We start from the raw sequence: 576716 nt of genomic DNA on the forward strand, positions 1-576716 counted from the left end.
CCTGGCTTTAACCAACCGGTGTAGGGAGGACAATTATATCCACTGTGCTACTCGCGAGGGTCCATTTTAGGTTTATCTACAACCTGACGAATTATCAGGACTCAAACAGCGTATAATGACAGCAGCAGGTTATTAAAATCCATTCATTCTGTGACGCTCTAGGGCTAAATCCTGCCATTCATTTACCTAATAATGGTTACATTGTCATTCTGGAAGATGTCATCCTCTTTTGGAAGTTGTTTTATACCGGACCATCAATGGTATACACCTTATAATAGGAAAACTCTGCACCAAAATAAAATGTTCCAGACCTGTGTCTCTTTAAACAATGTACTCTCTCTCTCTCTGTTCTTCTTCTTCAGGAAAAGGGGGACCCATTGCAACCGGTAGCATGTGACCAGCTTCCTTAAGACTGTATCAAATGTCATAACCAATTGTGATGAAGCGAAAGACAAATCTAAAACAGTGTTTTTCGAAGTTTTGCATCCGACAGCTCCCTTAAAGAGATCTCATTCCTTTTGCTCAAGAAACACAACTTCTGGTATAATTTCATTTTTTGAGATTCATCGAAATTGGATTATTAAACTGTTAACACTATTTATTAATGAGAATTCTAAACAGTTGATCCATAGAAAAAAAAATGCAATTTCTGGAAAATTACATCCAACGCGACCCCTGGTGATGGAATGAATCAGTATTTCGCGACTGACACACTTCTGTCACATAAACTATAAAAACCTGTCTGCAGCACCTTGTCTGAATTTAAGTTTTCGTGACGGTGTGCCGGATGGTGGCGCCCCCTATAAGTATATAATAAGTAGGACAAAGCTTAGTGCTCCTAGACATAAAGCCAGTTATTAATTTTCCTTTTTTTTTCTCTCTCATTTCCGGCGCGTTAGTTGCTGCCCTAAGGTAGAGTTGAGCCACGCGCTTTTACATAGTCGTATGTATGTAAATCTGTGTTATACACACCGTCGAATTCAGTGAGTGTTTTTAATCGTCATTGAAGCGTTCAGGTGACGGACTTCGTGTGCGATCGAAAATGTGTGGAGCAAGGGACCGGTTTATCCAAGTGAGTAGTTGAAATCATGTGTTTCAGGTGAAGGCAGGCGAATTCTGTCATCCTATTTTTTTGCTTAAAATAACCTTGCCAGAGTAATCTCTAAGTACCATCGACGTAACAACTTTGAACCAGTCCCTTCACGGAATTATTTTTTAAATCTAAATCTTTCAAGGTAAATGATACACAGGATTTCCGTATAGGGACGAATATGTAACATTTTTTTGCCTTAATTCTGTTCTAAACTCAGATGTAAAATTCTCCATAGTTTTAGCAGTTTAAATAGGAGCAATAGAGGGCATTAACAGACAAACGGATTTATTATCAGTATTTTAATTTGGTTTCTTTCCGTGTTTATTAATAATTCACTATACAAATACCATTGAAATCCGATTTATCGAATAAATAAGCATTTTTAGCATTTTTATTAAGAATACTTATAACATTTCAATATTTATATAATATCATATTAAAGCGTATATTATTAACTAATATAAATAAGTCTATTTATGTTATTAATTAATTAATTAACTACAATTCACCTGTTGTTGAATTTAACAAAAAAAGCAGTTTTTTTAGCAATATTTATTGCAATGTAGAATCACATAATTTTAATTATTTATTTGTGTGTAGATTTTCGTGAATTTCTAGCACTGAGGCGACACCTAGTGAGTTTATATATTTCTCCACCTTTGTTTTTTTATATTGTAATTTCTCTGAAGAAATGTTTTCCAAATATGCGATAAAAATTAATAAATTAAATAACGCACAAATAAACCTTACTACTCAACAAAATAATTCAAAATACAATAGACGAATTAATAAATTTAATTTAGATTTGAATATTAAATTTAAATTATTAATTATATTTATATATAAAATAAAATAAATTTTCTGTGAAAATTCTTCATTTAAAGAAAATTCTTTTACTCATAAGAGAGAGAGAGAGAGAGAGAGAGAGAGAGAGAGAGAGAGAGACAGACAGAGAGAATACAAGAAAATCACTCACGCGGGCTTAATTAAATTAACAATTCATTTATTTAATTAATAACATTCTTTTTAATTAAAAAAATGGCTAATCTTAGTATTAATTTACATAAAATATAAACTAATATATATTGTTAAAAGCTATTATATTCAAATAAAACAAAAAAAAAAAAAAAACAGACAGGGGGATAACTGGTTTGGTTCAAACAGGATTCCTTGCAGTGGTTTTATTTCATGTTTCCAATTGTAAAGACAGAAAAAAAAAAATGCAAATTTGCTGTTTCGTTTGAATGTTATAAACTTATGTTCAGATCGCAATAACAGTTTCAGGAAAATCTTCATGGCAGCAAACCTGCACTTACACTGAGCAGCGACTTTGTTAGGTGCGTCTGCCTAATAGCGAATAATGTTTGTTTAGGTCTCAGAACAGCCTGGATTCGTCTTGATATGGGCTCGATGAGGTGTTGAAAATGTGCAACAGGAATTCTGGTCCATATTGACTGAACTGCATCCCACAAGTGTTGGAAATCTATTCGTTGCGGATCTTTATTCCGAAGAGGTCGTTCCACCTTATCCTAATTATACTGAGAACTAGTAACTGGGGAAGTCACTGCAATGAATTCACTCGCATGTTCTTGGCACCACTTCTGTATAATTCTGGTCTCGTGACTAACAACATTGTCCTTTTGGAAGTGCCCATTCGCAGAGATGGATACACTGCAACCATGAAGGGATGAGCCTGGTCAGAAATAAATTCCAGATAACCTGTGGCATCCAAATGTTGCTCAATGCTATCAAGGGACTCAATGTGTTCCACGAAAACACGAACCACACCATTACACGGGCACCGCTAGCCTGCATTATCAAGGCAAAAACAGCATGAATCCATAGACCTATCCTAACAGGATAGATCTATGGCTTCATGCTGTTTTTGCCATATTCTGGTCCTCAATCAGCGCGAAACAATAGCACTTGTGACGAGTTCTGCGTTCTGAAACGCCTATTTGGTTGCCAATGTTGTACTGGGTTGTTATTTAATTGACTGTAGCCTTTCTGTTTCCCTGTGCAAGTGTTGTGCCCTCGTTGGCCTCTAGCATCAGCGAGCTGCTTCGCACAGGATTGCCGTTGACTGGTTTTATTTGCTGATTGGGCCAATTTCGATATATCCAAAAGACAGTCTTACGTGATTATCCCAGCGTCTGCCCGTGTAGCACAGTGGTATCGTCACCGTCCTCCGCACACAGGGTGGAAAAGGCCCGGGTTCGAATCCCGTCGATGACGCGAGAAACTTTAATGGGCTTCTTTCACTCCGTGGCTCAGTTAATCCGTCTCAGGCGTAGATAGCCAAGTTTTTTCCCCGGCAACTCGAGTTTTTCGTCCAGCAAAACAGATAAATCGACCATAGAACACACGCAATTTACAGACATAATGCACATGAATTTAATTATTCGGATGGCCCGAAAATAATAGTTTGGTTTTTTGGTGATTGTCCTAGCAGCGTTGAAATGTTCGCGATTCATACTCATACTGGCGCCGCTATCATGTCACTTTGAAAGTCTCTGTTTGCCCATTTTCGAGATGAATTGTACATATATATAATTTCTACGCATCTGCCCACCTGCTTTATACTGCACAATATGAACATATGATGAATTACTGAAGGAACACTCATTTCATGAAAAAGGGTAGGTGTACCTAATAAAGTGCCTGGGCCTCTACGCCTCAACTGGGCAAAGAATATTGGCACTGGACCTTGGATGATTGGAGACTAGTCTCCTGGTCCAATGAGTCCCGTTTCCAGTTATGTTATTTCGAGCGGACTGGAGGGTGCGTATCTGGCGGAAACCGCACGAAGCTATGCATTCGTCATATCAACAAGGAATTGTTCAGGCAAGTGGATGGTCATTAATAGTCTGGGGGCGTGTTCAACTCACACAAGTTGGGACTTCTGGTACGTCTAGACGCATCTCTGAACTGTCCAGGTTACGTGTCCATCCTTGCAGACTATCTGCATCCCTTCATGGTCATCGTACACCTACAGGCCAATGGACTCTTACAGCAAGACAATGCGCTTCTCCACAGTGTAGTGTTAACTATAACATGGTTCGAAGAGCATTCCGCAGATTTTACCAGCATGGAATGGCCTCCCCGTTCACCGCACATGAACCCTGTGGAGCATCTTTGGGATGCTGTGGAAAGGTCCGTTCGAGCTTTGGATCCTCCACCCAGGAATGCGACGGAATTATGGACAGCGGTGCAGCAAGCTTGGATAGAAATACTTGTGGAACGGTTTCGTGAACTAGTGGACTCAATGCCTCGCCGTGTGACTGCCCTTATGCGGGCGAAAGGTGGGCCTACCCGTTACTAGGTAGGTATCCCATGATTTCTGTCCACTCAGTGTATTTTATATAATGTAAATGATATATAAAGTAATATATATATATATATATATAAAGATACATACATAAAGTAAATGATATGCTGTATATGTCGCTATGCTATAGAATTCAGATTTTCAATTTATAGCCGCAAAGGTTCCCAGACTGAAAGCAGAAGCAACTCATGGAACTACAACAAAGAAAACACTTGTAAATTACAGCTTGATATTACAGCTACAGAATCAATTTATAACAAGACCATCTAGATCCCTCCATCAGCAGGCTTCAACAGCCTATCAGGACCAATATTTGGCATTATATACAACACATGATAACACCTGAAGGTTGAGTACAATGACTTTGCAGCTCACTAGAGCTCCAGGAAGGATTGTTTCTCCAATTACCGTGCCCTAACGGCTATATTAGAATAGCCTGTGCTCAAGGAGTCTGTGACTCACTTAATACTATCCATAGATCAGAACTGCTACCATGGGTTCATACGCGAATTCTCTGTTCCGTTTTATTGGAGCATCAGCCCTGCTTAGATTGGTATGCCGTTTTGAAGTTCGTTCGCAAGTAAACCGGTGATAGATGATTAGCTTTCTGTAGGTTCTGTTGTCAATAAATTTTCATCAATCTCCATTGATATGGGCCCTTGCTGGTAGCACAGTTGATATACTCATCATCCTCCCCGCACACCGAGTGGAAAGAGTTGAGTTCGAGTCCAATCAAAGATGGACGGAATTTTTTATGAGCTGCTTTCCACAACGTGGCTTGTTATTCGGTTTCAGGTGATTGGTGCATGGTTTTTCTTTCCAGGAGCCCTGTTTTTTTGTCCATCAAATAGGCAAATCGACCACAGAACACTCGCAATTTAGAGATATGATACATACGGTGCAAATATGTTCTAAGCCACTGATGTGCTTAAAACCTTACAAGAACAACGTGGTGAGTACAAGCAAAGTGGGAAAGTATTCATTTTTTAATGATGAAAAAGTTTTGCTGTAACACTAATTACAACTTACATAATTGGTAATTTGAACTCGTTTTTGGAGCATTTCCTGGTAGATGCCTTCATCATTAAGAAAAACAATAAAAGTTTCTTCACCTTTACTAAAAGTACTTGTATTTAACACCTGCAAGTCCTACATAGCAAAGAAATCCATTAACACAATTCCAGTTTTTCTCACCATATACATTTCTCTTGGTGAATTGATGCAATTTTGTCGTTTCTGTTACATGAAAATACAAAAAGAAAAAAAAAAACAAGAACTTTTAAACGCTTTGTCAGCGTTAGTAAGGAAATATTGAAAAGTTAAATTTAATTAGAAAAAAACTGCATGTGTGTGACACAGATAATTCTTTATCAGACCAACGCCACCCATACATTTAGAACATGCTTTTCCATATTTGCCAAGTGAAAACAAGATTGGAACATATTTTTTTATATTCCCTTTTACCGGCTTGCACGATTTCGTAGCTGACCCCTGGCGTAACGTTAATGGAGTCTTGCACGCGATGATTGATAGTTTCTATAGAAAGGAAAATAGAAGACATTGCTGGCTTCCGTTGTTGCTATTGGTTACAAATAACTGCGAATTTAAGAGAAAATGAAAGATTATAACTCGCATGCTCTGAATCATCCTAATTAGGAACTGGACATGATAAAAATAAGAATTTTAGTTATTCTATAGGTGTACGGTTGATTATAGTTTGGACGAATTCCGAGTTTGTTTGGTCATAAGTGTGAAGTGTGCTCTTAGAGGGGGGTTTCAAAATGTAGGTCAAGACACGTAAGTGTTTACGGTGGACTATTTTTTCGACGATATAATGGTCTTCTCAGTAAACTTTGACAAGTGACCTTCCAAACGTCCTTGGTACAGGGCAGTGACGAAGTTCGGTCGGATACCTTTAAGGATGGCTTGCCAAACATCCTTGCGGGTCAGAATTGCATCACGGAAGCACGTGGAAGAAGAGAACGTGTGTGAATTTTTAAGTGACCAGGTAGGAAGAGGCTGCGGCTTTCATTGGATGGTTCTGACAGGCAGGAAAATCCAGAGACTCAGTAGGTGTGTTCAGGGGCTTTCTAAAGTGACCAGAGAGTACTCTAGAATGTGATCGCAACACTACAACAGAAGGACGTGACCAAGTTTAAGAAGAGTTACATGTTATCTTTTCAGTCTAAGTGGCCGCCTTACATACAAATCACAGGGCCGTAGAATAGCTGAAAAAGAGGCGCCAATGACAGCTGCAAAACCGGATCAGTTCATAATCAAAGTATTATGAACTGAATGTTAGCCTCTCGAGATTAACTATACTGCGATAAAAAAAAATCAATACAGCTCAACATTTGGGACTTCATTTCATTCCCACGTGGCAATTGGGTTAAATGTTAATCTGCTGGTGGCTTTCCATTGAAGGGAAAGAACTTAGCCAATTTTTAAAACCTTATTCAGTCCGATTCCGTGGAAAACAGAATCTGCGATACATATACTACTCTTCAAGAGTAGCAGATTTATAAACCAATTCTTGCTTGGAATAAACTTTATTGACATAAGTACAAGTGCATAAAAAGCATTGCAATGTCTTTATCGAAGAAACTGAAAATTTTAGTTCCTTAATCCTGTGGATTTTATATGGGCTAAGTGAGGTGGTTTACCCATTCCCTATTTGCAAGAAGGGAAAAAAAATCTGTAATATTACATTGGGAAAAACCTCACATCTCCGCTTGAGACCGACTAACTCATATCCAAGTAAAATGTACGTCCAAAATCTCTTCAGTCTAAGACTCAGACTCAAATTTCTCCAAACGAGTATCAAATGAATTTGAATTAAGCAAATATTTCAGAAGATATACTTGTTTGAATTGACAGCTGTTGCTAGCAGTAAAGAAATGTTTATCTATGAAGTCATACGTAAACAAAGAAATGCTTACTCATGACGCTGGATCTAAAACTCAGCGTCATCATGGGTAAGCATTTCTTTGTGTAATTATAAATAGTATATTTAACTGAATATAAGTAGTACTGTACATAATATTATATTTTTATGTAGATTAGCTAAATTTTGTTTTTAGCTAAGTATTTAAAAAGTTACAGTTTAATATTCATAGAGCGTTTGTAACTGGTAATTTGTGTAGGAAATGCGTAAATCGCAATACGAACTTTGATGTTCTTCTGAATTTATGTGAATACTGAGTGCTCTGGAGGGAAAGAAAGAGACGGAAGGGTGGAGGAGCGATGCTTCTATCAGCAAATGCCTGAAGGAGGCAAGAATATTCCCTGAGACAGATCGAATTAACGCAGACGTTGTGTCCTGAGTTACCCCATCTATGATCTTCCTGCTGTAAAGGGAAGTGATAGTAGCGGTATCTTCAAGGTCAAATGATTCTGAGGATTACTGTGTGATTGTCTCGTTATGGGCCTCTTACAGACTGGAAAACGTAGACCATAAACAGGCTGTATGGCAACAGGATTTTTCTTCCAGAAAGTAGGGAGAAAAATTCATGCAACCCTCACCTGGCAGTCGTATACAGCAAACAAACAAAGAAACTGAAAAATGAACACAGACCACCTTGTATCTGACAATTTCTTTAATGTATAAGAACCTTTATCCAATTTATTGCATAACATGTTCCATCGAAACAACAAACAAATTTTGCACGAATAAAAAATATCTGGAAGCATTACTACAACTCTCTGCAGCAACCTAACCAACTAAATTAAGTGAATGACTGGAGCACGGAATAAACGTTGCTGATGGAGCATGTTGTCTTATTCTTGTTTGCAGACCATTGTACTTGCCCGACATATTTGCTGCATTGTGGTACAACTGTCCATGCCAATATTTTATATCTACTGGCAAATTTTGCAAGGTAGATAAAACTGTTTCTTCTAGATACTCCGCATCTTGTCTTTCTATAGGGAAGAACTTTAAAAATCTTTCTTTAACATCCCCATTTGCTGATAAATAGCGCACTACAAAAGTAACATCGGGTGTAGAATCTACAATAATACTATACTATTTTGCGCATTTTATTTCCTTCACAATGTGTGCCATAAGATAATCGGCAATTATCTTATGGCACACCATACTTTTGTAAGTGCAACTTAAAAAAATCGTCATATTCGCTCAAATACTCTAAACTAGTCAAATAATTGCCTTTTCTCGAAGACGTTGCTTTCTCATTATGGCCTCTAAAAGCAATGCCCAAACTTGCGAGGAATTTTATTGTGGATACAATTCTTCGCAGAATCTCTCTCCAATAATTTTCTTTTTGCAATGTAATTTGTAGATTTTGAACATCAATGCGATTTAACGTAGAGGAGCGCTTGTACAATGTACACATTGAAGCGACGTGCTCTTTTGACATTTCATGCTCGGACAAAGTTATTCCAATATTTTTCCAATTTTGGAACCCTGTAGTCAACTTAGACTTTGAGCCCAAAAACATTTTGCATGGGTAACAATAAATTGATTTGGATGTTTCGGAAAAAATTAGCCACGTCCTTTCTTATCTTTCACCATTCGAAATTTTTCTGTAAAAATGGTTTTTATACAAGCCTCTGTAGTAAATGTGATCACCGTGCTTATAGACCGATTTAAGTGTAGTTATATCGCCTATATTTTTTGGTTTATTTTAAATTAGAAATTCAACCATTTCATTAGATAAAACCTTAAGCCAGAGAGCAATATCTTTTAGTGTAACTTCGAATGGAATATTTTCCGTTTGCGTTTCAATATTTTCTAATGGACTTTCTTCTGTATTTTTTTCTACTGGTTTTCACCTGGTTGACTGTTGACCGGTTCTTCATAATTGTTGCTTTCTTCTATACCTTGGTTTTCAACTTCAACTAACTCTTTTTTTGACTGATGGAAGCTCCTTGTTCTTCATCTTCATTGTTGCTCGAATTATGACGGCCTGAATGGCCATCATAATGGCCTGAACGCCCGCCGTTAAATCCGCCTCTGGATGTCTCATAGTGTTAGTTGCTTTGGTGCTTAACACCAACCAACTAACCTCATTGAAATGACAATGAATTGTGCAAATAATTAATGTGGTAAACAGGGAATTTGATGTTTACTGACTAGAGCCTGGAGTAATCAGAGTTTGTATAACTTGAGAGTCAAAAGGCGAAATTAATTTGAAAGACTATTAGTTGGAAACTAATTCAACTGAATCAACAGAAAAAGTCTGTTCGAAGTCGAGATGGCTTTCAATTCCGTCGTGGAACACCACGATGACTCCACCTGCCCTGAACAACTTGGCCACAGTGTGAAATATAAGTACTTTTCTCGTACGGCCAAAAAGAAATTCTTAAGTTGAGCAATATTTCTCATCAGTAAAGGAGGAAATTTTGTGGACTTTTTCTTCGCATGGCCGAGTTAGTCGGCCTTGTGCAAAGAATGCGGTTTTTTTGTTTTTTTTTTAACTTCCGAGAAACTGTGATTTTTCATCCCCAAACGTGTCAATTCGACCTTCTCGAATACATAGTTTACCTACATGACGTAATAATGGCTTTAGTTTCTTCGGAATAAATTCTAAACAACCCAATCCATATTTAAAGAATGCAAAAGGTTCAAATAGATCAACTATACAAGTATTTCAGCAAAGTGTTAGCTTTTAAGGCGAAGCAGACATACATAGAGTAGGGATGAATCGTTTCTCTGTCTTTTTAATGATGTACTTGTTGTTGAGAGAGATAAATAGATAGATAGTTACTTAATTGTCAGTGAGATCCATTACTCTTTGTTATGTTGCTATTGTAACTGCTTACATGCAGTTTGCTTAAAGTAATCTTCAGAACTTGTTATTAGCGCCTGTCCCTTGGCCTAAATCCTAGCTAGAAGGCAAAAATCATTAGCCCCTCTGTAAGAAAAGATAATGCAAGTTCGCCCTCTATGTCAGGGCTATATTTTATTTTAAAAATTGCAAGAACGTCTGTTTCGTTCAAGACACCACCTGTTAATAATACTTTACAAAAGGCAGCATTGTTTAGCATACATAAATAATAATTATTATTTAACCTATCGCAATTGTGTGTAACAGGACAATCCAGTTTGACTTTGTAAAGTTAGTTACACAAGGAAGACTAAGTTTGAGAATTTTACATTTCACAACTTTTAGAAATAAAACAGATGGATGCCATGTCTTGGGAAGAGGTTTATCAAGTCATAACTAACAGCAATTACCACTTGACAAATTATTGTGAAGTACGATATTAATTTTTCAAAGATGAAACCGGTTGCAGTTTTAAAAGCGATAAATAAATGTCGTCTAATAAATCTCGCTAACTCAAATCATGTCTGTTTCAAAATGGAAGATAGAAAAGATTTAAAGTTCGTTTGGCACTTTGTTTTATAGCACCAAACGAACTTTAAATGAACGAGCAAACAAACATTTGCAAATATTCAGTGTTTTACGTGCAGTTTTAAAAAATTTATGTCTTAAAAACAATGTCTTAAAGGGTTTCAGTTTTCTGAAACCCTTTAAGGCATTATCAGATTTAAGTGTGAGACTTATGAGATTTAAAAAAAAAATAATTTAAACCCTATATAAAATTTTAGAACGATTTTATATATAAGTTTTAGGTCTGAAGTAAGATATTCATATGGAACCCAGATTTGCTCATATGCACTATAGATGTAGACTACAGTGCATAAAAACATGAATTACGAGAACTGAAACTGTGGCCAGTTCTAAGTTTCTAAATTGAAATGGGTTGGTTATTTATTACAAGTATCACTTCTTTTTCTGCTACTTATTATTATTATTTTATTTATTTATTTATAATTTTTTTTTTTTTTTTTTGGGGGGGGAATATCTTGAGCAAACAATAACATCCAGCACAAAACAAAAACAAACAAGTTAAGGCAGAAATCAAAATTAGGTCGGCCAAAACGTGGCTCGGTTATCTGGAGATAAATGAACAAATAAACAGACCGATCACGCTTGTTTCTCTTAAGAAATCATGCGTGCTATTAAAGCGTACCTGCACAGATGTGTACTTCATGTACATTTGGTTCGACAATTTCCTCCCACCTTCGTTCATCTTCTTCTAGAATAGTTTTTTCCCTTCCTTTCTGGATCCCACAAATGGATCGAAACTCGTAAAGCAATCGCCACAATCAAGCAACTGAACTGTAACGCCTTCCTCCCCCCCCCCCCACCCAAACACACAGATGACCGAAATTTTAAGCAGAGACTTCCTTTTATCTCACTCTTTCCTGGAATGAACGCCAAAAGAATACACAAATACATCCGTGAAGGTATTGATCGGGAGGCAGCATTTAAGTAAACTCATATTTCTTAATCTAAATATAATTAATTTAAATATATAAATTTATTAATATAATTTTAATAATCTAAAACTTAATTTAAATATAAAATAAAATAAAACTTATAACAAAAAACATTGGCTGTCTTCTGCGAAAATGGACAAATCAGAGTTAAAAGTGGCGACTCATGCTGCAGAGGCTGTTCAGATATTTGTAACCACCCCCATTTATTTTAAAGCTATTCTTGTAGTCTGTGTCACTCCCCGTGATTTAATTGTGATCGGATTGCAAATATCAGTGGTAAGTGATCACGTGACGCTTCCAGCAATTCGTTCTGAAATCCAAAATTAATGACGTAAAACAAATCTTATCGCAAATTCTTTAAAAGCAGTTTCTAATCGCATATTTATCTAATAATAATAATAATAATAATATAAATATAGTTTTACATTTGTGTCATAACAAAATTCCCAACTATGTAATAAAACATGCATTTAAATTCGAAAGTACAGACTATAATAGATAAATGTTGGCAGCTAGCCAATTTACAACTAATTTAGCATAGTTGGCTCGCTGCCAATATATAATGTATTTATTCTAAAAATATTTTCGTAAATTTAATAAAAATTTAAGTTTCAATAAATTAAATAAAATTAATCTGTTTTGATTTTTTGCCATTTATTTAAGTGTGACCGAATGAAAATTGGAGTAAACAGTGATTTAACTATAGTCAAATGCAATATCCCTCCCCCTAGCGTACAACCTAAAAATGTAGATAAATGAGATAGATATATAACACTTTCGATATTTACGTGTTTATCTCGCTCTGCCATCTTTTTTTTAAATAGATAATATGTTTGCAAGCAGGTGAACAAATTGAGGGCGCATTTATGTTATCGTAAAATTTATGATATTTGAAAATGTAGTAACACCACTTTTTATGGTTGTTAAATGACGTAGAGGGGAGAGCCGGTGTCTCTAGGCAATTTATTTGCTTATTATAGGAGTATGAAAAATAGGACCACTCAGTCTACTCGAAGTGGGCAATCTGACACAAAAATAAGATGGAAATTAATTTAGAAATGATTGATTCTCCTTAGGCTTGTAGTCCCAGAGAGACATTCAAAGTATGAAAATTCGATGTGAATATTTATGTTGTTTGTTGTAGTTTTAGGCGCATCAGCAATTTAGGTCATAATGCGCGATATTCGATTAGCCAGATGGAAAACCTATGCCAACTGAGTCCAACTAACAGACAAACATTGTGAAAAAGCCTCATAAAATTCCTCATGTCATTCATAGGATTCGAACTCAGTTCTTTTCCACCCGGTGGAGAAGACAGCAATTCTACCAACTGTGCTACACGCGAGGGCATATAGTACGCCTAATATACTGATATCTAAATAAAAATTTTGTTGTTCCAATTTTTCCGTTAAAAAATCAGTCAACCCTAATCCTAGTGAATAAAATATAATTGGATAAATTTCCTAAAGTGCCATCTGTTGGCCCTATTCAGCCTAGATAAATGGACACTCGTCTAAGCTAAACATGGTCAGAAGGCGAAGTTTGTAAATCCAGATCCCATTATGGTGTGCTTGATGCAAAACATTATGTAAAGCACGTACATGTTCTGGGATTCCCGCATTGTGATTCCATACTATAGTTTTTAGTGTAAATTCCATATATAATACTTATGGAAGACTTTTCCTTGAATGTAGAACACAATAGTCATATTAATTTCCTTAAAAAGCATGATTAACTCTGCCTCTCAAGCACATGATTGTGGCTATATAGATCAGTATGTTACTAGTCCAGAATTTACAGTAACAGCTTTAAAGTAAGCGAAAACAGAAATCCGGGAATGAAATGAATGTATGTCCTTGCAAGATAGATCAATATGCATTATTGGGCTATAATGGACCGTGTTAGATTCTACTCCAATTTCTCTCCCCGCTGCTGCGACTAGGACAGGATATGACCTGAGGAGATTTCTTTTAGTGTCTTTATTTCTCCGGGCTTTCATATGCCCCAATTTCATCCAACTGAGCAGGAAGAGAAATCATTCGAAACAAAAACAAATATACCGTTTCCCGTGTATGTCCCACACAATACCCTCTCTCCTTCCAAACCGATACGGTAACAGAAAACTTGCCAATACTTCCTGGGTCTTTTCAGAGTCCGAGAAGCAATCTCGTAGTATGAATATAAACTACCAGTTGATTAGCCCCAATTTAAGACCGGTATTAAGCAAGATGTTGTTAAGGAAAGATGCTTGTTTCTGCTCTTCTTGTTCTCAAAGTAACTGTTTGATAGGTACCTTATCTAGGAAATGACTTGAACAAATAGTTGATAGCAATTTGAAGGTGGTGAGGTGTATTACAATTCGTTTCATCCTGCAGAGATATTAGTGATAGTCTTCAATACTATGTCGAATCTTCTTACAAATGAATGACTTAGTGACATCAGGGATAACGTAAGTTGTTCAGCACATCACGCTTTTATTTCCTCATTATATAGATCGGTGTTTTTTAACCTATTTCATCTGATTTTACATCTAGCCAATATCTCAGTAGTTCCCGCGATACGCTCAATTATAGTAATGGGCATACTTTTCTTAATGGTTTCAATTAATTCTTAAAAAATTGAGAAGCTTTGACCCAAAGTCGGTTGAGAGCTAATCTAGAATGGTAGTTCTCAAACTGCGGGTGATATTATCACAAGATAAGAATTATGCTATAAATCAAATCTCTTCACCTTGATAATAAGAGCAAAAAGGTTTCTTGGGAGCACTGTAGGATGAAAATGTCGCTGTGTGAGTTGGTTTCACTAGTAGCATGCTAATAGGTCCATTCTTTTTGTCACCCACCGTGACAGTCGTTTGCTAGGCATGGTGGTATTGGTAATATTCATATTAGAGGAATTGGTGTATTTAATCGATTGTGGGGAGAGGAGGGATTTTTTTCGTTTAAATGTTCGGAGACTGAAATATCAACAGCTCCTCTCCAGTGACATGCCTAGTACGATCCATAGTTCTTGAACTAGCCGTTATTGTGTTACTTGAAGTTGTAATTTTATCGATACCTAACGTGAAATCAAATCCCATTTAGGGAGGCCAGACTTGACCTGAAAACCTGGACATCAGACATCCTATTAGCACCTAAGGTGATGGTTAGCAATTAGCCAAAGTGTAAAACTCTTATTAAGTCAGTGACATTAGGGCAGGATTACTGTATTACTTCGGAAACTCAAAATGTGATTCCATATTCATTAAGCGTAAAAAGTAGAAATTTACTGTATTGCTAGTTTGAGGTGTCAGTCTTTCCCTTATGGTGGCATGGTCGTTTAAAAGCGTCAAATTAATATTTATGGGTCTTTTTCACAATGTGGCTGAGTTAGTCAGTCTCAGGCGAGGGTAACATAGTTTTTTCTCCTGGAATCTCGGGCTTTTTCTCCATAAAAACAGCAAATCGACCATATAACACACACATATTCGTAATAACTGCACAATCATACACCAACAGTTGTATGATTGTGCAGTTATTATGAATATGAATATTCCCAACCCCAGAGGCCTATTTGAAGAACACACACAGTTTACAGCCATATTACATAGGGGCGCAATATGACCTAAAGTTGCTGACGTGCATAAAATCCTACAACAACAACAACAGTACTTTCCGGGAGCCATGCACAAAAATAAAATCTCTTTGTATGGCAGAAAAATTATATAAATGCTATAAACCATAATAGTTATTTCCCACTTATGAATTGTATCCATTCAAGCGCTATTTCCATCTGGTTTTTTTTTTTTTTTTTTTTGTTGTTTATTTCCCTTCTGTTAGGTGATTAGTGTAACTCCCCTTCCAGTATACATTTTAAAGGGCGTAGCTACGATAAACCTCTGGAGGATTAGCAGTTAGTAGTAATTAACAGCTGCCGATTAAAACTAATCAGAGTTTTTGAAGTTTACTTTTCCATTATGTTTGGAAAAGTAAAAACTCTGAAACTCTACTTTGAAGTGCTTGCATGGAAGTGCCCTCAAAAACTCCAGCTCTGGGGATGGGAACGATCGCCCCATACTGAATCAGCCACTGATTCTTGCAAACATTCACCAATTTGTAAATCTAAAGTAATTATATATTCCAAGAGCTGATATTTCCTTACACCCTTCCGTCTGCCAAACTTGACCTTCCAAGGTTATCTTCTAAATTCGCGTTCATATTTCAACGGCACGATACGAGATGCCCATTAAGCACACTCTTTGCTGTTCTTTTATCTGAGAACCCAAACAAGTGGAACAAAGAAAAACGGGGGTCATCACTTGATATCTTGTTTGCGATTGTCAAAGTCTGTTATCGGCATCGTATTCTTCCGCAATCGTAGGCGATTAACCCCTGAGAGTGGTGTAAGTGGAGCAGAACGTTGAAGTCTGGTAGAGAAGAAAAAAAAATTGTGGGAAAAAGAGATAATAGCTAGTGAACACGAGCTGGAATAGCTTTTTTATTTGTTTATATTTTTGGAAATTCGTTGACTTTGAGACCGATCAAGTTCAGAAAGCACCTGAAGTGACTACATGAATATCATTGGGAACGCTTTAAAATGTCTCTAAACGTTGGATTCGTTTTAACCATGAAGCATTTTGTAACATGTTTGGGAGCATTTTATATTTACACAAAAAGAAGCAACAGTTTCAAATGGGCTTATGTTACTAAGTAAACCTGTTATAACGGTAGATATGACAACTTCGCGTGCAGATATAAGGTAATCGTGACCATGCTGGGCAATAATAAACAAAATGTTAGTGAAAAATGTCGTGCAGTCTACAGGAATATCTGGTTTTGTTAAAACGTTCTATAAAACGCATAACTTTGGGCAAGTGTAAGGCGTTTTTTTTTTTTAAATGAAAAGCGACAATAGAAAAACAGAGAGATTAGCGAAAAGCAGGTTAGTAAAGAAATTTGATTAGCAGATGACGTAAAAAACGAAAGGAGGTGAAGTAAAAGGTATATAGTCTGGATAAAGTTTAATGTACGCAACAACGCCTCCTGTGAAGTTCGTAAAAATCTGTTTACACTCCCCTCATACGGAGCAAAAGTGGAATGGCTATCCACTTCTGTAATCTATATAATGTTTATTCGCTTTCAGAAAAAGTTGGAGTACGGTTGATCGTAGCAGTTGTATTTGTTTGATCTTAATATTTAGGGTTTTCGCAGTTTGTGGGATGAAATGTCCAAGTTTAATCCAAGACCGACTAATTCGGCCACTTTACGAAAAAGCAATAAAAATTTCTCCTCTATTCAGGGATTCGAACCCATATCTTTTTTAACACGATGTGAAATTATAGCGATCATAACATGCTATCGGCAAAGGTAACCCACCCACCGATCTTCCTCTGGATAAAAGTGGAAGGCATGAAAAATTTTTTGCTCTGACTTCAATGAGAAACTAGGAGATTGCGGAAATGATTGAAAACCGGAACTTTCGGGAGAAAAGACATGTTACCCTCGCCTGACACCGACTAAGCCAGCCACGTCATGAAAAAGATCCATAAAATTTCTTCGCGTCATTTACGCAATTCGAACTCAGGTCTTTTCTACCTGGTGTGGGAAGGACAGTGAGTATACCAACTATATATATCCACGAGGGCCAAAAGAGGGTATGATTGCAGTAGGTTCCAACATTGGCAATCGAAGAGTGGACAAATGCTGTCTGGTCTGATGAATTCCGTTTTGTTTTGTTTTTATTATTATTGTTATATATATGTTTTTTCGCATTTGTTGCGTATTCTGCTTCTGATGTCAGGAGCAGAATAAGGCAAAAATGGCCGAAGTGGTAACGGTGTAATAGTGAGAGAGTGTTTTCTTTGTATGAATTGGGTCTCTTGTTACCTGTCTTCAACATTCGACTGCTGACTTCAGTCGAATGTTGAACCTATGAATTCTACCTATGAATTATGTCGGTAAATTACGTGTGTGTTCTCTGGCCTGTTTGTCTATTTTTCTCTACAAAAAACTTTGCAATCTTCGCCTCAGGCCGACTAAATCACCCACAGAGCGAAAAAAAAAGCCCATAAAAGTTCCTCGCGTCATTGACGAGATTCGAACCCGGGCCTTTTCCAACAAATGATTATAACCACTCTACTACCAGCGAAGATGGATGTTGCAGATTAACAACGTCATCAACATTGGAAATGAATTCCAGCTGGAAATTGTTTGCGATCAGGCGCATTTCTTCTTGGTTGCAGTTTGTCCATCTGTGAATGGGTTCTTCCAACAGGGTAATGCGCCAATCACAAATCCAGAATTATGCAGAACTAGTTCCAGGAACATGTGAGTGAATTTAGCATACTGCAGTGGCCTTTTCGGTCACCAACTCTCAGTCCAATTGAGCACCTGTAGGACGAGGTGGAAGGAGCTCTTCGGATTCGCAATCATCCAATTTGCAACAACTATGGATAAGGAACTGAGTCAATATAGACTAGTGTCCTTGAAACACGCTTTCGGCAACTCGTTCAATCTGTGCTACCGGGAATTCTGGCTGTTTTGAGGGCTAAAATGGGATCTACGATCCATTAGTTAGGCATGCCTAATAAAGTGATCACTCAGTGTAAATCCCTTTGAAGAAGAGATTTACACTGAATGTTTTTAATAAGTTCTAAATTATTTTATAGTTTTTTTGAAAGATGCTTCGATAGCTCCAAAGCATATTTCTGAAAAAAAAAAAAAAAAAAAATGGTCAAAAGAATTACTTAGCACTACATAATCGTCGGAAGTCTACAGGGCTGTTAGCATGGAAGCCTGGAAGACCGTATCCAGGCGCCAACTCCAGGGGATATAAAATAAACACAGACCTTTTCATGTTCTGCAGAGGGGCAATTTTTTTTTTATTTACATCCAGGCGCTTAAAAGTCTTGAAAATACCACTTGGATTATTGACCCTGTGGGTCAATCAAATCTTGAAGAAAAGACTGTTAGATCAAAAGTTGGGCATTAAAATCGGGAATGATCTTGAGTCCAAATTTGTTTCCAAGAATAACCCCTTAGTCTTCTAGTTGAAATTGAAATAGGACGTCATGTGATGAAAATAATTGCCCAATAAAGTTATTACTACGGGACAGTTAAAGTATCCCACGGTTAAAAGTTTGGATCTAAATGACTTGACTTTTCCCTGGATGAAAGAGAAAACTTTTCATTATACGAGCTCCATCGAGATGGAAGAATATCTCAAACCAAAAAGAAAAAGTTTCCAGCTAAGTACCAAGCGGTACGAAAGTGAGATGATGTTTGTAAGATAAGCAAAAAAAAAAAAATTAAATTCCTCTGATCCTTATATAACTTGCTTTCTCCCTTATAAAGATTTCCTGGAAGTCGTTCAATATGATACTTATTTCGAACCAAAAGAATTATTTCATTTAATTTATTTCTTTTGAATGTTTCAAATATCAGTATTGAAAAGAGAATACCGTGGACGCTCCCTAATTATGTTTTTGAGGAAATGAGACTGCTGTTAACTAAGTTCTAATAGGTTTGGTGAATAAAAGAAATAATAATCGTCTAAGAAATTTTCCTTATTGCTACAAAACACTCTGAAAGCGTGAACTACAACAAATTACGTGGAGTACTCTTAGCGCATACACTAAAGGAAAATTAAGATAATTAAACTCCAGTTTTCCTCTTTAAGCTGGTTGACGGAACTTAGTAATAGGTAGGGTAAGAGGAACAACCGAATTATAACACTTTGAAGTGCCATCGTAATCTCACCGTGATACCCAACCAATCAGCCGTAATGTAATAAACCTACAATGGAGGGCACCAAAGAAAGACGCCATCTAGCGAAAAAACAAAAAATTTAGAACTCTGAAGATCTCACGTAATACTGGAATTCCAGAAAACCTGCTTTAAGTTTTGTAATTTTTCTGCCCGAAACGGGAAGATAAATCGCTTGAGCGGTCATTGGTACAAACCATTAACGGTCATTCCAATCTGTCACATATAATGGAGTTTGCATTCTCAGTAAGAGCTGCGCTGGATCGAGTATAATCTAGGATATGATGAATGGATGAATGTATAATGAGCTTAGCAGCCTTTTTTATTGTCCATTACTTCTTTAACAGCAGTTATTTTCGTCCAAATTATATATTCATTCCCCTAGTTGGACAGTCTCGTATCTGTCCTAGTCAGAAGTTTGCGTGAATTTGTTATATCTGTTCGAGTTTTTATTGAGAAATCAAATGAACTGTGAAGATTGTCCTGGCGCCTTACTAAGAGTGAGGATAATTATATCGACTATCTAGATTCTTGACCTGAGTGTTCCGGCATTTAGACTTCAAATGGGAAGGGGGGGAAGAAAAAATGAGAAAAAATACATTTGGTGATGTGGGTATACTCCTTTAAAATATGAAACGAAAGAAATGCTGTAGGAAACATAAAGCAATATGAAGTTCAAAGCGATAAGACCGTGAATATGTCTCTAAGGTTGGTTGGTTGGTTGGTCTTTTTCGCCAAGGCCACTAAGGCCGCCTGGTGTCTGAAATTTTCATGTATTCCATGGGCGGCTTGCGTTTTTTGTGGATGAAAAATCCGATTTCAAAGAGAAAACATCGTGCAATCCTCTCTGGAGACAGACTAACTGTCCGAAATGCGAAAAATGCCTATAAAGCTCCTTCTCCTGGGTTCGAGTCCATCTCCAGATGGAACTCAAACCCAGAAGAAGACGTCTGGAGACGGGATTCGAATCCAGGCTTTGCCAAATTTTCGAAAAACAAATAAAATTTGCAAAGAACGTTTTTAAGTCGTAATAAAACCAATTATATTAATTCCGTTCATTTTTTCTTTTGCGGTGAAGTTTTCAACTTAATACTCTATCATTAAATACTGAACTGAATAAAATTAAAATATGGAAAGACAGGGAAGGAGAAGTATTAACACAAGTTCACATAAATGGTACGATTCACGAACAGACTGGCGACTTGGCAAGTTTTCATTAAACTGGAAAGGTAGTTAGTTGAACGGAAAATACGCCATGGCTCGTTGGTTTTTCTCTGAATTTTGGACGTGAGTTGTAGTTTGAAGATAATAGTGTACTTACTGTTGCGATGCAAACAGATGGGAATGTGCTATTTAAATAGGGAAAAAATCGTCTCCTTTTTAAATTATAACGGGCAAAGAAGTCTGGAGGTATTCAAAAGATTGCAATCGCATCTTTCCCAAGCATGACTTTTTCACCATCGGGTCGTTTCGATGCTAAAAAAAAAAAAGAGCTTCAGGTGTGAAATTGTAGATATTCGACTTACTGCTGGTTATTTTTAATATCTAATTTAAAACAACACATACTTTCTTAGGATTAAAATTGAACATCAGCATTGGGAGCTGTATTCAGGTACAAACGAACCAAGCGACCACCCATGATCCAAATAGCGAAGGGATCAGAAAATGAAAATTAAAAAAAAAAAAAAAAAATCATTATGATACTTGCAAGGTAAACTGATTCTTTTCCATGACCTTTGGATTTAAATATTTAAAGAATGATAATTATTTATCTCATTAATGAGATACACTGTAAATAATTATCAGATGAATAAATTGGATAAATAAATATAGAGGCATGTATAAGGATTTAATGACTGTTTCAGTAATCAAACACTAAATCATTCTCATGGACTCTGCTAGCGATGAGCTTATAGTCCGTACAGAAGAGTCCCAGGGCGAAACTTGTCTTTCGTAAGTTAGCAGAAATGGTGTGACTTCTGTTAAAGACATCTAGTAATGCCTTTCTGTCTAAACTGCTTATCATTAAAAATTTAGATATTTACGAGGACAGACAGCAGTCAAATTAGAGCCGATTTCATCTAGGGGTTCGTCCATTCCTTTCCTCGGCAATAATCGCTATTACAGGAAACACAAAATTTTGAATTTCGAGGAGATTTTGAAGATAATGTCAATTTTCTTATTAAGTACCTGTAATTATGTTTTCTCCCATTTCTACTTGATTGGCGGTTTGTTTATCAATTCCTGTTCTAATGCCATCTCATTAGAACAGTAATTGATAAACAAACAATAAACTTGCTGGTGTTTAATACACCAGCAAGTTTACAGTTAATAATATTTGACTAAATCCAGAGGAGTAAAGGGGATGGAAATCTTTCTCTACCTTAAGAAAGTTGAAAAATTCTTAACATAACAGGATTAACATATGTTAATCTTAACATAACATAAAAGTTAAGAAAATCTTAACATAACATAACCGGAGTTTGTTGCTCATATCCGTATGGTGTACTTTCTGTAAGTGCGTGTTCACGAGCCGATTTGCACTTTGTTCGGGATGAAAATCCCAGAATAGCCAAGCAGAAAGAAATCCTACTTTTTGAGATCGGCGAACTACAGCGTCGATTGAAAGGATTTTAAAATTTCCCCACTAATCGACGAGAATCGAATGCAGACCTCTCCGAAGGAGACTGCAAAAGTCAACAGAGAACTTTTGTCCCACTGACAGAACATTCTTGAATATTCAAAGAAATGTGGATTAATCCACGTGAAATCACATCGCAGCCTTTCAGGGTAGTGGATAACATAGATGCCTTTCCACACACTAGTAGTATCAGCCAGAAAGTGAAAAAGAAAAAAAAAGCCCGCGTGTGTACCCTGTACTCACGAAAGATGTTTTATTTTACCTGAAAATGTCTTTGACGAAAATCAAAACCTTTTAAATTTTTAAAATCGAACAGCTATAACCGAAGTTATGAACGATGTAACGTTTTATTAAAACGCCCGCTTCTTACTCTACTGAATCAACGTTAGTGACTGAGTTAGCGTCATTTAAGAAGTGACGTCATCTGCGTCATTTCTGTCTAGCATTTTCGTTACCAATCGCTTTTACTTCAGTCCGAAAAGTTTAGTAGGTGCCGCCAAAGATTTCGTGGGCAGCCCATAAAAGTTCCACTATTAGGATTAACCGGGGCCTTTTCCACCCAGTTTGTGGAGGATTATAATCACTAAGTGCTGCCATGCGAAAACTAGCATATGAATAGTAGTAATAGTAGTAATAGAGGGATGAGCAAGGTTATGTAGCATCAGCCAAAAAAAAAAAAAAAACTTCCCGTTTCACTCATCCATTCACTCCAAAAGATTGTCCAGTTCCCCCTTCAATTTATTTAAACTATCCACTTCCTCAACGACAGATGGAAGTTTGTTCCAGCTATCAACTACCCGCTGGGTAAAGGCAAATTTCCGCACCTCTATTCTACAACTGTCTTTCCTCAATTTGAATTTATGCCTCCTCAGGTTCGTAATCTGAGCAAGAGGAAGAATCCCATCGAAATTGAGGCTGCTCAACCCATTCAAGGCCTTACCCACCTCAATCAGTTCACCTCGCAGGTGCCTAGACACCAGATGCTGCAATTTGCAAAACTAAAACCTTTCTTCGTAAGAGAACCCCTTCGATCCCCTGATCAATCTTGTAGCCCTTTTCTGTACTCGCTCAAGCAACTCTACATCCTTCCTGAAATGAGGCCTCCAGACCTGTACACAGTACTCAAGGCGTGGTCTCACCATTGCCTTATACAAAGGGATAACCACCTCCTTGTCTTTGCTAGCAAAATTCCTGTATATCATTGACAATACCCCATGACCTGCTCTGGCAGCCTGTCTGCACTCCTCAGAAAATTTCATCTCTGACTGCACAATTATCCCAAGTCTTTTTCACTTTCTACTACTCTAAGTGTAGTACCACACAGTTCGTACGTTCCTCTGGGGTTACTTGTACCCATATGTAGTACTTTGTATTTGTCAATGTTAAATTTCAGTTGCCATTTCTCAGCCCATCTGCCCAAAATTTCTAGATCCTGTTGCAGTAGCACACTGCCATTACTGTCATTAACAATCCTGCCAACCTTTGTATCATCAGCATACTTGGACATTAAGCCCGACATCATCATCATCATCATCATCATCAGCCATTTTCAATCCACTGCAGGATGAAGGCCTCTCCAGCAACTTTCCAGTTCCTTCTGTTTTGAGCACTGGCCATCCATTTACTACTCAAAAACTCATGAATTTCATCTATCCATCTCCGCCTTTGTCTTCCAGGTTTTCTTCTAGCTCCTCTTGGGTACCATTCTGTTATTTTCTTAGTCCATCTGTCATCATGTCTTCGAGCTATGTGTCCTGCCCAAGACCATTTTAGTTCTTTAGTTTTGATAAGAATGTCCTTTACTTGAGTTTGCTGCCTAATCCATGTGTTTCTCTTCTTATCTAACAGTCTGATTCCCAATATAATTCGTTCCATTCTTCGCTGTGTAGTTCTTAGCTTCTCTTCCATTCTTTTGGTGTGTGCCCAAGTTTCACTTCCATAAGTCATGGTGGGGAGTATACATTGGTTCATTATTTTACGTTTCAGACAAACTGGGATATTGCTCTTCAGTATGTGACTATATTTCCTGAATGCTATCCATCCAAAATTTATTCTTCTCTTGACTTCCAGCCATTTATCATTATTACAGCTAATAACTTGTCCCAGATAAGTATATGACATACCTTCATCAATATTATTGAAAAATATAGAAAACAATAGTGGGCCCAACACCGAATCCCGGGGCCTCCACGAACAACATTAGTCCACGAAGAGCAGCATCCATTGATTACCACTCTCTCTCTTCTCCCACTCAACCACCCTTTTATCCATTGTAGCAACTTACCCTTAATACCATACTGCTCCAATTTGTGCAGCAGTCTTCCATGCGCAACAGTATAAAAGCTTTTCTCAAATCCAAATATAAAACATCAAAATTATTTTTTGCATCCAATTCCTTTCTAACCACATCATAGTATCCAATCTTGTCTGACAACCAAATTTGTCAGACAAGACTTTCCCTTAACAAACCCATGCTGTGTCTTAACTATTACTGCATTCTTGTCTAGATGATCCTGCAATGCTTCTTTAACCAGCGACTCCATTATTTTCCCCGGAACAGAAATTAAACTAACATTACCAGGGTAACCCTATTCAGATGCTAGACCTAAACCTGTTTATGTGATGCAGTCGGTGTTTGTTATGGTAGAGGGACGAGGTAGCCCTTAGTCCATAGACGTGGCATAGAACGAGGGAGCCCTTAGTCCGTAGAACGCATCTGAGGAGGAGATACTGTACCTGTCTGTAAGATGTAGTTGGTATTTACTGTAGTAGAGGGATGAGGTAGCCCTTAGTCCATAGACGTAGCAGATGTTGTTACGAAGGTGCAAACCTTTGAACATCAGTAGTGGCAGCACTGCAAGAAGTTTCACAGTAGCTTTTACACTTATCAATCTAAGGGTGTTTATATATCTTAATAATCTTCGAAATATTTGTATTTACTATTTTTGTTTATTTAAAATATATTTAAAACATCTGCTAAAAAGAAATATCATTTATTTTACAATTTTTTTATCATGTGCATTTTGTGACGAAAATTTCTTTTATAAAAGAGTTTTTTGCACATTTCTTTGATTCCCGAAGTTTGGCAATAACTTCGCTATCACATAAAAAAAAAAAATTATATCGAATATGGGCCACTTCCATGCACGATAACCTGTTGGCAGTAACAAATAAGATGCGAGAACATCCCGGATGTACTGCTTGGCAATTGTCATATTTTCTTGGATTCATCCGGGTATTCACTGGAAGTCGGTTAAAACTATAGTCAGAAACAAATAAAAATAAATCTACAGATAGCATTGATAGCAAGGGCACTTGCTACCAAAAGTAAATTTGAACTAGTAGTGATAATTATTAGTGACAAATGATGCAAGAAAGCAAGCTTACACAGAATCAGCCAAAAAAAAAAAAAAAAAAAAACCTCCTCCATCACCAGTCTGTTCCCTCCAATAGTTTGTCTAGTTCTTTCTTGAATTTATTCAAACTACCCACTTCCACAACAACAACAGATAAGTTTGTACCAACAATCAGCCACCTGCTGGCTGAGGGAAAAATTCCGTACATCTACCTTGCACCTATCCTTCCTCAATTTGAATTTATGACCCCCGATTTATATAAATGATTACTTATGAACTTGCCATCGCATTTGTTTTAATGGCAGGCAAAGTTAGCTTACTTGTCCATCTTAATCTTAAATTCTAAAAAAAAAGAAAGTTAGCTTAGTTGTCCAGCATCATGCTTAAAACACTCGGTACGTTAAACCTTGTTAACCAGTTCTCACCCTGATACACACTAGATCTATTTTTACATCCAATGTCACTTCGAAGGTACATTAAAACACGATAAAATAGACTATCCTTTCACCGTAGACTGGAAACGTGAAGGAAAGACACCACTCTCCTCCAGGACTGCAGGAGGTGTGGATCTGGGTTAAAAAACAGTCTCCCATCGAATTTGGGTTACAGGAACATCGGTAGAAAATCCAAATATCTGTTGGAGTGAAGCCACCTCAGAATAGCAGAAGCTACTCGTATAATTTACTGTTTCCCCGTAGTGTGAAATAATTCCAATTACCGCAGAGGGCATCAGAGAATGGCTTCTCTAATACAACATGAAGACAGCCATAACACATGGTATTAGTCAGATGGATTTCTGTATTAGGGTCTTCATGCAGTCTGCTGGAAAAGTAGAAAGACCACTTTCCAGCGTGCGAATATTTATTTCCGTAGTGCCTTCTGCATTCTTCTGCTCAAACAGGACTTTCAAGGTTGTTAAGGGAGATATTAGTTCGCCATGGCAGGAAATAAGCGATTCATAGTATAGGCATTCCACGCACAAACATTAGTACAATAGTTGCTATGCAAGTCAGCCAAGATCTGAACTAAAATTAATCTCTTTATATCCCCAACTCCCACTTTCCTCCTTCTCTTTTGCTCGTTTATGCTTTCCCTCTCGGTCTTACTGCATCTCTCGTTCTCCCTTCTCTTTAATGCTCTTTATTAATGCTATTTCGACAATGAAGATTAAGTATTATAATTGCTCTTTATGATTCTTAATAATGCCACATAAAAGTTGTGATTTTATTATAAACGCACGCAGTCAGTAGTAACTGTCCTGTTTTTTTTTTTTTTTTTTTTTTCATAAATTCATCTATTAAAAGCATCTAAGACGAATTATCTTTCTGTGAATCTTATACAACTAGTTTGACAAGTAATTATAGGAACCATTAATTTTTTTAGGCGAACTACTAAAATGATTTTAAGCTTTAAACCGAACGAAATATATAAATGTACACGTAATGTGAATAATTACAATGTTTAGTTGCGTAAAGAACAATATGAAAATAAAAGAACCTGAAGTATTGAGCAATTACCATAAATAAGGCGAAATTTATTGATGTAGCTATGAAGCGTATAAAAAGAATATAAAACTAAGAAATTGTTTCCATAATCCATATTTAGAAATGTACGATAATGATATTTTATCACCGCCCTCTAGCGGTAATACATCACGGGTTTCCGGTTTCTAAGTTAAATTATTTTTAATCAGCAAATAAATTATCCATACGTAATAACAAAATAAATAATTTAAAAAATTGCTAAAAACGTGAAATGTAAAATATTTTCTCTCCCTACAAACAGCAAAAAATTCCAGGATTCTATAAAATGTAAATTAAAATGTAATTATGGTAAAAAAATAACTGATGTAGATATATATTTTAAATAAATTATAAATTCACTTATTTTGAGTATTTTCTCTAATTCTATTTGACGTTTATAATTAATTAGCACCTATACAGTTGCCGATACTGTGCAAATTACATATGATGGAATTCTAAGAAAAAAGAACGAGGAAAAATTCTGAAACCCTTAAATGTAAAAACCAGAATGAAAGTGGGCAATAAGATATAGTATATTAGTATTACTTTTGGTCGATTTGCCCTCTAGCGGTAATACTGTAAAAAATACGTAAAAAATATACTGTATATTGCGAGCAGGATATTACACAGGATATTTATAGTTTCCTGTATTAAGAGCAGGATATTTACAGCTTCCTGTAGTACGAGCAGGATATTACACAGGATATTTAAAGAGTTTACTGTATATTACAAGCAGAATATTTAAAGAGTGTACTGTATATTACAAGCAGGATCTACTCGTGAAGAATTTATAGGTTTGACTAAAAACCGTATGTCAAAATGCCACTGACACGTCAATCGAAAAGAAGTCATTAAAATTTCTCGAAAGCAATTAAAATATCATCAAAAATTACATCTTATGACCTGTAGCCTCCTTTACCTAACGTGCTTTTTAAAAGAAAAAGGTTCACTTTTATATCAGTAATAAGAAAAATCACTGATCCATACAGTACGCAACACGCAATACCCAACCACCATATAACAGCATTACTGAATATGAAGTAATCAGTGTAACTGCTTTAAACATGGAAAAAGGTATAACGCCACATCCTTTCTCCAAAATTCGTCCACGAAACCAAACGCATAGCAGAATCTTTCTTGTGTTTCTTCAGTTCTGTTTATACTTTCATATTATAAATATCGGCATTTTTTCTTGGTATGCAAGAAAACACAAAGGTACAGCAATAAATGTTTGATTCAAAGGAAATTCAAATGCCCTATTTCAATTTACATAGAATTTCAAAGACTTCAAACCCATTTCAAGTTTTCTTGAAATTGTCTTGAAGTTTGAACTCCTAATGCACATTGGCGGTAAGTGTGCGATCCCACACTGCTCCTGTGCTTCTAATATTATTATTATTATTGCTCTTATATTATTTCTCCCTGATTGGGGATTCCACCTCGAAAACGCCAATCACGGAGAAAAAATATATTGTTGTTATGTCTGGTGTTACTGTTGTTGGAGGAACTCTCTGACTATCCTACAGGTGTTCAGGATTGTGACTTTCTGGAGTTCCTTGTAAGTGTTCGATGGGAGACCTATTGCTGCTAGGCTGTTATGTAGGGTCTTTGGCACCATACCTGTGGTTGACAAGATGATCGGGATGGTCGTAACTTGTTGCATATGCCACATCTCTTTGATCTCCTGTCTTAGATTCGTGTACTTCCTGATTTTTTCCCCATGGGTTTTCTGCAGGTTGCCAGTATTGGGTAACGCTATGTCAATCAGACAGGTAGCCTTTTACTTCTTGTCTGCAAGGGTTATGTCCGGTGTGTTGTGCCCAATTGTCCTATCCGTTATTATGGCGCGGTCCCAGTACAGCTTGTGGGTTACACTGAGAGAGAGAGAGAGAGAGAGAGAGAGAGAGAGAGAGAGAGAGAGAGAGAGAGAGAGAGAGAGAGAGAGAGAGAGAGAGAGAAGGGAATCACCAAGAAAGCAAGAAAGAGAGAATGATGATATCCAGCTAAGGACCCTGGGTTTGCCAAGACCATACTCACCAGATGTGAACCCCTAAACCTTTATGGGCTTTATAATTTAGTTTTGCATATTTATATTTGCAAAAATTGATGTCTGAAGGTAACTTTTATTTTTTTTTCCAATAACGAGATTATTGTGGACATAAGAAAGAAAATAAATTCACACTGGGATTAACCATTTAACACACATACAGCGCTATTGACGCTGATATCATCAGAAGTAGAAATGTTCATGTGCATTATTTCAAAAATCCTTGAGGTGACCTGCATATTGAGAAGTGTGGAGTATTATTTATAGGTTTTAATTCGTTTATCTGTCAGATTATAAACTGCTTGGAGAGAGAACTCTCTTAACCTCTATTGAGACCTGCTGGAAAATAGGACACTTGTCCAGATAAGCCATAACTTTCATTGGATATATTGTAGAACTCACAACTATCTAAGACTCAAACAAACACAGCTGGGCTCGCATTAATCTGCTGTTTCACTTAATTCGAAGTGTAAATCCTGACCTAAATATTAAGAAATGAATAAAAGGAAGAACACAAATAAATTTGCTATTTGATACACATGTCAACTTCGTTATGAAATGGTTCTGCTTTTGGTGATAATTAGTAACAAAGAATTCCTTTTAACTTCCTTAGTAGCCCTCGTGGGGATCACAGTTAGTAGAATCTCCGTCCTCTTCGCACCGGGTGGGAAAGACTTGAGTTTGAGTCCGTCGATGAAGTGAAGAATTTTTATGGGTCTTTTTCACAACGTGGCTGAATTAGTTGGTCTCAGCTGAGGGTAGCATGGTTTTTTCCCACTGATACATGTGTTACAGAAAACTGACCACAGAACACAGGCAATTTGCAGGCAGTATATACGGAGCAATATGGCCATAGTCGCTAACGCTGCGAAAACGCTACAAAAACAACATTTAACTTCCTTTTGTTTAATTAGGACACGGGAATGTGCAGTTATAGCCATTCTCTTTAACCGAAATATACTTCCGTACCAAAATATTACAGAATTCATTGACAATGAATTGGTCTACCTTTAGTAGCTATTACGACCACAGTTCTCCTTGGCATTGATAATGCAAGGTATTCCTGGTGGTGCTGATAATAATCCATTCCTATAAGAGCATGCTCTGTAGGTTTTCCATATATTTATTGAGAGCTGTTGTCGCGCCCTGATATATCTTTCTAAATGATCCCATAGCTTCATCATTGCTTTCAAATCGAGGGACCGTGGATGTCAATGATTATTGCGTGCACCAGAATGCTTCCACCACAGATCTGAACAGAAGACATGATGCACTCTATTCCATGACTGAATCCCTGACGTCCTTTGTCTTCATCGATAACGGTAAGTGTTTATCAGTAGTCAAGGGTGATCTTGAAAATTTGGGCAGATGAGCTGAGAAGTGGCAACTGAAGTTTAACATTGACAAATGCGAAGTTCCGCATATTGGTACAAGTAACCCCAGAGAAACATACCAACTGTGTGGTACTACAATTCGGGTGATAGAAAATGAAAAACATCTGGGAGTAATTGTACAGTCAGATATGAAGTTTTCTGAGCAATGCAGACAGGCTGCCAGAGCAGGTCATGGGGTATTGTCAATGAAATACAGAAATTTTGGTAGTAGGGAAAAGGAGGTGTTATCCCTTTGTATAAGGCAATTGTTAAACTACACCTTGAGTACTGCGTACAGGTCTGCAGGCCTCATTTTAAGAAGGATGTAGAGTTGCTTGAGCGTGTACAGAGAAGGGCAACACGACTGGTGAGGGGAACGAAGGGGTTCTCTTACCAAGAAAGGCTTAAGTTTTGCAAATTGCAGCGGCTGAGAGACTAGGCACCTGCAAGGTGATCTGACTGAGGCGTATAAGGCCTTGAATGGGTTGAGCACGCTGAATTCTGATGGGATTATTCCGCTTGCTCAGATTAGCATTAGTAGAGGCATTTGATGCAAGAAAGCAAGCTTATGCAGCATCAGCCAAAAAAAAAAAAAATAAATAAATAAAAAATATCCACTTCCACTTCACCCCTCTGTTCGTTCGAGATACCTGTCCAGCTGAGCCTTAAACGTATTTAGGCTATCAACTTCCACGACAAGGGATGGAAGTCTGTTCCACCAACCAACCACCTGCTGGCAAAAGGCAAATTTCTTCACGTCTATCCTACATCTGTCTTTCCTCAATTTGAATTTATGCCCTCTCAGGTGATTTTTCTGAGCAAGAGGAAGAATCCCATCAGCATTGAGCATGCTCAAACCATTCAAGGCTTTATACACCTCAATCAGATCACCTCGCTGGTGCCTAGTTTCCAGACACTGTAATTTTCAAAACTTAAGCCTTTCTTCGTAAGAGCACCCCTTTATTCCATTCACCAATCTTGTTGCCTTTCTCTGTACTCGTTCCAGCATCCCTACATCCTTCTTGAAATGAGGCCTCCAGACCTGTATACAGTACTCTAGGTGTGGCCTGACCATTGCCTTATACAAGGGAATAATCACTTCCTTATCCCTGCTAGAAAAATTCCTATATATCATCGACAATACACCATGAGCTACTCTTCCAGCCCGTCTGCACTGCTCAGAAAACTTCATATCTGCCTGCACAACCACCCCCAGATCCCTTTCATTCTCTACCACTGTCAGTGTAGTACCACAGAGTTGATACGTTGCTCTGGGGTTGCTGTTTTCCATATGTAGTACTTTACATTTGTCAATGTTAAACTTCATTTGCCACCTCTCAGCCCATCTGCTCAACCTTTCCAGATCCTGTTACAGCAGCATAGTGTCAGTAGTGTCCTTGACAACCCTGCCAACCTTCGTATCGTCTGCAAACTTGGACATTAAGCTTGATATACCATCATCAATATCATTTATAAATACAGAAAACAATAATGGACCCAATACTGAACCCTGAGGGACTCCACTAATAACATTAGTCCACGATGAGCAGTGTCCATTGATTACCACTCTCTGTCTTCTCCCCCCTCAACCACCCCTTTATCCATAGCAGCAATTTGCCTCCAATGCCACACTGCTCCAATTTGTGCAGCAGTCTTCCATGTGCAACAGTATCAAAAGCCTTTCTAAGATCCAAGTATATAATATCAAAGTTATTCCCTGCATCCAGTTCTTTTGTGACTGCATCATAGTATCCAATCAAATTGGTCAAGCAAGACTTCCCTGTGTCTGAGCTATAACTGAAGTCTTGCCTAGATGATCCTGCAGTGCTTCTTTAACCAGTGTCTCCATTAATTTTCCGGGAACAGAAGTTAAACTAACAGGTCTATAATTACTTGTGTCGCCTTTTGATCCTCCTTTGTGAATTGGGGTCACATTTGCACATCTCCAGTCCATGGGTACTTCCCCTGAGTCCAAGGAAGCTCTCATAATTATGGCTAAGGGTTTGCTTACTTCCTTTGCTGCCTCCTTTAATATAACTGGATAGATCCCATCCACCCCAAGTGCCTTTCTTGTATTTATCTTCAACAATTTATCCTCCACTTTGCTCTCAGTTATTACAAGATTCTCTAGCTTACTGCCAGAGTTGAATACACCTCTGGCATTCCCCTCGCTGAATAACTCCTCATGTGTGAATGTTGATGCAAAATATTCATTTAGTTTGTTAGCTACCTGAGCAGGATCATCAACAGTTGAACCATCGATATCAAGTGGACCAATTTGATTCATCCCCTTCCTTCTAGAGTAAAGAACTCTTTACTCTAGAAGGAAGTAAAGGAACTACTTCATAAGTAAAGAACTCTTTGCTGTTTTTCTTTGCATTCCTTGCCAAAGATTTCTCGTAATCTGCCTTCGCCTGCCTAACCTCCTTTGTAACTTGGTTACAGATCAACTTGTATCTATCATAGGCTTCTGTGCCACGTTTTAATTTGTATGTATCCCATGCATTTTTCTTCTCTGCCATATGTCTCATTAGTTCATCTGACATCCACTTAGGCCTAAACCTTGAACAATATTTCTTAGTTGGTATGTAAAGCCTAGTAGCTTCCAAGATAAGTTCTTTGAATGCTTCCCATTTTGAATTTGCTGTTGGTAACATCATCAGTTGGTCCCACTGTATAGAATTTAAATACTGTCTCAGTCCATCGTAGTCGCCTTTACGAAAGCAATAACCCTTCCCTTTACCCCTAATGGTAGTTACCTCTTTGAGTAAATCCCACTGTGATCACTGCCACCTAGTGGTTCATTTACCTGCAGATTCTTAATGCATGAAGAATCACTACTGATAATCAAATCAAGAGTATTACTCCCTCTAGTTGCCTCCTGAACATGCTGATGTAGAAAACAATCATCCAATAAATCCACAAAAACCTTACTAGTGTGTGAGTGACCAGCCCCCAAATTCCATTCAATATCTGGGAAATTAAAATCCCCCATTATAAGACTCTCTGATTTACTGGCCCACTCTATTTCCCTGTACAATTTCTTATTATACTCATCAGAGTCATTAGGCCTATAGCACACTCCTACTCTCAATTTTGATCTCCCAATGCTTATGTCACACCAAACTGACTCGACACTGCACTGTCCAGCAATGTCGACTGGCTTCACTTCCTTGGATTTTATGTATTTCTTAACTAATAGCATAACCCCTCCTCCCTTCCTATCCTGTCTATCCCTTCTGTAGACATTGTACTCCCCAAATTCCAGTTCTGCATTCCTTATATCTGTGTGACACCACATCTCTGATATCCCAACAATATCTGCCTTTGATGTTTTGAGCAATACCTCAAATTCATCAATTACGAACCTGAGGGGGCATAAATTCAAATTGAGGAAAGAGAGTTGTAGGATAGATGTACGGAAATTTTCCTTTAGCCAGCGGGTCGTTAATTGCTGGAACAAACTTCCATCTGTTGTTGTGGAAGTTGATAGTTTAAATAAATTCAAGGAGGAACTGGACAAACGTTTAGAGGGAAATGGAAGTGTGAAATTTATTTTTTTTTTTCCCGGCTGATGCTACATAAGCTCATATGCTTGCTTTCTTGCATCACATTCCTCCATTACTACTACTACTACTACCACATTATGTATTTTCGCTGCTGCACTAATAATCACTGTTGCTGTTCATGACACCACTGCGCTTGGAGCTCTCTGCTTCCGCTCAGACTCAAATGACTCTGGAGTACATCTACGAAGATCCATTGCCCTCTAGTTCATATCAGGCGGTGCTACTACAGGAGTCTGCGCGGATAGCACAGTAGAATTGTCATCGTCTGGAAAAGGTCCAGGTTCGAATCCCGTCGATGACGCGAGAAACTTTAATGAGCTTTTTTCACTCCTTGGCTGAGTTTGTCGGTCTCAGGCGTAGATAGCAAGGTTCCCCCCCCCCTCCAGAAACTGGGATTTTTCTTCCAGCAAAACAGACAAATCGACCGTAGAACACACGCAATTAACAGACATATAACACACAGCACGGCAGATGAATTTAAATATTCGGGTGGCCTAATATAATAGTTTGGTACTACTACCGGATAACTCCAAGTCAATTTAGAGTTGTAATTGAATGTATGTTGGCTTTCTATTTTACTTAAACAGCTACAAAGTAGTCGTTTTCCGCCCATAGAATACCTTTTTAATCTTTTAGTTTGACTTCAGGCTGCCGAAGTGGGTTTTTCAAAGTTGATAGCTACTGATTATAAATTTAAACGGTTGAATTGATACATGTGTTACCTCTATCATTGCTTTTAAGTACGTTACACTATACGGATAGTGATAATCATGCTTTTCATGAGCTCATAACTTTGCATGGTAGCACAGTGGTTATAGTCACTGTCCTCCCACACTAGTGGGAAAGGTCTGGATTCAAATCCCGTCACGATGGAAGGAGTTTTTAATGGGGGGTTCACACCTAAGCCGAGTTAGTCAGTTTCAAACAAGAGTTGCACGACTCTCTGCAACTTCCTCTTGAGAAAAACAAACACCGACTGCAGAATAACCTAAATTTACAAACACAATACACTGACACGTCTCATACTATTAGTTTCATTGATGCAAAAACCCTTATAACAACTTGAAGTGAGCGCCTCCTATCAATTCTACAGAATATCTGATTCTCAAATATCTTTGTAGTGCGATGTCCTATTCTACGGTTCTGTTTGTATAAAGAACCAAACCGTTCTTTTTATCAACTTTAAATAGGAAAGACTCTCATCAAACAAAAGGAATAAACCCTGACTTTCTTTAAGGGCACTTAAAAACTTATGCCCGTTATAAAGAATTTTCCTTCAAACTGCCTGGGTCGTGGTATGAGTTTGGTTGTCTGCTTTCCCCAGGCTTTACAAAATTTAATGGTAACTCGTTCCTGGAACTTCAAATCCTTGTTGGATACTGTAAACCAGTATGTATTGAGCGACAGCTTTCTCAGAACTGAGCTGAGTCCGGTACTCGAAAACATGCTCGTATCACTTAAATACGTCACGTGACTTGAACGCAAGCTTCTCCAGGCAGTCGGGAGAATCAGTCAGTACCGAAAGCTTTCTTCATACAGAAGGTTAATTAATTTGTGCTTAAGATGTACACATGATTTCCCTGTGAAAAGGTTTAGGTAAATTAGAGATTTAGTTGTTTTATTGTGGAATAGGTTCTCTTTTTCTCTTATAAATGATATTATCAGTCTTATTAGAGAATCTAGTGTATTTTAATGACATGTATCAATTATTCGATTGCTGCACAATATTGCGTTGTCAGGGACCTTGAATTCATTTAGAAGAATATGTTCTAACCGACTTGTACTAGTGTTAGTATTTCAACTACCTTATATTGCTCTAAGGGTTTCAGATAATCTTAATTTAATAAATAAATTAATAAAGGAGAAGATCCTCTAGATCTAGAGGATCTTCTCCTTTCTTCTCCAAGATCTAGAGGATCTTCTCCAAGATCTAGAGGTAATATTTTTTGTCTAATATGTATTGCTAAATTATATTTGAAGGGATAATTAAAACTGCCACGCTCTATAAATTGATAAAAATGTTTATATTCAAAGAAATACTTATTTCGGTAGGAGGGAGATATTAAATATTGAGACATTTATGTTTAAAATTTTGCAATACACCTTGCACTGGTGTATCTGTTGAAAATTTAAATTGCAAAATCATATATATTTTTTGAAAATATAGTGATTTTGTTTATCTGTTGCGTGGTTTCTTCAGAGCGAGACTATGCAGTAAGGTTAGAGTCCGTAATGATTGATTTTGGTACAACTTTCTGTGTCACGCTATCCTTAATCAAAAGACAGCGAACAGGCCTAACTTGATTAAAACAGCCACGCTCTATAAATTATGCATTTAAATATCTTTGTTTGGAAACTAATTGGAAAATGCAAAGTTGTGTTCTTATTCGCTTGTGAATTCAACCGGCAATAGTGAAATTTGTATCTTATACAAAGAAAATTCGTTTTTAATCTCCACTAGCATGCACATGCGTGCGTGTGACTTCGACTTGATCAGAAAGATGGAAGATGAAATCTTTAACTATATACGATACTAACAAAAGTCATGGCTCGCTTGTTCCATGACTTTGGTAGGATACTTCCATCTTATATACGTATGGTAAACCAAGTTAAGTTTTAATTTTAACACAGTTAGAAAGGTTTTGCCATTACCATAACTGAAATTACATTGAAAGTGTAAAGGATATTTAGTAAAAAACGACTTTCTCTAATGGGCTCAACTCGTGCATCCTGTTTGTTTGTACCTCGTGATAAAAGGAAATAGGCCTCATCAGAAATACCATTTAAGCTCTCTTGGGTCTGCTCAAAAAGCCTTAAATGTTCTAGAGCAAATACCAGGATCGCTATACAAGTCACAGTAAATGATTGACGAAGCTAGATTTTGTACGGATGCCTAGATAAATCAGTGGCGTAAACTTTCCTTGCAATGATTAGGAGTTCTTATAAGCACTTTTGTGCATGGATTCTTGCTACAGTATATTTTATTTAAGAAATATTGCCATACTTGTAGTTTAAAAGCAGTGTTACTGTTTACTCTAGTTTTAGGTCAGTAAGAAATATGTTTTAAGTTTGTTTGGGGAAGGGGATGGCCCATATTGTTTTCCCCCTGCATCATTTTTGATCATAGACGTTTCACTTTTCTATTTCTTATTCAACTCGGAGTTGAATAAGAACTTTTTGAAGAGTACTTGTTGGGGATCACCTTCACTTTAGTAATACATGCAATGATCATAGCTGTATTTTTTAAATTAGAGCTGCTTCACGCAAAATTATGTTAAACTTACCTTCTTTTGTTCTGAGAATATTTCTTCTAATAATAGAGTAGTATTAATTATTCAGTACTCTGAACTTGATAATACTAGGAGCTTAAAGGTCACATGTAAATAATAGCATTTTGTTAATTTTTAAAAGAATTAAATGAAACAAAAGAAAAGTCATTGTGTGCTAGTCCTAGATTCATCCATGGTTAATTTAGCTGTTAGTAGTACCAGTTTTAACTAAAAATAGGCATATATGAATCATATTTTGTGTATATGCTATTTTTCTGGCTTCATTTGGCTAGAAGGGCGTGTGGTCCTCGTTGTTAGCACAGTTGGTATAACTACCGTCCTCTCCTTTCCGGGTGGAAAAACCTCAGTTTGAATTCCGTCAATGAAGATAGGAATTTTTATGGGTCTTTTCATAAGGTGGCTGAATTAGTCGGTCTCAAGAGAGGGTCCATGGTTTTTCTTCCGGGAAACTGGTTTTTCGTCCACCAAACAGCAAATCGACCACAGAACCAACGCACTTTACAGACAGATTATATAGGCGCCATATGGAAACTGAAGAATAGCGATGGTGTACTTATAAATAGCAGAGAAGACATAATTCAAATAGCAGAAGACTACTATAGAGAATTATACAAGGAGCGAGGGAATGATGCCAGCAGTGGGGAAGATGGATCGCAAATTAGCAACACATACGACATACCCGATATTCTTCCTGATGAGGCAGAACATGCAGTGAAGAAAATGAAGAATCAGAAAGCCCCGGGGGAAGATGAAGTTACTTTAGAGTTGTTAAAATTGGGCGGAAGAGACATAACACAAAAACTGGCAAGGCTCTTCACAAAGTGCATTAGAAAAGGTGTGACGCCTAAGCAGTGGAATAATGCAATCATAGTTTTGCTGCATAAGAAAGGAGATAAATCAGAAATTGGAAATTATAGACCAATTAGCTTGTTATCCCACATCTACAAGTTGTTCACAAGGGTCATTACTAACAGATTAGAAAGAATACTTGATGAGAATCAACCGAAAGAGCAAGCTGGCTTTAGGACAGGATTCTCAACTATGGATCACCTTCACGTAATATCACAGCTAATGGAGAAAGAAAATGAATATAAAACACCATTATGCCTGGCATTTGTGGATTATGAAAAGGCATTTGACTCCATACAGCATAAGGCAATGTTTTGGGCACTGGAAAGACAAGGCAAAGATATCCCATATATTATGATTTTGAAGAAAATATATGAGAACGCTACCTCCTTTATTAGATTAGACAAAGACAGTAGGAAATTTAAAATCAAGAAAGGAGTTCGACAAGGAGACACAATATCTCCGAAGCTGTTTACTGCTGCCCTTGAGGAAGCTTTCAGAAGATTAGACTGGTCGCAGAAAGGAGTCAATGTGAATGGAGAGTACCTAAACCATTTACGATTTGCAGATGACATTGTGGTCATAAGCCACGATTCCAAAGAATTAGAGGAAAATCTTAATCAGTTATGCACAGCCATATTAGCCATATTCATCTTTTGGACTAAAGATGAATATGGCTAAAACAAAAGTAATGATGAACAAGTATGCCACAGAAAGGGAAATAATGATTGAAGGAGCAGTAATTGAAAAGGTGGAGTCATATACTTATCTGGGACAAGTTATTAGCTGTAATAATGATAAATGGCTGGAAGTCAAGAGAAGAATAAATTTTGGATGGATAGCATTCAGGAAATATAGTCACATACTGAAGAGCAATATCCCAGTTTGTCTGAAACGTAAATAATGAACCAATGTATACTCCCCACCATGACTTATGGAAGTGAAACTTGGGCACTCACCAAAAGAATGGAAGAGAAGCTGTGAACTACACAGCGAAGAATGGAACGAATTATACTGGGAATCAGACTGTTAGATAAGAAGAGAAACACATGGATTAGGCAACAAACTCAAGTAAAGGACATTCTTATGAAAACTAAAGAATTAAAATGATCTTGGGCAGGACACATAGCTCGAAGACATGATGACAGATGGACTAAGAAAATAACAGAATGGTACCCAAGAGGAGCTAGAAGAAAACCTGGAAGACAACGGCGGAGATGGATAGATGAAATTCATCAGTTTGTGGGTAGTAAATGGATGGCCATTGCACAGAACAGAAGGAACTGGAAAGTTGTTGGAGAGGCCTTCATCCTGCAGTGGATTGAAAATGGCTGATGATGATGATGATGGTCTAAGTCGTTGATGCGACTCACACCCTACAACAACCAAGAGTTTATCATCATTACTTTTCTATAGAGTGAAAAAGTATCGTTGGAAATGTCTCGGGAGATGGATGAATGTCTTTTTTTTTTTTTTTTTTTTATTTCTGGAAAGTTTTTCATTCCTCAAAACATAAAAAAACCGACCATAGAATACATATAATTTAAAAACATTGTATGCTTCATTGCCTTAACTGCCTTAGTACTGATTCTAAACAACCACAACCATTTCCTCAAGAGCAGGCAGAATAGTGAAGGTTCGTTCTGTGAGCTGTCAATGAAGAGAACTTATGCCAAGATCAAAATTCAGATCGAAGCCTGATTTTCTATTTTATACCTGTAATGCCTTCATAATAAATTAATAACGTGAGCAGACGAAGTTTTTGACTCAACCTAAGGTTAAAAAAAAAATAATAATAACGCCCTCTATGAGGTGATATTATTTATTATATTTTATTATATATTATTTTACTCACGTGAAATTTCCAACTCGATCTAAAAATGACGCCCTCTATGAGTAGATTTTATTTAATGTGATTTCTGAGATTTTATTATTATTTGAGTCATTTTCATGATCAAAAACGACTAAAATCTGTCTTTAAATAAAAAAATACTAAGTTTAATATATTTAACGGAATTGTTATGATCGTTTTGATCGCATTACTTGTTTAAAGACTGTTTTTATAGAGTGAAATGAGGTTTATAATTTCAATTTATCAGTATTAAATGCGTGGGTTGAACTTCACTGAACCATAAAGAAATAGCAGAACGGCTATAACTTCCACCTTGATATTTCTAGGAATAGAGCATTTTATAAAAAAAATGATTGGAATGATAAACATGGCTAAATTTATTGACTGACTAAAGAGTAGTAGTTTTTTTAAATTCTATTCGAGTAGTTTCTAATTCGAGTAGTTTTTTTAAATTCTATTATATTATAAAGTATATTTTATTTTGCAGATTTTAAATATATAAAAATTGAAATTTATTTTTCTTTAAAGAAATTAAATAAATTTAAATGTTTATGCCAAAATTTAAAAACATGTAAAAATGCAAATCAAATCGAAAACATTACCTAATAATTATTCTTTTAGATTTCAAAGTACATTGCTCGACAAAATTAACATGACACGTAGAAAATGTAGTTTAACTCGTGCAGCTTGCCATGAAGCAGGACAAAAGTTGGTATGGTGGTGTAGTAAGTTTAGTGATCGTTCCATATGATGAAACGAAGAGACAGCGAAAAACTTCGAACAGGAATAAAGGACAGTTATAGGGGTTGCATAAGAATTATCAAAAAAGGTCATATTGCAGAGGTCGACATAAGATGCTCGAAAATATGGTCACATGACATCAGTACTGGGTATGATCCCTTCCAACGGCTAAACAGGCCTGACAGCCGTGACCCATGCTCGATATAAGGGTGTCTATAAGATTCTGTGGCAACAAATTCCATTCTTCTACCAGCTCAGGCGCACCAAGTGACCGAGGAGTTGGCTGTCGATGTGCTATGCGATGCCTAACACATGGTTGATCGGATTTAAGTCTGGTGATCGTACTGGCCACGCCAGTCGTTGGATACCTTCAGTTTCAAGATATTCCTCCACCACTTGAGCTCTATGTGCAGTGGCGTTGTCGTGCATGAAAAGAAAATGTGGGCTAAACATACTTCTAAAAAAGTCACACATAGAGTTCGAGGATCTGTTCTCGGTACCTCTGTGCAGTTACGGTAGATACCCCTATCAAAAACATAAAGAAGGATGCGGGTGGCGATCATTATTCCGTTCCACACACGAGAACACTGCCACCGTGTGGGTAGCACAGTTGGTAGGATCGCCGTCCTCCTCCCCACACCGGGTGGAAAAGACCAGCGTTCGAGACCTGTCGATGACGAGAGGAATTTTATGGGTCTTTTTCACAACGTGGCTGAGTTAGTTGGTCTTAGGCGAGAGTAGCATGGTTTTTTTTTCTCTCCCGGAAACTCGGGTTTTTCGTTTAACAAACAGGAAATCGACCTCAGAACAAAAGCAATTTACAGACAGACAATATACAAGGAGCAACATGGCCTTAATCGCCGATGCACCTAAAACCTGATAACAAGAACAAGCCTCCACCGTAAGTGACCTTTTCTCTGATGTTGGAGGGATCGTACTGCATTCCTCGTTGACGCCAGATGACATAACGTCTACAATTCGTTTGTAGGCTAAAAAGAGACTCATCAGAGAACAGATTTGTACCCCATTTGTCAGGGTTCCAAGTCACATGTTCATGGCACCAGTTTCGACGAGCTTTGCGATGGCTTGAGGTTAATGGGATACAAACCACTGGCTTTCTTGCGTACAGCCGATTTGAATTGAGCCTTTTCACAACAGTCCGGTTGGAAATATGCCAGGATTCCTATTATATCAGACATTCCTATTCCTATTATATGTGAATGATGAAATATTCATGAAAAACATTTTGTTCTGTTAATTTTGTTGGAGCAGTGTATAAATAATAATGTCAAAGCTTTATAAACTGCGAAAGAGGTATACGGTTGAAAGAGTTTACAAGTAAATTGTTTTCACGGCATCCACACAACAGCGCTCAGTGGCAGCATGTAGATTTTCACGTGCGTTTGCCCCTGTTAATGCAAGCACCCAAATTTAGATGGTTCAGAGACGGGAGAAACTTTTGTATAACAGATATACTTCAACTTTTAATTTTACTTCAAAATGATAATTTTTTCCATAACTTTGTCATCTCTAGTTGCTGCTTTGTTCACCGGGATTTCAGGCTGTCTCTCAGAGCGGAAAGTTCGGTTTCCATCGAGTTAGGAGGAACTGCCATTTCTTTCCTTATAGACTTTCTTTCCAAAGTGTGGCTTAGTTAGCTGGTTTTGAACGAGAATTTCATGAGGTTTCTTCTGTAAAATGGCAGGTTTTTCTTCCCAGAAAAGCAGTTATGATATTGTGATGTCTTGTAACCTTACTGTTTCAGTGTTCATTCTAAAAATACTGCTAAAACCCGAAGAAAGAGTTGAAGATTCATTCAAGTTGCTGGCCATTGATTCAAATTAGTTCTAAAACGACTGGATAATTAATTTTGTAATTGAGCAGTTACCAAACTGATTTATAAACGTACATGTGTGGCGTAATCTTCCATTGAAACAGATGTTTATTAAAAATCGAAATAGTACAATATGTTCGAAGTGATGATAGATATCCCATTCCAGGTACAGATGAACTTCATCAAGTGTTTTTGAGATTTTTCGTAGATGAAATAAGGATTCCAGAGTGCTGATAAGACAGAGAAACTTAATCCAACATAAAACCATTGTGTGTTTCTTAATGAAGTCCCTAGACAGTATGTTGCAGAAGTTGTGGGATCCTTACATTGGAGTATCCAGGTATCATCGTAAAGGGGAGGGGGGGCATGGCGACCAGGATTTTGAGAATGTCGCCTGCGTTCTGTTTCTTTAATTTCAAATTTTTGGTTAAGGGGGCATATGCCCTCTCTGCTCACCCCTGAATACGTCCCTGGATCCTTAGACGACCAGTCGCCTCAAAGTGGATTTAAGATCTTTTTATAGTTTCAGTTTCTATCAATAGTTTACTAGGTTTTTTAAGAGCTGTAATAGAAGAGAACACCTTGTTCACTTCTGTATAGCTACTTCTTTAACATTCAGTGACTTTACAAAAATGGAGGTGGTATCCTTCAACAGTCTTGTGCAAGAGATTAAATAGTGTTCGGAGAGTAACATAAAATTTATAAAGTGTTCCTGAATTTCATATAGAAACATTACTATCAACAATGTTTAATAGGATAGAATAACTGGGTAACTTTAATACCCAAAAGTCGAATATCTCGCGTCGCTGATACAGAAAGGGAGGCATTCGAATCATTGATGTAGTCCTATTGAAGACGAGGCAGTTGACCTAATTATTTGAAGGCAGGATTTTGATAAAGCGACGCTTCATAGCAAAGAGAACAGTTGCAAGCATCCTGAAAATGGAAGTCTCGACACCTACACTCACTTCAAACACACGTCTTGAAATCGCAAGGAGTATCATGGTGTTTCAAAAAGCTACAAACCCCGCCTTTGCTTGGGCAATGGTGCGCACCATTGACCAGAAGCAGTCTCTCTATTCGCTTCTATTAAATCCCTGAAGCTACATAGTTTTCGGAAAATGCCCACGAGAAATACTTTGGCGCAGAGTTTGATGACATCTTCATGACTTTGGAGTGTTACTTAATACAAACATCTTAAAATTCCTTGGCAGACACAAGTGGATAAAAACCTGATGACATTCCTCTTTACCCCCTGTCACTCAACTGTCTTTTAACACATTGGGTAAACGGATTTAGTTGCTTCAGTTGTTTCGAGTAGTTGATAACCGTTGTATTTGTATTGTCCTACCCTAATATTAAATTGGACTTAACTCGCACCTGTCTGTATATGGACCACTGGCAGACGACATACGGCTGACCACTTGTCCATTACTCGTCTGCGAAAACTGGTGGCCATTTTAACGGACAAGGATGGCATACATAATCTATAGTGCGAATCTGCAAATGAACCGTGCAGTTTAGGCCTGCTTGTATCCATGGGTCGCCACCAACACCTTTCGTTCCATTGGCGACAACAGGACAGTTGTAAGCATTGCAGCTTAACCTACGATTCCGTGACTGACACCAATGCGCCGCCGACCTATTAGGCTTAGACTCTCGGCAGGTACAATAAAAGGCGATTAAAAAAGAAAAATAAATAAATAAAAAAAAAAAGAAGCCAACAAGAAGAAGAAAAAAAAAGACCATCGCATAAGAACCGTAACAGCGACCCGATGCGCATGACTGGTTGTTATGGTAACGGAACAAATAGCATCAAGGTTAAGACAGTCGATAGGCAAAGCCGGTCATGGTCTCCCTGGTGGTGATTAGAGGGAGCGTTGGCCTGCACGTGACAATGACGTATACTGAGATGATTTCGTCCGTTCCTATCACACATAACTGAAACATGTGTTACCATGGTGGCTTATCGGTAAGGTTGTGGTGAAGGCTACCTGTGCGAGCTACGGAGAGGGTGAAGGCAGTGTGGGTGGAAAGGAAAACACGTGGTACATAACGGCGTCTCATCGGATAGACGGGTGTTCTCCAAAACAGGCCACAGACAACGTGAAGGAGGTAAGTTCATTTCTTATCTTGATTTAAAGTTATCTTGGTGATTATCAAAGAGGTAGCGATGTTCTAGTGTAAACTGGTGTGTGACTCATGTAATGGCAAGCTCAAGCATTAAGATTTCTTCTTTTTTTACTTAAGGTGCATCTCCGAACGATATTTCCAGTGTCTGCCTTCTTTAGACTTGGATGCGAATATATTGTTAGAATAATTATTCACTCGTTTACCTTTTTTATTTATTTATTTATTTTTTGTCCAATATGAGTTTTATTCTTTCCTCGTAACCTCAACTCATCTAAATTGGAGAGTATTAAATATCATAATAAATAAGCTTTTAAGTGAATAAAATTGCGCAGTTACATTGTTGGCCGATAGTTGTATTCTAAAGGTTGGTTTGTCTGCTTCCAGGTCGAGAATTTAAATCTTCAAATCCTAAGCGTAGTTCGATTCCAGAATCTTCCAAACTAACTGTTCAAAATTATCCACGTTCGTGTATAAAGATGCTTCCTCTTCGCTCTCGATGCGAATATCTGGTCACAATCCGCATGGTGGGGAGCTCGTATCTACAGGGGACTACTCTTCTACTCTTAAGAAGGAACTTGAGGTATTCCAAATGCGATGCCTGCGGCAGATCTTGGGCATCTCTCTTCGCGACCGCATCACTAATGATACCATCCGCGCCAGATGCCAACAGCAACCAACCATTGCCGACCAAATCCAGAAGCGAAGGCTAAGATGGTTTGGCCACGTATGCAGAATGGGCACGAACAGAATACCATCCACCCTCCTTTGGAGACAACGACCCACCCAATGGAGCATCCAACGGACCGCGCCTAGGAAAACGTGAGCCAAGCAAGTGGAAAATGACTTGAAGAGCCGACGTCTCGACCTTAACCAGGCCAGGACTGACGCCATGGATCGTAAGGTATGGAAGAACATCACAGAGCAAGTCCGAAACCCTGCGGCACCTACAGCAGCATACTGGTTGCGTGGCCAACCGCCTCCCCCAGCTGCCAGCTAAGGACCAAAGAAGAAGAAGAAGAAGAAGAAGAAGAAGAAGAAGAAGAAGGTCCACCAACTAGTTCTGGAGGAGTCCTACGATTTCACGCTTTCCCCATAAGAGCTTTCTTTCATATGTACAGTATGTACCAGAATAAAATTTCCTGAAAGGTGATAGCAGGTATCTAGTGCGCCTTATTGGGAACTAGGAGAAAGTGTGTTTTCTTATTCCCCCACCAAGAACTCTACAAGATCTATGGAAAAAATCTTGAACCCGGAGGCTCTCACCTTTCACAAATCCTGCGATAAAACGCAAAGATGTTGTAATCAATTATGATTAATAAAAAGTTATATTTACTTCGGGCAACTTTATTTTGGACCACACTGTATTTTGCAAAAAATAATACAACTTACAGATGTCCAACAGCGTTATGCATTTGGGATTGCCATAAAAAATAACCACAACATTTAGCTAAATAAATATTACACAATTTTAGGTTTACCTATAATTGTATTGTAAAGGTCGGTTCGTCTGCTTGCAGTAGCCCTCGAGGCTAGTGTAGTGGGTATGACAGTTTTCAACACCCCATGTTAAAGGTTCAACTCTCGTGAGGGCGGAATGATAAAGTGTGTGAGGGTTCCATGGTCCCCACCACAAGAAAGAGTACACAATATCTCGATGCCTCATGGCTTCAACTGTCTTTACATCCTCTAAACAGGGGATGAAAAGCTGAAGGCTCTCAGCAGAAAAGTCCTACAGCTCTCACAAGACCGACTAACTCAGCACGGGGCGAAAAATCCAGAAATAACTCGGTTCAGTTCCTAGATCCTTTCCTTCCCTTCAGTAATACAGCAAGTAAGCCCTTTACTCTCTTCAAATCAACTCGTGTATATAAATCTCCTTTTCCCCCCTCCCCCTCAAATAGCATAATCTCATTTATTCTGTACGTGTACGGATGTATCACCTACCTGCTCACATTTTTCTGTACTGTGTATAGTATCCATTTGACATTATCATAATTGATTCTGTGAAGGTTTTATATAATGGTTAATTAATTCGTACTAAGGTAAATCACGTGTTTTCTGGAGAACTTCTACACAGAACTAGGGCTGTGTTCCTAATAATTTGTCCACCGAGCGTATAAAATTTTATTATACTGTATATGAAACCGTTGATGATGAATGGTGGAAGCTGCTAACAAAAATTAAATAAAATATATCTGAGAATAAAAAAAGGCTATAAATATACGCTGATTGTCCTCCATTTTATTAGGTACTCATACCTTATATATTTTATTTTATTAGATTTTCAACTTTGAATGTATATATATACGTTGGCCAAAATATTAGGAACATTTGTCAGAGGATGCATGCGTCATTGTAGAACAAAACAGGACTAACAGGTGATGTCACATGGAATACTTCAGGCATTGATTAATGAAAGGAAGTTCGTGGACTGCAGGTACATGCCATTTCAAGATAGGAAAGAACTAAAAGAGAGAAAGAAATTACCTAGTTGCAGAGGTCGGATGAACTGTTGTTGTATGGCTGTTTGTTTCAGGGATTTTGCAACCAAGGCAATTAACAGAATATCAAAGGCAGCCATCTTGAAGGCATATTACGTCTAGATTCATAAATATGTGCAGAAATAGGCATACCAGGAGCTATATGAGTTTCCAGCCCACAAAACAATAGATTCGTATACTGTTGGTTATTTAGATGGCGCAAGACTTTTAGATGGAATTATATGGTAGAATTGTATGGCAAAAGCTCATGACAGGAGCTGGAACTGCTGTTCATTCCTGCATGGCGAACAAATTCTTAGAACAATGATACAATGGTTTCGCCTTCCAACTCACTGGATCGCAATCCCAAAGAGAAATTATGAGATGCCCTTGAACATATTTAAAAATTTTTACGCATTTAAAAATTTACTTTGACTCCACTTAAAATCAAGTTTATTCCTTGCCATGGCAACCTAATATAAGTAATATAAAGACTGACAAAATACTCTTACAGAGTACTATTTTCTATATTATCCTCCAACAATTATTGCGACACCTCTTTTTGAGAGTAAGGTGAATTCCTGTGGCCACATGACAAATTGACGCACCGGTTAAAAAGTAGGATTTAAAGGAATTGAGATAAGTGGAGGACCAACAATAATCAGAAAAACACTTCGTGGAACAGATCACCATGATCACTCAGCTTCTCGTTAGTGGAAGCTCTCTTCCAACAATGCACATCACATTCTGGTTATTTGATGACCAGACTGTGATCTGCATTGCTGGGAGATATCTATGACATGTACCGAAAGAGCGGTTTCAATAAGACTGTACTGTAACAACAATGAAGTTGGGGCAGTTTTATGTGGTTTGGAGTTGGCTCACTGGTTGTCAATGAAACGTCAAATTCGTCTGTTCCTCAAGACATTCTTAATAGTTGAGTCTTCCAAGGAACTACCACTTAAAAGAAGTTCTTTGGAAGGATCGTATGAGTAAATACGATTGGAAATACGAGCTGGAAATGACAAGTTCGCCACTAAATGTGGCTAACTTGTCATTTCCAGCCCAGATTTGAATCCAAGTGAACACCTTTGAGATGCTCCGGAACACGTGATGTGTTAAGCGCCAAAACATCTAAGGTCATGAGGCATATGCATATTAAGTCTGTAAACGCGTGTATTATTCGGTCGGTTTGCTGCTTTTCGGATCAAAAACCAACTTCCCTCTCGCGAGACAGACTAAATTTACATGTTGTGGAAAAACCACACAAATTTCCTCGCATTAATGACGCCACTGGAGTAACCTTTGGGAGTAAACAGAACAAGGTCCAGTCTCAACAACCCTCGTGGATAGCACAGTTGGTATAATCACGTCCTCTGCACACTGGTTGGAAAAGACCTGAGTTATAATCCCGTCAATGACGCGAGGAATTTTTATGGGCCTTTTCACAACATGGCTGAGTTAGATGATCTCAGGCGAAGTTATCATGGTTTTTACTCCTGGAAACTCTGGTTCTTCGTTCAGCAAACAACGAATCGACCACAGAACACAAGCAATTTAAAGCTATATTATAAGCTGAAATATGGCCTAAGTTGCTGACGCGCATAAAATCTTACAACAACCAACTAAACTAGTCTTCAACCTACCAAAAACTTGTAGAAAGTGTCCCCGAGAACATTAAGGTTATTGCAGTCCATAGGGACCACAATCGATATTAAAAATATATCTTTTTTCAAATAAGTTGCTAACGTTCCCCCCCACCAACCCCATAAACATTTCATGTAAGTGACAATTAAATGGATCCTTCTTTTCCCCGAACTAACAGTTACTGTCACGGAGCGCCATTTATTTGAAATAATACAAAGAATTTTATTTCTTATTCTCTTTTATTATTTTGGTCAGACTTCCTTTTGTTCCAGTTTCAATAGTCGAGAGTTTGTTTCAGATAATAGCAGTCTTTTTCAGAATAAACTTAAGGAAAATATACTTTGCTCTGTAATTTTCCTCACAAAATACTTTCGCTATCACATATTTGAACTTGCTCACGCTGTTTCACGTATCTTAATGGCAATGACGTAAATGCTGACCAATAAACGCACTTCGGGTATTTACCACCCTGATTGTTCCCCATCTGGATTAGCGTACGTCAGGTATTCCATATAAAAGTAATCCACGCAAGTGGAAAACTGTCATTTACTAGTGTCCGAATTTTGTAGTCACCCTGCAACAAGAGATAAAGATGTTATCTGCATATTTTTCTACTCAATACTATGGATTCTGAAAGTGACAAAATCAGGGAGTCAAATATGCGAGTAAATACGGTAAGCGAAATTAACCATAGATGATATATATATATATATATATCTATTTTAATTAAATAAAATACTATAGTTGTAAAATTATTATATTTTTATTATACTACATAATAAAATAATATGAATTAATATTGTATTAATTCTGTGCACAGTTTAAATCATATTTAAGCGAGAATCAAATGTTTATCGAGAAATAAAAACATGAATTTGTAGGAATTGTGTATAAGAAAGTCTCTTGACAATATCCAATGTGGTCATAAATATTTTCATCTTCCAAGAGAATTTATGTTTTGTATGGAGTTATTTTAAATTCAAATTTAACGATGTCCCCATGACTTAGCTATACTAATTATTTTAAGGTATAATTACGTTCTTATTAGAGTAATATAAAGTTTCTTTCGGTAGCGTAGAAACGATTTTTTCTTCTCGAAAAATATTAAGGTGACTTAGGCTGTAGTTTTGAAACTATATATAAGAAAAAACTGAAGTTTACGAGGGTGTGGTCAAAAAGTTCGGGGACTGAACTAATATTTGGGAAATTGTTTTTTTTTTTTTGTGATCTCAATAACTTCCTTTCTAGTCAAATTCATAATAAACAGTGCCCTGTTAGTAAAAAATACGATAAGCATGGTCTTCACGTATGATCGAGATTGCCTTGCTTTTTTGCCGTTTGAGAAGACCTGGCTGTTGTTTTCTTATAGCCATACACCCATGATTCATGTCTAGTAATCATGAAAGAAACAAAGTGCATTAAGCAGGAGCACATTGTCAAACATCCTGGCATGAAAGAACTTGTTGATCTCTGATCATTAGTGTGGATGTGAAGCACAAACTTGGCTGGAACCTGTGGAATTCCCAAATCTTATGTTAAAATTGACTGACATGTCGTTAAGAAATATTACTTTCACTAGAAACTTACAGAATCGTAGTTAAATATATAGATCATTCCTGATCATATCACGAACACGAGCGATCGAATCATTGGTTTTTGAAGTTGATGGACAGCCACAGCGAGGATCATCTTCGACTGACCAGGAGCCCTCTTTGAACGTTGAGGATCACTGAAAAGTCTTCGAAAAATACATATCATTTACTCCGAAAGATGTTTTACCATTAAGTTGGTTTCTTTTGCAATTTTCCCTAAATTAAAATAAAATTTGATGCAAATTCACTGCTCAGTGAATTTGCGTCAAGTTCAAAGTCAGTCCCGAACTTATTGATCCCGCCTCAGATTAACTCATTATTCTTCTGGGAGATGATCTCGGACGACAAATCTGGGGCAGAAATAATGTTTAATCTGTGTGGGTCATCACACATTTCAAAGCATATTCAGTTTAAATCTCAGTTTTTATGCTTAAACATAAAACACTATCGAGCGTTATCCATTAAGCATTTCGCGTTGATTATAATGTCTAATTTTTTTTTCATGATGAAAACATGACTATATACGAAAGGAATTGCATTTTATTTTACGTTTTCAAACTTTGATATCTAAGGTGATAATTATTGTGTTAAAATCGAAAAATATTATCAACTGGTTTGCTGATATTTGATAACAAAAACGACATTTTGTTATCGACAGTTTATGCAACAAATGCAATCATTATACACCTGCCTCATTGCTGTTGACATCCGGATGTCATGATTAATAATCGATGTGTTTAAACTTGTATTAGGCAATGACCACCTTAACATTTTCTTGTAATGATAACAAAATATCTTATTTTTTATTGTTTTTAATAAAATAAAATCCTTTGACTATCAATCGCCATCTCCTAGTTATTTTGCACCCGGTCGCACAAATCCAAGAACTAGCCTGACACAAGTATGCTCCCTAACTGAGAAAATCTTTAGAGAAGTCTACTAAACGTTGACCAACAAACCCAGATGTGTTTGTTGACCTGACTTCACAGATAACCCAGATTCAAACGGGCTCAAGTTCCTGTATTTTCCAGGCTGATTTGAATGTAGTTTCCCATTGAACTAAGGGAAAGTAACTTGAGCTGTTTGGTAAGGTGTCGGAAATATGTACCATAAATCCAGCACCGTCCTTGAAACCATTGATCTTACAATTTCTGTCTGATCACGGAAGCGCTGGTGTCATTTGGTAAGCACTTTTACTCTTCGGGGATGGTAATTTTTTGTCCCATTTTATGGTTCTTCTAAGCTAAGGAGCAAATAGTGGGCTAATAAGTACTCCTAAATGCTCAGAAAAGTGACATCATGTCTTCAATGTAATACGTCACACTTGTCAGGAGATTCGAGTTTGGTTTAGAGGCTTAGACAGCTTAGAACATGCGTTTCACTCTGTTGTCTGAAATGCAGGAGGTCTAATTGTGGCGCAGTATAACCACAGTCGTTTTTGCGCTAGTAAAATCAAAACCAAACCAAAGCCTAATGTTTATTACATTAGGAGGCCCTGAAAGCACGCATCATTAATAACGTTATATCAGACATGACACACTCCAAAAAATAGTTGAACTTGCAAAGCACACCACCTGATGGAGTTTTATAATTAATTTTCTTAGTTCTGTAAAAAACGTTCAAGATGCAAACTCTCATATATATATATATATATATATATATATATATATATGTGTGTGTGTGTGTGTGTGTGTGTGTACTGTACTTTGTTTCCAAAAACGAAACCAAAAAAAAAAATCGAAATAAAAAAAAGTATCTGTTTAATGTATGAGCATTCAATTCATACATGTTAATCATGAAACCTAAAACTCCACCTTCAATCATTTAACAGCAGACGCGAATTTACCAGAGCATGACAAGGAAATACAGGGACATACAGAAGCTTCATTATTTTTGGGTCATCCTTTTTATTGAATGCCAGGAAAAAAAAAAAAAAAAACCAAAGAAAATAATTGTATACAGATAACTGCTTGTTACGGTAATTCTGTAAGCATGGCGTGTTGGGCGTATCTCGTTTTCACGGGCGTATTTCCCTTTACTGTTTTATTTTGCCCACTCTAGTATTCATGTCTTTTGTGGTACGTAGTAAGGTAGGGAGAAATTGGGCTAATACTTTGATTTATGAGAATTTTAGAAAAGAGAAGAGGTCACTTGAAAATGTATTCGACTGCATAATTTAAACTAAATAGGTTCTTGAATTTTTAAAGTTCTAAAAAATTGAATTGTTAAACGAAACTTATTTTAAAAGTGTTAATTAATGAAAATTATTCTTTAAAAATGAGTTCAAACGTTACTTTTAAAACAATTTTTTAAAGAAAATTGACAATTTAAGACAATTTTTTAAAGCAATTAAAATTAAAATTTAAATTGGTTTCAAATTTGAAAAAATATATTTTAATTTTAAATTTAAATTGTTTGAATTGTTTAAATTTAAATTTCTTGAATTGTTTTAAATTTAAATTGTTTTTAAAATTTGATTTTTTTTAAACTTAAAGTTTATACTTTAAATATTAAATTTTCTTTAAAGTTATATTCAAACAAACTTGAAATTCGTTAAAATAATTTGAATTAATGTTTAAAAATCCGAGTTCATTTTTAATTAATAATCCATGGTTTCATGAATACTGGTTTTATTTATTTTTTTGTTTGTGCTATAAGTTATATTAATTTCCTGTTAGATAGTTCATTTTTTAAATGATTCGAAACAGAATCTAAAATTTTCAGGAAAAGTTGAAAGCAGAGGAATAATGGCTACTGTATTCAATCAATTATTGTGTGGCCTAGAATTAATGGCAGGTATCCTGGTTCCATTCTACCAACTAAGTTCCGATATGTAATCCATTAGAATCAAAATGACAGTTGTTTTAACTGACTTAGTTGTGCCAGCTTTATTTTGAGGTTCGACAAAAGGGGTTTATCGGCTGTTTCCTTAAGGTTATTGACCCAAGGTGAGAGAGAGAGAGAGAGAAAACAGGATAACAATAGACACAATTGTGTCTTTGTAACTGGCTGCTGGTTGTAGCTGTTTCGTCATGAGTGAAAACAGATGATACTGAACTTCATTATCTAGCTTGTCACTTTTCTTTTTGCCTTCAGAGGCAATCATTATCGGAATTATTCGGCACTTTTCCTTAATGGTGTAACTCAAAAGTGCCAATATACATTGGTATAAAATAAGAAATTATCAAATTTCTGTTTCCATAGTGACACTTCTTATCACCAATATTCTATGGACCGTAGAAAAATGCGACAAATTTGGCCCTAATTTCTAATTTCCCGGAGTCATCCTCCGATTGAAGGAGGTTTTATGTACAGCTGATATAAAATTGGCTTCCACATTTCGATGCCATAACATTTCCCTTTTAAGGAATAGTCATGGACTAAATTAAGAATGTTATTTCAAGATTTACGTAATTAATTTTAATTTCAAAATTTTAATTAAATTACCTGATATTTATAAAATTAGGATAGTCGTTAGTTTAAATGCGCATAAAGCGCCAAAGCAAAGCAACCAAAGCTGTGAGGCGCCAGTATATTATGTCTATAACTGTATGTGTTCTTCGGCCGGTCTGGATATGTAACCATGTAAAACATATTATAATTAACAAAAACTACGTACAGAAAATTCGAAGTGCAAAAGGTATAGCAGCAAAATTATAAACAACTAGCATTCAGTTCTCTTTGGTCAACCAGAATGACCAAATCACAATGTGGCAGGTGCCACCAAGTGGAAAGTAATTATTTTAGGTTCCCTTAATTTGATGTTTGATATATTAAAAAAAAAATTGAAGAAAATATTACAGTGAATGCATCTTTCTTCACATTCAGTAATACGTAATAAGTGCACTGAATGACTATTGAATACCTGTACCCAATAGCGAGGGGCCTTCCATTTAGCCTACAGAATTAACCCTGGATTCGCCGTGGCATGGACACAACAAGGTGACGAAAGCGTGCTACAAAGATGCTGGTCCATTTTGGCTCAGTTGCTTCCCACGTTGTTGCAACTCATACCACTGGTGCTCAATTGGACTGAGATCTGTGGCTGGAGAGATCACCACAATAGGCTGAATTCACGCTCGCGTTCCTGGAACCAATTCTGTACAATTCTTGCCTTGTGACATGGCCTATCCCGTTGAAAAAAATTTCATTCGCAGATGTATAAACTGAAGCCATGCAAGAAAGCACCTGGCCGGAAAGAATTTCTAGATGATCTGTGGCATCCAAATGGTATCAAGGGGAATTGTTGAAATTTTGCATGTATGCTGTCGTAATCTAAATACATTAAAGATGAGCTTTCAAAACAGTTGGCTTAGTAACGCTGAAACCGAAAGAACTGCTTATTTTGATTTTGTCATAGTGTTTGTTACAGCTGTTTTAAGTGTAAATAAGGATATCTTGTTAAGAGACGACAATGCTTTTGCTATATTTTGGAGACTTTATATACATATGAGTGAAGGTGAACGAGGACGGGTTTTGTGAAAATCGCTACTCATGTGAGCAATGTTGCTGTTGCAAGAACTATAGGACAACGATGGCAAGAGTGGTTGCCCATTGGTCGCCCACATGTGGAGCTATCAAACAAATCTCAGTACGGGATGACCCACAGATCAGTTAGTCAGCATAACGGTTACTATCGCTGTCCTTCCATATCGTGTGCAACAGGTCTCTGTTCGATCATCGTCGAGCGATAATTACACCTTGATCGAATTAATGTTTTTCTAGCTAAGACTACATGGTCTTTTCTTTCCAGGAACTCGGAATTTTCAATAAACCGACTATAGAATGCACTCAATTTATGGACACGATATATGTACCATTCTATCACTGCTCATTGACGACCAACCCTTAGTTGTTTACTTTGGTGATTGTTATAACCATCCCTCCCCGTCAGATTTTAAACATCCGATACGAGACCATGACAGAGAGACCAAGGTGGTTTCTCTGTCAAGGACAGTATTGAACGGTCTGAGTGCATGATTAGTTTTGGGAATTCCTGTCTTTTTTCATAATTATGTTATAGCAATTTGATAAACGTTTTGAAACTCTCTTCTTTCTTAGGTTCCTGATGCTTCACCTTTATCAATGAATATTATTAACAGTTGATAATGAAATTTTTGGTGGCATTCTGCCTCCATTAACGCGATGAATGGTGTTATAGTCTTCAGTGATAAGTTTCGGTGCTGTGGAGTCCAGCAACTCGGGTATTCGGATCTGATGGGAATCTAATTGGGGAAGAATCTGTTCACCCTGAATTTGGCTGCATTATACCATGACAAAAGTGGGATTCATAGTGTGGAGGTGCCATCACTTGTAAGAGCCGTACTCCTCTGTCAAGAACTTTTGATTTTTAGTGGGGCGAATACGCTGAGGGCAACTTCACTCCTTTCCTTCCAAATCAAAACTCATGCCTTTGATTATTATTAGGTAATTCGACAACCCAGTGTTCATACCATTGCAGGCACTATTTTCCACCAAAATGTCTATCCACAAGTTTCCGATAGTATTGATATTATCTATTTCCAAGACTGCCATTTCATGCGTAGTTAAATCCTGGAAATTTTTCTGGATCAAAACAAGAAACTTAAGCTAAAAATGAAATTTGTTTAATTTATTAGCTAGAAAATATATAAATAATATTTAATCTTAATTTTATTGTATCAATATTGTAAAAAATAACAATGATCCCTCATGAACGAGGGATATTTACAGTGTAATAATTCCAGATTTAGGAGAGATGGAAACCTTATATATTTCTCTGGCCTGTAAAGTTAAGTTACCAGACGTCGCGGTTTTCGAGGACTGTTCCCAGCATTAACTATCTGTCCCGGATTTTATCTGTCCTCAGAATGTCCCAAATTTTTGTAATTTATTTCCAGAAACGTGACTGGCATCTGAAAATCACATACTTGAGACTACTCTTTTTCCAGATCAATATTCTGAACATTGATCACCACACATTCAATGGTCACCACAGAACAATCTGCCATTTATCCATTGCTTCCTTTTTTATTTATTTTTTGTAATTTATAATTTTATAATTTCTTGCTCTTTTTACATATTTATAATTCGTTTAATTTTTATTGAATTATTGTATTTTCCGAATTACAAATTGCATATCTTTATATTCCATTTATTTATGATGAGTTAAAATCGAAGGAGCATCTTGTCCCCCCATTTGAACAGGATCAAATGGTAAATCTATTGTAAAGTCGTGTAATCTGTTTCTAATAGAGTGTGTCTGAGAAATGTACGTGCTTTGGCTAGCATAGACCGGTTCAGAACTTCGAGTACAATAATAGAATGTATGAAAAACATCCCTGGATATAACATACGATGTATGTTAGGTTTGAATCATTGCCTATGGAAAAGTCATACAATGTTGGTATTCTTATTCTAAGACTAAAAGAATTTAGTTTGTGAATGTAGTTATTTCTTCCTCTGTGGATATACATTCTTATGTTACATTAAGCTAAATACAGAACCTCCTGAATGGTTAAATTTTAATAAAGATTGGTGTATAGTAACCGAACATGACAGCGATTCGAAGAATATCGCGTGATTGTATCACTAATTCTCTCGCTAGTTACTGATTCGTAATGAACGGGCAGAGGGTGAACACATTGAGCACATTTTTCATATTTAGTATATATGAAGATGTCAAAAAATATATGTAGAAAGTTTTAGTTGGTTCACCATTATTATAATATTATTTGTACAACACTTAGACTTATTTATGTAATCCTCAGGGTCTCGCGGAACACAGTTTAGAACTGCACTAGTTGTTCTCTGCGATCACCTTGGAGCTGTGATACAACCAAGTAGTGTAACTACAAACTGACCTCACTTCAGCATCTCTGCTGGAGTGGACGCGAATGGCCTTTTTTTCGGTTGCGAAAGAGAGGTTATACGGGTTCGATGCACCACCTCTTTGAAGTAGCCGTACTACTAAATGTTGACAGGTGCGAGTTAAGGAACCTTTTGGCGATTACTTATTTTGGGAAGTTTTCGCTAATTGCACGGTTTTCGAATACTGTGTGTGTGTGTGTGTATATATATATATATACAAAAACTGTCCAAACACTTCTGGTTTCTTCATATTTGTGATCGAAGACGCGTAATGTTTAACATGTCATTGGGCCTGGATTTCTTTTTTCCTTGGCATTTTTTTTTTTTTTAATGCTTCAGTGCAACTATTCTATAATTGATATCAGAGCCCACAAGGTGCACTTTTTCTTGTGGGAAAATTCTTATGGAAATGCTGTTAAAAGACCATTACAGTATTTCCATTAACAGCATGTATCATTGTCGTTTGTGCCACGATGGAGATTTTGTTCAAATACAACAGGGTCTCGATAATTTTCCTGCATATATTTCATTGGAAAGTAACTTTGAAGATCTGACTGTTCAATTACCTGTCTACGGTTATTTTGCAATCATTTTTAAAAAATTTTTTGCACGTCATAACGAGCGATCCAGTTTATCCGATATTAAATATCTCTTAAACATTAGTGTGCTAAATTAACTTCTTAGTACGCTATCATCTGTTTTATTCGTATATCTCACTTTCCAGTACGACAGTATTAAAACAATTCTAATTACGATTTTATGATTTTGATGGCGGCAGAGGTAATCATACCTCCTTGCTCTCCCTTCATATCCCCGTCATTAAGCCATTATTCTGGAACTTTAAGTCACGTTTAACGACATCAGACTTCTATATGAAAGTCCCTCCAATCATGTCTCCTATTCTGGAGTCGAAATGTTACTCTAAGTGGCTCTTTTTAATGGTCTTATTCAGGACATCAATGTAGCTATTAGTCACCCATCTTTGGTAACCACATTACTACTATTGGTCCTTCCAGAATTATTTTTGGTTAACTGCTTGTTAAGGTCACCTTGCTAAAAGCACCTGTAATGTACCGGTACATTAAGCTAGGTGCATGTAATAGCATTTAAGGCGTGGGGAAGATATAGAGGAGAATTTTGGACATTACTTTCCATCGTAGTTCATCCATTTTATCAGACTTTAGATTGACAGTACTAGTAGTAGGGTTTTAGAAGCAACAGCGACTAAGGCCATATTGCTCCCCTGTATACTCTTTGTAAATTACGGTGTTCTGTGGCCGATTTTTCATTTCCGGGATGAAAAACCACGATATCCACACCTGAGACCGACTAACTAAGCTACATTGTGAAAAAGGCTCATAAAATTTTTTCACGTTATCTACTGCACTCGAACACAGGTCCTTTCTACTCAGTGTGGTGTGGGGAAGACGGCGATCCTACCAACTGTGCTAACCACGAGGGCTATATGGACGGACAGATATCGGCTTTCATAAAATAGTTGTCCCTACGAACGTTGGCATTTTAAATTTTGTAAACTTTCTTTCCACTTTCTCTCCCAACAAAATTTATAAACTCATTAATGATCTTAAGAGTTGGGTTATAGGATCGAAACGATTTAATCATTCATTGTTTTACCAAAAAAACCGCTAAGTTCTCATATGGATAATACAGTACAGTACTTCAAGCATACCCTCATTTAATTAATAAAAATTTAGCAATGCTTAGTGAACTTTTATTATATTTTAATGTTTTTATTGGCTGTCTTAAGGAGACGTGTTGTAATTGCTTCTAATTATATATATATATTTTTTTTTTTTGACATTTTTAATTTTCATAACAATTTATTTTCCTTTTTTGTGTTTTAAATATTTATTTTCTTATTAAATAAATTATTATTTACTTAATACACTATTCATAATAAATAAATTATTATTTTCTTCGCAAAGTTTAGCAATATAATTATAATTAGCAAAAGAATTAAGTGATTATTGTAATGCAAAATAATCCGCTAGGTGATATCGTACACTATAGTGAATTATAGTTATGGCGTTTTAAATTCGTTTGGTGCATCGGGTGACCTTCATTGCTCTATTCTTTAACTAAGGTAAGGATTTAATATTTTAAATTATGAACACATAATTCGAAAACGATTTTAACTAATTACAGATAGTCTGGATTGAAATTTCATTAATATATGTATATATTCTGTTATTGGCTTATTGTAGTTATACATTATTATCCATATTTTGTTAAATTTTGTTCAAAACAAATCAATATTATTGATTATTGTATATTCACGTTAAATTCTTAATTTGTGTTGCATTTTTGCATATAGGTGTATATCACTGTAATTCTAAAGAAATAACCAAATTATTGCATTACGTGTATTAATTCGCATTATTATTATGATGATGATGAAATGGGATAGAATTTTTTTTGTCGTCTCAGCTTTCTATCACTAGAGGGCACAACATGTATTTATTTTCTATTTACTGTATTTGCTAGATTGCATTCGTCTGCTATGCTTCAGAGCTTTAATACGGAATTTTCTTGACTTTGAGCATGCGCAGTTTTGTGTATCAGGGAAATTGTAAGAAAACGTACAGAAATCAAATTAGTAATATGACATGTTTCCGTGCTTCACTAGCCCAGTGCAACGAAGTGACAAGTATGATTCAAATTTCCCATAAATCCTTTTCTAACTTGTAGTTACTAGCATGTGTCATAGATAATTGAAGAATTATCAGGCAAAATAACCGATAGTGTGATTTTACAACATTAAGGAACTCCACTTCGTGACATTACCTCTACTGAGAATGATATTTCTGTGAATACAATTACTGTCCACAGCTCCATTAAATTCGTTAAGTACAAAGCCATTTAAAGATTTGATCTGTTTATGGGAGTGTCAACAACGCATTTCTTGGACGTTACTGTTCCTTGTTTAGAAAGGGCGGACGTCGACCTGCTTTGTAGGCTACCTGACGATTATTTCTCTCTGTAATGGCAATACGTGTAATTTATTAAGTGACAGGTGAAATTGAGAACAGCTCCTAACAGTGCGATATTACAAGACAAAATTTTAGCTAAACCACATATAATTGCGTTGGGCTAGATCAGGGCTCCAAACAGAAAATATTTTCGAAACAGATTTCAGTTCTGTTTTATGTTCTAGAATATTTCCGAAGACAGCTAATGATATGAGATGACAATTTGCGTATTTTGATGAAAATCTGCCTGTTTTTTCGGGATGAAAATCCGAGTTTCCGTAAGGAACGGAGTGGAAACTGTGTGGAAAAAGACCATAAAGCTTTTTCACGCGAATTTCTCTTCTTCGACATTGGACGGGAATTGAACAAACTTTTCATAGACGATGCCAGACGGAAAAAAACAGTGAACTAGACTACATCAGGGAAATTTTACAGAGTTGATTTCAATTGAGGCCATGGCAGCTCAGGCAGTGAGGCTCCAAGTTCTGTCTGTTCATTGTGTTTGTGGTATAAGGTTGATGATCTTGATTTCGGGATGAAGAAAACCGGATACACTATGCATCCCCTTGAGCTGATCTAACTCAGTCCCACTTGAAAAGCTCCAAGTAAGTTTCTCGTGGCTTCTAAGGGATTCGAACTCGAATTTTTCAAAAGAATAATTGGTGACAGCTACTATAGCCGAGTGGTCAGATGGGTGTGCAGTGCGTGGCAGATTATGGTCCATTTCTCTCAACATGAATTGTTGAGGAGGCTTCCATCCTGCAGTGGATTGATAATGGCTGCAGTTTGGTGATTCCTCTCTCTCTCTCTCTCTCTCTCTCTCTCTCTCTCTCTCTCTCTCTCTCTCTCTCTCTCTCTCTCTCTCTCTCTCTCCATATGGCTAATAATAATAACGACCATCCCGTGTCAACCACAGGTATGGTGTGCCAAAGACCCACCCTACATAACAGCTTAGCAGCAATAGGTCTCCCAGCGAACACCTACAAGGAACTCCAGAAAGCTGCAATCCTGAACACCTGTAGGATAGTCAGAGAGTTCCTCGACCAACAGTAACAACAACAACCCTGTGTACTTGGTAGCAATACCCGTCACGAGGTGGAACCTCCAATCGGGGAGAAATAATATAAGAGCAATAATAATAATATCCTACGACAGCCAAACAATCTCAGAACACAATTTATAAACACGATACATACAGTTAAAACCACGATCTGAGGGCTAATTCTTAAATTCTACTTCGGCGCAAATTCTTAAAACCTAACTCAAATCTAATACTTGTATTTTATTTTAAAAAAATTGTTATTCTCAGCATACGTCACATCCTGGTCACCAGAAAATTTTATTTTTATCCTCACTGCAGACTTATGGGTAGGCGTGTTGTCACGGTGAGAGAGCACACTACATCACAGCATTTTTCATCTTTTTTTCCTTATTAGCCTGATGCAATTTTCAATTTTCAATTTACTGCAAGTAATAGCTGCTTGTGATAGTAAACCCTCTCTCGGCAAAATCAAAAATGACGACTCCATTAATAACGTCGAAGCATGTCATCATTTTGTCTATAGTCAGTGACACGAAGTTTCTTTGGACGCAAAAGTGATTTTTATTGCTTACCATGATTTTCGTTTAGTCTTTGATCAAACTAAGGAACCAATGTTTCACCAATAGTAATAAACCTTTTCTAACACTCTTTACACAAATTCTCATATAAAAGAAAGGCACATTTGGAGCCGTCTTCCGTGTCTGGGTAGGACAGTTGGTAGAATCGCCGTCCTCCCCCACACCAGGTGGAAAAAGCAGCTCAGGCGAGGGTAGCATGTTTTTTTCTCCCGGAAACTCGGGTTTTTCGTCCAGCAAACAGAAAAACGACCTCAGAACACACGCAATTTACAGACAACATACACGGAGCAATATGGCCTTAGTCGCTGATGCTCCTAAAACCCTATTAGAACAACAACCACACATATGGATTAAACTGATACAGTCCTAAAAAAAAAAGACAACCCTTTGTGCAGTGAAAATTCGAGCTTTTTGAACAACCTTGGGCTACCTTTAATGTTCTATTTAAAATTACTTCAGGTTAACAATTACGTCAGTACACGGCACTCCAACCCAGGAGGGTCATACTCGAGAACTGGTTAAGTTTTGGTGGGCGGTAACCAACTCTAAGACAGTTAAAATATTAATGGAAGTACTGAACGAATTGGGATGAACATTGTAAACAAGTCTTCGGTGAACTTCTCTTTACTAACCAAAGGATATCTATTTTCACGTTTTCAAATGTTAAGTTTCCGTCTATGCTGGCTGTTCTAATTGCTAGATACTCTGGGGCTTTCTTATAATGTTATCGATCAGCATAGCCATTGAGTCACTGTCTCTTGCGAGTTATTGTGTAACCCTCGGCAAAACGATATCGAAAAGATTACAAACGGGGTGGGGTGCGAATTAACGTATGTACGGTGCGTGAGGTGTGGACAGAGTTTGCTTTTTCTTGTTACTAATTTTATTGTTCGTGTGATCTAGTTTTCTTCTCTCTCTCTCTCTCTCGACGCAACTGTTTCCCGTGTTCAAGGTGATTGGTCACAGATCACTAGAGATAACAAACGTCGACTAGTCTCTCCTGGTACTAGGTGTGTATTACAAGATAACGCAATTTTCTTGCTCTACAAACATCTTGTAAAATGAGAGTCATGCTTTTCCAAGGGACAGTGAGGAGAATTAACAGCACAGTCACATTCTGTTAGTCTCACCCGTACATTCAGATGATGGAGCACTTATGTTATCTCTCTCATAAGGAAGAGTCCAACAGTTATTCCATTTACAGGTGAATGAGTACATGAGTCAGGACATTGGCAAACTCTGTCACTGTCCCATTTGATAACACTTGACAGAAATGTTTTATGATGCCTTTCAGAAATAGCTTCAAAATCATTAAGTTGCGAAGCTACAAGACACTATATAGCTTTTGGAGTCTTGAGGTCCTTTCTTACAAAAGTACCCATCATTCCTTGGACGTAGTGGTAGTAAATCGTTCTAATCCTGGTATGTAAAATCACCAGGGAATGGAAATAACTTGCCTGGTGCATAGGTTACCAGTGAGCTGCAATCTATATAAAATTATGAAATTCCAGTTTAGAACAGTTTTAATTTCTCAGGTCAGTCTATAAAAAAGAACGTACCACACACAGAAATGAACTCCAAAAGTAAACAATTTCAAGTTCCACCCCATGATTAAAATATTTCTTTAACAACATATACAGAACCGTATATAAGGCAACAGTGAACACACCCAAGTTTTTAACGAAAGAAAATGGCCAGTATGGTCAAGTAATAAGGTGCCTTCATCTCTCACATTATCACATGACCTACTTTATGATTATTAGGAAAATATTAGTGTTAAACATCAATAATGCTTTGGTTCATTATTGTATTAATACACCAAAGGCCTTTAAAGTTCCACTTTATTCATAGGCATTAGCATCTCTAAAATTTTTAAGCTGTTGGCGTCAACGATATATGAAGGGAGCTGTATCTTTCACGGATGTTTTCTTCTGGGTGTTTCTCCATTCCTTAAAGACTCGAATGACACTGGTCATTGACCACTGGACAAGTGTACCGGCAAGCATACCACTTTGAAAGTCCGTCAGATTCTGTCCGTTTTTCATTGCCGGTGAGATAGTTTGGACGCTAGTCGGGTTACACGGCTTTACAGCGCTTCTCTGCACTCGTCACAGTGTCCTTTTCGATTTACATATTTTTGCATAGCTTGTACAAGCCCAAATCTCCGTGGTCATTTCCAGTGACGATAGCTCAAACTGCCATTTAGAAGTCTAAAACGTCAGTGGATCTGATATTCAGGTCACACGTGTCGAGTGTGACGAGTTCGAAAAAGCCCGATTGTTCTGAAGAAGCCAGATATTTGGCAGTCTATGGAGAAATCCATCAGTTGTCTTGGCTTATTTTATTCATTCAGTGAACAAATTCCATGAAAAAGTTGAAGAAATTCAAGCAGTTGCCCTTGACATTTCTAGGACTTTCGATCACGTTTGGCACAAGGGTCTTCTAAGCAAGCTTTCATTTATGGTCTGCCTTCCGATTTTTGCAATTGGGTAGTCAGTTTGTTCCCTGTTCACTGCATGTGACAGTTGACATGTCTTCATTTTGTAATTTCTCAACTAATTCTCGAGTTTTCCAAGGTTCTGTTCTTTCATCATTCTTTTCTTTTCTTTTTACAAGTCAATGGCCTTTTTTCCAATGACTTTAAAACCTGCCGTGATTTCGCTAATGATAGAAACACACACACACACATCGACCAATTATCTCTCAGGAAATAGCTCCAACTCCTCGAAAATTCACCAACTCTTCCTTAACTGCTGATCCCCAGATAATTACACAGAAAATTTAATTAAATTGAATCCACATATAATTTTAGTCATGTATTATTTATAGCAAAAAAAAAAAACGATAACTTCCACTTCCAAGTTTTGATGCTTGTGTATTAAAAAAAAAAAAAAAAAAACTTTGTCTTTCGCTCCTGGCGTTACTTTTCTTTTATGTGGCTAGTAATTCTTTACACAATTCACAAATCTCCCTTGGAACAGTATTCCTATATTTGGAGTGGTATCGCCGTAAATTTCTAAAAACTATCCAAAAGAGAGCATTCTGATTAATTAATGGTCTCTCCTTTCACAAATACATCTATTCTATTTTGCTACGCGCCATTTCTGCAGATATTTCCAGTGGCAAGGTTTCATTGTCCGAATTAAAATTTGTAATTCCGCATTAGCTTGTCAACACCGTTCACAATTCTACTCCAAACTCACAATCCCAACTTTCTAACTTTTTCTCCTCTTCGGTTAATCCTGCATCCGTTCTTTGGAATAACTTTCCATCTTATATATTTCCAAAAAATTACAGTCTACATCAGTTGAAGTTCAACATCGACAAGTCCGTTTTCTCAACTTTAAGTACATATGGGGTTCTAGAGTACTATAGGTTATGGTGTGAAGAGTGCGCTAATGCCAAAGAAACTAAGGGAATGAGGTATCTGTATATTGTGTCTGTAATTGCGTATATTATTCGGTCAGTTTGTTTATTCGTCCAACAAACAAACAGATAAATCCGAACTTCTGAGAGATGAAACCATACAATCCTCGCTCGAGACCGCCGAATTCGAGCATAGTGAAAAAAAAAAGCTCATAAAATTTTTTTGCGTCATTGAGAGGTCTCGAGCCCAAGCCTTTCCCATTCGGTGTGGAAGAACAGCAATTTAACACTATACGCCTGCCAGGGTGTTTTACAGGTTCCGTTGTATTGAATACGGGATAAAATTTCTCGCTTTTTTTTTATATTACTGTTCGTGAAAGGTACCCCTAAACTATTTTAAAAATCACGACTCTGTTTAAAAGTGGAAAAATAGGCTAATCAACGGTTTCCACATCACATATCACCCACTTCCTGTGACACTGACATTTAGTTTTTGATGCATACCTTTTCTATAGATATTTCTTATTGCCCGTGTGTGTTATGTGCCAAAGAAACTAAAGCTGTATGCGCCAATATATTGTCTATAAATTGCATGTATTCCCTGATCGGTTTTGTCTGTTTGCTAGACGATAAACCCGAGGCTTCCGGGCGAAAAAACCATGGAACGCTTGCCTGAGACTAACAAACTCAGCCACGTTGTGAAAAAAAAAAAAAAAAATGGCCCATTAAAATTCCTGGAGTCATTGGCAGGAATCAAGCCCAGGTCTTTTCCATGTGGAATTTCCTAGTAGTAACTAACATTGCTGTTTGCGTTAGAAAAACCAATGCCATGAGGGGTTCAGTGTACTGAATCTATGAGTTAAATATTATATGATGGGCATGTTTCTTGTGAGGAATGAAAATCTTAAATAGGAGGGACAACCTGTCACTTCTCAATCTATACCGGATAACTTGGCCACAGTTTCAAAGCTCATAAATTTAGTACATAAGCGCTTATGAGAGCATTCATGCTCTCCACTGTACTACCGCGAGGGTGGCAGGTATTCTTTTAGAATTGGTATCTGTTTTCTCTAAATGAAGTACAATAGATTTCCCATTGGTAAGCATTTATGGCTGCAGTTTTGTCTTGAAAATTACAGACTCTAGAAATTCATTTCTAGAGTCTAATTTTCCTCCTCCCTTCTATCTCCATTCACGGTACATGAGTATTATTGGGTTCAGTAACCTTACCTGTTTCATTTTACATAAAAAAGCGTTAGATATTTGTAGAATATAATGCTCGATATTGTAGATTAGCAAATAAAATAATTGAACCCCAGAATTCTGTTGCTGTCTTTATTTTTCTTTACAAACAATATGTTTCTGAAAATTAGTTCGTAACCTAAGACTTCAATGAACTGTTTTAAAAATCAAACACTAGGCCTCTATGGAAGACAAATTTCTTTAATACCATGCCTTGTATTAACCCATATTTTAAATGAATACTCGTGAGATCACACACCTAAAATAAGCAACGTACTGATTACGGCAAAGTTCAAAAAAGTTCAAGATCAGTCACTTCCGCGTGAATTAATAAAGCTGCTCTGCTTCACCAGGTTTTCGCTTGATTTTTTTTTTTTTTTTTTTTTACGAGAAAAGCAGCCATTTGAAATTCAAAAAAAAAAAAAAAAGTTATAGGACAAAAATTTCAAAAGGTTACAGCTGAAATTATTTCTAAAATTAATTTTCGTGTCTAATTTAGTGACTGGCTCTAAGAAATTGAAATTTTATAAACAAAAGTCGTTTCCGAACACAATCCTGTAATTATCTGGTAGAATTACTCATCTTTTTTTATTGTTACCATTTTTTCTGTCTCAATTATATAATGTTCCAAATGCTGCATATTTATTTCCATGTAAATTGAGTTATTCTCGACCTGCTGTGACGAATTATTCTTTAACCTGCTCGACATGGTATAGCGGTCAAAGTAATCAGCATTTTACTGAGATATTCACCTAATAGGGGCAATTACCAAGTTCCTTGTTTATACCACCATCAACAACTCCGTTTGTTGTCGAAAATATGTACAATGATACGCTTTTTAATTAAAGAAACTGGTTATTCGGTGAGTTGCATTTGAATCTTTCGCATGATGTGTTTTGCCTGTTGAGGCATCAAATTTAAATTGTACTGCAGAAACTAAAGCCCGCTCTATAGTTAGCGATGATAAAATTATACCAGACAAGCATATGATGTAACTTGAAGTCAAATTAGAGAAATATGCTTATTTAGATGGGTAACTGAGAAATATTTAATATTAAATGTATTCAGCTGATTGATTTGTGTCATTTCAAAATCCCCAATTTTCATTGGGAATTTTGAAATGACGCAAATTTCGAAATGGATTCAGAAATGAGAATCCCCAATCCTCATTTCTAACTTAAGATTGTCGTTATATTAAGAAAATAATTTCATTAAAGTCTATTAGACTGCTTAGGCTAATGCCAAGGCAACTCAGACCATGAGACACTGATGTAGTTCGTCAATAAATTGTGCATTTTAAGACCGGTTTGTCTGTTTCCAAACCTCACCTTTCTTACCGCAGTTAAAAAAGCGAACCCGGATCTTTACAAAAAGATGGACGCAGCGTAACCACTATACCATTGTGGGGACTTCCCTCATAACTTACGAAATGTGTGTTATTGCAGTCGTGTGCAGTAATCTGCTGTCATTGCATCTACCTGGCTTCCCTATAGAAGTTGATGGCCCCAGCCCACCCAATTTAGTAGCTTTAACTAATGTAATGTCAACAACTGGCTCTTATTCTTTGTTTATCCTTGGGAGTTTGCAGAAGTCCTTGGCTTCGGTAGACAACGGTTCATGCTAATGAAAGGTTCCACTAATCACATTTGTTCTGAACACTCCAGTTTGATTTTTGTTTGAGGTAAAGCGGGAAATTGCTAGGTAGTCCAAACATAATATGATTCAAGGTTGAATTCACACGACTTCCTCATTGTTATTAGCGTACATCAGTGTATTGGTGAATATTATCAGAATAAACAAAAATAAACCTGCTTTCGAATATTTAATAATAGCCCAATAAGTAATGTTATGTGTAATGCATTGGACTTATAAAACCTATCGACAAACTTGTGCAACAGTTGACCAGTTTTATAAACTACAAAGCCAGTGATTACTCAACCTTAATGACTTATTTCAAATGAAGAAACGCCTATGACAGGTGTAGGGAAGAAGCTATTTTATGCTAATCAGTTCACGTCATGTCCAACTTTTTCTTATGTTATTCGATAAGAGAGAAGGAAACAAGGACATTGTGTGTTTATAATCTTTCCTTTAACCACTTATCGCCCGACTTCTAGCGATGCATATTCATTGGTGGATTAGGAAATAAAGCAAAAGTCAGCTAAGTAATCATTGACCTAGAAAAAGTTGATACGTGTTTGAGAGTTACGATTAAGAAATAAACTTTAATGACCGATTGGATTAAAGCTTGTTTTAATGCCCTTATTTCAGTGATAAACATTTTATGACGTTACAAGTTGATCTGTGATACATTGAGCATAGAATAATCGAATAATAATTGAGCATCAGTAGAATAGTAGGCAACCCCTAGTTTTGGTTATCAGAAATATCCAGAAATAGAATATTTGCTTTGAAATATCGTATTTAGAAAAAAAAAAAAAAAAAATGGGACATGTAGTAGTAGTAGTGGCGGCATGTGATGCAAGAAAGCAAGTGTATGAGCTTATGCAGCATCAGCCAAAAAAAAAAAAAAAAAAAAAATCACACCATTCCCTCCAAATGCCTGTCCAGTTCCTCCTTAAATTTATTCAACCTATCAACTTCCACAACGACAGATGGAAGTTTGTTCCAGCAATTAACCACCCTCTGGCTAAAGGCAAATTTCCGCACATCTATTCTACATCTGTCCTTTCTTAATTTGAATTTATGCCCCCTTAGGTTCGTAATCTGAACAAGTGGAAGGATCCCATCAGAATTCAGCGTGCTCAACCCGGCCTTATACACCTCAATCAGATCACCGCGCAGGTGCCTAGTCTCCAGCCACTGCAATTTGCAGAAATTAAGCCTCTCTTGGCTTAAATATTTGCGAAACATATGTATATTTCGCAAATATTTACCCATAGATTTCTTAATCCTAAAATTTTAGGTTATTTTAATAGCGTAAATTTAAAGTGAGCGTTAGTTTAATCATAAAATAATCAACTTCATTTACCTTCGGATTATATTTTAAAATTTTATGAATTATGTTTGTAAAATAAACATACGCCCTCTATTGTTGGCTATGAATATTATTCTGAATGCTGCAAATAATTACTCATAGATTTGTTTTAAAATTGCTGCTTATTATATTTTAATAGCGTAAATTTAAGTGAGTAATAGTAAATAATAGTAAAATAAGTAACCATTTTAAATAATAGTAAAATAAGTAACCATTTTAAATAATCTTGAGATTATGTATTTTAAATTTTATTGTATTATTTTACAATTATATAATTTTATTGTATTTTAATTGTATTTGTTTTGTAAAGCGAATATTTATTACTGTTTACATGTGAAGGCACCCTCTAGTGTTGGTTATTAGAAAGATCTAAAACTGGAAATTTTGCTTTGACCAGTACTACCTAGACCAGTGGTTTTCAATCTTTTTTTAATAACGGCACCACTAAGTAATTTATTTTATTTTGCGACATCCCTACTCACTTTTCTGCCTGTTAGATCCGATTATCTCTCTCTCTCTCTCTATATATATATATATATATATATATGTAAAATATTAAAAAATATATATGTTATATGATCTTTATTACAATAATATAATTATAAAAATTACATTTCGTAGTACAAATTATATATATACAGTACAGTATATAATTTTATTCTTTATATAGAGGTACTAAGTAAACATCAATTATAGATCACCACAAAATTAAAAAGATACTGTACACCTTTTTATAATGAAATAAACATATAAATTAAAAAATAATAATAAGTTTATAAATTAAAAAATAATAATAAGTAGAAGGGAATCACAAAGAAAGAGAAGAATGATGATGATATCTAGTTCAGGACCCTGGGTGTGCCAAGCCCATACTCACATGTGAGCCCCCTGGGGTGATTTATAGATTTCTAAGTCCTTATAATTTCTTCTTATTATTGTTTAGCATAAATTTAAGTGAGTATTAGTAAATAATCGTAAGATAGGAAGCAGTTTTAAATTATGTATTTTTAAATTTTATGAATTGCTTTCTAAATGAACAGTGAATATTGAATGCTTGTTACTGTTGGTTATTAGAGATGTCCAAGAATAGAAACTTGGCGTTGTACTACTCGTATTTATAGATTTGTTTAGCAAATTATTACATAAAGATTTCGAAGTCTTTATAACTTCTCTTATTATATTTTCACGTAAATTTAAATGATTGTAAGTTAAGCTGACTATTTTTTAACCCGAGGGCTACGTATTTTTGGATTTTATGAATTAGGTTTTTAACGTAAGGGCGCAATGCTTTGGCAAATGAAAATATTCTTCTTCTAAAAAAGTAAGTTATTTATACTTTATGTCTCTACATTATGTTGTATTATTTTAATCAGTATTTGTAATACAACTGAACCTGGTTAACCTAAAATCAAAAATTTCATGAAATAAAATCTGAATCGTAAAATGTGAACAGTTCAGATAGCCTTTAATCTATTAATTAAATGTATTAAAATGTGAAATAATGAATATATATCTTGTTAAGGTACAAATATATATCTTGTTAAGGTACAAATATTAAGTCAACCTGTCATTCATCTGCTTCTGGAAAGTGGGATTAAACAAGTTGAAGGACATTAAGGCGAGTTAAGCATACAAGAAATATTTTAGATAGTCTTCAGCTGTTATTGCACATGCGCCTCAAGTGTGTGTGTGTGTGTACGTGACACCAACTCACACAAGACGCATAATTAAGTAGTTAGATCGTACGGTGTAGATAATCTTAGAAAGAAAACAAAATTTTAAAAAAGCGCGAAGGGCACCAAGAACTAGCAGCACTCAGCGCTCGTATCTGATCCCCCCCTTCTACCTTGCCGTTCCCGCACTGGTGACCTGACCTAGCTACTTCGTGACACTGGCGAAAGTAGTTTAACTCCGTACTCAGACAGTGGCACTAAGAGCGCGTTAGCTACCGCGACATTTTCCGTGTGCTCCACATTGGAAAGTTTCGTAGCTCAACATTAGCAGATGGTAAACAAGTTTCGAGGATAATTCGACCTTTTGTCTCTTGCAGACCGAAGCGGACATGTGACCAGAGTCTTCAGGTCAGCTCATACGAGTGTGACGTTAACCCTAGTGGAAAGTGACCCGTAAAAAGGCAAAGATTTTGTGCCACCAGGTGAGTAGTGTGATTGTCTGCAATTTAATGATGAAGGTTAGAATATGCGCATGGTTAGGACAAAATGATTTAGAATCATTTAGGTAACAGATTTAGAATCGGCTATAATAATACCTACTTAATGTGGATAATCTGTTAGACTGTTCTCTTATTGGAGTGAAACTCAGTCTAATGGGGCAATGTATTGTATTGGCAGAAATATTTTAATATAAATTTTACTATTTTAAGGTAGCGTGGAATTATTTATGTAATTTCTTTGTGTGTTCCTTTCCTTCTATTGTGTCTTAAGAATGACAATCGAGGGAAAAGAGGGAAAATATTCGAAACAGGACTAATTGCATAGTGCATTCTCTATACAAAAAAAGAAAAAAAAGAGCATAACGTCTTTGATGTTTCCCAGCAAAGTAAGTAAGTAGCAAAAATTCTTCTAATTCAGTTCAGCTAAGAGCAATCATGTTGTCTCTCGCATCACAACACGCTGCTTTTACGCACATCACACGGATATGAGTTTTGATGCTACAGTCAGTAGGTCATCAACTGCCTGGGGGCTGCCGAAAATCGTTCCGCCAAATGTAGACGACCAGGAGTTGTAGTAAGCAGCTCAAAGAATAAGCAACTCGCAATTTCCTCTATCCATTCCTACTCGGGTATCTTTTTATTCACACTATTTGTTGACGATGTTCTCTTTTTTAACTTTACTACCCACTGCACAAAGAATAATAATAATAAAACGGAAGTGACGTAATTTTCCCCTTTCTGATATTTCCGTTCAATAATCGTGGACTGAAATGGGCTATATGTTTGCGTTCCATTCTTTCTAGGTTTCTGCGCTTCCGCTAGCCGCTCGTTATATGTGAACAGATGTCTACCTCCCACTCTATTCCAGGCACACACACACTCACACATAAGCTGTCCCCCTAGGGGCGCAAGCCTGTTTGGCTGCGTGTCCCCAACTGTAGTAGTAGTAGACAAGGATGGCAAGGCAAATCTCTGAAAAATTTATAACGAAGAGGTAGACTACTAACCGTATTCTGTGCATGTGTAGCACAGATTACCTGTAAATTGGGACAAAGATCGTAACTGATATGAAAATGTCAGATTTAAAAAAAATATGTAATCTTATTTTCTTCGTACGCAGTCTAAATAGATAAACGAGCGACTTCACTTCCCAGCTAATTAAGATCATTCATTTCTAGGGCAGTCAGTATGTCTTCGTAGTATAGTATTGATTTGATGCTGATACTGTGCTAATTAAAACAAATTGACATCGTAATTCGGCTATTTCCAAACAGAAAACGTTGTCTGTTGAAACTAACAGTAATGTAGCTTAGATGGGTTGAGGGTTTGAGGTTTGAAACGTGTTCATACTAGACTTGAATTTTTGTGGGCTGTAAGTTTTAGAAACTAAATATGATTAGGGTTTTTCTAAAGAATGCATTTAGTTGGGATAAATGAATAAAAGGTAAATGTAGTCTGGTGAATCTGCATTTGAATCGCCAGTAGAAGTGTCCTCACTGGTTTAGAAGATAAATATGGAATTACAGATGCTAATTCAAATATGGTGCCAATGGAAATATCTGCAGGAAAGGCATGCAATGGATATGACAGTCGTATGATCTAGAATGGAGTAAATCTGCGAGAGAGGGATTGTTAATATCTGTCTATCTTTGCTTTGTTTTTTAGATAGTTTTAAGGTGCCTTTCATAAGGAAACTTTTCGAAATTTTTTAAAACAGATTTAAAAATTTCGTAATTAATAATTAAAATGACATTTTCACAGTTCAAAACATAATTGCGTACTAAAGTGAGCTAATGTTTCAGTTTTAACCGTAAGTAAAACGTGCTATTAAAAATAAACGAAATAAAATTGTGAAAAAAAGAAAAAGAAAAAAAAAAGCCCATTGCTGTTGTAGAAACCAAACTTAAATATAATGGAACCCTAAAATTCGTAAGCAAACTCCTAGGAATATAAATTGTTAAAAATAAGTATTAATGAAAATTATTAATTAATTAATAGAAAAGTTAAAAATCAGGTATTCCTTTCCCGAAGATAAAACAAATTTTAGAAGAGACGCTCTTTAAAATAGTTTTTGTTATAAATAAAATATATAAATTTAGCACGGGTCTTTGAACAAATTTGGAGATATGTACAGAGTTAACAATTTTTCCGTAGAATATAATACCCGAAGCGAAGTCTTTTTTAATGATAGTCTTTTATTTTATTTTATTATTATTTTTTTTTTTTTTTTGCCAAGAATAAAAGTTCCAGTTAATCGAATTTGTAAAGAGGAGTTCTTTTCTAGCGATAAAGAGATTGAAGATAAGAATTATTAAAGCTAATGGAATCTATATTTCTATAATGACCACTCTTATACCACGTGAATATTAAGATAGTTTATTTAGCTATTAACTAAATCACTATATATTAAGGTAACGTTTCGAGAACCTTGCCGGATCCAATTCTCAGACCATACATAGGCTGTTGCCAGCCTCCTGCTTACCGAATATCTCAATTCCGACTACACGTCTCCAGACGACATTCGGCAAGCAGAACACTGGCAACAGCCTGTGTATGGTCTGAGGATTGGTTCCGGCAAGGTTCCCGAAACGTTACCTTAATGTATAGTGATTTAGTTAATAGCTAAATACTCAGCTAGTGGTCATTAGCTAAGTTAATAGCTAAATACGTAACTATTAACTATCTTAATATTCACGTGGTATAAGAGTGGTCATTATAGAAATCTAGATTCCATGAATAACCATCACGTAACATCCTTCTCCAACTATATTAAAGTTAAATTTTTGAAGAATAAATTTAACAAGAAACAATTTATAAAAAGTTGAAAAAATTCAAAATTATTTTCCGTAATTACAGAAAAAGTTCAGTAATGACCGAAAGTGATTAGTAAATTTTTGATTTTAATTTTTTTACTCTAATTATTTTTTCAAACGTTTCAGTTTTCCCAATTTTTTTCCTTTCTTTCTTTCCCGCATATTGATTTCTCTCTCTTTTTTTTCCACAAGGGAATAAGTAATTTAAGTGCTTTACCAGCTTTATTTTATAAAAACCGCTGAATTGTCTTTATTTTACAAATGTCTACAAGACGGTCCCAGGTAGGTGAAGGGGCTATAGTCCCCCCCTACCTTATGAACAAAATAATATGGATTTTTTACTGCTACATGACAATTAAAGCTTAACGATTTCCCAGAACATTGCTTTAACCCCTCTCCATTTAGAAAATCCCAATCTCCGTGCAATTTCAATTAATAAACATTAATGTAACTTCCCTATGTATGTAGTGATACGCATTTGTTCAAAGTAGCTTTCCATAGTTTTTATTTATCATCTTCCTATGTCAATGTCAAATTCTGTACATATAATATTTCTTGTAATCATTGTATGTGACATCTACAATGTGATACTTCAGTTCCTGTTCCAATAGTCAACTGCTATCTCTTTTACGCTGGTTGGAAGAGCTTCAACGTAATATTTGGGAAAGTTTATCAGATTATATTCTTTATCTCCTGTGAAGGCTAAACGAAGCGATGCATGCGCACAGTTGTTGTATTCCGGACGCATTTCAATAGAATTCACCCCGAACAGCCTTCACTGCATAATTGGACCGAGACGAAACAGGACTGGGTGAAAGATAGACGAATGTACGAGAATCGGGGAACATACAAAGGTCCTGTGACCACTTGTGATGCCGTCTGTGGGCAATTCAGACAGTTTCTCAGCGTTTATATATGATTATTTTCGCGAGAAACCATTTCTTGAAATATTCGCTAGTTTTTCAAGGTACTCAAGAAACCATTTCTAGAAATATTTACGAGTTTTCAAGGTTCTTGAGAAATAAAGACAACGGAAACATTGATTACTATTCTTGCAGACACTTTCAGCATAGAAATCCTTCACTATCCAATTCTTGCTCTTGAAAAATTCTTCATCATCAAGTTTGTAAATTGTTGGCAAGTAGAAGCCCTTCCGAACTACTATTTTTTTTTTTTTTCATATTAGTATTATTATTATTTTATTTATTATTATTTAAGAGATGCATGCACCTGATTGGAAACGATTTCCAGATAACTTCTGGCATCCAAATGTTGCTTTAGTGATTTTAAGGGGGCATGTACACCAAAAAAAAATTAAAAAAAAAAACACACCATTACACTGCCTCTACCAACCTGCATTATTGACACCTAGCAAAAAGGATCCGTGAATTCACGCTTTTTTCGCCATATTGTGATCATCCCATCAGCGTGACACAGCAAAAACCAGGATTCCTCAGACGAGGCAACGTTTTATTGTGATAGCCACGAGGAAACACTTGTCTGATTCTGTACTTTATCTGAAGAGGTGGCTAGGTTTAGCGATCGCATCAGTAATGTCCAGCTATGTTAAAATATATTTTAAGTGCATGTGTGTGTGTGTGTGTGTGTGCAGAAGGTTGGCGGTCTTGTATTGGCTTTTGACCACTTGAACGCTGTAATTATGAGACGGGCTATTAAAGAATGACAGAAAAGCAATGTTTTGCAGATATTCTTGGGAGAATGCCACGTGTGGCCGGAGGCCTTTTGGCATAGACCTCACATAGCTGTTCCCAACGTTCAGTATGGTTTTCTTGTCCAGGATTTGATTAAACAGACGTAGAAATAGTCCTACCAGTTTAAAGTTTTATGTGTTCTTTTTAATGAGAAAGTCTATCAGCCTTTGTTTCTTCGCTGTGAAGACAATGCTTTAATTGCCTTGATACGTTACAGTTATGGTTAATGAGACCCTCCCTGAATTGCTGGTTGGGCGTGGAGTTCCCATTGATGGCCTAGATATCCCCAATCTAATTTTCCTTTTCTCTATTTCTCCATTTAGGATATGAGAGAGATTAAGTTTACATTTTGAAACTGATATTTGCATTTTTAAGAAAGTATTGGTGCACATGCTCATTTCAGTCTGCGTGAATGCCTTTTTAAATACAGTGTGTCACAAAAGTCAGTTGACAAATGATAAAAAAAAAAAAAAATAGGTTGCCTAAAATTTTAATTGTCCCTGGCAAGATTTAATTTTAGTGAAAGGCGTTTCGGCCATACTGGAACCAAAAAAAAAAAAAAAAAAACGAGTCCAACTCATATTGCTTCGTAATGACAACCATGTTTACCGGATTCCAATCATGCACCTAGTTGGGTCCATGACTGGTTGGGCACATGATTGATAAAATATGAACGAATATTCAGACGACAGTTTCAAACTGATTTCAGTAATCGCATATAGGAATTTCTAGCAGACAAGGCAAATTTTAGAGCAACATTTCTTGCAAGCACATGGCAGACGACAACATGGGCGCTTGCAGAAAATTCTTGAAGGTGGGGGAATATAAAACGAAATAAGGATTTATAAAAATGAATCAGAGAAATATTTACAACGTAGTTCATCAATTTGACAATTTTGAAATTATTAATATATAGTGGAATTGATTTTTTGATAGAAAAATATTAACAAAACAATGACAATTTCAACCTCCCCCCTCACTCTTCTGCACTTCTATAAAAGACAGTAATGTTAGGAACCTCATTGCAATAGTTCTTAAAACAACTCTGATATGATCAGACACTTCATATAACACAATCATAAATGTAAGAAAATCGAATACTTTATGAGATACGTCATAAATAATTAGCAGAAGAGAGTTACCAGTCATATGCAACTCATTAATTACTTGACAGACGATAGACAAAATTATAATGACAACCTTACGAACGACTAGCAGACGACAGTCACAATCATAATGACAACCTCATGAACAACTAGCAGACGATACATTTCATGCAAACGACTAACAGGCGACATTTCGCAGTTTCATAGCGACAGTCCCACAGCTGGCAGACAATATAATTTGAGACGTTTCATAGTAACAATCCTACACGCGAACGAAGATTCTTCGAAGACAACTGTAATCCCACGCGGTGTTGTTGACATTGTCAAGGTCCGCTTGGTCCTTTGTTGATGTCTCCCACGCCCATCCTCTTGCAGTCTTTTACAAAAAGATAGCGGAGAAATTAAGACCCCCTTAAAAGGCGAAAGGGATGTTGGAAGAAAGGCTGCAATAGATGGCTTCTTTATGCGATTTTAAGACCATGCACCTCGGGAGCTGTCGAAGGGTCATGACATCATCCGCCACGGTTCAAGAGACACAACCACTCATGCATGCTTCCCGTTTGACTGACCGCGCGCAGAGAATGCAGCGTTGTAGTGTGTCTATCTACCTGCCCGCGAGGAGAGAACATTAGTCGGTTAGGGAGGGAAGACCTCTCTGTGATATGTTGTAGTTTCTTTGCTAGAAATCACCTTTGTTGATGTTTTATGTGTTTTTGTATGCTGAAGATGTAGTGACGATTTTGTGGTGTGTTAGTGTATTTATCGAGGTTTTTTTCGGACCGGGATTTTTCACTGTATTCAGACCCACGTTCGGTGGCATTTAAAATGGATGACTGATTTCGACTACAGATGGATATGAAAGCTCAGAGTAGGTGTACCTCTTTGTTCATCGTTTATATATGTGTGGGTTCCTTGTGTCTTGTGAAATTAGAATTACATAATTTAAAATTTGATTGCAAATGTTTATGTTGTACTATGTAAAGTTGTTTAAAGGAAACCGCTTTAAAAATTCGCTTTTACTTTCTAAACTTCCGTTTGAAGTTTATTTTAGGAATAATAATCATAGTAGTTAACTCTAAACGTTGATGTTTTTCGAAGCTATGAATAGATGACCGCCATTAAGGGAACCATATGTGACCTATAATCCCTGAGTTTAGATAAACTTTTAAAGGTTAGTGTTACTTCTTTTATATAATATTAAATCATATATTTATATATAAAAGTGGCAATTTAGAGGAATAATATGAATATATAAATAATATAATTTATTTTCTTGAAATTTCAACGAGTTCTACTTCCATATTGCTAAAGCCAAACGAACTCTCAAGTAACAAATGTATCCATGGCAACAGCAAAGTTCCTGGTAGTTTGAGCTGTTCAACTGTCGTCTGCACAGTCTGTCGTTTCTACAGCTACAAGGAATTTAGTTTCATAATGCGGATTTATTTCTTTATTAGAAATTAGAAAAAAAAAAAATCTAAATTTCTCTTTCGTTAAGCGTTAAATTATCCAGATTATTTGTCAATGATTTATGTTTTCCACTTATTTTTCATGCATAATTAAGTCAGTAAACACTAAAATCTATAAAAATCTAATCGAATTTGCGAGCTTGATTTATTAATTAAAAATTGAAAAAAGAACTCTCAAAGTACTCCCCCCCAAAGCACTTTCAAAATAACAAATTCATAATCACTGTTTTAAGTAAGGGACGCAATTAGTCTACAGTTTCTTAACGCAATGAAATAAATTTCTTGGAAAACAAAACAAAGCAGGAATAAACATTACGTGTACCATTAGTTGCCCAATGTAGTGACATGGCGATTACTACCGTTGACAGCCAAAAGAAGTGCTTTACAAAACACCAAGAGTTGGATAGGAAATAAATCATGCAACATCAGCACGCTCATTAAGTTCATGAAAAAGTACCAATAAAGTGGAAATTTTAATACTTAAGCTATCCACCAGATGGTACCGTACTTGAATCCTTTCTGTGGGAATAAAGGATAATTTCACTTTTGTTTAGAAGACTACAATAAGAGCCATTAACCAGAGAATATTAATTAGTGATGATGTCTTCAACTCCAACACGTAATGCAGTCAATAACTAATGAACTCAGCAAAGTTTCGCTTCCAAGACACAATAGGTTTGTCTTAATGTCCATAGGAGAACACTTGGATTATGGCATCCCTAAAAATACGGAAAAAATTATCCCTTCTCTCTTTCTTCAATCTTTGCAGGCATAATAAACAGTCGTATTATTTTGGGAAGCAAAGTTGTAAATACATGACGAAGTAACTCATATTTATTCCTAGAGTTGGGAATTAATGTAGCAAAATGCACGATTTCACCAGTAATTTGAATAATTTACTGTTTTTTATTTTTTCTTTTAAGGTAATAGAATCGTACCAGATCGTTTTCCTATGAAGCTTTTTGTTTTTTGGAAAAAATTTTTTTGCATATTTATTAATTATTTTTATTATGTTTATTGCAACTCCGAAGTAAATTTTTATGAGACTGATATAGCATTTTAAAGTAGCCTTGAAACCAAGGACAGCCATCCCTTAAAGCAAATTATTCCACGATTTCCTTAAAAGGGTTGAGGAGAAGCGAAATATTTTCTCTGTGTGAATTATTAATGGGGAAGTAAAGTACTCGAAAATAGGAAACTGAACGTGTATAAAGCACATAAGAGTGACTCTCCTTTTTTGTGGGTACGCAAACACATTCCTGACAGGTGGTGTCTGGCCCATGTAACGCCATGTGCTAACAACCACTCTAGTGCTTATTAAACTTGATAGGGATTTATGGTTTGTCGCTTCTAGGAATCTACCATAATACGAGGCTGATGACATAAAGTTACCACCCACTTGATATGTACACCAAATGTTGGTAAATAAAGATTTTCCGATCTGTTGGAAAATGTTTAACGTGTGATTGGCGAAAATATGTTTGAAATATCTTTCAGAGAGTACACAGATCTACACCCAGAGGGCGTTGTTGATGTTTGCTTTACAGCTGTATCGCGAATTATCATCATGCATGTACAGGGCAGAAAAGACAAGACAGACAGATAAGAAAAAACCAACAGAGCGAATAAGAGATAGAGAGAGAGAAAAAAAAAAACGAAAAAGAGAAAGAAATGAGAGAGAGAGAGAGAGAGAGAGAGAGAGAGAGAGAGAGAGAACCAAAGTGAAAACACACAAAGAGAGAGACATTAAGAAAATACGGACAAATACGAAAAAGAGAAAGCAAGAGAAGAAAGATGGAGGGGGAGGAAACCGAAACAGAGGCAAAATAGAGAGACAGCTTGAGAGAAAGTAAACCCGGAACAGAATGAAAAAAGAAAGAAAAGGGGAAAAGAGAAATCTTGGCAAAACGAAAAAGAAAGAGCGAGAGAGAACCAGAGAAAGACAGGGGGGGGGGAAGAAAACCAAAGAGAGAGAGAGAGAGAGAGGAAAACCAGAGAAAGATAGAGGAGAGAGAAACAGAAGAAAGACCAGAGAGAAAGCTTGACAGAAAGTAAAAACGGAGGGAACGAAGAAGAGATAAAAAATGAAAGAAAGAAAGCTGAAAAGACAGAGAGAGAGAGAGAGAGATTGACAAAACGAGAGTGAGACAGACAGAGAGAGAAAGAGGAGAGAGATACAGAGGAAAATCAGAGAAAAAAGACAGAAAGAGATTGACAAAGAGAAAGAGAAGAAAGAAAGAGTTGAGCAAACTTAATATAAAAGAAAAAGGTGATATAGAGTGAAAGAAAGGAAGAAAAAGAGAGAGGGAGAACCAAAGAGAGAGCGAGAGATTAATACTAAAAAATGGAAAAAACAAAGAAGAGAGGGGGAACCAAATACAGAAAGAGAGAAACAGACGGAAAGACAAGGTAAAGAGAGCGAGCTTGATAGTAAATAAAAACGAACAGAACGGAGAAAAGATAGAGCGAAAGAAAAAAAGGGAGAGAGATTGTCAAAGCGAAAAAGACAGAGAGAAGGGAGGGAGGAAGAAGACCAAAGAGAGAAAAACGGAGAGAGAAACAGACGGAAAGCAAGATGAGAGAGAGAGAGAGAGAGAGAGAAAGAAAGAAAAAACAGAAAGGAGAGGGAGAAAGAAAGAAATAGAAAGAGAGGAAATTAGGGAGGAGAGTGAGATAGATCGGAAGAATAGGATAGATACATATAATGAGAATTTGGAGGATTTGGAAATTTTATTTATTGATTTAATTAGTTGTCAGGTTTATGTGTAAAATATGCAGGAGTTCCGTGTGCAGAGAGAAACTAGTGAAAACTACTCCGAGAACTACCCCTCCTTCCCGAAGAAAAAGAACAATTATTTGAATGATTTCCCTTCTAACCTCCCAGTTGTCAATTAGAAATGACCAGAGAGCTGATATGTTACGATCAAAGGTGACTGAACGTCATGTTCGTTAATTACCGTAATAACGTGTGAAACAACTTCGATGTACACAATCATTCACTCGGTGAAAGAAAATTAAAAAAATAATAATAATAATAATAATAACCATGCCTTGTGATTGCTCGACATTGTTTGTCTATAACGACTATTCACATCATCACTTCCTCATCTTTAAGTAGCTGTTGACGCTTCCCAGTCCTCTTCAATAATCACCTAACAGTTAGTTGTGGGTCAAAGGATTAACCTCCTCACTAAAACCATCACTAACCCTCGGGCATAAATTTTAATATACGAGTCCCTTAGTTACTGTGAAATCAGCAATAGCAATGAAACTCACTTCAGGGGCGTGTCTGTTTTTTCTGAAACTGTCATCAGTTAATGATAATCTGCTAGCTATTTTTAATTATTTCTTAAAGATGAATTTTTTACATAATATTGTACGCAGAGGGCGCTCACATCACTTTGCCTCTGACATGAGGTAGATCACGAAACTCTTTTACAGCATGGTGTTCTTCACAGAGTATGTATGTAATCCTTCAATTATATAAATTGCTAGATGGCGCTGTCAATATTATTTCCATGTACCATTACTGGGTCTTGTTATGGGCGAATTACCTGCGGTTATTGACAAGAAAACTGTTTACAACAGATTCTATTGTCCTTTTAAGACTTTAATTGTAGAGTATGTGGCTAAAAGTCAGGTCGCCATGTTGTATAACCAAAGGTCATGTACTCTGATAGGCTTGATTATAGTTTACTAATAACCTGCTTGCATTCTATTGAATCTTTACTACCAACTGTGGGATGAATTAATGCTTGTGTGACAACCGTTCTTTAAAGTAGGGATGCTTTGAAATGAAATTGCAGTGGATCGAATTGTAATTATGTTGTTTAAAGGCTAAAAAAAGGGGCGGTAGGTTGAGTGAACCCGCTGTGACCAGCCATTTACCGTGAGAAAAACACGGTTGTTTTAACAGGACGCTTGTTTCGCCTTGGTTGATTCTGCAAGAACACATTCTAGTGGACTTAGAAAGTGTGAGAATATTCTCAATCCCAAAAGAAGCTTTTAAGAGAATATATCCCTGTGCCAAGGCAGCTTAGGCCATGAAGAATATTTAGTCTACAAATAATATTTCAGGTCGGTTTGCTGTTTTGGGATGAAAAACCCCGAATCCTCCATTTTATTGAGTCTTTTCAAGCAAGGATTGAAAATTCGAAACTATTTTATATAGATACTAATGCACTGCTGAAGCCTCCACAGAGTCTTCTGCAGTGACATTAATTAGATCCAAAAAATGTGGTTAGTTCGGTGGCATTTTTTATAGTAAGCCCTTACGTTCATTTTCAGATGGATTATAATAAAGAAATATGTCTGCTCTACATTATTTTGGCAGAAAGCCAGTTTACAACTATTACTCATACTTCCTGTTTCTAAGAGCTTAACTCCAACAATTGATGACTTATAAATTCAAATTTAAATTATTATTTTTAATGGTACCGGAGCTTGTCGTTGATATCCGCAGTGTGTGTGTGTGTGTGTGTGTGTGTGTGTGTGTGTGTGTGTGTGTGTGTGTTCACGGGGAATAACTGGGGAAAACCCCTATTCCCTCCGTCTGAGATCCGTTATCTGCAGCCTTAATTGAAGAGGACTTCAGAAAAAATTGAAGCAGTATACAGTAGTAAAGAGAAAGAAGATTGCTTACTTTATAATTATCACTAGATTTTGTACTTTTTCTTTTTTAATAAGAGGTATTTTGCTGCCTTGGTGATCTTTTTTATAAAAGGGATTACCATTAGTTTCTTAAATCATAATAAATCGCATCGTAATTAATCGAGATCAATAAGGGAATTGTTTTTACATTGTAGGAGTAAATTTGATTTCTAAATTTCTAATTCAAAAAAGAAAAAAAAAAAATCTTTGGCTTTGTGTTGATTTAAAAAAAAATTACATGTACATGTATTTTATATCAATCATGATAGTGATTTCAAAAATAACGTACATTTTGTTCCAATCAAGCATGATGTTAATTTCGAAATTAACATTTTTGTGCCAAACATGATTTTAATTTGAAAAATCACATTTTGGCTCTAATTGTGATGTTGATTTCAAAATTAACATTTTTGTGCCAAGCATGATGTTGATTTGAAAAATCATATTTTTTCTAATTATCTAATCCTAATTATGATGGTGATTTCATTTTTAAAGTAACATTTTTGCAGGTAATCCTTGCTTCTGTTTAAACTTGGTTTTGTTGTCGTTTCAAGCTACTTAACAGATGTTAACTTCCTGATTTTAGGTCGCACAAAGACTTTTAACTCTCTCCTAAGTGAGATCTGGGAATTTGTACAAATGTACTTGAAGCATTCGCTATTCGTACCCAATACCTTCACAAAATGCTTCAAGCCTAGTTTGATGTGGAATGGAAGTACAATCTTTTTGGTTGGCTCAACCAACCTTTCACTTTTGTGTGGCCACAGCTTCTTCCAAATAAATACTTATCCAGTTATTCATTGTCATTATTTCATGAAGTTCATTTCTCATAACTTTAGACTCATATAACTGCTCGAATTTAAAACAATAAATAAATAATAATTTGGGCATCCATCGACCTAATCAAACTGATTATATCGAAATTATTCTTGTGATTTGACTTTTTATAATATCCACAGTCCTTGACATCTTTGCCAAACAGCTGTCTGACAATAACAAAATAGGCAATATCCAAATACCAACCTCATCCCGTGAAATTGCTTCGATTAGCCTAAATTATATTTTAATTACCCCAATAAAACTAGCATTCGACCTTCATGAAGTTGTGTTTGGAGAAATAGTCCAAAAGCCACTCCTTCCTACCTGCCCGGTACTATTCATTTATCATTTGACAAAAGGGACAGTGCAAAGACTCGATGTCACACTTAATTATAGGGCTACAATTAATATGATACTTTTGTATAATATTAATTATGACCAACCATTCTTAGTTTCCAGCCACGTCAGTAAACCTGAAAGGTGGCGCCATCTGCAAGAAAATCTGCTGCAAATATTATCTTTTCTCCCTAGATCAAACGCATATTTGTGGATAGTGTAGTGTATCTACAGGGTAAATATCCACAATATGCAACCTGCCAAGCATTGGAAACGGGATTTATCAGACCAGGCGACAGATTTCCATATGTCGATGGTGCTGACAATATTGGTGATGACGAGCCCATGCGAGGCGCAGTTTCTTGTGTATCGCAATGAGCATGAATACCTGACAGCCGTCGACTGCCATAGCGTATACGAGATAATGTCCAGTGCATAGTCCATGTGGATTATGCGCTGGACATAGTCTGGATATGGTCTTGCTGTTCTTGCGTTGTACTGGGTTGTTAGCTGGTCCACTGCATTGCGTTGCTGCACACAGCAGCAACGCAATGCAGTGGACATACGACGCTCACCACGGCCGACCATATGTGACCTTTGTCTGGTTGTTCAACCGCTTTCCACAGTATTTAATCATACTGGCAACTGTACGAATTTCCGACACACTCATTCCCCGTTCGAAGTGGGAAAGATCTCGACGGCGAACCATTCTTCCTCGCAGACACTCAAAAACTGATCGCCACGTGTGCGAACTACAATCTTTATCTACCGTTCTCGACTTTGAGCCTTCACCAGCATCACACAATGCATTCCTACAGAAGGAGGTGTAGCTACTGCAAAGCCAGCCCAATGTATACTTGTATTTGTTGTTTTTTCGTAAACAACACCACTTCCAATATGGAGTTTCTAAATTATGACTTTTTATAGTCGGTATTGCCTATTGGGGGATGAAATACCATCGTTTTCGAGAGTAAACATAATGAAACTCTTTATCATTTGGTTAAATCCTTCGTTGGATAACTACAGCCACGCTTGTCGTCTACCCTTTGCGTCACCGCTTGCATAGCTTTGGTTACCACAGACTTCTGTAGAATTGCCCAGACACATTAGCAAATTAGACTGATTCAAACCTTGATTAAAAAGGCACAATATGATAAGTACCTTCAGTTCCTTGAATTCATTCTTTAGTCAAGGCTTTGTACATCACTGGTGCAGCCTTGAAGAAAGCAAGAGGTCACAACTAAATTACCTTATTATGTATTCCATAGAACCTGAACAGGATGCCTCATTAACATGCGTAGGCGTTTGTCACGTAAAACAACAGAGAGAATGCAAAGTCACCTAATGGGAAACACCTCTTTCTGTTTCGAAGGAAAATTTTTTTTCTGTTCCGTATTTTTGAAAAGTGGTACACATATTTAGATGAGTCATCGTAACCCGACTGTTCATTTGATTTTTCGTCTAAAAAGCTGAAGATGTTTCGCAATTGGCTGTAAAACGGCGGAACTAGACTATGTTGTTTCTTTGTTTTTCCGCCAAAACAAAAACAAACAACTATGGGGCATCTTTGTATTGCTGTAAATTGCATTTATTCTATGGATGGTTTGTGTGTTTGGCTGGTTAAGAAACTAGCAGTTTTAATGGAGAAAATCTGCGCAACTCTTGCCCGATCCTGTATGAAAAAAAAAAAAAAAAAAAAAACTCATAAGAACAGAGCAGAATAAAGTTTCCTTTGTAACTGTTTGCCCTGGTATTGCACCACTTTAACAGCTAGCTTTAGCTATATTACAGCTTTGAAAACTGATTTCGTATGCAGCATGGCAGCTCACATAGAAACCACATACTATCTAATGAGGGACCAGTTAGTCTTGAAACTAGCTCTTATAGCAGACTGTCTTTCAAGGAAATGAACAGTTAACATTTTGGAGAGGCCATCTATTTGAAAGTAGTGCTTAATTCTGTGACAATTAAGATCGCTGCATTACCTATTCAGTTTAAATCCGCTGGAAGCAAAAAACAGTTGAATGAACAAAATGGTCCAGCGAGCATCTTATAAAGAAAAAAATATCACTTTTTTTTTTTGCATGGATTCTTTAAAGAGAAATGTGATCATTCATATGAGTGCCGGATTGTCTTCTTAATATTTCCTGGCTGTAAAATGTTCCGGGCTTTTAAAAAAGTTCCGGATTCTACAGATTTACTGTACTATTGGTTGTGCAACTGTGGTAAAATCCGAAAGTAGGGCTGACTTGCTAAAGCCGAGCAACACAAGACACAATAAACATATTGCAACTCGATATCGTGTTTAAATTTGTCAATAGACGATGTCCACAAGAGCACGTTTTGATATGATTTCAGAAGCAAGTTGTCTTTACCTTTTGATATGCATTCGTAAAAACGAAATCAGTCATGTATGACAGGAAACATAAACGTTTCGAACATTTTAATTCTACACAGGTGTCCAAAAGTTAAAGCTACAACCATAAAATGTAAGTAAAATGTGTATTTTATAAGATTCGTGTCTCTATTTTTAGGAATTATGATCTGATGACTACCTAAAACTTGAGGGTTAATCCCGCATATTTTAGGTATTTGGCAAGACGTGTGATCACCTCTCACAACCAGGTAACTCTCTAAACAGCTCCGCTCTCATGTCGTTTATAAGGCTTATTATAAGGTATTGTAATAAATCGCGCTTCTCTAAAAGAGATGACCTTAGCTCTTAGAGGGTTTCTCCGTGGGGATCCGACTCGGTTCCCCAATGAGAGATTATTGTCACTTTGAAGGAATTTGTCAAGTTCTCTCTATTTCGAAGAGCATTACTGTCCATTAAATTGAATTCAAGACCGCAGAAGAAGGATATTATTGAATGAAACCTCTAAAGAGAACTCATATAGAGCTGAAGGGTCTGAACCCTGTACTTTGAGTAGTTGAAGTCTGGAGATCACTTTGGGAGCATGTATATTGGTATTAACACCCCCAAGCCTGCACTCATAACTGTAAGTGTATTATGTCTGTATAAGTGTGTGTTCCGAGTCGATATGCACGTTAGGCGGGCACAAAAACCCGGAATAATTCACAGGGAGAACCCTACATTCCACCTGATATCGGCTGACTGCATCCTCGAATGAAGAGGACTTAAGCTATAAATAAGTAATAAATTAGATTGTAAATATCATGCTCTTGTAATGCACACTTTTAAAACAGCATGACGTATTTATAACTTAAGTTGTCTTATTTCTAAACATCTAAATTAAAACTAATACTATATTGTACTCGAGATAATAAATGCATATGACTATAAATCAAAATCACTAAAATTATGCAACATAAACCGTAGCTATTCAAACCTTTTGAGCATTATATTCATTGGTGGAACCAAACCAGCCCATATCTTACATATTGAACAATGCTGGTAGCAGCCATGTTCGACTACAAAAATACCTTACTGATAATGTAGTCTGAGCAGATCGCAGCAGAACAAGGAAAAAGATAAAATTGGTATTATGCCAAGTGTTCATATAATATTATTGCAGCTTACATAAATAAACGAAAACTGGTACCAGCCTGTTTAATGTGGGCTTTTCCCTTTCTCCTTTTGATAGCCCTCGCGAGTAGCACAATTGGTATAATCGCCGTCCTCATAACACCGGGTGGAAATACTTGGGCTCGAATCCTGTCCATGACGTGAGGAAGTTTTGAGCCTTTTTCACAACATGGTTGATTTAGTCGGTCTCAGGAGACGATATAATGGTTTTTACCCCAGAAACTCAGGATTTTCATCCTGCAAGCAGGCAGGCAAATCGATCGCAGAACTTATGCAATTTACAGACATAATATATATACGGCGCAATATGGTCTAAGATATCCCAAACTGTTGAACATTCCATTTTCATTAAGATTGCAGTGCCACGGATGTCACTTGATGCTTGGACGTTCCTCAGAGGGCGGTTTAAATGTCATGAGGCAAACTTTAAGGCCACATCCTAGAAAGACAACTCTGTTCAATAACTTCGAATAATCAATTGAGTAGGACTGGCTTTCTTAACATTTGTTCGTCAAGATTAGATAAAACCCTGAATAGTCAGCTAATATTTTATGGACAGACAAGACTTATTTCTGTCTTTATGGAACTGTGAACGTTCACATTTGTGTCATCAGAGAAATCCTTCCATGCTTACGTTGAAACTCCTCTCCATTATCAAAAAGTTACTATATATATGTGGCTTACTTCGTGATTTTTGAATAGTCCATATTTCTTTCAGAAAGAAGTTAACAGCATACGGTAAACTAGTGCGGTAACCAGGGGAAAAACAACCAGATGTTGAGAGACATCATTATTTATGAATTAGGTGAAGATATCCTTTACGAAAGCATATTTCAGCAAGATAGAGAGCATCACCTCATGTCTATCGAAGTATAACTAGTCTTCTCAAGAACGTATTTAGCAAAAACTTCATTGCTGAAGTTGTGTTCATATTAAATGGCCGGCACAAAGAGCCGATTTAAAGCCCATGCTTACAAAATTCAGCATTCGAAATTATTAGAACTTAAATATGCCTTTCACACACACACACACACACACACACACACACACACACACACACACACACACACACACACACACACACACACACACACACATATTTTCGATGTCCTACATGAAATAGCTTGCTCATAGCCCCTGACTGGGGTTACGAGCGAACTAGTTTCTCAGTATCACATTATTCGACCCAAACGAAGCCGTAGACATCGAGTATCTGATAGGAGAATTTCCTTACATTGAAAGAAGTACCACCGGTCCTCATGACATGCGGGCCCAAACTGTCGTTCTTTCATCATTTTGGTTCACAGTTAGAACGGGGCAGTCCTTTTAAAGACATTCTCAGAATTGGCGGAACTCGTATTCTTACTTCTGATAAAAAGAGCATTAAGATTTATTGGTCTAAAGCAGCGGTTCCCAACCAGTAGTTCACGAACCCCTGGGGATTCGCACTAAAAATTCTGTAATGGTGTCTACTTAGATTTACATAGGTATATTGTTGTAAACTGCAAAATATAACTAATAATAAACAATAAAGTAAAATAAAATTAAATAAAAATTAAACAATTGGCAAGGAAAGAAACCACATCTCCCAGAATTTCTTATTGTAAGATAGTAAAGTAAAGATTATTTTACTATCTTACAGTATATCATGTTAAATAAATATCTAAAATTATTTCTTGACTAAATGTCTAAGAACATGAAAAAGGTTATTTATGCATGGGTACTGTACTTACATCTTTTCTACTATCCAGGTAGAATGCATGCATCGTTTGATTACATCTCATGTTGTGAATACCTTCGCAACGATTTACCGAGGTATTGTATTGCTTTGAAAAAGTAACGCTTCACCAGTGCAGAAGACTAATGTTACTTATTCTCGGCGGATACCACCACCCAGACGGCACCGTTTCGAAACTTGTTGGCATACTTATCGGTGGGTGGGCAGGTACCCTGTTGCAATAGTGACAACCCAATTATGAATTATAACTCCACAATACAAGAGATGCTTGATGGTGTGCATGGTTTAATCTAAATATATTTCTTGACTAAATGTCTAAAAGTATGAAAAAAGGTTGTTCATGCATGGGTAATGCGAGATATAATCAAACGATGCATGCATAATACCTAGGTAGTAGAAATGCACTTCCCATTCATAAACAACATTTTTCATACTCTTACACATTTAGTCAAGAAATAGTTTTAGATTAAACCATGCACACCAAGCATCTCTCATGTTATGGAATTATACTTCATAACTGGGTTGTCACTATTGCAACACCAGGATGCCTGCCTACCCACCGAAGAGGAGCCAATCAGCTCCAAAACGGTGCCGTATGGGGAGTATTGGTGAGGGCCTCATCAATACTCCCCAGACAAGACAAGTCCATGGTCATGTATGTATGTATATAGGCAAAGGCGACACCCAGAACATTAGTTAAAATCTGCCACGTGTCATTATGATGACACGTGGCATTGTGGTGAAACTACTTAAAAAAAAGGCTATATATGCGAATTACGTTATGTTTGTAAAGTAATGTCATGTTGTGTGCCTCTTGGCTAAACAGAGGCACCTGGACGACTGCCTCTGTGTAATCGCCTACCACCACTGGAAGGTGGGCCGGATCCAATAGTAGGAACTCGTCCTACTAGTGGATCCAGACAATTCTTTATTGCAATCAGTGAAAATTTTACGTCCATGCCGGATGCAATATCCGGCATGCACGTAAAATTTTCACTGCACGTAAAAAAAAATTCACTTAAAAAAATTTAATTATAATATTAGGCTACCCGAATATTTTTATTCATCTCCCGTGAATTGGGTATTATGCCCGTAAATTACGAGTGTTCTATGGTCGATTTGCCTGTTTTGCTGGACGAAAAACTCGAGTTGCCTGGGGGTAAAAACTTTGCTATCTACGCCTGAGACCGACTAACTCAGTCACAGAGTGAAAAAGCCCATAAACGTTCCTCGCGTCAGTGACGGAATTTGAACAGGGGCCTTTTCCACTCGGTGTAGGAAGGACGGTGACGATACCACTGGGCTATCGCCCAGACCATGTTTATGGTCAAATAAAAAAAAAAAAAAACCCAAACTATTATTTTTAGGACATCCGAATAATTAAATTCATCTGCCGTGATGTGTGTCTTATGTCTGTTAATTGCGTGTGTTCTATGGTCGAAGTGTCTATTTGCTGGACGAAAAATCCCAGTTTCTGGGGGGGAAACCTTGCTATCTACGCCTAAGACCGACTAACTCAGACAGATTAAAAGACGGAGTGAAAAAAACCCATTAAAGTTCCTCGCGGCATCGACAGGATTCGAACCTGGGCATTTTCCACCCGGTGTGGGGAGGACGGTGACGATACCACTGTGCTACACGCGCAGCAAGGCCATGGTCATTCATTCATTCATTTATTAATTACACACAATATACAGTCTCAAGATTATGTACATAAAAGTATATACATATTGATATATAAGAAAGATACACCAATGAGCCAAAACATTATGACCAGCGAGTCGTTATGGAGGTGGCGTCTCCATCATTTACAAAGACATCCATCACCTTGTGTGTGCACAACTCAGCGACTCCCCTGCATTTGAAGCCATTTCTGCAATTTTTACAGTTAAAGAAGTGAGAACTCAAGTTGTAGCGGTATATTTACCTCCTGACCATAATCCCGACACAAGGGATGAGCTAACTACCTGGATTATAACCCACCTCAAGCCTCACATGCTCACCTTTGTTTTAGGAGATTTCAATATGCCCTCCCCAAGACACGAAGCTGCTTTGAAGGACGTCGTACGCTCCTTCTCATCTCTAGGCCTTAGACTAACCCATACGCAACCTACAAGACGACATCAAAACCTAGACCTCTTCTTTCATAACCTTGACCATCTTACTCTCACAACGCCGATTTTTAAGTTTGCATCAGATCACCTCCCAATTTCCTTTGATAGTGAATGTCTATGTTCTCCCCGACAACTTGAACAACATAACCATAAAGAATCCCAACTCAAGATCTTCTCATTAAAATATGTGCAACCTCAAATCATCCTACAAAGACTAAAAGCTACAGACTGGAAAAAAATTGCTGCTAGCCATCCTGATCAAACGCTTACCAATTTAGCAAACTTGTTAAAAGACATCGCCTGTGAAGGGGCCTCCAAATCTGTACGCCTGTCTCCCAGGACCAAGAACTGGTTTACCTGCGACGCAAAACTCGCCTTCATCATGAAACAGAAACTATACAGGAAATGGCAAAAAACACGGGATCTAGCCGACTACCAACTCTATAAAAAACATCGGGCACGCTTCCTACGCATTCGGAGGAAGGCGCAGAACGACTGGATTGCACACAGAATGAAACTTGGGAAAAGAATCTCCACCAACAAGAACCAACAGTCCCCCATGTCCACTGACACCTTCCTTGCATGGGCTAACTCGCTCGCAACTAAGCCCCTATCTGCCCCAAACCCCTTTATTCGGGTTAATCCACCAGCTAACCAGACATCACTGGATAAAATAGCCATCACAAAGGAACGCCTTACTGAGGTCATCAACAGTCTTCCCAACAAGTCTACCACTGGCCCGGATGGATTCCCTATTTTCATGGTTAAACTGTGCAGTGTATATATCATTGATCTCTTGCTTGATGCATTCAATTCCGTCCTCGTAACAGGAGTTTACCCTGCTATCTGGAACACATATTATGTTTCCCCAGTTCCAAAAAAAGTCTAACCCAAAATTGCCTAATGACTACAGACCAATTTCTGTAGGATGCACTTTTCTCAAAATCTTGGAAAAAGCCATACTTCCTGCTCTCATCCATCACATGTTCGGCCACAAACCTCCATACCTCCATAGTGTACTATCTGGACGTTCCACGATCACCAACCTCTTGGACACACTGTTCAGAATTGAAAGTACCTTAAGCAACAAAGAGCAACTGGATATTGTGTTTCTCGACATTAAGGCGGCCTTTGACAATCTGTCCACCCATGCATTATGTACCATACTGTGCAACTATTTCAAAATCTCTGGCAACATCTTAGTTCTCCTTAGGAAACTCCTTCAGTCCAGGATCCTATGGATCAGAAATCAAAACCATAATCACCACATTCTCTGCTCCAGAGGGCTTCCCCAAGGGGGCGTTCTCTCTGCCGCCCTCTTCGCGGCATCTTTAGAACCCTTCCTATCAAACCGTACTAATTTTACCACCTACGCAGATGATATTAAGTTTTTCGTCATCACAAAATGCCCCCAGACTCTCCAGTCTATCACTGTGAGCTCCAACCGACAGCTACATGAACTGGAAAACTACCTTCATGCGATTGGGCTCTCCATTAATAAAGAGAAAACTGCACAACTCTCTATCACCAAGAAGAAAAATACCAACGATGTGGACATCATTATTGCGAATTCTCCAGTTAAAAAAGTCACCCAACATAAAGATTTGGGTATCATCTGGGACAAAGACCTCACCTTCTTGCCTCACTTTAATGCCACTCGAACGAAAACATATTCGGCTTTATGGGCAGTAAAACAAGAGATCTCCAACTTCCATAACCCGGACCTTATCATCAAATACATTCTTCGTTGTATTTTCCCAATTCCATTATATGCCTCGACTATATGGTCCTCAGCACCCTCATCATACCAAGCCAGGTTCCTCTCCCTGGAATTCTGGATCTTGAAATGGCTAAATAGGGTTGCCGGGCTAACACCTACAATATCAAAATCTGTTCTGGTCACCAATCTTAATACGCTTCCTTGGAGGTATCACATCATCTCTAGGAACCTTCTTACCCTCTCTCAGCTTCTATCCGGAAAACTGAGGTCACCCGATATTTGGGATATCATCGCCAGACCGTCCGACAGGAGAAGATGCCAGTCCAACACCTCCCCATACAGATCGAAGCTGCGTAGCATGTCCTCCTTGGACAACATGTTTCCACACAACTCCTTCCAAATATTTAACAGATTAGCCATAGACGCTGAGAAACTTTGCAAGGACAGAACCTACAGATCTTCCATTCTTGCAGACATGTATGCCTTAGTCATGCTCTAGGTGGACTCTCTGTGATACCGCAATATCCACGCTTCGATGTATCCGGATGCACTTTTATTTGTTGTAACTTTATGTTTTTGTACTTGTTGTAACTTTATGTTTTTGTACTTGTTGTAACTTTATGTTTTTGTACTTGTTGTAACTTTATGTTTTTTACTTGTTGTAACTTTATGTTTTTGTATTTGTTGTAACTTTATGTTTTTGTATCTACACCAGTGGCTGTTTAAAGCCGTATATTGTATCTGGCTCTGTATGCAATGCAATGCATATGTCTGTATTTTATGTTTTTTCTCTGTATATAATTCATGTCCTCTAGCTGCATAGCTGTAAAAGGACATTTCTTCGGAAATAAATTGATATTAATAATAATAATAATAATAAAATCGAAGCAACTGCAGGTGAACTACGGCGCGTGCGCGGGTCGGGACACGGTATAAAAAACACCTGATACTGAGCTCCGTTAATCACAGTTACTCTTGTTCTTCAGATGGGAAAGGCAGCAGACTGAAGCGAGTTTGACAAAGGCCAAATTGTAATGCCCAGTCGACTGGGTCAGAGCATATCCGAAACGGCACGGCTGGTGAGATGCTCAAGGTCAGCCGTGGTTAGTACCTACCGAAAGTGGTCCGAGGAGGGGAAATCCACGAACCGCCGGCGAGGTGTTGATCAACCACGGCTCATCGTTGCTCGAGGTGAGCGAAGGCTCTCCCGGATGATACGTGGCAACAAAAGGGCGACTGTTGCGCAACTCGCCGTTAATTGGAATGCTGGTAACGGAAGTATTGTGTCACAACACACAGTACATCGAACACTGCTGAAAATAGGGCTGTGTAGCCGCAGGCCGCTCCGAGTGCCCAAGCTAACCACGGTTCACCGGCGACAACGCCTACAATGGGCACCTGAGCACCGAAACTGGACCTTGAGTGATTGGAAGAAGGTCATCTGGTCCGATGAATCACGTTTCCTGTTGCACCATGTGGACGGCCGGGTACATGTGCGTCGTTTACCTGGGGAAGTGATTGGGACTGGTTGCACCGTGAGACGAAAACAACTTCCCCTCTGGTGGTGCCGTCTTTCAGCAGGATAATGCGCCATGCCACAACGCCCGGATTATTCGAGACTGGTTCGCGAGACATGAGGAAGACTTCCAGGTATTGCCCTGGCCTCTAAATTCCCAGACATCAATCCTATCGAGCATTTGTGGTTTGTGTTGGAACAGCAACTCCGATCTGCGGCGTCTCAACCACGGACCTTACAGGAGTTAAAGGATCTGCTGGTTACGTGTTGGTACCAGATACCACAAGACACATTCAGAAATCATGTAGCGTCCATGCCTCGCCGGGTACCAGCTGTTTTATCAATAAACACGTGTGTGTGTGTGTGTGTGTGTGTGTGTGTGTGTGTGTGTGTGTGTGTGTGTGTGTGTGTGTGTGTGTGTGTGTGTGTGTGTGTGTGTGTGTGTGTGTGCTGTACAATGCGGGCCTGGGAGAGTATGTTGAATCACCTGGGTTTGGTTTTACTGTAGCGGAATTCGCGCATGAAATCCCGCACCCACGGAGGTAGTGCAATACTAGTGGTGCCAGCAATCCCGCTCCCTGGTTGTCCATACCAGGGAACCAGCAAAAAAAAAAAAACCACCAATAATCGATACTGAGGATGGCACAACTACAAACTACAAAAAATCACAGTTCAACTGAATATCTCTTCATTTGCTGTTCCACAAGCACTATAACCTCAAAATCCAATAACGATACTGTCCAGCAATTGTCTAACAGTCCGCCATGGAAAATAGAACCATTAGAGCACCCCAGAATCCAGAAATATTCCTGATCGTAGCAAAAAAGACAACTAACCAGAGCACCAGATCCAACACCATGAATCAGGTCCAGCACTCCAGCCGACAGCCAGAGTTAGAATCCAATAGTTACAGGCAGTGATATCCAAAAACGTTAACGACATACCCTTTTTAATTTGTACAAAAAACCTCTGTAGACAATAAATGAATCCAATGGCATGGTACCAGCAATTACCTGTACTGCGTTTGTAGACGCTGTTCTAGGTACTGATAGTAAAGTTATCATAGTGCGCTGAACTGATAAAAGTTTCGATCGAATCCTAGTTTTAGTTACCATAGGAAACAAAGCAACAGCCGCATATGCCACTATCTGGAGAAAAATAGTCTTATAATACAATGACAACACCCTCTTATTCAATCCCCACTCCTTACGAGAAATCCTAACAATGGAGGCAGTAATGTATCTTACTTTAATATTCAGGTATGAAACATGTGGCAAAAATGAAAGTTTGTCATCTATGATTAATCCCAAATACTTAGTTCTAGGCACATAAGGAATCTGAACTCCACCTAAAAGAACTCTTGGAGGTCTTCCATAATTGTTTCTTGAAAACCATAATACAGGTCTTACTTGCAGAGATCTTCAATTTGTTCAGTTCTGCCCACAGCATTAAATCATCTAAAACTGATTGTATTTTTTTTTCCAATATAAGTCTGGAGGGCCAGAAACTCCAATCACAAGGTCATCAGTATTGGTTCTCTTAACAAACTCTGTTTCCTCCTTAACAAGCCACCGATCCAAGATTGCAATCCAAAAGAGAGGTCCCAAAACCGAACCTTGAGGATAGCCTCTCGAGACACCGGAGTTATACTGTGTGACAGATGATGTGCACGCACCATAATAAATCTGTCCTGAAAATAAGACCTCATAGTATTAAATATATAACTGTAGTCCCATCAGGGGCCCTGAGGCCAAATGCCAGGACACACAACAGAGCCCAACATAATACTACGCATTCAACACACAACACTTTTTTGGAATTTACAGTGTTCTGTATTTCTTCACAGCGTACATATGGTGCAGATGTGGGAAACAACAGGTGGCGCCCAACCCTAACATTATGCACACTATGTGCAAGCACAAGAGTCTGCGCGGTAGCACAGTGGTATCGTCACCGTCCTCCCCACACTGAGTGGAAAACGCCCGGGTTCGAATCCCGTCGACGACGCGAGGAACTTTAGTGGGATTTTTTCATTCCATGGCTGAGTTAGTCGGTCTCAGGCGTAGATAGCAAAATTTCCCCCCCCACACACTCCATAAACTGGGGTTTTTTCGACAGCAAACTCAAATCGACCAGAGAACATCACGCAATTTACAGACAAAATAAATATATGGGTAGATGTAATCATTTACAAGGGACCCTAATATCATAAGAGGTCTAAGAGCACTTTCCCACCATACCAAATCAAATGCTCCTTCAAAGTCTATAAAGACCATAAGAACATATTTTTCAGAAGAATCCTTGATGTAGTTTAAAAGAGATGTTATGGCGTCCTCTATAGAGTGTCCCTTCTTAAATATATGCTGATCAGCAGAACACAGATGCTTATCCTCTAACACCAACCGGGCTAGCCGGGTGGGTAAAGTGCCTGCCTGGCAACCCAAAGGTCGCGGGTTCGAATCCCGCCTCGGGCTTGGATATCAGGATGGTTCCGCACTATCCGGTTGGATCTCACGGCCACGATACACGAAGGAAGCATGAAAAAACTGGTTCCTTCTTGTATTGCTCACATCATACGATAAAAAAAAAAAAAAATCTCTAACATCCCTAAAATTCTGGGAGCAAGTAACCGTTCATAAACCTTACCCATGTTCGCCAAGAGAGAAACTGGTCTGTATGCTCTCGGATCAGTCTTAGGCTTACCAAGCTTATGCAATACCTTTAGTAGTGCCAGCTTCCACGGTCTTGGAAAAGTACCCTCAACGAAAAATTTATTAAATAAATTTAACATAATTTGAGGAAAATAATCATAAAAATGAATGATTACTTGAATTTCAATTAAGTGCACACCCGGACATTTTTTAACGCTCAATATAGCTACAGCTGCACCCAACTGTACCAAACTGAACAGTTCAACACCTGAGTCACTTGCTCCTGTAAACTCAGGGTTAATCCGACGTATCTCCGCTTGTTCAGGTGAATCATCTTGAGGAAGATCCTGAGGAAATAGCCTTTTAACAATCGTTTCCATAGTAGAAAATCAACCCGATGTCTCTTCATTATCGTTCAATACAGTGTTGTATATATCGCCACAAAGCAATTTATTACGAGAAATTTTATACACGTAACCCCAGGGATCTGTGTTACCAACTCATTAATCAAATTTTGCCAACAAGTTCTCTTTCTCTCAGCAATAGCCTTATGAAAAAGCGTTTCTTCTCTCTTTATAAGCATTTTTAAATGATTCCACATCAACACTAGAGTCCATAGTCAAATTTTTCAAATTCAAATTATTATATTAGGGCAACCCATAATTTCTTATATATACCCGTATATGTGTTGTCTGTAAATTGCGCGTGTTCTCTGGTCGATTTGCCTGTTTTGCTGGACGAAAAAATCCCAATTTCTTGTGGGGAAACCTTGCTATCTACGCCTGAGACCGACTAACTCAGCCACGGAGTGAAAAACGCCCATTAAAGTTCCTCTCGTCATCGACATGATTCGAACCCGGGCCTTTTCCACCCGGGGTAGGGCGGACGGTGACGATACCAATGTGCAACTGCGCAGACAATCAATAGTCAGTCGTTCCACCGTCTTTCGTCTGTCGGCTCGCACAAGTCAGGACAGTCTATGTTCACCACGACCATGAATGAGGCATAGACGCCCACAGTTGGCCCGGCGATTGCTGCTCTATAGTGGATACTATCCGTTCACTCTTGGAACACCTGAACTACAGCACTCCCCGAACAACAGCCCAAAAGATTTGCAGTTTCTTTAATGTTTCCACTCTTCAACTGGTACCCGACAATCAACCCCATTTCGAAGTCCTTAGATGACGCCCCTTGTCCATGTCGATCGACAAGGTGAAGATATATTAAAAGAGGCATGAGTAATATGCACTATTAATTATGAATCGGTTGGTAGGGCACATCATTTGGACTTAAGAGTCATTGGATTTACTTAGTGCAAGTTAGATAATTGATGATATTATCAGTGGCAAAAGGAAGTGTGTGAAAATGGAAGTTTTATGTATTAAATTGGCTAATACTAATACGATGAATAGAGACAAAGGGCATTCGGTTGCTAATGACCACTATAATATTATTATGTACTATAATAACACTGTTTTGTGTCTACATTTCTTTCCTGTCCCACTGTGTTGTTTGGGAGTGCGGCACTGTAATAACTCTTATGTACTCAACATATGGCTGCCTGTCATTTACTTTTTTCTGATCACATGGTTTCCTGAAAGGGAAAACTATGTGATTTCTGTCTTTAGCTATGGTGTAATGCTGACGGATTCTCAACCTCCCAGTCCTGACTCATAGAAATTCTTAATTATGCTCTAATTTAATTCGTAGCCAAAGATTAATAAAAAGTAGCTTTTTATATATTTTATGTCCCTGTTATCTAACAAGTCTTTAACCCCCTTTCCACCATTAGACTGCTTTATGTATTGCCTTTCGAAAACGCTGACTTTTACTAGGGAAAGTTCACTTTTATAGCAAAGAAGTTAAGAACGGTACTAGCAAAAATCAGCTGAAAGGGGTAATTAAAATCCATTGCAAATCCTTGCGGGTTAGATTTTATCGATATTTCATTTACCTCTCAGTGCAGTAGTCAGAACCATGGCACCCTTTGACACGCGCTCGGTGCTTGCACATTAAGTGCTGAAGGACAGCTCACTCCCACGGAGCCCCTTGTCACACAAGGTTCCAACTACATTGGCTTTTTTTTTTTTTTTTTTTTTAACCATTTCCACGTCTCCTATATTTTAGGAATGCGGAGAGGTCACCAGAAGGCTTTTCAAATCAGACATCTTGTTACCTAAGGAGTATTAGAATGACACTCAGTAGAGACATTTCCTGTGACCCCTTTACAGTCAACACCCTTCCCCGAAGAAAGGTCGCACGAGGAAGTTTAGCCTTGGTAACTGGGGCAAACTTGGAACGCTGACAGGAGTGAAGTCCTCCGTGCTAATGAGAGAGTGTAATTCCTTATCTCTCAGGGACACTGCCGCTCTACCTGGCATCTAATGACACATTGTGCAGGTAGCAACACAAGCCTACACTTTTATTCGGTGTTCAATGCACATTAATGAATTAGGAATTGTACTCGTGTGTTCCGTAGACAAGAACGAAAGCATATGCATTCAAAGCATGCTAAAATCTTCAAGAAAGCTATGAAAAATCCAGGACACGTTTCTTTGAATACACTGTATTCAAAGAAATGCTGACCACGAAAGAGAAAATATTTTAATAAATGATTCTTAGAGCAATTAATATAAGTACGAGACTAGAGTACTACATCTATCACTTTGAAGAAGAAACTCTCTGGAACGTCAGTATAATTAAAATATTTTTTCTTATTTACTGTTATTGTCATTTTAAGTAGTTTTAAATATATTTTGAATGGCATTCGGTATAAGAAGTGAGATAGCAGATGAAGTTGACACATTGGGGTAAAGGATCTTTAGTCAAAGTACCATTCCGAAAAGAAGAGATTCTAAATAAGGAAGACTCTGACAAGGTTGATTTAGATGATTTAAAGGAAACGCGTATGCAGCTAAGGAGGTGTTGTAATTCAGTTTCCCTTAATTTTTTGATATGTTTTATGATAGATGTCCTCTTTAACGTCTAGAAGGCTTTTCCTTAAATACCCCAATAGAGTGTTTACCGTATCACACCAATTCCGAATTCTTGAATGCCAAGTGTAAAAAACTATCGTAGAACAAATGCTAAGTCGTGAACACTACTCGTACTCATGTAGAAAGTTTTTCTTCCAGTCCTAACCATCTAATTTTTGACAGTCCTACCCGTTTTTTTAAGTGCTAAAGCAGAAAGCAACCTTAGGAAGGCTTCTCTCTTTAACCAACTTCCATCCTGTTATCTACTCTTTATATTACCCCAGGACAATAGCAACAGTCACCAGAAACTTGTATATACAGTACTTGTTCACCTACTCTCAAGAAGAGTTGATGAACTAAATGTTGACAAGTGGCTTAAGACAAAGACTTCCACCAAACTTTTCGCAGGCAGTATGCTGCCCACTCCTCAGCGACCTGTAAAGTTCCCCGACGGAACACAGAAAACAAATCTACAGTGACCCGATTCTCTTTAGGAGAATGTAAAAACAAACTTAGACCAAATGTGACACTCACCGAAGAATATGGATTGGATTGTAACTTGATTAGCCAGCAGCAATAAAGTCTTTCTCCTTAGCACAGTATAGAAGACAGTTTCGAAATTTGTCTGAATCACTCGAATATCGCAATAGGTAGTGAGAAAAGGTAGTACCGTAAAACAAGTACCGTAAAAGTTTCGCATTTAAGTGCAAACATATAGTAAGTGGCTCCTTTATTAGATACATCTAGCTAATAGCGAATTGAGCCCCATTTACCTCTCAAAACAGTCGAAATTCATCGTAGCATGAACTCAGCAAGGTGTCGAAAGCGTACCACAGGAATACTGGTCCATGTTGATTCAGTTTCTTCCTACACTTATTGCAAATTGGATGCTTGCAAGAATTCGTTCCACATCATACCGCAAGTGAACTACTCGATTGAGATCTAGTGATAACGTATATAATCTAAATGTTGATATCAAGAGGTCCAGTGTGCACCACGAAAACACTCCCTGCAGCATTCTACCGCCCATCAGCCTACATTTTTGACACCTGGAAGGATCGGTTCATGGACTAGTGCTGTTTTCGCCATTGTGGAACTCCCAACAGCTTGGAACAGCAAGAAATGGGATTTGTCACGCAAGCAACGATTTTCCAGTCTACATTTTTCCTGATGTATAAAATTTTCCAGTCTACATTTTTCCTGATGTATAAAATTATTACAAGGTAATTTATCATGTTAATGAACAAATTCTGTTTTACTATATCGTGTTTAGTGTTGCCTCCCGCTTTTTAGAATTTTCATTATTTTACATAAATAGTTAATGGGGTTGAGTTAATGTGTCATATAACCAAGAAACCCCTATTGTTACCTCATCCCTTAGTATGTAGACCCTTAGGGCTGCCACAGGGTGTCTCATTTTGACAACGGTAAACAGACTTCGAATCTTTCACATCATTTAATGTGCCGGTAAAATGCATCCATTAAAAACTCAATCCTAAATGAGATGTACAATTAATTTTTGAGACAGTTACCGTCTCCATTATACCTCTGTGGGATGGTCCCTCGTAGGTAACACAGTTGGTAGGATCAACGTCCTCCCTACACCGGGTGGAAAAGATCTGAGTTCAAGTCCCGTCGCTGACATGAGGACTTTTTATGGGCCTTTTTTGCAACATGACTGAGTTAGTTGTCCTTAAGCGAGGGTAACGTTGTTTTTCTCCAGAAAACTCGGGATTTTCGTCCAGCAAACAGAAAATCAACCTCAGAACACACGCATTTTACAGACAATAAACACGGAGCAATATGGCTTTAGTGGCCGAATCTCCTAAAATCCTAGAACAACAACTGTGAGATGTAAACTCAAGCAAAAGCAACTCCTTCATTTCATAAGAACTTTTCTGTCTAATAGAATCCTTTTCCGTACAGATGGTATGCCAAATTGCGAAGTTACCTCTGAGTTCTCATAAAATAGCATACGCTATCTTATGAGATACTTTACTCTTCACTGTCTTCCTCTTCCTCCTCCTCCTCCCGGCTGTTGCCAATAGATCTAAAATACTCTGAAGATAATTTGAAATTTTAACAAAAGTCCATTCAATAGATACACAACAACAAATCACTAAACCACTGATTTTCGATCTTTTTTTAATAACGGTACCCTTAAGTAATTTATTTCATTTTGTGACACCCCTACTCAATTCTCTGCCTGTTAAATCTGATTCTCTCTCTGTATGCTGATACATATTAGCACCAGAATAGGCACATGATGCAAGAAAGCAAGCTTATACAGCATCAGGCAAACACCCCCTTCCCATTTCACTAATCCATTCATTCCAAATGTTTGTCTAGTTCTAACTTAAGCCTTTCTTCATAAGAGCACCCCTTTGTTCCCTTCACCAGTCTTGTTGCTCTTCTCTGTACTCGTTCTAGCAACTCTACATCCTTCCTAAAATGAGGCTTACAGACCTATACGCAGTACTCAAGGTGTGGCCTGACCATTGCCTTATACAAGAGGATAAACATCTCCTTTTCCCTGCTCGCAAAATTCCTGTATATCATTGACAAGACCCCATGACCTACTCTGGCAGCCTGTCTGAATTGCTCAGAAAACTTCATATCTGACTGCACAATTACCCGAAGTTCTCTTTCATTCTCCACCACCCTGAGTGTAACACCACATAGTTGGTACATTTCTCTGGGGTTACTGCTACCCATATGCAGTACTTTGCATTTGTCAATGTTAAACTTCAGTTGCCACTTCTCAGCCCATCTACCTATTTTTTCCAGATCCTGTTGCAGCAGCATACTGTCATTACTGTTATTAACAACCCTACCAACCTTTGTATCATCCGCAAACTTTGACAAGCTTGCAAGCTTGATATACCTTCATCAATATCTTTAATAAATATACAAAACAACAATGGGCCCAACACCGAACCCTGAGGGACACCACTAATAACATTAGTCCACGTAGAGCAGTACCCACTGAGCACAACTCTGTCTTCTCCCACTCGACCATCCTTTTATCCATTGTAGCAACTTGTCCTTAATGCCATACTGCTCCAATTTGTACAGTAGTCTTCCATGTGCAACAGTATCAAAAGCTTTCCTGAAATCCAAGTATATGATATCAAAATTATTTTTTGCATCCAGTTCCTTTGTGACCACATCATAGTATGCAATCAAATTGGTCAGACAACACTCCCCTTGACAAACCCATGCTGTATCTGAATTATTGCTGCAGTATTGTCTAAATGATCCTGCAATGCTTCTTTAACCAGTGACTCCGTGGAACAGAAGTCAAACTATCAAGTCTAATTTCTTGTGTCACTCTTTGATCCCCCTTTGTGAATTGGAGATACATTTGCATATTTCTAGTCAGTGGAGCTTCCTCCGAGTCCAAAGATATTCTCATAATTATGGCTAACGGTTTTCTTATTTCCTTTGCTGCCTCCTTTAATATAACTGGATGGATTCCACCAACCCAGGTGCCTTTCTTATGTTTAACTTCAACAATTTCTCCTCCACTTTGCTCTCAGTTATTACAAAGTCATTTAACTCACTGTTAGAGTTTGATTAACATCTGACCCTCTCCTCCTTGAAAAACTTCTCATGTGTGAATGTAGATGCAAAATACTCATTTAATTCGGCAGCTATCTGAGAATGATCATCTACAGTCAAACCATCGATATTAAGTGGACCAATCTGATTCATCCTCTTCCTTTTAGAGTTTATATAAGTAAATGTCTTTGCTATTTTTCGTTGAATCCTTTGCTAAAGATTTTTCATAATCTGCCTTCGCTTGCCTAACCTCTTTTCATAATGTACATTCATAATACAAATTAATACGTTCATACATACATTCATACAAATTATATATATATAATTTTATCCTTTATATAGAGGTACTAAATAAACATCAATTATAGATCAACACAAAATTAATAAGATACCGTACACCATTTAATAGTGAAATAAATATATAAATTTAAAAAAAAAATAAGTTTAAGTAATTGCTCAATTACAGTACCAGTTTTCTTTCCTATTTCTGTTTAAAATTATGATACTGTTTTGTGTAGTCTTGCTTAACCACGTGAAAAGCAATTTATACTGGTAGACGAAATTAAGGCAGCAAACCCAAAATCAGAGTTACTCTTGTATTCTGTAAAATATAGACCTATAAATGTAGTAGATAATAATAATAGAGTTATGTTACTTACACAGCAAATAAAAAAAAAAAAAAAATACGCGTTCTAACAGATATGATTACAAAAAAGAAAGTCATTATAGAGAATTTCTTTTTTATACATCTGGGAGATTAGAGAGCGTCCATTACTTTCTTAACCTTGGTTGTTGTTGTAGTACTGTAGTAGAGTTTTAGGAGCAACAACGACTAAGGCCATATTACTCCGTGTATATGGTCTGTAAATTGCGGGTGTTCCGAGGTCGATTTTCTGTTTGCTGGACGAAAAATCTGAGTTTCCGGGAGAAAAAACCATGCTACTCCCGCCTGAAACCGACTAACTCAGCCAGCAACGTTATGAAAAAAACCCATAAAAATTCCTCACGTCATCGACAGGCCTCGAACTCGGGTACTTTCCAATCGGTGTGGGGAGAACGGCGATCCTACCAACTGTGCTACCCGCGAGGGCCCTGATTTTGGTTGTCACTAAGATATGCACTAGTGTTCAAAAGTTGAAGAAGCACAACGACGCTAAAATATTTTATAAAATTAAAAATATAACTAAATATGAGTTACTTGTGCACCGAAACAAACTGTCGTCTCATAAGCAGAACCTTTTAGAACATGCAAATTGAGTAACTAGATAAAAACAGTTTGTTCTCAAAATCTCTATAATGCACGTTTATCACTTGGACTCCTGATTTCAAGATGGCCATCACTTTGTAAATGTCTCCAAAGACACTGGACGATTTTTTGTTCAGTAGACGCTATTATCCTGCCCTCGAGGGTAGCACAATGGATATAATCACCTTGCATCCACGGTGATTATATCCATTGTATAATGTATATGCATTATGTTATCCAAAGTATTGGAATGAGATATCCATATAAGTGACTAATAGTCACAATTGTAATGTCGTGTAGGTCTACTTTCAGCAGACAGGACCTACAGTAAATATCCTACTCGGCAAGCTTGTCACCAGTTTTTGACAAGTTTCAATGGAAATATTTTGTGTAGCTCATCGGCCATTTCTCAGGCACTAAATCTTTTGATGCAGCTTATGAAGTCGGCCTTCATGATCGATTTCGCGCACTCCTCCTCCTCCTCTACAGTTTATACAAAATGTGCTCTATTATTATTATTATTATTATTATTATTATTATTATTATTATTATTATTATTATTGTATTGTATTGATACAAATAAAATTGTATTATTATTATTATTATTATTATTATTATTATTATTATTATTATTATTATTATTATTATTATTTATTTTTAACCCTGTACAGTGACTCTTGCTAGCAGAAATGTTTTTAAATATGAAGGGAAAATTATTCAATCGTGTTCCAATAATTTAGATAACACAACATACGTTGCAATACACGGAAATGAAATTTGGATATTCGGAATTTGGATGCAGAATTAAGAACACCAAAATTTATCCTATTTACGATTATAATAAAAATATTGAGGAAAGGTATGGCATCTCTTTTTTACTCCAGTGCATTTTGTTAGGCTATGCCACAAAATCGTGGTAAAGCTATAATGAATTAGGTAGAGTCTTAATGACCACTTTTGTTGAGTTTTACTAGTTCAAAAGCGTTATTCAACTTTACGTTGTAATGTAGGTTACCACTAGATGTCTCTCTTGTAGATTGTTTTACTTATCTATGAAATATGCACTCTGAAAACATCAAATATATTTGAATTTAATGTTTTTTTAATGTGAAATTATAAAAAATATGAAGAATTATAATTTAAAATTGGAATTTTTTTTATCTTGCTTTTAAAGTCTATTGGAAACAGCAAGATTCTCAAAAACAAAAATTGCTTTTCGATCAACTTATTTTCTACACTCTGAACACTACTGACATCTAGTGGACATTTTAAGATATAGACGAAGAAGAAATAGAATTTTCACAATTATAAGTTTAATGGATTGTGTTCACTGCAGGGAAATTAACTTTGATTTTGCTGGATGCATAAAAGAAAAATCTAGACTTAAGAGGAATTAAAGAGTATATTACTAAATATGATTTCCACTGTTTACTTAGTTTTGTCATCAGTATAATGAAAACTATGTACGATTACATACCGTTTATAATCTGATACAATGACACATATTATAATTAAAAAAAAAAAGAAATTATTCATTTAAAAAAAAAATTAGAATTAATTTTTTTGTCACAAACCATTTTGAAATTGATATATTTTTAGGAATATTTTAATATATATATATGTATATTTATTTTATTTTATTATTATTTTTTTTTTCAAAAAATGATTTGAATTAGATTAATATTGGAATTAAACTTTTAATCGGCCGATAAAGACATAAAAAAGAATAAGCTCGCAATTGCCACTCCCAAGTTTTAATTTATGAATATTGTATTTTTATTATTGATTTATTTTATGAAACCCCAAAATACGAAAGGTATTAGAGCTTATAGCACTTCAACACGTGCATGGGTTGAAGGTTGAGAATGTAAAAGTAGCTACTTGTTCACATTAGACTTAAATTTCTGTAGATTATAATTTTTCACAAAATGCGTGCGAAGGGAGGTTGTTCCAGAAAACATAAGTTGAAGGGAAAATGAGAAAGAAGAAAAGGAAAAGTTGTTTCTGTGAGTTCGAAGTTGGACGGTATTTGGATGTTGTCTGGTTAAGGCACGTGTCCGTACTGGTGTGGAAGAGAAAGACAGTGGGGGGGGGGGAGATCAGAGGAGCTAATTCAGAAAAACAGTGCCGATGGAAGTATCTATAGAAAAGGCATCCAGCAGAAACATGATGTCTACGAGACAGAAAGTGGAGAGGCTTTGTAAGAGAGTCATCATCAATTAACTTAACTGCCGTTTTTTTTTTTGAGTGGCGTCTAGAAGCCTGAGAGGGGCTATGGTGACATTGCACCAGATATGGGGAACAATATTTATTGGTAGGGCGGATTTGAGATTTTACAGAGTGAGTAGCTGTTTAGAAGCAAAACAACGCCGAGAGCGAAAGAAAAAAACCTAGTTTTTCAGATGCAGAGGAAATAGAATTTATGATGTGCTTACGCGAAGAGAGATTAGAAGTCACGGTAATCCCTAATAGAGATATGTGATCTTGCCTAGAAATCTGAGTGTAATCGAAGATAAGCATAGGAACAGAAGAATCCTTTTTGAGAGAAATAAGCAGGACTGAGTTTTAGAAAGATTGAAATTAACTAAGTTATGTTTGCCCCACTGGAGAACAGCATTTAATGAATTGGTAGTGGATATTCGAGAATTTGAAGCTGTTTGTGCAAGGCAAGGTTTCTCAAACTGGAATGCAATGTGCAATCATCATCATCAAAATTATGGATAGAATTTCTAGTCAATGGATGTCATTAATATACAAGAGGAAAAGAACATGAGAAACAACATCACCAAGTTGTGAATTAAGGTGCCTAGAGGACCATATACTTCTACTGCATACTTGGAAGGGTTGTTAGTGAGAATAAGAGAAAGCGTGTTGGTTGTATGGTTAGGATTGTCTGGTATTCTGGTAGGTAACTGAACAATCTGTGCGAGGTCATTAGTAATCGCAAAAGCTTCAGTATCTCGACCAGCTGACTCCCTGTGACTAGAAAAGTGAATCCAGCTAGAGTTGTGAATATTAAAATCGTGAAGGAAAATTACCTTACCGTTAGGAAAGTTGCACTTGAGAAGGTACTTGAGAAAAAATCACTAATTTTTTGGCTTCCTTTCTTTAATAAGTGATTAGTGAAATCGGTAGACTGACAGATGCAACAGATGAGTTTGACAGAGTGGAGTGAGGAGATTTTAAGTCAGAGAAGATCGACAAGAGGAGATTCCAAATCACTGAGGGAATATTAGAAAAGACATACACACAAATACCATATGTGAGACGAAAGGAATTGTGCAGCGGATAATTTGGACAACTGAAATGAGCAGGGTTGAATCAACCGATATTTGGGACTCTGTCAGTAAAAGTTAAGTGCGGCTTGGCAGACTGAAAGTGGAATAGGACATTACTGATATTGGAACTGAGGTCACATATATTTGTGAAATGAATGAAGAAATGATTGGGAGGTTTAGGCCTTTTTGCAGATAAGTTTATTCTATGAGTTTGACTACTCATGATGACTGCATTGAAGAAGAGTGCATTGATTTTTCTTCTTGATCAACATAAATAGATTATAATTTCTCAAACTGATACAACTTGCTGTTAAAATCGCCTTCTTAGGATTAATCAATAAGTAAATTAATTAAGTAATCTGTTTTAAAAATCTAAAAATCTGTTTCAACAAAGTCATTATAAAAAGTTGACATAGTAAAAATATGTAAAAAAAAGATCTAAATCATCCCATAACAAGAGTGAAATCTAAGTTACGATACGTATAGGGGACGTATATGTCTCATCACTTACAATTATGAGGAAAACCGTGCATTTTGGGAACGCCTTCGACTGAAGAAATGTATCCCGCCAATCTGGATACATTGTTCCAATAACATTTATTCATATATACGGAACTTCTTCATGTATTTACAGTATTGCTTCCCATGAGTTTGGTGGTTGTCCATCCAAAAATAAAATTATAAAATATTTACTATTTGAAAAAATATTTATTTTAAAAAATTATATTAAATTTTAAAAATATTGATAAAATTAACATTTTTTTATAAAAAATTAAATCTTGAATCTTTTATAAAAATTAAATAAATACAAAGTTTTTATTTTATCTTTAAAAACTTTGTTCAACGAATTCTAGAGTATATCCAAACTGTTTTAGAAAGGGGAAATTAATATTCGAGCGGATAAAAGGTTAAGCAACTCGTGTAGACTAAACATATCACCAAAACTGAATAATTTTTAAAGTTCCAAACATTAACCCCGTCTCTTTTTCCCAGTATAAAACATCAGATAATACGCCAGGGGGAAAAAAAAAAAACATGTCCACACTGAAGTTATCTTCATGTTAAGGAAAGCTTCTTATTTGTAAAGACAATAGAATATTTTCGTGACAAATGGCATCCGGTGTCTGACAAAATATTGCGTGACTTCACGAGGTTATTTTCTTGATACCTGTCGCGTAGTGTCAATTGTAGTGTCGCCCCACTTTATATCCTTGCTCTATATCTGATATGTCAACCTTAATCCTACCGACAAGCGAAAAAAGCTGCCAGTACATATCTGGATCACTTTGCTAACCGAGGAAAAACCTGCTCTGACAAAGCCACAATTCATTAGGATAATTATGCGTGCGACGTCACGATTGTTATGTTAAAGTTCAACTTTGGCAGTTAGTAATTCTTATTATTCAAGTACCATTAGGTGCATCAATACTAACTTTAATTCCATCTGATGGCAATACAATTCTCTTTGCGATCAGAATCAGATCTCATCGAGGGATTTTTAGAATCACTAACGAACGAGAGAGAAATCTATAGAATATTAAATTTCATATATGGGCTTGGCACATCCAGGGTCCTGAGCTGGATGTCATCATTCTTCTATTGCTTGGTGATTTCCTTCTATTTCTGACTCTCTCTTTCTATCTCTGAGGGGTAACTCAGGAATTTTTTTTTTTTTTTTTGGTCGGTGCAACAAAAGCCTCAGATTTCCTTGCACCATATGACTAATAATAATAATAATAATAATAATAATAATAATAATAATATATAAAAATATATAATTCTACTCGTAAAGCTTTTTATTTGCTTTACGTATACACCGTATATTGGAGTTATAATTCATATTGAGCTAACTTTTCTATCATTCATTCTTTTATTATTTATAATTATTTATCTGTAATTAATATTTTTAGCTTTTTTTTTTTTTTTATTAATAGGCATTTATTTTTAATTTAGCATTTTTTTCATTTAGTATATAATACTTCTTAATCGTTCTTTTCACGCTAGATGGCAGCACGGGTAAGGTAGTTTGGTATTGCTACAGTTTGTCTGTCACAAATTTACGTAACCATGTCTGTTAAATTATGGATTGAATATTTGGTTTGGATTCTTTGGAATTTGACTTTTAATAGAAGATATTTCTAGTTGTGCCCAACTATGTTTAGAAACTGGTACGGTAATGTTCATTATTTTCGGATTAAATTATTTTGTATTTTCAGTAATTTTCCACTTCGTAGTTTTGCAACATTTTCCATTGAACACTTTTATTTTCGTATTAGCCAAGCGATTGACATAAGCAGAACGCGCAAACCATTTCCATTTTCGTCGTTAGTTATGATTGATATGTTTATAATTTTAATAGAAAATTAGTACCAGAACTATTGAAATATTTATAAATTGGATCAATATTTCAATATTAATATTTCTACATAGAAGCATTTCTATATTAATAATTTCATAAATAAAATATTAAAATTAAATTAAAGGAGATAATTCCACATTTAATTATGAAAATTAATTTTTTTTTTCTTAGAATTTATCACTCTACTCTCTTTATAAGCTGGTTTGAGTGAATTTTTATACTACCAGGTGTAGGGTCTTCGTTACTTCACAGAATATAGCAAATAAACGTAGTATCAAGTATCTTCTTTAATTTAATATAATTTTAGTAATGTCTTTACAACTACGGATGCCCTTCTCATAATTTGCGATTTAATAAAAAAAAAAAACAAAAAAAAGCATGTATCTCGGTAAGGTTCATGCCCTTTTATAACAATTTAAATTAAATATATTAATTTTTAAAATTTTAAATATTTAAATTAAATATATATGTCTCATGTTATGAATATTGTATTCATGAATATTTTATATTATTACTATTAATAGTAAGAATAATATAAAACTATTATTATTATTATTATTTTATATTCTTAAGTTTATGAATGGTCTTGAGACTGAATGGTCGCTTCGTTGTGTAGCGAAACGTGAGAGTACAACTGTGCATAGATATTGGCAATAGTGGCTGCGACAATGTACGACTGCTGGTCAAATGGGTAATGGAGCACAACGGGAGGACCATCTTATCGGTCAAGAGATTTACCGGCACCTACAACTACGCTAGCTACCATCCAACGAGCTGTGACATCAATGGGCTGTCAACCCCATCATCCGTCGAACCGTTGCATGCGACTGGCAGAAGAGACCGCTGTGCATACCGGCCCTTACACCCACCGGTATTGCACTACCTCCGGTGGGTGTGGGATTTGTGCTTCTTGCACGACAGTTTTAATAGCAGACCCAGGCCCGACTCCTCATGCCAGGGAGGAGCACCAGGTAGCACCTGCCCAGGTGTTGTCTGCTCCCTGGTGGCTAAGTGGCATGACACACACAACACACGTAAACAATACTTGAAATACTGACTTTTATTTACTGTCCTGTTCTAAATTGAACAAAATTATTAAATTAAGCTCAATTAAATTAAATACATTTAACTAGTTTAAAAAAATGTATATACAATAGAACCCGGATAAGAGTTTCCAAGAGGTTTAGAACTTCTTACGCGGGAAAACTGCTTAGAAGGGAAAATGACCTAAGAGTATGAAATATTAACTAAACAAATAAAAATGAAAAGATACACATATATAAGTTAAAGATGACTGTTAAATACTATTTCAGAATTTATAAATATTTTATTCTGCCTCTGGGAAACATTTTTAAACTAAGGATTTCTAATTGCTTAACATTCTGTTCATTAAATTCATTACCAAGTTAGAAGAATGAGCTTTTTTGGAGTTTCAACATACCTTAAAAGATCACAATTATAATAAGATAGAGCAACAATCCACTAAGTAATTCAGAACTGTTCACAACCATCAGAACATAACGTGGTCGAAGCTATCCAATTATCAGGTCCTTGAGGTTGTCACAGATTTCTCTCAGATATGCCAGACAAGCTGTACTTGCTACATGGGAGTCTAAAACGTTGATGGAACTTATACTCGGATGACATTCAAGTCAAGTGGACCCAATTTCGGCGAAGTCCGGACGGTCTGTGACAGCCAAATCCTCTGCTTGCACCTTCACGATGGTGGGACTGTTAGTAATCCTGGGCATAACCTATATGCACAAGCACACGGTGGGTGACCACCCAGGTGTAAACCAACGTAAGCAGGGGTCGAGGTGTGGCGCCCACACAACATGGAGGAATGCCGCCCCTCTGCGTTACCAGGCAGTAATAGGTGGTAGATGACTCTCCACAACCGGTGCAATAGCACCACTTTGCTTATTGGAGGCTTGAAGTGGTGGAACCCATGTTTAGTCTCCAGAGCTAAGTTCCGGTCAACCCTTCACATCTCTTCCATCATGCAGTATGATTGATGACTTTTGAGGTTATGATGAACATCGTGGTGAGATCCAATCTTCCTTACATTTCGAGGGTACAGTTCTAAAACGGTGTTCGCAGGCCGGCCGCTAGTTAGTACACCGGACCGAACCTATTGGCAACTCTTTAGGAGGCTTCCGGATCAGCTAGTGTATAATCTTGCAACCTCTACTCTGCCAGATAGTGACTGGAGGGAGTCAGAGTAGTGTGTATGTGGGGGGGGGGCATTTTCGAGGCCGCAATCATCAATCATCAATCACAATCATCAACCACAATCGTCAAGGATCTGAGTATATTCTTACCACGCCATATCCAAAAATTTCATTACTTCATACAGCATGTCCCTTCCATTTTTTTTTACTATTGAATACACTATGAATTGTCAAACTAATAGAGCAAGCTTATCTGCGAAAAGATCTAAACCTCTCAAACGCTACCTAGTTCATTTCACAAATATACATGGTCTCAATTCTAATCTCAACGATGTCCATTTCCACTTGCAGTCTGCCAAACCTCATGTACTTTTTCTGACAGAATCTCAGTTATTGGTAGATCTACTCTCATCTCAATTGCCCAAATTATTCGCTGTATGATTCCTTTCGCCTCAAAGGTGGTACTTGTGCATATGTCCGTTCCGATATTCCCTGTCAGAGAATATCGGAACTGGTAATTTGGAATCTCCTCTTTTCGATATTCTCTGTCTTAAAATCTCTCTATCTCATTGTGTCAAATTCATCTGTTGTCCCTACTGTTCTCCTAATTTCGCTAATCACTTGGAGCTCTTTGACTTTCTCTCTTTGCAGCTTGACTTTCTCCAGTCCAACTTTCCTAACAGAGGTAATTTTCCTTGGTGATTTTAATGTTTATAACTCCAGCTGGCTTCCATTTTATAGTCACACCGAACTAGCTGGTCGAGATGCTGAGGCTTTTGCAATTACTAATGACCTTGCACAGATTGTTCATTTACCTAGAAGAATACCGGACAATCCTAACATTACAGCCAACGCGCTTGATCTTTTTCTCACAAACAACCCTTCTAAGTTCACAGTCGAAATACGTGGTCCATTACGCACCTCAGACCACAATTTGGTGATTGTGTCTTCTCCAATGGAGACTTTATCTCATGGCTATTCCCAACCTCGTGTTGTTTGGTATTGCAAGAATGCAAATTGGGATGACCTACGAGATTTCTTTTCTTCTTTTCCTTGGCCGGATTACTGTTTCAAAACATCTGATGTCAACGTTTGCTCAGATCGTGTCAGTGTAATTATTCTTGTAGGAATGGAATCATTTATTCCACGCCCCACTTTAAAATCTCGTCCTTCATCTTAACCTTGGTTTATCAATAAATGTGCTAAGGTTGTTCAAGAGAAGAACATTGCATATCGTAACTGGCTTGTTTCCAATTCTTCAGTTTCATTTTCTGCCTACACCAAAGCTCGCAACTATTGTAAAGCACTTATTAATAAGTCCAAACTAGATTTTGAACAGGCTAAGAGTAGAAAACTTCCTTCTTGCCCTAATGGTAGCCGAGTATTCTGGTCTCTTGCCAAAGCTATTGGCCGCAACTTTTTCCCATCTCTGTTCCCACCTCTGTCAAAACCGGATGGTTCTGTTGTCACTTCAGCCACGAAGAAAGCTGACCTGCTAGCATCCCATTTTTTTCCAACTCATGTATTAATGACCTTGGTAAAGCACTTCCCACCATTCCCAACACGCTGCATTCAATGCCTCCTGTGGTCTTCCATCAAAAGGATGTCAGAAGGACTTTGAAGAATCTTGATGCTAAGAAAGCTCCAGGTTCCTGGTGGTATTTCTCCACTTGTTCTCAAAACCTGTGCTCCTGAACTTACTCCTGTTCTTTGTCGCCTTTTTTCAGTTTCTTATTCCAAATGTATTTTTCCTTCTGTTGGAAATTTGCTCATATTTAGCCAGTTCCTAAAAAGGGTGACAAATCCCTCCTATACAATTATCGTCCCATTGCAATTACTTCTACTCTTTCTAAAGTAATGGAGAAATCAATTAACCGCCAACTATTAAGCTACCTAGAAATCTTCCGTCTGATCAACGATCGCCAGTATGGGTTCCGTCAGTGTTTATCCACTGGTGATATTCTGGCTTATGTTACCCGTTTATGGACAAATTCAATGGAAAAGCTCAGTGAAACACAAGCTGTTGCTCTTGACATCTCGAAGGCTTTCGATCCTGTTTGGCATAAAGGTCTTCTAAACAAGCTTCCATCTTATGGTTTGCCAACTGTTTTTTGAATTGGTTATCCAGTTTTCTCTCTGACCGCTCACTGAGGGTGGTGGTAGATGGCTCTCTGTCTTCTAATTTCTCCACTAATGCCTCCAAGGTTCGGTTCTTTCCCCCACTCTTTTCCTCTTGTATTATATTAATGACATTCTTCCATTGACTGGAAATCCTATCCATAGTTTTGCCGATGATAGCACATTGCATTCCACTTTCCATTTTGAGAAACCTTGCCCTGCTCAATCAGCTTCAACTTCTCGAATATCCGCTGCCAATTCCTTAAATGCCGATCTCCAGGTAATTCTCCAGTGGGGCAAAGACAACTTAGTTGATTTCAATCCTACTAAAACACAGTCTTGTCTTATATCTCGCAAAACGGATTTTCCTGCTCCTATGCTTATCTTTAGTGACACTCCGATTTCTAGGCAAAATGATATATTTCTTTTGGGGATTACCCTGACTTCTTGGCACAAGCACATTACAAATATTGCTTCCTTTGCATCTAAAAAACTTGGTTTGCTCTTCCGCTCTCGGCGTTACTTTTCTTCCAAACAGCTGTTCCCTCTGTACAAATCGCAAATCCGCCCTACCATGGAATATTGTTCCACATCTGGGGCGGTGCCCCCCAAACCTCTCTCAGGCTTCTTGATTCCATTCAGAAGAGGGCAGTTAGGTTAATTAATGATTCATCTCTAACAAAGTCTCTCCACTCGCTGTCTCATAGACGTACTGTTTCTGCTGCATGCCTCTTCTACAGATACTTCCATGGGCACTGTTCTTCTGAATTGGCTTCTATAATTCCCGTTCTCTCTTTCAAAACAGTCCGAACACGTGCCGCCACCAACCAACATCCATTTACTGTCCAACTTCAAACTCACAGAACCAACTTTAAATCTTAATTGGTTATCGTTTATTGATTATTGTAATAGTTTATTCATATCATTTATTTGTTATTGTAATAGTTTATTCATTCAACTGCCGTTTTCTGGAACAACCTTCCTTCTTACGTATTTCCTGAAAATTGCAGTCTACAGAAATTCAAGTCTAATGTCAACAAATATCTTATTTCGTCTTCTCAACCTCCAACCCAAGCACGGTACTAAGTACTACAGGTTCTAATACCTCTCGTGTTTGGGGTTTTCATAAAAAAAAAATATATTATGGATATCGATGAAAACAATTGCAATATGTCACTTCTATTATATCAAAATGTTTATACTAAAAAGGTTTTAGCGCTGAAAGCCTGATACTATGGAAAATTCGCTAATCGAACAAGTTAGTGCCAAGCATCATTTTAGTTTGTAGTAAACCACCGAAGTAGGTGAATTGGTATCGTTTCTGTTATATCTCATATGGTGAATACCTTCATAATGAGTTTCCCTTATATAGGACTAGCTCAAATAAGAGAAAAGCTTCGACAATGGATTCATTAGCATTAGCATTAGCATTAGTAGAGGCATATGATGCAAGAAAGCAAGCTTATTCAGCATCAGCCAAAAAAAAAAAAAAAAAAACCTCTCCCATTTCACCCCTCCGTTCGTTCGAAATACCTGTCCAGTTGAGCTTTAAATTTGTTTAGGCTATCAACTTCAACAACAAGTGATGGAAGTCGGTTCCACCAACCAACCACCCGCTGGCCAAAGGCAAATTTCCGCACATCTATCCGACATCCGTCCTTCCTCAATTTGAATTTATGCCCTCTGAGGTGATTATTCTGAGAAAGATGAAGAATCCCATTGGCATTGAGCATGCTCAAACCATTCAAAGCCTTATACACCTCTATCAGATCACCTCGCCGGTGCCTAGTCTCCAGACTCTGTAATTTGCAAAACTTAAGCCTTTCTTCGTAAGAGCAACCCTTTGTTCCATTTACTAATCTTGTTGCCCTTCTCTGTACCCGTTCCAGCAGCTCTACATCCTTCTTGAAATGAGGCCTCCAGACCTGTATACAGTACTCAAGATGTGGCCTAACCATTGCCTTATACAAGGGAATAATCACCTCCTTATCCCTGCTAGAAAAATTCCTGTATATCATTGACAAGACACTATGAGCTACTCTTGCAGCTCGTCTGCACTGCTCAGAGAACTTCATATCTGCCTGCACAATTACCCCCAGGTCCTTTTCATTCTCCACCACTGTCAGTGTAGTACCGCAGAGTTGACACATTGCTCTGGGGTTACTGTTACCCATATGTAGTACTTTACATTTGTCAATGTTAAACTTCATTTGCCACCTCTCAGCCCATCTGTTCAACCTTTCCAGATCCTGTTGCAGCAGCATAGCGTCAGTAGTGTCCTTAACGACCCTGCCAACCTTTGTATCATCTGCAAACTTAGACATTAAACTTGATATCCCATCATCAATATCATTCATAAACACCGAAAACAACAATGGACCCAACACTGAACCTTGAGGAACTCCACTAATAACATTAGTCCACGTTGAGCAGTGTCCATTGATTACCACTCTCTGTCTTCTGCCACTCAACCATCCCTTTATCCATAGCAGCAATTTGCCTCCAATGCCACACTGCTCCAATTTGTGCAGCAGTCTTCCATGTGCAACAGTATCAAAAGCCTTTCTAAGATCCAAATATATAATATCAAAGTTATTCCCTGCATCCAGTTCTTTTGTGACTACATCATAGTATCCAATCAAATTGGTCAGGCAAGACCTGCCCTTAACAAAACCATGCTGCGTCTGAGCTATAACTGAATTCTTGTCTAGATGATCCTGCAGTGCTTCTTTAACCAGTGCCTCCATTAATTTACCTGGAACAGAAGTTAAACTAACAGGTCTATAATTACTTGTGTCAGCCTTTGATCCTCCTTTGTGAATTGGGGTTACATTTGCACATCTCCAGTCTATGGGTACCTCCCCTGAGTCCAAAGAAGCTCTCATAATTATGGCTAGGGGTTTGCATACTTCCTTTGCTGCCTCCTTTAATATAACTGGATAGATCCCATCCACCCCAGGTGCCTTTTTTATGTTTATCCTCAACAATCTCTCCTCCACTTTCCTCTCAGTTATTACAAAATCATCCAGCTCACTGCCAATGTTTACTTTACCTACATCATTCTCCTTCCTGAATAACTCCTCATGCGTGAATGTAGATGCAAAATGCTCGTTTAGATTGTTAGCCACCTGAGCAGGATCCTCAACTGTTGAACCATCAATATCCAGTGGACCAATCTGATTCATCCCTTTCCTTCTCGAGTTCAAGTATGTAAAGAACTCCTTTCTGTTTTTCTTTGCATCCTTTGCCAAGGATTTTTCGTAGTCTGCCTTTGCCTGCCTAATCTCCTTTGTGACTTGGCGGATACCCAGGGTATCCGCCGAGAATAAGTAACATTAGTGAATAAGTAACTATTGGCGAAGCTTTGCTTATTGGAGGTACTGCAATATCAGGGCAACTCGTTGTGAAGGTATTTTCAATATGAGATACATGTATATCAAAAACGATGCCATCTCATCTACTTTGGTGGTTTACTACGAACTAAAATGATTGCTTGGCACTAACTCGTTCGATTACCAAATGTTTATATTGTTTAATATTTTTAATATTAAAAATAAATAATTTCTATATTTAAAAAAAAAAAACGCATTTAGTGGGAAATGTCATTATAATAATACACTGTGTATTCTTTATCACGAACTTTTTATGCGGGAAAAATTTTACCCGGGAAAATAATACATTACAACATATAGAGTTGAAATTGGGACTTAAGAAACCAAACCTAGTACAGGGGAAAACTTCTTATGCGGGAAATTTCTTATATATATATATATATATATAGTAGATCGAAAAAAAAAAATAAAAAAAAATATATATATATATTTTTTTTTTTCAATCTTCATTCTTCACCTCTTTCACGTCACACCCATTTAATAGTATTACTGTTAAAAACAGGAGTTCTAGGTGGAAATGAGCGTACGCTAAGGGGCTACTCCGACACACACACAGTGCATACCGACCATTGTGTCGATTACTCCTGACCATTGCCGATCGTCAACAGCGTTTGGAATGGTGCCGCGCACTGGGCACTTGAAATACACAATGGCGTGAAGTGGTCTTTAGCGATGTATCCCTCTTCTGCATTCCTGATGATCGCTGCATACACTTGTGGTGACTATATGGTGAACACAATGATCCTAGAGCCATTGTTGGACGCCATATTGCACACCCCGCTAGTGTTATGGTGTGGAGGTGCGATCAGTTTTGATAGTTGGTCGTGGTTCGTGTTTTCAACGACAATCTGACTGCTCGCCTCTATGTCGCCAAGTTTCTTGAACCATCGGTCTCCCCTTTCTTAGTGGGGTATGACGCCATTTTTCAGCAGGACAACGCTCAAACACATACCGCAAGGGTTTCCTCTGGGTGTCTTCGTGCCAATAGTCTTGGCCAGTCAGTTCTTTGATTCCTCCTCCATCAAGTACGTGTGGGCTACGATTGGACGCCATCTACAGAGCCACTCACGGCCAGCAAAGACCACGATGTTCTGTGGCACCAGGTGTAAGAGGCTTGGTGGGAAATACTGCAGAGGGTTATTCGAAACCTGTACGACTCAATGCCAAGACGCTTCGTTCAATGTATTCGCAACCGTGGTTAATTTACATCATATTGATCTGTGCATTTTAAGCACCGTTTTGTGTCATTAAATGCGTTCACACATTATCGTCTGCAACTTTTATCATGATACTCGTCTGCAACTTTTATCTAAATACTCGGCTGTCATTACTCTGAGTATCCTCTCTGTATTCCGATTCCTTAAGGATGCTGCAATTTCGATATCAGAGATTGTATTTTTTATTTTTGAAATTAAAAATGACATTTGAGTTTAATTTTAAAAAAGTAATTTCGCATTTCATGTTCCAAGTAGATATACTGCTTTTGGACAGAATAATAACTTGCTGAAAATTAATCAGTGTCGTGTTTATTTATAGTGTATGGCCGAGACGGCAATGATATGGCGTAGCAGTTAACCACAAGATTTTGAAATTATCCCATAGGGATCAGGCAAATTCGCCCACAAGGAGCGTCTAATTCATGCAGGAAGGACAGTGGCGAAAACCTTTGCCACAGATGGATGGCAGATGGCTAACTTCGTCCTCATAACCTTCGAATCGTCCTGCAAGTGGTAGATATAAACGAGTCGTAATCAAGTCGCAAAGGAGTTTAGGAAAGCCAAGGCAGATTACGAGAAGTTTCTAGCAAAGAAAATCAGCAAAGACTTCCTTACTTATATTAACGTAGAAGGAATGGGTTGAATCAAGTTGGTCCACTTGATGTCGATGGTTTAACTGTTGACGATCCTGCCCGTACTGCTGACAAACTGCGTAGGTATTTTGCATCTACATTCACACATGAGGAATTCTTTAGGGAGGGGATGCCAGAAGTTTATAAAACCCTAACAGGGAGCTACACGATTTTTTTTTATAACTGAGAGGAAAGTGAAAGAGAAATTGTTGAAGTTAAACAGAAAAAAACGTCCCCGGGATGGATGGAATCTATTCAATTATATTGAAGAAGGCAGCAAAGGAGGTAAGCAAACTCTTAGTCATAATTATGAGAACATCTTTGGAGTCAGGGGAAATCCCTGTGGGCTAGAGATGTCCAAATGTATCCCCATTTCCCAAAGGGTGACATGAGTAATTACATACCTATTACCTCAACTTCTGTTCCAGGGAAATTAATGTAGTCACTGGTTAAAGAAGTAATGCAAGTTAAATGAAATAATGCTTGACTGGATACTGCAATGGAGTGGCAAAAGAACTGGATGCAAAAAATAATTTTGATATCATGTACTTGGATTTTAGTAAAGCTTTTAATATTGTTGCACATAAAAAACTGCTGTACAAATTGTAACTCTGTGGCTTTAAGGGAAGGTTACTGCTATGGATAAAGGGATGGTTGAGTGGGAGAAGACAGAGGGGGATATAAATGGACACGTCTTTTCTTTCACTAATATTGGTGGAGTCCCTCAGGGTTTACTTCTGGACCCACTGTTATTTTTAATATTTATTAATAATATTGATGAAGGCATATCAGGCTTAATGTTTAAATTTGCAAATGATACGAAGGTTGGCAGGATGGTTAGTGATGTGAATTAACCAAGTGGCGCACCACTTGAACAAGACCTAGAAAAATTAAACAAATGGGTTGAGAGATGACAGTTGAGGTTTAACTTTGTTAAATACACGAACTGCTTATGGGTAATAGTAATTCCAGAATCGCACATCAGCTGGTTGGTACCAAACTCAAGGGTAGTGGAAAATACCTAGGAAGTAATTGTACACAGTACAACGAAAAGTTCTCTGAGGAGAGCAGACAGACTACTAGAACAACTCATGGGATTCCGTCGATGATGTACAGGAATTTTGCCAGCAGGGATAAGGAGGTAATTATCCCATTATATAAGGTGTTATTAGGCAGCATTTTGATTACTGCATATAGATCTGGAAGTCTCATTTTAGAAAGGATGTGAATCTGTTAGAATGGGTTTAGAGAAAATCACAAAGATTTGTCGGGAATATAAGGATTCTCTTACCAAGAAAGACTTCAGTTCAGTAAATTGAAGCATCTGGAAAATGGAGACCTTCTAGAACACAGGTTCTCAACCTGTGGTACATACGTACTACTGGTGGTACATCTAATTGTGCTAGATGGTACACTGACCAATAAAAAAATTAAATTAATTATAAATACACAAAAACGTTGACAAATTTTATGATTTATTACTGTACAAGTACAATAACATTACAGTTTTTAAACTGGTACGTTGATAAATAAGGTTGAGAACGTCTGTGCTAGGAGACCTGAGTGAAGTATTTAAGGCTTTAAAGGAGTTGAGCAAATCAAATGCCGATGCCATCCTTACACATTTTCCAACGATAGACTCATGGGAATATAAAATTAAATTGGAAAAGTACGATTGCAGAATAGATGTGCGAAAGTTTGCTTTCAGCCGAAGGGCAGTTGATTGTTGGTACAAACTTCCATTTGGCGTTGTGGGCGTGGGGTGATTCCAATATATTTAAAGAAGGATTGGACAAAGTAGGAAGGGGAAAATGAAGTTGGTAGTATTTTGTTTTATTTATTGATTTATTTTTGTTTTTTGGTTGACGCTCTATAAGCATGCTTCATTGTATAATTTTTCCATTACTAATACTAATAACCTGCTGTATTAGGGCCCAGTTGTGGCTTTTGAAAAATATTGTATTTAAATAAATACATAGAAACTTTTACTACTGCTCACTTTTAAATAATGTATCAATTAGACCATAGAAACTTTGTGAACTCAGTGTTGTTCGCATAATCGATAATATTTGTCATTCTTTGGAGGAGAGAGGGTCACAATATCGTTTTCGATTTTTGTAATTGTTTTCCTCAAAGCTTTTTGCAAGGCGTTCAGTACACCATGTCTGACCAGCCCGGTATTAAATATTGTCGAGACACACGCAATGAAGTTGGCCTTGCTAGGACATTGCTAAAAACTACGACGTTATTATGACATCGCAGATTCGCCTAGAGACAAGTGATCATTCTTGGACTCAATTAGATCTCTGCCTTCGGGGTTGTCTGCACTATCTTTCGAAATCCCCAGAATGGCAGTGATTTACGACTAACGCGTCCAGGGCTAAAATTATATATCAAACCTCGATGTTTCTCTTTTGACAACCGAGACAGATTTCCTCAATGGACTTATCAAACAGTAACAAACAGGGTCACACACTTCGAATCCACGATAAAGCAGACATTATTAGAAACATGAACTACAAAATAGATATTATATGACATTTAAAATATTCATTACTGATCATTAAAAACAAGCATAATCCCTGCCTTTGTCACTATCTACTAATAAAGGCGTGGTCAACCAGCTGGTTATGACAATAAAATTTAATTAATTAGGCTAATTAATTAAAATTTATTGTGTTTGAATAACAATTTGAAGAAGCCCATATGAAGAACCCAAGGCTAAAATATTAGTTTAGTATTTATTGCTTAGCTTCGAAACCCACCTCGACGGAAGCAACTTTTATGGGATTTCCCCCCCCCCCCAGCTAGTCGGACGAAGGTTACATAATTTTTGCTCTGGAATTAGTTTTTAATCCGCAAATCATTAAAACCTACTTAAAATTCGCGCAGCCTTCAGGCGCGACTTACTGGCGCCTCATATTTTTAGCTGGTCATAAGAACCGGGAAACAGGTGAACTCTGGATTGTGAAGCTACTTCATTATTGGCTCATTTATAGATTTCCTAGCGCCTCTGGGTTTCTTGGTATCATCATACATTATACATACCTGACGTACGTATGACTCCACTGTTAATAAGCCATGTTGAAATCTTTTCCACCTTGAAATATCTTATCCATTGCCTTTTTATCTTGGTGAATATTTCTTCCTGTTGCTCGCTAACACTGCTAAGATTTTCAGGAAAGTTTTCAATAGTCATTTTGAAATTCGGACACCTCTTTTTCTTTAAAGAATCTCTGAATAACATTTTTAAACCCAACCCGTATTTTTATTTAACTCAATTGATTGTCCTTTCAAACTGGCCATCCATTATTAACTTTCTGATTTGAGGTTCTATGAAGACCCCTTTAACTTTCGTGTAAGGGAGTTAGAAGTTTGCTACAGATATATAAGCAGGCCATCCTTATCCAGTATCTTCACCGAACTGTTTTATAGAGTGGAAGAGAGAGAGAGAATTTTCAAAAGTTCGTAGCTTCAGTATGAATGGGTAGTGGTACAGTGTTAAAAATTACTGTATTTTCTGTTTATGTACCACCTGTAGGCATCGGACCATACATGTACTCAATGTTTAATACTTCAAACAGTAAGGCACCAAGTTTCATGCAGTTTCAATAACGTTTTTTTTTTTTTTTTTTTTTTTGAAGTATACTTCCTGACTTCAACAAAGTTGTGTAAATGAGGAAAGATGAACAAAATCAGTCACCGTGCGGTCATCAAGTATTTGGGAAAAAAGGGACTAATGCCAAAGACACTTCGTGAGGATATGGTTATTACAACGTGTGGGGAGCATGTTCTTCCTATTTCATGGTTAAGAAATGGGCAGCAGATTAAACAAAGGAGAGAGTGCCTGGAAGCCCCACGCTGTGGAAGATCTGCAACGTCCATCGCTCGAGAAGTTGTTGACGGTGTGCATGATCTGGTGATGAGTGATCGACGATTGACAGTCCACTCATTGCCAAGCAGACTCAGCATATTTCTTTGCACGGTTAGTGACCATAGATGAGACGTATGTCCATCACTTTCAGCCAGAGACAAAGGAGCTCTTATCTTCCTCCAAAGTCAAGTCGATTTCTTCTGCTGGCAAGGTGATGACATCGGTTTTGAGATGCTGATGGAGTTTTGATAGTGGATTACTTTCAGAAAAGCTAGACAATCAAAGAGGCATATTACGTAGACCTTGTGAGGCGACTGCGCGAAAACATCAAAGACAAACGCCGAGGAACACTCAGAAAATAAGTCTTGTTCCACCAGGACAACACACCTGCTCAAAGTCTGACAATGCCATGAGTGCGGCTTTGAAATCTGCGACCATTCCCCCTTATGCACCAAATTTAGCACCATCGAACTTTCACATATTTCGTAGTTCGAAAAAATACCTGGCTGGCATCCATTTTCCCACCGACAGTGGCGTCATTACAGAAGTGGATGCAGTCCTGTATAAAACAGAAAACTTCCTTCCAGCTGGAATCAACGCATTGTAGCATCGTTGGCAAAAGTGTATTGGCTTCAAAGGGGACTATGTTGAAAAGTAACATGTTAGCAGACTCCTCAAAATACTCTCTTCATACTTAAGCCACAAACTTTTCAAACGCTCCTCGTATATATACATGATCAAGTAGCATGCACAGAATATTCATATCTTCACATACAATCCATTAATATGATGAAGTGTTTTAGTCATTTAAATAAATAATAAAAAATTTGTTTCACTCGATGGGCTTCGTACATACGAACTGACTACCCGTGCCGTCACTATATATTCTGCACCCGTCGGTGACGTCACTTTTAGATGCTGTGCAATGTGTTCACTTGTGGAGACAGGGACATTGAAATTGCGATGGACTTTAAACATCAGAGTTGCTGTATACACTCATGAGCCAAAACATTTTGATCACCCCTGTCTCCACGGTGAACACATCACACAGCACCTAGAAGTGATGTCATCGACCGGCGCAGAATATATAGTGATGGAACGGATAGTGCTTGTCAGTACAAAGCCAATGCAGTGAAAAGACAAGGATGGTTATAATGTTTTGGCTCGTGAGTCTATATAACAACTCTTTGGTGATTATACTCCATCAGTTTCAATATCTTATACCCTCAGCCCCCGAGTTCGAACCCCCATTATCATATTTCCATTACCGGACAAAATACGTTCCCAGATAGGCAAAACTGCATACTGCAATGAGTGGTTGCAGTGGAATCGAGTTTTTTATAGACTTTAATAATGTGCATTGTATATCAGTTGCAGCGTAAGTACTTTTTTTTTTTATTTATTCATTTATTTTTTGTTTTACAGGCAGATCCCACGGCTTTGCCTACCGTTGGAGCTACTGTCAAACGGTAAGAGTGATGCCGGAGGTTCCCTTAATACACCGCGCCTTGGTGGCGGCTAGAGAAGGCGATCTTCAGGGTCTTCAACTCTTGAAGAAAAAGCACGAACTGCTGCACACTATCCATGACGATTTCGGAGCTACATGTGTCCACTATGCAGCCAGGGGAGGAAGTGTGAAGGTGCTCGAGTTCCTAACCACGAAATGTGGCATGAAAGCCAACGTTCGTTCATTTGTTGGGGCAACACCAGCTCACGACGCTTCAGCTATGGGGAAACTGCCAGCTCTGGTTTGGCTTCTTAAAAACACGGACTGTACTCTGTGGGACAGAGATAAAGATGGCGCTACTGTGCTTCACGTCGCTGCAAGGTAAGACGTGTTTTTAAGATGGATCTTTAGGTTGTAAGGGTTTAAAATAACGTTTCAGATTATTTTACAGTAAAATAATCCCTCTTTATTTTGTCACCTCGTCTTCCTCTTTATTTCTCTCTCTCTCTCTCTCTGTTTTGTTTTTGCCTGTTTTTTTTTTTTTTTTTTTTTTTATTCCTGTTTTACAGCTATCAAGTTCGGTGTATGAAGTCCTGCATTAAAACTGACCGGAGGCAATTCATGCAAGACCCGACTCCCACGGCTTTTCGACACCGATGACAGATTTCATTTATTCACGCCTGCCAACTCATGTAACAGCGCAGGTGATTCGAAACTTTCGCATTTAATGCAGAGAAGACTCAGTAGGTGGTAATGGGCAAAGAATTCTTATGTCTGAGTCCCTGTCGATCTTATCAATTTACTCAGGTTGGGCAACTCAGTTCTTCCTGATCACGCTTTTGACAGAATGATCAGTTATAATTGCAAAAGAAAAAAAAAATCCGATATAAAAAGCGAATAAATATGGTCACAATTTATTCTTTACTGTCTAAATTCGATGCTGACTACTCCAGTAGAGGGCGCTTACGCGAACGGTGCTACGGTTTCTAATGCATCAAACGCTTTTTTTAGCTGCTTGAAAGTAATAGGACCACCGCACCTTCAGAAGCGACATCTATCGGCACAGAACGCATCATTTTTTTCATCGTGTTTCTTGTAGCTAATGGTAAAATCTATCCCTCAGTACACCGCCATCAGTGTCACTTTAAAGTTCATTATGGTCCTTTGCTGTTTCGTTTTATTCCGTTAGCTTTCCACCTTTTATGGACAGCAATGCAATTAAATGTATAATCCTTATTTTTATTTTCCTCGAAGTTCCACTTTGCTCGTCGCGAACAAGGTCGATGTAGAAGTTAGTGTCTCGTTTGGCTGTCGGATGTTCTTTGAATGTAGTTCATCCGGATCGCCAGCTGTTGACCTAATGTGTCATCCCTCTGAGTGTGTGTGCGAGTTTGATATTCGTTGTGCAACCTGTATTTTGGATGAAAGGAACCGAAAGCGGTTGGGGAACAGCATTTGTCAAGGGCAAACTCACAGTGCGTGTACTACGCGTTACACTAATCCAGAACCATCTATCTGCTGTATTTTATAACAATCCTGTCTTTTCCTAACAACTTGCAATACGTGTTTTTAAAATGTATGCGTTACAATATAAAATTTCTAAAAACAGTATAATCACTGCCTGTGTTATTTCGTAATAAATTATAAAATGGTTAATATTGTATCCCAAGCTCGGTTTACAGCGTTAGACCAATTCTGATGTATTCCACTCGGTAACTAGGACTGCTAGATTTTTAATCGATAACGAGTTTTGATGTACACTGAAAGAACAGAATTCATGGGATGCCTGGTTTCTGGGCAACGCGACGCTGTCAACCCTCTCACTAGTGGACAAATCCACCGCTTAGCAGGTATATAGGTACACCGATTCACGAAGACGGTAATTCGATGTCAGTATGGACAAACGTCGTGAGTGAGTTAACCGACTTTGAAAGAGGGGTGATAGGGAGCCCGACGCATGGGTCACTCTGTCGCGGAGATGGTACAGAAATTGCACTACCCCCGTTCGACAGTATTAAGAGTGTATTGGGAATACACCATTTCCCGAATAACATCCCATCTTGGACAACGCTGTGGGCGGAAAAAGGTGGTGGATGAACGTGGCCGTCGACATATGTCTCGCATTGTTTCAGCCAACCGGAGAGCGACAGTGGCACAAATCACCACCGACTTCAACGAGGGAGGTGCCAGAAACGTCTCCACCAAGCCCATCAAACGATCATTAGCCGCAACAGGTTATGGGACCCACCAGAGTCCTATTGCTAACAGTACGCCACAAGACTCTATGCGTCAGCTGGGCGAAAGAACATCGGCACTGGACCTTGGATGATTGGAGACAGGTCTCCTGGTCCGAAGAGTCCCATTTCCAGTTATTTTGAGCGAACGGGAGGGTGCGTATCTGGTGGAAACCGCACAAAGCTATCCACCCATCATGTGAACAAGGAACTGTTCAGGCAGGTGGACGGTCGGTAATGGTCTGGGGCGTGTTCAACTAGCACACATTAGGACCTCTGGTACGTCTAGACGCATCTCTGAACTCCTGGACTCCACCTGGACTCTGAACGGTCTAGATTACGTGTCCATCCTTGCAGACCATCTGCATCCCTTCATTGTCATCGTGCACCCACAGGGCAATGGACTATTCCATCAGAACAATGCGCATCCCCACAGAGCCGTGGTGACTAGAACATGGTTCGAAGAGCATCCCGCAGATTTTAGCCCCATAGAGTTTTCTTCCCGTTCACCGGACATGAATCCTGTGGAGCGTCTTGGGCATGATGTGGAAAAGTCCGTTCGAGCTTTGGACCCTTCACTCAGGAATGCGACTGAATTATGGACAGCGGTACAGCAAGCATGGATGGAAATACCTGTGGAACGCTTTCGTGAACTAGTGGACTCAATGCCTCGCCGTTTGACTGCCCTTAACCGGGCGAAAAGTGGGCCTACCCGTCACTAGATAGGTATCCCACGATTTCTGTCCACTCAGTGCACTGGTAACTCTTTATTCTCTGCATTGTGTCGCCATCTGTCGACAACCTGTAAAGCTAAATGCGCATGCTCAATACAAGCAGTAAAAAACATGGCTGTCAGCATAGTTGAACTTTACTTCAAAACAGAGGTGTTTAAAACTACTCAACGTGATTTTGTGAAAAGGTTCAATTCATAAAAAAAGTATTTTTATATATTTTTTAAAATTTTGATTAGCACTTATTAAATAAAATAAATATATAAAGACTGATTCTTATTCCTTAATAAACGACAACATGTTGTATGTTGTCATACTTATATATTTTTTTCTTATAATCAGATAAAAGAAGCCATTTAGTATATCGAGCCTTGAGTTCCTCCAGACGTTTTAGGGGTTGGTCGAAATTGAAAGCCAAGCATAACGAATTGTAGTTGGCTGCTATCTGTAGTTGTCTTGTAACGAGAAACATCTTGAGAAAAGCAATGCATTTTGGATCAAAAGAAAAGTTTATTACAAATGGTGTGGCGGCCGGACAAACAAACAGGCACATATGGAGGGATTATCTTATCATGATTAAACTCTAATGAATGGGGAAGACAGGTCTGTCTGCGTATAAATCTAATCCACATCACGACCAACTCCGTGTAGTCACAAGAACCCCCCCCCCCCTAATAATAAGTTTAATGACCGCGCTCTTTAACAATGCTATCGAAGGTGACCCCTCTGTATTCTACTTGCCCACATTTCCGTTTGATAGTCACGGTTTTGGGCGGGGCCAGGCGTTTCGGCTGGTGGAGTATAAATAGAAAGTCAGAAACAGTGGCTGTAGGCAACTCTGTTACATAGTTTTTACCTTTTTTTTCCTTTTTTTTTTTCACTTATTCACTACAGTGACTGGTAGATAGAAAGATAAACAGAGACAGAGGGAGGGGACCATTTTTTTATCATGTGATCAGTGATTGCTTTTCCAAGATATACTCCCGCCTAAAAGTTTGGAATCACGTTTCATTCTTCTTAATTTTGAAAGTTTTTATTAAAATAGGACCCCTTGTTTATCAATTTTTATTAAAATATTTTCTATTATGTACAAAATCAAAAAACTTAAATAATAGTTAATAAATTTCTAGAATCTTCGAGATATTTCAGAAAGGTGTAAAAGACTTCTATATGTGGTAGTTATTTGTTATATGGTTTTTTTAGGAGCATTAGCAACTAAGGCCATATTGCTCCGGGAATATGCGTTGGTTATTTCCCTGACCTTTCCGCATCCTCTGTATTTGGTGGTGACGGGCTTGAACCCCGGTCTAATCAAGAAGCATGTGCTATGCACTGCTTCTCCTTCCCACCTGGCTACGGAGGCGCTGATATGTGACAGAACATTATAGAAGATTGCTGAACGTTCTGGATGATTCTAGAAAGTAGGAGTACACCTCAAACAGATATCCCCTGCAATCTGCGGGCAGATCTGATTGAGGTGTTTAAAGCCTTGAATGGATTGAGTAGGCTAAATTTGATGGCATTCTTTTTCTTGCTGGACCACATGGGGGGGGACATAAATTCAAATTGAGGAAGGATGGTTGCAGGATAGATGTACGGAAGTTTGCCTTCAGCTGGCGGGTGGTTGATTGGAACAGGCTTCCGTCTGTTCTTGTGGAAGTGGGTGGTTTGAATAAATTCAAGGCTAGACAAATTCGTGGATGGTATGGATGGCTGAAGTGTGTAGTTTCTTCTTTTTTTTTGGATGATATATAATCTTGCTTTCTTGCATCATTTGCCACTACTACTACTACTCTTAAAGTAGGCTGCTACTTGAAGCCTTCTGAAAATGAGGTAAAACTTCATCTTTTTATTTACTTAGAAATTTAAGTTTTCTATGGGTGTTTGAGGCTGACATCGTGGAGAAATTGAAAGGGCAGCTGTATGTGAGGTCAGGACACAAATATGTCCTTAAAGGACACCTTTGTAAGAGGGAGTCAACTACCAATTTTATTTTATTATTTGTATTTATTATTATAGTTGTTTACTTAATTATTATTGTTATTTATTTTGACTGGTGCAGCAAAGCCTCGGACTTCCTGCACCATATGGCGAATAGTCATACTATTTTCTGCTTGAATTGGCAAAAGATTTCCTCTGAAATCGTGGCAGTGAAAAGCGGAGGTTAGCTGTTGGGCGTAGCTGAGTGAGTAGTCAATGTAATAGTGCGGTTGTACATGCGTTTGAGTTGTTACATGGATTACTTGTAAATCTCTCTTACCTATTGTAGTCGCGCCGAAGTATAAACTTTTTTTTTTAATTTGTTGCATAAACTCCGTATGAGGCAATATACGAATTTGTGATTATCAGAAAGAGTACATTTTCGTTGTTTCGTTTGTGTGTGCGTCTCTGTCATATATGATGGAGTTTGCACGTCTTGTCTTCTCTGGAGATGATGTAAGTTGCATTTGATCCAATCTATTGACGTCGTACAGGGTACTGTTCTAGAAGAGTATATCATTTCGAGCTTAAGTCCCTGTGCAACATTTCTTATTTTTTTTTTTGGCTTATCTGTTTTCCTTTAGGATCCATATGGGTTCATGGCCCTGGTACTGATGCGTCACCCGCAACATAGGATGATACGCTACTGGGCTGTTGCAGTGAAAGTTGGATAGCGTCTGCCTATATGTACTGAGAAGGATACGAGATACGAATATGGCTTTTATGACTTGGAACATTTTTCAGATGAGTTGGAATGTCCAATTAGGGCGCAACCAATACGTCTGTCTCCGGCTATAGTTGACAACTATTTTGAAGGAGGAGAGCAACCATCCATTTTTGCGAAAATAGCTGGTATCCAAATGCTTTTGATAGATAGACAGCTAAACAGCTAGTGAGGGACAGGCAATGAGGATATCTCAAAAATAGGATCGCAATAAAATAACTAGTTTTAAATTGGCGGGAGAAAGCAAAAGTTGTTGAAGATCCACTATTTATTCTAGGGACACCAGAAAGAATAAATACTAAGAAGGAAGAACTGAAAATAGCAAGCCATGCATGTACGAGGTCAGAGATAGTAATCCAAATCATGAACATGATTGAGAATAACTATTAAAGTAATATTCGATGTTTCTGAAGCAAAAGTCTGGACAAAACAAACCTGGATAATCTCAAAGGGCCAACAAATGTATCTCCTCTTGATTAGGGGAAATTCTGTTTCTATTACGGACAGTTAAATCCAACACCTTTGCGTCTGGCATTGAAAAAAGTTTTTTTTTTTTTTTTTAAAATACGTATAAGTATAGAAATGTAAAACGAACATTTTTTGACAGCTATCAGTAATGAGGAAGCACTCTCACGCGATCCTAGCGTCTCCAATATCTTCGACCAGAGCAATTACACCCAGTGGAACAGTCCTGTTCAAACTTTCTCCGCTACGGCCAACTGGTGACGATTTTAGTAACTTCTACAGGGGATATTAGCGACGGATTTGGGTCACCTTCCTGATGTCCAAAAACAGTATTCGCGCAATGAAGGTTCAGACGATAGCCCGATCCAGTTATTAGATGCCTAAATTACCAAGTGGCGAGAGAATCTTACCTCTGCAATGTGTTATCCGCACTGTTCCGCGTTGTAAACGTGTTCCTCATACATCACCTGTCTGTTTCATAAAATAAAAATCTTAAAATGTTCCAACCCTACAAAAGGTAGCGCTCCTTATTAGACGCATATTTGCATCGCATTAAAAATAGCAAGTGGATTATACCCGATTAATTATTCCATGGGATCTTCTCCTCAATCTCCAGCTTCACTGAATACGTGACAGTTGATTTACAGGTGTCACTGGTATCACTCTCTTATGGCTTTGTTGGGTACCTTCTACTCATTGCCATAGACACTGTCACTTTCATAACTTTAGAACCTACCCAGAACCCCATCAGCGTGATAATTACAGTACTCACCGACCACGGAGTTTTATGACAGTTTCTGTTCCCATTCTTGTTGGGGTCTAATGTTTTTATCAACTTAATTTGTAAGATCTATTTTTTTCCCTGTCTGTCAGAAGCTCAGTGTTAAGATCCTTTTGGCCTACCAAGAAACAAGTTAAACAGGCTCTGCCCACATCCTATGTTTTTTACGCGTCTGCAAACTTCTATTTATCGTCTAACCCCTTTTGGAATAGTCTATCTTACTGAAGGATTTTTTCCTTGTTGGTACTTTAGTTTGTTTACTTCAAATTCTCTTTTAATTTTTTTAAAACCAATATAAGGCTTTCAGTGATGGGTGAATTCTTCCAGTTGTTTTCTTTCAATATTTGCACGTCTGGCCCGGTGACATCGATCATTATCATGTTGGATGATGCTTATGTCTATAATATGAGTTTGTTCTGTGATCGATGTGCCTGTATGCTGGACGTAAAACCCAGCTTTCAGGGAGGAAAACCCATGCTACCCTCGCCTGAAACCGATGAACTCAGCCATGTTATGAAAAAGGTCCATAAAAGCTCCTGGCATCACTGACTAGATCGAACTCTGGTCTTTTCCAACCAATGTGGAGAGGACGTTGATTGTATCAACTGTACTACCGCGAGGGTATAAATATTGTAATCATAAAATTCATGAGACCATAACCCATATTCTACGGCACTTTATCTGAGAGATCAGTGAGGACCAACACATGGGATATGGAATCTTCTGCGGTGGGAGATGCCTATATTTTTATTTACTGCGAAATTATAAATGCTGCCGTCCAGCAGGTGTATGTATTGCATCATTTTATATAGAATCTAATCGGGTAATTTTAGCCAGTTTTGGTTAGCCTGAAGAACCGGATTAGACTTAAGGCTTGTAATCCGGATCCTCCAGCTGTGGTGAGCTCAGAAGTCATTGCATTGTGATGATCGGGTTGACAGCGGAACTCTACAATTATCTTAACAACAAAGAGAGCCATTCTCTCGTGAATGATGGCCGGCCAATTTCATATTAGGGGCCATTGCCATCTGCATAGTCCTTAGCTGAACCCTAACTGTCAAATGACCTACTTTAACAACCAAAAAAATCTGTTAGAGATGCATCGCTGCCAATAACGTCCAAATTTCGACAGCATACTGTATGACGGGGTAAATCCAGGTCTTAATGTATTTGCACCCAACAACAGTTGGTTTTTTATGTGTGAAAATTGATTGAGTATTCACATAACCAACAAAATTTGATCTGCAGGTAAACTTTGTGCGGAAGGAAGGAAAGCTTTTAGTCGAAAACAATACCCAGATCGGTATGTCGTTGGATAGCAGCAATAGTGAATCCTCTTCATATAGGTTGCACCGTGGGACTGTGTTTAAGTGAAAGTGTCACCTTCTTCGACTTCACCGGATCAATGTCCTTGATGTTTTCGGCAGTGTTACTAGAGTTGATAGTAGTTATCAATTTTTATACCATCAGCATTCATGATGATATCACTTCGACCCACCAGGAAGTCCCAAAATTTTCAACGAAACACTCCGCATAGTCAGCATGGTGCTAAAGAAAATCTGAGTCATCAGACCAAAATACTTTTATCTAGCCATCAACTCTCCAATCAAGATGATCTTGGTATCATGCACGTTACGGCTTTTGATAATGTGGGGTTAGTCGGTATGTTTGGCTTAAACGTCTTCTGAATTATGGAATTTAAAGTATTCATATATCTGTATTCACTTGACGTATGGCATCTGATTATTGAGGATGATTTGATATAGTCGTTTTAAACATTTAGTAATAGTACAGTTGCCTTATATGGGTCAGACAGAAAGGGCCTAAGTGGGCTGAACTCTGTTTTTTTATTATTATTATTATTATCATTTCAGTTTTAATTACGTAGGCAATTACAGGGAAGTAGGTCGAAAAAAGGAACCGGTCTGCAGTGCTCGCATTCGCTAGTTTACGAAGAAAATCGAGTTACTGAAAAAAAAAAACAAAAAAAAAAAAAAAAAAAGCGGCAGTTGTACTGTTAGAATTAACTGATTTTATTCATATGATTATTCCTATATACTTAGTTGATATTATTTTAGTACACTTCTCTTTCAAGGAATGAATAGATCTTTCGTATCAATGCCACATATCTAAAGCTGTGTATTTCAGATCCGGTAAAGGCCACACGACATAGTGACCCTCGAAGAAAGCAAAGAGGTTTCCATGATAGCCAAAGAACTTTTAGAAGCCCGAACTCGACATTGTGTTCACGTTCCTATCTAGGTTAAATTGAGGCTTATTCGTTAGCAAAATGTTCCACAGGAATTTGGGAATCTAACTGCGCATGAGCAAGAAATTGCAAAGCAGTGATCACTTAGAGAATGTGGTGGCAACAGTTGACACATGCGGATGATTTCATAGTACGGAAGGACATTTCGCGACACACGGCGAACTGCCAAAGAACCTCTGAATGGCATAGCATTTTTGGACTGCGCCATCTTGTAGCAGATAATGAACATACATATGACGTTCCAGTTGTTGTTGTAAAGTTTTACAGGCATCAGCAGCTTAGACCATATTGCGCCGTATATCATATGTATATAAATTGCTTGTGTTCTGTGGTCGATTTGTCGTTTTTAATGGACGAAAAACCCGAGTTTCCGGTAGAAAAAGCCATGCTACTCTGCTCCCTAAGAGGGCAAGGAAATGGTGCATGCCTTCAGTAACGACCTCACGTAATCGCAGCATGCAATATAAAGAGGCCGGCAGATGCGTAGGAATGCTGTATATGTGCAATTCGATGCGAGAATTGGCAAGACCAAAGATTTAATGACTTTGAACGGGCATTTTAGTCGACGTCACACACATAGGTATTAGTATTTAGGAAGCTGCTGGACTCTTCATGTACGACTTTGTCCGGGGTATCGAGATTGGTCCAATAACCAAATAAAAGCAAGCCAACGGCTATCCTGAGATCGGAAACAAATTATTGATGTAAGCGGCCAACAAGACTTGTGCAGTGTAACAGAAAGACTACAGTCAGTCATCAACCATCTAGTACAGCAGTGATTGGGTTTGTTATTTGACCAAAGTGGTAATCAATGAGGCATTTCACAACGCAAAACTTGTTGCTAGTCACAGGTGAGTGGAAGCTAGTTGCATAGCCTTTACAGGCTATGCAACTAGCTTCTACTCCTGTCACCAACAAAAAAAAAAAAAAAAAAAAAGCAAGAAGAGATACGGTTACAGTGGACATAGGAGCACCAACAGTGCACAGTGGAGAATAGGACAAAGTTGCCTGTTTCATGCTGATGGGAGCACCAGAATATGTATGACGAAAACAGCAAGGACTCATGGACAAATCCTGCCAAGTGTCAACAGTGCAAGCTAGTGGTAACGATGTAACAGGGTAGTGTGTTTTCATGCTGCAAATTTGGACCCTTGGTACCAGTAGAAGAACATTTGGATGCCACTGATTATTTGGAAATTATTTCCGACGAGGATCATCCGTCATGGCTTCAGTGCACCTCTCCGTGAATAGATTCGTCCAACAACAAGATAATTCGCGATGTCGCAAAGACAGAAATCTCTTTGCGATAGGGCTGGTCGCAGGAGCATGAGGATGAATTCAGTATGGTGAGGTGCCCTCCCAGTGACCAATTCTCAGTTCATTTAACCACACATGTTGGATGATGTGGAATGAGCCCTTTGGAGATCCGCCATCCTATTTGAAAGAAATGTTTCTTGTATTCTGTCTATCTTGTGAACTCCTCTGATCATTTGGTCGTCCCGGAGTATAAACAGAAAATTTATTTTATTTTATTTTTTAAATGTGGGAAACAGTTTAGTCAACATGGACCATGTGGCAAGCTGTCGACATCTAACTGAGTCCATGCGACGAAAAACACGGGTTTTTCTGATGTTTGAAGTAGCATCTACTCGCTATTAGGCAGGTGTGCCTAATAAAGTGGCCACTTAATATATACGAGAGCGGATCAAAAAGCATCGCAAAACTGAATCCGCGAAAACTCAGATATTATATTTACAGGACGGGAGGTTCAACCGCCTTCAAGGTAAGCTTCTTCAGCTTACTTTGAGATAGGAATCAGCTTATACCACTGTGTTTGAGGGTATTTCCTCTAACTGTTGAAAGCATTTTTCAAATTAAAACTCAATTTTTGTCAAAAATTGCTCCTTCATATATTTGTTTAATTGTTTTCACATCTATATACCGTAAACTTAAAAAAATAAAAAATAAATAAAAATAAATAAAAACTTCAAATATTTCTCAAGTTTAAGAAGCAGAAAAGGAGCCCAAGAAGCTGTAAGCTGTGAAATGGAGTCTAACTTGTGTGGCTTTTTTTTTTTTTTTTTTAAGAGTCAAAAACTGTTTTGTTTTTATACCCCTTTCGGAAATCATAAAACGCACCTGGTTCTGAGGCATCTCGTTCGCAAATCACCAATTAATATAGGCCTTAGCACAGTTGATAGAATCGCTGTGCTCCCCACACCAGGTGGACGGCGACTTGGAAATTATTGGAAAAATGGAAAAGACCTGAGTTCGAGTCTCGTCGACGACATGAGAAATTTTTATGGGCCCTTTTCACAACGTGGCTGAGTTAGTCGGTCTCATGCGATGGTAGCATTGTTTTTCTTCCAGGAAACAGAAATTCGACCACAGACCACAAGCAATTTACAGATAATATACATGGAACAATATGTCCGTAGTCGCTGATGCTCCTAAAACTCTACTACAACAATAACAACACCAACAGCTATAAGGAATGCGTACCTCTTCAGCCATTTCACGAATAGTCCATCTTCCGTCATTTCGCACTAAGTTACTTTTCTGCTTGAAGGGGATCAAGAACGTTCGTTTCTATCGATAGACATTCGCCCTAATTAAAATCAGGTTTCCTGGTTTAAATTAGGATGAATTTAAGGCCATATTGCGTCTATATGATATGTCTTTAAGAAAACTGCTTATGTTCTCTGGTAAATTTGCTGTTTGCTCGACGAAAAACCCGAGTTTCCGAGAGAAAAACCATGCTGCCATTGCCTGAGACCGACTAACTCAGCCACGTTCTGAAAAAGGCCCATATAAAGTCCTCGTGCCATTGACGGGATTCGAATCAAGTCTCCTTCACCCGGTGTGGGTAGGAAGGTGATTATACCAACTATGCTACGCACAAGGGCTTCAGCTGTAAGCATGTCGGGATATGCAATAACATACCTTATAAAAACGGGCTCCACAAACAAGGTCACCATGGTCTTATGGCGACTGCACATTTTGTAGTTAGTTTCTTATTCAACATCGATACATTAACCTTTATCCTTTTTTAATTGATCGGGAAAAAGTATAAATAAATATTTCGAAATGGTCATTTGGTGTAAACATTGTTTATCGTATGGAGTTTTGTTCGTATGTTGAATGGGCGTAATTCGGAGAGCGATTCGATAAGTTATGATCTCTTGTGCTTTTTCTATTTGTGCTGCTTTAGTATACTAGTAATAATTATGATATAATTTATAATTAAATATATAGATTTTATATGTATATGTCGAATTAATTATAATCGATATACTGTATTAACTACTGCGAGCATAATAATGTAAAGAAATTTAAAAAAGCTTTTACTGTAATAAGAATTGGCGACACTTATACGTAGTTTAAGGTATTCAATGTCAAAAAAATAAGGTAAGATATGCAATGTCAAAAAGTGTTAGCGATCCTTAAAAACGAAACCTAAAATGCTTGTCGTTTTCCTTAATTAATGTTCATAAGAGGAGATAGCCACACCTGAAGTACTTAACTGTGGGTGTTTCACTAGTTAACGCCACTTCACCAATTACAAGGTCACGTGTTCCGAAGGTGGCATCTACCGAAGCGTTCGAGAATCGCACTTGACGGGGAAGTCCTTCGAATTAATGTTGTAATTAGAAACTAGACGCGCAATGGCCTGGATCCTCCCTCCCCCCCGTCGATGTGATGGTGTTTTTTGGGATCGGCATTAATCGCCTTCTTTTAGAGGTTTACCTGATCGTTGAGTTTGCCGCATGTTCGTGCTTGGCGTGTAGGCTCACCCCCACTAGTATAAGCACCGTCTGGTCCAAAATAGTCAACAGAAGGAAGGAAACTCCCACTGTACAAGTTCACGGTTCTTTTCTAGTCTATTAACGCGACCTGCAGATATCGCAGTGTCTCCTTTTAATGCTTCCTTTATGTAGGCGCAGACAGCAAACTTAAAGGAAAAGTAAACGTTATTAGACTATGCAATGACCGAAGCTGCACGCCAGCTTAATGCCTATCACAGAGGGCAATGATATACAGATTTGTAGACGACAGCAACAGGATAATTTGCATAATATATTCAGATCATTTTCTGAAAGTTTCAAGTATCATAGTTACCTTTTCATCATATACCCAAACCGTAAACTCCAAGAGATGTGCTTCAAGATTCATTTGCTACGGGGGCATAAAAACAAAACTCAAAATTCGGATATCAGACATTATATTCACATAAGTGACTGCGGACTTGCAAAATCTTGGAGAATTATTGTGATGATATTTATCTCGTGGCTTCCCCACATCGGTGGAAAAGGCCTGAATTCGAATCCCGTAAATGATGCGACGAATTTTTGATTTTTTTTTTTTTTTCACAACGTGGCTGAATTAGTCGGTCTCAGGCGAGGATTGCATATCCCACGCCGAAACCCGGTTTTTCGTTTGGCAAACAATATGCTGTGTCCTCATAGCCTTAGTTGTTTTGAAATTTAACGCATCTCGTAGGTAGTCATGGTCTGGCACTCTCTTTAACTAATCCAATGTCCACTGACTGAATTTCACTTGTTGGTAAAGGCGAGATTGTTATCATGCTTCTTATCATAGAATAAACTCATCGTAAAATCAATTATTTCAGGGCTCGAGAGAATGAGTATCGTCTGGCGACTATATTGGTATTAAACAAAGTCAAAAGCACTTGGTCAGAGTCACTTAAATATTATACTCCAATGTTATGTCCTTTAGTATTATAATGAGCGATATAACTTAAATTAGCTGGACTGGGATGTTTGCAATGTCCCAGGCTCGTAAAGCCATCAGGGTTTCACCTATCGTGTCCGTACATTGCGTGTATTCTGTGGATATTTCATCTGGTTTGTGAGTTTAAAACCTATTACATCAGTTACTTCTGTAGAAGCCGACCGGGCTAGCCTGCCTGGCAACCCAAAGGTCGCGGGTTCGATTCCCGCCTCGGGCTTGGATCAAAGTACTGCAAAAACCTTGGGAGGTGCATTATGGCCACAGAAGCCTATGCGCCAACAACTACTAAAAAAAAAAAAAAAACTTCTGTAGAAGACCGTGGCATCGTTATTAACAACGGACGTAATTTCTCTAACCATCATGGAACTAATGTCAAAAGCAAAACCACATGAGTTGATAAGATACTTTAAATGCATCCAGAGCTTAAAAAAAAAAAAAAAAAAAAAAGACTTGCAGTGATAAAATTATAATGGAATAGTCTTAACCCGAATGCTGCAATCATATTTTATTGCCCTCACTTTCAGAATGACTCTTATCTTCTTGAGTCATTTCTGAGACTTGTATCTTAATCCACCCGTATGCTGATGACTACCAACAATTAACCTCTCATCACTTGAAGATTGATGTCTCAGAGGAAACGTGACCTTAATTGTTGAGTTGGCTTTCATGACCTAAAATCTCGTGTCACAATCTGAGCGGTTTAGACAAAATTAACTAACAGATGATACTCCGCACATCTGAACCTCTCCAGGTGCTTTTCGCCCTCTGAGCCATTATTTAAATAGTTATTTTACTAAATTCGGGACAGGAAAATACTGGTATACAATCTCATCCGTTATGATAAATCTTATAACACTGCCGAGTTCAAACAAAATTGGTAAAAACTGTATTTTTACAAATTGTATAAATTAATGTTATTTTTTTTAGTGATTTTGAATTGGTTGGTTGATCTTTTTTTTAACAACACATTTATTGCTAAAACACTGGTAACAGTACGTTACTGGTATTTTAGCAATATTTCTCGTTGTGTTATCAACTGCTCGTAGCTGCGGTTTTCTCTAAAGATGAAAGTTTTCCATTTTTGTGGAGAGAAGCCTCAGGTGAGAACTGATTTCTTATCGCAGAAAATGCCACCACACCCCGTCAATGAGTGTGTCGACCTTAAATCTATGTCAAGGGTAGTAGCAGTGGGATGGGAGCGAGTCAGTGGCCCCAGATTATACCCGTGCGCATATGGAATCATTAGACCGCAGAATTTTGGCTTCTGGTCCTACGGTTGAGTTCGTATCTCTCGCTTTAGGCGACACCCTGAGGTACATACCTGCTCCGCATAATCTGTAAGTACATTGCGCACAATAGACGCAGTAGGTAGCAGATGGTAAACACCCTAGTTTATCTGGACAAGGGAGGAGATTCACACCGAAGCGGAACATCCTCCCCCAACCGAACTACTGGGTTCAGGAAAAGTTTCCCCGAAACACGTCACACACGGCCGATAGGGGGTGTCCGTGCAGCTTACCTGCTAAACAAGATATGTATCGCCTATCAGTTGGTCCGTAGCGTCGTGTGTGCAGCGTGCTCGCACGTGCACTGCTGTGTGCCCTTCGACGCAAGAAGGGCTGTAGAAATGTAGCGTGAAGTGTGATCTTCAAGATCGGCAGTGCTTGGAAATAGAGAAAGTTGTGAAACATTGATGAGAAAACAGAGTACACCCCCGACTTTTACTAAGAGGACAGTGTCGGGGAAGAAGGTCTCGACGTTGGACCGTTTTGGACTTCTAGGTTCCCACCATAGCAAAAGGTATCACATTCGATCTTATTTATTTATAATCATATAAACTTAAAGATGTTATTTACCATACTGTATTGTGATAAAAATTAATTCTTTGTAGGGGTTTAATTATAATTTGGAATTTTTCTGTGGATGATGATTTAACTGTTGTTTTCAAAAAAAATTATCCTGTTTCTTAAAAGTTTCAAAGAATATTATTGCAAGTACTGTAGTTGGCATATTGTGTGCTTACAGTGAATCACAAGATAGCTAAAACATGCGGGACATTCACACACCCATACACACTGAAAAAAAAACTGTCCCCAAGAGAAAGCCATATGTAAGAATGTATATAATTTTTATATGAGAACTTTGAATCGCAGCAACAGAGTCAAAAACTCTTGGGAGGAGATTCACTTTGTTGTGGAATAAGCTCCGATCTAGCAAAGGCTATTCTCTGCAGCTCAAATAGTTCCATGTGGTATCTTTCGAACTGGGAATCAACATCCACTTCACAGGATGATGCGAATATTCGCATAGCTCTTTCTGAAAACTGTATTGTAGGTCGGTTTGCATGTTTTGAGAGATAAAACAAAAAAAAAGAAAAGAAAAACCATGCAACTCTCTCGCTAGACTGATTAACTTGGCCATTCTATGAAATAAACAAATAAATAAATAAAAATAAAAGTTCTTGTCTTGACGGGAAGTACTTTTAGCATCATTGGCAAGGCAATTGAATCCAAGATTTTTCTACATTTCCGAAAACATAGACACAATACACCGAGCCGCTTGGCCTTAGTTGCCTTAGTTCAAAATAAATAACAAGTGTTAGAGATCTGAAACTCTCAGCTGAAGCTTGGTCATTCTTTTTATGAGTATGCGGTGTGTGTAACTACGCTTAAAAAAGGTCAGTAGAATACAGTCGTGCTCCTAATGTTCTTTCACATGCTGAACTGCATCGGTTAATCTGTTAACGTTACAAATTAAAGTAGACGGAGCATTGGTGGCAACTTTTCCACATCGGGCTGTCTATTTATGGTGGCATTCATTGGCCAGCAGTATGTACTGAGAGAGATATTTTTGCACAGCAGAAGGCTGCATTTCATTATGACATTATTTATTAGTACGGTGCGGAAAATGTTTTTTTTTCCCCCTTCACGAGCATTCACTCTTTTCAAACACTTCCTGCATAATTAGTAATTGTTTTAATTAATTTCTGTATTCGCTTTTATTAATTTTTGTTGCTTTGCAAGCTGAGTTGCATTTTAATTGAATTACTAAAAACTAGGATTACCATTATCCAGGGTTTTGTATAATGGTAATCCTTCTATTCTCCAAATCTAGGAGGGTAGAAGTACCCTCCAAATCTAGAGAAATGCTTTAGATAACAAATGTAAATTACAAAGTATAGGCTTATGTCTCTTCACAGGTACAAACTGCACTGCTTCGAATTGCTTCTCTTGTAATGTATTACGAACGTCCAGCTTGACGTTAGAAATTGATAACTCTTTCTACCACTGCTCGCCATTAAGTCATCTCCTGAATTCTGATTTTCAATGCTTCTTTTTCGATACGAGTTGCTTTCAGACTGAACAGCTTCCAAATAAAGACGTAAATGCAATTTAGTAACTCATCTTAAGAGTTCAGGGAAACAGTTGCGAGGTACACTAAATTTGAAAAATGCTACTTGCTCAACTTTAAGCGATTTTGATTTCGTTTCTCTGCAGCTCAAATAGTTCCATGTGGTATCTTTCGAACTGGGAATCAACATCTACTTCACAGGACGATGCGAATATGCGAAGTTGTTGTCCGCGTCTTCAATTTCATGTTGAAGACGCAGAACCAAGATATGAACTGAATTTTCTGGATTCAAGTATAAGAATTTTTATGTTTCATTCAGAATAGAAGGACATCACCACGTTAGCCATTTCTAACACAAACGTAGTTTCAGTTTAGGAGACTTAATATGGGAATATATTTTATTTACAAATTGTTCTTTACCCTTCAGTTGAACTAAGTTAGACTGAGACACTAGAGAATATTGTTTCCATGTAGGATTAGTTAATAGCACGATGCACCGACTTGTACATTAGCATGTATTCTTTAATAGTACGATAGAGTAAAAATAATTTGATCCGGATTGATTCCTCTTGCACACCTAATATCAATTCAGACGTGCCCTTGCAGTTTTCGGGGCCAAATGCACCACGTTCGCAGCAAAACCCCCACCTCTGGTGGGTACTACAGTTTGTCACTCTCAGTTAACTCTATTCCCCACATTTGTTACTTGCAGGGGAGGAGTTCACATCTTTCTACCGAAAATTTGGTTTAAAATGAGGGAAAACAGTGCATTTTTAGGAGTAGCCAAAGGCCATGGCAGAATAATAAATGACTACCTCAAAAACATTATTTTAGCAAGTCATTACTTAAAACTGGAAAGTATAAAAATCTGCACAGTTGACATTTAACTTATAAACAAATCTTGCGAGCATAATGCAATATCCGCTATAATTTCACTATAGTCTAGTTGGCTAGCAACGTCATTTTCAATCCACAGCCTGTCATATTACTGACACCCAAGAACTAACTTATATGCCCATGTGTAATATGTCCATAAATTGCGTGTGTGTTCTGTGGTTGGTTTGCCTGTTTTTCTGGACGAAAAACCCGAGTTTCCAGGAGGGGGGAGAATCTTGCTGTCTCCTCGCCTGAGACCACATAAAAGTTCCTGGTGTCATTGACAGATTCGAACCCGGACCTTATTCACCAGGTTGAAAAGACCCAAGTTCGAATTTTTATGGGCTGTTTTTTATAACTTGGCTGAGGCTGAGTTAGTCGGGCAAAGATGATTTGTCCTCCTGGGAAGTCATTTTTGTTTTGTTGTTTTCAGGCAAACAAGCAAATTAACCACAGAACACGCAATTCACAGACATATATATGTGCGCCTAAAATTCCACAACAACAAGAAAAAGTTCTATATCTTTGATTAGATGTGGCTTCCAAACCTGGATACAACTTCCAAGTGTGGTCTCGCTATCGCCTTATAAAAAAAGTATAATAACCTCCTTTCTACTTGCAAAATTCCAATAAATCATATTAACATACTCATTATTAACTCTTAATAACAATGGGTCCTTTCAGCACGTCACTCAATTAATTAATTAAATTATCTTAAGTAATTACCTGTGAATTATGTATTTATGAAAGTCTCTAAGATGCGTGAAAACGTAATAATCAACATTGACAACAGGTAAGCAGGCAGCCTTGAATTAACCCATTATTTCCAATGAACCAACATGGTGGAACATCCACTAGCTGATTGCTGTAATAATACGTCATCTGTATGCAAATGATGCAAGCGCACTCTGTAATTTCCCACAAACCCTTCCGTGATTTCTAATAAATTAATCTTTGTTGATTAATGTTTGAGTTGCAAATCCACTGGCTGCTCAGTTACCTAACGCTACTCAGTCATTTTTAATAGTAACACGTTTGGCTGTATCGTGTTATTGAAGTTTGATATAATTTTCCACTCTGATTTTCATTTTCCTGTTATTATAAATTCGCATTCCAATTATCCTGTCATGTAACATAAATTAACCCGTTCCCCAGATTAATATTTGTATTCAAGGTTGGATCAATTAGAAGCAGTCGGGTGAAATTTTCGACAATTTCACCCGTATAACCTTGATATAATAGCAGACCTAAAATGAAAATGTAATTTAAGTTTCTTTTATAACGCACTCGGAGTATTTTTTTTTACTGTTTGTGTTCATTAAGACTTTTTTTTTAAATTACCATTGAACCCTTGTGGCAAAGTTCTTTGTCGTCCTGGTGGTTAAAGTCCTTTCGTGAAATTTATCCTTCACATAAAGAAGAAAATCGAGTCTCTAGCACGTGATTATACTGCTCCACATCCGCAGTTCCGTGGACTTTATACAGATTTCGATATCTTTGGGGTAAAAAGTGCTAATTATAACGTTACACTAGTTGGAAATTTAACACTGAGTAAGGTTTCGTTTCCTCTGATTTGCACATAGAGCTTCCATCATCGCCGCCAAAGTTCACGTTGAATTTACAGTCATCAGTGTTGATTACAAATTTATTTTGTTGCTCTATCCAACATTAAATCAAACTCGAATTCCGAGATAGTCATGATTTTAAATATAAATTTTTATCCTATTATTATTATTATTATTATTTGCTTTTTTTACTGATTGTTGAAGCTTATAATTTGTATATAGTGCTCAATAGAGGTACATCATCCTTTCATATAGTAATATTAAATAAAATGGATATTTATTATTAGAGAATAGCAGCCGACTCGAATTTGGTACCATTTCCTCCTTCAAAGCAGCAGTCAAAGTTGACCGCACTGGCTTAGTCCCGATTTGGCTTACGAGCTCGTCCCAGAGATGTTTTATAGGCATTAGATTAGGACCATAGCATGGCCAATCCAATTAATGGAAACTTGCTTTTCCTTTAAACCTGGTATATACAAGTCTTTGAGAGATGGGGTATTGTTGTGCTGTAACATGAAATGCCCACTTTCATAAAGGGAAGAGTGAGTTTCGGCATTACAACCAATAGTCCCAGTCCAAATCACGAGAGGCAGCTTGGGCCGATGCAGTAAGGCAAGTAGCTTTCTGCGGGCATTTTCTTAGCTGAAACTGGAACTCTCAAACTCGAACGGTGTATATAGACACATCTGTTGATATATGGTCCTCTGTGTAAGATTTTATGGGAATATAAGGATGATGTAACTATCCTTTGCAGGGTTCACAATTTTCTTAACCTACTGGATCGTGGTATAACTGTTGTATCACCCTCGGTCTTTAATGTTTCACTACTTCGATTGTTGTTGAATTTGGAAGGCTCTAGCAAGCACTGCAAATTACTGATAATCATACTTTGGAACACCGAAAGCCAGGGTTTCTCAAACTTCGTGATACTATTATCTCCTAAAATAATAAATGAATTTGTGCTAATCGCCTCATAATAAAACTCATGATTTCCTTCTAACTATCAGTTTCTGGGCAAGTGCTAAATATACCTCTTACTTTTAATAGTTAAATTTTAATCTTTAAATCAATTAAAACAATAGGATAAGTTTACAGCTTTATAATATAAAACTATTTCTTAGAAATAAACAAAAAAAAATTTAAAACGTGCGAAAAAATATTGTGACTCCTAAGTAGCTCTTCCCCGGGGTTTTGCAACCCATGGCGAGAGAGAAAGAGTTAATAACCTTATATTCAACCGCTTGTTTTGCTGTTCATGGGTCATCATGGTCGGTCACCGAAGATAACCCGAGAAGTTTTCAATAAAAAAGAAAACTCCTGCGCAATCTGTTATACCACCTGAACAATTAATCCCATTGTAGCTTAATAAATGGAAACTGGGAGGAAATCAGTTAAGGGTTTAGTAGATAATGTTTATTCTTAAACAATACGTCAAGCTATTCTCTTTCTCTTGAAGCTGTAATGGGAACTCTCAGGCATCTTTCAAAATTAATTGATGTAACAGTCTACACACCACCTAACCTAGAAATACTAAATGACGCCTAGGAACCAAGGAACCAGCTTCATCCCTCACCATCTCATCTCATCTGTCGGATCTTTAACACCTCTCCTCTACCCTTACGATCTGGAACGCACTTTTTTCCTACAGTCGGTTTGCATTAAGTGTATCCATGATAAATAGCTTACCTACAAGAGACCTCCATCGCCTTGACATCATGCTTTTCTGCATGTCTTGTAAGCGAAACTCCCCACCCCCTTCAGAAATTGTTTTTGACTCCGAACACGATCCTATCACTTCTATCTTCAAATATCGATAATTGCAACGTGTCGTTGGATCCAAAGCCTAAAGTTACAATTGCACCGAATATCTTAAACAATGATAAATGCCTGTTAGCTGTCCAGAATATAAATTATCACGTCCTTGAACATAACAATCGTATTGTTTACGCTCGTTTAACCCCAAATTTTTGCTGCTGTACCTGAAAATGTCACGTCATTAGTTGATCTCGGGCAGGGTGTTTCCAGCCTCACCCTTGCCGGTAATGACCGCTTCGACACGCCGTTGAAGACATTCTGCTAATTAATGGTAAAACGTAATGATAGGCATAATCAAATGATTTTCAAAATCTAATAATTTCCATAGTCGAATGACTTTCCATAGTCGAATTTCCATAGTCGAATCAAAAATGATTATACCAATCACTAAATAGAAAGCCGATGATTACGCTTCACTACTTTAAAAACGTTTCTGACTTCCATTAGCAAAGAGAATTGTCTTTCCCTTGCCTTAATTTTACGTTCCAGTTCATCCCAAAGATTTTCAGCTGGGTTAAGTTAGGGTGAGGATCTCTACTGGAAAACTGCAATATTCTGATGCTGCTCTCTTCAAACCTGCAGAAGATAGGCTTCATGGTCGTAGGAGTAGTGGAAGCTGAAATTTTCGTGCATGCACCACAGGAGAGCAAGCTCAAATTGGCTGAAGTAATTTGCAAGATACTGAACTTGGTATTGGGGATTTAAGTGGATCTGTGCCAACTGCTATAACTCAATAGATAATAGCTTATCCAGCCACTATAATATGGGGCTTAGATCGTGCTGTTGCCATGGCCACTTTGAAGCTCCTTTGTACTGATGAGTTGTGGTGCTTGGATAGTTGGCCTTCTGGTATGACCCTTCCTCCACAAAATAGCGCCTCTACTCTCTACTTGTAAATGTAATGCATTTACCCGCCTTTAATTTTTCATTGCTGACCAAAGATAATTACTGCACAGTGTCTTGTAAATAGCACTAAATCAAAATTCTAGAACATGTGTAATTGGATAACCAGCTCCCCTAAACGCTGAGGTCTAGCCTTCCCCCCACTAACCGTCTTCATCTTATTGATCCCTGGTTATGATGAGTTATTTCAACCATGTGTGATTCATCTAATAGGATACAGTATAAAGATTTCTTACTTCTCTAGGCAATGAAACGAAACAGAATCTATATCCTAACAAATGTTTCTTGTTTATTACATTCATGTATTGCTAATATTACTAATAAGCCCATTGGCCCATCCATCTTCTTCTGTCCGCTTGTTTATCGATTGCATTGAAGGGATCGCCATTAAACATAAAGGAAGCAATGGAGCATATTTCCTGATATTTCTAAAATTTTGAATAGTCGACGACAATAAGTTTAGAAATGACAACTGCAGCATCCGTCTGTAGTAGTTTGACCTTCAGTGACTAAATAGGACACAAACAGCGTACAAATCTGTGGTCGAGCAGGATGCTAACATAATAGAAAGGTAGCTTTAATGGTAGCGCAATGTCACAGCGAACACAAAGCTTTGGGAAATCATTAAAAACAGCAAATTACTGTAGTGCAGTTGACAACGAAGTGTTTGAATGTTTCGTGGACAAATACCAAGAAAAACTGTCAGCTAGTCACGCAAGGATTCTAAGAAAAATATGCAAAAGAATTCACACACTTTGACGTATTTTTTATATTTTAGAAAATAGATGTTATTAAGAATTTTAATGTTTTATTTATTTATGTACAGTATTCATTTTTATTTTCAAATTAATCTTAAGTAAGCAGTCCGCCATTTCTGCGTCTAGCTTGATTTACGCTTATTTTCTACTAACGAATAGAGATTTAAAACAGGTATAGCTGGGAAGTTGTACAGTTTTGCGGAAGAGAGCTATGCCTCGAACTTCCCACAGGGTACAGAACGATACCCATAAAGTTAATGGGAGGAGATCATCAGCAGGAACTCTTTAAATAAGCATAACATTCGTTTCATTAATGCATTAAAAAAAACTGTTTCTTTATAAACGTCTTTCCCTTATGCAATAGGAAATGTGACCTATCGTGTACCATATTTCAGGAGTTAGTGAGCACAAGGAAATACAGCAGGTTTATCGTTGGAATTCCACCTAGTTGTCTAGGATTGGTGTTTGTTATCAAGGTTGAAGAATACTCTTCTCTTTGCTGTTAGACTGCTCCATATGAAAAGGTTAGCGTTACCGTTCCCTGACCTTGATCATTAGCCACAACAGTATGTTAACAATGGTAAATTGTCATGGCGGCATTCAGTAAAACATTTCATATTTGGGTTTTGAAATATTATTTCTAAAGAAAAGCAAGTCCATTCTTCTCAATAACTGTAAATTAAATTTTATTTATTGCTAATATATTTTTAATTGGTGCAAAGTATATGGACAGTGCACATGTGGATGGTACAATCTTCCAGTTCGAATAACCGACATTTCGGAGAATCGAAGTTCCACCGTATAAGTAAATTTAAATGACTGATTTGTAGAGAAATGCTTCATAAAATTTCTAGAAATAACCGCAAACTTTTTTTATGAGGGCTGTTTAAAAAGTAAGGTAGCAGGACTTTTGGGAAGGACATCTAATCAAAAAAGAGTGAAACAATACATAAATGAAGGAACATCAGAGGGTACGATACAAAAAATTAGTTACATAATCCCGTATTTTGTTTTTTGCTGTTATTCTCACTATACTGAATATCATATCTGGCTGAACTGGTGTCCGTCTCAATTTTGTTGAATATCGAATAAATAAAAGTAAATGAATTTCTACTTTTTAATTACACTGTGTAAAAAAATTACACCATACAAGAGAGAGAGAATCAAGAAAATATTATGAATTCACCTTCCGGAAATTTCCTAAAAATGAAAGCATTTCAATACGTGAAGTCAGTTAATACATTTGAACTTAGAGATTGATATAATGATAATGAGATGTCAGTCTAGAGATGCGAGTTGCTCATTTTAGTGAAACAAACTCCGAGGGGTCAACAGTCGTTTGCATTAAAACATTGCTGTAGTTTGTCACGGTGCAGTGGGTTGCAGTCATCTGTTGTGCGTAATTAATTCCGGAACCTTTTTTCCTTAGTATTTTCTAGCTTTTTATCATCTAGTACCTCGCAGAAGTGATAAATGAAATTGGTTTACTTATTAGATATGCTTTTAGCACACAAAACAGGAAGAACTTACCTTCTGAGACACACTGAAGACGCTTTTTTAATTCTTTACATGCAGTGGTAAGATAAGACTGACACTGATCACTTTATACGTGTTGTTAACCTCTTGGAATCCTCAGAAGAAAAGCCATCCGCACCAGAGAAAACTGAAAACTTTTTCACTATTACTTTTTATTTTAAAAAAATTAGAAAAAAAGGAAAAATAATGAAGAAATGGCACATTTAAAAACAATTGCACATTTATTTAAAAATTAATAACTCGAAAACTATAGATTGTATCAAAACGCGTTTTTTTTTTTTTTTTTTGTATTGTAATCAGTATATGCCGGAGCTTTTTAAACAATAAAAAGGTTTTGACATTTTGATCACTCACTAGTGATGCAAAGTAATTAAGTAAGAAAAAGAACACAAATGTAAATTTTTTCTCAATCTTTATATACGATAAAATCAACACTTGTCCACTTTTACTTCCTAATAACCAATCAAGACGGGGGCATGTGTTCTCTACAGCTGCCTTCAAAATTTCCGATGGTTCATTAACTCCTAATGGATTAGGTCTTTAAAAACTGAAATAGTTGCTGTTACACTTCATCAGTTCTTTGAATCATTAATCCAAGCTTTACACGGACGGAGGAACCTTTTTTTTGGTACAGCCAGTGGAATATATTTTGAATTATTTTTGATCGATTAAAATTTCTCCCCTTTTCTCACTACCACGCAATATAATGTTTTTCCGTTGCACGACTGTTTCACAAACGTAGAAAACAACAGCATTTTATGAAACCTTCTTGAAGGCCAGTGAGCAATTCAGTTACTTTAGTCATGTTACTTTATTGAACTCGGGTACTTCGACATATTTTCATGTTTCTTTCAGGCCAACAGCATGAAGTAGCAGAACTGATGGGAATGCGTTTCCACTATGCAGACAAAACTGCTTTTAAACTTAATTTTGAGACAACATCAATAAATGTATGCCATTCAAATACAATTGTATTTAATGCCAAGTTCGTTCAGAAGACCATTAATATCTTTACAGGAACACATGCCGTCTTCCATAAAGAAATATTCTAAAAACACACTGTAAGGGTTTCGATATACTATAATTGTAGTTCCTGCTTCAAGTAATTCTACTATTGTAACCTGGAACCAAGAAAATTTTTTCGCTCTTTAGATAAGTTTAAATCACGAACTAATCATTCAGCTCTTCTTATTAAATTAAATATGGCGCATTATAATTTTCTAGTTGGTAGTCCAAATTGAAGTGGATGTTCAGCAAGTCTGAAAGACAAGAATTCTCACTATATTCACCATTTTTCCCTTTATCCCTTGATTTTTGGGATCTAGTTTTGGCAGGTTTATACGGGTATTATGTGGAACAAGCCTTATTGCAGATGCTAAGCAACAAGCCTTATTGCAGATGCTAAGCTAGAATATTTGATGCCGTGATTGCTTTTCTGGACATCCCTGATATTTTACCACGCAGAAATAGCAATCGTCAATGTGGCTGCGAGGTTCTCGCCACACTGTAGGAACAACAAAAGGCAATATTCCCAGTTAGTCACATCCTCAGGTTTGTGGTTTAAGTAATACAGCAGATGTATGAAGCCTACGTTTTGTCCTGATCATCAATCATGCAATCACATTACAAAAAATATGCATGTTTAGTAATGTTGTTGTTGTGTTTTTTTTTTCTTTTTTTGTACCATCGGCAACTAAGGCCATGTTGCTCCTGTACATTGTCTGTAAATTGCGTGTGTTCTGAGGTCGACTTTCTGCTTGCTGGACGAAAAACCCGAGTTTCCTGGAGAATAAACCATGTTACCCTTGCCTGAGACCGACTAACTCTGCCACGTTGTGAAAAAAGCCCATAAAAATTCCTCCCGTCATCGACAGGACTCGAACTCAGGTCTTTTCCACCCGCTGTGGGGAGGACGGCAATCCTACCAACTGAGGGCGCAAAGCACAGAAAAAACAAGCAACAGATATGCAGATAAACTCTACACTTACACTACAACTGTCTTTCTATTACTGAAAGAAAGGTGGAAGGCAAACAGACAGTCAATGTTGAACATAACCCTTCCCAAGATAACTGCCATCTATTGACACATGCAAAAATTATCACTGCAGGTAATACAACAGATAAAAAAAGTGCCATATCTACTTCTGTAACTTGTAATAAGATATATATATAATGGGTAAACACAAAAACAACCTGTATACGTAGTAATTGTGACGTAATGTGAAATTTTAAGAATCATTTTTGAAATCTACCCGTAAAAATTGACTTGAAACATTTGATATACAGGGTGTCTCAAAAATACACGACATAACTTCAGGAATGAGTTCCTCATATGTAGACAATAAAAACATTTTATATCAACATAGTTTCGGAAATGCTTGGTTTCCGAGTTATTAACCGGAATGTCTTATCTCCCGCAGGTGATTTCCTTCATCACAAGGTACTGACAGAATCTGGTGGTTTTCCATTCCGACCATGTACTCAAATCAGGAGCAAGCGAATATGCACTTTATGTACAGTTTGGCGGACGGCAATGCTCTGGAGGCTCGTCGTTTGTACCATGGAAGGTTCCCAGAACGAAGATGTCCAGACAGGACAACACCAAATACTGCAAAGAAAAGTGTGGAACTGCTGTTTTACAGAGATGCCGATTGCTATTTTATGAAGCTACGGAAAGTAGAGATGTTATAATTATTGTTGATACGCCACTCGTAACTGAAGAGTAATTTGGACGTTGTTTGTTAGACTATGCCAGGACTTAGGGTATGACCAATTTTGGAGCTTCTCAACGTAGGCAATTGGCCATGCCAAAGTTGAACATCGCTTAAAGAGAAGCATATTTGACAAGAGATCTCTCTGAACAAGTATTCGTATCAAAAAATCATAACCAAAGTTTCCAGAGAATTGGCTAAAAGAACCAAGAACCTACATCAGCAGTTGTTAGTGCGTATACCGTTGTGAACTGTCCCAAATTTAAAACACAGTGATAGTTTGATAATTTGGGCCTTCGTTTTGTGGGATCATATTGGAACTGATGGCTTTTTTTGTGGCATAGTATTGGATCAGTTGCTCTTTTGTGGATGCTGCCTTTCAGAAAGAGCAATAATGATGACATCATCGATAACCCAGTTCTTCCGACACTGATTCAGTTTTATGGCTCAAGGTCTAACACTTTCATTAGGACACTTCTCCCTGTTAAATCTCGGTATATGACGATTTCGTTTTGGGAAAATAATGCAAAACCGTATTACATATCAAAGAAGATCATAAACCTATTAAATTCTCTTCTATAAACTCTTGTCCGTTCTCTTAGTATCCTCGTACTTTTGGTAATATAGTATATAATACCAAATTTTAACGCTGTTGCTAATTGGGGTATTTAATACTTGATGGTTTATTAATGGATTGTATTTTGACAATCTATTCAGTGAACTGCTTGGAGAACAGTTTACTGAAGGTGTTAACATCTCTCTATGAATAGAGAGATGTTAACACCATTGCTTCTATATGTATGTATGTGAAGCACCAAAGCAGTTAAGAATATGAGGCGTCAGTATACTGTGTCTGTAATTGCGTGTAAGAGTACTTACTGTATTCTTTGGTCGGTGTGCTGTTTGCTGGATGAAAAAACTACAGTTCCTGGGAGAGAAAAACCAAACCATGCAACCCTCGGCTGAGACCGATTAACTCAGACACGTGAAAAAAGGTCCATAAAATTTCCTCGCTTCATGGACTGGATTCGAACCCAGGCCATTTCAACCTGGTGTGAGGAAGACGGTGATTATAATCCTTGTATCGCAAGGACGCCACACTACTGACTTGTTTTTAACTATACTATTTTATTACTTTGAATTGTCGAGAGTGCACAAAATGGTATGTTATTGGTATTTTTAGGGAAAAGTATCCTAAATATTAATCCGCGAGATAAGCACTTTACTGATTAGGTTTCTTTCCTTTGGATTAGACTTATTTGTTTCTCTTTAGACTGATTAGGTTTGTTTTCTTTTGGACTGATTACTTTTGTTTTCTTTGGACTGATTAGGTTTGCTTTCTTTTGCAGGTACGGCCGCCGTGGAGTTCTAAAGTGGCTACTTCGAGAGGCTAAGATGCCAGCTTTGGAGACAACTGGCACTGGTGCTCTAGCATTGCACTACGCTGCTGCTAAAGGATGTCTGGACTGTGTGAAACTGTTGGTGGAGTCATGTCCGGATCTAAGGTAGGATTTCTAACAAAGCTTTTATTCACACTATTGGAGGTCGGAAGTTCGGTTAACCAAATGAACAAAGGCATTTGCTTAACTCTGTCCTATTAGGAAATCCTCAATTGTTCATTTAAAGCGAGAGAAGAGTGCATAGTGTGCAAACAAATTTTTCAACGGAGTCTTATTCTCCGGACGGAGTGGTTCAATTAATCATGATTAATGATAGGGAGTTCTTGACCTACACGTGACGGTGACAGGAAAAACAAAGCAGAAAAATAAATGGAAGCAAAAAAGTGGAACAGATGATTAAGAAGAGTTCCCAGGCCTCGTTTCTAGTGGAGGTGGTCATAGTTTGGGTAAAGTAGCAATTAAGGCTAAAATTTCCCATGTGTGACGAGGTCAGTGCCACACCCCGCTCCCGATGTTTGTTGGTAGAAATGGAGCAACTAGAAACGAAACAAGGTTGTGCTCTATTGTCGGGGAGAGAGAGAGAGAGAGAGAGAGAGAGAGAGAGAGAGAGAGAGAGAGAGAGAGAGAGAGAGAGAGAGAGAGAGAGAGAGATGAATGTTCAGAGAGTAGATGGGTATCCAAGATTACAGAATAACCGTTTGTAATCATGAAGTACAAGAACAATAAGAGTGATATTTTCATAGCTGTCTGTTGTCAAAGAAAAAATTTATCCAGTATGAAATGAAATCAAATTAGAACTAAAGCAAACAAGGTAAAAAAAAGCTTCAACTTTTCTGTCTATTAACGCCCTTTCCGGATGAAAGTATGGCTTAATATTTGTGTTTTTCATTTGCATCAAGGAAATTCACGCAATATGACGCCAGCGTGAAATATCTGTTAACCAAGTGTGCTCTAAGGTCGGTTTGTCTGTTTGAGCGACAGACAATAATATTACTATTCAATTTTTATAAGTGTGATTATCAGAAATTTTAGAGGGCTATAACTCTCACCTCCCACAACTACGACGTGGACTCCTAAAGTGGTCTATATGTATGAAAAGTGTATAGTTTGAAAAAACTATATGTATAGTTTTTCAAACTATATGTATAGTTTGAAAAAATGGATTACTTTAGCGGAAAAGGGCTTTTCAGAGAAATTCGTCTATCCATCGATAGGATCTAAAACCCCTAGATCTTTCCAATCGAGTGAAAAATGGTTTAGCCACTGTAATTTCACGGAGAACTTTAAAAACATAGTAAAACCCACACCTCCAGCTAACACAAGTTAATTTGGTCCCAGAACAGCGTAAAAAAGACCTCAGCAAGTTTCTCGCTTCATCAGCGGAATTCAACCCTGAAAATTTCCGAAGTGTAAGGAGTGCCCGAAACGAGACGGAGGAGACAGAAAAAAGAATGAAGTGAGAGAGAAACAAAGAAAGAGAGAACTGTAGGTTGTTAGATTATTAAAAAGGGGCCAAGACTGTTTAACTACAAGTTTTTTTTGCGTTTCGAGTTTCAGCGCCAAAGCAACTAAGGCTGTGAGGTGTAAGATTATTGTGTCTGTAAAGTTCGTGTATTCTGCAGACAGCTTTTCGATTTGTTGGGTGAAAACCGCTAATTTTTGGGAGATAAAACCATGCAATTCTTACCCGAGACTCGGCCAAGTTAAAAAAAAAAAAAAAACTGCCAATAAAAATTTTATCGCGTCATTGACGGGATTCAAACCCAGATATCTTTTCTACATTCAGTCTTGGTTAGCAAGGCAATACTACGATTCATGAATAACATGCCCCCTTCTACATTTGCTCTCCGATGAGTGCAATCGGATAATTGCAAAGTAATCGTCTGTTTTTTGTACTCAGAGAACGCAGACGATTACAATTATCTTTTGCAATCAATTGTAAAGACGATTGCAGTTATCTTTGCTATTAGTGTCGTTCGAAAAATATATAAAAGGAGTGGCAGCTTCTCGACAAATCTCATCTAACAGCAATACGGCGCAATGACCTCGTCAAGGCTGCCGTTTGGTGGCAGCTACCCGCCACTCTGTAAGGAGATAACAGTCATCATTAGGTCTCTATATTCCATACACGAACATTCTGCAACGTCAGCATTTGGTTCCCCGGCACGAATGTACTTCGGGGTAAAAAACGAGTTGGCCACGAAAGACATCTTTTGTCGCCCTCTTTGCTAATGTGTCACCAGATAATCTTGTTACTGCTGTACACGCGTGTGACAACCTACAAACACGAAGTTTCTCTTGAACGAAGAGAAAATGCAAAAATCGTATTTACTGCGGTATTTCCTCAGTCTGCTGCGTGCCCTGTGAACCCGGAATACAAGTTTTCATACCGCTTACTGCACATCGTCATTTCGTATGCACAATATTACTGTGCTGTCACCTAGCGGATGCGTTTCATGTTTCGAGTTTAAGCAGGAATTGATTATAAACACGCAGTGTTGACAATACAGTACAAATGTGTGTTCAGAGTTGTGTAAACATGCAGACGCACCTCAGTAGAGATATTTGAAACAGTGGAACAGTCAGTAAGCAAAACGACCCCAATATCCTTTTTGCTTTGACCACTTCTGTCAGTTTTCGGCGTTGACAGACACTGCAATTAATTCTTCACTTGTCTACGAGTAGATCTAAAACACTCAGGAAACCGACAGACGGTCGCTTGTTCCACTTGAGAGATTCGTCGCCCGCCTCTAAAACAGCATAAAATTCTCGGAGTGCAACACCGTGACCAACAGGACAGGCAGATGCATTCTTTTGCAGAGATATCGGATAACTAAACGGCACTCTTAGCGACGTTCCCTCCCCATTCCATCCTCAGTCAGCTTTAACAGCACCCGATTCAACCTCGTATCCGATCCGGAAATCCTCCTCTAATCTATATCTCGATACTGAAGTGACGTTTTCCACGTTACAGTCACGGTTAAATGGCACTGCTGTGAGTTTTTCACTTCTCTTTTTTCTGATGATGATTGTTCTGTAGACTTTCTGCTAGAAAACTTAATTTTCTAGATTTAAGAGAGTTGTTCAGAAACGCATTTTAAAATAAATATTTTCTACAAAATGTGCCTATATCCTTCTTTAAAAACATTCTTTTGAATTTTGATGGAAGCAGTTTTCGACGGCTGATGCAACTTCAGCGTCCAAATTAAAAAAAAAAAAAAAAAAAACGCCCATTTAAAATTAAAAAAAAAAAAAAAAAAGAAAAGCATAAAAATTTCATAGTTGCGAATCCGGACTGTAAGCAGAGTGTTTGAGTTCCTCCCTGCGTGTCTGTTCATTTAAGGCCTGAATCACGTTGGCAAGGTGTAGGCACGTATTATCATGAAGCAGGATCATTATACTTTTTGGGGGATAAAATCCTTTATTCCACATTCAACCTTAAAATATCGTTCTTTATCTAAACCTTGGTTTCTCAATAAATGTGCTGAAGCTGTTCAAATTAAGAATGTTGTTTATGGCAGTTGGCTTACATACAAATCTTCAGGTTCATTTTCTACCTACATTAAAGCTCACAACAACTGTAAGGAAGTCATTAATTAATCCAAACTTGATTTTTGAACGGACTTACAGAGTAGAAAACTTGCTTCTTGTTCATATAGTCGAGGATTCTTGTCCTCGCCAAAGCTATTAACCACAAATTTTGCCCATCTGTACTCCCACCTCTATTAAAACCTGATGGTTCTATTGCCTCCTTAACTAAAGATAAAGATGACTTACCGATGTCTTATTTTTCTTAACTCTTGTATTGACGATCTTCGTAAATCACCTCCTACTATAGTACACTGCATTCAATGTTTCCTATGGTCTACCGATAACAGGATGTTAGAATTCTGGATAAACTTGATGTTAAGAAAGTTTCAGGTTCTGATGGCATACTTGTTCCTAAAATCTCTGTTCCTGAGCTCGCTCCTCTTTTTATGTCGCTTTTCATACTGTCTTATTCCACTGGTGGTTTTCCTTCTGCTTGGAAATTGCTCATATCCAGCCAGTTCTTAAAAAGAGTGACAAATTCCTCTCATTCAGTTATCGTCCCATTGCACTTTCCTCTACCCTTTTCGCAGTAATGGAGAATTCCATCAACGGCCAACTGTTAAACTATCTCGAAACGTTCCATCTGAGTAAAGGCTTATGTCACCCATCTATGGACAAATGCAACGGAAAAGTCTGGTGAAACTCAAGTAGTTACCCTTGGTATTTCTAACGCTTTGGATCGTGATTGGCATAAAAGTATTCTTAACAAACTCTCATCTTATGGATTTTCAATTGTTTTTTACAACTCGGTATCCAATTTTCTCTCTCTGAACGATCACTGCAGGTACATGGATTTCCTTTTTCTAACTTTTTCACTAATATTGGTGTTCCCCAAGGTTCAGTTCTTTCTCTTACTTTTTCCCCCTGTATATTAATGACATCCTTTCACTGATTGGAAATCATGTCCATAATTTTGCTGATGATAGTACGCCATTTTCTACCTTCCAGTTTAAGAAACCTTGCCCTGCAAAAACTCGAAATGGACCACCAATTCCTTAAATGCAGTTCCTCAATGGGCAAAGATAACTTAATTAATTTCAATCCTTCTAGAACTCTGTCTTCTCTTAATTTTTGTAAAAAAATAGTCTACTACGCCTATGATCATCATCAATGACACTTAGATTTCTAGACAAAGTTCATATATCTTTAATAGCGATTAGCCTAATTTCTAATGTCCTTCTAGCTTCTCTATTCAAAAGTGGGTAGTCAAGTTTCTCTCTCTGAACGATCACTGCAGGTACATGGTAAATGTAAATGTACTGCAGGTAAATGTCTCTTAAAAAAGTCTATCCATTCTGTTCTCTCATAGACGTTCTCCTTCTGCTAAATGCCTTTTCTGTAAATACTTCCATCGACATTGTTCTTCTGAATTGGCATCTATAATTTCCCCACTCTTTTCCAGACCAGTCGGAACAGATGCCACAACCAGCCAACTCGTGCAAAAATTGCACCTAAATGGTTCGAAAAACATACCCAAGATTTCCCACATCTGCGCTGGCCACATAATTCTTCATAACTGAATGTAATTGCGAATGTCTAGGATATCTTGGAGAAGGCAGTTTAACTTCGAAGTTCACTACGGTCCAGAATACAGCAACTAAAAAATATATACTGATGGAAGAAGTTACACCTACTGGAATCCATGCCACGATGTATACGGGCTATAATTCAAGCATAAGGTGGTGCTACTTACTGAATAAAGGTTTCTGATTTTTTGGCCAGTGAGTGTATGAAGACTTACGACTTATCTTTATTATAAATATTCATTATATATAAATCTGAGTTTTCAGTGGATAAAACCATGAGATCGACTAACTCTATTGGCTGTAAATTCCAAATGTTGTCATGACTCATTTGAAATTTTACAGGCACGTTTTATCAAAAGCTCATAAAAATTCTTCTCGTTTTGAGGATGCGAACGCAGGTCTTTTTCACACGTTGTGAGAAGGATTTCTAATTAAAGTCTTTGAATAATCAATTACTTTGAAAGTTTGGGTTCATTGAGATCAAAGTTTCGAATTCAGAGTCCACAACCTGAATCCAGTGAAGGCCATTGGCAAAGTATTACTGAAACGTGATGAAATGCAGCTAATAAAAATATTGGAAAAAAGATTATTAGTTAATTGCTACCTTGAATAATGGGCGTGAACCATTGTCGTGCATCATCTGGAGGATGTCGAAATTGGATGAATTTGTTTATAATATACATAATGGATTTTTCAGTGTTTTTATGAAGTCTAAAAAGAAAAGGTAGCCAATTTTGCAAATTTGGGAAGAGAGAAAGAGAAATAAGCTGGCCGCTTTCCAGAGAGAAGGAACAGGTAAATAGTGTCAAGTGACGTCTGAAGGTCAGAGCAACAGTGTGATGGATTGATTTCGCAATGTGTTGCATAATAGGAGAGGAAGCATTTATAATAACATATCAACGTTCGATTAAGGCGTCGATTAAGGTTTAAAAGGATGGACACGACGTCTCTTGCAAATTGATCCTAACGTTTGCGGCAACCCAAAACGCAAATAGGTAGTGTTTAAAATATTATCCCCAGAATACTAAAATTAAGAAAGGAAATAGCTATTACACTCCATCATGTGTCACTTTTGAAATTTAATTATAGTGGACCACCTGGACCCGGTATAATATAACACTGATAATATTAAGCCAACCAACTGGCACAGAAAAAATTCGTCAAAACAGGTTAATTATAAATTATAAAATTTAGTTTATAATGACTGACCTTTAAAAGATTACGGATTTCTTGTCCTTGACGTAGAAAAGGAATAATGAAAAGAAATTAAACCACTTTTAGTGACATCCTATTTCCCAAGAGATTGCGGGTGATTGTGGTCCGTTTACTGAAGTAGAGGTTGGTCCAAATAAATCATGTAAATCATGTTTATGATTTTGATGTTCTGGCTTTGGTTTTCGGGATGTCGCAGGTTATTTCATCGTATAAGTAGTTAGCACCGCGTGGTTCTTGGAATTTACTCAACAAAACAAGAAACCAGTTAGGTGTGGCTGTTTTTTTCTTCTAGAACATTTTCTGTTTACGATTGTTAATCTTTACAGATCTTTGCGCAACTTCGTAGTCTTCCTGCGTACTAAATAATCAACTGACATGTTCGATAAACAGGTATTGACGTCATTAGCTGACAGTGACCTTTGTTGACTCTTTAGTTTGAATAAAAGTACAGGAATCCATAATTTTCTCTTTTACATCTAAAAGCAAATACGTAGCAATGGACTGTGGACAATTATATGTTAGTGGGTGTTAATGATCAACCAATAACATCCACCAATGAGAAAATCTGCCAGATTAAAGTCAGTGTTCCGAGGCATTTAAAACTAAATCAAGTTCAACTGTCAGAGGAGAACCATTATGAGAAACCCGTAATAACTGCTTATACGTAAGAATCAATAACGCTGTCAAAGGTAGTTAGGTACACTGAGAATTGTTTTTTATCTTACTGGCAGCCTCTTCTAAGTGGATTAAGGTCAGCCAAGGTTCTCTTTCCCTTCTCGGTACCCCGCTAATTGCTCCAGGATCATTTGTATTTCTGATACTGGCAGAATTAGATATTTGACTGCCTCCTTAGGGCACGTCTGGCATTCTGATAGGAGGTCTGCACCGCATTTGATCCAGCCATCATTAATCATTTGACATTTACGTGTGTGAAGCAGCTCAAAAAATGTTCAAAAACGTAGGGTTTTCCAAATATCGACCGTGTTTTGCAGGCCAAGAACATACCAGTTACTTGCCTTGAATTCTAAATGAAATATTTTTAAATAAATAAACAACACTTTTTGATTAGTGTTTTTTTTTTTTTTTTTAACTGTACGAACGTGCAGTCTTAAGTGATGTAAAGATGTTCCAAATTTAAGATTTCTTGAAATTCATTGCGAAGAGAGTTTTGCAAGTGATTGTCAGCTGATATACCTGATAGTCAACTGCATAAATCTGCCAACTGCAATTGATTTGTGTTTATCTTACCTGTGTCCGTCCGTAAACACATAAATGTGTTTACGGACGGACACAGGCAAGACAACTCGGCTCTCGTTGGCATAGCGTTGTTTATGCGTCTTACAATCATTAAACCTTAAATGGGTCACAAATAACCCATGTAATCAAATGACTGGTTTAAAATCGATGATGGATCGCATTTTCTTTGTTTGGTTCAAACGTTTCCAGTTCACTAATTTAACCTTATTTGTGAATAGACTTATTTCTGCCAAAACGCAGAAAACCTGTTTATTTTCCAGTAATTTGGAATAAAACGACATGGGTCACTAAAGACATTTTATGCACATAATAAGACTTTTATCTGAATTGTATTACTACATCGAAATGTTTTGCTCATAACATGTTTGTTATTAGTAGTAAAGTCACCATTGCTGGATTTATCCCAAAAGTGTCATATGATGTATGGAATTCGAATTTCGACATTTACATGTCGAGGAAACTGCATGGTGCTTTCCATCCGAAACTCTGGTTTTTCATCCCACAGTAAAGACAAATCGACCCTAGAACACGCAGTTTACAGACATATTACTAAACCCTCGTGACTTTAGTTGCCTGTGCTTATTATAAAGCAGTCAGTTTTGGTCTCAGTTAATCTATACACCAATCAAATCCCTGTTATCATTTTCCGCATGTTTAAAATATATTATATCGTATTGTCAAACTATATCATACTGTCATTGCCATCTAGGACGCTGATAAACAACTTTGCATAACAAATTGTATAAATTCAGTACTCAGACTTCGGCGAGCAGTCTATTCAGACTTGCTGATAATTATGAACATTGTAAGGTAACCGCTACCCCGGAGACGAATAAGTCAGCTACTAAACTTGAAATACAATTGAAACAAAATTATTCATCAGTGGTAACTAACCATTATAAATCACCTATTCGGACGTTCCTGTTTCCTGTTCACATCCAAACACCATTGAATAATATCTCAATTAAAATGAAAATCCATCAAAGCCTTGGCGTGGTTCTATTAACAGATGTACAGACAGTACCGGAATCTGTTTCAAGAAGTTATCGCAGAGGTGGATGTAGTCACCTCCTGAAGAAACGAGTTGTCTCCTGTTAATTTTAACAGGAGACAACTTTTAAAGGAAGTATGCTTGTCATATAGGACATTGATAAATATTTTCTGCTCATAAATTCATGGAAATCGAGTATTCCGCCTGTAGATAAGGCTATGATTAATATTTTATCCTAACCTTTGCGTCATGATAATTAATGGTTTATTATTATTATTTTTTATTTTTTTTATGTAAACCCCAAACACGAGAGGTATTAGAACCTATAGTACTTAGTACGGTGCTTGGGTTGGAGATTGAGAAGACGAAAGAAGATATTTGTTCACACTAGACTTGAACTTCTGTAGACTGTAATTTTCAGGAAATACGTATGAAGGAAGGTTGTTCCAGAAAACGGCAGTTGAATGAATAAACGAGGAAGATGAAAAGTTGGTTCTGTGGGTTTGAAGTTGGACAGTAAATGGATGTTGGCTGGTGGCGGCACGTGTTCGGACTGTTTTGAAAGAGAGAGCGGGAATTATAGAAGCCAATTCAGAAGAACAGTGCCCATGGAAGTATCTGTAGAAGAGGCATGCAGCAGAAACAGTACGTCTATGAGACAGCGAGTGGAGAGACTCTGTTAGAGATGAATCATTAATTAACCTAACTGCCCTCTTCTGAATGGAATCAAGAAGCCTGAGAGAGGTTTTGGGGGCACCACCCCAGATGTGGGAACAATATTCCATGACAGGGCAGATTTGCGATTTATACAGAGTGAGCAGCTGTTTGGAAGAAAAGTAACGCCGAGAGCGAAAGAGAAAACCAAGTTTTATTGTATTCCTATGTATTTACAGAGAAAACTAGCAATGATACTTGGTGGGTACAATGCATACAACAGTAACGGCCAGACAAGTCTGCGGCACTGTTGGGGTTAGATTAATTACAGACGCGAGTAAATGGACCGGGATTGAAGAAATTACGTAATGGGTTTGTTCTTCGCGGTTACTCACGAATGAGTTGTCTTTGAATAGCATAATCGCTCTTATAGCATTACCACTCTTCTGGTGTCACTGCTTCTTATTATGTACAGTCACTGGCCAAAAAAAAAAAAAAAAATCAGACACTTTCATTTAGTATCTAGCAGGGCTACCTTTTACCTAAATTACAGCCCATGCACCTTATGGCATGGCTTCCACTATGTGTCTGAGGGAGGACAGCTCCAGATTTGAGCGTCCTTCGATCAGGTTGTTTATCAGCTACTGTATTGTGGCCCGTAGAGAACTGCAAAGCCAGACTGTCCTTTCTGACATATCACAGACATTCTAAATTAGATTCAGATCTGGAGAATTAGGCGGCCAGGGTGTTGGAAATTGTGGAAATTTTCCTCAAACTATTCACATACAATTTTTGCACAATGGATAGTTGCGTTTTCGTCTTGAAAGAATCCATCCCAATCCGGTAAAAATGAAGCATTGCAGAGTGAAGTGGTTCGATATGACAGAGAGATATTGCCACACTTTCACCCTACCATTGGTGCAAAAAAGTGCAAGTCGAGAATCGTCAGGCCACACGATCTTTTTCGACCGTTCCAGTCCAGTCCTGGCGTTGGCGAAACTACTCCAGTCGAACAATTCGAGTTTTTACGGAAAGAAGTGGCTTTTGTATAGGTAGACAACTACCAAAATCTAGGTTCTTCAACTCCCACCGTAGAATTCGTTAGGAAATGGGCCTGTCTTTGCACTGAAATATTTAAATAACTTAATTTTTTTTTTCAGTCATTTCCTACACACTAGACCTATTCTGACGCACAATTCACTTTAAATTCCTGAGGTCTCATTCGTGGAATATCGACTTTCTGCCGCATTTCTTTCTTTTAGATCTGCATTCTTCTTTCGTCTTCCCCTCATTGTATACTTCTTAGGTGGTTGCTTTCAACACACCAGTGAGTTTCTATGTTTCTCAATTATAGCTCTGCTGAAAGTGCTCCAACAATAACACCTCTCTGAAACTCGGAAAGATTTCCCCAAGACCAGATCGACTAAGAATCCCCAGGAAAGCGTACAGTATTTGTCTGATACCAAGGAACTTGTATTCATATCATGTGACAAATAAAATTTCCATACCGTACGTTTAATTATCTGTTGAGTCAGCTACAAAAGATTTCTAATTTTTTTTGGCCAGTAAGTGTATAAGAGCATTCTGAGATACTCCAATGATTATATAATCATCAAATATTAAAGGTCTGGCAAGGTTCTTTTAACAGTTATACGACATCTGGTCTTCCTCACCATGTTGTTATCAGAATAATTTTCTTTTTCTTTCTTTCTTTGGAATACTGGATTATGAGATAATTAAATCGGATGGTCGGACACCCATTTACCATCTTCAGGTCAGTATTACAGGCTAACTTTGAAAAAGTCACCCTGGAGACATCATTACGAAACCGATGGAAAGATGCAGAAATCAAATTAATTACCGCTGTTTTAGGATGCCTCTTAAATTTTGCCGTTTCAATGACATGTTTCTGGAGAATATGTTATTTCAGTGACTTGGATTTAAATCCAGAACACTATACTGAAAACATTCTCAGGCTAATAAACATAGGATAATAGCGATTCGAGTTCTTGTTGAACTCAACTGCTTTATTGTATAGCTTGCCTGCCACTATATTGCCCTGTGAATTTACGTAGGCTGAACTCTCGACTGTGAAACGTAAAATCCACCTGAATATAACTGAACTGAGACAAAACAGACTATTTCTGGACAATGTTTATGTTATATTTATTGTAATAAATATACAGTATTTTAATTGTATAAATTACGACAACTATGGTCTTTCCTGTAATTTCTTAGGTACATTATATAACCAAGTTTTATATACTATATACAGGGTGTCTCAAAAGTATTGGTACAAACGTTTAGGGGAGGTAGGTAACATTTAAAGGAATGAGAATCGCATAGGAACCCATAACCGGAAACGTCACGGGAAAGTAGTAACAGAGGCACAAGAAGCATAAATGACACAAGACAGTAATTAGTGGCAAATATTTATTTGACATAATATAACAATGGAGTACGAGATGGATGCATTTCATGATGTTACAACAGATGCTCGAAGGTTCCACCATGAGACAGACGCGATGCATGCGTGACACCGATGCAGCATAGATTGGCGGACACGGTCGAACACACCTGGAGTTTCTTTGCAATAGCAGCAGCGCAGACGAGTCTCGCCACGGGCGAGATCCATTTCCGTCTCCACAGGCGATTCATACACGATAGATTTGAGGGCCCCCCCCCCACAGAAAGAAATCAAGGCTCGATAAATCAGGTGAGCGTGGGGGCCAGGTAACGGGTCCACCACGGCCAATCCATCGACGCCCAAAATGCCTGTTCAAATGGTCACGAACACACCTTCCATAATGGGCAGGCGCCCCGTCATGTTGAAACCAAATGTTGCGTCTCACATTTGCTGGAACATCGTCAAGTAACCCTGGTAGAACTTGTTCAAGAAAGATCCGATATTTAGCGGAGTTCATGCGGGATGGTAACAGGTATGGGCCGACTAAGCAGTCACCGACCATACCTGCCCACACATTTATTGCGAAGCGATGTTGTGCCGCATGGGGGCGCACACCGTGTGGGCCCTCTGCTAATCCATACACTAGGTGCATGTCTGCCAGCTCACAGTTCGTATATCGATGCATGCTGTTCGTGCGGCGACTACTGCTTGAATGAGTAAACCAGAAATTTTGCCTCTCGCGAACTGATGAATAGCGCCATGTACCGACTTACGGTGACGTTTCTGGTTATGGGTTCCTATGCGATTCACATTCCTTTAGATGTTACTTACCTCCCCTAAACGTTTGTACCAATATATTTGAGACACCCTGTATTGCTAACTGTTATATTGTGCACCCTCTAGCGAAGTGGCTATACAGGAGTGGAACCATATTTGGTTCAATTTTGATTAAATAAACAAGGACACCTAAAGATGACTGTTTAAAAATAAAAAGGCTTGAAGATATTAATAAATTGTTATAGGACTAAGCATATTTTCATTATTTATATGGTTCATATTAAAGGTACTGTTATATATTTAAGGTTAAATAATATCTAATTCGAAAATGTGTTATTGTTATAGGATTTTAGGCGCATCAGCAACTTAGACCATATTAGTATTAGTAGTGGGAAATGATGCAAGAAATAAAGCTTATAGACCATCAGCCAGAAAAATAAATAAAAGCAAACAAACAAAAAATCAACAGATGGACGTATGTTTCAAAGATCACCCACCTGCTTGCTGAAGGCAAACTGTGGCACATTTATTCTGCGGTCATTCTTCCTCAGTTTGAATTTATGCCTCCTCGTGTGTAATCTGATGAAGAGTAAGAATGCCATCAGCATTGAGCTTGCTCAACCCATTCAAAGCTTCAATCAGACCATCTCGCAGATGCCTAGTCACCAGACGCTGCAATTTGCAGAACCGAAGTCTCTCCTGGTAAGAGAACTTTTTGTTACCCCTCACCAAATCGTTGCCCTTCTCTGACCCCTTCCAGCAACTCTACATCCTTTCTCAAATGAAGCCTTCAGACCTGTATGCAGTACTCAGGATATGGCCTGACTATTGCCTCATACAATGGGATAATCATCTCCTTATCCCTGCTAGCAAAATTCCTGTATATCATTGAAAAAACCCTATGAGCTTTCCTGGTTGTCACCACTGCTCAGAGAAATTCACATCTAACTGCGTAATTACCCCTAGGTCTTTTTCATTTTTCACTACCCTGAATTGTAGTACCACCCGGTGGGTGTTATGTTATTATTTTATTTTGTAACTGGTCAAACCATGATTAACATCATCGTCATATTGAGCATGCAAACTTCAACGTGCCACCAGGGCAACAAGCCCATATGCACTAAAAGTATCTCTAACAATTAAATTGGAATTTTGCATTGATTTATATATATTCAACAATATAAATATATAGACCTCATTTAAAAAAATCTAAAACTTTGTCATCTTATCTTGAACATAACTTCATAAAACCTTATAAAATTAATAACCATAAAATATAAAATTTTAAAAATTTTGACACGCATTTAGCCCTTCAACACAGGAAACAAGTTTCCTGTGCCTCCGGTTGACAGCTCTACCAGCTAGGAGGCATGCCTTCCACCGCTAGCCTTTCACGAATTATATTTCTCCTACGTTTAAAAACTTTATATCTACATATTTACAAAATAAAGTAAAATTTTCTCTTGAATAAAACAAGAAAGGCAAATTATCTTCATTAAGTAAAAGCGTCCCCCTCTCCAGATCAGCTCTAAAATCAATGTAGTTGATACAGTTAAGCATGACACGGGTACTCGTTTCCATTTCCCCGCAAGAGCAAAGATGGAACCAAGCCAAACTGACTGAGCCTGGACATTAAGTCCAGGCTCAGTCAGTTTGGCTTGGTTCCAAAAACCCAGTGAGCAAGAAACAGGCATTAAGGAGTAAACTGCAGCCACAACTTCGCCTTAAAATTTACGGCAGAGACGGAGGGCAGGAATCTATACGCCTCTCTGCCTTTCTCAGAGCTATGCCATCTCGTTTGCCATATATTTATCAGCTCATCATTGATTCTTCTCCTCTCCACTGCTAACTGCTGCCTCGAAACACCCGCCCGCCCACTGGGCACGACTGAATGCCCAAAATACCACCCGGTGGGTACATTACTCGGGGGCTTATTGCTACCCATATGCAGTACCTTGCATTTGTAAATTTTAAATTTCAATTGCAATTTCGCAGCCCATCTGCCTAATTGTTTATAGATCTTGTTGCAGTAGCACACCTTAATTACTATCACTAACAAACCTACCACCATTGTATCATCTGCAAAGTTCGACATTAAGCCGATATACCTACGTCAATATCATTAATACAAAAAAACCCTGGAGGAACTCTGCTAATAACATTACTCCCCGAAGAGCAGTCCATTAATAACAATTCTTTGTCTTTTTCTACTCAACTGCCCCTTTATCGATACCAGTAACTTTCCCTTAATGCCACACTGCTCCAATTTGTTCAGCAGGCTTTTATTTGCAAAAAAGTAGCTAAAGCATTTCTGAATCCAAGTACATGATATCAAAATTATTTTTTTGCATCCTTTGTTACTGAATCATAGTATCCAGTCAGAGTGGTCAGAGAATATTACCCCTTAACAAATCCGTGGTGAAACTGCAAAATAATTGCATTCCTGTGTAGATGGATATGCATTACTTTTTTTAGGCCTGACGTAGCCCAGTGGTCAGGAGCGAGAGTGCATAGCACGCGTTCCTTGAGTTGGACCGGGGCTCAAGCCCGTGACTACTAAGTACGATAAATATTTGTATTGACGATTTATCGTAAACTCCACCGACTTGGTTGGCGTGCCGGAGTATAAACAGAATTTTTTTTCTTTAACCAGGGACTACATTATTTTCTGTGTAGCAGAAGTTAGGCTAACAGGTCTGTAATTACTCATGTCACCAAAATTTTGAGCTCCCTTTACGAATCGGAAATTCATTAGCACAAAGTCCGCAGGGACCTCCCCTGAATCCAAAGATGCTCTCATAATATATTATGAGAGCTTCTTTGGATAATAATTTATGGCTAAGGGTTTGCTTACCTCCTCTGCTGCTTCGATTAATATAATTGGATAGATCCAATTACGCCAAGCACATTTTTTATGGCTCACTGTTAAGAGTTTGGTACACTTCTGGAATCCTCTTCCCTAAAGAATTCTTCATGTGCGAATGTAGATGCAAAATACCTATTTAATTTGTCAGCAACCTGACTAGTATCATCAACAGTCGAACCATCAATATCAAGTGGATCAATGTGATTCGACCCTTTTCTTCTACAGTTCACATAAGCAAAGAAGTCTTCGCTGCTTTTCTTTGCATTCTTTCCGGAGACTTCTCATAATTTGCCTTAGCTTGCTTAATCTCCTTTGTCACTTGATAGCAGACTAGTTTATATCTACCATAGGATTCTTGCATTACCCAATTCTTTATATGCATCCCATGCATTTTTCTTCTTGTTTGCCACAACTCATCAGTCCATCTGATGCCCATTTAGGTCTAAGCTTTGAACAGTATTTCTTAATTGCCTAGTAGCTTCTACGATTATATCCCTGAAAGCTTCCCATTCAGAATTTGTTGTTGGTAACATCATTATTTGATTCCACTGCATATAATTTACAAACTGTCTGAGACCACTGTAGTTACTCTTACGAAAGCAAAAGTCCTTCCCTTTACCCTTGACAATAGTTATGTCATTTTAAGTAAATCCTACATCAATACACTGTGACCACTGCCACCCACTGGGTCTTTTACCTGCAGAATCTTAATGCATGCAGATTCGCTGTTGATAACCAGATTGAGAGTAATACATCCTCTTGTTGCCTCTCTAACATGTTGCTGTAGAAAACAGTTATTCAGCAAATCCACAAAAGACTTGCTAGTGTGAGTGACCAACCCACAAGCTCCAGTCAATATTTGGAAAGTTAGTCCTCCATTATAAGACATTCTGATTTATTGGTCCACTCTGTTTCTCTGTATAGTAATTCGTTATACTCATCACAGTCATTAGTCTTATAACACATACTCGCATTTTTGTTTTTCCTTTGCTTATGTCACACTAAACTGACTCACTGGCCACCCATGTCCAATGGATGCACTACCTTAGAATTAACGTGCTTCTTAACTAAGAAATTTATTTATTGTGCTTCTAGCTTTAGTATACATGCAGTTGTCTTTACTCTTAGTAACCCCATATATTTTCTTGTTCCATGAGGAACTCAGCAAGCCTTAAAAACTCTGACGCCTTGCGTTCTAGGCTGCTGCATGTTCCAGTAGAAGCAATCCCAGAATCACTTTCTCCTCTGCTTAGGACTGTTGTCAATCTTTTAATCTGTATATTACCCCCGTCTAACAGCTTTCAGACCTACCTAATACAGCTTCGATAGTATCAAAAAATATTTTTCTTTTTCTTCTATTTAAGTGTATCCCATTCCTGCAGAAGCAGTCCCTTCCGTTAACAAGCACAGACCACTCTGAGAAAAATTCTACCCGATGAGATTTGCACAATCTCTCCAGAGCCAAATTCATTGACAGTCCTCTCATTATGTACTCCCTCCTATCGTGTCTGGACAGAATTGCGGGCCCCTTCAAATTTAATATTAACTCACGACTTTTTCACAACAATTCCCTGTACTTGTTAACAAGGCGCCTCCATAGTCAGGTGGGAAGGAGCAACAGTGCGTAGCCCACGCTTCTTGATTAGACCGGGGTTCGAGCCCGTGCCCACCAAATACAGAGGATGCGGAAAGGTCAAGGGAATGACCACCGCATATTCCCAGAGCAATATGGCCTTAGTTGCTAATGCTCCTAAAAACCAAACAAGAAAGAAAGAAACAAACAAACTTGTTAACAAAATCCTCAGATCTCCTCCGTATATCTCTCATATATATTATGTCTGTAATTTACATGTGTTATATGGTTGCTTTGTCTTTGAGCTGGACGAAAGCGCAATTTACAAACATACGATATGGCGCAGTATGAACTGAGCTGCTAATGCGCCTAAAACCCTAAAACAACAACTGGACGAAAAACCCGACTTTCCCGGAGAAATAACCATGCAATCCTCGAATAAAACCGACTAACTCTGCCACGTTATGAAAAAATCCCATAAAAATTGCTCGCGCCATTGATGGAATTCGAACCGGAGCCTTTTCCACTCCGTGTCCCCTGATGGGTAGCACAGTTGTTATTATCACCATTCTCCCCACATTGGGCTCAAGAGACCTGAGTTCATATTCCGTCAATGAAGTGAGGTATTTTGATGGACCTTTTTCACAATGTGGCTGAGTTAGTCGATCTCAGGGAAAGGCACCATAGTTTTCCCTCCCGGAAACTCGGATTTTTCATCCAGCAAACAGCAAATCGACCACAGAATTCATGCAATTTACAGACATACTATATACGGTCTAAGTTGTGTCTAAAACCTTACAACTACAACGACTTGGGACTTATTGCTCCGTATAAATTGCGTGTGTTCTGCAGTCGATTTCCCCTACTTGCAGGACGAAAAACCAGTTTCCGAGAGAAAAACCGTGACACCCTCACCTGAGACGTACTAACCCAGCCACGTTGAGTGAAAGACCCATAAAAATTCCTTGTGTCATTTACGAGATTCGAATTCAGGTGTCCTTTCGATTTTCGAACTGAGGTCTTACGATTCAGTCGGACATGACATTTTCCATTCAATGGATTCGAAAATCGAAACACCACGCAGTGGCAAATTCCATTCGGACACGAAATCCTGAAAATTTCAGGTCCAAAAAAGTCGGACGTGAAATTTTGCACCACGTGGTCTTTCGATTTTCGAAATTCACTGCGTGGAACATTTCATGTACGACTGAATCGTAAAACTTCAGTTCGAAAATCTAAAGACCTGGATTTGAATTTCAAGGAAATTTTACGTGCGAGCGAATCGTATCCTGTCTTTCTCGCTCAGGACCCTTTAACTGCACTCCTCCTAGCTTGTAAGTAACCCCTTGATTTCTATTCCCCAAGTACAAAAACCTAATTTTAGAATCATTAAATTTCAGTTACCATTTTTCGGACCATTTGCACACCCGATCGAAGTCATTACGAAGCAGAATGGCCTGAGTCTGTGCATTAACCACCCTCCCTACTTTTAAATCATCAGTAAACGTTAACAACTTCTCTTGCACACCCTCATCAGTGTCATTAGTAATTATTAGTAATAAAATTGATTTAAAAAAGATATTTTTTTTAATATGGAAAAGGTCAAGGGAGCTGGATATAGATTTATCATAATAAAAAATAAATAAATAAACGAGTGCCCTATGGAACCGCCTCTTGCCGCAAGTCTATTGGTGTACGCCTTAATCGTGTTTAGAGACATTAACCCACATCTCCAGAGTAGACACTATTCTTCCACTTCTGTCTCAGCGAAATTGGGTCCACGGTGTGCTGTTTTATAAACAAATGCAATCAAACCCGGTAAACCGTCTTTTTTTTTTTTTTCCTGAGTGAATGAACGGCATATCCGAACCTAACGAACTCTTGAAATTGCCCACAGCAACCCTTGGAAACGCAATACGATGATTAATGTGATAATGTCTACAAAAGCAGGGAATGAAAAGGTAATATACGTCGGAGAGGATTGGTAAGCGACAAAAGTGTAATTTATCATTAAATAGTGTTGAAAGAGTCGTCAGCAATCCGGTGGCAAGTAAAGACAGAATTCTCATTTTAATTACCAGCTCAGAGACAAGAAAATGAAAACGCCTCAATTTCCCTTCAGAAACATATCGTCCTGAATGGACAAAAATTCACCAGTGGCTTTGCTCTAAATAAGAAAATCAGCCAAACAGTTTCTCCATTGACGCAAGTGTGCTTAAGAAATAAAACAAAAGCTTTGAAAGGAAAAATTTATGGTCCTCCTCCATTTCGGTGGTTATTGTTTTTGTTGTTATTTCGGTTTTAGGAGCATCAGCAACTAAGGCCATATTGCTCAGTGTATACTGTCTGTAAATTGCGTGTGTTCTGAAGTCGACTTTCTGTTTGCTGGACGAAAAATACGAGTTTCCGGGAGAAAAATCATGCTACCCTCTCCTGAGGTCAACTAATTGAGCCAAGTTGTGAAAAAGACCCATAAAAATCTCTCTCGTCATCGAAGCTTTTTCTCTCCACTGATAAATAGTTTCTTGTTTAATTTGTCCAAACGTGGGTCAGACGTCACTGAAACCAACGTATTTCGCTTTCTGCCCCCGTATCTCTTACTTTATTACCCCCTTTACAAACTCGATGCTGTTTACATTCACAGTATCTCCGTCCGTTGGTTTTTGACGTCAGCTGATGCGACAGAAAAAAAAGCAATTTAACATCCACGGACCACCACAACGTGCATCACTTAAAAGTGACAGTTGGCAATGTGACCGAAGGGTACGGTGTTGCCTAACCTTTTCAAAACGAAAAGGTTATCTCTCCATGTGTGATCGCTAAGTGGAAAAGGAAGCGGAAGATATTTTTGGGAAGTTTAGATCGCTGCGTAGATCATTTTGAAGCAAACTACGCCACCTGCTGTGAATTTATCGCGTTATCACGAAGCAGCTGGTGGGGTGTGCTTGATAATAGATGTCGCTGTAGGTCTAGTGCATGGTTGATGAACTTTTTTATATTCCTAACGACTTTTTTCAAAGAAATAAAGGCAACGTGTCGCAAGTACACGTCTGTCGACTCATTCGTCATTCTAGTAAAAAGATCGTTAGCACACATTCTATTAAGATCAGACACCCTTGAACTTTACATCAATCATCCTCATAACATGACTAGTGACCCCCATTACATGGACCTTCAACGAGCGATAAATTGTACCTTACAACATGTGGTTTATAATATCTGTAAACTAGGTATGCTCTGTGGTCAGTTTGACTGTTTCTCTGAATTAAACCCTCGTGGGTAGCACAGTTATCACCGTACTTCCAACATCGATTGGAAAAGACGCCTATGTTCAAACACCTTCAATGGCATGGGGAATTTTTAGGGGTCTTTATCACAGCGCGGCTGAATTAGTTGGTCTCAGACGAGGATAGCATGGTTTTTACTCCCGGAAACTCGGGTTTTTCGTCCAGCAAACAGCATTTCGACCCCAGAATATTCACAATTTACAGACATATTACATAAGGTGCAATATGGCCTAAGTTACAGATGCGCCTAAAACGCTGCAACAACAACGATGACAACAGCCATGCTACGTTCAAAGACACTTAAATCTATCGTCTAGTCCAGGGGTCGGCAACATGCGGCTCTTTGAGCATGTAACTGCGGCTCTTTAACTTTTAGCCCACATGAAGCAAAGTTTGAAATGGAGTTAGAGGACTTAAAAATCAAGGACACATGGAGTGCAAGACTAAAATGCCCTAAAACTGAAAGTGAGGATTTGAAGAGGCAAAAGGCTTCCCTTGCAATTCTACATAAATGGATGCCGATAGATGAGTTGAGAAAACAAGACCAAATTGTGTTCGATGCGTGGTGTATATATAAATTTGAAAATAGTTTCGTTTGGACTTCTGTTAGTTTTTGGTTCGACGAATTTCTGCGGCAAATATTTTCGAACATGAATATATTAAAAATAAATCAAGAAACCGTCTGAACAATGCGGGTCTCTCAGTATGCTTAAAGATGAAAATTACGGCATGCTTCCCTGATGTTGAGAGACTCGCTCAAGGAGTTCAGCAGCAAAAGTCACATTAATTAGAAATACTATTAATAAATAATATTTCAAAAAATATATTTTTTTTAGTAAAACACCTTCGCACTCTATTCCATTTCTTAAAAAAATCCCCCACCCCTCCTTCCAGCTTGAGCTGAAGTGCGGCTCTTCGAATTCTCTCTTTTTTTAATTAGATCAAAAATGGCTCTTCACTCAAAAAGGTTGCCGACCCTTGGGACTCTAGTCCATTCAGTAAACTGCACACCTACCGCATCCCTACATTGCTGCTGCTGCTGTTGTTGTTGTTGTTGTTGCGTTTTAGGAACACCGGCAACTAAGGGCATGTTACTCCGTGTATATTGTCTGTAAATTACTTGTGTTCTGAGGTCTGTTTGCTGGACGAAAAACTGGAGTTTCCGGGAGAAAAAAACATACTGTCCTCGCCTGAGACCGACTAACTCAACCACGTTACGAAAAATACCCACAAAAATTCCTCCCGTCATCGACGGGATCCGACTCAAGTCATTTCCAGCCGGGATGGGGGACCACGTATCTGCTCACCTGATTTATATCCCATGCCCACGTTATGCTGTCACTGAAGAACTGTTCCATTTTATGAAGACGGTAGGTGTATCTGATAAAGTGGCTATTCAGTGCATGTACTGAAGTAATACACTGTCACCAAAAGGGTCCTAATGTTTTTATGACAGTGTAATACTGTTAATATTATTAAATTTTCTTAAGATACCTATTCAAAACAACTGAAACGTAAATGATCCCAAATTGCAGATAAAATGACGTTGAGATCACCGTCCGTCCCTACATAAATTGTCACCACTAGTGAAATGAAAGAAAAAAAGAACGGTCATATTAGGGTCACCCGAGAATTATTTCATCTACTCGTGTGTTTTATGCCTGTAAATTTTGTGCTTTCTAGTCGTTTCGCCTGTTTTACTAGACGAAAAATCTGAGTTTCCGGGACAAAAACCTTTCTATCCTTGCGTGAGACCGACTACCACAGCCACGGAGTGAAAAACTCACAAAGGTTTCTCGCACCTTTGACAGAACTCCAACCCGAGCTTTTCCGGCCCGATTTGGAGAGGACGGTGATTATGGACATTGTTCTACCGCGAAGATCACTAGGGAAATGAGAAATTAAAGACTTCAGCCACTTACCCAACATATACTTTATGGAAAATATATTGAAGACAACATATTATTGAGATGACAAAGTTAATTCGCTAACGTATCCTCCCAACTATCTGACAACCAAACGATCTTTTGCTTTTCTGTGGCGATGCAATGTTACGGTATTTGTGTAAAGCGAACTTTCATGTGCAATAGTTCATGAATTATTCATTTTGTATTGGCACCGTGCAGCTCACGTACGTCTATCCCACAACCACATCACACACTCGCATCCTGAGATATTCTCAACGATTATATAAGAGGATAGCTAGCTGCTGATGATTTATGCTTATGAAAGAGAAGTGTAACCTTCCCACTTAAAGCCGGAAGTTTCATTTTTATTACTGCCTCCTTTGACACTGCGATCGATGTGCATATACAAGTCAACTCTTTTACGTTCCTTCCTTCAGTGGAAAATGGATTTAATGTAGTTGGACTGAGCCAAAATTCTGAAATTGATCTTTCGGATTTCATTCCGAGATTCCAGTATGTTAGCCATCGAAATTTTTTTCCTTAACCAAGCCAGCCCTATTTTAATTACATCTAGCTGAACAAATGGGCTCTCTGTTATCACACACTGTTTTTTTTTTTTTTTTTTTTTACTTCTTTCAATTAAAGATTCGATCTTGCAAGTACAATGAACAGTCAGTGAAGCGTGAATTTTGAAACTTTTTCTGGTGACACTGACTTGAAAAGTTACTGCCTTCATCGATGAGGCGTTGGTACCTCTTAAAAACGTAGTTGATAATTCAACTTCGCTTTTACGATGTGTAGTTTTTCAACAGCTTTTAAATATAATATCAAATCAAATTCCATGATGTACTTCTGAATCTAAATCGGCATGCTGATTTTCTTCAAAACATCTTGTAAGTTTTCAACGAAAAATTACTCCAAGTTCATTAAGTATTACCACAGTGTCGTGATATCTGTATTAGACAGAGTTGCCTATAGCAGGTAATTACGAATACGCTGTTAAAATTGTTTTGCATCTGACAGCCGCAAGGTACTGCCAACTGGTGATGGACGCCAATCAAATTACAAGAAACGACTTGGTCTCTCTAAATCTGGACAACTTACTAAATCGGGACAAAAGCGGATCATATATGTACGCCAAGAGATAGAGGTATCTGTGATCGTTTTAATATTCCAGTCATATCATGGCCGAATCAAGAACGTTTGTCCTGAACTCTGTTCTGCCTGGTTATACCTTTAATGACAGGTTTGTGATTGCAGAGACCACGCGTGTAGTTTGTTAAACAGTTTACGAAATACGAACCGAGCACCTACCTCGAATTAAAATAAACTGTTTCAATGCTCCCATGGCGGAAGTTCTAAGAAATTCTTAGATTTTGGGACAATGTTAAGCCAGTTTTCATACTCCTAACTGACTATCACGACCCTAAAACTAACTGCTACATTCTTGGCTTCAGGGCTGCTCCGCTCCGTACTTTCAATGCCTAACTTTTTTTATAATAAAAGCCATGATTGAACAGCATTCTGTTGCCTCCCATTGTGGAATGCAGATAGCTTTACTTCACTTTGACAGACAACTTACTCATTTAATTACAGAGACGCAACTAAGCGAGCATAATTAGAGTAATCAGTAGGGTGTTTTTACACGTTAAATTCCTGTTGGTACCTTTTCTTTCGAGACGAGGTGTTGACTCACTAGACAATGTTAATGAATGTTGCAAGTCGGCAGTAGCGATCATGAAATATTTGTTGATAATTTACTATGAAGGCGACGAATACGTCATAGAACGCACAGAACTTCATGAAACTTGCCTAATAAGACACACAATACACAGACATGTCACAGTTAAGAGTTTTTTTTTTTTTTTTTGATGCCAACCCAAATAATTCAACTTACTCCCAGCCTGATGATAGCTGAACTCATAATCAGCTATCAATTTACCATACTGAATGTCTCAACAGTCTACCACGACTGTTTTTCCATCATGTGTGGAAGAGGCCTTGTTTCGATTTCTGTCGGGATAGAAGGAACCTTTATGGGCTTTTTTCAAATCATGGCCAGTTTGGGTTTTTCATCCGATAAACAAGAAGCCGGCCAAAAAACAAGCAGAATTTACGCACAACTTAACCCATTAACATTCGATAAACACAATCAATTAACTTCTTCTGGTGCATTGTCCCTGATATTCACTGTCATCAATCACATGAGGCAGAAAAATGGTTGGTTCTTCTGAATTATAAATGATTCGTACTTGCTCATACCAGGGAAGCGAAACATCATTTGTTATATCACATCCTATAGTGTCATATAAACGAAATCTTGCTCTCTCATTGTACCTATGCTGAAGGTCAGGTAACGCTTCTTAAACTAGAATAGAAGCAGATTTCTTAAATAGTAGATGGTTTGAATGAAAGTGTACTATTAAATTGCTCACAAGACAGATTCATTTTTCTTAAAGATAAATGGTTATTTTACACTGTTCACGTTAGGTGGTGTACACAGATGAGGTGAGCATTGAGATAGATGGTTGTACACAATAAGGATATTAATAAGGGTGTGTTTAGTAACAACTTTTGTTAAAGTGTGATAAATTAACAACAGCACCTTTGATTAAGAATTCATTATCTCATGTTGGATAAGTTCATGTAACAACTTCCTTGAGTCCTTTTCCCAATCTTAATGCCAATTTCACTGAAGTTTTATTTTTATTTTGCAGTGCCAATACACAAATGGAAAATAATGTCACTCCAGTTTATTTGGCTGCTCAGGAAGGACATTTGGATGTTCTAAAATATCTCGTACTGGTGGCTGGTGGCTCCCTCTATTTAAGAGCTAAAGATGGAATGGCAGCAATTCACGCAGCAGCCCAAATGGGGGCCATCAAATGCGTAAAATGGATGGTAAGTTTAAAATTTTATTTTGAAATCTCGTTGTTGGTGTTTAGTGCCAAAGTCATTAAGGCTAAGAGGCGTCAGTGTATTGTGTCTGTAAAACTGCGTGTATTCTGGCCATTATTCAACGCTGCTGTCCATCCTCTGGCATCTCAATCAACGTCAGAAGTACTCTTGTATGCGACACGTGTGCTCTGAATAGTTACCGTTGGGGAGGGGGGGGGGGTAATTGTTCCAAACACGCTGTATCACAAAGGAAAGTTTCTACCGGTATTTTTTGCCGCTTAGAAAGTCGGTATTCTGAGTGCGCCTTCCACCAAAACCTGTTTCAGCGTCCTACGAATACAAATATTAACCGCTACTCACTGTAAATATGACAAAATGAGGTAAAGTGGAGCAGGTTGACGGCCTTGGTTGTCATATTAAAAACACATCAGTGTACATTTAACTGTATCGCAGCGTGGTACTAGAGATGTCCTCGCAGCGATAAGGCAGATGAATGTTCATTAAGCGACTCTCCACTGGAACGGAAGAAGGTTAAAGAAACGGGGAAATTAGTGCGCTGCTCAAATGACAATTGAGTGTCGGTGCGTAGTTCGTTTACGCAGTTAAGGAGGCGTTCTTTTGACCGTAAGTTCACCGCAAGTTCGATGGGGTCACATTCACTTGTACTTATTCTCCAGGATAATTCCTTTTAACCACATTCACCAAACACAAGGTGAGTGAGAGATTTTTGTTTTTACCACACTTGCTTCCGTTTCTGATCAGCGTATTTATTTAACAGCAATCTACAGTATTTATTTTTATTTATCACTGTTACTTGTGGACAGCACAGAGATTGCGATAGGCCACAAAAGTTACTCCCATCAACAGCATTAACTTTTATTAGCCTTTTTCACTGGTTTCCAGCATAGTTTTGTTTAATAATAATATTTGATTGGCAGGCCTGTACATTTAATATGATAATACAAATGACTTAGACCCGCAGTAATCCGGAGGCAGATTAACCGGGATTTCTACAGCCGACGGAAATCAAAGTCGAATAACAAAAAGAAATACGTGGAATCCGTTAGAGGTGTTTGTTTACATTCTCTGTTTCTGTAGACAAGTGTAAGGTGTAAAGTGGATTCGTGTCAAACGGCACCAGGGGTTCCCCCATCTCCGCGTAGTATACATTGTCATGTGAAACAGAACACTGTTGAGGCCAGAGATTTAAAAGTGTATGGATATTGTACATGTATACTGTCGTGTACCGGTGTTCATCTGGTCATTTAGCCGCTGGACCCCTACTGAGGCCCAACGTTGGCCACACTCGGGCCCGTGGAGGCAGACCAGGTACACCAGTATTACAATTATTTACTCTGGCAGGCCCTGCCACCTAATTTCCTGAGATTTCAGTGGCTAGGGCCTAAGTTAAAAAAAAAAAGGGGGGGGGGGTAGACGCTAGACGTTTAGATAAGGCCCAGATAGGTTTTAAATGAACGTTAGGTTAATTTTTCACATTGAAGTTTAGCAGCTTGCAGTTGGGACATTCACGGTCGGTCGGTAAAGGCAGAGTGGGGGAAGACTGAAGATTGGAGGGAACAGGTAGAAGTATGGGAACAAAAGAGAAGGCAATCCCAGGGGTGTCAGTGGAGCAAGCCCCACCAGAGAAAGAAGGGGGAAGCAGGGGAGGGAATGAGACAGAGGGCCATCTCTTCCCCCTCCCTGCCTAGGGATGGGGTTTTAAAAGTGAACTGGGCATCCTTACCCAGTTCAGAACGCCAGGCGGCGTGCTGCAGCAGAGCTGCTGTGGTTATGTCCAGTCGTTGCTTCGCACATGAGAGAAAGAGTCCCATCCAGAGAGATCATTGTCTAGTAGGGGTCTGCATAGATGATGACGGTTCGTCTATCATTTGCGATGGATGTTCAATCCTGGGGGAGAGAGTGAGGTCCCACCATAACGGTCATAGTCTGGTTCAATTTGTGTTCTCCTTCTTGAAAATAAGTCTTGTTCAAATTTGGCGGGCGCACTATACTCATCGAAGCTGTCCAGGAGATGGCGTCACCGTCCTCCCCACAACGGGTGGAAAAGGCCTGGGTTCGAATCCAGTCGATGACGCGAGGAACTTTAATGGGCTTTTTTCACTCCGTGGCTGAGTTAGTCGGTCTCAGGCGTAGATAGCAAGGTTTTTCTCCCCAGTAACTGGAGTTTTTTCGTCCAGCAAAACGGGCAAATCGATCATAGAACATACGCAATTTACAGACACAAATACGGGTTAATGTATTTAATTACGGGCAACCCTAAAATAATAATTTGATTTTTTTTGTCCAGGAGATGGTGCTCCCGGTCCTGAGGTAAGTAAGTTAGTCTGGTGATTAGGATTCCACGTAGGTCGTCGTACAGTGGGCATTGGTTTTTGTAGACAAGGCCATTAGATATCTCAAAAGCCGCATCTCTGCTTTGTTGTTGTTGTTGTATGATTTTGGCGCATCAGCAACATTAGCCATATTGCGCCGCACGTAATGTCTGTAACTTGCGTGTGTTTTGTGGTCGGTTTGCTGTTTGATGGTCGAAAAAACCGAGTTTCTAGGGAGTAAAACCATGCTACCTTCGCCTGGAACTGACTAACTCAGCCACGTTGTGAAAAGGGGCCATAAATATTCTTTGCGCCATTGACGGAATTCAAACTCAGGTCTCTTCCACCGGGTTTGGAGAGGACGGTGATAATACCAACTGTGTTACTCACAAGAGCATCTTTGCCTTCTGTCTACTAGCTCATTCTGGTGATATTTCAGTACTGCTTTTATAGTTGTACGGTTAATTTTGGCATTTTTCTTGCACTATTTTTTTTTTAATTTGCCTCCCTCGTGTTAAAACGAAAAGAACTGTTTTTATTGAACAAAAACTTCAGCTCATCGAAAAAACATTTAAAAGATGCTGGAGTGTCAGCTTTAAGGAGTCTCTACTGGACTACAGGGAAACATAAAGGAGACCTCACTAACAGGATGATGTGCCAAACTTTACGTAGTACCAATCGCAGGAAGGCAAACCACGAGAAAAAAGCAAACTTCATTGTTTTTCTTTTTCAAAAAATTATGTTTTCGTATTAAATTTTATGTAAATCAGTTTAGGATTTTATCACATTTACGACTTTATCTTTAATTCTGCAGATTATCCGGGTTTCGAGTATCCGAGCAATTTATTTTCCAGCCACTTCGGATAATCAGGACTCCGCGTTTGTGAGGCATATTTACTATTAATTTGTTTGAAAGTATATTTAATGGCATGTTTCCAAACGTTTGCTTCGATTTTCTTCCCAAAGATAGCAGTGCTATCAGTTAATTATGCTACCATATTTATATGCTTACAAACCAATCTTACTTTTGAAATTTGAAATGTTCCATGAGTATAATTTTTAAAATTAATATTCTCTCGTGTCTGGAAATTTTCGCTCATTACAACTTTTCCCCCGTGACCTGAGTTTCCTAGACCCTCACCATACCGACTGGACTCTTGCTGGCGCTTGCGTGTAGGTGAAATTATCTTGGATGAACCCTAGAAAACTAAGCGAGAATACCCAGCTGTATGCCCACGTGACCTGGTTCCAAGTGGTCTTCATTAGGACCACAGCGTTTTTATATCGCTGCCATAATAATACTGGAAACACCTTATCAACGGGTCAGAGTGCCAGGCGTGTAGCTGCAAACGATTGTTTTACTAGCAGCAGGCGTTCTCCACACAGAAACATGAGGTGGATGTCGTTTCTGTAATCAGATAAAAACACCACGCGCCCTTGTGTCTTGCGTGCCGCTGAGCACACAGGCCGTTGCAGATAAAGGTCGTATTGAGTTGAAACCTTGGCAGACACGACAGGTAACTTAGAAACGGTTGTTCGGCTTGCGCGCGTGCGTGTGTGTGTGCGCGCGCGCGCGTGCGTACCATGATTGGTAGCCCCGCTTAAAGAAGTGATTACCTCGAAGAAAGAACAAGTGTTGAAATCGAAGGACAAGTGTAACTGATAGAAAAGATCGAGCGGGAAAGGTCATCGGGAGGTTAATACATTCTCTTTCGTCGTAAATTGAACCGTGTGGAAAGGAACACAGGGAAGTAGTACTTCCGACATTTTATAAAAGAAGTTCTGTATTACCACAGTATAGGTTCTTTCATTACTACTTCGCATTTATTTTCTGTGAAAAAGACATTTAAAGAGAATTTATTTTTTAATCAGAATTAATTGAAATGGTTGTTAGAACCGAGATCAGGGGCGGACTGGCTGTGGTTGGCCTTGTCGACTCCAACAATTTTGGTCCTTTCTCCTCAAAAAGCTACCGAAACACTACAGTAATAATTATGTTTATATGATGTATGGAACAAAAACCCAAACGGTTGCCATGGTTTCATGTGCATCGTTGAAATTATTCAACATAACCAACATTGGTTTATGAAAGCGAACATCAATGCCCAAGTCAACCTGAACCAGAATAAACTGAAATGAATCAATTCCTATATCTGGAGAATTGTCCAGTACTCTTCAGCTGAAGCTGGACTAGGATTTTTTCCCATCTGATTTTTCAGTCTACAACACATCAATCAAATCGGCCTCAGTAACAATTACCAGAACCCATGCTTATCACTGATAAGCTTGGGTACTGTTGAGTTATTAATGACTGTAGGTGGCACTATTACTGTGTGACAGGTTACGATAAGCTGTAACATGTTCTGACCAGGGGAAATGGCACAGCACGTTAGTGTGCTAATAATAACCCGACAATTTCTGTTTGTGATGAGCACTGAAGAGCACAAAAGAACAATTTCTTCTCTGAACAAGAGAGCTTACGATTTGTGTTTTGATTTCAGAATAGAACTAACAATAACTGCGTTGTCCTGTGTCATCTGCAATATTGCGGCCCCATGGAGTAACTGCACCACTGCACCTTAGCTATACCTGTCATGCAGTGAAACTTGGGGGACAGTTGAAACCATGCATGTATGCAATTTGCAATATCTGTAATATGGCAGTAACAAGATATGTCATCTATCATCTAGTGAAGAAAACGAACAGATAGAAGTGTCCGAAAAAGACAAAAAGAATGAACTTCATTTTACTTCTCAAGTGGAACCAAATAACCTGAATCGAGACTGAAATCTTTCTAAAAGTAAACCTGAACTCTTGGGTACCATATCACAAGGATGGAACTTGTTCGTACAGTTCAGTGAACCCTCGTGGGTAGCACAGTTGGTATAATCGCCGTCCTCCGCACACCGGGTGGAAAAGACCTGAGTTAGAATCCTGTCAATGACGGGAGGAATTTTTACGGGCCTTTTTCACATCGATGTGCTAATTGGTCTCAGACGAGGGGAGCATAGTTTTTTCTCCAGGAAACTCGGATTTTTGTCCAGCAAATAAGAAATCGACCACAGAACACACGTAATTTACAAACACGTCATGTACGGGGCAATATGGCCCAAGGTACTGATGCACCTAAAACCTTAAAATAACTAACAGTTCGTGAGGTTTTCAATGCCAGGGAGATGATATTTGCGATGTATTGGTAATAGTTTAATATGAATTGAGGAAAATCCAAAATTGAGAACTGTCTACGCCAACTGTTCTTAAGAGTGTTCAGTGGAACCTGGGGATTCTCATTAAAATTAACCGAACGTTGGCAGAGGTTCTGCCAACGTTCGGTTAATTTTTTATTCAATTTTTAAACTTTGTATTGCTGTTTTTAATTTAATGTTAATTATTACTGTTTTTAAATATTCTGCGGAAGATTTATATTTGTAAAAGGTTTCCGCTGAAGACTTAGATCTGCAAAAGGGTTCTATGGCCAAAAAAAAAGTTTGGAATGTTCTAGGTCACAAGGATAACCTTAAAAACGCTGGTTTTTACAGACTCGTTGAAAGGTAGCTTATTAAAACTTTTCGAATGATTTTTTAATAAACCGGTAAAACAAAAATGCTAATTTTCATGAAAAAAAAACATACGATGGACAAAATTTTGAGACAGACATATTCGTGTTTTTTACTACAAAATACACAGGGGTAATATAAGAAAAAAACGAAAGTTTGATTTTTTTGGCCAATTTAAAATTACTGTTATCATTTTTATATTTTCGTTTAATGCAATGGCATCATTCTGGAAATTGAAACAGCAAACTAGCTTCAAGTGCATCGAACATTCCATACCGTAAAGGAAGTAATTACCTTAGTGTTAACATGTCATTTGTGCTTGTGATAGTTTTGTATTAGGAACCCTGCCTAGACCTGGTTCTACCACCTTTAGTGCGCACGGCCTGGATACATCACGGCATAGACTCCAGGATGTGCTCCTGGAGTCTATGCCATGATGTTCCAAATAAACTCAAATGGGCTGAGAGCTGGCGAGTTTTGTGTCCATAGAAGAACAGAGAATTTGATGGAATGTCTGTGGAACCAGTCAAGGAGACGCGGGCAAAGAACAGGAATGCATTGTCTTTTGGCAAGATGCCGTAGTGGTCCGGGAAGACGGTCATCATAAACTGGTACACAAATATCAGCGATGATGAACCTGTATGAGTCTCCAGTGATTGTTATGTTGTTATCGAATTTTCGGAACATTAGCAACTAAGACCATATTGCTCTGCGTATACTATCTGTAAATTGCGTGTGTTCTGTGGCCGATTTTCTGTTTGCTGAACGAAAAACCCGTGTTTCCGGGAGAAAAATCCACGCTACCCTCCTCTGAGACCGACTAACTCAGCCACATTGCGAAAAAGGGCCATAAAAATCCTCACGTCATCAATGAGACTCGAATCCAGGTCTTTTCCCCCTGATGTGGGGAGGACGACGATTCTACCAACTTTGCTACTCACGAGGTCAGTCTCTAGTGAGGCGCTGATCGATAGGTACTTGAACTCAGGGTCTCCTACATAAACATCCTCAGCCCATTACACTATGCCTGCCAGCCTGGAAAACCCTACTTCGTGCATCGGGGTTCGATAGCCTCATGTTGCTACGCCGCACCTATCCGTCAGCATGGTGCAGTTGGAATTGAATTCGTCAAATCAAGCATGCTATTTCCAGTCATCCACTGTTAATGACTCCACTCTACTGCTCCACCAGAGGTACATTTTCCTGAGACGTGGAACAATGCAAAGCATGATCCACAATGCACGGTGCATGGATGAAAATTGATTGTGTCACTCCATTTTGTGTTGCGTCGTTAGTTGCTCCACTGTAGCATTTCTGTTCACTGGACAGGGCGTTGGGTCCTTTCTCACTCCTTTGGATAAGTCGTGGCTGGTATCCATTGGACTTCTGTCTGGTGGTTCTTCCACGTTTGGTGCACTCTTCACACGTGAGACATGGCTGTAAGTGAACACTAGACGAAGGTGGTCGTGTCTGAGATGCTCACTCCACTAATCTGACTTCAAATGATCATTCCCTGGGAACTCGGTTAGATCATTCTTCGAGTGGAATACTGAATGCTGTAGTGCCAGGCTCTGTCCTTATATAAAGACGTGAGTTTCATGGCGGCAACGGCAGACGACCCGCCTAAATTCACGGTTGGAAGCGTTCCTAATGCAAAGTTATCTTAGCGTATAAGTCGCGGAAATTGTAGTTTTTTAGTTCTATCAATGATAAAATTTTAACGAATTTTTTTTTTTTTATTTTAAAAAGCACTGCTTAGCAACTTATCTATTAGATTTATGGAAGTTATTGTATCGTTAGTTTATGCAGAGCGATTCAAAAAGAAATAAACACTAAGAATTTACATGTTCACGAAACATGTAAATTCTCAAATGCTAATGATAGGTAAGCTCTGAATTTTGTTTTTAATCACCCTAGGAAATATAATTTTCACCAAGCCTGTCATAGAAACATGTTAAAATGCTTTCTGAACGGGAAAAATCATTTTGTGACATCCGGTTTGCAAAGACAAATTCAGTGACTAGTAAGTCAATTTACAATGGATGTACGCAGTTTGAAAGTAAAGGCTATATTTGTCAGTGTTATAGCCCTGTTGTCTCTTCGCCACTTATGAAACAGTGCAGTCGCGTGCATATGTACACTGGTGTTCAAAGAAAGTGCATCACCTAGGAATTTCACATTTCTAATCCTTTTTAACGATGGCATGTTACATTAATGACTAGCATCACAAATAGAAATATAAACAAAAGATATTTATTAACAGTTAAGGCAAAGCTAAGTAATATTTGACAGGCGTTCTCTAAATATTCAAAATGAGCATTTGTAACCTTTATACAACAGTTTTGGTAAACAAGACAATTATGGCTGAAATGTTATCAGAAGCCCTATCAGAAGTTGCAGTCAAGGAATGACTGCAACTCTTGCAGAGCGTGCTTATATAGCTGAAAGTAACAGCTGATGCAATATTACGTCATCACCTACGCGTGTCAATCTTATCTGATGCAATCTGTAAGAAATAATACCATATACTTACGTTATTCGGACGGCAATTACAATTTTAAGGGGTGATGCACTTTCTTTGAACACCAGTGTATCAAACCGGGGTAAAGCACTGGGGGGTCTGAGCCGCAGGGAGACCCTAAACTCCCCTGATATTCTTATATTAAACCGAAAATTAACGATAAGGGCCCCAAAATTAAATTTTTCATTTGAGCTTCACAAGGGTTTGGTAAGCAGTGACTACAACGTATAAGAGAAGTATTTCAACAAAGCCTAAGCCAAATCCACTTAAACATGAATCGAATAGGCCACAATCAGCAATCTGGTTTATTCTCCCAAGGTTTACTTTTGAAAGTAAACACTTTCATTGAAGTTAGTGCAGCCATTAAAATCAAACAACAAACTCAATTGATGCGAGTTTTTCTATGGCTTTCAACAGAAGTGGAAGAAGATGCTTTCAGTGATGAAGTCATTTTTCACTTGACCGGGAAATTCAATTTCCACGGCATTCGGCGGTGGGCGATGAAAATCCCTTAAGTCATCGAGCATGAATGAGATTCCTCGAAATAAACGTTTTTTTGTGCCTTTTCCGAAATCATCAAAGAATTTCAGCCCCTTTCTTCTTTACAGAAAAGGCGATCCCCGGAAAAATTTATTTGGACGTGTTGAATAATTCGCTTATTCAACGTGTCTCATGGTGTTAGATCTCCTAATCTAACACCATGTAACTTCTTTTTGTGGGAATACATAAAGGATGCACGTTTGTGCCACCATTGCCAACAGACATTCCTGAACCCAATCATAAGACCACTGAGACAGTGGCGTCAGCTACCACAGACATACTGGCAAATGTATGGGAAGAAATGGACTTTTCAATCGACGTCTGCCGTATGACTCATAGAGCTAATATCGAGAGCTTTTAGAATAGGGTGATGAAACTTTCAGAAATTCTTTGCCCATCTGTATATGTCCCAACGATACTAAATACCAGTTTTCATTTTAATGATATTTTTGAAATTTACTTGCATTCAATCGAGCTGTATATCACTGTACTTTCTCGGCATGCTTGTGAGTTGAACTTGGGCAATCTTATTTTTTAAATTACAGTAACTTTATACTGTAATATATAGCCAATACTACGGTTAAATTGATATCCTCTCTGTTAGCAAAATTATAATCACTACTTGATCACACTATAACTGTGGTCAGCTTGTCTCTGATTATTCACGAGACGTTGCAGGATCTAATCATTCAAAACTGTACATGTTACTTAACTGTCGGCTTTCTAGACCTGTCAGAGCTTCCCGAGAGCCCTATTAACCAACTACTTACAGGTAATTACAAGAGCACTCTCGCAACTTCCTCTACACATAGTTATTATCGTCCCTCCACGACGCGGACGTTGGGGTGGACTTTAGGGGACTACTGTGAGACAAATGATGGAAAAACACTACCAGTATGGAAGGGAGATGTGCATGGCGTTTTTGGATATTCAAAAAGTGTATGATAACGTACAGAGAGAAGAGAGGTATGGGAAGTGTTCGGAAACAGTGAGTAGAAAGTCGTTGTGAGAGTTTTAAAAGTGTACAGAGAGACTGAAAGCAGTGTAAAAACTGGTTGGAAATACGAGCTGGTTTGATATTAATAACGGACTGAGACAGTTATGTTAGTTTGTTATTTGGTTTTTAAGAACATTAGCAACTAAGGCCATACTGCTCCGGGATATGCGGTGGTCATTCTCTGACCTTTCCGCATCCTCCGTATTTGGTGGTGACGGGCTCGAACCCCGGTCTAATCAAGGAGCATGTGCTACGCACTGGTGCTCCTTCCCACCTGGCTACGGAGGCGCCTACTGAGACAGTGTAGTGCATTCTCACCGCTACAGTTCCTACTGGTAATGGACGATATAGTCCATTAATATCAATTTATTTCCGGAGAAATGTCCCTTTACAGCTATGCAGCTGGAGTGGAGGCAAGGATTGGGACAGAAAAAATGTACGTGATTATGTTTGCTGATGAATTGTTGATTTATGGGATTGGGAAGGAGGAGGTACCGGAGCAGGAGGAAAGCTGGGTGGAGAAGGGAAAGAAATACAATTTAAAGTTTAGTGATGCTAAGAGTAACGCAATGAGAATGAGAGAGAGAGAGAGAGAGAGAGAGAGAGAGAGAGAGAGAGAGAGAGAGAGAGGTTAACAGCTTTATTGAAGGAAAGACGATTAAAGAAGTGGATAGTTTCAGATATTTAGTGCGTACAGTAGCTAGAGAAGGGGAAAATCGATACGGAGAGTAGGGGAGAATCGATACGGTTTTAGGAGCATTAGCGACTAAGCCCATATTTCTTTGTATATACTATCTGTAAATTGCGTATGTTCTCTGGTCGATTTTCTGTTTACGGAACGAAAATTACGAGTTTCCGGGAGAGAAAAAACCATGCTACCCTCGCATGATATCGACAAACTCAGCCACGTTAGTCGATATCAAGTTTCTGCAGGGAGTTGACCCCAACTATCACCAGTCTGATGGACGTTCATGAAACAGGCCCATAAAAATTCCTCCCATCAATTCCTGAGTTCCGAGTCCTGTCATCGACGGGGCTCGAACTCAGGTCTTTTTCACTCGGTGGAGGGAAGACGGCGATCCTGCCATCTGTGTTACCCACGAGAGCAGGAGATATGGAGAAGAGAAGAGCAGATCAGGGAAGCATGTTTTATAACTGTCTAAAAGATCTAGTTTGGAGAAAGGAGGTAGCTGAGAAGTGCAATATGATACTTTATACAGCTTATGTGCTAGTAATAAACTATGGATAATACCGGAGAAGGATATTGGCAGAATGCAAGCGATAGAAATGAAATTTCTGAGATGTGTATGTGGAAAGACCAGGAGAGATAGAATAAGAAACGTGGCCATTGAGAGAAAGTGGGAGAAAAACGGTTACAAGAAGTGATTGCGAAGAAAAGACTGAGATGGTTTTGGGGACATGTAAAGAGAATGGAGGATAAAAGACCAAGGAGATGGCAAGAAGAGATGCAGAGGGATGTGGAGAGAAGATGCGTTTGCTAGGTGGAACTAGTGGGAAGATAGATTGAAATGGAGAGGACTGGTTTCTTTATCGACCCGGCAAGAAGCTGTAACGACAACATATAAGTGTTGTTTTGTGTTTTTTTTTTTTTTTTTTTTGATATCGCGATTATGGTTTAAATCTATTGTTCTTGTTATTAACAATGAAAATAATGGTCTTGACCCTGATCTTTAGTTATAAATATACACACTGCCCTACCATTAATATCCGGACACCCCTCCATGGTTGGATAAATAGGTCCTATTATGCATGCAACACGTCACAGACCCTGCTATAAATATGCACACTGGGAATCGAACAGACAATTGCAAAAGTGGGCATGCAAGATGACACAATCAACAGAATTACCTCAACTGTTCAACAGAATTGATCACCTCAACAAACGTTAGACTCCAATTACCATGGTGTAAGGAGCGCGAACCTTGGACTGTAGAGCAGTGGAAAACAGTCCTATGGACAGACGAGTCGAGGTTCGCACTCTACCAGTCTGATGGACGTTCCTGGGTGTGGCGAATGCCAGGGGAACAGTTCCTTTCTGATTGTATCCTCCCAACAATGAAGTTTGGTGGAGGCAGTGTCATGGTATGGGGCTCCTTTCATGGTTTGGCTTCCGCCCATTAGTCGTTATCGACAAACCCAAGAATGCTGTGCAATACCAGGACAACCTGGATAATTATGCACTTCCAACGTTATGGCAATACGTCGGGGAAGGCCCATACCTGTATCAGCAAGACAACGTGCCATGCCATACTACTCGAGTCGTAACAGAGTGATTTGAGGACATGAGTGTGGAAAAGTTGGATTGGCGAGCCCAGAGCGCTGATCTGGACCCTATCGAGCACCTTTGGGATGTATTGGATCGTCGGGTACGTGCGTGTCGAGATCGCTCAAAGAATTAAAGCGTTAAAGAATAAAGCGTTAAAGGCCGAGTGGAAGAACATATCACCTGACATTTATAAAAAGCTGATTGAAAGTATGCTGCGAAGATTGAAGGCCGTCTTAAAGCAAAAGGTTTCGGCACAAAATATTAAATGACACGATAAAAGCTCTTTTTTGCCTAAAGGCAGGTGTCCAGATATTAATGGTAGGGCAGTGTATATAAGCTTAAATGATTAATAATATGGAATATGTATTTGCTTGATACATCAGAAATAATTCAAAGAAAATATTTATCGTCAGGAAAATAGATCAATTTTAAATCCTTAGCAGAGGGACCACAAAGCTCTCTAGTCGGCCTATCTTCGAAGTAATGCTAATTTAGGGTGCGTCTCACTAAAATATGGTCCAACTATAGATGGAGCGAAAGTATACACCTCGTATGTTTAGAGGAAGGGCGTGTCTTTGTTATTAAATCTGTGGTAAGCACTTTAAGAATAATTACACTTCCAGGCAAGTTGTCTTGTCCATTCTCTCTTTTGTGTACATCCATAACCATACCCTTAAAAGGCGGGACTGCATGTTTAATCCATAGCTCTTCATGCATAGCCTGGTAAATTCTAATTGGCAGGAGATGCAATGCTGAAAGAAAAAGAAAAATAAGCTTTGTGAAAAGAGCCGGTTTCTTGGGAAGTGCCATACTTGTGCCCGTCTGCTTTACTTTGTCGTCTGCTGTTCAACAGACAGCGAATACGAAGCATTGGGTTGTATCAGACCATTGTGTCATCCAAAGCAGTACGTCAGCAAATCACGGTCAAACATAAAGTTTTAAAACTGGTCTTGATGTTACTTAACAGTAAGTAATCTTCCAGCATTGTTCGAAGGTACATATCTCGCGACCAGACATTAGTATGCAGTGATATTCAAAGTTATGTCTTACGCTTAACGTTAAGCCTAATTTATAACAGTTTGAACAGTGCTTTCTTAACCGAAGTGTTTTTGCTAAAGAATTTTATAAAAAGAGAACTTCGTTTATGATTTGTTATACAGGTTGAAGAGCAGGGAGTTGACCCCAACCTTCGGGACAACGACGGTGCCACATCGGTACATTTCGCAGCGAGCAGAGGACACTTGGAAACACTTCGATGGCTTTTAAAACACGGTGGTCGTATTTTACTGGACAAACACGGCAAAAGTCCTCTGAATGATGCGGCTGAGAACGAACACATGCAGGTAAGATTTTCATCCCCAAAGTCACATTCCTTTTTTTTACCTCGCCCGTTTTGTTTCATTTGCATTCACCTGACCGAAAGATTAATAACCGGGATGTGGGCTGAATAAGTGGTGAATGAAATATTCGGATTGATACAACGTGGCTATTATTTATTTTCCGAACATGTTTGATCTCATTATTACGATCGTAACTTAAGTGACTGTAGGCAGGCATTATGAAAACAGTTCAACCTATTGCGTAACGGGAAACCGGTTCTGTGATAATGCCAGAGACATCATTACTTTTCGGTGCCGGTGAACAGCTTAAAGTTGCGAGCCTGTTTCGCTCGAAATTTTGGATAATTGCAGATTTAGTAGCGATGCTCATGACGGCGTGTCGATTGGCGAACGGTATTTTTAGAATCCAGAGATGAATAAAAATCGGGTCGTGATAAAGAAATCACCCTTTGTCCTATATCGACGCCTCGACTCGAGAAGTTCAACAGTTTCGGGGTCGAATTTCATTCTAGAAAGATTTAAATTTAAAAAGAATAAAATCTACAGCTAAGTATACTGCGATTTAACGTTTTATTAATGAAACTAGGCCATGCGCAATGGAACCGTCTATAATTTGCATTCAGTAGTTTTTTCTGAAATTTTACATTAAACTCTCTTTTATTATTATTTTTTTTTCATTAATTATTTTGTAGGGTTCCAGTGGAAAGTTCCTTCACTGCTTACCAGGTGGCAGAAGTTATCGCTTGGCTAATTTAATCTGATATGTCACGAAGAAAAAAAAATCCAATGGATTTTTCTTCAGAATGAAATGCTAATTTCTGCCACCTAACGGCAGAAGTTATTATTTGTCTGGTTCGATATCTATGGGATTATTGCAGTCTAATATATTTTTTTTTCATTTTTGATCCTTTGAAACAGTAGGCTTTGCTGACTTTGCTTTTATTTATTATTATTATTTTATTTTACTTTTTTTTTTAGTGTTTAGCACTGCTAATTGCCCATGCTTCAGATCCTCGACACCAGAGTGAACCAGGAGTATCGCCAGTGCTGCCTCCGGCCGGCGAGAACGGGGTTCGCACACCCCGTAGATGTACTTGCAGATTAGTAACCTCAGTACGACCTTCGCATTCACACAGAAGAACGGTAAGTACGGGATATTGATTTAGTTATTTTCATTCGGTGCGGTTATGACTTCACTCAAACCAAGTTATTATTCTTTGATATCAATAAATCAAGGCGCTACTCAACTGTTACAGTTAAGTCGACCCAGTATAATATTTATCCCATTTCGCTTTTTCATGACGTAATCTGCCAAGGCTGTCGTTTATTACTCCCGCCAACGAGGACATTATGTAAGTGACCTAACGCGGGTTAAGCGATTTGAATACAAATAGCATTTATTTAAATAAACCTATATCGACCTTAAACAGTATTAACCAATTTTAAATGTGTCAGAAGATCGCCGTTGGTGTTTAAGGCCTTTTCTCGCTTATAACTGAGGGTAGAACTACAGAAGTGTTTCGCATTATCATAAGCACTAAATAATATCCGAACTACTAGTGGCGTGGGGGGGGGGGAGAGGATGGAATCCAAGTTCATTTCTGCTTAGTGCTGTGCAAATTACAGAACTGTCTGTACGTAGATAAAACAAGACTTCAAAGGCGATGAAGCCTTTCTTCACTAAGGGATATTCAGTTTTTATTCATTCAGGAAAATTTCTAAAGATGTGGAGGGGAAGTTTGGGTTGGAATACCTCATTTTCAAATTGCGAAATTCCTTCGAATCGCTGTTGCAACTTCAAACGAAATCACATTTCGGATATTTTCAAGGAGTTTGATTTGAGTGGCAGTATAGTGACTCGCGTTTCCACCCATTTGGAGCGTTTTTCTTTTCTTACCTCTCCTCCATCTAGCTGATAAACAAACCTGTCAAGAACACAATCTACGGATCTGACGGATCCGTAAATTGTGCAATGCAAGCAATGACGCCTCATTGTTGAATTGCCTTCGTGCTAATTTAAAGGGGGGGGGGGGGTTACTTAGCCTTTCAGCAACGTGAACTACCACTTTTGCGAACGATCCACTTCTGACGATCTATCAAAACCAGAAATCATAATTAGCAATCACAGAAGCACCTCCCCCGCCAATCCGACAGTTTTGTGTATGCGTATACTTTGAAGTGTGTATCTATGGCAGTATACATTTTAAATGTTTCGGTGACCTTGAAATCATCAGAGAAAAGATTTCAGAAGCCTTTCGGCGTTCTATATTATATTACGATTACATAAAACTACTTATTAAAAATTCCCAGTTTGTTCAATTTTCGATACAGTAATGTTTAGATTGGAAAAAATAAATTTCAAATATTGTTTTCTAATTTATTAATTAGACTAAAAACCAATTAATTAATAGTTCAACGGATTTCGGGGGTGAGGAGGTTTGAAAGCCCACCAGGCCTTATATATACAGTAGTTATATTTTGATTTATGCAATAATGAGTTGTACATATTTACATTGTTGTTAAAATTGTGTTGGATTTTAAACCGGTCTCACCTTCTGAATGGGAAGTATATTTTAATATAAACGGTTACCGAAATTTGAACTTCATATCTTCTAAACCTTCATATCTTCTAAACCAGCAGTGGTCTTATTCCCTCGTAGCCTTCTAAGACCCGATTCGATCACAGTTGGCAAAATCGCCATCCTCCCCACACCCGGTTGGAAAAGACCCGAGTTCGAATCCCGTCAATGAACAAACAGAATTTACCAGAGAACACGTAGACATAATATATATGGCGCAATGTGGCCTAAGCTGCTGGTGCACCTAAAAGCCTATTCAAATTTAAAGGTAGCTGATCAGACTCTACCAAATAGACAAAATCAAAATAATTAAGTGGTCCCGATGTAATGTCTAATTGCTATTGGCGAAGGGAACTTCACTATTATTACAAAAGTCTACATTAAACGTGTCACTAAACTGAAGTTAGTTAAAAGTTGGAGTTGCCTATTATATCCAATTAATGTATCTTATTTTTACAGGATTCTGACGGTTGTTCCTGCCAGTCAACAGGATCTGAAGAAAGCTGCAGTTTCACTGACGATTACCCTTCCGACACAACAAGTAGCGCTCGATCCTCTCTACGAGGTGGACCAGGGCGAGGTGCTCATCACGCCGTCCTTTCCGGTTGGAATTTTTACAGTTCCCATCATCCTGTGCGAAGAGAACGCCACGTGTCTTCTCCTTCTCGACATCCTCACCATCACAACACAGAACGACAACCAAAAGCAAATTCGCAGCATCGACGAAGCAGCAGCAGTGGAAGTAGTTCGAACGGCAGCCGCAAGGCAGAGTCTTTAAAGAAACAAGTGCCTCCTGTAGAAGGAGAAAAGACCCTCTTGGAAACGGCGAATCCAAAAGAACCCTTCTTTCTACACGAACCCAACATGACATCCGATGATCGGGTCAAGAAACTCTTCAATCAAAATAAGGAGAAAGGAAGCTATCCGGACAGCGATTCCAGCGAGAAATCCAACACTCATATAGGTAACTTTGAACGGGCTAAAGAAGCCCAACTTCAAGTAATTTAAGTGCTGCTTTGCTTCACAGCAAGGTTATTCGTGATTTGAAGATGACTTACTTTTTTTAATTATTAAACTGTACTTAAGACTAAATGTACAAGTCAAAAGTAAATTCCAACGAAATGGGCAGCATGCAGGGAACAGCAAAAAACAATGATTTTCGAAAAAATTTCCAGACCTTTACAAGCAACGAATGATAAAATTTGTATAACTGAAATGGAAAGTTGTAGTATGTAATCATTTGATACTTGTAGTGCTAAGATCATTGGTTTCGATTTCAGCAACGTAATCTCGTCCATTATTCGTGCATGGATTTGCATGAAATTTTATATTTAGGTCTTTCAAAAAGATTTATCGTGGCTTCCTAAATTTCATCAAAATCGAACCAAGAGAAATCTGGCAATTATTTTTTTCATGCATATCACATAGCTATCCAACCGTATATTGTTTGTTTTGGATACGTTAGTTGCCATGCGCTGGTTCGAGGAAGTTCCAGTGGGCAATGTGGCGGAGAACAAACAATGTTTCTCGGTTCGGGCATAAAATTGTTGCTTTTATGCTCTTTATTTTTGTTATGAATCACGAATTATTACTATTTGCCAACGCGCCTGAAATGTAACTCACTGCTTACATCAACTTGTTTATAATATTCTCCATGCACTACATTTGCTGTTCTATGCATATCCTGCACTTGCGCGTTTATCATCTCCAATGGCGGAATACCTAATGTTGAATGTATTTAAGATTTTTTGAGCATATCCATTTGGATGCTTTTATTGTATATAGGGGCGCTCTTAATATACGACTAATATAAAATGAGCTGTTGCTAAAGTATTTTCAAATACTTAGCAATGGTTATCATTTGAAAATTGTCAACGATATGTCTCCAAGTTTTTTGTTTTCCTTTCCTGTGTTTTAGTGACTGTTGAGGTTCACCAGAATTCTGACGACTGTAGGAGCGACATCAGCGATCCCACTCCAGATTACGACGAGAGTTCTCCAAGTCGCGAATTAGCTCGCGATTGCATCGACAACCAAACCCTCCTCGAGTCGCAGCCGTCTTCCGAAGCATGCAGTCTAAGTACAGATGAGGGCATTTACCACGAACCTGAGGACGAGGTCCCGGATGAAGATGATGACGATGACTCTGTGGATAATTTAAGTTCAGGTGATCTGTACGCGAGGATTAAACCAATCGAAGATAGACCAGTAGAAAGGTCATCACCATCGTCTCACAGGACATCGGTTAGTGATACCTCATCGGAAGACAAACCACCAAAGACTGAAAGTGAGAATCATGTAAATGGTCATCAAACGAAAGCAGTACAAAAACCAAGCGTGGAGCCTGACGTAAAGAAAAGCACAGAAGAAAAACCAGACATTCTTCCGCCTGTTCAAAGGGAAAAAAATATACCCCAGCCTACGCAGACAGATCCGCCTAATAACGTACGAAAGGCCAAAGAATCCCAAAAGGCACCTGCTCCTCCTCCGCCTATTCAGGCAGTTGTACCTCCACCACCTCCGCCGCCACCTCAGCCCACCCCTCCTCTTACTTTAGAGAAACCAGACAAAAGAGAAGATCAAAAGAACAAAAATTCTCTCGAGAAACCAAAAGAAGGTCAAAAACTCCCCCTCAACAGAACTACAGACAGCTCCACGTCAGACGCTCAAACTAACCAAGGAACTGACATTACCAAACGGGCGGAAAATCCTGAACGCGAGACCTCCGACAGTCCAGACGACTCCAGGCCAAGTGACGATCAAGAAAAGCGATTGTCCAAGTCCCGAACTCAACACATGACGCTACCCTTCATTCCCCCTCAGTTCCAGTCTCCTCCAGACTCTGACAACATCAGACCCTCGGAATACCTGAAGAAAGTGGCATCAACCAGTCCTTCCAGTCTTGCGCCGCCGAAGTCAATATTTGTTCCGAGAGTGGTGGAGGTCGCCAAGAGCTTGCCAGCCGATACGAAGACCTTCAGCACGGATGACAGCAGCAAAGAGTTGCAGATCCTTATCGATAATAAAGAACCAATGAGCAACGGCACGAGGAAGAGCGATCAGGCGGGAACAGATAGTGAAAATGACTCTAAAGCTACTTCGCCGTCGCCAACTTCCAATCATCCTGTTTTTAATATTACAGTGGAGCAGTTGCAGACAGTGCATCTCAAGAAGACAGAGAAACAGTCTGCAGGTAATGTATTTATGATATTTAAGTAGTTGTTTGAATCTAGACATTTGCAAATGTTTTTAAGTCTTACCAAGTTAAGATCAATATTTAAAAATCAATACCGCATACGTTTCGAAAACATTTTTCAACTTGTTTCCATCATCGTCTTTTCAGTCGCTTTGAGATGTCACATCGTTTTAACGTAGTGCAATTGTTACTTGTAACCATTAATCACTATCGTGTCTTGTAGTAGCTGTATTAATTTCTATATAATATACAATTGTCTGCATTTAATAATAATAAAAAAAGTTATCTTTGGAATATGATACGCTATCCCATGGATCATTGTGATGAGCAGTGACTAACAGGCCCTTAGCCCATCCTACAAGTTTAACCAAAAAATCAGTTTCTGAAAAAAAGGATTTTTTTTTTTATAATTCTACGTTATAAGGACTGTTTGTTTTGGTTTTTTTTTTTTTTGGTTTTTTTTTTGAGGTTAATAATAACATTTTGCCCTCACTCTTAAAATTTGGTCCTCACTTAAAATGTCTGTAATCATGCCTTCTCAAAACGGAAGCATGAAATTGCAATGGAATGAGTACATTATCAATAAAACGTGGTCATACTTTCTCTTAACAAGATACCTCCCTTCCCCTTCTGCATACAAGTATTCAGATCTTAATTTATAAAATAAACTTAAAATATATTACAATCTGCTAAAATAACTTATGTACACTGATAGGGCAAAAGATAAAAGTATACTGTAATTGATTTCGCACATTTGTAGATCGCTCGAAGTGAAATTTGACTTCTAGATCAAAGTAACGCCAGCGCCATCTAGATTTCCAACGATGACACATTGGAGTGAATGCCACCAGAAACGAGTTTCTCACTGGATTTCCAAGTGAGAGATTATGAATGCTGCCCATGTTTTTTTTTATTTTTGAGCTAGGATGGTGCTTAAATATTGACAACGAATACCGTTTATCAATAATTTGATCATATTTTCTTTTGCTTTTTTTTTTTATTAGAGCACTTACGAGGTTAATTTCGAGGTCATTCACCACTAATAATGTTTTCAGAGAAAACGATATCAATTTTATTCATATTTAGTTCTGTCAGCGTACCAAGAAGCTACACGTCCGGCGCCTTTCTTTGTTTCTAATACTGCCAAAGATTGGATAAAATCGACCTTTGCTGATTTAAGTTGTTTATCTTGTTGGAATAAGTGTTTCAGAGAGAGAGAGTTATGTTCTGTATTTTTTAAAAACGATCATATATATAATGACACTATATAAATTATGTAGAATGTCCGTCAGCTCGCCATCATAATCTTAACCCTTTTTGTATTGTAGGTTCACATCCAAAATAAGGAACGAAAAAAGTTGCTTTTTCTTTCACGCTATTCGCTGATTCGTCATTTTGTGTCAAACTGCTGGAGGGATACGTGTGTGGGCTTCGGGTATTTAATGCGATGACAAATTGATAGGAGGCGCTCTAGTGTTTTTATTATTATTATTATTTTAAATGAAATGTTACGTCTGTAGTGTAAATAATGTATAATGATAGGATTATATCGAGATGCTCAGAAACGAAATGACATAGGAGCGAGAGTTGAGTAGCACACGCTCTTTTAATGTACGTCAGGGGGTTCAAATCCATGACTACTGAATGTGCGATGCATTCATGATTAATCGTGAACTCCTCTGAGCTGGTGGTCGTGCCGGAACAGTTTTAAATATAGAAGAATAAAGAACAATTTTAAACAAGAAATGTTTTCGGTTCGCGCATTATTTTGTTATCAGTTTACTAATATACTTATTTAATATAAATTACTAAATTAACTATAAAAAAGTTATATATATATATATATATATATATAATAACTAAACTAAAAATATAACTATAAAAAATAATATAAATTACTAAATATACATGTGTATTATATTAATTACAGCAGAAACGTCAAATACGCGATATTTCGATTGTTATTAAAATCCAGAAAGAAATAAAGCGCATTACGAAATCGTATGGGCATACTACGTCTGAGATACAGTTGCCATTTGTTTAATATACTGCATCAGTGTGAAATACGTGTTGAATTTCACGCTTTGTGATTATCAAGTTTACACAATATTGAGTGAAAATTACATTGGGAAGTATGTACACAGTGAAGTAAAAATAAATAATTTATATTATTAGTTAAGTAATTGATAACGAGAACTAGTTATTTAGTTTTCACATTTATTAACGCAAAAAATAATTTAAAAAATCGAACGCACCTGAAATGTAAGGAACTTGCTTACATTGTCTATACTTGCTTAAATTTGATTTCAATAAAAAAATATTAAATAAACGTTATACTTATTTTTAAATATATATACTTTTTAATGAATTGTTAATTATGGTAAAAATTTAATTATATACTGTATTAAAATGCTTCGATCAGAAAAGTGTTCAAAATTGAATAGTGGAACCAGAAGCACTGAGCATGGAAAAGTAGAGGACAAAAGTCTCGTTTTTCAATAACTGCAGCTATTACAGCTTCCCGATGGTAAATGCATCAGGGAACTGTAAAACAAGAATATGATTAATAAGGTTGTATGCGCGCGTGAATATTTTAACCCTATTTTGAAACGGGCAAGCGCCATTTTGTCAAAGAATAAAGATGAGCGGTAAATTCAACGATTTCTACATTACTTTTGTCAAAGGGGAGGGGATAAATGTGTAATGAAATTAAAATTGATCATCTATTAAAATACAAGTATAATAAATCTTGTCTTGTATTTCTGGCAGAGCGGAATGTCTTGCTGCAGAAGAATGACTTGATTGCAGAGCTGAAACAAACCAAGGATATCCAAGGCGTGAAGAAGATGAAAGAAGAAAGAAGCAAAATTGAGGAGGAAATAGTAAGTGATGGTATTTCTGCAATTCGAACTACTTTTCAGTTATTTTTGGAGCGTCAATGTCTTTTTTTTTTTTTTTTCCAAATCTCCTGTGTATCATGGTCGTTTGCTGCTCACCTGATAAGGAACAATTAGCAAATTTCTCCAAAGTGTCTTGGAAGAAAAGATTCTGAAAGTTTCAGTTGCATCTCGGGAAGCGGCTTAAAGCAAATTAACAGAATTCTTTGAAGTAAAACTTAGCTATCAAATTTTGTAAAGACTTATCTTAGTCTTCGAATTTCGTTGTTGATGAAATGCTTGACAATACATTGCGCATTCCATGGTTATTTTGACTAACTAGTGTATTTATTGTGGTTTCAATTTAAAGTTTTCTGTGGTGGAAGGCACTGTGGGAAATTTCAAATACTCCTCTCGCAATATAGTGGTATTGCTTAGTTTGTCAAAAAATATTGTGATGTTGCTTCTTGTCTTTCTTTTTTTGCCGATCACGCTCATTGGACTCAAATATTTTGCATAACTGATACACCGATGAGCCAAAACATCTGACCACCTATCTAATATGATGTTGGTCCTCCACGTACAGCCAAAACAGCTCGTACCCGGCGAGGCATGGACGCTACAAGATTTCTAAATGTCTTGTGGTATCTGGTACCAACACGTAACCAGCAGATCCTTTAACTCCTGTAAGGTTCGTGGTTGAGACGCCGCAGGATTGGAGTTGCTGTTCCAACACAAACCACAGATGCTCGATTGGATTGATGTCTGGGTGATTTGGAGGGCAGGGTAATACCTGGAAGTCTTCATGTTCCGCGAACCAGTCTCGAACAATCCGGGCAGTGCCAAGAGGGGAAGACCGTTGCCATGAAAGGGTGTACCTGGTCAGCAATGATGTTTAGGTAGTAGTATTTTGTTTTATTTATTAACAAAACAACAAGCGGCCCCTAGCCAGAAACTGGCAAATCCGCTATGTACATACATACATATTATATACAATGATATACATAGAATCATGTTAATTATAATGTCATAAGTGAAATGAACGTGTAACATGTCCACACAGCAAATCACATCACGCAACTAATCAGAAGTATAAATTGTGGCACAGGAATCACAAGACAGCAGTCCTTTTTCTGTCCTAGGAAGAACGAAAGCCGCACCCACTGGAGGTAGTGCTATATCAGTGGGGTGCTAGCTAATCCTGTATCCACAGCTGTCCAAACTGGGGTACCAGTTTAAAAAAAAAATAATGGCAGGTGATATCAGTTTTAAGAGATATCGATAGACATTGCACGTGCTGGGTTGGTTCCTTGTTGTTGATATGTTGATAGACTTGAGAAGAGTTACTTTCTTTTGGTGAAAACAGCAGAGGAGAATTGTTGTAGAGCTGAGAACGATTAAGAATTTTCAGTCAGTGCCACTTCGTTTCCTTCAGAAAAGTTTGCTCACAGCAGCTTGGAATGTAGATCTGTCGTCGTGGTACAGGCTGCAGCGATACAGAATGTGCGTCCAGGTTTCCTCAGTACCACACAAGCAGAGATTGGTGTCAGACAAGCCAAACTGAAATAGTTTGGAGTTGATGGAGCCGTGCGCAGTAAGTATATACGATGTTGTTAAGCTGGGAGAAAACCATTGGAGGAAGTTCTTGTTGAGAGGGAAGGTAACTGCAGGAACAAAAGATCGGGTGACTTGACCAGTAGTACTGGAATCCCATCGTGATTGCCACAATGATAAGTTCATTCCGGATTCTCCTTATCTCGTCTTTGATGTTAGCAGTTAGACTGCACGAGATGCCGAGAATCTCGCCAGGGACTCTGTGCTTTAGACGATAGCATAGTTCTTTGAAAATGACATGCAGATCTAGTGGTAAGACTCCAGCAAGGACCTGCAGAGCAGCTTATTCAAAAATATCCAAATGATCCGCGCAGCTACTGGAGCTTTCAGAACATCTCCTGTCCAGAGTTTATATGTCGAAGCAGGTGAACCGCCTCTGTCCCTGCGACGAAAGCAATTGTCTCTAAAATATACTTTTAAACTGAAATCCCTGCCAGACAACCCTACGTGGACATGAGTTTTTGAGCCATTATGAGAAACTCTCTACAACACCCGTCACACTGCCAACCGTCACTTTGGTATCTGGGTCCAAGAGCTGCTCAGAGAGCTGAACATCACGGTAAACAATGTTGCTGAATCACCAAAGCAACATCTTCCACCCTGGCATGCTCGCCTTCCATCATGCGATTTCTCCATCAGAAATTGGAGTAAGGCCACCACTCAATCTTCTGTTTACCAACAACTCTATACTGCTCACCGAGTCGAATACTCTGATTTCTTGCCTGTCTTCACTGATGGCTCAAAGTCAGAGTATGCTGAATACGGTGCTGTTTCTTGTATTCTGTGTATCTTGTAAACTCCTCTGACCGTTTGGTCGCCCCGGAGTGTAAACAGAAAATTTATAAAGGCCGCCGTAGCCTAGTGATCAGGCGCGCGGGTGCATAAGTACACGTGCCTTGAGTGACCGGGGTTCAAACCCGTGACTGCTGAATACGGTGCTGTTTCTTGTATTCTTGTAAACTCCTCTGACCGTTTGGTCGTTCCGGAGTATAAACAGAAAATTTATTTATTTATTTTTTTATCTGTCGGATCTGCAGCCGTCTTTCCAGATAGTACTATATCTGGAAATATTCCCCAAGAATGCAGCATATATACCGCTGAGTTGTATGCTATAAAGTTAGCCTTGGGCCATATTGAAACTCATAATTACCAAAGGTGCATGGTGTATACTGACTCATTAAGTATACTACAGGCTTTATCAGGGATTGGGTACAATTCTCACCCATTGCTGACCCGTATCCAACAGAGGTTACATGCTCTTTTTGAGCATTCCTTTGACATCCATTTCTGCTGTATCCTAAGCCACATTGGGATCAAGGGTAATGAATTGGCTGACACCGCTGGCAGATCACCGCAACCCCACAACAACGGCAGTCTGTTAGTTCCTTATACAGACAACAGGCAGCTAATACACTTTGCATTACTCTTCCAATGGCAACAATCTTGGCATGAGCAGGTCACTAACAAGTTATATCAGATAAAGCCTGTTATTCAACATTGGCAATCGAGTCTGCGCAGGAACCGTAGAGAGGAAGTTATTCTAGCTTGCCTCCGCATAGGATATAGTCATCTTACGCATGCATTCTTGCTGGGGGCAGATGACTCTCCTATGCGTGAGGATTGTGACACCTTTTTAACCATTCGTCATATTTTAACCGAATGTCCACGATATAGACAGCAACGTTTTACGTATTTTAACGTTTTTAGCCATCTGACTGAGCCTTAATACTCAGTCAGATCTTATCTTATAACGACAATGTGTTAGCTGTTTTTAGTTTTTTTAAAATCAATAAACCTATTTACTTGTATGTAAATATATCTTTATATTAGTTTACATCGTACATATTTATATTTTTATATATATTGACATAGTGACCTAACAACTACGTCACTACAATTTTTATTGTTATCTAGTATGGGACGTGGTTTTGGCGCATTATAGCCCTAGTTGCTGATGCGCCATTAAAACCCAAACAAACAAACCTGAAAAGCAGCAGAGGACACGGTCCTGCAGGCCCGGAGCGTGGCAAGCAGCATAATCCGTTGAATGGAGATGAGCTTGGAACGGAGTTTAACGTTAACGGCTCTATCAAACCAGACTCCCTATGCATAAGTTGCTATCGGTACGAATACTGCTGTATAATATAGTAAGAGAGTCTTCTTATTTAGTCCCTAGTCCGATTTGGAAATGCGGATAATTGCTGCAGTGAACTTCTTAATCTTCGAGGCGAGGTGATTAAATGAGAGAAGGTTAACCTGTCATCTAAAATTACGCCAAGATGTTTTAATTCAGGTACAAAAGGGATTTTCATTCCGTCTATCTTTATATTAGGAGGTCTTCTGTAATCTAACTTGCCCTTAAAAACCATCAGTTTGGTTTTTGTGGCAGATATTCGCAGTTTATTTATACTGACCACTTGATTAGCTCAGAAAGATTGTTCTAGTTGAAGACGCGACCGACCTGGAATTAGGAGAACCAAATCATCGGCGTAGGCAGAGATATTGTCAGGTTTTTGCATGAGCCAGCTGTCCAAAACTATGTTTCAGAAGAGGAGTCCCAGAACTGATCCCTGGGGGCATCCTCTTGAGATGGTCCTTGAGACAGACTGCTGTTTCGAGATTACTTGGATGAGTCTGTTTTGGAAGTAGCTTCTAATAACTTGGAATAGTTGCTGGGAGCACTTGGTTTTGGTAAGACAATTGAGAGCGCTCTCCCACCAGAGGGAATCGAAAGCTCCCTCGAAGTCAACGAATATGGCCAATTCATATTTAGCCCTCGAAGCTGATATGTGGTTAACTAAAGAGACCAAGGCATCTTCACGGGATTTTCCTTTCTTGAAGCCAAATTGGAATGCAGACGTTAAGTTTTGACCTTCAATTAAATCTGCTACTCAGGGTGTTAACAATCTTTCAAATAGTTTGCCAAAAGAGAGATGGGTCTGTATGCTTTGGGATCAGATTTATTTTTGTCAGGCTTGTGAATAATTTTGATCAAAGCTACCTTCCAGAGATTAGGAAAAATCCCCTCAGTAAGACATTTGTTGTACATAGAAGTATTTCTGGAAAGATTTCGGAAAATTTGATAATTATAGCATTTTCCACAAGATCTAAACCTGGACATTTATGGATATTTATTTTGCTTAGGGCCAGCTTTAGCTCGGGAAGAGTGAAGAGATCCGTTTCATATGAGGAGTGGTAGGTTGAGTTGCTATTCCTGATAGATATTTTTTCTGGAGTTTCTGTTGTGAGATCGTCTAAGGGGAAGCAAGCGATCCAGGATGGCTTTAACCGAGTCATTCCAGTTTGTTGTTTCTGTATAGTTGTTCACTAGCGTTGCACACTTCATGAGAGTGAAACTTGTTTTTGCGGATTTTATATAATAGACCCCAGGGATCAGAATTTCCTGTGGAGTGAACTAAGTGTTGCCAGGAGGCAAGTTTTTGTTTTGCAATTGTATTTACGTATTCTTTCCGCTGGCCTTTATAGATATTTTTTAGTCTGATGACTTCTGGTTCAGGCCAGGACCTTCTCCGTTGAAAGTCTGCGTGCTTTGTGTACTTTTTTGCGCAGAGTGGAGAGTTCAGTTGTCTACCATGGAACTGAAGTATGCTTACTAATTTTCTTCTTAGCGGAGCGTTCTGTAGCACGAATACAAGGCAGCCTGTGCCGACCGGGTGGGTCAAGTGCCTGCCTGGCAACCCAAAGATCGCGGGTTCGAATCCCACCTCGGGCTTGGATCAAAGTACTGCAAAAACCTTGGGAGGTGCATTATGGCCACAGAAGCCGATGCGCCAACAACTACCAAAAAAAAAAAAAAAAGGCAGCCTGTACATAGAATACATATTCTGAGGCATTGAACTGGTTCAAAAGATCGGCGAGTGTCAACGTTAAAATCCTGATGAATTGAAGACATAAATAAAGGCCATTTGATGGTTTTGATAATCTTCTAAGATCTTTTGGGGGAGGAGAAGGAGGGGGGACCTGTAGTATTTGGAAAGAGAGATACCTTAAAAGTGATTGCTCGGTGGTCACTGTTTGTGTAGTCAGTATGTATGGTCCAATCGGAGATCTTCGAGGAAATGGCGGACGTTGAAATGGTTAGATCAATGTTTGATTCTCCGTGGACATTTGAGAAGGTTGGTTGGGTAAGTTGTGCAGATTTAAATTGTAGGTGAATAAAATTTCGTCGAAAATCCTACCTCTGTTGTCCAAGACACTGTTGAATCATAAGAAAGATTTTGAGATTGGGATTTAAAGTAGCAAACACCTGTTCTTAGATATCTCTGTGATAAATTAATATCTGCTGATGGTGGACAATATAATGACAGTAAGTAGAATGAGAAAGTTGGTGTAGAGAATAAAATACAGGTGGAATTTTGATTACACAAGCCAGAGATAACAGTGATATCCAGCTTGTTGTTGAATATGATGATGGCAGATTTAGGATCTGTTTCGGAGGGCAATGATTCTTGAAGTCATGGGATATCCCATAACTTTGGAAGATTGCCCATAAAAGTGCTTACAGATATAAGGTTCCTGAATGCATATAATATCAAATAAATTTTCCGTTGCAATGAACCTGATCTCATCAGCAACGTATCTAGTGTTGTGTATTGATCTGCATGATTGTAAGTTGGAAGGGACAATCTGCTTCGCTGCCTAGCTACGCGGAGAGAGGCACACTGCTCATCTCTGTTCTCGAGATCGCTTGTACGGCTGGTTGTTCGTTATGATTACCAAGAGACCTGCGGGCCAGATAGCTGAGTTTAGATATCATTCTATATTGAGACCTTTGATCTTAATCCGGAAAGAGGAGTGGATGGATGTCTGGTGTGGACCTTGATGGGGTTACCGGGTATGTCGAGCTGCTTCAGAAAGGTTTCAATTTGTTCCACTGTTGTTTCCGTTCATACTCGACTTATAAAAATGCGAGGGCCTTGACCTCCTTTCTCTACGCTGCACCGTTTTAATACCCAGTGTGTGTTAGTTTGAGCCAATAACTGCATCACGATTCTGAGCTGCTTGGGTGAAGGTTTCCTTGCCTTGCTTGGGAGTAACTTTACTACTGATAGGTGCTGATTTCATCCTACATGCTCTTGGTTCAACTGTCTTCTTGGAACTACTTTCAAACTGTATGTGGTGACCATAAGATGTATTTGTTGCATTACTGTTCGTCGTTGGTTGGAAGTAATGTTGTTTGTACGTTCACTGCAGCTGTGTTTTGCTACAGATAGCTTGATTTGGGTTGTGTGGATTTTTTATAGTTCAGTTCTGAACCTCTGACCGCCGCTTTAATTGGTCTTCTGGTGTTCACCAGAAGACAAATTCAAGGAGAAATGATGCATTATTTCTCCTTGTGGAGCTGATATCTGGTGTGCAGTCTACTTCGGTCGATTTACCTGAAAAGGTCTGTCACCACTTAATAAGGAATCTGGAGTTTTTCTTTGCGCGTTTTTTTTTTTTTTTTTTTTTTTGATAAATTCTAAGTAGTCAGAATTCCTTAGCATTTCTTCTAGAAGACTAGAGACCTCAAGAGCAAGTTTATTATTAATCGGCACCTTAGATTGCTGTGGTACAGTCTCACTAGGTGTGGAAGAGACAGGATCTGACTTTTGAGTAGGGCTTCCTTTTCTTTAGTTGAGCTATTCCGGGTATAACACGCGCACCCGGCCGTCCACATGGTGCAACATGAAACGTGATTCATCGGACCAGACGACCTTCTTCCAATCACTCAAGGTACAGTTTCGATGCTCGCGTGCCCATTGTAGGCGCTGCTAACCGCGTGCCCATGCTAACCGCGGTTCACCGGCGAACCGCGGTTAGCATGGGTACTCGGGAGCAGCCTGCGTCTACGCAGCCCCATTTTCATCAGTGTTCGATGTACTGTGTGTTGTGACACATTACTCCCGTTACCAGCAGTCCAACTACCGGCGAGTTGCGCCACAGTCGCCCTTCTGTTGCCACGTATCATCCGGGAGAGCCTTCGCTCACCTCGAGCAACGATGAGCCGTGGTTGATCAACACCTCGCCGGCGGTTCGTGGGTTCCCCCTCCTCGGACCACTTTCGGTAGGTACTAACCACGGCTGACCTTGAGCATCTCACCAGCCGTGCCGTTTCGGATATGCTCTGACCCAGTCGACTGTGCATTACAATTTGGCCTTTGTCAAACTCGCTTCAGTCTGCTGCCTTTCCCATATGAGAACAAGAGTAACACTGATTAACGGAGCTCAATATCAGGTGTTTTTCATACCGTGTCCCGACTCGTGCACGCGCCGTGGTTCACCTGCAGTTGCTTCGATTTGCATAACGACTCGCTGGTTATAATGTTTTGGCTCATCGGTGTATATTCGAGCAGCATACCAATTCATGACTGGCCATATTATTGTATTCTGCTATTACAAGGGTTAGAGATCTGGTTACAGTGTAAAAAAAAATACTTATCCTTTTGGGCAGTTCATCCCGTCTGCTAAGAACTACTGTCTGCGTAATAAAATAATCACAAGGGATCATCCATATATTATGCACATTAATTCTAGTAATGTAATACGAAATTTAGCATGATCTGCTTCTCTGTCATACATCGCGTATTAAACTCTCCCTCTTTTAAAACGATGGAATATCGAAAGGAATATGGAATAAAAGGAATATCGAAACTATTACGCCTGTTATTAATCTAAGAAGTTTTTTATAACAGTATGCAAGAAAAACAGAGCTTTTTAAAAGAAAATCTTAAGAAGAAAATACTATCTGTCATGCTGGATTTGGAAAAATAATGAATGCAAAATTTAATTGAGATTCGAATTTCTATAAATTTTTAAAGAAAAAGTTTGGAACTTATGGTGAAATTAGGTAGTCAGGTAGATTGTATCTTATACACTGACCCATTACCAATGAAAAACTCTTAGACATATGTGGACGGTCCCTAGTCAACTTATAATAAAAAATGAAATTATCTTTGTTTCGTTTTTAGCTTCCTTCTCGAAAGGAAGGGGGCGTGTGAAATCACCCTATGTTTGTGTGTGTATCCCCACCCCTCAATAACTTTACAGTACATTACACATTTCGAGTACTAAATGCTCGAGGAATAATACGTTATGGGTTGAAATGAACTATATAATATCGGTGTAAACACACCATAGTTTACCCATAAATAAACAGCCACAATATGAGATAAAATCAAACGATGCCGTTACACTAATGTAGTTAAATTTATGGGTAAACTATGGTGTATTTACACCGATATTATATAATTACGGATTTAGTAACCTAGAAGGAAATGGTTTTACTTGGTTCTCTCTCTTTTCAAGACTTCAAGTACACTCCATTTTAAAAGCATTGGAAAGTAGATTTCGTAATTCTACTTAGACTTTGTTTATTCTTTTAAGGTTCAGTTTATTTCCGACATTAACAATGTTTAGGAATGCGAATGAACGAAACGAACGCCAGCTACCGCAAAATGAATCCAGAACTGCTTCCAGTGGGACATTCGCCAAACCATAAATGGAGAAAGTGGAAGAGCCAGATTTTCGCACGAAATAATCTTCGTAGTGTTTGTAAGCCATTTAGTCCCTATGTGTTACTTTAACTATCGATAAGTTGTGCCGTCATCCACCCTAACTCCCCTGTGTACGACTAACCAGCTAACCTAAGTGTTTTGTATCGTATTAAATATACTTTCTGCGGGCCAAGATGTTACAGATGTGAATCTGCTTTCTATAGGATAAAAAGAAGACTGCCGATCTGGCACAGCAGTTCCGTCCCGAGAACTTTGTTGATCAGATTCCTGAAACGGACAGCAATGGTTGCTTAATACCCCCCTGGAAAAGGCAGATGCTAGCTAAAAAAGCTGCAGAGAGGTCACGAAAGGAAGCAGAAGAACAAAGGCAGGTGAGTACGCCCAAGAGGTAATCCTGTCCTTTATAAAAGCATTTTGAAACTAACAATATGGAAGTTGCATTCAAATTCATCGATCTTCTAACCACACAGCACATTAGCTATCGCCCAATGAACTCTGCACCCAATCTAAGCACATTAGCCCAACGACAATTCCTCGCACCACACGCCACAATGGCTTAAGGTATGTGAATTTTTCACTTTGATTAGTCTGCTGAAATTGTCTTTAGCTGCACGTAGTTGATAAGCATTTTTTGTTCTCCTTTAGATTTATTTTTCTTATTTCAAAAAATTTTACTACCATTTGTCGATAGTGCGGGATGAAAACTAAAGTCCAAATCCATTATCTACATTTTGTAGATTGGTGAAGCGAAATCAGGATAATCGTAGCCTTTCACAGCCATTAACTCCCTTTTGAAATAATTTGGATGTGGACTTGAGTTCTTTCCCACTTTATACAAAAACCATTTGGACAAGTTTTTAATGACTTCAGTCGTGCATAAAATTGCAGGTTGGACAAAAAAATGGACACCATTCGATGAGACCGATGCACGGCGCAACTTCACAGCTGTTTTTATTGCTAAAATGCGACTTTGCATGATTAGTCCATACTCGCTTTCTGTCGAAAGCAAAATTCAGCCTTTGTACAATTGCTGTGGTGTGTCCAAAATTTGTTCAAGACCTGAAAAAATATATTTTAAAATACTCAATTTGATGCAACCCAAGAAATATTAAAAGTTGTTTCCTTTCCAGAGAGAAGCGGAAGAAAAGAGGCAGAATGCCATTCCTGCGTGGAAGAGACAGCTAATTCAAAGAAAGGAAGGTGTGAAGACTACAAACTTCAGGTAATTTTGGGATTTTAAATTGCGTGGGGCCTCATCTGACTTCTAATGTATTCGCAAATGCATTTTAGGTTTGCCATTTTCTGAAATGAAAAGTTAACGTTAATGTTTTTTTACCAGTTAAGTCCGATTCGTAATTAATAAACACGAATCTATTCGAAAAACGCTTTGCATCCTTTTGCAAACAGAATGATTCTTTGACTGAAAACTCCTTATCCATTTTTCTGTGAGCCCTGACAGGACCTGCGTTTCTTCCAACAAAAAATCTTATTTTGGAAATCTCTTCCTACTCTTGCTCGCATCATTCTCATGCTTGTCAACCTAAGTTGGCATATATCCTGTACATCTGAAATTGATTAGCATCGTTCCTTTGCATAAGATCTATGAAAAAGGTGTCTTAAACTAGAGGCCACTCTGCATTGGAAATTATTAAAGTACTCTTACTTCTCCAGAACCAGCATGGTTTTTAAAAAGGTAAATCTCCTCTCACTCTTGTGAGAATCTCTCTCTCAGAGGAGAACAAGTCGATGTTATTACACTAACCAAGAGAGGGATTTCGACACTTCCCAAAACGTAACAGCTGAACGTTTATGGATGAATGTCTTTCAGAACATGGCCGTTCTGGAGATTGCCAGCCCTTTGAAATTTAGCCCACTTCAAGGTATCCTGTGGAGCCTCTGTTAACGATCGTGATTACTTCCAGAAAATGTTAAGTTTTTATCTATGAAGAGATGTGAAACTATCCTTCAGTACTACTGTCGCCTTTTTGGTCTTGGTCGAACTGCAAAGGTCAAAAAATTTCATGAAATGGATGAACTGTTCTGATCCCAGAAAGAGGAGGAAAAAGGTGATCTCCTTATCTAATCAAAAACCAATTAGTTACAAAAAATCCTAGCGTAATTTTTATTACCTTCTCTGAATTGGGTAATTCTCGTAACGATATTTAAAATATGGTTAAATCCACTCCCTTAATTAAAACGGATTACAGTTTCCGTGCCCCAAAATTACAGTTCGGCCACTTGCTGTTTGGATTCTTACCTTTAATAGAATATTCCTCTCTCTTAATTTGGCCTCATTACGGAAAACAGTCCAATATGCGTGCATCCGTTAAGAGGAGATAGTGAGAGAAGAAAAATTAATAAAAAAAAATAAATAATTTTATTTTCATTTGTTCGTCATTCTATTTTTACACTTTCACTTTGTTGTTTTTGTTTTTCCACGCTGATGAAGAAATGGACATCTGCAGACTACACGTACCTCGATTAAAATAAAATAAAAGTTGCTCTCAACCTAATAAAACTCCAGGTTTGAATTGTTAAAGCTGCTTCCAGTCGTGAGCATGCATATTCCACCAGACATGTGGTCTACAGAAAGACTATCATTAATATTGTGTGCTACAAATAACGGTGGTCTGGATAGGAGGAGGTGGATGAATGCCATGACTAAGTGATTTATTGCGTAAGATGTTAGGGTGCTCACTGTCGAAGGTGTGTGAAATGTCAAGGTGCAAAATCTATTTCATGCCCTTTATTTAAATTGTAGCGAATAAAATGCGCGAAATAAACTGGATTCGACACGGTTATCTCCTAGCAAAAAGCTCATTTTGCCTCGAGTTCATTGCCTTCTTACTGGATAAAATTAATTTCGTTAAATTACTTTACCACTGAGACGAAGGAGACAGAGTGATAGCAATCAGCTTTACTTTATCCGTTTAAATTTATCACAGACAATTGGTGCCAAGTTTGGAACTGTTGCACACTCTCGAAACTGACGATATTACAAACAATGAAAAATGAACTTGTGGTTTATTGCAACATAGAATGCTTTCCATTTGTTGGCATTGATCTAATTATTACTAACCTGAATGGTGTATTACAGGGTTCTTTCTTGGGTTCCCCTTTTCTACATTCAGGTTACACTGACTGGTACAACGTGAGTTGGAAATGCGAGTGGATGCCGACCCTAAAAAGTCGGTTTCAAGGCATTGAAACAACTTTCATCAGACCCTGAACAAATGAAAGATATGCCTATAGCTGTTTCTGCTAAAACTGCCATTGTTGTCTGTAGTAGCTGGATCGGCTACTACAGACACTACTTCCCCAACCACCTGCCCTCTTTCAAGGTTGAAATTGCGCTGGACGTATTAAGTAGCCTCTTTCGGCTGCATTTGTATGCATTTCGTCTCTGCTAACGTGTTTACATTCGTTAAATTTGCAGTTTTGTTGATAGTTGCTGTCATCTTGCGTTATCATTCCCGTTCGCAGAAGTGGATCAACCGCTCAAAAGTGGTTTACTGAAGCGTAAAATGTTGATATAAATAGTAATGTAAGTACCGAAATTTATAATACCAGTGGAAACATGCAGTGACAATGAATATCTGAAAATGGGATTTATTTGACCCGTGATCCTTTCCCCCCCCCCCATGTGTCGTCTGCTATGAAACTTTATTAAATGATACCAGGAAGACTTCAAAGCTTTCGCGAAATTTTCAAACAAAGCATATGAAGTGTCGTGTAAATCAATCGAGTTTGCTTTCTGTCCAGAAATCAATGATTTCTGTTAAGAGCGGAGAAGACACCAAAACTACAGGCGCATTGTTTGAAAGTCGTGCTCCTCATAGCAAAATCAGGTAAATGTCACAATATGGCTGAAGAGTTTTTGTAAAGTCAGGCGCAAAATTAATGACAATTTTGCTCGGAGAGAAGGCAGAACGAGCTATTAAGAAAATTCCTTTGTCAGATGACAACTGTTGAACGTCGCATGGAATCAGTGTGGAGGAGCAATTATCGCGTGAGGTGCTAACAAAACCACTGATGCCCAGAGTATGAACCAACTCTTGGCCCATGTGGGGATGTATATGCGATTGAGAAGGGCTCGACGACTTTAGTTCAGTTCATTTCCGTTAAGTTAACGATTATTTTATGAGCAATGATGTGGACTAGAAAGGGTGCGTTGGGATCAAGCAGTGATGGAGCACCAGGGGAAAAGTGCTCGCAAGAGTTTTTGAATTGAGGGATGAGATAAAACCACCCAGCAAAACTGATGCTAATAAAGACTTTTCTATGATTTCAAGTGGCCTGCCTCAGCGATATCTTGAATAGCCCAAACTTCAGAGCCGAAATATCATGATTTCCACTGTGCAGGATAAGATATCAGGATTTCTTCAGAAGACCGAACTGTGGTGCTAATGGTTCCATTGCCACAACTCTGTAAAGTGTTCCTTTGGTACGTTGAAACCAAAAAGTAGATTAAAGATGAAACCAAAAAGTAGATTAAGAATCTATTAGCGGCCACCTTCCAGTTAGTGAAGCTTGATATGCTCGTCAACTTAGCGTATGACGGAATGCTAAAGGTAATCTTCAGCGAAAAATCTCTCCAGAATTTCTGTGTCCATATTCGGTCCAATATCCAAAAATATTTGGATATTGGACCGACTTGCAATTGGGAGTTTTGATTTTTAAATTTAATAGAAATCAATACTAAAGAAGTTAGTTAATGTACGTAAGCAGTTCGTTACATTTCGAGCGCGTTTCGATTTTTATCTTAAATAAAATTTTTCTTTTTCTGAGTTTAATAGAAGCGAAAAGTAAATATCTCCTTTTCAATTAATTACTAAGATTACAACTTTATATAACACTAAACTTAGCCATTCAATTTATGCGCACTTGGCTTCGAAATGACGATTACAAAAGTGGGCATGCAAGACGACACGTTCAACGGAATTGATCACCTCAACAAATGCGAGACGCCGATTAACATGGTGTAAGGAGCGGGCGCGAATCCTTGTAGAGCAGTGGAAAACAGTCCTATGGACAGACGAGTCGAGGTTCACTCTACCAGTCTGATAGCCGTTCCTGGGTGTGGCGAATGCCAGGGGAACAGTTCCTTCCTGATTGTATCCTCCCAACAATGAAATTTGGTGGGGGCAGTGTCATGGTATGGAGCTCCTTTCATGGCTTGACCCATTAGTCGTTATCGACAAAACCATGAATGCTGTGCAATACCAGGACAGCCTGGAGAATTATGCACTTCTAACATTATGGCAATACTTCGGGGAAGGCCCATTCCTGTATCAGAAAGACAACACGCCATGCCATATTGCTCGGGTCGTAACAGAGTGGTTTGAGGACATGGGTGTGGAAAAGTTGGATTGGCCAGCTCAGAGTGCTGATCTGAACGGATGTATTAGATTGTACAGTACGTACACGTCGGGATCGTCCAAAGAACAAGGCCGAACTGGTGGCTGCGTTAAAGGCCGAGTGGAGGAACATATCACATGGCATTTATAAAAAGCCGGTTGAGAGTATGCCGCGAAGATTTGAAGGCTGTCATAAAAGAAAAAGGTTTCAGCACAAATATTATATGACAAAATAAAAGCTCTTTTTGTCTAAAGGCAGGTGTCCGGATATTAATGGTAGGGCAGTGTATATCTATCTCTTCACAAGCAACAGCACGTTCACGAGTCTTATACAAAAATATAACCTATGAATTTTTAATAAAATTTTTATTAAAAATCTCTCGCATATAATAAATAAAATTTATTTATTAAAATAAATAAATATTATAAGATTTTTTCTATCAAAAATAAAAATCCAACCTTTATAAATCAAATGATAAATAATATAAACAATTCATACAAAAATATAGATAACTTTTTTTTTGGAAATATTGTTTGCAGTCTGAAAACTGAAGAGAATAAAATTAGAAACTCTGCAATAAATGCAGTATTAACTTTTATGTTTTATGGGGGGCGTTTAATGGCGCATAAGCTACTATGGCTATAATGCAATGTTTTATTTATTTATTTTTTCAGCGTGACGTAATTTTTGAACAACGCCTAAAGCTAGTACTGCATAGTTTAAAGCGAAATGTCAGTTTTCTCATAACACAGCATTTTATAGTTTTTCTCATAATAGATTTTTTCTCATAACACCAAATTTGTCTTCTCCTTGAGAATATAATTCTTTCTCCAGGTGTCGCTCGTTTGGGGAGGTCACATTGGGGCGTATTCAGGGGTGGACAGAAGGGGCATATGCCCCCCTCCAAACCAAAATTTTGAAATTAAAGAGAAAACGCAGGAGGCGTTTAAAAAAAAAGAACCTCAAAAGCATGGTGGCCATGTTTCCCCCCCCCTACGATGATACCTGGATACGCCACTGGGTCACTTCGAATCCGTCATTGACTGAAAGAATTTCTAACTGAAATTCCTTCAGTATTTGCATATTCACTATAGAGTGCAAATACAAGTAGCCCTCGTTTTGCGCAGATTCGCAATAGCGCCGATCACTAACCACAACGCCATTTTTATTTATTTTTGTAATTTTTTTATAAATTGAAAGTTTTAAGTCGTCAGACAATTTATTGGCATCATACTGTGCTATGTATCGTGCACTGTTCACGTGATTTAGGATAATCTGAGGCGATCAGCAATTAGAACATCCGTATCATAGATGAGAAAGATTCCCGCCCGCAAAGTAACCACTCGTGGATGCGGTAGTAAAGGTCCATGCAGTGAACCATTCGTTGGTGGTTGTTTACTCTATTTACGCGTGTTGGAAATTTATTACGCTAGCATTTTTTATTCATTGTGCTATTAATAAATTAAATAAAAATAGTGATATCCGTGTGCAGTTTTTGCCAATCTTGTTATAAAGTATTTAATTTAATAGAATAAAGAAACGTCGTGTCTGGTAAAAGAAGTTCATTGAATCCTAGTGCAATATTCGGAGGATGGAATTTGGTGAAAGCTGCCCTAATGTGTGTAGGGCTATGAATATGCCTCCATCGATTATTACTACAATTATGAAGAATGCTAATAAAATAAAACAATCGATGCAAAGTGGTGGGTAAAATTTTTTTGTGCCCGGAACCTAACCCTGTGATTTCCGATTGACTCCGTTATATAAAGGGTTCCATTTGCGTCTGTCCCCCAGGAACCTAACCCCGACGTAAATCGAGGGCTACCTGTACTGAACATTACAGGCAAAATAAAATTTGCATACAATTTGTCAGTCTGACTGTACTGTTGATTCAGTTCCGCTCCCGGTTCTACATATAGACAAACATCACGTAGTCAGTATGATTTCTTAACTGCTTCAGTATACAGTATTTTTGATGCCTTTTAAGAATTTTTATTTTTTTTTAATGAAAGCCCAAAACACAAGAGGGACTAGAACCTATAGCACCGTGCATGGAGCCGACCGGGTTAGCCGGGTGGGTAAAGTGCCTGCCTAGCAACCCAAATGTCGCAGGTTCGAATCCCGCCTCGGGCTTGGATCAAAGTACTGCAAAAAACAAAAAAAAAAAAAACCTTGGGAGGTGCATTATGGCCACAGAAGCCGATGCGCCAACAACTACAAAAAAAAAAAAAAAAAAACCGTGCATGCGTGAGAAGATGAAATAAGATATTTGTTGGCATTAAATGAAGTTGGAGATTTGGATACAAGCCAATTGCGATATGCAACATTCTTATCTTGAATAGCCTTAGCACATTTATTGGAAAACGAAGGTTTAGATAAAGGACGAAATCTACCGGTTACTTGTAAGGGTTGTTGTTTGTAAGAAAAAGATCAAGCATGTTGGTTGTGTGGTTAGGATTGTCTGGTTTTCTGGTAAGTAAATGAATAATCCGTAAGATGATTTCAGTAGTAATTTCAAAATGCCTCAGCATCTCTCCCAGCTGGGTCGGTGTGACTAGAAAACGGAAGCCAGCTGGAGTTGTGAACATTAAAATCACCAAGGAAAATTACCTCACTGTTAGGGAAGATGGACTGGAGAAAGTCAAGTTTCAAGTGATTAGTGGAGTGGAGAGAACGATCAAGGCAACAGATGAATTTGACAGAGTGTAGTAGAAATATTCCAAAAGAGGAATTCCAAATTACTGTCTCAGAACGGACATATGCACAAGTAGCACTTTTGAAGCGAATAACTCGGACAACTGAGATGAGCAGTGGTTGAATCAACCGATAACTGAGATTCTGTCAGAAAAAGTACATGGGGTTTGGCAGACTGTGTGGAAATGGGCACATCATTGAGATTGGAACTGAGACAACGTCTATTTATGAAATGAATGAGGAAGTGTTTAAGAATTTATTTCATCCTTCAATTATTGCTTATAAATTTAGTATTCTTTTAATGCAAGGCAGTCATTTTAATATATTCGATGATACGCCAGGTCTTGTGATCATCTTGTAATATAAGAAAGTCGCAGGCATGATGGTGCCTGTATTTTTGCAGTAGCGTTTATAATTTTCTTGTAGTAGTAGCGAACCTACTGGAATGAGACAAAAAAAAAAAAAAAAAAAAAAAAAAACACCCTTATGTTAGAACTAATTACACCCACCCCATTCAATGGGGTTGGCCGAGTAAACTGAATTTGATGGGGAATAATTGCGAAATAGATGTACGATTAATTAACTGTCAAAACACAATTAAATACAAAACTCAATACTGTAATTAATTGTCAAAACACAATACAGTTCTACATTTTACGGTATTATACTGAGAGCTTAGGACTAATAGAACCCTTTATTTTTCCAGTAACCTCAACGGCACGTCCCCGGCTGTGAAGCCAGCGCAGACTGTTGCCATAGTCAAGGAAACGACCCACAGTGAACCGAAGAGCACCCAAGAAGAGCCCCCAATAAGGAACGAAGTTTGCGATGACGAAGTCCGACCACCCAATCCGTGGTTCCAGCAGCTGCGCAAGACCAACAGTGTTTACTGGTGACACGCGGTGTCCGTCCTAACCTCAAAAGAAACAAACTGTGGGCACTTTAGTGTCAGCCATACTTGTGAATAGACGTACTCACCCCTCCCCTTGCACTGTACAGCACCACAATGAAGGTGGGGCGTTGGTGATTGGAGGAGTATTACCTAAGAGTAACTCGGAGCCACGGAATTCCATTGCATGGTACTAAAAGACATTCCGTCCGTTTAACATTGCTATACGAGACGATTGAGAGGATAAACTACCCGGTGTTTATTTTTTTCTACCATCCCTCTGCCTATATGTATAGTATTTCCACTACCATTGAGTTCCCCTTTGCAACCATCCGTGGTCCAAAGCTAAGTCAGCTGTATATTTCCTGTGTGTGCTGTCCAGTAGTTAGATAGCTAAAACTATACTGGTACGAGGCTATGTATACTGAGCTACGCTTTACCTCATTGTTAACTTTTAATCTGTCCAGAACACGGGATCGAATCGGGTTTGATCCTAAAAGAATGAACAAACCACTAATGGTGTACTTGGAAATTTGTTTATAATTTCATTTTTGTATGGTGGCGGTGCTAAAGCATCAATAAAGTTTCTGACATGTTCGTTTGTGCTATTTTTTTTTTTTTTTACTTATTATCATTTTCTTTTTTACATGCTACTGCTTCAATGAAAGATTTTATAGCAGCACAAAGTACGTGTGTCATAATGCTGCCTTACCCCGGTGGTCAACTAAAAGGATGCACAAGTACACATGCCTGAACGACCATGGTTCAAGCTCGCGTGATTGCTAAATATGGTGTTGTCTTATATTGTCTATCTTCTGAACTCTTGATCGTGTGGTTGTCCCGGAGTATAAAGACTTTTTTAAAATTTAAATTAATTTTATTTAAATTTTTTTATTTTATTATTATTTTTTTACATGGTATGAGCAGACTGGCAAATTGGGGCATCTTATTAAGCTCGTCACTGCCTCATTTGTCCGGAATCAGATTAATTAGGAAAAGATCAAACTCGTTTCACTTGCCAAAACAATAAGAAAGCTGCGTGTAACTAACCTTCATTCACTCTCAACTGTAACAAGGACACTCGCATGGCGTCTATTTAACTATTTTAATTATAAAAAAATCAATTTTTAGTTGTGCTAAAGCCAATTAAAAAATATCCAACGAAAATAAATGAAACTAAAAGTTTTTATCGTACTGTTAGAATTTAAGATTACTGACCCCCCCCACCCCTCCTCTCAATTCAGCTCAGATGCTGGCGTAGCGTCTAGGGGATGCAACGTAAACGTCTATTTTCGCCATCTGTTTACGGCAAGTTAGACATCTGTCGCTGGGGTCTAACTGACTCCACGCGAGATTGGGAATTTCTAGAAAGTAGATGCTTTTGCTCACCTGGCGTCTGGTAAACGCCAAACAAATTTCATGTCACGTAATTAATAGTGTATCGAAATGAAAACTGAAAATAGAATATAACCAATTAGAGAACATCAGTTGGGATGGACGCAGTTTTATTTCCAGATTTAAACAAATAACAAAAAAATTAAGTGACGTTTGTCAGACGCCATGTAGCAGATGAAAGTTAAACAAATTTATGACTTTAAAACACTCACATAGTAACCGACTAAAAAAAATAAAAACTTGACTCCGTTAACTCCCTCTTGAGCTTTTTTTTCTAAAAAAAAAAAAAAACATGCAGCTAAATTACATTTATTGTGGGTGATGTCTTTACCAAGTCATTGTTATTTTTAGATGGAGATTTAAAACATGTCCTTAGTAGAAGCAGTAGATTTTCCGGTTTGCCATGAACTATATTCGACAAAAGCCCAGAACCAGGAATCGAAATTGATTTTAATTCTGAAAAGCGTGAGTTTCAGCTCTTAAAAAGTCACGAATACCTATAATTCGTTTTCTCAACATCTGTTTAAAAAAAAAAACAAATCGATCTTCCAAATCACCATAATTATTTATCAAGGTTAAACCTTCTGACATTCTTATTTTCTTCAAAACAAGTCGTATTAGAGCTACTCTTAACAGTTAAAGTAAACTTAGCGAGATGCGTAAATAACCATTGTACACACAACTGGTGTAACTAATACTGCATCATTACGCCTTGCTTCCTCTAGTACGTATCTTTCATACCTCTTCTGCTTGAATTGTAGTTACATGAAGCGTCTTGAATTATAGCACTTCTCGCTTTCCGAGAAGTGCAGTACCAAGGCAGCTTATGGTGAGGTACCTTCACATATGAGCATTTCTATTCCTCTGAAACATTCTTCAGACCAGAACACCCTTCTTCCAGTCATCCGCTGTCCCAACGGTAGTGTTCGCAGCACGGGGATGAAGTGCAGACGTCTGTGATATGCAGTCAGGAGTTGGACGCTTGATCAGCCATCTACTTTCGATGATTGATCATGCATCTACCTTTGATGGCTGATTAAAATAAGTTCGCTGTATCGTGACCGCTTATTAAACTCGTCAATGCCTATCAGCTGTTGACATAGCCACTCGTGGACTTGACTGGATTCACCTAGCCGCGCTTTTGTTTTTCGTGGTGCAGCCCACTTGCTCCTGCAAAGTTAGGAACTTAGTGTCCTTTCAGGCTTGGAAACACATTTTCAGAAAGATGTGGCTCTCTTGGAGGTGGTTACACAAAAGGACGATGAGATTGGTTAAGGGCACAAAGGAACCATTCTTATCAAAAACTTGAGTCTTGTAAGTCAGCGTTTGGAAACCCGGCGTCTGAAGAATTTTTTTTTTTTTTTTTATCAAGGTGTTTTAGAGGTGTTAAGCCAAACGCCAATGACATTTTTACATTATTCGCGTGACCCGCAAGGGAGCAAACATTTAAACCGAGAGGGAATAATTGTAGAATGTTTAAGTTTTCTTTCAAAAGAGTGATTGGCTATTGAAATAAATCTACATCTGCCCTTCTGGAAGTTGCAAGTTTATCTAAATTTTGGAGTTGAGCAAATATGTGAAAAAAATAAGCCAATTAAGAAAGGTAAAATTAGTCACGTTCATTTTTGTTTTTGTCGGTTTTTAGGACGGTTCTCCATAAGCTTGCTTCCTTCCTTCTTTTTGCTAGTACTAATACTAAATTATGGCATCAGACCAAATATGACGTTTGTAGCTGCTAAGAGGTAGTCAAATGACATATGAAGGATAATCGGAGCATTTTAAATCTTCGAATTTCTGTCCTTAATTACTTTCAAAATTTCATCTTTATACTAAATTTAATAGATACAAACTGAATGCAAGTTTCACCTTTATAATAAAGTTCTGCTAGGAGAGTATTCTCTAGTTTGATGAAACATTAACCGCTCAAACTCCTACACTACGTGAAGTCTGCCATTAACATTTCTAAATTCAGATTTCCACATCATTTATATTAGAATAATGTTAATTTCGATCCCTAAACTGAATCCTGCCTTATTTCCAGCAACAAACTGTTTCACCTACCTCCAGCTAGATATTACGCAATCTTAAGTATTGCGCCCATAAAACTAGGATTATTCTTTTATTCTAGACGATAATTTTATTTGTAGTGGCTGTTAAATCTGAGTAAATCTAAAATCGGCCCTATCATACAATACTGTCCTACGTCTCAGAACGATTTCCCTCCGATCAAAAAAAAAAAAAAAACACTTCCATGCTAATCAAAAGACACGATTAGTCAATGATCTACTTTTCACAAATCTGTCGCCTCCTAGCACACAGCAGTTTAGTTCTATTGCTCAATAACAATTATGCACAGTTAAGGAAAGGACTGGTTAATATAATATGAAAAATATCCTTGGATTACCTAATGCAGAGCTGTCTTGGTAGGCACGGTGGTTACGATCGCCGTTCTTGAACACTATGTTGAAAAGGGTTGAATTCGAAATCCATGGAAAACTTATCAGTTTTTTTTTTTTTTGTTGTTTTTTTTTCCCAGAGGGTGGGAGGATTTAGTTGGGTGAGGGTTGCATGGTTTTTTCTGGTTTTCGCCCGTATCTATGGTTACCTCGTTCTTTCTCATATTTACAGAATGGAAAAATGGGCTAGCTACATTAAAACAAAGAATCTTCGATATCAAATGAAAACGAGGAATTAAAATGATATTTTCAAGAAATTATTGTAAAACAAAGCAGTTTTATGCTCTGATACACTTTTTTAATACTCGCTCTTATTTTAAAGTGGAGTGTATACAAAGATACTTTAAGAGTTCCAGGGACGTTGAGAGAAGGTTAAAAAAAAAAAAAAAAAAAAATCTCAAACAACCACTGCCCTAGAAGAAACGGCGATTGACCCTCTTCCTGGATTCAAATTCTAGGCGGTAACTTTTATAGAGGGGTTTTTTTTTTTTTTTTTTTTTAATTATCAAATCGTGGCTGCGTTTCTTGGTCGGCCATTTCAATGCTACAAATCAATTCTTAACCGGCCTTAAGCTTATTCAAGGTAATCTCTGCAGTGTTTCTTAGATGGGGGTTATCCATTAATGAGTATTATGAAATGCCAAATCAAAAAATACTTGGCCGAACCAGAACTTAGCTCGTTAAATATTGGTTTCAGCGCAAATGTGAAAACGAACATTATGATTGTTCGAAACTAACATCACAGGCTTTTAAGCTTTGTATAGTAATGGAACACTCTCAAAGTGATCAAATCTGCAGGTAAGTTTGGTAAAACACATTTAAAATTAATAGCTGGCTGTAACTTTTGACTCAAAAGTCAAGTCGGCACCAGATCCCTGAAAAGGTTCGGCAACCTTTCACGGATCTGGTGCTGAATTGTGTTGGAGTTTAGATGCTAGTGGTAAACTGAGGGAGGTGTATATTTATGAAGAAACTACTTGCTGTTAATTTTCAGAAATGGGTTTACACAGAGTGAGTGCCGTAGGTTGTCTACCTGTGGTCTAAAATATCAGGGGCGTAACAATCACTCCCGCGATGATTCTCCACAGGAGACCATGATATACTTCTGTCAGTTGCCATCCGATTTTCCGTTACGCCCCCGTGATGAAGATGCAGTGAACCCTCCTCTCCCTGACTTCCGACATAAACAGGCTTAGAAATTTTCAAATTAATTTCATTAAAGATCTACAAAGTGGTGGTAAGAATAGTGAGTGAACCATTACACTAGGAAATGCTTTAATCATCTCAACCGTTTTTGTAAATCACTCGAAGAAAGAGGTTAGGGCAAGAGCTATCCTGTATGTCATGTGTCCAGCATACTCAAGTATTCGAAAACATTATTCAAAAGGCTCTATTTGACAGGAAGGCTGGCTTAATCTTATGTCAGCAATTTTTCTCCACTGTTTGGAGTGATTAAGGAAAGAAAATTATAAGGGCTAATAAAGGATGATTATCCGTGAGTTCTATTGTAAAAATCAAAGTCGCTGAATTAAAGACTAATATTGCGGAAACACCAAAAGAACGGTATAAGGTCTGTTGGCAGCAAACTGACCAATGTATCATCATGAGCTCTAAATACATTGCGAAGTGTCGTAACGTTCGGGCTCTTTAAGAGACATGCTGAACGTCTGCATTCCTTAGTAGGATGAAGGAGGAACAGATGGCTAAAATTAGCATCCTCAACAGCCAACACGTGACACAGCTTGAACCAAATGCGCTTCTCTTCTCGCCCCGCTATTTTTACCCAGTGCAGGGAAAGAAATTCAGAAGTAACACTCCGCGCCTGAAGTGCAGTGCTCTCATCTCCACCTGCTTGTGCGGAATAAATATTTGCTATCTGACGATATGCAGACAGAAGCCACAAATTAGTGGGCCGTCTCAAGTTATAGAAAGTGTGGAAACTTTAACTGTCGCCCTTTCTGCTTTCTCCCGTAATGAGAAATGGGTTCTGTAGCAGAGGTCATCCTATTTGTGAAGGCCGGGGCTGATGGCAAGCGGTACGGGGCGTGCCCTTTTTGCCAGCGCATATTCATGATTTTGATGGCGAAGGCTAGAGAACACAGATTGCATTTTAAAGTTGCCTCGGTGAATTTGGCTAAACCACCTGATGAATTTAAAAAATTATCTCTACGCCGTGTGCCGGCCGTTAGCCACGACGAAGCGGCCATTGACAATGTTGACGACATTGTGCAATACTTGGATGAAACGTTTCCCACCGACAGCTTATCTTATGAAAATATCGATGCTGAACGAGCATGCAAAGATGTGTTTCAAAAGTTTTGTTTCTTTGTGAAAGAGGTGTCCAAAGACAGCAACCAATTACTTGCAGAGCTTACTCGCCTTAATGACTACTTACTAACTATTCGTGTGCGTTTCCTGTGTGCCGACCACTTGACCCACTTGGACCTCGAAGTGCTCCCAAAACTCCACCATATTCGTATAGCATCGAGACATCTTAAGGGATTCAACATACCAGTCCACCTTACAGCTTTCTGGAACTACTTCAGAAATGCGTACAGCCAGGAGATCTTTGTCAAAACGTGTCCTTCCGACCAAGAAGTGATCCTTCACTGGGCAGAAAAACCGGAGACCCCTAATTTGACAATGGAGCAACACTCCCGATTAGTGAAGGATACACAAACATATACTCTCAGTGTGCCATAGAATGACGTAAGTCAAATTGTAAAAAGTACTAATTCTATAGCACTGTATCCTGAATCCCTTTAATTGAAAATATAAAACTAACTGAACCATCTGCTTGTAGTTTGTTGTGGTGTTTGCTTCAGTCAACATTCTTTTTCTCAATCATATGGCAGCTTGACCTAACTTTTGAAAACAAACTTGAAACGTTTCTAATTAAACATGTATTCTTAATCTATGGTACACTAAACAAACTACATGCATGGCATCTAGCTTAACAATATAAACTATTTTAAACCAAACTTAAAATGTTTAGAACAAAGGGCGATATTTAATTATGTAGAGCTATTTTGTTACCACAAACGAATAAAATCAATTCGAAAATTCAGATTTCTAAAATCTTAACTTTAATTATATGGTTTACTTTCCTAAATTCTAAAACATATTACATTAAATACGGTGATTCTTTTGGATAACTATTTCATATAATCCACTTCTGAATCCGATCCTTAGTTATAACTTTAAAAAATACAAACATAAGATGCAGGATTTTAGGCACATCACCAAATATTGAGTGTATATATGTCGTTTGCTGGACGAAAAACCCGAGTTTCCAGGAAGAAAAAACCATGCTACCTTCGCCTGAGACCGACTAACTTTCGCCATGCTGTAAAAAAAGGCCCATAAAAATTCCAAAATTCCTTGCGTCATTGATGGGATTCGAACCCAGGTCTTTTCCACCAGGTGGTGGGAAGAACAGGGTTATACCAACTGTGGTGCCCACAAGGGCAATAAACAAGAAATGTACCGGGAGGGCGTCATACATTTCATTCAAGAAGTAGGCTAAAACTGAAAAAAAGTACAAAAACCTCGACCAGTGACAAATATAATAATGCTTTTAATTGTACCTCTTAAAGAGAACACAAAATGTCATCCACGCGCACATTCGTGGACAGCGAACGTTATTTAAAAGTGGGAAGCAGGGGAGACTGGGTCAAGTAAAGTAACAACTTCCTGAAATACGTCCAGATACGAAATTCTCCCTAACGAACCTTGCGTGTCTCCTAACAACCAATGGGGATATGTACTACATTTAGATTTATAATCGGCATTTTATAGCCTTTAGGATAACGTAAGTCAGCATTAAGATTGTGTCAAGTCAATTAAGTAGCGCAGCATCCAGGATAATGTTACCAGATTCACGACTTCACCGAGGAAAATGAAATTATTGTAAAAGATGGCGTGAACAATCTACAGTTAATAAATGTGCATCCATTAAACAAGTTGAACTGAAAATATCCCACTAATTCTTGATTTATTAAGAAAAGCGTTAGAAAAACTTCACTAATTAGTAGTTTCAGAGAAAGTGAAACAAGCAGCATTATCAATATAACAAATGGAAGTTTCTTAGCGCGGTTTTCATTAGTTATTTGCATGCCAAATATGTAATTCTAATTACTCAGTCACGATATAAACAATGACCTTAAAAATAATTTTTTAGATTAATGATTTGTTTCAACAGAACATGGTCTGTCTCGTGCGCCATCTATCGGCAGCGAATCGTACCATTATATCATAATTGAGATAAAAAAGTAATAAATAACTGAAGTATTATAAACACTTTTAATTAATAAATAATCTTGTCACCATCTGATGAGTAGCAAGTGATTATCGGAAAGTTGTAACGCTAACGAAATTATCTAACGAAGGTAAGAAAAATTTCTCGTTTGAGAAATCAATAGCTGACTTATTGCATAAGATAAAAAAAAAATAAAAAGTCTCCTACTGATTGCACACTTTCAGTTTGCCCCTGACTTGGAAATAAACAAAGGAATTAATAACTAAAAAAAATCAAATAAACTCTACTAGCCGATATAAAGAAACAAGCCATTTTAATATGAAGACAAAAACTCAGGAAGTTCATTTGGGCTACTTGAGACATGACTGATACGAGCTACTTCCGACTTGGATTCCGGCAGGTCCAAAATCACTAGCGTAACAACACTCTTTTCTGCCCCAAGCTGATTTGTGGTTGGATTCCTCCCAGTAAATACCCATAACTGTATTCAGAACTTAAGCGATCTGATCTTAAAAGAACATATTTTAGCATCCCTCTATGGCAAATTTCAGATGCCTGAACACGATAATCGTGGCCCGAACAGCTTAGTGATGCTCCCGTCAAACTAATTGCATGCCCTGACCTGGAGGGAAGTTTACAGTAACAAATGACTGCGTGCTTTGCCGTCTTACGAGGTATTAAGCAAGAAGGTCGCATTTTTTAAAGAATTTATTTTGGAAAAAATGCGAAAACACAATGTGTCAAAACAAATCTTGACTTTTTATACAGAATTCGCTAAGCTGGTGCTGATGCTACCTAGCTTAGTTTATTAAGCCTTACAAGTTTAACTTTATGTCCAACAGTAAATATGATGAAAAAAAACCCAGAGATTCAGAACATCATACATCATCAAATTAATGGTCTTTTCCTAGATATTTGGGGTCAGCCCGTGTTTATATCCCATGTGAAATTTAGGAGGATAATAAAATACACTAACCTAAAAAAAAATAAGGATTAAAAATATTACGAAGGCAGTGAGTGGTATAAAAAAAAAACTGTCATATTAAGGTCAGCTCATATTATAGATATAATACAACCTTGTGTATTATATCTGTAAATTGCGTGTTGTCTGGCCAGTTTACATATTTTGTTGGATGAAAAACCCCAGTTTCCGGGAGTAAGAAAAAGACCATAAAAGTTCCTTGTGACATTAACGGGATTCGAACCCGGGCTTTTTCCACCCGGTGTGGGGAGGATAGTAATTTTAACCACTCTGCTACTCACAGTGAGTGAATGATATATAACACGGCCTATCCAGAGGCTGTGTTATATATCATTCCAAACGCATTACATTCCGCATGCCAAAAGTATGCGGAGCCCCTCTCCCCCCGGATTTGGGAAAAAAATTACCTGATCCCCATCCAGTTGTTTTTATAGACATAAGTAGATCAACGAAATGTTGTTAGATAGGTTGGCGAAATCATCACAGGATGCCATATTAGCAGTCTCTTAGTGCCATTTTCCTTCGCGGATAATATAGTTGATATAATCACGCTCTTTTTCACATCGGGTGAAAAAGGCCTAGGTTTGTCAATGACGCAGGCAATTTTTCTGTTTTTTTTTTTTTTTTTTCTCTCCATAACGAGGCTGAGTTAGTTGATGTCAGACGACAGATAGCAATTTTTTTTTTCTCTCGAAGACTCGAGTGTTTCGCCCAGCAGAACAGACAAACAGACCACAGAACACGCGCAATTTACAGACACAATATAATGACGCCTCACAGGCTTTGAAACATGCAGGTCTATACAGGAGCCACCAGAAACATCAGTAACGGCCAGTAAGAGGTGTGGCAAAAAGCGACACCAACTGGCTGCTACCACTACTTCTGGCGGTTTCTGTATAGGCTTTTCACTATAACTATTAGCAGTTGCACAATTAATATAAAAAGATTAAACAGTATTATTATTATTATTAATATTAGCCATATGGTACAAGGAAGCCTGAGGCTTATGCTGCACCAGCCAAAAAAAAAATAATAAAATTCCCGAGTTACCCCCTGTGTGTGTGTGTGTGTGTGTGTGTGTGTGTGTGTGTGTGTGAGAGAGAGAGAGAGAGAGAGAGAGAGAGAGAAGTAGAAGGCATCACCAAGAAAGAGAAGAATGATGATATCCAGCTCAGGACCCTGGGTTTGCCAAGCCCATACTCACCAGATGTGAGCCCCCGGGGTGATATAAAATAATAAATATGAGCAACCGTCTCTGATCAAAATGCATATCGTAATAATAATATAAAAGGTAATATCAGTTAAAAACTGTTCATTAAAAGGGCATCAAAATAATAATTAAAAATAAAAAGTACTTTTATGAATGTTCAGACAAAATCTACAATCAGATGATCGTTATATTTCGACTCAGAATACACCTTTAAAATTTAATGGCCAATCGATATGTATAAAACAGATTGATACTAAAATATATTTATACAAAAATATCTTTTCGATCTGGAACCCAACTGTACTTTTCCCATTAACTCTTACATTGGTCAATGGCGGATATCATTTGGAACTTAACCACAGATGCTAGAGCTCTGTCTGCATTTTATACACGCCTATATAAAAGAACTTATTTCGAATATTTTCATGATCTTATTAACGATTTTTATTTGATCGATCAGCAGTTTCATATTCGACACAAATAACTTCATGACGCAAGCATTTTAATTACAATAAGGATAAATATTGTTATCATGCATTAGCAAAATATTCTTATCCAAGGTAATAGTACTTCTTTGATTACAATCAGAAAACCTGTTTGCTACGTTTCGCGGACTGAGGAGAGGAAGAAAAATATTGTATTCACACTTTGTGAGTACCCCAACAAATCAACACGATCATTTTGTTCTTTAATCCGAATATGTATCATTAAATACGGATTTCTTTTAGGATCACCAGAAACAAGTCATTTCCGGGAAACCAGTGACAACGGCTGGGTCACTTCCTGTTGAAGGTCACCTTCGTCATCCACTGCTGTGTATTCACTTGGGAAAGACAAAATACAATAAAAATGTATCTACCTCAGAGTGGGCAGACATTTTTTTGTCCTGTCATACATCAGCGATCTCGGAAGTCCATTTGCTTCAACTGGTTTCTTTTTGAGCAACCATACAACCGGATCTCTCTTTCAAAATAATCTTAACTCTGATATTTTCTCTTTCTGTTTTTCTACCTCCCCCCCCCTCTTTCTGTTACTTGGGAAGTACGTAAGAAGTTCGTACGGAGTGCACATACGCACTAGTAGTTCACTTCTTTAGGAAAGTAAAACTGAAGTCTGAAGTCGACAATCTCAGTAATTAAAGAAAATTTAACAAATAAAATATTAAAACCTTATTTATATGTATTTCAGGGTTGCATAATAATCCAGTTTTCTGTGTAAAATTCTATTCCTTCATATCTATGGTTACTTTACGCCATCAGTGTAAGTCAAAATATTTGCAGCTTTCAGTGAAGCTAGCTGATTGGCTGGTAGTCATGTTCCCTGACTAGATGTTTCCCCTAACAACCTTCCTAGATTCTTTAGAAAACTAAAAAGTCCTCTGTTTCAATAGGCTGTTATTACATACGCTGAGTGGGCATATCAGAAGAACTACATAAAATAACATTTTTTTATTCGTGAGGAAAAATTCTGTCTACTTTCATATTCAAAAGATTGAATTTTTCATAATTATTCTAACAATCGCCACTTTTATGTTAAAATATTTAAAGTTTTAATAACAAATCAGTATTTTGAAATACAGAAATACAGAGGATGGAAAATTATCAAGTAATTCTAATAATTTGGCTACCCTATATATAATCTTTCTTCAAATATGAAAATATGTTTCGTGCTTAATAGCCACTGAAAAAAAAATCTATCACTTATGCAAAAAGTATACTACCCTACCAATTTATTAGAGGGTCCACTGTGCCGATATCTATATGCCTCCCGTCTTAAGCAATGAAATGGCTCTTGACATGTCGAGTCATGTGGCATAATAGATCTATAAAAAGCTGGTGTCTCGGTGGAGTCATTAAAGGTGTACCATGGGAAAGGCAGCCGATCAGCAACCTAACGAGAAGCATGATTATTGGAGATCATCAAGCAGGAAAAGCGTTACGGGCCAGTAGAGAAATTTTCACTCATGTGATCAAGACACCAACTGGATCGATAAGCTATCTGAAACGATACATCTAGGATAGGCTTCAGCAACCAACGAATCTGATGCATCTAAAGGTCACCTCGAACAGAAACTGAATAACGTCACTAGGGACACACATGCGCTCCTATTTGAATAAACGCTACGCAGGATTTATTCTAGAGATGGACCTATACTATTCGAAACGTTCTGTTATTTTTTGGAATGGTCATGTATATACTCCACATTATCAAAAATATTAGAATAAAAAAATAAGTACGACTTTAAAAAGCGGTTCCCATAGTTTACATGACCAGTCATTTCATGTCTCATGTGAAAAATCGCAGACCTCCACTCATTAGACAATCGTAGAACTAGTGGCGTAACTAGGATTGATGGTGCCCAGGGCAAATAAAAAAAATGGCGCCCCTTGAAAACTGTTCTTTTGAAATTTTTGCATTTTTTAACCATAAAAAGGCGTCCCCCAAATTTGGCGTCAAAGGCACCTGCCTCACCCGTTACGCCACTACTTAGAACATCTGGAAAATTTTAGGAAGCTAAAGTACACTAAAATTTTCCTTGCTTTATTCAAATTTGATGCCACATAGGAAGAACAAAAAGACATTATTATAGATACTTCAATTTAATTGCGAAAAAATAATGTAAGAGTCAATAACAATTGTGAAACTGCTTCTTACGAATTATAACTTACTCAGAAAACGGTGCTGTCTTTACTAGAGCGTAGAGGAAATCATCTTGCATCGTAAACTTGCTACGACTTCATCAATATGGAGTCGCAGCAAGTTTGCTAAAGAGGAAAATTTTTCTAAATCTCTATGTTAATTTTTATAGGAAATTTGCTACTAATAAGTAGCAAATTTCCTATAAAAATAAAACATTACATGATATTTCTGAATACAATATCAGAATGCGACATTCAGCTCAAGAACATGCAAATCGGGCTGCTATAAAAGTGCGCACTACAACAGTAACACTCAATTTCTAATCTAAAGTGGTAAACAGCGCATTTGATTATATTTTCTTTTTCTGTAAAATGCAACATAGGAAAATTCAAATCATTGGAGGGCTGGTGGGAACACAAATGCTTGCAGATATGACTAAGAACGAGAATCGTATCAAGAATCGTAATTTCAAAGTTACGGCAATAACACCAAGAGACAAGAGAGATATTTCGAAGACAAGCTCGTTAGCCAAAAGTTTTAAAATCCATCTCTGACCTGGTGCAGACTACACAGTTTCTAGAGACAAGATCAATGTTCTCTTTACAAATGTGGAGAGATTCAATGCAGAAACTGATTCTCTCCCTGTTCTCATCGGGAAGAAACGTGGAAAATGCTCATATCCCACTAACATTAAAAAAACAAAACTATCAAGTTGGTGGTCTGGGGACGCATTGAACGGCCATACCGATCTCCGTATCTTTGTGGGGGGACACAACTGCTCAAAGCAGCAGTCTAGGAAACAGAGAAGTGTCACAGACCACAAATTCATTGCCCTCGATGACAATGCTCTTTTACATAGGGCTCAGCTAGTAGACGAATTTCTTCAAAGTGAGGATAATTTCGGATGGAGTCACCCACCTCTGCATCTGAATCAGACTGCGTTTGTTTGAGGTGCTTTAAGGAAAAGAAATTAGTCACGCCGATCTTCTAGAATCATCCATGCGCAAAGATCTGGTGTTACAGAATAGTAGGATCTATTACTATGAGTTCTTATCATCGGAGGTGGTCATATTCCGTAATAAAAGCTTAAAACTGCCCGTCTTCAACTCTTGATTCATGAAAATGGAATAAATACGTTTAAATTCAATATAATTGAGTCTTGAAATTATGCTGGAATTCTATCACGTCACTCTTTCTTGATATTTCATATTTTGCAGTTGTGACCTAACTTTTGGACTATGCATTTGTGATTTCACAATTATTTGTGCATCCTTGACTATAAAGAATGTCAAAATTAATTAATACTTTATTTATATAACATTAATAAAGGACTTTTCTACTTAAAGATTATTTGCTTTAATAAGTTAATCTCAAACTCTTGAATAGTCCAAGTTTTAACAAAGGCAGGAGAAAAGAATCTGCACATGTGTATTTAAAGCAGTTCAGGTTTAACCTTGACATAATTCCAGAATGAAATCTATATCATACATTTTCCACCAACTTGCGACAAGTTTCTTTGGAAATATCTCTCCATTTCACCAGTAAAACTGAACGACTCTTCTATATATATAAATATATACTTCCTGTTCAGCCTCTGCTGCTCACTGGGGATAGCTCTGAGAGGGAAGTGTTTAAAAGCAATATTGAGTAAAATTCAGAATAACCTTTTTACTGACTCTTCTACAGTTGAAGGATAATAAAAAGCCGTTACTGCAACCATCATACCCATGAAACTACGTACACAAGAAATTCTGAAAAAGAAAATACCACCTTGATGCACAAGGTGGTGTTTTTTACTGATTCGCTTCACTTAATAATCTTTAATCCTCAGGCATCTATGCCCACCTGGTCACATGCCATCTTATCATCGCTACAACAATTGAGGTCATATCTACTTTTTTCCCCTTTTTGTAGCAGTCATTTATCACTAATGTGTCCAGCAGACAGCCTTACGCTTTTACCGCCATCTTGAATTAACTGAGGTACCGCCATCCCATCCTACGAAAGATTTTCCACGGTGTGACCTTACCGTTTGTAAAGAAGGGCAACATCTTTGCTGTCTGTTTAACATCCAGTTTCACACTAGAAACTTTTATGCAACTAGAAGTGCGTTAATGTTGCATGAAAGGTAAAAACCTCCTGGTATATCAAGGAAATCAATAAACGAAAACAGTGTCCATCCATGCATACAGTACAGTATAATTAGTCAAGTCCAGTTTGAGATCATGTTTTTGCATTTTGGAGCTCTCTGCTCGACTGCCTACGATCGACAGAAGGAACTCATTAACTAACATTCGTATCTTGATAAGCATTTGAAAGAACTGTTTTGAAATGAAGTAGGAATAAGCAAAAAGGTTTGTGAAAAATACTTTTCCAAACGTACACAAAAATTTAATGCTCGGTTTTTGTTTTTTTCGAAATGCAACAACCTGGCAGGCGGAGCAAGAAACAAATTTACTTCGACGTACAACCATCTAGTTTTCCCTGGCCTCTACCAATTGATTGAGCATAAGTATTCCGAAATAAACCACCGATTGTGTATATCCGTATAGGAATAATATTACTTTTTGAAACCATCAAAATGAGACAACTTGGAAAAATTCAAAATATTCCTTATTATAGCAAATTCAATAATCACGAAATAACACCTATTTATTCATAAAATTTTAAGGGGAAAAGGCCTCAACCACGAGAAGTATTCAACGGGCATTGTAAAACAGATATTGTGCCCTTTGTGTAAACCAAGGAAACTGTATGAAAAACATTATTACGAAGCATCTCATATTGTGAAAATCCTTCACAACCAGTTGCCTGATTCTTATACTTCGAATAAGTAACACCTTCTCAATAGAGAAATCTACTGTTACTTTTTATCGGTGGGTACTACTAAGGCCATTTTAGGGCAATACGACCCGTCATCGGTGGACGGGTAGGTAACCGATGGTGTAAGAGCTGACACCCCCAGTTATGACTTAATTGTGACGTCGTCCAGCACGAGAGGTATTAGAAACTATAGTAATTAGTACCATGCAAGGGCTGAAGGTTGAGAAGATATAAGTTCACATTAGATTTGAATTTTTGTAGACTAATTTTCAAGAAATATGTATGAAGGTTGTTCCAGAAAATGGAAGTTGAAGGAATATATGAGGAAAAAGAAAAGTTGGTTTGAAATTGGACAGTAAATGAATAATGACTTGTGTAAAAGAATTTAAAAAAAAAACAATAAAAAATAAGGGTTCAAATAAATCAAGAACTGAAGGGAACTGGAACGTACAAGCCTGAAGCTTGTAAAAAACTAATCCATTTAAGAAAGAACAGCAGTATATCAGGTTCCTCATTCTTATACAACAGCCCACTGACAACCACTAGGCAGTTCCACAAAATACCAAAACATCAGTCATTCTCCTGTTATCATATCCTCCCCCATTAAGAGCTTCTTCCAGAGAGGCAACCTCTTTGAACCACACACCAAGTAGAATGCCTATCACCCGGGCAATTTCACAGTCACTCAAGACACCTTCAGTTACCTCACTCTCTCCAGTAATGACGAGCAGTCCATCTGTGCCCGTGAGAAGCAGGCCGGGAAGATGGACCAGCAAAGGATAAAAGTCCCGATTAAGGTTTTCTGAATTTTGTAAGCAACAAAATGCCTGGAAAAGCAATCCTAAACGAACGGCCATTGTACTGTTCTTCAAAATTTAAATTATCTTTTCTTTTTATTTTAATGGTGACTCCAAACACGAAAGGTACCGGAACTTAGACACACACTGGCCAAAAAAACACGAACCTTTATTCAGTATCGAATCGGGCCGCCTCTGTATCGAATAACAGCAAGTATGCGGCGCAGCATGGATTCTGAAAGTTTTAGTGCATGCTGGTCTAATTGTAACTATTCTTCCAGGAAAATATCGAGCGGCTGCGACAAAGTTGAAGGATGAGGACTTCGTTGCCGAATATCCTCTCCACCATATCCTACCCATTCTCAATAGGACTGATATCAAGTGCATGTCGAGGCGGGGGAAGATGGTGAAAAGCTGTGTCATGTTCTCCAAACCATCCTTGCACGATGCGCTGTTGCATTGTCATCCATAAAGTGGCCATCAACTTCGGGATAACAGCGTAACATTGCAAGGTGCAGTAGGTCTGATACAAAATTCGGGTACTCCGATTACATTCGACCTTCCACCGGTATCAGTGACAACAAAATATTCCCCATACTATGATAGCACCTCTACTTGCCTGGGTTGTCATAACATGGCAAGCAGGATCCGTCGCTTCGTGAAGTTCTCGCCACACTTTCTACCTACCATCAGTGCGAAACAAAGAGTATCGTGATTCGTCTAACCACATGACTTCCTTCCATTGTTCCACTGTCCAACCACGACGTTCTCGGCACCACTGCAAGCGGATTTTTCCGTTTTTCTCTGAAATACATGGCTTCCGAATAGGCATGCGACTGCCAGTATCCAATTTCTTCAATTCCTTGTGCATGGCACGGGTTTAAATAGGGCAGTTCCGGGCTTGGTTAAATTCAGATGTTATTTGGTGCACACTGAATGTTCTATTTTTCAGCACGGTCCTTAGATTACGACAGCTTCGCTCTTAAAGTATTGTTTTTCTACCAGCCTTGGAGATGTGGAAGAACCGTTTGCTTTCCAGTCAGTAAAAACTATTGAGATGGATGCTTTTGAGAAACCAGTTCGTTTCTTGAATCGTGGCTCCTGCAAAAGGTGCACTCATGATAAGACTTTTTTCAAAGTCTGATAGCATTAGCATTAGCATTAGTAGAGGCATTTGATGCAAGAAAGCAAGCTTATGCAGCATCAGCCAAAAAAAAAAAAAAAAAACCCACTTCCACTTCACCCCTCTGTTCACGCCTTTATCCCATTTTGCCTTCAGATTACTGCAGGCGAACAGCCTGTGCAGTTTTTAAACTCAAGGAGGCAACACGTCATCACCCAACGTCTCAAGTTTTCTTTGCATCTATTTTCATTTATTCGCATTTCTTCTGTCTGTGATTGTTGTAATGCAAAAGTTCATACCTTTTGGCCTGTACTCTAGCACTACGCAAGATTAAATTTGAGGATACAGAAGATACACTGCCCTATCAATAATATACGGACACCCCTCCGCCGATAGTCGGTCACGTCCTACACAATGTGTTAGACAACTATAAATATGCTTGTAGGCCTACGAGTACTACACTGGTGCGCAAAACTTAAGGACCAACACTATTTCTAAAGGTTACAACCACAAAATCAAACGAAACAGCCTGTGGCGATTTGCATGACTGTGGCCGTTCAATAGAAAGCTGGTGCACATGCAAATATTTGAATCGTGATGAGAGGGCTCACATAAACAGATAAAAGCAGCAGTTCAGCAGTTATGTGCAAATTACCGAATGGTGAGCACTATTGTTACGATCCTTCACTTGTTCCATTGGTTCATACAGTTCTACAGACAACGAAATGGCCAGTAGACAACATCTGGATGACTTTACCGGGGGTCGAATAATTGGGAAGCTCGAGGAAGGTCAAAGTGCGAGCTAAGTCAATAAGCTGTCATTATACTGTCTGTAACTGGCATGGATTCCATGCTCGGTTTTTATTTTTTGTGGGATGAAAATCCAGATTTCTGGGAGAAAACCATTCAACCCTCACCCAAGATCGATGAAATCTACCACGAAATACGATAAATAAATAAAATTAAAAAAAAAAAAACATAAACATTCCCACCACAGTGACAGCAATCGAATTCTGCGCTGTTCCACACAGTGCCAAAGGGCTGGTCGTAGCCACGGCTTAAACCGCGAGGGCTCAGAATTAGGGCATAGCATACTGCATTTTACAACACCATACCGTGTTGTAAATTAATAAATCTTTATTGTCAAATGAATGAATCTTCATACGCAATAAAATGATACAGATATATAAAATAAATAAATTTTCTGTTTATACTCCGGGACGACCAAATGGTCAGAGGAGTTCATAAGAGAGACAGAATATTTCGCATCTCACGCTAACCCCTTCTCATATGGGTCAGTTGGCAGTGAAATGAAAGTCTGGTGAGTACAATGATTATTCTGTTACAATGCAAGAGAATTCCGGATTCTAGCTGTTTACAGAACCCGGCGTACTTTTGACAATCTGCTTATAACAGATTTCATAACAGAATAATGATACACTGAGCGATAGTTAAAAGAATACAATGGGATTGAGAATTAATATTAAAATATAAACAATGCCAGTTAATACAGCAAACTAAAAATTAAAATAATACTGAAGAGAATTAATCTGTAATTGAAAAACCATTCAAAAATCTAAAATTCGCGCCTTTTATTTGATAAAATGTTAAATGGACTTAAACGTTGAAATTCCAAACTGAATTTTGCCATACAGAATCATTATATCTTATATAGTTCTGGGATTTGTCGATAGATGGAGACACCTTAAAAGACAGTTAAAGTCTATATCGCAGATTGCCACTTTTAGATTTGCATTTTCGCAATGGAAACAGCACTTTCAAAATCTTAATTTAAACGTATTCACTTTTTAAAAAACATTAAACTAAATTTTTTGTAAATTCTATGGAATCACATATTGGTATGAATCTGGTTATAATGATTTATTTGAAGCCAGAATCGTAACTAGGGTGTGGCAAATGTGGCCTTAGCCCTAGGCGTCCGATTCAATGTTGATGCCGAAGGAGTTTAAAAACTTTAAAATAACTGAATTTATGATTTATTTAAAAAACTGAGAAATTTATCTAAATCAATTATAAAAGCTTTTATCATTTATATAAAATTCTCTTTTATGTATAATGATTAGCATTAATCATTTTTATTATTTAATTATAATTTAATATTATAAATAATTCAAAAACATTACTTAATAGTATAATTTATGAAAACAAACGCACATATCTGATATTTCATAATTTCAAAGGAACCGAACTACAAATTTAACTCAGAACTGCTGATTACACTTCTGTTGAAAGAATTTCCAGTAAAAAGATCTAAAAATCTAAAAAGTGGATGATCTAAAAATTACAAACATTGATTACTAACAACATACATAGAGACAAACAAACATTGAATAATTAACCATATTTTTACATTTTTTCTAATAAAATTCCTCCCATGAAATTTTTACTTTATTCATTTTGAGTAAGCCTCATTAGAGGACTGTCCAAAATGAATAAATCCCAGCACCAATATACAGGGATGGGGGGTCCAAGAAGCTGTGTATTAAAATATATTAAAAATTAATTAAACAAGCTAATTAATAAATCTATAATAGCCAGTTATAAAAGAAGCACGAATAATTTAGGAATTATACACCAGCAACAAATTAATATCTTAATTTTTAAGTTTCCCGGTGTGGAAACTTTAAAAATAAAACTGTTATATTGGGATTTATACGAAGTGTGGCAATAAAATTCCTTGACTGGTGCCATAAAAAGAACAGAGTCTAGGAGCTCAAAAATTGTTTTATTTTTATTCAAAGTAATCAGCCCCTGGTTGAATGTTCTCATTACACCGTTCTAAAAGTTTCTCAAAACAGTCAGTCAGCGAAGGAATCCAAAGAGATGATGCTCAGTTGGGCGGTTGCATTTTTCTTTTATGTCCTCAACATCATCAAATCTCATTCCTTTGAAAGCAGTTTTCATCTTGAGGAAGAGGAAGGCGTTCTGTGGTGCTAAGTCAGAGAGTAGGGTGAGTAGTTGATCTGTATAGCATGTTTCGTCAGAAACGTCTTCACAATTACAGAATGGGCGGGGGCATTGTCGTGCAACAAGAACTAGATACCGTTATCCCAAAAATGCGGCCTCAACAGGAAAATCCGCTTCAATAGTCTTTGAAGCACCTGTACGTAGAACGCAGTATTGATTTTCTCCCATTCAGGTACAAATTCCTTGTGAATGACACCCTGTTTGTCGAAAACATGACCAGCATCGTCTTGATCCTGAACTTATTTAAACGAAATATTTTTGGCCACTGTGATGATTTTGAAGTCCACCGGATGCTTTGCCGCTTCGTCTTGGGTCGTACTGAAACACCCAACATTCATCTACAGTGACAATACAGTCGAGGAGATTAAGATTGTCTTGACAAGTCTGGATGAAGTCTTCGCACGATGACACTCTTCGTTGTTGCTCACACGTGAGGCTATGCAGCACAAATTTTGCACAGGCTTTCCTTTTTCTTAAATCTTCATGAAGAATTTGACGAATCGTCTCCGTATCCAGCTGATATCCAGCTCATCCGCCATCACCTTGAAAGTCAAACGACGATCTCTTGCCACAATTTCCCAAACTTTTGCAACTCTATCCTCGTTTCGAGAGGTTGACGGACGTCCACTTCTTGGGCCTTCGCGAACATCCTCACGTCCGTATTTGACCCGCTTATGCCATTCAAACACTCCAGTACGACTTAACGTTTTCACCATAAATAGTTTTTATCATTTCATACGTTTACGTTGTACATTTTTCCATTGTAAAGCAAAATTTGATATTCGTTTTATTTTCAACCTCATCCAACATGACCGCAACAACGCCAGTAGGAACTTTAGTGGCACACCTCGAATTTATTTTCTACTCATATTTATATTTTTATATTAAAGAGCATTAACGATGTAAAATATGCACTTACCGTTTTGCAGTTCAATTCGAAGAAATTACAGATCCGGCAAGCGATACTATTCTGAATATGTACGTATGGATTTACAAGTATGCTACAGCCGAGAGGTCATGCACAAGAGTACCCTCAGTACACGCGTTTTGAGTGACCGTGGTTCAAGCTCGCGTGGCTGCTTAATACGGTGGCGTTTCTTCTAGCTTGTTAACTCCTCCGACAGTGTGGTCGTCTCATAGTATAAACAGAAATAAACTGTAATTGAGTAAAGAAATGCTGGAAAAAACTCTGGCATTTATTTTTTCAAATTACACTTCTGCAAGTCGTACGTATTCAAGTGGCATCTTATGGCACTACTCCCAGAAATGTTGTCCATCACGAAAACACTTCATTTTTTGATAAATTTTTCACATAACTTTCTTTAGTTTTATTATTTTCTTCCTCATTACACTGTCTCCTTCCTTGTGTTTCGACATTCAAAACGTCATTGATTGGAGAGGAAAACTAATATTTATTAATTACAGACCAATGAATATCAAATATTCTAATTAAAACTCTAATAGGAATAGTTATTTAGGGGGAGAAAAAGTTATGATGTGCAAGTACCGTTACAGCCAAATAATATTTAAGAAAAATCTAAAAAAAAATTCTGCCATCAAAGCGATATTCTATTATATAAAGTTGTTGGCATTAGAGGAACAAAATCTTAATTTTTGAAAACATAGAGGTAGGGGGAGATCATATTGGGCGAACGAGTCGAACCTAAAAGCTCTAGCCAATAATCAGGAATTACTTATTCAGGAATACTGTAACTTCGTTCTAAAAATGTGGTGGCGGCGTATCATCGTGCTGAAACAAAGCATTTCGTTATACGTCTAGCGACTTGGGTTTTCTGTCAATATACTGTCCGCTCAACCAGCAACAGAGTCATATACTGCCGATTGCTGGTTCGGAAAAGAATAACGGGTTGTACACTTTCACAACAGTAAAAGGACAAAACATATTAACTTCAGGATTACAGAAAGCTAGGTCATTAGTTGCCCTCAGAATTTATGTTTTGTGTCCTGGTTGTGTGTTGCAATAACGTGCTTATGTAAGAAGTTTTCTTAGAATTTTTCACGCTGTTGGCTGAGGTGAATTAAGTTCATGGACTGACACTACCGTGGATTTTACTGGACTACGAAGAAAAGAATTCGAAAAGGCCAACACTTGTTGCACTAGAGTCCTCGCGGGTTATAATCACCGCACTTCCTCCAAACACCTGGTGTTAAGGCCCCAGTTCGAATTCCAACTTTCGTGGGCTTTTCTCACTCCGTGGCTGAGTGACTCGGCCTTCAGGCGAGGACAGCAAGTTTTTTTTCTACCGGAAACGCAGGTTTCTCGTCCAGCAAGACAGACAGACACATCAGAGAACACACGCAATTTATGGATATAATACACATGAATGGATGAGGCTTCTCTCGGGTAACCTTTATCCTAATATAATATGCACTAAGTGGACAGAAATCATGGGATACCCACCTAGTAACGGGTAGGTCCACTACCGCCCGGATAAGGGCAGTCACACGACGAGGCATTGAGTCCACTAGTTCACGAAAGCGTTCCACAGGTATTTCCATCCATGGAAATGGATGGAAATACCTTGCTACACCGCTGTCCATAATTCCGTCGCATTCCTGGTTGGAGGATCCAAAGCCCGAACGGACCTTTCCACAGCATTCTACAGATGCTCCACAGGGTTCATGTCCGGTGAACTGGGAATCCATTCAATTCTGGTAAAATCTGCGGAATGCTCTTCGAACTTCTTCGGATAGTGTTGACACTACGGCTCTGTGGGGAGGAGCATTGTCCTGCTGGAAGAGTCCATTGCCCTGCCTGTGGGTGCACGATGACCACGAAGCGATGCAGATGGTCTGAAAAGATGGCCACGTAACCTGGACCATTCAGAGATGCGTCTAGACGTAACAGAGTTCCCAACGTGTACTAGCTGAATACCCCCCCCCCCAGACCATTACCGAATGTCCACCTGACTAAACAGTTCGTTCTTGTTGACATGACGGGTGCATAGCTTCGTGCGGTTTCCGCCAGATACGCACCCTCCCGTCCGCTCAAAATAACTAGAAACCGGACTTATCCGACCAGGAGACGGGTCTCCTGGTCCACTAGAGAGAGAGAGGGGTGCCGATGTTCTTTCGCCCAGTTGAGGCGTAGAGTCCTGTGTCGTGGTGTTAGCAATGGGACTCTCGTCGCCGGCTCCCATAACCTATTGCGGCTAATGATCGCCTGGTGGTCTTTGTGGAGACGTTTCTGACACTTCCCTCGTTGAAGTGGGCGGTGATTTGTGCCACTATTATTCTCCGGTTGGCTGAAACAATGCCGACAGACGTCGACGGCCACGTTCGTCCACCACCTTTCTCCGCCCACAGCGATCTCCACAATGAGATGTTATTCCCGATACACCCTTGATACTGTCAAACAGAGATACTGCAATTTCTGTACAACCTCCGCGATAGAGTGACCCGTGCGTCGGGCTCCCACTATCATTCCTCTTTCAAAGTCGGTTAACTCACGACTTTTATCCAAATTGACATCGAATTACCGTGTTACGTGAATGCAGTGATGCAGTGTACCTATATACCTGCCAAACGGTGGGTTCGTCCACTAGAAAGAGGGGTGACAGCGTGTCGTTGCCCAGGCACCAGGTATCCCATAAATTCTGTCCTTTCCGTGTATGTATTTATTATTATTATTATTTTATTTAAAATAAAATAATAATTATAATTATAATAAAAATAATTTTTTCTACCAGTTAGGAATGAGATACCCACCTGGAGAAATGCAAAAAAGATTCTGGGGGATATTTTTCGTATATCTCGTTGAACAGTAATCACAGATTTTGTGTAGTAAGGTCCCCAAAAGGAAGAAAGCTGTCATTATTAACTACTGATTCAACTTTTTGCAGTTTTTACTTTTTTTTTAAATGCGGTTTGCTGTTCGCCGTAATAAAATATTCTGAAGATCGTTTGTAATCACCGCGCATACAGTACATTATTGATAATGTACACTGCTATCCAAAAGTTAAGATACAATGATAAAATCTGTGATATCAAAAAATAAAGAAATTGAAGGAATTTTACTAAGTGTTTTGTGGAAGAGTATTATTATAAGTCCCCTAACATGCCGTTATTTTCATGAATCATAATCATATATGCCCAAAACTGAGGTTCCAGTCCTGCATAAGTCATGCATTAAATAGGAAGTGTAACTCCTGCAAACGAAAAAACTTTCACGAGTTCTAATACTGTTTTTTAAAAATGCTGATAACTGGGTTTTGTGATAAGAAATCCTACCCTTCTGAAATAGCAGATCTTAGCAAATGGAGAGTTCTGAGAAGAGGAGGTTGACTCAATCCGTCTCCTTAATGCATCCTAGACATGATCAATTGTCTGGCCACCCCCATCCATAGAAAGTCTTAATTTTGAATGAATTTTTTGACCAAATGAACTGTATATAAAAGAGCATTATCGTATTAAAATAAATTCAGGAACTATAGCCTCCGAAATGCCTTACATAGGCCCTCGTGGGTATCACAGTTAGTATAATCACCGTCCTCCCCACATTAAAGGCCTAAGTTCGAATCCCGTCAAGTAAGCAATGAATTCTTATGGGTCTTTTACATGATGTGACTCAGTTAGTCGGTTTCAGACGAGGGTAGTGTGGTCTTTTCTCCCGGAAACGCGGATTTTTCCTCGAGGCAAACCGACCACAGAACACATGAAATTTACAGGCATATGGCGCAATATGGCCTAAGCTACTGATGCGCTTAAAACCCAACCAACCACCCTAACAGTGTTCATGAATCGTTTATGGCCTATACAGTACTTTTGAACAGTCAAGATGCTTCTGGCCCACACAGGTAGCAAAGTGGACATAATCACCGTCCACCCACACCTAGTGTAAAACATGAATTCGAATCCTGGTAATGAGGCCTGTAATTTTTTCCCAACGTGACAGTTTGTCGGTCTCAGGCGAGCACTGCAAGGTTTTTTTTTTTTTTTCCCCTCCCTGAAACAAGGGGTTTTCGTCCATCAAACCAACCGAAGAATACACGCAACTACAAACACAATATACTAATGCTTGATAGTCTTAGTAACTGGTGCTGTGCTTGGCATAACCTAAGGTACTTGGTAAACTTGGTACTTGGAGCACCTAAGGTACTTGGTACTTGGAGAGGCATCTTGGTAAACAGCCTCGCCGATCTCCACGTCTTTGATGGAAGTATTAGTATTAGCAATTGCACCTTGTGGCCATTGCTAATACTAATGCTAATACTTCCATCAAAGACGTGGAAATCGGTGAGGCTGTTTACCAAGATGCCTCTCCATAATGTTAGCGTGTTAACATTAGTTATTAGAGATTGAGCGTGTTCCGCGTTCTCTACAGATGAGAATACGAAAATTAGTTCCAAGACTGCATCTGAACTAATCTGTAAAGAGAATTTTGATCCATTAGTCATGGCCACAGAAACAGAGTTTTCTGCACCAAGTCAGTCAGTAGGCTCTTCTATGGCAGGATGTTAGTGTGTGACGTATATTACCTCTTTCCTGAAGTCTTCTGAATGTAAATTTGCCTTGGAACTCTTCTTGGTGTAACCGATGAGAGCTGTACAGATAGTGCTACTTGTTGAAATACTTGTCTTTTCTCATGACGTTGATGATGCAACTTGAAAATTACTACTCTTTTGACGATTTAATGAAGAAACACACTACACTGCGTTGTAAAAGCATAATTGAAATATTTATTCAAATCAAAACTTTTAATTATATACGTTTCAAACTATAGTAAACGCTTTTAACAACAAACGTTTGGACCGCTATGGTTCCTTCTGCGGTTGCTTCTCGCGTGCTACTCTTGACATGTTTAAGGTTCTGGCAACCTCAGCTTGCGACTCTCCTATCGTCATCATGCCAATTTCCATCCACTGCTCCAAATCTTAAGTAGTTATGGCGCACTCAGGCGAATTTCCGAGATGCAGTAGCATACGTATTCCAGAAACCCAAAGAGAAAGAACTCAATTACTGTTGGTCCAGGGCTCACTGTGACTTTGTTTTAGGAGATCTAAAAACATGCATGCCATTACGCCAGATTACCTATATGTAGAATAGCATGACTTCCAGAATTGTCCTCGTGGGTAGCACAGTTGGTAGGATTTCCGTCCTCTCCACACGGGGTAGAAAAGATCCCGTCGATGACCACGAGAAGTTTTATGGGCCTTTTTCACAACGTGGCTGAGTTAGTCGGTCTCAGGCGAGGGTGGCATGGTTTTTACTTCTGGAAACTCGGGTTTTTCGTCCAGCAAACAGAAAATCGACCTCACAAGACACGAAATTTACAAACAATATACACGGAGCAATTTGGCCTTAGTCACTGATGCTCCTAAAAAACCCAATAAAAACTGCATTCCAGAAAGATAAAAATCTAATCCGATGTGTTCTTTACGACATTAGATTAGAAATAATTGGTACTAGAGTACCAATTATTTCTAATCACTTTTACAGACGAGTGAGTTGCATATTCTGGAAAGAGAAGTCCTACCTGATGTCGTATTTACATTTATCACGTTCAATTACATCAGGATGTTAAATATCATTAAAAGAATGAAAGTATTTACGTTAAAAAAATAACAATAAACGTAATCAGCTTAACTTTAGGCAAGCTTTAAAACGATAATAAAATGAATAATATAACATTGAAATTTATTATATTAAATACCATTCTTAAGTATATATAGTATTGGATATTACATTTTCAGGGCCGACTGACTGATGATGTCCAATCGTGACTGAGATCTCCAGCGATCTGGTTTGGAAACATCGAACGTTTGATCCAGCAGAACAATCCTCCATGCCATCATTCAGACTTGAACAAATAGCCTTAGCAGAAGCCTCCACTTCAATCTACTTGAAGATAACGAAATGGAATATTCAGTGCCTTGTTTCAAACATTTTTTAATGGTTATGAATTATTAAAACAATTGAAATAGCTTTTAGTCACTTGTTCAAACATATAATCTTTTGGATCTAATATTTAAATCCAATTTTTCGCAACTTTCATATAATGTACAAGAATTTTGGGTTTTCGTTGTCTAAGCTGGCGGCTCTTTTGTCTATTTTCTCATCTTAAGGATGCTTGGCGCGAAATAAGGCTTTGTGATATTGTTTTAGTGTGAGAGTGTTAGTTATTACCCATTAAAGGAGTATTTCTTGTCTTTCCATCAAGGTCTTTCCTGAATGGTTCCAAGAAGGTAAAATTGAGGAAATCATGAAATTAAACCTTTACGGTGGGTGGCTAATTTGGTCATGAACGTTGTGTACCGCAATAGACAGGCGCAATAGCCCATCAAAATTATATAATATGAAGGTTTCCTAGAATTGAAAAATCTCTTAAGTGGTTTTATTTCTAAGAGTACTTGACTGCAACTATTGCCACACAACTTTCGTATCGTAAAGTGAAATATATTTTTATGGTAGTGTAAATTAATTTAAAAAAAAAATAGCAATTAAAACGCCATACAATTTGGTAGCCTCTAACAACCGTTTTTTTTTATTCATTTTTGAATTTTTTCTTTTTTGATTATTGGCATTTTGATGTACAAAAGGAAACGAAATAAGAAAGAACAATAGATAAATGAAGTAACGTACTATCTAATCGAAAATAGAGAATGGGAATGTGGGAACTAGAATAAGAGCCAATTCTTCTGTAATTTGAAACTTTTTTCAGAGCATCTTAATATTTTGTTTTTGTTAGCGTTATAGTTGTTATTGTTCCAATCATGTAGGCGTGTGCATATGCCTTTAATTCGACCAGTAGTGCAAAAATTAGGTTAAATCATTTGGCTGTTGTGTAATATATTTCCAGCCATCACTAGCAGAGGTCTCTCTCTCTTCCACCAAGTGGTATTTGCAGGTGAAATCGAAAATAGCGGATACCCTCGTGAGTAGTTGGCATAAGCACCGTCCTCCCCAACACCAGGTGGAAAAGACCTGAGTACGAATCCCGTCAATGACGTGAGGAATCCTTATACTTTTTTCACAACGTGGCTGAGTTAGTTGGTCTCAGGCGAGAGTAACATGGTTTTTTCTCCCGTAAACTAGGGTTTTTCGTCCAGGAAACAGCAAATCGACTACAGAATCCGCGCAATTTACAGACATAATATATATGGCGCAATATGGCCTAAGTTGGTGATACGCCTAAAACTCTAAAACAATGATGGATATATCGGATTCGAAATATAAAGAAAGAATTTTGATATAATTTTTGACTGCAGAAGAAGAACCACTAGAAATCCACAGACGTCACGTGAACAAAGAAGACTGTGAGAAGGTGGATAAAAAGGATTCAAAATTGGTGACATCTCTTGATGACAAACTGCAAAGTGAAAGACCAGCAGCTACAGTCAGATTGCAACAATCCCGGAGCTGATTAAATGAATTGGGAAAATCGGGAAACTCAGGCCGAATTGGGCGTCATTGGACATCATGCTGTGGGGATGATCATCAACGAATTTTATCACAACCGATCTCACGATCAGTTGTGGGAAAACTTCCTTTCGCGAATAATAACTGATATTTTGAAATCATCTAGGTGGAAACATGCCCGTTTCCTACACTTCAGGAAATTAGGAAAATGTAGACTTGGACTGAATTTCGTGAGTTATCCTTTTGGTGAAGATCTATTACAGATCGCGACGATGTAATAGACCTGCATTACGATGAATATTAAAACAGAATCTAAAGAAACGCTGTAAATATCGAGAACGACCTATGAGCATGTAAAATATGTTATATAAGACAACAACACAAAGCTACACAAAAACGTCAAGAATCGAAAACTATTGCAAAGATGGACAGGACTTCCTCATCCGCCATATACCTCAAACCTTGCTCCCAGCGATGTTTTGAATTTTATGATGATGAACGGACAACAGTTCGTCGTTGGATGCACGTAGAGATTAATCTTTTTTTTCTTTTTTTTTTTCTTCACGACAATACGGCTTTCAATCACAAAAAAAATCGCTTCCCTCACTTCATGATGCTTCTTTTGCATCTTGCTCAAAATACTACTTAATATTGATATGTAGGAGTATGTACACAGTATATACGGTTAATATAAATATATTTTTATATCAAACTAACAAAAAACTGTAATATCAAACTAGCAAAATCAGTAATTGAAATTCTAAGAACTTACAGATTTCCTAAAATACACATTTCTTCTTGCTTATAAAAAATATAGACCAACCGGTCTTTGCTTGTGATAACAAGAAAGGGAGTAAAGGATCGTAACTGAAACCTGTTTGGTAATAAAAAGACCTTTTATGGCGAAACAAAACGGGGTGACGTGTGTTATGGGGAGAAGAGATGCAGAAGTACTTTAATTACTACTTCTTGGATTTTCGTTTATCAACTCATGCATGAAGGACTGGTGACGCTGAATTATTTATTTTTCGGAGTTTCTTATTCAGTTTCCTGCTATAGAAAGCAGTTTCAAATTCTAAATGATATTTGTTACAAAATTTTGAATTTTCTTCGTCTACTGTCGATCTTTGTATACAGTTTCAAAAGAGACTCTGACCCACCTGGTGTTGCCAGAAGGTGGGACAGGACCTTCTGGGGCCCATTCCAAAGGGGACAAAAAAGTACTTATGAAAAAAAATAAAAAGAAAAGAGGAAAAAAGGGGAAAAAAACAGTGATGCTGGTTAAGAAAAAAAAATGCCAGTGGTGCTGGTAAAAAAAAAAAAAAAAAAAGGAAAGCGAGAGGAATAGAAGATATGGATATATCTACCATAGGATCAGTGTATAGTTAAATTCTTAAAATCACGAACCATCGAAGTAGTAAAGTTAGTCTTAATACAGTTATGCTTTAACAAATATCAATTTATCCAAAACTCCAAAGATGTCCTTGGGAGTCTTCAGTAATTATTTTTTTTTGCAATCCAGGATATTTAAGAGGTCATACTGATGCCCTTTAAGATCAGTCCAATGAGAATTTTTTGTGTATACGAACCAGAGAAGTAAATATAGCTAATTTTGATACTATTATGCTTAAACAAATTCAAGACCAACCTAACACTACATAGAAATCCCTGAGTGCCCTCTGAAAAAAACCAAACTACAGTATTATTTTTAGGCCACCCGAATAATTAAATTCATCTGCCGTGCACTGTGTATTATGTCCGTAAATTGCGTGTGTTTATGGTCGATTTGCCTGTTTTGCTGGACGAAAAACCCTAGTTTCTGGGGGGAAAACCTTGCTATCTACGCCTGAGACCGACTAACTCAGCCATGGAGTGAAAAAAGTCCATTAAAGTTCCTCACGTCATCGACGGGATTCCAACCCGGGACTTTTCCACCCGGTATGGGGGGAACGGTAACGATACCACTGTGCTACACGCGCAGACAGTGTCCTCTGAAAGAACATGTTTTTTCCATCTGAGAGACAAACTGATATCCACTCAAACAGCTATGTACGGTGGACTTTTTTGGTTTGCCACTTCGGTATTGATTCTCTTTCTGCAAGCAAAGACGGAGGCAAAGTTCTGCTGAGCTGAAAGAAGGTTTTTATTCTAGGAGCAACTCCTTGCGCCCAGGAGAGAAAGAGAGAGATCTGGAACGTCAGTTCGGAGCTTTACCCTAAGATCTTCCAGATTGCACAGTTAAACAGCAGGTGACTCCAATCTTCTGTATTCCCGCAGCAGCAGAGATCTGTGTGATGTTACCCAAAGTAATGAAGTTTTTCATAGAAGGAGCGATGTTCAGTTACCAGAAAGGAAGTTTCCGTAGTTAATGAGCACCGTATGCGCGAATAGTACAGTGGTATTATCACCGCACATCAGGTGGAAAAGGTTCGAATCAGGTTCGAATCCTGCCGATGACGCCAGGAACTTTTAGGGACTTTTTTCGCTCAGTGGCTGAGTTAGTCGGTCTCAGGTTAGATAGCATGGTATTTTCCACGGAACCCGGAGTTTTTCATCGAGCAAAACAGGCAAACAGACCAGAGAACACACGCAATTTACAGACACAATACACATGGGTATATGAATTAACTTTCCGGGTGAGCCTAATATAATAGTTACATGTAGCAGTTCATAAGCAACAGGTTTTAACTGATTTAGAAAGCCACATCAGACAGGAAATTTCTTTTGGAAGATCCAAGTGGGATGGTGTCCCATGCGGTCTGCCAGATACTAATTAGCTCGTTAAAGCATTTGGATTTCTCTTTTTTTAGGATCCTCATTTACATTTAGCTGGATACCAAGTAACACTACAGTTACTACGGTGGGCTGAGACAGTATTTAAATTCTATACGGTGGGACCAACTGATGATGTTACCAACAGCAAATTCAAAATGGGAAGCATTCAAAGAATTTATCTTGGAAGCTACTAGGCTTCACATACCAACTAAGAAATATTGTTCAAGGTTTAGGACTAAATGGATGTCAGATGAACTAATGAGACATGTGGCAGAGGAAAAAAATGCATGGGATACATATAAATTAATGGGTGACATGGAAGCCTATGATAGATATAAGCTGGTCTGTAACCAAGTCACAAAAGAGATTAGGCAGGCAAAGGCAGATTATGAGAAATCTTTGGCAAAGGCAGATTATGAGAAATCTTTGGCAAAGGCAGATTATGAGAAATCTTTGGCAAAGGATGCAAAGAAAAACAGCAAAGAGTTCTTTACCTATGTAAACTCTAGAAGGAAAGAGATGAATCAGATTGGTCCGCTAGATATTGATGGTTCAACTGTTGATGATCCTGCTCAGGTGGCTAACAAACTAAATGAGTATTTTGCATCTACATTCACCCATGAGGAGTTATTCAGGGAGGGGAATGCCAGAGGTGAATTAAACTCTGGCAGTGAGCTAGTGATTTTGTAATAACTAAGAGGAAAGTGCAGGAGAAATTGTTGAAGATAAACATAAAAAAGGCAGTCGGGGTGGATGGGATCTATCCGGTTATATTAAAGGAGGCAGCAAAGGAAGTAAACAAACCCTTAGCCATAATTATGAGAGCTTCCTTGGACTCAGGGGAGGTACCCATGGACTGGAGATGTGCAAATGTGACACCAATTCACAAAGGAGGATCAAAGGGCGACACAAGTAATTATAGACCTGTGAGTTTAACTTCTGTTCCAGGAAAATTAATGGAGGCACTGGTTAAAGAAACACTGCAGGATCATCTAGACAAGACTTCAGTTATAGTTCGGACACAGCATGGTTTTGTTAAGGGGAAGTCTTGCCTGACCAATTTGATTGGATACTATGATGCAGTCACAAAAGAACTGGATGCAGGGAATAACTTCGATTCATAAATTTCGATCTTAGAAAGGCTTTTGATACTGTTGCACATGGAAGACTGCTGAACAAATTTGAGCAGTGTGGCACTGGAGGCAAATTGCTGCTATGGATAAAGGGATGGCTGAGTAGGAGAAGACAGAGAATGGTAATCAATGGACACTGCTCATCGTGGACTAATGTTATTAGTGGAGTCCCTCAGGGTTCAGTGTTGGGTCCATTGTTGTTTTCAGTATTTATAAATAATACTGATGATGGTACATCAAGCTTAATGTCCATGTTTGCAGACGATACGAAGGTTGGCAGGGTTGTTAAGGACACCAATGACAGTAGGCTGCTGCAACAGGAGCTAGAAAAGTTGAGCAGATGGGCTGAGAGTGGAAAATGAGGTTTAACAGTGACAAATGTAAAGTACATTTGTCACTGTTAAACATATGGGAAGCAGTAACCCCAGAGTAACGTATCAACTCTGTGGTACAACACTGACAGTGGTAGAGAACGAAAAGAACCTGGGAGTAATTGTGCAGACAGATATGAAGTTTTCTGAACAGTGCAGACGGTTTGCAAGAGTAGCTCATGGTGTCTTGTCAGTGATATACAGGAATTTTTCTAGCAGGTATAAGGAGGTGATTATCGCCTTGTGTAAGGCAATGGTCAGGCCACACCTTGGGTACTGTATACAGGTCTGGGGGCCTCATTATTCTATTGCTCAGAATAATCACCTGAGAGGGCATAAATTCAAATTGAGGAAAGACAAATGTAGGAAGGATAGACGTGCGGAAGTTTTCTTTTAGACAGTTTCAACCAATGCTATCCAGGTGCTTTCTGGCTCTTTACCATTATATTTGTATATAGTTTATCGAGGTTATTGTCATTTTATTAAGAAAGGTGTGACTGTCTCGTTCATGAACATTACTTGTGATCTAACTAGTTATTTGGCCACGGCCAGGAAGGATATATTACAGCAGTTAATACGTATAGGGCAAGAAAGGTGGGATTTTAGTGACACTGGGGCGGTAACTAGGTTATTTGTCTACAGTGTCACTTTTACTTTTTCTAATAAAATTAATAAATGTTTTTTTTTCTGGCAATGGAAACATCATATGTCTTTACTGATCATAGGTCATTAAACTTGAAGTTGTATTATTTTAATTTGGTAAGTTCCCCATTGTGTATTTGTGGACTGCATAAAAAATTGGAGCCATGTTCTTTTTGACTAATTTATACACTGTGCAAAGAGAAAGTTTGATGTCTCAAATTGAGGATTTTAACCATGGTAATGAAAGTACTTACTTGGCTGGTAAATTCAGATTCGAAGCAGTGCAACAATATTGTGTTGTCGTGTTCAAGAGGAGAAGACACTTGATTAACCTTGCAATTACGTATTAAGGGTTAATACTTAAGGTCACTGTTTCTTACTGTAGTTATGTTGATGGGGGTAAAGTGTTTTTTTTTTTTTTTGTTGCATTGTTTTGGTTCATTATTATTTATATATTTCTTTTTTTATGTTATATTGTAAGTGTATGTCTATCGTGTTGTTTTTTTTTTGTTTGTTTGTTTTTTTTTTATCATTTTATTTTAAGTTTGTATGTGTATGTCTCCTTGTGTGTGTGGTTTTTTTTACCTTTTTTGGTTATGTTTGTTTTTTTCTTTTTTCCTATTATGTTTCTATGTGTATGTTTTTATATATTTATTTATTTATTATTTTATATATATATATATATATATTTTTAAGGGCTCTCGGGTTTGGGCAGCCCGGAAGCGAGAGTGCTAGCACCCACTAGTCTTGCATTTCGTTGGTGGGTGCAGGATTATTGTGTTTAACTACGCAAAATGAGATTGTGAACCCAGGCCTGGCTCCTTGTGCCAGGGACGGGAGCCGGGTTGCATTTGTGTATTTGATGGCTGTTCCCTGGTGGTAGACAAGCCTAATACCACCCTTACAGGCCAGGCCAGTAGGGTTGAGAATATTCTTTTGTTTTTGCATATAGTGAACACAGGTGGAGATAGGCGTAAGCCTGAGTGCCACCGACGACAATATTATACATATACATATACACTGAGTGATCACTGAATTATGGCCACCTATCTGATACTTCGTAGGTCCTCCTTTTGCCCTCAGTACAGCAGCTATCCGACGTGGCATTGATTCAACAAGATGTCGGAAGCATTCGGGAGGTAGGTATGGCCAACCAAGCTCTGTGTAATGAGGTCAACAATGCAGGTATGGAGATGATTGGTGTATGTAATTTGACCATTTTGATGCCAGTCCTGGTACACTTTAACTACGGCGGCTCTCGAACACCCCACCAGTTCAGCCGTTTGGGAAATCGAGGCACCAGCTCGTCGAGCACCCACAATCTGTCCTTTATCAAAGTCCGATAAATCCTTCCTTTTACCCATCACGCTCGGAATTTTACTACCTACTGAACCACTGACACCTTATCTATGCTACGCAGGTCGACTGACTCCGAACTCTCGTACCTCACGTGGTCAAAGGGCCGCATTCGGTTTTCATAAGGGTGGTCATAGTTCAGTGATCACTCAGTGTATACCTGTACTGTCAACTGTCTCCAAAGTATCATGTTTGGTATAGTCGTATAACCAGCCCTAAAATTAGCAACTACTGAAACTGAACATATATACGTACAGGATTTCTGTGTCTATTTTTTAATGTCGAAAACCGCCCATACGTCAAGTCGGGGGAGAGCTCGTGCTAATGTCTCCTAACAAAACCGACAACACCTCATAGGGGGGGGTTATACAGTAAGAAATGGCAAAAGAATGTGGGTTCCTTATTGCAGTCTTCCTCCTGGTAGACAAAAAATCCATTAAGGTCCGGATGTGTCGCAAAGTTCTTTTGGGTGTGTCGCTTCATGGTTCATTTCACGGTGAATGTTATTTCCGTTTACAGAGAAATATATAAAAGACAGTATTTCTTGTAAGTGCGTTACGCATGTCACGAAGGGGTGTGAGAACCAGAAAGTTCTGGTTGCTACTTATGGCTATAATGCTAAAAAATATACAGTACTTTTAAAAGCCAAATGATGGATTCTCTTTTCAGTCTGAATGTTATTTTTTTATTATTAACTTTATGGGTTAAAAATAAAACGAACTCATCAAATGACACAAAATACTCAATGGTATTTTGTGTCATTTGATGCGTTCGATGCAAGAACCTCACAACCCGTCACGAATGGCATAAATTGAGATTCATTAAACCACATAACCCATTTCTACAGACAAACTCACATTGGGCTTGCCCTTCGGAAACTCTTAATTAAGAAACTGAATAAGGTAAGGTAAACCCAGTCGATTAGCGTGGGCAATATTTAGTCCAGGGGTTCCCAACCTTTTTTCCCATTGAGATCCAGTCTTTATGTGGTACAATTCTTCCTCCTGATACGTATTCAATGCTGATTGTAATCCTCATGTTTGTTGAGCTTTTTTTTTTTTATATACAACTCTGGATGAATAAATTAAATGGCATTTCTGTAAACACAAAAACTTTTATTTGATAGTTTTTATTTCATTTATTTTTATTCATTTTCTATATTTTTATTTTAAGCAATGATTACTAAAAATTTCAATTTTTAATACTACAAGAATATGATACGAATATTACACAATGTTAATGGCAGACTTATGATTAATCGGCACGATACAGTTGTTCAATTGTGGGCCTGGTAGTAGGTGGGCAGTCACGAAGATTTCTGTCTTGCAAAACCTTTTGGTTTAAGTATTTCCAGACATTAAGCAACCACAAAAAAAAACAACTTTTAAAAATACAGTTTTAAACTTTTAAACCTTTGAAAAAAAAAACGCGCAACAGCGAGCCTCGCAGGATTTATAGCCTGCTCTGTCCAGTTAACTGCAATACAGTACTTTAAATTATATTATATTCAACGGTGCATTTTCTTTGAGTTATACCGATCGTGGGATTAGAGGGTGGAAGAATACATCACCAAAACTCGGTGCGGGGAACAATGTGTAAAATTTTCGCATTTTGTGCGGCACATCAGTATACCGCGTCACACCGGTTCTAAAAGTCGATTTATTCTACATTAAGCTATATCTAATATTATTAATTCTTTAATTTTTATTATTGACTATTGAAATATATATACTGTATATCTTTTGCCATTGGCCCAGAATCTATTGTCACAATTGTACACTCTTGACACAACTGTACCTAAAGCCTTTTTTTTTGTCCAGTTCGCTTTCAAGATCAACGACATGATGAAAAAATTCATGTACGGACAAAACCACATTAATCCCGGAAAAGGTAGTCCAACACGCTGTTAAGAGATGGTCCTAATAAGGTGGTCAGGTAATGTAGTAGAGGTAAAAAAAGTAAAAACTCCAAAAAGATAGCTTTAATGCTACAGGGGGCTATTTTATTTTTTTCTCCCATTGGCATCTTTTTAAGCAACAAAAGACTTGAAATTGTGGATATAGATATATAGAGAGTGATGGAAGCGACCTCTGCCGACAGTATCACTTCGATCCTTTTGTTTATAACCCAAATAGGAGAAATGCCAAAGAAATATCTTGAACTGATAGCGGCGAGATCATATCTGATGTTCCAAAGAGAAAAGAGGGGTTTCGGATTTCTTCTTATCAATTATTTTCCAGACTGAGGTCACATGATTGATAGATAATATTTCAGTTTATACTGTAGGAGGACCGTATAAAGAAGAGCCTACTCTTACAGTGATTTACAACTGCTAAATATTGTTTCGGCACAGCCACAAAAATTTCATTTTTTATGAAAGCAAGCTTTAAACAAAGTAGCCAGATAGACTACAGAACGTACTTAACTTCCGGCGCCACCTATCGGAAAAGAAGAAACCACATCAGTTAAGCGAAGACAAAATCGACTCTTTCAGTCAAAATACTATCCTACAGTTCCCTCTAAATAAAAATCTTTCCAGTAAATTGCTTTAAACCATTACTGATTCATCACTAAATTTATTATTTAGTGTTTAAGAATAGCTAATTTTAGGGTACTTGACTTCCAAATGCAAGTGAAAAAGTTCACTTATCTCTCAGAAAGTTAGAAAGAGTTTATGAAATTAAAATAAATTTATCCTGAAACTTCAAGTCTTCGGAACATATCCTTTTCCATCAGTTCACTTATAATTCATAACTTCAATTTGCTGTACTTTTAATAATTGTTTTAATTGAAGTTATAAATAGTGTACACGACTGACAAGCAAAATCTTTTAAACATTCGGCGACATCTGCCAGACCAAACTACACCATTATGGGATCACATGACAGCTGATATTATTTCGACCCGGCCATAAAAAATGCAATTCTCCATCAGCAACTCATTTAGAATGTGTCAAAAAAGTTTAGCGAAAGTAATTTGGTGGAACTGATTTTTTTTCTTTTTTGTACTTCAAAAAGTGGCGATAGGGCGGATTGCACATCCATTAGGTACAAGGGGGAAGAAAAAAGAAAAAAAAAAAAACAGCTTCAGATTACTGCGTTCTACAGGGGCGAGGGAGTTTTATCTTCTTCTGTCTTCTCCGATGTTGAGTACTTGGAAATCTAAAGGTGGTTGGTTTTTTTTTTTTCGCGGTTTTTTTTTTTTCTTTTTTTGGTTTTTTTTAATACGTAATGGACAAATAAGATATGGCAGAATATAACTTAAATCCATCTTAGTTATAAATAAAATACTATTAAATTACTATTTAATATACTATTAAATTACAATGGTTGTTTGTTTGTTTGTTATTTGGTTTTTAGGAGCATTAGCACCTAAGGCCATATTGCTCCGGGATATGCGGTGGTCATTCCCTGACCTTTCCGCATCCTCCATATTTGGTGGTGACGGGCTCGAACCCCGGTCTAATCAAGAAGCGTGTGCTACGTACTGCTGCTCCTTCCCACCTGGCTACTGAGGCGCCAAATTACAAGGGTCTGTTGTATCCGATATAAACAGATGGGAAAATTTATATACTACAGAGATTTTGCTAGTTAAACCATTTTATTCTTCAGAAGGTTCATCGATAGTTACCAATATAGTTTTCTTCCTAAAAATTCACTCTCTCTCTCCATATTTATCTACTTTATGAGCTAAATATTGATAAAAGTAGATAACGGATAAATGACAGGAGTCTGTCACTTATCTGTTGTCGTTGATGGAAATTCACCTGAAGGACCTTGTGGCAGCTCAGCTAAGTTTTAATGCGGCAAAATGTAAGGTCTTGCACTTGGGGAACAGCAATCCCGAAATAACTTGGTGGTGTTGAATAAAAAATAGTAGAGAAGAAAGGGATTTGGGACTTGCAAATCCCTTTCGGTCGAACATGCAATTCGGTCGAACATGAAGTTATTCAAGCAGCGTAGACAGGCGGCAAGAAAGGCTGATAGTGCCCTGTCGATGATTTATCACACAAATGCTTGTAAAGATAGGGGTCATAATACCACTGTATAAGGCAATTCCCCAGAGGAGAAGTCATTAACTCTACCATAACCCCACAAGGAACTATGGCAACCACCTGGAACCAATCTATAACCAATACATTGGACGCTCTTTTTCCTGAAGTGAACCAACCACTGACCTCATCCCAAAATTGCAGTAATCCAACAGAACAAGGAATATAGTCCTGAACAAGTAGAGCAATCGTTTACCGCTGACAAACTGCAGCAGGCCCTTGCCAGAATGAAGGAGAGAAAATGTCCTGGTTGGTCCGGACCTCCTAGAAACTGAAACTGTCAAAAAAGCTCTACAAACAAATTCGCCCATTTTCCTGGAATTCTTTAATAAATGCCTTAGCACAGGATCCTCTCCCACAGATTGGAAACTGGCAAATGTGAAACTAATTATCAAGAATTCTACAAACCGAAAAAACCCAGCTCATATCGCCCCATCACATTACTTACAACCTTAAGTAAGCTCTTGGAGCAACTCCTGTTAGTGCCGAATCAAACAACACTGAAAATGCCAACCTTCACTCTGAAAACCAATTTGAATTCCGCCCTGGACTTACACCGAAGACGTCCTACACAGAATGACCACAGCAGCCACAATTACTAATGACAAATACTAACTGGCAATCTCTGTCGACTTTGCTGGTGCCTTTTATATGCCCTGGTGGCCGAGTATCTTACCAACAGGGAAATCTGCATAACCACTACCTTCAGTAGCATCAGTTCCTGTTTACAGAGAATGTCCACAGGGCTCTGTCTTGGACCACTTCCTGTGAAACGTCGTCCTGGATGAACTCACGATGAAAATAGGCGACTTCACCGCTTATGTTTTCACGGACGATCTTATCCTCACGCTAACTGCAAACTCCACAGCATCCCTCGAGGACAAGAAAAACCATGCCCTAAGGATACTCCAGGATTGAGCCACTCTCCACAAGTTGCAGCCCTCCCCTGCAAAAACTAAATCGGTTCTATTCAAGGGATCACTCGACCTCCACAGATCAAACTAGCAGGACGAACAATAGCTCTAGTCACGAAATTCAAATACTTAGGAATAATGTTAGATAGTAAACTGTCTTTTTACCCACACCTAGCATATCTACATACAAAAATCCGCAACTACACAGCCATGATCGCAAGTGTCAGTAGAAGCGACTTGGTGCTAAAGAGGTGCATCCTCTCGCCTCTCTATAAATCTGTGTTCCTGTCCATAATAACTCACAGTGCCGGAGCATGGTTTACCAGAGTCACCACTGTTAGAAATATACGAAAACTTGAAACCATCCAGCGCTGCATGTTTTTTTTTTTTTTTATTATTATGTAAACGCCAAACACGAGAGGTATTAGAACTTATAGTACTTAGTACCGTGCTTGGGTTGGAGATTGAGAAGACGAAAGAAGATATTTGTTGACATTAGACTTGAACTTCTGTAGACTGTAATTTTCAGGAAATACGTACGAAGGAAGGTTGTTACAGAAAACGGCAGTTGAATGAATAAACGAGGAAGATGAAAAGTTGGTTCTGTGGGTTTGAAGTTGGACAGTAAATGGATGTTGGCTGGTGGGAGCACGTGTTTGGACTGTGTTGAGACAGAGAGCGGGAATAATAGAAGCCAATTCAGAAGAACAGTGCCTATGGAAGTATCTGTAGAAGAGGCATGCAGCAGAAACAGTACGTCAATGAGACAGAGAGGGGAGAGACTCTGTTAGAGAGGAGTCATTAATTAACCTAACTGCCCTCTTCTGAATGGAATCTAGAAGCCTGAGAGAGGTTTTGGGGGCACCACCCCAGATGTGGGAACAATATTCCATGCCAGGGCCAATTCGCGATTTATACAGAGTGAGCAGCTGTTTGGAAGAAAAGTAACGCCTAGAGCGAAAGAGAAAACCGAGATTTTTAGGTGCAGAGGAAGCAATATTTGTAATGTGCTTGTGCCAAGAGAGATTAGAAGCCAGGGTAATCCCCGAAAGAGATATATCATTTTGCTTAGAAATCGGAGTGTCACTAAAGATAAGCATAGGAGCAGAAGACTTGAGTTTTTAGAAGGTTTGAAATCAACTAAGTTGTCTTTGCCCCACTGGAGAATTACCTGGAGATCGGCATTTAAGGAATTGGTAGCAGATTTTAGAGAAGTTGAAGCTGATTGAGCAGGGCAAGGTTTCTCAAAATGGAAAGTGGAATGCAATGTGCTATCATTGGCAAAACTGTGGATAGGATTTCCAGTCAATGGAAGAAGGTCATTAATATACAAGAGGAAAAGAGTGGGGGAAAGAAATCAACCTTGGGGACACCGGCATTAGTGGAGAAGTTATAAGACAGAGAGCCATCTACCATCACCCACAGCGAGCGATCAGAGAGAAAACTAGATATCCAATTACTAAAAACAGTTGGCAAACCATAAGATGGAAGCTTGTTTAGAAGACATTTATGCCAAACACGATCGAAAGCCTTTCAGATGTCAAGAGCAACTACTTGTGTTTCACCGAACCAATTGAATTAGTCCATAAACTGGTAACATAAGTCAGAATATCACCAGTGGATCGACACTGACTGAATCCATACTGGCGATCGTTCATCAGACGGAAGGTTTCTAGGTAGTTTAATAGTTGCCGGTTAATTGATTTCTCCATTACTTTAGAAAGAGTAGAAGTAATTGCAATGGGATGATAATTGGATGGGAGGGACTTTTCACCCTTTTTAGGAACTGGCTGGATATGAGCAAATTTCCAAGCAGAAGGAAAAACACATTTGGAATAAGAAAGTGAAAAAAGGCGGCAAAGAATAGGAGTAAGTTCAGGAGCACAGATTTTGAGAACAAGTGGAGAAATACCATCAGGACCTGGAGCTTTCTTAGCATCAAGATTCGTCAAAATCTTTCTAACGGAAGATCACAGGAAGCACTGAAGGGAGCTTGTTGGGAATGGTGGGAGGTGTTTTTACCAAGATTATTAATACATGAGTTGGAAGAAAAATGGGATGCTAGCAGGTCAGCTTTATCCTTGGCTGAAGTGACAACAGAACCATTTGGTTTTGACAGAGGTGGGAGCAGAAATGGGCAAAAGTTGAGGCCAATAGCTTTGCCAAGAGACCAGAATGCTCGGCTACCATTAGGGGGGGCAAGAAGCAAGTTTTCTACTCTTAGCCTGTTCAAACTCTAGTTTGGACTGATTAATAACTGCCTTACAATTGTTGCGAGCTTTGGTGTAGGCAGAAAATGAAACTGAAGAATTAGAAACAAGCTAATTACGATATCCAACATTCTTCTCTTGAACAGCCTCAGCACATTTATTGGAAAACTAAGGTTTAGATAGAGACGAGATTTTAAAGTGGAGTGTGGGATAAAGGATTCCATTCCTGCAAGAATAATTTCACTGACACGATCTGAGCAAACGTTGACATCAGAAGTTTTGAAACAGTAATCGGACCAAAGAAAAGAAGAAAAGAAATCTCGCAGGTCATCCCATTTTGCATTCTTGTAATGCCAAACAACACGAGGTTGGGAATAGCCATGAGATAAAGGCTCCATTGGAGAAGAGACAATCACCAACTTGTGATCTGAAGTGCCTAAAGGACCTCTCACTTCGACCGTGCACTTAGAAGGCTCTTTGCGAGAAAAAGATCAAGCGTATTGGCTGTATGATTTGGATTGTCCGGTATTCTTGTAGGTAAATGAACAATCTGTGCAAGGTGATTTGTAATTGCAAAAGCCTCAGCATCTCGACCAGCTGGGTCGGTGTGACTAGAAGGAAGCCAGCTGGTGTTGTGAACATTAAAATCACCAAGGAAAGTGACCTCACTGTTAGGAAAGTTTGACTGGAGAAAGTCAAGCTGCAAAGAGCGGTAGCCAAAGAACTCCAAGTGATTAGTGGAGTTGGGAGAACGGTAGAGACAACAGATGAATTTTACACAATGAGGTAGAGAGATTTTAAGCCAGAGAAGGTCAAAGGGAGGAGATTCCAAATTGCCAAGTCTCTCACAGGGAATATCAGAACGGACATATGTACAAGTACCACCTTTGAGGCGAAAAGAATCATACAGCGAATAATTTGGGCATCTGAGATGAGCAGTAGTTGAATCAACCGATAACGGATAATCTGTCAGAAAACGTACAAGGGGTTTGGCAGACTGCAAGTGGAAATGGATATCGTTGAAATTAGAATTGAAACCACGTATATTTGTGAAATGAATTAGGAAGTGCTTGGGAGGTTTAGATCTTTTCGCAGATAAGCTTGCTCTATTAGTTTGACAAGTCATGGTGTATTCAATAGTAAGAAAAAGTGAGTGGGACATGCTGTATGAAGTAATGAAATTTTTGGATATGGCGTACACATGGTAAGAATATACCCAGATCCTTGACATAACGTGGCTTCGACAATGCTCCCCCCATACACACTACTCGGACTCCTTCCAGTCACTATCTGGCAGAGTAGAGGTAGCAAGATTATACACTAGCTGATCCGGAAGCCTCCTAGAGAGTTACCAATCGGTTCGGTCCAGTATACTAACTAGTGGCCGGCGTGCGAACACCATTTTAGAGCTGTACCCTCGAAATGTAAGGAATATTGGATCTCACCACGATCTTCATCATAACCTCAAAAGGCATCAATCATACTGCATGATGGAAGAGATGGGGAAGGGTTGACTGGAACTTAGCTCTCGAGACTAAGCATGGGCTCCACTACTTCAAGCCTCCAATAAGCAAAGTGGTAGTGTTGCACCGGTTGATTTGAGTCCTCTACCACCTATTACTGCCTGGTAACACAGAGGGGGAGGCATTCCTCCATGTGGTGTGGGCACCACACCTCGACCCCTGCTTGCGTTGGTGACCACCTGGGTGGTCACCCACCATGTGCTTGTGCATGGAGGTTATACCCAGGATTACTAAAAGTCCCACCATCGTGAAGGTGCAAGCAGAGGATTTGGCTGTCAGAGACACTCCCGACTTCGCCGAAATTGGGTCCACTTGACTTGATTGCACCCGAATATCAGTTTCATCAGCGTTTTAGACTCCCATGTAGCAAATACAGCTTGTCTGGCATATCTGAGGAAAGTCTGTGACAACCTCAAGGACCAAGGACCAATGTTGTTCACAATGACAAGGACCTGCCACACAGTCAGCACCCCTGCTCTTCATATTTTGTCTGGGGGGGTCCTGCCTTTAGGCCTGGAGGTGATCCGTCATGGAATACACTATCGCCTATCAGGAAGAATTCCGGCCACCATCCTTAACCATACGATCAATCTCACAAACGAGATTCGTACGAAAAAACGAACCCTCTGACTCAATCTTGGCAGCATAGATGGCACGGACACAAAGGACCAATCACAAATAAATGTATTCCCCAGGTCGCTGCAGTTTTCCCCAAAGCTCCCTCTTGGTTCCCTCATGGTATTCATGCTACATCTGTTATTACCGGGCATGGATTTATCAAACAGAAGCCGACCTTGATGGGTATTGGGAGGACCCCTCTTGCTCCTGTGGACAGAAAGAGGACTGGGATAATATGGGATCAAGTGTCCTCACTATGAAGACTTAAGATGCAGTTTAATTTCCAAAATACACGATCTCTCACGAGACAGAAAATATCTGTGCATTACTGAGCAGGAATATTAGCTTTTACTAAATTTGCCAAGAACCTGTTTGCCGTAAGAATATCACACCTTGCACAGGCAACTGTCTCAATTGATAACTAGCCTTTTGACCATTCACCTTAACTTTCATCTCTAAAGGACACCCTCTTCCCTCTGTAAGTTGAAAAAAGCAGAACTGGATCAGTACCCCTCTAACTAAAAACAACCTTCATGAACATGGCACACGCTATCTTGACACAACCCAACCAACATGACGTTCTGCTAATCGCCTGCAGTGTAAGATTTGCTAATCCAGCATACGTTGAGTAGGATTCGTTACCACCAGCAGGAAAACCTCCTAGTTTGCTGGGTAGGACTGCAAGGCTGCATAACCTGAGCAGACCAATGACGACCAACCCCTGGCAATCTTGCTGGGTGACTTTCTCTCCTGCACCCTGGGGTTCTCCCACACATAATCCTTCTCCTGGTGGAACAACTCCAGCTGCACTGAACTTATAGCTGCCGCCTTCGCTTCAGCAGCTATTCTTTTATACTTCACCACTCCATTCTTGACTGTCTCCCCTTGCCCACTTTAATTTTTTTTATTATTTCTTTTTATTTTATTTTATTTATTTTTTTTTTTTTTATTTGGTCTTTGTCCAAGAAGCTAAGGCAACACTGGCGGAAACCAGCAGGAGAATTTTATGGGCAGCCTGGCTACCTCCTAACGGTGTGTGCGGGAAACGTAGCGTTCCACCAGGGGCCCTACGGCCAGAAGCCAGGACACATAACAGATTCCAACACAACACAATACTTCATACAACACTTTCTGGCTTTCACAGTGAGATTGTCTCCACAGAGTTCATAGGGCGCAGATGTGGGAAATCACCGGAGGCGCCTTTCCTCTAACACTATGCATAAGACAATTGTAAGACCACACTCAGAATATTGTCTTCAAGTATGAAGACCGCACCCAAAGAACACATCCAGCTTCTTGAAAGGGTACAAGGACGGGCAACATGCCAGGTGAGATTCAGCAAAGGGACTCTCTCTAATTGAACAACATCTTTCTAAATCTTTAAACGTTTTCTCTCAAATAAAGATAAAAAAATAATAAACGCAATATAAACGCTGCTAGAAGCAAGTGTTGCAAACGGCATCATTTTTACAACTCTCAGCCATTACTGATAAAATACTTCGCCATGTTAAAATCACAGAATAAAATCAATTTAAACTGCTAAGTTTTAAAACAGGAAGAAATTTAATTTATGACGATATACGACGAACGTTTGAAAAGTTGGTGGATTGAGTATGAAAAGTTAGTGGTACTGTTTAAAAATTTCTGTGCTTAATGTATAACACTTCAAATAGTAACCCATCAAGCTTCATGCAGTTTCAATGATATATTTTAATTACAAATCCTGATTTTGTCTATCGTTTCTCATTCACATTAAGTGAATGAGGAACGATAGACAAAATCAGTCGACATGCAATCATCCAATATTTGGGAAGGGACTAATGCCAAAGACAATTCATGAGGATATGGTTGCAACATTGGGGAAGGATACCCCTTCCTCTTCCATGATTAAGAAGTGGGCAAAAGAATGTAAACGTGGGAGGGAGAGCCTGGAAGATAACCCACGGGGTGCAAGTATTGCATCGTCCACCACTCCAAAAGTTGTTGACAGTGTGCACGATCTGGGATGAGCGATAGACGAATGACAGCTCGGTAGATTGCCAGCGTCTCGGGCATGTCATCTGAATATATATACCACATAACAAACAAAGGTTCTCGCTATGGAAAAGGCGTAAGCACGATGGGGCCCACAGTTATTGACAGTAGATCAAAAACACGCAAGAGTTTCGTTTTCCAGCAAAGTAAACATTTGCATCGTTTTCAAGAAAATCCAGCAATTTCCTTGTAAGGTTTGTGACCATGAATGAGACGTGAGTCCTTCACTCTCAGCCGGAGACAAAGGAGCAGTCCAAACAATGGAAATATAGCTCTTCTCCACTCCACTCCAAAGAAAGCCAAATCGATTCCTTCTGCAGGCAAGGTGATCACATCAGTTGTTTGGGATGCTGGTGGAATGTTAGTAGTGGATTTTCATTCATTCATTTATTAATTACACACAATATACAGTCTAAAGATTATGTACATCAAAGTATATACATGATATATATACAAGATATATTTACATATAATTAGATGCTCTGCACATATCATTAAACACTCGTGTGTGTAAGTGTGTTCTTAATCAGAGTAGCTCCCAGGCATAAGCTCAACTCTACCTTGAAAACTTGTGAATAAGTAGTCTTTACAAAGCAGGCCCTGGAAAAGTATGTTGAATTACCTGGGTCTGGTTTTAATGTAGCGCAATACGCGCATGAAATCCCGCACCCACTGGAGGTAGTTCAATACCAGTGAGTGCCAGCAATCCTTCTCCCTGGGTTGCCCATACCAGGGAGCCAGCAGGAAAAAAAAAAAAAATCTGATAATCAATAGTCTGGATGGCACAACTATAAACTTCAAAAATCACAGTTCGACTGAATATCTCCTCATTTGCTGCACTGGAATCTCAAAACCCAATAAAGATACTGTCCAGCAAATGTCCAACTATCCGCCATACAAAAATACAAATTATTATATTAGGGCCATCCGTAATTTCTTACGTATACCCATTTATATATATTACGTCTGTAAATTGTGCGTGTTCTCTGGTCGATTTGCTTGTTTTGCTGGACGAAGAACCCCAGCTTCTGGGGAAAAACATTGCTATCTACTCCTGAGACCGACTAACTCAGCCACGGTATGAAAAAAAGCCCTTTAAAGTTCCTCGCGTCATCGACGAGATTCGAACCTGGGCCGTTTCCACCCGGTGTAGGGAGGACGGTGACGATACCACTGTGCTACCGCACAGACAACTATCCGCCATGGAAAATAGAACCATTAGAGCACAAGCCCCGACGCAATGAATCAGGTCTAGAACCCCAGAATCCAGAAGGAAGTAGTCATGATTGCAGCACAAAAGACAACTAACCAGAGCACCAGATCCAACACCATGAATCAGGTCCAGCTGCCTAGTCAGAGGTAGAAACCAGTAGTTGAACGCAATGTTCTACAAAATCACAGAACCGACACAAGGATAAAAGGTCCAACAATAAACTCCACGAAGACAATCCAGTCACCAGGTTTGCCCCTCAAAGAAAGGCTCTAAGAACAGTTCTTCTTGCAAAAACAGCAGCTGAAAACTCCTGAAATGAATTAAAACAGTCACGATTTGCAATAAGTAAATGTACTGTATCACACGATAAGCCAGGAATATGTGCCATCAAAGTCTGCCTTTGGTCTTCGTACTCCCGACATAAAAAAATTACATGCATCCAAGTCTCCTGTTCGCCACATGTACAGAAAGGATCTGTCTCCAATCCTCTCTCATATAATTTGGCCCTAAGTGAGCCATGTCCTGTTAACAAAAAAGAAGTATACATAGAAGGCACAAACCCTTTTTCAATTTGTACAAAAAACCTCTGTAAACAATAAATAAATTCAATAGCATGGTACCAGCAATTACCTGTAGGGCATTTGTAGATGCTGTTCTAGGTACTTTCAGTAAAGTTAATGAATATAGTTAATAACATAGAGCGCTGAAGTGATAAAAGTTTCGATCGAATCCTAGTTTTAGTTACAACAGAAAACTAAACAACAGCCGCATATGCCACTATCTGGAGAAAAATAGTCTTATAACACAATGATAACACCCTCTTATTCAATCCCCACTTCTTACGAGAAATCCTAGCAATGGAGGCTGTAAATTGTCTTACTTTTACATTCAGGTGTGAAACGTGTGGAAAAAAAGAAAGTTTGTCATCTATGATTAATCCCAAATACTTAGTTTTAGCTACATAAGGAATCTGAACTCCACCTAAAAGAACTCTTGGAAGTCTGCCGTGATCAAATTGTTTCTTAAAAACCATAAAACAGGTCTTACTTGTAGAGATCTTCAATTTTTTCAATTCAGCCCACTGCATTAAATCATCTAAAACTGACTGTATTTTTTCTTCCAATATAAGTTTGGAGCGCCCAGAAACTGCAATCACAAAGTCATCAGCATAGGCTATCTTAACAAACTCTGTTTCCTCCTTAACAAGCCACCGATCCAAAACTGCATTCCAAAAGAGAGGTCCCAAACCAAACCTTGAGGACAACCTCTCGAGACACCGGACTATATGACAGATGACCACGCACAGTAATAAATCTCTCCTGAAAATATGACCTTATAGTATTAAATATGTAGCTATTACACTGTGCAAGCAAAGAGATCGAAGGGCACTTTCCCACCATACCGAACCAAATGCTCCTTCAAAGTCTATAAGGACCATAAGAACCCTTGATGTAGTTTAAAAGACATGTTATGGCATCCTCTGTGGAGTGCCCCTTCTTAAATCCATGCTGATCAGCAGAACACAGATGCTTATCCTCTAACATCCCTAAAATTCTGGGGGCAAGTAACCGTTCATAAACTTTACCCACGTTCGCCAAGAGAGAAACTGATCTGTATGCTTTCGGATCAGTCCTAGGCTTACCAGGCTTATGCAATATCTTTAGCAGTGCCAGGTTCCACAGCCTTGGAAAAGTACCCTCAATGAAACATTTATTAAATAAATTTAATATAATCTGAGGAAAATAATCATAAAAATTAATGATTACTTGATTATCAATTAAGTCCAAACCCGGACATTTCTTAACGTTCAATTTAGCTACAGCTGCATCCAACTCCACCAAACTGAACAGTTCAGCATCAGAGTCACATGCTCCTGTAAACTCAGAGTTAATCCGGCGTATCTGCGCTTGTTCAGGTGAATCATCTTGAGGAAGATTCTGACGAAATAGCTTTCTAACAATCGTTTCCACAGTAGAAAACCAATCCGATGTCTCATCATTATTGTTCAATACAGTGTTGTATATTTCTCCACAAAGCAACTTATTACGAGAAATTTTATACACGAGATCCCAGGGATCTGTGTTACCAACCTCATTAACCAAATTTTGCCAAAAGGTTCTCTTTCTCTCAGCAATAGCCTTATGAAAAGTCTTTCTTCTCTCTTTATAGGAATTTTTAAATGATTCCGCATCAACACTAGAGAGATGTCTATTTCTCTGGTATACTTTCCTACCCTGGCATACCTGAATCTCAGAGCAGACGAAGCAGGAGTCCATCACAGGACAGACAATTTTTTAGTCCCTTTTCTCCTGGTGGAGTGCACACAAGCCTGGAAAATATGATACTGTACATAATTTACATATTCATAAGCTCTCATGGCATTTAAACTCTCTCTCCAGGTATCTATTATCACTATTGAAAACTGTAGTCAAATAATTTTTAAAATTGTTCCAGGTAACACTGTCCATACAAAACCTAGACAGATCACTCAGAGCCAAGCCCTTTTCCCCTCCTTCGAAACATAAATCTAAAGAAATTGCACGGTGATTCACTATTTACTAAGCCAGGATTGACTTCCCAATTCAAAATAGAATCGCACATACGAAGAGATGTCACAGTAACGTCAATATTAGACTCTCCATTCACAGTTGAAAAGGTGATCGGCTTATTTTGAAGATTTTGAACAACAAGATTATGAGATAATAAGGTCTTCAAATTGGGTCCCTCTCACATCAGTATATCCACTTTGCCAAAAATGTGATTTTGCGTTAAAATCAGCAGTCACAATGAGATTATGAGTTGCATATCTTAAACAAATATTTTCCAAATTATGAAGAGCTATCTGAATATCTTCAGATGGAGGGCAATACAGTGATACCAGGCAGAAAGAAGAAACTTGTGAAGACACAAGAATGCTGGTCATACACGCCGAGCACAAACCCGTGATTGACGTTACAACAAGGTCTTGATTAAAAATCACAATAGCGGATTTTGGAGGAACATCCACAGCTGCTACTATTCTAGTAGAAGAAGGAAAACCCATAATCTTATGGGCTGCCCCTCCAACTTGTGAGGAATGGAATGGCTCCTGGATACAAACAATGTCTATACAATGCTCCAAGGCAATCACCCCTATTTCATCAGCAACTGCCCGACAGCGCTGACCATTTATTTGCAAAATTTTTAAATCTCTATGTCCTTGTAATGCTCCAGAGGTAATATCAGAGAAGGAGCTATTATCCATGATTGATACGCATGTTTGCTAATTCCACTGCTCTCATGTACTCAGGACACTTAATGTCCCTTACGGAGTGATTACAATCTCTGTTTCTTCTCTTACAATTAATACATTGTAGAGGGTCCTCCTTGGGAGGGCACTCAGGGAAAACATGACCTCCATTGGCACAGTGACCACAAGAAACAGTCTTGTGTGAACATGACTGCACAGCATGTCCAAAATCCAGACATCTAAAACATTTGTTCACCACCGTGAATTTCCGAAACCTATGGGAACCGAATCCAAAGAAAATTCTGTCATTATGAAACAAGCATTTATAAAATCGAGGGCTGAAACCAGTGACTTTAGTCAATTTAGTTCCAAATCCAGAATTAAATCTGAATGCTACTTCATTTTTTACCTAATCCTCGGTAAAATTCATAATCTTTAAAATTTTTATAGTATAAATCCTCCAGGATTTCGTCTTTTGTAGACTCTTTGGGCACTCCGTATACAAGCACTGTTGGATCTGACATTTTAGGCCTCTCGATCGACAGACCAACCTCCTTTAAAGCTGAAACATTCTCTATCCTAGTTGCATCTTCTGAGTGGCTCGAAGTCAAAGCAGAATCCTCTGTTGGTCTAAATACAACAATATTTTTAGGGTCCGAAATACCCCGAGGACTAACCGAGGACACAGGCACAACATTATCTGCAGCTGCAACACCCATTGCGCGCCGCACAATGATGGTGAAACTAACAATAGTTTCACCATCATAAACCTCACAAACCAAATTCTGCCTAACTGATTCAGCAAATAATCTGTGAGGAGCTGCCCGCTTCTCCATTAGCTGATCAAAATGATTTGCCCGAATTTATAGTTCCGCTGATTTAGCTTTTAATCGCTCATTGTCAATCAATAAAGCTGTTGTGACTGCCTCCAAATCTGCACACAAACTGTGGATGCGATTTGAGGCCAACTTTGTTACTTTGCTTGAATCAGCTGACATAAACTCTCCCAAAGCCTTTAGAATTTTGGCTACTTTGCATACACAGCAGAAGCCTCAAGGGGATCCTCCAAGGTCCAAACCCTCCGTAAATGATGAATCCTGAACCACATCATTTTGACTAGAACTATTTTGATTATCCGCATTAACCGTAGAAGTAATAACAATGACATCCGTTCCCATCGATGAGGTAGACTCTTCCACCCACACATGAGGATTTTTATTTTTATCCTTATCCTTGTCTTTATCTTTGTCCAACCGAGGAACAATCACTCTGGGTGTTTTAGGGGTTTTCGGGTTTTTTTTTTGTTTTTTTTTAATCCCTAGACAGTTTTATATTGTCTGGAGATTTCTTTCTCCTCACTGAATCCACTAACTCTGATCCGGAAGACGAATTCTCTGCGTCAGAATCTCTAGTTAAAGTTTTTTCCAAGTCCGTATCCATGTTTAAGAGTACAGTATATGTTTTAGTTAAGAAAAACAAAAGCAGGAGACATAAATAAATAATCTTATAGCTGGATAAATTTCCTCTTCAAGATATCCCGAAAGATAATCACTAATTCAAAATATGTATGTATATATTAATTTCCCGCTGGATGAAAAATTGAAGAGTATTTTAAATTCCGCAAAATGTGTTTTCCAGATCAAGGCTCCAATCCACCAAAGGGCGCTGGAAAATTCTTAAAAATTAAGTAAATGTTTCTAGGTCCACACCCACGAAAGATGGAATTCTTAGAACCAATATGTGAGCAGATATAACTACTTTAAGGCTTTGAAAGGGTAGCCCAAAGAAGCCCACAACGTTATCCTATGGAAAATAAAATTTGATACAAATCACACACTAAGGCTTCCCTATTCCACATTGAGAAGTACGAGTGTATTAATAAAATATTATATTCAGTACTATGTATTACTGAGATGGCACTAGTTAGTGTTTTCCATCTCCATGGACATATTTACAAACATTCTCAGGTAGTAATTTTCTCCCATGAAAAGTCTATGGGAAATTTCACAACGGTATATATCCCAATGTTAACTATATGTATTGCTATGTATAGTATTCAAATAATGAAACAGAACACTGTTCACTCAATGATAGCAGCACAACCCCACAATCCCGACACCCAAAATTTAACACAACAACTCACTAACACTTCATCTTGTTAAGAAGCACATAATTTTATAGCATGGGATGGCTTAAAATACTTAAAATAATCTTAAGAGCAGGAGCACGTTTCCACGGACAATCCAACCAACAGTTCCCCTAGCGGGCCATGTAGTGGATTGGTTATCTTCAAGTAATCAGTCAAAGAGGATCGTTAAGCAGACCTTATGAGGCATTTGAGTGAAAACATCAAAGATAAACGCACGCCGAGGAAAACTCAACAAAGTGGTTTTGTTCCACCAGGACAACGCGCCTGCTTATAAGTCTATTATAACTGCACTCACTGCATGGGTGCTGCTTTGAAATCATGGGCCATACCCCATATTCATCAGATCTAGCACCATCGGACCTATGCCGTAATTTCACCTATGCCGTAATTTGTAAAAATACTGTCTGGCATCCACTTTCCTACAGACAGTGACGTAATTGATGCAGTAGATGCATTCCTGAAGACCAAATGGGAAACTTTCTTCGCAGCTGGAACCAACGCATTGTAGCTTCGGTGGCAAAAGTAAATTGACTCAAAAGGGGACTACGTTGAAAAGTAACATATTACCAGACTCCACAAATAAACCCTTTATACTCAGGCCATGAACGCTTCAAACAACCCTAGTAATTGATAATTTACAATAAACAAATCAAAAAGTCCAAGAAAACAAGATTTTACTTGGTTGTTGAAAAAATGTTATAACGTGCATTGCACGCAACTCACAAATGAAAGCAAAATCCTCCAACCATAGTTCACGATATGATGATGTTCATCTTTTGACATAGTAAATAAGGCAAACGACCGGGATCTCCTTTGCTGCACAAGGGCTGTAGATCTGACAGACTGGTGTTTCCATCTTCTGCAACAATTAAAAAAAATTATATGAATCCAATAAAGAATGTTCGCAATCTCATAAAGCTAAGTAGGACATACAATTGTCTTTTATTATTTTATGTATTCATTCACAGTGGAACTTGTTTAAAGGGATTTCCCACCTAAGAAGTTCATTTTGGTCCTCACAGAAGGTGATTCAAAAGAAACTCACCTATAATATATTTTCTGTTTTATTTCAATTATTATTATGAATGTAATTATAACAGTGGTTACAAAATATTAAAACTGTCCTTCTCGAATCCAGCATGAATCGGAGTTGTTTGCGCTTTTTGAAAAAACATTCAAAATAACAGTGCAATACCAGGGCGACGCGTGAGATAATACTCTTTATGAAATCTCTGCAAAAAAAAAAGTTTTATTTTATTTTGTAATGCGTAATCTTTCAGTTGTTTAGTTGCCTAAACTATTCTAAAAAACTCTTATTCTAATAAGAGCATAGGCAACTAAGGCAACTCGATTGCCGTATGAAAGGAGGTGATAAAATTTCCTAACATCCCAAAAAAAATCGCACCCAGATCTTTTCTACACGGTGTACAAGAACAGCGATTATAAGCCACGACGGCCTAAAATAAGAAACAGGCACACGTCAAGTTATTATTTTTTATGTATATATTAGACAAGCATGGTTTATTAATTTTTTTTTTTAGTTTAAAGTTTAGAATTTTGTAATCTTTTCATACAATGATTACTAATGCATGTTCATTTCTTGAAGTTCTTGGTTGCACAATTTTGATTGCACAATTTTCTGTTAATCATACTTTTTCAAAGTGGTCAAAGCCCATAATATAGTCCAAACAATCGATTAGAGTTCTTTTTGATGATAAAAATTCAAATTCGAAGAAAAAATAGTTCCATACTTTTAAGATGTTTGATCCCTTTCATAAAGTACTTTACGGAATAAATTACAATTTCCTTTGACTTGTTCGTTGAGTTATATGCAGTCTGGTGAAATAACATTATCATTTTATGCCTATATTGCCTACATCATAGTGGTTATTTTTCCTCTATCATGGCAGTTCAGGACCGAACTATCTCGGTGAACACAAAATAAACATGACCTGATGAGTAGGCTGGTATGTTTGTGCTTTTTCTTCAAAATATTTTCCGTTGCTCTGCAGCAACACCATCTATACATTACGCATATGACAGTTTGAGGCCAACATTTGTTTCTTACATACTAGAAGACCTACTAATGATCTGACAAAATTTGTCCCCTTTATCTAATCGTTTCCTTTGAAGAAAGGCGTTATGATAGCGCCCACTTCTAACAAACCATGTTTACAGAATTGCTGTCTAAGCAACGAACATCACTTTCTATTAAAGGCTGCGCACTTTACCAAACCCCCCCCCCCCCACAGCCCACTAAGGCAACATTAGATAGTAATTATCTGACAAAATGCAGGTTAACAAAAAAAAAAAAAAAACTTGCTTCGCAAAAGGGCACAGTGTGTCTGTTCCCAGGTCATTATTACTGAATCTTTAGACGCTAAATTGATAAACAAATAAATTCAAAACTGAAATATTTGAAACAGCGTCACATTACTTGATTTAATGACCACCTTTATGACCACGCTTGGCTGCAATTCATTTGTAAGATTCTCGGTTCTCAACTAAAATAATTAAATCAAAACTCGTCTCTCCGTGGTTTTATGTGAAGGAATGACGTCACTGCACAAGCAATGAGCCACTCCTTCACATAAAATCATACAGTTTATTGTGGAGAGACGAGTTTTGAATTGATTATTTTGTATTTTTATGATTATTTAATTTATTTATATTTTGTATTTTTATGATTATTTAATTTATTTATATTTTGTATTTTTATGATTATTATTTTATTTATTTATATTTTTATTATTATTTTATATATTTATATTTTTATTATTATTATTATATTGTTATTATTTATTTATTTATATATTATATATTTGCTGCACGGGCCGGTGCGGCAAAAGCCCGTGGTTTCCCTAATTTTCACAAAGGAGTTACTGTATTTTCTAATAAACGAACTGAATTGTGATTTCCGATGTGGTAGCATAATTTACGAATTATCCCTGAATACAAGAAAATTGGCCGACCGGGCTAGCCGGGTGGGTAAAGTGCCTGCCTGGCAACCCAAAGGTCGCGGGTTCGAATCCCGCCTCGGGCTTGGATCAGAGTACAAAAACCTTGGGAGGTGCAATATGGCCACAGAAGCCGCTGCACTAACAAAAAAAAACAAAAAAAAACAAGAAAATTCAGGAGTATTCATACTACCTAAGTATTCAGGGGTGGGAATACAAATTACCCCGGGTAATACATCAAATGTGCATACTTTCATAAAACAGGAATTTTCAAATATCCAGCATCTGCTATGTTCCGAGGATACGGTGGTAGATGACTTTCATCAACCGGTGAAATACCACCACTTTGCTTATTGGAGGCTTGAAGTGGTGCAACCCATGTTTAGTCTCTAGAGCAAAGTTTCCGGCATCCCCCTCCCCCCATACTTCTCCTTCAACCCATTCACGGTACTAAGTACTATAGGTTTTGATACCTTTCGTGTTTGGGGGTTTCATAAAAAAAAAAATACGGGATTTTGCGAAGTTCTACTTTATTCTCTTCTGCTACGATTCTTTATTTAAAATAAAAATTAATTTAAAGAGTTGAGCACACTAACTCAAAACTTTTAATTTTCTCCTTGAAACTTTTTTTTATAAAAGTTTCAAGGAGAAAATTTAAGACATGATTTACAAAGGACTAGTTCTTGTCGAATTTGAAAAATAGAGAGTCGGTGCGTGGAGTTGTCAGACGCTAACCAGTTTGCACAAGGCCATCGAAAACAAGCAGTTTCTCGGGGAAGGAAGGGGGGCTCTAGTTGTGACAACCGAAAGCTAGCAACAAATTCTGAAGAAAGTACTGATCAAAGAGAAGGTCAAGATCTGTCGCTAAGCTATTCCCACGTGTTTAGAGAACTTAAATGAAACTGAAGGGCCGGATATTTGTTTCGAATGTCATTGCAGATACTGTGTACTGTCACAGATATCACAATATTTTAACGGATGCAGCATTCACAAGCTTTTATGTGTATTTATTTTTATATATTAGCATTAACAGCCCCCAAGCGTGCATTCATAACCGTGTGTGTGTTCACGGTCCGATTTGCATGTTGTGCGGGCTGAAAACTCCGGAATAATTCACGTGATAAAACCTTACACCCTCCGATGGGAATCGAGCCTCGACCTCTCCAAACGAGTGGAAGATGGCGAAGGATCGCACCGGCTAGGCCGAAACGGAGGCTTTTAAATGTCGGTACAGTTTTATCAATTTATTTAAGATTAAGGCGCAGCAGTGAACTCATTCTTCGTAAAAGGTGGAGGACAAATTTAACAACTGCCAATTTATTTCTTATTTACATTTTAGGCTTGAAAAAAAAAAGTTTATTTATTTATTTTTTCTGATTTTCAGCACCTTTCGAGAATTGTTCCGCTTTGATTTCACTTGTAATTCCGGAAAATCTGCTTCCACTCTGCCTTTCAGCAGCGTGGGCTTGTCTTACCAGCAGAGTAAAGAACGACAATTTTTTTCACAAGGGTCTTATGTTGAAAACCAATCTAAATATGGGTTTGTGTCAGTTCACTAGCCTCCAACAGAGAACACTGGCTTAATTTGGGCTCGAATCTAGACATAAATTATTAACGTTCGCAATATTTTATTACATGCTTGACCAAATTCCCTTACTATCTCAATAAGTCTGTGCACAATAATTTTTATTCGGAAATATTTTAATTAACCTAACAAATCCTTGAAACTCATTATGTTTTTTTGTCATAATTATAATAGATAAAATGGAATATATATATATATATATATATATATTCCATCTATTACTTTTCCATCTAAAGTAATACCCAAACATTGGGAAACACTTTTATTTATATAAAGATTTCTTTAAGAGAAAACGGTAAAGAGGATAGTAAATAGTCTAACATGTGGGGTCAATCCAACTTTCCCTTCTCGAACATCTGACACATACGTATATACGGCATAAACGAGTAATTAACTTGAGATAGTTTGAAAAAAAAAAAAAAAAGAAAAGAAAAGAAAAGAAAAAAAAAATCAGTCGGATTGTTATCTGTATGATTGTTATCTGAAAGTTGGAGTAACTACAAATAATTCTAAAAAAAGATCCAAATACTGTATATATGAAAATGACTTTATGATTTTCATATGCCACTACTACTACTATTTCCACCGAAAACCGAATTGTTACATGTGAACGGAAGAACGGACATGGTGAAGTACTGAGTGCTTTACGCATTAGCGAACGCCCTTAAAAAATTGAAATATTCAAATAACTTGGTATAAATTCCAAGTAAACTACAGTATACTATAATTTTCCCCGCATTCTCCTCTTCTCCTAGGCACAAGTTGTTTGCATTCCTTGCTGGGAATTCTGAAATATTCTAGATCACTAACGACCATAAACTTTATAGCGCAATTTATATTAACCCTGTCACGTTTTATGTCTCTGCAAACTTTTATTGTTGTTTGATAAAAGCAGGCTCTCGATACAAATGCAGATATCAAGCACAGTTTATATAAATCATTTACGAACCAATAAATACGGAAATCTCTCGTTCGTAGTAAATTTATGTCTATGCTGTATATAAAATAAACAAGCAATTCCCGAGGGCTGAATAAACAGATCACGCTATCCTATCTTCTAGAGGTCATTCACAACGCATGAATGACGTAAAACCTTACGAATGGAACTTTAGCCAAACGCATTTAGATTTGGTACGCAATCTTTCTATGGGTAGATTTTATGATTTGTCTAGATGAAATCTTGAACATCTTAAGAAAATGAATGAAGCAAAGAGTGAAGTATACTTTAATGCCTAGATAAATCGATGGATAAAAGCACTATAAAAATGAAAGTGATTTTAATATTTTTATTAAAATAAAAATTTTAAAATCACTGTTAAAATTATGTCACTCTTATATGATACCATCAAAAGTATATGCAAGTTTCAGTTCGCCATCAAGAGTTATATCATATAGTTAATATGCGTTATTGTACATATGATTTTAGGCATGTTAGGATATATGCGTAATGCGCCTATTATCTTCGCTGTATCCGTCCGTACACATGTAAGAAATCAATTCCCATTGGAGAGATTTTCGTGAAATTTTACATTTAGGCCTTTGAAAAAAAATTGTCGAGCTTTCTCTTAAATTTTATGGCATATACACAGAAAGAAAATTTTCTAGATTAGAGCAAAACAGTCGTTGGTGGTTGCTCGTTTTTTTTTTTTTTTTGTTATATAAATCTTGAATTATTACTATTTGCTAACGCGACTTGAAATGTAACGCACTGCATATATTAACCAACTTGTTCAATTATTAAATTTTTTTTAATTTTTTTTTTCAGAGACTGCAATTTTATGCATTTAGAAGAACAGGCAATAGGCTCATTACGGTACAGGTAGTACTGACTTTAGATGAGGTTATTACTGCATTAAGTGTGTTGCGTGGAATTTTCTAATTATCATTTTTTCACACTCTGTTAGCCGGGGTCTCCTGTTCATGTACATCTCACGGAAGGGGAAAGTTGCGGTTGTAACATGACCGAATATTAAGGCAATGTCCATCAGATGATAAGCTACGTAAGGTTCTGTAGTAAAGTGACATCTTTAAGAAGTGGGGCATGAAAAATTCTTTTGGTCTGCATGTGGGAGTTGAAATGCTTTTCTCTCTTCTTTTTTTTTTTTTTTATTTTTAATCTAATAAATACGTGTTCTGTATTTTAGCATCGCTAACTACTAAATATCTCTTTATTGGCTCATTAATCCAAATCGCTAACAGTGCTTAGCTTCAGGGATTTTTTTATTTATTTATTTTTCTTTCTTCTACCCTCTTTCTAGGTTTTGCAGCTAAGAGCTCTGAGATAACGACCCTTTGTTGTTGTTGTGTGGGTGTGCAAAATACTTGACGTTGTTTATATTATTATTCGTTGGCTCCAAGGAACCTTATATGAAAGGAACTTCAGCCAAAAAATAGGGGGGGGGAGAAAAAAAACTAAATAAATCCTTATTATTCAATTGAGGATATTTCCAGATCCCTATATAGGAAGCGGCTTCGAAGAAACAAAATATTTGGAAGTAAGATGATTCAAACTATGCGAAGAGAATAATAAAAATACTGTATATATAAAAAAAAAATCAGTTTTCCAAAGTTTGTCACCCCGGCGACGCATTCCACACAAAAAAAGACATTAAAGGCAAAGTTAACCCTATTTAGTATCGCTAACTACTTTGTTAGATACAATTTATCTAACAAATTGTCTAAAACAATATAAATGTAATTCAGAAACAATCAAAAAATCTGCAATGAAATAGAACACTATGGCACGGCTGAGTGAAATTTAATGATTGCCTTCATATGATCCCATCTGAGAAATTTTTATTAGACAATCGTAGGGATCACATCCGTCTAATACATGCCATTGATGGACGGCCGTTTCGGGGTTTTCTGTCATTCCATCGACAGGTAACAACGTATCCAGCAATACTGCAGAATTATGAAGAAAGGATTCAGATTTCACCACAAATTTTGATCATAGCATGTCAATCAATCGTCTTACTTGCTAAGTAGCCTTCGACTTCCACCCTGTGTACTTGTAGCAGTATCTGTCACGGGTGGAATCCCCTAATCAGGGAGAAATAATAATAATAACTAGGACAGGGGCAGCAGTGTGTAGCACACGCTTCTTGATTAGACCGGGGTTCGAGCCCGTGACCACCAAATATAGAGGATGCGGAAAGGTCAGGGAATGACCGCCGCATATCCCCGGAGCAATATGGCCTTAGTTGCTAATGCTCCTAAAAACCAAATAACAAACAATAACTAGGGGTCTCCGCCCCCTGCTCGCCAAACCCCACGCATGCTTTTCTACATAATATGTAGAGCTATGACGGAGTAAGACAAATATTTTCTACGTAAAAGACACACCTGTCGAAACGCACTGATCGATATCTAATCTAATATATGTATAAAAGAAAATATAAGAAAGTGTAAGAAAAAACCAAAAAAAGTAAAATTGTGTCAATGTTGAGTGAATGAAAGTTATTATTAATTGCATGTTCTATGTTAGCCTGTTTTCCGGACAGATTGATGGCTATACACTCCCTCAGGGGCCTCATGGTTATCCAAGCTGACACCATGCTGTAGCTTTTCCTAACTGGTATGCTGACACTGGCATTAGGGTAACCCCAAGGCCAGTGTGGGACAAAGCTGCAAAAAGCACGCTCCACCATCGGAATCTCTTTTCCTATGTTCTTTTATTCATACCACCTGTGGTGGTTGAGTTTCCTTCCCTTACCATGGGTGGCCCTACTCCCTTTTGCGTGGTAGCTCATCCCACCAACCACTTTCAACTCCCACCCTCTGGACCAAGATGGGCCTCCTGTACCAGGGATCCCCTTACTGTCTCTCCTTTCAATTCAGGAGAATGCCACAATTACTTCTCCCCTCTGTTCTCTGCCCCTTTTATCCGACTCTCTCTATTTCCCCATTATCTCCCTTCCAATATTTTTTTTTCTTTTTTATTTTTTTGGGCTCCCCTTGGATGCCTAATGTGTTCTGGCCAGCCTCCCCGGGACGGTGATGGAAACTGAGGGTGTTAGTGGCTCTCCACAGGCCTCCAGGCTAAGTGGCCAGAGAAATAACATAGCCCACAATAATACTTCACAAAACACACACCCTGGCCTTATGCAGAGTATTGTATTCTACACAGAGTAAACACGCGTAGTGGGGGAGACCCCGGTGCCGCCAGACAAAACACACCATGTAATAGAGGCACGTCATGCAAGAAAGCAAGCGTATGAGCTTACGTAGGATCAGCCAAAAAAAAATTCACACAACCATTCCCTCTAAATGTTTGTCCAGTTGCTCCTTGAATTTATTTAAGCTATCAACTTCCACAAAGACAGTAGTAGTAGTAGTAGTAGTAGTAGTAGTAGTAGTGGCACATGATGCAAGAAAGCAAGTGTAGGAGCTTATGCAGCATCAGCCAAAAAAAAAAAAAAAAAAATCATCACACCATTCCCTCCAAATGCCTGTCCAGTTCCTCCTTAAATTTATTTAACCTATCAACTTCCACAACTACAGATGGAAGTTTGTTCCAGCAATTAACCACCCGCTGGCTAAAGGCAAATTTCCGCACATCTATTCTACATCTGTCCTTTCTTAATTTGAACTTATGTCCCCGTAGGTTCGTAATCTGAACAAGTGGAAGGATCCCATCAGAATTCAGCGTGCTCAACCCATTCAAGGCCTTATAGACCTCAATCAGATCACCGCGCAGGTGCCTAGTCTCCAGCCACTGCAATTTGCAGAACTTAAGCCTCTCTTGGTAAGAGAATCCCTTCATTCCCCTCACCAATCGTGTTGCCCTTCTCTGTACACGCTCAAGCAAATCTACATCCTTCCTAAAATGAGGCCTCCAGACCTGTACGCAGTACTCAAGGCGTGGCCTGACCATTGCCTTATACAGAGGGACAATCACCTCCTTTTCCCTGCTAGCAAAATTCCTATATATCATTGACAAAACCCCATGACCTGCCCTAGCAGCCTGTCTGCATTGCTCAGAAAACTTCATATCTGACTGCACAATTACTCCCAGGTCTTTTTCATTTTCTACCACCTTAAGTGTAGTACCACACAGTTGGTACGTTTCTCTGGGATTACTTCTACCCATATGCAGTACTTTGCATTTGTCAAGGTTGAACTTCAGTTGCCACTTCTTAGCCCATCTGCCCAAATTATCTAGATCCTGTTGCAGTAGCACACTGCCATTACTGTCATTAACAACCCTGCCAACCTTTGTGTCATCAAACTTCGACATTAAGCCTGATATACCTTCATCAATATCATTGATAAATACACAAAACAACAGTGGACCAACACCGAACCCTGTGGGACTCCACTAATAACATTAGTCCATGAAGAGCAGCACCCATTGATTACCACCCTCTGTCTTCTCCCACTTAACCATCCTTTTATCCATTGTAGCAACTTACCCTTAATACCATTCTGCTCCAATTTGTACAGTAGTCTTCCATGCGCAACAGTGTCAAAAGCTTTCCTGAAATCCAAGTATATGATATCAAAATTATTTTTCGCATCCAGTTCCTTTGTGACCACATCATAATAACCAATCAAATTTGTCAGAAAAGACTTTCCCTTAACAAACCCATGCTGTGTTTGAATTATTGCTGCAGTCTTGTCTAGATGATCCTGCAATGCATCTTTAACCAGTGACTCCATTATTTTACCCGGAACAGAAGTTAAACTAACTGGTCTGTAATTACTCGTGTCACCCTTCGATCCACCTTTGTGAATTGGGGACACATTTGCACATCTCCAGTCCGTGGGAACCTCCCCTGAGTCCAAGGATGCTCTCATAATTATGGCTAAGGGTTTGCTTAGTTGCTTTGCCGCCTCCTTTAAAATAACTGGATAGATCCCATCCACCCCAGGTGCCTTTCTTATGTTTAACTTCAACAATTTCTCCTCCACTTTGCTCTCAGTTATTACAAAATCATTAAGCACACTGCTACAATTTGATAACCTTCTTCCATTTTCAAACTGTAATAATTCCTCACGTGTGAATGTAGATGCAAAATACTCATTCAGTTTGTTTGCTATCTGAGCAGGATCATCAACAGTCGAACCATCGATGTCAAGTGGACCAATCATATTCATCCCCTTCCTTTTAGAGTTTATATAAGTAAAGAAATCCTTGCTGTTTTTCTTAGCATCCTTTGCCAAAGATTTCTCGTAATCCGCCTTCGCCTGCCGAACCTCCTTTGTGACCTGATTACAGACTAGCTTATATCTGCCACAGGCTTCTGCGTCACCTGATAATTTATATGCATCCCATGCATTTTTCTTCTCTGTCACGAGTCTCATTAGTTCATTTGATAACCATTTAGGCCTAAACCTTGAACGATATTTCTTAATCGGTATATAAAGTCTAGTAGCTTCCACGATTAATTCCTTGAATGCTTCCCACTTAGAATTTACTGTTGGTAACATCGTCAGTTGATCCCACTGTACAGAATTTAAAAACTGTCTGAGACCACTGTACTCCCCTTTACGGAAGCAAAAACCCTTTCCTTTACCCCTGACGGTAGTTACCTCTTTGAGTAAATCCCACTTCAGCACACTGTGATCACTGCCACCTAGTGGTTCCTTTATCTGCAAATTCTTAATACACGAATGATCACTGCTGATAACCAGATCAAGAGTATTACTTTCTCTGGTTGCCTCTCGAACATGCTGCTGCAGAAAACAATCATCCAATAAATCCACAAAAGTCTGACTGGTGTGTGAGTGACCAACCCACAAGTTCCAGTCAATATCTGGGAAGTTAAAATCCCCCATTATAAGACATTCAGATTTACTGGCCCACTCTATTTCTCTATACAATTGTTCATTGTACTCATTCAAGTCATTAGGCCTATAACACACTCCTACCCTTATTTTTCCTTTCGCAGTGCTTATCTCGCACCAAACTGACTCAACAGAGCACTGTTCATCTATATTAACTGGGTGCACTTCCTTTGATTTTATGTTTTTCTTAATTAACAGCATAAAACCCCCTCCCTTTCTGTCCTGTCTATCCTTTCTGTACACATTGTACTCCCCAAATTCCAGTTCTGCATTCCTTATATCTTTGTGACACCACGTCTCTGCTATCCCAACAATATCCGCCTTTGATGTCTTGACCAACACTTCAAATTCATCAAATTTATTTACTATACTTCTAGCATTGGTATACATGCAAGCATACATGCTCCTATGCCTATTCCTTGTTACCCTAACACATCCCATATACCCAACTATTCCATGATGACTGCCATCCGTCCCTGAAACCCCCAACACCCCTCGCTCCAGGTCGCTTCTTATTCTAATAGAAGTTGTGCAAGAATCACCTTCACCTCTGCCTGCGGTTACTGTTAAACTATTAGTCTTTGTATCCCCCCAAACTAGCAGTTTTCCGACCCACCTAACACTGCCTCGATAGCATCAGCAAATATTCTTGCACCCTTTCTATTTAAGTGTATCCCATCCCTGTAGAAGCAATCTCTCCTGTTAACAAGTACAGTCCAGGCTGAAAAAAATTCTACCCCTTGAGCCTTGCACAATCCTTCCAGGGCCGAATTGATCGACAAGGCTCTCATCATGTACTCCCTCCTATCGTGTCTGGGCAGAATTGCAGACACTTTCAAATTCAACCCTATTTCACGGCTTTTTTTCAACAGTGACCTGTACTTGTTGAGTAATTCTGCCGGTCTCCTACTCTTAATATCATTAGTGCCAACGTGTACAACTATATCACCTTTTGTGCCCTTGAAAGATGATATCCGCTCTACAACGTCATCAACCTTTGCCCCTGGCAGACATACCCTGGTCCTGTTCCACCTATCCTTTTTACAAAGGATGTTCCCCGTTTCCCTGACAATAGAGTCACCAACAACAACTAGTTCCTGTGGGACCAGCGCATTCTGCCTTAGGGGTTGCCGCTGTGTTGCGTGATGACCAAGTGCAAGCTCTGGCGTTGATGTGGGCAGCTGAGAGCCTGATGGGCCCCCTCAATTTAGTTCCTTCGAGGGCATCCACCCTGTCCTTCAAGCTCTCATATAGGCCCATAAGAACGCTGAGTTGTTGCCTGATTTCGATACACTCCTTGCATCGCGCACACACAAAGACATCCCCCATGGCAATATCATGTTCCGTTCCAGAGAGTTCGGCAAACATTTCACAAGTTGCACATTTCTTTAGGCTGTGATGCGTTGGAGAATTGCCCCCCTCAGTTCTCCCCCGAGTCACAGCACTTCTGCCACTTTGTGCCCGTTGCTTTGCTGCTCTAGTTTGGGGCATGGTAGTTTAAATTAATAAAATCAATAAATTAAATATCAATAGTATTTGAATAGAAACTATTAAATAGAAACAGTGAAGCGTATTACTATATAATTATGCGTTAGAGCTACCTAGCTACCTCAATTAAAAAATTTGAATTCCCTACCACTATATCCAAAAACAATGGCTACAAAAATGGAACGAAATAACGGTTTTACCTATCGTAAGTAAAATCCACAAAAACTCTTTATCTAAATTAAAAATAAAAAATAACCAGCGTAACTATAACTATATGACTACGTATTAAGTACAATATAAAATAACAATCATGTAAATAACAGGTAAACACTTATCGTTTTTGCAGAGCCTGTAACTGATAGCTGTAACTTTTAAAGAGATTCAGCGCCCTCTCATGGACAGATGGAAGTTTGTTCCAGCAATTAACCACCCGCTGGCTAAAGGCAATTTCCACACATCTAGTCTACAACTGTTTTTCCTCAATTTGAATTTATGCTCCCTTAGATTCGTAATCTGAGAAAGTGGTAGAATCCCATCAGAATTCAGCGTGCTCAACCCATTCAAGGCCTTGAATTCTACACAGAGAATTGCAGAACAATTTGCAGAACAACCCATTCAAGGCCTTGAATGGGTTGTTCTGCAAATTGCAGTGCCTAGTCTCCAGCCGCTGCCATTTGTAGAACTTAAGTCTCTCTTGGTAAGAGGATTCCTTCATTCCCCTCACCAATCTTGTTGCCCTTCTCTGCACATGCTCAAGCAAATCTACATCTTTCCTAAAATGAGGCCTCCAGACCTGTACGCAGTACTCAAGGCGATCATATCACTATGATCGATATCTAATCAGGAAATAATCTGTGTAATCATTTACCTGTGCATTTGTAGTGCGCGGCATTCAATCAATGTAATTATTTACCTGCGTTTACATAGGTCACTTACGAAAAGACCTTTTGCTTCAGGTTTTATAATGCATGAGGAATATTATTGCACCCCATAGAGCAGGACTAAAATATTTCACTGAAATATTTACAAACTATACAAATATTTAAAATATTTACAAAATACTAAACTACTGTATTTACAAATATACAATATTCGTTAAATATATAAAAACGTTACAATGGAAATAAAATGTTAGGCAGTGAAGCACGAGGTTGGTGAACGTTATGGAGGCAGTTGCAATAATTAATTGCATTTGTAGTGACGTAATTGCCTCGCTCTCTTCTCCCATTGGCTCGAATAAACAGCACTAGGAGGGAAACTTTTTTAATGTATAGAGAGATAAGGATATTATTATTATTATTATTATTATTATTATTATTGTATTTTATTCTATAATTAATAAATTTCATGTCATTTGTTTAATAATTAAATAACAGTTTTATGAAAAAAATAAATGAAAAGTATAGACACTAAAAATCCAAGTTATGCTCCTATACAAAAACATGCTCCACCAACTGATATTACGCAGGCGTAGTATGCTATGAATGACGTCACCACGACAAACGGGAACTGCCATATCACATTACAAAGAAATAATAAATATATATGTACAGTTTCCTCAGTAATTCTAACTGTATAGTTTAATATCAGAATTATACCCTTTTTTGGAGACCCACCATGAGATAACTAATTATCAGAGACGCCAGACATTTCAAGAATGAAAGGAAAATAATAAATAAAGCTAAGTTTGAATTTTTTAAAGTGATCAACGAGGTTTATCAATATCCATTTATTTTGCTTAATCCTTGACCTCCCCATGTAAGGGATAGTTAACAAAAAAAGCTAAAACAAACATGAAGCGGTACAGCTTCCCACATGTTTTGTTTTTACACACACGCACACCGGTGCCGTTAAATAACACCTCATCACGTAGTTGTGTAGGTGCTGATTCGTTGTGGCTTGCATTACGTGACGAACAACCTCTAGCGATAAGTGCGGGTCCACGAGCTGTGATGTCTGGTCATGTTCACTTAGCCAGTCTTTCACGAATCCATCATTAAACAGACACGCGACTATTAGCTGCCCACACAGGGTTGCTTTCTACTGTTTATAAATAAGGGTAGGCTAAATATAACTGGAAATGCTGCATTTGATGCTCTCTGTTCGGTATTCTAGTCGCCAGTGAGGCTGTAAGAGAGTGGGTGGGTTGTTCTGCTTTCTAACGGTAATGTTAATGGTAGAAAGGGGTCATTTAAGTTCAGTAGCCATCGTTGTAATTCAAATCAATGATTACATGACCCCATTACCTATTCTCATTTTAAATAATAATAAAATTGGGTGTAATTTGCGTCTTAACGTCTCCACTTTTTTCCTTCGAATATTTTAATCATACATAACAGAAAGGATGTCTTATTATTTTGTAGTTATAAATCTTGTTGCAAGCCATACATTAATATTATCTTACTCCGTTTTATACTTTCTTAAGCTCTAAAAATAAGTGTTTCAAGTCGCAATTTTTTTTTTTTTTTTTAAGTAACGTAGTGGTTAGCCCTACTTTGTCCATAGAAAAGTGAGACCACTGTTTGCTGTGCTCGCGCTGAAATAAAAGTTTACAGGATGCCGAAAATTCTTAAATAAAAATAAAAATCTTACCGTATTTGAAATTATTTAGAATTCCCACAATGTTTATGCAGAATTATTACAATCTGGGCTGAGAAGAATCCATTAAATACGACGTACACATACGAATCGAAGTACTACCACTTGCATTTCTTATAAAATTGCAGACGAAAAACAGTCAATAAAGTGTGATAAAATATAGCGATAACAGCGCCATTCTAGTAGTTGCAATATAAAATTCGAATTTCTAAAATAATTATATTTTGTATTTCTTTAATTATTTATCAAATAATTTTAACACAGAAAATAATATAGGGCTGAGTTACGTTCTGGATCAACTAGAGACTTTCTTTACACTGATAAAATTCTTCATATTAATCACTCATAAGCATTTTAATTAGATTACGTAATAATATTATTATTATTTATTATTGTAGTATGTACTTCTGAATACAAATACTTCTCAACTATCGAAAATAAATACTGTATAATGGAAACTTCGTCATGATTTAAAATTTTGAAATAATCTATTCGGTAAATAACTATGACAAAAATTATTTTTTGTTGTAATTTAAAATACAATCTGAATATCAAACCTCGTACTTTCAGAGTATTAAACTATATTTAAAAACGTTTGGCTCAAATCATGCTGTTAGGTGATCTCCACGAGATTATACACTCTATTAATAAAAGAATAGCCACTATCAGGGGTGAATGAAAAAAACTGCAGGCCCTGCGCAAAATACATGGTCCTCAGTAAAAATATCCATTCAAGGTCCTAGATGAAATATCCATTTTGGGTCTTAGGCAATTTAGCTATACAGTACTCGGACGGAAAATGAGGGAGCCCAGGAAAAAAATTTCAAAAACATGATAAGTTTATTATTTCATCCGAAAATACTAATTCGAAATACCTTCCAAATCAGGTGCTCTGAAATTGCAAGTAGCGACTTCCTGGGGTAAAAAAGCTGATAAGCTGCAACCATTATCAACCCACTGCAGGATGGAAGCCTCTTTAACAATTCCTGTTGAGGGAATTGGACCATAATCTGCCACGCTGGTCCAATGCGGGTTGGCGGATCGACCGTATTTAGCAATCAGGGGCTTGAATCCCGGTCTACTCAAAGAGCGTGTGCTACTGCACTCCCGCTCCTGACCACTCGGCTACGAAGGCCTTTTCCTCGGGTATCACGAGAAATTTAGAAGGTGGGGGGGGAATTTTTTAAAATTTTGCTTCAAGTTTTTTAATGTGATTCTGTTTTTATTTATTTTATAAAATTATGCGGTTATATTATTGTTTTATTTAATATATCGATGAAAATTTAATTATTAAGAGTAAGCCGTATATTGATTTATTACCTGACTCTAACCCTAATGGAATTATTACTTTTATTTACGGGGATGGAAGGCGCACAAATTCAATTTTCGTTTCAGGGGATCGCGGTATTACAATTTCGGGTATTGCAAAGCCACATCTCTCCCTGCTTAATTTGATTCTATTTTTTAATTGAAAATGTAATATAATGACTGTAGCATGTAATGCAACTTGTTAAAAATACTGATTCAGATTAGAATCAGTTTCTCATTTGTTGATCATTATTGAAGGTGTGCAATTTTATCAGGAAAGGAGAGTACTCACTTCAACCTCATTATATATCCTAATAAAAAGAGTTACTTTAAAGGATATAAACACTCCTGAAGGATTATGCATGTGAATTCCAAATTTCCAAACAAATACGAAGTAGAAATTCTTGTTTGGATAAGTGTGCACAGCTGAAATATATGAACTGTAACCACTGTCTGACATTAAGGTGACACCCCCACCTGGAAGCTCGGAAAAAATAATTGATAAGAACTTTATTGTAAAGTTTACCGGTACACGCAGGTACCACGACCCTACAATTCTCTTCACGGCACCATGCCAGGGGTTTTTTATATTACTGCATTGGATGCTATCTAATGCAGTAATATAAATTCTGCACAATCAGCTTAGTTGAACAGCCCTGAAGTTTCAATTCTACGGCCAATAACGCGGAAGAATTGCTACTATACACTTTGAGTGCTTAATAATTCTTCGAAGCCTATTGACCCTGAGGATGGCATAATGCCAACTGTACGACTAATAAACGCTCAGTTCAAAAGTAGGACTGTGGTGATCGATCCTTGGTAACCTTTTGCCTCTTCCTGCCTCAAGGTCTCACGCATCACGATTCGTGACTGGTAATTAATCCTACAAAAGTTGATCTCCGCCCACGGAGATGTATCTTCTTACGTTATTCGACCTTACATAAAACATGATGGGAGGGGATGATTTATTTACCATTGTGTTTCTTAGAAGGGACTCGCGGGCGCTTCTGAGTGATTTTTACGCTAATAAGAAATACGCCATGTTTCTTATGTGCAAGCTACGACGTATAAAAACGTACTATTAGCGCCAAAGCAATGCGGGTTCTCCGCTCAGAGAGGATTCGAACCCTAGGTCCTTATACTCAAGAGACAGGCTTCATTTTGTCAACTAAGCTACAGAGTATTGTTAGAGATTGCGATTGGCTTAAAGTTGTTTATTTTAATAGGTTATTGAAGGTCAGGAACGTCGGAACCCTTCCCATTTGGGGTTAGAGACAAGTGTGACGCTCAATTAAGACAAACACTGTAATCGATGGAAGCCCCCACCCCCTTTCATGTGAGGAACACGTCCCCTCAACACACACAGAAAAGATTAAATGCGCATGAATACAAAAGTAAATATTTTATATATTTTTAATTAATAGTTTGAACATTTTGGAAAAGGAAAAAGAATCTTTACTTACCGTGAACCATCTAAAACTGTAAAAATGAACTGTAATTAATAGATTACTAACTGTATTATACAGCAGTTACCTTTAGAATTTCTATAACAATGATTTACATTGCCGTGTTCCAAAATAGAGTACAGTACGTATTTTGGTTTTCTGGTTTTCATCCATCAAACGAAATCCGAATGCAGAATACAAGCGCAATCTATAAAGATCAGTAGCGTATCATCGTATGATGCAGGTGGCGCAAGTAATCACTCTGTCAGCAAACCAACAGTTCCTGTCAGCAAACCAACAGTTATAATGAACACTGTTGGTTTAAGGCATTATTATAAACACATTGTTTTCAATATTGTTAAATACCACTACTCCATAAGAGCAGAGCTAAGTGCATGAAGTGTTCTGGGAGGAAGTCAACCTACCGCAGTTCGTCTCTGTAAAGTATATCAGACATTCTCAATCGGATTCAAGTCCAGAGATGTCTTTCCACTACATCCGAAGTAATATTCTCAACTGGAACCAACGGAACCAGTTGATGTCGAAGAACGTTATTATCCCTAAAAATAAATTGAGAGCCCAAGTACCTCCGAAAAGCCTTATCTTTGGATCTAGAAAAAAATATATTTTTAAAGGTAAGCAAGTTCTTTCGTCAGATGATAATGTGAAGACTACAATAACGAAAGGGTTCAAAGAGCAGGTGCTTGAATACTATGCCAGAGGAAAGGATTCTCTTATGCAATGTTCGGATAAATATTTAAAATCCTACGATCATTTTATATAATCTTTTACAATGTAAAGTACAATACACGGTTTTTATTAAGCATTGCAAGTTGAAATATTTTCGACATATATTAACTTATGTGGAAAATATGTCCATTTTAAAATAGACATATTTTAACCTAAATTCCATATAAACATATTCACATTTGTTTATATGAAAGTGAAACATGCCTATATTGTCTTTGAATGAGACTGTACAATGCTTCCTTGCCACCATTTCCAGGAAACGACAAAGATCAGGTTGTACTGATGGAAACGTTATCCTCTGAATGTTCATTATTTACAACGCAGATTGCATGCCATCATTTAAACCTAATTAAATTTTTTCGGTGTCAATTTAGGGGTCCACCTCCATAACCTGGAAATTAAACTAAGTTCATATGATATTTACGGAAGTATGAATAATCAATACCCGAAGTATCATTAAAAATACAATGAAAACATATTTTCATTGTATTTTTAATGATACCCAAGTTCATTCCTGAAATTTGTTCGTTGGGTAGGGTGGTGAATTATTTTAATTCGAAATTTTGGAAGACCATTTCTCCGTTACTCTTTTACGTTTCCGTCAAAAGCCGCATTTTTGAAATTATATTAATAGAATATATTTTTTATTCATTATCTTCTGAAATCGTTGGCAATTTTTCCTACTTAATTCTTTTATAATTTCTTACACTCAGCCATTCACACTTATCTGATAGAAAATCAAGTCCGAAGGAAAGCTATTGTAGCATGAACCATAACCTCATCTTTTAAATTAATGACATATTACTCATTCACGAATGCCATTTTTAAAAGTGCAATACCAAGAAGACTCATGGAAACAGAAAAGTCATTTTGCTGCGAACGAAATACTTTGCCAAAAACGCTGGTGGCCACCAAATAAATATAAGAGTATTCAGGATGACTATGTGATGTACAAATTTTGTAAAAGTAACATAGCATTGACTTTATTATACATTCTAAAGTAGAGTTATATTTTTACAGAAATCCTTCGCGATATGCTTCTTTCGCATATACACGAATTTTTGATTTTTGGAATACGCAATCGAAATCATTATATCAGTTTTGCCTAGCGCTCAAGTTCATCAAAGGCAGGCCCTATCTATATTTCAAACTATTCATTGGAAACAAAATATTTCGATGAGGAAAATTTTCTGTACGAAAGAGAGCTACGTGAAAAGTTCCAAAATTTACCGTTTGGGTGACATGGTGATGTGGATTCTGGCATTTTCTTTTTCGTTCCAACCATCTTATTGCATGATTCAATGGCTATAACGTGTTCGGGTTAATGGTACTGATATGTTGAACAAAATATTTTGTGGCACAGATTAATGATTTGCTCTATATCAGTCTCTGTTTAATTCTGGCCATCTGACCTACTTGCCAGTCCGGATACTTCATGTGCAACTCAATAAATTTCAAGAAATCACTTGATAAGGCGAGTTCATGAAAGGAAAGGTTACAAAATGACGTTAATGTCTTGCGAAATGCCAGATGTTTTTAATACTGGTTTATTATTTACATAATGCATATAAGCTATGATACGATTGCTGAGTCTGAAGAAAAGTAGTATTTCGCACTCCAGTTTTGACTACTATGGGGTAATTATGAATAATTTTATTTATTTATAAAGTCATCATAAAAGCGGCGGCTATTTTTTAATGATCTAGGTTGCTACTAACAGTAAGGATATTTTTTTGAAATATAAATCTTTCATTTAAAATTTGTTCGGGCATTGAATTCAAATGAATTCAATGCCCGACCATATTGCGGCTATCAGTGATGTGGAAGATACTCATGATGACTGTTTTGCGAACAGTCAGAAACGATCATATAAGTTTATCCGTTTGAGAAAGGAGAAAAGTTCTGTGGGGTTAGCATCGTTACCTATGATATGACAGAGCATTAAAGATTCTTTAAGATTAGAAAGAAAACTGAATGAGAGCGGCCCGCCATGCTGGTACAAGGTACATTCAACAAGAATGTGCTTCCTTGTCAGTTGAGAATTGCAGTGTGTACGCTGTGGAGGATCATTGCCTGTGAGGAGAAATTGGTGAGTAATGTGACTGTGACCAATTTTTGCTCTGGCTAGGATTACTTCTTCTTTTCTGTTTTCCCGGAAGCTAGAGGCCCATAACTGTGGATCTGGTTTTATTTGAAAGAGCTTATTATCTGTTTTAGTTTGCCATATTCTTCGCATATTAGATTTGTAGTCAACACATGGAACGAGAGAACATGATGAATCTGAATTAGATGGATGTTTGGCGGAATAGTCTGCACATTCATTTCCAGATATCCCAGTGTGGCCTGGGATTCAGCAAAAGATTACTACTAGCTGGTGTTCCTGAGTATGTATCAACATACATCTTATAGTTTTTAGGCGCGTTAGCATGCATGCATAAATGCGCCTATTGTCTTCACAACTCGACTCCTAGTGGACAGATTTTCATGAAATTTTATATTGGAACCTTTTAGAAATATTTATCCAGCCATCCCAAGTTTCATTAAAATCTGACCAAACTGCAATTATTATTTCACTTTCTTTATGAACTTGACTTTCAGTAGATGGATTTTCATCAAATTTTATATTCAGATCTTTCAGAATAATCTATTGAGTCGTCCCAAATTTAATTAAAATCGGACTAATAGAAATCTGACAATTATTATTATTTTATTTATTTATTTTTTTTTTCATCGTCGTGTACTAATTCGACTCCCAGCACATTGATTTCCATGAAATTTATAAATTTCATGGAAATCAATGTACTAATTTAATTTATAAAGTACTTTTAGGCGTATTAGAAAGATTAGTCTTTCAACCGAAATTTCGTTATAATCAGGACAAATTTATTGAGCATTACAGCTCTGGTTCATACTATCTAAATCAGGACAAAGATATCATTTATAATTTCGTTGTCTGTCCGCATGTAATAACTATTTCCAGTGGATTGATTTTCTTAAAATTTATATTCAGATCGAAAAAGATTTAATTAAAATCGAAATTACAAAAAGGTGCTTATCTAATATATTATAATTTATTAAATCACCCGATCGATTTTCCATATCTAAACTATACTTGTAATTTACAGGAAAAGTACTTATCTATTATTGCATATATTTTATTTTTAATGCGAATTTTGAAATTATCAAAAACCTCCGCCCATCCACCCACAACTTCCCTTTCATTTCACACCACTGAAAGAGCCTGTTTATGGTCACCTATAGCAGAGATAAGGTTTTTCGACTATCACAAATAAACATACTGACTTTAAATATTTACAACCTTTGTATCCTAAACTGGCCAGATTATCTGTTGTGTCTACAAGAAAACAAAATGATAGCGAGACATATAGCGAACAAGTACAGTACAATTCATTTTATTAAAAATAATTTCGAAATATTGTATAATTTAATGTCAATGTTCATTTTAGAGTACATTGACATTAAATTATACAATATTTCACTAGAGTAGCTACCTTTTTTCAGGCCCGGGGGTAAAGAACATGTTCGGACCCCTACTTAATTAATGCAAATTGCAAAAACAGGAGACAGTCAAAGACGCCGGGCTCCTAAAGGGCCCGGGCCCGGAGGCAATTTCCTTGCCTGCCTACATGGTAGCTACGTCACTGCAATATTTCGAAATTATTTTTAATAAAATCAATTGTACTTGTTTGCAAGGGCCAGCACAACCGAAAGGCGTAACATACGCTTAGAGTTAAATCTTATTCTGTTAAATCGAATTCTCAAAATACACTTGCTATTAGCAATGTACGTATTTCATATGGCTATTTAATCAGCTGGCTGTGATATTCGGGTATGGACACCAGCATGCACGTTGCAAAATCGATCCGTACGCTACTACAAAAAATGAGCAGTCCGTATCGCCAGGGGCATTTTTGAATGCACCACGTATAGAATTCATGTAATCGATGAGAAATGCAGATGTCTGACTCCGTGGCGCAATCGGTTAGCGCGTTCGGCTGTTAACCGAAAGGTTGGTGGTTCAAGCCCACCCGGGGGCGGTGAAAGTCTTATTGTTGTTTTTGTATATTTAATTTAATTTTATACAACTGACACCATAATATTCAAACACAATGATGCGCCAAGGCATATTGCGCGCGAAAACAATTCATGTCAAATTTTTTGAGCAGACACTGTCTACATAAGTGGCCCCCTAAGTCCCGCAGAGTGGCCACTAGCCGATTATTAGGAGACTGCAGTACTCCAAGTCTCCTGTGCACTAAAGTAATCAGACATATCCACGATTGTTGCAAGATATAGACGCTGAAGGCTACAGAAATTGCAACGGATATATCATTATCAGACGTGAGGAAGATAATACAACCATATGTCTCATTGACGTCGCTTTCTTCAAGTTCCCCTTCGTCCGGCGATATTTGGAACTAAAAGTTTTGATTCCATAACTTTCAGAGCATGACTATAAAAACCACATTCTTCTGAGACCAATAGAAATTATTTCATTCATGGATTACGAAAACAGCTACCTCCGTAGAGCAATCGACTTCTCTCGTAATCGAATTTTAATATTTTGTCAGACTTTTGAAATACTTTCTACGTGCTTATATAACTTTGGAGGATTCAGTCTTAAAGATTATATAAATTAAATTACTTGGGACAAGGGACATCTCAAACCTGTGTCTGTATTCGGATTTCAAGCAAAACAAAATGATCAACAGAGGCCTAGGAGTAGGATGCACTTCGTATAGCTTCACCACCCTTAGTATTAGTATTAGTATTAATAGTGGCAAATGATGCAAGAAAGCATAAAACAGTCAAAAAAACCAAAAAAAAAAAAAAAACCACACACTTCACCCATTCATATCCACCAAGAATTAGTCGTTTTTTCTTTAATTTATTAAAATCACCGCTTCCACAGCAACCTCAGCAAAGGAAGAATGATATCAACATTTCGTTTACTCAATCCATTCAAGGCCTTAAACATCTTAATCAGATCTTCCCGCACGTGCCTACTCTCGAGACACTACAGGGTGTCTCAAAAATACACGGCATAATTTCAGGAATGAGTTCCTCATATGTAGACAATAAAAATATTTTATATCAACATAGTTCCGGAATGCTTGGTTTTTTCCGGAATCCATTTCCAAAAATGCTTGGTTCCTGAGTTATTAACCGGAATGGCTTATCTCCCGCAGGTGATTTCCTTCATCACAAGGTACTGACAGAATCTGGTGATTTTCCATTCCGACCATGTACTCAAATCAGGAGCAAGCGGATATGCACTTTATGTACGGTTTGGTGGACGGCAATGCTGTGGAGGCTCGTCGTTTGTAGCACGACAGGTTCCCAGAACGAAGATGTCCAGACAGGAAAATGTTTGAAGGTATCCATCGCCGCCTTTGTGAACATGGGACCTTTACACCTCGTGCTGCCGACAGAGGACGACCAAGAGCTACGACTCCTGAAGTAGAGGAGGAGATTTTGGATGTTGTGCATGCCACTCCTGGAATCAGCAGACGCAGAATCAGCACACACCTGGAATCAGAACACGTATGTTTGTTTTCCTGTTTGGACATCTTCGTTCTGGGAACCTTTCGTGGTACAAATGACGAGCCTTCTGAGCATTGCCGTCCGCCAAACCGTACATAAAGTGCATATCCGCTTGCTCCTGATTTGAGCACATGGTCGGAATGGAAAACCATCAGATTCTGTCAGTCAGTACCTTGTGATGAAGGAAATCACCTGCGGGAGCTAAGACATTCCGGTTAATAACTCAGGAACCAAGCATTTCCGGAACTATGTTTATATAAAATATTTTTATTGTCTACATATGAGGAACCCATTCCTGAAGTTATGCCGTGTATTTTTGAGACACCCTATATAATTTGCAGAACTGAAACCCTTTTCGGTAAGAGCACCCTTTTTTTTTCCATTCACCAATCTGGTTGCGCTTATCTGCATCAGTTTCACCAGATCTACATTCTTCCTAAACTGAGGCTTCCTGACCTGTGTATAGTACTAGAGATGCAGCCTAACCATGGCCTTGTACAAATGGATAATCACTTATTTATCCCTGATAACAAAGTTTTTGTATATCATTCACAAAACCCGTGAGCTGTCCTGGCAGCCTGCTTGCACTGCTCTGAGAATTTCATATTGGACTGCACAATTACCACAGGTCCCTTTCATTTTCAACTTCTCTGTGTGTAGTACCACACAGTTGGTATGTTAATCTGGGATTACTGCTACCCATATGCAGTACTGTACTTTTCATTTGTCAGTGTGGAAACTTCAATTGCCATGTCTCAGTCCATCTGACTAATTTTTCTTGTTGCAGTAGCATACCATGATTACTGTCATTAACCATCCTGTCAATCTTTGGCTCATTTGCAAACTGAGAAATTAAGCATGACATACAATATCTCATTAATAAATATAGAAAATAACAATTGCCCTAGCAATGAACCCTGGGGTATTACGCTAGCATTAGCCCATGATGAGCAGTGTCCATTCAGTATCTTCTCCCAATCAACCATCTCTTTGTCCATAGCAGTAAATTGCCCTTCATTGCACATTTCACCAATTTGTACAGCAGTCTTTTATGTGCATCAGTATCACGACTTCACTTTCGGTGGCAAATAGCCGGAGCGGGATTCGTCAGACTAAATTTCACTGATATTGTAACCACTCAACGTTCACAACGCTTTTACCAATATTTTTAAGCGCTCTGGATGTCATTAAAACAGAAATTCTTATACCATTCCCCAAATACGACGCAGCTCCAGCGTTAAACTTGTGACCTGGAATGCCTGCACTTTGAAACTATCTTTATTCGTTTTGCTGCTCCACAGATCTGGTGTCTGGATACGAGCGCCTTCAGGTTTTCATGTTAATACTTGTACTGTGCAAAGTACTGTACTTCCTTGTGCTGTAATTGGATCGGTGCTGTAATTCAGTTACTAATATTCTTAGCATTACCAAATCAGATTCTAAGATGTTGCAAATACTCTTTTTATCCATTAACTTCATTCTGTTTATACATACTTCAGCACGACCTCATAGGTCAGAGGAGGTTACAGATAGTCATTTGACAAGAATAACATTAACCGTAATTAGGGATCACGTGGAATCGAACCACAGTCAACTCAAACGCATACACTACTGCATTTTTGCATTGATCATTTATCTACAGTAGTATCGAATTCAGAACACTCAATGCTGTTGTTGAAAATTCGTGTATAAAATTACATTCTCAATCGTTTCATCTGTAGTTCTCTTTACTATTCAATTTGTGTTTGCATGACTTTTCATTTGATCGATTGTAAGATCCAGTCTCATAATGTCAACTAGTACACTGTCTTGTGTACTTAGGAGTACGTGGGCACTATATTTAGTTTTCTGTTTGATAGGCACACTGATGAAAAGTTTCAGACCCTACAGTAGAAGGAGGGTCAAAAAAACTCGGCAACATTCGAAATTTCGGAGAATACTAAGATTTTAGTAATAAAGGCACTCACTCTTCTTTAAGCCCTGGTCCACGTGACGAATGAATTAGCATTAGAAAAAATTTGCTTAACGATGATTTATTTATAATTAGGGTAAAAATCTAAGTGTTTTCAAATTGTTGAGGCGCAACCCCCCCTGCCCCAGGAGGTACAAGCAACGTAGAGAATATCTGTTACCATCGTGCGTGGGAGTCCGAAAATGGTATATTGTTATACGAATTTCAAACATTAGTAGGCATAAAAAACAAAAGAAAAAAAAAACGGCGAGCGACTGACCGTCCAAGAGTGTGGAATGTCTTTAACGAGCGTAAAGCGACGTTATATGGAGCTTACTAACTTTGAAAGGGTTCAGAGCATTGGCTTGTCAGAAACTGGATGACCAACACGGCAAATCGCTATTCGTTTGGGACGTGATGCTCGAAACGTAGTTGCCAAAAATATGTATGGGAAAGTACTGGCGAACACACTGCCAGAACTCTGATGGCATCAGGAGAATGTTAGAAACGGGAAGATCGAAGTATCCGCCGACTAGCAAAAGGAAACAGTTTTGTCACAATCTCCCACATTACTACTAATAAAGCTGGCTTTGTCTGCGCTTCTATTGGTAACAGGATTAATAGACGACTGCAAGAAGTCAGGGTGCATCCTTGCCATCCGTTACCTCGTCTGCCTCTGACGCCGTTCCACTATCGTCAACGTCTGAAATAGTGCCGAGGACAGGCATGGTACCGTGTCGTTTTCAGTGACAAAATCACGTTTTTTGAGGATCCAATGACAGACGTATGCGCGTCTGGATACACGCCATGTCAGAGAAAACTCAGCCTATATCAGGAAGCAGTATACTGGGCAAACACCCAGAATCATGGTATTGGGACCCATCAATTACAACAGCTGTTCAAGCTGCGGTCATTATTGATGGCACGCTGACAGCAGAACATTCTAACACCATTGTCAAACATTCTAAACCCAGTGCCTTTGCCCTTTCTGCGTTCCGAGACGCTATTTTGCAGCAGAACAATCTCCACCCACATAAGACTTTCATATCCCGACAGTTCCACTACATTTTCTTAAGTAAATACTGCTGAAATTATACCCAAACTTAATCATTTCTTGTGTACATCCCATTTATTTTGGGTACAAAGTATACACTCCTTTCAGAGGGCAGTTTCCATGACGAGAAATGTAAATATAATTATATAAAATTTCTGCCATCTGGCCTCCCACGCAATCTTTAACAACCATACCAATTTAGCAGTCGGGCCTCCCCCTCCCAACCCTGCAACTCGCGGTAGCCCTAGCAATCAAGAGGTTCGTCACTGGTTTCTGTAAATGGTATATGTTCTATGCCCGGTGTGATTGTGTTTCTGGATGAAAAACCTGAGCTACCCCCTAATTGACCACGTGTATCTCGGCATGTTAAACCATTTCTTGGTTTCATAGTTCCAAGCAAGGAGAACTCCTTTTCGTCTTTTTCCCCACTATTAATTCTTGCACCCTGGTCCACTGAACGTTAGGACCGTCCCTGTGTGGTCTACCAACAAGACAGTGCTCCAAGCCCTACTACCGTACAGATGCGAAGCAGTACCTTAAGAAAAAGGCATTTCCTGACAGATGTATTGGCTATTGTAGCCCATTCTGTGGTCGCCCGAAATGTCCTATCTTCCTGCCTTCAAATTTTGCGTACATTCGTAAGCGACAAAGTATACGCCAGCGAACCTTCAGAAACGGGATCACAGATCATAGATCCAACTTTCAGATAAAAAAAAAGGATAAAATTGAAGCAATTAAATCGAAAAAATAAATAAAACAACATGGTCGTAACTTAACTTTTGGACACTGGTAGTATAAAGATATTATGAGCGCCTGCGATATTAAATTAGTAAGCACTAGGAAAAAACTGTCTGAAATTGCTTTCTTAGAGAGGCGCCTTCATGTCTTTCTTAACATTACAGTTTTAAGAAATGTTCAAATAAAAACATTTTAGAACTGCAAATTCTGTTTAGAGGCGTACATTAAAAATCGTACTCAACATTAACATTTTTTTTTTTTTCGGTTTCTCCACATGGATTACGACAGTACCACATGAAATCAGAAACACTCAGATTACTGAGTACATGATTCCAATAACCCATCTACAAAACTTCAGAAGTCTTCAACCAAAAGACTTCTGATATTTTGATATATTCAACCCTGGGCAGATGAAATTTCTGTATAATCACCCCGTATACATAAATCTACATAAGTTTAGTTAGCAAATTCAACTGACCTTGATAAAAAAGAAAAAGAAAAAAGAGTTATTTGTATAATGGAATCGCAAATGGAACTAATACATGGCAATGTTCTCGAAGAATTTATTAAAAGGAAAGAAACCACCTGTGGTTCTCATTACTTGAAATGAGGCTATGAAATTTCCCACTGAGGGAACTTGTTTGGATTAATATTCGCGACGTCATTACCCTTCACAGAAATGTGTCTGCTTTTCATCTGTAGTTTGACGCGTCTGTACTTTATTTTCCCAAGGGGAAAAGTACGTTACCCCAAAACTTAAAAAATAAAAAAATAATAAAAAAACGAAAGGGGAAAAAAATTAGTTCTTTACAACTAACGTTGTGCAACTAAGATCATGAGGACTCATTATGTGATAATGCAAATTGCGGGCCATATATAATTGGTTTTTCTGTTTTGCAGGATGAAAAACCTGGGACTCCGGGAGAGGTAACTCTATTCTAATTCTATATATTTCGTCCAACGCCAACTACTTTTTTGTATGTTGTTCAAATAAATTTAATTCTTTCGACTGAGAGGACAACATCTTTTCATGGCTGCTTTAACTTCATCGAGGTCACATCTGCCGCCTTGAAGGTGCTCTCTGAAGTGTTGTGAACAAAAAATGCCACCTGGAGTCAAATTGAATACATAGGGAAGATGTAAAATAACTTCAAATCCCAGAGACGAAACTCCTGCCAATGTTGCACGGCCGGGATGAGGCCTTGTTGTGCAATTGTTGTGCTGAAGAAAAATTATTGCATTAGCAGGCCATATTCGTTTTGTTCTTTTTTTCAGCTTGTCCAATCCCTCAGTGTACCAAACTGAATTGACTGTGGTTCCACTTTCCAAAAATTCGGTGGAACAGTACCAAACTATAGAATCCCAAAAACAGTCAACATCACTAAGCCGGTTGGAACCAGAGGTGGACTGGGTCAAGAATTCTTAGCGGGGAAAACTTGTAGTGACCTCATACTAGTGTTTATGAGCAAAATAACACTGACCTCCATCGGCCTCTGACCTTCGGACGACCGGGGTTTCCCCGGTTAGTCTTATGGCCAGTTCGCCTCTGGTTGGAACTTTGAATTTTCTAGACATGGTGATGTTTTATGCGAAATTCCTTGGACTGTCTCTAGTTTTCTAGATCGTAGTAGTAAGTACAAAATGAATCTTCTGTCACACTAACATTTAAAAATTTATCTTTTTCGTGTTCGAAACTGGACAGAAGTTGTTGGCAAATTCGATTTTTTTTTTTTTTTTTATTTATTGAACCGTGTATTCATAGACCCATACAGAAACTCTACTCCACAGGTGCTAACCTTAACCTTATAGCTACATGAAGAACCTAGTCGGGACTTGTCACTCCACCTAGCACCGCAGTAATAAACTAAGAAACATTACTTTACAGTTCGCCCTCGTACCAAATGATGGATAATTCTCGCGAAAAACTTCTGAAGAATATTCTTGAGAATAATGTCACGTTAGTAATATTCTCTTCAGAATATTCTCCAAATTCATATTTCTCCTCTCGCATCGCTAAAAATCTGGGTATTTCATTAATTTTTACCCACGGAGTGCCTTAACGGAAATAGTTTACAAATTTTTATCATCAAGCAAAGTATGAAAACGCTCTCTAGGGGTATGAGCAGTGAGCCAGTTGAAACAGATGTTTAGAATGAAATATGAAGATCAAAGTAACAATTAACTCTAAACTAAAACGAAAGTAAAACTCTCCATGAGATCAAAAGGACCCCATCAAGTGCACTCAGATAACCTCTCTCTCTCTCTCTCTCTCTCTCTCTCTCTCTCTCTCTCCTTCAGAGAAAACGATCTTATAAAATCAAACATTTTTTATGCTACTGCGTATTTTGTCCCGTGTCTTCTTAGATGAAGGTTGAGAAATGAGTTGTGCAACTTTCCTAAATAGGATGAAATCCTTGAAGCCTTAAGTCCATGTGTGACTAATGCATGCATATACACAAACTGTGTGTGTGTGTGTGTATATGTCGCAACAGTCAGCTACTATTAACTACAAACGATGTTTGTGTTTTCAGATAAACAAATCGACCTCAATACATGCAACTTTAAATTCATAATCCACTAAGCAGATATGTTTTTATAAGCTTTTCGAATTCTTCTTCTTTTTTTTTTCTTTTTTTTTTTTTTTTGTTTGTGGATTAAACGATTCACTTAACCCGTCTTTGATCAATAAAAAAAATGAAAGGAATTAAAAGTCGCTTGATATAATTTCACATGTGGTTACTACGTGAGCGGGTCAATAAACAATGGATTTTAATTTTAGACAGACTTAAAAAGTACAGTACCGCAGTACTTAAAAGGACCGAAGCTTATAGATTTATTTTATTTTATTTTATTTATTATTATTATTTTTCCCATTATTATTATTATTTTTCCCTTATTCGACATGGGTCGAATTAGGCAATCTCGGGGAAAGAGTTGCAAGAAAAATCTAGTTTTTCACCCAGAAAACCGCCACTACGTTTATTTTAAACAGTTCAACCGAAACAACAGATTACAAAATTAATTTCAGAATATATATACACTATTCTAGCAAAATATTAGAAAGCCTACTTAGTAGACGTATTATTATTATTAACCAATTGTGGCTAAATTATTTGTCTTACAAATATATAAATATCTGCAGGTTGAGTAGAGTTTCAGTGCCCTTTTGGTGGTCAACACAGTGGCTAACTTTTGATCTTGCACACATGTGTAAAATTATTTTGGGTTCGAATCCCCTCCTCAAACGAAGTTTTTAATTACCTTCTCTTGGGAGGGTAGGCACTTTTTATGACTTTTCCACACAGTGGTTGAAGGTTGCATGATTTACTCTCGGAAATTCGGTTATTTATTCCCAAATATATATGAATTGGCCTAGAACATCTGCAATTTATAGACAAAGTATACTGACAACTCATGGCCTTTATTTCCTTAATGATTACCTTAACCAACCTGACCTACATCTCTCTCTCTGGTAATATGCAATTACTTCGTCTTCTTATACGAAATTTTAAAGGTTTTGCTTTTTTTATTACATTATCACTTGATTTTAACGAATGAATCAGCAATCCGAATAAGTCAATCAGCATCTGAAGAAGCTTGATCGCATCGACCATCTTCCACGGTCCAGTTACCAGAAATGAATCGTATCGAAAATCTTCAGGATCATCTTGAACAACGCATACGGGGCCCCGAGATAGGCCTCAGGAACCAATGAATCCGACGAATGCAAAGGCTATTCTCGAACAGAATATCATCATTAGCCATAACTTGTGAAATGTCAAACAAGACTGCTGTTGTCATTGAAGCTAAAGATGGATCTTTTTATTATTATTATTATTGGGTTTTAGAAGCATCGGCGACTAAGGCCATGTTGCTCCGTATATATTGTCTGTAAATTGCGTATGTTCTGAGGTCGATTTTCTATTTTCTGTAAGAAAAACCCGATTTTCAGGGAGAAAAGACCAGGCTACCCTCGCCTGAGAGCGACTAACTCAGCGACGTTGTAAAAAAGCCCCATAAAAATTCCTCCCGTCATCAACGGATTCAAACTCAGAGCTTTTCCACCCGGTGTGGGGAGGAACGAGGGCAAAGATGGATCTCGTGCAATTAAGTCCGTTCTCAGTGGCGCGTTATACTTTCATGGTACCCAGGGCAAAATGGAATTTGGGGACCCATCTTTAGATGGGGGCCCCAAATTTAGATTGGGCCCCAATTCCATTTTCAATTCCAAATTCCATTCCAAGGCAGGCTTTATTTTTTCAATTTACTATTTAAGGAAATTTATTTCATCAAAATCGGTAAAACAATTTTAAAATTAAGCTTCAAGTAAAGTTCATTGACCTTGGCAGGTAGAAAGTTCCGTTTCCGATAAAAATCAAAATATTAGTAAAAAACAGCAATGAGTTTTTGAAACTGATTCCCCCCCCCACCTCTGATCGGGGGCCCTAGGCAGATGGCCTTTTTGCCTATAGGACAACACGCCAGTGTCTGTTCTCTAATATTTTGCCAAGCCAAATATATTCCTTTTATTTTACTATCTGCTGCATTATTATTGAACATTAATAAAATAGTTCTAATAACATAACTACGTAATTTTTAAAAAAATATATTAATGAATTAAAAATAAATCATTAAGTTTGAATTAATGGATATTTAATTTTGGGGAAAAAATAATGATATTTATTTGTTATAAATCGTATTACTTATAATAAATAAAGTATTGATGGCGTTAGCATTATACTAAACTAGATTCGAAATTATTTCACTGCTATGAACAAAACATAATAATGAAAAAAAGAATAATAATTTTGATAAATGGGTTGCTTTATCGAAATATTTACAGAACAGCGCCCCCGAACGGATTTCTTGGAAAGCGAGTTGAACATGAGAGAGACACTTTGTTCTCCATCCATCACTGCGTTACAGTGTAAGCAATATGCGACACCAGTGTCGTCTGTTTTTCACGACTTCCGTTTGTCCTCGTGCATCTTATCTACCTACAGGTCATTGCCAGGAATTGTGAGCGAACTGTTAACACTTGCTTACACTTTTAGAATGCAAACAATCTTTTCGCTCTTTTTTTTTTTTTTTTTTTTTTTCTCTCTATAGTTTTTCTTGGCACCGGATGACTACTGAGAACGTACATTCAGTAATGGCACACTTCCAAAAAGGTTGAATGACTTCAACTGTTTCGGTACCCACAATAAAGTTCAGTAGCCTTTTTTCTGATTTCAGTCTATTCATTATCGTTTCCCTTCTTGCATTCAGCTGAGACATTTTTCCCCCCTTCTTGTCATCTATTATTGGTCACTGTGTCGTAAGTAAACTTACATTATGAGCATTCTTAGTACTTAACCTATTTCTGTTTTCAAACAATTTAACCTCTAATATATCGGAGTTACGAAATTGAGTTTCATGCTAGGATGAATCTGTATATTAAAATTCGCCAGTGTCTAGCCATCCATCTGGGCTCTCACTCTCACTGGGCGTTTAGTCTTAAGGGGACGTGTTTTGGGTAAAAATTCTTAAATTCATTACAATACTAATATTAATACTAAAACAATAAAACGAGTGTCCGAATAAATTTACATTTAGCAATGATTATAATATTAACTTAGTCAGTGATTAACGCCAAAGTACACGCATTTGAGTTGGCCGTGATTAAAATCTGCTTGACCACTAAATACGATAAGCTGCGACAATTAAACTCTAATTTCTAAAGTCCGTTTCAATCGAGGCTACAGTTCGCCGATCACAGGCAGAGAGTGTGGGGTTCCCCCCATCAGTTAGTTTTAAGCCCCACACCATGCAAATTGGCCAGTGAACATACTCTGGTACAGGCAGTAGCGCAATATGGTCAAAGTCGCTGATGCGCCTAAAACCCCAGTGGCTCACATCTGGTGAGTATGGGCTTGGCACACCAAAGGTCCCGAAATGGATATCACCATTCTTCTCTTAGTGATTCTCTCTCTCTCTCTCAGGGTAATTCAGAATTTTTTTTTTGGCTGGTGCAACATAAGCCTCAGGCTTCCTCGCACCATATGGCTAACAATAATAATAACCTCACAACAATTTTATTGGCAATCATTGCTTCTCTAATATTTTTATTTCTTGATTAATTTGCATTTATGCATCTTTTCTCTTAAATTGATAATATCAGTTTCCGTAATGTTCTCAAGACGTTACGATTAATTTTGCGTGTCAAGTTTTCTGTCTTAATTTGAAACCGCGATACTGTATACTGATGCCTCGTGGCGTTAGCTGCCTTGGTGTATACCTTAAACAAACATAATTATTATTTATTTATGCATTGCTCCTCTTTTTTAGGAGCAAAGCAGAAATAAATGAATTTTCTTTTTAGCATGGAACAGCAAAGGGAGCGATCAAGGAGGTAGTGGGAGATGATAAGATAAGATATGGGAGAAAGGGGTGTTGTTTCGGAAATGATTTAGGAAGGAATGGCAATAAAGGAATGGAAAGGCTGACCTCAAATAGCAGTGGATGATGATTATGATCGTGAAGCTACGCTGTTGTGCTAAACTGCTTTTTTTTTTTTTTTTTTTTTTTTGTTGGAATACATTCTGAATTTCTTTAGACTGGAAAATGTATTTTATATTTAATTTTCGACTTTGCCGTTCATCAACAACTATTTTAAAAATAGTGTCACTATTTAGAAATAATTAAGTATCCATATCAGAATATCAGACAAATATAATACGATAAATATTTCGCGACATAAATAAGAAACTCACCAATATTTTTTGCTTGTTATCTATAAAAATTCTATATTAATAATTGCAGTAAGGAAACAATTATGTACAATAAATATTTAAACTCACTCTTAAATAAACAAAAAGGAACTTACCTATATTAATCGCTATGAGAATTGCACTTTAATAATTCGCAGCACTGTATCGATTATCATAAATATTGAAAGTCACTTCTTTTAATATATAAATAGTATCAGATTCACTGAGTTTGAATGATATACAGTATATTAAATAAATCGAAATTCTATTTATTATATAAATTCTAAATTAACTGCACACTGAAAAAAAAATTCTTAAAATTCTCCCCATACTGTATCGTCTGCAAATCACACACTAAAGCTCTTTTGGTCTGGAAAAAAATCTGGTAAAATAAATTTATCAGCGCCCCTAGGCGGTGGTTTGGTGAGCTCGCAATACATACTGAAATATAATATCGAAATTTTTGAAGAACAAAATTAATTATATTGTACAGCCATTACAGTTTAAATTAGTTTCTGTAATAAACGTACCTTCTCTTGCGATTACGTAATTTCGACAATTTCATGAGCTTCACTAAAAAAAAAAAATTTAGATGTTTTTATATTGTTACTAAATTGCATGCACATTGGCAGCATAAATAAATAGCAATAGAATGTCTATTTTGTGTTATATTGCATTATATTAGTAAATAACAAAATTTATTATTCAGTACTGTTGACAGTGAAAGAATGCCCTTGTTACGACATACTGTGTTGCATTTAATACGTCGCAACGTCGTTTTGAGATGAACGTGGTAGGATTGTATATATTTTTTTATTTCCTGTTTCTTAACTGATTTAATAAATAATTTATTCTAGCCATCAATAGTGGAGATAGTTTAGTGACCTACATTTAACCAGGTATGTCTTGCATCACTGTACAAGGTTTGAGAATAATTTCCAGATACACATCATGCTTTCTTTTAATATTTCTTGCAAGACTGCAATCGAGCTTGCGAGACAACTTACACAAAAGAAGTGTGTGACGTTGCCAAAGACTTTATTTTCATTATACAAATACAAGAAAAACCTTTCGTGATGAAAATAAAGCTTCATTTTATATGAAATGATTCTGAAAAATAAGGTTATAGAAGTCAAACTTTAATTTTTAAAATTAGATGATAAACTGTGGCTTCTGTTACTGTCTAACCATTAGCATGTGTCCCAACTAATCTGGAATTTAATATACGAAATTTTGCGAAGTATTTCATGTGGTGTATCCAAAAATAAGATAGCCTATTTGTTTACGGACGGAGAAATCTAGAAGAATAGTAATACGATTAAGATTTTTGTTCTTTTACTTTTACTTAAGTATTTTAAATCTAGGAGATGCGCCTAAGATATTTAGATTATTTTGTTCAGGAATTAAATCAAGTGATTTTCAGACGGGCTCTATTTAAAAATCCATGCTATGTCGTTAAAGAGGTACAGGATTGACAATTTAGAAAATAGAGTACAAAAATCATTACGCACAGTCTCATAAAAAAATAATGAGCACTACGGTTATTTTTTTATTGTGTGCACCAACTCTATGCTTATTAAAGAACCCATCATCACTATTATTACAGTGGTGCGTCACCATCGATCATAGTTCATTGTGAAGCTATTCACTGGACTGAGAACCAGTCATTCCTAATTCGGGCTCTAATGAAGGCAACTTGACAGTTTGTTTAAGACTACGTACATTGACGAAATGATTCGATTGTAGAACAGAAGAGAAGAATTCACCTGGCACGGAAAATATTACGTTGGCCATTAGTCTGCCAAAGGAAGTAATGTACAATAGATTCCAATAAGAACTAATAATGTCCCGCGTAGCTATATCTTTCAAACTCCAATTAAGGACTAGGAAGCACTTATGAGAAGAGAATATTTCTCTTGTTAGCTCCTAATTCTAATTATTTCGAAAATGAAATGGCGCATTCGATTATTTTTGTATTTTCAGTTAATTTCTTTGCGTAGATATTAGTTAGCGCATTTTCTGTCTGGCGTGTCCGGTGCATTTGTAAGAACGCGTTTATTTATTTTTATCAACAAAAATGTGTAATAGCCAGACAGAAAATGCACTAACTAATAGCCTCAAGCATTAATAACAAAATGTTCCAAACACTGGCGTATAAATCAATTCTAAAACATAGGAAAATGCACAATTAGTCGATTGCGCATGCTTTTGGCTATTGCGTGTGTGTAAAACTATACACTACCATTTACAATACAATACCTTATTCCCTTTTTAGTTTCTTGTGAATTATTGTTATAAACAATTTAACAAAATGTTTTTTTTTTTCTTTGGTCGATCACATGTTTACAATCAATTGAAGTGGTGCACATAGTGTGATTGTTAGGCAATTCCTGAGGTTTCTTACAAATTCGCAGTCACTCGGGAAGTGAAAAAAATAAAAAAAAATTATTACGGCCGCCTGAGAAGAACTTCATCTACCCATGTGTATAACCATAAATTGCATTTTTTTTTTTTTTCCCTCTGGGCGGTTTGCCTGTTTCGCGGGCAAACCGTTGAGTACCAGCCAAGCAGTCCAAAAATAATGGGTGGTACTATGGAAAGTTTGGTTGCGATTTTACACACAACACAGCCAACCGTTCAGAAACAGCTTGTTGTCAACATAAGTGCTATTCCTGGTTCATTTAAAACTTTTGTATAGCCAGATACTTCCCTTTCCTCTTTAAACATTGTACATAAAAGTGGAAGGTATGGACAACTACATTCCCAATGCATGCAATATTCGAAAGGAGTTGTTCGAAATGCCGAGAAGTTCCAAAATAGAGGCTGAAAAATTCCTTCATTTTGAGGGAATTTATCAGTCCGCTTGACCCTATGTCGAAGAACATTATCATCTTCTGGAATAAAGCTCTCATCCGTATACTTATCAACAGTCAAAGTGATTTCTTCCAAGATATGTAAATCAGTGTAGCTGGAGCCATAATTAGTTAATTTCGTGTCTGGTGCAAACAGTTTATATCGAGTCCCCAACAACTGAAAATATATTTAATTTTTGTGCCCCAAGTAGAAATGTATCTGAGAGAGCGCCCCATTCTTCATGCCTTGGCTTGGCCCTGGGCTTTTCATCTTGATACCTCTCAAGGCCATTGGACAACTGCTACAATAGTAACGCTTTTCTCTGATTCCAAGACAGATCTCAGAAAATTCCATTATTTTCTCCGAATTCTTCATGAATCAGTTTCAGTGTTGAATCTCAACCTACCTGTAGAGAGAAAGGACATTGACCGATTGATATTGGCTCCAAGGTGTTGCTTCTACCAATGCTATTGAGCTATATTGTGTAAGAAGGTGTAGGAAGAACAGAAACCATTAGCTCTGAGTCACGGTGTTCCTTCCCTCTTCCTGAAGTCTTCTGGATACAGTTTTTCTTGACGCTGTTATTCCTGTGGATGCTAAGAGCTCGAGAGAGTCACCTGGCTGTTATCGTCCTAAGACATCACGCTATTAGATCCAGATAGCAGCCATTCCATGGGTTTAGAGGAAGCATGATTGACCTTAAGATATCATTGCTGCTTTCTACTGTTACTGTGACCATAACATATCATTAACATGAGCGTTTAAAGCTCTGGCCATCTCAGCTTTTGATTAACCTACCAGAGATTGTCCTGATAATCATCATCCACATTTGATTGTTCTGATAGTTATCATCTACTGCTGTTAATTTTACAAACGTCTAAATTGCAATTCTATAGAAAACGTTATAGATTGAAATGAGTAGTGTTGCTATTAATCCCGTTTGGCGTTCTGTGTAGCGATATTTTTGGGTTCAAAATGAATATAAAAAAATAATAAGCATATGTTTGTTTTAGAATGAAGAGGATAATCGTATGGAAAAAAAATTGTTTAATTACGTATTTTGTTTCCTAACTTTATCTATAGAAAAGGTGTGTTTATTATAACATTAAAATTTATATAACTGGCGATGTCGCATTCAATAGATAAGATAATAGGACCATAGTGTCTCTGTTATTTCTGTTTAACTCTGAATAATAGTTGATAAAACTACAATAAATATTAAATCACAGTCTACGCCATATGTTAGAACAAAAAAAAAAAAAAATTCTGCCATTTTAGGGTTACCCGACAACAACCCAGTGTTGAACTAGCCAGTGTTGCTAGTGTCTACCCTACCCAGTTTATATTCTACCCAGTGTTGAATCCAGAGCGTTTGCACCGGGTGGGGGGAATGTAAAGTTCGATGGGTTCATGTAGTATATATTTTTTTATTATTATTTAATATTTACAACAAATGTATATGTTACAAACAAATCTCTATATTTATGCATATTTATGAATGTTATAATAAGAGAATATGAGAAAACAAAATAGGAAACAAAAGGAATTATTTATTATTTAGCATCTAAATACTGATAGTCAGTTCAAAAAAACTACATTACTGACAATAAACAGTTTAATATGAAAATCATCGATTAAAATTTGAAAAAGAAAAAAAAATATATGCAAATTATAATCAAACATGCAAGTACTGTATTGCAATAATGTTATTCTTCTTTGCATGTGTATCAATCATTTATTAATTTTTCCGATAACTCATTCGGACCCTCAGGTTATCTTCATGTAATCTTGCAATATTACAGTACAGATGCATATAAAATATAAATAGGTTGTAAAATGTATTTATAAGCTGCGATCAAACCGTGTCTCGTTTGCGGTATACAAAGGAAGAATTAGCCACAAGTAGACTCTTGCTGTGGAAAAAAAAAAATAAATAAAATAAAGGGAATGTGAAAACCATAAAGCGAAACTACTGACGATTGAATTAGTGGCTGCAGATTCTCCTGAAAGCCGCGGAACACTTTATAATTACAATTACAATAGCATCTGTCAGGAACCAATTCGGGCAAACCTATTCGTGGCTTGCAATCTTGTTTGCGATATGCAAACAAAGAATTAGTCACAAGTAGACCGTTTGTGTGAAACACTATCAAGAGATGGTTTGTGTGAAAATAAAAGGAACCCGAAAACCATAAAACAAAAGTGCGGACACTTGAAATAGTGGTGTTTAGTTACAATTTGTGCAGCTAGAAATATTGGCCATTTAATTATTTTGAAAATTTCGTGTCTTGAATTTTAGTGATTTATTTTCGCCGTTTACCACCTAACAAGTACCACACTTAGTTGATGTGATTTTTCGTGTTGTTTATTTGACGTAAATTTATTGAATTCGTGTTTTATAAAATAAAAATTACTATTTTTTCGGGAGGGAGGAAAAAAAGTCTTGCTCACCCCCTGGATTCAATACTGCATCTACCCATGTGTACTGTATCCGTAAATGGCGTGTATTCTCTGGTCGGCTTACCTGTTTTTCTGGACTAAAAGTCTGAGTTTGAGAGATAGAAGAAAAGAAAAAAAAAAAAGTCTGAGAGATGTGTGAGACTGACTAACTTAGTCATAGAATGAAAAAAAGACTATAGAAGTTCATCGTGTCATCGACGGAATTCGAACCAGGGTCTTTTCCACCGTAGGGAAGACGATGATTATAACCACTGTGTCGCGAAGACTAAATGCTAAAACAGCGCGTTCTCAACTGTTCCTGGACCCTGAGCTTAACAGTATTCTTTTGCTCTAATTTTTTTGTTTTTAAATATTGTTAACAAATTTAAAGCACTATTCGCGGACCCTCTCATGCATATCCCCTCCCCCCAGGGTTCAGTGCACCGCAGTTTGAGAAACGCTGTTCTAGAAAATAAAGTTCAACGGGATATAAATTATTATTATTATTATTATTATTATTATGGTACAAGGAAGCCTGAGGCTTATGCTGCACCAACCAAAAAAAAAAAAAAAAAAAAATTCCGAATTACCCCGAGAGAGAGAGAGAGAGAGAAGTAGAAGGGAATCACCAAGAAAAAGAAGAATTTTCATGGGCCTTTTTCACAACGTGGCTGATTGTATGCCAAAACATACAGTTCCAAAAAATAAAATTATGTTTTGGATAATTTTTTTTTATGTATATAGTATATAGGTAGCCCGAAAATTCTTTTTAAAAGAGCCAAATATAAATTGACTGAAATTTTCCTGGGAATTCAGTTGTTGCATGCAAACAGATAAAATAAATAAAGAAAAAAGAAATAAAAAAAAGACTCCGGTCTCTCTTTACTGGACGAAAAAATTTCAGTTTCCGGGAGAAAAAACCTTGCTGTCCTCGCTTGAGACTGTCTAACTGAGCCACGAATGAAACCCCCCCCCCCAATAAAAGTTCCTCGCGTTATTGATGGGATTCTAAATCGAGCCATTTCCACTTGGTGTGGGGAGAGGACGGAGATTATAGCCACTGTGCTACCGCGAGAACGCATGCAAACAGATACAACAGATGCTTTATGTACTTCTGAACGCCTAAAAAAGTCTTTGAACTTATAATGATTTTTCCGCACTCATTAGTAGTTTTAAGACTTCCGGCGTAATGTTTCCATAATATAATAAGCACCGCGTAATGTTTATGCAATACAATAAGCAACGTGCAGATCGTACAACAGAACTGGATTACAGGTTAAAAGTGATATTTTAAAAACAATCAATTGTGATAAAGGGGGCCACAGAAACTTCATTGCTTTTTCATATTATTTTATAATCCAGGACAGCAAAGATGGCAGATGAGTTTAAATAACAAGTGAACTGTAAGACAGAACACAGTTTGCCGTGGCGAAATTATCATACCGTCAGATCCGCCGCCACTACAAGGGAAGAGGTCCGGAAGATTAGTTTCGATAGGAGCACAAGGACCAGTTCGTGAATCTCGAATGGTGGCTTAGAATATGTAGTGTCGCTACTGTATATACAGTATAATATTGAGTTCCAGTGGTGTATTCCAAAACGCATCAAAAATAGCTTTGCTATAATAAATTTTGCAAATATCCTCTGATTTTTCTAAAAACTATAGTGATTCTTTTTTTGCACCAAAGCAATTAAGGCTATGAAGTATCAGCATATCATGTGTGTAAATTGTGTGTGCTGTAAGTTGGATTTCTTGTTTAATCATAACCACTGTGTTATTGGCGAGAGTATTCCGCTACTACTGTTTAATTTGCTAGTTGGTTTCAGGGCATATCCTGTGGGGTAGGGTAGGAATTTTAGAAGCATCAGCGACTATGGCTGTATCGTTCCGTATATACTGTCTGAAAATTGTGTGTTCTGCAATCGATTTTCTGTTTGCATGACGAAAAACCTGAGTTTTCGGAAGAAAATCTATGCTGTCCTCGCCTGAGACCGACTAACTCAGCCACGTGTGCAAAAGTCCCTTAAGAGTTCCTCACGTCATCGATGGGAATCGAACTCGGGTGTCTTCCACCCAGTGAGGGGAGGGTGGCGATTCTACTAACTGTGCTACGAGGAAGTTGCAATGCCACAAGCCCCAGATTGCTAAAGGTTTCTAATCCCAACAAAGGTGTTACGCTCAATTTGGCAAGAAGGATTTATTCTTTTCGCTGTTTTTCTCCAACATTTATTCTTGAACCAAGGTCAACTCTAGGACTAACCATGGTCGGTTTGCTCGTTTTTGTAAAAAAAAATTGTAATTCTATATATATATATATATATATACAGGGTGTTTCAAAAGTGATGGTCAATAATTTAAAGGTGAACTGTACAGACTACAATATGCAAAAAAAGCCTAGTAAACATGGGTCCTTAAGTGAATTGTTTTCGGGATATTGCACATTTCTAGTTGGGATCCACCACTGACAAGGTGAACTGTATAGAGTTAGGACCCACCACTGACTTGTTTGTTTAGGTTAGACTCAGTGGAGTAGCTACCATGTAGGCAGGCAAGGCAATTGCCTCCGAGCCCGGGCCCTTTAGGGGCCCGGCGTCTTTGGCTGTCTCCTGTTTTTGCAATTTTCATTAATTAAGTAGGGGCCCGAACATGTTCTTTGCCTCCGGGTTTGAAAAAGGGTAGCCACGCTACCGTTTCCCCTCTCTTAATGCTCTGAGATGTAGCAGGCATACCAGTACTGTACTTGTCAAAGGCTAGTTAACATGGAAAGAGGTTACAGCAACGAAGAATATGCGGACATGCACTTCATTATTATTATTATTATTATTATTAATAGCCATATGGTGCAAGGAAGCCTGAGGCTTATGCTGCACCAGGAAAAAAAATTCCCAAGTTACCCTGAGAGAGAGAGACAGTCAAAAGTAGAAGGGAATCACCAAGAAAGAGAAGAATGATGATATCTAGCTCAGGACCCTGGGCGTGCCAAGCCCATACTCACCAGATGTGAGCCCCCAGGGTTTAATGTATGGTAACGGCAATGAACTTGAGGCTGCACGTTTGTATCAAGAAGCATTTCCCCGCCGAAGGCAGCCCAATAGGCACACATTCATCAGGGTATATTCAAAGCCTTAGAGAACATGGCTGCTTCACACATGGAGTACGAGCTGGTAGGCCCAGAAGCATAACACCTGATGTTGAGGAAAGGGTGTTAGAAAGAACAACCTGTAACATGTAACACCTCTAAAATCCTGTGGCGTTGAAACCAAAAATTAAAAATGTATTATCTTATGTTTAATAAAGCCACCCTTAGCAAAGGATTCACAGCTTTTTGCTAAACTAGTGCTCCCATAGTCAGTGGCGGATCTTAACAGAAAATGTGCGTTATCTCGAAAACGGTTCATTTGCGGCTTGATGTTCACCGGGACTTTTTTGCTTATTTTAGTTTGTACTTTTCACATTTAAATTATTGACCATAATTTTTGAAATACCCTGTATATATAATATGAACATAGTTCAGCACAGATATGTTAATTTTTTTTAAAGCAGTTATCAATGCGAAATAAATAAATTTTTGAGGGAGGGAGATATCATAATTTTTTTTTTATCTCTGCTAAAATCTAGGAACAATACGAATTTAATATCTCGGGAAAGGGGTAGGGCCATGGTGCCTATTTTTGCCGGGTCCACCACCACTCATAAATGACAAAAAAAAAAAAAAAAAAAAAAATAATAAATAAAATAATAATAATAATAATAATAATAAATAAATAAATAATAAATAAAATAATAATAATAATAATAATAATAATAATAAATAAATAAATAAAATAAATAATAATAAATAAATAAATAAAATAAATAAATAAAATAAATAAATAATAATAATAAATAAATAAAATAACATATATATATATATTTCCCTTAAAAATTTTTTTTCTGTACCCCCTCGAGATTTCGGAGCTCTGCATAACTGCTCCCCATAATAAGCTTTGTTCCTGAGTATAGCAATGGGAAATAGAAAGAACTGGCATCTTTTGGTAACAGCCATATGTTGGCGCAACATTATCATTTGGCATCGAATTTCTGGGCGGAAAAATAATGGAATAGACACATAAATAAACCGTTCCCTTAGCTGCATTTCTCCCTATTACACAGCGAGCTTGTGCTCAGAAATTTTCTTGAAGTGTGGGGGGGGGGATGCTTATGATCTTCTTCATCCTTACGTGTTTTTTTTTTTTTTTTTTTTGGTAGTTGTTGGCGCATCAGCCAACAGTTTTTGCAGTACTTTGATCCAAGCCCGAGGCGGGATTCGAACCCGCGACCTTTGGGTTGCCAGGCAGGCACCTGGCTAGCCCGGTCGGCCATCCTTACGTACGGCCCAATACGCTCTTACAGATAACGTCACGACTGTACTTGTAAAGTAACATCAAAGACATTACAGAACAAGAGCGTATCAAACCTTCAAAATTTGATGGGATAACATCAAGGGAAAATAAACAGCATTCGAAATGAAATGTTTACGAACCATATTTTTAATTAATTAATCAAGTATGTACGTTATATTACCGATGCGTGTGACGAAGCGGAACGGCGTTCTGGTTTGCTTTGGTACGTTCCGAACCTTGAAAAAAAAGGGAAATGTTGTAATGGATGTATATACAAATTTGTAAAAATTGTGCTGTTTAGATAATGCTTAAGCATGCTTTAAAAAACAATAAAAAAAGAGACAGAGAAATGTTAGCAACCACCCTATGTCCGTAGATTACCGTTACAACAATTAAAGTTCGACGAATTCTTCGTTTAATTTTGCAATCTGTAATATAAACAAATTCGTAGGATTTCGTACTAGAAGTAATAGTGTACCGAGATAAGTAGACTGCAACTTGCCCTGTTGAAGGCGTTTTCTGATAGGTTTTGCCGTCTCCGAGACACACACCTTACACTCTCCGCTAGCCTTTGACGGCCAGAGTTAAACGCGCGAATCGGTTGTCAACATCCGGGAACTTGAACAGCTGCAATGCGATAGTAACTGCAAACACAGTCGGATGATGGGCTTGTGTTGGAGTTTGTTGACATTACTGTGTGCTTTCGTTTCGTATGGTATTTACATATATTTTAATTTTACTTTCTTAAGCACGTTTTAAAAGAAATATATGCCTTTGTTACTTCCGAATGTTGGCCATATATGTGTCATCATCCGATGTGTGAGGTTACTAATGAAACTGCAAGCAAGTGTTCCGTGTGACAAAGTAGTACGTGCCCGTAAAACGGAGTTCTTTAAGGTGAGTCTTGAATTCCAAAATTTAAGTAGAGCGAGCGAGAGGATTTGTTCTAGAACTGAAAGTGTTTTGCTAACCGCTTTTCTTTATCGTTGGCGTATTTTGCTACTGAACAGGGATGTTGCTGTTTATCAGCAACTGTTGGTTCTTTATGAAGAGTGCGAACCCAGTACACTCCAAGTGCTTTTATGATCATTAAATATTCCATGGTAACCAAGGGAGAAACCGTATTGTTGAACAGGGGTTTCATGAATATGATTCAGCGCTTGTTCATTCATTCGCCTCGCCGTCGCCGATCGTATAACGGGACACAACATTTCGACTAGACAAAGAAATTGTAACTGGTGTACACTGCACAGCATTTCGCAATTTAATACTGAACGGCATCGGTTTAAAAGTTACATTATTTAAGGGGATGAGCAGCCTAGCATGAAAGTGAATCTGGAGAAATTTGGAAATGGTGTTGCTGATGAAGGAATATATCGGAGGTATTGTATTTTCATTGGAATGAAATGTTATGAAATTAAATATGTATATATCAAATTCCACAGAAAACTTGAAATGCCTGTCACAAATTTCATGTATTTGGTTATTGATAATATTACTAATATATTGAGTTCACTACGGTGGACATACCATATGAGTTTATTTTGGGAAACAAGGTTTGCTTACCCTAAATATAAATAATGGGATTTAAAAAAAAAAAATGCATACATTTTTCAAATCTTGCCTTGTACCATAAAAATATTGAAGGTATCAGAACTTGTTAATTATTGCATGTTAATTAAAGTGGATAAGTTTTTATAAAATATGTCACTGCACAGTATTTGCATTTTTAGAATTTTTCCTTTTGAAAAGAAATGAATTGGTGACTAGGTGTCGTGGTAAGCATCAAGGATTGATTAAAAAGTTCGTATGGAGGGAAGAACTCTATGATGCTGCTTGCGTATTTTTTTTTATTAAACTGTTTTAATGATATAAGTCCGTTTATTGAAATGAAGTTATTCATTGGTATCCAAAGGCATAGATATCAGTTGAAAGCATTTTCATGGTTTCATTTGGCCAATAGATTTCTAATTAACTGTGCACAGAAGTTGTTTAACATTAGGACTTCCTTTAGGTGGTGGACAACCCTGCATTGTGAGGTTTGTCATATTTGTCAGATTTTATATTAACACTTTGTATTATAGGATCACTATAGGAAATTAAATCTAATATATAAATTTATTTTGCATTAAAATATACTTTGAATCAACCCTTGTAAATCATCACGTATTTTAAACTTCCTGAAATTCATGACCTACTTTCTTATTAAACATCTGTAGAATAATAAATATGCTAGTGTAATATTTCATTTTTCTTTATATTTGTCATTGATTTTTAAAAACCTTGTTAATGGGCAATTTTATTCTACAAATATTTTCATTTCAGTTCATTTTCATTTCATTTTCAAACTGAAAATGTTCAGTTTGCCCTCATACATTATCAGTAATTTATTGCAGTCAGAGTATGACATGCCCTAGTGTTTTCTCCAACACAGAAAAAAAATTTCATATTTAATCACTTTCTTCAGTGAGGAATGGTTCATGGATTTGTCTGAAACACTTTGTCTTTTCGATAACCCCAGAGATAAAAATGACATGGATTTAAATCATGGGGCATTGGAGACCATGTCAGTCCTTGCAATACAACTCAGGTTAGAGTTTAGAAATCACTTTGTTGTCAAAAATTTAATTGAGGAACTCCAGAATGAAAATTTGGAGATTTTGATTGGGAACAATCAAATTAACAAACCTTTCTCTATAGCATAATGATATTGTTGATACAAAAAATTTGATGCTTGCAAAACTGCACAAAAAAACAGGAGTATGATAAATAAAAAATCACCATGTATAATTTATATGAATTCACTACTTTTGTATGTTATTAAAAATTCTGTTTATACTCCAGCATAATCATTTAACTCAGGAGTTCACAGCTAATTAATCTTACAAGAATACAATTATTACTATTTTTAGCGGTCAATGTGGGCTCAAAACACAATTAATTCAAGAGATTAATGCAAGTATGCCTTCATAATGTCAGACATCTTTCTAGTGATGAAACTAGGAAGTGGGAATGCCTTGCTACTCCACTAAAATTTTGTCTGTGGCAAAATTTTATTGGAGGAGTTAATGTAGATGGTCCTTCCCTCCTTACAAATATAAAGTTTGATGCAGAGGTTTTGCCACCATTGCACTTATTGTTATACAACTTTCTCATATATTATCTATATTACCTGTGTTTTAGTTGGAGTCAGAGTTTTCTGTTGCCATCAAGTGACTGAAAATTTGATTCAAATTATTGTTTAATGGCACCTCTTTTATATCAACATTGTGTAGTTGCATGCAGAAGTGTATCATCAGGGACCGATTTGCATGTTTTGTGGCTGAAAAACGTTGAATAATTCACAAAAGAAAACTCTGTTCTGGAGGAGAAAAAAAATGAAAAGAATTCTGAGAGGACTTTAGAAATTCCTCAAGTTTTCGATGGGAATCAGACTCGAATCTCCAAATAAGTTGCAGGCTGATGTATTGTGCCAACTAAGCTAACAAGGAGGTTTATCATATACTACATGCTAAAATTAGTGAGGTTAAAAATGTATCTGCTGTTCATTTCTAAAAGCTGTTTTGAGATTTTATTTTTGCATGGATAAGTCAAATGTATTGTGATTATTGGCCCTTTAGTACATAAATATCTGCCAGCAGCAGTCTTCTTATCCCTAAAAACAAGAAATATTTCAATATTTCTTGTTGGAATTTTATGGAGCTACTGTACTAGACAGAAACATGATGGAAAGTGTTTCTGAATGAATTATATCTCAACTCAAGAGTATTTCATATTCCAAAAATGTATTTTTAGGTCTTAATGCATTCCTGGTTCCTTTGTAGGATATCAAACATGTTGGAAAACAGACTTTTTTTACTCCATGTATTTATATTAAAAAAATACTGCATTTTTTGTGTATAAAGAATATGGCATGTAGTTTTAGCTAATTAGTTTCAATCTAATAGCTGGAAGACTGTTGTGGAAAGTAAAAGGGAATGAGATTAGTATTCCTTAACTTTTAATTCTGTATCTTCACTCTCCTCTCATCACGTGGCAAGCAATAGTGTACACTAGTCAGTACATAATTTGGGATTTTTTTTCGTTTGGTTCAGTGCTTACTTTTATAAAATAGGTCAGAAAATATTTTATTTAAATTAAAATTAATTTATCTTGAGACTGTATATATTTGTAACTGAAATCTTCAGTTATGACAGTGACAGGATTTTCCTTTTCGATAAAAAGTATTATTTTCAAAGATGTAATTACCACTGAAGCATAAGTAATGTAATTTCATATTATAATAATTATTATTATTTAAATGGTAAATAGTTTCATAATAGAGCTCTGGATAAAAATTATAATAACTGAGTTAGTTGTGATAATGGTACAGAAAGATGTAGATCTCATAATGTGTCAGTGCCCGGCAGGTTCAAGCTGCTTTAATTTAGCAAAATCAAATGAAAATTAGTAGCACCAGACATAAAAGAATAAAGATTTCTTTGATTAGAATGACATAATTAAGTCAATCTGGTATAATTATAATAGTTTATTGCAAAGGCTGTAAGTTCCTTGAAATCATATCATCAGCTGTGTTATCATATGTTCCACTGTATTATTTTTACATGAGATGCTGTGAGAAGTAGGGCAATCAATAAAACAGCCATGAACTAGTAATATTGGCCTTGGGGTGTACTGATAAACATAATGGATTTTTTGTGCAGGGAAAATTTTCATTTGTGAAGGAGATCATGTTTATTTAGAGTGCCATACTAGGTCATTGTGGGCGAAGAAACAATTAAACTCTCTGATCACTTCAATATTCAGAATTTGTCATTTAATCATATTCACTTTTCAACTCTAATGTAGCCTAGTGTTGTTTTATGTAGCCATAGCAACCATGTGGTACTAGTATCCTCATGCTTTATTTTTCAGAGAATTTTTATTTTTTTTTTAAAGACAAAGCTTTAATCAAAACAAAATTTTTAAAGACAAAGCTCTAATAGTCTTCACTCATTTTGTATATTTAAATATTAAGTCTGAATACCATAAATGCAGAAAATATTGCGTTAAAAGTTATGTATTTTAATGAGATCTATTTTCATTGGTTTACTTGCTTTTGGTGAAATACTTTGAAAAGCAGGCTGTTTCAGAAAAAATAATTATTTTTTTTTAAAATCAGAGTACTAATCACTGTGGATTATACCATGGTTATAGCTTCTATTTCCTACTTTGGCCTAGGGAAAGTGGCTTTCAACCTTTGATTGAGATAATTGATTCATTTTCATTGATTCCTGTTTAAAATTCACTTCCATACTAATTTGTAATTTATTATATTTAATTAAGAAAATGTTAGTTTTATATTTTGCATGTATACATCTGTATCTTCCACTCCAACAGCTTTGAGCTGTGCCATTTCTACTGATATCTTCAGTTTTTTATATATATCCACTTGATTTGACTTATTTTAATTTTACAGCATATTTATGTAATTAACTGAAGGATTATCACTTCAAGTATGGGCGCCTCCGTAGGCAGGTGGGCAGGAGCGGCAGTGCGTAGCACACGCTTCTTGATTAGACTGGGGTTCAAGCCTGTGACCGCCAAATACAGAGGATGCGGAAAGGTCAGTCCTACTGCATATCCTCAGAGCAATATGGCCTTAGTTGCTAATGCTCCTAAAAACCAAACAACAACAACAACAACTTCAAGTATGAGGCATGTAACTACTAAATTTTGAGCCCTGTGTAAATAGGACATATTTCTTCTCTTCTATAGCTGATAAAATGTAGTATGAACATATGAGAGGGAGCAAACAACTCTCTTTGCTCCACTTATCAACATATACTTGCATGTACACCAATGCTGGGACCATAATAAATAAATTTGATGAATTTGAAGTGCTGGTCGAGTCATCAAATGCAGACATCGTGGGGATATCACAGATGTGGTGTTGCTCAGGTATAAGGGATGCATAATTTGAATATGGGGAGTATAATGTATACAGAAAAGACAGACAGAACAAGGGTCGGGGTTATTCTCTGAGTTAAGAAGCACACAAAATCTAAGGCAGTGTATCCAGTTGCAGTGGGTGGTCAGTGCAATATTGAGTCAGTTTGGTGTGACATAATCACTGGGGGAAAAAATGATAGTAAGAATGTGTTATAAGTCTTATGACTGTGATGAGTACAACAAATGGCTATACAGAGAAAGAGCGGGCCAGTAAATCAGAATGTCTTACAATGGGAATTGTAAAACTTTGGTTGGTCACTCAAACACCTGCAAGACATTTGTGTATTTATTAAATGACTATTTTCTATAGCAGCATATTAGAGAAGTAACAAGAAAGAGCAATATTCTTAATCTGATTATTAGCAGTGATTCTTTATGCATTAAAAAACTGCAGATAAAGGAAACACTAGATGATATTGATGTGTGTTTCACTTAAGATGCAACTACCATTAAGGGAAAAGGGAAGGGTTTTGCTTTCATAAAGGAGACTACAGTGGTCTCAGACAGATTTTAAATTCTATACAGTGGGACCAACTAATGATGTTACTAACAACAAATTCTAAATGAGAAGCATTCAGGGAAATAATCATCTGAGCTACTAAGCTTTTTATACCAACTAAGAAATGCTGTTCAAGGCATAGCCCTAAATGGATGTCAGATCAACTAATGAGACACGTGTAAGAGAAGAAAATGCACGGGATGCATAGAAATTAACAGATGATACAGAAACCTGTGGTAGATATAAACTAGTCTGCAATCAAGTCACATAGGAAGTTAGGCAAGCCAAGGCAGATTATAAGAAATCTTTGGAAAATGATGCAAAGAAAAACAGCAAATACTACTTTACTTATGTAAGTACTAGAAGGAACGGGATGAATAACATAGTCCACTTAGTATCGATGGTTTAACTGTTGATGATCCTGCTCAGGTTGCTGGCAACCTGAATAGGTATTTTGTGTCTACATTCACACACAATAAATTCTTTAGGAAAGTGGATGCCAGAAGTTTAAGAATCTAACAGGGAGCTACATGATTTTGTAATAACTGAGTGGAAAGTGTAGAAACGAAATTGTTGAAATTAAACATAAAAAAAAAAAAAAAAGCATGTGTGGTGGCTGGGATATATCCAATTAATTAAGGGAGGACAGTAAAGGAGATAAGCAAACCCTTAGCCATAATTATGAGAGCATCTTTGGATTCGGGGTACGTCTCTATGGACTGAAGACTTACAAATGTATTCTCAATTCAGAAAGGGATATCAAACGGTGACATGAACAATTAGATCTGTTAACTTAACTTCTGTTCTAGGGAAACTCATGGAGCCACTGACTCAAGGAGTGATGCACAACAACCTAGACAGGAATGCTATTATATTTCAGTCACAGCATGGGTTTGTTAAGTTACTTGTCTGACCAATTTAGTTGGATACTATGATGCATTGACCAAGGAATTGGATGAAAGAAATAATTTTGATATCATATACTTGAATTTCAGGGAAGCTTTTAATACTGTTGCATTGCACATAAGACTGCTGTACAAATTAGAGCAATGTGGCATTAAGGGCAAGTTACTGCTATTAGCATTAGTAGAGGCATATGATGCAAGAAAGCAAGCTTATGCAGCATCAGCCAAAATAAAAAAAAAAAAAAAAAAAAACCCACTCCCATTTCACCCTTCCGTTCGTTCAAAATACCTGTCCAGCTGAGCCTTAAATTTATTTAGGCTATCAACTTCCACAACAAGGGATGGAAGTCTGTTCCACCAACCAACTACCCGCTGGCTAAAGGCAAATTTCCGCACATCTGTCCTACATCTATCTTTCCTCAATTTGAATTTATGCCCTCTCAGGTGATTATTCTGAGCAAAAGGAAGAATCCCATTGGCATTGAGCATGCTCAAACCATTCAACACTTTATACACCTCTATCAGATCACCTCGCCGGTGCCTAGTCTCCAGACACTGTAATTTGCAAAACTTTAGCCTTTCTTCATAAGAGCAACCCTCTTTTCCATTCACTAATCTTATTATATACTAATCTTATTGAGTGTATACAGTACTCAAGGTGTGGCCTGACCATTGCCTTATATAAGGGAATAATCAGCTCCTTATCCCTGCTAGAAAAATTCTTGTATATCATTGACAAGACACCATGAGCTACTCTTGCAGCCTGTCTGCACTGCTCAAAGAACTTCATATCTGCCTGCACAATTACCCCCAGGTCCTTTTTTTTTTTCTCTATCACTGTCAGTGTAGTACCACAGAGTTGATACGTTGCTCTGGGGTTGCTGTTTCCCATATGTAGTACTTTACATTTGTCAATGTTAAACTTCATTTGCCACCTCTCAGCCCATCTGCTCAACCTTTCCAGATCCTGTTGCAGCAGCATAGCATCAGTAGTGTCCTTAACAACCCTGCCAACCTTTGTATCGTCTGCAAACTTGGACATTTAAGCTTGATATACCATCATCAATATAATTTATAAATACAGAAAACAATAATGGACCCAACACTGAACCCTGAGAGACTCCACTAATAACATTAGTCCACGATGAGCAGTGTCCATTGATTACCACTCTCTGTCTTCTCCCCCTCAACCAACCCTTTATCCATAGCAGCAATTTGCCTCCAGTGCCACACTGCTCCAATTTGTGCAACAGTCTTCCATGTGCAGCAGTATCAAAAGCCTTTCTAAGATCCAAATATGTAATATCAAAGTTATTCCCTGCATCCAGTTCTTTTGTGACTATCATAGTATCCAATAAAATTGGTCAGGCAAGACTTTCCCTTAACAAAACCATGCTGTGGCCGAGCTGTAACTGAAGTCTTGTCTAGATGATCCTGCCGTGCTTCTTTAATCAGTGCCTCCATTAATTTTCCTGGAACAGAAGTTAAACTCACAGGTCTATAATAATTACTGGTCCCTGAGTCCAAGGAAGGTCTCATAATTATGGCTAAGGGTTTGCTTACTTCCTTTGCTGCCTCCTTTAATATAACTGGATAGATCCCATCCACTCCAGGTGCTTTTCTTGTGTTTATATCTTCAACAATTTCTTCTCCACTTTACTCTCAGTTATTACAAGATTATCTAGCTTACTGCCAGAGTTGTGAATGTCGATGCAAAATATTTATTTAGTTTGAATGTCGTGAATTCACACACTCCTCATGTGTGAATGTCGATGCAAAATATTTATTTAGTTTGTTAACTACCTGAGCAGGATCATCAACAGTTGTACCATTGATATCAAGTGGACCAATCTGATCCATCCCCTTCCTTCTAGAGTTTACATAAGTAAAGAACTCTGCTGTTTTTCTTTGCATCCATTGCCAAAGATTTCTCGTAATCTACCTTCGCCAGTCTAACCTCCTTTGCAACTTGGTTACAGACCAGCTTATACCTATCATAGGCTTCTGTGTCACATGTTAATTTATATCTATCCCATGCATTCTCTGCCGTATGTCTCATTAATTCATCTGACCTCCATTTAGGGGCCTAAACCTTGAACAATATTTCTTAGTTGATATGAGTTCTATGTATCTTAGTTCTATTGATAAAAGAATAGTTGAATGCAAAAAAAAATGGCAAGAGTGGTTATTAATGAACACTGCTCTTCATGGAGTGATGTGTTTAGTAGAGTTTGACAGGGTTTGGTTGCTGGGCCCACTGTTGTTTTCTCTATTTATTAATGATATTTAAGAAGGTATATAAGGCTTAATGTCTAAGTTTGCAGATGATACAAAAGTTTGCATGGTGGTTAATGACAGAAATGAAGGAATGCTGTTGCAACAAGATCTATAAAAATTAGGCAGATGGGCTGAGAAATGGCAATTGAAGTTTAACATTGAAAAATATAAGGTACTGCATATGGGTAGCAGTGATCCCTGAGTAATGCGCCAACTGTGTGGTATTACACTCGGTAGCAGAAAATGAAAAGGACCTGGGGTAATTATGCAGTCATATATGTTCTCTGAACAGTCTGAATTATGCAGGGCAGATAGGCTTTCTGGACAGTGCATAGGATTTTGTCAATGATATGTAGGAATTTTGCTAGCAGGGATAAAGGAAGGGGTTATCGCCCATTGTATAAGGCAATATTTAGGCTACATCTTGAATACTGCATACAGGTCTGGAGGCCTCACTTTAGAAAGAATATGTTGCTGGAATGGGTACAGAGAAAGCCAACGAGACTGGTAACAGGAACAATGGAATGCCCTTACCAGGAAAAGCTTCAGTTCTACAGATTGTGACATCTGGAATCTAGGCACCTGTGAGGTGATCTGATTGAGGTATTTAAAAAAAAATGTTCTTGTTTATACTCCAGCACGACCACCAGGTCAGTGGAGTTTACAATAAATCATCAATACAAATTTTAATCATATTTAGCAGTCAAGGGCTTGAACACCTGCCCACTCAAAGAGCACGTACTATTGCACTTGTGCTCCTGACCACTTGGCTACTTCAGGCCCTGGATTGAATAGGTTGAATGGATTGAATAAGCTCAATACTGGCATTGCATAGACTACACACATGAGGGAAAAAAATTCAAATTGAGGAACGATGGTTGCAGATAGATGTATGGAAGTTAGCCTTCAGACAACAGGTGGTTGATTTCTGGAAAAATCCATTGTTGTGGAAGTGGATAATTTGAATGATTTCAAGGAAATTGGAAAAATTATTGGAAGGGATGGACAGGTGAAATGGATTTTTTTTTTTTTTTTGCTAATGGTGTATAAGTTTGCATCATTTTCCAGTACTAATATTAATTGCACATTGTGCCAAAATGCGTGTTGTATAGGGTGGGCAATTTCTTGGGAGGTGGGGGGAATGAAGTGTCATTTAGGGACACCTGTTTCTCTTTTGACACTACGTCTTTAACTCTTCCTAGCATTATCCTTTTTCATTTTCTCATATTTCTCTTGGCTCCCTTACATTTTGACCTGGCGCCTCTGTAGCCAGGTGGGCAGGAGCATCAGTGCGTAGCACACGCTTCTTGATCCGACCGGATTTCGAGCCCGTGACCACCAAATACAGAGGATGCAGAAAGGTCAGGGAATGGCCACCACATATCACCGGAGCCTTAGTTGTTAATGCTCCTAAAAACCAAATAACAAACAAACAAACATTCTGACCTTCAAATTGTACACTACTGGCCTAAGGCATGGTTGGATCATCTATAAAAAATCTAAATTGTAGTACTGAAATGATAAATATTTTGATTCATATTTTCAATTTATATTTTATTACAAATTAAAAAAAAATTCGGTTTACTCTTAGAACCATCCTTGCAAATAGAGGATACAAAGTTCACGTCTCCAATCTATAGATACATCTAAATCTAAGGATGCTCTCATTATTATGGGTAAAGGTTTAGCCACGTCTTTTGCATCTTCTCTCAATATATAGATTTCATTAGCTCTGGGTGCTTTGTTCACTTTTGGCTGCTGCAGTTTCTCTACAACCTTACTTTCTGTTATTATAAAATCATTCAATTCCAAATCAGTATACAACAGACTTCTGCTAATCTCATCTCTATAAACTGCTTGTGAATGTGGATGCAAACTATTTATTCAGTTTATCAGCAACCTGTAAAGGATCATCGCTGTTTATACCATTTCTATTCAGTGGACCAATGCAATTTATTCCTTTCTTCTTTTCTTTATACTCTTAGCTAAAGACTTTTCGTAAGCTGTCTAACCCCCCCCCCCCCCCCGAGTTACTTGGTTACATACTATTTTCTACTTATTGTAGAACTCTGTATTCCTTGGCAATTTATCTCTCCTGCCAAGCTCATTAGTTCATCTGACATTCATTTTGGTCCGTCTTGAACAATATCTTTTAATCAGTTCAGTATTAAAGATTACCTCTCTAAACACTTCCCATTGTCATTTACATCTTTAACATAATCAGTTGGTCCCAATGAAAAGAGTTTAAAAAATGTCTGAGTCTATTATCATTGTCTTTTGCAAAAACAAAATCATTTGACTGTAGTTATTTATTATTATTATTATTTTTTTTTTTTAAATAAATCTCATGTCAATATGCAATGATTAATGACATGGAAAGGTTTCTTAATACATGATGAATTATTGCTCATAACCAGGTCAAGAACACTGCTTTCCCTTGTTGCCTTTCTAACATGCTGGTTTATAAAACAGCCATTCAACAAATTGAAAAATGCTCTGCTGGTATGAGCTTCCAACCCACAAGTTCCAATCAATATCTGGAAAGTTAAAATCCCCCATTGTAAAAATTCTGATTTGGTATGTCCCTGTAATGAAACTTCATTTCCAAGTGTTGGTCAAACCAGACTGACTTAGTATTATGCTGGCAGCCTGTTTATACTGGTTATACTGTTTTTTGTCTATATGATTCTTAACCAAAATCATCAGCCGTCAAACATCCCCCCCCCCATCATGTCTGTCCTTTCTGCAAACATAATCACTATATTTAAATTCTGCCTTGTCAGTATCAGAGTGACATAATTTTTCTGTTATATCTATAATATCAGCATTTGATGACTTCAGCCTCACCAAATTTATTTACTATAGTCTAGCATTAGTGTTGTGTAGCAAGTAAATGTGCACCTGTTTGTGTTTCTAGTAACTTGCATGCTGTCTCATGCAGACCCTCATCATGCCTTGGAATACCCTCCCCTCCTGATTTTCATGCTACTGCATGTCACAATAGAAGCAATGTAAGAATCAGTTCTACTTCTGCTTATGGCTGTTGTTAATTTATTAGTCTGCATATCCCTCCAATCTAACAGTTTTCTGACCCTCCTAACATTGCCTTCACAGCATCAGTAAATATCCTTGCACCTCTTCTGTTCTAGTATACCATCTCAATTTGTTAACAAGTAATGGCCAAGCTGAGAAAAATTCTACCCCCATGAGCCTTGTGCGCAATCTCTTGCACAATTTATTACACAAACTAAAGTAAGTTAACAATTTACCCATATAAATTTAAATATATAAAGCCAGATTTTTGGTGTGATGGGTTACTGTAGATTGCGGTCACCAAATTTTGCGACCTTCTGAAATGGAAGTGGGATACTTCCATTTCAGAAGGTCGCAAAATTTGAGGAAACAACAAAAATCTGAGGAAAACTTATATCGTCACCACTGTGTTTGGTAACCTAAAATAAAATTAACATTTTTCCTTTAATCAGTCATTTAGTAACTTATTTTTGTATTTTGTCTTCATTTATTCCAATAACTAAACACTGGGTGCAGTGTACTAGGCTAGTGCATTAATTGCCACCATACTTTTATTGCTATAAATCACATTTGAAATTATATGTTAATGATAATTAACACAATGATATTTAGCATATTAATAGCAAGAGTTTAATTTTTGCCATAAGCAGCAATATCATTTGAAACTTGATTTTCAACTTTGATTGATAATTAATAACTTGCATAATATTATATTTTTAATTTGAATAACCAGATAAAATTTTTATTAAGTATTCTTTCAAAATATCTATCCTTGTAGGTTTAATTTTATGCTTAGTTTTTGTATTGTAAATAAGTTCCTATCGTTCTTAGGTTAATATTTTCTTAACTGTTTTGATATTGTGAAAGGAATAAACTCGTCAAATGCTATTTTCTTTTATTTTAATACCCTTATTTTATTCAACAGTTATGATTCCTTAAATTATAGACTCTAATGAAATGTTCTATGCTACATATGCATTTGTATATGCTATGTATCTACCCATATACTTTTGTGCATTATTATAATTTTTCCATTTTTGAGAAGAAAAAGTATTTTCCGTGTAATTTTCTCCCTGCTTATTCTAGTTTGGAAATTGTTTCAGGAAGTAACATCTGTTACACACTTAATGTTCAACAGTTGGAAGATGTATATATAGTATTGGACACATTTTTTTATGGTGATTGACTGCATATCAATAGATATGAAATGTGTTACTTGTTCCTTGTTTTTTTAACCCTTTTCATTGAATGCATTCATGTATTGTGTTTAAAAAAAACTTGTACTTTTTCAATGCATGTATTCAGTATTGTATATTTAAACCAGCTTGCATTGCCAGTTACACTTTTATTGGATGTGGGACAAATACTGCATAGGCCATTCAACTTTTTAGACATTCTCACATACCCAGTTACTAATAGACTAGCCCTAAACAAAATAGTACCAGGGCACTTGAAAAGGCATGAGTGGAAGTGAAATTAGTTCATTTTCTAATCAAGTAAATTAATATACATTGTGTTTAATTAACATGTAATTAAATAAAAACATTAATTTGCAAATTAGTTGAGAATCAATTAGGCAGAGATATAGCACGTTTGTTTTCTCTAAGAAATTTGGTTATTCCACAGAACAACCTAGAAATAATAGATGTGATATCTTGATTTTTTAAAGCTTTACTTGCATCTGTGCTTTCCTTAACAAGAAATTGCAATGATAGGTTATATGCATAGTCCTACTGACATGAAAGTGAACTCGAAGTCATTGCTATAAGTAGTCTGTTAAAAAAAAAGTAGGATTAGTGGTCAGGAAAGAGTGCAAATGCAGATATAAATATAATTGGTTCTATACATTATTTTGTTATACATTTATATGATTATTTTTGTTTAAAATTAATCAAAAAATCAAAGTACTGTGATCACTCAGATTACTCCTAAAATAGACTGCATCTGGTGGTGTCCTTGGATTTGTTCTCATGGTGATATGACTACATTGAGGTAGTTCTGTAGTATATTTTAATCAAATTACACCCTTGACCAGAGTCAGCACAAGGGTAACTGGTATACTAGGCAAGCCCTTAGATGTGTGTGTGTCCCAAGTAAATTTTGATAAGCTCATGTAGATGTGGGTTTTTGTTTTTTTTTTAATGAAACATTCTTCCTCAAAAGTGTTTTTTTTTTTTTTAATATAAAACTGTCATTAGCCTTAGTCGTTCCTTCCTCTAAGTTATTTTTTTCTTAGGAGATGGAAAGGTGATGTAAATTTTTTTTTATTATTTTTTTTTTGTTTGTTATATTTATTTTGGCTGATTCTTTATGAGCTTGCTTTCTTGTATCATTTGCTTCTATTAATACTAAATACTTCATTTTGAAATTAAGGTGTTAAAATCCCTGAAAATGGCAGAGACTAACCCATAGCTACTTTTCATATTGGTTCTGCTCACTGCTTTTTTATAAAAAAATTTTTGCTGAAATTTTAAATTGATTTCTCTCCTAGCATTAGATTAATACTTCTAGGTGCATCATTAGCCAGCAATGTGTTATTAACCAGAAGAAGAGAATAATGAAAACCTAAATATTTAAAAATTTAGTTTCATTATGAATTCTTGTAACTAAGAAGTTTACTCTTAAGTATTTCTGTATTTGGTTACAAATATGTCTTTAAATTCCAACTCATTAAACTCGTTTTTATGCTTTTGGCATCATATTTTGAGAACATTATGAAAAATAAATTTAAATTTAATGTTTACAAAGTTCCACATTCTCCAACAAATTTAAATCTGATTTTTTCACAAGGTGGAAATGCAAGTTTGTGGAGGCACGCACCCTAATATGATGTTAATTTCATTATTATTAATTGCATTCAAGGAATTAATTGTGGAAGCTACTAAAAGTTTCATACCTATTAAGAAATATTGTTCAAGGTTTAGGCCTAAATGGTTGTCAAATGAACTAATGAGACTCGTAACAGAGAAGAAAAATGCTTGGGATGCATATAAATTATCAAGAGACTCAGAAGCCTATGGCAGATATAAGTTAATCTGTAATCGGGTGACAAAGGAGGTTCGGCAGGCGAAGGCAGATTACGAGAAATCCTTGGCAAAAGATGCTAAGAAAAACAGCAAGGATTTCTTTACTTATATAAACTCTAAAAGGAAGGGGATGAATCTGATTGATCCACTTGACATCGATGGTTCGACTGTTGATGATCCTGCTCAGATATCAAACAAACTGAATGAGTATTTTGCATTTACATTCACACGTGAGGAATTATTAAGGTTTGAAAATGGCAGAAGGTTATCAAATTGTAACAAGATACTTAATGATTTTGTAATAACTGAGAGCAAAGTGGAAGAGAAATTGTTGAAGTTAAACGTAAGAAAAGCACCTGGGGTGGATGGGATCTATCCAGTTATATTAAAGGAGGCGGCAAAGCAACTAAGCAAACCCTTAGCCATAATTATGAGAGCATCCTTGGACTCAGGGGAGGTTCCCACGGACTGGAGATGTGCAAATGTATCCCCAATTCACAAAGGGGGATCGAAGGGTCACACGAGTAATTACAGACCAGTTAGTTTAACTTCTGTTCCGGGTAAAATAATGGAGTCGCTGGTTAAAGATGCATTGCAGGATCATCTAGACAAGACTGCAGCAATAATTCAGACACAGCATGGGTTTGTTAAGGGAAAGTCTTGTCTGACAAATTTGATAGTATATTATGATGTGGTTACAAAGGAACTGGATGCAAAAAATAATTTTGATATCATATATTTGGATTTCAGGAAAGCTTTTGACACTGTTGCGCATGGAAGACTGTTGTACAAATTGGAGCAGAATGGTATTAAGGGTAAGTTGCTACAATGGATAAAAGGATGGTTAAGTGGGAGAAGACCGAGGGTGGTAATCAATGGGTGCTGCTCTTCTTGGACTAATGTTATTAGTGGTGTCCCACAGGGTTCGGTGTTAGGTCCACTGTTGTTTTGTATATTTATCAATGATATTGATGAAGGTATATCAGGCTTAATGTCGAAGTTTGCAGATGATACAAAGGTTGGCAGGGTTGTTAAGACAGTAATGGCAATGTGCTACTGCAACAGGATCTAGATAATTTGGGCAGATGAGCTAAGAAGTGGCAACTGAAGTTTAACCGTGACAAATGCAAAGTACTGCATATGGGTAGAAGTAACCCCAGAGAAACGTACCAACTGTGTGGTACTACACTTAAGGTGGTAGAAAATGAAAAAGACCTGGGAGTAATTGTGCAGGCAGATATGAAGTTTTCTGAGCAATACAGACAGGCTGCCAGGGCAGGTCATGGGGTTTTGTCAATGATATATAGGAATTTTGCTAGCAGGGAAAAGGAGGTGATTATCCCTCTGTATAAGGCAATGGTCAGGCCATGCCTTGAGTACTGCGTACAGGTCTGGAGACCTCATTTTAGGAAGGATGTAGATTTACTTGAGCGTGTACAGAGAAGGGCAACAAGATTGGTGAGGGGAATGAAGGGATCCTCTTACCAAGAGAGGCTTAAGTTCTGCAAATTGCAGTGGCTGGAGACCAGGCACCTGTGCGGTGATCTGATTGAGGTATATAAGGCCTTGAATGGGTTGAGCATGCTGAATTCTGATGGGATCCTTCCACTTGTTCAGATTACGAACCTAAGGGGGCATAAATTCAAATTAAGAAAAGACAGATGTAGAATAGATGTGCAGAAATTTGCCTTTAGCCAGCGGGTGGTTAATTGCTGGAACAAACTTCCATCTGTCGTTGTGGAAGTTGATAGGTTGAATAAATTTAAAGAGAAACTGGACAAGCATTTGGAGAGAATGGTGTGTTTTTTTTTTTTTTTGTTGGCTGATGCTGCATAAGCTCATACATTTGCTTTCTTGCATCACATGCTGCTGCTGCTACTACTACTACTATTATTAATTATTTTTTATTTTATTTTAATTTTCTCATTAGAATTTTCTAGACTCCGAATCGGGGGTGTTGAAAATACCAATTGCTTGCAGAATATTTCAGAGTTGTTCATGAGGTATTTATATAGTCCTGTGTATAACTTCTATGGCATGCAAAAAAATATTTTTTTTGCTACTATACAATTGCTGTTATGAGAAATGCCATCAAAATGTATGAGAAACATAATGTTTAAATTCCACTAATAACTTGCAGTCACTTAACAAATACATCACATTCCCAAGATAAATTACTTTTCTCATGGCATGCCCCAAATTGATGCTCTTAAAGGGAAATGTAATCTTTTGATTAATTTCTTCATAAAAGCATCAGTGTGGAGAAATGTAATCTCTGGATGAGTGAGTTCTGAATATTTTGCATCTTGAGCCTTATCTTCACCCTGTTTTCCACTTTTTAGAGGGTGGATATAGGTCTCAAAAATGAAAAATTTTATGAAACAGAATGCTTGCCAAGGTAACATGAGCACAAGGCAGTTCACATGTACAGTGGTGGACAAAAAAATGCATTACTTTGTGAATGTTGCAAATAATGTGTTTTGCGCTGCATTGTGGGTTGCAGAAATTTTCGAAATGTATTTGTTAGATGGGATATATATCTGTGAATGAAATCCAATAAAGACTCCACCTGATATACCTAATTGTCATAAATATCTTCCCAAAGGGTAAAATGTGTAATTAATGGAAATATAAGAAATCATGCAAATGGCAATCATGATAACCAAACATACATTCTATTGCATTTACATGTACAAACTGAAATGACAAGTTAACATAATAGTATTATATACTGTAAATCAGCAAAATAAGTCCTCAATATTTTGTTGTTCCTCCTCGAGCTGCAATTACAGTCTTACAACGATCTGGCAAAGAGTTAATCAACTTCTGGATATACAGTTGTCCAGTTTCATGGTACCATACCTTTACAATGCTCCCCTGCAGCTGAAACTTACTTGGCTTCTTCCGAGCAATTTTAGATGATATTATGTACCAGCAATTTTAAAATCTGGACTATTGCAGGGCCTATGCAATGCTAATGCCAACATTTCTAAGGTATGATTGCACCTTAAGGGAGAAAAACGAGGGAAAACATTGGTGTAAGGTTTAAGCCTTATGAGACAAGTAGACAAGCACGTCATTAAATCAAAATAGAATAAAACTTACCAATTTTGCTGTGTGGCAAGGTGCTGAGTCCTGTTGAAAAATGCATTTTTGGAAGTCTGTGTGGTGATGCCTAATAACAGGTTTCAGGCACTCCTCCAAGATAGTGTAGGTTTCTGCATTCACCGTTCCGTTAATAAACTTAATTCACCCCACTCCTTTGCTTGTTATGCATCCCCAGACCATTTGACCGGTGGGGAACTTGACAGCCGGTGTTCATGCAGTCAGGATGGTATGCCTCCGATTTTCATCTTCTGACATATCGCTTCCCATCCGAGCCATGCAGGCTGAATTTCAATTTGTCAGAAAGGATGGTGTCTCGTTGTTTTGTCCATGAAACATGCATTTTAGCCCAAGCAAGTCGCTTCTTCCTCATTTGTTGGATCAACAAAGGCTTCTTCTTGGGCCGATAGGCATGCAGACCACATTCTGGAAGCTGTATTTGGATAGTTCATGCACTTGTTTCAACACCAGAGGCCATGTCAAAGTTCAGATTTAGAATGAGCACTAGCATGCTGGTTACAAAGGCATAGCCATTTCAAATATCAATCTTGGGAAGGCATAGGCACTCTCTTACAGCCTGATCCAGTTCTTTTCTTCACATCACCGCTTTCATGCTTTAATTTCAGCACCTGGGATACTATTGACTGGTGGCAGCCTATTTTATCAGCGATAGCACACGTAGAAAGCCCTTCCTGGGACAGAGCAATAGCTGTGCTTTTTTTTTCTTGTTGTCAACTGAATATATGGAGCCATACTTACACCTCTGCAAAACAGGATACTAATCAGCATTATACCCTTCAAACGCCCTGTTTATAGAAATGGCTGATGCAATACCTTGCAATTACTGTCTGATGCCATAGAAGCATTATCTGATGCAATACCTTTGCTTTGCGACAAACAAAATGACTGTAGTCAAGCAATATCTTATACGTTTCACTACAAATATTACTTTTTTTAAGGTGATGCAGTTTTTTGTCTGTCACTGTATACGTGAAATGATGTGCATGACAAGCGGCATTCATGAGTAGCAGCACAGTTGGTGGAATTGCCATCCTCCCTACGCCGGGTGGAAAAGACCCGAGTTCGAATCCCGTCGATGATGGGAGAAATTTTTATGGGCCTTTTCACAACATGGCTGAGTTAGTCAGTGTCAAGAAAGGGTAGCATGGTTTTTTCCTCCTGGAAACTCAGGTTTTTGGCCAGCAGACAAATTGAGCGGTTTCAAGCAAGATAGTACTTTTATAGAAATACAACTAGTTGAACTTGGAACAGATTCTCCACTTAAATTGATGGCAAGCACCTGGTTTTTAGTACTTTTGAGAAACATTCTTTCTTTTTTGTATAAAAGCCATAGGCCAAATTGGTGTTTGGATTCACATTTTTAAATAAATCTTGTCCTTTTTAGTACGAGAATTACGAAATCAAGATACACATCACTGCCAATGAATGAGCATTTCAATGATGGTATGGAAGTTTGAAGTTATACACTAATCTAACTGATGAAATTTGATGTAGATTTCCCATTAGAATTTTAAAAAAATAATAAGTATTCCAGTTCTGTAAGAGTACTTACATATAGATAATTATTTTTAAATGTATATAGATAATTCATTTTTAAAAATATTAATATATTGAATTTAATAATATGCATGCTTTCTGTGCCTTTAGCAAATTTAATAATATGCAGTATAATAGCTATGCCTCTTTACATGTGGTTTGGATTCAGTTCTTTTCACCTGACTTGTGATTTATTTCTGTTGAAGCAAGAGTTTGTAAAATTCAGTAATAACAGAGATAAGTTTTTTTTTTTTTGTTGCATTTCTGAGCTTTTATGGACTACTTATGGCATGCCTGATCCTTACTCTTTGTTATCAGTCAGAAATGATCGCTGTTAACTAGCATATGTTTTATGCTGGCAGATGACTAAATATCATATCCAGAACTTGTGCATCTCACTTGACTTTTGTACCAATTGGAGGTTGAAGTCTGTGTGAATACTTATTTCCCAAGTGTGGATATTCTGGCTATGAAGAAAATGTGAACCTCAATTTTTCATGGAATCTAGATTTCTATAATGACTGCTCATACCGCATGAATATTAAGAAGTTTATTTAGCTATTAACTAAATCACTATACATTAAGGTAATATTTCAACAACCTTATTGGAACCCATCCTCAGACCTATACATAGGCTTTTACCAGCCTCCTGCTTGGTGAATGTCTCAATTCTGACGGCACATTTTGAGACATTTGGCAAACAGGAGGCTGGCAATAGCCTATGTATAGGCTGAGGATGGGGTCTGGCAAGGTTCCTGAAATGTTATCTTAATGTATAGTGATTTAGTTAATAGCTAAATAAACTATCTTAATATTCACATGATTGTAAGAGTGGTCATTATAGAAATCTAGATTCGATGGGAAACCGCCATGTAATGTCCTTTTCCAACTATATTAAATCCCAATTTTTACCTTATAAGGACAAGTCTGGCTTTGCTTCATTCTAGATATTTCACGAAAATCGGATTTAATATGGGATAATATGGTAGCTGCTTTATATTTAATTTTAATTGAATTCATTACATTTTATACACCAGAACATCTGGTAATGCGTTGTTGGGGGTTTTTGGTATATTTGGTTACTTTACTCATAGAATTAGCAGAAGCATACGATGCAAGAAAGCAAGCTTATATAGCATTGGCCAAAAAAAACAAAAAAAAACCTTCCCATTTCACACATCCATTCACTCCAAAGGTTTGTCTACTTCTGCCTTGAACTTATTTAAGTTGTCAACCTCCACTACAGCAGATGGAAATTTGTTCCAACAATCAACCATCCACTGGCTAAAGCCAAATTTCTACACATTTATTCCTATAACTGTTTTTCCTCAATTTGAGTTTGTCCCCTCATGTGAGTAATCTGAGCAAGAGGAAGAATCCCATCAGCATTGAGCTTTCTCAAACCATTCAAAGCCTCGTACACCTCAGTCAGATCAACTCCGAAGGTGCCTAGTCTCCAGACTCCACAATTTGCAGAACTTAAGCCTTTCTTGATAACAGCAACTCTTTGTTCCATTCACCAATTTCGTTGCCCTTCTCTGTACTTGTTCCAGCAGCTCTGCCTTCCTAAAATGAGGCCTCCAGACCTGTATGTGATACTCAAGGTGTGGCCTGACCATTGCCTTATATAAGGAAATAATCACTAGTTATCCCTATTAAAAAATTCCTGTATATCATTGACAAGACACCATGAGCTACTCTTGCAGCCTGTCTACACTGCTCAGAAAACTTTATATCTGACTGCACAATTATCCCTGGGTCTTTTTCGTTCTCCACGAGTGTAGTGCCACACGGTATGTTACTCTGGGGTTACTGCTACCCTTATGTAGTACCTTACATTTGTCAATGTTAAACTTCAGTTGTCACCCCTGAGCTCATCTACTCAACTTTTCTAGTTCCTATTGCAGTAGTGTATTGTCATTACTGTTATTAACAACCATGCCAACCTTCATCATATCATTGATAAATACAGAAAACAGCAATGGGCCCAACACCAAACCCTCGGTGACTCCACTAATAATGTTAGTCTACGAAGAGCAGTGTCCATTTATTACCACTTTGTCTTCTCACACTCAACCGTCCATTTATCCATAGCAGCAATTTGCCCTTAATTCCATGCTGCTCTAATTTGAACAGTAGTCTTCCATGTGCAACAGTATCAGAAGCATATGATATCAAAATTATATTTTGCATCCAGTTCCTTTGTGACCACATCATAGTATCTAAACAAATTGGTCAGAGAAGACTTCCCTTTAACAAACCTATGCTGAATCTGAACCATAACTACAGTCTTGTCTAGATGATCTTGTAGTGCTTCTTTAGTCAGTGACTCCATTATTTTTCTTGAAACAAAAGTTAAACCAACAGGTCTGTTAATTATTCATGTCACCCTTTGATCCCCCTTTGTGAATTGGGGACACATTTGCACATCTCCAGTCCATGGGACCTGCACTGAATCCAAGGAAGCTCTCATAATTATGACTAAGGGTTTGTTTATTTCCTTTGCTACCTCCTTTAATATAACTGGATAGATTCCATCCACTCCAAGTGCCTTTCTTATGTTCAACTTCAAAAATTTCTCCTCCACTTTGCTCTCAGTTATTACAAAATCATTTAGCGCCCTGCTAACTTAGATGTTAGCATTAGCTTTAGTAGAGGCATGTGATGCAAGAAAGCAAGCTTATGCAACATCAGCCAAAAAAAAAAACTTATTTCACCCCTCCATTCGTTCAAATACCTGTCCAGCTCAGCCTTAAATTTATTTAGGCTATCAACTTCCACAACAAAGAATGGAAGTCTGTTCCACCAACCAGCTACCTGCTGGCTAAAGGCAAACTTCCGCACATCTATCCTACATCTGTCTTTCCTCAATTTGAATTTATGCCCTCTCAGGTGATTATTCTGAGCAAGAGGAAGAATCCCATCAGCATTGAGCATGCTCAAACCATTCAAGTCTTTATACACCTCAATCAGATCACCCAGGTGCCTAGTCTCCAGACACTGTAATTTGCAAAACTTAAGCCTTTCTTTGTAAGAGCAACCCTTTGTTCCATTCACTAATCTTGTTGCCCTTCTCTGTACTCGTTCCAACAGCTTTACATCCTTTTTAAAATGAGGCCTACAGACCTGTATACAGTACTCAAGGTGTGTGGCTGACCATTGCCAAGGGGATAATCACCTTCTTATCCCTGCTAGAATTTCTGAGTTACCCTTTGCATCCTTTGCCAAAGATTTGTCATAATCTGTCTTCACTTGCCAAACCTCCTTTGACTTTATTACAGACTAGCTTATATCTACCTGTGTCACCTGATAATTTATATGTATCCCATGCATTTTTCTTCTCTGCCACGAGTCTCATTAGTTCATTTGACATCCATTTAGGCCTAAACCTTGAACAGTATTTCTTAGTTGGGACAAAAAGCCTTGTAGCTTCCGGGATTACTTCCTTGAATGCTTCCCATTTAGAATTTGCTGTTGATCACATCATCAGTTGGTTCCATTGCATAAAATTTAGAAACTGTCTGAGACCATTGTACTCACCTTTACAAAAACCCTTCCCTTTACTCCTGATGGTAGTAACTTCTTTGTGTTGTTGTTGTTATTTGATTTTTAGGAGCATTAGCAACTAAGGCCATATTGCTCCGGGGATATGCGGTGGTCATTCCCTGACCCTTCTGCATACTCTGTATTTGGTGGTCACGGGCTCGAACCCCAGTCTAATCAAGGAGTGTGTGCTACGCACTGCTGCTCCTACCCACCTAGCTATGGAGGCGCCACTTCTTTGAGTAAATCCCACATGAGCATACTGTGACCACTGCCACCTAGTGGTTCCTTTATTTGCAGATTCTTAATGCATGAAGAATCACTGCTGATTATCAGATCAAGAGTATTACTCCCTCTAGTTGCCTCTTGATCATTCTGCTCTAGAAAATAATCATTCACTAAATCCACAAAAGCCTTGATAGTGTGTGACCACCTCACAAGTTCCAGTCAATATCTAGGAAGTTAAAATCCCTCGTTATAAGACAATCTGATATACTGGTCCACTATTTCTCTGTACAGTTGTTCATTGTAATCAGAGTCATTAGGCCTATAACACATTCCTACTCTCAACTTTTGTTTTTCCACTGCTTATGTCATATCAGACTGACTTAATATTGCACTGTCCACCCATGTCAACTGGATGCACTTTGATTTTATGCACTTCTTAACTAACAGCATAACCTCTCCTCCCTTCCTATCCTTTCTGTACACATTGTACTCCTCAAATTCCAATTCTGCATTCCTTATATCTGTGTGACACCATGTCTCTGATATCGCAATGATTTGATGTCTTGACTAGTAACTCAAATTCATCAAATTTACTTACTAAACTCCTAGCATTGGTGTACATACAAGTATACATGCACCTGCCCTTACTCTTAGTTACCCTAACACATCCCATATATTTACTTGTTCCACGATGATTCCCAGCAGTCCAACCTCCAGCACTTTGCTTTCCAGGCTGCTGCTCATTCCAATAGAAGCAATGCAAGAATTGCTTTCACCTCTGCCTGTAGCTATTGTTAATCTAGTAGTCTGTGAATCCCCCCAAGCTAGCAGTTTTCCAACCCACCTAACACTGCCATTAGCATCATCAAATATTCTTGCACCCTTTCTGTTTAAGTGTATCCCATTCCTGTAAACCATTTTGTGCAATATGCTACTTTATGTGGAATTTATAAGTGTTGGTGTTCACAGTTGATATGCATGTTATGCAAGCTGAAAACAAAAACAGAATAATTAATAGGGGAAACTATAATTCCTCTTCTGAGGAATTATGGGGAGATTTGAACTGCAATCTTCTGACCTATTGTAAACCCACTACATTATAATGAAAGATATTGGTAAAAGCAAGAGATGTTGACAGCCAGTCAGAGCAATTATACATCCAGGGCCCTGTTAAAGGGATGAGTTTAAACATTACATTTGTACTTTTTTCAGCCTCATACAGTTTGTGGTATTCTTATCTTTTCCACTTTTCAAACTATTAGATTTCTTGAGGGTCAGAAAATATATGCTTTAGTATTGTGCCTATTTTTAGCGTTACTAGCCATTAATACTCCCCCCCCCCCAAATGAACATGGATATGACTATGTTATATTTGGATATATTTATTCATTGCTAGATATTTATGTGTGACTCTTTTTTGTTTCATGGCAAAGTTTTCTGTAGATAAACAGGAAGTATTATATTTTTTATATATAACATAATTCTATTTCTTGTTTGTCTTTTTGTGTAATTGTACCGTATAATAGTTTTATTTAATGTAAATTAAACTGGCTGATGCTGTATAAGCTTGCTTTCTTGCATCATACTTGCAACTACTTCCCTGAATACTTCCCATTTGGAATTTGCTGTTGCTAGCATCATCAGTTGGTCCCACTGCGCACAATTTGAAACTGTCTGAGACCTCTGTAGTCACCCTTGCGAAGGCCTTCCCCTTTGCCCTTGACGGTGGTTGTGTTTTTGATTAGATACCGCATTAGTGCACTGTGGTTGCTGCTGCCCTGTGGGTCTTTTGTCTGCATGTTCTTGGTGTAGGAGAGGTCACTGCTGATAACCAGATCAAGAGTATTAGCAATTAAGAGTAAGAGCATTAGCAAGAGTTTGAAAAATAAAAATCAAACAGTGGGACTCTTACGGTTTGTTCTATCAGGAATTTGTTTCAGTAAAAAGAAACCCATTACGGTTCTTTTTCTTGAGGGTCAAAACCAAGCCTGTGGGAAACACTCCAATTACTTTACAAATAACTACTTTTAAATTACTTTACAACATACAGATTACTCTGTTTTTGACTGTGACTATAAGATAAGGGAACATGCATCATCCTAATCCTTGGTTACAATCCTATAACTCGTCATGTACACAAAAATGTTTGTCATTTTACGTGAGTTAAAATTAACATCAGTGAACGTTTGAATAGTGTTCCAGTACAAAGTTTCACAGCTTTCTCTGACTGTTGTTTTATTACTTAAAAAATTGGATATAGAGATAACATGAACATCAGTATTTATACTTACATAGATTATATTTTACAGCAGGCTAAAATACAAGAAGCAATATAAAGAAATATATATATATATTATATTATGTGGTGATAATAACCTTTGCGAATTGTTGGAATGGCTTAATCATCGTGGCACCAAAAATTTGTTAAACATTAATTTTTGCTAAAACTATCATTAGCAGGAGCCAATACAAGACGAGATTTTTTTTTCCGATTTTTTTTTTTTGAGAAAAGTATCCATTTCTATACTGAAGAAATTCCATTTTTTATCTTATTTTACAGATATTTGCTAATATCACAGATAACATTTCATTTTCAGTGAACATCACTGATGATTTTTTAATGGAACCCTACAGAAAAACAACAGCACATCAAAGAATTTACACCATTTTGTTCATATACAGAGATGAAATATAACTACAAAATATTTACAGGAAAAAAAAAATGTTTTTTTGAACTTCAGACATTAAACAAAATAGAAAATATGGGGAAAAAAATTCCCATTTGCAGAATTCTGTCACATGGAGAGTAGTAAACCACAGAGAATACTGAATAGTTTATTATATATTTGAATTCCTGTAAGACCACAGCTGAGAGCTCATTGTAACAGTATGTCATCCATTCTCTGTATTATAATCAACAAAATACTGTATTATTCTTGTAAAACACCAGTGCAGCTGTTACCAGGGCCAATCCTGAAGGGGTTGTAGCAGGTGCAATGTGTCAGGGATGCAAATCCCAGAAAAGAGGTGTTCTTTCCAGGCAAAGAAAACTCCTTGCTGTTCTTTGCCCCAACATTAATTCTTGAACACAATGGACCCCAGCACAGGCTCTGGTTGTCACAGAGCATAAACCTCCATATTTCTGTATTCAAAATTAGAGAATAATAATATGATTTTTCTTTTGTATGAATAAGTGTATGTGCACAGCCAATATGCATGTTGAGCATACTGAAAAACATAGAATAAAAACAACAAAAAAAAAAAAAAAAAACATAACTCATGTGGAAAAGCCTATTCCCTCTACATAAGATCAGGTGACAATAGCAATGAAGAGCCCATTAACGATTCATCCTGTTTCCAATAGGATTCAAGTCAAGACCGCTCAAAATGAGTGACAAGCTATAACATGTATGAGACCCTTTTCTTTTACAATTCACCTGTGACAATATTAAAAAAAGGATTTTTTAAGATAGAGCAAAGTCCCTTGTAATGTGAGGCCCTAAGCTGTAGCTTGTTTAGCTTATATGTAAATTCAGCCCTGATCTTCCAACCCACACTGCACCAGTGTGGCAGCTTATGGTCCATTTCCCTCAACACGAATTGTTGAGGAGGCTTTCATCCTTCAGTGGATTGATTATGGCTGCAGTTTTTCTTTTTCAGCAAGGTTGGGATACTTCCCCATTGGAGTCTTGAAGTGCCACACATTTTGGACATATAGTCACCTGACTAATGGATTAAAGAGGTCTAATCGGTTGGTCTCCAGCATTTTTCCATTCGATTTCTTTCTATAGGCTTATGTCAAACAATTCACTCATATTTAACCCTAGGGGATCACATCTGGTGAGTATGGGCTTGGCACACCTAGGATCCTGAGCTGGATATCATCATTCTTCTCTTTCTTGGTGATTTCCTTCTACTTGTGACTCTCTCTCTCTCTCTCTCTCTCTCTCAGGGTAACTTGGGGAATCTTTTTTTTTTTGGCTGGTGCAGCATAAGCCTCAGGCTTCCTTGCCACCATGTAGCTATTAATAAAAAAAAATAAAAAAAACTGTATAGGTTAAAAGAAATAAATGATAAATTAACATAATGGCACAGTTTCTTGTACATATTATCAAGGAAATTTTATATTTGCAATTCGACATGCAGGTACAAGCAATTATTGAATTTTTATAGGCTGTATATTATTATCAGCCATATAGTGCAAGAAAGCCTGAGGCTTATGCTACACCAGCCATGAGAGAGAGAGAGAGAGAGAGAGAGAGAGAGAGAGAGAGAGAGAGAGAGAATGAATGATGATGACGATATCCAGCTCAGGACCATGGGTGTATCTTTATGTTATAATTTAGTTTAATAAGCAATTAAATTTAATGACCACCATATTATAGTTTTAAAACATACAGCCATTTCCTGATCAATATAACCACAATATTCAGGGCTGTTACTAGTATGAGCAGGAAATTATGCTCCCAGATAACATGAGTACAGACTTTTTCTTCATTTGTATACTTCTCACTTTCCTTCAATTATATATTTTAATGCTTTGGGCTATTGAGGGCAGGAGTGTTTATATTTGTAATTTTGTCCTAATTTCCTATTGACTTTTGCCTCCTCTTAGCAAAAATGCTAGAATAACTGTCTATGACTACATCACATAATTCAGACATAACAGATAAATCTAAGTGAATACACACACACACACACACACACACACACAATGATCAAGTTTCAGGTTTCACATAACTCTGCTTTTAAAAAAAAGTTATCAAAAAATACTTATCACTGCTGCACTTTTCAGATTGTTGTTATACAAATTTAATGACATCTTGTCATTTCCAGTTATCTGTGGCTTCCAGAAATACAAATAAGCCAACACATTTGGTATTCTTTTTACTTATAAATAAATTTAAATCTGTATTTTTTGCTTTAGAAATGGAGGTCAGTATTTCAAGAGGTTGTGCCCACAAAAAAAAAAAAAAAAAACTAAAAGCAATTTGTGCTATCATAAATTTATGTGATGTCATTTTGGTTACTGGAGGTCCTTTATAAACTACTATCATTCTTTGCAAAAGTAATGCAGCATTTTTTCTGCTGTTTCTAAAATAAAAACATTGGCTAAATTTGTTGTTGCCAATTATTAAAATTACTTTGTTTAAACTGCACAGTTATTGTCAGACCAAAAGAATATGTGATATTGTGTGTGTTATGTGACTGTAGAGGTCTGTTAACATGTGAATTGAAATCTTGGAATCAGGCTTGTCTGACTTTGTGCAGATTTTCTTTCCAAAAATTCAGGTTGTGCATGGTAAGCATATCTTGCTATAAAAGTTGGCTTGACAGTCCACTTTACTGAAGAGAAAGTCTAGATCCGTTAGTTAAACTTCAGCCTGGTGTGTCTAGCTCCTGGTGAAGCACTTGAACCTCTTGTACATGATACTAATGCAAATTTGATGCAAGTAGCATGCACTGAATGAGACACTCAGTTTCATTGTTTCATACTGCAGTCTGGAAGGGCTTATGGGCACTGCATTTAGTTTTGCTTTCTAACTGCCATCTTGAACACAACAGTTTTGTTGGATAGTGATAAACGCATGAAAATTGGGATGTCAGCACTGCAGAAATGGATGGTGATACTTTTTTGACTGCTACAGCTGTAGAATTTGCTTGGCATGTACTTTGTGTATTACTAATATTATTAGTAATACACAAATGCATTACTATTAATAATGCACTTTGTGTATTATTAGTATAAAACTAATACACAAAGTGCATATCATGGCTGGTGTAAATGTTTTTGCAGTGCCTCAATGTCTTTATATTTGAATCATCTGTTATGACCATTTTTTAAAGATGATTTGTGTGTTAATGTGACTGCATTCACACTATCATCCAGTAATGCCACCACATTGATCGTTTAAAGTCTAATGACAGTGTATAGTATAATTGAAGTATTTTGCAAAATTAGCATTCCTATTGAGTAATTTAGCTAACATTATTATTGTTTTTGGGACCATCATCAAAACCAGTGCCTCAATATAAAAGACTTCATACAAGTTTGAGGTTATAAAACTCAAGAAATATGAAAGTTGGATTTCTCATAGCACTGAATTCTTAATGCTAATATGCTTGACTTAATAATATCTAATAAATTTAATATTAATGTAAACATTGCTGATGAAGATTATATGGGATCCATTAATGCTTTGACATTCAAGACTTTATTAAGCAAAATTCCTATGAACAAAATATATTCATCCAAACCACAATTTCTATTTGCTATTTCTATATACAAATAAAGAAATAATTCTTTTTTTTTTTTTTTTTTTAACTTTGTACATAATAAGTCTTCTGGTATTGAGCCAGGAATTGTTTAGCTTCCAGTATGTGTTATATTTATTTTATTTCCATGTATGCATAGAGTGATTATAATACTGTGTTACTTTGGAAGACCTGAAGGAAGAAAATGGCTACTTATAGAGTGCTGACATTTAGAATGGGCAGTAATAATAAAATCCATTTATTTTTTTTACTAGTCAGAAGTACAAAGCAGTAAGACATGACAATACTGAGAGCTAAGGAACACAAGTTTGGCCGAAGCAATCTGGTCAAAGTTCACTCCAGAGCAGAGACAAAGCACATGACACTGCAGACAGTGACAGTCATAGCATGCCTTGAGACAGCTATAAGTGCTGGCATAATGACTAATAAAATAAACAAACAATATGATCATTTAAAATAAAAATATGTAGTTGGTAAGGAAAGTATAGAAAAAAGCAATTGATTGTGATTCATTTGAATTAGCTTTCTGCATGATAAAGAAGAGCTTTATTCTGAATTATTAAGGGCATGGTCCAAATTCCAGAAGTTAACAAAGATACTGTTAAATGGAAAGTGCTTCTCAGGATTTTCTGGCAATTTTCCATGCAGTGAATTATCAAATTTCAGGGCAGCCAATGGCAGGTTTATATGATATGCATAAACACAGAGATTATTGTACCAAATCAAAAAGTTGTTTCACAATAGTTGTGGCAATTAACCATGAAAGGTTGTGATTTTACAGACTCATAGCTGTACTTAAAGAAAAAAAAAGTCCATCTAAGAAACTAGTATTCAATAAAGAATTTTTTTGAAGTTTGAGTTAGAAACACTTGCCCAAAGTGGTCAAGCATAAAGAATGTTGGGTTTGATCATTGAAAAATATTTGATAATAATATGGGCAGAGTGAGGTATAGTGAATTGCATGATTTCTGCAATGCAGAAAGCAGTGGTGAAAAATAAAACTTCTGTGAACTACCATCCATGGGTAAATGGCTATGGATGACCTATAAGAATGGATACAAGTTCACTGTGGGGCTTGTGTTTGAAGATTATTATTATTAATAGCCATATGACGCAAGGAAGCCTGAGGCTTATGCTGCACCAGGAAAAAAAAAGTTCCCGAGTTACACTGAGAGAGAGAGAGAGAGAGAGAGAGAGAGAGAGAGAGAGAGAGAGAGAGAGAGAGAGAGAGAGAGAGAGAGAGAGAGAGAGAGAGTCAAAAGTAGAAGGGAATCACCAAGAAAGAGAAAAATGATGATGCTCAGGACCCTTTGTTAGTTAAGCGTTGTTGCCATACAAATAGCAATTTCTCTGCTGCTGCTCTTCATAAGCACTACTGATGAATATGCCATGTGGGCCTCTGTCACAAAAAGGCTTATTCAACATTATACAGAAATTTGCAGAAACTACTCATATCTGTAGTTTCTTTGTATGTTATGGTATGGGAATGTGACACTTTCTAATAGTATTGTTGATGAGACTGCTGTTACAATGACTGACAGCAAAGTATGTAATTCATTCATCTGCTAGTGGCAGAGTGCTTGCTACACAGATGTGTCTTCCTGAAAAAGACAGCATAGATATATATATAAAAAAAGAAAAACATTTAAAGACCATATTGGGAATGTGCCAAAGGAAAATTGTGAGTAGCAGTTGATGTGCTTCTACAATTCCAGCATTTATTGGTGGATATTGATATTGGTGGACATTGTATTGATCACTTTGCCAATGTCCCTTACCCCTTGTGGTACTTTATGAAACCCCTCCATGCATACTTTTTCTGCATTTCCTGACTATTGTTCATTTAAATTTTGCTCTCTGCAATTAGTTGTTTTCCATATGCAGGCCTTCAAAGTGACACAGTTTAATTGACACTCTTATTGTGCATTTAAATTTTAAATACTACCTAACTCACTACTGAGTTATCCTAACAAAGTTAGGATAATTCAGTAGAGTGAGTTATCCTAACAAATGTGTACTCTTATAAAATTTTTGAGTTGAAACACAAACAGTATAAACAAATCATGTGGGAGTTGCTAATGTAAAGCCAGTCTGTAGTTAAACTAGTGTATCAAATGAAGACAATTATTTTGCTATAAGCACACCTTAAAACCAGAATTTCTCTATTTTTACTGTTCATGCTTGTAAAAGTCTCTGTCTGAAATGCAGATCAACTTTTACCAGGGAATAAGAATGGAAGTATGTCATATTAGACATCAAGGAGGAGCAGATGTTAGATATTATATAATTTTTAGTAGATGAAGGTGAAACACTAGTGAATATTCATCTTTGAGTGAAATTGGTCTGATTGAGGTGTTTAAGACCTTGAATGGTGACATGCTAGCCGACCGGGTGCTAGCTGGGTGGGTAAAGTGCCTGCCTGGCAACCCAAAGGTTGCGGGTTCGGATCTCACCTCGGGCTTGGATATTACGATGGTGACGTACTCTCCGGTTGGACCTCACGGCCACAATACACAAAGGAAACAGGAAAAAACTGGTTCCTTCATGTATTGCTCACATCATACGATAAGAAAAAAAGAAAAGTGACATGCTTGTGTGAATGGTTTCTGTAAGTAGGTGTAGTTGTTTAAACTCTGTTTATAGAATTTGGATGACCTATCTGGCCAGACCAAGCAGGATCTCTTATCACTCATGAACATGTGGCAGTAGAAAGACTAATTTGAGATAACAGGTTGATTTCATCTCTTCAAACTCTTTCAAGAGTACTTGACTGGAAAGCAATTTGCATCATTCGGTAGTGTGGTACCACACTCAGAGTGGTGGAGATTGAAAAAGATGTAGGGATAAATGTATAGTCCTCAGAGGAATACAGATGGGCCACTAGAACAGCTCACGGGGTTCTGTCAATGATATATAGGCATTTTTCCAGGGGACAAAGTGATTTATCCCTTTATAATAAGGCAATGATCTGGCCACATCTTGAACATTGTATACAGGTTTGGAAGCCTCATTTTAGAAATGATGTGGATCTATTAGAATAAGTAAAGAGTAGAGCAACAAGATTATTCAGGGATACGAAAGGGTACTTTTATGAAGAAAGGGTTCAATTCTGTAAACTGTAGCATCTGGAAACTAGGTACCTGCAAGGATGCCTGATTGAAGTGCTTAAGAGATTGACTAAACTAAATGCTGATGGCATCCTTACTCTTTCTTGGACAACACGCAAAGAGGACATGAATTGGGAAAGGATAGTTGCAAGATAGATGTATAAAAATTGTTTTCAGCCAGAGAGTAATTGATTGTTGGAATAAACTTTCATCTGGTGGTTGAAGGTGAGTTTTAATAAATTTAGACAATTTAATGGACTGCTCATGGGGTTTTGTCAGTGATATACAGAAACTTTGCTAACAGGGATAAAGAGGTGATTATTCCTTTGTACAAGGCCATGGTTAAGCCACATCTTGAGTACTGTATATAGGTCTGGAGGCCTCACTTTAGGATGTAGATTTGCTGGAATGGGTGCAGAGAAGGGCAACCAGACTGGCAAAAGGAACAAAAGGGTGCTCTTACCAAGAAAGGCTTCGGCTCTGAAAATTGCAACATCTGGAGACTAGGCACCTCCAGGGAGATCTGATTGAGGTGTTTAAGACCTTGAATGGATTGAGTAAGCTAAATGTTGATGGCATTCTTCCTCTTACTGTGACTACACACATGGGGCATAAATTCAAGTTGAGGAAAGATGGTTGCAGGATAGATTTGTGGAAGTTTTCCTTCAACCTGAGGGTGGTTGATTGTTAGAACAAACTTTCATCTGTTGTTTTGGAAGTGGGTGGTTTGAATAAATTCAAAGAACTAGACAAATTCTTGGAAGTTATGGATGGGTGAAGTGTGTATGTTTTTTTTTTTTTTTTTGCCTGATGCTTTATAAGCTTGCTTTCTTGCATCATTTGGCATTGCTAATACTAATACTAACCCTTTTATGTAGTTAGTTTACACAGTCAGTCCCAAAACGTTTCATGAGCCATGTAAAATGTTTTGGAAAAGTGTGGAACTTTTTGTTACACAGTTGGTCCGATGAAATTTTTTTAATAATTTCCATATGGTGGACTTAGTAACTCATGCATCTTGAAATATCATCTATGTTGTTGTCTAAATTCTGCAGAGGAAGTGAATGGTATTACTGTGAGTTACTTCACATGTATACAATGTGTGCTGTCATCTGTTATTAAGCTATTAGTCTGTAGTTTGATTCAATTGTATTTATGTATGAACACTGGCATATGTATAATATGGCATCTTTGCTCAGAGTTACAACTTCAGTTATTGATCCCTGAAAAAAAATTGCAAGAGGAGCAATTTTTGCAAATTTTTTTGCAAAAAATAATTTTGCTTTTATGTAAAAGCAAAATTCATTAAAAATAATTTTTTTCATATGCCGAAAAAAGTGTGGGAGAATTAAGAAAATGTAAAACTGTAGAATTGAAATAATTTAATCTCTGCATGTTTTTTTAATTTTTCAGATGGAAATTGACTTCAGATTGTTATGACAAAGTCAGTTGCATAGCAGACAATGGAACTTATTTAATAAACAGTATTCTGACACTGATTGCTCTGTTAGGTAAGAATAACTGAATATGAATTCTTTGAAATGTAGTATGTTTCAATAATTTTATGTAGATAGGAATGTAAGTAAAGACTTCATAACCAATATTGATTACAAATAATTATTGCTGTTCAGGTAGAGCATGGCTTCAGTTGATATATCTCATTGAGCAATCATTTACTACAAAGTACGATTGATCTCATTGTGGAGGCAGTTAAACACAAGTTGCCTTCATATTGCACTGCATACTTTAAAAAAAAGCACTGTTTTTTATTTAAATTGTGTAGTGCAGTACCAAGGAAATTGTGACAAAGTGTCTCCACAATATGAGATTATTGCACTGTGTAGTGTTACATACAAAATGAAGCTATGATCTGCCTGTACAGTGTTTTATAACTCCCATAGTATGAGTCCTTTCCCCCAAATTCATAGAGCATTTAAAACATTTTCATTATGAAGCATCTCACATTGTGGATATTTCTCATCACTGGGTTGTTAGGTTCACTCATGTTGCCTACTTAACCATAAATGAGCCACAATAAGGGTTGAAACCATGATAAAACACTTCTCAGTCAAGAGACAAACAGGGATTGTATGATTTATAGAGTTTTGACCTTTCCTGTTTCAGGCTGAATTTTCTCAGCTTCTTTTCGTTTTACAAACTGTTTTCTTCCTTCGGTTGTTTATCAGAAGCTAATTTTGAGTTTTTTTATTCTGAATTAAACCATGGTTTGGGGAATGGCATAAATTTTAAATGAATAGTAATATTTCTCCGTTGGAGCAGTGTTTTTTTTTTTTTTTTTTTTTATTTAAAGTGCATAGTGAAATACCAAGACAATTCAGTGAAATGCTTACACAATATGAAATAAATGCACTTAGTTGCTTAATATTACATACAAACTGAGGCTGTCCAATATTTTTGTCTCCTGTAATAGGAAACCTTTCCTTCAGAACTTGAGCTATTTATAATAGTCATTATTTATATTCTAGGAAATATTGTTGCATTTTTAGGCATGTTAGCATATATTCATAAAGCAAATATTGTCTTCACCGTGTCCATCCCTATGCAATAAATTGACTCCCAGTGGATGGATTTTCATAAAATTTTATATTTGGCTTGTTTAGAAAAATTTTCCAGGCCATCCAAATTTCATTAAATTCTGACCAGTAGAAATCCAGAAATTTGTAATAATTCAAGATCCCAATAGATGGATTTGTATGCAATTTTATATTAGCATTGGCAATGATGCAAGAAAGCAAACTTATACAGCATCAGCCAAAAAAAAACCCTTCTCATTTCACCCATCCATTCTCTCAAAATGTTTGTCTAGTTCTGCCTTGAATTTATTTAAACTGTCAACTTCTGCATTGGCAGATGGAAGTTTGTTCCAGCAATCAACCACCCGTTGGCTAAAGGCAAATTTCTGCACGTCTATTCTACAACTGTCTTTCCTCAATTTGAATTTGTCATCTCAGGCAATTAATCGGGACAAGAGGAAGAATCCCATTAGAACCTCAATCAGATCACCTTGCAGGTGCCTAGTCTCCAGACACTAATTTGCAAAACTTAAGCTTTCTTTGTAAGAGTAACCCTTTGTTCCATTCACTAATCTTGTTGCCCTTCTCTGCACTTGTTCCAACAGCTCTACATCCTTCCTAAAACAAGGCCTCCAGACCTGTATACTGTACTCAAGGTGTGGCCTGACCATTTGCCTTATACAAGGGGATAATCACTTCCTTATCCCTTCTAAAAAAATTCCTGTATATCATTGACATGACACCATGAGCTACTCTTGCAGACCATCTGCATTGCTCAGAAAACTTCATATCTGACTGCACAATTACCCCCAGGTCTTTTTCATTCTCTACCACCCAGAATGTAGTACCATAGTTGATATGTGAGTCTGCAGTTACTGCTACCCATATGCAGTACCTTACATTTGTCAATGTTTAACTTCAATTGACACCTCTCAGCCCATCTGCTCAACTTTTCTAGATCCTGTTGCAGTAGTGTACTGTCATTAGTGTCATTAACAACCCTGCCAACCTTTGTATCGTCTGCAGACTTAGACATTAAGCCTGATATACCATCATCAGTATCATTAATAACTACAGAAAACAACAATGGACCAAACACTGAACCCTGGGGGACTCCACTAATAACATTACTCCACAAAGAGCAGTGTCCATTGATTACCACTCTCTGTCTTCTGCTGCACTCAGCCATCCCTTTATACATAGCAGCAACTTGCCCTTAATGCCACACTGCTCCAATTTTTATAATAGTCTTCCATGTGCAACAGTATCAAAAGCCTTCCTAAGATCCAAGTATATGATATCAAAATTATTCTTTTCATCCAGTTCATAATCACATCATAGTATCCAATCAGATTGGTCAGGCAAGACTTCCCCTAAACAAACCCATGCTGTGTCCAAACTATAAGTGGTGCCTCCGTAGCCAGGTGGGTAGGAGTGGAAGTGCGTAGCACACGCTTCTTGATTAGACTGGGGTTCGAGCCTGTGACCACCAAATACGGAGGATGCGGAAAGGTCAGGGAATGACCACCGCATATCCCCGGAGCAATATGGCCTTAGTTGCTAATGCTCCTAAAAACCAAATAACAACAACCAAACTATAAATGAAGCTTTGTCTAGATGATCCTGCAGTGCTTCTTTAACCAGTGCCTCCATTAATTTCCCTGGAACAGAAGTTAAACTAACAGGTCTATAATTACTTGTCACCCTTTGATATTCCTTTGTGAATCTGGTCACATTTGCACATGCCTCTTTAATATAACTGGACAGATCCCTTCCACCCCAGGTTCCTTTTTCTTATGTTTATTTTCAACAATTTCTGCTTCACTTTGCTCTCAGTTATTACAAAATTATTTAACTCACTGCCAGATTTTAATACCCCTCTGGCATTCCCCTTCCCGAATAACTCCTCACATATAAATGTTGATGTAAAATACTTGTTGTTTGTTAGCTACCTGAGCAGGATCATCAATAGCTGAACCATCGATGTCAAGTGGACCACTCTCATTCATCCCCTTCCTTCTAGAATTGTATTTAAAAATTTAATAATATTTGGTTCTTTTATAATGATTTGTTGAGTTCTCCCATGTTTCACTAAAATTGGACTAATAGATATCCAGAAATTTATTTATTTTTTTCATACATCTCATCTAGGACTATCCATGTACTGGATATTGTTTGTTGCTCTGTGTTGGTCGGAGGAATGAGTGGCTAATATGGTAAATGCTCTGTTTATGCATAAGTCTTTTTTTTTTTGCTTTCTTTCTCTCTCTCTCTCAAACTTTATTCAAACTATTGTCCACTTCAACAATACTAAGTGGAAGTTTATTCTAACAGTCATTAACTCTGGCTGAACATGAATTACTGTACACGTGTTCTGCAACCAGCCTTTCTCAGTTTAAATCTGTCTCCTTGTGTGTGTTATCTGAGAAAAAGTAAAGATGCCATCATCATTTAGTTTACCCTTTTAATTTGCTGAGTATGGGCTTGGCACACCCAGGGTCCTGAGCTGGACATCACCATTCTTCTCTTTCTTGGTGATTCCCTTCTACTTCTGACTCATGTTCTCTCTCTCTCTCTCTCTCTCACTCAGGGTAATTCAGATTTTTTTCCTTTTTTTTTGGCTGGTGCAGCATAAGCCTCGGGCTTCCTTGCACCATATAACTAATAAAGCTAATAATAATAAATCCTTATACACTTTAATTATATCACAGTGCAGATGTCCAGTTTCCAAATACTGCAATTCACAGAATACTAGTCTTTCATGGTAAGTATATCCTCTTGTGCCATCAGCTAATCTTGTGGCCCTTCTCTGCAACATACAGATCAATGTCTTGCATGAAATGAAGTTTCCAAAGCTGCATGACGTATTCCAGATGTGGCCTAACCATTGCTTTAAATACTGGTCTAATCATCACATTGTCCCTACTTGCAGAGTTCCTGTATATCATTCACAGAACTCCATGAGCTGTTTCAGCAGCTTATCTTTTTAATGGGGCTCTACAGTTACCCCTTGGCCTTTGTTCTTGTCAACTATTTTGAGTTTGATGCTATCCAAATAGTATGTTATTTAAGGATTACTGTTACTTGAATGCAGTGCTTTGCATTTTAATATTAAACCTCAGTCCATTTTCCAGCCTGTCTAGTTGGTTTAGATCTTTGTAAAGTAGCATGTTTAATTATGAAAGTTGAGTCTGTTTGCTATACCTTTTTGTGGTTACACAGTCCTTAAAGTCTACTACATCGTATCACTAAACATTAATATTGAAATCGTAATATTTCTGGATTCACTGAGGGATCCTCTCTGGTGATTAGTTGTTGAAAGGAATGATGTTCATTCCTATCAGTGTAAAGTGTAATCTCCATTGAGCTTAAAATTTATTCCTCTTTCTTTCTAAGTTGGCCTGAGGGTTGGAAATCCATAGTAATTCTAGAAATGACACCATTTGAATGTTAATGTTTAATGATCTGTTTTACTTGACTGTTATGGGCTTTAAAACCTGAGATATTATAGTAGGTAAACACAACTTTTGTAATTAAATGTGGTATCAAGTGTCTTTTGAAATTTGGTGTAATAGGATTGGGACAGAAGTGTATTTAATTACCCTTGTTATTTTCCTCCTTTTCTTTAGGATAAGCTATTTCTTAAATGAACAAAATTACTGAACAGTATAATGCCATATATTGTTCAGTTTCAGAAATGGCCAAGAAAATTGTGAGAACTTTGAATTGCTACTTGTAGTTAACCTACTGGTGTTAGCTTGTGATTTCATAAGTAATAGAGTATGACACATGAACATAGCTGTAGGCACCAAGTATTAGCAGTAGCAAAGGCACATGATGCAAGAAAGCAAGCTTATATAGCATCAGCCAAAAAAAAAAAAAAACCCCTTATTTCACCCATCCACTCATCCAAATGTTTGTCAAGTTCTGCCTTGAATCTATTTAAGCTATCAACTTCTACGACAGAAGGAAGTTTGTTCCAGCAATCAACCACCCGCTGACTAAAGGCAAACTGCTGCACATCTATCCTACAACTGTCTTTCCTCAATTTGAATTTATGCCCTCTCAGGCGATTAAAATAAAAGTTGTTGAAATAAGAGTCTAATAATGAAATAACTGCTGCAACATTCTTGAAATGAATTTGTTTAGAAATATAATCAAATAAAAAAGAAACAAAGTGAAACAACAAAATTAAAAATGAAATATAAAAAATCAAATCTAAATTCACATGCATTGTGTGTTAGACCTTATGACTTGTGTTTAGAGACAAATACCATTATTTGCAGTTCTACTTAAGTTGCTATTATAAAAACAAGTTGTCTCAGTGTTGCACTACTACAAGAGAACAGCAATTCTCATTTCCATATAAGATAAATATAATGATATTTATTTGTAATGGGTTTTGAACCTCGAAACAGTTACTGGTACTTCATTGGTAAGAGGACAAGTGCATAATCATTTCACCACCTCACAACCAAATAACTATTTCCTTCCATAAAGTGAGATACCAAAGAGTGTAGAAAATTCTAATTAAAAAGAAAAATAAAAAAGTTAAAATCCTCTTTATTGATCTTTGAAAATTTCAAGTGAAATTCTTTTGTGGAAAGGAAACACGAAATTTAAAAATTTTTGATTGGTAGGCATTGGAGCAGGCCAATTAGTGAAATTTGTATTAAACAAAAGGTTTCGGAATTACAGATAATAATATTGGAAGCAGCTGGATCATGTGTTGTAAGTTACAAATTTCTAAGTGAGTTTGCAGGAGAAAAGAAGACGAACATTATTTAATTACTGCATAATATCATCATATTCTTGCACTGATTAAATTCTATTATTTTGAACCTTGCACAGTCTGTTACTACTAACAAGTTTGTTCACACTGGCAATCAAATTGAGTTGGAATGCATCTGAACACCATTACAATTCATAAGTGTTTACTTTTTAAAATAGCACACGCTTCTTGATTAGACCGGGGTTCGAGCCCGTCACCACCAAATACGGAGGATGCGGAAAGGTCAGGGAATGACCACCGCATATCCCGGAGCAATATGGCCTTAGTTGCTAATGCTCCTAAAAACCAAATAACAAACAAACTTTTTAAAATTAGCATTAAGCATTCTTTAAACATTTGAAAAACATATTCCAAAATGTTAAAATTATCACTGCTGGTAATTGAGCACATTCATAATCAATCATGGCATCCAAAAGAGCCAGTGAGAACTGCACAATTGAAATTCATATCATTATGTATATTTGTATGCACTGAATAAAATTTTAAGGCAATAAATGTAAAAAAAAAAAAAAAGAAAAAGAAAAGAAAAAATACAATAAAAAAGTTTAATCTTGTTTTTCTTGCTAAACATTAGCATTCTGGTTGTTAATCATTTCTAGTTTTGAGTACTGTGAGTGACACAAATATGATTTTAAACATATTTGTGTTTCAGTGACACAAACATATTTAAATATGATTTTAATTTTTTAAATTAGCCAAAAAAGTTTTCATTAAATAAATATTTTGAGGTTTATAGAAAATCTCATATTATTGTGATATGAAATCAGATATTAGTTGAAGAAACTGTTTTCCTCATGAGAATTTGTGACTTCAAACTTTTGAGTATGTCTTAAATACTTAAATTCTGTCTTCTCTGCTTGCTGTCTATTCACCAGTATCATAAATACAATTATTTTATAAATTTGTTTCCTTTTTTTTTTTTTTTTTTTCCCTTTTATTCAGACCAGGTTTAATATCACCACCATTACAAGTGAAATTATTTTCAAAAATTTTTAAATGATTTTCCTGCTTCATGAGAAAACATTTTAAATGCAGGGTAGCATTAACCTTGAACTGTGATTTTTCTTTTTGATGTTACTTATTGCTCTTGCCAAATTTTCCTAAGCATGTCAAGGTAGACTGTCAGCTGTATTTCAAGGTCTTTCTCTCTTTTGCGAATACTCTCAGTCTGTTCTTAAGTTTAGTATTTTATTTATTTTTGTATGATGCAATGAGATTCTTTGTTAAATATTCAAAGTGAATAACTGCTTAAGTTATGACTTAAGCAAAATATCGTGAATTTACATGGTATGCATTTAATTTTTTCATGCTGTTTATTTGTCACTTGTATAATGAGGTGATAAGATTTCTTCCCATTGGTGAAATATATTTCTATCTGCTGAGACACACATGCACACTATATCACAGCAGTCAAAATATGTACTTTGTGATGCTGCATGTGGTATTGATTAAGTAGAGCAGCATTTCCCAAACCGGGACCCACGGATCCCTGGGGGTCCGTGAAACATTGGAAAGATATCAAGTAATATGTGTTTATTTTCTTAAAAAATATACTGACAGAATCACAACCAACTTAGTCATAGAACATTATTTATTTTAGATACGATTAGTGTATTTAATTGTATACAGATTTCAAATTATTCGTTCTATGTATAGCAAACTGATGATAAATAAAGTTATTATTATGTATTTGTATAAAAATAAGAATAACGTCGAGTTGTTTCACACATTAAGCTTTGAATTTTCTTCAGAAAAACCTTTCAAAAAAGAAAAGAGAAACCCTTCAAAAAAGAAAAAACCAGTCATACTAGGTTTTCTTTTTTTGAAAGGGGTCTGCAAACTTGTTTTGATTTTTGAAGGGGTCCGTAAATCTCAGTAGTTTGGGAACTGCTGAAATAGAGGATAAAATTAACTCTCTGGACATTTATAGATAAATCTAACATAAAATGCTTTTTTTAATTTAATTATTAAGATATGCTAAGGGATGAAAAATTTTGATGTTCTTATTGCTCTTGCCACTATCTCGGCAACCTCATCCTTGCAAGTTAAATTATTAAATAGAGATCTAGGTGTCTCATTTTAGGAAGGATATGAATTTGTTGTAAAGGATGCAGAGAACAGCAATTAGTGAAATGGAACAAAAGGGTGTTTATACCAAGAAGCACTTCAGTGTAAACTGCAGCATCCGCAAACTAGCACCTGTGAGAAGATCCAATTGAGGTGTCTTATGCATTGAATGGACTGAGTAAGCAAAATGTTGATGGCATCCTTACTCTTGCTCAGACAACACACACAAGGGGGCATAAATTTAAACTGAGGAATCATAGTTGCAGGATACATGTGTAGAAATTTGCTTTCAGCCAGTGGGGTAGTTCATTGTTGAAAAAACTTCTATTTGGTGCTGTGGAAGTGTGTAGTTTTAATATATTTTAGGGAGGAATTAGACAAATTATTAGCAAGGATGGACAGGTGATTTGGTTAGTGTTTTCAGTTAGTTTATATTTTAGCCGATGCTATATAAGCTTGCATCATTTTCCAATACTAATACCAAACATAACATATAATCAGGTTTAATTAGTATTGGCAAATGCAAGGATGCAAAGCTTATACAGCACCAGCCAAAAGAAATGACACCATTTGCCCATTCCTTCTAATAATTTATTCAGACAACTCACTTCCAGCAGTCAATTGGCTAAAAATAAAAATTTTGCCTATCTATTTTGCAACAATCCCTTTTTAATTTAAATATATGCCACTTATGTGTGTCATTTGAGAAAAAGTTCAGCAAAAAAAACAAAAAAAACATTTAGTTTGCTTAACCGTTTCGAAGCCTTATACAATACAAAATAGGTCACCATGCAAGTGCCTAGTTTCCAAAGACTGCATTTTTTTCCTAGTGACTACAAGCACATTTCTTCCAGTTGAGAAGTATCACAAAAGAAAGATGGCAAAATAGATGACACAAGAGCTGAAATACTTAATTAAGCAAAAGATAAAAGAATGGGACAGTTACAGGTTATCCCTTGAGCCTACTCATACATTAACTATACACAAATATACAATAAAATGGACTGAGTAAATGAAAAGCACAACATCATTTAAGTTGTGTGGGGTCTTGCACCTGTCTCTGGAGAAAGTAAATATCTTCTTTTTAATAATCAAGTACACACCTGACATTCTAAGATTTTATTTTAGTGACATGGTGTACACAGGTAAATGAAGAAATGGAATATAATGAGAAAAGTGAATGTGAACTGATGGTGTAATAAGGACAGCATTTCAATTAATGAAGAAATGGTACAGAAGTACCACAAATATCTGAAAATAAACTAGTTCTTTAAGAAATTAAAGACAGATGTAAGTTTAAGTGCTTATTTTTCTCACTGTTTTCTGGTACCTGACGTTACTGATCCATATGAAAAACTGTAGTGGCATTACGGTGCAGTCTGGTCTATTCTGATCCTAGCATGTGGTACAGTATCAATGAATTTACTAAAATCAAGTATATAATGTCAGAATTATTCTTTGCATGCATTTCTTTGTGATGATCTCATTGTAGCTATTTAAATGGTTGGGTGGGATCTCCGTTTAATAAATCCATTGCTGTGATTGCCTGTGTTTTTTTTTTTTTTTTTTGTGAAAATCACAAACATAAAAGTTATTAGAACCTATACTACTTAGTACTATGCATGGGCTGAAGGTTGGGAAGACAAGATACTTGTTGATATTACACTTGAATTTCTGTATCTTGAATTTTCAGAAAATACGTGTGAAGGAAGGTTGTTCTAGAAAGCCGGAGTTGAAAGAGGCAGCAGATGAATTTTACAGATTGGGGTAGAGAGATTTTAAGCCAGAGGAGATTCCAAATTGCTGAGTCTTTGACAGGGCAGACATGTGCATCTGTATCACCTTTGAAGTGAAAGGAATCATACAGCGAATAATTAGGATACTGAGATGAGCAGTGGTTGTGCAGCTGATAACTGAGATTCTGTCAGAAAAAGTAAGTGGAGCTTGGTTGACTGCCGATGGAATGAGTATCATTGAGATTGGAACTGGCACCATGTTTATTTGTGAAATGAAGGAGGAAGCTTTTGGGGGATTTAGGTCTTTTCACAGTTAAGTTTGTTCTATTAGTTTGACTATACGTGTTGTGTGAAGTAATAAAATTTTTGGATATGGTGTACGTGCATCAAGAATATACACAGCTCCATGACATAATGTAGTCTCGACAATGCCTCCTGCATACACAATACGTAGACTTCCTCCAATCACTCTGTGGCAGAGTAGAGGCAATGCGAATATACACTAGCTGTTCTGGATACCTCCTAGACTATTGGATCTTGCCATAATGCACACCGTAACCTCAAATGACATCAACCATACTTCATGATGGAAGAGATGGGGGTTGCTGGAGCTTTGCTCTGGAGAATAAACATGAGTTTTGCCACTTCAAGCCTCCAATAAGCAAAGTGCTCATATTGCACTGTTTGATTAGTCATCTACCACCTAGTATTGCCAGGTAACACAGAGGGGCAGCATTCCTCTGTGTGGTGTGGGCACCACACCTCAACCCCTGATTACATTGGCTCATACCTGGGTGCTGCATTGTAGAACTTGACACTGGTTGTATACCCAGAGTTACTAGTAGTTCACCATTGTGAAGCTGCAAGCAAACGATTTGGTTGTTACAAAACAACCAGACTTCACCGAAATTCAGTCAACTTGATTCAAAGGTGTCACCTGAATGTCAGTTCCATCAGCATTTTTTATCCCAGGTAGCAAGCCCTAGTTTGTCATACCTGAAAGAATATCTGTGGCTAACCTCAAGGACCTAGTAATTCCACCCATTTCAACGCGATCTTTTGTTACTCTATTGGCTCAGTTATTTCTCCTGGCACAGAGTTGACTTACAGGGCTATATATGTTATTTGTGAAGTTTCTATATAAGTAATTTGCATGAAACTACTCGCTTAGCATTAGCATTAGTAGAGGCATTTGATGCAAGAAAGCAAGCTTATGCAGCATCAGCCAAAAAAAAAAAAAAAAAAAAAAAAACCCACTTCCACTTCACCCCTCTGTTCGTTCCAAATACCTGTCCAGCTGAGCCTTAAACTTATTTAGGCTATCAACCTCCACCACAAGGGATGGAAGTCTGTTCCACCAACCAACCACCCACTGGCTAAAGGCAAATTTCCTCACGTCTATCCTACATCTGTCTTTCCTCAATTTGAATTTATGCCCTCTCAGGTGATTTTTCTGAGCTAGAGGAAGAATCCCATCAGCATTGAGCATGCTTAAACCATTCAAGGCTTTATACACCTCTATCAGATCACCTCGCTGGTGCCTAGTCTCCAGACACTGTAATTTGCAAAATTTAAGCCTTTCTTCGTAAGAGCACCCCTTTGTTCCATTCACTAATCTTGTTGCCCTTCTCTGTACTCGTTCCAGCAGCTCTACATCCTTCTTGAAATGAGGCCTCCAGACCTGTATACAGTACTCTAGGTATGGCCTGACCATTGCCTTATACAATGGAATAATCACCTCCTTATCCCTGCTAGAAAAATTCCTGTATATCATTGACAATACTCCATGAGCTACTCTTGCAGCCTGTCTGCACTGCTCAGAGAACTTCATATCTGCCTGCACAACCACCCCCAAGTCCCTTTCATTCTCTACCACTGTCAGTGTAGTACCACAGAGTTGATACGTTGCTCTGGGGTTGCTGTTTCCCATGTGTAGTACTTTACATTTGTCAATGTTAAACTTCATTTGCCACCTCTCAGCCCATCTGCTCAACCTTTCCAGATCCTGTTGCAGCAGCATAGTGTCAGTAGTGTCCTTGACAACCCTGCCAACCTTTGTATCATCTGCAAACTTGGACATTAAGCTTAATATACCATCATCAATATCATTTATAAATACAGAAAACAATAATGGACCCAACACTGAGCCCTGAGGGACTCCACTAATAACATTAGTCCACGATGAGCAGTGTCCATTGATTACCACTCTCTGTCTTCTCCCCCTCAACCACCCCTTTATCCATAGCAGCAATTTGCCTCCAATGTCACACTGCTCCAATTTGTGTAGCAGTCTTCCATGTGCAACAGTATCAAAAGCCTTTCTAAGATCCAAGTATATAATATCAAAGTTATTCCCTGCATCCAGTTTTGTGACTGCATCATAATATCCAATCAAGTTGGTCAGGCAAGACTTCCCCTTAACAAAACCATGCTGTGTCTGAGCTATAACTGAAGTCTTGTCTAAATGATCCTGCAGTGCTTCTTTAACCAGTGCCTCCATTAATTTTCCTGGAACAGAAGTTAAGCTCACAGGTCTATAATTACTTGTGTCAGCCTTTGATCCTCCTTTGTATATTGGGGTCACATTTGCACATTTCCAGTCTATGGGTACCTCCCCTGAGTCCAAGGAAGCTCTCATAATTATGGCTAAGGGTTTGCTTACTTCCTTTGCTGCCTCCTTTAATACAACTTATCTTTTGACTGGCTGCAGAGATACAGCTAGTAAGTATATATATATATATATATTGTATAATATAGTTAGTCATTGTCTGGCTGTTTATCTAATGGGAGGCAAAATTAGGAAGGTAATTAGGATAGAAATAGACACTCCTGCCCTCATATTACACTAATAGCCCAGAGTGTGGAAAAATTTTAGTTGTAGGAAAGTAAACAGTATATGATTGAAGAATATAAAAGTTGGTGCTCAGGTTATCCAGGAGTGCAATTTCCCATCCATGTTAGCAACGACCCTGGACATGGTAGATATATGCATTTGGAAGTGGTTGTCTGTATATCTATATGCAACAAAATCTTAAAATTAAAATTCTATTTAACATTACTGTATACTGTTATACTAATGTTGTTCTTATTTTAAACTTGCGTTTTAAACTTAAATTAGTGGGCAACTGGCTGATATATGTGAAACAGTATTCCTTTAGGATGCCACACCATTTCACTATTTCAGCAAAATATGCAGCAATAGTTCATATATACAGCCTATAACGTTACAATAGTGTCCTGTATATTTACCTTAGTGTTGTAGCCAAAGAATTATTTAAACAAAATGAGTTTATATAAATAAACTAACAAACTCATTTCATTTAAATAATTTTTTGGCTACAACACTAAGGTAAATATACAGGAAACTATTGAAACGTTATAGGCTGCATATATGGACTATTTCAGCATATTTTTCTGAAATAGTGAAATGGTGTGGCATCCTGTAGGGATACTGTTTCACATATATCAGCCAGTTGCCCCCTAATTTAAGTTTAAAATTAGAACAACATTAGTATAACAGTATACAGTAATGTTAAATAGAATTTTAATTTTAAGATTTTGTTGCATATAGACAACTACTTCCAAATGCATATATCTACCCTGTCCAGGGCTGTTACTAACATGGATGGGAAATTGCACTCCCAGATAACCTGAGCACCAACTTTATATTCTTTAATCATATACCGTTTACTTTCCTACAATTAAAATTTTTCCACACTCTGGGCTATTAGTGTAATACGAGGGTAGGAGTATCTTCCTAATTTCACCTCCCTTTAGCTAAACAGCCAGACAATGACTTTAACTACATTACACAAAATGTACATAAAAAAAAAAAAAAAAAAAATATATATATATATATATGTATTATGGCTGTAGGGTACATTTTGCTAATGCAGTGTCCCTGATCCATAATGTTAACTTCCCTCTATGATTACTTAGCTTCTTAATACTATTATTCTTTTAATATATATATGTTAGTTAATTTTATTATATGGTATCTCTCTGTAGGGAATTAGGTGTATAAGGACCAAACTAATGTTAGTAAAAGAAAACTAGCTTTAGTTTGGATGGCCTATGTTCTAAAGATGAAGGCTAATATTAGAATGTAAAGGAAAATAGAATTTAGAATAGTGAATATTGTATCGTCTATCCCAGTTTGCTGATTCTGACAATTTTACAAAATTTAAACTTAATACATATTACCATTTCGCATTTATTTTCTTTACAATTACCTAAGAGTTAAACTCATGCAAAACTGGTATGGGAGCAACAGAAATGGGTATGTACGAGACATTCTATTAGTCTGGCTGTCAGTCTGCTCAAAGCCCCTGATGAAGTAGCAGACCGATGGCCAAGTGGAAGAATGTTATATTCACTATTCTAAATTCTATTTTCCTTTACATTATATTATTAGCTTTCACCTTTAGAATATAGGCCATCCAAACTAAAGCTAGTTTTCTTTTACTAACTTATTAGTTTGGTCCTTATACACCTAATTCCCTACAGATAGATACCATATAATTAAATTAACTAATATAATTTCATGAATGTACAATGCCAAATTGTCCATCGTACAATAACATTAACATTGCGCTCTTTAACTTAATACGGTAAACTTTACTAAATATCATTTTTATAGTGTTCTCCCCAGGAACTATCGAATAGATGCACTCCCCGGTGAATTTAACTGACTGCCCAGCTAAAATTTAAGCGATTCTCATATTACCATATGGTATTGCTCACTGATGTTGATCAATATTAATTGGAACATACTATGCAATTGAGGTCAATGTGGCAGGAACATATAATATTAAATTATGCAATTAATTTTTGCTCTGGATCGCTTAAATCACATTTTAAAAATAACAGATAATTTCATAATATTGTGAAGTGTTACACTTCCCCACCTGGCTACTTCATAATGCCACCCGGCTGGCAAAATTTTCTGGGGAGAACACTGATATATGAGGTGTGGCATAAAGTTCCTGGACTGGTGCAATAAAAAGAATACAAGTGGAAGGAGGTCAAAAATAGTTTTATTTTTATTAAAAGTAATCACCACCTGATTGAATGCACTCATTACACCATTGTAAAAGTTTCTGAAAAGCAGCAGCAAACGTGTTCAAAGAGATGAGGTTCAGTTCGTCAGTTACATGTTTTTTCTTGTCCTCATTGTCCTAGATCCCTTTCCTTTGAGTGTAGTTTTCACCTTGGGAAAGAGGAAGAAGTCCACTGGTGCTAGATTCGGAGAGTATGGTAGATGGTTGATCTGTACAATGCATGTTTTATCACAAATATCTTCACGACACATGCAGAAAGCATTCTCTGGAAAATGGCCCAGGAAATTATGTGCTTCGATAATCTTTGAAGCACCTGTAAGTAGAATGCAGCATTGATTGTCCCCCCCCATGTACAAATTCCTTGTGAATCATACCCTGTTTGGTGAAAAACATGATCAGCATCAACTTGAGCCTGGACATTTGTAAATTAAATTTTTTTTAGGCCTTGTGATGATTTTAAAGTCCACTGCATGCTCCAATGCCTTCATTTCTGGGTCTAACTGAAACACCCTAACACTCACTCCAGTGACAATACAGTCGAGGAAATTAGGATTGTCTTGACAAGTCTAGATAGTCTTCATGATGACACTCCGTTGCTTCTGCTCATCTATGAGGCAGTGTGGCACAAATTTTTTGTTGCACAGCCTCCTTATTCATATCTGACTCGTCAGTCATCATTCTGAGGGTCAAACAACATTCTCTTGCCACAATTTCCTGAACTTCTGCAACTCTCTCCTCGCTTCAAGAGGTTGACGGACTCCCATTTCTTGGGTCGTCATGAACATCCTCACTTCTGCCTTTTGAACTGCTTATACCATTCAAACGCACTGGTACAACTTAACTGTTTCATCACCATAAAACGTTTTTAATGTTTCATACTTTTATGTTGTAGATTTTCTCAGTTGAAAACAAAATTTTGATATTCATTCATTCTTCCATTGCAAAATTGTGACATGGATTGTTAACACTATTAACAAAATTGGTTGTTAGCCTATCAGACAATCACTAGCACCATCCATTTGAGGATGTTTGAACTACAACATACCACTTCCATTTATTTTCAGATTTATTGAACTTAACTGCAACAGCACCAGTCTGGGTATTTTATTGCTGCACTTCATATATATATATATATATATATATATATTAGCATAATAAAGTAGTTAAAAAATGGTACAAAATATAACACGAAAATTAAGAAAATAAATATAAAGCTATCATTAGAGGCAGCAAAATGCACATTCCTCCACATGCTTCCCCCTCCCTGTTGATTAATCATTGTTTAATTATTTTTCGTTCAACAGTTTTGCCATGATACTGACATTAGTTTTGATTTAATATCAGTTATATTATGTACACACACACACACACACACACTGATGTTCAAAGAAAGTGTATCACCTAGGAATTTCACATTTCTAACCCTTGTTTGCGATGGTATGTTGCATTAATGACTAGCATTACAAATAGAAATATAAACAAAAGATATTTATTAATATCTTTTGTTTAGGCAAAGCTAAGTAATATTTGACAGGTGCTCTCAAAATATTCTAAAATTAGCATTTGCAACCTTTATACAACAGTTTTGGTAAACACGACAATTATGGCTGAAATGTTATCAGAAGCCCTGAATTTGCTTCAGTTTATCATTTTAAATGGAAAACAAAATGAAAAGTTCACCAGGTGCAAACTAATATTTAGTTTGGCCCTGGCCCTGATGACAGCAGCACACTGTTGAAGCATTGACAAAATCAATTTCTGAAGATAATCAACTGATAGTTCGTGGTTCTAAACACGAATTATGGCTTCCTGAAGTTCACGAAGGGTCTTTGGTTTCTTTCTGGCAACTGCAGATTCCACACGATGCCAACAGTTCTTTATAGGATTTAGGGCCGGGCTTTATCCTGGCCAGCTAAGAGTTGTAATGAACCATCCTTACAGGTGAAAAAATGTATATCCATTTTTTTCACCTGTAACAAATGTAAACACATTACTGTCGAACCTTTAATGCAGAAATGAAGCTAAAGTAACTACAGAAGTGCCTACTTACACTTTTTGCCCGATGACAAGGAGCAGAGTCATCCTGAAAGAGGCAGTTACTTGGCTGGTGGAAATGGTCTCTAATGTTTGGCAGCAATTTGCCTTCCAATATAGCCAGGTATCCATTGGCATTTACAGAACCTTTTATAAACTGCAGGTGACCTACTCTGCAATACGAAATGCACCCCCATATCATTTGGCTGGTAGGGAATTTCACTGTAGACACCATACAGTCTGGATGGTATTCTTCGCCATGTGAATCGTTTGTCACCCATAGAGCCATGCAGGTTGAATTTCTTCTCATCAAAGGAAATAACTGACTTCCACTGCTTGGGGATCCATTTAACATGCTCCTTACACCAAATTAATCAGGCCTTTTTCTTTTTTTGTGTGAGGAGGGGCTTCTTCTTAGGATGACGGGCTACAAATCCATTTTATATAGGCATCTTCTGACTTACTGCACTTGCTACCACTCCTGTATGTTCTTCCCATTCTCTTTTCAGCTCAGACGAAGAAGCTTTACGGTTTTTAAGGCATATGCACTTTAAAATGCAGTCCTGTTTTTGCGTAGAGACTTGTTTGCATCCTCCAGTTCCTTTTTTTTCCTATCAGCAGAACCAGTATTCTTGAGTTTGGAAAGAGATCTACTTACTGTCGACTGATTACAAGACACTATAAACAATATGCCGGGAAGAACACCCTTCCTCACATAAAGCAACAATACCACTCTTTCTTCGTGGTGTCAACTGCACGTAACTCTCCATCCTGGCACAAGTAAGGAATGACTGCAACTCTTGCAGAGCGTGCTTATATAGCTGAAAGTAACAGCTGATGCAATATTATGTCATCGCCTACGCGTGTCAATCTTATCTGATGCAATCTGTAAGAAATACTGCCATATACTCATGTTATTCGGATGACAGTTACAATTTTAAGGGGTGATGCACTTTCTTTGAACACCAGTGTATATATATATTTGTTCTTAATCTAATGCAAATTATGCATTAAGTTAAGAACAAAGTGGAGCATTCCACTTTGTTTTTAATGTGTAGATGTTAGTGGGCTATAGAGAGTAGTCGAGAGCACAGAAAAATCTTTTTTTTTTCCATTAGGGTGAACCAAAATATCTAGATTTGCCTGTGACTAGAACTGGCACAGGAGTTACTGATGAAAGTACCATGTTTAAAACTGTGCATTAGTTTGTAATGGATCATAATTGTTTTGTCTGCAAAAAGCTATATGGCTCCAGTTGTAACCCAAAGTCAATGTTGCAGTTTTGTTATTTTGGAATAGATTTATTTTAAAATATCTTAGATTGTAATACAGTTTAACAAACTGTACAGATTTTCTATATCTGTGGAAGGGAAATCTTTTAGTGTTACATTAATGAAAACCAAACCACATGAAAATTTGAATTAGTGAAAACTTATTTCAAAGTCAGCCGGACACGATATTTATAGGATTACTATCTGTCGAAATTATCCTGGACATGTCTGGGTTTTTCCTGTCCAGTGATGGATCCTCTCCATATGCTGCCATAAAAAATTAAACCATTGTTAACTTTTTGTGCTAGTTTATCTACTATAGTAAAACAGTTAATAAGTCTGGCAGCAGTGGCTATAAATAGGAAATTTTTTAAAATGCATCCCTATATGTATGTTGATGTTTATTATTTCCTTCTGTTTCAATCGATAGGAGTCTATCTGGTGCAGGAAAAAAAAACTTTTATAAAACATTACACAGATTGTGCTGATACGAATAATAATCAGCTACTAAATGCGTAATAATCAATGACTTGTGTAAAGTCATTATTAGGGAATCCTAGAGCTAATTTTTAAAATTTCATCTGTCAAGGTGAGTTTTCTTCCCACTTGCACCAGTCAGTAAGGAATAAATTTAAATTGCCCATAATGGACATTCACACTTACCCATTCCATCTGCATGTAGAAGCTCCCATCATACACTTCACAATGTTCTGGTCTATATCATACACTCATTCTCATTTCACCTTTGTAATCAACTACTTCACATCACACAGATTCTCTGTGCTGGATGTAAGAAAGCTTATGCTCAGGTTGCTTTTGATTACCTTTCTATCATGCCTGGCCTTCTCAACTGCATTAAGGAACTCAGTTCAATTCGGAAGAAAATTCATTTCTTACTGAGTTTTCTTTGTAATTGAATTAGTGTTTAAATGTGTCAGAATCTACCAAAGTAACCAAATAGCCAAGAAAAAATAATACAGAATGGAAATCAGTTAAATAGTAGTACTATCACAGTGCTTGATTATTAGTGCAAGCAGAAAATATTCTTGGGATATTATACAAAAGAATATTTTTCAAAAGATTATTCTTTAGAATTAATTATCATTATGTCTGATATTCTCCCTTTTTTATTTAATGTGCATAAAGAAAATGAAGAAATGGGAAAAAAATAATAATAAAAATAAAATGTGAACTTTAAAACTTAACTATAGAATTACTGTTTTACAATTTATTATTTTTTTAAATACTGGATAATAATCTTCAATAATGAAGAAAAACTCCAGAGATCATTGCTCTCTCTCAATACAGCCAAAGGAATTAGAATGGAAATAACAGCAGCAGATGGAATTAAAGTTATTGAATTTAAAGGATCATTCAAGATTAAAGTAAAATAATGGTGAATAACAAATTATTGAACAGGTTAATTGCTTCAAATACCTAGGAAGCATATATCATTTACAGCAGTGCTTTTCAAAGTTTTTGCTATCATGGTCCACTTAAACTACAAAGAACATCTATTGGCCCACCTATAAATCATATAGATACTGTACTCTTTAAAAATATTGCACACATAATTTAATCATTTTAAAACTTTTCAGCAGCCTACAGGTTAGAAAACATAAAGCATATGTTTTCTATATTGCCATAAAGCATTGTGTACATGTGTTCACTTATAAATAAAAGATGAGAATGTCACAAGTTTTGGGAATATATAAAAAATTATTTTCATGTTCACTAAAATCATTTGCTGGTGGCAATTTAAATAATTAGGTTACATACCATTATTATTGGATTACTGAAGGGTTCTGAGGCTCTCCAATAAAGAAGAGGAACCCACCCTCCACATCTTCAAAGCTGCACTTGTGACAAACCCTTCGACCCAATTCTGAGTCAATATCCACTTTTCACCCTCTTGTGGGGAGTGGATGCCTATTAGTGGAGAGCCAGCTATGTGGTTACTGAAAGAATGAGGATGAGCTGTCAGTGTGGGACTAAGCCTTGTAGGCTGAACTCTTATGACTATAGCAGGACAAAGCAATTGAGACTGATACCAGCTGGGACATTGCCCAGATCAACAAATCCTCACTGTGCTTGTCAGGAAACCAGGACACACAGTGCTAAAGAAATTACTTTAGTAACTGTCAAGATAGGTACCAAGATAGATTAGCACTTGAAGCTTAAATAGCAATGAAGAGTTGAACTAGGTTGTTTTCATATCAGAATAACAAATATTGCAGAAACCAAGAGGATGATTACCAGGAGCAGCTAAACAATTATAAAGTAATTTCTTCTGGAAGTAAGATACAGTGCGAGGAAACTGTATCAATGGCTTTTAGTACTAATTTGGTAGAAAGTTGCTAGAAAGCATTGTCCAGTAGAATTTTTACATGGTCAAAATTTAAGATGGAAAGTTGGGTGATGAAATTTCTCTGTGCATATGGGCCAAATGGAAGCTCAAAAAAAAGGGAAAAAATAATGAAATTGAAGAGTTTTTAATATCTTAGTAAAAGTAGTGGAAACTAATGACAAAGAAAGAATAGCATTGGTTGGGCCTTTTTAATAGCAGGGTAGGAAATAACAATTACATTACAAAGATATTTTAGGAAACTTTTGAGAGAAAGATAAAGCTAACAGAAACAATTAAAAGTTACTAGAATTTTGCATAAGCTATGCAATTGTAATTACAAATATGGTATTTCAGCATAAAGAAATGCAATTTATATCAAGGAGTATAATTAAACAAATAAAACAAGAAAAACATAATTGATTCTGATATGATAAAAATGAACCTTGCCCCTGGTCGAGGATGTAGCTGAATCAACACTATACTACAGAATCACCTCAGTACTTTTATGACCTTTCTCTTATTTTATAGGTGATGTACATAGTTAAACCTATTATTGCATTTTCTTCTTAAAAACTAGTTGATACAAGTGAATATAGAGCAGTGGTTGTCAACCTGGTCCCTACCGCCCACTAGTGGGCGATCAAGCTTTCATGGTGGGCGTTGGGGCTTTTTGTCCATTGTTACAAATTTTGTTCTTCCTCCATATATCAAATACATTGCTAACAACTTCGAGTTTGACTTTTTAAAATATGCTTTTGCAATTTACTTTTGAATTCCATCTCTAAACTTTGAATATAGATAATAATTCACCAGACACTTCGCGAAGTATACTCGTGGACGAGGAGCTAAATTGAGTTATTGCGGCATCGATGGGAGGTAAGGAAATTTTACCATTAACAACAAAGATACAAAAGTGGGCAGTAAGAATTAAAAGGTTGACGACCCCTGATATAGAGGATTTGAGATTAGAAGTGATTATCTTGTACTGAGAAAATCTAAACAGTAATTAGTAACAAAAATAAGAGGTATGCAAAAAGTGTTAAAATGAACAAAACTCAAATTTTCAGATTATCAAACAGCTATCTATGAAATATAGAAACCATATTAAATGGCATTCCTGATGCTAACATGATTTTGATGATGTGACAAAAATATAAGAACTTTAGTGGAAGCTGCAAAAAAAGTAAAGATAGGAAATTCAGAGGGGATTTAGGAAGTTAGAGGCAAAAAAAAAAAACTGGAAAACAAAACTAACAAACATTATGGGAACACATACTTCAGGAAATTTTGGGGAGTAAGGAAGACAAGTATCAGGATAATTCAGAACAGGGGAAAAAATAACTGAGCTAATAAAAAATGATAAAGACAGAGTTAGCCCTGAGGCAGGCATGCAGGGTCAATAAAACCCTGCATGCCTGACAATATTTTGGTTATTTGTGCTCTTCATCTATTCTATCCACACAGCTGAAACTACTAATAGCTGTTTTTAAAAATGTTTTCTTTGATTTCTCCACTGAAAATTCCATTAATCTCTGTTAATTATCATGTAAACAGGAGTTGAGTGCCATCTGTCATGTGCAGTTATTGAGAGTGAGCTGCCTTTATTTACATGCACTTTCCTCCAATCGTAATGCTCTCTGGCTCTGTGATGGATGCAAACCAATTGTTTGCATCCTTGAAGCAAGTTTTTCAATTTGAATTTCACTCTCTTACAAATCTAAAGGGAGTTTTCTTATTTTCAAAAGTTAATTTAAAATATGTTTTTAAATAAAAAATGTATTTTTCACAGTTGTATTCAGGAAAGATTGAAAATAAAGGTGGCATCAAAAATTTAAGTCTTCAAATATTTCTTTCAAATTTTTAAAATTTCACCTGCATGGGGTTACTTACTCCCTCAGTGCCTAGAGGGGTAACAATTCTTTATGCTACTGGTGACAGATTAAAACAGAAGAGAATGATATTTTAGAAACATGGCATAAATACTTTGAATTTCTGAATTCAACAAAGGAAAAGATTGAAACGGGAGGAAAATTTTGGATATTATCTCTATTATCAAGATAGAAAAGGTCATGGAAAATTTTAGTTGGAAAAGCAGCAGGTGCACATGGAATTAAGTGAAATTAACCTACACATGAAATAAGAATTTAACCTAAAGCAGAATTAAATAGCATCATGAAGGTTACATCACATTATCCAGAGATTTGTTTTCTGAAGAATAAATTCTGTAACATTGGAGCAAAACATTAATTGTAACACTTTGCTTCAGCATATAAAAAGGGAGATAAATCTGAGTGTGGAAGTTCAGAGGAATTTCACTCCTTAAAGTGCCAGATGGATAACATCTATGAAAGTATCTTAGAAAACAGGATTAAAAGTATTTTTGAGTTTAAGCTTGGGAAAGAAAAATCAAGTTTCAATCCAAACAGTGGATACCAGGATCAAATATTTGCACGAATTTTGGATTGGTTGAGCTTGAAAAAGTATACAAGTACCTATAAATGTTCTCTTTCAAATTTTAGAAAAATATGGCATCAAGATTAAATCTTTTAAGGGGAATAAAGTTTCTATGAAATTGACAGGCTTGCAGAGTGCATTGAAGCAAACCCTGAAAAGTGGTTTATGGTCAAACTTTGGGCAAAGCAGGGCTGCACCTTATCACTGGTTTCCATAATTTTCAGGCACCTCCGTAGCCAGGTGGGAAGGAGCAGCAGTGCGTAGCACACGCTTCTAGATTAGACCGGGGTTCGAGCCCGTCACCACCAAATACGGAGGATGCGGGAAAGGTCAGAGAATGACCACCGCATATCCTGGAGCAATATGGCCTTAGTTGCTAATGCTCCAAAAAAAACCAAAATAACAAAATAACAATAACCATAGTTTTCTTGGGCCATTTAATAAAAGAATGCAAGTTATGAGCAAAGTTTAGTGTTGAAATGTGAAAATTGAATCATTATTATATGCAGATGAAATTGTGCCTTTAAATAGAAGCTGTCAAAATCTCCAAGAATCTTTGAATGAATTAAATAAAGGTTTTAGAGAATTTGACATGACAATTAGTTATACAAAAGCCTATTGGAAGGGATAAGGGAAATTTTGAGTGCTGACTAAAATAACTAAAAAGTGGAGTCTTGGTGCACTCTCATCTGTGGGGGGGGGAAATGAGATTCACTTCACTGAAGTCACAGAAAGATTCATTTGTGTGGTTTGGAATCACTGTCAGTGTCCACATAGGTCTGTATATATTCCTGCCAGGAACTTCTGGATGCAGCATATTAAGATGAGCTCCTTGTGTTTGGGCTTTTGAGTATAGGTCTTTTAAAGTGATAGTGCATATTCATGCAGAGCTCTCCTAGCAAATCAATTTCTTCGGACAGAGCATATAGCCTGTATTGACTGGCAGTGCCTGAGATACTCCAGGAAAGAGGCTTGACTGTTACAGGCCCCAACTCGCAAAAACTCACTAAGATTCCTGCAGCCCTCACATAAGAATGGGAATTGATACCTCTAGTATTGTCTTTTTCTCACTATGAGTAGTCATTGTCATACCTGTTTTACTGTCCACAAAAATCAGTCTATAATGAATGGAAATATTTTGCTATCAATTATCAAACCCATTTGTGGCCATTCATGTCATAAGTCATTTGTATAACTCAATAGTTCTGAAACTTTTGTCACACATTTGTAGTGAAAAATGCTATATTTGAAATTGGTTCTTTTGAAATTTGCTGTGAATACATAGGTTTGCTTTAGGCATACTTTAGGTTTGCTGTATTCACAGCAAAAGTAGATGACTTTCATCAACCAGTGAAATACCACCACTTTGCTTATTGGAGGCTTGAAGTGGTGAAACCCATGTTTAGTCTCTAGAGCAAAGTTTCCGGGATTCCCCTCCCCCCCATACTTCTCCTTCAACCGATGCACGGTACTAAGTACTATAGGTTTTGATACCTTTCATGTTTGGGGTTTTCATAAAAAAAAAAAAAAAAAAAAACCTAAATAGCCAATTTCCATTAGATTGAATAGAGCATTTTGTAATCTGGCCAGCACCTTTTTGAGAAGCTTTTAATATCACAAAGTGCCAGGAACCACTAATTGAGAATCACTAGCATAATTAATTTAATATTGAAATCCAGTATTAACATACATTAAAATAAATGCCTTATAATGTTTTGTTATAATGTAATAAAATATTTTTGATTTACGTTTTTGTGTAAATCAAAAATCAGGAAATGTCTGTGACCTCATTGTTAACTCCTGTTTTTATTTTGATGTATTTGAATAAATTACTACCAAATATTTATTAATTGGCATAATTAGAAGAATAATGAAACAGGAATGTACTTTTTGAAAAAATTTGCAAATTACTGTATTTTTCAGATGATTGATGCACCTATGTTTTAGAAGGCAAATTTTGAGAAAAAATATTATTGTAGATACTGCATTTAAAACATTCGCAAGTGCTTAGCAGACAAAATATCAGTTTAGAATGGAGCTTTTATTCATCAGAGAACACCTAAAAACTATGTCGCTATAGTCACACTCATCTGTTACTAATTATTTGCACTCGTGGTGTAAAATTGTGATTTGGTGCTTTCATTTAGTTGTTCCACTTCATGTGCATGAATGATGTAAAGAGTTTGCTAATTGAGATACTCAGTGGCTGCAGGCTAAAACCTGTAATTACAGTAACTGAATGTTTAATTTAATAAATTCCAAGGAAGAACTAGACAGTTTTGGAGGAAATGGATGGATGAAATGGGAAGGGTTTTTTTTTTTTTTTTTTTTGCTGATGCTTTATAAGCTTGCTTTCTTGCATCATATGCCCCTACTAATGCTAATTCAGCAACTGCCCATTTTTTTTTCTGTGCCTCCATTACACACTAAAAAAGCTAGTTTTTTTTTTTTTTCAAAGGGCCACCTGGACATTTTGACCATACTTTTTCTAGCCAACTAGAAATAAAAACTTTCTAGAGATAATCTAATAATACAAGACAATCTACATAATCTAGAGGTAATAAAAATAGCTAGATATGAAGAAACATCAATGCTTGCATCTCATACACCATTAGATCATAAGACGGAGGGGAATTTTGGGCAACATTTTCCAAGAAAAAAGTATGTTTTATGTATTCTGGAAAATACAGTAAATAAAAACGTTAGTTCAACGGAAGTCATCGATAATAACACACCACATACCGCCGACCACTTTGTGCTATACGCAGCATCCTTCAGTAAACTTGACCTTGCAGTCGAGTAGACTAGTGTAGCACCCCTAATCAAAATGATGCCACTAATGTTAAACAATTCCTTTGTTTTCGTGAGCATTTAATCGAACCCTGTTTGCGTCGTTGCTTTTTATATCATTATTTCTAAATTATATATATATATATGTAAAAAAAAATTCTTTTATTGCAGTGATTCTTTCTGAACAAGTAAATAGAGAAATTTGAATTCCATAATTAAGTATCATACAATGTTCTTTTAAGTAACTAAGTATCAAAGTGTTTTTTTTTTTTTTTAATTCACTTTCTATTGAATTCGTGTTAAAAATTGTAGATTTTCATATTTTCGGATTAAAAATTAATGATTTGCAACAAATAACTGTAATCGTTGGTATTTTCGGTGTTCTGTTGGAGTATTCATTCAACAGGTGCGTTAACTTACACGAAACGAAGTTCATAATATTTCAGTATTCAATGTGTGCATTTTACAACTGCATTTCAGTTTTTAAAGAACCCTGGACAAGGCCCTCGCGATCACGAACATGTTACGGCCACCTGCCCTCTGAAATCGTGACAAATGGTCAAATTTAGAAATGCGTTAAAAAAAACTCTCGTCGACCGTGACGCATCTGGCAGTTCGTTAAAATTTGTAACGTATCTAACTTTTTTTTTTTTTTTTTTGTAATTCTCCTCTCCCAAGTGTAGTTCGTTATCGTTCTCGTGTAAATAAACCTTTACCGAAGTTAGTCAAACGAAGCTGGTCAGGATCAGAGGCGTAATTAGGGTATGGCGAGGGTGGCCCCAGCTATAGGCGCCGAAAAGAGTTAAAGACAGAATAACTTAATCTATAATTCATTTTTAAATAATGACAATCCTTATTATTATTATCAGTTATATAAACCTGACTTTTATATAAAAAGTATGATTTTATGGATAATTTATATTATATATCTATTACATTTATGAAAACAAAGACATATTTCTGATATTTGACCATAGACATCAAAATTTCTAATTACTTTATGGTCAGGATGGTCCCCTCCCTCCATGGTTCTATATACTTTTTACTGTTCTCTAATATTTAACCCCAGGGGCTCACATCTGGTGAGTATGGGCTTGGCACACCCAGGGTCCTGAGCTGGATATCATCATTCTTCTCTTTCTTGGTGATTTACTTCTCTCTCTTAGGGTAATTGGAAATTTTTTTTTTTTTTTTTTTTTTTTTGGCTGGTGCAGCATAAGCCACAGGCTTCCTTGCACTATATGGCTGGCAATAATAATAATAATGTATAAAAAGTATGGTCTCTTTTAGAATTCACTAATAAGTAAACTGTAGCTGCTGTCATGGTTTCTATTTGTGAAATTAGATACTTTGCATTTTTTTTTTTTTTTGTTTGTGTAAAAAATTATATTGATAATTCACTTTTAATTAAAAGCAAAAGTTTGTGGCAGAACAGGGGTGCACCTAGGTTGGGGTTGCCAAGCATCCCCAAAGAAATTTGATCAAAATGGGAGGATATTAAAATCTGGATAATTTTTTCTAGGCAAAAGCAGTTGCTCTGATCAAAGAAAAATGTGAACCAAGAGTCATCTTTTAATACTGTCTATAATATGCTCTACCACAGGCAGACACACCTGTGGTAAAGCTTATTATAGACAGTATTAAAAGATGACTCTTGGTTCACAGTAAGGTTAAGAAGCTTTTTCATTGCTTCAATCTGCTTTTTGCTAACATTCTCTTGTGGGCTAAGCCACTTTATTCATAAACTGATTCAGATTGCTTTGATGCCTTTAACTCTATATTCAGTTTCATTCTGATTTCTGTTACTATTATTTTCAGTAAGGTCCATTTAATGGCACATATTTTGCACTCTGTTTAAACTGCACGGAGCACTTTCAGCTTTCTTTTTCTTGCAATTTGAGAAATGTTTCCAAATTCAAACAGTTCTGTTTTGTTTTGTTGTTTTAATGATATGGTGTGGGAAATGGTTATATGTACCTATTTGGCCAGTGCTACATGCAAATTATTTGGATTTTTCTACTTTTGAATGGTATTTAATTTCAAAGGAATTTAATTTTCTGCCTTTCCTGATTTAGAAGCTATGATTAATTGTAAAACCTAATTTAGCCACCTAACCATACCAAAAAAAAAAAAAAAAACTCCACTAATACCTGCAGATGAAAGAGCTGATAATTTAGCATATGGTCAACAATCAGAGAGCATCTAATGTATTATATCTTGTGTTACTTTTTTTTATTTTTCTTTGCAAAGACAGATTTGATCACTTTTCCATGATACAAACAGGCATTGAAGCTCTTAGTTTCAATTTGAAATAAAGAAATAAATTTCTTACCAGGGAAGGTTATGTTTTGAAAATTGTAACATCTAGAGACTAGGCACCTGCAAGGAAATCAGATTAAGGTGTTTAAGGCTGATAGCATCCTTTCTTTTTCTCAGGTTTACACACAAGGGGACATAAATTCAAATTAAGGTAGGATGGTTGCAGATTGGATGTTCAGAAATTTGCCTCTGGCCAGAGGTTGGTTGATTGTTGGAACAAACTCCCATCTGGTGCGTAGGCATGGGTAGTTTGAATAAATTTGAGGAAGAGCTAGTTAAATTGTTCGAGGGGATTGGCGGATGAAATTGGAAGTGTCAGTTTTTTTTTTACCCAATGCTGTATAAGCTTGCTTTCTTGCATCATTTGCCACTGCTTCTAATATATGCAAACATACCTAAATGAGCCTGAGATAGTAGGGGTTGTGTGTGAGTACTATAGTGGTTGGGACTGGCATTAAAATTTAAAAAAAAATTAAACAAACAGGAAGTTTTACTTTGTATAGAGTTTTACAGTCTCTCCCTCAACTCCTCTGGTAGGTGTAAGTCTAAGATCTTGTTAATCACCAGGCAGAACTTTTTAAAGTTGTTTTACTGAGTATTGAGATCTTTGGCAGTCACTGATGTTTTTGCAGTGGGGTTTTTTTTTTCTCTCTCAGAACAAATTAAAGAATGCATTCCATTTAGATTTACACCTGAATATAAGGCTGCCAGAAATTCTGAAACATATTGTATGTATAGCTTATACCAGTCATGGTAAACCAAATGGCACACACAGAAAAATATGTTGGCACATGAACACTCTTAAATTAAATTTAAGAAACACTTGAACCAAGAAATAAATGCAGCAAATTAATTAATACTGTTAATAGGGTTTATAGGTATGGTAAGGTGCTATTCAGCTCCTATGAATATAACCACACCCTATCAAAACAAAAATGAATAAACTAAATAAATGAATGAACATAAAACTAAGGATAGAAAATAAATTTTATATTTTCTTTCTTTTTTATTTTTAGTTTTACATTCATTTATTTATTTAATTTTTATTATTTTTGTGTTGATAGGGGTGGCTAAATTCATAGGAACAGAATTAATTAATTTGCTGTATTTATTTTGTTCTGTAAATATTTCTTAAATTTAATTTAATTTAAAGCAATACAACCACATTTTCATTCCCCATAATAAATCGACACTCATAAATAGTTTATACTATAAAAATATATAGTATTTTTAGACAAATTTGTTATATGATCTATCAGTGAAAACTGTAATTGCCTAGAAAAGTATTTTTAGACAAATTTGTTATATGATCTATCAGTGAAAACTGTAATTGCCTAGAAAAGTATTATTATCTTTTATAAGGTAAAAAAAAAAAACTACTAATCTTTCTTTTTTTTTTTTTTTTTTTTTTAAATCTATTGTGTGCAGGAATTATATTTGTTTCAGCTTGTTTTTGGCAATCTGGCCAAAAAAATAAGCCTTATTCTTGAAACCAGAATATATAGGCCAGTAATGGCCTATATATCCTGGTTTCAAGAATAAGGTCATTTGTGTATGGACGTACAAGTTAGCACAAGAGCATCATGTTAGTATGTAGCAAACTAAAATATCCGAAAACAGCATCATTTTAAGTATATTTCATATTGTGAACACCTTCACAAGTTGCCATGATATTACACTACTTCAAATAAGTAATACTGCAGTTACTTATTGCTTACGTGCTGATGTTGTGTAAATGATGCCGCTTTCAGCTGTTTTAGAGTTTGCTGTGTACAAACATGTTGCTATTGCACTAACTTGTACATCAGTTAAACTTTCATGCTGCCTGAGCCATAAGCCCTAAAATGCATTTGGTCTGATTCATTTCATACACCATCAGGTATCTTTCATATTGTGGCGTTATACTTCATAATTGAATTGTCATTGTTGCATCACCAGGGTATCTACCCACCCACCTACCGAGGAAAGGTCAAATAGCCTTGAAACTGTGCTGTCTGGGTGGTGGTATCTGCTGAGAATAAGTAACAATAGTCTTTTCCATTGGTGAAGTGTTACTTATTCGAGGTAGTGCAATATCATGGAAACTTGTTCACAATATGAGATATACAGGGTTGTTAAAATTAAAGTATCCCTATGTAGAGGGCTCTGGAGCAAGTTCTCAGGCTTGTACTGAAGAGAAATTTAGACAACAGGTACAATAAAGAATGCGCTCGCCATTTATTGGGGGAAAAAATTAGTTACAAAATTTGTTACTGTATGGCATAATTATGATTATTTGCATAATCGTAAGTTATTGCCATAGTGCTACTACTCGGCTCTACTGTACTGTATAAAAGCAAAGCAGTCTCTTCAAAATCATACAGTATATGTTTGCCTGCACTACAACAGCAATGCCAACAATGTTGCAGGAAAAGGCGTTATTAATGAAGCTGTACTATCAGAACAGCAACAATGCAGCTGCGGCTATCAGAGAATTCCGGTATCAGAAGTGCATAAGGTGTGGACCTATGACTGTTTGTGCTGTCTGCAAAATGATTGCAAAATTTGAAGCGACAGGACATCATGGTGTTCAACCAGGTAGAGGTTGAAAATGAGTGGGCTCCTCTCGTGTTGAAGATATGGCTGTCGTGGATTTATCAAGTCAATCTCCATATGGTAGCACGAGTGTACCAGCTGTTTCTTGTGAAGTAGATATGCCTCATTCCACTGTAATGCATCAAATGTTGGGGTACTATCCTTACAAGATGCACATGCTACTGCAGCTAAAGCATGGTGATACAGATATTCGTTTCATATATGCACTTCAGTTTCTGGCACGAATGACAGTGGATATCGCTTGGCCGTGGAACATCCTTTGGAGTGATGAAGCCCATTTCTGCTTAAATGGACAAGTGGATATGCACAAATGTCACATTTGGGCAATAGAAAACTCCTGAGTTATCCAAGAAGTTCCATTGCATTCTCTAAAAGTGACAGTGTGGTGTGGATTTACAGCCATATTCATGATAGGGCCATATTTTTTTGAACAGGTAACATCGACTGGACCCAGCACCTGTTCCATCACTGGACAACGATATTATGAAATGTTGGCAAATTTTGCAATACCATATTCATTCAAGATGGTGCACCACCCCACATCCATCTTTGTGTCCAAAGATTCTTAAGGCAACACTTTACAGATGAACGGGTCATCAGCCGTTGTTTCCAGACATCTTGGGTCACCCCAATCACTGGACCTCACCCCATGTGACTTCTGGTTTTGGGGTTTTTGAAGAACCAGGTGTATCGGGAAGGATGTCAAAATCTGACAGATCTGAAGCACAGCATTAGATGTCATGTGATGGCTATTCCAGTTGACATGTTACATTCTGCTGTAGAAAATGCTGTTCTTGAAATGGACACGTTGGACAATTGTAACGCTGTGCAAGTGATTTGTATTGCCACAGTGCCGTATAGTGACAAATTTTGTAATTAATTTTTCCCCCCCAATAAATAGCGAGCGCATTCTTTATTGTACCTGTTGTTCAAATTTCTCTTCAGTACGAGCCTTAGAACTCGCTCCAGAGCCCTCTACATAGGAATACTTTAATTTTAACAACCCTGTACTTAAAACGATGCCATTTTCAGCTATTTTAGAGTTTGCTGCATACTAACATGATGCTCTTGCATTAACTTGTACGTCAGTTAAACTTTCACTCAGCCTGAGGCATAAGCCCTAAAATGCGTTTGGTCATTTGTGCAGCATTGTAATGTTTACTTTTAATAGGTGTTATGAAAATGGGGACAGTATGCATTGAAACACCATTATGAAAAAGAAACCGGCTATTAAATTCTCCAGCATAAAAAAATAAAATCATTGTTTGATACTGAACTGCTTTTGTGCAAGTTTCGACGTTGATAAAGTCAGTTTAGTGTTACTAGTGTAAATTCATAGTGAATGGTCAGAATCATTCTGTAGGGGATGGGTCTTTCAGCCTGAAATCATCTTCACCATTATTATTACCATATCTGAAGATGAGAATACCGCTAAGAATGTGTTACAACCACTGTTTACTTCCTTGGCTTCTGTGGAAATGTAATGGCTTTGCCACTTGTCACCTCTTTAGAGAGATAAAAAAAAAAAAAAAAATACCTTTATTGCTGCTAAGTACATTACACAGTACTTGAGCCTTTGCTGCTCTGTTATCTATTAATTACACAGTACTAAAAACAATAATACTGATCACGTCGACATGGCCAGGAGATCTTGGCTTGATTCCCATGATTGATTTGAGGATGGCTTTTTCACATAGAAGGTTAGTTATTTCAGGAGGCTGAGATAGTCTTAGAGATGTGGCACTTTTCCTAAGGGTCCCCCCACCACCCACCCATCCTGATAATGGGCACGTTCATGCCTAATTGAAACCTATGTTTGTATCTGAGGCTCATTCAGCTGCCCATAATTTTTTTGGAAGTGTATATATGTTTTTATTTTATTTTTCAATTTTATAAAAATTTTATCTTTTGCAGCAAATATAGACACCCCAAATGTAGATATTTTGAAAAAAAGGCCTTGTGCACTAGAGCTCGTATCAGTAAGTACTTTCAACAACTGACTAAACTTTGTTAAAATAAATATATAGAGATAATTTAAAATATAACTTGAAAATCAGTTAAAAACAGAAAATATACTAAAAGTGATGAAAAATGTAAAAAATAAAGTGAGTAAAAATCACAAAACACATAAGTAGCTTTCAAGGCAGAGAGCCTCTTTAAGCAAATGGCACAATAGAGTATATATAGCAAGACTGTTGTGTGACAGAGGGAACCAGGATGAAGTGCTTTAAAAAAAGAAAAAGAAAACCCGTACTTTTAATTTATTTTCAACTTTATATTTTTACTTCTCTTTCTATATTTATTTTAATAAAGTTTAGTTGGTTGTTTCTAAGCAAATTTTACTGTTAGATATTTTGGTACTGTGTTAAAAAATTTGAAAAATAACATAAACACTATTTTTTTTACATGTTTTATCTATCAAAATGAAATAAATTGATATTAATATGGAAGATATTTTTGTACAAATCAATATTTTGTAAATAAATTTTTTGTATAAATCATCCCAATAGATAAGCTGTAGGTTAAACAATGTCTTTTATGATTGCTCAAATATATTTTAATTATTTAATTGAAAAATATTTTCAGACTGCATCATGAAGTCATACTCTATACAAACTGATGTCATTTCATGAAATTAGAGGTGAGCTCTTTTCTGTAGAAAAAATGCATTTATTTCTTCGGTGTTTACAATTTTTATGTAAAATTGTAAAACAGTTTTTATGAAGTATGTATACATAAAGTGATATACACCGATGAGCCAAAACATCATAACGACCTACTGAATATGATGTTGGTCCTCCAGGTGCAGCCAAAATAGCTTATACCCAGCAAGGCATGGACACTACAAGATTTCTAAATGTGTCTTGTGGTATCTGGTACCAACACATAACCAACAGATCCTTTAACTCCTGTAAGGGCACCTCCGTAGCCAGGTGGGCAGGAGCAGCAGTGCTATGCACTGCTGCTCCTGCCCACGTGACCACCAAATACGGAGGATGCGGAAAGGTCAGGGAATGACCACCGCATATCCCCGGAGCAATATGGCCTTGGTTGCGGATGCCCCTAAAAACCAAATAACAAAACTCCTGTAAGGTCTGTGGCTGAGACAGTATTATTATTATTATTAGCCATATGGTGCAAGGAAGCCTGAGGCTTATGCTGCACCAGCCAAAAAAAAAAAAATAATAATAAAATAAAATAATTTCTGAATTGCCCTGAGAGAGAGAAAACAAGAGTCAGAAGTAGAAGGAAATCACCAAGAATAGAAGACTGATGATATCCAGCTCAGGACCCTAGGTTTGCCAAGCCCATACTCACCAGATGTGAGCCCCTGGGGTTACGCTGCAGATCGGAGTTGCTCTTTCAACACAAACCACAGATGCTCGATGGGATTGATGTTTGGGGAATTTGGAGGCCAGGGCAATACCTGGAAATCTTCCTCATGTTTCGTGAACTATACTTGAACAATCCAGGCGATGTGGCATGACGCATTATCCTACTGAAAGACGGATAATGTGGCATGACGCATTGTCCTACTGAAAGACGGCACTGATAGAGGGGAAGACTGTTGCCATGAAAGGGTGTACCTGGTCAGCAATGATGTTTAGGTAGGTGGTAGACATCAATAGTGCCTGGCACATGGATGACTGTACTCAGGGTATCCTAGCAGAACATCACCCAAAGCATGACACTGCCACCACTGGCTTGTTTTTGTCCCCCAGTACATACAGGTGCATCACTTTCCCAGGTAAATAACGCACATGTACCCTCCTGTCCATGTGGTGCAACAGGAAACGTGATTCATCGGACCAGACAACCTTCTTCCAATCACTCAAGGTCCATTTTCGATGCTCGTGTGTCCATCTTAGGCGCTGTCGCTGGTGAACTGTGGTTAGCATGGGCAATCAGAGTGGCCTGCAGCTACACAGCCCCATTTTCAGCAGGGTTCGATGTACTATGTGTTTTGACACATTACTCCTGTCACCAGCATTCCAATTATTGGTGAGTTGCGCCACAGTCTCCCTTCTGTTGCGACATACCATCCGGGAGAGCCCTCACTCACCTCGAGCATTGATGAGCCATGGTTATCCAACACCTCGCCAGCGGTTCGTGGGTTCCCCCTCCTCGGACCACTAGGTACTAACCACGGGTGACAGTGAGCACTCCACAAGTCGTGCAGTTTCGGATATGCTCTGACCCTGTTGTCTGGCCATTACAATTTGGCCTTTGTCGAACTTGCTTAAGTCTGCTGCCTTTTCCATCTGAAGAACAAGAGTAACACTGATTAACGGAGCTCAGTATCAGATGTTTTTTATATTGTGTCCCGACCCGCGTGCGCGGGTCGGGACACAATATAAAAAACATCTGATACTGAGCAGATCTAAAAAACATCTGATACTCACCTGCAGTTGCTTCGATTTGCATAACGACTCATTGGTCATAATGTTTTGGCTCATCGGTGTATGCAGTAATACTAGATGTATGGTATGAGTACTATAGGGAATTATAATGGTGCATATATTAAACTGGTGGAATTAGAAGGAATATTTTAGAAAGAACTTATGAAAGTGCATAAAGCATGCTGAGATTGTCATGTCTTCTCTACAACCTTTTAAATCAGAAAGTGCATTTTTTTTTAACTAATATAAAACTGACATTGTAGCTGTAAAGTCAGCCCCTATATGCTCCTGGTACATATTTTAATTGGGTATATCAGATACTATGGCTTATTTTTTGAGAAAATACATGCATTATAACAAAAGTAAGTTGTTGATAGTGGAGTGCTGTGTTTTTGCAGTTAGTATTAGTTGTGGAAAATGATACAAGGTAATTTGCCTCTAGTATTTGCCTAATTCTTCTTAAAAGTTATTCAAACTACCCACTTCTATAATGTCAGATAATGGTTTGTTCCAACGATCAGTTACTCTCTGGCTGAAAGCAAATTTTTGTACATCTATCCTGCAGCCATCCTTTGTTTTTCAATTTATGTCCCTTATGTATATTGTCAAAGAAAGAGCAAGGAAGTTGTCAATTCATTTGAAGCCGTAAACAGTTCAATCAGGTCTCCTAGTAGGTGTCTGGTTTCCAAATTCTGCAATTTATAGGGCAAAAGTCTTTTTTTAATAATTAGCATTAGTAGAGGCATATGATGCAAATAAGCAAGCTAATATAGCATCAGCCAAAAAAAAAAAAAAAAAAATTAAATAAATAAAAAACCTTCCCATTTCATCCATCCATTCACTCCAAAGGTTTGCCTACTTCAGCCTTTAATTTATTTAAGCTGTCAACTTTTACAACTACAGATGGAAGTTTGTTCCGGCAATCACCCGTTTGTTCCACCTGCTGGCTAAAGGCAAATTTATTCTATAACTGTCTTTCCTCAATTTGAATTTATACCCCCTCATGTGTGCAATCTGAGCAAGAGGAAGAATCCTATCAGCATTGAGCTTGCTCAAACCATTCAAGACCTTATACACTTCATTCAGATCACCTTGCAGGTGCCTAGTCTCCAGGCTGCCAGAGCAGCTCACATTGTCCTGTCAATGATATACAGGACATATGCGATAATGAGATATGCTCATCTCAGGGGTCGTGTGGCACCCACACCACATGGAGGAATGCCACCCCTCTGTTACCAGGCAATACTAGGTGGTAGATGACTCACATCAACCGGTGCAATACCACCACTTTGCTTATTGGAGGTTGAAGTGGTGGAACCCATATTTAGTCTCCAGAGCTAAGTTCCAGTCAACCCTTCCCCAATTCTTCCATCATGGTCCTTGAGGTTGTCATAGACATTTTCTCAGATATGCCAGACAAACTGTACTTGCTGCCTGGGAGTCTAAAACACTGAGGGAACTGATATTTGGGTGACATTCAAGTCAAGTGGACCCAATTTTGGCAAAGTCCGGACTGTCTGTGACAGCCAAATCCTCTGCTTGCACCTTCATGATGGTGGGACTGTTAGTAATCCTGGGTGTAACCTCCATGCACAAGCACACTGCAGGTGACCACTCAGGTGTGAACCAAAGTAAGCAGGGGTCTAGCTGTGGCGCCCACACCACATCAAGGAATGCTGCCCCTCTGTGTTACCAGGCAATACAAACTGGTGCAGTACCACCACTTTACTTATTGGAGGCTTGAAGTGGTGGAACCAATGTTTAGTCTCCCGAGCTAAGTTCAGGTCAACCCTTCCCCATCTCTTCCATCATGCAGTATGACTGATGAACATCATGGCGAGATCCAATCTTCCTTACATTTCGAGGGTACAGCTCTAAAACGGTGTTCACAGGCAGGCCGCTAGTTAGTACACTGGACCGAATCTATTGGTAACTCTTTAGTAGGTTCTGGATCAGCTAGCGTATAAACTTGCTACCTCTACTCTGCCAGACAGTGACTGGAGGGAGTCCGAGTAGTGTGTATGCGGGGAGCATTGTCGAAGCCACGTTATGTCAAAAATCAGAGTATATTCTTACCATGTGTACGTCATATCCAAAAATTTCATTACTTCATACAGCATGTCCCGCTCACTTTTCCTTACTATTGAATACACCATGTCAAACTAATAGAGCAAGCTTATCTTCGAAAAGAACTAAACCTCCCAAGCACTTCCTACTTCATTTCACAAATATACGTGGTCTCAATTCTAATTTCAACGATGTCCATTTCCACTTGCAGTCTGCCAAACTCCATGTACTTTTTCTGACAGAATCTCCGTTATCGGTTGATTCAACTACTGCTCATCTCAGATGCCCAAATTATTCGCTGTATGATTCCTTTCGGCTCCAAGGTGGTACTTGTACATATGTCCATTCTGATATTCCCTGTGAGAGACTTGGCAATTTGGAATCTCCTCTCTTTGACCTTCTCTGGCTTAAAATCTCTCTACCTCATTGTGTAAAATTCATCAGTTGTCTCTACCATTCTCCCAACTCCACTAATCACTTGGAGCTCTTTGGCTTCCTCTCTTTGCAACTTGGCTTTGTCTAGTCTAACTTTTCAAACAATGAGGTAATTTTCTTTGGTGATTTTAATGTTCACAACCCCAGCTGGCTTCTGCTTTCAAGATGCTGAGGCTTTTGCAATTACTAATGACCTTGCACAGATTGTTCATTTACCTAAAAGAATACCGGACAATCCTAACATTACAGCCAACACGCTTGATCTTTTTCTCACAAACAACCCTAAGTACGCGGTGGTTGAAGTGAATGGTCCCTTAGGCACCTTAGATCACAACTTGGTGATTGTCTCTTCTCCAATGGAGCCTTTATCTCATGGCTATTCCCAACCTCGTATTGTTTGGCCTTACAAGAAAGCAAAATGTGATGACCTGCAAGATTTCTTTTCTTCTTTTCCTTTGTCGGATTACTGTTTCACAACGTCTGATGTCAAAGTTTGCTCAGATCGTGTCAGTGAAGTTAATCTTGTAGGAATGGAATCCTTTATTCCACACTCCACTTTAAAATCTAGTCCTTTATCTAAACCTTGGTTTTCTAATAAATATGCTAAACCTGTTCAAGAGAAGAATGTTATATATCGTAATTGGCTTGTTTCCAATTCTTCACTTTCATTTTCTGCCTACACCAAAGCTTGCAACAATTGTAAAGCAGTTATTAATCAGTCCAAACTAGAGTTTGAACAGGCTCGGAGTAGAAAACTTGCTTCTTGCCCTAATGGTAGCCGAGCATTCTGGTCTCTTGGCAAAGCTATTGGTCGCAACTTTTGCCCATTTCTGCTCCCACCTCTGTCAAAACCAGATGGTTCTGTTGTCACTTCAACCAAGGATAAAGCTGACCTGCTAGCATCCCATTTTACTTCCAAATCATGTATTAATGATCTTGGTAAAACACCTCCCACCATTCCCAACACGCTCCATTCAATGCCTCCTGTGGTCTTCCGTCAAAAGGATATCAGAAGGATTTTGATGAATCTTGATGCTACGAAAGCTCCAGGTCCTGATGGTATTTCTCCACTTGTTCACAAAACCTGTGCTCTTGAACTTACTCCTGTTCTTTGCTGCCCTTTTTCACTTTCTTATTCCAAAGGTGTTTTTCCTTCTGCTTGGAAATTTGCTCATATCCAGCCAGTTCCTAAAAAGGGTGACAAATCCCTCCGATCCAATTATCGTCCCATTGCAATTACTTCTACTCTCTCTAAAGTAATGGAGAAATCAATTAACCGCCAATTCTTAAACTACCTAGAAACCTTCCGTCTGATCAACAATCACCAGTATGGATTCCATCAGTGTCGATCCACTGGTGATATTCTGGCTTATGTTACCCATTTATGGACTAATTCAATGGAAAGGTTCGGTGAAACAGGAGTAGTTGCTCTTGACATCTCAAACGCTTTCGATCGTGTTTGGCATAAAGGTCTTCTAAACAAGCTTCCATCTTATGGTTTGCAAACTGTTTTTAGTAATTGGTTATCCCGTTTTCTCTCTGATCACTCACTGAGGGTGATGGTAGATGGCTCTGTCTTCTAACGCTGTTGTCTCCCAAGGTTCAGTTCTTTTCCTCTTGTATATTAATGACCATCTACCATTGACTGGAAATCCTATCGATAGTTTTGCCAATGATAGCACATTGCATTCCCCTTTCCATTTTGAGAAACTTTGCCCTGTGCAATCAGCTTCAACTTCTCGAATATCCGCTACCAATTCCATAAATGCCGATCTCCAGGTAATTTTCCAGTGGGGAAAAGACAACTTAGTTGATTTCAATCCTTCTAAAACTCAGTCTTGTCTTATATCTCGCAAAAAGGATTATTCTGCTCCTATGCTTATCTTTGGTGACACTCCTATTTCTAGGCAAAATGATATATCTGTTTTGGGAATTACCCTGACTTCTAATGTCTCTTGGCTCAAGCACATTACAAATATTGCTTCCTCTGCATCTAAAAAAACTTTGTTTTCCCTTTCACTCTCGGCGTTACTTTTCTTCCAAACAGCTGTTCACACTGTACAAAATGCCCTGCCATGGAATATTGTTCCCACATGTGGGGCAGTTGCTGCCCCAAATCCTCTGACTTCTAGATTCCATTCAGAAGAGAGCAATTAGGTTAATTAATGACTCCTCTCTAACAGAGTCTCTCTATTTGCTGTCTCATAGACGTACTGTTTCTGCTGCTTGCCTTGTCTACAGATACTTCCCTGGGCACTGTTCTTCTGAATTGGCTTCTATAATTCTTGCTCAGGAATTATGAAGCCAGTTCAGAACTTTCAAAATAGTCTGAACACGTGCCGCCACCAGCCAACATCCATTTACTGTCCAACTTCAAACTCACACAACCAACTTTTCATCTTCCTTGTTTATTCGTTCAACTGCCATTTTCTGGAACGACCTTCCTTCATACGTAATTTCCTAAAACTTACAGTCTACAGAAGTTCAAATCTAATGTCAACAAATATCTTCTTTCGTCTTCTCAACCTCCAACCCAAGCATGGTACTAAGTACTATAGGTTCTAATACCTCTCGTGTTTGGGGTTTTCATAAAAAAAAAAAAAACAGGAACTTTTCTAACAGAGATAAGGAGGTGATTATCCCTTTGTATCAGAAAATGGTCAGGATACACCTTGAGTACTGCATATAGGTCTGGAAGCCTCATTTTTAGGAAAGATGTAGAGGTGCTGGAATGAGTACAGAGAATGCCAATGAGATCGGTGAGAGGAACAAAGGAGTGCACTTACCAAGAATTGCTTAAGTTCTGCAGATTGCAGCATCTGGAGAATAAACACCTGCAAGGTGATCTGGTTGAGGTGCATAGGCTTTGAATGGTTTGAGCAAGCCCAGTGCTGATGGGATCCTTCCTCTTGCTGAGATCACACACTTGAGGGGACAGAAATTCAAATTGTGGAAAGACAGTTGCAGAATAGATGTGTGGAAATTTGCCTTTAGCCAGAGAGCGGTTGGTTTTTCGGAAGAAACTTTCATCTGTTGTGGAAGTTGATAGCTTAATTAAATTCAAGGAAGAACTGGACTAACTTTTGGAGTGAATGGTAGGTGAATTCAGAGTGTGTGTTTTTTTTTTTTTTTTTTTTGGCTGTTGCTGTATAAGCTTGCTTTCTTGCATCATATGCCACTACTAATGCTAACTCCTCCAAGTTTTACAGAAATCTTTCATGTGAAACAGTGTCAAAAGCCTTAAAAAATCCATACTGTGATTTCTGCATAACTCCATTCCTGTTAAGGTGATCCTACAATATTTCTTTAACTGCCGAGTCCATTATTTTCTCTGGAACAGAAGTCGAACTTATAGGTCTGTTACTCACTTCACCCTTTGATTTCCATTTGTGAATAGGAGAGACATTTGCACATCTCTAATCTATAGGACCGCCCCAAAATCTAAGGATGCTCCCATACTTATGGCCAAAGGTTTGCTTACCCTTTTGCTGCCATTCTTAATAATCACAAAATCATCTAGTTTCCAGTTATAATTTGGTATCCCTCTGCCATTCTTAATAATCACAAAATTATCTAGTTTCCAGTTATAATTTGGTATCTCTCTGGTATTTCCCACCTCTAAAAATTTCTTCACAGGTAAGTGTAGATGAAAAATATTCAATTTGTTAGCAACCTAAACAGAATAATCAACAGTTGTGCTATTTGTATTTAGTGGGTCAGTGTAGTTCATCCATTTCCTTCGTGTTAACATAAGTAAAGAAGTGTTTGCCGCTTTTCTTTGCATTCCTTTTCAGACACATTTTTTGTTATCTTCCTTAGCTTGATAAGGAAGATTACAAAAAGTGACTTGATATTAGACTAGTTTATGCATACTATATGTTTGTATGTCTCCTGATACCATATAATCATCCCATGCCTTTTCTTTCTTTGCTACTAGTCTCATTAGTTCATCCAATGTCCATTTATGTTTAAACCTTGGAGAGTAACTCTTATTCTGTATAAAAAGCTTAATATTTTCTGTGTTTACTTCCCTGAACTGTCCATTTAGAATTTTTGTTTGGTAACATGAACAGTGTGTCCCACTAAAAGGAATTGAAAAAAGTAAAAAGTAGGACCTGTGTTGTAATGTGTTTTTTTTTTTTTTTTTTTAATCTTTCATAAATAAATTAGTTCTTCTCTCCCTTAATTCAATTCTTGTGGTACTTTTGGAATAAATTACAGGTAACTATATATTTAAGTTGATAAATACCAAGGTTAATGAACTGATTGTTCTATTATATTTATAACAAAGGTAATTACTACATCTGTTTATTAGAAGTATTACAATTGAATCAAACAGAAATAGAATAAAAGTATAACGTAAGTACACATGTAACAAATGGAATAGAAATAAATGAAAATGACATGATTTTTACATGGCACAAGAAATGAAATAATAGAATAACTTATTAATGTGATTTTTGGACTTGCTACATTTTTCACCAGTACAAGAGGTGATAATTTAATTCATGGTCTGGTGCAAGATCTTATCTTAATTGTCATCATCTGAATCTTCTGTGGATTTCTCCTTCTCAAAATACTCTCCCTTTAACTTTACACACTTTCACCACCATTATTGTTACCCACACATTAAATGCTTCTTGCAACCATTTTTCGAAAGACTACGAAGTGCTTCCATTGTGGCTCTGCGAGCATCGTTTTGTCGAACATGAACCGCTTGGCTTTCAGAGCTTTCTTCAGACTTAGGAACAGGAAGAAATCACACGAGGCTAAGTCTGGTGAATAAGGAGGCTGTGGCAGAACTTCAGCACCTGTGGCAGTGATCACTGCCTGCACAATATTAGCCGTATGGGGCCTGGCATTGTCTTAATGGAGAAACCACTTCACACTGGAAAGTTCTGTCACATCAGAATATGGCTGTCCTACCAAGACACTCATTACCATATGCTTCATTCATCTCTTTAACTGTTTCCGATGCATTTAAGCCCCGTCTGACACAATAATGACTCACATATCGCTGTTCAATCTGTATGTCTGACATGATACTTGCTTCAAAATGATCATCAGTGACACGCAGCTAAAAAAAAACTCTCTTCATGCAATACTAGCTTGACAAGTACTGGCACACAGAGTCTGCTCAGTAGTGATCAGGGAGAGTGCCTCTAGAAGCAGTTATGGAAAGTTTGTGCATTAAACGTAAAATCTTGCACCAGTCCACAAATTAAATTATCACACCTCGTATATTTTATTAAACATTCCATTCTGGAAAACAGCTGTTCACATTTATAAATGCTCCTGATCAAGGAGATTTTAGAGATTGTTGATTTGGAAGATAATATGAAAGGAAATATAACTGCTCTCATTTTGTGAGACTTTCTATACTGTGAACTGGTATAGAATTTTAATTTTTAAGGCAGTTTGAATGTTGAATTCATATGGCACTACTTATACCACATATTAAAAAATGTTGGACAATTACAACAGTATGGGTGTTGCAATTGTCGAGTATGGAGGCAGAATTTGAACCTACAACCTTTTACCAGGGTGCATCAGTAATTTTGACCTTATTGTGTCATGCCTGTAGAAGATAAAATATATATGAAATAATAAGGTCAAAGTCAACATTAAAAAAAATCCTTATTGTGTCAACAGATGTGACACAATAAGGTACACATTTGTGGGCTGAAAAATATGGAATTATTTGATAAAGTCTGTTCCCTCCCCTCTATCCTAGATTGACTATTACCCCAACTGAAGAGGCCTTTAGAAATTCCTCCAGTTTACGATGGGACTTGAATGTAGACCTTTCCAAATGAGTGACAAATGGTCAAATGCCATACTGTCATGGAAAAATGTTCCAAGGCCCCATGTTGCCATGGGTTTCTAGACCCACCAGTTAGATTTACTCTTCTAAATCTCATTAATCGTATGTTCAAATTCTCTATATTAAATAAAGAATCCATTTTATGTAAGACATAGTCTTTATTTTTAGTTGACGTTCTCTGTGTTATTGTATTGCTTAATTCATTTTGGATTTTTTGGGATGATTTTATTTGGAAGACTTAAAATAAAGATGTTTGGTTCATGAAAGAATTTTAGATTCACAAGTTGTATATGAGAATGACTTTTCTATATATATTTTTTATACATTTTTGATTATGTTAAAAATATTTATATTTTTTATTTATTTATTTTTTTTTTCAGATTGAACTCAAATGAAAAAATGATGACATCAACACTAGTTGAAACAGTATCCATCAACTACGAAGATTTTAGTGAAAGTTTTTTAACCTGTGGTACATGTCTTTGTACATATGATGGCCAGGAACATACTCCAAAGCTATTGCTTTGTTCTCATACTGTTTGTCGAAGTTGCTTAGAAAGAATTGCTGCAGGAACAGGAGTAAGGGATGCTGGATCATTCCGATGCCCGATATGCCGAGAAACTATACCCCTTCCTCGGGGTGGGGTAAGTGCATTGCCGCCAAGTTTTTTAGTTAACCAACTACTAGATCTTATGTCACGACAACGACGAGAAGTAGTTCCTAAGTGTTCAGCTCATCCTTCTCAAGAGCTTTTATTTTGTGAAACATGTGACTGTGTATTCTGTTGTTTGTGTACCAATGGTGTTCACGATAACAGTGCTGAAAGCTGCCAGCATACTGTTATTCCATTTTCTATTGCAATCAAACGGATGTCAGAAATACTTCTTTATAAAGCTCATTTATGTATAAGCAAACTAAGCAAAGCAGCTGAGAATGTTAATGATGAGATTACCAAGTTGGATCAGAATGCAGAAGAAATGTTTGAAATGATTAATCGTTCATTTCAAGAAGTTACCAATATGGTTGAAAGTAGAAGACAAGATCTTTTGAGTACAGTTAAAAAATTGAGGGGCAACAAAAAGAAAATACTGGAAGATCAGTTGTCAATTATCCAGGCAGAAAAGGAAAAAGTAGAAGAACAGTGCAATGGTTTACAGTATCAAGTAGAAGTAAGAAACATTACAAATAAAATTAGTGATCTTAATGAAAAGCTTGATAAGGTAAACAATCTTATGGAACCAAGAGAAAATGCATTTTTGAAATATGAATATGATCAAAACAGTTCATTTTCTGATATAGAACATTCCCTTGAAGTATTTGGTAGTGTTCATACCAGCACTACATTTCCTGCTTTGTGCACTGCTTCAATTGATCCATGTTCTGCACACCTTGAGGCAACTGCTATCATAAGAGCATTTGATTACCATGGAAGCTTCCAAATGACTGGAGGTGATCCTATAACTGTAGATCTACATTATGAAAATGGAGATCAAGTCAAAACAAGAGTGATTGACAAATGCAATGGTACGTATGAAATAAAATTTTTTCCTGAACAACCAGGAGGATACAAGCTTCATGTAAGCATATTTGATAGACCAGTCCGAGATGATCCATTTCATTTTGTTGCTTCTGAACATATCAATCCTGTGTGTCAATTTGGAAGTAGAGGGAGTGAAGAACTGAATCTTTTACAGCCTGTTGGAATTGTTGCCATGTCTGCTGAAAAAATATTTGTGCTAGACACAGGTAATAGTAGAATAAAAGTTTTAACTCCAGAGCTGGACTTTGAGAGTCACATTGAAGGAGTGGGTTTGGAAGAGCGAGGCGGAACAGGCATTGCCATAACACCTAACAATACATTACTAGTCATAAATTGGAGGACTAGGCGCGTCACAGAAATTAGTTTTGATGGCCAAATGTTAAATAACTTCACCCATTCTGAATTTGTTGAGCCAATTGATATTGCGGTAAATAGCAAAGGCCAGATTCATGTTGCCGACAATGGTACAAATTGTGTTTTTGTATTAGAATCCTCAGGAAAATTAATTAACAAAATTGGAAAGAAAGGAAATGAAGCTGGTCAGCTTTCACTCATCAGTGCTGTAGCAATTGGACCTCAAGATGAAGTCCTAGTTGCTGATTCTCGTATTAATGTGTTCAGCCCAAACGGGCAGTTTCTTAGAGATATCTATTCTGAAGGCAAAGGTAAAGGCCGTTATGGGGGTCTGATATACGATGGCAAAGGCAATCTTCTAGCAACCCGATGTGAAAAGTCCAAAAATTGTATTCAGATATTCAGCTTCTTCTCTGGTCAGTTGCAGTTCTCCATTGATAGCTTTGATGCCAAATTAAAGAGGCCTAGTGGGCTTGCAGTTACTGGAAGCTGTCATGTTTTAGTGGTGGATTTGGGAAATGATTGTGTCAAGAAATACAGGTATATGTAAATATTGTGTTCATAATTGTAGTTAAAGGAATTATTGGAAAGTGTAGTCTGTATAGTAACAAAGGACAGTTACAGGAGTAATAGTATATTCAACTACTACATATGCTATGTTCTATGCAGTTAGCAAACTTATTAAATCTATTCAGAATAGTTTGCTAAAATGCAAAGGGAGCCAAAAAGAAGTAAAGAAAGATTTTTTTTTTTTTTTTTCTTTCATATTTATCTTTTCTAGATAAGTTAGTTCAACAATTTATTAGTACAAGTGACCTTTTTTTTTTGCATAAAAGTTTTTTTTTTTTTTTTTTTGTGGCTGTTGAGGAATGTAAAAATGATACAGCTAGTCAGAAACTGAAATATTTCTTAAATATAAAGGGAAGTATATATATTATGTCTATTTTTTCCCCTCTCCCCATATATACTCATGCTGAAATTCTGTATTTTGAATATTATCATGTTTTTAGTCACACGTTGAGTACTTTGTTATATCATTTTTGTTTTTTAAACACCAGGTAAGATGTCAGACCAGCCACAAAAAAATTAAGTGTGGAGAATGTGACTAATTTGAAATAAATCTTATTTATTATAAAATTTCAATTAACATTGGAGAGGGATTCCATAAATAAGATTAACAGAAAAAACAAGTTGAAAAAATTGGTGCTTTTATCGGAAATGTTATACAATTTTTTTTTTATATTACAAATTTAGTATTATCCTGCCAATATTTATGTCAAGATTTAAGAAATAAGCAACTGCTTTATAATTTAACAGCTTTATAATTTAACAAAAGTGTACTAATTTTTATGCAATATTCTGTCCAAATAGTGATGGATAGTATTGTTACCTGTGTATTCCAATCAGGTGATTTTCTAGAAAGGTTTGCATTTTGTTGTGTACTTAATAATTAGGTACATGTTGTAAATTGTTGTTTAAAACCAGCAATGGTTATATTCATTGTTTTGTTCTCTCAGGATATGATTTTAGGATAAATCTTTAGTTATATTGTAAATTCATTTTGCCATACAGCAGTAGAAGAGTTCTTTTGACCTCCCCCCCCCATGCTATAAAGCAAGATATACCTTGCTTATTATTATGATAGTGTATAATAAATTAAATTTTATAAGCTCATTTTATAGGATAAACCAGAAGAATATCATCACATCAGTACATTCCTGCCAAAGAATATTTAGCATCCTTAAGATGAATCCATAGAAGGCTATAGGTGTTCGATAAGCTATTGCAGCATTTCTCAACCATTTTAATAATGTGGCCCACCTAAACTTCAAAGAATTTCTTGCAGCCCACCTAGAACATATATTGTGTATATATTCTTGGAAAAATAAGTATATTTAAGTTATAAACATTTAAGAAAATGGAAAATCAATAAAGGATTATTTATCTATATATTTTAATTATTAAAAAATATATATTAAATATTTTTAATAAATCTGAACTTTTCAGAATCCACTTAATTTTTTCATGCTCTTTACTGGTTGAGAAACCTGGGCTACCATATGCATCTATAACACATGAACTGCAATATATCATATCTGAAAAGCATCAATACTTATGTTGGATCTGGTTTGTAGAAAGGGGAGAGTCTTACACACCATTGATTCAACAACCTATTCGTGAATTTGACCTCTCAAATGAATGCCTTAATAATAGATTCATTAACATTTTGATGTCTAAATCATTAACACTTGGAATTTAAATTTAAAAAGCATATGTTACTGCTTCTTTTTTGATATCTATGGTAAAACTGATTTATATCCTACCTGCAGCCTTTTTATATCCATACAAAAGGACTAAGCAAAATATAAGTCGGTTTTTAAATTTATTCTAAGTGTTAACTCCTCAATTTTATTGCAACTAGAGGTTTCATTGTTCTGGCAGATTCATCAGCACTTTGCTATAACTTGCAAAGTTTGCAAATAACCTAATTGTAACTTAGATACTAATAGTTTAACTTGTGCTTATAGTGTATTTGTAAATTCCATCTGTAATAACATACAAGTCAATTTGGCAAAAGACACTGTTGATAAGAAACAAAGGTTTATTATATAAAATAAACACCTGTTCCAATCTATCACTCAGAACTTATGTATTTCTTTGTGCAATTTTATGTGGTATTGGTTATGCTTGTCAGGCATGAGAGTGCATAAGCACAGACATGCTTTCAGTGACCAGGATTCAAGCCCAAGATCTGCTAAATATAATGCTGTTTCTTGTAATCTCTCTATATTGTGAACTCCTTTGATCGTGTGGCCATCCCAGAGCATAAACAGAATTTATTTATTTTATTTATTTATAAGCATTACTCTTGTATTCGTTCATTATGGCAAATGAGGTTTAACATCAACAAATGTAAAGTGCTGCATATGGGAAACAGTAACCCCAGAGCAACGTATCAACTCTGCGGTACTACACTGACAGTGGTGGAGAATGAAAAGGACCTGGGGGTAATTGTGCAGGCAGATATGAAGTTCTCTGAGCAGTGCAGACGAGCTGCAAGAGTAGCTCATGGTGTTTTGTCAATGATATACAGGAATTTTTCTAGCAGGGATAAGGAGGTGATTATTCCCTTGTATAAGGCAATGGTAAGGCCACATCTTGAGTACTGTATACAGGTCTGGAGGCCTCATTTCAAGAAGGATGTAGAGCTGCTGGAACGGGTACAGAGAAGGGCAACAAGATTAGTAAATGGAACAAAGGGTTGCTCTTACGAAGAAAGGCTTAAGTTTTGCAAATTACAGAGTCTGGAGACTAGGCACCGGCGAGGTGATCTGATAGAGGTGTATAAGGCTTTGAATGGTTTGAGCATGCTCAATGCCAATGGGATTCTTCATCTTTCTCAGAATAATCACCTCAGAGGGCATAAATTCAAATTGAGGAAGGACGGATGTCGGATAGATGTGCGGAAATTTGCCTTTGGCCAGCGGGTGGTTGGTTGGTGGAACCGACTTCCATCACTGGTTGTTGAAGTTGATAGCCTAAACAAATTTAAAGCTCAACTGGACAGGTATTTCGAACGAACGGAGGGGTGAAATGGGAGTGGGTTTTTTTTTTTTTTTTTGTTTTTTTTTTTGGCTGATGCTGAATAAGCTTGCTTTCTTGCATCATATGCCTCTGCTAATGCTAATGCTAATTATTTATAACTTTATTCTTTGATAATATAAAAATAAGTAATGTTTGTAACCAAATATCTAGTTTTCTTATGTTTTTGTAAAGATTTTAACTTTGTCATTAACCAGTGTGCTCATTTGGTAAGTATTATATCTTTATTTAAACAATTGCTTTTTGTTCTAGTATATGTCAACCATTGAAGCATTAAAAAATCATCTAAAATTGAGGTCAGCTTTATGTCAGGTATAAAATCCTAAAATAAAAAAAATCATGAAAATAATTCATGGGATGTATCAGGATTGTGCTTTTTGGCTTATTTTTCAAGATTTCCAATTTTCGATGTGGAAACATCCATAGCGGCACTTAATAATGGAATGATTGTAGCAGAAATGCAAATGTTGTAGTCAAATATTTGTATTGTTACAGTCATACTAAGGAAGTATGATTGTGACATCACAATCATACTTATGATCGTGCCAATGTAGTCTCGATGTCACAGTCATACTATTCTAGATTTTGCTAACCTTTTCCAAGCTAAGGATGTTTTCACATAAAACATCTTTTGTGCATACAGGGTGGCGCCTCCATAGCCAGGTGGGAAGGAGCAGCAGCGCGTAGCATACGCTTCTTGATTAGACAGGCGTTCGAGCCCATCACCACCAAATACGGAGGATGCGGAAAGGTCAGGGAATGACCACCGCATATCCCGGAGCAATATGGCCTTAGTTGCTAATGCTCCAAAACAACCAACCAACTAACTCGTGCATACAGGGTACATATGATTTAATTTTTTTATAGTAATTGCATTTCCATAGTGAGGCATTGTTTACAAAGCAACCAATTTGTAGTACAATACCAAAGGGCAACAAGTACTGACTCTAGCGTGTTTAGTACCATGTACACACACGTAGCAACAATAAGAGTGATGTCACGTCATCACCATGTGAATCACTCTTACTGTTGTGATCTTCAATATAAGGGAGTACCGTGTGTGCATACTGCTTTCTTTAGAGTTTACTGTGCAATGTGATAAAATTTCGTAACATGGACTTTTAAAAGAAAGAGCAGATATAATTGAATTTTAAAAAAGTAACAGTGTTCTTAATGTAGATTTTGTTATAATACACCACTTCAAGATACAAGCAATGTCTGAAAAAGGGGTGGGGGAATTAGCTTATACAGCCAATTAAAAAAATATATAAGTTGACTTAGATGCCGAAATATATGTTATTCAACTTCTTAATATATGAATTACTTATATTTGGATGCTGTTACTGGTACCAAAACATGTTATCAATTTAGTGAAGAGAGAGAGTTTAACAAATATCTTTTTCCTCAATACCAGTTGTTATAAAGAAACATTATTCTCATTTTAAAACCTATTTTTCCATCCCACACACAGTGATAACACTCAAAGTGCTGTTTCATGTTCTTACTATAAATTGAAGTTTGTCCTCCATTCTGCTGCACTGCAGATGACTTTGTCAGCTTCCTCAAGGAACCCTTTAACATCAGGTGTGTGAGGAATTAAAATAATCCCTTGTGTTTTAAGTTCCTGTCTTGCTGGGAGCTTTTCTATGTTTAACTTAAAAGTATATTTGTTTTGGCAATGATCTAGTTTCTTTACCTGCTCTCAAAATGCTTAAAAACAATCGGCAGTCATAACGACACTGTTTCTGGTTGGTCTCAGCAGTTTGAAACACCCCGTTATAAATAAATAAATGTTTTGTTTATACTCCTGCATGAACACATTATTCAGGAGCCAATCATGCAAGAAAATGAAAAACTACAGACAAAAAAGTAGTCTAGTTACTTGCATCATATCCAGTCACTAGAACCAGTATTCTACATTGTTTATAAAGTAGAAGAGTGCCACCGTTGAAGGATGATGCTAAAACTAATTTGGTGTGCCTGTAGTATGCATACCAAAAAAACCTTAAATTTTTTTTAAAATTAATTTATCCCAAAAAAAAAAAAAAAGGGGGTAAATACTTCATATTTTTTTTATAAAAAAAGGCAAGGAATAGTTTAAAACAGTGCACTTCATGATTGTTTTTTCTTTATTCTAATACTATATTGGATAAAAAAATATAAAATTTCTGGTAGAAAGCATTCCTGTTATCCAAAAGAAATCTATTTCTTGGACTGCCTCACTTCTAATGCTTGATGATGCAAAACAAGTGTAATCAAAGCTGAAACAAAAAATCATAAAAAAACAGGAATAGGTAAGGTAAGCAGCACACTTGAATACAAAAATGGCACCATAAAGAATTTTATATAATCTGTTATAATAATCAATGATGTAGATCAAAATCAAAAGAAAATACTGTTAAATAAAATTCATACACTCTGCTATGTTCCATATGTCATCTTTCTGATGATTGGCGCCTCTGTAGCCAGGTGGGCAGGAGCAGTAGTGCGTAGCACACGCTTCTTGATTAGACCGGAGTTCGAGCCTGTGACCACCAAATATGGAGGATGCGGAAAGGTCAGGGAATGACCACCGCATATCCCCGGAGCAACATGGCCTTAGTTGCTAATGCTCCTAAAAAAAAAACACAAATAACAATAACAAACTTTCTGATGACAATGAAGGCCGAAGTTGATTGTTCAACTTAGAGAGAAATACTGTTATCTGTGGTTATACCTAAGTTGCTAATTTCAATTTTAAATTGTAAAGCACCTCCTGAAACAGCAAATCCACTATATATTTAAAAATTTGAGCTATATGGCTTCTCATCTGGTAGATGCATTTTTTGAGTGAACAGCCAAGTGGAGTATGGAAGTAAAATTTTCATTTAAATACATACACATTAAGTGCACCTTTAACCCCTAGAACTGGGCTGCTTTTCCTTGTTAAGTACAGAACAATATAGGATTTCAGGATATTTTTTATGCAAAAGAATAATGAAATAAAATTTGTATGCTTTACTCTGTTCAGTATCAGTAATGGAAATCTTCCTCTCCCACTGAAGGCTGAAACTAAATACTGGATGCTGATGAGAAGCCAGTTAACTTCAAGGGAGCTGCCCTGAAAGTACAGTGGATTTGTCTTTTCAGGTTATGCTATATAATTTAAAAAAGATTTTAGCAACTTAAGCAGAACTGTGAATAATGGTATTTGTTTTTAAATAGAATACAGGCTCAAGACTTAAGGTCAAATGCTCGTCTTCAGTGGGAGCAGAAGGATCCTCATGATCAAAATTGAATGTGTTAAAGCATCCAAATTTACTTGCCTTCAGCTACTGGGCAAAAATCAACCACAATCAACCTTGCCTTCAGCCAGTGAGCAAACGTTCGTTTGTTGTAGTGGAAGTTGGTAGTTTGAATAAATTCAAGAACTAAAATTATTGGAGAGGATGGACAGGTGATGTGGGAAGTTTTTTTTTTTTTTTTTGTCTGACACTTAATATGATTGCTTTCTTGCATCATCTGTAGTGAATATTAGAGGGATACTAAAATTAACACTAATGTCATTTTAATAGATATTAAAATTTGTCTTTTTTTTTTTTTTTTTTTTGTGATGTAGCCAGTATACCAGAATTAATAAAAAAAAATAATGATAAATGAAAAAATTAGATGAATATAGAAAAAAAAATAATAATAATAATAATCTTAAAAACTGTTGCAATTATTAACTGTTGGCATTTTCTATTTATTATTTATACTCTGGCAAGATCACCAGTTCAGAGCAGATTCCAATTAATCATTTTATAACAAGTATAATCATATTTAGCAGTCATGCAGTCTTGAATCATGGTCCACTCAAACGTATGATGCTTGCAATCATCAAGCCATATGATGCAACATTATAAATGTTGTGAGAGTTGTATTTTTAAAATTTCATAAAAAATAACTAAGGTGGATGTGAATTTGTTATTATAAATTTTCGAAGTGTGTACTGTTCCTTATTAACAGAAAATAATTCAATTCAATTAGAAATATATATCTGTTTGCTGTATGAGAATTTAAAGTTGTGTAAAAATTGCTAGGAAAAAAAATCCATTTTAGTTATGAAATTTTATTTCAGAAAATATCTGCTAGTAATCTGAAAATGAAATGTAATTAGAGTAATATAATTATTGGTAACCAGTAAACAAAAACAAATAAGACATTGAAAAAACTATGTTGTAAAGATTTAAGCCTTGGGAATTGCCACATTATCATGTTAATGTATATCATGGGCTCATTCACAGGTTACTAGGGAATTCAGTGTTTGCCTAAACACACACACTCAGTATTCTCTCACACACACAAAGTATTTCGAATGCAGCAAGTTCCATTACTGACTATTAATTTCAGGAGTGTGTGGACGTGTGCTAATATTCTTCTGGGATAATATCTTGTGTATTTGAATGGATTCTAATACATATCTGTGGATTGTACATTTTTATAACTTATCACTACAGTTGTAATGTATAGACATTGTGTGTGTGTTTTTTCCCCTTTTTTTTGTCTACTGTAATTAAGATTTCCACTCATTTTTAATTTGTTTTCAAGTATTATAAACTCTACCAGTGACTTGGTTTTTCTTCGCTGAAACCTTACTTGATCTTTATTAAAAAAAAAATCTGTACTCTGTTTATTAGCCAGTAATTTTTTTCAGACAGTTCTCGATACTGTTGAGTTTAAAAAATGTCAAATGGATTCTCAAATTCCGTACCATCTTCATTAGCAGAAAATTCATTCAATTCGTTGTCAGAAGTGAGTGAGAAAAACATCATCAGCAGTAAGACCTTTTCACATACCTGCCATTTTAAAATGTATTGTCTAGTACATACCCACTTTTATTTATGGTTTTAAATGCTGCATAAGTGTAAAAATAGTTTTCTAAGGTTTTCAGACTAGAACAACCTTCCAGGAGTGTTTAGCTCCAGATCCTAGAACATGTGAACCTTTTGCTTCACAGAAAATCTTACCTTTGAAAAGAAATACACCCCAGGGAGGTCCCTGGAGTATACATTAGGGGGAGTTTTTAGTTGTGGCTAGCAACTTTCTCATTAATGAAGCTTTTAGATCAACCTTTTAGTACCATTGGTACATACTCAGTTTCCACCTTTGTAACGTAGGCTGCATAATTTTTTTTTTCATGATATCAGTTTTATACGATATGTTTTAAGATTATTTTATTTGGATGTAGAATGTTCATAACCATATTACTTTTATAGACAAAATAGAAAACAATGAAAATATAACCTACTGTAGAATATTAAAATCCATACCTGCTTTCACATTAGTCTTTGTGTTTACTTTGACTTACTGTCCTCCTTCCCCATAAAATTCAATATAAATTAAACCCTTCCCTTTTGATTACAATAGCTGGTTTGGTATTACTTGTTTCTCTGTGTTTTGTCTCTCACTCTCATTTTTGGTATATAAAATTTGTAGATGTGCAGCATTTTAGCTTATCAGTCAAACATTCTGTGAGCAGTACAAAAAAGACTCCATGGGCTACACAAAGGCAGCCACTTGTGCATTCCTACTTTAAATCATTATTTAATTATTTTTTGTCAGTTGCTGTTTTATTCAGATGAATATATATTTTTGGAATATGGTAATTATTAGATTATTTTGCTATGCCTTGGAAAATCCTTTAGTTTTCAGCACTGTTAACAGTACAGTCTATTTTTATTTAATCATAAATTATAGTTTGAAAAGATTTGGAATTACTGCAGTATGCATTTTAGCACTCATTACTTTCAGTAACTTCCTTTTAACTGTTGGTGCACAACGTTCTTAAAATGAAACTACATGGAAGGTTTCACATAGCTTCAGAACCCACATAAAAATAAAATAAAAAATCACAGTAAGAATTTAACTTTTTTTATTTTTTCAAACATTTTATTTTATAATTTGTATGACTGCATTGTTTAAAAAAAATTCTGGTATTGTATACCGTATGAATTTTTTTTTTTTTTTTCCATATCTTGATATTCTAATTGCAGTCTGCAGTCAAAAAGCACAATTTTCTAAATTGTGCTATGTTATTTGTTTCTTAATTTGAATTTGTTAATGAGCAAAAAAAATTTATTACAAGAATATGTTCAATTCAAATAAGCTGGCATACTTTACAGTTTTTTTTTTTTTTTTTTCATTAGGACATGATGTTCTTGTAGAACACACTTGTAAAATTGCAGGTACATCTTGCAATTTTACAAGTATGTGTAGACTGATTCCAGTCTCCCTCCTCCCTACACATATACAATGTCCAGGCCCAGAGCTGACCTTCCTGCTGTTCTCTCTGTCTCTCTCTCTCTCAGTGCCCCTGGGTCTGGTTAACTTCCTGCTTTGGGTCATATCAGTGTCTTTATACATAATTAGGTGCAAACCTGGACTACACCAATATCTTCGTACATCAGATGCCAGTTCCGTGACAGCCAAGAATACAATCAATGTTATTCTATTTAATTTTTTTTTTTTTACTTGAATTAAATAAGTTTAGTAACATGTTTTCTATTGTACCATCATTCATTGATTTTCTAGACTTAATAAGAAATTGGGTATCTATACTGATCACATTCATTTGCAAATATGCAGAAGTCATGTTCTCAGAGGTGAAAACCTTAAATTGCAATAAAAATACGAAAACTAAGTTTCATGCAGTGCAAACAAATCGCAACAGTTATTAAATTTTATGTATAATTGCAGTAAAATCATTAGATAAACAGAAAATTCACTAAACTGGTATCGGGAACATGCAGAAAAGCTGAGGCGCCTCCGTAGCCAGGTGGGAAGGAGCAGCAGTGCGTAGCACACGCTTCTTGATTAGACCAGGGTTCGAGCCCATCACCACCAAATACGGAGGATGCGGAAAGGTCAGGGAATGACCACTGCATATTCCCGGAGCAATATGGCCTTAGTTGCTAATGCTCCTAAAAACCAAATAACAACAACAACAACAGCAGAAAAGCTGAAGAACATAAGTGTCAGTAACTTCAATGTAAACTGATGCATATGGCAGTAATTAATCGGAGCAATGCAGCTTTACATCAGTGTTATTGAGGTAACCTACATCTAATAAAAATAAATGTACATGTTAAATAATGCATCGACAATCTTCTACTAAATACATGAAAATTTGTTCCTCTGATTATATTATTGCATATATGGGAAAAATTGTTCCTGATTTGCAAATTGATTATTTTTGTTGACTGTATCATATTTGTAAATTAAGAGATTGTTGTAATATTTTATTTTTCCATGACAATAATATATATTGAATCACATTAAATGTACGACATCTAATCTTTAGAAGTGGTCCCTTGAATAGCCTATTGAAACAATTATGGACGTACATTAGAATTTCTTAAAATTTTAGATTTATTGTAAACAAAGCTACTAGGAATAAAATAGTGATTAATAGTGAGAGAACACAAACTTCTTTAAATTACATGTTGAACATAATATAAATTGTTTTATATACAGGAACAAGTACATTCCAATATTTACACAAAATTATCCACCAAGACAACGTTCGTATTCCTTTCTGAAATTTAAAACTTGTTTCAGCATTCTATGAATTTATTAAAATCTGTATTTGATCATGGTAATTTGTCATGTAAAAGTATGTTAGCTTAGTCAATTAAACTCAGCCCCGCAATAGGAAAATCATTAAGAGTTATCTAAATATTGATTCTTAATACAATTTTTCCAAATTGTCCACTAAACATACTAGTAAATTCTGTATTCAGTTTTACTGTTGTGATACAACTACCTTAATTTTGGTGGTTAATAAGATATAATTTAAATTCTTAAGAGTTCTGCTTTGTAGGCTGTGAAGCATTTCCTGCTTCTTTTGTTTAGCTTAAAGTCCACTATTCAGCTACACATTTTCTTGCAGCATAACATGAAAAAACTGTCCCATATTACTTAAGAGTCATAATTAGTACAGGATAAATGTAATTAATAATATTTTCTGTTTTCATCATATGGAGAAAGTCCTGTTTGAAATGCCAGATTGCTATGCTTTTGGAGGATTTCCATTTGGTGTCACTTTATTGAGAATAGGCTTTAATTTATAATGTTTTATATGATTTAGTGAAGAGCACTGATTATTTTTCAGTTTGTAATAATGTTAGATCGATTCCTATATTCTGATAATGATGTTAGACTCATATTTGACTTGTGTTGAATTTTAAATATTTGCGCTGGTGAGCATGAATATTAGATCTTGATATCATTTGCACACATTTAAAAATCTCTGTTTATTTACACATGGTTACCAACCAGGAGTGGATAAAACGTGGACTCCACAGTCGACTTCAGTATTGACTGCATATTAACAGTGTTTTTTTTTTTTTTTTTTTTGTGTGAAATATTTATTGAGTGCAAAAAATATTTTCCCCCTCTATCAAGAATATAAATTATGCTATTGACATCATTTACATTCTTGCACAGGCGACTGGTGTCCTGGGTAGAGTAATAACTATTAAAAATTTCCAATTAGTGTCTGTTGTTTTTTGTGTGCTAAATATGGAGGTCGTTCAAATATGAATGGCTAAATTTTTTGTACTGTGCAAAATTTTATTAACGTATATAAGTATCAATAACAAGTTACCCCTTGAGATGGTCTGTCTCTTTATCTGAACACTTCTGCTGTCTTTCTGCTAACGTAAGGTTGCCTTTCCCCTAAAAAAAGCTGCCAGCCTTGAATTGTATAGCTTTGACTCAGTTGATATTTTGAAATTTTTAATCAACTAAGAACTCTTAATGTTCTGAACAAATAGTAATCAAAAGATGCTTAGTCCATATCATTCATTTCTGATCATCTGGTATTCACTGGCATTGAAGTTGTGTGTATTTCAATGCCAGTGTCTTGTGGAAAAAGCCGACCGGGCTAGCCGAGTGGGTAAAGTACCTGCCTGGCAACCCAAAGGTCGTGGGTTTGATTCCCGCCTCGGGCTTGGATCAAAGTACTGCAAAAACCTTGGGGGTGCAATATGGCCACAGAAGCCGATGCGCCAACAACTACCAAATCAAAAAAAAAAAAAAAAAAAAAAATCTTGTGGAAAAAGATGCTTTTGGACTTAACATAAACTTTCGACAACATTACTGAATTTAACTTATCCTTCAATAATAGGATCTGCATTGCCCTAATCTTCATTAATCTACCCTGTAAGAAATCGGTGACACCCATTGCAGATGTTTTTGGCCAGCTTAGCATCGAAGTTTGTTTGCTATAATATAATGACTATCATTGAAAGCCTTGCACCCACCACTTGTGATAGTGATAAATGTTTGTGTTCTTAATTTCACCTGATAACTTCATGTTTTTGTTCAACAAAAAATTTAAACAGTATGCTGTGCAAGAACTTAGGGCTTTACTTTCAGACACAACAATGAGTAGTGATTAAACTAGTCTTGCCTTGCCTTCTATAGCTAATGATTAGTCATCCTTCACCCAGCAACACAAGTATAGCTGCTTAGCATCCCTGAAAATTGTCATTCATATTTGAACCATCCTTGTATATCAATAGTCTATTCTTAAAAATTCCTTTTAATTTGCCTTGGGAAACATAACAAAGAAATATGGAAAATATGAGATTCAAGTTTCCTTTGTTCCTTTTTATATTTTCTCCAATTATCACTAATCTTTTCTTACTGTTTTTAGCTCCATTTTGATTTAGAAATAAATCAAAGCATAGTGTGCTTTTTTATTCTGTGCTTAGTTAGTAGCCTCCTGTTTCGGGTATATTTTTCCTGCATTCAAGTTGGTAATTTAAGAGTAATTTATCAGCAGTTTGTTATTTATATTCCACATTTTCTTGTCTTGCCAAAACTTTTATCTAATCTATTGTAAACATGATAAAGAAGACATTCAATGTAATATGGTGCCATCTCTTGCTACAGCAGCACAATAAACTTCTTCAGTGCAGCACTTTAACTAGCTGTCCATTTGAGCAGTAGGTTCTACTATGTGATAATTATCATGCTTCTGCCATATTTAAAAGGCAATAGCATGTAACAATACTAAATTTTGGAATGGAAATAGTAAATCTTAACTGGAATCATCATCAAAGAAAAGTTAAAAGTATACTTCCCAACACACACAAGTGAATATTAATTTCATACCCTTCTCTAAACTGAACTTTAGCAAGTCAAATGGTAAAAGTGTTTATTTTTAATCAGTAATTGCTGTTAAAAATAAACAAAAATCACAAAAATTAAATTGTCCTAAATACAAGAAAGCTGTTGCAATGAATATATAGCCGAAGTTTATGGGTAAATAAAATGGTATGTACATGTTGCAATATTTTATAGATTTTATTTTAACACTTTAATGAGTGAATTTTCAAAATTCACTCATTAAAGTGTTTGAGATTTTTTAAAAATGAAAACTTTTGTATATAAATGCTTTCAAATATTAATTTCTTCTTATTTTGACTTGATTGACCATCATTAAAGTAAAGACCTTGTGTACTATGCAAAGAACTTTACTTTCAGACACTGAGTTAAATTTTAATTTAATTTTTAAATTAATCTTCAAGTAAATTTCATTGACCCTGGCAGGTAGAAAGTTCAGTTTCTGATAAAAAACACTTATGAGTAGTGATTGTCTTGTCATGCCTTTAATAGCTAATGGTTACTCATCCTCATGTCCTTTGTTTCATTTTTTTAAAAAATAATTAAAAACAAAACAATTTTTAAAACTTATTAAGCAACCAGCACTTGATTTCATCAATTTGTGGATAAGTGTTCCAGAAAATTCTGGCTTTTTTAAGCCAAAATCAGACAACAGTGGCTGAAAAGTGCGATATCCTTTGATTTTCAAAATTTATTGTCATGGTGCTGTCATCTATGCTAAAACCAAGTTTACTATTAGTTGGAAACACAGATAAGAGATGGAAGCATGTACTGGAAAAATTTCAAGACATTTTGTACAAAGGACACATTTGAAATAGGCGCCTCCATAGCCAGGTGGGCAGGAGCAGCAGTGTGTAGCACACGCTTCTTGATTAGACCGGGGTTCGAGCCTGTGCCCACCAAATACGGAGGATCCCCAGAGCAATATGGCCTTAGTTGCTAATGCTCCTAAAAACCAAATAACAACATTTGAAATATACTGATATGACCTTCAGAAACATAGATCCATGCACATACTCTCAAGAGCCAACAAATATAGATCAATGTGTTCACTTCTAATAGGTTAAACTTTGACCACAGAAAACTAAACATTACATTTTACATCTAGTCTTTACACTGTATTTCATGTTTAAGTTATATAACTGCTTATTATTCCTCTCCTGTTTAAAAAAAAAAAAAAAAAAAAAATTTTCTGTATCTAATTTTAATTTTATTGGTTATAGAGATGCGTAAAAAAGAATATCAGTGTATTATGATAAAATGAAAGATAAGAAACGAAAAAGACCATCCAGCCTTGTTTCATAATGGAATGAACAGGGCAAGTGGTGATTGCTCAGAGAAAGCGTCTAGTTTTTCTTTAGCAGAGATTTCACCTTTTTATTAAAAAAAAAAAAAAAAAAGTGTGATCAAGAATGAAAGTACTGTTCCATCTTAGTTTTTCGTTATTTTTTTTATTAACATTTTTCACCAGAATAAACATTTTTAGAAACTCTTCTATATTAAAATGTATTTAATTATGATTATAATCTAAGAACAGTCAGCAGTATAGCTATAGTCTTGATAACTCAATGTAGACAGTGGTGCGTTATACCTTCATGGGGCCCAAAGCAAAATGGAATTTGGTGGCCCTATCTAAAGAAAAAGAGGACCCCATTAACATTAAATATTGAGTGACAGAAGAACATGGAGAGCTGAACTAAGTTCCGTGTTCTTCTGTCACTCAATATTTAATGTTCTTACACTCTTTTTTTATGTTTCTTGCACTCATTCATTTAGTCTTTTTACACTCATTAAAATCAAAAACTGCTGAATTATTCCGCTGCACCTCAATTCTACTTGGACATCTTTCTCCCTGCTACTGTACTACCTTAAGCATAAGGGCACCAGTTATATACAAGGCAGTCTTTATTTTTTCAATTAACTCAACTATTTAAGGAAGAACTAAATATAAAATTTCATCAAAATCGGTAAAACCATTTTTGAAAAAAAAAATTAATTTTTAAATTAATCTTCTAGTAAATTTCATTGACCCTGGCAGGTAGAAAGTTCAGTTTCTGATAAACACCACTTAAAGATATTAGTAAAAAACAGAAATGAGTTTTTGAAACAGTGATTTTGGGGCCTCCGTCTGATTGCAGCCCTAGGCAGATATATTTTTTTGCCTATAGCATAACACACCACTGAATTCGGACATATTTATCAGTGATTCACAGTTGCTCTGTGTGATGTAGAGCAACTGTGAGTTGCCGACAAAGAATATTTTTGTTTCATTTGAAATTAAGAAAAACATATTTCATCAGTTCATGTAATATAACTTAATCATGTCTGATTGGTTTGAATTAGACAATATAGTACTTGAAGTACTATATTCTCTTTGTATATAAATTAATTTTTATGATATTACAATGGGACATTTATTTGTAATGGCAAGACACCAGTTTCATTCTATCTGTAGTATAACATAAAATTTGAACTTATCTTGGGAAACTTTATTTTTTTTTTTTTTGTTCTTCTCTTTGTGAAATTTGGTTTAAAATTTTGCACAAAAGAGTTTTTATATATACATGTGAGATGCATTCAGAAAAGCTGTAATTACTAGTTATTATTATAACAGAATATAGAATTATACAAGAAGGTGTAAATAATTTGAGTAACATTTATGTTACTTAATGTACTTGGTATTTTGTTGCTTTCTTATTATGTTTGCAGTCCTCTATTGGCAGCTACTAATATTGGCGCCTCTGTAGCCAGGTGGGAAGGAGCAGCAGTGAGTAGTACACGCTTCTTGATTAGACCGGGGTTCGATCCCGTCACCACCAAATACGGAGGATGTGGAAAGGTCAAGGAATGACCACCACATATCCCGGAGCAATATGGCCTTAGTTGCTAATGCTCCTAAAAAACGAAATAATAAATAAATAATAATGCAGTTACTACTAGAGGATTGCAGCAATAGTGAAAAATAATACAGTTCATTTCATCAGTCCCAAACACATTTGGTTCTGATAAACTCTGAATTGTGGTTTTCCTATTCATCCCTTTTAGTGTCTTTTATTTTTGATTATTTTGGTTTGGGACCCACTCATCACTGGGAATAGTACTTTTTTCCAGTGTGCAAAACATCCTCAGAACAGTAGCTAGTCAGGCACATCCATTGTCGGAAATAACGTGTACAGAAAAAGAAGAAAACACTCTCTGAAGTTTTTGCTGTTTTTGCTGCTTCTCTAATCCTGATTGTAATAAAAAATTAGTGGTTACACCTTTCTTGAATGTACTTATTTTAATTATTAAAAGTGTAATGATATAATACACATAACATTATGCATTTAATATAAATACTTATATAAATATTACAAGTCAGAAAATATTTTTGTGAGATATGTTTTTACAAAGAGATATGTTTGTAAGGACAGAATATCAGTATGATCTGTTTATTTATAATTTTGGAGTTGGCTGTCCTACTTATTGCATCTTGGAAACTAGTAGAATTAAAACATTAGATTCGAGTAGTTACGGCATGTGAATCGGGTAGTTACGAATATGGCTTAGGAAATTGGCAGCTTTGTGTAAACTCTACTTAAGCTGTCAACCTATGGAAGAAGTGTGTGTTCCTGAGGAACCTAAAAGGCATTTTTAAACATTGAGGTTGCATTTTTTTAAAATCTGTTTTAATTAATTTCATGACATTACTAGTACTTATTAACACGAGGTTAAGAGATAAGTGACAACATCTAGTGGTTTTAAGAATTTTAAATAAAGAACGTACCCGGACTGTATAGGTGATATTTATTAGCCATGTAATAATCGTCATATATATTTGCTAGTTTCTGTTTAATGATAGTTACTAATAAAATTTTCATTCAGGTAAAGAGGATTGATTAGGTTTGGCAGTTTAGCTTAAATAGCAAAGTTAAAATGTTTCATAGTTTCTAAGAGATTGATTAAAATTTTCATGCTTATGACAATTAATATTCTTATCACTTCTGATGTAATTAGACAGTGTGCTTATATACATATGAAATTTTAAAGTTGACATTTCTCAGAGTTTCTTATTTCTTAACAATTAATTTTATTTCTAAATCATCAGGCAACAGCACTTTTTTTTTTTTTTTAAATTGGTATACTCAAGTTCCTCTAACTTTATTTCCTCTATTAGTACTCTAAACTTGTGTTCAACTTTCTGTACTATGTTAACTGAATTCTGTATTAGTTATTTTACGGAACCCATTTATATAAATAACTAGCTGTCACTAAATGTTCAGTAAACCGTAGAGCTTAAACATTCCCTCCCCCCCACCAAATCTACATGACACCACAAAAATACATGTTCCATTATTAACAGTGCATGCTGTGTCTAGCTGTTGTACACTACTGATTGTAGATTCCTCCTGCCTTATAAAGCTGTCACCTAGAGTGTAAATAAATTTATTTGAATACTTCATAAACAAATTAGTTATACTAAAAATACAGAATTTAACTCAATTTTTAATCTCATATTGGAAAAATATGATAAATATCACTAATTTTAAATGAATATGCACTTTTGCCAACCAAAAATGTTAATAGTGTACTACATCAGATAAGTAAATGTTAGGAAGAAAACTGGAAACATTTCAAATATGAAATTTAAATGTCTGCTACATAGTCGATCTCTTATTGACAGCTTATAGTTCATTCTAAATTGCAATTATGAAAAATCCTTATTGCATTTAGTGACTACTGTGTTTTCCCCTCTTCAGAATTCATTTTCAGTTTAAGGATGAATTCTGAGCTAGGCAAAAAAAAACAGGCCAACTCCAGTAAGCATTTCAACTTTCTTCCTGGCAGTCCTTTACCTGAATTGTCACACTGAAGTATCCATTTTTGGTTGGTGATTATATTACATACAACTACACAGGCCTCTATTTTAATATCTCTTTAATTGTTCAGCATGGAGGGAACCAAAAGGTTTAACAATTACTGAATTCACCATTTGAGGGAGTACTTTCCTTTAAGAATTTAATTAAAATGACTTAATAGTTACTACATTATATATTTCATTCTCAGGAATCATATTGCAGTGGGTTTCGCTTAATAGAATCATAATGGGAAATTGAAAATTGATTCAATTATCAGGAATATTTTTTGTAAAACTGAAGTTTTAGAAAAAAAATTATTTGCAGTAATTATGAATTTTACAAGTCATATACAGTAAATTAATCTGAAAGTATTATCTAATTCAAGTGCATATAATAAAATAACAGTTATGAAAAAATGTGTAGTATCTCACTGAGAACATGGATGAAATACATCATTTTTAAAAATTTCACGTTTTTAGCCACACTTAAATCCTTTGTTTAGTTTTGCCTTGATATTTTAAAATTTTTAATTAAAAATTAAATGTATAAATTTAAATAAAGTTTAAATTTCTAAATACCAAAAGTGTAATGTTTTACACATCACAACTTACAATGCTCAAGGGAATAATATAGGATTAGTTTATATGATCAAAAAAGTTGTGGTGGGTAGATAGGTCATTTTAAGGTGTTCTTTCGAAAATAGACTGCTATCATTGGGCTTCTAGAATTAACCAGATTACAATACAGTCACAGATGCAAATGTTGAGGCTGTGGAAGTAAACATTAAGTTAAGTGTTTACTTAACTTAGTGTTTGATCGGATTAAACTTAGTGTTTGATCGGATTTGATCCATTAGAATTGGAAAACACACCAAAAAATCATGGCTTGTTAACCCTACCACCTTTTATGATTCAATAAACTGATTGTCATTCTCTAATAAGAGAAGAAATTTACACAGTATCTTATAAAAGATTCAGGTTTTTAAGCTTTGATTCAATTAACAAGTGATTCTTGTAAGTGAAACCCACTGTATTACATCCTGTTACTTTTGAATGCCAGCACTTTTATTTCTGTCATATTACATATGTTATAGTAACTTGATGTTAGTGTTGTCTATGATCTTTTCATTTTAGAATTCTTTAAACTGGAGTGATACTGCCTTTGCAGTAACTCTTTAAGCTAATACACATTGTTTTTCCATTGATTTTTTTCTCCCACCTTTGTTAACAGATTAGCAATGAGATTTTTTTTTTTTTTTTTGCTTCATATCTCTCCCCATCCTCCCATGCACATACATGTAGAGAAAGATACAACGTCCAGATTGTGAATATCCCGTGAAATAGCTTAGATGCTAGAATAGTTTGATGTAAATGAAGTAGTAGAGACTTGAAAAAGGTAGTGGATTAGGATATAGGAGTAACTGAGATTGTGGTCATTCTTAATGCACTATTCGTAGGCATATATTTTTGATCAGAGATGTACAGTAATTTCATCATACATTCTCCATGTATATCATATATTTGTGACAGTTTGCAATTAACATGAATTTGAAAAATGACTGTGGTGTGCATGAAAGCTGCATTAGAGGTTCAAAACTAGGTTGAATGAGATTCTTAGAATTTTTTTGTCATTCTAAATATGCCAAGCTATGTAGAATCAGTGTCTAATGGGTTTTCCAATTTAAACAATCAATTGTAATGCTTTATACTTTAGCCAAGCTAAAATAAATGTATTTCAATTATCCAGTAATGTGTACAGCTTGTTGTTACATGCTGCATATTGATGGAGCTTATTGTGTGTGCTATTGTTTTAAATATTGCAAAACATTTTTGCCTTTTGAATTGTGATGTCAATATATGATAGTCATTAGCAGCACTGTGAACTAAAATGCATGAAATAAGTCACTTATAGCTAAAGTACATGAAAGTTTATATAGCAGTTTCAAAAAATATCTCAGAGCCTTAGGATTTTTTATTATAGTATGTCTTAGTATAAAAAATAATTGGCATTTTATTTTTAAAAGAGTAAGACATTTAAATTGATATATGAAATATTAATTTTCCTCAAAATGGCATGCAGTTTCAAAAAAGTGTGGTATTTAGAAAGAATGAAAATTTGACTGCTAATTTTGGTAATGTGAATGCATAACCTATCACATAATGGACGTGATCTTGTTATGCATACAATGTTTAAACTATTGTATTATCTCCTTAAAATGAGTACTGTGATAATGGAAAGTCTTATTGGGCTACCCATAATGTTTGTTACATCCTGCTGGCAGGAATGTGTTTTATTTTCTAAATTATCCAAGTGGTTATCAATTCTGAGCATACAGAAAAACACTGCTTCACTGTTAAGTGATGTCATGTTAATCATCTCATTTTAAAATATGTTCAGCTATTCAGTGTAAGGTAAATAAACTAGATACATATTGCTTCTACATCTGTATATTTATTAGTGTTGTTTAAGCAAATATCTATTGACCAACTGTATAATCCCCTCCACATGTACACGGTTTGTTAGATCTTTGGAAATTCAGCACAGCCTGACATGAAGATAACTATAGCCATCAGCTTAACATGAAAACATATAGGCAACTGTGAAAACCATAAAACATTTTTCAATTTTATGACTGTTTTATATTTATTGTTTACTATAAAACCTGTATAAATGGTCTCTAGAAGAATACGGGCAGGTACACACCTCATGTATACACCCTCTAAGATCTAGACTGCTTGGAGTGCTTGTAGGCATACACTCGTGAGCTAAAACATTATGACCACCTACCTAATAGCATGTTGGGCCACCTTTAAGTGCAATAAGCACTTGCACCTGGCATGGTGTTGACCCCATGAGACCACAGACGGTGTCCTCGGGTATCCCGGACCAACTGGACAAAACTTCCCAGAGTTCAGAAATGGAGCAAGACACTGACTTGGACTGGCAAATGCTGCATTCTCCTGCATCCCACAAATGTTCGATGGGATTACTGTTGAGAGAATTTGGTCCTCAAATCATTCCCTGAACAGTGCAGGCCTTGTGACATGGGACTTTGGCTTGTTGAAAGAGCCCAATGCTATCTGGATACATGTTCACCATGTAGGGCAAAACTTTGTCCAAAACAATGCTCATATAGAATCTAGTGGTGAGGATGTGTCCAATGGGGAATGAGGAGAGCCAGTGAAACCAATGAAAAAATCCCCCAAACCATGGTACCACTCTGCTGGCCTGTTTTTGTTCACCCATGCAGTCTGGTTACAATTGTTCTCTCTTTTGTTGTTGAATATGCAACTGTCCATGAGCATGATGGAGCTCTCAATTCATCAGATCAGGTGACTTGTTTCTAGTCGTCCAGGAATGGTGCTTCCATGCACGCTGCAGCTAGAGTTTGTAAATAGTGGTCAGTCGGCATGGGCACATGAACAGGTCACCTACTCCATAGGCCTATCTGCAAGAGCATCCACTGGATGTGCTCAGCTGTTTCTCTATGCACCTTGGTTGCAGTCTGTCATTCACTGACGAATTATGAGCAGTCTGTTGTCCTTGACAGCATGTACCAACCACCATTCACCTCAACTGTTAACCAGTGGTCGTCTCCTTGTTCTTGCACATTGGGTGATAGTGTATCCCTCTTTGGACCATTTCTACTACACCTCAAACAGCCAACAGTTGACCAATAACTTGCAGTTGCAGAGATGTGGTCCCTGCCTTTTTACCACCACAAATCATTCCTAGTTCACACTCATTTAGGTCCTTCTCTTTCCTCATTTCACAGGTTTCATACTGACAGAACTGGCAGACAATACCTGTGCCATCACTATATATGCTGCACTGGTTGCTGATGTCTAGGTGCTGTGCAATGTGTCCACTCATGGAGATGAGTGGTCATAACATTTTGGCTCACAAGTGTCTATTCATAAGCTATACTTTAATATCATGGTAACACACTAATGAACAAATAAAGTCATGCCTTTATTTCTAGATAATTTGTATTTTAACACACAGCAATGATGTAGGCATCTAAAATGTTAATTACCTTTTTTTTTTTTTTTTAGTTCACATTAATGTTGTGAACCTGAGGAGAAATCTATAGGTCTGCAGTTGATCTTTAATTTGTGAAAAAATTTGATCATAAATATAAATAGATCTAAATAGTTCTGAAACCATGACTGTTTCTGAACAAATACCCCTACACAAGATTTGATTCCCTCCCCCCTTGTTTAACAACCATACTGAATCCACTATAAGGATACCTCTTAAGAACAACTTCACTTTGCAATGACATCTGTTTTTTTATATATATATATATATATATATATAAGTATGATTACAAATATATTTTTTAAACTGTAATGTTGAACCAACAACAGCCATCTTGGTTTACAAAACGTTACACAAGTGGGTTTGTGGTGTAATTTGTAAACCATTCAATATATCATTTTGAGGAAAAATAAATAAATAATAATAAAAATGAAGCAATTTGAAATAGACTACTGTTTGTTCTTTGGTATTTTAACATTATTTTAATTAAAATTTTTTTTTTAATAAAATTGGTTCTGATAAAATGAGTGGACATACTGAAGTATTTTGTACACCAACATACCTGCTAACACAATCAACAGTGTATACTGAAGTTCGAAATTGTAGTGAATGGAATGTTAAAATTCATCTGGTCAATTTTACCCTTTTACTGGTTCGTTTTTTTTTTCATATATAAGTATGTTAATATGTACACTTGAGGGTTAACTTCAATCCTTTTAAAATCTAGTAGTGTCTTATTCATTGCATAAAAAAAAAAATCATCTCCATGCTCATTTTCAGGAAACGCTTAGTTTATTCAACAAGTACATGTATCTTTACCAGGATAACTCAGACATATAACCTTTCTTGATATTGTTATTAGCCATATGGTGCAAGGCTGCACCAGCCAAAAAAAATTCCTGAGTTACCCTGAGAGAAGTAGAAAGGAATCACCAAGAAGAGAAGAATGATGATATCCGCTCAGGACCCTGGGTGTGCCAAGCCCATATATCACAAATATTGCTCCTCTCCATTAAAAAAAAAAACAACACTACACTAGGCCTTATTTTACTCTTGGCATTACTGCTCTTCTGAATAGTTATTAACTCAATAAAAATCAGAAATCCATCTTACCATGGAATATTGTTCCTTCATGCAGGGTGCTTCTTTCCCCAGAGCCTCTCAAAAATTCCTTGATTTTATCCAAAAGTGAGAACTTAAAATTATAATATGCAGAAATTAAAGTTGAGTATCAACAAGTATAATCTCCACCCATATATGGTACTGGAGTAATGTAGATTCCAAGAGTCTTCCACATTTGAGATTTAAAGTGCTTATTATGACCAAAAATTTCATTAAGTTCACTCATTATTACTGTAGAAATGTCTTTATTAATATTATTAAACTGATAGTACATTGACTAATGTTCATTACGTATACTGTAATAGTGGACTTTTACTGTTACTATAATGAACAAAACAGTGAACTGTTAAACTCCTCAATCCACTGGCTCGTTGCTTTGGTATGCATTACACCATAATTCTATATTTTTAATTATGGAAACAGGAAATAATTGTTGATTTCATTTGGTAAAGATTTTATGATAAATATAATTCACTGGAAATAAGATGTGGTGCAAGTGTACAATCAATTTAGTCCATGTACTACTCCCTCCCAGGCACCTCTGTAGCCAGGTGGGTAGGAGAAGCAGTGCATAGCACACGCTCCTTGATTAGACCGGGGTTCGAGCCCATGACCACCAAATACGGAGGATGTGGAAAGGTCAGGGAATGACCACCGCATATCCCTGGAGAAATATGGCCTTAGTTGCTAATGCTCCTAAAAACCAAATAAACAACAAACTACTCTCTCCTATTGTGTCTGCCCAGACACAAAAGAGAGTACATGATAAGAGCCTTGTCAATCAATTCAGCCCTGGAGAGACTGTGCAAGGCTTATAGGTAGAATTTTTCTCAGTGTGATCTGTACTCACTAACAGGAGAGACTGTTCTACAGGGATGGGATTCACTTGACTAGAAGGGGTGCAAGAATATTTGCTGATGCTATCGAGGCAGTGTTAGATGAGTCAGAAAACTGCTAGCCTAGGGAGGATACGCAGACTAATACATTAACAACAGCTGCAGGTAGAGATTTAAGTAATTCTTGCACTGCTTTTATTGGAACATGCAGTAGCCTGGAACAAGCAAATACTTGGGCTCTGTTAGTGTTACAAAAAATAAAGGCAATTTGCATATGTACCGTATTTCCCCATGTATAAGACGCACTCTTTTTTGAAAAATTTGGGGTCTAAAAACTGGGTGCGTCTTATACAGTGGTTGTAGATTTTTTTACTTGCATTTCCCGCTTGTTGTCTTTGCGCTCATTGTTTCGCACGTTACCGGTATATTAGGTTACATTTTGCCACGTTCTGCCCAGAAATGGCTCAGAAAAGATTTTCGTACAGTGCTGAATTCAAGTTAAAAGTGATCCAGTTTGCAAAAGTGAATGGAAATCGTGCTGCTGAATGTAAGTTTGGTCCTCCTCCAACTGAGAAAACAATCCGAGACTGGCTACGGAAGAAGAAAAAATCCTACTGAAAACGCCACGGCAGAAGAAGGCCATGAGAGGGAAGTCAGCAAAATGGCCTGATTTAGAGAGGGAATTGAAGATATGGATTGAAGAGCAAAGGGAAATTGGAATTCCTGTGTCCACAAAGATGGTTCAGCATGAGGCAAGAAGAATTGCTGATGAAAAATAAGTTACTGATTTCAAAGGAGGACACAATTGGTGCTTCAGGTTCATGAAACGGAATGGACTAAGCATGCGTACACGCACCAGACTTGCTCAAAAGATGCCTGAAAGCTATGAGCAGAAGGTCCTTGAATTTCATCGTTTTGTCATTCAATGTTGGAAGACACATCAGTTTGAGTTGGGACAGATTGCAAATATGGACGAAGTCCCGCTTCAATTTGATGTCCCAAGTAACAGAACTGTTGATAAGAAGGGGGTGAAAACTGTAACTGAGAAGACAAGTGGACATGAAAAGAGCCATTATACAGTTGTTCTAGCTTGTTGTGCCGACGGAACCAAGCTGCCTTCAATGCTGATTTTCAAACGCAAAACAATGCCAAAAGAAGACATTCTTCGAGGAGTGTCCATGTTCATGACAAGGGTTGGATGGATCAGGATGGGATGAAGATCTGGTTTGAGAAAGTTTGGAGCAGGAGACCAGGTGGGCTCTTACGCAAACCTGCCCTATTGGTGCTTGATCAGTTCAGGGCACACATAACAAAAAACAAAGATTGCTGCAAGCCTCCAGGTATGACAGCAAGTTTTGTTTTTTGTTTTTTGCAGAGCAAAAACCAAACTTGCCATCATACCTGGAGGCTTGACATCCCAGCTCCAACCACTTGATGTCAGCATTAACAAACCCTTCAAAGCTGCCATGAGAGACAAATGGAACCAATGGATGAAGTCTTCTGGGGACAATTGGACACCAGCAGGAAGAGTGAAGAAACCAACTATAGGTGAAGTTTGTACCTGGGTGAAAAGATCCTGGGATAATATCAAGATTGAGATCGTTGTGAAGTCATTTAAGAAGTGTGGCATTTCAAATGCCATAGATGGAATTGAGGACAAGGCAATATATGAAGACAGTGATTTGTCATCAGACACCGATGAGGACAAGCTAATGGGAGTTTTGACAGTGATGAGGAGTTGTATGAATTTTATGATGAATAAAACTTGGGTTCAATAACTTTATGTAATACATTTTTTTTTAAATTTCGGGCCCCAAAATTAAGGTGCGTCTTATACATGGGGAAATACGGTACTTATGCAACTGTCTTTATGATGTTTCTACTATGCTCTGAGCATTAGTGTACAGCTAATGCTCATTTGATGAATTTGAATTACAGGTCAAGTCATCAAATGCAAACATTGTAGGGATATTAGAGACATGTCAATCAGATATAAGATTCAGAATTTGAATATGGAGAGTACAAAAGGACACAGTGTATAGTGTTTATTATCATGCTGCTCTGGGGGACCCCACAACTCTACATAGTACTCTGAGTTGCTGTAGTACAAACTAAGGCCAGATATAATGTGAGTTATGTAGTCTGCATAGTGTAGTGTTGGGGTATGTTGTTCCTCTCACCTAAGCTGCAGGACTGCCCCCCCCCCCATTGCTTGCCCTTCACCACGAAGGAGGTGGACCAGGTTGCAGAATGTAAGGTTCTCTTGGCTGGGGCAAATCTGGGCATCGCTGAAGCTTGTCAGGCAGAGCCTTTAATTAAAAAAAGGAAATGTTTATAGGAAAGGAGTGTAGGGGAAAGAGTTTGAGTATGGAAGAACAGATGAACAGGGTGGATGGTAGAAATACTTCCACTTGGAGAGCAGAAGTTAAAGGGATAGATGGAAGGAGTCGATCCTCCACAGGAGGGACTGTTAAAAACAGAGAAAGATTTGGGGTGATAGTTTACCAGGCAAAATGTTTGGATGGTAGGTGGGTTTCAGAAGGGGAGTAGAGTCATAGGGCCAGTGTCCTATGTTGTGGGGGAAGATGATGCCGCAGCATGATCCCTCCCCCCCAAGGTTTCTTACCGTAGTACAATGTAGTAGCAAATCCTACCTGCAGCTGGCTAGACCAGCAGCAGTCAGTTACAAATCCCACTGCCTGCTTCTAAAGAGGGAGGCTTGATGTCAGCAAGGCGGGGGGGGGGTTCCTAAGTAGGTTACCCCACTGTCAGAACAACACATACTCTACACGTATGCTGATCACTCACCCACCTGTCATACATAATAACATTTTTTTTATGCTTAACATATATTTAAGGGCAAACAACAAATTCCACATATTTCTTTGACTCATTCTTGCCACCTTACATCATCTTTCAACCAGACATGACACAATTACTGCTTAAATATAAACAACATACACAAAAACATACACTTTTTTTTTTTAAACTGGTCACAAGCATTCATTCAGCCATCACACAGTTTATGCAGTTGACTTGGCATCCATATACATTTATTTGGCATTAGCATTAGTAGAAGCATATGATGCAAGAAAGCAAGCTTATGCAGCATCAGCCAAAAATAAACAAAAAAACCTTCCACTTCACCCCTCTGTTCGTTCGAAATACCTGTCCTGCTGAGCCTTAAATTTATTTAGGCTATCAACTTCCACAACAAGGGATGGAAGTCTCTTCCACCAACCAACTACCCGCTGACTAAAGGCAAATTTCCGCACAACATCCTACATCTGTCTTTCCTCAATTTAAATTTATGCCCTCTCAGGTGATTATTCTGAGCAGGAGGCAGAATCCCATCAGCATTGAGCATGCTTAACCCATTCAAGGCTTTATACACCTCTATCAGATCACCTTGCTGGTGCCTAGTCTCCAGACACTGTAATTTGCAAAACTTAAGCCTTTCTTCATAAGAGCAATCCTTTGTTCCATTCACTAATATTGTTGCCGTTCTCTGTACTCGTTCCAGCAGCTCTACATCCTTCTTGAAATGAGGCCTCCAGACCTGTATACAGTACTCAAGGTGTGGCCTGACCATTGCTTTATACAAGGGAATAATCACATCCTTATCCCTGCTAGAAAAATTCCTATGTATCATTGACAATACACCATGAGCTACTCTTGCAGCCTGTCTGCACTGGTCAGAGAACTTCATATCTGCCTGCACAACCATCCCCAGGTCCCTTTCATTCTCTACCACTGTCAGTGTAGTACCACAGAGTTGATATGTTGCTCTGGGGTTGCTGTTTCCCATATGTAGTACTTTACATTTGTCAGTGTTAAACTTCATTTGCCACCTCTCAGCCCATCTGCTCAACCTTTCCAGATCCTGTTGCAGCAGCATAGTGTCAGTAGTGTCCTTGACAACCCTGCCTACCTTTGTATCGTCTGCAAACTTCGACATTAAGCTTGATATACCATCATCAATATCATTTATGAATACAGAAAACAATAATGGACCCAACACTGAGCCCTGAGGGACTCCACTAATAACATTAGTCCACGACGATCAGTATCCATTGATTACCACTCTCTGTCTTCTCCCCCTCAGCCACCCCTTTATCCACAGCAGCAGTTTGCCTCCAATGTCACACTGCTCCAATTTGTGCAGCAGTCTTCCATGTGCAACAGTATCAAAAGCCTTTCTAAGATCCAAGTATATAATATCAAAGTTATTCCCTGCATCCAGTTCCTTTGTGACTGCATCATAGTATCCAATCAAATTGGTCAGGCAAGACTTCCCCTTAACAAAACCATGCTGTGTCTGAGCTATAACTGAAGTCTTGTCTAGATGATCCTGCAGTGCTTCTTTAACCAGTGTCTCCATTAATTTTCCGGGAACAGAAGTTAAACTCACAGGTCTATAATTACTGGTGTCAGCCTTTGATCCTCCTTTGTGAATTGGGGTCACATTTGCACATCTCCAGTCTGTGGGTACCTCCCCTGAGTCCAAGGAAGCTCTCATAATTATGGCTAAGGGTTTGCTTACTTTCTCTGCTGCCTCCTTTAATATAACTGGATAGATCCCATCCACCCCGGGTGCCTTTCTTGTGTTTATCTTCAACAATTTCTCCTCCACTTTAATCTCAGTTATTACAAGATTCTCTAGCTTACTGCTAGAGTTGAATACACCTCTGGCTTTCCCCTCGCTAAATAACTCCTCATGTGTGAATGTCGATGCAAAATATTCATTTAGTTTGTTAGCTTCCTGAGCAGGATCATCAACAGTTGACCCATCGATATCAAGTGGACCAATCTGATTCAACCCCTTCTTTCTAGAGTTAACATAAGTAAAGAACTCTTTGCTGTTTTTCTTTGCATCCCTTGCCAAAGATTTCTCGTAATCTGCCTTTGCCTGCCTAACCTCCTTTGTAACTTGGTTACAGATCAACTTGTATCTATCATAGGCTTCTGTGTCATGTGTTAATTTGTATGTATCCCATGCATGTTTCTTCTCTGCCATAAGCCTCATCAGTTCATCTGACATCCATTTAGGCCTAAACCTTGAACAATATTTCTTAGTTGGTATGTAAAGCATAGTAGCTTCCAAGATAAGTTCTTTGAATGCTTCCCATTTTGCATTTGCTGTTGGTAACATCATCAGTTGGTCCCACTGTATAGAATTTAAATACTGTCTCAGTCCATCGTAGTCGCCTTTACGAAAGCAATAACCCTTTCCTTTACCCCTAATGGTAGTTACCTCTTTGAGTAAATCCCACTTCAGCACATTGTGATCACTGCCACCTAGTGGTTCATTTATCTGCAGATTCTTAATGCATGAAGAATCACTGCTGATAATCAAATCAAGAGTATTCCTCCCTCTAGTTGCCTCCCGAACATGCTGATGTAGAAAACAATCATCCAATAAATCCACAAAACCCACAAACATGCTGATGTAGAAAACAATCATCCAATAAATCCACAAAAGCCTTGCTAGTGTGTGAGTGACGAACCCACAAATTCCAGTCAATATCTGGGAAATTAAAATCCCCCATTATAAGACTCTCTGATTTACTGGCCCACTCTATTTCCCTGTACAGTTTCTTATTATACTCATCAGAGTCATTAGGCCTATAGCACACTCCTACTCTCAATTTTGATCTCCCAATGCTTATGTCACACCAAACTGACTCGACACTGCACTGCCCAGTGATGTCGACTGGCTTCACTTCCTTGGATTTTATGTGTTTCTTAACTAACAGCATAACCCCTCCTCCCTTCCTATCCTTTCTGTAGATGTTGTACTCCCCAAATTCCAGTTCTGCATTCCTTATATCTGTGTGACACCACGTCTCTGATATCCCAAAAATATCTGCCTTTGATGCTTTGAGCAATACCTCAAATTTATTTACCAAACTCCTAGCATTGGTGTACATGCAAGTATACATGCACCTGTTCTTTTTCTTAGCTACCCTAACACAACCCATGTGTTTTTTACTTATACCGAAATGACTCCCAGCAGTCTCTGAAATATCCTGCATCTTGTTTTCCAGGCTTCTGCTCATTCCAATAAAAGCAGTGCAAGAATCACTTTCACCTCTGCCAGTGGCTACTGTTAATCTATTAGTCCTTGTATTCCCCCCAAGCTAGCAGTTTTCCGACCCACCTAACACTGCCTCGATAGCATCAGCAAATATTCTTGCACCCTTTCTATTTAAGTATATCCCATCCCTGTAGAAGCAGTTCCTTCTGTTAACAAGCACAGACCAGGCTGAGAAAAATTCTACCCCTTGAGCCTTGCATAATCTTTCCAGGGCCGAATTGATCGACAAGACTCTCATCATATACTTCCTCCTATCGTGTCTGGTTGAATTTGAAAGTGTCATGCTTTCAAATTCAACTCTAATTCACGGCTTTTTTTCAACACTGACCTATACTTGTTAAGTAATTCTGCCGGTCTCCTATTCTTAATATCATTAGTGCCAACGTGTACAACTATATCACCTTTTGTGCCCTTAAAAGATGATATCCGCTCTACAATGTCATCAACCTTTGCCCCTGGCAGACATACCCTGGTCCTGTTCCACCTCTATTTGATAATAGAGAGCTGTTAAGTGCTCAATCCGTAGCTGAGTGGTCAGGAGCGGGAGTACAGTAGCACATGCTCTTTGAGTAGATTGGGGTTCAAGCTCCTGACTGCTAAATATGGTCGATCTGCCAACCCGCACTGGACCAGCGTGGTAGATTATGGTCCATGTCCATCAGCATGAATTGTTGAGGAGGCTTCCATCCTGAAGTGGGTTGTAATGGCTGCAGTTTACCTTTTTTTTTTTTTTTTTTTTTTTTAAGTGTGCGATTATTCCTATATTCTATTATATTATGAAACAACAGGGATTACCTTTATTTTAGATATAGGAAGCTTCTTTTCCGACCAACTCTCCTAGTCCAACACACTAATAATATTTTGGGAAGGCGATATCAATTTTACAGAACAAGTGGGACATCTTCCCCACTGTCAGAACCGTAGTGTTCAGACCCCTCGGTCTCAATGTTGAGCGCTCAAGACTTCTGTCTTCAAACACCATGCCTCTGGCAGCAAGGAAACCATTACATGGATTGACATAAAATTAAATTTTAAAGGTCTAAACTGCTTAATAAATATGGACCAATTATTTTCTTCAGTCCTGTAGCTGGACATTAGAATTAAATTTAGGGGTCTAAAAAGTTTAATGGATATGGGGGGGGGGGATTATTCTCTACATTCCTTTAATCCGAAACTTTGGTCCTTTTTTTTTTTATTAATGTATAACTTCTTGAGTGGTCAATTAAGTCAGTATACACGTATGTGTGAAGTATAGTTCTAAAAGGTGGCAATCAAATTTTGAATTTTGAGCGGAGGGGGAGAAGCGAAGTGTAAAGTCGACAATCTGTGGTATTTAATAGATTTGATAATAGAAAGCTATTAAGCGCTTGATAATTCCTATATTCTATTATATTATGAAACAACAGGATTACCTTAATTTTATATATAGAAAGCTTCTTTTCCAACCAACTCTCCTAGTCCAATGCACTAATAATTCTTTGGGAAGGCGAGGTTTCTCAAACTGGAATGTGGAATGCAGTGTGTTATCATCAGCAAAACTCTGGATAGGATTTCCAGTCAACACATCAGTATACAAGAGGAAAAGAATGGGAGAAAGGAATGAACCTGGGGGGGAGAAATACCAGCATTAGTGGAGAAGTTAGAAGACATATTTAGAGAGCCATCTACCATTATCTTCATTGAGCAGTCAGAGAGAAAACCATGTAACCAATTACAAAAAAACAGCTGTAAAACCATAAGAAGAAAAGATATCTTTTAGATCATACCATTTTGCAACTTTTGTAATGCCAAACAACATGAGGTGGACAATGGCCATGAGAGAAAGGCTCCATGGAAGAAGAGACCATCACGAAGTTGTGATCTGAGGTTGCTAGCAGACCACTCACCTCAACCATGTACTTGAAGGGTTGTGTGTGTGAGAAAAAGATCAAGAGCATTGGATGTGTTGTTAGGATTGTCTGGTATTCTGGTAGGTAAATGAGCAATCTATGTGAGGTAATTAGTAATTACAAAAGCCTCAGCATCCTGACCAGCTGGGTCTGTGTGACTATGAAATGGAAGTCAGCTGGAGTTGTGAACATTAACATCACCAAGGAAAATTACTTCACTGTTAGGAAAGTTGGACTGGAGAAAGTCAAGTGCCAAAGATTTCCAAGTGATTAGTGGAGTTAGGAGAATGATAGAGGCAACAGATGAAGGTGACAGAATGGGCTAGAGATAGATTTTAATTGGTGATACATGTGCTTATGCCTCAGCACAAATCTGAAACCTCACATATTAATGGATATATGTTGTCTTATACAGTTTGAAAGCTGATGTTTGTCTAAGGTTATAGACCAATGGGATGAATGCAGTGAAATGGAAAACAGAAACTTATAGGTGCTTCCTTCCAACGAACTAACGATTAGTTGGATGGAATGAAACTTTAATTTATTTCAGGTATGATGACAAAAAAGTATAAGTAGTCCGATTTTCATGAAATTTTGGGTGGGTGAAACTGGAATAATTACATGCATGTGGGGGGGGGGGGGAGAACACTGCCTAAAAGTTTATGGCATCAAATATTAGGTTCCAGTAGCATTTCTGAAATCAGCCTACCAAATAACAGCTGAAGGCACTTTTTTTTTAATACTTCTCATCCATTCCTCATGATTTTCTCATCTCATACCATTTTGCTTGTAGTGCTTTATTTTCTCAGAAATCTTTACCCATCCACAGAATCTTATATACTTCTCAGCAGCATATCATGATGAGCTTGGACCATAGTGAAGCATAATTCATTTTTTATGCAACTTTCTCATTTTTCCTTTTACCAATTGGGCCCTACTTGAACATAAAGCTCAAATGGTAAAGGGAAAAAATGAGAAAAGAGTTCTGCAAGCTGCAGCACCCACATCACCAAACTATGGACTGTTTTGACTATGACTGTTCATTGAATGCACTAAAGACCCACTGACACTTCTTGTAGACACGGTCTGTAGTTAGGAAAGTGCTAAGTAAAGAATATAAGATAAGACAACTCTCCAAGAAAGTTCTAAGAATAATCTTCATAAAGAGTATACAAGATTTAATAACAACAGGGTTTATGAACAGTTATATAAATAAAAAAATCAGGCATATTATTTAGATAACTCCCTCAAGTTGGTATTTGTTTGATATTGGAAATATGTTATCCTTGAAATGAAATCTTAATCAGCCATATGTAATCCAAGTCAAAATATACTGATGCTGCAAAAAAAAAAACATGAAGTTATAAAATATACACAGACATCTACCGTAAATAAAGTGTTGGCTAACTCACATTTATGATACTCGCTTAATGTTTTACAAATGAGTTTTATTGTTTTATTTATGCCCATAAATTTGCTTGCAAATCCCTGAGGTCATCCTGATTGCTGTTTTCTTATCTTCACATAATGTCAATTGCTATATTTTATATTGCTTCCTTTTCTGTTTCATATCTGAAGTATTTATATACAAATACATTTCAGATTTTATTTATTTTAGTAAGGAGTTATGAAAAGAAAAGGATTATCCCAACAATAGATGTAATTCATTTAATCACTTCTATTCTGATAGTCTTATTATAACTGAAAGAAAAATATTATTTTAAAGATTCCTTCTAAATGTTCTTATTTCTGAAATCAAAAACTGCATGATACTAAACTTAAATATTCAAAAGGAAAACTTGCCTAATATTTTTCCTTCATGTTTAAGAATGATTTTTAGGTATCTAAATATCTATAGCCATATTTAACCATGCTTGGTTGTAATTCTTGAAGTTTATAACAAGATTTAGTTAACTGTGAAATTAGAACAAATTTTTCAATATTTGAGTACATGGACTAGTTTGCACCAAACAGTAAAATAAATGCCACAGAGTATTTCTGGCATTATAAATATACAGGTCACTGTACAATAACCTGTATAAATAGCATCAGGAATTTAAATTTTCATTAAAAAAACTAAATTATAGAACTATATGCAAAAGTAAATTGACAAACTTGATATAATGTAATAATTATAATATTCGAAATCAGACTGTTCCTGTAAATTTTAAATCAGAATTTTATTTCTGTATATTTTAAATCAGACTATTCCTGCATAATTAGTTTAATAACACTATTGTGATTTATTTATATTTCATCTGAATGCAACAACAGAAGCCGCCCGGGCTAGCCGGGTGGGTAAAGTGCCTGCCTGGCAACCCAAAGGTCGCGGGTTCGATTCCCGCCGCGGACTTGGATCAAAGTACTGCAAAAACCTTGGGAGGTGCATTATGGCCACAGAAGCCTATGTGCCAACAACTACCAAAAAAAAAAGCAACAACAGAATTAATGTCAAAAGCATGTTTGTGAGCTTCGTAATGCTGAAGTTTAAGGATGAAATGTTTTTTTTTTAAATATTGTGCAACAAATCATATTTGTAGTTTCTGCAGTTTTCCTGTAAAACTTTGGAAACTGCAGGAAAAATGTAAAATGTTTGGTAATTAGAAAAATTTTCCCCCACAGAAATTTTCCTTAAAATGTATCATGAACAAGGATCATTACTTATATATTTTGTTCTTTTTTTATAAATATTTCGGAGTAGGGTACACTTTTAATAAAATTATGCGTAACAACTCATTCTCGTTATATATGTTATATTAGTACGCAGCAAACTCTGAATTAGCAAAAAACGGCATGGTTTTAGTTAAATCTCATATTGTGAATATGAGATTTAATATGCTGCATTTGCACTAACTTGTATGTTGTCTAATTCTCTCAGGCGCCTCCGTAGCCAGGTGGGAAGGAGCAGCAGTGTGTATCACATGCTTCTTGATTAGACCGGGGTTCGAGCCCGTCACCACCAAATATGGAGGATGCAAAAGGTCATGGAATGACCACCGCATATCCCGGAGCAATATGACCTTAGTTGCTAATGCTCCTATAAAAATAAAATAAAATAATCTAATTCTCCCGCAGCCTGAGGCTTAAGCTCTTAACGTGTTTCAGTCCAACATTATAAATAGTAATATATTTTTAAAAATTTATACAGTACTTTAAAAATTAAAAAATTTTATGTTTTAAAATTTTGTATAATGTATAATACAGAAAATGTTAAATGATTGTTTTTCACTCTTAAAGTTTAGTCATTAATATTTATTAAACCTGGGAACAATTGCATGAACAGATGAAAAAATTGCATTTGGCCTGTTGAGTTTTATGAGTAGATAATAAAATGAATAATGAATGAATCAATACTAAAATAATAATAATATAAATAAATTTTAATAATAATATAATTAATGATAATTAACTAGGGGCTCTGCTCGCTTCTCTTGCCAACCAACCCCCTTCTTAATACCAAACTCACTTCTTTGGCTTCACCAGATTCGTACACTTCGTGAAGGGTTTTAAACATCTTCATGTATGGGTTTTCGTTTATTATACTTTGAATGATTTCCAAGACATCAGTCCTTTTAACTCGTTCCATCAACTTTCTTTTCACTATCTTTTCATCAACTTCTCCATTGTCGGAAAAGCGGTGATGGAATATTTACAAATATATAAACCATATTGAATCCCTTCATCAGCTGACATTAATATATAAAAAATGTTACAAAGGAACATCAAATGATGCTAGGAGTGGTCATGTGTTAGACAGTGAAGCATGTGCACAAGATTGGTGAATATTATGGAGGCAGTTGTTTTGCAGTGCATCTCATGTGTTAGCTATACATTGTCAACAACAACTGATTCTGCCCAGTAACCTATTTGTGTTCCATTGTAACATTTTTTGTATATTAATGTCAGCTGATAAAGGGACCCATCGTCCCGATATAGTAGAGGTATGATTAAATAGTTTAGTATTTTGTAAAACTAAAATATTTACAAAATTTTTTTACAAGATATTTTGTAAAATATCTGTATAGTTCTGTATTGTATAATGTTATTTGTATAATAATAACATTATAATGCACTGATCAAAATCTAATCAGGAAATGACCTATGTAATGTACCTGCACATATGTAATTGCCTCATCCTCTTCTCACATTAGTTCGAATAATTGCCCCGCCCTCTTCTCCCATTGACTTGAATAAATATCACTAGGAGGAAAACTTTTTTAATGTAGAGAGAGATAATATTAATAATTTTGATAAAGTATATTAAATAAATAAAATAATAAATAATGAATGAATAATAAAATGAAGCAACTTTGAAAGAATGGAAAACAAAGTGAAGTTAAGCAAGGACTCCCCATGCATGGTTTAATGAAGTAATTATTTCAAATTCACATTTGAAAATAAATCGCTCCTCTGTTACTGATAGTCTTTTATGCAGTTTACAACTTTCTGCAAAATGGAAAAACTGAAAAAGTTTTAGATAAACATTGGTTCATTCAGAATATTATCAATGATGCAGAAATATCCACAACGTTGTGGGCTGGTATAATTATGCTAGCTATCTAAAATGTAAATGCCTTCAATTAATTTCCATAAAAGCCCAGATTATGCAGATATTACTATACAAAAAAGAAAAAAAGAAATAACTTTTCTGGTTGAGGGTGTTTTGATAGTGAAGTAATATGTTATATAGAAAAAGTCATTTCCCAACATTGTGAACTGATTAATTTTATTCAGTTCCTTATGCCACTGGTCTCTTGTTATCATACATTTACCAAAAACAGTACTGAATTATCACATTGAATGCAAATATTGAACTGAAAAATACACAAAGCAGGCATTAAAAAATTCAGTTAGTATTTAGTATTAGTAGTGACAGATGATGAAAGAAAACAAGCTTATACATCATGAGCCAAAAAAATTCTCACATTACCTGCCCATCCCCCTCCGGTAGTTTTTCAAGTTTTTCCTTGAATCTATTCAAACTGTTCACTTCCACAACAACGACAACAACACATGGAAGTTTGTTCCAACAATCAATCACCCATTGGCTAAGACAAACTTCCACACATGCAACCATCCTTCCTCAGTTTCAATTTGTGCCCCCTCATGTGTAATCTGGGCAAGAGGAAGAATCCTATCAGCATCTTGCTTGCTAAATTTATTTAAAGCCTTAAACTCCTCAATCAGATCATCTCACAGGTGCCTAGTCTCCAGACACTGCAATTTGCAGAACCGAAGCCTTTCTTGGTAAGAGCATCCCACTGTCCCCCTCACCAATCCCAATCTTGTTGCTCTTCTCTGCATCAATTCCAGCAGCTCTACATCTTCCTAAAACGAGGCCTAGAATAAACGTCTGCAGTTTTATAGTTAAAATTTCAGAAACTGCACAAAAACTAAAATGTTTGATCAGAAACTTTTTCTCCCATAGAAATGTTTTTCCTCAAAATTTATTCAATATCATGAACAAGGTTAGTTCTATATATACTTTTTTCTTTATGAAAATTTCAGAGTACAGTTAAATAATGAAAATAATTTGCAACAACTCATCTTTGATTTGTTAAGCAGAACAGAACCAGTGTATGTCTGCCAGGAGCAAAAGTTGATGATGTAGAGTAGATTTCATCTTTTACGGGCACAAAAGGCGATACTGTTGTACACATTGGCACCAATGATATTAAGAGTAGAAGAATGGCAGAATTACTTAGCAAGTACAAGTCAATGTTGAAAAAAGTTGCAAGTTAGAGTTAAATTTGAAGGTGTCTGCAATTCTGCCCAGACATGATAGGAGGGGGTATATGATGAGAGCCTTGTCAATAAATTCGGCACTGGAGAGATTGTGCAAGGCTCATGGCGTAAAATTATTTTCAGCCTGGTCTGTGCTTGTTAACAGGAGAGACTGCTTCTACAGGGATGTGATAAATTAAATAGAAAGGGTGCAAGAATATTTGCTGATGCTATCAAGGCAGAGTTAGGTGGGTCGGAAAATTGCTAGCTTGGGGAGATACACAGATTAATAGTAGCTGCCGGCAGAGGTGAAAGTGATTCTGCACTGCTTCTATTGGAATGAGCAGCTGCCTGGAAAACAAGGTGCCGGAGATTTCAGAGACTGCTGGGAGTCATTGCGGAACAAGTAAATACATTGCTGTGTTAGGATAGCTGAGAATAACAGGTGCTTGTATATTTGCATGTACACCAATGCTAGGAGTGTAGTAAATAAATTTGATGAATTTTAGGTGCTGCTCAAAACATCAAAGGCAAATATTGTTGGGATATCAGAGATGTGGTGTCACACAGATATAAGGAATGTAGAATTGGAATTTGGGGAGTACGATGTGTACCGGAAGGACAGACAGGATAAGAAGGGGGGAGGGGTTATGCTATCAGTTAAGAAACACATAAAATCTAAGGAAGTGCATTCAGTTGACATGGGTGGACAGTGCAGTGTTGAGTCAGTTTGGTGTGACGTAAGCACCGGGAAAGCAAAATTGAGAGTAGGAGTAGGAATATAGACCTAATGACTCTGATGAGTATAATGAACAGCTATACAGAGAAATAGAGTGTTCCAGTAAATCAGATTGTCTTCTAATGGGGGATTTTAATTTCTCAGATAATGACTGGAACATGTGGGTTGGTCATTCGCACACGAGCAAGACTTTTTTGGAATTACTGGATGATTGTTTTCTACAACAGCATGTTCTGGAGGCAACCACAGGAAGTAATACTCATGATTTGATTATCAGTAGTGATTCTTCATGCATTAAGAATCTGCAGATAAAGGAGCCACTAGGTAGCCGTGATCACAGTGTGCTGAGTTGAGATTTACTCAAAGAGGTAACTACCATCAGGGGGAAAGGAAAGTTTTTGCTTTCGTAAATGTGACTACGGAGGTCTGAGACAGTTTTTGAAGCCTATACAGTGGGACTAACTGAAGATGTTACCAATTGCAAATTCTAAATGGAAAGCTTTTAAAGAATTAATCTTGGAAGCTAGTAGGCTTTTCATACCAACTAAGAAATATTAGCATTAGTAGAGGCATATGATGCAAGAAAGTAAGCTTATGCAGCATCAGCCAAAAAAAAAAAAAAAAAAGTTCCCATTTCACCCCTCCGTTCGTTCCAAATATTGTTCAAGGTTTACGGCTAAATGGATGCCAGATGAACTAATGAGACATATGGCAGAGAAGAAACATGCATGGGATACATATAAATTAACAGGTGACACAGAAGCCTGTGGAAGATATAAGCTGATCTGTAATGAAGTCACAAAGCAGGTTAGGCAGATTATGAGAAATCTTTGGCAAAGGATGCAAAGAAAAACAGCAAAGAGTTCTTTACTTATGTAAACTCTAGAAGGAAGGGGATGAATCAGATTGGTCCAGTTGATATTGATTGTTCAACTGTTGATCATCCTGCTCTGGTAGCTAACAAACTGAATGAGTATTTTGCATCTACATTTACTCATGAGGAGTTATTCAGGGAGGGGAATACCAGAGGTGTATTAACCTATGGTAGTGAGTAAAATAATTTTTTTAATAACTGAGAGCAAAGCGGAGGAGAAATTGTTGATGATGAACATAGAAAAGACACCTGGGGTGGATTGGATCTATCCAGTTATATTAAAGGAAGTAAGCAAAGCCTTAGCCATAATTATGAGAGCTTTGGACTCATTCATGGGAGGTACCCATGGACTAGAGATGTGCAAATGTGACCCCAATTCACAAAGCAGGATCAAAGGGTGACACAAGTAATTACAGAACTGTTAGTTTAACTTCTTTCCAGGGAAATTAATGGAGGCACTGGTTAAAGAAGCACTCCAGTATCATCTCGACAACACTTTGGTTATAGTTAGGACACAGTATGGGTTTGTTACGGGGAAGTCTTGTCTGACCAATTTGATTGGATACTATGATATGGTCACAAAGGAACTGGAGGCAAAAAATTATTTTGATATCACATACTTGGATCTTAGGAAAGCTTTTGATACTTTTGCACATGGAAGACTGTTGTACAAATTGGAATAGTATGGCATTATGGACAAAATACTGCTATGGATCAAGGGATGGTTGAGTGGGAGAAGACAGAGAGTGGTAATCAGTGGACACTGCTCTTTGTGGACTAATGTTATTAGTGGAGTTCCCCAGGATTCAATGTTGGGTCCATTATTATTTTCTGTATTTATTAATGATATTGAAGGTATATCAAACTTAATGCCTAAGTTTGCAGATGGTATGAAGGTTGGCAGGGTTGTTAATGACACTAATGACAATATGCTACTGCAAGAGGATCTAGAAATGTTGAGCAGATGGGCTGAGGGGGAGCAACTGAAGTTTAACATTGACAAATGTAAAATACTGCATTTGGGTAGCAGTAAGATATCAACTCTGTGGTACTACACTCAAGGTGGTAGAGAATGAAAAGGACCTGGGGGGTAATGGTGCAGTCAGATATGAAGTTTTCTGAGCAGTGCAGACAGCCTGCAAGAGAAGCTCATGGGGTCTTGTCAATTATATACAATTATTTTTTATTTTTCTAGCAGGGATAAGGAGGTGATTATCCCCTTGTATAAGGCAATGGTCAGCAGAGTTGCATTGCTAAAAAAAAAAGTACCGGAACTCTTGTTTCCAAGAAGACTATGATAACACCACATCGATCATACAGTAACTGAATCAGACTTCAGACTCAGGATTCATAGAAAAACCAGTTCTAGCATTCAGCTCACGGCAAATCAAAATGCATTGTTCGCACACATCACAGTATATCTCATTCATTGGATCTCTTTATCTAACATGTTTCTTACTTCAGTAATAAACGTTCAAGTTTCATTGTGAAATTCATATTTTTGTTTTTAAATAAATCTATTAATTTTAAAGATTACTAATAATATATATATTTTAGTAGCAACGGGTAAAATAGATATTTTTCCCTCCTTTGATCATGCCATTGTTTCATAATATTAGGTGTATAAATTTAATGATTTTCTATTATGACATTTAGAAAAAGTACCGGAACATCATTGCAGTACCTTCCGGCCCGAATACACTGATGGTCAAGCCAAACCTTGAGTACTGTATACGGATCTGGAGGCCTCATTTTAGGAAGGATGTAGAGCTGCTGGAATGAGTAAAGAGAAGGCCAACAAGATTAGTGAATGGAACAAAGGGTTGCTCTTACAAAGAAAGGCTTAAGATTTGCAAATTACAGTGTCTGGTGACTAGGCACCTGGAGGTGATCTGATTGAGGTGTATAAGGCTTTGAATGGTTTGAGCAAGCTCAGTGCTGATAGGATTCTGCCTCTCACCCAGATTTATCTCCCGAGGGGACATAAATTCAAATTGCGGAAAGAGTTGTAGAATAGATGTGCAGAAGTTTGCGTTTAGTCAGCATGTGGTTGATTGCTGGAACAAACTTCCATCTGTCATTGTAGAAATTGTCAGCTTAAATAAATTCAAGACAGAACTAGACAAACATTTTGAGCGTATGGATGGGTTTTCACCCATTCATGTGAAGGTTTTTTTGGCTGATGCTTTATAAGCTTGCTTTCTTGTATCGTATGCTTCTTCTAATGCTAATGCTAATTTTCTGGTAAGACCACTGTTTCGTTCCCCTCACCAATCTTGTTGGCCTTCTCTGTACTCACTCAAGCAACTCTACAGCCTTCCTAAAATGAGGCCTGCAGACCTGTACGCAGTACTCAAGGCATGACCTGACCATTGCCTTATACAAGGGATCATCACCTCCTTTTCCCTACTAGCAAAATTCCGATATATCGACAATATATAGTGGTTACTTCTATCCATATGCAGTACTTTGCATTTGTCCATGTTAAACTTCAGTTGCCACTTCTCAGCCCATCCGCCCAAATTTTCTATATCCTTTTGAGTTAGCACACTGTCATTTAAAACTCTGCAAACTTCGACATTAAGTTTGATATACCTTCATGATTATCATTGATAAATATAAAAAAACAACAGTGGGCCCGATACTGAACCCAGCATGACTCCATTAATAACATTTGTCCATGAAGAGCAGCATCCATTGATTACCTCTCTCTCTCTCTCTCAACCACCCTTTTATCCATTGTAGCAACTTACCCTTAATACCATACTGCTCCAATTTGTACAGCAGACTTCCATGCACAACAGTGTCAAAAGCTTTCCAGAAATCCAAGTATATGATATCAAAATTATTTTTTGCATCCAGTTCCTTTGTAACCACATAGTACTGAATCAAATTTGTCAGACAAGACTTTCCCTTAGCAAACCCATGCTGTGTCTGAATTATTACTGCAGTCTTGTCTAGATGATCCTGCAATGCATCTTTAACCAGTGACTCCATTATTTTCCCAAGGAACAGAAGTTAAACTGACTGGTCTGTAATTATTCGTGTCACCATTAGATCTCCATTTGTGAATTAGGGTTACATTTGCACATCTCCAGTCTGTGGGGACTTCCGCTGAGTCAAAGGATGCTCTCATAATTATGGGTTGGGGTTTGCTTACTTCCTTTGCTGCCTCTAATATAGGTGGATAGATTCAATCCGCCCCTGGTGCCTTTCTTATGTTTAATTTAATCTATTTCTCCTCCACTTTGCTCTGAGTTATTACACAATGAGAATGGACAAGACAAGATCTGAGTGACATTGAACATGAAATGGAAGCTGGTGCCAGATGGACCAGTATGAGTATCTGGGACTGTAATCCTGATGTGGTTTTGATGTAGGATCGTTTTGTTCGCGATTGATCCGATAGTCAAATACCATCAGCTAATGGTAATTCTGTGGTCGGAAACGTGCGAATGACAAAGGAGGCTGACAAAGCATATAGGGTAGCACAACGACTATGGTCGATCAAATAATCTAATACAACAGAAGTAACCAAAGAGGCATATCAGAAGGCTCAATGCGTACCTTGTCATGAATGGGGTATTGCAGATGACAACCAAACGAAAGATAGGTTCCACTCCTGTCAGCAAAATACAAGAGGGTACGATTACATTGGGTGCAGGAACACGAAGGTTCGGACAAACATTCACTGGTCTGAACAATCCAGGTTCCTGGCATTTTACCGCTGACGAAAGGACCGAATATGGCGAAAACAATACCAGTGCATAGTCCTGTCCTGTCAAGTGTCAACATAGTAGCCAGTGTAATGACATTTTAGGATTGTTTTTAGTAGTATTTGCATGGTGTTTGGCGCTGTAGCACAGTGGTATCCTGTCGATGACGCGAGGAACTTTAATGGTCTTTTTTCACTCCGTGGCTGAGTTCGTCGGTCTCGGGTGTAGATAGCAAGCTCCCCCCCCCCCACAGAAACCGGGTTTTTTTCTGTCCAGCAAAACAGGCAAATCGACCAGAGAACACACGCAGACACAATACACAATGGGTATATGTCAGGAATTACTGGGTGACCTAAAATAATAGTTTGGTTTGGTTTCGGATGTTACAACGTTTGAATTTTCTAGGTTACCTGGAAACTGTTTTCAAATAAGGCATCCTTTTAATGGTTGCAGTGTATCCAGCTTCAAACTCGATAATTGCCATGTCATACGGCCAGAATTGTAAGAATTTTATTCCAGAAAGATGAGAGTCAATTCATCCGTGATGACTTCCACAGTCAGATTTCAATTTCATTGAGCGCCTGTGGTATGAGGGCGCACAATCTCTTTGGATTAGAGAGTGGATCGTGTGGAAAACACGTGGAGTTTAATACTTCATAGCACGCCGAGAGCAAGGATGGACGTTCCCCTTCCCCCTCTCAACAGTCCTGCTATTTCATTGAAGCACAACTAATGCAATTGCAGAAAATACCTAATATTAAGCATTTAATCTGTAATATTAGGTCATAATCTGTACTGAAGCTTCCTGGCGATAGCTGTCTTACCACTTTATCGTAAACCAAGATAAAATCTTAGTGGAAAATAACTGTTTACCTCCATCATGTTCTATAAAAGCTGCATTTTCAATTGAAAGTCTGAGTGATGAGAGTTCTCATTTTTAAATGTATTATCATTAATAGTATTTAAACTGTTTATTCATTCATGTTGAACCTCAACTAATTCATAGAGTAATAACGAATTGAGTTGTTCGGAATTAAGCGCAAAGGCGACAAGGGCTATGAGTAGTAATACTAGTACAAACATCTTGCAAATTTCTGCAGGGGTTAAAATGGCGATTTCACATGTTTGAAAAGAGCAAGTTCTTCCACACTTTCTTGAATATAAAATCCTATCGATATGCAGAAGTAATCGACAATTTCGAGATTAGAAACTAAACAGTTCATGACCTAAAACCATGAGGTATAATAACTGCTTGTGACCATGTAGCTTATCGTTAAAACACGGTTAAAACAATGTTATCAGTTATTCTGTCATGTAAGAAAAAGATTACCATAAAGAAAATGACGAATGAGATAAAAATGTAACAGGTCTTGTAGGCAGTTGCTGACTTCGCGCTATGTTTAGGCTCATCATGCTCATCACTACCTTGATAGAGATTGTAGTACTAGATATCGAATAATATTGACAGAGTTCGATTCATTTTGTGACCAATTAATTATTCTTACAGGAATGTACAAGCAACGCAAGTTAACACATTTAAACCTTTTTTTTTTTTTTTTTGCAATGTATAAAATAAACTACTTTAACGTCAGTATCATATTTACTTTAACTTGACATCATAATTTCCTCAATAAAATGCACAGTTAGACTGACCATAGCGTGATGATGCATGGTTATAGTCAATTTTTTTTATATTTTGTCCTGAGAATGTGCAATTTTTTCTTTCTTTTTTATATTACTCTATGGGCAACAGTATTTGTTCAGTTCAGTTAAGTTTGCACATCGTTTTAAAAGATTAATTTGTGTACTTCCGCTCGTATGACCGCCTTTAAAGTACGAACTAAAAGTGTTCTTTTAAAGAAATGTCCAGTGCCTTTGTCGTCCGAGTTCTTTTCAAGGAATCGACGAATTTTTGAAGAAATATCTTAGCTACCTTAGCTGTTATTTTTTCGCAAACTTTCATCTCATCTTTTTCACTATCGCTGTCAAATGAAAGCTCATTTCTTTGTATTAATTCCACAATTTCCTTGGTTGTCATTTCCCCAAAAGCTGTTTCTTCTTGTTCGACTGCAATAAATTTTTTGGGAGACATACATGCACCCACAATCGGAAGATCATCCATGGCTATTCGCAACTCCTGGATAGGATACCTTCTGTTTCATCTAAATGACTTTGTCGATAAGCCCAGTGTGAGTCTGGCAGTTACTTATTGTTCGCGGTGAAACTTCATCCCACAACCGAAAAACCAATTTTGTTGATGCTCTGCCTACTATCTTCTTCTTCACCTGATGCCGCATATGATGTGCCTTAAAACGCTTAATAATTCGAGCATCAAGAGGCTGTAGGAAACCTGTGCAATTAGGAGGTAGGAACTATCTCCTATTTTTCCGTACAGTTCTCCTTAGATTACTACGGCTTCGCTCTTGAAGTATGGTTTTTCTGCCACCTTACGCTTTGAGATGTGGAAAACCGCTTACTTTCCAATGATTAAAAATATTTGAGATGGATGCTTCTGAAAAATCAGTTGTCTTTAGTTTCTTCAATCGTGACTCGTGCTAAAGGTGCACCCATGATAAGGCCTTTTTAAAGTCTGACGGATCACGCGTTTTCCACATGTCTTCAGAACATTGCAGTCGAACAGCCTGTGCAGTCTTTATATTCAACGAAGTAAAATGTCATCACTCTCACGTCAGTTTTCTTTGCTTCTGTTTGCATTTCTTCTGTCTGTGACTGTCTTAATGGGTGCCTCCGTAGCCAGGTGGGAAGGAGCAGCAGTGCGTAGCATATGCTTCTTGATTAGACCGGGGTTCGAGCTCGGTCTAATCAAGTTGCTAATGCTCCTAATAACAAACAAACTGTCTTAATACAAAGGATTCGTATTTTTTTTTGGCCAGTGTTTGTAATAGAACTTCTCTTTACAACACTCAGTTCCTTATTTTATTTTGCTATGTTTATTACGAAACACACAAAACTTTACCAAACACTCATTCTGAATGACGGGTGTTCGATTTTATAAGTTACAACTCTTATTCCTCAATTTATATTATAGCAAAACACTAGAATCATCTAGTCTTCTATAATATTGAAATAATACTCCAGCTTCCTAGAATACTGTATTCTACAATCATTTACGACGTTCAAGAATCTTTTACAATGTTCTATGACATTCAAGAGTCTTCTACACGCTTCTGGAATATTCTCGAATATCCTAGAAAAATCCTGAATATTTCTGAAATATTATTTAAGTATTTTTGATTTGTATACATAATAGAAAATATTTTAATAAAAAGTGGTAAACTAGTCCTATTTTAATAAAAACTTGAAATTAAGAAATATGAAACGTGATTCGAAACCTTAGGCGAGAGTATATTTTCGATGTACTGTGTCAGAAATACAAGAGAACAAGCCCATCCAGGTGGCGATTAGGTAACAAACTCTCCAGCAGACTGTGTCAACATGTGCATCTGTTTCCCGGTGACGAACGTGGAGAGCAGATGTGCAGTGATCGAAAACTTAAAGCTAACAGCCACGCTGATTATAATAACCCTCATGAGGTATCAGTAAATCATCTATAAATCACATGTATTTTATGGTGGACTTCCTTTTTGTCTGATGAAAAACCCAAGTTTCGAAAAAGAAAAATCAAGAGATCCTCATCCGGGATAGACTAACCGTCCACAATGTGTCTATACAAAAATGATCGTGCCTTTCGCTCATTTTGTGTGATGAAGTGTGTCAACAAAGCATGTCATCCTAATTTTTTGAACTGCGCAGAAAATTGCTGTTTTGTAAAAAAATGACTGCCACAAAAGTCAAACTCTACATATTATAAACAAATATACGGCACCTCTCCAGATATTTGCAGCTTAATTTCCCAAAGTGAGATGGACTGCTTCTTATGTGTACTACAACCCGAGGGGAAAAAAAGAAGAGAGTGAGAAGAAGAAAAAACAAACATATATATATGTTGATATTGTAATAGGGTTTTAGGTGCATCAGCGACTAAGGCCATATTGCTCCGTATATGCTGTCTGTAAACTGAGTGTGTTCTTTGGTCGATTTTCTGATTGCTGGATGAAAATCCCGAGTTTCCGGGAGGGAGAAAAAACCATGTTACCGTCTCCTGAGACCGACGAACTCAACCATGTTTTGACAGAGGCCATTAAAATTTTCACACGTCATCGACAGGACTCGAACTCAGGTCTACTCAGGTTGGTAAAATCGCCGTCCTCCGGGTGTGGGGAGGACGGCGATTCTACCAACCGATTCTATATTTCCGTGTGACAACATTCTAAATAACGAGAAATCATCAAACGTTAGCAGCCTAGTTTCGACAATAACTGCTAAACCGGCGCAGATGTGGGAAACCACCGGTGGTGTCTGACCTTAAATACTATACTACTACTAATAACTGTTAATCTTCGAAAAAGGACATTCAGAAGTCAGCAAGGAGATAAAGTGAAGCGTTGATAAAAAGAAAGGCTATTCCAAAAAATGTAATTTTATAAAAACATTCTTATTTATAATTTAACGATTCAGACTTGATTTAGCCAAGAATGGAATCGACTATTTTTTTGGGATGTGCTTTTTTCAAGATACAGCAATTCAAAGAATGCCAGTATAATTTTTTATTATTATTGTTGTCGTTATATTATTTCTTCTTGATAGAAGGGGGGGGGGACCACCCCGTAACGGGTACTGGTACCAAATACACAGGGTGGCTGTTATGCCTGGTGTTGCTGGTCGAGGAACTCTCTGATTATCCTACAGGTGTTCACAGGAATGCGCCAGGAGTGTGTAGGACCTGTGTGCAAAAATTTATACGACGCCCCATTAATTAAAAACATCAGAAAATAATATTCTAAAATTCAACGAATTTTATCTTTGGCCTCCTGGCGCCTGTGTGCATCGCACACATTGCACACGTGGACGCCTGGGTGTTCAGGCTTGCGGTTTTCTGGAGTTTCTTGTAGATATTCTCTGGGAGACCTATTGCTGCCAGACTCTTGTGTAGGGTCTTTGATTTCCTGATTATTAGTATTATTATTTACTGTAATAAATAGTTACGTTACCTAACTGATTATTAAACTAATAACAGTGGATTTGTTAGCGATTAGACTGTAGGGTGAACCAGCAATATCATTCAATAATGGTTCAAATGCTAAAACATTTTGAATAATCCCTACACATTTTTTTCTGTGTAGGTAAACACTTTTATGTATATCGAAATCATTTAAATCTATTCTGCAAAGTTTTCTTAGGTGCATCCCAATGCATTACACGAAAATGTGGGTAAAACGAATACTGTTTCAATGAAAATTTCACTATACCGAGAATATTTCTAAGTCTTAGCCGACTTCCTTTGTTATCAATGCTTTATTATTCTCATTCCAAAGAAATGCATTTGAATTAAAATTATAATTAAAAATGTAGTGCTTATACTGAAGAAATACTTCGAATTATTTTCGAAAATTCTATTGGACAATTATGAATGGTACTGTGTACGTCATATTATAAATATGGCTACAATCGTTTGAAATCTCCTTACGGCACGGATAGAAATATTGAAATAAAAAACAAAATTAGGGTATCGATATATGAAAAGTAGAAATAAGTCGTATTTTTTGGGTATTTTCTCTCTAACGATATTCTCTCTCTCTCAAAATAAAAAAAATAAATAAAAATTTAAAAATTACTTTTGTAGTACTCATATTTTATACTTCATTTATTTAGTATTGATTTCAAGTTAATATTAAAAAAGAAGAAGAAGAAATGAGGAACTGCTACTCATTAAAACGAAATTTCAATACAGTGGCCCTCGTGGGTAGAACAGTTAGTAGACTTGCCGTCCTCTCCACACTGGGTGGAAAAGACCTGAGTTCGAATCCCGTCGATGATGATGACAGGAATTTTTATGGGTCTTTTTCACAAACGTGGCTAAGTGAGTCAGTCTCAAGCGAGAGTAGCATAGTTTTTCTCCCGTAAACTCGGGTTTTTTATCCAGCAAACAGAAAATCGACCACAGAACACACGCAATTTAAAGACAGTATACAAGGAGCAATACGGCCTTAGTCACTGACGCTTCTAAAACCCTATTACATCAATCACTACAACGAAATGATTCTTAGCTTCCCTTCCCTCCCACGAAGAGGTCGTTGAAATTGAATTTTATTGTACTCCATAATTAAACGTTCGCCTAAAAACAAGCAAATTATCCAAAAATCCGTTTACGGGCCAAACCCTTTGAAATCTTTCTTGTTGAGAAATCTAAACCATACTAGTGCCATCTGGTGTGCATCATATAAACGCCCGAATGTAAACAAGAATATATCGCTCCTCCCTCCTACAAGGACTCGCTAGTACTGTATTAATTGATGAATTGTCCTGCTTTGTGAAAACTTTATTATTATTATTATTATTATTATTATTATTATTATTATTGGCTATATGGTGCAAGGAAGCCTGAGGCTTTTGCTACATCAGCTGAAAAAAAAAAAAAAAAAAAAAAAAATCCTGATTTACCCAGAGAGAGAGAGAGAGAGAGAGAGAGAGAGAGAGAGAGAGAGTCAAAAGTAGAAGGGAATCACCAAGAAAGGAAAGAAAAGAGAAGAATGATGATATCCAGCTCAGGACCCGGGGTGTGCCAAGCCCATACCAGATATGAGCCTCTACGGATTGCCAATAATGTTCATTTTGTCATTCTCTGAGGACGTCTTGATGTGGTCGCTTCCAGGCCTCGAATCTTTATGGGGCTTTGAATGACAGCACCCATTTATGACCATACATTTTTAACGTACTTAAGTTTCACACAATAAATATAAAATTTATTTTATAAAATGCTCATTCTCAACGTTTTCAATATGAAGATAATCCACAGTAATTTCTTATTTTAAACGTTATTTCAAATTTAAGCTCCGAAAGATCTTTATGAAACAAAAAAAAAAAAAAAAAAGAAAAAAAAAAAGAAAATCAGCTCTAGTGTTGCCTGTACAAAGTCCGACTACTTGAAAAACATGTTCCAGGTATCTGCACTTTGTTTCTTGGACTTTTGTTCTGTATGTGGGCATGATGAATTGTGACAGTGACTCAGTTACATCTTCACTGACTGAAACTGCACACGTCGATTCTAATTAGCATAAATGCCACAAAACTTTCTTCTTCCATGGTTGTGCTTATCACACCTAATCTTATCTGTACTTCCTTGAAAGTACGAACAAGCCTAGGTGTGATAAGCACAACCATGACCGAATATAGATGGAGCCAAATATATATATATATATATTCATAAAGGAACAAAATGTAATAAAACCATCTACAACAGGCTTCTATCTCTATTTACGAATTCAGTTCTTGTAGTTTCTGTTCCGCTTTTCGAATTTATCAAAAACTGGTAATCGCACTTCCCTGTATATATCTTCTACAGTATCTTACATTCTTGTAGATAGATAATGGTGTGCCTCATTTTGGGAACGAAAGTTGTAAATACCTGATGAAGTCATTTCAGATTGTCCCTGTGCACACTTTAAGCAGCTAAGGCATCTCAAAATCCCTGTCGCAATCTCCTCAATTAATATAATGAAACACAAGTGAATGGATTTTTAAAAAAGTTAAAGAAACTAACTTTCAGTTTACAACACGTACGTAATTTTTATTTTTCATTTTCGATCCCCAAACACGTTCCTGACGTTTTACAGGAATGCATTGGGACGGTTTTATTACTCAGTGTAGTCAAAACAGTCCCGGCCTTTTAGCGTTTCAACATCCCTTTCGATTAGAAAATTCACAAAAAATATCAGAGAATATGGCTGCTAAAGTTTGGAAGATTATTAATGAATAACCAAAGGGTAATTAGTATTTAACATTATTCTGATTATGTACATAAACGATTTCATCTGGACTAGTTTGATATGGGGATAAATTATACTGCAGAAATGGGGATAAATTATACTTGGCTTCTCCCCCCCCTGGGGTTCAAGAATAATGCCCAAAATTTCTTATAAATACAGTATTTAAAAGTTGAAAAAATTTACTTAAAAAAAAAAAATCTGTGTAACCTTAGGAGTCAGCAGAAAATTTCTCAAGCTAAAAGGGGTTATTATATCCATGGTTGGTCCACGAGCCACAGTTTGAGAAACACTTGTTATTGTAGTAGGGTTTTAGGTGCATCGGGGACTAAGGCCATATTGCTCCGTGTATATTATCTGTAAATTGCGTGTGTTCTGAAATCGATTTTCTGTTTGCTGGACGAACAATCCCAGTTTCCGGGAGAAAAAACCATTCTACTCTTGCCTGAGACCGAGTACTTCACCCACGTTGTGAAAAAGGCCCATTAAAATTCCTCCCGTCATCGACGGGAGTTGAACTCAGGTCTTTTCCACCCGGTGCAGGAAGGACGCGATCCTACCAACTGTGATATCCACGAAGACGAGAAACACTGACATATAAAATTAGATTACTTATCTTTTAATAAATATTTTAATTGAAAGATAAGGAAGACTCAAATTTTGATTAAGAAATCAGACTACTGGAATACATTTCTGGTGCAATTTCTGCATTATGTGTGCTGTCTATGGACAAATTATCAAACAGGCTACAAAGTTGGAAGCAATTACAATAGGATATCAAGCCACCGGAGTGGTCAGTGTGGCACACACTATTATCAATTGTAAAAGAAGAACGAAAGCGAATATCAGCAAATCAGAATGATTTTTTGTGAGTCAATCTGTTGAGTGGTCCATCCATCTTCAAAAAGCACCTCTATTCAGCATCTTTAAACTCAAGCTCGTAAACGCGGTCTGAATATCTTAAAAATGCTGTTCTTGTTTGGCTTGCACTGCTTGCATAATGGCTTGCACTCTGCCACTAGGGAGGCGGATTGTACTTCTTTATCCTTACATATGTGTACACCAAAGCTCAGATAAATGAATCTATACTTTGGGGGAGTCGGACGATATTTCTGACATTGGGTTTATAAAATTAATTTCAGACTTGTAGATTCACATTGTTGTGATGAGTCAGCCCTTAGAACTTTTCCTTAAATTACCTCTGCCATTCTGTTTAACAGAAAATAACAGAAAATTGGTACGTTAACCAGGAAACGATTTTATCTTATCCTATTCTTATCCAAACGCACTCTGGCACTTGCTGTCGAAGTTGATAAGAAATACAAAGGTTTGTTTAGAATAATTTAAGCTATGGGAGCTATTTTTAACATTTCTTCGCATTAAAACCATATACAGTGCAAAATATAATCGAAATTAATGACTAAGTTCAGATCAATTTGACAGTTTCAGTGTCAGTTCCAAATAAGGTTGACTTTTTTGTCGGAAAATGAAACTCTTATTAAGTTTATGGCAGATGAATCCTCGGTAACTGCTGTATTCAAATCCTAATTTCAAGTATTAGATATGCAAACAGCTTAGCTGAAACGCTTCCTGTCTATACGGGCATTTATTTATGTAGCACAGTAAATCGATCTTAATCCCATGTCAGGAAAGCCCATCATGGTTTTCTTCTTTCCCGGAAATTAAAGTTTTTCATTCTGCAAAATAGTCAATAGCCCATATAATACATGCTGTTTAAAGACGAGATATACTGATACCTCATGGCTTTTAAACAATTTAATTTTTAAGCGTGTTATCACACATTCATAGTGCGTCTATTGTCTTCACCATATCCATCCGTCCATCCGTATGTAATAACTCGACTCCTAGTGAATGCAATTTCATATTTGAGCCTTCTAAAAAGATTTGTAGAGCTATTCCAAATTCCATTAAAATCAGACCAATATAAATCGACACATTATTTCTTTAATTTGTCCGTCCCTCATATAATAACTCCCAGTGCATGGATTTTCATGAAATTTTATCTTTGGGCCTATTAGAAATATTTGTTAAGCCATTCGAAATTTTCAGTCAAATTATACCAATAAAAATCCGATAGTTATTATTTCTCTGTCCGTCTGTCCGCATGCAACAAGTGGACTCCAAATGGATGGATTTTCATGAAACTTTAGATCTTTCAGAAAGAGGAGCTTCCCAAATTTAAGTAAAATTAGACCAATTGAAATCTAGCAATTATTATTTATTTTTTTCACGCATACAAGTACCACATAGCTACACACATATTGTAGCTGGAGCATTGGATGTTTATTGACATACGCTAGTTGGAGGAATGAATGGGCAAAGTGGAGGATGCCCAAAATTGAAACGTTCTCCTTTCGAGCATAAAAGACGTTTTTTTTTGTTATAAATCATGAATTTTAAGCGTATTATAATTTTAGAAAGTTAATACGCAAAACTTTTAAAATTAAAAGCTGAAAAACCAAGTCAGTTTGTTCAAATGAAACCCAGAATTTTGGAATAAACAGATCAAAGACGGAGCTGTCTAAGATACCGTTGAGAGATCGTGCTAATCATGTCACTTAGCTAGACACGGTCTAAGCGTAGCACTTTTTTTTTTTGTTAGTTGTTGGCGCATCGGCTTCTGTGGCCATAATGCACCTCCCAAAGTTTTTGCATTTACTCTGATCCAAGCCCGAGGCGGGATTCGAACCCGCGACCTTTGGGTTGCGAGGCAGGCACTTTACCCACCCGGCCGTAGTACTGTACTTGTTTGGCTTCTGGCAAAGGTGTGATAGTCGCAAGGTGACATCCTTTTCTGTGCGCTGGACGATGATGCACTTTCCACCTGTATTTTGCTCTTTCTTCTACCTTCCTAATTTTTTTATTTTATTTCATTAAGTTTTTCTTTCGTTTTTTATTTATGGGTGATTTTATAAGAATTTTAAAATTCTTACAATTGAGCCTTTCCTGAAAAGGTATCCTGAAAAACATAGGACTATGTAATAGTGTTTATAAATGCTCTTGATACTGTTCTTGAAAAACAAAAGACAAACCACCATTACAAAAGGTCCTAAGGATAAAATTGTGAAACTTATTATTAGAGTTATTGCAGTACCCCCCTCCCCCAACACCCACCCACCCACGAAGCAGCCATTGTGGAATTCCCCGGCCTTAAAGAGATGATCCTCCTAATCCCTCTCAGTACCATATAATCATTGATTCCACTTCGTAGACAGGGCATCCAAAAAACAGATATCTGACAGTCTCGATGTTTGAAAGAGTTAGCATGTCGAACGTTTAAAGTGTCGGCGTTCTAGTTTTCGGCATTATAACTTTCGGCAATATCATTCCCTCTTCTGCAACACAATGAGGAAACCAATTAACAGTTGTCTGTATCGATCAAAAAAGAAAGTTACGATCGACAGACGCTGGACACATTTAGACGTATTAATTTTCACAGCATGCAAACTACAGCCACTGTTCCCGCCTCGCAGTGAATATCTGACACACAGTATATCGATCCAAGAGGATGTTGTCGTCTGTTCTTTGATAAGCATTCATTCCATGCATCTTTCGTATCCTTATACAATAAACTTTCAAAAGTTTCTGAAGGTCAGCTCTGAAGTCTTATGAATTATGCATAAGTTTTTATTAGTTGTTATCTTTTGAATAAAGGCTCTACTTTTGAGTAGGACCTTTTGCTTATATGAACCTGGCATATCAGTTTGCATTCAATTGGATGATACGTTGGAAACAATTCATGGAACAAGTCATTAGACTTGAATCTTGTTGGTTGGATATAGGAATATTAAGAATCTAATGATCCCAAAAAATAAGATTTGAGCATTCAACTTTCCAACTAACATGAACGAATTTTTCTGTTCATATTCCGGGACGACTACACGGTCAGAGTCCACAAGATATAGAGAATGCAAGAAACAGCACCGTATTTAGCAGTCACGTGGGCTTGAACCACGGTCACTCAAAGCAAGTGTAATTACGCACCCTCGCTTGACCACTCGGCTATGGTGGCTTGCACGGATGTGTAATGTTGATATTGCATTTGTACTTTTTCAAAGTAAAATAATGAAAGCTTTTCTTATCCTTCAACATATTTTTAATTTAAATAGTTAAACTGAATTCTTTATTCCATACTTTTACATAAAATTTTCTTACGGTAAACTTATGATCGCCATAGCTTGCAATAAAGAAGCTTCAAAACCTGTTAATCAAGTAATGAGAAAAGTAAACACAAACAACACGTTGCAATACTAAATACGGATTTCATTGCTCGATTCTACGTTCTCCCTCATGACTCAGGTTAAAATACTGTTTCCGCGGGAAAACTGTAACAAAATGCTTTGTCACCATTTTCATATTTTCCATTTAGTAAACAAGTTTCGAGAAAAGGGCGATGTGTTCTAAAAAGGATGCAATAGCACAAAAGAAGCTTCCGATTCCAAAAATAAAAATAATAACTTCATAGATAACTTTTCTTTGTCATAGTTATATTGCATACGTTGTTGGCAATAGATAGTACACTCACTGGGCAAAAAGTTAGAAACCTTTTGCAATTGGTGTCAACAGATAGTTAAGCGTGGAGTATACATATTAAATATGTCACATGTTCCTTGGTATCAGATAAATACTGTACGCTTTCCTGGGGCTTCTTAGTCGATCTGTTTCCGATTTTCACAAAGGTGTTATTGCTTGAACACCTATAGCAGCGATCACAAATGTGTCGAAAGCAACCATCTCAGAGGTATATAATGAATGAAAGACGAAAGGAGAATGCAGCTCTAAAAGGAAGAAATGCGGCAGAAGACGATACTCCAAGAATGCGACTACAGGCATTTAAAGCGAATTGTGTATCAGAATAGAAGGTCCAATGTGCAGAAAATAGAAATAAAGACCCATTTCCAACTATGTGGTAGGAGCTGAAGAATCTGGGATTTAGTAGTCATGTGCCCATATGAAAGCCACTTCCTTCAGTAAAAAATCGAAAGATTGGACTAGAGTGGTGCTGCCAATGCCAAGACTGGACTGTGGAATAGTAGAAAAGGATTATGTAGTCTGACGAGTCTCGATTTTCACTTTTTTTTTTTTTTTTTTTTTTACCAATGATAAGAGTAAAAGCGTGGCGTAAACCTCATAAAGCCATGCAACCAGACGATCTCGTGTCCATCAGTCAAGGGTATGGAATGGTATCATGGTATGGGAGGATGTTCTCTCGCTACGAATTGGGTACATTGCTACTGTTAGAAGGTCGGGTTACCTCCAATCAATATTTTTCTGTCCTATTGGACCAACTTCATCTTGCAATGCTTCATTTTTGCCCAGATTGCGATGGATTATTTCAAGACGACAACGCAACTCTCCAGCGTGCAAAATTTGCATTTGAATGCCTCGAGGAACATTCAAAGTAATTCTAATATCTCCCCCCTACCTCCCTAATTCTTCAGATCTTAATTCGATTGAGAATTTCTGGGATATGCCTGAGAGGGCATTTCGGCTTCCCAGTTCTCCACCCACAATACAGTAGCTGACAAACATCCTGATAGAACGGTCAAATTTGGAGCTCTCTCAGACACCTAGTGCAATCCATGCAATGACGTGTACAAGCTATAATTCAGGCAAAAGGTGGCCCTGCTAAAGACTGAATAATGGTTTCTAATTTTTTGGCCATCGAGTGTAGTAACACTATTTTTTACAATAATAGTAACAGTTTTAACGGTTTATTAATAGTAATAGTGAGTCCATTTGGGGAAAGGGGGCTAGGGGGGAGGATTCAGCCCCATTTGGGGAAAATGGGGGCTAGGGAGGAGGATGAAGCCCCGGTACGCAGCTGCGAAAGAGAACCCATTTACTTTTATATTCGGAAAATATATGGTCATAAAATTGTGCCTTGACTCTATGCGCCCTCATTATCACCACTAAAGATGTCCATCTCTGTTAATAATCAAGAAAACAAATGACTGTTATTGTTTTACTGCGCAGTTTATTATATATTGCATATAAACCTGCAATCATCTCTCGTGTGAATTACAAATCACTTACCCATAATTTCATAATCAAAAGTTCAATTGCACAAGTATATCAGATCTCATTCTGGTGTTGAAACTGTACATAACAAATGCAAATACATGTATACGCACGTCACGGTCTATAGTTCGAGGTTTAAAATAATATTAATGATGGCCTGGAGAGCTCCAAGCCGTGATTTTCAGATTCTAATGTGGATGATGAAAAGTAGCAGCATATTGTACTGATATATATATATAAAAAAAAAAAAAAAAAAGTCCAAATAAATACCAATACATAAAAGAAAAAGCTAGATGTAAAGGCTACAGCACTTATATTTGCAATCCAAGTATTTGTATGTGTTCACATCTTTTAAATATTTTGCCTTTCAATTTTTTTTAAGTTAAAAGATCGGAAAAATGTCAAAGACATATACGATGATGAAAAATATCAAAGCAAAGTGCCAAAATAAATCTCTACAAAACCAAGAGATTGTTTGCTACATTGTGCACAGGTCCTTGCTGGTAGCACAGTGGTCATAATCACTGTCCTCCCCCACGAGTGGATATGATCGCGGTTCGAATCCTTCGAATGACGCAAGGAACTTTTATGGTCACTTTCACACTGCGGCTGAGTAGTTGGTCTCAGGAGAGGAAAGCAGGGTTTCCCCTCACGGATATTCAGGTTAGGAAACAAACAAACAAAAAAAAAAAAAAAAAACACTTCGCATTCGCCTATCCATTAGCTCCAAACGTTTGTCCAGTTCTTCCCTGAATTTATTTAAGTTATCAACTTCCACAACGACAGAGGGAAGTTTGTTCCAGCAATTACCCACCCACTGGCTAAAAGCAAATTTCCGCACATCTATTTTCAAACTCTTTCCTCAATTTTAATTTATGCCCCCCTCAGGTTCGTAATCTGAGCAAGTGGGAGAATCCCATTAGAATTAAGAGTGCTCAACCTATTCAAGGCCTTATACACCTCAATCAGATCACCTCACAGGTGCCTAATCTCCAGCCGCTGCAATTTGCAGAAATTAAGCCTTTCTTGGTAAGAAGACCCATTCATTCCCCTCACCAATCTTGTTGCCCTTCTCTGTACACGCTCAAGCAACTCTACATCCTTCCTCAAATGAGGCCTCTAGACCTGTACGCAGTACTCAAGTTGTGGCCTGACCACTGCCGTATTCAAACGGATAATGAGAGGGGGGTATAAATTCAAATTGAGGAAAAACAGATGTAGGAGATGTGCGGAAATTTGCCTTTAGCCAGCGGGTAGTTGGTTGGTGGAACAGACTTCCATCCCTTGTTGTGGAAGTTGATAGCCTAAATAAATTTAAGGCTCAGCTGGACGGGTATTTGGAACGAACGGAGGGGTGAAGTGGAAGGTTTTTTTTTTTTTTTTTTTTTGGCTGATGCTGCATAAGCTTGCTTTCTTGCATCATATGCCTCTACTAATGCTAATGCTAATGCTAATAATCACCTCCTTTTCTGTACTAGCAAAATTCCTGTAAATCACTGACAATACCCCATGACCTGCTCTGGCGCCTGTCTGCACTGCTCAGAAAATTTCTTGTCTGACTGCACAATTACTCCCAGGTATTTTTCATTTTCTACCACCCTAAATGTATGACCACGGGGCTTAGTGGGGAACAGCCATTCTGTGTTATCAGACCCTCAGTCTAAAACACTGATGGATCCAATATCTTTCTATTTCAGAAGATTTAGGAGAAGTCCGGCTTGCCTGCCTCCCTAAAATCTATTCATGCACACCTTCTCGATGGTAAGCTCTGTTATGTCACTTAGGTGGCAACTAACGTGTATAGTGGTTCTCTTCAAGACGCCTGGTCAGCGTGAAGAGGAAAAGACCAAATCCTCCAGCACATGACAGCACAACGAAACAAATGGCCCTCAGAGCTCAGCGGTTTTCACTTCCCCTGTTACGACAGCGAGAGGATCAGAGTAGAAGCAGAGGGTGCTAAGAATCTCTGGGTACGACTAGGCTGCCATGCACCGAAACTGAACTTGGCCTGTTACAACGTAAGATCGCTCATCGGTGAAGACAGGATATTAGAGCTGGAAAAGGAATTAGAAAATGTGAATTGGAACATCATCGGTTTGGCTGAAACAAGAAGAAGAAATGAATCAATTATAAGTCTATCGAGTGAAAATCTGTACACCAATGGAAACAGTGAAAGGAGCAAAGGTGGAGTTGGCTTTCTGGTCCATAAAGATATAAAAACCAACATTTTGTAATTCAAAAGTACATCACGAAGGGTGTCAAGACTACTACTCAGGATTTCTAAGAGGAACAAGCTAAAGGTTATAACGATTTATGCACCAACATCGAGCCATGATAATGACGTGGTTGAAGAAATGTACACCGAAACTGAGAGTCTTCTAGATGAGCAGAAAACCCGCTACACTATCATTAAGGGGGACATCAATGCTAAGGTTGGAAAGAGACAAAACAGCGCAGAAAGGGGAACTATAGGAAATTTTCGAATTGGTGAAAGAAATGAAAGAGGCGAAATACTTGTGGAATTTGCAGAATCTCGAGGAATGTCAGTAATATACACTTTTCAAGAAAAAGGTGAACAGAAAGAGGACATGGAAGAGCCCAAATGGATTAACAACTAATGAAATCGACTTCATCCTTTCTAACAGAAGATATATCGTGAATGATGTTACCGTCCTGAATAAGGTAAATGTTGGAAGTGATCACAGAATGGTAAGATGAACACGATATAGATGTAAGAAAATAAAGGGAAAAAAACTGACTCGAGTAAATTTCTTTCTATTTCAGAATACCATTCTGAGATAACAGAAGAGGAGAAAAAGCAGTATGTACTCGAACTTAAGAACAAGTTTGAGCTTCTGCAGACTATTCAGGACCAAAATATCGACGAAGAATATTACAACTTTCTGAAAGTGATAAAGCCCAAGAAACCTATAGGTAAAAAGAAATCCAAAGAAGAAAAAATTAGTCAAGAAACACTTGTCGTGATGAACCGAAGACGACAAATGAAGAGCAATATAAACACTGACAAGGAGAAAATTGGGTATACTGAGTTATGCAAAGCCATTAGAAAGAGACTCAGAGAGGGCATAAGAAGATTTAACACAAGAAAATTAGAACAAGCATTAAGGGAAAACAAAGGACTTAAATCAGCAGCCACGAGCAGTAATACAGAAAGACAAATGATACTGAAACTGAAGTATAGCGATGGTGTACTTATAAACAGCAGAGAAGGCATGATTCAAATAGCAGACTACTATAGAGAATTATACAAAGGATCGAAGGCATGATGCCAGCAGTGGGGAAGATCGATCACAAATTAGTAACACATACGACATACCCAATATCCTTCCTGATGAGGTGGAACATGAGTTGAAGAAAATGAAGAATCAGAAAGTCCCGGGGGAAGATGAAGTTACTGTAGAGTTGTTAAAATTGGGAGGAAGAGACATGACACAAAAACTGGCAAGACTCTTCACAAAATGCATTAGAAAAGCTGTGACGCCTAAGGAGTGGAATAATGCAATCATAGTTTTGCTGCATAAGAAAGGAGATAAATCAGAAATTGGAAATTATAGATCAATTAACTTGTTATCCCACATCTAAAAGTTGTTCACAAGAGTCATTACTAACAGATTAGAAAGAATATTTGATGAGAATCACCCGAAAGAGCAAGCTGGCTTTAGGACAGGATTCTGAACTATGGATCACCTTCACGTAATAGCACAGCTAATGGAGAAAGCAAATGAATATAAAACACCATTATGCCTGGCATTTGTGGATTATGAAAAGGCATTTGACTCCATACAGCATAAAGCAATGTTTCGGGCACTGGAAAGACAAGGCATAGATACCCCATATATTATGATTTTGAAGAAAATATATGAGAACGCTACCTCCTTTATTAGACTAGACAAAGACAGTAGGAAATTTAAAATTGAGAAAGGAGTTCGACAAGGAGATACAATATCTCCGAAGTTGTTTACTGCTGCCCTTGAGGAAGCTTTCAGAAGATTAGACTGATCGCAGAAAGGAGTTAATGTGAATGGAGAGTACTAAACTATTTACGATTGGCAGTTGACATTGTAGTCATAAGCCACGATCCCAAAGAATTAGAGGAAAATCTTAGTCAGTTATGCACAGTTAGTAAGGATTTAGGACTAAAGATGAATATGGCTAAAACAAAAGTAATGATTAACAAGTATGTCACAGAAAGAAATATAATGATTGAAGGAGCAGTAATTGAAAAGGTGGAGCCATATACTTATCTGGGACAAGTCATTAGCTGTAATAATGATAAATGGCTGGAAGTCAAGAGAAGAATACATTTTTGATGGATAGCATTCAGGAAATATAGTCACATACTGGGGAGAAATATCCCAATTTGCCTGAAACGTAAAATAATGAACCAATATATACTCCCACCATGACTTATGCAAGTGAAACTTGGGCACTCACCAAAAGAATGGAAATAAAGCTGAGAACTGTACAGTGAAGAATGGAATGAATTATATTGGGAATCAGACTGTTAGATAAGAAGAGAAACACATGGATTAGGCAACAAACTCAAGTAAAGGATATTCTTATCAAAACTAAAATGGTCTTGGGCAGGACACATAGCTCGAAGACATGATGACAGATGGACTAAGGAAATAGCAGAATGGTAGCCAAGAGGAGCTAGTAGAAAACCTGGAATACAACGAAGAAGATGGACAGATGAAGTTTGTGGGTAGTAAATGGATGGCCATTGCACGAAACAGAAGGAACTGGAAAGTTGCTGGAGAGGACTTCATCCAGCAGTGGATTGAAAACAGCTGATAATGATGATGATGAAGTGTATTGCCACACAGTTGGTACGTTTATCTGAGGTTACTTCTACTCATATGCAGTACTTTGCATTTATCAATGTTAAACTTCAGTTGCCACTTCGCAGCCCATCTGCCCAAATATTCTAGATCCTGTTGCAGTATCACACTGCCATTACTGTCATTAACAACCCTGCCAACCTTTGTATCACCTGTAAACTTCGACACTAAGTCTGATACCTTCATCAATATCATTGTTAATGTTAATATACAAAACAACACCGTTTCAGCACTCCTGTTTCTATAGGAATATTTTCACATCTGGCTGTTCTCCCCAGTGACCTAAACAGTGAACTGTACGAGAACCAAAAGGGCTACGGACTTGTAGCAGGTATCGTTTTGCTGCTCTTAATAGCCACAAGCTGACCAAAAATAACACACTCCCCTTTAACCGTACACGCCATTTATCCGAAATCCAAGGAGAATGGAGGGAAAAAATAAAAAGTTGACTGCTACAAAAATAGAGTGGGGAACACGTTCCCAAACTGAAGCAAGGGGACTAAACCAGAGAGTATCCCATCTACAAAGGAGACCAGAGGAGAGAAGCTACCAGTGGTTCCCCTGGATCCTACCTTGCCTGAAGGCACAGTGTACGAAAAATTTCTAGCCTTGAAGACGACATTAGAAAATATTTTCAAAGAACTATCAAGCAGAATAACAACAGGTATTAGATCGCTCGCAGATTGCAAACATTTTCAGTAAGATGGAAAAAAGCTGATAGAGACCTTCCCAGAAAATGAAAAGGCAAACGTTAAGATACAACTCTACGAACAATGTGGAGCAAATCAAATGCAACAGCGTGCCCCCACATATACCCAGGCCCAGGTTGTAAATGGCTCAAACCAGTTACGACCAAACCAAGAAGGGCAACAAGAAAAAAGTCCACCACTCTTGAAAACATCAAACCCAGCGAAGAACTAAAGGCTAAATTTATGAGAGATGAAAGATGACTTGAGGACTACCAGAATTAAAGGAATAAGAAAATCAAGAAGCACAGGACTAATAATAGAAAGAGAAAATAAGGAATATATACAGACAATAATGGAAAACCCAAAACTTGCCAAGTTAGGGCTAACAGCGGAGCCGCCAAAAAAGCGTGGGCTTGCAATTATAATATTTGATGTAGACAAAGAGGTAACGCCTGAACAACTAGCAATTGAAATTGTCACCAGAAATCTAATGAATTTAGCCCAGGAAGCACAAGAAAAAAATGCACGGTAACACCAAGGTATTCAACCGGTACCACATCGGGAACCAATAGGAACTGGGTAGTTGAACTAGCCCCATCTGCATGGCAACAGCTGAAAAACTCCAACAGAATATATATAGAATGGGGATCCCACCGGTTCCGGGAGTATGCAGCAGTGCCGAAATGCTTCCGGTGCTGCAAGTTCGGACACACAACCCACACCTGTACTCAGACAACGCCTACCTGCGGCCACTGCTGTGGCAAGGGCCATGAGTACAAAACTTGCCCCAACAGGGAACAGGATTCAACCTGTGATAATTGTAAAGCAGCCAAAATGGAATACACACATTCGATCAAAGATCCAAACTGTCCGGTCTATATCAAAGCAAAGGGTCGATACCAAAAGGGAACCGACTATGGGGACAAACAATAAGAAATATAATACATCCAAAATAAAGATCATCCAAAACAACGCGCAAACAGCCAGAGCAGTGGCAGAAAAACTAAGAATAAAAGCTGACGAAATCAATGCAGACATTCTCATACTACAGGAGTCGTACACCCAAAAAATAAAACTCATCCAGCGTACAATCCCTTCTCGCTCTTAAGGCAAATCTCTATGACCAAACAAAACCACCAACAGCGATTAAAGCAATGTCTTTTTTTTTTTTTTTTTTTTTTATAGGTCCTAGCCACTGAAATCTGAGGAAACTAGGTGGTAGGACCTGCCAGAGTACTGATTCCTTACTGGTAACATCTGGCTAGCCTCCACGTGGCGCGGTATGGGCAACGTTGGGTCCCATTAGGAACCCGATGGCCAATAAGCCAGATGAACAATGGGAACAACAGACTACACTATACACGATACACACACTTTAAATCTTTGGCTTGACAGGGTACTGTCACTCGATACAGAGAACGCCGCGGAGATGGGAGAAATCCCAGGAGCCGCTAGACCCTCAACATACCAAATACCAAATATATATATAATATTAAAAAATATATGTTATATGATAGTTATTACAATAATATAATTATAAAAATTACATTTAATAATACAAATTATATATATACAATATATAATAATTTTATTCTTTTTTTAGAGGTATTAAGTAAGCATCAATTATAGATCACCACAAAATTAAAAAGATACTGTACACCTTTTTATAATGAAATAAACATATAAATTTTAAAAAATAATAAGTTTAAGTAACTTAAACCCAAATTACGTGGCACCCCTGGAATGTTGTTTAGGCACCCTAAGGTGCCGCGGCACCCCGGTAAAAACCACTGGGCTTTGCTATGAAGTTTATGTTATATCGAGCTTACCGTATATGTATTTCGTATCTCCCAAGAAGTTTACGTTATGTTTGTAAATTGTAAGTAGTTATAATATATAATTAACTATCTATTTCCAACCTACGTGATTCGAACACTCGCGCGACCTATTTGTGAGACCTATATCTTCGCTAAATCACCAATATACTAAAAGCTCTACGAATATTAATGTCATACGGTACGGACTACGTGATAAAGTTAAGTTATTAATTAAAACACGTATATAGTGCTATAAATTATAGTTTGTAATCCTCTTCTTACTGATTACACCACAAGCTACGCAGAAACCTCTAGTATCTGAAAAATCAATATTAAAATAATGGCGGCAGAATTCGAATTCTCCTATCGATAAAACACAATGCTAGCAGAAGTCGACAGTGGTTTTTTAAGCAATTACAAAGGTCAAGTAAAGAATAAATACACCAAATTAATCAGGAAATCACAAAACAAATACTACACTGCTAAATTTAAATGAAACGTCAGAGAAAAACAATAATATAAAATCAATAAATAAAATTCCACTTAGTAGCTTTTGAAAAACGTGTAGCTCCTTTAGGCTCGACAGCAGAACGTTCTCATCCAGTAAAATAGACAATCCGAACCAGAGAACACGAGAATTTTATGGGCATGTTACACATTCGTAGATGTGTTTGCTCTCTCAGGTAACATTAATATGAAATATATAGAACATTATGCACCGCATTTATACTGGTCATACTTGAACTTCTCGAACACTTACTTCACACTTCTGGAGACAACAGGATGGTTATCCATTCCCGTGTAGCAATCCAACGTTCAAACGTTTACTTGAACTATCTATGAAAAGATGCACTCTTATGATTGTGGCTTATTAGAGATAACGAGAGCAGTCAAATCAAAACAATAAAAGGTATTCTGCAACAGTGCAAAAAAGTGCACTAGTGACGTGTCCTTTTCTGTACATGCAAATCTCTCAGCTGGGATCCAGTAGATTCCACTCCTTTAGAGTATACGTCACGAGCTCCAAACTGGATTTGGTTTTTAGATCCAAGTCTTACACCAAGCCATCCAATCTTGCTGAATAAGGAAATGTAGCGCTTTACTTGAACAGGTTTCTGAGGTGAAATGCCAATAAACCTGTTCACCAGATTCATCATTAATTCCGAAGACAATTATCTGGAGGGTATATGGGGAATTGGCAAATCTTCATTGTGTGGCAGCGGAGCAGTAGATGGTACAGAACATTTGGGGTGGATGGGATCTATCCAGTCATATTAAAAGAGGCGGAAAATCAACTAAGCAAACCCTTAGCCATAATTATGAGAGCATCCTTGGACTCAGGAGAAGTCCTCACGGACTGGAGAAGTGCAAATGTATCCCCAATTCACAAAGGGGGGATCGAAGGGTGACACGAGTAATTACAGACCAGTCAGTTTAAATTCTGTTCCGGGTAAAATAATGGAGTCATTGGTTAAAGATGCATTGCATGATCATCTAGACAAGACTGCAGCAATAATTCAGACACAGCATAAGTTGGTTAAGGAAAAGTCTTGTCTGACAAATTTGATTGGATATTATGATGTGGTTACAAAGGCACTGGATGCAAAAAATAATTTTGATATCACATAGTACTTGGATTTCAGGAAAGCTTTTGACACTGTTGCGCATGGAAAACTATTGTACAAATTGGAGCAAAATGGTATTAAGGGTAAGTTACTACAATGGATAAAAGGATGGTTGACTGGGAGAAGACAGAGGGTGGTAATCAATGGGTGCTGCTCTTCGTGGACTAATGTTATTAGTGGAGTCCCACAGGGTTCGCTGTTGGGTCCACTGTTGTTTGTATATTTATCAATGATATTGATGAAGGTATATCAGGCTTAGTGTCGAAGTTTGCAGATGATACAAAGGTTGGAAGGCTTGTTAATGACTGTAATGGCAGTGTGCTACTGCAACAGAAACTAGAAAATTTGGGCAGATGGGCTGAGAAGTGGCAACTGAAGTTTAACATTGACAAATGTAAAGTACTACACATGGGAAACAGCAACCCCAGAGCAACGTATCAACTCTGTGGTACTACACTGACAGTGGTAGAGAATGAAAGGGACTTGGGGGTGGTTGTGCAGGCAGATATGAAGTTCTCTGAGCAGTGCAGACGGGCTGCAAGAGTAGCTCATGGAGTATTGTCAATGATATACAGGAATTTTTCCAGCAGGGATAAGGAGGTGATTATTCCCTTGTATAAGGCAATGGTCAGGCCACGCCTTGAGTACTGCGTACAGATCTGGAGGCCTCATTTTAGGAAGGATGTATATTTGCTTGAGCGTGTACAGAGAAGGGCAACAAGATTGGTGAGGGGAATGAAGGGGTCCTCTTACCAAGAGAGGCTTAAGTTCTGCAAATTGCAGCGGCTAGAGACTAGGCACCTGCGAGGTGATCTGAGTGAGTTGTATAAGGCCTTGAATGGGTTGAGCACGCGGAATTATAATGGGATTCTTCCACTTGTTCAGATTACGCACCTAAGGGGACATAAATTCAAATTGAGGAAATACAGATGTAGAACAGATGTGCGGAAATTTGCCTTTATCCAGAGGGTGGTTAATTGCTGGAACAAACTTCCATCTGTCGTTGTGGAAGTTGATAAGTTAAATAAATTTAAGGAGGAACTGGACAAACATTTAGAGGGAACTGTTTTGTAATTTTTTTTTTTTTTTTGTCTGATGCTTTATAAGCTCATACACTTGCTTTCTTGCATCACATGCCACCACCACTACTACTACTACTACTGCTGCTGCAACTACTACTACTACTACATCTTTTCGATCCACAGACTTTTAAAACTTTGATATATCCGCCATACAAAAGTAGTAATCGTCAATGAGGTGACCACAAAACTTGTCCTGATCATCCATAAGCATTCCAAATTAAGCTTTACATGCACTGCAAAACGTGGAGCCACCAACGATGTTATATCACTTTCTTCGGACCTACTTAATGTCCAAAAACACAGCAGAAATGAGCCTCAAGATTTCTATGACTGCCAAATGAGTGGCCAAGTTAGTACCGACTAATGAATGTTGGATGGTTTCATTTTAATTTGAATAAAAATTAAACCATCGCATCAGTCTTTGTTCACTGGTCTGTGAAAGGAAATTATTATGTCTACTGTGCTCTCCTCCTAGCCAAACATTTATTTTCCTCTCATAGCGTACCGATATACAGCATAGATTTATGAACATCAGAAATGGGTAAAATCTAAGCGTTGAAGCGACACTAATTTTAAAAGATACATTAAGAAGTATTAAAGCGAACTGAAACCTATATGTACTGTTCCTAAAAATAAATCGTGCTTCTCTGGTTAGTGATGAGTAAGATAGTGCATCTTTTTGTTGTTAATCCTGTTTGATTCGCCATCTGTACCATCTGTAATCCACGAAATAGTTAGAGGATGCGTTTACGATTTCCATGAATACAGTACGTTGTACATGTGACTAACAGCTGCGTGACAAATATTGAAATAACATGAAATGAATAACGAAAATTAATACCAATCGTCCATTTGAGAAATTGTTTCTTTACTGGACAGAGTAAACAAGTCAACAAACAGTAAGATACCTTCGTGGGTCTAAATAGACGTTTCGTATATCCTGTACTGATACTGAAGAAAGGAAAAAATCAGTTACATTTTATGGTGTGTCATATATACTATGTCCGCAAAAATATTCGGACACCAATACTTTGAATCGATATTTATTAAAAAAAAAATATATATATATATATATATATATATATATATATATATATATATATATATATGGATCAGCGTTAATGACAATCGTGGACTTAATTTAACGCTTTTGACTAAATGACAATACCAAATAGTTAAAATATTCCCTTATTCTTCTATCAAAGGAGTAAGAAAACTCTTTCCCACTTACAATGCATATAGGACAACTATACATGGTAGTCATAAATAAAATTCTCTTATTTTGGGACCTCTCTGAGCTTACGAAACGGGGTTGCACTCAAATTTTAATCTATATGTTTCAAAGGAGAAGAGGCCTACTAGAAACAAAAATAGTTCCAAAACTCATTACCAGAAGCAGTAGCATAACTATGGCATGGGTAATGTAGCCCTGGCTATAGACGCCGGTTCATCATGTCTCACCAACTGGGAAGACAGCGTGAGGAGAGCGAATACAGGAAGTTTATTGAATAACTTGAATGTCGCAGCCAATCAACCATATATGCATATACGAGTATACCATTATGAAAATATGACACGAGGATGCTGAAGTGGATGAATAAGGAACTAGCTACTTTAATAATTAAGAGCAAAAAAGCATCGGAGTTACAGAGCAATGAAAAGCTGAGAAGCATATAAAAGTTAAGTTGATCCATAATAACACCTCAGAAGGGGTTAATAATTAATATTATCACTGACGGGTCGATAAAAAGAAGAAAGGAGTAAATGAAATTGGAACTTAATGATGCGAGGAAACTCACTGCTAACTAAGCTGATGGACGAAACGCACGTAGCATCTATCCTGCAATGACGAAAGGATGCAGAACACGATGTCAAAATTTGCAGAGCAAGCAAATTTTGACATCGGTGGAGAGTGGTCAATGATCTGCACCAAGCAGATCATTGACCACTGCACCAAGCAGATCATTGACCTTCAGAAGATTTGGATAGGCTTCAGGAATGGTCAGATAAGTGGAAACTATGTTTTAACATTGCAAAATGCTTTGTTTTACATTTGGGAAAATAACAGTCCCAAAATAACTTATACACTTAGAGGAGCTGAATTAAAAATGGTTCAGGAAGAAAGGGATTTGAGGGTTATGATACAGGTAGATACGAAGTTCTCTGTGCAATGCATAGAGAACTTCATGTCTATACAGTAAACAAACTTCACTTATGTTACACTAGACTGATTGATTATCTTGATAATGCTTAGTGGATGTACTCTCTTAAATCGATGTTTCGCAATTAAAAACAAAACCCTCCACCTGCTATTCACTCAAGTTTGTTGATGCATACCATGTTATCTCTAGCCTAACAATTTAGCATTAGGATTAGTAGAGGCATATGATGCAAGAAAGCAAGCTTATGCAGCATGAGCCAAAAAAAAAAAAAAAAAAACACTTCCACTTCACCCCTCCGTTCGTTCGAAATACCTGTCCAGCTGAGCCTTAAATTTATTTAGGCTATCAACTTCCACAACAAGGGATGGAAGTCTGTTCCACCAACCAACTACCCGCTGGCTAAAGGCAAATTTCCGCACATCTTAGTTATTAATCTGGTGGGTAATTCTTTACCTGTCCTGTAGATAAACAGATCCATAGAATATCACATGCTGACGCTCAACGGCGTGAGAATCCATTTAATAATGGTTGATTGTTGTAGGGTTTTAGGCGCATCGGCAACTTGGACCATATTGCGCTGTATATAATGTCTGTAAATTGCGTGTGTTCTGTGGCCGATTTTCTGTGCTGAACAAAAATCCCGAGTTTCTGGGAGAAAAATCCATGCTACCTTGGCCTGAGACCGACTAACTCAGCCATGTTGTGAAAAAAGACTCATAAAAATTCCTCGCGTCATTGATGAGATTCAAATTCAAGTCGTCTCTGCCTGGTATGGGGAGGCTGGTGATAATACTAACTGTGCTACCTACAAGGGCCCATTTAACAAAAGGCATATACAGTATTAAATTCATCGAATGTATGCAAAGTATTAGCAAGACACGTCTCCACTGCTGAGAAGTCTGTTAAAAAGCAGTAACGTCTTCCACTGAAACAAGATAACCGGTAGTACAGCCGGTGGGGAAAACATACTGGTTCGCCAGGTTATATGCCGCGGGTGAAGAGTCCACGGGACAGTAGAGTATGGCGTGGTTGAGGACAGGGGTTTCGTAAATCTAGCGCTTAAATTAATTAATTTTCTGTTTATACTCCGGGACGACCAAACGGTCAGAGGAGTTCACAAGATAGACAGAATACAAGAGACAGCACCATATTCAGCAGTCACGGGCTTGAACACCGGTCACTCAAGGCACGTGTACTTATGCACCCGCGCGCCTGACCACTAGGCTACGGCGGCCTCATGTCTACATTGCAGTTGAATAAAGATTCCTATATTCAGAGGCTCAACTGGAATTAATTAAGATGGAAGGGGAGACATGGTTGTCATCCTATAAAAATTATTTTTACTGACTGTATAAAAAAATTATCTAGAACCTATAATCTAGATAAGTTTTTCACAGACAAATTTTTACATAATATTTAGATGCCTCAAAAGGACACGTGACATAAGTCCGCTAAGTTCGACGTGATGTGTTATTCTACATCAGGAAGTAGTCAAATGACACCACGCTGTAGAATAACGCCATGTAGATGTATTTATCTTACTTCAGGAAGAAGTCCCATTCCTAACTTTTTCCCATTGTTGTGAAGAAGCCTGGAAATTGTCAGAAACAGACGATTCGACCACGGAGTACACGCAACTTACAGACACCATGTACTAACGCCTCGTGGCCTTACTTTCCTCTCGGTACAACTTGAACGGCAAGACGAGAAAAACTACTAGCTGGGAAAAATACTTACTATTATTAGTAGTAATGCTAGGTGACATTCTCATAACTGCTGACATATGGAAATATTTTTAAAAAAATAATAAACAATCTGTCGAAATACACCGGTCATGCTTAACTAATTACCATTCCAGTAAAATCAGAATAGTATTTTTTTACCAATGGAATGGATTTGGCATTTCTGTCTTTCTCTTTTAGAAAACAATGACTCCCTACATCTGGACTTCGGTCTCTGCAGACTTTTGAGATGGGGAGAGAAGTCCATATGTTATTGTACTTTGACTTAATTACTTTGGTTGTATAAAACTGGCGGTTCAAAAAATACTATGAATAGCTATTTTATCTAAAATAAAAAATAAACCAATCAATCAGTAAATTTTGAAGTATGCAAACTAAATTTGGATGCACTATCCAATGAATATGGCATCCACTTAGGAAATGAAACCCAAAATGATAACAGAAAAAAACATAAACAAAAGTTGAAAATTAAAACCTTTCTAAACAGTGAGCTGCCACGTGCTTGTTAATACGAAACCTGCCAATCTCGTGGCACCAGTCAGTGATGAGTATTATGTTCGGCAAGGGTGAAGTTTCTCGTCTAGAAGAAAATAGAGTGCTGCATTAGAGCTGCGACTTTATCATCAACATTTGATTTTATTTTTGCCCTTCACGGTTGTACCTATGGGCAAATTTTGTAAAATCTGCAGGCCTGATGACGTCACTAGTTCCGGGCATAGCGAGAGACTGCTTTACGTCACAGGCGTGCTGACACAACAGACCCGTCATCAATAGTGTGAGCTTCCGGTAGGCTCCCCATAAGTTGGTGCCTCTTGGTTGGATAGTAGAGCAGAGGAGTGTGGCACAGGGCGAATTCGCCGCGAAAGACGGTTAAGGGCTAACGTTGTACATACAGAGCGTATATAAAATCCACGCTACCATCAGCTCCCTCCCTTTAATCAGTTGGTGTCGTCTCAGGGAACAGACTACAATGAGGGGTTATCGTGTCCTACTGTCTTGTGTCATTATCTACTGTTCTGTGACCTCTGCGCAAAGGGACAGTGATGATGGTAAGTCGAGATTTAATTTTTTAAGCAATATGATGGAAGACGTCGATTTATATACATATGGTTTACAAAAGCATAAATCAGGTAACTAATAAAACACGTGGACATTTATTTAAATTAAAATAGATCGTTAACAGCAAAATTTATAATTAATAATTATTGCAGGTTTATGGTACAAATGATACAGCTGTTAGGGACTTACCACGTTGTAAATCAATACGAGACTTTTCAAAAGCAGTTACCTGAGCTTTGAAGTAAAAACATTTCACATTCGGGCAATTTTTAATTTTTAAAGTTCGCCGAATGTGAAACTACCTTCTAATTAACCGTAAATTAATATATCAACTTTATTTAATAACGTTCGATTGCTCAGATATCAATTTATTTTTATAGGGGTAATGCAATTTAATCAGCTATCCTGACAAATATATTTTAAATGCATTATTTTTAATGTATTTAATAATTCAGAAATGCTGTTAGCTTTGCACTACTTCAATAGCTATTTTCTTTTTATTTATTTTTTTTTTTTGGAAAATATGTGACCTTAAGCAGGAACTGATAATTTAGTTTCATTCTCACCAATATCCTTATCACTGATGGTACTGTCAAGATACCAGAATACTCAGATAATTTCAACAGATATATAATCTTATCCAATACACCCCTGATGAATTCTGTTCAAAATACATTAACAGTCTTTTTTTCATTCGCATATTCTAAAATCGAACAATCAAAGTACAGACGCATGCGTAAGACCATAAGGGCCATAATTTACCGATAGTTTGATATGCAAACGTATTATAATATTTGACTTGTTTTATTAATGCATCGACCTATAACAATCACATGACCAAGACAGGAATGTCATAATGCCAATAAATAATGTTAATTATTGAACCTGCAAACTTAACGGTCGGTAAGTCTCATTGCTGCTGTATGCCCTGCCGACCGGGCTAGCCGGGTGGGTAAAGTGTCTGCCTGGCAACCCAAAGGTCGCGGGTTCGAATCCCGCCTCGGGCTTGGTTCAAAGTACTACAAAAACCTTGGGAGGTGCATTATAGCCACAGAAGCCGATGCGCCAACAACTACCAAAAAAAAGCTGTATGCCCATCAGCAACTTCGGCCATCTTGTGCTGTATGTGTGTCTGTAAATTACGTGTGTTCTGTGATCGATTTGCTGGACGAAAAACCATGCTACCTTCGCCTGAGACCGACTAACTCAGCCATGCTGTGAAAAATACCCATAAAAATTCCTCGGGTTACTAACACGATTCCAACTCAAGTCTTTTCCACCACATGCGGGGAGGACGGTGGTTATTGCCAAATGCGCTACCCACGAGGACAAAAGTCTCCTATATTAAGAGACTCGCATATTACCTTTATCAGAAAAATGATACGCTATCCATATAGGAAAACTATTTTATTAAGAAATGAAAACTTCAAAACTGAATTTATTTTTACATCGTTAATAGCAAATACAGAGTTGTCCATATGCGAGTCCGATTAGGATAGATAAACTTAATTAAAAGAAACTACTGTTGAAAGAAGGGATAAACTCTTCTGTGCTTCTGATAACCTCAGTATTCACGCAAAACTTTATTTTTATCTAACAAACAGTGGTTGTAGGTCGGCTACCTGATATCTTTGTCCACTCGATAACGGTTGTGTAAAATATACGTTGCTAGATGAGATAGCCAAGTACCTATTTTGTATAACTTGGAGTGCACACTCAAACTTCTTGAGGATATTAATTACACTGGACATAGTTCTTAGGCCGTTACTCTGATAATTGCATAACTTCATAGCGTGCAATATTCGCTGAAGACTAGCGAATCAGACTTTGGGATAAAGGAAACTAGGGCATGCATTATTAAAGAGCCTGAAGACTTGAGTCATCTAACAGCATGTGTTTACGTACCTCTCGAGAGATCTAATGAAAGTTCTCGTTTCTTCCTCGGTGTTGCATCCTAAAGCAGCTTTTATTTACCATACATAACTGTGAAACCCTATCATTTATGGATATGTACGTCAAACATATCATTAAAACTCGTTTCGAAGATGGGTGGAGTTCAATATAGGTCTAGCAGTGGAAGTTCCAGTCCACTTCTGGTATATGGTCTGGATCGATAGTTTCTTCAAGGTGAAATATGTAATGGTGGGAAGAGGCCTGCTGTTATAAAGATGACAACAGCCAGCAGTGGGTCAGTACGTAGAATTGGTGAATGATTCGCAGGTACAGTTCTTCCTGTTGGCCCAGATATTGAAAGTAAATGTCGCAGGCATAAATGAAACCAGTGATGGTTTTTAGAAGGAACTGAAAAATTCAGTTGCTTTATACTTCCATACGCGACATGACAGTACTGAGGGGCCTGAATTATGGGAGGGGGGATGATTTATACATGTGGTGGTGCCGATTTTTCTTGTCGTTACACTTTATCTATGATTTTAATGAACGGTTTCTTCTAATACGATTCTTTTGCTTTCAAATAAAATTGTGCAATAAGAACAGTCTTCAAATTTGCTGTTCAAACATGTGTTGAGATATTGAAGTAGTTTTTATTCGAGTCACATTTGCTGTTTATGTTCTCCTCATATCATATCACTTTAGAAACTCTTTGAAATGAGTTAGTTATACTCGTACATGAACATTGATGCTGAACGTTTTCTGCCATGTCACGTCACGTCCTGTCATTTTGAAAGAGAGAAATTCCTCATTTACATAATGCTATTGCAGGGTTTTCCGTCATATGTAACAAAAATATGAACGAGACTTGTGTTGAGTCATCAACCAGGAAAATAGTTGAAATAACAGTTTCCTTAGGAATATCACTCATGTGATATTCCTAACGGTATTCGCATCCGCGTGATGCGAACCCTTTCGTGGGGGAGGGAGAAATTACGCCGATATTCGAAAAATAAAATTATGGTTGAATTTTTTTCGACTTAATGGTAGTAGCAGGAGGGAGGCTGTAGAAGAGAGAGATTCCTGGCGAGTGTTTTCAACCTGTAGTGTCCCTATCAAGCATTCCAAGGTCGTCTTTGTGTACTTTTCTGTATATTCTAGTTTTGCACGATGCGAATGGAACCGAGAGGATCTTCTGTCACTGTGGCCTGTAAGCAGCCAATTTCCGATATTTCGTTATTCTAACATAGATTTTTATGTTAGCCCACAGTTTAGTCCACAGTTGTACTAGTCTATCTGGGACGTTACTCTAGGCGACTGCAGTCATCCTCGGGAACAGAATACTCATTTCCTTCGCTATAACCTTTCCAGGATAACCCTTGGTAATAAAATTGTCCAGGAAAACCCAACGGTAACCGCTATTGTGTATCCCATGGGATCCCCGCAAAATTGCCCAAGTTTACTACCAGTCGATTTCCTTGGTTGAGAGTCGTTCTTAATAAAGTTTACACTGAGTGTGCATCTTAAGGATCTGAATGAGGCGATGTTTCTAGGGACTATAAAGACTTGATCTGATACCAAATAAACTTTCAGTGACAACCAACACTAGTTTCATTATGGTGGACACTGCACTTCGGCTAGCCTAATCTTTTCTATCGCGTGTAGAGTGCCTCTTATATTTAGAACACGTATCAAAGTAACATATAACTGAAGTAATTGCTTAGTTATTTTAATGAAATTGTTTTCCTTACAAGAAAACATCTGTCATTTCTATGCGACCAAAAAAATTTAATTGAACAAAATGGTGCCAATTTATTCAAAGAAGGCCTAAAGTTTTTTTTTTTTTTTTTTTTAATTGAAACTGTTTAGGTTACTGTTTATGGAGTATTGATACTTATAGTGTCGAAATAATCTGATAAATACTCGGATAAGAATGCCAGAGAGCGCTATCCATTTGTTTCTTCAACGATCTTCAGAAATACCATATCAATGCAGTGGGGATGGGGGGAGAGCACTACTTTGATGATAAACTTCAAGAGATCATAAATCACTTATTAAGCGAGTTCGCGCGCACGTCTGTGTGCTTTGCCATGTCCGTCAGTTCGTTCGCATGTTCGCATATTTAGACCTTCTACAATACTTGTAGGGCCATGCCAAATTTAATTAAAATCGGGCAAATAGAAATCGGGTAATTATTATTTCTTTTAACATACAAATTATATGAAAAAAAAATCATATCTTAAATGTAGTTTCAGTGAAGAATCGTTAGCTTTAGACAGTTCGTGCACGCCTGTATTGTTATTTAAGACTCGAGAACGAACGCGGTATCTCTTGTGAAGAGATATCAACCATACTAGATGTAGCAATAAAGTTCCCAGACTGGTGAAATAAAAAGAACACAATGAAGAAGCTCAAAGTGGTTTTATTTTATTCAAAGTAATTACCATCTGATTGAATGCACACTGTTTCTGAAAGTTTCTTAAAAGAGTCATAGAAGGCGTCCAAAGAGATGACGTTCAGTTTGCCGGTTAAGTTTTTTTATGTCCTCAACATCCCAAAATCTTTCTCTCTCTCTCCTTTGAGGACAGTTTTCACCATGAGAAAGCGAAAGAAGTCCGCTGGTGCTAGATTGGAGGAGTAGAGTGGATGGTCGATCTATACAATGGCGTGTTTCGTCAGAAATGTCTTCAAAGCAAGTGCAGAATGGCGGGGCATTGTCGTGCAACAAGAACTAGCTGCTTTCTTTCGAAATTACTGCGTCACCCAAGAAATACTCTTCAATATTCTTTGAGGCACCAATGCGTAGAACGTAGCACTGCCTCTTCCCTTCATATACAAATTCCTTGTGAATCACACCCTGTTTGTTGAAAAACGTGATCAGCATAGTCTTGATCCTGAACTTTATCCTAAGCAAAATGTTTTGGGCCATGATGATTTGCAAGACCACTGCATGCTCTGATGCATCTCTGGGTCGTACTGAAACAACACTCATCTCCAGTAACAATACAGTTGAGGAAATTAGGATTGTCTTGCGAAGTCTGGATGATGACGTCGCATGATGACAATCTTCGTTAACTCTGTTCATCCGTGAGACTGCAGCACAAGATTTGCATTTTTCCTTTGCACTCTTCCCTAAATTTTCGAGAAGAATTTCACCAATCGTCTTCTTATTCATATCCAACACAATCATCCTAACAAAGACAAAGACCCACAGTGCTCCAACTGCAAACTTAACAAGATGGACCACTCACACAGTTTAGGGCTTACAATACAGGTCAAAATCTTAATATCGGTATTTTTAATTTATGAAACCGGGATACCGGTATTCCAAAAACAAACGTTTTTCTCAATAAATTTTGATGACAGTTAGGTGCAATAAATAGTAAGGAAAAAATAAGTACTGTAATTACTTGAATTCAAGTTTTAAATAAACATTTATTGCAATAATAAATATTCTGAAAAAAATCATTAAAAATACAGTTATTCTAAAAACAAAGAAATACATATTGTTACTGCAAAGTAACATTATGTATTTTTAAGCATCCACACTACCTGTCCGAATAAAGTGAGCTCTTAAAGTGAGATACATAAGCAATCAACAGTATGATCGTTTAAAATGGATCTAATTTTGGTACATACGGTATTTGATTAGCAGCAGAAAACGGCCTTTCGGATTCTATTCTGGTACTGAGATAATCGTAGGCGATCTCAGTCCATATTTTCTAGGCTTTGAACTTTGTTAGCAAAAATAGTTAAAAGTATTTCATTAATTTCCGACTCAAGTTCATCTTTTAAAATCTCTTTGGAGTCAGGTAATTTCTTATTTTGGAAAGAATTTGCGGAACACTGATGTTTTGTTGCACGTTGGTCTTCCATGGTTGAATTATTTTCATCATTTTCTGAAGGACAAAGGCGTTTTATTCAACGAAGTATAATTTTCTGTATAGTATCTTTACTGAGTCTGGGAGAGAGCAAAGAGCGCAGTTAAGGAATTCTTCACATATATAAATGCAAAGAAGAGAAGGACAAATCAGATCGGACGCACCCCAGGGGCTCACATCTGTTGAGTATGGGCTTGTAAAACCCAGGGTCCTCAGCTGGATATCATCATTCTTCTCTTTCTTGGTGATTCCTTTCTACTTCTCTCTCAGGGTAACTCGGGAATTTTTTATTTATTTATTTTTTATTATTTTATTTTTTTTTTTGGCTGGTACAGCATAAGCCTCAGGCTTCCTTGCACCATAGGGCTAACAATAATAATAATATGTAATTGCATGGGATAGTATTAGATACCCCAACTGATGTTGCAGATGAACTCGAAAGTTACTTTGCATCTATATTTACAGAAGGAAAAACCCTTCACGTCAATGAGAAATTATGGGAGTGAAGTTGAAAAAAATGTAATTAATGATGTTGGAATATGACATGTTGATTTAACGAGAAAACTTTCGAGCCCACAGGCGAATAAGGCTCCTGTGGTTGATGGCATATACCCTATAATCTTAAAGGAGGCGAGAAGTCAGTGCATTGAACCATTAAGGCTAGTTATGAAAGCATCACTGGACTCAGGAGAGATTCCATTGGATTGGTGTAAATTGGAAAATAAAGGCGGTTCTAGGAGTGTAACGGGAAATTACCGACCGGCCAGTCTAATTTCGGTGGTAGGGAAAATCATGGAGGCAATGATCAAGGGTAGAATTCAGGATCATTTAGATGGAAATGGAATTCTGTAGGATACACAGCATGGTTTTGTAAAGGGAAAATATTGTTTAACAAATCTGGTTAGCCGTTTTGACAGATCACTTGTGAGCTGGATTTAGAGAATAATTTCGACATTGTTTATTTAGATATCAGCAAAGCATTTGACTCAGTCCCACATGAGCAGTTACTTTATAAAGTTGGAGCAGGCTGGAATCAGGGAAAATCGTTAGATGGATAGCACGATGGCTTGAGGGCACCAGGCGGGGAGTTGTGATAAATGGTTATTCCTCAGATTGGGTAAGAAGCGGGTTCCCCAAGGACGTTTAGTCGAACTCCACCTTGGAAAATGTGTTGAAAAAGTAACTCTGTCTACACTCTACAGCGATCAACACCCGGTCAATCACTGCCCATTTCTAAGCATTAGGAGTTGAGCCTGTTTCTATTATCTAGTGCTGCTGCACTAATTTTTCGTCCAGTGGAAGGAGTGCAATACCAAAGGACAGGAGCCCTCAGGCTGCCCAACCCGAAGGGGAAAAAATAAATAAAAGAAAATAAATAAATAGAGAAAAAAAATTCTATGTATAGTTAATACCATTATTTACATTCAATATTATTACTAACTTAAGAAAACAATATTTAGTTTTAGCTGTTTGTTTGACCTAGTAAGGTAGAAATATAACTTCATGAATACATCAGTCTACTGTCCACTTCTAGAATTAGTAAACAAGGTGCGTCTTCTTTTAAATACCTTGTCAGAAAAAGACTGGAATGCTGCAAAGTTCTTGGGCATCTTGAATTAAAATATTGAGATTGTCAGTCCTAATGGGTTGACTGCTGTTAAACAGTTCTTGTCTGAAGTCGTCATAAGCCGGGCAATAAAGCAGAACATGCCTCCAATCCTCTACTGCCCCACAAAAACACAAAGGGCCAGGTTCAAGCCCAAATTTACACAATTTATCCCATAGTGAACCATGTCCAGTAATTAAATACGTTGTCATTGAAGGATAAAACCATCCCATAACTTTCTTATTTACTACAAATTTACATCTTCAAGGAACTCCCTGGTAGTGAGCCCTGTTTCACTGGATTGCCATCTGTATTTACACTTCTCAGTGAACTTTATCCAAAGATTAATTTTCTCCTGCCGAATGTCCGTGGCCGGATTACTTACAATGTCGAGGATTTGAGTTGCCAAACCTTTCTTTAAGTTGGAAATCATACCTCGGTATGCCACATAAAGGTCAATCGGAATACAACCTGAGATCACTTGTAATGCATTGGTTGATGTTGTTCTGTAGCATCTGTGTGTTGCCAATAATCATCTTTCTCTGCAATGATAAAACACTTTTATTTGCAACCTGTCCACAATTCTCAGAATTGTGGACAGGTTGCAATGTTGCATGGTGTCTTATCGATGATGTATCGAACATTTGCTAGTAGAGATACGGACGTCATAATCACATAAAGGTGATTTTATAACCTTTATGTGATTAAATTATAAACTTTTTTTTTTTAAATTAGTACCGAAAAACCGGTATTTTTGTATCAATACCGGTATTTGAATACTGGAAAAAAATTAACGGGATCTCGGTATTGTAAGCCCTACTCACACTCAATAAGAGACCCTAACTGCCCAACATATCTGAGAATAAAGAGTCAATACAAGAACAGAATCGACTATGGGGATACGCCCTAAACCGGTTAATTCTACAAAGCTTAAGATACTCAAACAGAATGCCCAACGATCAAAAGCAATTGCAGAACAACTCAGAATTAAGGCGGAAGAAGTGAATGCCGACATCATAATCCTCCAGCTGCCTTACACACACTTTTATCACACAGTTGTGTACGCCCTGGGCAGCCTACATCCACCTACTTACAGCTTTGGGGGCTCTCTACGTGGTCTCTCTATACAGCAGGCCGAGAGAAGAAATAATCTTTGCAACCCGGTACCTATAGACACTACGCGACACATTGCCCAACCAGAGGATTCTCATTGGTGCCGATGTAAATTGCAGGTCTCCGACAGGCCATTGTCACCACACCAGACTGCCGGGTGACAAGAAACAGACAGCTCCTTGAGGACTTCCTGGCAACCTCCCCTCTAGTATCAATCAACAGACCAAATCAGCTACCAACCTTCTGTAACACTCTGTGGGAGGCAACTATAGATATCACCCTAGCAACGAACAACATTGCTGGCTACATCTCCGACAAGGAGGTTTAGGGCTCCTGGACGACTTCCGACCACAGAGTGATTACATACCAGATCCTCCGAACCATAACCAGATCACCGCTAATCAAACAGGCCACTAATAGGTTTGCAACTAAAAAAGCTGATTGGAAACACTTCAAGGAACACTTGACTGCTGCTACAAACAAACACCTTCGAGAGCAACCCCAACTGAGGGAACCCGATGATCTACAAAGGGAAATCACAAGGATAATCACAGCAGCTTCTGAAGCGGCAATAAAAAGAAAGAATCCGAGGCCTGGTGCTGTCCCTTGGTGGACACCTCAAATCCAACAACTGAGAAGAAAAGTAGTCACAAGACAGAAGCAGTTTCAAAGATCCCGATGCAGCTGGCCCACAGCCGAGGTCGCTGCCCTGAGGGAAAGCTAGAGGAATGCAAGGAACTGCTACACCAGCCTCATTCAAAAATCCAAGCAGAAGACCTGGGAACAACTGGTCTCCACCGCGGAAACAACGATCCCTGGGGAGTGGTGTACAAAATTACCACTAACAAACTCCCAAGAGGTGGTGACATCACATCAACAATAACGCCGCAGGGTACACTGACCACAACGTGGAACGAGTCAATAGGAAATATACTGAACACAATCTTTCACGAACTAGTCCAGCCTTACACACCGAAGCAGCATCAAATTAGATCTACCAAGCCAATCACCAATACCACACAGAGCAACTGGAGGCGCCCTTCACTGTTGGGGAACTACAAACAGCAGCCGCACAGATCAGAAACGATGTGTCCAGGACTCAATCTCCTGGAACCAGAAATCGTGAAGAAAACAGTCAAAACCGCACCACAATTACTGCTACAACTGTTCAATACATGTCTCTCTACAGGCACCTTCCCAGAAGACTGGAAGACAGCAAACATAAAGTTGATCATCAAAACCCAATGAAACCACCAGAGAAACCAGAGCCGCACCGGAAAATTGCGCTGCTTACCGTGGCCAGCAAGCTTCTGGAGATGTTGCTACATAAAAGAATTCAACACCACTACAATGCGACCGGACTCTCAAGCCCGAACCAATTTGAATTCAAGCCTGGAACATCGACCATTGATGTGCTAAAGACCCTTCTGAATGCTGTTGCGGTGTGTGACAGGAATTACTTATTAGTGATCTCAATCGATTTTGCGGGGGCCTTTGACACAATATGGTGGCCAAGCATTCTTGCCAGACTCAGGAAAGCGTCCATACCAATGAATCTATACAGCATAATGAAAACTTACCTATCCAGAAGAAGAATGCAAGTAAATGCACCATACAGGAGTCTGGCTAGACCTGTCTGTAGGGGTTGCCTCCAGGGATCTGTCCTGGGACCGCTCCTGTGGAACATGGTTCTGGATGAGTTCCTGACCATGGACTTGGAAGAAGCTCACCAAATCCTTCGCAGATGACCATGTTTTGACAATAACTGCAGACTCCAGGGCCCAACTAGAAGCCATTGCAAATCGAGCTTTGACAATACTACAGGAATGGGCCTTAACCCACTACTTGCAGATCTCTCTCTCCGGCAAAGACCTGCACAATGCTCCTGAAAGAAAAACTACAAACCCAAAGGCTGCCACAGATCAAGTTTCGCAACACAACTCTCAAACTTAACACCCAGCCCTCAACACTCAGCCCTCATCTCCAGAGTTACCAGAAGAGACTGGGGACTCGACAAGCGCACCCTAACCCTATACTATAAAACCACCTTTCTTCCCATAATCATGTATGCCTCACCAATCTAGTACCAGAAAGCCACAACTCAACAGAAGAACGCTTGATACTATCCACAGATCTGTCCTCCTTTTGCTTACTCGTGCCTGCCGCACAGTGAGTACGCATGCCCTCCAGGTGCTGGTGGGTGCTCTCCACATTGGATCTTGAAGCTGCTAGAACAGCTATATTACCTTGCCAAAGGAGTACAAATTACCGATGTGGGACACACCACCAACCCCACAAACAACCATAAGATGCAGAAAACCAAGCTGATTAAACACCTGCGGCAGGCATGCCAGAGTAGATGGGCCCACCCACCAAGGGAGAGGTCACAAGAAAATTTATCCCAGACATTGACAGGGTGTACCCCCAGTCCTCTCCATGGTTCCTCCCAGGACTGAACACAACCTATCTGATAACAGGACATAGCTCTTTCAATGCCAAATTGACAGCCTTTGAGCTGATCGATAGCCCTCTCTGCTTCTGTGGAGAGGCAGAGACCTGGCATAATTTGTTGCATAGATGCGAATACTACGAGGATCTACGATGCCTCCTCATTACCAGGATTAGACATACGCTGCAGGACCAGGAGCTATATTTCCTAGACACGGAGGAGGAATACAAGGCACTTTCGCGATTTGCCCAGGACTTTTTCTCCAGAAGAAGAAGAACACTACTTGCGACTCATGGCCCAGACTAATTAAAAAAAGGTATAGTGTGCATAGTGTTAAGGTCAGGCGCCACCTGTGGTTTCCCACATCTGCGCCATATGTACACTGTGAAGAAATACAGTACTACTGTAGATGCCAGAAAAGTGTTGTGTGTTGAATGTGTAGTTTTGTGTTGGGTTCTGTTGTGTGTCCTGGCATTTGGCCGCAGGGCCCCTGGTTGAACCCCACGTTGCCCGCACACACCACCAGGAGGTAGCCAGGCTGCCCATAATTCTCTGGCTAGTCTCCATCAGGGTCGCCTCAGCTTCCTGAGCGGAGACCAAGTTAAAAAAAAAATAAAATTACAAATAAAAAAATAAATAAAAAATTAAAAAAATAAATAAATAAAATGAAATAAAAAAAAAGAATTAAAATAAAATAATGAACACCTCATAACTTGGATGCTAGGCTGACTTCATCCTTAGATCTCCCCCGACTTGAGTAAGACCGCAGCTCTGCTGCCATCGCCAAAGAACCAAGAACATCATCTCCTGGATACAGAAGATGAGCATACACAATTCAGCCGATATGCGCAAAATGCCTACAGCTGAAGAAGAACTGAACTTGCCTCCCACAACGACCGACATACCAGGACATTGACTTTACCTAACCAAAACTGAAAGAAACAGGAGAAAACACAAATTGATGAGGAAAACATACCCACTTAAATGGACCAAGAATGAGGGAGAGTGAAAACCCACTAGGACAAGAGTGAACGGAGGATATCCTCAAATGATGGACGGAGTGCAAACTCCAACCCTCCGATTGCACCCTGGGACACAGGGTTCGACTCGGGCTCATCTAGAACTGAGATAACCAGACTTGATCCTGAAACTGACTGAAATAACCTTTGAGAAAACGAAGCATAAGCCAACCAAGTGGAGTGGAAATCCAAATATCACAACTGAACTGAACAGCAGCAATTGCTGCCACATGCCCTATTGGCGACTTGTGCTGGGCTCTAGCGCAAAGCACTTTCATTCCCTTCCCTGGCAGGGGGGAGGCGACAGTGCTCCTGTCCCCTCCTCTCCCCACCACCCCCTATTTCTTCTCCTGGTGGGGGCGCAGGCATGCCCCGCTGTTCTGCTTGGGGTCGCCTTCTCTATCGTCCCCACACTTCTGTCTTTCCCTCCCAGTCTTCAGTCTCCCTCTCTGCTCTGCCTATATTGCCAGCGAACGCCCCATACAACGGAAAATTTTTAAAAGTGCCCAAATTTTCACCACATACGTGAACCTTTTCGGCCTAACTAGATTATAGCGTCCATTATCCCCTATTTTTTGTTCCATAGGCCCTAGCCACTGAAATCTCAGGAAACTAGGTGGCAGGGCCTACCAGAGTAAATAATTTTTTAATACTGGTGTACCTAGTCTGCCTCCACACGGGACCAACTGTGGGCAACGTTGGGCTCCAGCAGGACTCTAGCGGCTAAATGACCAGACGAACAACGATACACAACACTACACTCATACAATATCCATTTACTTTTAAATCTCTAGCCTTCCCAGTGAACTGGTACATCTACAATGAAAGCAACGCGGAGAGCAGGGAAACCCCTGGCCTTTTGACACGAAATACACTTTACATCAGCTATCAATCTGAGAGTCAAATGACGATACCGTGCCACAATTTCTGTGAAGACAAGCCCTACAGGAAGGAAATCCTCAAGAACTGCTACCAGATAATGAACTTTTAATACTCACCTGCTCCTGGACATGACAGACATGACAGACTGTTTTTTTTTTTTTTTTTTAACTTGTCTATTTGTATATGACAAAGACTTTTTGTCTTCATGCAATCATATATTTTGTACATTATTGTATATTTAATCATATAAAAGTCTCGGGTCGAGCACGCATGTACTCTTGTTTATTGTACATGTGTTCCTCGCACCTTAGTCTGTAAATATTCACACCCTTCTGGCACAGAGCCGTCCCGGGGTGACCCAAGGTTTCTTGGGAAATAAACTAATTTTAATAATAATAATAATAATAATAATAATAATAATAATAATTTCCCACACTTTTGCAACTCTGTGCTCATTTCGAGAGCTTGACGGACGCCCACTTCTTGGGTCATCGCGAACATCATCACGTCCATCTTTGACCAGCTTATACCATTCAAACACACTGGTAGGACTTAACGTTTCATCACTATGAACAGTTTTTAACATTTCATACGTTTCTGTTGCAGATTTTCTGTTTTAAGCAAATCTGATATTCGTTCGTTGCTTCAGTGCAAAATCGTGACACGGAACGTTAACGATCCTAATGAGACTTATTGTTACTTACAACCTTTCAAAATATTGGAATCTCTGTACTACCACCTGTTGGAGGAAGCTTGAATTACAACATACCACTTCCATTTATTTTCAAACTCATCGAACATGACCGAAACAACACCAATCCGGGAACTTTATTTCCACACCTCTTATATAAATAGAGAAAATAGACATAAAACAATTAATAAAAAGTATTTTTTATTAAGTGTTCTATAAAATTATAATCTTAGTAAATAACAGATAAGGAGACAACTGTAATTTTTACTTCTGTTAATTACAGAAAAAAAAACCAAAACATTTAATTTAAAAAAAAAAAATCGAACGCTTCTGAAAGGTGACGCAATGCGTACATGAACTAACTTTTTTCTTTTTTTTTTATACTGTACACACAATTCGTCTACAAATATTGCAAACGCTGTGTATTTTCAGTCCAAAATTCGTGACTTGCAATATTAATTATTTTCTTCTAATTGGTACAGATTTTTAATATGGTAAACTTAGTGTACTAGTAGTAGAGCGGCATGTGATGCAAGAAAGAAAGTGTATGAGCTTATGCAGCATCAGCCAAAAAAAAAAAAAAAAAAATCGCACCATTCCCTCTAAATGCCTGTCCAGTTCCTCCTTAAATTTATTTAACCTGTCAACTTCCACAACGACAGATGGAAGTTTGTTCCAGAAATTAACCACCCGCTGGCTAAAGGCAAATTTCCGCACATCTATTCTACATCTGTCTTTTCTTAATTTGAATTTATGCCCCCTTAGGTTCGTAATCTGAACAAGTGGAAGGATCCCATCAGAATTCAGCGTGCTCAATCCATTCAAGTACTTATACACCTTAATCAGATCACCGCGCAGGTGCCTAGTCTCCAGCCACTGCAATTTGAGAACTTAAGCCTCTCTTGGTAAGAGGATCCCTTCATTCCCTTCACCATCTTGTTGCCCTTCTCTGTACACGCTCAAGTAAATCTACATCCTTCCTAAAATGAGGCCTCCAGACCTGCACGCAGTACTCAAGGCGTGGCCTGACCATTGCCTTATACAGAGGAACAATCACCTCCTTTTCCCTGCTAGCAAAATTCCTATATATCATTGACAAAACCCCATGACCTGCCCTGGCAGCCTGTCTGCATTGCTCAGAAAACTTCATATCTGACTGCACAATTACTCCCAGGTATTTTTCATTTTCTACCACCTTAAGTGTAGTACCACACAGTTGGTACGTTTCTCTGGGGTTACTTCTACCCATATGCAGTACTTTGCATTTGTCAAGGTTAAACTTCAGTTGCCACTTCTTAACCCATCTGCCCAAATTATCTAGATCCTGTTGCAGTAGCACACTGCCATTATTGTCATTAACAACCCTGCCAATCTTTGTATCATCTGCAAACTTCGACATTTAGCCTGATATACCTTCATCGATATCATTGATAAATACTGTATACAAAACAACAGTGTACCTAACACCGAACCCTGTGGGACTCCACTAATAACATTAGTCCACGAAGAGTAGCACCCATTGATTACTACCCTCTGTCTTCTCCCACTTAACCATCCTTTTATCCATTGTAGCAACTTACCCTTAATACCATTCTGTTCCAATTTGTACAATAGTCTTCCATGCGCAACAGTGTCAAAAGCTTTCCTGAAATACAAATATATGATATCAAAATTATTTTTTGCATCCAGTTCCTTTGTAACCACATCATAATATCCTATCAAATTTGTCAGACAAGACTTTCCCTTAACAAATCCATGCTGTGTCTGAATTATTGCTGCAGTCTTGTCTAGATGATCCTGCAATGCATCTTCAACCAGTGACTCCATTATTTTACCCGGAACAGAAGTTAAACTAACTGGTCTGTTATTACTCGTGTCACCCTTCGATCCCCCTTTGTCAATTGGGGATACATTTGCACATCTCCAGGCCGTGGGAACCTCCCCTGAGTCCAAGGATGCTCTCATAATTATGGATAAGGGTTTGCTTAGTTGCTTTGCCGCCTCCTTTAATATAACTGGATAGGTCCCATCCACCCCAGATGTTTTTCTTATGTTTAACTTCAACAATTTCTCCTCCACTTTGCTTTCAGTTATTACAAAATCATTAAGTACCCTGCTACAATTTGATAACCTTCTGCCATTTTCAAACCTTAATAATTCCTCATGTTTGAATGTAGATGCAAAATACTCATTCAATGTGTTTGCTATCTGAGCAGGATCACCAACAGTCGAACCATCGATGTCAAGTGGACCAATCAGATTCACCCCTTCCTTTTAGAGTTTATATAAGTAAAGAAATCCTTGCTGTTTTTCTTAGCATCTTTTGCCAAGGATTTCTCATAATCTGCCTCGTAATCTGTAAGTGGTACTTAATTTGTTTCATTTTTAGGCCCATTAGCATATATGCATAATGCACCTATTGTATTCACCATGTCCATCCGTAAGATCTGTACAGCCAAGTTTGAAATCGGACCAAAAGAAATCCCACAGTTATTATTTCTCTGTGAGTCTGTCCGCATGTAATAACTTGACTCCCAGTGGATGGATTTCCATGAAAATAATAATAATAAATCCATTGGTTGCTAGTTGTAATTTTAAACAAAATATTTTCTCCCTCATGGCCAGCACTGTGGCTACAAATGGTGTTTTCCAGAACGTGTGGAAAATGTTTTGGCTATTCCTGTTGGAATGGAAAGAAGGAATTATTGGCTGCGAGACTAAGTTAAGTCAGTCTCAAGAAAAAAGGAACCACAGTTTGTAAACACCCATTTAGTCCACTATTATCTCAGAATATCTCCTAATAATGAACAGATGGTTTTCATTGGGTAAATATGCACACTCTCCACAGAAGATAAGCAGTTTACATACATGATATACATACCTTATAACCTTTGTTGCCTAAGCGCTTATTCTAAACAGCCAAAGATAAAGAAAAGAAACACAAGTAGTTCAAAGCACTTCTAAAAAAAAAACAAAACAAAAAAACAACCTGATTATGAAACGTCATTGAACTTTTTGAATAGTATAAAATATACTGTTCAGGAACCAAAATTTTAAGTACTGTTTTAAAACAAATTGCATTATGCTAACAATCTGAAAATTTAGTCTGATAATCAGAAAAAAATTCCCAAATTTTCAATACAAACTGAGTTACACACACCCTTTTAATCTGTATATTAATTGAGTAATTTATGTACAGTATAACCAGCAACCATTACCAGCATCATTTTTCTATTAATTTGAAACGATAAGGGCTTGACTAGCATTTTTTGCAATTTTACTTGAATGATGGAGAGATTGGAGTAATATGGTGGATAAGTGTACAAATTAATATTCTAAATAAAAACAAGCACAGAAGCAGGCCGTGTGATCGACTTCGTCTGTATAAAATGACTGTATGCGTTCCACGGCTGTTGTCAGGAAAGTGAACAATATCGAATTTTAGTTTTAGTATTTTATTTTATTTATTTATTTATTTATTTTTATTTTCCGTACAATGAGGGACCTGGTTAAAGTCAAACTTCAAGGGCCAAATACAGTGAAATATCGTTACAATAAATGGCTACCTTGTGGTTGACATAGTAGCAAACGATATTCAATTCGTTGCGACCCCTGATGGTGAGTTACAACGTTCTCATCTGTTATTCACTAATTTCAAAAATTAATCCTGGAAAAGGCCGAAGTTTTTCGTATCAAAATAAAAATTGTTTTATTACAACAGCAAAAATTATAATTTTTATAAACCAGTATAACCACACTAATATAAAATTGAAATTAATTTTATAAATAATATTTCGTTGAGGTGAAGAACTTTTTTGTCATGAAAACCACAGACACGAAAGGTATTAGAAACTGCAGTACTTAGCGCTATGTATGGGTTGAAGGGTGAGAAGCCAGAAGATACTTGAACATTAGACCTTAATTTGTGTAGATTTTAATTTCTAGGTAATACATGTTGAGGAAGATTGTTCTGACGCACTGTCAGAAGTCGAATGTACTCTGCCTCTTCCGGAATGGACAAGCTATACCGTAACCTAATAAATTTCTAGGTACTAACTTTTTGCTCTATATTAAGTACAGAGGCAGTTAATGCCATGAGGCGTCAGTAAATTTAGGATTAGCACATTTCTGCAAACTGCGCGTATTCTACCTCATGGTATTAGTGAACAGTGTTGCCATTTTAGCGGTTTTCCCGCTAGATTTAGCGGAATTGCTTCAGGTTTAGCGGATAAAAATATGAAATAGCGGATAGCGGATTTTTTAGCGGGAAGAGTATAAATGTTTAGCATTTTATGTATTTTGGCAATGTAACATTTAAATTGAGAAATATTAATTTAAGAAATATTAAATTAATTGTTCAATCAATTATTTAATTAACACTAAAAATAATTCATAATTGAAATAGTAGGGATATCATATTTCATAGTTTTTTTTTTATAAAGTGAAGAATCGGTTTTATATTATTCTGGATTTCCCTGAGGAGAACCCCAACAATTTTACGTAGTTACGCTCGCGGTCAAACGACCTGATCGTTGGGTCATAGCTTTAAATTGTTGAATCAAATCTAAAAATGTGGAAAAAATTCTAATGACGCCTTTTTTTTGAAACCGCAAAGGAATGGCATTGGATAATTTTTCTTCGTCGTATTTGTTTGGCTTCCAAGAAATGCGATCCGAATTACCGACATCTCTTTCAACGTTTCTAATAACCACAGAGCAATAAGTAATAATTATTTCTAATAACCACAGAGCAATAGGTAATAATTATTTCTAATAACCACAGTGTAATAATATCTTAGTATAGTCAGTCCTCGTATAGCACGATAGTTGTATTCCTAGAAATCCTCGTGCAATATAAACAACAGGCCCTATGGGAAAAATTGGGTTAGGTGCCGACCACCCAAGATTGAACACACATTTGTAACCAAAACATTACCAAACACAATAAATAATCGTAATAAAATACGTAAGTATTTTATTACGATTATTACGTATTTTTTTATTACGTAAAGGTCGTAATAAAATATTGCTAATGCTTTTGCTTCTATCGTAAGCAAACTTGTTTTTTGTTTGATTTTATATAAAAACAGATGACAGCCGTTCCATCTCTTCCAATTCTTTGTGTCTTAATCTAATGGATTTTAATTACACTTTTAGTTGTTCCCGCTATGAAAGTTGTTTTTATTTTCTCCGCATTCTTTGTAATTCTCGGCGTTGCCTCATTTAGGCCTGTAGCACGTGCAATATCACGTGGTCTTTCATTTCGCTCAAAGCTCAAAACAAATGAAAATTTTAAAAATTTGGCGGGTCAAGTGCTAAAAATAGCGGATTTTGAGTATGCGGCTAGCGGGAAATATTATTAAGAGTTGGCAACACTGTTAGTGAATCGTCAGAAGAGATTAGTATTAGTAACGGCCGCATGGTGCAAGAAAACCTATGGCTTATGCTGCACCAGCCAAAAAAAAAAAAAAAAAAAAAAAATCCGAACAAAACAATGATAAAAACAAAAAAAAATAAATAAATAAATAAAATAAATAATTAAATAATAATTAATAAATAAAAAATAAATAAAAAGGAAATTAAACATATCATCCTATGCGCTTCCCTTACCCGAAAGTACTATCCAGATGACCTTTGAATTTCCCCAAACTGTCGGCCTCTACCACCCACGAAGGCAACTTATTCCAGTAATTTATAACTCGCTGGCTAAAATAAAACTTCCTGCAGTCCAATCTAAACATTTCCCCCCGTTAACTTGAATTTATGTCCCCTAGTTCTAGCATCATTTATAATCTTGAAAATTTTGTCCTCATTCATTTTACTGATGCCTCTCAGAGCCTTAAACACCTCAATCAAATCTGCTCTAAGGTGTCTAGTTTCCAAACTCTGCAACCCACATATTCGAAGTCTTTTTTCATAAGGACGCCCTTTAGCCGATCTCACCAGGCGAGTTACCCTTATTTGCACCCTTTCAATAATCTCGATGTCTTTCTTTAGGTGCGGTCTCCATACTTGAACACAGTATTCCAAGTGTGGTCCAACATAAGCCTTATATAATGGGATTATCACGTCCCTATCTCTACTTGCAAAAGTTCGATAGATCATCGATAGGACACCATGGGCCTTCCTTGCAACCTGTTTACAATGCTCAGAGAATTTCATGTCTGACCGTATCGTAACACCCAAGTCCCTTTCCTCCAGTACTGGGTTTAGTTGAACTCCACCAAGTGAATATGTTTTTTTGGGATTACTGTTTCCCAGGTGTAATACCTTACACTTTGTTGGATTAAAGCACAGCTGCCATTTTTCTGACCATTCTTGAAGTCTATCTAGGTCTCTCTGAAGAAGCTCAGCTTGACAGTGATCATTAACTACTCTACCAATTTTAACATCATCTGCAAATTTAGACATCACGCCCTCTATCCCTTCATCAATGTCGTTTATGAAAATTAAAAACAACAGTGGTCCTAATACTGATCCTTAGGGAACCCCACTTCTTACATCAACCCAATCTGAGGAATAGCCATTTATCACAACCCTCTGCCTCCTGCCCTGAAGCCATCCTTCTATCCATCTAAGGATTTTCCCAGTGATTCCAACCTGTTCCAGCTTATAAAGCAACCGCTCATGTGGGACTGAGTCAAAAGCTTTGCTGAAATCTAAATAAACAATGTCGAAATTATTCCCTAAATCCAGCTCGTGAGTGACCCTTTCGAAATAGCGAACCAGATTTGTTAAACATGATTTTCCCTTTACAAAACCATGCTGAGTATCCTTGAGAATTTCAATTCGATCCAAATGATCCTGAATTCCACCCTTGATCATTGCCTCCATGATTTAAGCTTTGCTGAAATCTAAATAAACAATGTCGAAATTATTCCCTAAATCCAGCTCGTGAGTGACCCTTTCGAAATAGCGAACCAGATTTGTTAAACATGATTTTCCCTTTACAAAACCATGCTGAGTATCCTTGAGAATTTCAATTCGATCCAAATGATCCTGAATTCCACCCTTGATCATTGCCTCCATGATTTTCCCCTACTACTGAAGTCAGACTGACAGGTCGATAATTTCCAACTTCACTTTTAGAGCCACCCTTATGTATGGAAGATACATTTGCACTTTTCCAATCCAAGGGAATCTCCCCAGAGTCTAGTGATGCTCGCATAATTAGCCTCAATGGTTCAATGCACTCGCTTGCCGCCTCTCTTAAGATTATAGGGTATATTCCATCAACTCCAGGAGCCTTACTGGTCTGTAGGCTCGAAAGTTTTTTCATTAAATAATCTTGCGAAATTTCAATATCATTAATTACATATTTTTTAACTTCGCTCCCACAATTTCCCATTGCCACAAAAGGCTTTTCATTTGTAAATATCGATGCAAAATAACTGTTGAGTTCATCTGCAACGGCAGCTGGTGTATTTATTACTATCCCCTTTCCCTTACGTAAAGGTCCGATCTGGTTTGTCCTGCTCTTCTTGGCATTCATATATGTGAAGAATTCTTTATCACCCCTCTTTGCTCTGTTTGCTAGTGATTTCTCATAAACTGCCTTTGTCTGTCGAACCTTTTCTGTGGCTCTATTACACATCACCTTGTAGCTGTTGTAGGCTTCAGTACTTTTTATTGCTCTGTAACCTTTCCATGCCACCTTTTTCTGCTCAAGTAATGCGGCAACTTCACTATTCATCCAACTTGGAACCCTTCTCGTGGAGTATTTTTTTTAATGGTATATACGCATTCAAAGCATCTGTGATTAATGTTTTAAACGCGTACCACAGTTCAATTGTATTCATTCTCTGCGCGATATCTACCCAGTTAATAGAGGCCATGTAATACCTTAAGGCATCGTAATTTCCTTTTCTGAAATTAAAACCCATTCCTTTGCCTTTTACTTCTGCTACCTCTCTCGTCATCATCCACCGTAGAACTCCGTGATCACTTCCTACTACTGGTTCCTCTACTGTCAGCCCTGTTATGTCATCTGATTCATGTGTGATGATGAGGTCTAGGATATTCTTTTCTCTAGTACTTTCCCTGACATGTTGATACAAATAACAGTCATCTAGTTGATTTAAAAATTTTGTTCCCCATGTCGAGTTTCCTTCCCATTTACTCCAATCAATTAGAGGCAAATTGAAATCACCCATAATAAGGCATGGACGCTTACTTGCCCATTCCATTTGCATGTAGAGGCTTTTGTCATAATCTTCACAATCACCTGGTCTGTAGATTACTCCTACTCGCATTATACCTTTGTTTCCAACTATCTCACACCATACAGACTCTATACTAGCATGTGAAATGTCTGAATCCGGGAAAGCTATCGTCGCACTCAGGCTGCTTCTGATAAGAAGCATTACCCCACCACCCCTTCTATCTAACCTATCCTTCCTAAATACATTATACAAGCCGTACTGAAACTCATCATCCCGAATTTCCGGGTGGCACCACGTCTCTGTAAGCCCTATTATGTCCGCGTTACTTGTTTTAACCAGCAGTTCGAATTCGCTCATTTTATTGACGACACTTCTAACGTTACTGTATAAAAATTAAGATTTACTGTTCTGGTATATTTAACAACCCTAACACAACCCTTGAAGTTTTTTAGGCTCTCTTCCCTGATATTAGCTACCCGCTCACGTGAAACGTCTTTGCCCCCAGAACATCTAGATAATACGTCCAGTTGGGGTAACAGATAAGAACTCTTAAGGTATGTGCAAGAGTTACATTGACCAATATTATCAGATAAACGCGTGTCAGTATTACCCACGTCCCCCCTAACTAGCAGTTTCCCTGAACCTTTAAGGTATCTTCAATAATACTGGCAAAAACTTTTGCACCACATATTGGAAAAGATGGCAAATCTTTGAAAGTATATTTAACAAAACAATTGTTTTTATTTTCTTTCCCCTTCGGTAGTTTATCTTTCTTAAGCACCTATGTTGCTGTGAGCTGGCATTTTTACGCTACAAAATACAGTTTGATACATGCTTTTCATCTTTCAAAACCGTATTTTCGATCTCTCGTCCATTTGGTGCGATATTCAATTGAATCTTCGATATAAAGGGGAAAAGAAATTAAATTTTCTTTTATCATATATTTCCGTTTCATCACATAGCAACCTATTATTATCACAGCAGGTAAAAATCGGTCTCTTGTTATTACCGCAATTTCTGTGACAGATCATCTTCGAGAATAGTATGAGTCATTGTAATACATCTTTCTTCATGCGCTTTGTAAATTTGCAACAAAAGTCCAAGTAAGAGATGCCATGTTGGAATATTATGATTCATCCCCCATCAAAAAACTGACTCGTTTTCTCCTAAATATTTTTATTGATATAAACATCAGAATGGTCGTTTCGATCTATTCGGAAAGAAAAGAGAACATTAAAGATATAATTTTCTCTTTTCAAAGAACATCTTCCGAATGATACTGAAAGATTCCATTGTGAACTGCCAATAAGGCATTGTCAACCTTCCCAGAAATTTGTTTCCGCTTTTTTTTTTTTTTCATTTGGTAAATAAAATTAATACGTATTTTCAAAACACATCTTTAAGTTTTATTCTCATTATTTTACTTTCTGTGACCAGAGACCATTTTTCCTTTAAAGCTGGGCCTGAAACTTGAGTCAGTACTGCTGTAGGGACCGAGTACTTGGTACTCTGTTGTTCCACGAAGATCGACTCTAACAAATTTATTGGAAACACTATTACCGATTACAGCAAGCATGGATGTAGCATCAGCTTTCGATACCGTCTCTGTCCTAGTACTGACAGTGATCCTGAAGGAGTATCTTAATTGTTCTGACCAATATACTTCAGGAAAGACAAGCTGCAGTAATTAATGGAAAAAGAAAAGCAACCTATCGCGTAACCAGAGTTACACTCCCATGCAAGGGTTGTTGTACACTGATGTGCAAAATTTAAGGACCAGTCAGGTTTTCACCTGTAGCTTCTCATGGGAGTGGCCTGGATATGGGAAATGCATACCAAAGGAACCTCGTGAAGTACAGAAATGAAGGAAACAACACCGACATAACAACGGAAACAAAACGATACAGAAGGACTATATTCAAAAATGGCAACATAGCATTGGCTGCCATGATACCGATGCATCACTGCCAAAGATGGAACAAAGGGAAGAGGTGGCCCTCAGTAGGAGATATGGCAATCCCTAATGACGATGCAGGCTTTGCACCGCCTGTCCATACTTTGAACAATGTTGTTGATAAGTTCTTGCGGTAACATCGTCCATTCCTTTGTCAGCGCCATCTTTAGCTGGTGAACATTTTCTGGTGGGTATGGACGTGCGTCTCCCCAGAGCGTCCCATATGTGTTCGATGGGAATTAGATCGAAGGAAACGGGCAGGCTAATCCATACGAACAATGTCCTCATTTTCCAAAAGCATATCAACAGCTGCAGTGCGATGGGGTGTGGCGTTATCATCCATAAACACGAACGTGGGGGGGCCAATGGCACCTCGGAACAGACACACATGGGGAAGGATTACCTCAGTACAGTAGCGTGCACCGGTTATAGTACCGCCTTCCAGTATCTGGAGTTATGTACGTCCATCCAAGATAACGCCTCCCCAGACGAGCGCACCTCGACCGCCATATCGATCCCTTTCAGTGATGTTTGCGGGGTGATACCATGTGCCAACCTCTCGCCAGATTAGCTGACGCCCAGAATTGCTGCTGAGACTGAACATGCTGCTGAGACTGAACCTACTCTCATCAGTAAAGATTTTGTGGTTGTAACCTTTATAAATAGTGTTGGTCCTTAAGTTTTGCACACCAGTGTAGTAGCAATACGGTTTTAGTAGCATCAATGAGTGTGACTATATTGCTCCTTGTTTACTCTGTTAGGTCTTTTCCACACTGTGTGTCCTATGCAAAGGGGCATCTTGTCCGTCACCACTCTTTGCAGTGATACTTGCCCCTTTTGGTTCAAAACTAAGCAATTCGTTGTCGTTGCCTATGTAGATTATTTATTTATTTCATTTTATTTTTATTTTTTTTGCTGCCTCTAAAGAACTTTGTTCTTTTAGAATGTTTCATTATAACGAGAAGGTAATCAGTAAAATACAAAAGCTTCAGAATTAGTCTTCGCTGGTTTGGAAATAAATGAAAAGAAAACTGCGCAAATGGTTTTCACCAACAAAACGAAGAAAAAATCAAATTGCAATATTTATGAATGGCACTACAGCGCAAAAATTTCGATCGCATGTCCAACCTGAGGCTAAGTGGAATGAAGGACTTACCTTCATGCCTTATTTTGAACATGTAAGAAACAAGACATACGTAGCATTCTGGATCACTAGAGAGCTTAACAGCATCAGAAATCCTAACATAATAACGCCATAAATTGTTAAATATGTTACACCAATTACGCTTTATGTATCACTTATCTGGTCATCGGCCTCTGAGGCCGATGACTTATCAGACGATATATAAAGCGCCATATTATGGCTACATATGATTGCTGAGAAACCGTTTACCATCTGCAGAACGATACTGTTTGCCAACTTGGACATCGTACCTTTGATACAAATTATAAATAACAAGAATTATTTTTAACTCTGGCTCAGTTATTAACAGATGGACTGAATGTGCCCAATGCGGAAAGTTGATTAATTCGACTCTATTTGATGCAACGGAGAAAAAATGGTGAAGAACCAAGTGCAGCATGATGCAGTTGGACAGTCTGGGGAGATTTTTCCTAACAAATTTTGTAAATTGTTTTAATATCGACCCACACAAACTGTGTACAAACAAGATAAAAAGAAAGGAAATCTTTGGAATTGTGTACCAACAGATTCAAACATTATCTGAACAACATTATACAACAGTATCTCTTAAACAAGAACAATTATCAGTCAATTTTCTTCAGATGGATGAAGAACCAGCATGTTAGACTGTTTAACTTATGTAGCACGTCTTTCTTTATGATTTTATAAGTAAGCAGTTAAGGGATATTTTGAATGAGAAATAAACATATAACATCGAAATTTCTTCTTTTTTTAAATTTAAATGTCTGATTATAGGCTGTGTTACCAAAATACTATAAATAAACTATTTAAACATCAAATTAATGCGTTCACTGCTAAATTTGTCCTATAATATAGTTTACTAATGTGGTGACTTGGCGCATTAGAGCCTCAGACGCTTATGCGCCATAAAACTTATAAACAAACAAAACAATCCATGTGGAATATTTTTCACCAATCTGGCATATGCCGATGAAAAAAAAATTATATTTTTTGATCCCTCCAGCAGAACTGTTTCTATCTGAAATGTTGACGACAGAACGACTTACATTTATTCTGTTCGGCTAGGATCTGAACTTTGAATGGATCAGTCAATCAATCTTATTTTGCACCCCAAATCAAGCCATCATAAACACGGAGCTACGTGTAAAGATCATTTGTGGTCTGTTGTAACATGCAAGATACCGTTCCATAAAATTGTACCAGTGTTGGAAGAATTATTATCGTGAATTTTAACCAACATTGCCACTCCACCCATAAATGAAGTAGGATACTTCGATCTCGCATTCCACAACATTGATGGATCTCAACCACACTTTCTTCAGGTATCCATCAGACCAGTCATTCACTGCCCTCAAGCTCTCACGCGTCTTCTATGTAAAGCAGAAACCGTCGACAAAAGAAAAATGTACATACAAAAATCTCCTACAATATATTCAACCAAATTTATAAATGTATTCATCGAATTACTCAAATACAATGAATAGAATGCTGTCCTGGTTCCCAACTTCAGTTAGGAAGTTATTAACTTCCCAACTGAAGTTATTAACTACATCTTGGCTGCTTGGTACAACAGAAATAGGTTCGAGTCCGTCGCTGGACCAAATCTCGGCTTTCAACAAAACTTAAACCACTCTTTTCTGCTAAGCAACAACAAACGTGTAGCGCCTTTAGGAAACACCCAATGCCAGAAAACAGAACCAAATAAAAGCGAGTATGGGAAGCCTTGCCCAGGCCTGGATAATCTACTACCACCTAATTTTTAGGAACCTCGCAGCCTAGAGAAGAATCTGGTCGCTGACCGTTAAGGAGCAAATTGATCATGTCTGCTCCAATCTGTCCTCTCCCCACCCACCAACAAGTTTGCTAGTCCCGATGTATTCGTATTAAGCCTGAATCGAGCTGATGCCGGTGTCGACAAAGAATTCTCATTAAGTCACGCAGTTGCGTTATATACGTACGGGACTGAATTTCCAAAGAATAACTCATTGTCTTTCTATTTTCCAGACAGAGACAGCAGGACTCTGTCTATTCCTTCTTCAGTGCAGTCACCAGCTCAGTTGTAGAAGAGAGGCTTATTAGCTGCGGTGGATCAACAAAGCATCTTCGGGTATGGGTTCTGGGCCCACGAGGCGAGTTTCCTTCTTTTTTCTCCATTCCAGGTTTTAACGCTGCTTCGTATACAGCATAGAGCATTACTATGCTGGAACATTGGGGGACGTATTTGCAATCTGGACGGGAATTGTCCAAGACTTAGAAATGATGGTTCTTTGGCAGTGTTTCTTCGCTAACTTCACAATGGTTCAAACTGAGACCGCTAGTCCGAACCCGAACCAAGCGAAATAATCTACTTCATAATTCTCCTTCTGAACTTCAATGAGGTAAAGACTAGCCCCAGGATATCTTTACACTCATTCTCGAGCGGCTTAGCCGAAGACTGAAGTGACTGACTACTTCCATAAAATTTATTCCCGGAAGCTACCAATATGTTTCAGTGGGAAGTGTATACTTGATATAAGTATATATTTAATTTAAATACAAATATCCCAGTAGTTCTAGCAATACAGTACAATTAATATTCCCACCCGGCCTTTTAAAACTGAACTCTAACCACTTTTCCCTATTCGCAGTCGTCTTAACACATTTCCATTTATCTATTAAAATTGCTTTTAACTTTGTAGATGTTTTTCAGAGAACGAACACCTGTAAACTTTATCTAGGTCTCATGAACAAGTGGCACTCTTTCTCATGGATTGCATTTATCTAGTAAAACTGCTCTTAATTTCGTGGATATTTTGCAAGGAACCAACACCTGTATATTTCATCTAGATCAAATGAACAAGCGGAACTGCCATGTTTGATATTCCTAGTTCGTATCCACATGTTGAACTTTAACCACGTTTTTTTTTTCTTTCTAATCTCCACATCTACAAGGTGCGGCTAAAAAAGAAACGAGAAATATTTTTTAAATCATTTAATTTAAATTCAATAATTTCAGCGTTTATCTCCTTCAAAGTATTCTCCAGCTGTGCCTATGCAGCGTTCCACTCGCGATTTCCAGGATGAAGAACACCTGGCAAAATTGTTCTTATCGTTTCTTTGTCAATGTGTAACTGTTCTGCAATTAGCTGAATGCTCATCCAACAGTCTTGGAAAACGATCTCTCGAATTTTTTCAACATTCTCGTCTGTGGTTGAAGTTGGTGTTCATGATTTCTTGTCGTCGTGGACATCTTCCCGTCCCTCTCTGAACCATTTGTGAGAGTTGTACACACGTGACCGACTCATGGTTTCATCACCTCCTGTAACATCTCCAACGTTTCTGCACCATTTTCATCAAGTTTCACTAAAAATTTAATAACAATTCCTTTCTCCAAATTACGACCACTCCTTTTTGCGCCGAATGGTTAAAACACAGATTCACTTAAAGAACACCTGTATGCGCCATATCTATTCTTCGCCATGTCTGGTGTTTTCGTCATTGCTTAAAGGTCTGAGAAGCAATAATGTCCTACCAGGTTTAATTCTTCTCGAATCAGGTTAAGGCCCGTTAATATTTGTTAACGTAATGAAATTGAATATTATTACGATAGCCAAATTAGATGGAAATATATTTCGAAACTCTTTATTTATTAAAGAGCACTGTAAGTTAATCTCTTAATCCAACTAAATCTGAATTATGGGTTTCGCTAAGAAACGGATTAAATTAGGCAGTAAATTTATTATAAACTTATTTCCAGTCGAAACAACCCAAAAAGACCTTGGAATGATTTTAGACGGAAAGTTATCTTTCTAGTTTCATATAAGCTGCTGTCATTCAAAGCTTTTGAGTCTTAAATACGATCTTTTACGATGTCAGAACTTGCAGGAATTACATTTAGAGATTCTTTTTCTTTCTTTCTACCCACACACTCTGTTAATGTCCGATTTACCTTCGTCTACATTCTTCGATTAAAAATATGCATTTGTTTATCACATTAATCAGAATTACGAGGTTTCTGAATGCTGAAGGTTTCAGTTAAATGAACACGATTTTATTTTATACCAGTAATGGTACTTTATTTTTCCAAATAGCTTTGCCATAGTTTAGGACCTTGTCCATCTATCCACCAGGGTTTTTATTATTTTTTTTAATACTCTGCTCGTACATATTTTCCTTGCTGCTGGCTCCATTTGACTTTCTTCACTTCGTCCGTGTAGAATATTGTTCAAAGTGCCTGCACCATGTCTCATCCACAATCAGTGTAGTGGCTCGCTGACGATTTACACTAGGTGTAACAAATAAATTAAAAAAAAAATTTTTAAAAAAACCGAAAAATATCATTTAAAAATAATTATTCATTGGTTGGTTATTGTTAAATTTTAGGAGCATCGGTGACTGAGCCCATGTTGTTCCATGTATATTGTCTGTAAATTAGGGGTGTTCTGAGGTCGATTTTCTGTTTGTTGGCTGAAATAAAAACCCGAGTTTCCAGGAGGAAAAACCATACTACCCTCGCCTAAGACCGACTAACTCAGCCACGTTGTGAGAAAGACCCATAAAAATTCTTCACATTGACGGGATTCGAACTCGAATCTTTTCCACCTGGCGCCGGGAGGATGGCGATCTTATCAACTGTGCTACCCACGGGCAATTATTCATTACTGGTAACCCCACTAAAGGCAAACAAAACTAAAACTGTCGAAGTCAATCTGTTATGGTAATATACGGCCAGGGTGCTGCACATCAGTCATGGGCAGCCTACACCATCCATGAGTGACTGGCCCAAGAAGGAATAACATCATCCTGAGTTAATGTGTTCCCATCCAGGCCACAGGGAAGAAGGACACTATTATCAAAGGAAACAGAGCACATTACTTAAAAACATCTTAAACTTCGAGAGTGCAATACAGGAAGGTCAGTACGAAGTGGGTTCCCAAGGCCATATCTATAAAAACGTTTACGAAACGGATTATATCTGCTACACTTCACATGTGGACCGCATTTGACCAGTGGCGGTTGGATGTGAAATGGCATTCAGCTATGGCACTGTATCAGAGTAACATAAAAAAATAAACAGATTTTTTAAATTTTTTTATATTTATTACATATTAATATTTTTGAATATATTTCGTTATTACTGATTTGCACTTATTATTCCCGGCGAAATTTTCCTCTAGTCTTTCTTCCTTAACTGTAATGATTTTTTCATTCTTACACTTGTGGGCATGACATACAGTTGTCGAAGTGCACCTTTTCCAAACGTCGAATTTCCGCTAGAGACTCCTTCCGTTGTGAATAATAACGCTGCACTGCATCAACTTGGGCGCACCCATCACTGTGAACGCCACAGTCTGTTGCTACACATTATACCTCGTATAATGTGTAGCAACCCACAACCAACGTGCCTATTGTTCAGCGAAAGTAGAAGTAGTAGCAGAGGCATATGATGCAAGAAAGCAAGCTTATGTAGCATCAGCCAAAAAAAATCACACATCCATTCCCTCTAAAAATTTGTCCAGTTCCTTCTTGAATTTATTTAAACTATCGACGTCCATAGCGACAGATGGAAGTTTGTTCCAGCAATCAACCACCCGCTGGCCAGAGGAAAATTTCCGCACATCTATTCTACAACTTTTTTTCCTCAATTTGAATTTATGCCCCTTCAGGTTCGTAATCTAAACAAGAGGAAGAATCCCACCAGCATTGAGCCTGCTCAACCCATTCAAGGCCTTATACACTTCAATCAGATCACCTCGCAGATGCCTAGTCTCCAGACGCTGCAATTTGCAGAACTCAAGCCTTTCTGGGTAAGAGGACTCCTTCGTTCCTCTTACCAATCTTGTTGCCCTTCTCTGTACTCGCTGAAGCAACACTACATCCCTCCTAAAATAAGGCCTCCAGTTCTGTACGTACTACTCAAGGCATGGCCTGACTGCCTTATACAAAGAGATAATCACCTCCTTTTCTCTACTAGCAAAATTCCTGTATATTTAACCTCAGGGGCTCACATCGGGTGAGTATGGGCTTGGCAAACCCAGAGTCCTCAGTTGGATATCATCGTTCATCTCTTTCTTGGTGATTCCTCTCTCTTTCTCAAGGTAACTCGGGAAATTTTTTTTTGGCTGGTTCAGCATAAGCCTCAGGCTTCCTTGCACCATATGGATAATAATAATATCATTGACAATACTCCATGACGAATACAAGTACCGTTACCAAATTGTAAATCTAACCAATGGTGGCGCGTAGTTTAAATTGAAAACTAGATTTTGATTGTCTTGTTTGACTCGCCGCGTATGTTATACTTTTCGTGGAATATTTTGGTTTCTATATTTAGCCTTTCCCCTGGCCAGCGTGAAGTTCAAGTTCAACTGTCGTTTTTCATCTGCAGCTGTTAAAGTTTCCCTAATTTATGTTAACCTGTTTCCAGGAATTACAAAGCTGGAGATGTAAATTTTAATCACTGAAATTTTCATAGGCAAATACAAATCACCAAATGAAATGTGAAAAAACCATTAACCATACCCCCCTTCCTCTAGCAAAGAATTTCTGAACGCTCCTAAACGTAGACAAACCAGCAGGTACAAAAATAAAAAAATAAAAAAAAAGTGTCTAAATCGTTTTGTTACTGTCATTTCTGTATAATACTGCCTCTTTCTTCAATTTATATTTTTATATCTAGAGTCATAAAAATATCAAAAGAGATTTTAATGTATATAATATAGGCGCCCTCAACCCGAAAAATGAAATATTAACTGAAAGTTTGTCAATTTTGTATATTTGTATACTACAGCCACGATAAAATAGGCTTATATAATGTTTCATTTATAAATCACACTATTTTTCTTTATAATGGCACTGCATCCTAGTACATAAGGATTACCTGATATAGTTGAGAGAATAAACATATGTTGAGCTTTTGGGCATTCCCTTTTAATTTTTTTACAGACCGTCTTTCCATGAAAAAAAAAAATCCTACCATTCCATCAGTTACTTACCTGTTCGATTCATTTTAAAACTTAAAATCTGATATACGATAGACACTCAAAAATTTTCTGAAATTCAAATAAACGGCACCAAAACTATGCCACTTTTCTTTTTCCTCTTTTTTTTTTTTTTTTTGACATTTTGTAGGATATCCAGTTCATCATCCATTTTTATTACAATCAATACTGAATCAATGAAGTTAAAAATCATAATAATCGCATCAAGAACACTGAATAGAATTTATAATTTAATTCACTAATTTTTCTCAGTAACAAGCAATTATTCACAGTTTTTAAATCGATACTCCTTAAATACATTTTAAACTCTCATCATTGAACAGCCCACTTTTCATGAATATTAATTAGTATTTATTAAAATTAATTATTACATCCTTTAATTCTAATCAGCCTGCCAGTAATGGTGCTTCATACTGAAAGGTTTTTCTGCATTGAAATAAATTAATTTCAAGCACAAAATTACGATTTTTTTTTTCGTTATTAATGCTTCTCTGCTTAATAAATAATCCAATCGCACGTGCATACAAATCATAACTTGAGTGTATCACATCATATAAAAGAATATTTATTTCGAATATAAATTTAACAATATTTATGATAAAATATATTTTTTTATTTATAATTCCGTGACCAAGTGCATACCGCATTAAAAAATATGAATAAATGTTAGCCCTCAATTATGATAAACTCTTCTGATATACAGTACTAATTCCTATATTCTGAGTAGCAAAGACCACATAATAATTAGAGTTTATAATAATTATAATCACAAGCCATATAATAATTACATAGTTTAAAAATGATCATTAACCTATTATTACTTACATTGCGCATGATCTACAGAGATCGAGAAAGCTTCTACTTCTGTGCTCCTTTATCCTTAGTACGACCTCGGGATAGCTGGCGCCGAAATTCTAAAATAAAGAAGTTAAATACCATCTTCGCTGACAGCTAATATTGAACAATAAAATTGAAAAATCCTGAGATAAATGTATTACGCAGACATTAAACCGCAAAGAACAGCGCAGAAGATCGAACGACTTCCGGCGTTGGATGTAACTTGCTTTCAACCTTCACAAAAAATGAAAGTGTTTTAATGATGTGAAAAAGTAAAATAGCCGAAATGTAGCCCAAACTTTTTATCCTCTGAAATTTTCAAGACAAAATGTGGATGGGTGTATTACATAACTATAAATGAAAGTAATAATAAGGAAATAATTACCGATATCCTTGCACGTACTTAAAAGGAATTCTTTCAAAATTACTCGAATGAAACATTTGAATATTTATTTTTAAAAAATAAATTTTAATTTCAAATATATTTTTTAATATATTTGAAACGATAAGTTTCAAATATATTAAAAAATAATGACAAATAATAAAAAAAACACTGCAGAAACTGATTTGTTTGTTTTATTGCTATAATTGGGTATAAGGCAATTTTAACATTTGGTATACTGTGTTCGGATCCGATATGGAGACCGTACCCAAAAAAAAAAAAAAGACAGTGAGCTGCTTGAAAGGAGGACAGCTCGCCTGGTGAGATTGGCAACAGGGCGTCCATATGACGAAAGTTTTCGAATATGTGGGCTACAGAGCTTGGTAACTAGGCACCCTAGAGGAAGCTTGATTGAGGTGTAAAAGGTTCCGAGTGGATTTTTTTTTTTTTTTTTATGAAGACCCCAAACACGAAAGGTATCAAAACCTATAGTACTTAGTAGGTTAAAAAGTTTCCGGGGGTGCCGGAAACTTTGCTCTAGAGACTAAACATGGGTTTCACCACTTCAAGCCTCCAATAAGCAAAGTGGCGGTATTTCACCGGTTGATGAAAGTCATCTACCACCTACGAATAAAGTAAAATGAATGAGGGTGGAATTTTCACTGTTATAAGTTATTCCAGAACTAAGGGACATAAATTCGAATTACGGGGAAAGAGGTTTAGAGTGGATTGAAGGTAACTTATTCTGGAGGAAACTTATTCTAGTAATTAACAACTTGCTTTTAGCCAGCAAGTTGTTAATTACTTGAATAAGTTTCCTCCATGGGTTGCTGAGGCTGACAGCTTTGAAAAATTGAACAGTCAAAGGTACTTCGTCAGGAGGGGGTCGTAGGTATTTTATTCTATTATTTATTATTATTATTCCAGACAATTCGTGCATTCTACCAAAGGGCACAAAGTAACACAAAGTCACTACTCCATTAAGACCTAATTTACATAATCTGTCAAGTCTAAAACAAATATTTCCTACTACCACTTGGCGTGTAAAATTGGACACTGAGAAGCATTTCAAAGTTAAGACAAGACATATAGAAAGAAACTCTGGCTGAACTATATGGCTGAACTATCCCAGATTCAGACATTTCACATGCTAGTATAGAGTCTGTATGGTGTGAGATAGTTGGAAACAAAGGTACAATGCGAGTAGGCGTAATCTACAGACCAGGTGATTGTGAAGACTATGACAAAAGCCTCTACATGCAAATGGAATGGGCAAGTAAGCGTCAATGTCTTATTATGGGTGATTTCAATTTGCCTCTAATTGATTGGAGTAAATGGGAAGGAAACTCGACATGGGGAACAAAATTTTTAAATCAACTAGATGACTGTTATTTGTATCAACATGTCAGGGAAAGTACTAGAGAAAAGAATATCCTAGACCTCATCATCACACATGAATCAGATGACATAACAGGGCTGACAGTAGAGGAACCAGTAGCAGGAAGTGATCACGGAGTTCTACGGTGGATGAAGACGAGAGAGGTAGCAGAAGTAAAAGGCAAAGGAATGGGTTTTAATTTCAGAAAAGGAAATTACGATGCCTTAAGGTACTACATGGCCTCTATTAACTGGGTAGATATCGCGCAGAGAATGAATACAATTGAACTGTGGTACGCTTTTAAAACATTAATCACAGATGCCTTGAATGCGTATATACCATTAAAAAAATACTCCACGAGAAGGGTTCCAAGTTGGATGAATAGTGAAGTTGCCACATTACTTGAGCAGAAAAAGGTGGCATGGAAACGTTACAGAGCAATAAAAAGTACTGAAGCCTATAACAGCTACAAGGTGATGTGTAATAGAGCCACAGAAAAGGTTCGACAGACAAAGGCAGTTTATGAGAAATCACTAGCAAACAGAGCAAAGAGGGGGGATAAAGAATTCTTCACATATATAAATGCCAAGAAGAGCAGGACAAACCAGATCGGACCTTTACGTAAGGGAAAGGGGATAGTAATAAATACACCAGCTGCCGTTGCAGATGAACTCAACAGTTATTTTGCATCGATATTTACAAATGAAAAGCCTTTTGTGGCAATGGGAAATTGTGGGAGCGAAGTTAAAAAATATGTAATTAATGATATTGAAATTTCGCAAGATTATTTAATGAAAAAACTTTCAAGCCTACAGACTAGTAAGGCTCCTGGAGTTGATGGAATATACCCTATAATCTTGAGAGAGGCGGCAAGCGAGTGCATTGAACCACTGAGGCTGGTTATGCGAGCATCACTAGACTCTGGGGAGATTCCCTTGGATTGGAAAAGTGCAAATGTATCTCCCATACATAAGGGTGGCTCTAAAAGTGAAGTGGGAAATTATCGACCTGTCAGTCTGACTTCAGTAGTAGGGAAAATCATGGAGGCATTGATCAAGGGTGGAATTCAGGATCATTTGGATCGAATTGAAATTCTCAAGGATACTCAGCATGGTTTTGTAAAGGGAAAATCATGTTTAACAAATCTGGTTCGCTATTTCGAAAGGGTCACTCACGAGCTGGATTTAGGGAATAATTTCGACATTGTTTATTTAGATTTCAGCAAAGCTTTTGACTCAGTCCCACATGAGCGATTGCTTTATAAGCTGGAACAGGTTGGAATCACTGGGAAAATCCTTAGATGGATAGAAGGATGGCTTCAGGGCAGGAGGCAGAGGGTTGTGATAAATGGCTATTCCTCAGATTGGGTTGATGTAAGAAGTGGGGTTCCCCAAGGATCAGTATTAGGACCACTGTTGTTTTTAATTTTCATAAACGACATTGATGAAGGGATAGAGGGCGTGATGTCTAAATTTGCAGATGATGTTAAAATTGGTAGAGTAGTTAATGATCACTGTCAAGCTGAGCTTCTTCAGAGAGACCTAGATAGACTTCAAGAATGGTCAGAAAAATGGCAGCTGTGCTTTAATCCAACAAAGTGTAAGGTATTACACCTGGGAAACAGTAATCCCAAAATAACTTATTCACTTGGTGGAGTTCAACTAAACCCAGTACTGGAGGAAAGGGACTTGGGTGTTACGATACGGTCAGACATGAAATTCTCTGAGCATTGTAAACAGGTTGCAAGGAAGGCCCATGGTGTCCTATAGATGATCTATCGAACTTTTGCAAGTAGAGATAGGGACGTGATAATCCCATTATATAAGGCCTATGTTAGACCACACTTGGAATACTGTGTTCAAGTATGGAGACCGCACTTAAAGAAAGACATCGAGCTTCTTGAAAGGGTGCAAAGAAGGGTAACTCGCCTGGTGAGATCGGCAAAAGGGCGTCCTTATGAAGAAAGACTTCGAATATGTGGGTTGCAGAGTTTGGAAACTAGACACCTTAGAGGAGATTTGATTGAGGTGTTTAAGGCTCTGAGAGGCATCAGTAAAATGAATGAGGACAAAATTTTCAAGATTGTAAATGATGCTAGAACTAGGGGACATAAATTCAAGTTACGCGGGGAAATGTTTAGATTGGACTGCAGGAAGTTTTATTTTAGCCAGCGAGTTATAAATTACTGGAATAAGTTGCCTTCATGGGTGGTAGAGGCCGACAGTTTGGGGAAATTCAAAGGTCATCTGGATAGTACTTTCGGGTAAGGGAAGCGCATAGGATGATAGGATTAATTTCCTTTTTATTTAATTTTTAATTTCATTTTATTATTTTTATTTATTTATTAATTATTGTTATTTATTTATTTATTTATTTAATTTTTGTTTTTATCATTGTTTTGTTCGGATTTTTTTTTTTTTTTTTTTTTTGGCTGGTGCAGCATAAGCCATAGGCTTTCTTGCACCATACGGCCGTTACTAATACTAATACTAATACTAATTATGCACCCATTGAAAGTTTGAACTGAATTCTTGTTCCCTATGCATTATTACCACCTGAGATATTTTTCCATAAAAATGAAAAGCTGTTTCCGAAATAAAGAGCACTAATAAGTTTAATATAATTAGTTCATCACTCAAAAACAAAGTTTTCCGACCTAAACATTCAACTTATGATCGCTATGACCTTAGGGAAATAATACAAAATTCTATAGCATCTTTTTGCTAATATCAGCTGAAAGACGGATGTCGAGTGTAATTGCTATCAGATGACTCATTTAAAACCGATTCTCTCTCTGATTTAAAATAGAACCTAACGAACAGTTTATAATCTATAGTAAATCACAATCGATCAAAGAACTCAATGCAATGAAGTGGTTTGATTCATTAGATTTGTAACTACGTTATAAATAAATTTAATCATTGAAACGAGTCGTATTTTACTATTCAGTATTAGCCATACAGTGTAAATAAGCATTTGCTGTTGTAGCTAAAAATAATAAAATAAAATACAATAATTAAACTAACAATTAATAAAAAAAATTCTCCCTTTAGTTAAATTCCTGTTTTTCAATTAGAGAATTATAGGGAATTATGGATTGTTTATCGAAATAGCAAACTTCTTCACAAAGATCTTGCCTCTTAATTCTGCTTACTTAAATTTCACGTGGAAAGCTGAAATTTGAGAAATTAAAGAAAACTGAGAAGGTAGGGAAGAAATGAAAAAAGTACGACCTCCATAATGTGCACATCAAAAGACTGTATCTGGTGTCACTTAAAAAGGAGGGAGAAATTCGCCGTCATTTTTTAAATGACACCAGGTTCACTCTCCTTTGATGTGCACTTTACGGAGGTCATACTTTTTCACGCTTTCCATCTCCTTAGTTCTCCTTTCTTTCCCTGGTTTCAACTTTCCACGTGGAATTTAAGTAAGCAAACTAAAAGGGAATTCCTATCTCATTTCTGATTCCTGTTTCGTTAACAGGGCAATATATAACTATCTCATAAACTCTATAAACTACTTTGTCATTAATCTGTTAGTAAAATTATACCCTTCATACATGTGATTGTTTAGGTTTGGAATCATTAATAGTTTAAACTAAATAAATACATAAATAAACCTTTGGAATTAAAATACGCACTCTACAAATTTTTTAAAGATTTTCTTGTTTTCACGTTCTGTTTTCTTGCTGCGTTCGATGCTTTCGCAACTTAGGTATATGTGAGTATTTTTGTATGAATACAAATGAAAAACATGTTACATATACAAGTTTACCAAATACGGGTTAGCCTTGCATATGGGTTTTTCTTATAAAGAATATGAAACATGACCACAATACTAACTCCTAACATTTTCCAACGCACATCCTGAAATATTTCATAAAGTTCAATTTTTAAAAATAGTTATTATCAAACTAAATACGAACAATATAAAGGTAAAAACAATGGTTTGCTTAATATTGAGTGATTCGTTTATTTAATCAGTAAATTGTTTCCAGGTGACATGCTTTTTTTTTTTTTTTTTTTTTTTTCTGTGTGTGTGTGTGTGTAAAGGCACCACCTGCACCACCGGCGCAGATGCAAGCAATGGCATCTGCGCCGAACATTACAAGATATTTCAGACCGTGCTCCTAGAAAAAAAAAGCCAAGCCCAATTCAGGACATCAAAATACAGAAGCTTGAGGCTGTTTCGCTTCATGGTTACAGAAATTGTTTCTTATTCATATGACTTCGCTCAGTTTTTTCTGTCCTGTCCAAAGAATCAAGGACTAAAGTTTAAAAAGAAAAATGCGCCTACATCTGTATTTAATCGTATACTTGAAAAAATAAAATTCGCGAAACCTTTTTATCCATTACACTACTGTTCCGAATGCTATCGTGTACTTAATATCTAGATTAACCATATCATTTGGTCATTATAGCAAAGGTATAAATTACTTGATTTCCAGGCGCCTCCGTAGCCAGGAGCAGCAGTGCATAGCACCCACTTCTGGGGTTCGAGCCCGTGACCACCAAATACGGAGAATGCGGAAGGGCCAGGGAATGACTACCGCATATCCCGGGGCAATATGGCCTTAGTTGCTAATGCTCCAAATAACAAACAAACAACAACAAACTTGATTTCCAATTTAAAAATTAACTCTCTGATTTATATTATAACATCGATACCCAGCTGAAACTTTTCGACTGTTAACCGATTTATCTTTGTAGATGCAAAACTCGAGGCCAATATCGTGCACAAACATATATTATATTCAAGAATGCCTGCAATTTCTTTTAAATTCAAAATGTTGCGGAAAAACATGCAATTTCAAAATGCATTAATGGAATATACTCGTACATAAAATCTGGCACGTGTTACAGAGAAGAAGTTTAATAATAGAACCCCTGCCGGAAACTACTACGGGTAAATGTAAATTATAGCTGGAAAAACACAGTTGAGAAACGTCACTATCCTGACAGTTCGTTTTGCAATTATCTTTGAATCACAGGAAAGGATGCATCAGCTCATTAGCCCAACCTCATAACGGTGCCATCTCTGGCGATTAGTTTGTAAGCGAATTATGAAGTCTGCCGATTGTGTGCTCCATCTATCGTTAGTTGAGTTCATTAATGATTCTGTAGTTTTTCTTGTCAAGGGCGACCGTGTTTTGAGGATTAGCTAGGTGCATATTACTTAAGTAGAATTATTACTATTATTAAAATCCTTTTTGTGATCAAATTTTGGCCATCTCTCTTGACACAGCTCTCTTGATGAGGTGAGTATACATTTATCTGCGTAAATAGAATTTTTACTAACTGATTAGAAGAGATCCATCTGTCATTCTTAAATGAATTATTATTAAATAACATTATGTAACTAGAGAATAACCAATGATTACGTTACATCAAAGGTGATTTATTAACATTTACTATATTAGTATAAGGCTCCATTTATTGTTTTAAAGCATTTAACACGAAAGGAACCTCTAGTACTTAGTAACGTGTACTGGTTGAAGTTTGAGAAGACTGAAGATACTTGTCGACATTGGACTTGAAAATGTGTAGGTTTTAATTTTCAGAAAATATATATGAAGGAAGATTGTTCCAGAGAACAGAATTAGAAGGCATAAATGAAGATAAAAAGTTATTTTCCGCTGATTTGGGATCGGAAAGATTGGTTGTGGTATGTTCGGACTGATTTGAAAGAGAGCGGCAGAATTATAGATGTCAATTCAGAAGAACAGTGCCCATGGAAGTATCTATAGAAAAGGCATGTAAAGAGTTTTTAAGAAAAACGAGATAGGTCCTTAATTAACATTATTGCCCTCTTTTGTATGGAGTCTAGGGCAGTGGTGACCAACTTTTTCGTACAATGTGTGACATTGTGTTGGAAGTATGTTGCGTGGCTCCTAGAGGCCGAACCAGAAGTCACACAAGACAAATCGAACAATATCTATATAGGTATATATAAAAAGTCGGATTGAGATTACACTATCATGTAAAGTGGTAGCTTTAAATCTTAGTATAACTCTGAGACTGTATGTAGGGTATTTTGTGGCAAATTTCCATTCGTACAAAATTGTAAATCAAAGTTTAGCTGATATCCACAGATATAATTTAAAATACTACAGAATTAATAACTCTCCGATAATCCCTCGTTGATTCTGAGGGGATTATCGAGAGATAATTCCGTTTCCCATTACTAAGTACATAATAAGTAATAGGAGAGGAGTTCTCATTAGCACTTCTCTATATTTGCCACATCTGTATATCTCAGTGAATCCTATTCTTATTCGTACACCTACTGATTTGAAAAAACTTGTTGAATCATTAAAAGTATAGGGCAACCATTGGTCGTAGTGACTACATTCTATTATCCATATCAAATACAACTGTAGTGTTTCAACAACCGAGATAAGCATGGGCATATTTCCTGAACTAGATCAAAAATATCAAGTTGGTCCTGTGTAAAAGTCGGATGATCCTGCCCTCATGGTTAGCGCCCGGATTCGAATCTCCTCTCGGCAGGAGAAACTCGTGGTTATTTCTCCTGGGAAAATTTGTTTTTCATCCAGAAAACATACCACAGAATATGCCTAGTTTAGAAACAATATATATAATGACTCCTCGTGGCCTCGGTTTTCTTGGTGAAAATTAAAACATGATGATCCTATTGACTTCTGAAAGTACAGATTGATCGGAAGAATTAGTTTATTTAAGATCTTTTCACATAATAGCACGATTTTTTAATGTGGTTAATGATTTTTTTTGTGATTAACTACGGCCAATCTTTGCACTCCTTTTTTACTTTAGATGGCCTTAGCCTTCGTGGTTTCATATTCATTTAATATTTTACAACGATTTAATATATTAAAGCGTATTTTTCTATTTCTTCTAATTCCCTACAAAGCCCATTCCTCTTTCTTTATCCGTTATTCGTCTAAGCCTGTTACTAATCTCTCTCTATATACCTCCTCCTGATATCTTCGGCATTAATATTTTTCCATTTCTTTCTTTCTTTCTTTCATCCACTTCTCTTATCATATCTTCTGCCGTCCATGGTTTCCTAGTTTTTAACCTCTGCCTATATCCCATTTGTTCTTCAGCGATTTTCTTTATATTAACTCTTAAATTTGTCCATTTACTATTCATATTTTTGGCTATCCATCAGATTATTCCTTTCCAATACAGCTTTTCCCTTAATTTCGTTTCCACAATACCCTTCCTTGTTATTTTCTCTACGTTCTTTCATTCTTTGCTCCTGTAACCTTTTCAACTTTAATTATCACAATATTATAATGGGAATTCTAATTGGATTCTTACACTTGTTCAGATTACGAACCTAAGGGGGCATAAATTCAAATTGAGGAAAGACAGCTGTAGAATAGATGTGCGGAAATTTGCCTTTAGACAGCGGGTGGTTAATTGCTGGAACAAACTTCCATCTGTCGTTGTGGAAGTTGATAGGCTAAATAACTTTAAGGAGGAACTGGACAAACATTTAGAGGGAATTGTGTGATTTTTTTTTTTTTTTTGGCTGATGCTACATAAGCTCATACGCTTGCTTTCTTGCATCACATGCCACTATTACTATTACTATTAAAATTTTGGTCTTGAGTATACATGAGAGTTCTTCACACTGTTTCTGTATCTGTTCCGAACCAAGATATATTCCAGTTAAAATCTTTCTTCTATACTGTCTAAATTATTTGTTATCATTATATCATTCTGCTCGCGAAGCTCCACCAAACTTTTCCCTCTCTGATTCCACCACCGCAGCACGTACTGTCCCACAAGTTTTTTTTTTAGTCTTTAACGAGGTAGAATCGAACCAAAAAAAAGTAGTGAGCTCACTGTACTAACTGATTTTTAAAAATGCAACACTAAAACAAAAATAATGAACATCTAGAAACAAAAATCTTTGCTAAATTCTGAGGTACTTCCTTCACCTTTTAATTACCAGTTTCTTTTGGTAATTAACCTGAATCTAGAAATTTTGTAAGCATTAGCTAATGAGCAAAATTCAACAAATATCCTGCGTGAAAGGCATCTTAGAATCCTATTGGTACTAGGCCCATCACTAAAAGAATAATTAACTTGATTTTTAACGTCACAGTATAGCAAAAACTCAAAACGAACAGGAAAATTGTAACTCAGTTGTTTACCAACGATAGTTAATTCCCATTCTTATCACGACGTAGGTGGCATTTTCCCGTTTTCTTGACAAGCGTCAGATATTTTTTTTCCCAGTGATGTTGAGAGGTAGTAATATTCCAGTAGTGGTTGTTCGGCCTATTAACAGCCATTAAAACGAAACGCTACCTCATCAAAAACACTATGTATTCGGCAGCGCTAGTTCTTTCTAATTTATGATGCCTGTTTTTATTTTAATCGCTCCTGTAAAGGAACTCGGTGACATTCATAGATATACTTACAATTCAGAAGCAGGGCTTAAACCCCTTAGGTGAAACCGATTCTTAGAACTAAAATTTCGGACCATTTATCCTCATTCAGGACTTGCGTATGGAAATGTTTCATATCCTATTCTTTAAGATGTAATGTGCTGCTTTGATTTTGTAATCCCAGTCTCGCGTTCAGTGGAATTTCAATGTTTATCTTCAGAATAGCTTGTTAATGCAGAGAATTGCTTGGTGTTCCGGGTTTCCAAGGTCTTTTCTTCCTCTAGGCTACAGTTCCTTTACTGGAGGTATTCAAACACTTAGGAATTTTAGTTCTATTTCTCGACTGTATGCAATGTATGAATGTTACGGAGTTGATTGCATCATATGTTGCTAAAACAGATGATTGCAATCATCTGTTTTAGCAACATATGATGCATCATTAGGCAGACTGTTACGGGGTAGCAGCTCAGCTGTAAACATGAATAAAGACATATTGAATCTGCAAATTGTTTTCTGAGCACAGAAAAGAGTTGAAGTTTTAATAGAATATAGCTTCAGTGTGGTGAAGCATGCATTAATCAGCGGCACACCAAAGAAAGAAAAATGCTGTCAAACATGAATAAATCTGTTATTACCACTCGTTCTACGCTAGAGATGTTAAAGTTCGACTTGGAACGCTAACTGGTCGGTCATTCTCGCAAACTTACCACAGAGATTTTTCACTTTTTCTTGTCGCTGAAAGAGGTTCTCAGAGGATCTCGTTTTACACTGCGTTATAGAGGAGGCAATATAACAGAAAAACGAATCCTTCAGATGGAACACCTCCCTACTTCCCTCACTATTCGTTATTTCTATTTCAAAGTATCAAATCTTTGCTTAAAGGGACACATTTTGGGTCTTTGGGTCAAAATTGGAAATGTTTCCAATGGTTGCAGAAGAGAATGGCTTCTTACAGGAAATCCTAAGAGACTTACCACCCACTCACTATACGAAGATTCTACTTATGCCTATGTTTCTTTCATTTAATTTATAATTGATTTAATCTAATGTTTTTATTATATTTCAATTTTCCATCTGCATTAGTAATTACAGTATAAACAAATATGACTAAATTACTTCGAAAGGAACTGGTAAAATTAGCCTGGTATTAAGTAACGTATACGTACAATTAAATCTTATTGTTAATGCAAAAGTTATGCTTACATAAGTTACGTTTCATAATTAATTTTTTTTTTGTATGTACGCTAAACTGTAGTAATTATTATTCTTTATAAATAATGAAATATTAATGCTTTTTTGTTCTAGTGACTTCTGCGTATTGGGGGATAAAAGCACAGCAAACACTTTATTCTAATTTAAGGAGGATCCCAAATACAAATGTTGCCAAAAACATAATCTTCTTTCTCGGCGATGGAATGGGAATAACCACTGTAACTGCAACGCGTATCTATAAGGGTCAAAAAGAAGGAAAACTAGGAGAGGAGGAACAGCTGGAATTTGAAAAATTTCCTTACGCTTCGCTTTCAAAAGTAAGTAAAATTTTCTGCCTCAACCTTTTTCCTGACAACTCAAATTATTCCATTTTCAGAAAATTCTACTGAATGTTATCATTTATCGATAGACTCCATGGTTAAAACTAAGGAAAAGTCATATCCTGTTTTATTATTTTAAGGGTTTTTCGAAGTTAATTTCATAGTTGTGAAAACGTTTCAGGAACACCGGTTTTGTTATCTCAGGATACTAGATCTGATGAGACTGTAGACCACAGGGCTATTTTATTTTTCAGAAATCTCTGCATATAGAAGAAGGTGTAAGTGGATATGAGGTCCTGTCAACCAATCCCTCATTGCGTATTTTTTTATACATTTGAACCCGACTATGAACCTGACTATGCCTTGATTATGTATTCCTCTCCCTGAACAAAACAAAAATTATATGCTTCTTAGCTTCCCCATAGATAAACTTTAAAAATTAACAGAGAAGAAATAATATACAGCAAAATGCATGTCCTGCTCAATCATTCGATAGTATTTCACAGTTTTAAAAAAGCAATAATGAATCAAATTTTAAATCCTGCGTGTTTAAATCCTCTTGTTCCACCTGTGTTACTGCTTAGAGCTCGACAGTGTTCTGTAAATCCTAGAGGTTTCCTTTTGTAAGAGTGCTGAGTTCATCCTGTAGAATAGTTTTCATGGTTTACGATCCCGTCGTTCTCGGAAAAAAAAAAAACAAGATAAACGTGCTGACTTTCCAGAACCCCTCCCCCTCCCGTCCAGACCTTTTTGGATAAGAAGGTGAAGGTCTTTCCCATTAAGAAGATTGCTGCTCTGCTTTCAGTTCACACCTTATCTGTGATGACCTTTGAAAGGAAGCTTGAGTCAAAACTGAACTTTTTTTTTTTTTTTGAAAATGGCGACGAGCTGTTGTTACACGGAGCAATTTCTTTCGTCAAAATATTAACAAGTTCGAGAGAGAAAGAACTGGAACTCTTAAGTTATGGCTGGCCAAACAATTGGTGCATTAGTTCTCTCATTCTAGCAATATTTCTTTTGCTTCTGATTGTGGATGGACGTTCTGCATTTTCAAACAGAGGTCGACCCAGTTTCAAATTTCTAGAACCAATCAAAAGTTCGCCTCTACCTCTCAAAAATTTCCAATTGCATATTTTTTCAATACCGTTTTTAGCATTTCTTGTGTTTTCAGAAGATATTATTCAAAGATTAAACATAACTTGATGCGCATTCGTCGTTCTTTCAAATCCATAATAAAACGGATTGAAAAAATATTAGCGGCAAACTGTTCATGAAGTATCATCTACTGACAGAACTCCATACTCGTGTCCATATTGACACAGCTAGGGAAACCTGTAAACCTTTAAGTAGCACCTCACTTTATTAAATTTATTCCACATTTCTGATCTTTAACGCTGACATCTCTAAGATAAGAGTTCGCAGTGGTAATTGACTTTTAATTGTATATTTTATTTGTTCTATAGTAATTGATAGCTATTTGTATAAAAATTAACCTTTTTTTTTTTTTTTTTTTTTTTTTAAGTTTAGTCCAGCATAGTGGAAACCCTGATCAGAGTTTCCACTATACTGGTGGACAAAAGTTAAAGTATAAATAAATGTCAGGGTCACCCGAAACATTAGTTAAACTCCCGAAGTGTATTACGTTCGTGAATTGTGTGTGTTCTCTGGTTGATTTGCCTATTTGATGGACGAAATACCCGAGTTTCGGAAAAAACACTGCTATCTACGCCTGGGACCGACTAACTCAGCCATGGAGTAAAAACAGCCTATAAAAGTTCCTTGCATCATTGACGAGATTCGAACCCGGGTCTTTTCCACCCGGTGTGGGAAGGATGGTGACGATGCCATGCCACTGTGCTACCGCGCAGACAAAAGTTAAAATGGTAATGGTTAAACGTTACATTGGAGGTCTTCCTTAATTCTGTGAGGTGTCTCTGTGAAGTTATACAGGCTGTGTAAAGGCCAGAGATGTAAGTGTTGTATGTGGGTTACCGTAGTGTAGGAGTATGTTGAAGAGTTGTTCCTCTGGCCGTTTAGCTGCGGGCCACTAAGGGAACCCAGCATTGCCCGTCCGTCGTCCCGTGGAGACAGGCTAGGTAGTAGATGTGGTTAATCTCTGGCCAGTCCTACCACAGAGTCGGCTAAGCTGTCTACGACAGGTCCAAAAAAAAAAAAAAAAAAAAGATAGAGGATAAGTGCAGAGTGCAAACAAGAAGGGATAGGTACATAGCTAAGAGAATGGAAGATGTACAGGGCGGCACTTCCCTAAAAGCAATGAGGTAATTGCTCCATCAGGCGAAATGAGGAAAGGATGGGGCAATAAAAGGCACCCAGCAAGATGGCCGGGTGCTAATGGCCTATAAAGAGAACAGAACAGCTGTTCCCACTGAATCTAGGCTAAAGATCTCAATTAAATGTCGAGTCAGTTCCAGTTGAAATTCAAGTCCTGTTCGTGATGAGGGACCTAGTCAGGTGACAGGGGATTACACTGTCAGGCTCTGATGGTGGTTAAGTCTTGTAAGTGATAATAGGCATCAGATAACAAAGGACTGGAGACGTGGAAAGAAGCCAAAGATTATACAAATGAGATTGTAGGGTCCTGCCGCTGCAAAGCATGGTGTCTACAGATTAAAATTCGTCTCTTGACGAAGAGATCCTCAGCAAAACGAGATATAGCATTGTAATAACGTTCCTCGTTGATAAATAAGTATTCACAGCCACGAGGGAGGTCTTATAATGCTGTGACAAAGATGGACTGCTGTTCTTCATATAGGGGACAGTGATATAGGAGATGTTCCTAATCTTCATCCAAGCCACACAGACATCTATGATCTTCAGTGATGCCAAGTGAAACGAGCTTACCATTGATTCAGCCGTGTCCAGTTAGGTGGAACGTAATATACAATACTGGGTTAAACCAAGAAAGTGATCTAGGAAACACCTGAAAGATGTTAAGTAAGAATCTCTAAGTGACTTACGAGTGCGTCAATCTATACTGCCAGACTTGTAAAAGGTGAACAGCGAGACGTCTTCTTTCCACCTTGATAAAATTAGTTAGGTCAATCGTGAAGTTTGAGAAAGTTGCAGCTGTTTCTCTTGAAATGTGGTAATGAAGTCCCCTCCTAATAACCTCCATGTTCAAAGGCAGCACTCCAGCCAATATCTGCAGCGCAGGGTTCCTCACTGTGCAGCAGGCTCTAGTAGACGAGAAGGGATGCTGCGTTGAATCTCAAAGAGTTTTTTCTGGTTTTGCTCAATAACGGAAATGGGACCAGACCCCCGGCACAATAAGTCTCCACTGAAGAAAAATGGCTTTGTATATGAGAGACAGGATACACTGATTTAGCTCCCATTTTCTCCTAGTCACTCGGGCAACGATTGCAGCGTACTTTCTGACTTTCTTATGTAGGTACATCAGATGGGGTAGAAAGGTAAGCTTGCTGTCCAATTCCACACCCAGATACTTCATCTTTGTTACCAGCTTGACTGTTTTGTTTGCTATATTAATTTGTGGTGGTCGGGAAGTTAGGAGAGAGCCTTTTAACAGGATTGATTAGTTTTTTCGGGTGAAATTGACAATTTATGAAGGTTTGCCCATGTCTGTAAGATCTGCAAGGTTTAGTTGCTCGCGTTCTCCAGGGCAGCCCCGGGTGGCACCAGGAACAACAATTATGAGATTATCCCCAGAAACCTGTGCAGAGGCACCACCCAAATCCATGTCGAGAAACTGATCCATAACCACGTTCCAAAGGAACGGGCCAAGGGCTGACCCCTGTTGGCAGCCCCTGCATACGTCTCTGTTTATAAGCTGGTACACGTTTAAAGCTGTTATTTGCCTATTATGTAAGTAATCCTTGAAGCAGGCATAGAGATTTGGTGGCATATTAAGCTTGTCTCAGGCGTCTGAGGATACTAGGCCACCACAGCAGGTCGAAGGCCCCAACAAAGTCCACGGAAATGGCCAGATAGTATTTAGAAGGAGAGTTGATAGCTGCTCCAACCAGGTGCTTAATTGCATCCAACAGTGCTTAAAGCATAGTTCAAAGTTAAAATATAATAGAGTTAAACTGAACTTAAATTTTGTACATTAATCAAATAAATAATACCAATGAGCGTGATAGTACAGTAGGTTCGCCACTTGGCATTTGTTCGGAGGTGTCTATGTTCAAATTCCATGGAAGAACAAAGGGATTCTTAAGATCCTATTCAACTGGAGCAATAGTTAGCCGATCTCAGGCGGAGGTAGAGAAAGTTCTTAGAGTTAATGTTTTTTAAAATTATGGATTAGATTACATGCATAGAGCAGAGATACAGTGGGTGGTCAAAAATTTTAGAGAATAGGATATATAAAATGTACTAAAATTATGGGCTATCAAAACGTTATTTTGATAGTCCGATGTCTTATAAAATAACATGAAAAAATTATTTGTCAATGGCTTATGCAGTTTCTCAAATTTAAAGTAGAAGGATGAATATCCCGAAAATCGAGCTTCGTTGAATTTTAACCAAAATTTTGACTAAAGAGGGAAAAATGTTAAAGTCGATGAAAGAATGACTAGAGTATTTCAGGAAGTATCAACCAGTTATACAGCCAGCTGCTAATTGGTAAGCAGGATTAAAAAGAAGAATGGAGTTAATTGAGATAATCGAAGGTCTGATCATCCATCTCAAACAATCAATTCAGAAGTAATTGCTATCATTGAAGAAAAAAAATTAGAAAACAAAAGAAATTAAAGTGTCTGAACTTAAAAAAGTACTAAACATTTCCCTTGGAAACATTTCAGTAACAATAATCCATGAACATTTGGAATTTGTCCAAAGTTTTTGCAAGATGGGTTCCAGGATACCTTTCCATTCATGACAAACATCAGAGGGTGGAATCATCAAAAGAGAACTTAAAATTTAATATCGCTAATCCAGAGAGATTTTTATCCCGCATAGCGACTGGTGATGAAACTTGGCTACATTTTTATGATCTTGAATCAACTAAAAGTACGCGGTGGAAGCAAAAAGGCTCTCCATCACCCAAAGTTGCGAACTCAAGAGTGTTGGCCTCAATTTTTCTCGATTTTATTGCTTACCCTGCATCTAAAACCACACAGCAACAAGGGGAACGTTATGCCAAAGTTAAAAGCATCCATGCATGAACTACGGACTGCATAAGCTAAAATTCATGAACATGGATTTCAACAATTAACCCACTCCTTTGTACAGCCCAGACTGATCCCAAATGACTATTATTTGTTCAGAAACCGTCTCATCTTCGGGGAACTCATTTTAAAGAAAATGAAGAACTAAAAGCAACTGGGGAAGCCTGGTTTGATGACCAACCTGAAGACTTTTTTTGAAGCATTTAACTATTTAAAATTATATACAGTAACTTTATTGAACTTCGGTATGATTACATTGAAAATAAAGAAAGAAAGCATAGTACAAAATTCTATCTTCTCTACTTCATTCTCAGACCTTTTTGACCAACCCTCTTAGGATAGTATACCTCTGGGTTATGCGGAAGGGGGCATCGACGATGGATGGTATGTGCAGAAGGATATTTCTTTGCAGGCAATAAACTTGAAATTCTACAAAGTCTTACACCTACTACGTACAACAGTAGCTGCAGAAAGCAAACATCACAATGGATATGTGGAATGGTGACGCCATAAAACAAATACCTGCCATGAAGATTGAAATATAAAACTAAATTCATTTCTGAGAAAAGCTCACTCTAGCATCTTCTTATTGATCAAGTTCCTGAATGGAAAAGCGGAACAAAGTGACTCTGAGTACAACAACGTAACTCTGAACTTGAAAGGTTAGGAAATAGAACATGTTGCATCAAATCGGATGAAAAAATTCAAAAGGTTTTGTATTCCAATTTACAGATGATATTCAAAACTTACCTAAATTATATAAAGATGATAATGGAAAAGATGTCTGAAAAAAGTTAGAAATATCGACAAAGGTTTTCATGCAACTTTTAAACACTCCAGCGAAATATTTTCCATTTAATTGCTAGTCCTAAGCCTGGATAAAGTGCGATGAAAAAATCGGGTGCAATTATGATATCCGCTAAACCACAGAAGGCAACACACTCAGGTAAATTTACTGCAAATTAATCATCTTTGAGACAACAGGCGAAAATCAACTGGCCGCATTTCAATGACACCAGAATAATATATTGGAAGACATGGGCCGTCCCTAAGCAAAGTAAGAACTTGCTTACTCTGTTCGCAAGTTCATTTCAGCTTGCCTTCAACTTAAACAAACTTCTTGCTTAAGATGCCATCATCTAACACAAACTGCAATATTTGCACTTATAATATTTTCACTGGACTAAAAAGTCCAGCTCCAAATTCGAGGGTGATGTCTCGTTCCCGGGGAGTATCTTAAAAGATTATGTTTCTCACCTCCAATGGTTCTATTAATTTTTAAAATTTCCTTTCATTTACTCAATTTTTATTATTATTTAATTTTTATATATAGTATATATTTTTTGTTGTGTATATATTTATATTTTATGCACTGCTATTAAATCTTTATTTTCACTTTAGAGTTTGCATATTTATTTGACTACATCGTAATTGGCTTGTTTCTAATTCTTCAGTTTCATTTTCTGCCTACACCAAAGCTCGCAACAATTGTAAAGCAGTTATTAATTAGTCCAAACTAGAGTTTGAACAGGCTAAGAGTAGAAAACTTGCTTCTTGCCCTAATGTTAGCCGAGCATTGGTCTCTTGTCAAAGCTATTGGCCGCAACTTTTGCCCATCTCTGCTCCCACCTCTGTCGAAACCAGATGGTTCTGTTGTCACTTCAGCCAAGGATAAAGCTGACATGCTAGCATCCCATTTTTCTTCCAACTCATCTATTAATGATCTTGGTAAAACACCTCCCACCATTCCCAACACGCTCCATTCAATGCCTCCTGTGGTCTTTCGTCAAAAGGATGTCAGATGGATTTTGATGAATCTTGATGCTAAGAAAATCCAGGTCCCGATGGTATCTCTCCACTTGTTCTCAAAACCTGTGCTCCTGAACTTACTCCTATTCTTTGCCGCCTTTTTTCACTTTCTTATTCCAAAGGTGTTTTTCCTTCTGCTTGGAAATTTGCTCATATCCAGCCAGTTCCTAAAAAGGGCGACAAATCTCTCCCACCCAATTATCGTCCCATTGCAATTACTTCTACTCTTTCTGAAGTAATGGAGAAATCAATTAACCGCTAACTCTTAAACTACCTAGAAACCTTCCGTCTGATCAACGATCGCCAGTATGAATTCCGTTAGTGTCGACCCACTGGTGATATTCTGCCTACACCAAAGTTATGTTACCCATTTATGGACTAATTCAATGGAAAGGTTCGAAATTTATGGACTAATTCAATGGAAAGGTTCGAAATTTATGGACTAATTCAATGGAAATGTCAAGAGCAACTACTCAGTGAAACACGAGTATTTGCTCTTGACATCTCAAACGCTTCCGATCGTGTTTGGCATAAAGATCTTCTAAACAAGCTTCCATCTTATGGTTTGCCAACTGTTTTTAGTAATTGGTTATCCAGTTTTCTCTCTGATCGCTCACTGAGGGTGATGGTAGATGGCTCTGTGTCTTCTAACTTCTCCACTAATTCCGGTGTCCCCAAAGGTTCAGTTCTTTCCCCCACTCTTTTCCTCTTGTATATTAATGACCTTTTTCCATTGACTGGAAATCCTATCCATAGTTTTGCCGATGATAGCACATTGCATTCCACTTTCCATTTTGAGAAACCTTGCCCTGCTCAAACAGCTTCAACTTCTCGAATATTCGCTACCAATTCCTTAAATACCGATCTTCAGGTAATTCTCCGGTGGGGCATAGACAACTTAGTTGATTTCAACCCTTCTAAAACTCAGTCTTGTCTTATATCTCTCAAAAAAGGATTCTTCTGCTCCTATGCTTATCTTTAGTGACACTCCGATTTCTAGGCAAAATGATATATCTCTTTTGGGGATTTCCCTGACTTCTAATCTCTCTTAGCACAAGCACATTAAAAATATTGCTTCCTCTGCATCAAAAAAACCTGGTTTTTTTCTCGGCGTTACTTTTCTTCCAAACAGCTGCTCACTCTGTATAAATCGCAACTCCGCCCTGCCATGGAATATTGTTCCCACATCTGGGGTGGTGCCCCCAAGACCTCTCTCTCTCTCAGGCTTCTTGATTCCATTCAGAAGAGGGCAGTTAGGTTAATTAATGATTCATCTCTAACAGAGTCTGTCCACTCGCTGTCTCATAGACATACTATTTCTGCTGCATGCCTCTTCTACAGATACTTCCATGGGCACTGTTCTTCTGAATTGGCTTCTATAATTCCCGCTCTCTCTTTCAAAACAGTCCGAACACATGCCACCACCAGCCAATATCCATTTACTGTCCAACTTCAAACTCACAGAACCAACTTTTCATCTTCCTCGTTTATTCATTCAACTGCCGTTTTGTGGAACAACCTTCCTTCATACGTATTTCCTGAAAATTACAGTCTACAGAAGTTCAAGTCCAATGTCAACAAATATCTTCTTTCGTCTTCTCAACCTCCAATCCAAGTACGATACTAAGTATTATAGGTTCTAATACCTCTCGTGTTTGGAGTTTACATAAAAAAAAAAAAAAAAAACATATAAGTTAGTGCTAAAGCACTAACAGCAGTTGAGCCAACGAAGTTGTATTATTAAAAGGCATCATTGTATTATATCTCATATTGTAAAATTCTTTATAAAGCCTATCTTTCATACTTTGAATAAGTAATTCAGCGTTATGTTTGTACCTATTTAATTAATCTGAAACGTTTTTCCTGACTTTTCTCTGATTCTGTAGAGCTGGGTTGCCCAATCCGCGACCCATTACTTCACATTGTCACCATCTACGCAACCCCAAGTGTTATGTATCTCCTGCTTTTAATTTTACCTCCTTCACTATTTAACAATATTTTTATTAATTACGCAATAAGAATGTTATTAAGGTTAATATAAATGACCTTTGTGCTGTGTATAATTTATTATACTTTTATATACTGTTTCTAATGTTTTTTTGAATATTATCAATTATTAAAAATTTCTTTGAATCCTAATTGTATCGTAATAAATAAACACAACTATTTTAAAATGTTACTCGATATCATCATTCTTCTCTTTCTTGGTGATTCCTTTTTACTTCTCTCTCTCTCTCTCTCTCTCTCTCAGGGGGTAACTTGGGATTTTTTTTTTTTTTTTTTTTTTGGCTGGTGCAGCATAAGCCTCAGGCTTCCTTGTACCATATGGCCATTAATAATAATAAAAAAAAAAAAATAATAATAATACATACACGTATTTAAATGTTGTAAATGCCATATTTGTAAATTTGTGAACTTCGCAACTCTTTCATTTTTAACTTGATTACAGTGTACTGTATTAGGCTACGTCTGCTACTATATATGCAACCGAATTAATTTTAATGGAACTGTTAAAATTAACAGTTCCGTTTAATTTTAACAGAACTGTTTAATATCGTAAAAATAAACTCTAGTCCAGAAAAATTAGCATTAGATTTGTTACAATTATACAAAAAAAAAAGTCACGACTTGCCCCTTTATCTCCCTTGAAGACAATTTAAAAACAATTGTACGTGTATTTTTGTCTTTTATTCAGCTTGTTTATACATATTTTATTTATTTATTTTTAATCAAGTAACGTGAACTGAAAATACGTAAATATTTCTAACCAGGTGGCACTGGCTTGTTCTTGCTTTCTGAAGCTTAGAAAGCAAGAACAGAGAATTTGAAGCCTGCGGTTAGTAATAGTGATGCGTATGCGAAACGTTAGGCCACAGAAATATGAGATGTGCAAGGCGTGAGTCGATTAAGTTGGACGTTAAGTGGAAAAGAGAGGGTAATGTATTTTATTGCCTTCAAGTGAGCTGACTGTTTTTGTTTTTTAAATCGTATTATATTCTTGACACACTTAGCTACCATTTTGCCTCGATTATTGCAAAGATAATAATAACAGACATCAGCCATATTTCCCAAACTTGTTTTATTGGTTAATCTTTACAAGCTGATACCCTTCCGGTTGAGTTTCGAGGAGGCGTGACGTCACTGCATATGCCTAGCCGGCTGTGGTTAGTCTTAGCGTGTTTATCTTCCCCCCTTTCCGCTGTTTTAAAACCGGGAACTCGTTTTCCGATTTTAAAACAGCGGCGGGGGGTTAACACCCTAAGATCAATCGGTATTAGAATTAAAATTGAAAGGTATTAGAATCTGGGTGTGGACGAGTACCCAGAATCATCTGTCCAGGTGACTGATGCTTCTGGGTAGTCAAGCGGTCAGACACAACAACAGAACACACACGTACACACAAACATACACTACTCATTTCTGGCCCTTCTACAGTGGTACTGTTCTTCACAGAGATACGAGGCGGAGATGAACTGACGTTCCAGGTGCCAGCCATTACAAAAACACATGTCCACATGTCCAGTTAATAGAAAAAAAAAATTATGAAACCCCCAAACTGAAAGGTATTACAATCTGCAGTACTTAAACTGTGCGTGGGTTGAAGAGAAAATGACAGAAGATACTTGTTGCTATTAGACTTGAATTCCTTGAATTCAGGAAATACGTGTGAAGGGAGGTTTTTCCACAAACAGAAGTTGAAGGCAAAACGAGGAACAAGGAAAGTTGGTTCTGTAAGTTGTACAGTCGAAGTGAATGATGACTGGTAGAGTACGTGTTCGGAATGGTTTTGGAGACAGAAGGGGGGGAAAGGTAATTATAGAAGCCAATCCAGACGAACAGTGTGCTCGGGAAGTATCTAAGAAAAGGAATGCAACAGAAACAAAGGAGATGGGTCATTAATTAACCTGACTGCCCTCTTTCCACCAGCTGATTCAGATGCCTCTGGACCAGCTGGTGGAAAGAGGGCAGTTAGGTTAATTACCAATAGATTATTTCCGGTGGACTATCTAGCGGCCCCTTGCGAACACTCTTTACAGTAGAAACCTCGAAATGTAAGAAAGATTCAAAAGAGAGACGATATAGAGGCACCGCCCCAGATGTGGGATCAATATTCCAAGGCAGAGTGGATTTAAGAATTGTTACATTTAAACCTTACAAATTTATTTTTTGACAGATAAATTTGTTTTATTAGTTGAACTATTCATCATGTATCAATAATGAAGAAAAGGTAGCGAGGGGACATATATGAAGTAATGAACTTTTTGGATGTGGCGTACACACAGCAAAGATGTGCTCAGCTTGACATAACGTGGCCTCGACAATGCCCATTCCCCCCCCCCCCCACATACGCATTACTCTGATTCCCTCCAGTCATCAACTGGCAGAGCAGAGGCAGCGAGATTATACACCAGCTGATCCAGATTCCTCCTAGAGAGTTACCAATAGATCTTTCCGGTGGACTATCTAGCGGCCCTTTGTTTAGAGTCATAACCCCCAAAATGTAAGAAAGATATCTCGCCATGATGTACACTTTACCCTCAATAGGCATCAGTCATACTGCATGATGGTAGAGATGGCGAATGTGCCAGAATTTTGCTCGGGAGACTAAACATGGGTTTCATCACTTTAAGCTTCCAATAAGCAATAAAATATTCCAAGTAAACATAAAAGTAAAGAGGTCTGTTTCTTTTTTTCTAGACCTATGCTTTGGACAGACAAACTTCCGATTCGGCAAATTCAGCAACTGCTTACCTATGCGGCGTCAAGGCAAACTATGCAACTATTGGAGTAGACGGAAGAGTGCCAGAGAAGAATTGCAGCGCATCGAAAGATACGTCCACTCACGTGCCTTCAATTTTACAGTGGGCTCAAGAAGCAGGTAAGGAAAAGGACGAATATTAATTGTAGTATAACTTTTCTTTTAGGCCTTTTACCAGATTGCTATAGGTGTGTGCGTACTAAAAGTTCATATACCTAAGTTTATTAAAATTGTTATTAGCTGGTGGTATCAAAACTATTTATGTTCATGCTGTATAACATAATCATATCATAGTGTAAATGCAACAATTTGATTTCATATAAATTTTGTGTGCAACTAGTTTTGGGAGATAAAGTTGATACCAATAGATTGTCCCGTCCAAAGCTTCGATCTGAGCCCAACAAAATGACCGTGGGATAAATTGGAAAGACAAATGAGGAATCTAATATAAAATAAAACTTAAATAAGGTGGATGCCCTCTAGGGATTAAATTGAGGGCCCATCAAGCTCTCAGCTGTCAACATAAACACCAGAGCTTGCATTTGATCATCAGGCAACACAGCAGCAATCCGCGAGGCAGAATGCGTTGGTCCCACAGGAGTTAGTTATTGTACGTGATTGTATTGTCAGGGGAAACAGGAAATATATATTGTGCAAAAAGGATAGGTAGAATAGGACCAGGGTATGTCTGCAGGGAGCAAAAGTTGATGACGCTGTAAAGCAGATATATTAAGGGCACAAAAGGTGATATTGTTGTACACAATGACATTAAGAGTAGCAGGTCTGCAGTCTGTATATTTAACACGTACAGGGCAGTGTTGAAAAAAAAAAGTGGGGCTTATCGCGAGTTAGGATTAAATTTGAAAGTGTCATCAATTCTACGTAGACACGATACGAGGGAGTATGTGATGTCAATCAATTCGGCGCTGGAGAGACTATGTAAGGCTAATGGTGTAGAATTATTCTTAGGGTCGTCTGTGCTTGTTAACAGAAGAGACTGCTTCTACAGGGCTGGGATACACTTAAATAGAAAGGGTGCAAGATTATTTGCTGATGCTATCGAGGCAGTGTTAGGTGGGTCGGAAAACTGCTAGTTGGGGAGGATACACACACTGATAGATTAAGAATAACCGCAGGCATAGGTGAAAGTGATTCATTTATTGCTTCTATTGGAAGGAGCAGCAGCAGCATTGAAAGCAAGAAGTTGGGGATTTCAAAAACTGCTGAAAGTCATCATGGAACAAGTAAATACGTGGGCTGTGTTAGGGTAACTAAGGGTAAGAATAGGTACATGTACACCAATATTAGGAGCAGAATAAATAAGAGTGATGAATCTGAAGTGCTGGTCAGGACATCAAATGGAGACACTATTGGGATACCAGATATTCCGATATAAGGGATGCAAAATTTGAAGTACAATGGAGAGTACAACGTATACAGAAAGGACAGGAGAGGGGGGATGGGTTATGCTCTTAGTTAAGAAGCACATAAAATCTAAGGCAGTGCATCCAGTTGACATGGGCGGACAGTGCAATGTTGAATCAATGTGGTGTGACATAAGAACTGGGAAAGCAAAATTGAGAGTAGGAGTGTGTTATGGGCCTGATGCCTCTAATGAGTACAACGAAGAATTGTACAGAGAAATAGAGTGGGCCAGTATATAAGAATGTCTTATAATGGAGGATTTTAAGTTCCCAGATATTGACTGGAACTTTCGGATTGGTCACTCAAAAACTAGCAAGACTTTTGTGGATTTATTGGGTGACATTTTTTCAACAGCAGCAGCATGTTAGAGAAGCAACCAGATGGAGTAATACTCTTAATCTGATTATTCATGCATTAAGAATCTCCAGATAAAAGAACTACTAGGTGGCAATGATCACAGTGTTCTTACTGATTTACTTAAAGATGTAATTACCATAATGGGTAAAAGGAATAGATTTTGCTTTCTAGGCGACTAGAGTGGTCTCAGATAGTTTTTAAATTCGGTACAACATTCAAGGAATTAATCATAGTGGCTGTTGGGCTTTTCATACCAACTAAGAAATACTCTTCAAGGTTTTGGCCGAATTCGATGTCAGATGAACTAATGAGACTCGTGGCAAAGAAGAAAAATCCATAGGATGCATATAAATTATCTGGGGACACAGAATTCTACGGTGTATATTCTAATCTGTAATCAAGTTATTTTTCAAAATACTGAGAGAAATTACCTCAATATATATACATGTAAGACTCTTTGAATTTAAACGAATATTAAAATAACTAAATGAATTCTGTCCTCCGAGGCAAATCATTAGCGATCCAATGTACCCATCATCCCTGGTCCGAAATCTCTAAACCCGTCACCAAAATACACCAGATCTCCAACGAACGACAACGAGGGGGAGAAGACATTGTGTCTATAAATTAAAAATGAATACAAATAACTTCCAAAAAATCCTAAAAATTCTAAATAAGTGATAAATTTTTAGAATTTTTAGGCTTTTCGGAAGTTATTTGCATTCATTTCTAATTTATATACACAATGTCTTCTCCCACCAGTTGTAGTTCTGATGTATTTTCGTGACGGGTTTAGAGTTCTCGGACCACGGATGCCAGATACATTGGTTCGCTAATGGTTTGCCTCCAAGGGTAGAATTCATTTCTTTATTTTGATATTCGTTTAAATTCAAGGAGAGTATTATTGAAGAAACGTCCTACATGCATATATTGAGGTAATTCCTTGTATTATTTTGAAAATTGATTAATAAGGTAGGACATATTGGGCCTTGTTGCTCTTACATTTACAAAGTAATAAAGTTACAAAGGAGGTTCGGCAAGCGAAGGCAGATTGCGAGAAATCTTTGGGGAATCGTGCAAAGAAAAACAACAAAGACTTCTTTACTTATATAAACAGTGGAAGCTAGGGGGGATGAATCAAATTGTGTATCAGATATCGGTGGTTCGCGGTTTTGTGGGGGGACCCATTGGTAACTCTGACGGATGCACACTATGTTCACTATCGGTGGTTCGACTGTTGATGATCCTGCTCAGGATGCTGACAAACTGAATGAGAATTTTACATCCGCATTCATACAAAGAGGAATTCTTTGGGTAAGAGGATGGCAGACGTTCATCAAACGCAGAGAGCTAAATGATTTTATAATATTTATTTTATTATTTATTAAATCAGACCCAATAATATTGGCCAATAAATATGGTCTGAACCCCGTACACGGCCATTCAGCCAGGAGGGCGATCTGTAATACAATTAATTATTTACATTCTGTATAAACAAACAAGTTTACATTATATATGAAAAATATAAATCAGTTTTTACAATCAGTGGATGTAACAAGGTCAACTCACATAAATAACAGCCATAAATATGAAATATTTACAAATTTCAGTAGCCAATTTAGCAGTAAACAAATTTTACAATTTTTTTCCAGTGGGAGTAGATGTCAAAGCTCCATCCACATGAAAGTAGATGGAGAAGCAGAACTTGTCTATATCAATCACTAGTCTGTTGATAAGCTGGACAGTGTTTCCTGGGGCCATAGTACTTAGGCGACCTCGATTGTCTAGCCCTGCTTGAAGAGGAAGCTGAAGGTCCGCCTGGCAGCGTCCTGCTGTTCTGGGAGTCCTAACGATGTCGTCCATTCTGGGGGCATCTATGTATCCGATTATGAGCTTAGTGAGTGTTAGAATATTTTGGGCAGCAATCTGTTGTTTCCCAGGTACACTGGTGTGCAAAACTTAAGGACTAACACTATTTCTAAAGGTTACAACCACAAAATCAAACGAAACAGCCTGTGGCGATTTGCATAACTGCGTTCAGTAGAAAGCTGGTGCGCATGCAAAAATTTGAATCGTGATGAGAGGGCTCACATAAACAGATAAAAGCAGCAGTTCAGCAGTTTGTGCAAATTACCGAATGGTGAGCACGATTGTTACAGACGATCCATTGGTTTCATACAGTGCTACAGACAACGAAATGGCCAGTAGACAACACCTGGATGACTTTACCCGGAGTCGAATAATTGGGAAGCTCGAGGAAGGTCGAAGTGCGAGAAGTGTGGCTGCAGAGTTCGGTATCGCCCATAGCATCGTCTCACGTGCGTGGTCGGCCTTCACAACGACAGGTATACAACGCCCAATGATGACCGCTATATACTCCTACAGGTCGAAAGGGACCGACACCAGACAGCGGGATCTATCAGGACCCGGGATATCGCGGTTTACTGTGGCCAGGCGACTCCACAAAGGTTTTCCCGACAGCCAGTATGCTGCTTCCCTTTAATATCTGCCCATCGGAGACACCGTTTACAGTGGGGCATCGAACACAAGGACTGAACAGCAGCGCAATCGGGTAGCATACTGTTTACTGATGAGAGCAGATTCGGTCTCAGCAGCGATTCTGGACGTCAGATAACCTGGCGAGAGGTTGGCACACGGTATCACCCCGCAAACATCACTGAAAGAGATCGATATGGTGGTCGAGGTGTTCTCGCCTGGGGAGGCGTTATCTTGGATGGATGGACGTACACAACTCCAGATACTGTAAGGCGGTATCTAACCGGTGCACGCTACTGTACTGAGGTAATCCTTCCCCATGTGCGTCTGTTCCGAGGTGCCATTGGCCCCGAGTTCGTGTTTATGGATGATAACGCCACAGCCCATCGCACTGCAGCTGTTTATATGCTTTTGGAAAGTGAGGACATTGTTCGTATGGATTGGCTTGCCCGTTTCCATCGATCTAAATCCCATCGAACTCATATGGGACGGTCTGGGGAGACGCCTAGCGGCACGTCCACACCCACCAGAAAATGTTCACCAGCTGAAGATGGCGCTGACAGAGGAATGGACGATGTTACCGCAAAAACTTATCAACGACATTGTTCTAAATATGGACAGGCGGTGCAAAACCTGCATCAACATTAGGGGTGGCCATATCTCCTACTGAGGACCACGTCTTCCCTATGTTCCATCTTTGGCAGTGATGCATCTGTATAATGGCAGCCAGTGCTACGTTGCCATTTTTGAATAAAGTCCCTCTGTACTGTTTTGTTTTCGTTGTTGTGTCCGTGTTGTTTCCTTCATCATTTGGGTACCTCAAGAGGTTCCTTTGGTATGCATTTCCCATATCCAGTCCACTCCTATGAGAAGCTGCGTCTAAGTTCGAGTAGAGCACCGATCTGGAGATGGTATAAGTCTCCCTGTTATTTATTGAACCATTTAAGGATCCAGTACTCTAACCCAAGAAATTTATTTTATGAAGTGGTTTTTGGGCGCTGAGAACGAGATGATAGAGGAATATAATGGCACGGGTTAAAGGCAGCGTTGGACATAACGGTTGATAAGCTGAGGATCATGTATTCCTGTGAGTTGTTGGCTTATCAGCCATATTGCTACATGGGTCTTCGTTTTGGTGAGGCTCTCATCCTCAGAAATGTGAGTTTCTCATCCCACGTTAAGCCTAAGTCCTCATGTAAGATGACTTTTGCTACAGGTTCCCCTACGATATAGATTTGTATGTTGTTCCTTAACATTTTGTTTGTAAAGGTCATTTGAGCTGATTTAGCATGATTAAGTTCTAGACTGATTGAGTCTAGATTCATTTCTAGTTGTTGTATTTTTGATTGGCCCGTTGACTGATGGTAGCTGCTTGATTAGGTTAGATGTTATGTAGAATTTAATTTCGTCCGCATACGACAGAAAGTCCTGTTGTGATGCAAGGAAGGGTTCAAGAGCTGCAGCGAACTGTAAGGGGGAAAGGTGGTACTCCTTTAGTGACCAGGCACCTTCTGTATATTAATACTTTTTATGAGTGACTAGAAGCTGTCTAGGTTTTATAATTGCTTGTAAAATTCATAGAGCATTACTAGTCACGTTGAAATAGGTCTCCAAGATATGTATTAATGCATTAATACTGACACGGTCGTATGCTGCTTTTACATCGAAGAAGACGACATCAAGTTGCGCTCGGCCGCTGAGGGTTCTTTGTATTCTTGTGTGTCAAGCAAGTTGGTACTAGTAGACCTGCCTTTGATTACCGTGTGGAGGTAGAGAGGCCTGTAGTTGAAGCAATGTTCTGTAAATGCAGGGATAATGGCCTTCTCAAAAAGTTTCAGGAATCCACAGCTGATGGTGATCAGCCTATAGTCCTTCGGATGCTTGCATTTTGGTACAGGGCGCAAAATATGTGTTCCAGATTTCTGGGGGATCTGTGCTAGTAATGATTTGATTAAAACTATGCACCAGAATATCAACAATGGAGACGCTGCATATTTACAAAATGAACAGCGGAAACCCGTCTGGACCTACTACTGACTTTAGCAGTAGCTTCTTTATGATCTTGATCAGTTGGTCTCTCGAGACAGCAAAATTAGAGAATACAGGTTTGCTCTTGGGTCCTACCGCTGGAAGGACGGACTGATTATGCCGCTGATTGGGCTGCTCGAAGACCAATTTTTCCCATTCCATGAAGGTCTTCTCTTCCATTGTAGACTGATTTCGCGTAAACCCGTGTATTCTTTTCAAGAATCGCATCCTGTCGATAATCAGCTTCCTGTGAGCCATTCTTTTTTGTCTTAAAAATAAAGCTCTTTCCCTTTTATATGTGATGAGATCTTGTTGATTATTCGTCCTTTTCCATCGTCGCTAGGCCTTTTGCTTATGATGAAAAGCGAGTTTGATGTCAGAATTGAACCACTGGGACGTTCTTGATATAATCCGAACTTCTTTTGATGCCCCGGCCAACGCTTCTTGTCTCAGTTCTTCAGCTAAGAAGGATAAAGCTTCCCTCGGAGGGAGGATATATAGATTCTGCCAGTTAAACTCTGTAGGCGTTTAAGAATTATTTAATCTTTCAGATACTTAACAGAAAAGATTGCTTTTGACGTTATTTGCCGTTTAGATTGACGGGAATGGTAAGTTGCATCTATCGTTTGGACCAGGGAGAATTTTGCAGGCGATCGGGATGTGGTCTGACTGAAATCTAAAGAAGGGTGATATGATATGCATGGTGTCCAAATTGTGATAGAGTAGATCTAAGGTAGTATGGCCTCTAGTTGGGGTATGAGCCCTACCGTATGAAGGAGAGAATCAAGGTCCCTTCTAGCATCTTGCTGTCTTGGCAGTGGTGTGTTAGAGTCTCCTGTGACAACTGTAGGGATTCCAGAATCAAGGTTACAGATAAACCATGTGTGGAATTCCAACCTCTTGTGTTCAATATGGTCTGGGGTTAGGTAGACTACACACACACACACACACACACACACACACACACACACACACACACACACACACACACACACACACACACACACACACACACACACACACACACACACACACACACACTTTCACTTTATTTGTCTCCTTGGCTAAATTTACACACAGGGCCTCAAAGTTATCCGTTTGGCTGTATTTCATTTTCCCAATCACAAACGCATCTTAATGGAGTATAGCTACACCCTCACCTGGAGCATCTCGAGTTTACTAGAGCATTGTACTGCATGGGTTGGGTGATAATTTCCAGCTGGCTCCCCTCAAGGAGCCATGTTTCAGTAATGCAAATAAGATCGAACTAATCTAGATGAAAGAAAGACTAACGTCTGTCTAATAATAATTATGAGAGCATCCTTGGATTCAAGAGTGGTCCCCGCAGAAATGGAGATGTTCAAATGTATCCCCAATTCACAAAGAGGGATCAAAGAGTGACACGAGTAAACACAGACCTGTTAGTTTAACTTCTGTTCCAGAGAAAATAATAGAGTCACTGGTTAAAAAAGTAATGCAAGATCATCTAGATAAGGCTGCAATTACCCTTCAGACACAGCATAGATTTGGTAAGTGGAAATCTTGTCTGACCAATTAGATTGAATACTGCGATCTTGGATTTCAGGAAAACTTTAGATACTGTTTGAAATAAAAGACTTTTGTACAAATTAGGGCAGGGTATCATAAAGGACAATGTCGCTATGGATGAAGAGATGGTTGACTAATGTTATTATTGGAGTCCCTCAGGGTTCGATGTTGGGCCTATTGTTGTTTTCTATATTCATTAATGATATTGAAGTCATATGAGGCTTAATGTCTAGGTTTGCAGATGATACAAAGTTTGGCCAAGTGGTTTAATGACAGCAATGACGGTATGCTATGGCAAAATAATCTAGAAAAGGTAAGCAAATGAGCTCAGAAATGGCAATTGAAGTTTAACATTGACAAATGCCAAATACTGCATATGGGTAGCAGTAATCACAGAGTATCTTGGATTAGTTCATGGGGTTTTGTCAGTGATATAAGGAATTTTGCTGTCCTGGATAAAAGTAAAAAAATAAAAAGATAAAAATGCTGTCCTGGATAAGGAGATGATTATCCCATTGTATAAGGTAATGGTCAGCCCACATCTTGAGTGCTGCATACAGGTCGTCTGGATGCCCCATATTCGGAAGGAACTGCTGGAATTCTGCTGGAACGAGATTGGTGAGAAGAACAAAGGGGTGCTCTTACCAAGAAAGGCTTCAGTTCTGCGAATTGAAGAAAGGCTTCAATTCGCAGAACTGAAGCTGAAAAGCGAACTTCAATTCGTTTTGCAGCTTCCGAAGACTAGGCACGGTTGTTGGTTGTTGTTGGATTTTTTTGGCCCAAAAGCAACTTTGGCCATATTGCGCCTATCCATTAGTATTATGTGATAATGACGTTGACGTTTCTTAATTATGGTTTATATCAGGCTAAAATATCCTATTAGTTTTAAATAAGTAATTATGTTTTCAATGTTGGAGTTATCGCCTAGGATTTGTGATAAAGTCAGGGACTCCTGAATATTTATAGGGAGATGGAAGGCTGATTGTCGCGCCAAAGACTAGGCACCTGCGAGGTGATCTGATTGAGGTATTTTAAGGCTTTGGATGGATCGAGCAGGCTCAGTGCTGATGGGATTATTCCTTTTGTTCAGACTACACACAATGACGGGGCACAAATTCAAATTGGGGATGGATGGCTTTAGAATAGATGTGCGGAAGTTTGTCTTTAGTCAGCGGGAGGTTGATTGCTGGAACAAACTTCCATCCGTCGTTGTGGAAGTTTATAGCTTAAATAAATTCAGTCAAGAACTTGACAAAGTATTGGAGGAAATGAATAGGTGAAATGTGAGGTGTGTGTGTGTGTGTGTGTGGGCTGATGTATAAGCTTGCTTTCTTGCCTAATTTTTCACTACTAATGCTAATAATGAAGTAAATCGACTGTAGAAAATACGTAATGTTTCATGGTTTGAACTGCCACGAATATTCTAAAAAATCCGATCTAATCAAACTCTATCGTAATGGGTTACGAAATCTGTACTCGCTAGTTGTGTTTGAATCCAAAAGGAAGTCAATAAAAATGGAAACATCCACTTCTCTCCCCACCAAGAAATACAAGGAAATCTTTCTGCACCTGTAGTGATAGCAACAGTTTTCTGACAACTTGCCATACGATGAAATGAGTTTGGAAATGGTTCTGGCAAACAATCCAATAAAATATGTCTTGTTTCGGTGATATTCAAATATCTTCCACGAGAAGCCGGTAATTTTGCATGGCAAGTTTTCCAAATTGGCTATGATCATTGGTATACCGTAGTCAGGGACAGGTCAGCATGGACATTCTGTTGGTAATGAAGTAGTACATGTCTTGTGAATTTTTTTGGACCACTAACTACGCTGCTACAAGATCATTATTTCTAAGACAGTTTTTTGTGATTGTTTCTTTCCACTTTAGGTAAAGCAACCGGATTTGTAACCACCACTAGGGTTACCCACGCTACACCCGCTGGACTGTATGCTCATACAGCATCACGTGATTGGGAAGCCTACGTTCCTGATGGTGACTGTCCTGATATCGCCATGCAATTAGTACATGAAGTGCCTGGAAAAAACGCAAAGGTGAGTGTGTACAGCTGTTTACGTATTTTGGTTTTCTGGCCGAAAGATAAACAACATTGGAGTGTAAAGGATTGGTATCATTAGAACTCATGATGGCGTGTCAAATAAAAGCAATTCTGCTATAACATCATGGCTTCATATTACAAATAACTAGTACTGTTTCTCAACACAGTCACATTATTCCTCAGTACTCCTCGTCCAACGATTTGGCAATGCCGTATGGCCATCGTGAAAAAAATTTCATTGGTCTTTAAACCACTTCTGCCGCGAATTGTACCTCGTGCTTAGTATGTGAAAATGGTAACTCTACTGAGCTCCAGTTTCAAGGATGCAAGCCAATGATAATCACTCTATGACAGAAAGCTAGGCCGCATGGCTGACTTCAGACTCTCTCCATAGGCCGAAATAGGACTACCAAGAAATTACTGTCTCCCATTTCACTTTGGAAGAACTTGCGGTGTAAGTGAAGTTTTTCAACTGTGCTTGACCAGCTGGCGTGGAGTACGTATCTATGCTTTTTTACAGTCAGTATATACGGAGCAATATGGCCTTCGTAGCTAATGCTCAATAAAACAGCGTCATTTACCTACAGCACAATGAGGCTCCCCATCGCATCAGGATATATAACAATTACTTTAAACTTAGGGCTGGAAGTTGCTGGCACTCCCCTCCTAATTCCAAAAACAACTGCTTGTCCCCGTGAAACTTCGGATATAAGATATTACACAAATAGAAATCTTATGACTCTAGTAATATATTCATCACTTTTCTTTCCAAATGAATTAAAAATAGATCCTCGATTGCCTTAGGCATATTAACCGGGGTCTCCAAACCTGTGGAAGACTAAATCTGATAACAAAAAAAAATCTGTTAACGTGGAATTCGTTACAAGTTTTATTTATTTATCTAGTAACATTCCTGTAAATATGATTCTGTAATTTCTTAGAAACGGAAGAGGCTCATTACAATCAGTATTTTCAGAGTCTGACACACCTCAATAAAAATGAACGAGGGAAGTAATATATTATTACTGACAGGAGAGACCATAAATAGAAGGTACAGGTATAAAACATTCAGAGAGGAAGACTATATGATATCGATATAAAGGCAAGTTGCAACCCTATAAAATTTAAGTACTCTGACTGCACATGCACCATTAGTTTTACTAAACTTGTTCTGTACTCAATCAAGCAAATGAAGCTTATAAATGATACTCTGTAAGGTTTATTTATTATTTTAAGATCATGCTCTCGTGTGGAAAAGACCCGAGTTCGAATCCTGTTAATAACGCAAGGAATTTTTATGGGTTTTTTCGCACAATGTGGCTGAGTTAGTCGGTCTCACGTGAGGCTTTTCTTCCGGAAACTCCAGTTTTTTCATCCAGAAAATCGACCACAGAATACACGCAATTTACAGACATATTATATACGGCACAATATGGCTTTAACTACTACAACAACCACCTATTATTAATATCTTATTCCAAATCTTTCAGGTAATCATGGGAGGAGGGAGGCGGAACTTTTTATCAGAAAGCGTGAACGGAGGATACAGAAAAGATGGTAGAAATTTAATGGAAGAATGGCTAACCAACAGGACTGATGCTGGTTTCAAAGCAGTAAACGTGTCAACAGCAAAGGAATTGCTCGATTTGGACATTGCCAACATCGATTATCTGCTTGGTAAGAACCTCTCTCTCTCTAATCTCTTAAACACTAGAAAGTATGAGCCGACTACAGATTTCCAGACAGAATTGAATTTATGCATTCATTAGTTTAATGTATTAATTTTCTTAATTAGTAAGCCACTCGCGTAAACTAAATTAAATATATATTCCCACCTTTCCCTTTTTGAACTTAACGATGTTTCCCACCCCCCAGATCACACCATTGCTGTTACACCTATAATTGTCTTTATAACATTTTCTGAAACTGTGATTTCTAAACTGAATATTTTGCAAATATTTCTTTCTTTCAGGAATTTTTGATATGGACCATATACCTTACGTGGTGGATAGAAGTAAAGATCCCGATTTAAGACCACCTTCTCTGCCAGAAATGGTCTCCACTGCTATCAAAATCTTGAAGAAAGACCCAAATGGATTTTTTCTGCTTGTAGAAGGTGAGTTATTTAGAGGTAGTCCTTGTTGATTATAGGTCGTATGGAGCAAATTAACCTTCATTGCAACAAGGCTGACTTATAAAAGTGTATAATTGTTATTTAATACAAATAATTGAATATCGAAAAAAAAAAACACTACCTATTCATATTTTAGATTCTTTAGATCAATCCAAACGAAAATTCAACAGAAAAAAAGAAAATCTGTCGCCTGTTTGGCGATGTTTTTTTTTCAGGGGTTACATTTCAGACAGTTTTAGCCGGTGAGCAGTGCCAGCACTTCCTTCGTCTGCTATCAGTTCCGGGATATTTTAGGTGAATGTTTATTTACCGATCTGTCATCAATAAAGTAGTTTTATTTTATCTACGAAGTACTTATTTGAATAAAGTTGCCTTGTTTGGCTGAAAGGTGCGCAGGGAAAGAGATGATTACGAAGAGTCGCCTTGTTTACAAATATTCCATGAATTTAGACTTCATGTCTTAATATGGCGCCTGTAATCGGAAGAAATTTATGCTAAACATCGTTCGGAAGTGAAAAGCAAGAACTTGGTCACCTAAATTTTAAACATTACTTTTGAGAAAGTTTATTTCAAAGGAATTTATAGCCATAAAACTTTTATATGCCTGATGAAATGAAATATGAAATGTGTTTCATTTATACTGAAATATATTTAGTATCTCGAGATATTTTTCAATCTGACATATGACAAAAGTTACTAATTAGAAATTAATAAATCATGGAAAGAACGTTTTAAAAATAATTCCAGTTCATTTTGATAATGCTGACTGATTTAGTGAAATTTCATTATGTGAAATTCGATATTAGTATTATTTAAAGTGGTTTATTATATAATTCGTTTTTGTTTTATTTTGTTTGAAGTAGTTTAATCAATTCTCAAAGTGCTTAATAGTGGATGTTAATCCAGGATTTATCATACATGAAGTTAAAACATAGATTTAGTATCAGAGAGGGGAGTTTTATGGCTTTCATTGCGTAATAATTGAATGGGGGAAGGATCTAAAGCTGTTGTTACGAGCTGAAAAAAAAAATTGCTTTGCTTTCTAAACATTTTACTGCGAAGAGACTAAAGCCATGAAATGTCGTGCACTGTATTTGTAAATGTTGGTAATTCTGTGGGCTATACACTAAATAAAATACTCAACATAATTTTCGAAAAGAAAATGTGCACAGCCATCGCCTGAGACCGATTAAGTTGGCCATGGAGTGAAAACGCCCCTAAATTCATTCCTTCTCTCTACAGGATTACAATACGGGTCTTTTCCGCACAATGTGAAAGGACAGCAATTATAAACACTACTAGTGAAATATTGCTTTCGTGAAAAAATAATAATAGAAAGAAAATGAGCGGGTTGCATTAAAAAATGATAAATGTCGCTGCACTAGGACCCAAGTCTGTGATGATATGTGATTGGGCTGTCCATGGTAGGTGTTTTTCCTTAACCTATAAGAATTCTCATAAATTGAGAGAGCACACTTGTATGTAAGAGAGAAATGAAGTTTTAAAATTTCTGGCCACTGTTAACGCCTTAAAAGCCAGGCATGGCCGCAGGCATGTTACTTACAGTATTAGGATATACAAAGTTAATAGCCTACAAATCGTCATTAAACTTAGTCTCGTTTATAATTTTATATAAAGTAACACTGTTGAGCTGGGACAGATAAAAACTATTTCACCCACTGTTTCAGTTAAGATTCCAAATAACAGGTACAGCCTCAGAAGTTTTCAAACATCCCTTTATAAAGACTTTTACTTAGCTTTGCATTACTCTTACTGTTCTAAACATTGGGGTATTTTGTATTCATGTCTGAATATTATTATTTATTTCTTCCTGAAGGCGGTCGTATTGATCATGGCCACCATATCACCAATGCAAAACGTGCCCTGGAAGAGGGGGTTGAAATGGACCTCGCTGTGAAAGAGGCCTTGTCTCTAACAGACGAGAAGGATACTTTGACCGTCGTAACCGCAGACCATTCTCATGTGTTCACGATGGCTGGATATCCCAGAAGAGGGAACAATATTTTAGGTAATTATGAATTTAACTTTATATATTGCTTTACGATGTGCAGTCGAATTATTGGTACACTGGTTCCGAAAAGTGAAGGTAAGAGTGGTAACAATTATATTCATAGTTTATTCAACATATTCGCCTTTTAACTCTACCACGATGTTCTAGTATTTGTAAAACTCTCAAATAAAAATAGAAAGACTACTCCTCAAACTAGGCTTTTGTTGCCGTTTTGATGATGTAATCAAATGACGATATTAAAAAACCATTCTACCCTTGCCCGAGACAGCTGTGAAAAAGTCCCCGCGTCTTTTACGGGATTCGAACTCGGGTCTTTTCCACCAGGTGTGGGAGGACAGTGATTATACTAACTGTGCTACCCACAAGGGCATCAGTCTATCTGGATGAAACAATAAATGAGCATATTCCATGTTGATAATTTGAAACAGCTAAAATATACTTCAGTGCTACAGTAGGTGTCTTTCAAAAACAACTCACGTAAATCTTTATACTTATATTTTCATAAGAAACGCATTGCCCACATTTAGTACGCTGAACAAACTGTAAACATAACTATTAATATTCTAGTATTCTTTATTACTTCTGAATATAAAACTTTTATTTATTTCTCTAGTGTTGTGATTTAAATATTATTCACAATTCAGAGGACAGTGCTGTAAGTCTTAACTTCTTTAGAAGTTAAGACTTACAGCACTCATAATGTCTTAACTTCTTTAGAAGTTAAGACATTATTTTATCAACCAGACACCAATGTTATTTTGAATCAATTTTTCTATCTAATAATGCCTTCTATTTTAACAGGCATTGGAGGCGTCTCACCAGTGGATAACATTACTTATACAACGCTGGGCTATGCAAACGGACCTGGATACACTGGCAAAAGAGTCAATCACACCGAAGAGCAGACAAGTAAGTATTAGCAATACTTAAATCCATAAATTTCAACACCAATAATTCTCTACTGAAAATCATTTTAATAGTTAGTTCTTACTTTTATTTTTAAATAGAGACCTTCTGCTTGTTACAATCACCAAATATTAAGAAAAAATAGCTTGAGTTCTACTATATAAGTGTTTCCAGGGTTGGAGTTCATTTATTAGATGTACATCACTTCCTATGTATATATTAGCGTTTAAGTGTACACTGCTGTTATTCTAGGGAATAAAATGTGTCGTGTGTGAGCTATTACTTTTTTAATAATCTTTAATATCAAATTCTCTGTGAAGATGTATGCTTCAGATCAGTGTTTCCCAACTTGTGGTCCAAAGAACTTGACAATAAAACAGGTTTCTTTTTTGGCGGTACATAACGATCCCTCGAACAGTGATAAGAGGTACAGGTATGCCTATAAGAATGTAATACATAGTACATATGTTGCGTTTGGTTTGAGTATGCATTAATTGCCAAAGCAACTAAGGCTATGAGGCAACAGTATATCATCTGTAAGTTGCGTGTATTACGTAGATTTACCTATTTGCCGGATGAAAAACCCAAATTTCCAGGAAGAAAAAATAATGAAACCTCGCCTAGACCAACTAACTCAGCCACAATGTGAAAAAAAGTCCATTATTATTTCTCACGTCATTAACGGGATTCAAATTCCTGTCTTTTCCAGCGTCCTCCCCACATTAACTGGAAAAGACCGGAATTCGAATCCAGAATATCAACTCTGCTACCCGCGAGGCTATATGTTAAGTCCGGATACATATTGCATTTAAAAACAAACAATTATTAATATATTTGCATGTACAATTTCATATTTTTTGTGGTCCGCCATTTCGACCTCAAATATAAGTTGTCCACATCTGAAAAGAGGTTGGGAAACACTGTTTTAGATGATTATTCCTTGCTCATGTAATATTCATTAAATTTTCCTTACACTGAAATCTAAAGAAGAAAACTGAAGTATTATTTCATTTATTGGAATAAAATTAATAATTTACTTTTATATTAATTTATCTTGCATAAGTGAAGTTTCGTTTTTATAGTCTAAGAAATAATTTTGTCGAAAATAAAAGAATTCTTTTCCTCCTAGCTGCTGTGAACTACACCCAAGAAACAACTGCTCCCGAGGAAGATGAAACTCATGGTGGAGAAGACGTGGCTGTATTTGCCCAAGGACCCATGGCACATCTATATAGTGGTGTGCATGACCAGACTTATATTCCTTATGTAATGGGATATGCTGCGTGTATTGGCCCGAACACTCTGCACTGTAATACAGCCTCAACATCAGCGAACTTTTCACTATTGACTTTCCTAGGAACTCTAGTATGGCGCCTAACAAATGTATGAGTTCATCGGCTTATTGTGTACATAGTCGTATCCATAACAGAAACCAGAACATACAGATAACGTCAACAGATCCTTTGGTATTTCCAGAACGTCCAAAAAAAAAATCTCATTGACACTCAAAAGACTGAACTGGATAATTGTCCAATGAAACCATTCAGGTGATCACAGTTATTTAAGGAATCTCTTAAAAATACATTCAGATTATTAACGATATGGAATTTGATCAGTTTGGGATACAAAAAAATTAAGTCGGTTTTAGTTTCACTGAAACAAATTTTTTCCCGATGTAGAATGGTACTGTGTATTAAATTACTGCACGGGGGCTAAAATCAACCCTTTTTATTACTTAAACGGCACCTTTTGATTGTTGTTGGGCAACGTAATCACATTGGCTCGTTAGACAACGCACTGGACATTTGAATAATCAGTATTTCTGTGTAAAATTAGATTGCTTGAACGATTCTTCATTACCGCGGAAAATTACAACTTTGTGTGTGTGTGTGTGCAGGTCACATACATGCGCGCATGCGCGCATGTAACCGTTATTAGCCTTCTATAAAAGCCGTATTCTTGTTCCAGTAAAATTGTTCCAAAGTGATGCTATTTTCCTGTACATCAGTTGTTACATTAAAAAAAAAAACAGACTTACTTTTTGAAGTTTGTTTCTGTTTCGTATTTGTAAAACTCGATGGAAGCAAATTATCTGCACACTTCTATGAAGTTATTAAAAAGAAATTCAAAATACTCGGAATTATAGTTGCATTTCCAAAGTCACAGTAGCTCGTTCTCGTTTGCAAAGTGTACCATCATACAGCGCCATCTCACGGAACTGTACAAAAAACAATTAATAATAATATTATCTTATTAACAGTTAATAATAAATAACTGTTAATTTATTAACAGTTATTAATAGTATTAACAATAGAAATAATAATAAAAGAAAATATATGGTTTTATAAATCATAAAATAGTTACATTAATATATTTTAAGAATAATTAAAGAATATTGTAATGAAATAACTCGCAAGGAAAAGGCTTTATTAATATTATTAATTTTTTCTGTCCTAATTTTATATTGATCAATAAAAATTAAAAATCCCCGGGCAAATCACCTCCCCGGTTTGTCCCGGGATTACCTGTTTTGATGCTAAATATTGTCAGCTTGTGATTTCTAGCCGAATCTGTAGGATTTGCAAGGCTCGATTTGCCTCCTGGATTTCCAAATGAGCTCTGGTATTTGCTTTGAGGTCGCCTGCAAAAGCGACCTTGTCAACATCACCGGTGTCCATTCCCAGAAATTCGTCCAGCACCTGGTTTCAAAAACAAGGACCCAGCATTGAACCCTACGGATAACCGCGGGCAACATTATGCGTGAGTTTCTGGTATATGGTTGTAACTGTGATTTTCCTGCTTTTAAGATGGTCTTTAATGCTGTTATAACCTCAGGGGCTCACATCTGGTGAGCATGGGCTTGGCACACCCAGGGTCCTGAGTTGAATAACAATAATAATAATAATTCTGAGATATTTCAGCCTGGAGTATTCTCCTCCTGAGTATTCTGGGCCACCAAAGGCTTCTAGCAACGCCTATGTGGTTACTTATCTCAAGATGCCAATATCTTCCGGTTCTTCACCTTCTATGGCATTTAATTTTCTTTATGTTGTATTGTTCAAGCGCCCTCTTGTTTTGTGATATATCTGAATGCTCTTTATGAAGAAAGCTTCTAAACGTCTTCCTAGTGAATGACTGATCGGTACCGAGGACAATTATGTTGCCTCTTACCTGTCTAGGCGAGTGGGATTTTTACAACAAAATCTAACACAACTGGTATTAACCTCTTGACACTGGGATGACTCCCCAAGGAATATGCCATCAGGTAAAATGTCGTATCACATTACGAGCATATAGATTCGTAGAGCACTGGTAAGCAATCCAGAGTATTGTAGCAATCTAGATCATATACGTAACCAACCGTTTCTCTAACTAACGAATCCACTCGAGAAGTACCAAGTGATAACATCTAGAAGAAAGTTAAAAGTATTATTTCAGTAATAATGCTAAAACGTTTTCAGTGCTCATAAAGGAAAGAGCCAACACTGAATGGTTAAGTGTTGTTTTCGCGGTAGTACAGTTGGCAATAACCATCCTCTTCCCTACACCAGGTGGCAAAGACGGGCCCATTAATGACGCAAGGAATTTTTTTGGAAACATAGTGTAGTTAGTCTGAAGCGAAGATTGCATGGTTTTTGCGCAATATGGTCTAATTTGCTGATTACAACTGTAAAATAGGAATTATATCTTCGACTTTTTTCATACATGAAGATCTATTGAAATGTTTTGATGTGCGAGCCTTCTAGCACTGCATGCCTCTCTCTCTGTCTTTTTTTTTTTTTTTTTTTTCTTCTCTCTCTCTCTCCTGTTTATCTGTTGATCTCATCTTGCGGCTAACATAGTTGTACTACTCTGGAATGGTAATATCAGTGGTACTGATAACAGGAGACACGACTCCAGCCACCTACCGCTCTCTACTGGAACTGAATTCTGTGCATCGCAAGATTTTTCTGATCGTTTGATGCAATGAGTTCACCTGTAGCTGCCTGTATAATGCTAACAAAACCGGTTATTGTGCATTACAATATACTGTTCACACCCATGCTTCTATTGCGCTGCCATTTGATCTGTTTTCGCCCATCTGTCACACTGCAACAATGTACGGGGTACACATCAAACATTGTTTTTCATGAACAATTCAGTTGGTTAGCATTATCCGTCGTACTTATACAGGTAAGTCTGAAGCTAGCATAATATCTGTCAGTCATGAAGTACACATTCCATGTGTATTCTAGCACTCCGAAATCTATTTCAAAATCCCTCCGAAATCTATTTCAAATTCTACTTCATTTCCGTTTTTTTTTTTTTTTTTGTGATTGCTCAGTGAGATACCCATATCTCCAGTACTCAGAATGGCAAGTCATCGTTGTTTAAACGATTCTTTGAGATGGCCAGCAGTTGGACGACTTGAAGTTGAGCAGGCGGAGGTGGCACGTTATCTTAATGTGTCAAGCAGTGTCGTCTCAGCACTATCGAAGCAGCAGTTTGACACCTGGAAGAAATTTGTTCATTATGTCAATAATCAAACTCCCTGAAACATAGTTTACAAAATTGCTGGAAACAAGCAACATCCATCTATTATCTATAACAATGTTATAAGTAGTAACACTAAATCTCTTTATTGGACAGATACTGTAAATTCAATTCTGGATGTTCTCTTCTTACCTGATGATCCCATTTCAGATTTCCCCTATCATAAACATATTCGATCACTTAATCGTAATTACTTTACTTCCTCAGTTGCTGCTCCTTTTACCCCTGTTGAATTATCTTCTGCCATCGGCAGGGTTAAACCTAATTGGTGTCCTGGGAGGATCCTGTCGAAGGGGAATTGAATTTCTGATAAAACTTCACTCCTACTGTCCAAATGTTCTTCTTCTAAATTTATATAATAAATGTCTACAATGGTCTGTTTCCCCAAATTCCTGGAAATCTGCTATCTTAAGAATTCTGTTGAAATTTGGAAAGTCTCCTAATCTTCCTCGGTCTTACAGACCTATCACTTTGTTATCTAATTTTTAAGATCCTAGAACGTTTGATCTTATGTAGAATCTTGGCTCTGCTTCAACACAGAGAACTAGTCTAGTAATCAATATGTTTTTCGTTCTGGAGTTAGTGCTGAAGATGCCCTTGTTACCCTTCTGAATCTAATTTATGAATGGTCTAAATACGTCCTGGAAATTTTTATCGACTTCGAAGGCGCCTTTGACTCTCTTTGGTGGGAGAGCGCCCTCGAACTCCTTAGAACTCTGAACTCCCCTGCTAACATATGCAATCTTATTAGGAATTATTTTTCAGATAGATCTGTTAAGGTTACATCAAATTTCCACAGAGTTCCCCGGAAAGTCTGAAGTGGATGTCCGCAAGTGTCTATTCTTGGACACTTCTTTTGTAATCTTGTTCTCAACCAATGGTTGCTAAAGGTTTTCCCAAATTATTCATCAGTTGCATGCGCAGATGATGTAGTACTTTTTTATGGAAATTCTCGCCATTCATTACAAAAAAACGGGAATTCTGTTCTTTAACAAATTTTGACTGGTCAACGCTTAACAAACTAACTATTTCACACAGCAAAACTTGTATGATGGTCTTCAAAGGCACCCTTTTGTCAATTTGTTCCCCTCTCATAAACGTAGTAGAGTTATTCGATCTTAGGGGAGGGTACAACATTTTATTTTATTTTCGGAACCTATTTTGTTCAGCAAAAACCAAACTGACCGAAAAATACAGGTAGTTACAGAAAAAAAAGCCACTAACACCTCATAAGCCTATGAGGTGTTAGTGGCTGATACATGAGTTATACATCGGTGTTTCTTTAAACCCCACTTGTGTTTCTAGTAATTCCTCGCTATAAGCAAAATGTACAACTGTCCAAATTAGACAACTTACGTTCTACAGAAACCATTTATTACAGAATAAAGAATATTGCAGAAATTTTTATAGAAATTAAATACCAGTAAATTATAAAGAAAACAAATTCATCCTAGAAATTTAATAAAGTACATATCAAAGATGGAAACTGAGACAAAAATGTCAAAAATAAAAAGGAAGGTGTTTTGAATGTTAATATGGAAGTAGAGCCGATGACAAACAATATTATTACTATTAATTGCAATGAAAAGTGTTTATCAATTACAATTTCTGAATATTTTTCATACTAGGTAAGAAGAAATGGCACTGGAACATTATGGTGTTCAATCATCTTAGGAAATATTAAATAATACGATTGACTATTCATTCAATGCTTAGTTACATATTCGCAAAATAATTTTTTTCGTATTTTTGTTTTTAAAAACAGATGTAATAAAATACTTTAGAACCCAACTGTATCATAGCTGTGTAACCTTGGTCCTTGGCTTTAGCAACAGCTGTAGTAATGCAAACTGCTATTAGGGGGCTGTAGATACTACAAGCTTTAGACTTCTGATGATGATGATAACAAGTCTATGTGTTGAATCTAGCAGTTGAGATATTTTGTCTTGGGATACAAGGCAAAGACATTTGTGTCTAGGAAAGACAGGCATTTCATTCAGAGTAAATGTACAATGGATGATGTACTGGATTGTGTTTGCTCTCTTCATGTGCATTGAAACATTTGCCATTTTATTATGAGATGAAAATTCTCTTTGTTCTATGGTTATTCTCTACAGCAACTAGAGGATCCAGTATTCTTTATACAAAATTTGTTCATCCTCAACTCAATAAACGAGAAAAGGTGCATGCACTGATTTTGACTTTATGCTCATGATTGTCCGATTAATGGAATTTTCAACGATTGTTATGTTTCGTTGTTGTGGACTCTGGCTGCTTGGCCGCAGAGTCACCTTAGCTTCCTGATGGGGACCATGTTAAAAAACATACAGTGTATATATATATATATAAAAAAAAAAAAATAAAAAAAAAATATATATATATATACATACAGGATGTCTCAAAAATATTGGTACAAACGTTTATGGGAGGTAGGTAACATCTAAGGAATGTGAATCGCATAGGAACTCATAATCGGAAACGTCACCGTAAGTCGGTAGACGGCGCTATTCATCAGTTCGCGAGAGGGAAAATTTCTGGTTTACTCATTCAAGCTGTAGTCACCGCACGAAGAGCATGCATCCATATATGAACTGTGAGCTGGCAGACATGCACCTAGTGTATTGATTAGCAGAGGGCAATGTACGAGCCGCTCAACGAATTTATGGAGAACGCTTCCCAGACAGACATGTACCGGACCACCGTTTGTTTGCGCGTGTGCATCAAAATTTGTGCGATTATGGGTCATTTAGAGGTAACAGGAGTAGTGCGGGCAGACCACGTTCGACGCGAACTCCCGCCATGGAAGAAAGTGTGTTGAATGCCGTCCAGAATAATCCTACTACCAACACACGTTCCGTTGCCTCTGCCTTAGGAGTGTCTCGTTGCAGTGAGCATGTCTGGCACGACGATTCCTTATTTCCCTTTCATCTCCAAAGGGTTCAGTTACTGCTCCCTCAAGATTATCCTGCACGTATGGCTTTTGCGCATTGGTTTCTGCAAGAAAGTGTTCAAGATTTGAATTTTCCAGCCTATGTTTTGTTCACGGATGAGGCTTATTTCACTCGGGAAGGTTTATTCAATCAGCACAATGCTCATGTGTGGGCTCACGACAACCCACACGGTGTGCGCCCTGCGGCACAACATCGCTTCGCAATAAATGTGTGCGCAGGTATGGTCGGTGACTGCTTAGTCGGCCCATACCTGTTACCATCCCGCATGAACTCCACTAAATATCGGATCTTTCTTGAACAAGTTCTACAGGGTTACTTGACGATGTTCCAGCAAATGTGAGACGCAACATTTGGTTTCAACATGACCCATTATGGAAGGTGTGTTCGTGACCATTTGAACAGGCGTTTTGGGCATCAATGGATTGGCCGTGGTGGACCCGTTGCCTGGCCTCCACTCACCTGATTTATCGAGCCTTGATTTATTTCTGTGTGGGGCCCTCAAATCTATCGTGTATGAATCGCCTGTGGAGACGAAATGGATCTCGTGGCGAGACTCGTCTGCGTTGCTGCTACTACAAAGAAACTCCAGGTGTGTTCGACCGTGTCCGCCAATCCATGCTGCGTCGATGTCACGCATGCATCGCGTCTCGTCTCATGGTGGAACCTTCGAGCATCTGTTGTAACATCATGAAATGCTTCCATCTCGTACTCCATTGTTAATATTATGTCAAATAAATGTTTGTCACTAATTACTGTCTTATGTCATTTCTGCTTCTTGTGCCTCTGCTACTACTTTCTCGTGACGTTTCCCGTTATGGGTTCCTATGCGATTCAAATTCCTTTAGATGTTACCTACCTCCCCTAAACGTTTGTATCAATATTTTTGAGACACTCTGTATACAGGGTGTTTCAGTTAAACGTTTCAGAACTTCTAAGAGGGGTAGGGTACATCCTGACAACTCGAAATCATATAGCAATGTGGGGTCGGAAATGCTTTCCTGAAGCGGTGTTGTACACAGAAGCACCATAAAGAAAAGAGACCGTAAGTGAGAAATCGTTTTAATAATACATGAAAAGAAGCAAAAGGTACATGGATTAAAGTAAGTGTTCGAAGTTTCTTCCACGGGCTACAATGCACGCCTCACATCTCCGACGCATGGACATCCGAACATTCTGGAATACTCCAGGCGAATTTCGAATTTCTTGAACAAGAACGCCAAGTTAGTAGGATGGATGATTACACGAACGCAGAGTTAGCCGATATGCATTTGGCGTACGGGGCTGCAAATTGTAGTGGGCCAGCCGCACAGCGTTTGTACGCGGAACGATATCCGACGAGGCGTATTCCCAGTCATAATTTCGTTGCAAGACTGCACCAGAGGTTAGCTGAGAGAGGTTCATTTGAAAGAGCTGACAGGGACAGGGTAAGAACAGCACGGACTCCAGCCGTCGAACAGAATGTGCTGCAGCATGTACAGGGGAATCCAAGAACGAGTACACGAAGTCTAGCAAACGCAGTCGGGGTTTCCCATTGCAGCGTCTGGAGGATTCTCCGAGAACAAGACATGCATCCGTTTCACGTGCAGCGTGTCCAGACACAGCAACCGGAGGATTATGCACCTCGTATTGCTTTCGCACAGTGGTACCTTGGAAAATGTGCTACAAATCCCCTTTTTCCTGCTGAAGTGTTGTTTTCCGATGAGGCATCCTTCACAAGGGAAGGAATTTTCAACACGCATAACGACCATATCTGGGCGGTCGAGAACCCGCATGCAATACGACGTCGTGCAGCACAATCGATTTTCGGTCAATGTATGGGCCGGTATTATGGGAGATCACCTCATCGGACCTTACCTGTTACCGTGTCGTCTAACCGGACCTATCTACTTGATCTTTCTGCAGCAAGTATTGCCACAACTTTTGAGAGATGAACAGATTTCTGCATCGACGCAACAGACAATGTGGTTCCAACACGATGGAGCTCCTGCCCATTATAGCGGAGATGTTCGTAACTACCTGGATGTCACATTTGGTCAACAGTGGATCGGACGTGGTGGTCTCGTGCGTTGGCCTGCTCGGTCACCCGACCTATCATGTCTTGATTTTTATTTCTGGGGTCATATGAAATCGCTAGTTTATGACACCCCTGTTGACAATGCTGAGGAGCTGGTTGCAAGAATCGCAGTAGCTGCCGAAGAAATTCGAAATTCGCCTGGAGTATTCCAGAATGTTCGGATGTCCATGCGTCGGAGATGTGAGGCGTGCATTGTAGCCCGTGGAAGAAACTTCGAACACTTACTTTAATCCATGTACCTTTTGCTTCTTTTCATGTATTATTAAAACGATTTCTCACTTACGGTCTCTTTTCTTTATGGTGCTTCTGTGTACAACACCGCTTCAGGAAAGCATTTCCGACCCCACATTGCTATATGATTTCGAGTTGTCAGGATGTACCCTACCCCTCTTAGAAGTTCTGAAACCTTTAACTGAAACACCCTGTATACACAGAATAATAATAATGATGAGCAGCAATAAGTCTCCCAGCGAACACCTACAAGGAACTCCAGAAAGTCACAATCCTGAACACCTGTAGGATAGTCAGAGAGTTCCTCGATCAAGAGTAACACCAGACATAACAACCACCACCCTGTGTACTTGGTAACAATAGCCATCACAAGGTGGAACCCCCAATCAGGGATAAATAATATAAAAGCAATAATAATGAATTAAAATAAAATAAATAAATAAATAGGAGAGCATGACGAATGGAGTATAGAAGAAGAAATTAAAGGGGGAAGAGTGTGGGTGGATAGACAAGAGAGTTGATCCACCCAAGTTTATGTGAAGGAGGGATTAGGACTGTAAAGTCACGGAAGCAAATGCTCCTGTGTGAGAGCCATTGGTCCTGAGCTTTGCAAATTCGCACCCCGAGGAGTACCAGCAATCTCGCGCCATGGATGTCGCCAGCAGTGATCCTACCCATGTTAGGTTAGCCTGAACTTTGCGAATCCCGCACTTTGAGGAGTGCCAGTAGTTCCGCACCAAGGATGGTGCCAGCAGTATATCCTATCCTAAATGGGTTTGCCTGAATTCAGTGTTATGTCAACGGTTTGGAAGTTTTTCTGTTCAAGTTTGATCCCGTAATTAAGAAGGTTAAATGCAGCCCAGGCGAGTACCAGGGATGGGGCTTTGGGTGGGTTACTTTGATTGTTAGTATGAATCATCGGGTGATTCCCCCTTTCGGTGAAATTTCCCATGAATGTTGCCATAATTCCAATAATTGTAGGTTGATGAACTTTTTCTCTTGTTTCACGTGGTTTATTAGATTTAGCTGTACATTTAGTAGGCTTGTTTATACTCCTTTCTTTAACTGGTAGAATAAGCCTCTTTTGACAACCTCAAGGTACAACGGTTGACATCCAGTGAGCTCCTGCAGTTCAGGGGTGCTGACAGTGTGGCATGCCCTGCAGATTGATAAGAGCATAAACCTTTGTATTGAGTTTAGCTTTCGCTTTTTCTCTCCAGTGTGTCTTGTTTACACCAGATGAATGCCCCATAACAGACGATTGGGATGGCTTTAAAGACAAGTGCCAAGGCTTTGTGTTCAGCCCCCAATCCGCCCTGCTAACCGGTCTTATCGTGGCAGCATATCTCTGTATCTTTGTTGATAAATACTTGAGATGGTAGTGAAATGTGAGTCCCGAGTCAATATAGATGCCTAGGTACTTTACTTCCGTGTATAGATGGATATGGTGAAATTCAGTTTAATTGTTGTGGTCTTCATATTTGCAGTCTCCCCTTTAGAAGGATTGATTTGGTTTTTTCTTCTGAAATCGTCAGGTTATGCATGGCTGCCCAGTTTTGGAATTTGTCTAATGCTCTGTTAGCTATTGTTTCCAGCGCCGCTCTGGTATCCGCACGTATAAGCAAGACCAAGTAGTTCGCGAAGGTCAGAGATTCACTTCCTCCCAAGTCCATCCCCAGGAAATCATCAAGTACTATGGACCAGAGAAAAGGGCCAAGGACAGAGATTTGCGGGCAGCCCAGAGAGATATACTAATCTTTTCACTATCTTCATTCTTTTGGCTTGAGAGGTCATTTACCCCACTTTATACAAAACTTCCTATGCCACAGAACATTTCAGGTTAGATACATGAACAATTTATCTAAATCATTTGAACAAGAGGAGGGTATTCCTCAGGGATACATTCTTAGTCCGACGTTATTTTCAATAAGAATTACAAACATGACACAGGATGTACCTAATACAGTAGAATCGTATATGTTCGCTGATGACCTTGTTGTTTCTTGTCAATCCCAAACCATGAACACCATTGAAAGACAACTCCAAATTTCCATCGCTAAAATTGAATCATGGGCATTGCGGAATGGCTATTCCCTATCAGAAAAGAAATCTAGTGCAATTCATTTTTGTAAAAAACGCAAACTTCACCCGGATCCAGAAATATTTTTAAAAAACAACCTGATTCCTGCCACTAACAATTTCCGTCTGTTGGGGTTATATTTAGATAACAAACTTAATTTTGCTTCCCATATTGCTTTCCTTCGAACTACATGTCTTAAAAAACTGAACATCCTGAGAGCAGTCTCTGCTAAGTCCTGGGGTGCTGACAGAAGCTCTCTCCTTCATCTGTATAGAGCTTTAATAAGATCACGATTAGATTATGGATCACCTGTCTATGACTCCGCTAGGAAAAGTTCACTATTACGTCTGAACACCATACAGCATAGTGCTCTTAGGATAGCTGTGGGAGCCTTCAGAACATCTCCGGTCCACAGCCTGTATATTGAGGCAAATGAACCCCCTTTGCATCTCAGGAGAAAATCCTTATTGTGTAATTATGCAGCAAAAATTAAAAGCATGCCATTCCACCATAGCTGGCAGTACCTGTTTGATCCTCAATATGCTGAATTATATCACAATAAGCCTAATGAAAACCGCCCCGCAGGGATTCGACTGCAAGAACTCACGATCAGTTGGGATCTTAAATTTCACAACATATTCCAAGACCTTGCTACTCCTGAAACTCCCTGGACTGAATTCTCACCTCTCTGCGACAATTTCTTTTCAAGATGGGGAAAATCCTCTCTGGCAAATATAAACTACCAACAGCTCCATAAAACTCATTTGTTGGAAAACTCAGATAAAGTACCTATCTATACTGATGGCTCCAAAACAGATGCAGCCGTTGGTGCTGCAGCAGTTTCTTCTGCCTTCTCAGTTGCTGTGTCTCTTCCTACGGAATGCACTATCTATACTGCAGAATTATTTGCAATTAAACTAGCTCTAGATAGAATACACAACAGCTGTATAAAGCAATCTCTGATATACACAGACTCCTTAAGCGCAATCACTGCCATTCAAACTACCATGTCGCCCTCACATCCGATTCTTAAAGAGATACGGTCCAAGTTATTTTACTGTCAAAAAGCCAACCAGAAGGTTACCTTCTGCTGGATACCTGGTCATGCAGGCATTCCAGGTAATGAACAAGCGGACGCCGCCGCTAAACACCCTGACTCAAGCACTTCCAGGCAACAAACAGTGCCCTACACCGACTACAAATCCATCATTGAAACATCATGTAGGAAGCAATGGTCTGACCTCTGGAAAGCTCAAATAAATAATAAACTGCTGCAGATAAAAAAAAAAGAGCCAAAATTGTGGACATCTAGTATCAGGAAAAGCAGGCGACAAGAAGTAATTCTAGCAAGGCTCCGCATTGGACATTCACATCTAACTCATCTGTATTTGCTTATGGGAGAGAACCCTCCTCAGTGTTTGTTGTGCCAGTCGCAGTTGACAATATATCATATTCTCATTGAATGTCCCCAACTTTCAACTACCAGAAAATCAACCTTTACATCCCTGTCCCATTTGAAGGAACCGGTAATCTTATTGCAGATTCTTGGCAATGATGCAAATTTGGAGGAACTGTTTACTTATTTGAAACAGATAAATCTTTATAATAGCCTATGATCACAATAACATGAGAAATTTGTGATAAGCAAATATCGAACAGGCACAATATGGCCCAAGAGGCCCTTGTGCCAGAAAACACAAATACAACAACAACAACAATACAACAATCCTAAAATCCAATAACAACAATTCCTCTTCCTGTATGTATCAGAGATCTGGGCTTCAGCGTTCGCATCGACGTCCAATATTCGATTCGACGAATACTGGATGATCAGGTGGCTTGGATGCAAACTTAACCTCACAAATGACCTCCACACTACAACCATTACAGCAGCCCTCATTACACAACTGGTGTCGAAGAAACTGCGCACGAATCTTACCTTGTGTGAAAAAGAAAAAAAATGGATGCGCTACGAATAACGAATTGGGCTGAGCTCAAGAACATGGGCACCCCAGAGTCATCGCAATGTGAGCGTGGCCGAAGAACGCAGTGATTGTCTAGTTGAGTTCTGTGATTGGCTAATTACTCTGAATGCGCAATATACCTCATTTTTTGCAGTAATTGTATGAGTTGTTAGTATCAAGTTCTCTTTATACATGCACTTCAATATTTCCTGTGTATATACACTTCAACAGTGTACCTATATACCTGCCAATGCTTGGAAGGTATATAGGTACACTGCATACTCGAACAAGCTAATTCAATTTCAGTATGGATAAACTTCGTGAATTAACAGACTTTGAAAGAGGGATAATAGTGGGTGCCCGACACATGGGTCACTCTATCGCGGAGGTGGTATAGAAATTGCACTATCCTCGTTCCACAGTATCAAGAGTGTATCGGGAATACACCATTTCTGGAATAACATTTGATCGTGGACAGCACTGTGTGCGGAGAAAGGTGGAGGATGAACGTGACTGTCTCGCATTGTTTCAGCCAACCGGAGAGCGACTGTGGCACAAATCCCCGTCGACTTCAACGAGGGAGGTACCAGAAACGTCTCCGGCAAGACCATCAAACGATTATTAGCTGCAATAGGTTATGGGAGCCGCTGACCCACCAGAGTCCCATCACTAACACCGCGACACAGCTCTACTCCTCAAATGGGTGAAAGAACATCGGCACTGGACCATGGATGATTGGAGACGGGTCTCCTGGTCTGATGACTCCCCTTTCCAGTTATTTCGAGGAGACGGGAGGGTGCATATCTGGCGGAAACTGCACGAAGCTTTGCATCCGTCATGTCAACAAGGAACTTTCAGACAGGTGGACGGTAATGGTCTGGGTCGTGTTCAACTGGCACACGTTGGGATCTCTGGTACGTCTAGACGCATCTTTGAGTTGTCCAGATTATGTGTTCATTCTTGCAGATCATCTGCATCCCATAGTAATCGTGCACACGCAGGACAATGCACTCTTCCAACAGAACAATGCGCCTCCCCAAAGAGCCGTAGTGACTAGAACATGGCTGGAAGAGTATTCCGTAGATTTTACCACCACGGAAGAGCCTCCCCGTTCATCGGACATGAACCCCGCGGAGCATTTTTGGGATGCTGTGGAAAGTTCCGTTCGAGTTTTGGATCCTCCACCCAGGAATGCAACAGAATTATGGACAGCAGTGCAGCAAACATGGATGGAAATACCTGTGGAACTCTTTCGTGAAATAGTGGACTCAATGCCTCGCCGTGTGACTTCCCTTATCGGGGCAGGCCTAACCGTTACTAGGTAAGTATACCATGATTTCTCCACTCAGTGTATGCGGTGTTAATTTTTGTTAGTTGTTTTAAAAAAATTGCCGTTTTTTTCTTCTTCATTTCAACTCCAACATATTGTGATGTTACCTGACATTCCCCAGTAATGTGCAGGTGAGGAGGGAGGAGGAAAGCAGTGAGTGGTAGGCGCCGTCACTGGCCTATCACTGCCTTCTTTCTCTCTTTGCCGCTGAAGCACGGGGTTTTACCCATGTCTTGGGGAGCAACCACGTTTTTCTTTCTTTTTTTTGAAATACGTATTGTTACAAAATACTTCAATACAGTATTTCCTTGATATGCATTTGATGGAATCACAAAGTTTCAAGGGAAAAATTCACCCTGAAGTGTCATGCTGCTACGACTGTTAGGAATTCTGCATTTCCTGATCTCAGCTGCAATGAAAAGATATTATCCTATTGAAAAATAGATTTACTCCTATCTTTTCTTTTATTTTACTATGGGAACTATAACTTGAAAAAGGGTTTGTTTCACAGAATGAATTATGTCTATATGCCCGTAACTACTGCTTGTCAAACCTTTTAGTGTCTGATAAGCCGCGTTCAGATTATCCACTTTGAGAATATTGGGAAGAACTTACGTGTGGAGCAGAAAACAATTTCCTTTCCTATATCGTAATGAATTACTTCCAGTACAATGAAGGGTTAGTATCCTTTTGTGAGATATAGGACAGGAGTAACAGTGCAACCTCGATATAACACTGCTGTCAAACGACAACTGTAAATCGATTGTTTTTCCAGTGTTTACAGAGGGTGCGATTTCTTCTTCGCTCGGGTACTATGCAACTGGAGCTTCCGCATCCACCTCAATCCAAGGATATTTGCTTCAAGATTGCCACCAAGAACGTTAAAAGCAGCCTTTGCTTCTTTCTCCGAAATTTCTGTTATTTCAATGTGATCCATTCTTTTCCAATAAAATTTTTTCAGCAGTTTTTCAATTGCTGTTGAGCTTACCTTTTCCCACACTAATCTCAATATTGTATGCAAAGCAACGTCTTTTAGTATTAATGTTTTCAGAAATTGTGGAACTTCAATTTCATAATTCACAACCCCAGCAAGGAACTCATCAGAATGGTAGACTTTGAAGGCTCGAATAATGCGCTGATCCATGGGATAAATTAGTGCAGTTGTGTCCTTGGTGAAATGCGACTCTAATCTTGCCATCTTTCGATTCCAGGACATCAGCCGAAGGATGAGCCGGGGAATGATACAATAGTAACAGGGCCATTTCTTGCAGTTTTTTGGTGAGTTTTTACCATCTCACCGATGGTACAAACTTTGCATCTTTGCATATCACTCATTACTGAAATGAAAGTTGGTATATTAATAAAAATATATTACAATGAGTAAGTTAACGCGTCATTTTTGAAATATGGAAATTAGATCATGAGCACCTGAAAATGAGTATCCGAAAGATAAGTTTATTTTCCCATCAACTTAAACAGTGACAAGTCAATATTTCTAAAGTTATGCACAATCCCACAGTACACAAATGATAAAAATACTGCATAAAATAAAGAAATACGAACATTTAATTTATTTTTGCTTTACGTTTTTCACTCGTTTCACACAAGCAATGTCGGAATTTAAGCCACAAATTTAACACCTCGGTATTGCACTGCCCTCTTTTTGTTACTTCAAAAAATTAAGTAATTTATGTTTATTTATGTATTGATTATTATTTTTCGTAAATTCTAAATGGGTTTCTCCTTTCAGGGTGGACGATTAGAAACTCCATTGAATTCCACTATGGATGATAACAGAAGAAGTTATTTAATTTGTGAATATTTTGAGAAACTATTTTTTAAGCGTTCATCTCTTCGTAGGCACAGGAAAATTCGCTTGGTTCAAAATACCCTCAGATATAAAAGCTGCGACGAACTGTTTTGCACTTTATCAGTTCTTCACTGCCATGAAAGAGTTAATAATAATGTGAGCACATTCCGAGAGTCAACTTACCTTATGATGCACAACAATATCAACAAATACGAGAGATCTTCGATGCACAGCAGTATGGAAAACACGAGAGATCTTTGATGCACAACAGTATGGAAAAACACGAGAGTTCTTCCCTTTGTGACGTTTATCCTCAAGTAAAAAAGAAGCCTCTTACTTGCGAATATTGTGACAAGTCGTTTTCTGGGTCATCAAATCTGTCTAAACATAGAAGGATCCATACAGGCGGAAAGCCCTATTCGTGTGACACCTGTGGAAAAATGTTCTCTGATCCTTCAAATTTTCAAAAGCACAAGTTGGCCCACACAGCGGAAAAGCCATTTACTTGCAAATTCTGTAGAAGGAAATTTTCACGCCGTAATAATTGTGAGCGCCACATGCGAATCCACACAAAAGAGAAGCTTAACTCTTTTCGGACTCATTAACCCTACCAAACTAAGCAAAGAAGAATCCACACAGGCCCATTTTTTGCGACACCAATGGATGTGTTCGACCTCTGAAAATCCATAGCGATGAGGTTTGCAAAGAGGGAAGTTACTTTTTAAGGGCATTTATCTTCTTTTTAAAGAAGATAAATGTTCTTAAAAAGAGTATTTATCTTCGTTTATGAATATGGTATTTTGATAATATTATTTTAAATAATGTTTAATTTTAGGCTAAAGTAAGCCAGTTTTATTATATCAGGAAGTACTGTATAAAAATTTCAAATTAGTAAATTGATAAGAGGAGTTTACCTCAATATAGTACGTGGAACACTTCCGTATGATACCCTCCAGAAATTAAAACGGAAAAATCGACAACTTACCGGTACATTAAAGTAAAATATAAATAATTAAAGTGAAATATAAATAATTAAATAATCAATTTAACACAATTCAAAATCAATTCAAAACAATTAAAATTCAAATTAACGCAATTAAAAGAATCTAACGAAAATATTCAAAACGATTTTCCTTCCTGAAGCTGACAATGCTTTTCGACCGACTGTCGTGATCACAGGAATGAAAATTATCGAATCAGGCTAAACCTGCAACTTAAATAGTGATTATGTGTCTTCGCGCATGCGCGTAAAGGTCCACGCATCGGAGATCAAATATGGCCGCCGAACATTAACAGAATTCTCGTGTAATTTAATTTCAACGGTTTCTGCAATTAATAGTCGCGTATAATTACGTTGAACGTTAAGTATTTTGGCCTCGTTAAATAAAAAAGTATGTTTTTCGTTAATGGCATGAAAGGCTAATTCTGACGCTGCTGAACGAGAAGCACGAACAGAGGCTTCGTGTTGATTTACACGGATATTAAGAGAAAACCGCGTGGAACCCTGATAAGACGAGTCGCAATCACCGCAAGAAATGTTGTATACTAGATCATTAATTTGTGTTGCGAACGCCGAAAGAACCGAGCGATTGTTCAGTATAGTGTGTAACTTCCGTATAGGCCTAGCTATAATTTTAAATTCGGTATCTTTAAAGAATCTGTTAAGCTGTTTGTGCCACTGTTCAACATATGGGACAGAAATAAAGTATTTTTTGATATTACTATTGTTGATTGGTGCAGTATTTTGTATCCTATCCTTGGCTTGTACCCTAATTCGATTTATTGTGTTAATGGGATAGCCCCTGTTCAAGAATCTGCTAGTTAATATTTGTATTTCTGAGTCTAAAGCAGAATCCGTCGTTGAATATTTATAGGCATTTAGAAATTGATTAAAGATAATCGATCTTTTGTAGGTGAACGGGTGGTAGCTATTATAATGTAGAAGCATACCGGTGTTTGTGGGTTTTCGATAGATGCTAAATTGTATTTTGTTCGAGTCCCGGTATACAGCTCTGATTCATACTATCTAAAAAATTTCAAATAAAAAATATATAAAAAAATTATCTGCCTAGAAAATATTTACGTTTAAATGATGAAATTGTAGCACTTGGCCCCAACTTCAGAATATTTATTTTCAGGTTTCCTATTTTATATATATATATATATATTATTTTTTTTTATTTTTTAATTGACATAATCCAGAACCGAGTTATTGCATAGAAACTACAGGAGCTAGTTTGGACTGATTATGATCTTTTCCAACAAGTGATAAAGGCACTCTACGTTACTAGTGAATAGTCCCATTAGACCCAGACAGTGGCGCGTTATCCTATAAGCAAAAAAGACATCTGCCTAGGGCTCCGATCAGAGGTGGGGACACAAAACCAATGTTTCAAAAACTCATGGCTGTTTTTTTAATAATATTTTTAAATGATTTTTATCGAAAACTGAACTTTCCACCTGCAAAGGTCAATGAACTTTACTTGAAGATTAATTTGAAAATTACGGGTTTTTTTTTTTTTTTTTTTTTTTCAAAAATGGTTTGGTTTTACCGATTTTGATGAAATTTTGTATTTAGTTCTTATGTCATATGATTTGTTTTGTTGTCACAATAAAATGAAATTGAAAATGTTATTTATTAGTTTTTTCTTTAAATTTCCTTTTGTCTTGGGCCCCCATGAAGGTATAACGCGCCACTGGACACAGAAAGGTAAATATATAGCACGTAGCAAAAGTGACTGTGGCTTTTTTCCCCCTCTCATGCGTGTATTAAACTCCAAAGTCTATAACATCAATATAATGTGCAATTTCATGTATTTGGTAGGATTTCTCTCTGATAGACGAAAATCCCCAATTTTCGGAAGAAGAAAAGCCATATAACCTTCGTTCAAGATCGACTACTGTAACTCAGCCACGAAAAACTCACAAAAATTCATCCCATCAATAACGCGATTCGGCCTTTCTAACTGGTGAACGAGCAGGATGATTACTACTACTGTGTTGCTTCGAGAGATTTTTACTAATAATTACTTTAATATTTTTATAACTTATTTTTTTTTACAAAAGTTATGGCTATCCACCAAATAAAGTTAAATTAATACTTTATTTATTCCAGATACATTAAAAAACTGACTAAGCAGTACATGTACAATAACTACAGTATCCAAATGGTACAATCCCAGTGATGCTGCTGGTTTGCCAGATTAGCATCATTGTGATCTAAAGCCAATACCTTGGTTCCAGGGTTACATCTTTGGAATCTGGCGTGTGCGGCCGTGCACCGCGACCAGTGGAATTCGGAAAGGGGGATCCTGGTGGTTGAGGGGCCCAGCCTTAATACACCACTTTGGCCCCTGCTTCGACAAGATGGGTGGTCCCGGACCGGCCCGACTGGGATCAGTCGGTGGGTGTTCTTACTGCTAGGGTCAATTGCGTTCCAATAAGTCTCCCTCCCTTTGGTCCTGGGACGGGATCAAGGCTTATTGGAAACGTGGGTATGATGCTCCTAAGCGAACTTGGCGTCCCATTCGTGTACGCAGTACCTGCTAGTTCACGAGTGGGCGTCCCCTCGTAGGGCTCCGTGGCGGGTGAGGTACTTAGGGCATCTGAAATTTTTATCTTACTCATATGAGTAATTCAAATTCTATTTCTTCTGGGGCCCTAACAAGGCCCCTACCTAATCGAGATGAAAGGACGGTTAAAAGAGCCAGAACTCAGGACACACCACCATCAGTGACGCCCCTCTTCCTCATTCTCCATTCCACCGGAGAGCAGTCAATCGGAAAGATGTCGCCCTTCTTTATCCAGAAAGGATTAGAAGGGTTAGCAGGTTCACCAAAATCCGTTAAACGACTGCGTTCTGGCGACCTTTTGGTTGAAGCTTCCAGCACACAACAAGCGGCTAAAATCTTGACCTCTACATCCATAGGGGTAATACCTATCAACATAACCCCCTCCCACAAAACTCTGAATTCTTCACGAGGTGTTATATCAGAGTGAGACTTTCATGTTTCTGAAGAAGAGATCTGCTCTGAATTAAAAGACCAAGGAGTGATAGCTGTTAAGAGAATATCGATTCGCAAGAATGGGAATCTCGTCCCTACCCGAGTTCTTATCCTCACATTCAACACCCCACGGTCTCTAAGTTCCATCAAGGCAGGCTATCTAAACTGCCCAGTGAGGATTTATATCCCAAACCCACTGAGGTGTTTTAGATGCCAAAAATACGGCCACTCACAAACATCTTGTCGTGGTAACCCTGCCTGTGCTCGATGTGGTGTTAAAGACCACGAGAGCAAGGAATGTTCAGCTTCAAAACTGATTTGTGTCAATTGCCAAGGAGAGCATCTTGCTTACTCTAGAGCATGCCAGCGGTGGAAGGATGAAAAATAAATCCAAAAACTGAAAACAGCTGAATATCTCCTACCCAGAGGACAGAAAACGTATCCAACCAATAAATAGCGGGAAACCTTCATATGCCCAGAAGGTTTCTGCTAAGTACACTATCGGTACACAAATTGAGATGACTATACCACCAAGAGAGTCATTCATTCCGATTGCACGCTATTTATTGAGTTCACAAAAGCTCACCAAAAAAACACAATTAGCTGCCACTCCTATATCCGTACCTCCTAGTGCTCCACCACTACAAAACCAAGTGGTAAAGAAAAGCCAAAAAGTTCAGAAGAGTCACCCGTGATACCAGAAACAATGGATGTAAAGAATAAGGAGAATCAGTCTTGGAACTCTTTGCGGAGGAAGATTATTATTATTATTATTTTTATTTTTAGGGTTGCCCGTAATTAAATACATTAACCGGCCGCTAGGGGGATGATTGTGTCCGGCTGTCTGTATGATATGCTCCGTAAACTTTTCTTGTTTTGTGTGTTTTTTATTTAAAGTATTAAGTTCCTATTAGTGCCACCACATAAGGATAGGCCCTTGGATTGCCAGGTGCAAGTACTGTATTATTTGAACGGACAACAGATAAGTATTAAATGAATTTCTGCATGTTCATTCCGCTACTCCATACAAGCGCTTTCAGCCATTATCTTGTAGTTCAACTTATACATGTGTCCAACAGACACTTGACCTTGACCAGGCATTAGAGTTTTGCCTAGCCACTCTGTTCTTCCCTCCCTACTTAATCCCCTGCTCCCTGTGGATTTCACTGCAGGGCAACTAAGGCGACCGGCTGGTCACAGTGCCTATTGCTTGCTAAACCACAACTGTGGTGATATTAAATTATCTAGTAAAACTACAGTAACTGAATTCAATATGACAAATACTACCTCCTGTCAAAATTCTAACGTCTGCACCATCTGTGGGACCAGCTCTGACCCCATTGTCCAATGTATTGAGTGCAAACAATTAATATGCAATGACTGTACACATTCTGACCTGAAAAAATTAAATAAAAGTCGGCGGAAATCATTCTGTTGTGATAGATGTCGACTCAGAAATTCTCAGAAAAGCCCTATAACTGTTGCAACGCCAAACAGCACGGAACCTGAGTCACTTTCCTCCTCTTCGGCTAACAAAGTTGAAATGCCGTACTCTAGTACATTTGAGACAAATATCATGCCAATAACTAGAAATACCGACTCTGAATCGTGCATGGATGAAGCCTCTAATCCTTCTTTGTTGTCGCATCAAATCTCAGATGCATCAACTCAAACACATATATCTGTGCTGTCAGAAGATCTCAGCGCTAACTCCTTCCCTACGGAAACTCTGAATCCAACCTTTGGTATTCTGCAATCAACTGAATTCCAGGAACTACTCTTTAACACTATGCAGAAAATCCTCATTCAAACTCATCTAATCAGCGCACCTCATACTGCAAACTCTGAAATTCTCCTGGATTCTAATACACTCAATGAAGGAAACAGCGAGCTATACACGGAGATTTGTGGTATAAAAACAATATTAGCTAATCAACAGGCTGAAATTTCTGACATTAACGCCCAAATTAAAAATCTCACATCAGTTATGTCTTGCCACTTAAGGGAAGCTAGGAAGAATTCTGAACCTACTCTCGACACCAATGGGCTCAAAGTGAATACGAATTCTTCATTAACTGACGATGCCCTCAGTACTGAGACCAGATCTTCACCTTCCACCGGCCTCAATACTTCTACTGCTGCAAATATTAATTTGCCCAAGCCTGCTAACATTCATGATTCAAGTCATTCAACTGAGCAATTTATTGCCAAACAGACTCTGTTAGATGATTCTTCTGATGTAAACAGAACCACTCCTCCCACCTACTCTCCTCTGCGGAACAGTTCTGTCTGTACTTCTATTTCACAAGCTCAGAGTCACCAAGCGGAATCCTCTTCAACATCAGTTAAGGCAACATATGCAAAAATAACTGCTGCCACATCTAATGAGGTCTGCAAACCTGTCTGTAGATCTGCCGCCACAGTGAGTAAACCTGTTTCTGATTGCCAGTCTCAAATATCGCACCAAAGATCAAAACAGAACAAACCGTCAGAAAATATTAAAGCATCTATATCTCAAGGTACTTTCTCCAAGCTTCCAGCCATAACTCATCAAACACAGAATGTAACTACTGCAGAAAAATCTCAGTTACTCAAACACAAGTATAATATCACAATTATTCCCACAAAAGACCGAATTTTTCTTTCTAGACTTGGACCCTCCACTAAATCTGAAGATCTTATCAACCTAATTAAAGAAGAATATGGTTTCGGAGTAGATGTCCGTTCTCTGAAGACACGATGTCCCGCCTACTCATCTTTTATAATAACATGCCTTCCATCACAAACAGAAAAAGTGTTGAATCTAAGATCCCTTTTATCAGGGGCTCTAGTAAAACGCTTCACGGACAGACCATCAAGGGAGTCCAAAATCTCCTCTCCACCGGCATAGCAATCAGATACCCTGCTATCTACACATACTACGTTCTCCTCTCGTCATAGAATCCCCAGATCCCAACTGTTCAGTGTTTACCTTCAGAATTGCAGGAGTATAATTAGCAACCTAAACCACTTCAGAGCAATCCAAGGCTCACATATTTACGACATTTACCTGCTCACTGAAACCTGGCTCTCCATTGATATTGATGATCAGGAGATTATAGATGGTCAATATACAATCCATAGAAAGGACAGAGGATCTCGTGGAGGCGGAGTAGCTATTATACATTCTAACCGTATACTCTGTGAAACTGCATCAAATTTCACAAATATTGAATCAGTGTACTGCCTTCTTCATCTTGGCAAGTTAAAGGTTTTAATAGTATTGCTTTATTTTCCACCTCCCTTAACTAATATAGACCTCCAGTACTTAGAAAGCTCGCTGGAATCAATCTTCCCACTAATTCAATCTGCCGACATAGCAATGGTTTTGGGTGACTTTAACTGTCAAATGGCCAATTTAGAATCTTCTTCTCCATCACTGCAGACTAGGGCTCTCTTTAATATGCTTCACAGCTATGGTCTGGAACAAATTTGCAACTTTCCAACCAGAGAAAATGCCTACCTCGACCTAATATTTTCCTCTACTCATATAGATGTTCACACCGACAACCCCATATTTCACTCGGATCATTCACCAATTACTTTTGACATCACAGTGACTTCTCATAACTTCAAATGCAGTTCCCGTACTCCTCGATTCAATTTCAGAAAGGCTGACTGGCCTCTGCTCAACCTAGCTCTAAGAAACGTAGACAAGCAGCTCGCTGACGCTATGGATGACATCGATGTGCTCACCAACAACCTGATTAACTGTGTCCATTCAGTTATATCTGACATTGTTCCTCAATCCCATCTTACCACACGCTCTACCTACCCGCACTGGTATAATAGTGAACTAATACGTAAAATTAAATCCAAAGAATTCTACAGAAACAAATATAAGCAAACAGGTGACAGTCAATACTATGAAATATTCAGCCAACTCCGCAAAGAAGTGAAAACTCTCATATTAAACTCCTACAACATGTATACAGAGTCAGTTCAGGATAGTCTGCTTACTCACAGAGATATCAAACCATTCTGGAATTTCATGAAGCATAAGAATATAACCAGTAGAAAGTTACAACTCCGAAACGCAGATGGAATTCTCTTATCTGACGAATTCAGTATTGCTCAAGAGTTTGCCAAACACTTTTCTAGAATTCAAACAAATGATACATTGAGACCTGCCTCATTTCCTGACTTCACACCTGTTAAAGATGATATAATCATTAATCTCTTTATCACTGATGAAGATTTAAATTCGGCATTAAAAAGCATGAAAAATGAATATACTAGAGGCCCAGATGACATTCCAGGCTTATTTTGGAAAAGGACTATCACTACATTGAAACCCCTCATACTGCGGACCTTCAACCTGTCTCTCAGGCTGGGGAAGTATCCTAAGCACTTTAAGCAGGTCAATATAGTTCCTATTTTCAAAAAAGGTGATAAAAATGACGTATGCGATTACAGACCCATAACCTTGCAAAACAGCCTGGCTAAACTCTTCGACACAGCAGTGCACAAACATCTCTTCGAATTCTTCAAGCCTTTCATCGATCAGAATCAACATGGTTTCTGCAGTGGCAAGTCAGTAGTCACAAATTTACTTCCTTTCTGGCAATACACCTCGGAAGCTCTTGATAACCACCTACAAGTTGATGCAGTCTACACAGACATATCTAAGGCATTTGATAAAGTCCCGCACGAACAGCTTCTGGAAAAACTTAAGCTATATGGCATCCGTGACCCTTTGCTCTCATGGCTACGCAGCTATATTACGCATCGTTCCTTGAGCGTTATCATCGATCAAGTGAACTCAGACTGTTTTATACCACTAAGCGGAGTACCACAAGGCTCTCCCTTAGGTCCTCTTCTCTTCATTGTTTTCGTAAATGATCTTCCTTCTTTCATCTACACCTCCAATGTTCAAGTTGCTCTCTATGCAGATGATCTTAAGATCTACTCAGCAGTGAAGGAGACTACCGATTCTCAACAACTTCAACGTGCTCTCAATAAATTCTCTCTGTGGCTATCTCTGAATGGCTTGTCTACTAACCCCTCGAAGTGCAAAGTTATCTCTTTCTCATCTTGCAGATCTCCACAACTAATGAATACGGAGTATAGTATTAACTCTGTGATCATCGAAAGGTGTGACCAAGTTAACGACTTAGGGATTCTCTTTTCCAGCAGTGCTAAATTCGATGCCCATGTCCTTAAAATCACCAGCAAAGCATTTAAAACACTGGGATTCATCAAACGGAACACATACAAGTTCAAAAGCTACAGATATGCGGTTATCCTCTATAAAACTATTGTTCTGCCAATCCTTGAATTCAGTTCACCCATCTGGAATCCTCACACAAAGACTTTAACTAACAAAATTGAAGCAGTCCAGAAAAACTTTATCCGTTACCTTACGTACCGCAATCCTCTATTCTATCACTCAGTGTATTATGAATCGCTGTGTGATTACTTTCATCTGAGGCCTCTGTGCACTAGAAGAGTTACTGCTGACATCGCCCTCCTAGCCAAAGTAATCACTGGAATTTATGAAGCATCTGATATCCTGAGTAAAATAAACTTCAATGCTCCTTGTAGACAAGTCAGGAACCTTACACCGTTTCGCCTTGACTCTGCCAACACGGACTTAATGAAGTTCAGTCCACTGAACAGAATCAGCAAATCAGCAAATGACTCTCTCATTGACTTCTTTGACAACTCCCAATCACTGATGAACTCCATCCACAAGTTTGCCTCTTCACTTAAACTGCAAAGTGACTAGCTCAAATCTAATTATTGTAGCTTATTATTTGTTATATTATTTTTCTATTCTCTAACGGATTAATTATTACTTGTTTTACCGGTAACTTAACTTAATACAATCCTCTTTTGTACATATGCTTTTATTGTTTGAATCTATATCAATGTTTATCGTCCTGTTAGATTTCATATTATTGTTATTATGTTTATTGATCTGATCTCAGATACACTGTTAATGGTTACCTGTTGTGTATCTTTTTATTAATAAAATAAAATAAAATAAAATAAAAATAAAATAAACCCGTATTTGTGTCTGTAAATTGCGTATGTTCTATGGTCGATTTGCCTGTTTTGCTGGACGAAAAAACCTCAGTTACTAGGGAGAAAAACCTTGCTATCTACGCCTGAGACCGACTAACTCAGCCACGGAGTGAAAAAAGCCCATTAAAGTTCCTCGCGTCATCGACGGGATTCGAACCCAGGCCTTTTCCACCCGGTGTGGGGAGGACGGTGACGATACCACTGTGCTACGCGCGCAGACTTTGCGGAGGAAGAAATGGACACGGGACAGCGTCCATTCTTCTCCAAAAAAGATAAATCGAAGACTGATAAGAGTAAGCCCTCAGCACCTCGGAAGCCGTCTGATGGACCCACCAAGCCAAAATAATGGCTAAATTCCTACAATGGAATTGTCGTGGAATCCGGCGAAATACTGATGACATCAAGGCCCTCCTGCAAAAGCACGAGCCGGTTTGCTTTGCTTGCAGAAGACTTCTCTAAAGGCAAATGATGATCCCACCATGCATAACATCACAATTTTTCGTAAGGATAGAATTGCGGATGGTCCTGCTCATGGAGGAGTGGCTGTCCTTGTGGGCAACCAGACCCCTTGCTAGTTACAACCAGCATAGAGGCTGTTGCAATTCGCCTTACAGTGGGATTTTTATTAACCGTGTGCTCTATTTATTTGCCACCTAGGACTGACATCTCCCAGGAAGACCTTGATGATCTTGTAACGCAGTTGCCTCCCCCTTTCTTACTTCTCGGGAATTTTAATGGACATAACACCCTGTGGGGTAGTGCTAACATCAGTGGAAGGGTACGAGTCATAGAGCGTATGCTAAATGACAATGACCTTTGTCATTATCATTTAGCTTCTAAATACTGGAACAAACACCTTCTTCCACATGCCTACCCGTACGTTTTCTGCCATTGATCTCTCTATCTGCTCCCCTTCTCTACTCCCTTCATCAATTGGGAAGTGGAGAAGAACCCATATGGAAGTGATCACTTCCTTGTGATAACCTCGTTACACAATGGAAGACCGTGTGTTCCTTTCAGGTTACCACGGTGGAAGACTGATCAGGCTGACTGGACTGCCTTCCAACATCAGGCAAATTTTGACCTCCATACCGTCAGTCAGGAGCCTATCAATGATGCAGTAACGTACACCACAAATTATTATCCAAGCAGCTGCGAATGCTGTTCCAAAAATATCTGTCCGGTTTCCGCCATTTCCCAAACCATGGTGGAATTCACAATGCACAGCAGCAAAAAAAGGCTCAAAACAAAGCCTGGGGGATATTCCGACGATATCCCACCACGGCCAACCTTATAGCCTTTAAACGCGCAAGAGCCAAAGCACGCAATATCCGCCGTCAGAGTCAAAAGGAATCGTGGATCCGTTTTACTTCATCTAGTCCACTAATACAAAGTTGGTCTGGGACAAAATCTGGAAAATGAAGGGAAAATATACATCCCACAATTCTTCAATCCTAGATTATAATGGATGCACTATTGCAGATCCAACTGCAATAGCCAATTCTCTTGGGGAAACATTCTCTAACATCTCTGCAACGTCTTCGTATTCCCCAGAGTTCCTGGTCCTGAAACATAAAATCGAAAAACAGGCACTTCATTTTAAGTCTAAGAGCGTTTATCCCTACAACGGGGCATTCACTATACAGGAACTGAAAAGAGCTCTCATTCTTTCCAAAGCAAGTGCTGTCGGACCAGATGGCATCCATTATGAAATGATTAAGCATTTTTCATCAAAATCTATGGATCACCTGCTCCTTCTATATAACAGAATCTTTATTGAAGAGCAGTTTCCGGATTCCTGGCGCAAGGCAATCGTTCTTGCCTTTTCTAAACCAGAAGGAACCAAAAGTCCCTACTAATTATCGTCCTATTGCTCTGACTAGCTGTCTGTGCAAAATCCTGGAGAGAATGGTTAATTTTCGTTTAATGTGGTATTTAGAATCAAATGACCTTCTCTCCAACATACAGTGCGGCTTCCGAAGGAACTGGTCCACTCTGGACCATCTGATTAGACTGGAAACATCTATCCGCGATGCTTTCCTAAAACGTGAACATTTGGTGTCTGTTTTCTTTGACATGGAGAAAGCGTATGACACAACTTGGAGATTTGGCATCTTAAAAGATTTGCATAGCCTTGGTCTTAGAGGGCCTCTCCCCATTTTTATTAAAAACTTTTTAGCCAATCGATCTTTCCAAGTTCGTGCGGGATCCTCACTCTCTCGATTCTTCAGCCAAGAGGAAGGAGTACCACAAGGATCAGTATTAAGCGTCACGCTTTTCGCCATCAAAGTAAATTCCATCACAGAACAACTTCCTCCAACTGTAAATAGTGCCCTCTATGTTGATGACTTTAGCATATTTTGTCAGTCATGCAACATGAGGGTTATTGAAAGATAACTGCAAAAAGCCATTGATCGTCTTAATTCCTGGGCACTTGCTAATGGCTTCAGGTTCTCGCCGGAGAAGACCGTTTGCGTACACTTTTGTCGTAAGCGTAATCGTCATCCTGAACCTGAATTAAGGCTAGGACAAAATGCTATTCCAGTAGCAGTGGACACAAAATTCTTGGTACTCGTGTTTGATAAAAAGCTGACCTTTCTGGATCACATCCGTCAACTCCGCACAAAGTGCACAAGATGTCTGAATATTCTGCGCTCTCTCTTCTCTTCATCTTGGGGTGCGGATCGATGCACCCTACTACGCATTTACCGTGCGCTTGTACGATCCAGACTAGATTACGGGTCCCTGGTATACAATTCGGCCAGAGACAGTGTACTTCGATGGCTGTATCCTGTCCATCATCAGGCTCTCCGTATCGCTATTGGAGCATATCGAACATCTCCTGTCCAGAGCTTATACGTCGAAGCAAACGAACCACCGTTATTGCTTCGACGTAAGCAGTTGTCTCTAAAGTACGCTTTAAAACTGAAATCCCTGCCAGACCATCCCACGTGGCGATTCGTTTTTGAGCCACGATGGGAAAATTTGTACAACACCTGTAAGACTACCAATCGTCCTTTTGGTATTCGTCTCCAAGAGCTACTCAAAGAACTTAAGATCAAGGTAGACAAGGTTGCTCAAACACCAAAGCAACCCCTTCCACCCTGGCATGCTCATGTTCCAGCATGTAACTTGTCCCTTAGAAATTGGGGAAAGTCGGACACTCCATCACTCCAGCATCTGTCTACCTGCAGCTTTATTCAGCACACCGAGCTGAACATTCTGACTTCGCGCCAGTTTACACAGACGGCTCGAAGTCGGAATCATATGTGGGATCTGCTGCTGTCTTTCCGGACACCACCATATCACAGCAGATTCCTTTGGTATGCTTTTCCCATATCCAGGCCGCTTCTCTGAGGCAATCATCTTGTATGCTATCTCAGTTTTTCCATTGTTTAAATTATCTTCAACTTCCTTTCATATTTCATCCATCAATTTTCCTTTGCCCTTCTGCATTCCTCGGTCACTTTATTTCTTAGTCGTCTGTACTGTTCTTGTCTTTCGGCTGTATTCTTCTTTCTTTCTTTCTACAATCAGGTTGAGAATTTCACTTGTTATCCATGGCTTTCTTGGCTGTAGTCTCATGTGTTCAATTACTTTGTTTGCTGTATCTTCCAGCGTCTCTTTCGCTGTCTTCCATTCGATATGGTCTTTTTTTTTGTTTCAAGTATTGGATCTGTTTCTTTCATTGTATAACATATATACGTATATTATATGATCAATATACAGAAATGAATCTGTCGTTAGGTGGCGTGGTGTCCGTGATTGAAATTCTCTTTTATTAAGAAACGGGAGTCATTTGTAACGGATTTTGGAATTTTCTGATTGCAGTGAGTATCTTAAACCGATTTAAGAGTTTTCAAATACAGTATATTTGACAAAACACATTTTAAAAACGTTTTAACAATTTGCTAGTTGCATATATCAGGTAAGAAGTGCATTTCTTGAAATGAAAACGCTTATATAGGAATCATTAAGCCTATATCGGTTAAGGTACAAACAAAATGAATTTATCATCAATATTTTCTAAGCATTGATGTTGTTGTACTGGACTTCAATGCTTTCATTGAAGTCCAGTCAATGAAATTTAATGCTTTTATGGAAGAACAGTCCAGATTTCTGTCTGTTTTATAAAAGACGATTTGTGAACATTTTTTGTTCACAAATAACAAAAATAAAGGAACTGAGAGTTAAGTAAGGTTATTAAACGCAGATTTTATTTACAATGTGTTTTAAAAAGTAATTTGTATTCACATGCAGATAAAGAAAGATGCCTCCTGGAGAAAAAGCAGATTAACGGCTGCAAATCTTATTGGAGACAAGAGACAGTAATTAATGTGAATACTCATATTGTAACCTTAACCGAATATTAATTATATATGAATTATTATTCCTGGATGTCAATTTTGTAAATGAATTGAATTTTATAAATAACAAACAGCAATTTTAATTTTTATTTTTCTCGTGGAATAATCAAATCCCTGGAATAATCATCATTGGCGTTAAGTACAGTGTCAGGCTAATGCTACATACATGGGTCCAGTTTCAGACTTCAGCACTGAACATTGCCAACAACTCAAATTATTCGGTAACTGGCGCCATCTTTCGGCACATATCTGTACAATTTAACAATCTTTAATTTGAATTTTCAAAGCATAAAAAATATGTTACCATGGAACCATAACGTACGTTTTTTTTTCTGTCTTTTTTTTTTTTTCGTTATATTAATTAAAGTTCTATATAAGTGAAGGATTGCTTTATTTGTAATTGTGGTACACTATTTTGGAAATGAAATAACTAATCGTACAAATTTTTTTGTTTTTTTTAATGGTTGGATTTGCGAAAATCCAAGAATGAAGAATGCGAACAAATAGTTGTGAGTGTGGAATCCAATAGTGAATAGATGTTGACTAGATGAAGCATGCTGAGACTTGCGTGAAGAAAGAGATGGAATTACAGAAAGCTGATTCAGAACAATACTGACACTGATAATATCTATAGTAAAGCATGCAGTTGGAACTTAATATCTATTGACAGGCAATGGAGTTAATTTCTAACTGAAGAATTTTAACTGCTCTATCTTGGATGATGCCTGAGAGTTTAAGAGGAGCACCACACCAGATGTTGGAACAATGTTCACGGCAAAACATGTTTAGATGAAAAGCAGCATAGTGTTAGGCAAAAGGCCCATCCGGTGGTTTCCCACATCTGCGCCATATGAACTCTGTGGAGACAAACAGTATCACTGTGAAAGCCAGAAAGTGTTGTATATGAAGTATTGTGTTGGTTTTTTCTTTTTGTGTGACCTGGCTTTTGGCAGTTGAGCCACTGGTGGAACCCACGTTGCCCGCACACACCACTAGGAGGTAGCTAGGCTGTCCATCTGGCTGGTTTCCGCCAGGTTCGCCTGAGCTTTCAGGACAGAGACCAAGTAACAGAAAAAAAAAAAAAAAAATGAAATAAACAAAGGGCAACAGTCAAGAAGGGAGTGGTGAAGCAGAAAAGAACAGCTGCTGTAGTGAAGGTGGCAGCTCTAAGTTCAGTGGAGCTGGAGTTGTTCCACCAGGTGAAGAATTAGGTGTGGGAGAAGAAGACCCATGATGTAGGAGAGGAAATCACCCAGCAAGATTTCCGATGGTTGGTGGCCATCGGTCTGCTCGGGTCATGCAGCCATGGAGTCCTACCCAGCAAGCTGGGTTAGCAGTTTCACTTGGGCAAATGTCCAGGTGAGAAGGTTTTTCTGTTGATGGTAATAAATCCAACCCAATGTACGGTCGGTTAGGAAATACTACCCTACAGGAGGGTTAGCAAGAAGTCATGTCTGGACGGGTTGTGTCAAAACCATGGGTGCCATGACCATGAAAGCTGTTTCCAGTTAGAGGGTACCGCTCTAGTTCTGTTTTTGTCAACTTGCGGAGGGAAGGGGATAACCTTTAGAGATGAAGGTTAAGATGAATGGTCAGAAGACTAGTTATCAATTGAGGCAGTTGCCTATGCAAGGTGTGATCTTCTTACGGCAAACAAGTTCTGGGCAAAATTCGTTAAAGCTAAGTAATATTCCTGCTCAGTAATGTACAGATATTCTCTGTCTCGTGGGTGATCGTGTATGTTGGAAATTAAACTGCATCTTAAGTCTTCGCAATTAGGACACTTATAACCCATATGATCCTAATTCTCTTCCTGCCCACAGGAGCAATAGGGGTCCTCTTCAATACTCATCAGGATCAGCTTCTGTTTTCTGTTTGTTAGATAATTGACCGGTAATAAGATATGTAGCATGACGACCAGGATAGAACCAAGTGGGAGCTTTGGGGAAAACTGTAGCGACCTGGGGAATAATGTTCTTCGTGATTGGTTCTTTGCTTGTGTCTGTCCATCTCTGCTGCCAAATTTGGTCAGTATAGAGAGGAAGGTTCACTTTTCCGTATGAATCTTTTTTGTGAGATTGATCGTATGGTTAAGGATGGTGGCCGGAGTTCCTTTTGATAGGAGATAGTGTATTCCACTGCAACCATCTCCAAGTCTAAAGGCAGGAAACCCCGTCAAAACCTGGAGAGCAGGTTTGCTGACTGTGCAGCAGGCCCTTATCATCATGAGTAACATGCAGCGCTTGATGGTTTCAAGTTTCTGAATATTCCTAACTGTTGTGACTCTGCTAAACCATGCTCAGACACTATACGTGATTATGGACAGAAACACAGACTTATAGAGAAGATAGGTGCATCGCTTTAGCACAGGTCGCTCCTATTCAGACGAGCGATCATGGTCGTGTTGTTGCGCATTTTTGAATGTAGGTATGCTAGGTTTGGCTAAAAGAAGTTTACTGTCTAACATAATTCTTAAGTATTTGAGTTCCGAGATTAGAGGGACTGTAAGTCCTGCTTTCTTGATCTGTGGAGGTCTGGTGGTCTATAGGGTTCCCTTGAATAGAATCGATTTTTTTTTTTTTTGCAGAGGGAGAGCTGCAGCACCGAGGGCTAAAATGAGAACCTAGTTTGTTTCTTTACTTTTTTATGCCGAAGCAGGGACATATTTATGCACAGGTGTTTAAAGTGCTAGCAGCGAGGTCCCTGTCAAAGGGAAGCCCAAAGAAACGGTTTGAACGAGCCCGCTTTGTTGACTTAATGCCTGGTATCCTGGACAGCCTAAATCCATCCTGTGGATAGGCAACAACATCTTTCTGGATAATCCTTGTATTTATATACAGTATATGAAAGGGTGAAGCAGGAATAGCAATGGAGTCAGTGGTTATACCGACTTCATGTTAAATTGACGTTCCACTCCCTTTTTCTTGTTACCTAGTATGAGAAAAATATTAATTCTGATTAATTAATTTAATATTTCTCTAAATGTATTATAAAATGGGTTTAATCTTTTCAGGTGAATAATAAGGAACACATTTGAGTACCACAATGACTGATAACAAAGGAAGTCCTTTCATCTCTAAGCGTTGCGAGAAGATATTTGCAAAGCATTCGTCTCTTCGTCAGCACAGGAAAATTCATTCTCGCCAGAATATCTTCAGATGTGCAACTTGCGACAAAACATTTCGTACTTCATCACTCCTTCATCGCCATGAGGATATTCACAGCAATAAGAGGCCTTTCACTTGCGAAACTTGTGGGAACACATTCAATCGTTCATACTATCTTACTGTGCACAAAATAATCCACACAGGGGAAAAGCCTTTTTGTTGCTACATTTGTGATAAAAGATTTTCACAAAAGCGTAACTTGGTACGCCACATGACGATCCACTCTGGCGAGAAGCCTTTTCAATGTGAGATTTGTGATCGAAAATTCTCACAAAATTCACACCTTTCAAGTCATCT

The 576716-nt window shown here is 37.6% G+C and overlaps 4 protein-coding genes across 10 annotated transcripts; all 4 read left to right on the forward strand.

The window, feature by feature from the left end:
* Positions 1 to 910: 910 nt before the first annotated feature.
* On the forward strand, positions 911 to 220752 carry f (espin protein forked). Of its 7 annotated transcripts, none has more exons than XM_090371952.1 (13): positions 911 to 1072; positions 71512 to 71616; positions 126074 to 126476; positions 154896 to 155051; positions 179715 to 179898; positions 193291 to 193473; positions 194449 to 194613; positions 196509 to 197013; positions 197968 to 199242; positions 202015 to 202127; positions 211456 to 211623; positions 212383 to 212474; positions 220011 to 220752. In XM_090371952.1, the coding sequence occupies exons 3-13, from the start codon at positions 126127 to 126129 to the stop codon at positions 220198 to 220200; spliced, it is 3381 nt and encodes a 1126-aa protein (XP_090228078.1). In that variant the 5' UTR covers positions 911 to 1072; positions 71512 to 71616; positions 126074 to 126126; the 3' UTR covers positions 220201 to 220752. The 7 variants fall into 7 exon arrangements, with proteins under 7 accessions (XP_090228078.1, XP_090228095.1, XP_090228086.1 ...); XM_090371960.1 differs by lacking the exon at positions 911 to 1072 and adding an exon at positions 44537 to 44659; XM_090371969.1 differs by lacking the exon at positions 71512 to 71616.
* Positions 220753 to 225845: 5093 nt separating this feature from the next.
* Positions 225846 to 247746, forward strand: LOC150090636 (chloride intracellular channel exl-1-like). The gene is made up of 2 exons (XM_090379261.1): positions 225846 to 226753; positions 247579 to 247746. Exon 1 carries the CDS (start codon positions 226025 to 226027, stop codon positions 226745 to 226747), a length of 723 nt encoding a protein of 240 aa, XP_090235387.1. The 5' UTR covers positions 225846 to 226024; the 3' UTR covers positions 226748 to 226753; positions 247579 to 247746.
* Positions 247747 to 396785: 149039 nt separating this feature from the next.
* Positions 396786 to 398831, forward strand: LOC150090637 (tripartite motif-containing protein 2-like). Its single transcript, XM_090386865.1, has one exon. It carries the CDS (start codon positions 396786 to 396788, stop codon positions 398829 to 398831), a length of 2046 nt encoding a protein of 681 aa, XP_090242991.1.
* Positions 398832 to 470557: 71726 nt separating this feature from the next.
* On the forward strand, positions 470558 to 543829 carry LOC150090638 (alkaline phosphatase-like). The gene is made up of 9 exons (XM_090371998.1): positions 470558 to 470826; positions 514913 to 515136; positions 526797 to 526977; positions 536602 to 536765; positions 538261 to 538447; positions 538743 to 538886; positions 540742 to 540933; positions 541738 to 541845; positions 542972 to 543829. Exons 1-9 carry the CDS (start codon positions 470748 to 470750, stop codon positions 543229 to 543231), a joined length of 1539 nt encoding a protein of 512 aa, XP_090228124.1. The 5' UTR covers positions 470558 to 470747; the 3' UTR covers positions 543232 to 543829.
* Positions 543830 to 576716: the final 32887 nt, after the last annotated feature.

The sequence above is a fragment of the Mastigoproctus giganteus genome, chromosome 1 (genome assembly GCF_048544385.1).
Source record: "Mastigoproctus giganteus isolate SK-2022 chromosome 1, ASM4854438v1, whole genome shotgun sequence".
NCBI classification, from domain to species: domain Eukaryota; kingdom Metazoa; phylum Arthropoda; class Arachnida; order Uropygi; family Thelyphonidae; genus Mastigoproctus; species Mastigoproctus giganteus.

What these genes read in the sequence shown, in the direction of transcription:
- f (XM_090371934.1), top strand. An exon ending in TCAAATGCGTAAAATGGATG is followed by an intron (nt 179,899 to 193,290) that starts GTAAGTTTAAAA and finishes TTTGTTATACAG; the next exon opens with GTTGAAGAGCAGGGAGTTGA. An exon ending in GTGAAGACTACAAACTTCAG is followed by an intron (nt 212,475 to 220,010) that starts GTAATTTTGGGA and finishes TTATTTTTCCAG; the next exon opens with TAACCTCAACGGCACGTCCC.
- LOC150090636 (XM_090379261.1), top strand. Translation starts at nt 226,025, where the DNA reads ATGGGTTCTGTAGCAGAGGTCATCCTATTTGTGAAGGCCGGGGCTGAT.
- LOC150090637 (XM_090386865.1), top strand. Translation starts at nt 396,786, where the DNA reads ATGATGACATCAACACTAGTTGAAACAGTATCCATCAACTACGAAGAT.
- LOC150090638 (XM_090371998.1), top strand. Translation starts at nt 470,748, where the DNA reads ATGAGGGGTTATCGTGTCCTACTGTCTTGTGTCATTATCTACTGTTCT. An exon ending in CTTACGCTTCGCTTTCAAAA is followed by an intron (nt 515,137 to 526,796) that starts GTAAGTAAAATT and finishes CTTTTTTTCTAG; the next exon opens with ACCTATGCTTTGGACAGACA. An exon ending in ATTTTTTCTGCTTGTAGAAG is followed by an intron (nt 538,887 to 540,741) that starts GTGAGTTATTTA and finishes TTCTTCCTGAAG; the next exon opens with GCGGTCGTATTGATCATGGC.